The following is a 576716-nucleotide window of genomic DNA, read 5'->3' on the forward strand; positions in this document are numbered from 1 at the left end:
CAGGAGGAGGTAGCAGGATTTGGAGGTTCCAACATACAGCCACAAACAAGTAATGCTGGGTATTACAGACGTGATCACCCCAGAGCCACAAGCCAGGTGGGTGTGAATATCAGATCAGTTCTTAGTCATAAAGCACAATAAAATGAATCGAGGGCAGACCAGCATAGCAACTATAATCAAGGAGACAGATCATCCCAGGCTCCTAGATCACCAGGTACAAAGAAATGTTTGTAGGTCTCGTCCTGTGATCCACAGATTCAGTTGTTCTCAGTCAAGGAAAAGTCTGTAAAAGTATAAAGACTGTAAAAATTAATCCAAATCCATACAATTCAAGTCAGCCGCATCCACAAACTTATACGTACAATAAAGAAATAAAACAAGTGTAAAAAAAGCACAGGATTAAGGCGAATTTTACCGTGTGTGCCAGTGTCCCCTCCTCAGTCAAGTCGTCAATAAAGTGCAACATAAAATATATAACACTTTTTTTTTTTTTTCCAGAAACTCCTGTTGTGTAAAGTTAAAAACAAGGCAGAATGATGGATCTAAATTTAAAATATTTCCTTTCTTTTAAGAATCCTTTTTCCTCCATGTAGTCTGCTACAACGATCGAGTTTGCCACCTTCAGAAGTGCTAATCATTTTGCAGTGCTTTCTAAAGACTTCCGTTCTTTTTTCAAATACTTTTTCAAGTTCACAACTAGAATTGTGACTTTGTAGTAGGGTGGTTTGGTTATCAATATGATACTTAGAGATATGCATACCAAGTTGGTCTAAAGGGAAAGGCCAAACAGAATACAGTGGTACCTTGGTATACTTCCTTAATCCATTCCAGATCCTTGGACTTATACCAAACAGGACTTATACCAAACAATTTTTTCCCATAAGAAATAATGGGAAAATGATTAATTCGTTCCCATGAAAAAAAATCCTATTGTTATTGGCATATTATACATTGATGGGGTTGTATAAAATAATTTAAACACTGCTTAATACTAAAATACATAAATACAAAAGCAATTAGATGAAATAAATGAAAATGACTTGTCCGATAACAATGAGTTTAATTTTACTGCACAACAAAGGAGAGCGTTACAGCCCTTAAAGGAGCCACTTCAGGCGATTGTGTAGCACTGCCGTTGTTCTTCTTCTGGCAGTCTTCAATGCAAATCCCTAAAGCAGATTCCATCCAGACTACTGCCTTATTACATCCACTTACAACTCGTTTTGCACCCTGGTTAAAAGGACACTGCGGCCGTAGATCTTATATTCCTTTCCTACTTTTTAAATAAAAAGAATCGTAGCCTTCAACAAATCCAAAATGTTTACCTTTTCGGAATCATTAACATCTTCCGTTTGCACTTGGGCACGGCCCCTGAAGCAGTAGCAGATCGTTTTGGAGCCATAATGAAGGGCTTGACTATGCACAAAGATAAACACAAAAGAGCACAAAAGTTAACTCTTTACACAGCGAAACACGTTGATGCTGAATGAGCGAGACGAGACTTCCTGGTTAACACCACATTCAGCACACAGGAACTTAACTGCGTGCTCTGATTGGTTAGCTTCTCAGTCAGGAGAACTTAACTGCGTGCTCTGATTGGTTAGCTTCTCAGTCATCCGCCAATAGCGTCCCTTGTATGAAATCAACTGGGCAAACCAACTGCGGAAGCATGTACAGGAAGTAAAAAGACACATTGTCCACAGAACCTTGAAGCAGCGAAAAATCTGCGTTATATATTTAGTTATGCTTTCATATAAAATCCACGATAGAGTGAAGCTGCGAAAGTCGAAGCGCGATATAGTGAGGGATTACTGTACAGGTTAAAACTTTTTTTTTTTTTTGAAGGCGCTACGCCCGGTATACCACACGTGTTGTTCTAGCACACGAGTCGTATTCCAAACAAAGGTTGCATACCAAGCAAAATATTTCGCCTCTAAACAGGACGTATACCAACTTGGACTTATTCCAAAGCAGACGTATACCGAGGTACCACTGTACTTCCTAACTGACCCTCATGATCATTTTAGATTTAATAAAAGGCAACCTTGCCCAGAAACAGGAATATTAGCACACACTCCTGGAGTCAGGTTTGGAAGTGGTGGTCACTGGCAAGTGTCTTGTAGCTAAGTAGCTGAAAAAGAAATGTGGACTGACCAAAAGGTAAGGATTGATAGCCCCATGCAATGGCAGCTGGGTGTCAGACAAGAGTAAGACAAAGCAATGGCTTTTGGAATGTGACATTTTGCAGCATTGTCTCTGGAACTTGACCTCTCAATCCAGGGTTTTCGCTCTCCTACTCAGGAGTTGCCCAGTACAAAATGTTTGGTGCAGGTGTGGGGATAATCACAAGACCCTCAAATGGGATTTGTTCAAGTCGATGAGAGGAGCACCTCAATGCAACTTCAAACTGGATACAGGAAATTTTTGACAGCAGCAAACAACAGTTTTTGGCATATTTAAAGACATTGGATTTAGTGCTTGAAATGGTACTATCTACCGATCCTGAATTCATAGTAAAGGATGTAAGTATTCACACAGGGAATGATACATGTCTTCCTGATCTGTTGCAAGTCTGGGCAGTTAACTGTTATTGTACTTCTCTGCTTATTATGGATTGTTCCTGACAAACACCATGATCTAACACAAGGATACGCATAGTTGTACCGTAAAAGATCAAAAGAACAGCGATTGGTTCTGAGGCGATTTGTTCTGGGCTCAAACAGAACAAGACTTGCCACTGTTTCTTGTAAGAATTAAATGAGCCAAACAATATCCCCAGAAAGGGATAAGACAAACTTCTAATTTTTCTTTAAGATTGAAGTTAGTTATTGTTGGATTAAAGAGTCCGAATTAGTTACCCAGACGAAGATGTTATACAGAGCGAAAGATAATCATCTAAAATTAATCCAGAACGTCAATGGTTAAATAAACTGTAGTAGTGGTTATTTTCAGGATATTTTTCAAAGAGAGAAGAAATATTGGATAAGTGGGGCACAGAAGATCATGTAATATGTTGGGCATTTGTGTCACCTTTTTTTGATTATAAGAAAGTTCAGTCGTTTCACTCAGTTTTTCCTAGATGTCCTACAAATCATGTGCAGGGACAAACACATACCGAGATTAAACATCTTATGTATAATGTGACAAATATGCATATTTTATACTGTAAATGTTTTTCAGGTAAAGATGTACAATAAATATATAGATTTGCATCTAGGGAATTGCTTTATAAACTGAAATAAAATAGTCTGATATTTTCTCAGAATTATGTTCTTTTTGTCATTAAATACTAGCTAAGCCCCTAACTCTCATAAAGCTTGCTGATTCTAGAGTCATATATTAATACAGGGGTGTCAGCTAATTCCAAAGAATCACCCAGGCGAGGTGACATGGACTCAAAGTAGTGGAGGAGTTACTTTGGAAAAGAGATTGCTTCTTTCAGAATTTATTCTTGTGGTGTGATCAGAAATGACTACTTACCGACTGCTGTGAGTTGTGCTCATTGCCAGCAGCAGCCAAATTGATTGACATTCACTTCAGTGCGTACACTTGTGTGATGTATTTGATTGTACAGAACTCGCTCTACATGAATACATACACCTTTGCATGATTCAAAATGGGAATGTATGTAGGATCAGATTCATACACAGGTACTGAACATATTTATTTATTGACCCAGTAAAACTGTCAAATACAGAATACTCTCTAACTCCATATGCTCAATCATTTAACTTAAAGTCTTTTATTGATCACTTTTATCTCATTTAAAATTGTCCAAAATGTCTTCAGGCCAAGATTGAACATGTGAATGTTGCAATCGAGCTCCAGCCTCACTGGGTCACATGTTTTTAGCAGCCTATCAGGCAGCCTTGGTGTCACAATCACTCCTAACCCATTAACAGCCATATTTGGTGTAGTCCCTGGCCAGCTTAAAGTGAAGAAGGACAATTTGATTCTGATTGCCTTTACCTCACTGCTAACATGTAGACTTATCTTGCTTAGCTGGAAGAATCCAAACCCAACTTTCATACGGTCTATACGGTCATTTGTCTGAAACTGGAAAAAACAAATTCTCGCTTAGGGGATCTGTTCAAAACTTTTTTTAAAATTTGGTAATATTTAATGAATAAAATTTAAAAATAAGCATTTATATTGGAGGAAAGGGACGTTTTCCCTTTTTTCTTTTTTTTAATGTTTGCCCATGCTGGTGAGGGTTGAATTCTGTTTTGTTAGATTTTTGTCTTTTTTGTTTTGTGCTTACTTTTTTAAATTTATGATTTTTTCCCGTTTTTCTAGTTTGACTATGAAGTCATTTGTTGTATAATTTTGATGATTTTCTTGAAAAAAAAGCAATTAAAAAAACTGTAATGTAAAGGAATAGATTACTTGCACGCAATTTATCATGCATGTTACTCTTGTGTTGATGTGTGCTGATTTTACTTTTTTTGTGTTAACCATATTGTAATGCAGTACCAGTTTTTTAAGAAAATCTTTAGAAAAACATTTACGATATGTGAGATTTGTGTCAAAGAAAAAACAGTCTTGCTTATGTTCTAAATTTGGCATCTATACCTATCTGTGCAAAAAGCAAGTATGTTTTCTTTAATGTTCAATACATTTATTAATAATGAGTCTGTTTATAATTTTTTTGACAAACTATTTTAGAAGAAGCACAAATAATTTAGCAATTTAAAAGTTAATGTTAGATAATGATAGGAATAATTGGAAACATAAAAAAAAAAATCAAAAGCGTGAGAAGCAATTCAGTAGATGTAACAAAAATTCAGAATATAAGAACAATTGAATGTTCAACATAAGATTTGGGACAAGAAAATTTACTGTATGTACATTGCCACAGCAGGTTTTTGTAAGAATATATTTTACAACATACATATTGTTTGTGAGATAAGAAAACAGAAAAGAAAATCCTTACAGTAATACATTAAAGTGGCATCATCAAAAAGATAAACAGAGTTATTGAAAGCCGGTCACCTTTAGTTGTCCTGACAAAGAAAGGAAGTTTTAATTTATTTCAAAAAATTCCATAAATATACAAAAACTTTATACAAGCACATCACAGATCACTATAATTAACATGGCAAGCAGAATTTTTAGAACAAGTTAAAAAAGGGCTGAAATATTTCAGCTGCAGTAAAATCATTTGAGTGCCTATTTTTTGGGGTAATTGTAAATATTTTATACAGAAGGAGGATATTGCATGCAATATTTTGTTTTTGGGTACTAATTTGTATCAGGTTGTCCTTTTATTGCTATAAAAAAGAAAATAGAACATTCTCACAGTGTAGGTTTTTCATTATGAAATCTTTGAAATGAGTGCAGATGTGTGTAATTTACAAAATGTAAAATGCTATTTCCTTGAAATAAATATGAAGTTAGGCACCTCAGTTAAACTAATGATTAGCCTCGTCCAGCCATTCACTTTTTAATAGATTAAATCAGAGTGTTACCTGTGACAGATAAAAACATCCATCCATCCATCCATTTTCCAACCCGCTGAAACCAAATAGGGTCACAGGGGCCTGCTGGAGCCAATCCCAGCCAACACAGGGCACAAGGCAGGAACCAATCCTGGGCAGGGTGCCAACCCACCGCAGCAGATAAAAACAAAACGCCAAAATGAAAAATAGTTTGAGTGACATTTGAAAAAAGGACTTTTAAACCTTTTTATAGCCAATGTATAGCAGTAACCTCAGTAACTAGATATGTTTATTCTACTTAAGTTAGGATGTTATATGTACAGGCATCATTAGACATAGAAGACATTGCGGTGCACTATGTTTACTTGTTTATCCATCCATTTTCCAACCTGCCGAATCCAAACACAGGGTCACAGGCGTCTGCTGGAGCCAATCCCAGCCAACACAGGGCACAAGGCAGGAACCAATCCTGGGCAGGGTGCCAACCCACCACAGGACACACACAAGCACACACTAGGGCCAATTTAGAATCGCCAGTCCACCTAACCTGCATGTCTTTGGACTGTGGGAGGAGACCCACGCAGACATGGGGAGAACATGCAAACTCCACGCAGGGAGGACCCGGGAAGCAAACCCGGGTCTCCTAACTGCGAGGCAGCAGCACTATCCACTGCGCCACCATGCCGCCCTTTACTTGTTTATTTAGTCACTTATTCATTATACTTTTGTCATGGTTAGATAACATAAATTTGGATCCAGTCACATTTCTGTGTTTGTTGAATCCTAAAGTACATATTAAGAAATATAATGGCTTAAATGGACAAAAAGGTTTTTCCACTGATAAACGAAAGTGAGGGTAGTTCATCAGAACACAGGCAGGCTAGTCAACCATCACGTATTATTAGTTTATTTCTACAATGAAGTCGTTTTCATTTTTGGAGTACAGGTAGTGAGTGACTTGTCTGCTAGAAGTAAATAGTGAAATGCAGAATTTATACATGTAAATTAAGTAATTAGTATTCTATATTTGGGAGGTCGTTTTCTCAAGGCATTTAGCAATATCAGGATACAATTCAACTCATATATGTAAATTAAATAATTAGTATTCTATATTTGGCAATCCTTATCTCAAGGCACTTAACAGCAGCACACATTTCATTTGTTTATGTTTAGTTCTTTTTACAATTGGTGCTCAATGAATCAGAGGCAGAGATTCACCTCAATTTATGGAGTTTAATTTTTGCTAGAACTTTGTCATACCCATGGGGGAAAAAAAAACGTATGGAGATATTACTGTAGCTTTTAGCGATTTTGTGGATCTCTTCATGAGAAGTGGCTTTCAGTATTTGGCTATCCATTATTTTACAAAATTCCTTTACAGAGCTTTCTTTTTAATGTATAAAGCTTGAGTGTTGTTTGCTTTTAATATGGATGTCTCAACTTTCATTTCCAGTTGTACAATATTTCTTAATAGGTGATCCTCATTGTCAATGCAAGTAACCCAAATGAAATCACAGAGGTCATCACTTACCGCTGGTTTGTTTACCACTTCCGGTCATTTTGTGCAGCTCTGGTTTAACTGCACATATACCTTTAGGTCGTTTTTTCCACATGGGAGCTGCTATAAGAGTTGCTTGATTGGAATGATGGAACCATAGACATCTAAAGCATATTCTCCTTAAATACATAAAGTTTGTAACAGGTTTGTTTCATATGGTTTTAAAAATGGTAAAGCTCTTTTTTTCTGTTTATTCTTCCCTTCATTCAGGACAGATGATTCTGTCTATTCCCTAGTCCAGTTTTTGTCTAGTCTATTGAAAATTTTTTAGAAATGTTCCACACACAACTTTGATGACTTGTTTAAAGCTGCACATTGAATCAGATGTAAGGAGAGAAACAACAACCTCAGGGTTTGAAACTGAACAAGGCAAGACTGCCTCAGTTGCCTGTTATTTTGCAGTGTAAAAGTTTTACTGGTGTGCCTCATTTACAGTATTTATTATGCAAGTCAACTAATAAGAGCAATGGCAAAGAGAGTCTATTATTTTGTTACAATATAACTTAATATTGATAATAAAAATTAATTATTAAGAGATGGATCAGAGAGAGGAGACTATTAAATTTCAGTAATTCGAATGTCATGGATTATATAGAGAGATAGATAAATAGATAGAATATGGATTCTTATTTGTTATTTGTCTGCAGGGGGAAATTTTGCTTTTTGCAGAAGCTCATTTATGTTACGCGCATGTGTGCATGGGAGATATCTTAAGAGCTCTAGTGATGGTGATCACCCGCTGAAACAGGGGTTGGTAGTGTTAAATATGGACGGAGATTTGACAACCTCATCATCTCTTATGTCACTTATGTCATCCATACTATGGGAACTGCCCCTTCCTGCCTGGACTGTATAAGACCAGATACATCACCATTTTGAGCTAGACTGTTTGTTGACTCCCATGTGTAAAGATGTTCTCCTGTTCATTTGTCTTTTGCTTTCATCCAGTTATATTATATGGGATTCACCACAGTGCCCTAAACCTTTCCATGACGTCTTTGTGCTTTGTTAAATATATATATGTGTTGTCACAAGAATGAGTCAAAGACATCATGAAGGTTTGGGGAAGCCACCCGTATATTGTTTCAAGGCTGCAAAATTGGGTTAAATTCAACAGAGATGTTCACAGATCCGAGTCCAAAGCAAAACTGAAAGCATGGTATCAAAGATGGCGTCTTTATTACCCATTATAGGAAATAATGTCATTATAGGCGCCGGAAGAGGAAGTGACAATGTCAGAGTCATCGGAACCGGACGTGACATCACCATAGACGCCAGAAGCTGGAAAGTGACGTCGTCAGAGGTGAGGTACCGGACATGATTTCCCGAGAATGGTCTGCAAGAAACTGAGAAAGACAGTCAGCACACCCTGACGCCCCCTGGTCTGGCATAGAATTACTATTAGTCAGGCCATTTAGCTGTCTCCTGCTCGCACATGTGTGACAGTGTATATATATATATATATATATAAACTGCTCAAAAAAATTAAAGGAACACTTTGAAAACACATCAGATCTCAATGGGAAAAAGAAATCCTCCTGGATATCTATACTGATATAGACTGGGTAATGTGTTAGGAACGAAAGGATGCCACATCGTTTGATGGAAATGAAAATGATCAACCTACAGAGCCCTGAATTCAAAGACGCCCCAAAAATCAGAGTGAAAAAATTATGTGGCAGGCTAGTCCATTTTGCCAAAATTTAATTGCAGCAACTCAAAATTATGCAGCACTTTGTATGGCCCTGTGTTCTTGTATACATGCCTGACAACATCGGTGCATGCTTCTAATATGATGACAGATGGTGTTGTGGGGGATCTCCTCCCAGATCTGGACCAGGCCATCACTGAGCTCCTGGACAGTCTGAGGTGCAACCTGGTGGCATTGGATGGACCAAAACATAATGTCCCAGAGGTGTTCTATTGGATTTAGGTCAGGAAAGTGTGGTGGCCAGTCAATGGTATCAATTCCTTCATCCTCCAGGAACTGCCTGCATACTCTCACCACATGAGGCCAGGAATTGTCGTGCACCAGGAGCCACTGTACCAGCATAGGGTCTGACAATGGATCCAAGGATTTCATCCTGTTACCTAATGGCAGCCAAGGTACCTTTGTCAAGCCTGTAGCGGTCTGTGTGACCCTCCATGGATATACCTCCCCAGACAATCATTAACCCACCACCAAACTGCTCATGCTGAATGATGTTACAGGCAGCATAATGTTCTCCATGGCTTCTCCAGACCCTTTCACTTCTGTCACGTGCTCAGGGTGAACCTGCTCTCATCTGTAAAAAGCACAGGACACCAGTGGTGCATCTGCCAATTCTGGTATTCTATGGGTCTGGAGAAGCCATGGAGAACATTATGCTGCCTATAACATCATTCAGCATGAGCAGTTTGGTGGTGGGTTAATGATTGTCTGGGGAGGCATATCCATGGAGGGTCACACAGACCGCTACAGGCTTGACAAAGGTACCTTGGCTGCCATTAGGTATCAGGATGAAATCCTTGGATCCATTGTCAGACCCTATGCTGGTACAGTGGCTCCTGGTGCACGACAATTCCTGGCCTCATGTGGTGAGAGTATGCAGGCAGTTCCTGGAGGATGAAGGAATTGATACCATTGACTGGCCACCACACTTTCCTGACCTAAATCCAATAGAACACCTCTGGGACATTATGTTTTGGTCCATCCAATGCCACCAGGTTGCACCTCAGACTGTCCAGGAGCTCAGTGATGCCCTGGTCCAGATCTGGAAGGAGATCCCCCACAACACCATCTGTCATCTCATTAGAAGCATGCACCGATGTTGTCAGGCATGTATACAAGAACACAGGGGCCATACAAAGTGCTGCAGAATTTTGAGTTGCTGCAATTAAATGTTGGCAAAATGGACTAGCCTGCCACATCATTTTTCACTCTGATTTTGGGGCGCCTTTTGAATTCAGGGCTCTGTAGGTTTATCATTTTCATTTCCATCAAACAATGTGGCATCCTTTCGTTCCTAACACATTACCCAGTCTATATCAGTATAGATATCCAGGAGGATTTCTTTTTCCCATTGAGATCTGATGTGTTTTCAAAGTGTTCCTTTAATTTTTGAGCAGTTTATATATATATATATATATATATATATATATATATATGTATGTATATATATATATACTCACCTAAAGGATTATTAGGAACACCATACTAATACAGTGTTTGATCCCCTTTCGCCTTCAGAACTGTAATTCTACGTGGCATTGATTCAACAAGGTGCTGAAAGCATTCTTTAGAAATGTTGGCCCATATTGATAGGATAGCATCTTGCAGTTGATGGAGATTTGTGGGATGCAGATCCAGGGCATGAAGCTCCCGTTCCACCACATCCCAAAGATGCTCTATTGGGTTGAGATCTGGTGACTGTGGGGGCCATTTTAGCACAGTGAACTCATTGTCATATTCAAGAAACCAATTTGAAATGATTTGAGCTTTGTGACATGGTGCATTATCCTGCTGGAAATAGCCATCAGAGAATGGGTACATGGTGGTCATGAAGGGATGGACATGGTCAGAAACAATGCTCAGGTACCCCGTGGCATTTAAACGATGCCCAATTGGCACTAAGGGGCCTAAAGTGTGCCAAGAAAACATCCCCCACACCATTACACCACCACCAGCAGCCTGCACAGTGGTAACAAGGCATGATGGATCCATGTTCTCATTCTGTTTACGCCAAATTCTGACTCTTCCATTTGAATGTCTCAACAGAAATCGAGACTCATCAGACCAGACAACATTTTTCCAGTCTTCAACTGTCCAATTTTGGTGAGCTTGTGCAAATTGTAGCGTCTTTTTCCTATTTGTAGTGGAGATGAGTGGTACCCGGTTGGGTCTTCTGCTGTTGTAGCCCATCCGCCTCAAGGTTGTGCATGTTGTGGCTTCACAAATGCTTTGCTGCATACCTCGGTTGTAACGAGTGGTTATTTCAGTCAAAGTTGCTCTTCTATCAGCTTGAATCAGTCGGCCCATTCTCCTCTGACCTCTAGCATCAACAAGGCATTTTAAGCCCACAGGACTGCCGCATACTGGATGTTTTCCCTTTTCACACCATTCTTTGTAAACCCTAGAAATGGTTGTGCGTGAAAATCCCAGTAACTGAGCAGATTGTGAAATACTCAGACCGGCCCGTCTGGCACCAACAACCATGCCACGCTCAAAATTGCTTAAATCACCTTTCTTTCCCATTCTGACATTCAGTTTGGAGTTCAGGAGATTGTCTTGACCAGGACCACACCCTAAATGCATTGAAGCAACTGCCATGTGATTGGTTGATTAGATAATTGCATCAATGAGAAATTGAACAGGTGTTCCTAATAATCCTTTAGGTGAGTGTATATATATATATATATATATATATATATATATATATATATATATATATATATATATATATAGTGACATGTGAGTCCCTGTCTTGAACCCCAAAACATGAGGCTGAGTTTAAGTACTTTAGCAAAACCAGCTTTATTCAACTTGAAACAGGAACAACATGGTTATTTATTGTAGTGGGAGCTACCATTCTCCTATACATAGACATAGCAATACCCAAAACAATTTAAGATTCAATTAAAGAATTTTATTCGACAAAAGTTACACCTTCTTCATATAATACCAGCAAATATATCATACAATAGTCTCCTTCCTCCTCCAAGTGAGTGCTGCCTACTTCCTCCTGACTCTGACTCCATTTGAGTGAAGCAGTGGGCATCCTTTTAAACTTTACCCATGAACTGTGGTCTCCTGTCCAGGTTGTCAGGAGCATTTCTGAGTTGTACGGAAATCAGGGCCGTACTACCCCACCACACCCTCTGGCAGTATCCAAACACCCTGACAGGGCTGCGTTTCTGGACTCCAACTCCCATGCCACCCTGTGAACGTCTTAATGTGGTCCAGCCTTGTGAAACACTGCCATGTGTCATGTGGGGGAAAGAACTGCTCCCGGTAAGCCCGTTCACCCAGTCCATCCAATATGGCCTCCTGGCCAGTTACGCATCCTTCCTTTATCCTGGCCCAGATACTTGTCGGTCCTTCTTGGCACCTACATGGTTTCCTCCTCAGCTAAGCCTTATAAGGTTCAGTGTCCAGCCCTGCAACAGTGTAAGAGTATTGCAGAGATGGTTGCTTTGTCCAGTTCCACAAATTGCCCTCTGCAAAAGGAAGAAACACAGTCATTAGATGCACTCTTTGCCACCAATTCACCCATCATTGGGTTTGTCACCAAAGACAGTACCTCCAAAAGAGTCCCCACTCTTGGCATTCAGAACATCATATTCTTCACTTTTTGAAGCAGAAAAGGAACTGTTAAGGTCCGCCCCCTCTGACATAGATTGGTTGAGATAGTTTGTATGGTGTTCGCGTCAATACCTCGACTCAATACCACTTAGAACCATGCAATGGGACTTTGCCTCTGTAGTTAGGCAAACGTGGAAGCAGTATATAGTGACGCCACTGGAGGGCCAAGTATAGTAAGTTGGTGTTGGTTCGAGCAGATAACAGTAAGTTCGGTTGGTTTTTGGAATGTTAGTTTGGTGGTGCGTACTTTCCAGGAATAACATCGTCGACTGGCTTAAACTCTTCGACAGCTCTGGAACCGTAAGTAATTTAGAACGTATCGCCCTTTGCTTGGTACATCGAAATCTATCTTTGGGCAGTTCGGTTTTGGCATCCGTCCGTGTCAACAAAAGACTTAAATGCTGTAAGATATGGCCGGCCATGTACCCCGGCCAATACCCCCAAGCCGCCAGGTGGAGCCCTCCTTGCAGCATGGAGATCCCCAGAAGACCAGCAGGGCATTATGGACCATGTAGTTTTGTGCACCGCCCTGCTGGATGCCATGGGGGCCACGAGAAGGAGCTGCAGGGAGGACCGAAGAATTCTTCATGCCCTATGACCCGGAAGTTCGTCATAGGAAGAGCGAGGCTTCGGGTGAGAAACATTATTTACCCTGACCCGGAAGGAATAAGGACTTGTGGACTGTTGGGAAGGAACACCTCCGGGTCAGGGAATATAAAAGGACTGTGGGAGCTCCCAGACGATGAGCTGAGTTGGGAGGCAGGGTGGCTAAGCGTCTGGGAGTGGAGGATTGTTCATTGTTATTGGAGAATTGTGGAGAGGAGCGTGCTTTGTGCACAATTATTATTATAATAAATAATTATTGGACTTTTATCTGGTGTCTGACGTGGTGTCTGAGGGTACAAGGGTGCGAGCAAGCATCTTATTCTATCACAATGCTAATGCATGTTTAATAATTTCAGTGTCATCCAGCTTGAACAGTGTTGTTGATCTTCTTAGAGACAGATCATATCGCCGAAGGAAGCCATCCAGCCAGTGTTGTGATGCTTTGAAATTGGCTGGGCCTAATTATACTGGCATGTGAGGTGCCATTGCAAGAGCAAATGCTTGAATATTAGCCCTACACACAAACAAAGCCTTTGCTCTCCTGTCAGTAATCCGTTCACAGATAATGTCTTCCAGCTCAGTAAATAATTGTTGTCGACCTGATCCACACTTGCGCTTCTTAGCATGTCCCTTATCCATCTTGTGACTGAGGTTGTCATACTCTGCACACCATTTTCGTGCCATGCAGAGATCCAGCTTATACTCCTTGCAAAAAGTTGTTAGATTCTTTCCCTGGAAGTTTTCCATGATCCCTTTTTTGTACTCAATGGAGTAGCTCTTTCTTTTTGCACTAATCTTGTCTGGGGGTAAAAATATTTATCCGATGTTATGCTGGACAAAAGACAACGTTTACTCTTTTAACTACTTGTGAAGACCTTGCCTTGTAACTAGGGCAGCTTCTTGGCTAAATGCGACAGCTCTCAGGACAGTTGCAAAAATGGCGGATTAGCGGTAGGTTTTATTTTTGGGGGAGGGCTTATATTAGCAGTACATCAGAAATTACTGCTAGGTCCTACTTTCGGGGAACCACGGGCATATATACAGTGGTGTGAAAAACTATTTGCCCCTTCCTGATTTCTTATTCTTTTGCATGTTTGTCACACAAAATGTTTCTGATCATCAAACACATTTAACCATTAGTCAAATATAACACAAGTAAATACAAAATGCAGTTTTTAAATGATGGTTTTTATTATTTAGGGAGAAAAAAAAATCCAAACCTACATGGCCCTGTGTGAAAAAGTAATTGCCCCCTGAACCTAATAACTGGTTGGGCCACCCTTAGCAGCAATAACTGCAATCAAGCGTTTGATAACTTGCAATGAGTCTTTTACAGCACTCTGGAGGAATTTTGGCCCACTCATCTTTGCAGAATTGTTGTAATTCAGCTTTATTTGAGGGTTTTCTAGCATGAACCGCCTTTTTAAGGTCATGCCATAGCATCTCAATTGGATTCAGGTCAGGACTTTGAGTAGGCCACTCCAAAGTCCTCATTTTGTTTTTCTTCAGCCATTCAGAGGTGGATTTGCTGGTGTGTTTTGGGTCATTGTCCTGTTGCAGCACCCAAGATCGCTTCAGCTTGAGTTGAGGAACAGATGGCCGGACATTCTCCTTCAGGACTTTTTGGTAGACAGTAGAATTCATGGTTCCATCTATCACAGCAAGCCTTCCAGGTCCTGAAGCAGCAAAACAACCCCAGACCATCACACCTCCACCACCATATTTTACTGTTGGTATGATGTTCTTTTTCTGAAATGCTGTGTTCCTTTTACGCCAGATGTAACGGGACATTTGCCTTCCAAAAAGTTCAACTTTTGTCTCATCAGTCCACAAGGTATTTTCCCAAAAGTCTTGGCAATCATTCAGATGTTTCTTAGCAAAATTGAGACGAGCCCTAATGTTCTTTTTGCTTAACAGTGGTTTGCGTCTTGGAAATCTGCCATGCAGGCCGTTTTGCCCAGTCTCTTTCTTATGGTGGAGTCGTGAACACTGACCTTAATTGAGGCAAGTGAGGCCTGCAGTTCTTTAGACGTTGTCCTGGGGTCTTTTGTGACCTCTCGGATGAGTCGTCTCTGCGCTCTTGGGGTAATTTTGGTCGGCCGGCCACTCCTGGGAAGGTTCACCACTGTTCCATGTTTTTGCCATTTGTGGATAATGGCTCTCACTGTGGTTGCTGGAGTCCCAAAGCTTTAGAAATGGCTTTATAACCTTTACCAGACTGATAGATATCAATTACTTCTGTTCTCATTTGTTCCTGAATTTCTTTGGATCTTGGCATGATGTCTAGCTTTTGAGGTGCTTTTGGTCTACTTCTCTGTGTCAGGCAGCTCCTATTTAAGTGATTTCTTGATTGAAACAGGTGTGGCAGTAATCAGGCCTGGGGTGGCTACGGAAATTGAACTCAGGTGTGATACACCACAGTTAGGTTATTTTTAACAAGGGGCAATTACTTTTTCACACAGGGCCATGTAGGTTTGGATTTTTTTTTTCTCCCTAAATAATAAAAACCATCATTTAAAAACTGCATTTTGTGTTTACTTGTGTTATATTTGACTAATGGTTAAATGTGTTTGATGATCAGAAACATTTTGTGTGACAAACATGCAAAAGAATAAGAAATCAGGAAGGGGGCAAATAGTTTTTCACACCACTGTATATATATATATATATATATATATATAGTCACACATGTGTGCATGGGATGCAGCTAAATGGACCAAAACAAGGTAATTTCACACCAGGCCAGGGGGTGGCGGGGTGCATTAGGCCTTCCTCTTTTATCTCTGCAGACCAGACATGGGAAATTCTGCCTCATTCAGACCCGATGATGTCACTTCCAGTTCTGGTTCCAAGGATGTCACTTCTGGTTCCGGTTCTGAAGATGTACCTTCCAGTCCAAAAAAGAAACATCACTTCCAGTTCTAGGCTTCAATGTCCAGGCCTCAATGACGTCATTTCCACCTGCCTACCTTAAATACAAGTCCACTTCTGGTATAATCATTTCTGTTTTGGACTCAACTCTGTACACATCTGTGCTACTTCTTGCCATTTTGCAGCCAGGCTTCAAGTATATGGGTGGCTGCCACAAACCTTGTTTTGTGTGTCAAGACTATTTATTTCCCAATATATATATATTGTGGTACATGGCTGGCAGTTCATCCCGGCCAATACCCCCACGCCGCCAGGTGGATCCCTTCTTGCAACATGGAGTTGCCCCAAGTTCCAGCAGGGCATCATGGATAGTGGAGATTTACATCACAGCCCTGCTGGATACCATGGGGGCTTACAGGGGATGCTGCAGGGTGGCTCAACGATATATATTTTCAGTATAACCCGGAAGTACTTCCCAGTCATGGGGACGGAAGAAATAAAGTACTTCCGGGTTGAATAAAAAGAGGTTTTCACCTGACCCGGAAGTGCTGGGAAATCACATGGACTGGGGGATCAGAAGCACTTCCGGGTCAAGGACTATAAAGGACTATGGGAAACCCCAGCGAGTTGAACTGAGTTGGGAGGAAGGGTGACAACACGTCTGGGAGTTGGAGGATTGTGATTGATTATTGTATTGTCCATCTATCCATTTTCCAACCTGCTGAATCCGAACACAGGGTCACGGGGGTGTGCTGAAGCCAATCCCAGCCAACACAGGGCACAAGGCAGGAACCAATCCCAGGCAGGGTGCCAACCCACCGCAGGACACACACAAACACACCCACACACCAAACACACACTATGGCCAATTTAGAATCGCCAATCCACCTAACCAGCATGTCTTTGGACTGTGGGAGGAAACCGGAGCACCCGGAGGAAACATTATTATATTGTGATTTATTTAAGTATAGTGGAGGCGGAGGTGCTTGGTGCACTTTATTGTAAAAATAAATTTATTTGGACTTTCATCAGTGTCTGGCGTCTGGTCTGATGGTTCAAGGGGACGACAGCGCCCCCTATCTGTCACTATGTGTATATATATATATATATATATATATATATATATATATATATATATATATATATATATATATATATATATATATATATATATATACACACACACAGACTATGGTCTTAACACACACAAGAATAACTAAAAAGAAAGGAAACCTCTGGCATGGAATTCACAGTCACAGTGAGGTATTATACAGACTTGCTGTTGTTGGTAGAGAAAAGAGTCCCAGTAGCATTTCTTGACACACATCTGCCGGATGATTCGTTGGCTGAAAGTCCTCAGAGAGAAGCTTTGATGCATTTTTCATAATGGCTGTCAGTATTGATTTAATTCTCTCCTTTGCTACAACCTTCAGGGGGTCCACTACATGACTGACAACTTTGTGCTGATTTGGCGGACCACTCTTGAAGTGATGTTACTAGCCCAGCACACCACTGCCTAGAAAATTGCACTGGCCATCACAGAGTTATAGAAGATGTGAAGGATTTCACTATTCATATTAAAGGAACGCAGTCTCCTAAGGACAAAGAGCCTGATCTCTCCTTTCTTATATAGTTTGTCTTTGTTCACGAGACCAGTCCTGCCTGTTATGTGGATGTGGAACCTCAAGTAGTGCACCACCTCTACATCCACTCCTTGAATAGTGACCGGACATAGAGGTTCTTTGGTGTGGTATATAGTCTATAACCTGTTCCTTGGTTTTGCAGATGTTAAACTGCAGAACATTCTCTTTGCACCAAGAAACACCTGACTTCTATACTCTGCCTTATCCTCTTATCAATACACCCCCATAAGTGCAGAGTCATCTGAGAATTTCTGCAAGTGGATTGATCTAGTGTTATACAGTACTTATAGATATATAGAATATATGTGGCTGTTATTTTCAACTGTCAAAACCTTCTAGAGTTTGCCTACAGTATTCCAAGAAAGAGACCAATGCTGTTTTTCGACAGATTTTGTAATGAAATATATTTTAAAAGTAATTGAAAAGACTCTGGCAAGTTTGTTTCCTTTACTACTCCAAAGCTGTAAAAAAGGATGTTCAATAGACAGAGAAGTAACACTGCGTGTCCAAATAAGAAAGCCATGTGCTTAGTTAGCTGTGCCACTGTCTCTTTCTTCTTCAAGTTACAACATACTCCGCTCAGAGCTTGCTGAATTTAGAGAGGTTCCTTTCTGATTTTATCACAGACAATAAAACAAGTTGCTCTGCATTGCTCTCTCCAGTCAAAAAGAACCATGTTGATTCCAACTGCTGATTTTTGCAGTCAGGAGTTATCAGAGGACTACATCTGTGACTTACAAGAGAATTGTTTGGGTTTGAGACCACAAGATTATGGCAGCTGAGAAGCAGAACAAGCAAGAGACAGGCAAAGGCAAGGAGATGTGGCACCAATGCAGATTTCAGAGTTGATGCATGGAAAGCTGCAGTGGGCAAAACCAATACCAACCTTCAGTTTACATTGCATCAGATCAATTGATATGGCTTAACTCGGATTTATTGTGTACAGTATCTGTGATTTATATATCAGGCCAATTATTTAGAATCATCTTGTAAATTAAAAATGATACGATATTTTGATAGTGACACTTTTTAAATTTAACCTGATTGAGGATAATTAATGTTAAGTTGCAATTGCTACTTTAAAGTTTATACTTTAAGGTTTAATTTCTCTATTATCCTAATCATTTTAGTGAATACTTTTTATTTTTTCTTCATCATCATGTAAAGAGTTGTTTACTTGTGAGGCCTGTGTGAAAAATAATAGTACTTTCAATGCAGAAATCATTAAAAATGCATCAAAAAGACAAACAATATATGTATGCATCTTGTTTTATTAATAGAATTGAATGCCATAGTTTTAAATCTCTTACAAAAATAATACTTTTTTAGTCCTTATCTTTTCTAACAATTTTTGGGCTTATAAACATGTTTTAATAAATTAATTAAAGAAGCTTTACATAGAATGTTTTGCAGTATGTACACTGTATGTTTCATGCATGTTCTAAATTCTCTTTTAAAATATTTAAGTATTTCTTTATAGTAAAGTTGCACCATTTGTTTCTAAAGTCCTAAATATAAATTCTTTACATTTGCAAATATTTTACCATTACTTTTTGGTAATTTTTAGAACTTATCATTAAAAGTACCTTGCTGCACCCACTTCACGTCATTCTTTCCTTTATAGTCAATGAACATTTTAGGACTTAACCTAAAATTAACAATGATATCAGATACAAACACATATGCTTGAGCTCAGGAGTTTTTAGTTTTAGGTTTAATTAGGGACAAACGACTAGAAAAACAAGGTATTTCAACTTGCAAACTGAAAAAAGACAACTACAGTGAAGAATTGCTATCCTGATAATAATAATAGCGATATCTGAAATTTACTTTCATATGACCGACACTTAAAGAACAACAGATTTAACAAATATAGTACAATTCAGTTTTTGTAATATTGTATGCAAATAATTGGGCATTTCTAAACTACAAAAGGAAGATAAATGTCTTAAAAACATAACAAGTAACTAGCATACAATTTTCTACTGGATTGAGATGCCAAAGGTGGTTGCGTGTGCAGATGGCCTTTAGAAATTAATGTTAATGTCTGCTAAATTATCTAAAACCTTAAGAAATACTCAATATATTGCATGTAGAGGAATGCAAAGTATATTACTTTAATTGCATCTTGTGAAAAGTAACCTTCTATAATATGTTTTCAGACAAGAAAACTTATTTTTACCTCACACAAACTCACACACCCACATATACACAGGTACACATTAAAAGAATCCTTGAGCAGATATTTCACAGTACAGTTAAAATGATCAAGTTTTCAAATGCCAAAAGGAATGTTATGTACCTTTCCAAAAGAACTCCTTAAAGCCATGGTTTTCTGTCAATCATGTATAAAATTGTGGCAAAGGTTCAATGATAACCTCTTTTGAAAGTGTAGGTTTCACTGAAAGAAAACATATTAACACAATGACCTTGTTATTCCATAATATGTTAAACGGAGCTTCATCTAACTGATTAGAGCACCATCCACACCATAACTCTACAGATCTAATTTGCAGACTTTATTTTCTTATATACACATATATTGTGCTAATCCCCAAGGGGAAATTGTCTTTTTCCATGAGCTTTGACAGTCATATTACCCTTGTTCTAATTTTTTTGTCTGCCGTTAATGAGTAGCTCTAGTATAGAGATATCTCAGAATGATCACTGATTCAATATCACCAAAAATGCAGAAAAAGCTTACTGATTATACTTTAGACCATAGTTTAAATTCAGATCTTCATCCTGAGTTAATTACTTAAACATGTGCTGCATTTTTGTTTATTGAGAAGTAATACTGACCTGCTTAATGACAATATATTAGAAACGAAACTCTTAATTTTATCTCGCTTAGATATTTTCTTAAATGCCTTCTGAATGCAGTGTGATCAAAAACTTGCAAACAGGATATCACTGTCTGTGTATACAGATGCCCTTTTATAAATATCTTACATTTTCTATGTGTTCTCCAGGGGCCTCATGCATAACGCCATGCCAAGAATTCACACTATAACATGGTGTGCGGACAAAAGCGGAAATGTTCGTACGCACAAAAAAATCCAGATGCATAAATATGTGCTTTCTCCAACTTCCATGTTCTGCCGCTACATAAATCCCAGTCAGCGTGAAAAGTAAAACATGTGCACGCGCCTGCTGCCACTCCCAAATCTCCACACAGAATGACGCCTCTTTGAATATGAAAATCAATATAAATAGCCCTTAAGCTCAGCGTTCTGTGAAAAGGCAATGGCAAAATCACGGGGGTAAATAGAAGAATTTCAGCGAATACCAAGTGGAGGCAAGGAAAAACGTACTATTTGTTGGTTTAAACAGTGGTATAAACAACAAAAGGAAGTTGATCGAGTGACATAGACTGCTGGAGAAACTTGAAAGCTCAAGTTCACAAAGTTGCACAGTGCCTGAAATAAAAAAGAAGTTATCAGATATCAAAGTCGCCGTGAAAAGGTGAATCGTAGCCCACTATCTGAGTGTCATATGAAAGCTTATTAGGGTACAGAGAAAATAAATAGGCACACAGTGGGAAAAAACCATGAAATGTCAACTTTAATCTCAAAATTTCCACTTTAAGCACGTAGTTTATTTTGTCATTAAAGTAGAAAATCATAAGTTTCATCTTAAAATCGTTTAATTTACCAGTTTCTCAAACCCCATCATAACTAAAGTAGCACGTTAAATGCTTTGTTTTGTATTTGATCTTCTATGGGCTCTATGTGTGTGAATCACTACGTGATTCTTAAACAGGCTTTCTCTTCCTCCGACAGGACACAGAATCCATTACATTCGTGATATTACAGTATTAAAATACTGAGATGTATACTTGATATCATTTTCATGATGATATGAGTTAAAGCATGTTATTAAACATGGGAACACGGTGACCAGTGATTGTTCATGCCTCACGCAAGATGCTTGCTGAACCGTGTGTGACCTTCGATTAAATAATTTATTACAGCAGTACTGTCTCTTTCAAACATACTAACCACCAATTCCTGTCCTTACTTTTCTTTCTCTAAATACCCAATCGCCAAACAATCAGCTTTGTAATAGATGTTAAGCCATCTGTAAGCTTAGAATGCCGATTCTTCAAAACTTTTAAGGAACTTTGAAATATCTTTGTAGAACATGTTTATTTACTCTATTCATGCACTGTCATGCCAGTCCCAGCAAGAATACAGCGCGAAGCAGGAACAATTCGCGAACGGAGTGCCAGCTCCTTGCTAGCGCTGTGACACCGTGTCCTCACAAGTTTATTTATTAACAATATAGCTTATTTAAATTAAATTAAAGTTTTATCTGTATAATAAACATATTTTGCTGCATTTCATCTTAAAAATTATATTGTCATCATATGTAAATACGCGTTTTATAAAGTGGCTCAGGTTGTGCAATATTATAACTATATCGCAAGTTTACAGTGAGGTAATTGTACTTATGAGTACAAACTGTTCTACAAGGAGCACTTGATGGACTGATTGAGTGCGTTTATAGTTCTTGGGATGAAACTATTTCTGAACCGCAAGGTCTGTACAGGAAAGGCTCTGAAGTGTTTGCCATATGCGAGCAGTTCAATAGACAGCATGGCTGAAGCAGCGTGTGCTTGATGCTGTATACTGATTAATTCTCTTTCCGATCAGCTGCTGTAGAGTTGTGATTTCACCCTCAAATACAGTGATATAAATGCTCCGAGTGTTGCTGTGAGAGTAATATGGAAAAAGATGATCCGCTGTGGCAACCCCTAATATGAGCAGCTGAAAGAAGAAGAAGAAGAAGGTGCAGTGAGAGTAACAACGCTAAAGCAGCTATGGTATTTGGAATAGTTTGGCCATTCTGTGGACCATTATATTGTTACAGGTTAATTACAATCAGATGCATTAAAATAATAAACAATATGCCGTTTATTTCAGTGTATTTATAAAACTGCGTCAGGGATGTGGATCTAAAAAAGAAAGGGAAACCACACTGGAACAGTAGCACTGCTTTGTCGCTGGGTGCCGCCAGTCTGCAAAACTGAGCGCAGAACTTGCGTACGCCAGGGTACGAGCTACTGTGGAAATGTGTGTTGCTTTACACCATGTTTAGGTGTTATACATCATGATTTGAACGTGGAAGTGTTCGTATGCAACATATTTGTGAGTACGCACCGTTTATACATGAGGCCCCAGATGTTGTTTATAGGAATGTATGCAAGCGTTAAGCAATAAGCTTCTTTCACATGGCCTGAGAGTATTAAACTGCATAAGAAAGTCCCTAATTACTTGGTCATTGTAAACAGTTGTTGTCAAATTCAGAAAAAAGGAAGTTCTAATGTTGATAGAGCTCATAAAAAAAATAAAAGCGTGGGCGCTTTTGCTAAGATTTTAAGAAGTGTTTTTTGAATGTTGATTGATGAAAAGCGCCCACACTTTTATTTTACGAGTGATGTATGAGAGACTTATTTTTTACTTTTTAGTACACTTTTTAACTTATTATAAGAGTGGTTTTTAAAAAGTATTTTTTATATATATATTATTTTCAAGTTTTTATTCTTGGCTTTGTTTTAGTTCTATCCATTTCTAGAGCCAACTATTGCTGAAATCTTGAACTATTCTTCATATGAAAATTTTATTTTTTAATTAACATGGATTAATTGATCAATTAGTGAAACTGATTATTGATTCATGTATTGTCATCAGAAGTGAGTGTGCACAATTTCAAGTCATTTGGACAATAGGAAGTGGGTTAAATATCGATTACAAGATTTGTACAAGACAACAAACTGATGAAGTTAATATAAGCATGGTAAAAATGATCAATTATTTGTTTATGATTGTGAGAATAATCATTAATGTTTATTACAAAATTTCTTCCCTTTCCCTTTTTCTTTATAATGATATTGTTATCTTCATGAGATTACTGCTTCTGGGGTTGGAATGGCACGTTGGAGTGGATTTGCATCTCGGCAGACTGTAAAATACCTAGGAATGAGATTGTTTTCTAAATTTACAAGTAATAACATTTAGTAACGTTTTAATAGCAATATTAAAAATACAAATGTAAGCATGCTTTATATAGGTCGAAAATAACTGCATGTAAGTATAATATAAGTTGATATCTACATCTATTATAAAGTATCCTTAAGTCATAATACAACCATGGTGACACAGAAACAATGATGCAACAGCCACCCAGTGAAAACCTTTCCATAAACAGATGGCTCTGAAAAGCTACAACATAAATAATGAGGTAAAGATCTCAGAACCTATCCTAACAAAAAAAACATTAAAATATGCTTAGTGTCCTTCAGAGGGTTGCCTATATGATTTTAGCAGTTTAAGGATTAATAATACATTTTATTTAAATAGAGATTAATACACTCTCCTAACGCACATACACTAGACAATAGCAAAAATAATATATAAGGTTTAGAGAAAAGATCGGGCTACCTTTAGTTGAAAGTAGCTCAATTGTTTCCAGGGTGCAGAGAAACTGAACATGTCAGTTAAAACTTCCAGGAAATCAGGCGTGAAAGAGGCTGAAAAGAAAGTGCTGCATTCCCCACTCTGCACACTGCAGCAATTACAGCATACATTGAAATCTGCTTTTGTCGTATGAAAACCAATTGAGATCAATTCTTGGCAAACCACAAACTGGAGAGGATTTAAATAAAATAATTATGTTTAATATAGATAGAATTTGAAAAGAAAATACATAAATGTACGGAAAACACACAGAAGCCAGTAAGCACTGATGGCCCCTGCAGACCCTTTCACAGCTCCTTTTGTCTGTTTAAGTGATAAAAGTCATTGATGGAAGTTAAAAGATATTTACAACAAACAGATTTAGATCATTGCCAGCTTTAGCCCTGATGAGCGTAATAGGAGACAACTGATACAAATGCAATTGTTAGGAAGTAACATCAGGAAGAAATGTACATTGTGTCTGAAAACATATTATGCATGGTTCCCATCTTGTGACAAGCTATCAACCAATCACATTAACCCAGTTAACTCTTCACATTGTCCTTTTGTTAATGATCTACAATGAAAGGTTGGGTAAGTTGATTTGTGTGTATAACATAGAAGATGTTATATAGTGTAAAGATTAATCAAATAATATGATGCACTGTGGCTGGAAACTAAGGTGTAGGCACCAACAAATTTCTTCCAATCTCTTAATTCCATTAATTATTTTATTATCTTACAATTATTATGTGTTTGGCTCAGTATAACTAGTGTTCTAGTCTGTGAACTCAACACACCCTTTGGTATCAATGCAACCATTGACTTGCTGTAGAAGCCCTTTTCAGCTTGAAACTAGCAGCTTTAGTTCAATTATGTTTCAAACAATGCTAATGTGAAGCCTTGTACAGATTTCTTTTTTTTTTTTTTACATGATATACTGCAGGTCATTTCTTGAAGAAGAGTTTCTTTTAGCCGTTGGCTTGCTTTATCTTCAACCCATCTAGTCAAGAGCTTTATTGTCGGAAAAGCATTTTATGCTGTGGTGGCATATATGTACAAGATGTAAAAATATATACTGTGTATACATTTATTTTTCCTTTAAGTATATGCTTCCTTTGTTTTCAGTGCAACAAGTTCAGAGTCTTCTGAATGTTTTCCATTCAAATGTTCACTATTGCACTCATGGTGATAAAGATACACAGGGACCTCTGTAATTGATGTTGCTGTATAAGAAGTAGACCGTGATGAGCAATGCTCTCGTCTGCGCTGTCCCCATTGAGTTTTGTATTGCATCCACTGTCTCCTGAGAGCCCCTTGTACCTGAAAAATAGAACGACAATAATAAAAATAGGACTCTTTGTTTCAAATTCACTGCAAGTTTGCACTTGATGACATATTTCGCATTGCAATCATAGGCACTAGAACATTTGTGTTCATGGAAACAGCTCGTGACATACTCTCATCATAATTATTCAGTTTTTACTTTTGTGACAAACACCTTTAAAAAGTGTTTTTATTTTAGTTAGATTCATTTAAATTGAGAACTACTTTGACATCCTACATTGCATCTATGGTCCTGGCAGTTGTTTCTTATTTTATATTTTGGCCTAATTAAAAAAAAAATCATACCAGTTTTGACATTATTAAGAGAATATCCAAGTGATGCTAATGTTGAATTTATGCATAGATAATGCTGATTGTAAAATTTGTGCATTTAATTTACATAAAGATTTACATGTTTTCCCTACATACTGTATTTGAGATGGTTTCTGATTATAGAAATATTAGCTGTGTAAGGCCGTGCTGTAAAAAGCCTGGGGTTGTAGAAACTATTCAAATCGTCAGAAAAAAATTGAACTGTAGAGTTGTCAGGTAATTGAAAGGAACTACTCTGGGCATCTCTCTCCTAGGACATTTCGTTTTGCCGACGTGCTTGCCTCACTTGTGTATTAGCGGTGGGTGGAAAAGTAAAAGGGATACCATTTTGCCGATGTTGGCAGCAAAGCGACTTTGTCTTTCGTCTGAGGTTTTGTTTTGCCCGCCTCGCTTGTATTATTAGCGGCTAAGCAAGTGACTCTTAATTTGGAGGTGGAGTCCTTACCCCGACTCCACCTCTCACTTCCGGGCCGGACAGACAGACACACACTTCCACATCATTTATATATAAGATATAAGTTTTTATCATGTATTAAAAGCTTGCAGGTAATTTTCAGAATACACTATTAAGGATATCCTTGAGTCAAAATATTCCTTAACCTTAATATGTGATTGATTTCAAAACTAAAAATCAATTTATATAATTCATTGCCCAAGTGCCAAACACAGAAAAAATTGTATACAGTATAATGTATGACAGACATGGGCTGGCATCCCCAGACACAACCATGCCAAGAGAGTCCTGGATGCAAATAAATGTTTTTTATTCACAAAATATCTTTAACAGGTACTGAGATCCTTACCCAGCTAGGAGACCGGTGCAATGGAATAACTAGGGAAGATGAGCACTGCTAAATATTTTCTTCCCCAATACGCAAGATGGCAGCTGGGTTAGGATTCCCACACAGATACCCGCAGGGCATGCTAAAAGCTATAGTTCCATGGGGTACTCCTGTTGGGTTCTTTGGGGGCGATCAGGGGAAGTTGCAGGGAATCACAATCCCTACTTTCAGGGACTTCCATTTGAGCCGGAAGTGCTTCTAGCAGGCTATTCCCTAGCATTAGAAGTACTTCAAGTTCCTAATTAAAAGTAGCTGCTCGATCTCAGTTATTATCCAGTATAGGATAATGGAGGACAAAGACTATTCCAACACTACTAAGTTCAAAGAAGGAAAGAAGGAGGGTAATGCTGGTTGGTGCCCCAGCATTTCAGAACACATACCCACTCACACACCAACATATACTCATACAGAGACAACCTGCAGTGACCAGTCAGTCTAACAAGCATGTCTATAAAAAGTAGGAGGAAACAAGAACACAGGAACATGGTTGAAAACTTGTTCAGTTTAGATTTCGTAAAAATGTTAGAAACAAATAGAATACATTTCCAAGCTTTGTTGTAGAGCATAAGTCTTTATGGATGACCTTGATGGTTTGAATGGTCTATTCTAGTCACAATTGTACTAATGTTGTTAACTGGAAAATGCATCTGGACCCAAGTAGAGAACTACAAAACTCAGTATTTGAATTCAGATCTGCAGAGCTGTGAAGACATAGAATTAAACACTGGCATCATCAACATCTTGTAGCATTATGAAGTGCACTACAGAGAAAATGAGGGAAGTTCTATGCCAATTTTACTATTCCAACCATAGCCAGTAAATCCTTTTAAACCAATGCATTTAAAGTTAGAAAGAAAACCTATGAACAATTGAATGCTAAGAAAGCAATGTGAAATTATAACTAGGTGCCTCTAGAGTCTAGACGCTGACACTTAATTGCTTTGTAAAACATGTAAGTTAAGACATAAAAAGATGATATAAAGGATATGAATGCAGCATTATGTAGGTTTTTGATTTATTGGCTGCACTATTTTTCAATGATTTCAATAAATGCGTAACATTCTTTTGTATTAGGCACAGGCTTTATATGATGGGGCAAAGTTAAAGAGATCTAGTATGCATCTTTCAGGGCAGAGTACACAGCATAGGGGAACTGCCTGAAAGTTGTAGTGATTTGGTTTCCTGAGTAACTGCACATTTGCACTCATGCTCTCAGATAATAATGTGTTCAGCTAGCCAAAAAAGTTGGGACACTTTCTAAAAATGCAATAAAAACTAAATCTGTAATTCACTTGAAACCTTTATTTAACAGGCAAAGGGGCAAAGCAAAGATTTTCAGTGTTTTCCCCGACAAACTTAATTCTATTTGTTAAACATAAACAAACACACTCCAAAAAAGTTGGGACAGTGACAAGTTTACCACCTGGATCACATCCCCATTTCTTTTAATTACACTTCTTCATCACCATTTCGGAACTAAAGACAATAATTCTTGCAGTTTTTCAAGTGAAATTTTGCCCCTTCTTGCTGTATACTGTACAAGACTTGAGCTACTCAACAGTCTGTGGTCACTGTAGTCTGATTCTCTTCTACATGATGAGCCAGCTCCTCCTTGAACCGTCACCTTATCGTGGTGGAAAGGTTTGCGTGTCCCAATGATCCTACGAGCTCTGTTGCCCAGGGCTTTATGCCCCTGGTAGGGCCACCCAAGGCAAACTGGTCCTAGGTGAGGGATGAGACAAAGAGCGGTTCAACAAACCTCCAATGATGAGTCAAAACTTTGGAGATTTTCCCTTGCCCAGGCACGATGGCAAGCGCCTGGTGGCCGGGCCTGCACCCATGGGGCTTGGCCGGGCACAGCCCGAAGAGGTAATGTGAGTCCCCCTTCCCATGGGCTCACCACCTATGGGAGGGGCCAAGGAGGTCGGGTGCAGTGTGAGTTGGGTGGCGGCCGAAGCTGGGGACCTTGGCAGTCTGATCCTCGGCTACAGAAACTGGCTCTTGGGACGTGGAATGTCACCTCTCTGAAGAGGAAGAAGCCTGAGCTAGTGCGTGAAGTCGAGAGGTTCCGGCTAGATATAGTCGGACTCACCTCGACGCACAGATTGGACTCTGGAACCAATCTCCTTGAGAAGGGCTGGACTCTCTACCACTCTGGAGTTGACCCCGGTGAGAGGCGCCAAGCGGGTGTGGGCATACATATTGCCCCCCGACTTGGAGCCTGTTCATTGGGGTTTACCCCAGTGGACGAGAGGGTAGCCTCCCTCCACCTTTGGGTGGGGGGAACGGGTCCTAACTGTTGTTTGTGCGTATGCCCCAAACAGCAGTTTGGGGTATCCACCTTTTTGGAATCCCTGGAGGGGATGCTAGAGGGCATACCTTCTGGGGACTCCCTCGTTCTGCTGGGAGACTTCAATGCTCACGTGGGCAATGACAGTGAGACCTGGAAGGGCGTGATTGGGAGGAATGGCCCCCCGATCTGAACCTGAGTGGTGTTTTGTTATTGGACTTCTGTGCTCGTCACGGATTGTCCATAACGAACACCATGTTCAAGCATAGGGGTGTTCATATGTGCACTTGGCACCAGGACACCCTAGACCTCAGTTCGATGATCAACTGTGGTTGTGTCGTTGGACCTGCAGCCACATGTCTTGGACACTCGGGTGAAGAGAGGGGCGGAGCTGTTAACTGATCACCACCTGGTGGTGAGTAGGCTTCGATAGTGGGAAAGGATGCCGGTCAGGCCTGGTAGGCCCAAATGTGTTGTGAGGGTCTGCTGGGAACGTCGGTGGCAATCCCTGAACCTGTTGGTGGACACCGGTGGTGAGGGATGCCGTCAAGCTGAAGAAGTAGTCCTACAGGACATTTTTGTCCTGTGGGACTCTGGAGGCAGCTGATAGGTACCGGCAGGCCAAGCGGAATGCGGCTTTGGTGGTTGCTGAGGCAAAAACTCAGGCGTGGGAGGAGTTTGGGGAGGCCATGGAGAACGACTTTCGGACGGCTTCGAGGAGATTCTGGTCCACCATCCAGTGTCTCAGGAGGGGGAAGCAGTGCAGTGTCAACACTGTATATGGTGAGGATGTTGCACTGCTGACCTCGACTCGGGATGTTGTGGGTCGGTGGGGGGAGTACTTCGAAGACCTCCTCAATCCCACTAACATGCCTTCCAATGAGGAAGCAGAGCCTGGGGACGGGGGTGGGCTCCCCCATTTCTGGGACTTAGGCCACCGAGGTGGTCAAAAAACTCCTTGGTGGCAGGGCCCCGGGGTGGATGAGATATGCCTGGAGTTCCTCAAGGCTCTGGATGTTGTAGGACTGTCTTAGTTGACACGCCTCTGCAACATCGCATGGACATCTGGGACAGTGCCCCTGGACTGGCAGACTGGGGTGGTGGTCCCCCTCTTTAAGAAAGGGGACCGGAGGGTGTGTTCCAACTACTGAGGGATCACACTCCTCAGCCTCCCTGGAAAAGTCTATTCAGGGGTCCTGGAGAGGAGGGTCTTTCGGATAGACGAATCTCGGATTCAGGAGGAACAGTGTGGTTTTCGTCCTGGTCGTGGAACAGTGGACAAGCTCTACACCCTTAGCAGGGTCCTGGAGGGTGCATGGGAGTTTGCCCAACCAGTCTACATGTGTTTTGTGGACTTGGAAAAGGCATTCGACCATGTCCCTCGGGGAATCCTGTGGGGGGGTACTCCGAGAGTATGGGGTACCAGACCCACTGGTAAGTGCTGTTCGGTTCCTATACGATCAGTGTCAGAGCTTGGTCCGCATTGGTCTGTCGTGGCGAAAAAGGAGCTGAGCCGCAAGGCAAAGCTCTCAATTTACCGGTCAATCTATGTTCCTACCCTTACCTATGGTCATGAGCTATGGGTAGTGGCCAAAAGAACGAGATCGCGAATACAAGCGGCTGAAATGGGTTTCCTCCGTAGGGTGTCTGGGTTCTCCCTTAAAGATAAGGTGAGAAGCTCAGTCATCTGGGAGGGACTCAAAGTAGAGCTTAATCAACAATAAACAAATAAAAATGTACAAAAGATCACATATTAATTTGTTTTTGATCTTTTTTTTATTTTATAATCAGCAGGATTGCAATATACCTGCCAATTTTTTCCTTCTTCTTAAGTGAAATCTCCAACTTGTTAAACAGTACTTTGTGCTTCAAAAAATGTCTAGCCAAGTTTGTATTCCTTTTCAAGAGATATACCAATGGCAGTCAGGCGCATTTCTCTAGTTAAGTGCTGACAACTTGCAAATGAAGGCTGTCATGCTGCCTTAGACACCTTTCCATACCGCTAAATATCAATATTGTGTCCAATTATGGACATTTGCATAAATGAGACTCACTGCCAGATGAAAATGGTTATGATTTGGTACCTTGAAATTAACTATACTATGCATCTTTTTTAATTTCCTTTTTTGTTTTAAGGGTTTTGGTGTGTGTTGAATCTACTCTTGTACATTAAAATTGTATTTGAAACATATTTACAGTGGTTTGTCTATTTTCACATCATTTCGAATGCCGTCTCGATTTTGTTAGGGAGTTGCCATTTTGTAAACTTTCATCTTTTGATTGCTATGATTACTTACTGAGACTGGGACAGTGTGTGTCATTATCAGTGTGATGGTATAAAAGATCAGCATTGTGCCCTCCTGAGAGTGGATAAAAATATGTTGCATATGCTGTGTGCTTTACTTATAAATTGTTTCACTTTCCATACAAAGATTTCTCACTTTGTTTTCTCATGGCAAATTTTGGTTTCTCATTTGGTTTTGGCAAAAGTCAGGACTGATTTTTTGGCCATGAACTTCTGCTTGCTCTCTGGCTTACTTTTCATCTCTTGATCCCTTTTTAATAGAAATTTCCCTACCTTTCCAGTGAAGCATAACAAAAAAATGTGTATAGCTTCATATTCCACAAATATTTCTGTTTAAAACTTGACTGGTAATTAAAAAAATCTTTTAAATTATTCCTAAAAAATAACTAATTTTGTATTCCAAAAAGTACCTGAAAGACAGTATTGATTTAAATTGAGCACTTTAAATTTATGAATATGAAATTCATGTGCCTTGAAATAGGCAGTTGGTTGATGTTTTATTTTTTTTAAATGTTATCGATTTAATAACATTTAATAAAAAAGTAAGGCACATTTCATTCAAATATTCAATTAAAACTACATTCCAAGGATTCATTCTTTAGATTAAATTAAGTTAGACTAAACCTCCCTTCCCACTTCTGAGATCTACGTCAACAGACAGCCCAATAAGACATTCCTGATATAAATGTTGAAGCGTCAGAAAGATTGAACAGAGGCCTGGTGTGTTTAATTTTGAACAGCATGAATGTATTTTAGCTTTGGACCTTGAGTTTATAACATTAGATTTTTTGTTGCTTAACACCAAAGTCACATTATACGACTTCTAGTCATAAGATACATCAAACTTAATCTGATCTCATCACTGCACCATGTCAATTTACTCAACTGATAATCAGTGAAATTTAGCAACTACATGCTGCCTTTCCTGCACAGTTGTGCTCACCCCTTTTTACTGACAGCTAACACCATGTTACTGACAGAGCTGGTGCTGTACAAATGGCTAACAGATATGGCAAGTTCAGCCGTAAGCTCTGCCTTTTTTCCATTCTGTTGTGATATGTAAAACACACAACATCAGACAGACAAGCTTCTCTTCTGCTTGTGAGGTCCAAAGCACCCACATTCCTTGTTCCTCTTCACTACATTATATCTGTTGTACTTTTACGTGAGTATTCATTGGTTGTCAGCAGTTCTCAGGCTCACAAAGCAGAGCGTCAGAGAGTCACCTGGCATGTCAAATCACTCCAAAGACTTTAACGGAAGTGCATTGCCGATTGCCTATGAATTGCAAAAGCTTATGTAAGTGAAGGCTATGGGTGAAAATCGCTGGAAAAGTCGTCAAAAGTGGCATTGCCATAATGTTGCTTAAGGCTGTCACATAAATGATAGTAATTGTAAATCCATATATCTAAAAAATAAGCAAATGTTTTTTCCCTGAGTGATTTGAGTGTGGGGCATTCCCAAAACATTTGATCCAGCAATGCAGTAACATTTGCAACTGAAATTCTGCTGCAAATAAATTGTTGGCAGCAAGGTTACTATAGTTAACGAAAACTAAAATCAAAACTGAAACTATTATTAAAAAACCATTTTCGCAAACTGAAATAAAACAATTAACAAAACCTAAATGAAAAACCAAATCTAAACGAAACTATTAAAGTAGCTGGAAAGACTAACTGAAATAAAATAATAATTTACTAAAATATTTTTAGTTTTCGTTTTTGAATAAATATTCTTGCCGTTAGTCTTTAACCCTTGTAAGTTTTAACTCTAAAACAGAAAGTCATCCACCACGAGCCGCCTGCACATATTCATCCAGTGAACGGCGGCTGGTGACAGAGGGTGGCTGTTCACACAGCATTTGCGGTGACAGAGCAAGCTGAGTGCGGGTGCATAAAGCGTGAGAAATAGAAAGCTGCCTTTCTTTGTGCTTGTGCTTTGTAATTGAGGACCAAATCATACATCTGCTATAGTGGATTCATAAAATATTCAGATCCCTTCACTTTCTGCACACTTTATCACATTGTAGACTTAACTTTAAATTTCCCACTTTTGCCCTGTAAGCTACATACCATAACCCAAAGCCAGAAAGTGAAAACATGTTTTCACAAAGAATTGCAAATTTTTTATAAATTAAAAAATTGAAATTTCTCATTGAAACATGTAATCAGACCCTTAATTCAGTACTTTATAGACGCCCCTTTGACAGCAAGTACCACTTTGAATCTTTTTGGGTAAGTCTGTACAAGTTTTGGACACCTGGGTAGTTTACTCCAATTTTGCTAGCTAACCTCCTCAAGCTCCGTTATATTGGTTGAAAAGTAAGGCGTTACTCCCAACTCTGGTTATGGTGCACTGAAGCTAATTCTGTACTCCTTGTTCACTTCTGCAAACCACTGCTTATTTGATGACATCACAATTTTTCAACTATAATGATGAGATGTCCTACAGAAAAAAGAGCTGTTTTCTGACACATTGGTGACCGAACAAACTGTCATTTAATATCTAGTCCTCGACATTAAGAAGCAGACCATATTCTGGTCAACATTAACAGGAATGCTATGAAACACCTGCAAAGACGTCTGTGATAGACAGATTGCAACTCTACATTGGCACTGTTATGATGTGATAAGAAAATCACATTACTGAAAGAAAAACCCAATGCACACTTGGGAAGAACATGCAAATTCCACATGCACAATAGCCATGATTGGGATTCAAATGAAGGAATACCTATTACCAACAGCTACTAAGTACAAATAAAATAAAAATGTATTACCTCTCCATTGAAAAAGCAGAATATAGTTGCCACTAATAATCCCTAAAAAAGAAATGCATAGTGATGTTAGACTTTTCAGTTTCTTTCTTTCTATTATTTTAACTTTGAATCTGCTAGTAAATACTTACCTGGTAGTGCATCAATATGTGCATAATGTAGTCATAAATTTCCCCAGCTAATCTGTTCTCTGGTCTCCAGGGAAAGATGACAAACTGAATCCCCAGTAATGGAACAAGAATTAAGGTGGCTCTCACAGCTTTCATGTACATATTTGATTCAGCTCGATGAGTGTCTCTTAGCTTTGTGACTAAGACTCTCACTATGTTAAGTAAAAAGAACAAATTTACCTGTAAAACATAAGGAGTGTTTAAAAAAGCAGAATGCATTCAATTTCTTCTGCAACTCATCTTTGCTCAATGTGAAATTTAAAAAATGTGAAATATCTACTTAAGGTAGAATAAATATTTTTGGCAAGAATTATTCAGTGAAAATGAATATTATTTAAGTTAATATATTCATATTATGAGCTTTTAATTAAAAATGTTCAACATTTAGCCACTGTTCCTAACTATCTTGCAGTCATTCTACTGTTTATAACTGAACACACAGTAACAGAGGTAATTTTTTTCATTTATTTCGACCTGAAGTTAACTTTGAAATATTTTTCTTGTCTTGTACATACACACTAAAGTAGTGTCTCTCCAACTTAAACATAGTAGATGTAAAGTAAAGAGATCATATATGTTATATTGTCTATAGGTGTTTTTATACAATCCAATATGATATGTGTATTGCATATGGAGTAAATTCCAGCATATATAAAGTCAACGAATAAAGTATATTTTTAAATTATTTTCTAACTATACTAAGCAAATCAGACAAATTTGAATCCAAATTGGGTATAAAAATCTTATATGGAATAGATTTATGTATAAGTAAAGTATTATATAGATAATAAGAAAACATATATATATATATATATATATATATATATATATATATATATATATATATATACAGTAATTTAAAGTGGAGGTTGAACTATGAAATGAAAAGTTTAAGGCATATTATATGAAACTAGCCATGTTAAAGTTGTCTGTGAAAGGCTCCCTGTTTAAACGAGGCTGCCATTCGTGAACTGGGCCCTTCGTCGCACAGCATTATGATTTTTTATAAGGGAAACAAAATTACAAAAGAAAACCCTTTGATATTGACTCGATAGGAACGGTCTACTCAGAATCACTGTCCAAATCGTAATTATGTGGTGGTGTAGGAGCATTTCTGCTTCTGTCCGTTCACAGTCCGTCTCATTTTCACAACACTATCGTTTCCTCTCACGATGACTTCTCAACCTTTCTCCAATTTCGCAGGTTGCTTTCTGGCAATCCAAAGAGTAAGGCAATATACACGGAGCAATGGTTATAAAATGGGGACACATAGGTATCCAGGCTCTTTAAAGCATAAATAGGGATCACTTCACGGACATGTGAGCAAGCCACCGTACAACTGTGAGACGCGCAGCACTCGCTGGCTACAACGTAACAATAATAATTTCCAGAACATGCTGTTACGTTGTCATTCATTTTACCCACTGTCTTTCTTTCATTCATATGTTACGTAGGCACATACCTTTTATCTTCGACAATCTCATTCTCTAACCAGGCCTCAGGAGCTAACTAGCGTAACACTGTCCACCACCCCTTTCGTTATTCCGGCACATTGTTGACATTCGTGAGTAACAACAATGTACTAAACTGGTAGGTGGTCTACGCATGCGTGGAATTCGCGGACAAACAAAGGTCAAGATCTAAATGAAGATCTCTTTAGTTAATTTAAAGCACAACAATTTGTTTAGTTTGAATGTCTGTGTTTTGAGGTGTGACTGGAGTACTACAGTCTTCAGTAGTATAAGCCTGGAGGAGATTCTTTATGCAATGCCTATGTTTTAGCTGTCTCTCTACTGCCATCTAGTGCTTTTTCTAATTCATTCGCAGACAAACAAAGATCAAGGTCCAAATGAAGATTATATATAGAGATACTTGTGTCAAAGTCAAAATCATGTTAGTTATGTCTTATGTTATGTACAGTATAAACCAAATTGTATTGGTGAAAGTCATAGTGTTCAACTTACCTGTACAGTATTAATAATATGTAATATCCATGCACATCATCCATCCCTCAGTATATCCATGAGAGCCTGACGAGTTACAGTAGCTATGCCATTAAAAGGCCCTTAGGTTCTGCTATGTGAGGAAATTGTAAAATGGGTGATTGATCGTGCCTACTGTTTTAGTTTAAACACTAGAATCCTTGAAACCTCTGAAAAAAACTGTAATCCTAGGCCACGTTAGATTCATTCGCACCTTGTCATGAGCTCCTTTGTTTTCCAAATGTGTCAAGCAGCACAAGCAGCAAGCACCCTACTATCCTATCCCCCAACCCCACTGATGCAGCTCAAGTCGCACAGAAGATTCTCAGAGCTCAAATCTGTTTATCTGGGTGTGAGGCGCCTGGAATTGTAGAGGGTAAATAATATATTGTCATTTGGAATGCAAACATTTCATGTGTGCTCAGTGCCTACAATGATCTATGTAACTGTAAGATAATAGGAAAATGTGAGGCAGGAATTGTTGAATACATAACTAAAATAGAAACGTTTTTCATGTTTTTAGTAATAATTGACAAAATGTAGATATGAAGTGTATAATATGTGACTGAAGTCCAAATATCAAATAAACACTTTCACAATAGGTACAAGTATAACAAAACAATTGTGATTTTATTCAAGAATATAACCTTTTATAAAAAGAAGTTGGCTTAGGGTACAAAGCAGATATGTCCACTTGGTTGATGCAGCGGTAACAAGCACAGTCTCATAATCAAGAGGTTGTAGGTTTGATTCCCGGGTCCTCCAACATTTACCATTTTGAGTAGTGAGCTGCGTTTTTTATTACTATTATATAATAAAAACATACATTTGATTTGAATCTGTAACAACTGGTGTAAATTTATGGTACAGTACTTGTAAAAGTTAGCGTTTTTTTTTTTTTATTTAGTTTTATTTTCCCAGTCATGTTCACGCTCCCCCCGATCTGACACTGCTGTATTCAAATAAAGACATGCTATAACATTAGAACATTAGAACAATCTAGACGAGAACAGGCCATTCAGCCCAACAAAGCTCGCCAGTCCTATCCACTTGTTTCCTCCAAGAAAACATCAAGTCGAGTTTTGAAAGTCCCTAACGTCTTACTGTCTACCACACTACTTGGTAGCTTATTCCAAGTGTCTATCATTCTTTGTGTAAAGAAAAACTTCCTAATGTTTGTGCGAAATTTACCCTTAACAAGTTTCCAACTGTGTCCCCGTGTTCTTGATGAACTCATTTTAAAATACAAGTCTCGATCCACTGTACTAATTCCCTTCATAATTTTAAACACTTCAATCATGTCACCTCTTAATCTTCTTTTGCTTAAACTGTAAAGGCTCAGCTCTTTTAATCTTTCCTCATAATTCAACCCCTGTAGACCTGGAATCAGCCTAGTCGCTCTTCTCTGGACCTTTTCTAGTGCTGCTATGTCCTTTTTGTAGCCTGGAGACCAAAACTGCACACAGTACTCAAGATGAGGCCTCACCAGTGCATTATAAAGGTTGAGCATAACCTCCTTGTACTCCACAGATCGTGCTATATAACCTAACATTCTGTTAGCCTTCTTAATGGCTTCTGAACACTGTTGGGAAGTTGATAGCTTGGAGTCCACTATGACTCCTAAATCCTTCTCATAAGGTGTACTCTCGATTTTCGACGCCCATTGTGTATTCAAACCTAATATTTTTACTTCCTATGTGTAATACTTTACATTTACTGACATTAAATTTCATCTGCCACAAATCTGCCCAAGCCTGTATGCTATCCAAGTCCTTCTGTAATGATATAACGGATTCCAAATTATCTGCTAATCCACCTATCTTGGTATCATCTGCAAACTTAACCAGCTTGTTACTTATATTCCTATCTAAATCATTTATATATATTAAAAATAACAACGGCCCTAGCACTGACCCCTGTGGAACACCACTCTTAACATCGGCCAGTTCTGATGAGGTTCCTCGCACCATCACCCTCTGCTTCCTGTGTCTGAGCCAATTCTGCACCCATCTAAAAACATCACCCTGAACTCCCACTTCTTTTAACTTGATGCCCAACCTCTCATGTGGCACCTTATCAAATGCTTTCTGAAAGTCCAGATAAATAATATCATAAGCTCCACTTTGATCGTATCCTTTTGTTGCCTCCTCATAGAATTCCAACATGTTAGTAAAACACGACCTCCCCCTTCTGAACCCATGCTGACTGTTCAGAATAACTCCTGTCCTTGCCATGTGTTGCTCAATCTTATCCTTAATAATTCCTTCCATTAATTTTCCTGTGATGCTTGTTAAGCTTACTGGCCTATAGTTGCTTGGATCTGCCCTGTCACCCTTTTTATATAATGGGATGATATTTGCCATTTTCCAGTCCTTTGGAATCTCTCCAGTGCACAGTGACTTCCTAAAAATATGTGTCAAGGGTTTATATATGTACTCACTAGCCTCCTTAAGAACACGAGGATAAATATTATCTGGGCCTGGTGATTTGTTTGATTTCATCTTATTTAATCTGAGCAGCACTTCTCCTCTACAATTTCCAAATCCCTCAGTACCTCCTTAGTAGTTGCGTTTACCTCTGGAGGTTATCCACTTGCTCACTTGTAAACACCTCAGAAAAATGTAAGTTTAGGGCATCTGCTATTTCATTGTCTGTATCTTTTAATTCCCTTTACTATTCCTGATGAACTTGACCTCCTCCTTAACTGTTCTTTTACTACTAAAATACTGAAAGAATCTCTTGGGGTCTTCTTTCGCCTTATCTGCTATATTCCTCTCCAACTGTCTTTTAGCCTCTCTGATATCCTTCTTAATGGTTGCCCTCATTTCTCATATGCTACGGTTCTCTTTGCAGTCATTAGTCTTATATGCCTTATACAGCAGTTTTTTCCTTTGCAACTTCTTTTTTAAATCTTTATTAATCCATCGTGGAGTTTTTTTTAGTTTCCTATTAATTCCAAATTTAGGTATGTATCTGTCCTGCATTACATGTAAAACATTTTAAACCTGTTCCACTGCTCCTCGACTGTCTCCACATTTAAAAGCTTATCCCAGTCTATCCTACTTAGACTTTGTCGCATCTGCTCAAAATTAGCCCTACCAAAGTTCAACTTAACAATTTTAGTCTTTGCATCTGTACTCTTACAAAATACTGAGAATTGTATTACATTATGGTCACTTGACCCTAGTGGTTCAATCACCTCTACACCCTCAATTCTATCCTGATTATTACAGAATACTAAATCCAGACAGGCTTCACCCCGTGTTGGTGCTTTAACATGCTGTGTTAAAAACAGTCGCTGATTACTTCTAAAAACTCCTGCTCTTGTGATCCTCCATCTGCAAGGTTATCCCATTTAATATTTGGATAATTAAAGTCCCCATGACTATAATATCCCCTGTAAACTTGCCTTTTTGATAGTACTAAAAAGATGTGTGTTGAAATTACTGTCTGAATTGGGTGGTCTATAACACACTCCTAAAATAAAACCTTTTTCCCAAATATTTTCCAGGCGAAGCCACATGTCCTCACTAAGATGGGGCTCATCATCCAACTGAAGATGACTTACATTTAAACCCTGTTTGGCATAAACAGCAACCCCACCTCCTTTTCTGTTCTGTCTATCCTTCCTAAAAAATGTGTATCCCTCTATGTTACACTCATCCCCATCTTTGTTATTTAGCCAGGTTTCCGTTATTGCTACAGAGGTGAACTCAGATGAGAATGAGGGTTCTACATCAGAGAAAGAGAACAGAACCCCTCCCTGCAAGAAACGTCTAGTCACACATAAGAACAACATAGCCGCACCAGGCGTAAAGGCAAAAGATGGCACCGTTTAGATGCAGCAACAGGTTGGCCATCGTCCTACCAGTCAATCTACCATCTTTAAACGAAACAGCAGGGCTTACCATGCTTACCAAGGTATCGTTCAAAGTTCTGTTTGTGATCATGCTTTGTGATGGTCTTTCTATAAAAAACATTTATATGTTACTTATATAAAAGCCAGATTGAACATTATTTACCCTGATTTATTTAATTATTTTCCTTCCTACAATGTAAAGTCACAAGTACGCTTCAGAGCTTCCTGTGTTTGATCAACACAGGCATGCTGACAAAGTACATGTGCAATGCCTCTCCTTATTCAGGAAAAGATCCCAGTTGTCCCACGGGAGAAAAACTTTCCGAGACTAAGGTCATAAAGTTTATGAAACCGTTTCTGGACAAAGGCAGAACCATAACAACAGTTGCATAAAGTGCAACTGGAGCTTTCACCCGCAGCTAAAGTCATTTGTGTACTGAAGTAGCATTGCAAATGTACTTTGTCAGCATGAATTAGAGGGCCTTTGGGTTCTCACTGCTCAGTTAGCTACATGACGTAATCTGAAGTTGAGATGGAAATGTGCAGGCAACCTAACTACTGAATAAAGTCACATAATAAAATTAAGAATCCCTTATATTTTTTTACTTTAAACCTTCACAACGAATTACAATGAAAAGACCAAATTTGAAAATATATTTTGAAATCTCAGAATAGAAACAACAAAGGAAGCTTAGTTAAATTCAGAAGCAGAGGAAATTATGGACTTTATGCCATTAGTCATCTTGAAATAACTGAGGAAGCACCCTTAATAGAGGACATTAGGCACAAACCCCAGCATTTAATCAAAGCCAGTATTTATTTCGCCATTTTGAAAGATTTTTAATCTAAACACAAATTATAAATAAAATAGTAAAATAGTTATGTCAGATTTGAATGTGTTGTTCAAAAACTACATGTTGTCATTTAATACTTAAATAAAATTTTATGTTGTTCAATATATGCTGAAATTTCTTCCACAGAAATTAAATTTGACCATATTAATACTGTAATGCTAGATTAGACTTTATGCATGGTATAGTTTGATTCAGTCAAATCACATTATGAACTACTGTATGCTGACTTGCATTCTGAGACAAGGCCTCCAGAAATCTTGTTTTTGCACTTTTTTACTTTACAGTTACTAGAAATCGACTATACTGTATATTGAAGAAACTGAATTCAGATGGTTACTTCAGATTAAAAACGTTCTTGGAAGCACAGCAAGTAATTTGAATTTGTACTACACAAACAATACTTACTAATAAAGCTGCCATAATAGGCCCATGAACAATGTAAAGAAGGTGTGTTTCCACGCTCATCCAACAACTGTGGGACACAAACATAAAAAAAACCCATAAATAAACAAATACCACAAACTAGCTTTATCACAGATTTCTACTTAAAGTCGTATTAAAACAACATGCTCACTTGTCATCAAAATATTTTGTTCTGCCAACTGCATGAATAGATGCAGGTACCAAAGGAAAACCTGTGAAAAGATGAATTAAGAACAAACCTCACACAGTTGAAATGGCATCAAAGCATGAATATAAGCTCTGCAGCTATGTAACAATTTTAATGCAGTAAATCAGATTTGTTTTAGAACAATTATATTATCCGATTACTGTAATTACATGCAAATAAATGGATATCAACTGACATTGATATCTTCAAGATAGTACTAGATATTCTCAATGTTTTAAAGAGATTACACTCTCCACGACAAGTTTTACATGGTGATTGTCTTTGTTCTATTTCTATTTGGTAGGATTGTCAAATTAAATTTTGGATTTCTTATGGAGTGAGTTTGCTTTATTGAGACATCAAATTAAACCATTGAGTAAAGTACTGTTCAGACAATCAATATAGAATTATAAACTTTACAATCCAGAAAGAATTCCATCAAAATGAACACCCAGTCTTCCTCTTCTACCTAGCTAAGAGGGCTAAGAGACAAGAGAACAACATGTGAAGTGATTTCTCATACTGTATGTATTAAGACAAAAGAAAAAGGTTAGTAGGGACCAGGCATGCTTAGTTTAGAACAGTAGTAATTAATTTGTGCCAAATTATGAAAATATTTTGAACCGTTCCTCACTGTCAGAGAGAGACAGTCACTAACATTTTATCCAGTTACAGATAATATTAGTCATCACTTTCCCACTGAAGTATGGAGGATGGGTTAGGTTTCTTCTTCTTAAGTAAAACGAGTCTTCATGCAAACAATGTTGTGTAGGTTGTCAAAATAGATTTTTCATCATATAGTATAATCTTATCCCGTTAGCTGTTACTCTAAATGTGGCTGATATAGGATTGGGAGTAATGTTACATCTATGGCCATCTGAGAGATATGTTACATTAATTCAGTCCAAAAATCAGGGTGCAGGCCATTCTCAAAGCATATGACCATGCGCACGATGACTTTCTTCAACATTTGACTTTTGTTCTGAACACATTTTATACAATTTAAAACAAAATATAGATGTGCAACATAATTGTGCAATTTGCATTTTTTACTGAATTATGACATACTTTAAACAGATTAAAAGATAACTGTGGTACTTTTCAAGTCAAAGTTATTTCTTCACAATAATGGTATATATTAATTTACTACATAACATTGAATTCTAAAGTGAAGCATTTCTTTTAATAAATTTTAAAAACACAGCTTAAAATTTTTCAAGTCAAAAATGTTATTGAGGAATTGATGAGATCATAAACTTATCAAAATCCATGTTATTTTAAGAAGTGGAAAAAAGCAAAAAGCAAATCATAGTTGTGATATTCAGCCATTTTAAAATGAGACTGACTGTGCACTTTACTTTGTCTGTTTCTGAGTTTTCATTGATGGCCTCACCATCAATTTTTACAAACAGCAAAAAATGGTTTAATAAGATTTCCATATTCCAGTCTTTTTTCATTATTCTCTAAATTCTGACTCTGAGCATGCTGATTTATTATGATGAGTTAAACATGAAGGTAGTCGTTCTTTCATGTGCAGCAGATGCCATTTGTTCCAACTGTTGGATGTACATCATTTGCTTCATGTCATTTATTTGGGTATCAAACACTTTATTGTCTTTTACTCTCCATTTCTTGTAAACTTTTTCCAGCTTTTGCTGAGAATGCTTACTTAGATATTTCACCTCCTTCATTTCTTGACTTTCATCATTCAGACCTTCCTGTGCTTATACATGCTACATACATATATGCAGTTTTTAAGTTTCCTTCATATCCATTGTCCACATATTGGTGGCATTGTTTGTATAATTTTAGGCAAAATGCTCTCATGGCATCTTGTAGCTAGTGGATATTGTTGCTGGCGCTGGTGTTGGTGGAAACGTTTAAAATGAGATGATGAAGTAGCCTCAGGTTTTGTTTTGGTCTTGCGGTATGAGTGTAAGTGTTGCTTCTTTTAAGTTCCACTAGCATCTAGGATAGAAGTTCGACCACTGCTGGACCTAGCACATGCTTGTCAGAAGCCTTCTGCAGTGTAGTGCCAGGCTGATCAGGGCCTCTGTCTGTGTCCTCTTCATCCAAATCAGCTTGTGACAGGCCTTACCCCATCACTGAGTCTTAAATTTTACTTTAGCTGCTCTGCTGAGACTGTGCCCCTGCTTTTTTTTATAAATTGTTGTTCCTTTTTATTTTTTGAACATAGGGCTCTCTGTTCTATAAGAACGCTTATTAAGAGTATCTGAATGCTTGATACATCAAATAGTAGACTTTTCTGACGTTAAAGCACTACTGATTGCAGAGCACTGTCTAAAGTGTCCATCCCAGGCAAACAGATGAAAATATCTTCTGTGGTCAGGATACTTTAAGGCTCAAAGGTTTTTTTTTATTATTATTATTTATTCAGGTTTAGATTTACATTCTTTAATGAAAGAAATTATAGAATAGAATAATAAATATTTCAGGAATCAATACCTAAATTAATACCTTACATATAACATATTCACTTTTTTTGCATTAAACATAGTTTTAATATCAACGTCAATTAAACATTAAAAATTGTGTCCTTCATTTACTCAGAATATGGAAGCAATGTAGGAAGTACTTAAAAAAATAGAGAAGCTTTTATCTTTGCCCCTCTACATGGGAATAAATCACTGTCAAAATCAATGTCTTTGCATCCTACAAACAATTACTCTCCAAATTTAGCTTCCCATCAACACTATTTCCAAAGTAGAAACTTTGCTAAATGAAATCTGCCCAAGTTTCCTCACCTCCCACCTACTTCTATTCTGGAAAAAAATACTGATCAGTTTTGAGAACTCAGATAGCATTTCTAAAATATATACAAATATTTTAAAGTCTCTCCCTTTCAAAGATCTCAGAGTACAGTGGGAAAAGGATCTCCCACTCAACATTCCAGAAAAGGAGTGGAAGGCAGCCATGCACAGAATTCACTCGATATGTGCAAAGCATACAATTATTCAACTGAATGTCTTTTATTGAGTTTCCAGGGTAAGATCTAATTTGCGAACGTTGCAATCAAGCTCCAACTTCAGTAGGCCACATGTTCTGGACCTGCACCAAATTAACATCATTCTGGACAAAAATGTTTAAATGCCTATCAGACAGTCTTGGTGTTCTCAATCACTCTTAATCCATTGACAGCTGTATTTGGTGTTCTTCCAGATGGGCAAACAAACAAACAAATTGTGATTGCCTTTACTTTACTATTAGCACGTAGACTTATCTTGCTCTGGAAGAATCCTAACCCAGCTCTTTTAAGTCAGAGAATAACTTGATGTTATATACTACACTGAAAAAAGTATAACGTTGATGTTGTTCATTCAACGTAAATTTTCTCTTTCAAGCAACTTAAAATTAGTCATTTAGTGTTGCAGCTTGAAATATTTGGTTTCAGATCTCAATCAAAGTAAAAAAAATTGTTTGTACCAAATTAAGTTATGGTGGTGGGAATAAATGTAAAAATCCTATTTCATTTAACTTAATATTTTAGGTTGTTCATGTGCTGTGTTTGAGGGGCCATTTGTATACTCTTTCGGTCGAACTTTCCAGTTTAATGGCTTTCCAACTGCCAAAAAAGAAGAACAACTTAAAAAATAGATTTACTTCAGTAAAAAAAAAAACAAGTGAATTGCACCCAATCCCTCTAAATGATTTGCCTCAACTTAAAAATTGTGGGATCAATAAGCTAAAAAGAATTATATTGGTTCAGATTGAAAATATTAAGTGCGAATCATCACATTTTTTTTCAGTGTATTTGAAATTGGAAAAAAATCATATTCTCACTTTGAGGATCTGTTCAAAACTTTTTAAAAACCTGTCAGGATCTAATCAACAACATTTCAGAATTCTTTCTCTTGGATGGGGATTGAATTGAATTTAGTTTTGTTAAGTTTGACTTAATTGTATTGAATATTACTTGCTTTTAATAAATTCTAATTAAAAAATTTTAATAATAAGAAAACAAAAACTGCATAATTTCTCTACATATGTAAAATCTAAGATATCTAACAAAAAGTAAAAAATAAATCACTTTTTTTGGTAATATTTTTAATTATAAAAACGGTAAAGTACAGATAATGCAAATATGGCGTAATCTCACTCCAATACTGATTTCCTTCATGAAAAAGCTGCAGGCACTGGATAACTGTCCTTAGTTTATGTATTTCCTAATTTTTTGTCAGTGTTGCACTTCGGTATGCACTCATCTCTTCAGCACCAATACAAGTACAAAAAACTGCAATGGTCGCTTAAGGGTTGCATAAATATAGCATTATTATTTGCACTGACAGCACAAACCTTTTAATCCACACTGGAGGTGCTGCAATTGCACTTAGTACAGTGATTGAAAAATATGCTCATGAAAAGGTACATAAGGAAGGTATTCATGCATTATTGGTGAACTGAGCTTTTATTTTGTTTGTGTTGGCCCTAGCTTCATTTTAACATCCAGCGTTGTACTTTAGTCATGTAATGCCTCCAAGAAACCAAAATTGATCAAACAAAGGTAATCACCCTCAACCTCTGAGAGCTATGGAAGATGAAAAGCAAAGAGATGCATAATGGTTGTGGGAATTTTGTGCCTAACTATTTCAGTATAAGTAGTCATGTATACAACTTCATCAAAGGTAAGCCTCTTTACTAGACTCTTCAATGTCAGGAGATTGGTTCAAAATGAAAGTAGGCTTTAACTCATCCAACATCCCTATAGCTGGCAAATTAATAAAAAGCCTTTAAGCTGTATCAAGCTAAAGCATGTATGGCTACTAGGTGGAATTAGTAGAACACAACCTTATTGTGCTAAGGGATCACACCTGGGAGGGAGGGAGATATGTACATTTCTGGTTGAGTAAGCTTAACCCACTGCATTCATTTTAGCTGATTCTATTGAGGACTTCCACTTAGCAAAGTCTGCAGGTATATTATCACGTTGTAGCAATAAACTATTGAGCTGTACTTGAATTCTCAAAGAAAACTTTAGCATCAGGAAAGGTTCTACAACCCTATTAAGTCAGGTAGCTGAGCTAGAAACACAGTGGGAATCATTTAAAATGGCAGAAGAAAAGATGGGGACCAAAAGTTTTGTGTGAAATCAATGTACTCTAGGTTTATGTATATATTATGTATACATCTTCATATGTCATTTTGGTACCCATTACAGTTTGTATTTAATTGTTAAAGGAAGGAGCACAGAGAGTAAGTTTGAGATTTGTAGACAGTTTAAAGATAAACACCACAGATGTCAGTAATTAGAATAATAGCACATGATACAAATAATGTATTAAACCTTTGCTGCAAGTATAGATCTGCAGACAAAGCATCAGAGTGTAAAAAGTCAGGAGTCAAGATCTGGGATGCATACCCAACACTAAATTGTCCACTTGAACCCCAGTAGCAGAGATGGGCACAAAAACAAGTGAGAGATGATAACATTGTCCAAAGTGTATGTCAAAATAAAGTGCAGTGCAGATCTCTCTAAATAAATATTCCAGGTAGGTAAAACAAGGAATAAATACTTTAAAATCCTAAATATGAAACATTCCAAAGCATCAGGTTAGGCTTCCCAAGCATCACTCTCTCTCTCTCTCTGTCTGTCTCCCCAGCTCACACCAGTGGATCTTCTCAGTTGGAGGTGACACCAACTGCTGTGGTTGCCTTCACCCAACTCCTTATTAGCATTTGCCAAGAGGCACCAAGTTAGCTCTCTGTCTTACCATATGCTCTAGCAGTGCTTCAAGCATCCCTGGGAGGGTCAATTCAAGTTCCTGCTTTAACACTGATTTCTCAGTGGGGACACACTTCAGAGCTCAGCTGACTTGGCTTCCACTGGGACTCATCCACACTGCCTGCTCTCCTCCTCCTCTATGATGTCATTTTTACATTTATTTGCTCTCATACATTTTGCCTTAGCATTTCTTTTCCAACTAAAGTATGTTCTGCTCGTTTTCTTCTTTTTAAATTTTGGCAGGTGCAGGTGCTTAATTACGCACTCTGGAGTGCTAACAAGGCTAATCGGCCACACTGTGTGCATGCCCACATGAATGCATGTTCTGCCAGCCACTTCATCCACACCCCAGAGCATCTCTGCCACAATACCACACATCTGCACCCCTGCCCCCAGGCTAGACTGCACTGTATATTCCTAAAAAACTGCTATGAACTTAAATACATAATTTATTTTAGAATTATAAAATTTTATATAATTTTATATAGCAGTGGTCTGCATCCATGGGATGCAGATGGGTCCTGACAATGACAGTAAAAGAAAAGGAAGGAGCATTCATGGTTTTACTTTTCCGATGTGAACTTTAATGTTTATTGGAGTAAGTATTTTAAACGCCATGGGGACACATATATGGTTCTACGGCACAAATGTATGGATTATTTATGTATTGAACTAATTATTTTTTGCACTGTTTTGCATATTTTGGAATGCATTTTAAATTCTCAATGTTTGAATAAATAAACACTGCTACTATTTGTGAAGGTCATGGTCCTTTGCAGTTCTTGAACCCAGAACTGCCGATAAAATGGCCAGGATGAGCTGGGCAAATGAGGACACACACAATCAAGAGCATGGTACAACTGCTAGTGTTTTTTTTAACTTAATGTGTTCCAAAAGAAAAACAAAGTGCAGTGCTCCAAATAGTCAAAAAATAAATAATCCAAAAAAGCAAGTGTATTTGTTGAGCTTAAAATCCAATAAGAACAAATTATAAATATTCTATTTAAACAAGGTTACAAATCCTGGCAGAACCAATCTTCTAACAATATCCAAGCCGGGGTACCTACTTCACAAAATGACATCTCTTCTGCTAACCCATCTAAGGCCTTCTGCGCATGAGGAGACGTCCACCTGACAGACACAGTTATCCCTTTAAAACAGTTTCACTGTCACATATTTATTTATTTAACAACTGCACAACACCAGAGACATGACTCATGCGCTGTCACACTACTTTTGACAAGTAAGTCTCTCACTTTTACATTCCCTCAGCCTAGTCCCCTTCACACAATATCTGAAATAAAAGAGAGGTGATGGTCTTGGTAAGGTTGATCTCTTAGGTCACCAAAACATTTTGACGGTGCTCTTAGAAAGATAATGTTTTCAAAATGTGTGCTGTGGCAGAATGAGAGCAGCAACAAGCCACGGAATTAAATAACGGGTTTAATTAACAGCAAAAATTGGCTTCTCATTAAGAAGGTGATTGGAGTGAAATTGGTTGACGTTTGAAGCCCCAGTTTAGCTCATCATCTGTTAGCTCATTTCAAATCTCATTTCTGCTTGGCTGTTATTTAATAAAGAAAATAATCAATTGAGAGGACTGAACTCTTCTAACAGGTCTATTAAAGTGATGGGGAAAAAGTTAATTAGCATTGAAAACTGGTCACTGATTAGGAAAAGGGTTAGAATGAAAACATGTAGCCACTGTGGCACTCCAGGCCTGGAGTTTGCCACCCCTGACCTAGTCCATTCTTGGTCATGATTATCAATGCCCTGGACAGTGGGCAGCACCAAGGCTGTGGGCACATGGGTCATCACAACACTACAACCTTTTCAGAACATGTGTGATATATAGCTTGCTGTTGTGAATCATACTTCATAATCTGCTTGATTTTTCTGTGTACACCTTGTATATTTTTACATTTCTGCAATTTGTTTTTCCATTTTATTCTTAAGTTTTATGCTCTTTTGAAATTTACCTTAGTGGGTGATTGCTGTGACAAAGGCCATGTTTTACAGGAGTTTACATTGTCCCTTATGGCTCATCTATACAGTTACACCACACAATTGCTCTCCTCATTAATAATGATACAGGCTTACTCTCAATGCAGGAATATAACAAGTGATTTAAGGAATCGTCCATCTGTAAAAAAAACTTCTGCTAAATGCTTAAATGTAGAGCATGAAAATGTGTTGTAATAAAGGCTGTTTCTCAAAAATATTACGGTATCTGATTAAGCAACCATCCTAATAAATATGTGAACTTTTAAACATATAGAAAACACACCCTGCGTAAACTGCGTAACTACTTGTAAATAATGTACAATATAATATTATATTAATAATACATATATATTCTCAAAAATAATAATTTTGCTTCTGTTAACTATAGAAACATTTATTTCTGTAGAACAGGAAGAAGAGAATTTATGCACAAATCTTTTGAGTTAGGTTCAGAACAGATTTTGGCAGCACAAGAACAATCCATATACTCACTATCTATGATATTTTATTACATCACAAGAGACATATAAACAAATGCATACATTTAGTCACTTAGGGCAATGTACAGCCACCAGTCAAATTTACAGCAAGTATTTGGACTGTGGAATGAGGAGAGACTCTCTAAGTAAAGCCCAGAAAACACCACACCTATAAACATAATCTAAGGTGCAAGCTTTGGAGGTTGACAATTCTACTAGATTTGCCACCATCCTGCTACTTTTATTATTTGATAGGTAATAACATTTTTGGTCAAAGTCAACATCTATCACTATTATAAGCTTTTCTGAATTTGATTTTCTATTCACCAATGTAAAACATCAAGTACAGCTTTTGGTTATTGTATGTCAAGAGACAAACCTTTGGCACTGTTGAACAGGTGCTTTAGAAAACCTGAATGGATAGTTATAGCTGCATATTATCTGATGTACTTACAGTATATAAAATTAAATTGTTTTATTTAATGAAAAATTGGTTAAGAGAATTCAGAGGTGAGTATTTTACATTTGTAGGTTTGTACGTATCTACAGGTCTTTATATTGCAGTTTATATTATATAAGCTGTAATTAACGCACAATATATTTGTTTTAATTACCCTTTCCTTTTGCCACTAACATGCAAATGAAAATTTCACTTCACACACAGTTACAAGTAACAATCCATCGTGTTAAGTGGCTATCACATCTATAAAAATGTGCAAGTGATAAAACAATACAAGTCATATAGTGGGTGATCAAAAAGGACAAGAATGACAATCTGCTTGATTTTAGATAGAACCAGTTTTTAAAGGCTCCCATAATTATATTAAATGTAACTATATATAACAATTATATGAAATGTAACACAAGGCAGACTGTACCATGAAAAAAACCCAAACAATGTGTGAATTTTCTTCTGTCCAGGAGACTGTATTCAAAATACTGAATTAAATTTTGCAAATTGACAAAGATGATTTCTATTTGTTAATCCACTTCAAAAAAAGAAAGACACCTATGGCTCACGCAGGGAGGAGCCACGCCCACCAACTCCAAGACCACTGGATACGACGACAACTCGCAGAGCCACGCCCACCAACTTGGGCGCAACGACACAGAAAAAACGGCATCATTTATATTTGTCTGTCGTAGAGGCCTCATGTACCTCCGAGCCAGCTTGACTGTTCATAGAGGCATGTTTCTTGCGGAGGTGAGTCGCCATATGAAGCGTGTAAAACAGTTTGCGAGGGGTATCCCATGGGATCCTTGAAACAATCCTTTATAACTGAGGTTAAAACACAATGAAGTAAGCAGTCCTTAAAAACCGAGTTTTCGGTTATGACGCATGACCGCGTGCACCATAGCAAACTGTTTTGCACGCTACACTCATGGACAATTATATATTGCTCTCTCCAGAGTTCCATCTTTTCATTCACTTTCTGTTGTATCCTCAAACCCACCCTTTTTAGACAACTGTGTCTTTCCAGAAGTGTTCAACCATTAATAAATAATTATGCGGCGTTTGTTATGCCGCGGGTTCACTATTGTGTTGTATTTTGCTCTCTCCAGAGTTCCATCTTTTCATTCACTTACTGTTGTATTCTCACACCAACCCGTTTTAGACAACCGTGTCTTTCCAGAAGTGTTTAGCATTCAATAAATAATTATGCATGAGATTGAGCGTGTGTCTACCCGGCGCAGAGAGGCGTAGGTAAGCTGTTGAACCCCATTCGGGCTGCAAAATTCCCACTAAGTGCGACTCATACGCTCCAACTGGTTGCATCCCTACCCTTTGTGCACACCCCCTTCCCACCTCGCTACTACCATGGTCGGGTGTCTTGGTGGATTATATTTAGAAAAGCAGCCAACGACTCAAGTAACGAGTTGGAGGTGGGCACATGAGCGGGCAGTACATACTGAACGAGAATTCAGCAGACTAGTATGACGGAGGGAGCTGAATGGACGTCCTTCTCCTCTCCTCCCATTCCACACTGAGCGCCGTGCACCCCCATCCCTCCGTCTGGCAAGAGAAGGCGCGATTGCAGTCTGCCAGTTTTCAGTCACGGACGATTGTGTGTTAGTTCATTCTGTGCATTGTTACAATGTTGCTTTTCTTGCTGATTTATTACATTACCAATTTTTCAAATGTTAATTTTCTCCCTGTGCTTAAAAATCATTAAAAAAACCAGCCTGATTATGCGGCGTATGGTACACCACGGGTTGGCTAGTACTAATATAATCACAAAATTCAATGAATTTAAAGAATAATAATTATCTTTTAATATTTAGTTATATTCCTGCTTACCGATCTCAAGGTATATAAATAATGCAATATCACAATCCAATCAGCAAGAGACCTATTGTGGAGAGCTTTTTAGCATGTCAGGACCAAAGATTATAACCAGTCAAGCCACAGATTGTGATGAACAACAGTAAAGATTTTGTGGAGTTGTAACTCAAGTTTTACTTTGAAACGATTTGAGAGTTGCTCTTAATATGGATGAAAATACCTTTAAGAAAAGTAATCAAAAATAACTGCTGTCCTATAGATGTATTTATTTTTTTAAGCTTATTTTACCATGTCCGTGTTTTCCTGTATTTGTGTCTCCCTATTTGATGATTATTATTGCTGTTGTTGTTATTGTTGGGTTATTTTGACTATAATAGCCTGAAATGTTTTGCCCCCTTCTCCCCACATGTTTGTGATGAGATGATGCTCATGTCCATACATACAGCTCATGACTTCTATAAATATTTTGCTTTATAAAATGCATACAGAATGGGGGCCCAAAAACAAATCTTAAATACCTCCCAACTTCTGCTTGTTGAGCGTGAGCACGTCATATCATTAATATTGTGTTTTGGGGATCATGCAGAAGTATTATCTCTAAGATAACATGTTTTAAAGCAGTATTTTAGCTAAACAGACACAAATTATGTAGTTTTGTTAATTATTTTCACTCATTTTTCATGTGCACCAAATGTTATGTTGGTCTATTCACACACAACCTGTAAATCTGGAAATAAAATAAAGTAACTCTTGTGGTCTATTTTTTAATTTTTAAAAATAAAACAAGGTTCTTTTTTGTTGCTTTTAATATATGAACATGTAATGATGATGAGAATTAACGGATGATTTACAAAAGTCTTCATATACAGCAGGGGTGAGGAATGTTGGTCCTGGAGGGCTGCAGGTTTTTGTTCCAAACCCGTTGCTTAATTAGAAACCAGTCCTCGCCAATCTAAGACCTTATTTAATTTTAGGGCTTGCTAGTGTTTTAAATCTGCAATGCCAGATTCTTCTATTGTAGATTTTTTTTTCCTTTCCAAGGATATTATCCAATATGATTTAAAGCCTAAAACAGTAATTCTCAGCCCTTCACTTTTTTTTCTCTATTCTTGCCTTACCAAACAGTACACGGTGGATCCACAGACGTGTAAACAGAAACAAGTTAGATGGAGAACTGCTGGCTGCTTTTTCATTTGCAGCTTACTGCTAATGAGGATTAATTAAAAGCAGTGAAAGCAGCTGTTTAAGACTGAAATAATTAATTAAGGGTGCGGAACCTTAACAAGCTAGACCACTAAAATGAAGCGTCAAAATGTCACTTGAGAGTAAATGCTTCATCAGCAATAATTAGCTCCTCATCTAGAAACTGTGTTGGAGCAAAAACCTGCAGCCATGGCGGCCCTTTAGGACGCCATTACTCATCCCTGATATACAGCGTATATCAGCACACATCATACACATTTCTGTGGTTATTTGTAAATATATAAATATACATGTATGTGTCTTCTGTCCTATCTACCATATACAGTCAGCCCTATTTCAAAAGATTTTAAATAAAAAATATTTTTGCATATATGATTCTACTTCTACGTGCCTAGTATAAAGTTATTTTGTATCCGAACCTCTTAGAATTAGGTTATGAATTTCTCAAATTTTACTCAAAAGGAAAAAACAAACCATCATGCTGAATGAACACTGTTATGGCATTTCATTGTGTTATTCTCATGTCATTTGTTAAACTTACCCCATCCTAGGAGATAATACCAGTGCAAGTGCTGCTCTTCAGCAAATACAGCCACCACAATAAGTGTATGAAGGTAAATCCCCTCACACAGCATCCAGAAATAGTTGCATCCTAGCATGTACTGATGAAAAAAGTGAAGAACCTTACAGCCAACCTGCAAGACAACAGTTTTCAGCAATTTATTTATAGGAATAAGCATGTAAAATAATCTGCTCAAAGAAAGAGAATCATTTGCAAACAATAAAGCTGGTGGGTGTGACAGAGCAAGATAAAGAGGACAGGAAGATATGGAAAAAAAAAAACCAGATGATCCGCTTTGGTGACTCCTAATGGGAGCAGTCGAAAGAAGAAGAAGAGGAAAGGAGGGTCTGTTTAGTTATAAATGGTGATGGGTTTGTGACTATTATGATATTTGGCATTAAACTTGTGTAAAGTAGAATGTTGGTTGGTCTGTAAATCTGTAATTATATGAGTTAGGGTGAGCATGTAATACCACTACTCCCGAGCCAATTCCATGTGAGCTTACTGACATGGTGTCTCATCTAGATTTGTGTATCAAACGCAATGGTGGACACAATTTTCCCTCTGACTCCAGACTATACTGTACTTTGAATCACTTCCCACAAAAATCAACACACTGTAAAGCAAAACAATAATTTGGATAATGTTTTTAAGTATTTTATGCATTTTCAGGCGTTAAAAGCTTTACAAATTATATTTAAGTATGTTGTGTTTCGTCCATTATTCTTTGCAACTCTTTTAAGTAACAACCTGATTTGGTCATCTGGTATGAGTTGTTAATATAATTATAAACTTTAATCAATGTTGTTTTATTTGTTACTGTAACATTTTAATAATAGCAGTTATTATATTTATTTTACCTGGCTTTGTAAGAAAGAAATGATTTTGTAAACTGCCTTTGGTATCACTACCTGTGGTATATTTCATTAGTATTTTTAAATGGATATATCTGCTTTTCATATTAAGTCATTTCTGTGTGCAGAAAAATATATACACCTAACCCTTATTGGAAAATAATGAAAAAATGTACAAGTCACATATCCAGTACACAGGGAGAGAGCTTTAATTAAATAGAAAGGAGTAAAAAAGCTTTATAAGAACAGAAAGACACAAAATAATAAATAACACCGTAAGCAGCAAAAATAACCTTTTGCATTTATATTAAAATAAATTATTTTTGAATTATACCATAAACTATAGCATAAATCAGAATTAAGGTTTGTCCTTATAGGATCACATATAACTTTTTAAAAATCTAGTTTGGTCCAAAATTTTAAAAACGTTATAAGTTAAATCAGCTTCAGTAACACTGGGCACCTTTAAGACTGAAATGACATCCTTGTAAATCAGAGTGAAAGGTTTTTAATATTGTGTGTTTGGTGAACTTATCTTGCAGAAGGTATGTTTCTAGTAAGGTAGATTGTTAAATAGCTCTTGGGAAAGGCAAATAAAATTAACAAAAAAATTAAATATTTTGTCTATATTAATAGTAATATTTTTATTGCTACGTAACTTTGTCCTTGACCAATCATAGTGCTGTCTAGTAAAATTTTATGTAAATTTAAAAGAAAGCAGACTTCTATTAAACATAAAAGAGAAAAGAGATTGAATTATAATATAAAATTGATAAAAAAAAATTGTTTACTGAGCACATCTGCCTTGACTCAGTTTGTCTAAAATGTAGCCAACATTATGCGTAAATGTGAGAGACGCACAACCTTTGGTTGTATCCCATTAAGGTGTAATCAAATTTTCATGATAGCTTTGCTATACTATTAGCTTTCCATCTTATCTGAAGAATCCAAATGTGCCTGCTCTTTTATTGTGGGAACAAGATGTACTGTGTCAATTACAGTTACAAAAAACACTCAATGGGAGGACAACAGAAATATTTGTAATGTCTGGCAGCTCTTTTTGAGAATTGTTCCCAAGCAATACATTTTAAAGCAACCATAGCTGTAAACCTGTCAGTCAACTGTCTGACCTTCTTCTTCTTTGTATTCATTTTGGTGTGGGTGTGGTGATTAAATATGACAAATGTTTTGAATAAAAATGTACTTCTGTACTACTTTTTATGAAATTAAAAATATGAACCAATTGTATACTTTAATGACCCATTTGAAAAACTCTGACAGCCTAAGTAACTCTAAATAGGGGGATCACTCTTATTATACTCCCATATGGACAGCACAATCAAAAAAAAACAAAAAACTTGAATTACTTGCCTTTGCTGTCAGATTATTCTTATAACTTTAAGGTAAACCGTATATGCAAAACTGAAAAATCCTATCAGGGTCTTCTGCAGTTAAAGATTATTTTCTTGTATTTAATTTTTTTTAATGTGTGATGTTCTTCGTGCTTGCCTCTAAGGATGCCATCTAGTTGTGCTCCACATGTGATGAATTGGTGACATAGTAGACAATGTCTTATACAAGAATGAATGGCTGGGGATGTTTCATATTCATAGCCTCTGGTCTTTTGGAGTGTGCCTTGCTGTTTCTCTTTACTGTCAAGGTGTCAAGGTACCTTTGCCTCCACATCTTTAGTTGTAAAGGAGTCTTTGCTGATCAGTTCCATTGTGCTGTCAACTTAAAAGGTTGAACTGAAATAAGATATAAGCTCCTTTGATAAAATGGTTTACGTTTGTGGAGAGCTGCAGACTGAGGTCTAAATGGAATCCTTTTTCATCACAGGCACACTTGTGTTTATTCATACTGGGACAATTTAAAACTCACAGCAGCTAAACACTTATTTGGAATATGAGAGGAAAATGAAGAATCAGGAAAAATCTATAAACTCCATGTAGACTTTTACAACGGTAGGAATAAAAAACTTTCTACTTTTGAGACAGCAGTCCCCACCTTTTAACCTGCATTTTATATTTGTTTCAAACCTGCTAATTCCAAAAGAGAGGCATGAGGAACCAAAGTTAGTCCCTGCAATATTAGATACAATTTATAAACTGAAATGACAATTCATAGTATATACCAATTCAATTCCTGGAGCTGGAGTTACACACAGCTCTAAGGACACAAAAACAGAAAAGGAAACAGAATAACAAATAGCAGAATGGGAGTTCACTAAATTTCATTTTGAAAACAGGTTATCTTGACTTAACATTATTAATGAAATAAAAGAGATTTAAACTATTTAAATAATTCAGGTGTGATATACAGTATATGATTATGTACTATGAAGGATTAATTAATAACTCATCTAAATTTTTTTGTAAGGAAAATATAAATGATTTGTTGTCATCTTTCATTTTGCACATTGATTTTTCAGAACTTTTCAGTTGAGTTAAATCTGTAGCTTGGCATAGATTTTTACAGTTGTCTCATTTATATACTGCTCAAAAAATTAAAGGAACACTTTTTAATCAGAGTATAGCATCAAGTCAGTCAAACTTCTGGGCTATTGAGCTGGTCAGTTAAGTAGCAGAGGGGGATGTTAATCAGTTTCAGCTACTTTGGTGTTAATGAAATTAACAACAGGTGTGCTAGAGGAGCAACAATGAGACGACCACCAAAACAGGAATGGTTTAATGGGTGGAGGCCACTGACATTTTTCCCTCCTTGTTTTTTCTGACACTTAATTCACTAGTTTTGCATTTGTCTATGGTTAGTATCACTGGTAGCATGAGGAGATACATGGACCCTACAGAGGTTGCACAGGTAGTTCAACTTCTCCAGGATAGCACATAAATACGTGCCATTGCCAGAAGGTTTGCTGTGTCTCCCAGCACAGTCTCAAGGACATGGAAAAGATTCCAGGAGACCGGCAGTTACTCTAGGAGAGCTGAACAGGGCCTTAACCTATAAGCAGGACCAGTATCTGCTCCTTTAGGCAAGGATAAACAGGATGAACACTGCCAGAGCCCTACAAAATGACCTCCAGCAGGCCACTGGTGTGAATATCTCTGACCAAACAATCAAAAACAGACTTCAGTCTCCAGTGGGTCCTGTGCTCACTGCCGAGCTTGATTGGCATTTGCTATTGAATACCAGAATTGGCAGGTCCACCACTGGCACCCTGTACTTTTCACAGATGAGAGCAGGTTCACCCTGAGCACTTGTGACAGACATGAAAGTGTCTGGAAAAGCCGTGGAAAACATTATGCTGCCATTCAGCATGACTGGTTTGTTGGTGGGTCAGTGATGGTCTGGGGAGGCATATCCATGGAGTGACGCACTGACCTCTACAGGCTAGACAACGATACCTTGACTGCCATTAGGTATTGGGATAAAATCCTTGGACCCATTGTCAGACCCTATGCTGGTGCAGTGGGTCCTGCGTTCCTCCTGGTGCACGACAATGCCTGGCCTCATGTGGCAAGAGTATGTAGGTAGTTCCTGGAGCATGAAGGAATTAATACCATTGACTGGCCTCCATGCTCGCCTGACCTAAATCCAATAAAACACCTCTGGGACATTATGTTTTAGATCCATCCAACGCCACCAGGTTGCACCTCAGACTGACCACTACTCAGATTCAGTGATGCCCTGGTCCAGATCTGGGAGGAGATCCCCCAGGACACCATCCATCGTCTCATTAGGAGCATGCCCTGATGTTATCAGGCATGCATATAAGCACATGGGGGCCATACAAACTTCTGAATACGATTTGGAGTTGCTGCAATGAAATTTCAGCAAAATGGACAAGCCTGCCTCGTCATTTTTTCTCTTTGATTTTTAGGGTGTCTTTGAATTCAGCCCTCTGTAGGTTCCATCAAACAACGTGACATCCTTTCGTTCCTAACACATTACCCAGTCCATATCAGTATAGATGTCCAGCAGGATTTTTTCCCATTGAGATCTGATGTGTTTTGAAAGTGTTCTTTTAATTTATTGAGCAGTTTACTATTGTATACCTCACTCCTTGTTTCTTGACGGTCAACTCATCTTTATGTTCTTAACATTAGCTATTCTTCATATGTCAAATACATACTGCGTGAAATGTACCTTTAAAATGTATTTATATTTACTACTAGAAATATAAATAAAAAAATGAAATTGCAGAGAGTTTACTTGAATTGAATTAAACTTTTCTGAAATTCCAACTCATTTCCAATTCTGATTCCTGTCAGCCCCCTTAATTCTAATTCAAATTCCTCGGTTGAATTGGAATTCATAAATTCATTCATGAAGTGACCCTAACCCTGCTTGAATGCAACACTAGTCTATGTTGGGCATACATCTACACTCACAAATGCTGGATCAATTTAGAATCATCAGAGGTATGAATGGTTAAAAAAGCATAAGGCACTATATAAAGAAAAAAGGATGAATGGTTTGAATTAATGTGAACTTTCTGTTTTCATTACAATGTTGTGGAAAGTTATCCGAATTGAATCAGCTATAATGTAGAAACCAACTTTAGACTAAGCTTTAGTCCATTACAGAGTACACTAATATGTGTTTATTCATGTTGGTCCATTTTAAGTAACGAGGTACTATAATATACAATTCATTGCGATAAGAGAAAAAAAATAAAACAGAGTACCTGGTGACAACGTGTTAATGTGGAGAGAGTCCGCACCAAGTATAAACCCAGGTTCATGAAGCAATGACAGCAGTAAAATTAACCAAACAACACTGATTCCAGCAAGGGACAGTAGCTGCCAGGCCATTTAACAAACTTTTCAATTACTAACTAGTAAAACGTTCTGCTCCAGCTCCTTAGTGAAAAGAGAAGTACAACTTCATAAAGCTAAAATGGGACATTGTACTTTGCTTGATTAATTTTAATGCTGATTCCTTACAATCAGTTCAAAAATACCCATTTGGTGAAAGCAAGCACAGATGATTTTTTTAAAGATTATTTTTGCCTGGATTCTGTTGGATTAGACACTGTTAGAAGAGGGCAGGATTGAGCGCAACAAAGGACAGGAAAAACAAAGCGAATGTCCGGTTGTGAAGTAGTCCCCTTGTTTATTAGAAAGTGTTAGGATTTTACTTCACTTGCTGGCAAACGTTTACTTTCCTCAGATGTACACTGTATTTTCAATACTATTTTTAAGCATCCACCAAAACAAACTTAATAAATCAGGAAGAAGTATATGTTGTTTTTACTGAAAAACTTGAAATGCCACATCATATACAAAATTTTTTTCTCTGTATAAAGACATCCAAGGCCACCCCTTCCTATATGCAGATCACACACTGTGCATGGGGCCCATGATCAGAGGGCCGATGTTGGGAGGTGATGTTGGGGATTTGCAGATTCAGGAGCTTCGCTGTATAGCCAATTGGATTGCACGATTTTTATCACATGATTTACTTGACTTACCTGACTTACCCACAACCCTAATCTTAACCACAGTGTAACCGGGGTTGTTGCGTAACATCACTTAAGCATAATGTAAAGGTGGAAGGGAGCTCTGAAGGTCCACAGCTTCACTCTGCTGGAGTTACTGCTACTTCATGAATTGTCAAATTAATGTCGTTGACATCATAGTCACCTGTTATGATAATTTTCCATTAATGAGGAGGAGTACAGAAAGAAAAATTGAAAGCATGAAGAAGTGGCTTGTGCTGCACTTGCAGGTGTGTTTAGAAATCTAAATTTGTCAAACTTCCAGTAAGACAGCTTACGTTACATCAGATGCCACTACACTAAAGCTAGAGGTTTACTGGACTAATGGAGTAGCATAAAATAGTTTTGATATCAAGTGTTTAACAGGTATCTAAAGTTATAGTACCTAGCAGACACACAGGTGAGGATTATCTATTACCACCAAATAGCCCTTAGGACCTACACACATTCTGAAAATCTGCTAATGTCAGTCGACATATGAAGTGTTCTGAGTGTAGTTGCATTGAGGACACGTTTGTAAATTTCACCAACACACACGTGTGGTTCTCTTGCTCACTAGTTAGTTATCAGCTGAATTGTGGAAAATCACCATGCAAGCAAAAAGAACAATCAGCTCAGATTAATTTCAATTGTTAGTTCATTTTGCTGGCAGCTAATATTACTGATTTATTTATTTCCTTATTGCTGTCTGCTGTCATTGGCAGGACAAAATGCAGTCTAGATACATTCATAAGTTTATCTGATATATTCAAGTGTTCATTTTTTAAATGTTTAAGTTTTCAGCTTCATTTTGACCCATAATTTACTACATTAAGCACGTTTAGTGATAGTGGTAGTTTTACTTTTATTATTATTTGTATTGTATACATTAGTAGTAGTAGTGGTAGTGGTAGTATTAAAATTGTTTTTGTTGTTGTATTTTGTCACAAATTATATTGTTGGCTATATCAAGTAACAAAGAGTAACAGCACACTGATATCTTAGACCATTATTTTTATTCTTATTATTGCTAGTTAGGCCTTCCCTGGATAAAGGAAACAAATTAATTGGGAAATCATTGCCATTAAATTTCATTGAAGTCCAGATCTATGGTTTGCCCTCTGGACTGAAGCAACCTTCCCAGTTACCAATTTTTCAAAACTTAAGCTTATCACAAAATAATTGAGATCATCCATGGCACAACAATGTATAAGCAGCTTGGCTATCATCAGCATCAACTCTGACCTAACACACATCACTATCATATGATGGCGTAATAGATGACTTTGCCATTCAGAAATTGTTGTGCGGTTGTGATATGCAACAAAGACTGAAGAAATCCCTAAACATTTACTTTCAAAATTTGATTGTTTTAAAAAAAGCATTTGTATTTGACATTAAAAGTTATAGTTAAGCGTGTGATGTGTGAATGTGGTGAATTCAGGTTAGGGGTGGTAGAGGCAAGAAGACTATACTTAGGGCCTCAGTTCAGGTAGGGGTGACACTGAACTCATCAAGCATTGCCCCAGCACACGTATGACTACTAGAGTCACATCTTCCTACCATGGTGACATTTCAAAACACAGCATCATTGTCCTTATAACACCAGCAAAGAATCCAGTGCCATATGTGTCTGCAAATCGGTCCTTAGCAACTAAACAATAATTGAACAATCTCCGTAATGACTGTGCTGACAGACCTTACCAACACCCTAACAATGTGTTAACTTGCCAGAATGCTCATTGTCAACAGCATAATACTAATTATTGATTTTTTCAGCCACCATTTCAACTGCGATTTAAATTGGAATATGAAAAATAAAATTTGATCAATATATTCCCCACAATGAACCTAACACTACTTTTGACTAATCTTGGATTTGTCAGTAATCAGATTGCATGTATAAACTGATAAGAAAGATAATTTGATTTCTGAACTGCATGTCATAATAAATGTCATGCTTTTATTTCTGTAGCGTTCAATATTGTGGCTTCAAACGTATAATGATATGCGAAGTAAGATGATGAAAGAAATAATAATTATTTTCCGTTTCCTAGCTTAAACATCTGTAAAAGCGGAAAATCATTCAGATTTAATTTAACCTTCTGTGCTATTAAATCAATTTTTGCACTAAAGAGCTGATGAGAGGTCTTATGATGAACAGCAGCTGATGTCAAGAAAAGCCTGGCAGTGTCCTTAATTTCCCTTACTAAATCTCAATACAACAGATAGACTGTAACAGGGTAAAGGGTAAGCAATGAATCATGTAGCAAGATGGCTTAGGTGTTAATTATTTATACTTCCTCTTTTACATAGATTGTAAATTAATGCAAGTTCAGTGTTTTCTTGGTGCCAGGTAAAATTTGAGGAAATGCGTGAAAGGATGCATTAAAATAATGAAACACCAATTTGTGCGTCAGCAAAAGGAAAAGAAGAGGCTGTTAAGCCCTTCAAGTAAAATACTTCAACTCAGAGAAAATTTAGGCTTGAATAAATCCATTTACCTGTTTTCAATTCTTCTTACATTCTATTTGATGTAACAAAGGAATAAAAGCCTATCCTAGGTTTAGGAGTTTAAATATATTCTGTCACTGAATAACGATCAAGAAAGTAAAAATCTGCAGCAGTTTTGACTAGAGGCAATGCAGCTTGAGAAAACCTGAACAATTTACCTATAAAAATAAATGTATCAGGTAAAAGTAACTCATATGAAAACAAATATATAGTCTTGCAATTTTTTTATGTAGTGCCAATAAAAGTTATTCATCCCCTTGGAACTTTTCAGATTTTATTTTATTTAATATTGAAATATAGAAGAATTAATTAAGCGTTTTTTGCCACTAATCAACAGAAAAGGCTCTTTACTGTCAAAGTAAAACAGGTCTCTCAAAAGTGTGCTAAATTAGTTACAAACATAAAACACAAAATAATTGATCACATTAGGTTTTAACCCCTTTCAAGTCAGTATTTAGTTCGATGCACCTTTGACAGCAATTTTAGCCTTGATTCTGTGTGGTTAGGTCTCTCTTTCTCTATTATCCTTGCATATCTAGATACTAAATTTTCCACCATCTTTCTTTGCAAAACTGCTCAAAATCAGTCAGGCTGCATGGAGATCACAAGTGAGGAGCCTTGGATTGAAATCTGTAGTCTGATTCAGATACTCTAGGACATGAACACTGTTTTTTTAGCCATTCCTGTTGTGAGTGCCATGGAGAACAGATGGGCATCCCAGCTGAATGATGACATTACCTTGGGACAAAATGGAAGGTGCCAGGGGATTGACAAGCAGAAGCTGGAGGCCAGGATCAGTTCCATTCCCCATATATTAGGTGGTAGTGGTCTACTGGAGGTGTCCTGGCTTGGACACCTGCAGGGGTTCATGGGAACTGGAGTCTGGAAATGCAGCACTATTGGGGTCCCTTGATGCCACAAGTAGGGCGCTGATAGGGGAGTACTACCATAATTTTCATGCAACCTGCAATAATTCCCTACATGTCATGCTGGCTCACCAAAGCCTTTCCGGATCAAGCATAAAATAAGCCCACTGCCTTACCTCTGTGAGTGAGAGTCAGGTGGCATTTAGTGACACTCAACCGGAGGTGGAATAAAAAGATTGAATTTCTTTATTTGTATGGCTATTGGCTGTGTTTCGCTGTATTTTATGGTATTTCTTGGATTAAAAAGTCATTATTTGAACCAGTGACTGTATTGGACATTATTGGGTCTGAGGTTTGGGAATTGGTGACATCCCATAGTGGTTACACTATGTACCTTTGGCTTTATGTTGTTGTTTTGCTGGAAAACACATCTTCCAAGGCATACATTTCTTTTAGACTGCATCAGGTTTTCTTTAAGAATTTTCCTGTATTTTGCTGCATTAAGTTTACCTTCTACCGACACAAGCCTTCCAGGGCCTGCTACAGAGAAGCATCCCCACAGCTTGATGCTGCCACCATCATACTTCTCAGTAGGGATGGTGGATTTGTTTTACAATATACTCCACTTTGCTAATGCCTAACATATTGTTTAGTCTGATGGCCTAAAAGTTCAATTTTAATCTCATCAGATCATACAACCTTCTTTCATCCGATTTCAGATGACGTTATGTGCTTTCTGGCAAATTTTAGATAAGATGTCACATTTTTTTTTAGCTTTTCCACTCTTCTTCCATTATTAGTGATTAAATTAACTGGACTCTAAGGGATATTTAGTGACTTGGGTATTTTTTGTGTCCATCTTGTGCTTTTCAGTCACTTTTTCATGGAGTTGGTTAGAGTGTTTTTTGTGTTCATTGTGTATGTTAGGCCACAATCCGAATTAGACCTTCCAAATGCTGTGCCTTTACAGTATAATCAACTGAAACCCCATGACTATTTTGTATTTACAATTAATTTAGACTACTTTGCTTTATGCTTACTTTTACATTAAAATTGAAAAGTATCAAAACAAGAAAAATTAAATCCACTTTGATACAATGTTGTTGTAGAGGTGCTACATGATTAACGTAGTCATAAATGTATTTTGTGCTGAGTTCCGTCTTTCATAGTGCTGTCCTGTTTACCTGGTCTATGTGTCTATGTACTGTAAATATGATACCCTGGAAACATAGGGGGAAGGATAACACTGTGGAACTATGGTCAATCATGATAATTTGTCTTGTCAATCCCATCACCTGCATCCAGGCACTATTTAAACAGGAGGACAAAAAGAATCCTGTTATATTATACCGCCAATTCATTACAGCACCAGAAGAAAGCAGCAATTCAGATCATTTACACTTTTTTCTACTTGCCACTTTCAACGCCTGACAACTTCACCTTTACGACATAAAACCCTGGGATTCAGGATTATGCCAACGCACCAAGGATAAGCATGGTGAGACTGTTTCTTGTTGTTTGGGGAGAGAAGCAAGCCAACATTTTCATCCATATATAACCGCATTTAGGACACTTTTTCAGCTGAACAAGGTTCACAAACATTATTCATTTTCCGTTTAGTCTTCTGTTTTCTGTGTGTCTCATTGATTTCATGTTCAGTGTAGGGTCAAGGGAGGGTTTGTGTTGTATATTAACTTTTTGCTGCATCTTTTTATTATTACACTAGCAAAATACCCGTGCTTCGCAGCAGAGAAGTAGTGTGTTAAAGAAGTAATGAAAAAGAAAAGGAAACATTTTGAATAAACATATTCCAGGTGCTACGTGCCCTCCGGGCAGAGATGCGGGTACTGGAGAGGAAGGCAGTCGCGGCCATAGAGGACCTGCGGATGGCGATCCTACGGCGCGGCGCTGGATTCTCCAGCCGGAGCGACATGGCAGGGAAGGTAGGTTTCACCGTCCCCGTACAGCATGAGGGAGGGTCTGCTGAACATGGCTGTGATTCTAAAGATCAGCTTCGGCGAGGGGGGAGTCCGTGAGGACGCTGAGTGGACGCGGGCTGCTAAGTGCCCCGGGTCCTAGCGCCCTCCGCCCCGAGTCGGCTGCGGTCTCGCGTCACACTGTAGGGATGCAGATGGGAAAGAGGCTCTTTCTTTGTAATAAGGAGTCTCAAACCGTCAGGACGTCCCAGAGTGACAGGAGAAATGGCAGGCTGACTGCCGGTTCCTCCGATACGAGAGGACGTGGTGCTGGGTGCTCACGTCCGGTTGCTGGCCGCCCTCTTCAGGGGCAGAGGGAACCCGTGAAGTCAGTGGGGAGGAAAGGACGGAAGGTGGTCCCGTCTGTTACATCAACAGGAGGGACATGGAATCCATGGAGGGGGTGCCGAATAGGCAAGTGCCGGGGTGCCTGCCCCTTTGTTTCTGTGTGTTTCAGGACCGGACCCCGGACAAGCAGTAGGACCCGCTGCGTTGGGAACCTGCCCTCAGAGGACGGGCCGTCTGCTTGCATGACTCTCCGCTGGCGAGGGGCTGCCGCCATGGCTGATGGAGGCTACGGAGGAGCGAGTTGCTCCAACCAAAGGGGCGCGAAGACCTCAGAGGGGGTGCCGAATGAGTGGGTGCCGGGGTGCCGGTAAGAGGGGGGAGCGCAACCTGTGCACAGGAGGGCACCAAGGGCTGGTGCTCAGGTCGCGTCTCCGCCCCAATTCCTAACAGGACCAGACCCTGGCTGTCCTGAAATAGGACCCGCTTCGGGGGTGTGCTGCCTTCGCGGGACGGGCCGCTCCTCCCGAGTGGTATTCGCTGGCTGTGGGGCAGTGTCAGGGATGCTAGGGGCGACGACCCGGCCGGGACGCTGTGAGGGACCGGATGTGGGTCTACTCCCACTCTGGATCACGTGGGGGCCGCCTTTCTGGTTGCTTTGGGGGCCACAGGTTGAGGGCATGGAAGCCCCACCCTGTAGGGGCCTGTGGTCACCGCCAGGAGACGCCCCAATGTCTTGGGGACCTGTTACCTCAGCACTTCCGCCACACCAGGAAGTGCTGGGGGGAAGAATTAAAAGGGAGAACAGCCGGCACTTCGCCACACTGGGGTGTGGCCAATAAAGGAGTGTCGGGAATCACCTGGAGCTCATCTGGGAGAATATAAAAGGGGCCGTCTCCCTTCATTCAAGGCTGGAGTTGGGTGGAAGCAGGATGAGGCAGAAGAGAGTGTGGAGGTGGCCCGAAGAGAAGGCACTTGTGTGGCCAGGACTGTGTGTTAGGGTAATTGTGCACGGACTGAGTCTGAGTGACTTTAATAATTTGTAAATATTGTAAATAACAAACGTGTGGTGGTGATTAAGAACATGTCCGCCTGTCTGGGTCGGCTCCACAATATATATATATATATATATATACCCTTTGGGGTGCGAGCAACTGTTGCTGGGGGTGCCAGAATCCATCGAGGAAGAAAAATGAAAAACATTATTTGTACAAAATCTTAATTTATCTATCCATTCCTAAATAATGAAATGGGCAGGGTATTTCGTATCAGTGCAATACGCTGCTGTTAAAACGGATGACTTCCGCTCTTACGTGCAAGTCTGCGTGGGTATTATGAACTATCGTATCTGTTCTATTTAAATTTCAAATATAAGTACTTTTTATTTAGTCGACAGAAATATCTTTGGTAGGAATGTAAGTTAAATGTAGTTATCACTGCATAAAATTTTCTTCACCATAGAAATTTAAAGACTAAATTCGACTTACATTCCAACCAAAGATATTTCTGTTGACTAAATAGAACCTATTTATATCCAAATAGAACTTGAAAAGATATATTTTTTCGAATCTGATCTCGCATTTTAGATTGACTTGACGCGCACTGCATCGAGCCCGCGTGTTATTGTGCTTTCGCCTGCCTGCCTCAATAAGTTATCGTCGCTTCGCTCTTACTTTTTTACCGTTCATTTAATCATGGCTAGTCGCAAAAAATTTAGAAAATGGAAGGAGGATTACACTGAGTATGGCTTTACCAAAGCAATCATTGATGGCAAATAAAGTATCCATTATTCATAAATCTTCAATTTGTGATCTGTCCTTCTGCGTTAACCTCATATTTTTTCATACTTCTCAAACCAAGGGGGTGCGAAATCGGCATCGTCCGTCACAGGGGGTGCGAGGGTAAAATGAATTGGGAAGTGCTGATATATATGTATGTGTGTATATATATATATATATATATATATATATATATATATATGTGTATATATATATATATATATATATTTTGAAGTAGTTTTACTGTCACATAATGCAAAGAGTACGCGACACAAGTTTCGCCCTAATTTTGGGCTCATCAGGCATACACACTCAGTGCACCCGGTCTCAGGAATCAAACCTCAGACGTCAGCGCTAGAGGTGAAGCCTCTTCCGTTGCGCCACGGCGTGTGGTTCATCTATTTGAGAGTATGTAGATCGGGGTATATATATATATATATATATACTCGCGCTTTGAAGCGGAGAAGTAGTGTGTTAAAGAAGTTATGAAAAAGAAAAGGGAGCATTTTAAAAATAACGTAACATGATTGTCAATGTAATTGTTTTCTGACCGTTATGAGTGTTGCTGTCATCAAGGATTTGATTATCATTATTTCTTTCAATCAGGTTCGTATTTGGAGGATGTGTTCAAGTTACATTCCGTGTTTGTCAATCGTAAAGATAACAGGTTTCATTCATCGATTCATTTCTTACTGCATCAATAAACAGCTCGTCTTCCTCTTTATCTGAGACGTGACACACTGCATGCACAGATTTTTTTTACACTGTCTTCCTTTAGCTGGACATTGACGTTTTCCACCGTTGGTTTGTTTCTGCAGTAGCTGCACTTATGAATATGCTTGTATGCGTCACTCGCTTCATATTTTTTTTGCTGCCTTCTTAATTGTGTAATTCGGTTTTTGTTCAGCGCTCTTTGGAGCTGTTGCTTTTTGTCTGCGTACTGCGTCAGTTGACGTGAGCCGCTCGGTGTACATGCATCGAAGGTTCTCAGCTGTGCTTGTGCCATCTCGTGCGATGTCCACGGCTTTATTTAATGTTAGCTAAGACTTAGAAGTTTCTCTCGCAGTTTCGCTAAGTTTGTGCCAAACACCACCCTGACCATCTCATCTTCGTCTGCATAAGCACAGCCCTTTTAGCGGCAGTGTTTCTATTGGATTGCCGCCGACGGATGGCCTTATATGGGCAGGCACTCAATTACGTGGAAGGCGTGATGATACGACACGCAACTTCGCCTCCCACGGCCATCGAGCTGCAGTCTATTACAGTATATGTACGAAAATAGGTTCCAGTTATGACCATTACGCATAGTATTTCGAAATAAAACCTGCCCAACTTTTGTAAGTAAGCTGTAAGGAATGAGCCTGCCAAATTTCAGCCTTCTACCTACACGGGAAGTTGGAGAATTAGTGATGAGTCAGTGAGTCAGTCAGTCAGTGAGTCAGTCAGTCAGTGAAGGCTTTGCCTTTTATTAGTATAGATTCTACCAGTCACCTTTGGGGTTCAATGTTATGTTGGCGCAGGTTTGGGTGTGAAATACTGTATATATTGTTTTGAGTTTGTTTCATTTCTTTTTTATTAATATATACTCATTTCATTATTTGAAATATTTTTTGTCTTTTGGCTTATCTTTGATAATCGATTGGGAAAGTTAATTTGGAAGAAGTACGGCTTGTCAGGTCTAACGTCCTCAGCTTGCCAGGCTACGGGTCTTGGTGGCGTAGCTGTCGGTTAGGGAGAGTGAGTCGGCTGTTACATTGTATACCAATAAAATGTAAATGCTACAAAGTTAGTGAATGTTTTTTTAAACAATGTATCTAAGTTTTCCAAAAATTTAATTTGTACTTAACCCTTTTTTTCTTTTCCTTTACATATAATGAAGCCTAGAAAAATTCCAGAAAACATGAGGACCTCATCACATTTAAATGAGATTTAGTGAGTAAACAGATATAGATAGTTTATACTTTAGGGGTGATGCTCTTGCAAATGATTTAAGAAATGTGTCTTTAAAGGGATATGTTCAAAGCTAGTTTTTGATATGTTCATGTTGATCAAATGGCATATGTGGTTCTCAGTTGCGCATGATTTAGCAGCCATTGGATAAATGTGTCCAGATTTAAAAAAAAAAAAATTTTTACAAGTTAGCAAAGATTTCCATCAGTGTTTACATGTCAGCTAGACATCTGTCATTGCCACAACATACAGACATAAAAAATAAGCCAAAAATGTATGGAGGCACAAAGTGTGCTGCTAAATTGTCTAGGGTTTAGGTCACGAGAAAGAAAGAAGAAGCAAAAATAAAACATCAAACAGTAAAATCCATTAAAAGATCCCCAGCACCAGCTTATGGGTGAAACAAAGGACAAAAGGTTCCCTTGTTCATCTTTGTACCCAAATATAAGCACCTGCTGATAATAACATACACAAAATAGGCACCACAATGATAAAATGAAAATATGAGGAAAGATATAATATGCAAAACAAGGTTCCAAACTTCCACAAGAAAACTGATCACCAGTGGATCTGATATCATGGAGTTTTTGTTGGTCCTGGAACAACTTCACGGTAGTCATTCACATTCAATCAGGCATATTACATAAGAGTACAGCTTCCGAGTTCAAGCAGATTTTAGAGTTTGCTGCATATTAATGCCAAAAAATGTAAAGTCTGGTTTCCTGAGAACTATTAAAAGAGCAGATGTTATTGCCATGTTTACAGGCCACTCTTTGTAGGGGAAAAAATGAAGGCTGTGACATCATGACCTCGCAGACATCACGGATGTCAGAAGATAGGAAATTCTGAGCCAAAACAAAGCAAATTTGAAAAGCAAAGCAAATAAACTACAAAATGCACAAAACTGCAAGAAAACCTACTATACCAGCTGTAGAAAATGACTGCACTTTTCTTAAGATTCACTCAGAAAAATAAACAAACTCTGAATGAGTATTGCTGGTGTAGATTGTTTATTAATGGCCTAATACAAATACTTTTAAAATAGCTTGGATGTGTATGCCACATGATTTTTTTTACCAAGCTTAAAATTAACCACTTAGAAGACTACAAGCTTTGGACAGATATGAAACTAAATGCAGAATAACTTAGAGGCAGACAATACTTGACCACTCAAGTTAGCATCTGTGTATGTTTTTCTATAGTGATATCTTTGCAGCCAACATATCAACACAAGAGTGAACAGTTTTCAGCAATCAAATTGCAATCATTGGGATCACACCAAGCAGCAGCTGAAAGAAAAGCTGTCATGTTTTAGTCACAGTCTCCACTGGACTTCTATTTAATAGATGGGATTTGCTGGTTCTGAGGCTATCCATTGAGACTTTTTTCTCCTATTGTGTAATCATTTTCGTTAGGTAAGCCAGTGAAGACAGAAATGATTTCTATTGACATTGAATTCTCTTTGCAATCCACATGCTCACGTGAAGACTGCATTCCCTTCTCAAGCCGTCCCAAATGCACAGAAGTCTAATTCTCTTCAGACACTGCATATGAGGGGAATCACTTGTGTTTGGATTTACATTTCATAGTTCTTATCCTGAAAAGCACAATTTCAAGACTTTTGAAAATTGAAACACTTTAAACTTAAAACTCTCCCCAAATTTAAGTTGGAAACTTTTGGGAAAAAAAGTGTGTCCTAAATTGGAAGCTATACCGTGTTTGTGGTCATTTAATAGAATTCATGAAGAAATGTCTGTCTGGGTGATTGATGGCTGATGGAGGATGTGGGATGCAGCAAAAGGCCGGGTAGGAAGTACCTGCCAACATAATGATTACCATTCCCATTAACCTCCTTAGCATTAAACCCTAACATGTCTTGGGCTCGGTATTCTGTATAAAAACTGTTAACCCAAAGTGTGTCACAGGGAAAGCTATTATGATCCGATATACAGTGTTATATGCTCTGCACTTTATTCTGCTGCCATCTAGCAGAGAAAATAAAATCATGGTGCAAATAAATCTTGAATATTTCTTTGCATTCTGCCACTCTATGGTAACTTATCAGTATTCATGAGTAATGTGAAGCCTTCAACCAAAAAACACAATGGCGTGTAAACAAAAAGCTGTAAAGCCAGTTTTCAAGTGAACTAAAACTGAACCATTAGTTCAATCAAGTAATAGTGTTGACGATATGAATTGCCTTTCAGATGTTGACATGGATAGTGAAACTGATGTACCGATGATGGCACTATATGACCAAACTGCCATGATGTGCCTGGTCACCTGGAGGCAAAATGATCGCAATCAAGTGGAAGGACAAGGAGACGTTAACCATATAAAAAATGCTCACAATGCATGTTCATGTCAAGGGAAATGTGGAAGTCACTAACCCTTGTGCTGTGATAGCCTAAAGTAATATACTGAGGGCATGTCCATTATGTGAATCAGGTAATGACAGTCTACCCTCTCATGCACACAGAACAGCAAAAATATTATAAGAAAAGTGTACAAAAATACACAGCTCTATTGTCCTAATTACAACATCAGAGTTTGAATTGGTGACTGTTTCAAAATATATCGCACAAAGGATATGTACTAAATTAGCATCAGTACAGCAGTGGGCACTAGACATACATTTCCTATTGCATTTGTGTTGTTTTGGTATGTACATGTTTCTTTAACAAATTGTTAAAGAAATTTAACGTTTTTGGATCATTTTTCTCAGGGAGGAAAAAACGCTAAGGAGGTTAAGCTTAAGGCTGAGTTCATGATGGATGGAGCAGGATGGAGCCAAAGAGTCATTGCATTGCGTCATGGACAGAGACAGTTAAGTGGGCTTTTCTTGACTAAATGTATAATATATTAATAAGGTTCAGTACTCAGAAGTAGAATCAGAAAGCGGTTCCCCAAGCCTGAATATGTGGGGATCTCCTATGTTTGGAGCTGGGACAATGAGGGCAGCCAGACTGTCTATCTCTGCTTTATTATGATGTGTTTGGTTCTGGAAAGGAGGGTCTCAGTATCAGTCCCTAAGCTTAATGAGTTCTAGTAGACATTTTCCCTAATTGATTGAGTCATTGAGTTTCTAGATCACCATATAGTAAGGTGAACAATTAATGGCCCCACATTTTGGTTTGCAGGGAACCCTCATTGCCTGACTGGAGACCTCTAAATGCCAGCTTTATAATGAATGCATAAATGAACAGCTCACACAGTATATTTCTTGACCCGCAAAAGCCATTTTAATTTTTTAAACAATGCTGAAATGTACCTTCACCAAGAAAAGAAGCCTGAAGACATGCAAAACTACCTTTTGATAAATTTGTTAGTCAGGCAAAGGGAGAAGCCTTATGTTACAAAATTGCATAGGCAGAGTAATCACACAATACTCTGTGGTGTGGAAATACAAATAAGAACAGCAAGATTTAGATGAGATAAACAACTCACTGCTAAAGAAATCAGGAGGATTGCTTAGAACAGAAGTAATTTGACCACATTCCCTCATTCTTGCTTTGATCTTTGCTGCTTCATTTTATATTCAGTATAGTGTAGACACGGAGCAATTTGTACTGCCTGAAAGTAAACATTAAAATGATCGATTCTGTTCAATACAATGCCTGAACTCCTTTTTCTGCATCAGTAATATCATACAGTTAGCCAGAGCAAACATTTGATAGTGGGTTGATGTTAATCTTACATAAAATTTCTGACTCAGAAACCATATCCACATTTCCAACAGATTCAGAAAAAAATATATAATGTTTTATATGTATGCAGCTTGTAAATTTTAATTCTTCTCTTTAAAGGTCATGTGCATGAAAATAATGTTTTTAATGCGACTGGATAAGGTCAGCAAGTACCAACATTTGTTTCCTCATGGTGATTGCCTTTCAAGAAATTAAATGTCTATACAGATAAGCTTTCCTCCATTCCTAGAGCAGTGCTATAGAAAACCACAAGAGAGGAATCAGTGTCATGAAACTGCTCATTTGATAAGTATGTACAAATCCTTCATAATGCTGTAATTCCAAGCTTACTTTCCAGATGGTTAAAGTTATGAACAATTAGAATAGTTTCAAATATCATCTCAAGCCTATGCTACCTACTGCAAATGCTATGAAAGGGTACCTTTATTTTTGCCACTAGGAAATAAATATCAAACATCACACAGAAGGATGCATATGAAAAGGGAATACAAATTAGCATTACTTTGCATATACAATATTTGGAAACCGAATATAAGAGCAAGGGTGGCACGGTGGCACAGTGGGTAGCGCTGCTGCCTCACAGTAAGGAGACCTGGGTTCCCTTCCCGAGTCCTCCCTTTGTGTAGTCTGCATGTTCTCCCCATGTCTGTGTCGGTTTCCTCCTACAGTCCAAAGGCATGCAGGTTAGGTGCATTGCCATTTCTAAATTGTGTGTGTATGCCCTGCGGTGGGCTGGCGCCCTGCCCAGGGTTTGTTTCCTGCCTTGCACCCTGTGTTGGCTGTAATTGGCTCCAGCAGACCCCTGTGACCCTGTAGTTAGGATATAGCAGGTTGGATAATGGATGGATGGATGGATATAAGAGCATCCATACTATAGATTAATAACAATGCAAAGCACATTGGTGTCTCCAGAAGTGATTTTGTAATGAAACCTTTTTTGTAGAGACACTGTATAAGATGGCATTAAGAGTTAAAAATAATGAAAAGTTACAAAATTATTGGTTCAGTTTTCGTGATCCTAGCCTTAGCCCCTACAGATACTTTGAGCATATGACAATTGTGCAATGTGGCAATTATTAAAACATTTTCTCAGATAATAGATCTGTTTAACTAATAAGTATTAATAAGCAATAATGTTTATTTATAACCACTACTATTACTAATAGAAAAGTGAAAAATACAAAGACAAACGATCTTTGGATACTTATAAAATAATGCTACATCTCAACTCAAGTTACCACACATGTCTTTTGGGATGTGGGTGAAGCTCTGAGAAAACCCACTGAAACACCGCAGTATTTTTGGGCTGCCCTACATAAAGTGTTAGATTCAGGTCACATCTTAATATTTCTGTTGCCTTTAGAAAAGATTTGTAGGTTTAAATGTGTTACACAGTCAACATTCCATTAAAGAAACAAATGACTCTAAACTCAAAATGTTATAATTATTTTTTTATCTTGACAAGCATCTGTAGGTGTAAGAAATTTGTAATTCTCAGCCCAGTTAAATTGTTTTTTATTATGTTATAAAAATATAGTAAAATGCTTTGGTTGTAAAAATCAGCCTATGAATTGATGTCAGAATATGCATGCAGTGCCTTTAAAAGCTCCAGGTAGAAAATAAGCCAACAAGGTAAAGATCAGAGATGAAAACCTTTAAGAGATGTGCTAAGAATAACTGCTTAAAAGGCAGGGGTCTGTGGCTGGAAAGACAAAATAAGCCAATTGACAAAATTAAAACAAAGTTTAAAAATCAAGCTCAAAAGTTAATGGGAAATTGTCAGTCAGCCAGTCAGTCATTCTCCAACCTGCTATATCCTAACTACAGGATCATGGGGGTCTGCTGGAGCCAATCCCAGTCAACACAGGGCGCAAGGCAGGAAACAAACCCCAGGCAGGGTGCCAGCCCACCACAATACTGGGAAATTGGTACTAACTAAAAATGTTTGTCTCTACCTATGGTAATGTTTCTCGAAAAATAGTGCAAAAGATCTTGTTAATCCAAAAGCTTGGACATTCATCAATGTGTGCAACCATCTTAAATCAGATGCAGTGAAATCAGCTGCAATGTCAATAATGACACAGCACGCTTAAAAAACATGGCTTCTATCACATGAAACGTCCCAAAATGGAGTTGATTTGATTTCACGCAAGAGGCAATAAAACAAAATAACAATCCTAAATACAACATGAAAAGATTAAAACGTGCATATAATAAAGCATTTGTACAGGAGGACACAAAAGGAAATTTTCCGTTTTGCAATTTAGTTGGTGCACCCACTCCGGGCAGCATCAGTAGCCCTGCTGGTTACAAGTATGAAACAGTAACAGAAAAATACATAACCATGCAACAATTGTATATGTTACAGGAATTTAGGACAAACTAGTTTAGACTAGACCAAGAATGTTTGTCCGAAGTGCGATTGGGTGAATCATTTTGGCCTAGGAAAGTGCAATTGCAGGCCAAACTAGTTTAGACTAAGACAAATCAGTTTGTCCTGGGAGCTATACATTGACTTCAGGGTAATCTAGTTTGAACTAGGTTCTTCCTATCTGGTTTGGCCTAGTCTAAACTAGTTTGTCCGAAAATCGGGTTTGGCCTGTAACATATAAATAACTAAACATATTAATTATATACAAGAAGAATATCTGGCCAGTTGGTAATAATACTGCAAAGAAGATCACATAGCCCAAAACCTAAACTGATCTAATTCCCACTGATATACTTTGCGGCGGGACGCCCCTTTGACACTGGATCCAGGGGAACACCCAAGGGCTACACCCTACATTTCCCGGGACACTTGGTGGCAGGCCCCCTGGGTTGCATTGGGGCCACAATGGTGGAACACTGAAGCTCATCCCTGTTGGGCTCCATGGCCACAGCCAGGGGGAGCTTCATGGATTAACAAGCCCATGTGGGCTGGACTAAAGCCACACCCAGAAGTGCAGCCTGAAGTAGGTTGACCAGCACCTGGAGCACTTCCAGGGGTGCTATAAAAGGAGCCTGCAGCCACTACTCTAGGCCAGAGTCGGGAGGAGGACGATGAGGATGAAGACGAAGCTGAAGCTGCCTGGGAGATGTAGTGGAGGAAGAAGAGTGTTGTTTGGGGTGATTTACTTTGTGTGTTGTTTGGGACTGTGTTAGGGCTGAGGGACACGGGGAAGACGTGGACCTCAGCTGGAGAAAAAGAAATATTTTTTCATTTGTTTCTACACGTGCCTCCGTTGTTAGTCTGTGTCGGGTTGACGCCTATATAGCGCCTTTTCCACAACTTATATAATGAAAATACAACAACAGAAACCACGAACAATATGGTATAAATGATGCTTTTTTCTTTCCAATGACCCTAGGCTAATTCTCTGAAGTTCACCAGTTTAAAATGATCTCATCTTGGGTTGAGACTGAAGCTATGACTATCTCCCAGATTTCCACATGTGGCGCAGATGAGTAAAACGCCAACTAATACTGGAAAAAACTGATCAAGCCAGAGAATGTTAGCAGAAGAGGAAGCTGAGCAGGCAAGTGAGAGCAGAAAGGTAATCCAAAAATGACAGATACTAGAAAAAACAAGCATGACTTCCAAAAGATGAAAATAGCGCATATTGGAGAGAATACTCCAAAATGAGTCAATGAAACCGAGGACCGTGTCAAAGTACTTTCTGTGCATGTTTGGGGGTGTTGTGTTGTGGGCCAGCTTTGATTGTGTAACAATCATTGCAGCAGGGCACAAGAAACTCACACTAGATAGAGAGCTCAAACATACGTCTATGGGACATTGAGACCCCAAACAGAATGCACAGAATGGTGGATTCAAGATGTACAAGATATTACATGCTGAAAGTTTGTAACGAATATAGTTAAATGCTTTCCTTTTTTTCCTATATTCCATATATTAAGTGAAACAGTAAAATAAATTGGATTTTCTTCTTATATAAAGAAAACATGAGACAACTACATACTTTTATTATAAAAACTCTGCTAAACCTAAAAACACTCTGCTCAAGTTTCTAACCTTTAAGCAGTCATAGTAATTTCTACATTGTGTTTCAGCTTCAGAATTTTATAATGCACATTACTAAAAGCGTTATGCTGTAGCAAATGGCATAAGGTTGATCATGAAAAAACATTTTTCACATGCCTTACTTTCTCAATGAAATCATAAGGAGATGCAGTGCTTGACTTGGCCGTATCTCAGTGGGGTACATTTTAGATAGACAAGACTGCGCTTATCCATTTTACTCTCTCCATATTTCATAGTTTGCATCGAAAAGGTCAACTTGGTCTACTCCTATAAAATGTTTTGCACATTTTTGAAACGTTGTGTTTCTGTGGTAAAAAATTTGCAGGCCCTGTAAGTTGAGAATAAATGGACTAATTCTTATGACATTTTGTGGACAACTTGCACTTGTGAGTCGTAAAAGATAATTGTATATTGGGTAAATTCCAACTATTCATCTTCTAACTTTTAAGCTGATACCAATAACAGCAAAGCCAACACTCAGAAGTGAACAAATTTTTACCTATTCATTTAGGATTCCCAAGGAAACACTTGAGTAAATTTGCAGCTCAATCCAAAGATAAGGGTTTGTTTTTGAAGTTAATATGTTCAAACACGTTAGTGATATTAAATTTTGAATATAAATAATTTAATAAGTTTATACCATATACTGTACTCACGTTGTAAACATGTAGAACATCATTTGCTGGCATATACATGTACATTTTTTATTATTGCCCAACACATTTTATATAATGTCACTACTGCTAATAGATTGGTTGGTGTTTTATTAGTTCTGTTCTTTTTTATGATTAAACATTTCTAATCAATGGAAACAGATAGTATCAAGTTGTAAATAAAACCCTGTTTCTTTTTTAAAGTTGTAGCTTACATTTTACATGTTGAATTTAAAGAACTGCGCTAATACTCCTAAAATATGTAAATGTTTTATTTACAGCAGTATTAAAAGAAGAAAGGTAATAACAGTTATTAATATTCCCTTGGCCTTCCTCAGTGTCTTTTCCTGTCATGAATCATTGATCCGTGCCCATGTCTGGAAGTGCAACTGCAATACAGAGTTGCCAATATTATTAGTGCAAATTTATTCATATTGTGATTACTAATGAAACAAAAAACATTTTAAATTCTCAATAGCATTGAGAATTAAAAAAGGCAATTATATCAAGTCAGATATTTGACTTGACAACAGCTTCAGTGTGCATCCTAAGGGGCCGTTTCCCTTAAGAAGGAACTAACAATTTGAATGTGCAAATAGAATTAAACAAATTAGAGTCAATTTCTTGCAAAATCTATTAGTAATATCAAATCCTTTAGAAAATTCGTGTCCTGTACTAAACTTTTTTTCATTTGCCCTAATGTTAAATCAGTCTTCTTAATTTTATATGTATTGGATTAATAACACATTTACAGATGACAAACAGGCTTGAATGGAGTTGACACAGACCACAGGGCTCTGTACAGAGATACTAAAGTGTCATTATAAAGCCACCTACAATCCCTTAATACATTTAGGTGCAGTAGATACACTGAGGGCTCTTCTTGAAAACGCAATAGGACCACCTGTTTCTGAATGTTTTATCCTGTATTCATTACTAGCCACGGTACCTGTCGAAGATAGATAATAGACTAAAAACAATATGCTATGTACCTTCAGTACCTTTCCTCTGTATTTGCTTGTGTGAATGTCTCTTAACTGGCGTTCCCCTTTCTTGAGTACATTCTCGTAAAGCAACAACAACAAAAATGTATTTCACGTACAGACCAAAATCATACAAGGAATGTATGGCTTTAACAGGCCCTCTTTTTGACTCAGACTCTGTCATTATTTTCATGGCAAATTTCTCACCTCCTGTCTGTTTTTATGCTTGCCATCTTTGAAGGCGACGCTCTCAGCATGCCTCATACTCCTTTACTCTTCCCAATCAGTCTCACACTTGCACTTCCTCAGACCTTACTGTTTTATTATATAGCAGATATATAGGTATTTACAGTATATCACCAGAGAGATGAACTATCCACTAGATGTATCGACCGCTCAATTGTCTTTCAATAATATTTCTGTGCATGTTAATCAGGCTGACCTGGTTTGCTGCTGTACAACCCTAACTATAAATTACCACAAACCTTTATCCCATAAAATAGGTGCTACATGCTTTGAACTACTAGAAAATGACAAGACATGTGGCTTAAAATCTTGTCACAAATGTCTTCATTCTTCTTATCCTTACCATCCATATATTTATCACTTTTCAGCAGTAGGATGCTAGATAACACATTATATGAGGAATAATATTATGAGCTGCAATGAGCATTGTACCATGATCTTTCAATGAACAACACCAAGGAATGTTTACAATGACTAGTACAAGAGCAGGGAATAATGTACAGTCTTCAGAGCCTCCCTGGGGAAGAAGTAATCAAATGGAACTTGTATCCAGACATTCCTGACTCTGAATTAAACCTGTAAGATAATCTTGGAAAGTTTTGCATACATGAATATATACAGGTTTCACTCTTTGTCTTAGCAACCTCATTGATTAAAGGTTTCACACCTTGTTCATTCAAAGTGTTTTTTCTCAAACTATTTACAAAGAGTGTGATACACCATTTGCATACTTCGGAAAAGATACTCTCGATGCAGTACCAAGTAAACCTTTAAGTAGTTCTTGTTAGGTATGAATGTGATCCACAAGAGAACCAAAACAAATAAAGTAAATACCATGCATTATGAGAAAAATTATTGAAATTATTTTAAACTAGGTAGAGGTTACATTCATACAGAAGGCTACCTACCATACAGTATATATTGCACTTCTTTACTGGATTTTTACATTTCTTGAGAGAATCCTAAGTCAGATTAGTATAAAGGACAAGGCATCTATTTCCCTTCTCTTTTTGTAATTAAACATCTTTGTGTTTATTAAAACTTATTTTATACTGTATATGAAAATATTATTGTGTTTCTTCCATAAGTTCTTCTACCCAAAACAAAAACTGGAAATTTGTATCATCTTTTCCTTCCCCAGCTATTATGTTCCCGGCTCCTATCAACACCATTTGTTAATGTTATTTGTCTGAGATGATTAACACTCCATTTCCAAGAAAATCTGTTTGTACTGTCATTGACATGAGCATTTGGAAAGAATTAGTAACTTTTTTGGACCTGTTGCTAGATTTACTATTAGCAGTTTGTCAACATGTCACTCTATGCCTGTCACCATTCTTTGTCATCACTGGTCTGTTTCCTCCTCTCATGCTTAACAGGTTCAGGCTCAATTTTCTGCACTCAGTTTGGTCAATTAATGTAGAGTTAGATTCAAACTTTCAATTTATAGTGTACAATCATCATTTTACAAAGTAGATATTGGTTCAGAATATAACAGAAATTAGTTTTCTACATAATGTATTGACATGCATAGCTTTAATGTACTGCAGCGGGTTCATTACTTTAAATTCATCTAATGCAAATGTTTTGCCAGTCCACAGTTCTGTATCCAGGAGTGTAGTTAATTTCTAAATGTGTCCTTTGTTAATAAGTTATCTAAACTGTTCATAAATATTCAAAACAGTACACTTATAAACCATGATGATTAACAGTGTTAACCTGGAAAAACAATCAAGGATTATCTAATTTGTGATTTATGACTGTATTAATTATTTAAAGGCACCTTCCGTTACAACCTACCTTACTGAAATATCAAACTTATCAGCAGCTACAAAAGATATTTTTTTCACTTACAGTGTCTTAGTTTATTGATGACATTACCAACCAACTCATAGGAGATGTGCACCTAGTTGAATTATGATATAAATATATAGTATGGGAGACAACCAGGGACCATTCCCCACTGGGATACCTGGAGTAGGGAAGGACCAGGAGAGGGGCAATATCTCCCCTGGTGTGCAAAAGGGCAGCACCCCTGGATTGCATCAGTGCCACAGATACCCTGTGGGGGTCTGTGGCCACCACCAGGGGGTGCAGGGACAGCTCCAGAGCCTTGGCATGCAGCACTTCCACCACACCCGGAAGTGCTGCCATAACAGGAGCTGAACTTAAATGCAGCACTTCCGCCACAACCGGAAGTGCTGCCGGATGTTACTCAGGAAGCACCTGGAGCACTTCTGGGTGCAGTATAAAGGAGGCCACCTCACTCCACTCAGGAAGCCGGAGTCGGGAGGCAGAGGACAGAGCTTGAGAGAGGAGGAGTGAGGGCAGTAGAGAAGTGCCAGCCTGGGTGGTCCACAACCCCAAGGTGCCAAAGCTCAGATTCATTAGACAAGTTCTTGAATTGTGAAATAAATCCAGCATTCAATTTCACCATTCTTTCTCTACACAATAAAATCAGCTCTTCATGTCAAACCTGTCTTTAATTATCCTAGATTTGTTCTCTGTTTCTCTATTTAGTATAAAGGGTACACATAGTGCAAAAATACCATATTAACCTTAATGTTAAAGAATAGAATAATATAAGGATGGTTTATGGAAACAAAGGAATAATGTTCACTATGTCTGAATGATAATTTCATTCATTTATTCTGTTCTAATAACAGGAAGCAAAGAATAGACTTTGCACCATAGGAACCACGTTTCCCGAAAAATTCTATACTTTTAAACAATTATTTCCTACTCTGATGTTGATCTTTCTGATCATAAAATCGGTCATTACGGTGGCAATTGATGAGAAGAATTCATAACTGATTGCAGAATTACGGTATTTGAGGGTGCCTCCTCTTTCTTTTGCACAATTTGGATCGAAAACTAATCAGCACATCATCATCTCATAACAGGCTTAAGTTTCGAGTTTGGTATTTTCTGTCCACCCATTTTGGCTTTAGACCGTCCTCAAGAAACTGTGACACACCGACACACACACACGCACACACAGACTGACACACACCCATCATCAAGATATTGATGTTTTCAGTATCAGGGGACCCTAAAACGGCGAGATCTGTCAAAAAACAGAGATCAACATTTTTGATGAATCTAAAGTTTTTGTTCCTCTCAAATAGACAATAGGTTATGATGTGGGAGGGTGCAAAGCAAAAATTTACACCGTGTTAATCTGGTTTAAATAACTCTACAATTTTTATGATAAGTGTAGACTTTCATTGTTAAGACCAAACAGCTGTGCCTTTTGTATTAATTTTCATTATATATTTACTGTATTTTAAAAAAATCTAATTTTTTATATGATAAGACTGGGCATTTATTGATATCTCAATATATTTTTTTCTTTAATTTGAACTTTTCTGGCCATTTCATGATCCCAACGTGCACATGTGTGATGGATGGATGGCAAGATGGCTAGGTTGGTTGATAAGGAGTTATAATGGAAAGGATTGGCTTATTTTTACCGTTTTTTGCTACTTTTTGCATTGTTCACTGGGAGAGAGATAACAAGGGAAGGGAGAGAATTACGTTCAAAGTTTCAAAATTCTTTTTGTTATGTTTTGCCATATGTTTCTTCCACAAATGTATGTAACTCACCTTAATGCTATTCTAGTTATACAGAGAAGCCACATAGTACTTAAAAAATTACATATTGCCTCTTACATAACACTTTTTCAAACTTCCTGTTATATCATGTATATTTACATATATTATGGTCATTTTTATGAGTTTTTCAATAATGGTTTAAAATTTGTATTCAGAAAATTGTTTGAACATTAATAAAGCCATCTGAAAAGCTGTAAACCCATGGCCAAATAGACTTTATATCAAAGGTTTTCATCTAACTGCGGTTTTGGTGTTTAAAGATACTTTATATTGAGTTTTGTCATGAATATGACCATTCTGCTGGGTTTCTTGGAGCTGGTTTAGAGAAAACAAAGGGAAAATGTGAGGGTGGAACTGGAACTATGGCTTATATTTCAGTTTCTGCCATAGTTTGAAAGTCTCTTACCTGTAAGAAGGCCCAGGATTCCAGTCTGACTCTGCCCACTAGTATAGCCTTCATGTATTCTGCACCTTCTTAAAGCCCAGGTGTCTCGAGTCTTGGATGGAAGCAACATTATTCACTCACCATGGCTAATTAACGGTAAAGGTCCCAGATGGCAGTGGGCTTGCACAAGTTCCATTCAGGAACACATCAATAAACAATATTTTTCCACTAGACAACCCTAGTCTTCTCATTGTTTTTTGTTGTACCTTCTCATATATTTTTGTTTACAGTGGAATAATGGGCTGGAAAATAATGTCCAGTCTGGTGGAACAACTGAACACCACATACATTTGAAAGAACAGAGGCAACACTTTTGGCTGTGTATAACAAAATAGCTGCATACAATAAAAGTCGCTGCCACCTGAAGATCTAATAAAGAAGTGCTGACCCCACACCAACCTGTGACACATGAGGTAAGACTAGCCAAGAGTTAGCAGCCAATGATGACAATAGAGGCTTTTTTATTTTTGTGAGATCTATAAATCACATTGGATGATCAAAAGGCGTAATTTTGTCTTTACTAAGAAATAAAGATATTGAGTTTTACTTTGAAAGATAAGAAATGTTCAGTTTTAAAACATATTAAAAGAATTTAATTCTAATTTAAGGAAGGCAGAGTAAAGTGAACCATGAAGTGTATCCAGGAACTTTATAATTAAATGTATGATATCTATGTTAGTATTTTGGTTCTTTGTGATGTCCAGCCTCTTCATTGCACAGCTTATTAGGAAATAGATTTACAGAGGCAAAAAATGTTTTGATAGCCTATTAAACAAATAATACTGTGTCATTTTTCAAAAAAAGGAAGAACCATATCCCTACATGAATTTTGACTTTTTATTACATCTCCTTCCCTTGAAAATGGTGGAGTCTGTGTAAAGTAACTGATTTTTTGCCTTAATTGTTAGTGACAGAATAAAAGTTATTTACAAAATATGAATGCTTTCTTTTTGATCACCATGTGCCTTTTTGACAGTGCAAAGAGAACCAAGATGGGGAGACAGACGCAAGATCTTATTGATTTTTTTACACAATAAACACTGCAGATAGTTGACCTCATCCAATAAGCGCTTTGCTTGCTCACCACTGTACTAGCAATAATTTTACATTATTGAGACATGTGTTCAAGTAGATTTATTTTGAATAATAATGATTTATTATTATTAGGATTTTTAAGAATTTTTTGTGAAGTAAAGGCTTGTTCAAGTATTTGTAATGGCATTGTGCTAGTGCAAGTTGTGTAGTTTACTTGTTTAAATGATGAATTTGCATTCATTGTTTTTGGGTATATCCCCCTTATTGAAATTTTGAAAAGACATATATTGTCATCCTTGTAGTGTCCAAATTGTACATATTTGAATTAGTTTAGAGTAATTTTGAAATAAATTAATTACCAGTGGGACTGTTACAAAAAGGGTACATCGTGTTTGAATTTTCTTTTGTGTCAAATGAATATTTTTCATTTCCCTGTTATAGGTTATTTGAGAGTTCTAAACCTGCAAAATTTTTCTACATATATATTTTGAATTAATAAATTACTTTGGAATAAATATAAATATATTTTCTGTTTAATTTGAAGCGTGATACAACACTAATTTTGTACCTTCAGCATTTTGTTACAGGGTTGCTATTATATTAGGTGGCATTAATTGCCACATTACGATGCTCCAGTTTATAGCCTGGGTAGCACTCAGTATGGTGTCCAAGATTACGGATTAAAACCTCCAACAATCTGTTTTGTGCTCATAGTGCTTAAAGCTTTCTGGTTAACAACTCACATCATTCCATTTCTTGGCTCAATTTCCTTTAGTAATCAGATTTTGACAATTGTCATTTATACTTTGCTCATGATTTTACTCTCTTGTTTTAGACAACAGCATTTTGGAGCTTTAAAAACTGACTCTTGGCTCTTGTTTCTCTAATACATATACATTTCCTAACCCCCTTTTCATGGTAGATCAATAACTCTTTTTCCAGCAGGCAATTCATAGAAATGGATCTAGTCTATACTGCCATTCGGCCAAGCCACTCTGGACACTCACAAATGGAATCACCAAGTAAAGTAACGCCATCACAATCTAAGAGAAGTTATTAGTAATGTGTAACAGAGTACTTTCTTTGAGCAGCTAGCCCATCTTTTAATGTAACTAGGAAAATTGGGCCAATTCCTTTGATGGAGTCTGCAAAGAGACAAAAATGCATTTAACACTTCTACTGGACAGTGATAGTACTGAATCCTTTTTGGACTATATGGGGTTTCAGCCACATTCTAATGTCAGGCTACAGACTGCTATGATCGCATAATGCCTATAAGTGTTCTCTATGTTAAAGATGTTACTATTTATTGTGGTTTCTGGGAGGAACATCTTGGTCACTTTATGGCTCTGCTTTTCAGCAGGTTTACATGTAAATCCCACCAAGTTTTATTTTTGGTATAAAAGAAGGGATGCCAATTCCAATGTACATGTTGTCCAGACAGCATGCTTTACCCATGGGTACACCCTACAAAAAACTGAAGTGTAAAATACAACCTTTAACAGACAATGAGTAACTCAGCTCCTCCATCTAAGTAAAACACTTTGTAAATCATTTTTCGTAATTTAAAGTGCAGCTGTCATAAACATTATTGACTGGATTTGACATGAAATTTGTAGTTAATGGTAGGCATCCTGTGGTCTGTTTCCTCTTTTTTTATTTCACTCTTAGTTGCTTCGACTACCGTGCATTAATAAAATAACCTACCAAGTGGTTCTGCAGTCTCTTCTTCTAGTTCTGTGGTGTGGTTATATTTGAGACCAGTTTTAATATGTTTGAAAATCTAATACCTGTATTATTAACGTTGTAGCAGAGAATTAGAAAAAAGTCCTATTGGTTCTTAAAATAATCTGGTCACGCTATCTTGCTAAATTGACAAAACAGTGTTTAGCATTCAACTGCATATTATGAAGCAGTCAATGCTTATAACAGCACTTTACCCTGCAATCCACTACACCTTGCCAAATTCCAATCTGCAGTGCAAGTACACTAATTGGCTTTACAGGCCTTGAACTTGAAAAGAAGTTTAGAAAAAGGATGGATGGCATTATACAGAAATATCGTGCATAGAAATGACTGCTGAGCTACTCTGTATGTCCTTTATAAAATGACCAGGATATTTGCCTGGAATGAATACAACAATGCTGTTTTATTTTATTTTTTACTTTTCCCCAAATATAGAAGTAGTAGCATTTTAGAATAGAAAAATGCAGCATTATTAACTGATCTACTTAATTTACAGATTAATATTAAGTATCTGTGAGAGGATGAAAAACACTGTGCATACTCAGAAATCACTTTAATTTAGAGCTGCTTGAAATGAGTAGATTAAGATAAATTATGTCTTCAAATATGATCTTAGCCACAAAACAGAATTTTTTTTGGAAGAGCCAATCACAATTAAAATTAATAGTTTTTCAGCAATGGCAGAGAACCAAATCCTTTCTCCACAAAAGATGTTCCTATTTTTATTATTTTTTGAAGCATTGGCTCTAAAATTAATATAATTACCTTCATATTTTTGGCGATGTAGCATTGCTTGAAAAAAATGGCTTAATGTAGTTGCATTATAGATACATTAATTTTATTACATGTTTTCAACACAAATTTACAGAGCCATGATTGGAAAAATGTTGGTTGTGTTTCATGTGGTTTCTATTATAACATTAACAAAAACAAACGGCCTCATGCATTAAAAGGGTTTTGTGGCTCCTGGCACTCATTCAAAGGTGTTGCGTTACAATGGATCTTTTTAAACAGTTTAGTAGTTTGGAAGCTGTATAATACCATAAGACTGTCCCCTCTCCGATATTATTATAGAAGTGATGGAATTCATATCAAAGAGTAAGTGTTCTCCTAGAAACCTTAAGTCAGCTTCCCAACTCTGAGTCAGAATTAGGTCAGTCATGCTAAGTTAGAGAACAATGAGAAAACAATGCACTTCACTCCATCCCAAAATCACTGTCCATACTGCTCAGATAGTGAGTAACTTTCCTCTTGATATAAGGGGCCATGCAAGCTGTTTAATTCCAGACAATCCAAAATGAGATGCTTCTAAATGCTCCTTAAGATCCACAAAGAGGGTAACCCAGAAAGGCCTATAATCTCAGGAATTGGTTCATTTAACTAAAAATGTTTTGAGGATGAGTGAAGAACATCCTTAAACCTCTCGTGAGCAACACACCCAGCTACAACCAAGACACCATCAAAAAAACTTGCTGCTATAAGTTTGTTACCTGAGGGAACTTTACTGGCTACAATAGATGCTGAGTCACTACACACAAACTTCCCCCTGATGATGGCATATCAACATGTCAAATGTACAACATGATCTACTCATGGAGACAGCTGTACAAATGATAAAATTCACTCTGATACGTCATTCATTCTCATTTGGCCAAGATACCTACTTTCAACAAATGGGGTTTGCAATGGATGGTTGGGTGACACTTACCAGGATGCTGGGACTTTTTGTAAATTATTTACAGGTTATTTTCTGGCTCTAGTATTGAGCATATCATTAGCAGGGTTTTTGCCAAAGAAGATTCTGATGGAATCATTTGTTTTTTGATTCAATGCTTCGTTCTGAAGTTTTCCGCTGCCATTTTGTTTTTTGTTCAGCTGAACCACATGGCCAGGTTTTGCCCAGTAAAGGGAATGACTTTGGAGTTTGTGAGCTGTCAGTCATTACTCAAAAGGATAAAAGGGTCATTTTACATGTTCAAAAACCCTTCTTGTGCTTTAATTTTGTCAATTTGTATTTGATTTTTACTGATTTTGATCTTTGCAATCCTTTTTCACCTTGTTCTTGTCTTGTGGTTTTTTGCTTTGGTAATTGGTGAATTTTTGTTCTCCTCGTGCAGACCCTTGCTTTGTTTATGTATAGATTTTTTTCTGTACGTCTATTTTTCTAGTCGTTCTCATTTTCTGTTGACATCTGGGCAGAACAGCACCTCACTATGCAAACCTATTCATGGTATGATTGCAGGAGGATTTCATATCAACATGCTTCATAAAACCAATTGCATATCTCCACTACATAGATGACATCGTTATAATCTGGGATTAAATTGAGAAGGACCTCCTCCACTTCTATAAGAAATACAAATGATTCACTAACAACATAAAGTTAAAATTAAATTACTCTAAAACAGAAGTCAGCTTCCTTGGCACTATCATTCACCTGAAATACAACATCCTTGTGAACTCAAACATTTCAGAAGACTTTATTGGACAGTTATCTTATCAGAACATCTTGATTATACATTGTTGTCCTTTCTTGCTAAGTGTATGTTAGGTTGGAACAGTTTGTTAATATTTAACACTAAAAATGTCTAATTTAAGGGTTTTGGAATTGTGTTTCTTTCTTGGTGTGTATATAAAAGTAACGTTGACTTAAAATGTTGCCAATAACATCCACTCAAAACATCTGACATAAACAGTAGACTATCAACTAGTAATTTACTGAAGTTACTGAGACACTTCCATTTCACTCCTCTGAATCAAATCATACGATTCACTCAAAAGAGTAGATCAAAAACACAGAATCATTTGCAAATCATCCATCACTCATGTTAGGCTAAGTCTTGTTGGAGAGAAACATGAACAATGTTTCTAAAATCAGCTGTTTCAGGTTTTATTATCAAAAGAAACAGAAGTGTAAAATGTCTCATTTCAGCACTGAAAATTTTGGTGATACCCCAGTGGCAACTAGAAACCCTGCCGTTAGTTGTGTTTATTATTAGCGATGGGTGTGCTACCAACACTGTTCCTGAGTGTGCTGGATAATTTACAACCATCTGTGATGGTGCAGGTCATCTCCATGCTCCTGTCGCAACCAGGGAGCCTCCTGAAACTGCAACTGCTGATAATGTACCTGAGGGATGAGCCCTGCAAATGAGGACACTCACTCAAAGCAAGGGGCAGGTGCAAAAGTTAACATCATGCTTTTATTAAAACCATCAAAAAGTGCAGTGCTCTCTTCAATAAATAAATAATCCTTAAAAAACAGGTGACAAACAATGAGATTGAAAATAAGAATTAAAAATGAGAGTAAACCAACAGTCATCAGGTCCTTCATGCTCTGCGTAGCACAACTCTGTCTTCATCTCCCCAGCTCACCCATTGCTCACTCAGCTGACAGAGACACTAGCAGCTGCGGTCCACAAGTTCCGACCCCCATCTTAGCTGCCTCGAGTGGCATTACCCAGACCGCTTGGGGTCGGTTGTCCTCCCATTTTCCTTCTCGCTCCCCTAGCATACCTTGAATCTCTAGGGTAGGACTCCCTCTCGATCACACTCATTCCTCACCAATATTCAGTGGAGACAATCCACTCTTAGAGCACAGATCCTTCGCTACTTCACCGGGTTCTAGCCTGTGCTGCCCTTCACCACACTGGCTGGCTGGCTCACCCTGCCTCTTCTGCCTGATGCTGATCTCACAGCTCTGTTCTCTCTTTTCTTTCTCTTTTTTTCCTCCCTTTTCTGCTGTGCTGTCTCCCTTTCATCTTACTTCGTGGGCACAGCAACTTGATTGGGAACTGCGGAAAGCCAATGAAACAGTCAAGACAGAATATCCATCATGTGCAGCCGTGATTTGTCTGATATCCATGAGCCACCATCTCAATTGGTATTACAGTGTTTAACTTCTGTTATAGCCAAAAAGGTGCATGGGTTTTGCGGTTTATTGATACAACCAATAACAGTACTTGGCTGGAATATGCGATATTGAAACATGCAATTTTGACAATTTTGTGATGACTTTATTGAGAACAGACTCACTTGTGTAATTGGAAATGCAAATATCAGATATTCATACACAAATTGCAAGGAATTGCAAAGAACTGTACCCAAAAGATACCCAACTGTTTGCTGTTATATAATGCTATACTAATCAAAATTATAATAGATATCGTTTAGGCATTAGTGTCTTGTCCTGGGCTGTTATGTCTTATGTATCATCAAAAGGAAGTCAATTTATCTTCACCATTTGTAAATTGGTTTAACTTCACATTAACAAAAAACATTCAAAGTAGATGTGCAAAAAAAAAGCGTTTATGTAGGTACGACTGGACTTCTAAATCAATTTTTTTTAAATCAATGTACATTTAACAGTAATCAAAATAATATTAGTTCTACCTGTGACAAATTTAAGCCCACCCTAATATGAAATCCTGGCACTGCTACTGCTATTGATGTTTAGATACTTTTGAAAATGTTTTCTTTCAGTTTGATCTGGTACACTATACTAAGTCATGGCTAGACATTCGTTCACATATTCTACTCATTCTAAATCATAAACCATATTGCTTAACATGGGCAATTACTCTATATGATTAAACTGGCAGCTTAAGTTTGACATCTGGCTGAGCAATGCTAAATATAAAAGAAAAAATTACAAGCATTATTTTGGCTTTGTGTCAAGAAGGTCATTAAAAAATGCCCAGTCTTCAGCCATCTGTGTTTCAGATATTCTGTTCTATTTATAACTTCCAGCTGCACAAACAATACAAGATGACACTCTTCAAGTAAAAGCAGCATTTCACAAGATACTGCACAATCTACAGAAGTGAAGTGCAGTTAATTAGAGTTAAAATCAATGAATGACACTTGAAAAGTTTTTAAAGGTACGTCATGCACCATGTAGCACTAGTTAAGTAATTGAAATATAAAGTAAAAAAGCAAGCTGCACTTTGGGTCTGTAAATCCTACCTGGAAGATGAATATGAAGACTCTGCTGGGCTAAATGGCTTGCTGTCATTACAATTTTTATAGTTTTAACTTAACGCTGTTATGAATGAAAAGACAGTTGTTAGTCTGACAATCGCAAGCATATTATTCTAATAACGGACTGAAGCCTTGCGACCAGGTTGAGGTATGCTGAAGCAGAACCTCTACCCAGAAAGGTTCCAGCACAGTCCAGGTAAATAATAAGAATACAATGTGTTTAACAAAATTAAACACACAAGGGATGGCATAATGAAGGGAGTGAATTAAACACCAAAGAATAAAGGAGGAAAGAAACAATAAAGCTAATGCTCTTCTTTTCATACCTGCATTCTCCATGACTCTCTATCCAAAAATAATTATTTCTTTCTTTCCTATCTACCACAATATATTGCTGTTTTTGTCCTCCTTAACAGACGATCTCTTGTCCCTGCTCCTCTCCCAGTGCTAATCTTCTGTGAGGATTTGTTGGATTTTACAAGCAGAGTCTCTGGAGTATGTCTGACACCACTCTGGCATACCAGAAATGAGTTTTGGGTCACCTTTCTTCCCACAGAGATGCAGGCAAACATTACATTTACTAAAGTCTTGAAAGGATATTTCAATAATAAATGAAAAAGGCTGCAGTCCACTGTATAGCACCTTTAACACTGGTTCCCAGCCAAACACCTGACAGTACAGGAAAGGGACCCCTTCTGAGATTTTTACTGCGGTACACTTCTCCCTGACTGCCTAGTTCCATTCTCAACCCACAATTAAAACTAGACATCATTTTTTAAAATTCCACCCCGTGAACCTGTCAAAATATTTATCATCAAACCTTTTATATCCAAATTCAAGGTCTGGCAGGTCAGGTCTACCCTGGCTACATCGAGCACAAAGCAAGACAAAGACCGGCATGGTGCACCTGTCCATAGCTGTGAACACTTACTGAAACAGGTTAATTTCGGATTTGTCAATTAAATTAAAATTAACATATCTGAGATGAGAGAGAAAAACATGAGCTAAGGGAAAAAAAAAGAATTCCCACAAAAGGATAGCAATCAAACTTGACACATTGTAAGTTTGACCAGGCTGGAATTTGCATGTGGTCTCCTGGGGGTATGAAGTGACACCTCTAATCACTTGCCTCTGGCATTGCACATGTTTGTTCCCATTAAAATAAAAGATAAAATAAAATTAAAGATGCAAGTATCTTTTGCAAGTATGCAAGTATCATGATGCCCTGTATTTAGAAGCCTGCTGCCTACTTACTTATTGTTATGTTCTTATTGATACCGAGTCTCTAAAATGTTTTTCAATTCTTTTTTTTTTAGATAAAAATGTCCTTGGCTTCAAAATGAAGTTAAGATATTAATTCACTAGATGATTCAGTATATTAAAATAAATTTACTCTTTGAGTGAGGCATTAATCCTACAACAAAAATCACATTTTCAGAAAACATACACGGGGTAATTCTTCATTTCAGTGACTAAGTAATGCAAACAACAGGCATCAAAACACGGTGGACAGCTGTTTAAGTAATCTAAGGCATTCTACCTTTTTAGTACAAGAGTGAAAAACAAAGTGAAGGAAATCTAAATCAATGTTTATCACTATCTTCATCAGAATGTTTTTGCCAAAAAGAACCAAATTAAAAACAGCATTAAGTTTGGTATGTTAGAGTTTCATTTTGTAATCATAATGCACATTCTACTATTTTGTGTCCAATTCACGGGAATGTTCAGAGAAAAGCAATTTAAAGAGTGAAAATCACGTTTAGGCTTCATTGCACAGCTCAACTGTATATTGTCTGAGCAGGATAAATGGAAAATGGATGATGGCTTGTAATGAGTTGGAGACTTTTTGTTGTTACAATGACATGCGGATAATTTAGGGTCATTATGTTTTAAATGCCTCTAAGTATAAAAGCAGTATACGTTCTTTTAATACTATTAACACCTCATAGAAAGTCAAAGGTATAATAATAGAGGAAGCTTCTGTAGCAATATTTTAAAAGAAACTTAACAGTCAGAACAGAAATAACTTCAAATCGAATAAAAATGAAAATGTAAGTAGGTAGGTGTTTAAGGTACAATACAGTGAACGTTGGTCAATGAGATTCTCTACATATAAGTATACATATATATATTTTTTTAATTTCTCTGTGGCAGGACTATAAAAAGCTAGCATTTAAAGAACTATAATTCTTCTTCTTCTTTTGGCTGCTCCAGTTAGGGGTCGCCACAGTGGATCATCTGTTTTCATATTTTCCTGTCCTTTGAATCTTGCTGTCACACCCACCATTTGCATGTCCTCTCTCACTTCTCCATAAACCTTCTCTTAGGCCTTCAGCTTTTCCTCTTGTCTATCATTAACATACTTCTCCCAATATACCCAGCATCTCATCTCTGCACATGTACAAACTTATGCAATCTCTCCTCTCAGACTTTGTCTTCAAACCATCCAACTTGAGCTGACCCTCTAATGAACTCGTTCCTAATCCTGTCCATTGTTGTCACACCCAATACAAATCTTAGCATCTTTAACTCTGTCACCTCCAGCTCGGTCTCCTGTTTTTTGGTCAGTGCCACCGTCTCCAGCCAATATAACATAGCTGATCTCACTACCATCCTGTAGACCTTACCTTTCACTCTTGCTGATGCACATCTGTCACAAATAACTCCTGACACTCTTCTCCACACATTCTACCCTGCCTGCTCTCTCTTCTTCTCCTCTCTTCCATACTCCCCATTACTGTACTGTTGATCCCAAATATTTAAACTCATCCACCTTCAGCAATTCTACTTCCTGCATTCTTACCATTCCTCTGACCTCCCTCTCCTTTGCATACATGTATTCTGTTTTGGTTCTACTTTCATTCATTCCTGTCCTCTCTAGGGCATATCTCCATCTCTCCAGGGTCTCTTCAACCTGCTCACTGCTATCGCTACAGATCACAGTGTCATCAGCAAACATCATAGTCCACGGGGAGTCCTGTCTAATCTCTTCTGTCAACTTTTCCATCACCATTGCAAATAAGAAATGGTTTAGAGCCGATCCTTGATTTAATTCCACCTCATCCGTCACTCCTACAGCAGACCTCACCACTGTTTCACTTCCCCCGTCCATATCCTGTACAACTCTTACATACTTCTCGGCTACTTCCAACTTCCTCATACAATACCACAACTCCTCTCAAGGCACCCTGTCATATACTTTCTCCAGCTCTTTTTGGCTTTCAACATCAACTCCTCCATCAACATCTGTGGTGCACTTTCCTGGCATGAACCCATACTACTGCTCACTAATCATCACCTCCCTTCACTACTCTTTCCCATAACTTCATGCTGTGGCTGATCAATTTTATCCCTCTATAATTACGACATTTCTGCACATCACCCATATTCTTAAAAATCTATAATTTCACCAAACTTCACTTACACCAGACAAAAAAAAAAAAGGACTGTGGGTGGGATACAAATAAATTGCTCGGCATGCTAATATCATTGGGAGTGAGTAAAACAAAAATGCCCCACGTAAATGTTATATTATTTTGTTTCTCTTTGAGTATAACTCAAAGTTGCAAAAGGTGATGAAAATAGCAAGAAAACTTTGTTTATCAACACTGATAACTGATGACAAGGCAATCTGAAAAATACACAGTAGCAGCAACGGATAGAAGCTGATGCAATACAACACATTCGTGACGGCTTATGAGGAGTTTAAACACGCACAGTGTGTCACTCTGCTGTTAGTCTAGATGAAGCCAAAGTAAAATGAAAATGGATGTTCCACTGTGGAATTCACCATTGTTGAACAATGTGCTGTAGTGAAATTTCTTTGGGCAGAGGAAGTGAAACCAACTCAAATTCACCTAGGGATGTCGGCTCAGTATGGAAGTGAAAACAGCATGACTCAATGAAATATTTATAAGTGCGTAGAAGGCTTTAAAGTGGGAAGAACAAGTGTAAATAATGAAGCTCGATCTGGTTGACCATCAACATCATGCAAACAAACCCGCATTGACATGGTCAGTGCCTTCATCACAGAAGACTGACAGATTGCATTGTCCGCTGTTCCTGCACATTTGAATATCAGCTATGGATCTGCAAATACCATAGTGCACAATGATTTGGGGTACTGTAAAGTTTAAGCAAGATGGGTACCTAAACAGTGTACTGATCTGCACAAGCGAACATCCTTCGGTGTGTTATGTGTTGCTGGTTGACCAGATCAAGCACTTGTCCTTCACACTTTAAACCTTTCTACCCATTTGAAACTTTTCGTTAAGTCATGATGTTTCATTTATATATTAAGCCAAAATCCTTTAGTGAATTTCACTCAATCTCAAATAAATCTCACTTTGGCACATTGTTCAACAAAGATGTGATCCTAAAGCAGAGTGCCCATATTCATTTGACCTTGGGTTCAACTAGACTAATAGCTGAAAATGTTGTATTTTATCATCTTCTATCTGTTGTGGGTATAACATCATTTTCAAATTGCCTTTACATTTTGACTTACCCTCGTATAACCTTGAACAAGTGAACTAACCAGCCTGTGTTCCAATTAATAAAATATAATTGAGGCAACATGCTTACCAATGCTTTTACTATGCCTATATTTTTCTTTGTGGGTAGTTTGATGGCATAGTGATTAATTCAATTGCCTCATGGATCCAGTGTTCTGTGTTTGAATCCTGTACCCAGTCACTGTCTGTTTCAATTCTGCTCATTCTTCCTGTCCATATGTGTTTCAGTTTTCCTTCAGGTACTTTTGTTTCCCATCAACATTCCCAAACCTGTCAGGTTGACTGGAAATTCCAAAATGGCTCTGTGTAAGTGTAATTGTGACCATGTGTGTGTTGTGAGCAAAGTGATGGACTAGCATCCTGTCCAGGGCTGTTTCCTGCGGTTTTGCATGAGTGTGACTTCCATTGACCCTGAACTCAATGAATCGGCTTAGAGAATGTTAAGTTAAGCAATTTTTACTATGTGGACTGTGGGGTATGCATTTGCTTTGCTGCCTCATGCTTCCAGGAGATGAAGCTTAAATCTTGACTTGGTAATGTTTACATATGTTTTGCTAATTCTTTTTTTGACTGCATGGATTTATTTGGTTTTCTTCGCACTCTGAAAAGACATAAAAATGAATTTAACCGTTGACTCTAAACTGTCCAGATGAGAGTGAGTGAGGGTGTATGTTCAGTATGAATGTGCTCACCAATGAACTGGTCCTGTCTGAACTCTTTATCTTCCTTTGCACCCAGTGCTGCCAAGATATGGTCTGTCTGTCTGTGAGCTTAAAACTGGATTAAGTGGGCATGAAATGAATGGATAGATTAATCTTCCATTGAATTCACTACTGTTAGAAATTATATTATTAGTTAATGTATTACTACTTGCGCAAACCAATGCACAGCATCAGTAACTTCACACATCAACGATTAATTAGAGCAGATGCTTTCAATTTGTATTCCCTTATGCTGGAACATCTGTGGCCAGTTATACATTTGTAATGTTAAAATATTAATTTTGGTGTACATTTTAAGAAAATATATATTTTTTTATTTTATGAAGATGAACCTCTTTTATATTACTGAAATAGCAAGAAAGACTATTTCTGTTTTTACTATTCATGTTGCATTAGTGGATCAATAAAAATGGTTATTTATTTATCACATAAAAAAGCTACTTACCGGGTTACTTTCCACCAGCTTTGGATTGTTAACAACTGTAATGAGGTTAACGATTGTAAAAATGGAGTTTAGCACGTAGGAACAAAATAAGTTCTTGTGAAGAGTTATTCTCTGGCAACTGAGGCTTCTGAAAAAAATATACATACAAAAACAAAACGTTATTTATCACTAAATACATACCTCTAAAATTTTAGAGTGAACCCACTTGAAAATATGATTTTTATTTAATGAATATGAATCATTCAGCCACCTTGGGGCAATCGTCTAATGAGTAACGTTAACATCAATGATGCTATGGACTGTAAAGTTCTTTTGTCGTTAACACTACAGAAATAAAGCTTGTAAATTGACTAACAAAATTATTGCAGAGGACATCTTAAAACAAAACTGGTTTAAAAACACAACAGGACTATAAATAAATCTGATGACACATTCTTTCTGTACATGTGAATGACTGCCTAATGGTTGTTCTGCATGTTTCACATAGCCTCATATTCCCTGATTGCTTTAGAGGAAAGTTTCAAAACATAATATCTATATTTTCACAACCCCAAAACAGGGTAAAAAATAAACACATGGGCATAATAAATTGTTTTATATTCCTTTCACTAAATAATAAAGAAAGGGAAATAATGAAAATGATTATATTCTACTGTTAAATAAAGCAACATTGCTACCAACAACCAAAGGGCTTTAAAAACTATGGTCACCCCAAGAGTTAATTTCCACGGAGCACCAAAGTAAGAGAAAGAGTAAGGTGGACTGGGATCAAGACATTCATGGGGTTGATTGGTACCTACTCCCTGACCACTGAAATGTCACAGTCATTTGTCACAGTTGTTTTTCACAGTGAATGACTTGGGTTGACTATAGGCACTATGTGCTCGAAGGCACTGCTCTGATGTTAAAAGCAGTTTAACAGGACATGTGCATTTCTTTAAAAAAAATACAATAGATTTCTTCCTTGAGATTTAAGATTAACATTGAAAACCAAAAGCACATTTTTCTGAGCACTTAAGTTTGTTATTCTAAACCAGAGGATTTAACCGTAATCTTTGTATGGAGAGAAGTGCAACGATTCATTCATCAGAATTCTACAAAACAACAAAAGCCAAAACACCAAGAAAAAGACTGAGATGAAGTGAAAGAGCAAGAGTCAAAATTAAAATACTGAAAATGAGGCTTGGAGTTTATAGGCTGCTGGATGTGTATGGCACTATATATACCACTAGCCATCAAAAAATCAGAGAATCAAAATTTGTTTTGGTTTGTAGTTCATAAATAATATCACCTTCTTCTTTATGATTGGATTAACAGCATATGTCACTGCATTTGCATACAATTTAACTTTTAAACTAGTGGTAGGCAGGCAGGTGTGTCTTAATTGGTCTTCTTAGTCAGATCCAGGTTGAAGACACACCTTCTGCTTATTGCACTTTAACCTTGATGTTTCCAGTCCTTTTTTAAATTCGATTGTCTGGTTCCATGTTATCTTTGCCCCAGTCAAGGATGATCACCTTGGTGCAGTGGAAATCCTTACATTCCATGAAACTATTTTGTTGGGAGGGATAAGTTCCTGGTAGCATTAGTCATGGTCAGCAAGTGGATCAGTGTATGTATAAGGAGTACAGATACCTAGCAATTGCATGCTCACCCTATCTGAACTGCATGAACCTCCACTAATAAAATATGGATTACACCAAATCCAACTTGAGTTGTCTCCCAATTTCTTGCTCCTTTTATTAATGGAAGGAATTATTAAGGATAAGATTGAGCAACATCTGGCAAAGACAGGAGTTATTCTGAACAGTCAGCATGGGTTCAGAAGAGGAAGGTCGTGTTTTAGTAACATGCTGGAATTCTAAGAGGAGACAACGAAAGGATATGATCAAAGTGGAGCTTATGATATTATTTATCTGGACTTTCAGAAAGCATTTGATAAGGTGCCACATGAAAGGTCGGCTTCAAAGTAAAAGAAGTGGGAGTTCAGGGTGATGTTTTTAGATGGGTACAGAATTAGCTCAGATACAGAAAGCAGAGGGTGATGGTGCGAGGAACCTCATCAGAACTGGCCGATGTTAAGAGTGGTGTTCCACAGGGGACAGTGCTATATTTTTAATATATATAAATGATTTAGATAGGAATATAAGTAACAAGCTGGTTAAGTTTGCAGATGATACCAAGATAGGTGGATTAGCAGATAATTTGGAATCCGTTATATCATTACAGAAGGACTTGGATAGCATACAGGCTTGGGCAGATTTGTGGCAGATGAAATTTAATGTCAGTAAATGTAAAGTATTACACATAGGAAGTAAACATGTTAGGTTTGAATACACAATCGGCGGTCAGAAAATCGAGAGTACACCTTATGAGAAGGATTTAGGAGTCATAGTGGGCTCTAAACTATTGATTTCCCGACAGTGTTAAGAAGCCATTAAGAAGGCTAACAGAATGTTAGGATGTATAGCATGATGTGTGGAGTACAAGTCCAAGGAGGTTATGCTCAGCCTTTATAAGACACACTGGTGAGGCCTCATCTTGAGTACTGTGTGCAGTTTTGGTCTCCAGGCTACAAAAAGGACATAGCAGCGCTAGAAAAGGACCAGAGAAGATCGACTAGGCTGATTCCAGGTCTACAGGGGTTGAGTTATGAGGAAAGATTAAAAGAGCTGAGCCTTTACAGTTTAAGCAAAAGAAGATTAAGAGGTGACATGATTGAAGTGTTTAAAATTATGAAGGGAATTAGTACAGTGGATCGAGACTGTTATTTTAAAATGAGTTCATCAAGAACACAGAGACACAGTTGAAAACTTGTTAAGGGTAAATTTCACACAAACATTAGGAAGTTTTTCTTTACACAAAGAATGATAGACACTTGGAATAAGCTACCAAGTAGTGTGGTAGACAGTAAAACGTCAGGGACTTTCAAAACTCGACTTGATGTTTTCTTGGAAGAAATAAGTGGATAGGACTGGCGAGCTTTGTTGGGCTGAATGGCCTGTTCTCGTCTAGAGTGTTCTAATGTTGTAATGTTCTAATCCCTTGCCAGCCTGAAAACTATGTCACGGTTGCTTTTATTTTTCATTTTGTAAAGTCAATTAGATCTTTGTACTGTAACACAGCATTATGCTACAGCTACAAATGAGGGACAAATAATGGATACAAAATAAAAACAGTTCTGAGGAATACTTAAGAAATAAGACAGATCTAAACTCATAATATTTTCCAATAATACAGTGGAAAACAAGAATATATGCAGAAGTGGAATGTTTACAAGATTATTAAAATCACAATTTCAAATCTAAAATGGATAATCTGGCCAAACAATCCCCTGGAAAAGGCAAGATTTTTCCTTTGCTTTACTGTTTCTGTTACATGAGTAATACACAGTGTCTTTAAAATCGAAGTGTTCAGTTTTTAATTATGTGTTTTATGCACTGCACTTGTGTGCATAATGGAACTTTGGCTAAGTTGTTGCTATCATATTTTTTGCTTTTTGTTCTATAACAAAATAAAGAGAACTTGAGTGAAATAACAAACTTCTTGAGCACCTTATGGCTAAGCAAATTAGGAAAAAATGTCACATTTTGCTCAGATAGTACGAGATAAGGATTTGGATCATTTTTATTTCTAATGTAATACCAAAGCTTCACTCCGCTCATGTTTCCATTTTCAAAACTTACTCCTAGATCACTCCCCAATGCACTAGCCATGGATGGAGTGACTCACATGCTTGCATTCAATCACACATGGCCACCTTAGGGTTACCAGTCAGCCTAAGCTACCCATCTATTGGATGTGGGAAGAAACTGCAGTATCTGAAGAAAGCATACGTGGGCAGGAGGGCATATAATGTCTGACTAATTTCTTTTACTTCAAAGCAGACAGTTTGTAATGCTTAAATTAGAAATGGCAACAAAGCAAAAAAAATGTTTATGTTGAGCAGCACTTTCTTCTACTCTTTATCAAGCCATACCTAAAACTAGATGCAAATTGTGCAATTTCCTCTTTATATACTAACCAGTCTTCCAATGAGAAAACATTACGCATTTCAAAGTGCCTCAATGCTCTATACACAAAAACTCTGCATGTACAACAAAACAGGGTGAATGAGCAAATCCCACCGAGGTAAGAACTGGAGCAATATGTGAACTCATGATTGTAGATCTATGAAACCGAAGCACTAACCACTTTACAGCTGTGAATCATCAGTCTAACTATTACACAGCCTAATAGCCAGTGCTCAGCATTTAGAAAATAACATGAAAATGGTCACTTAAATGTTCTTTACAATAAAAAATGTGAACTCAAACAGTGAAGAGCAGCTTTAGACTGAAGGGAATGTCTTAATCTGACAAGCTAATGGAATTTAGCCTCTTTACTCTTGAAGAGAAAAGGCGGCATATGGACCTAATCCAGTTCTTCAAACTTCAATAAAATGTATCTAATATAATTCTTTCAATTAAGTAATTAATTACATACTTGTGAAACTGGAGGAAATTCAGGGAATGCGTATTCAACACAGAATCCAGAAAGCACTTTTTTCATAAATGGTTACAGACATCTGGAACAAATTATGGAGAGCAGAGAATAAATAAATATAGATAGATAAATAGTTTATTTATCCCTCAGGGAAATTCAGGTGTCCAGTAGCTCAAACACATAAGTAAAAATTGTTACATATTATTAAAAAAAGCAAGGATAACAAAACATAAATAAACAAATAGTAAAAGTACAAAAGGTCATTTGTTTCAGTGTTGAAAGGAAGAGTGGTGACCAGGAACCTTCTTGTATGAACAGTTGCTCGCACACTTTGAGGTGTATAAAAACTCAACTTGAAACTCAACTCAACTGAAACACATTTTCATGGTAGCATACGTACGTTTCTGCTCACTTTTGCAAACTGGGAGCACCCCGTGTCAAAGCAGTTCTACTGTTTTTGTGTCATTTACCTTTCTTTTTAATGTTTGCATCAATGACCGAAATTGTTTACATATCATTTACAAATTTAATTCACTTGATTGTAATCATTCTGTAACAATATAATGGTGCATGGAATAGCCAAATTATTCCAACTACCATAGCTGCTTTAGCATTGTTAGAAGATATTGCATATGGAAGAATTAGAAGAGCGTGTGTTTTACATATGATGATGATGACTGGCTTCTAAGTCAATTCTGATTTCCAAGTTCTATCATTTTGGAGCTGTCTGCTGAACTGGCACCGGCTTTATAAAGGCAGACTTTGAGGAATTGTGCTCTACCTGCTCCTTTGCAAGTTCTGTCCACTCTTGGGATTTTATCCACAGGAGCTTTTCAGCATGAACTTGCTAACCAATTGGGTATTTCGCAAATATCACAGAGTCGCACCATGCCAGCTGTATAGGATGGTAATATTCACTTCTCATCCAGATATATATAATTTCCTTACACTGTGGTTGAACTGCAAAACATCAAAGCACAATTCGCAGCCACATCCTGTTTTCCAAATGTAATCAGTGCAGTCAGCTGCACACATATTGCAACGGTGTTGGACAAGTTACATCAGCCTGGGATGAATCACCAAAAGAATGAGCTGGCATTACATCATATGTAGCTGGAGAACCAATAAAAACAGCTGCTCCGCACAGTCGGGGGTGCTTTTTCCAACTAGTGCGGCAAAAGGCAAGCAGTCTTTTTAAGGATAGCGAGCCACCTCAAAGTAAAGAGCAAAGAATTGATCTGTTGTGGTGCTTGATGCCAGCACTACACTATAAATGCACCTTCAGAGAATAATTTTCTTATGTAAATAGAAAGCATTTCCACTCTATTAATGTGTTGCTCTACAGTGCACAGAAAGTGTGCAGCATGCAAGAATGCACCAGAAGAGATGTGATATGATGAACCTGACTCGGGCCCACCTAATGATCAGCCAAGTTGGACAGCATTACAATATTTTTTTAATGTAATGAGCAGATCTTAGAAACAGGTAACCAGATGCAGCATTTGTTTAATTTTATATTCTTTAGTTCATTTGTCACATCTCTTACAGCATCCACTATTGCATTTTGTGACTCTTGAACAGTATCCCTCAGCACACAGCCAGATGGCCTCCCAGCGGTTTCCAAAGCAGAGGTGTGTGTGCAGGTAGCACCCGAAGACGTACTCAGCACAGCAGCACCATCACTACCTGAGCATCCCTTGGGGGACAGCTTTTGTAATACTGTCTGAAACAGAGTAAACAGACGGTGGGCTACGACTCGCCTTTTCACATTGACTGTGATATCTGACCACTTCACTTTTCTTTTGGGCACTGTGTGACTTTTTGAACTTGAACTTTCGAGTGTCTCCGCCACAATTTTGTTTCTTATACCACTGCGTGAGCCAAAAAACAGTATTTTTTCCCTCACCTCCACTTCTGGGAGGAGTCGGGGTGGGGCTGTTGGCAAGTGCACGTGCATTAAAGTCCACGTTCATTGGGATTTGTAAAGGGGAAGTGCGTGGAACTGGCCATACAAACAAATTTATATATGTGGACTTTTTTGTGCATAAGCACATTTCCACTTTTGTCCATATGCCATGTTTTTTGTGTAAATTCTTCGCATGACGTTATACATGAGGCCCCAGGCCATGAATCACTAGTGTTGTCAAGAACATTATAAAATCTCACGGCAGCAGGAACAAATGATGTTCTAAAGCATTCTGTTCTGCAGTGCAGTGAGAGAAGACAACTACTACGTTTACTTCTCTAACCCACCAAAATGTTGTGGAAAGGGTTGCTGTTATTTTCAAGGATGGCCTGTACCTTCCTCCCAATACACCTTTCCACCACCATTACCACTGAGTCCACAGTCCTACCCAGCACCAAGCGGCCTTCTACACAAGGTTATCCAGCCTCTTCCAGTTCTTATCTGCCATACTACTTCCCCAACACACAGCAGCAAAGAAGAGGACACTGGCAACAAATATATGATAGAACAAAGACAGTTTCACTAAATATGCTGAATGATCTGAGTCTTCTAAGGAAAAAGAGCCTGCTCTGCACCTTCCTGTAGAGGACATCTGTGTTCACAGACCAGTCGAGTCTGTCATCAGGTGGACACCTACATATTTATAAGTCTGCACCACATCAATGTCCTTCCCCCTCCCCATTAACAGGCTGAAGGGGGAGTTTAGGCCTGTGGAAATCCACAATAATCTCCTTGCTCTCCATTGTGTTCAGAACCAGCCAGTTCTTATTGCTCCAGTCACGCAAAGCTAAAATTAGACCAACATATTTCTCTTCATGACCATTCCTTATATACACCACAATAGCTGTATCATCAGAGAAGTACTGAATGTGGCAAAAGTTTTTTGTGTATAATGTGAACAGGAATGGGGCCAGAACAGACCCTTGTTGGGCCAAAAGGTTACTTATTAATGTCACACAGACACAGTTTCCCAGTTTGACAAACTTCTGTCATTCATTCAGGTAGTAATGAATCTATAAGCAGGTGGAATCCACAACCATTCTTTCCAGTTCTTTTTTGAGGATGGAAGGTTGTATAGAATTGAAAGGACTCAAAAAATCAAAAAACATAATCATAACATAACCACTCAGTTCATCCAAAAAGGAGTGAGTCTTGTGTAGAATATAGAGGACTGCATCCTCAACACCAATGTGCTCCTAGTATGCAAACTGTAGGGGATCTAATGCATGCTAGAAATCAAGGTCTGAGGTAATGCAGAACAAGTTGCTCTTGTGTCTTAATGATGTATGATGTAAGGGCCACAAGTCTGTAGCCATTTATTTCAGTTGGTCACCTAACTTTGGGAACTGGCACAAGCTATGAAATTTTCCAGAGCTGGGACCCTCTCACCTTGGAGACTCAGGTTGTACAATATATGTAGATGCTCAGCAAGTTGAGGTCCTTAACACTAAAATCCCTGAAGCCTATGAAAAAACTCATAATCCTGGCCCACCTTAAATTCCTTCATAACAGGTAAATAACATTCAATCTGGCTTTTATATAAGTAACATATAAATGTTTTTCATATAATGACCATCACAAAACATATTCACAAACAGAACCTTGCACAATACCTTGGCAAGCTCTGCTTTTTCTTTGAACGACACGTATGTGGCATATTGACTGGCAGGATGACACCCAACCTGTTGCTGCTTCCAAACGGTGCCATTTTTCACCTTTACGCCTGGTGCAGGTGCGTTGTTCTTATGGGTGAGTGGATGTTTCTTGTGAGGAGGGCTTCTGTTCTCTGTCTCTGATGTACTGTAGAACCCTCATCCTCATCTGAGTTCACCTCTGTTATAGCATGTCTTTATTTGAAAACAGCAGTGTTAGATTGGGGAGAGCGTGAATGTGACTGAGAGAATAAAACTGAATTTAAAAAAAAAATGCTAATTTTTACAAGTAACATCAATTTACACCAGCTGTTACAGACTCAAATCAAACGTATATTTTTATTCTAAAATAGTAACAATAAGAGCAGCTCACTACTCAAAACAGTCACGCTTGGAATTGAGCTAATGACCTCTTGATTACGAGTCAGCAGTTCTTACCGCTGCACCACTCGAGCTGTCGTGTCAGTTTTGTACTCTGACTCAATTTCTTTTTCTATGGTTATATTCTTGAATAAAAGTGCACTTATTTTGTTATATGTGTACCTTTTGTGAAAGTGTTTATTTGATATTTGGACTTCAGTATTCACACATTATATACTTCATGTCTACATTTTGTCAATTATTACTAAAATATGAAAAATGTTTCTTTTTTAGTTATGTATTCAACAATTCCTGCCTCGCATTTCATCCTACATTTACACAGATCACTGTAGACATGGAACACACATGAAATGTATGTATTCCAAATGACGATGTATTATTTACTATACAACTCCAGGCACCTCACACGCAGATAAGAAGCATTGGCTTTAAACTGGGAGAATTTTTTGCCTGAGTTGAGCTCTGTCAACGAGCGGTGGGGATGGGGGGTATGGGATACAGGTTGCTTGCTGCTTGTGCTGATAGACACATTTACAAAACAAAATTACGCTGATGGAGAGGTGTGAAGAAATTAAAGGTGGACCACGATTACAAGTTTTTTGTAGACTTCAGGGATTCTTGTGTTAAGCAGTCTGGAACACCCACCATCAGGACCAGCTGGCTTTCCTGGGTGTAGCCTCCTCAGCTCTGCCCTCACCTCAACTTTTCTGTATAACCGGGTGAGTGGGACCCAGTGTAGCATGTGTTGCAGCAATAATGTCAGAGGTGCAGTAACACTGAGGAGAAAAATCTGCCTCTGCAATGGTGGGAGAGGAAACAGATGACCCATTCTGTGACACCGAGCTACTGCTGGACACCATGTCAAACCTATTGTTAAACAAGTTAAACTTATAGGCATTGTCCTCATCACCTGTTGTTGCCTGGCTCCTCTTCTCTTTATAGCCAGTAATGGTCTTCATTCTCCTTCACACCTCTTTGATGTTGTTGTGTTGAAGGCTCATCTCCAATTTTTCTTTATAGTCCATTTTGCCTTCTTCAAGCTCCTTTTCAAATTGTGCTGTACCAGCTTAAGCTTCTCCCTTAACACCAGTCATGAAAGCCTCCTTTCTTGTTTGAGGAGATTCTTGATGTTACTGGTAATCCAAGGTTTATTGTTCGTAAAGCGCCAAACAGTTTTTGCTAGTACAACAATATACCTGCAGACATTTATGTAGTCCGACATGCAGATAACCACCCTGTCAATGTCAGTGTCTGTACCACTCTCCTGTCACTCTAGCAGTATATTCCAATCTGTACACTCAAAGCAGTCCCTAAGAGAATCTCTGGCCTTGCGTGTCCACTTCATGAATGATTGGATAGTTACAGGCTGCCTAATTACACAAGATTTGTATACTGGACCCATATTAAAAAAAATGTGGTCTGATTTACCAAGTGGTTGTAATGAAGAAGCACTGAAGGGCTTCTTGATGGTGGCATAGCACAGGTCTAGTGTTTTATTTTCTCTCATGGTACACTCAACATACTGTGTAAAACCAGTCAAGTGGGTGGAAATGCTGACATGATTGAAATCCGCAGATATAACAACAAAAGCATCAGGGCATTGGGTCTGCAATCTTGTGACAGTCTCATGCATGACATCACGTGCCACTCCGGGCTCTGCCCGCAGAGGAATGTGAACAACAATGGCGACAATGTGAGAAAATTACCTTTGTACATAATAAGATCTTAGACAGACAACCAAGATTTCAATATCCCGAAAGCAAATCTTCTCCTTCACAGGGTCACACCATGTATTCTTCACAAACGCTGCCTGTCCCCCACCTCTTTCCTTTCTACTCGCTCTTGTGTCTCTGTGCACTCGTACCGAAGTGAAGCCATGTTGATCCTTACAAGAGTTAGGTATGTTATTAGACACATTAGACTGTACTGACAAAATACCTACTGGTTCTTTAAAAGTGCCTCCAACTCCTTGAACTTATTAAGCACACACTTGACATTCTCCATGAGAACTGATGGAGGAAAAGGCTTGTATCTCCATCTTCTAGCCTTTAGCTAAGCCCCGGCTCTACAGCCACAGTATGGCTTCTTCAACTCTGGAAGAATAGGATGTTTAACACTGTGTGCTGTCCATCATAATGAAAGAAGGTACTCACTTGTGTAGACTATTTTACTTGCTATACAAGAAGCTAGGTGATCCTTCCTATAAGTCATTTTACTAGTTATTTTAAAGCTGTGCTCAAAGCAACAAGGATGTTCTGCCTCTTTGTTTGGGACACAAAAAAATGCAAACACCACATATATTATGTAGAGCATCTTTAATCCTTCCTCATTATTACCTGAACTACCAAAGTATAATAGAAAAATTAAATGGTCTACTACAGAGAGATGAACCTTGGCCCCTGCTACAGCAGTATCTCAAATGCACTAAAAATGGCTCTCCACTGTAACAATGCCGATCCACCACAGACTCCCTCTTCCCACATGGGAGTCTGCTGAACCAACACCGTCGATAGTTATGACTGAGATGAGATGACATAAGAGGACAATTCACTGATGATGCTAGAGGATGGTGGAAAAAGTGCTCAAGTGCTTTTATTAAAACACAGGCAACAAAAGTGTCAATAGTGCAGTGTTCAAAAACAAAGTACATATATAAATCCATAAAAATCCAACAAAAATTGGAGATAAAATACTCAATAAATAAATCCATTAAAATCTGAGGCTAAAATGCAGTCTAACTCCTCCTGATCTCAGCCCACCTCCTTCTTTTTCTTCCTGCATCACCCATTGCTTGCATAATGAGCGGAGACTCAGCAGCCACAAGCTCTTTTTGGCCGACCTCCGTCTTGGATGCCTCAGGGCATCACGGCCAGACTGTCCGAGGTCGGCTCTCCTTCCTTCTTCCTTCATGCTCACGTGGTCGCACCTCGGAAGCCTAGGGAGGGCACCTGCCTTGCTCGCCACACTTCACCTGGATGTTCAATGGGGCGAACTAGCCCCTAGAGCGCCATAGCTAATGCTCCTTTATGGGGGCCCAGCTCATGCTGTCTCCTCCTTCCAGGCGGTTAGATCCTCCTTCTAAGGCTGCCTTTCACGTCTTTTAACATCTTTCAATTATTTTCATTTATCACCCATCTTTGATTTTTTCCATCTTTGAATCCTCCCTGATTTCTTCCCCCTCTTTCCATGTGCTGACCCGTATATATACATTCATGTCTCCGTGGGCGCAGTGCTTTAATCACATGCTACAGGAAGCCAATGAAGCAATTGTAAACGATTGCACCTGCATGTGCAGGTGCGACTAGCTCCAACTACCTCATTAACTCCCTGCGGTCGTGCAGTCGCACCCACAGATAGCAACACGGCTCTATGGGTTTAAAACTGGCCCTTGTTTTTGAAGCCACGGACCTGCTATACCACATCCACTACATTTTGCATCATCAATTCTGCTTGGTTTTTAGCTGAACATTTAAGAAAATTCTACCAGATTTTATCATTACCAAACTCAATATGAACTCACAATGAACTTATACCATGCCACTTATCTCTGGATCTCTGATTTTCTGAGAAACAGGCGACAGCTATCAATCAGACTCAATGACCCAGACAGGGTCTCCTCAAGTGTGTGTCATGTCACCTCTTCTCTTCATCTACTGCAATGTTGACACTGCCTTTGATTCCTATGTAATTTGTGTGAAGTTTTCTAATTACATCATTTTTATTTAGTATGAGAATAGTTGGGGAATAGGTGACATATGGGATGGAGTGCCCTCAAAAATCTGGATGTGAATATTCTGAATATTTGTACATTTTAGGAAACACTTCCCCAGTCCATATCTATAGTAATAAATGGAGTCACCATCAATAGGGGTAAAATTATTTAAATGCATTGGCACTTCTATTGCTAATAGTCTGAGCAGAAATAAAAACATAACTTTGCATATCAGAAAAGCTGTGATTTAAAATGGTTAACCTATCCCACTCAGAGTTGGTCTAGTTTTGCAGTAAAATCACTGAAAGCATCCTCTCTTCCTTCACAACAATCTAGGTTGACAATGCATCTGCTAATTCAAAACATAAACTGCAGAGTACAGATCAAAGAGCAGAAACAATTATAAACCTGAAATATGATTTATTCAGGACCTATATACATTTCAGGTCAGGAAGTAAGCAGGCAAAAAAATTAAAGAAGACATTCACCAGGGTAACAATCTATTTCAATTAATTCCATCATGAAAATGTTGGTGGTCGCTCAAAGCAAGAACTATTTTTTATATACAGTAAATAGCTTTTTCCTACTGCAGTCACCCTTGTGAATCACAACATTTAACTCACCTTTGTATCCCTATCTCTTAAAAAAACTACACTGAACCTAAATTATGTTTAATTTTACAGATGCATTTTGTAAGCAGCATAAGTAATCTAGGCACTAAGTGGGCAAACCGGACAATTTAGTGTTGGTTCCAAGTCTAAATAAATAAAGAGGGTTGTTGCAAGGAATAACATCCAGTTGTAAAACCCTAGCCAAAACCATTCATGATTAAATTAGTCCAATCAGCTTCAGAAAATGCTAGTCCTGTAGGCAAGATGCAGGGCCTCACGTGACCCTTGTGGGTAATTAGTGAGGGCTACCAGGTCATGGGCAGGCCTGATTAAAGAAGTTAGTCCAGAAGAAGTAGGAGAAGAAAATGGGGAAGGAGAAAGAGAATAGTAAGTTGAACATTAGAGTGGGGAAACTGAATGTAAACAGGTATCAGGTATTAGTCCTGGATTGTTAATGGTGGTTCCTCTTGTTTAACAGACTTGGTACCACCAGGTTATTCATTTTTTGAACTCTCCTTGGTTGTCATTTATCAGTATTGGACTCATTTGATTTTATAGTGCTTTTTAATGCTCCAACTCATTCTATTTGTCACTCCATTGATCTCATACTTACACTTGATATTTCAGTTAATAATATTGGTATATGTGGTGTTTCTGTTACTGATGAATTTGAATATTACTGTTGACGTTACTACTACAAGCTATGCTCCACACTATTCTTGATTTTTAAACTCTTCTATTCTATCTAATTTTAAAACCTTGTTTTCCAGTTTTGATCTACAAGGCCAGTGTGATAATTTTGACAATTCTGTTTTAGCTTTAAATTCATCATGTAAAATGGTTTTAGACTCAATTGCTCCCCTCAAAATAAGCTGCAAAAAGGGAAAACCTGCTCTATGGCTTAATGACACTACACAGTAGCTGCAGAACAACTGTAGGATTGGGAGAAAGACATGGCTAACTGTATCTAACCAGATTTTTAGGATTTCTCTGTTTAGTTTCCAGGAGGCTGTTAAGACATATAAACACGATTACCTCTCTGGTTTGGTATCCTCTGTGGAGGACGGCCGAGTCCCATGCCCAGGGGGTGCTGCATGGATCCCTGGGCCCGACTAGACGAGTCTTCAGACCGATCCAGAAGTGCAACCGGAATCAGGTGATCAAGCACCTGGAGCACTTCCAGGTGGGCTATAAAAGGGGCCAGCAACCACCGCTCAGCGGCCAGAGTCGGGTGGAGGAGAACAAAGCTTGGAGAGTGGTGGTAGAAAAGAGAAGAGTCGTTTGGTGGTGTCTTAGGGACTGTGTTGTGGCTGGGGGACACGGGGAATGTGCCCTCACGAATAAGAAAATAAAAGTTTATTTATTTTTATATGTGCCTTCCGTGTCCAATCTGTGTCGGGTCAGGCGCTTATATAGCGCCTTGTTACACCTCTCATTCTAAGAAACCTAGGGTCTTATTTAATGCAATTAATGAAGCTACTTACCCCTATTCAGAGATGGCACTAAATAGTACTGTTCTTTCATATGAGCAATTTCTTTCATTATTTGTCTGCAAAATCGATACTACCCACTCTGGCATTGTTCCAACTGGCTATGTACTTTCTGTTGTTAATCATGGCATTGTTTTTGACTTCTTTGATATTGTTTCATTTTCTCAGTTAAAAAGTACCATTGTTATACTTAAACATATTTTATTTATAAAATATTAGAAAGAAATATTTGGTCTTCAAGTGGCACAGTGGCGCAGTGGGTAGCGCTGCCGCCTTGCAGTTTGGAGACCCGGGTTCGCTTCCCGGGTCCTCCCTGCATGGAGTTTGCATATTCTCCCTGTGTCCGTGTGGGTTTCCTCCCACAGTCCAAAGGCATGCATGTTGGGTGCATTGGCGATTCTAAATTGTCATGTGTGGGCTGGCGCACTACCAAGGGTTTGTTTCCTGCCTTGTGCCCTGGGATTGGCTCCAGCAGACCCCTGTAGTTAGGATATAGTGGGTTGGATAATGGATAGTTAGTCATCTTAACTCGAATAACTTATTTGAGATATACAAGTCTGGATTTAACTGTTTTTATGATGTTGAGACTGCCCTCCTGAAAGTATTTAATGACATCTCTCTTATTACTGACTCAGATAGGGCAGCAGTCTTTGTCCTTCTAGACCTTTCTGCAGCTTTTGACACTATTGATTATGAGATCTTGCTGATGTGGCTTGAGCATTTGAGAGGGCTAAAAGTGGCTGCTCTTAACTAGTTCAGGTCATATCTTACTGGCAGAAATGTTTCAGTGACTTTCAATTCCTCTTTTTTGTCTACTGGTCCTGTTAAATGTCGTGTTCCTCAGGGATCCATTTGGGGATCTACTGTATTTTATTTTCTATATACTGTATATTCATACTATAGGAACTATTTTTAGGAAGTTTCATAATTTTTTCAGTGTTTGTATCATGACTAAAAACTCAACTTTTTCTGTTGCCATCTGAATTACCAATAAATAATTTTATTTTTTATTCCTTATTTCTTGTTCCTTGCTCCCTCTACCAATTTTGACTCTGATCTATTTTTATGATCTCTTACTAGCTCTCAATGTTGAATTTTCCACTACTTTTATACAGTATATTCATTAAATTTTTTAGCTGATTTTCAAAAGTTACTTAAATTATGTTATATTTCTCCTTGTTGTCTTGTTTTATTAAATTATTGCTTTGTATTTTTTACATTGTGCTCTGTGAAAGACATAAAACAGAAATGGACTAAATGATTTAACAAAAATGGTTAGCAATAAAGAACTGTGACTTCTAGCTGTCTTGGGAGCGGTGGTGCTTTTGTGTGCATGGTGTCACTGAACTTGCTGGTCTTTTTCTGTAGAAGCTATCTCCTCCGTAGCTCTCTCTCTCTTAGCAAGCATGTTTTTCTCGTAAAATTCGTGTTTTATTTTACACCTTAATGCATGGTTTTCTATTTGCTTATTCTTTGGTAGTTTCCTCTCAATATTGTTGACACAGTGACATGCAGAATATGCATAAGCAAACTTGTCACTTTATGGAAAAGAGCTTGTTTCTATCTGTGCAAGAGAAAAATGCCTGATATGGGGGGCCAAACAGACCATAAATCATATATTTCTGTGTATAATCTATTGGTTTACGTGTGAACACTATTGGTTTATGAATATTTACTATCGTTTTGTGTGCATACTTAATTGGTTTGCGTGCATACAATACTGGTTTAATTCATATGAACTATATTGGTTCGTGTCTGTATATTATCGGTTTCTGCATGAACTATATCTGTTTGTACGTGCATACCACTGGTTTGCATATGAACTACAGTATATTGATTTGTGTGTGTATATCACTGGTCACGGTACGTTTTGTTATTGGTTTGTGAGTAAACTGCATTGATTTATGCTTGCATGATATTGGTTTGCGTATGAACAATATTGGCTTGCGTTCTCTGTCGGTCTAACAATGGATTTGCGTATGCACTATATTGGTTTCATGCACGTCTGGTTTCATGTAGGTAACCTTTTGATTTTGCGCTTGAACTCAAGTGGTTGTATGTGTGTACAAAGTTGGTGTTTACATAAGTATTTAAACCTCTGTACTTTGGAAGCTCCAGGTTTACACCAATGACAAATTAATTACAAAGGTAACAGTCATTTGACAGTCATAATTAAACATAATGAGGTGCTACTTGTGAGTTCTTTCTTTCTCTGTGGTTATAAAAAGACCCCTTTGTAGGGGCCATAGTCTTTGGTGGACAGTCACTGAAAAAATGAAGAGAGAGGAGCATTCTACTGATGTGAGAAATAAAGTTATTGAAACGCACAAAGTAGCAGGAAATGACTATAAAAATATCAGAGTTTGAATGTCCCATTGCGCACTGCTGGATCCATCATCAGAAAGTGGAAGGTTTATCACAGCACCCAGACTCTTTCAAGGACAGGCCGTCCCTCAAAACTGAACATCAGAGTCAGACATCAACTGGTGAGAGAGGAGACTAGAAATCCAACCGTCACTCTCAGATGTTTGCAATGTTTTTTGGCTGAAACTGGAGTGGTGCAGGGGTCCACAATTTCAAGAGCTCTCCATTAAACAGGCCTCTACAGGAGGGTGGCAAGAAAGAAGTCATTCCTTAAGACGCTCCACATAAAAGCACACATGTCACTTTCCCAGTTAAGATGTGGGGAGACAGTTTTATAGTCAGATGGAACCAAAACAGAACTTTTTGCTCAGATTTCAAAGAGGTACAGGATTTGTGGTGTAAAGCAAACACTGCCCATGCCACAAAAAGCACCAGACCTACAGTGGAATATGGTGGTGGCAGAATCTTGCTATGGGGATGTTTTCATGTGCTGGGACTGAGAATCTTGAGTTGAAGGGACAATAGATGGGTACAAATACCACACAATATTGCAGGAGAACTCGTTCCAGTCTGCTATGAATTTAAAGCTCAGGAGAAGATTCATCTTTCAAGATGACAGTGGCCGTAAGCATTAGACCAAAGTGACACTGGGATGGCTCAAAAACAGACAGGTGAATGTTTTGGAATGGCCAAGTCAAAGCCCTGATCCTAACCCTGTTGAGAATCTGGTGCACTGTTTAAAAACTGCTGTTCAGAGATACCATCCCACTAACATAAAGAGTACCTAGAAATCAAGCCATGAAGAATAGGAAAGAATCACGCCTCAGCAATGTGCAGAACTGGGGCATATTTATATACCCCAAAAGAATGAAGGCTGTTACTGCAGTAAAAAGGTTCTTGACAAAGTATGAATATGTTGGGCTTGAATACTTAGGTAAACAATCACTTTGGAGTTATTTTTCAGTTATTTGGAGTTTGATAAAGTTTTTTTTACAGCACAAGAGTTCACATTAAAATACCATATGGATAAATATGTGGACAAATCTTTTGTCATGCAGAAAATTAGGATGACTTTTAAAGGTATTGAATAGCATTTCACTGTATGTTTGTGAAAGGGCTTGGTGGTAATTATTTTTACTAGTATTTTCCCTTAATTCTGAAATGATCACAGGGCTGTAGTTCGGTACGTATTCGGTTGTCATTTTATTCACTCCTAGCTACTCCCAATATGTACTTTCAGTCAGCTACTTACTCACACAGCTTTTGCAAACCAGCTTCTTATTCTATTATGCACAGCGTGTACATTAATCGGCATCATTACAACTGATCCATTATTTGAAAAAAATAATATTCCATTTGCATTTTGGTCCTGCACGGGTCAAAAATGTTAAACTCTAATTTAACAAAGGAATCCTTCCTGGACAAGTTTATATATGCCAATGTCACAAAACTATGAAAATTAAGGTGGTCCAATGTGATTTAACAATTTACAGTGCCCATTAGATATCACAGTAAATCCCATTTATCTGATATTGAAGTGGGAATACTTTGTCAGTTTCACCCTGATACTCGCACTGGGCAGAACGAAACTCTGCTGCATCTTAAAAAACGCATCTGCTTTGTCACAAAACTGTGAAAGGTAAGGTGGCTCAATATGATGTAACTGACCCATGCAGGTCCTAAATGTTAAATGTTTAGCTTTTCAAAGAATTGATATGTTTAGTCAATTAATATACATGTTATAAGATGTGAAAGCATAGCAGTTAGAGCTTTGCACTTTCAACCCTTTGTTTGTGGGTTCAAGTCCTGAGACTGACACTGTGTGACCCTGAGCAAGTCTCTTCACCTGTGTGTGCGGCGTGGTGCAGGGTCGCCAGGCATAATAAATCTAACTAGTAGTAACTAAATGTTGTGTTGTATAAAAACGTCAATAGTAAATGTTTAATATTTTGCCTTTAGAATAAGTAACTGGTTTGCAATGCTTTGTGAAAAAGTACAGTTGTGGGTTGCAAGCAAGCATGTAGATGGGACCGAATAAGAACATGGCCGAATACCTAACTTCAGCCTTGTGCTCATTACAGACTCAAGGGTAGATTCTGTTAAAAAGTAATAATTACCACAAAGTCCATTCGCAAACGTATTGTGCAGAAAAATATATGGTGCCGTTTAAATGCAGATGCGTCTCCTAGCCACTTCTCTTTACACTCCATGACTTTACCAGCCCTTGAGTTCCTGTTTCTTGCCCTGCCCATTTCCGCTGAAGATCACGTGAACAACCAATATAGTTTTCATGCAGAACTGATATAGTTCATACACAGAGTTGCGATAGGGTGCATGCACATAACTAATATGTTTATGTTCTTTGGCCAACATTTGGTGCACGTTCCACTGGTGTCGTTTCTGTGTTTTTCTTGTGGCTGGTTTATTTTGTTTCATGCTGTATCTGTATTTTGATTCCAGGCAAATGCAACCATGATGTGGTATATCTAGAGTTGCTCTGCTCAGGGTCTTGTAAGTACTGATGTTTTCATGAACAGTATCTTATTTGTACTCTATAGTATTAGTAACAATCATGGGGCTGGAGAGTGGCAAACACAGGTAGAGTGGATAAACACATGCAAATAGCAATTTCACTGTACTCTGTACATGTGGCCATAATGACCCAATAAATGTACAATACTGATATATTAATAGATACTGAATATAAAGGGGTGACACCAATTTCATTTTGTTTTTTTCCTTTTTATGAGCTAAAAAAGAGAAATGTCATAATCACTTTTTATTTTTGAATAATTTTTTACTTCCTTATATGTTTCTTTTTACAGTGATTGGCGCTACTGGCTTAGAGGTCTGTGAACCAAAATAAAATTTTCAGCCATGCCACTGTGTACGTGGAAATCTCCCAAAAAATGTGTGTTTCTGATTAATAGGAGACATCACATTTTCGCAGTTAGGGTAAATGCACTACAGATGTGATTATGAGCGGGACTTGTTACGGACAATTATTATATCCAGGTTTGATTCTTGCCCAGCACCCAATATTGTAGTCCTCTGGTAACTGTAACTGACAGACCAAGTTACAGAAAACAAATGATGGAAAGCAATTCATTCTCAAATATTTTAAAAACGTTGCTAGTTTTGTTGGTTTAACAAAAATGAATAAGCAAACATGTTAAAGGCTGTTTCACTGGGTTTATAGGAACTGAAAGCTCACTATTCTCTTTCTCAGGAATTCATGTTCTTGTCTCCCAGAGACAATCTCCAGTTATGCGCATTTGCTTCTAATATGCATTTGGCCTCTGATAAATTGAAATGTTTATTTTTTCTTTTAACTGTATTATTGTGCACATTATCCAAGACTGAATTCTTCTTTTTGCTGGGAAAGTCTCTGTATAATCTGTGTCCCTGCATAGGAATCAGTACTAACCACATGTACTATATATGCACACACATAAGACACATAGTGGCTATATAATTTATACCATACCATTTTCTAAGCTTGCTTAAACCTGAGCAGGGATGTAGGGGGTTGTAGCCTACCTCAGCAAGCACAGGGCGCAAGACTGCAACAATCCCTTGGACAAGACAGCAGCCCACCTAATGGTGAACACATTCACATACATTAGGGCCAATTTTGTGTTGCCAATCCATCTAACATGCATGTCTTTGGCCCACTGCAGGAAAATGGAGCACCCAGAGGAAATCCACTAAGAAACTGGAAGAACATGCAAAATCCACCTGGGTGGACCAGGGATGTGAACTCTAGTCTCCTTACTGTGAGACGGCTGCGCTACCACTGTGCTGCCCATAAAATGTATATACTCTTTGATATTTTTCATAAACTATTATGCTTCAGTATGGTATTTTATTATATTTGCTGAAATTATTTGTTGTTATTCAATATAAAAACTATACTATGATGGTGAAAACACAAGTTTAGACTTCCTTCGAACCCACTTTTAAATAATAACAGAAAAATGACTGAGCTTCCCTATGACCCTGCTCTACATAACTGAGTTTGGAAAATGGATTAATAGATGGATGAGAGTTATTAGGTAAGGTTTAGGGCAGGCTTGGGTTTTTGAGAATTAATTTTTGAAAGTATAATGGAGAAGTTAAGAGGGGGGCATGATGCTTTTGCGGTGCAGGGTAGTGAGGCAATGAAGCTCTTTTATAAATAGTAAGAGGCTCAAGGCTAAGTATATGACCTTAAAGAATCATTTACAACAGCTAACTGAGTATTTGATTTTTTCCAATTTCAAATAATATAACACATCGGTTTCCCACTGACTTAAAAGAGGAGAGTTTGGGTTCTTCCAGTTTATCAGAATAAGTCTGCGTGCCAAAAGTGTAGTGAATGCAATCACAATTTGTTTGTCTTTCTCCACTTTAAGCCCCTCTGGAAGAACCCCAAACACAGCTGTTAATGGATTAGGAGGGATTGTGAGTCCAAGGCTGTCTGAAAGGTAAGTAAAAATTTTTTGTCCAGAATAATGTTAATTTGGTACAGGCCCAGAACATGTGACCCAGTGAGGCTGGGACTTGGTTGCAATGTTCTCAGGTTGGATCATGTCCTGGAAACATTTTGGAGAGTTTTAGTCGAGACAGATGTGCTCAATATATAATTTTGAGTTGTATAATTGTATGCTTTGTGCATCTGGAGCTCGAGTGAATTCTCTGCAGTGCTACTTTCCACTCCTTTTCTGATATATTAATTGAGAGATTTTTTTCCCAGTGTCCTCTTGGATCTTTTAAAGGGAGGGATTGTAAAATGATTTTATATATTGTAGAGATAGAGTCTAAGTCCTTGAGATTGAGCAATATTTTTTCCAGCATGGATGAGGGTGCAAGATTAGGAAAATCGGGAAGGTTCTGTTTAACAAAGTTCCTGATTTGAAGATAGTGAAAGAAATGTGTAGCTGGAATGTTAAATTTGGAATGTAATTGTTCATAGGATGCAAAGACATTGTCTATATAAAGATCTCTAAGCAAGTTAATTCCAAATTTTTTCCAGATATTAAAAACTGCGTATGTTTGTGACGGTTGAAAGAGGTGGTTCTCTTGCAGAGGTGCCACAGATAGAAGTTTCTCCGTCTTAAAATGCTTTCTACATTGGTTCCAGATTCTAAGTGAGTGGAGCACAATTGGGTTATTAGTGTATTGCCGATAACGTGTGTTTATTGGAGCACAGAGCAAGGAATACAAAGAAGTACTGCAAGATTTTATTTCTATTGCGGTCCAAACCTGTGTATGCTCTTCTATTTGTGCCCAGGTTCTTATCGCCTGTATATTTGCTGCCCAGTAATAAAACTGGAAGTTAGGTAGAGCCATGCCGCCTTCTGCCTTTTGTCTTTGTAGGGTCACTCTTTTGATGCGTGGATGTTTTGAATTTCAAATAAATGACATTATTACCTTGCTATTTGAAAGGAAATTAACTAAATCTATTTTACTGCTACATCAGAATTACAGCAAACTGACAGGAATGTTCTATTTACACATTTGCTTGTAGGAGATAAAGCATTACCTTCCATTATTTATTTAAGCAAAGCATAATATATGTTGTTCTAAAATCACCTAAAGTCAACAGATGCATATGGAATGCAAAGGAAAAATCAGCCTTGCACAAAGGGTGGGAAAATGTCACAGATGTTTACAGAATATGGAAGACTTTCTGAGCACTACTGATTTTTTAGCAGGCAGTAACCTTGGTGGCTCATCAGAACAGGTCATGTTGAAGATTATTTTCACACCCACTTAATTAGATTCAATGTTGTGTAGGGACAGAATCTATGGTGGCAGCATCAGACATCATGAAATAGAAATAAATGTAAAGACACCAACAGAGATTATAGGGTGAAACATGGTTCAGAATAGGAAATAACAATAAAACGTTTCTGGTTCAGAATTTTAGGTGTCTTCCAGAATTACAATTAAGCAAATTCTCTTTATTACACTCACTTGTTTAGGACTTGCAAAGCCTCAATGACAACACTTTAAGAATAGAGACTTCAGGTAGTGTGCTACTAACCACTTAATGCAATGCAAAAAGACCTTAATGTTGCATTATAGAGCAATAAGTAGCCAACAGACACACCATAGCAAACCCTTAAAAGCACATTTGCAAAATGTTACCAATATGAAACACAGCATTCTGTAATCAGCATTCTAAGAATAACCACCAGTGCCTTAAACAATTACGCATAATGTTTTGAAAACTAATATTTTGGTGTTAACTATTTGCCAGTTTTACAACAATTGAAAACAAGTTTTTCTACAGTAACAAATACTGTATGTCTGGGAGTTGAGGGCTCATCTCCTCTAGTCAAAAGTCAGACAGGCTCACTTGAATAAATAAATGGAATGTACGTCTCTTCAACACCATACATCACTAGTAAGACAACATCTGGAGATGGTAATGTAGCACATTTAGGAAAAGACATAACCATAAATATTAGGGAATGCTTGTCAAATATTCCACTTTGAATGTGTTTCAAATATTGAATCACATGTATATTTTGTCAACGGTCCTTCCCCAAATGGTTACAGAATTTTATACAAAGCATTCCTTCTTCTCTTGACTCATTGTCAACTCCACAGCCAAAGGTATAATGTGTATTGGAAATTTTAGTACTTGTAAATTTTACAAATTAAATTAATTATTCTGCACCAGAGATTAATATTAGATTATAAGTAGAATTGATGCAAGCTGGCCATTCATTTTACAGCTGCCTCTGACTTGTGTTGTTTAAAATGGATTAATCAGCTGCCCTTTAACAGCCCAAATAGTAGTTGGACTGCTTCTTCTCCACTTTCCTGCCCCTTTGAAAATCCAATCTTCCATTTTCAGGATTTGTTTTCTGCAGAAAACATGCAAAGCAAGATCCCACCATGGACACAATACCTTACAAACACAAGACACACACTTCTGCCCACCCTACTCTCTTTGGAAATGGACCACTATAAATTTAGATTGAAATTATTATGCACATCTTTGGGGGTGTGAGAGGAAAACAGAGTGCAGACCAAACAAAAATGGAGAAAATATGCAAGCAACACACATCTTATGGCACATTAAAGAATGGACCCCAGTCTTCTGAACCTGAAAAACAACAGCGCTAAATATGGGTTATGCCTCCTCTTGTTTCTCCTGTACATTTATTTTACTTAAATGTACTTTTTAAGTATTTAAACATTATTTCTTAATGTCATTCTTCGATCCTAAGGGCAATGTCAATAAAAATCTGGGCACTTAAATTCTTGGCCATCTGCTTTTCTGTTTACAGAAAATATATAAAACACAAAACATGCTAGCAAATTATCTGCCATCTGGACAATAAAGAAAATGAGACAAGAAAAATAAAAAAATGTCAACTGTCTGAGTTTCTTTTTCTGTTAGTTGACTTACTTGAAATGAAACTCATACTGGCAACCTTATCAGAAAGTGTCAAAAACACTAACTTCAATGCACTGTGAAGCAGTATTCTGCATTTTTTGACCCTTTTATTGTATAACTTCCTAGAGAAACTGGAATTCACTTATTTTGACATATATTACAAAGAACATTGTACCAGGACTTTAATCAATACAAAAAACATTTTATTTCTGGCTGTCATTTTATTTCTCCAAAGTGACCTGCAATGCTCTAAAATATTACTGATGTTACCTAGTATTTATAGTGTATCAAATATCAATGTTAGTGTAAATTTTCCAAAGATAAAAGTTTCTTGTTTCATAGTATGAAAGGTTAAGAAATAATCTTTAGCTGTTCTCTTTCTTTATAATGGGTGCTACAATGGAGAATTTTTAATGTACCCACATTGGATCCTTTTGATAATCTCTTCTATCATTTTTAATATATGGTGAAGTTCTACAATTTAAAATGTAATCAGACAAAAAAATTGAAATGTTTTATACTATCAAGATAGCTTATGAGAAACAATATGCAAACAATTCCCAAACACTACTGAAACCGAGGGTAAGGGCCTGGGTATCTGTATATAGCTTGAAAGACAGATTTTGACGTTAAAATGGGTCTTTATAGTTTTCTGCCTACTGCCATCTAATAGACACAAAACACACTGCATTAAAGTGTTCTGTCAGAATACAAAGAGCCAATAAGTCTATAAAACAGTTACTGTGGAGTGCAATTGCATTCATCAATAGATATTCTTTTAGTTGTGAGTTGTGCTTCATGTCTCTAAAGACTTGCTTTTTCACATCACTGATGTGCTGAGTTTGTTTCATCATGGCAGTAAGTGCTGCACACTTGCTGATTTATAACAGAACAGTCTCAGCTGAACAGGTTTAAAACCTAATTTTCTGGATTAATGTTTTTTTTTTAATTCCAGCTGTTTTCATTTTTATTCTCCCTGAAGAATATCAAGATGTGTTGCACCTTAACATATAAGTGCTGAATGTGAAGAGTCTGAATTATGAAAATGAATGTCTGAAAATATTCATTCTATTTGGAAAAAAAGCACCTAATACTTTTGAATGTTTATTGTGATCGGAATCCTTTTGATAATCTCTTCGATCATTTTTTTACCCTTTTTGTTTTTTTGAAGTCACCTTTCGAGTGTCTTTACAGATGTTAAAAATATTTTACTTCTTAGCATGAGGCTATTATGGGCACCAACATTTTGTGAGCCTTCTTTTTATTATTGCCATAGTGTCTGTGGCACAGGATGAGATACTGGTTGGCGCAGTGGAAGTCCTGGTTATCCACGGTTGCAGAATCTCCTCAAAAAACTCAGTGTGATATTTTGTGTCTACTGGACCTCCTGAATAATGTACATCTGGCTTGGAATCTCTAACCACATGTTAAGACTTTCATCCTGGCTTAACATCCCAATTAATTGTCTTACAATAACGTTTCATCTCCTGGGGCCTCATGCAGAACGGCATGCATAGAATTCACACTAAAACATGGAGTAAGGACAAAAGCAGAAATGTTCATATGCACAAAAAAAATCCAGTTGCATAAATCTGTGCGTTCGCCAACTTACACGTTCTTCTGCTCCATAAATCCTGGTCAGTGTGAAAAGTACAAATACCCAATCACCACACAATCAGCTCTGTAATAGATGTTAAGCCATCTGTAAGCTGAGAACGTGGATTCTTCAAAACTTTTAAGGAACATTGAAATATCTTTGTAGTACATGTTTAATTATTCTATCCATCTATCCTTCCAGTGATGAGCCAGCCACAGCAAGAATACAACGCGAGGCAGGAACAATCCATGAATGGAGCGCCTGCTCCTTGCTAGTGCGGCGACACCGTGTCCTCACATGTTTAATTATTAGCAATACAGATTATTCAAATGAAGTTAAATTTTTATCTGTATAATATAATAAACATATTTTGCTGCATTTCACCTTAAAAATGATATCGTCATACAATGTAAATACGCGCTTTATAAAGTGGCTCATTTTGTGCAATATTATAACTGTATCGCAAGTTTACAGAGAGGTACTGTAAATGTACTTATAAGGACAAACAGTTCTGCAAGGAGCACTTGATGGACTGAGTGATTGTTTTTATAGTTTTTGGGATGAAACTGTTTCTGAACCGCGAGGTCAGTACAGGAAAGGCTCTGAAGCATTTGCCATATGAGAGCAGTTCAAATAGGCTGCATGGCTGAGGCAGCATGGGCTAGATGCTGTATACCGATAATTCTCTTTCCGATCAGCTGCTGTAGAGCTGTGATTCTCCACTCAGAAACAGTGATATAAATACTCTGAGTGGTGCAGTGAGAGTAATATGGAAAAAGATGATTTGCTGTGGCAACCCCTAATGGGAGCAGCTGAAAGAAGAAGAAGAAGGTGCAGTGAGAGTAATAACACTAAAACAGCTATGGTATTTGGAATAGTTTGGCCATTCCGTGGACCATTATATTGTTACAGGTTAATTACAATCAGATGCCTTAAACTAATGAACAATATGCAGTTTATTTCAATGTATATGATAAAGCTGCGCCAGGGATGTGGATCTAAAAAAGAAAGGGAAACCACACTGGAACAAAAGCACTGCTTTGACGCTGGCTGCCGCCAGTTTGCAAAGCGGAGAACTTGCATACGCCTGGGTTTGAGCTACCGTGAAAATGTGCGTAGCTTTATGCCAAGTTAAGGTTTTATACATCTCGATTTGAGAGTGGAAATGGGAGTACGCAACATTTTAGTGCGTACGCACCGTTTATACATGAGGCCACTGGTCCTTACCAAAAACAATCAAGTCTGACTTGCCCTGTTTGCTGGCAGAACAATTGTATAAAATACTTTTGGTAGTCAAGTGATTCATACTGTTTAAATAAATATTTGCATTCTTGGTTTAAATGAAGACATCTTGCCTGAAGAAGGGGTCTGAGCTGCCGTGAAAGCTTGCATATTGTAATCTTTTTAGTTAGCCAATAAAAGGTGTCATTTTGCATGACTTCTCATTGCATCCATAATGGTTAACACAGTAAAACACCCTACTACAACTGGTTTAAGTGAAAAAACACATTATTAAAAATAAAAAAAAAACAAACCACACACTACATTCAAAACATTTGTTTAAATGAAAAACTCAACCAAAACACTACCTTATAACCCCACCGCCAAACAATACTGGTAAATCCTGATGTCTACCAACAACACTTTTGTTAATTATTCAAATAAGATAAACAGCCTATCACCAGACCCCTAGATTGGTCTTAAAACCCCACTTCAGTCATATAATCAGTGACACTGGAGTTTGGACTGGAGTGAGATGCAAGGTCTTGACTGACAACAAGAAAAAGGAATGGAGTGGTAAGCAATAAAGTACTAAGTACTGGTACTGACAGGTATTTATGACCTCTTAGTGCACTAGATACAGATTCATAACATGTTAGTTTCAATCGGTGTGGCAGTTGTTTACTATTTTATTGTTTGTTCTTTTGGTAATTTTGTATTCTCATTTATTTAGCCCACAACCACTGTGACCATTATTTTTGTAACAAAGTGGATATTTTCTGGGTTAGGGAACTACTTAAAGGCATCCTGAATTTGCAAAGTCAGACGGACAAACATTGGTCTTCTGACTTTTACAGAAACTTCTTTCAGTTATAATATTTCTATTTACTATAAAGAAACTCAGTCTTTTTATCCTAATTATTATCGCTCTTGCAAGTTCACTATAAATTATGGACTATTTTTCTAACTTTTAACCGTTAAGTGCAGGATCGTCAGCTGTTTGAATTAACTAGAGCAGAGGGCATGGAGTCATTTCTGTATGCTGCCCAATGACAACTCTTTTGAAGGCCTTACATTTACATTTTTGAAAGCAAAAGCTAGTTTTATTTTTTTTTAATTAACAGTTTATCTTAAATGTTTGAAATCGGCTATTGTTAGATATCAATAGACAACATCTTCCCACAGTGTGGAAGTAATGTTCCTTGCTGCGGAGTGTCAATAATCTTATTTTTCTGATTCATAAGAAAGCTGCAAATAGTTGCCCATTTCTATAAACATTTCTCGTAAAGTTTCTTTGTTTCTTTTTCTGGTTGTATCTGCTAATTTTCACTTATTTAGATTCATTTGCACAATGTACAGTAATTTCCATACTGCTGATGTACATTCACTTCCACTGCTCATTTCTTCTTCAATTACATTTGTGCTCCTTGTATTCTCTGTTGCACCTTCTCGTTCTAATCTTTATTTTCCCAGGCTTTGTGCACTCTTTCTGCAGGTTTTTTTTGTGTATCTTAATTCATAATTATGAATTAATTATCTTAATTCATGACATCATTGATTGTTTAAATGTGCTCCGTGGTTTAATTGGAGTTCTAATTTAAAAGCTCTTTCTTTGGCTCTCAACAAAACTGTTTCTACCTGTAAACCAGATTTCTTAAATTGTAGCTGAAGGATGGGCAAAATTCAGTTTATATATTTCCCCTTTGAACATATTTGTGTTATCTTGAAATTATTCAGATTCCGCAGACAGATTTTACTAGTAAATTTAGAAGAGCACACTGTATATTTTGTCATAGTAATTGATGTTTAGAGCATTCAAATGATCCATGAACACTGCCTCATTTTTGCAGCTGCTGCAATTCTTGGTGTGTTGCTATGGTCTGTGAAAGTCATCATTTTATATAAATGTAATTTGTTGTGTACTGTACATATTTGTAGAAACATGCATGGAGTGCAGGGTAGATGCTTGTAGGAACAATGGTACATGGAACATGATGTAAGAATTTTATATTAAGATACGTCAGCAGAGTAAGTGGATACTTTCACCAATTGTAAAAGATAGAGTATATGTATAATATGTTAGTTTTGAAATGTGTCTATTTCTGAAAAGTATCAAATAGAGAGTAAATCCTAAAGAAAGCTGGAAGTCTGCCAATGGATGAAAGAATTATATTTTATTTACATAAAAAACTATTCCACTCCTTGCTTACTTGGTGAAGAAGCTGAAGAGACTATAGATTTATTTTGTTTCTCTATGGGGTTCTTTTATCTGTACTTATTGATCATAAACATCAAAGGAAGCTAAGTGCATATTTTCATTCTGTTTAACTTTCTTTTATCTGTCAAGGGGGGAATTGATGTTTTAAAAAGCATTTACTTGTATCACTCTGCTGCATATAGTCTTCCAGTGCTATTACAACATCAGGTGCCTTTTGGTCTCAAATGGTGCTTCTCTCTTGTTAGCATCATCTTCTGGGAGATACCGAAAGATGAACGTGTTGCTTTTACATATCTGCCTTGTACATGTCTAGTGAAATTCCAATGTAAAACGCCTTTCACTCTTGCCCCAAAACATCCCTTCCAAGTAAAAATGTACTCACACCCTCGGTTCAGATCTAAGAAACTGGCAAAAGGAATTGTGTGAGAGACTAAAAAATGTTTCTTGCATGGTGCTTGAAAACAAGGTGTTGACCTTTTCTTTTGGATTATCTATCATTTCCTGTAACCATGTAAGTCCAGCCTTTTAGGTGATAACTGCCGTATGCTGGCTGGTGCTGCCTTCTACTCCAAAAGTCATTTATAGGAATTCATTAATGATTTATTTGGTTCTAGCCATCTCTCAGGTTTACAGTTAACATTTCTAACACAGCTCTGCCATTCCTGGACATCGGCCTTTCTATCACCTTTCCAGGATGTAAAATCTCACTCTGTTTCAGGCCAAGTGACTCACATTGTTACCTTCTCTACAGCTCATTTTAATGCCTGGCACAGTAAAAATTTTCTACATCTGTCGCAGTTCCTTAGAGTCTGCCGCCTCTATAAAGATGAAGTGATCTTCTTTAATGATAATCATAATAATCATAATAATACATTTTATTTCTATAGCACCTTTCTCATAAAGAAACGGCAGGTATATGTAACAATGGATAAAGATGTTTCCTGAATAGGTCATTAAAACAGATACTGTAGATACAGGATATATAAAGGCATTAAACAGAATAAAAGACAATAAACCAGAGTAAAATACTAAATTCAGTACTAAAAGAAATAGCAATATTACGTAGCAAATAACATCATTTGTGATATTGCACACATGCAAATTATACTGAGCATCTGGTCAGAGAGGAAGAATGTCAGGTTAAGTTAAAAGCCCTTCTGAACAGATGAGTTTTAAGTTGTTTATAAAGGAATAAATGGGGTCAGCTGCTCTAATTAATTTAGGGAGGTCATTCCAAAGTCTGGGCGCTATACAGCTGAAGGCCCAGTCAACAATTGAGTGCATGTTAGTGTCGGGCACAACAAGATTGCCAGAATCAGAGGACCTAAGTGGGAGAAAAGGAGAATAGTGATGGAGGAGGTCTCTGATGTAGTCCAGTGCAAATAGAATTGAGTATCATCTGCATAAAAAAAGATAACCCAGACCATACCTACGAATGATATGGCAAGATGAAGCATACAGACACAGAAGAGCAAAGGGCTGAGGATATAGGCCTGAGGATACCCTTGTGTGACTGGCACTGAGCTGGATCTGCTGTTGCGAAGACTAACAAACTCTTGTACATAGGTCAGATAGGACTTAAACCACTGGATGGCAGTGATACCCAGCATGTTCTCCATTCTGGACAGCAGAATGTTATGTCTCACAAAATTTGATATTGATATTTTTGCAGTTTCAGATTTATTACATCTACAGACACACATACTGTATTCTTTATGTCTGATACTATCAACCATATTAGTGTTTCTGTCAGCAACTTAGTGAAATATTTGTATATATATATATATATATATATTTATAGTATATAGCACGAATAGGAGACCGCGGACGGACCTTAAACCGCTTCGGAAGACGTTCGCCGGCAGGGAGTGGCGGGTACTAACCTTTCTCCTTTGATTTCTTCCAGGAAAAAAGACGCTCCGCCATCATAAGCCCTCCCGCAGTACGCTTACTTCCGCCCTTCCTCCGCCATCTTTCCTGACGTCATCAGTCCCATCCTCCCTCACGGTTCCTTCCCAGCATACCTCCACTTCCGGCTCCACCCTTATAAAATGGCCGCCAACGCCTAGAATGGCGTCGCGCGTATGAACATATTTGTGTTTATATTTTGACCAGAGTTTTTTCGTTAATTGTGGATTGTCTACAATATAAGGGGCCGGATAACCGCAAACCTTTATGCTGCTTGTTGTTGTCTCTTACAATATATTATAAAAATAATACATATAATACAAATATATATATGTATACAGTACTCGTTTTCATTTTTTTGTGCTACTTTCATCTAAACTTATCAAATAATGAAAGCTTATTTACTGTACATGCTGGTAATCACAAAAGCAGTCGGTCGAAATTTTAAAATTCAGCTTACTTATCCTTATAGTCTAAATGGAGTGACTACCTTCAAATAACACAGTAGTCCAAAGGTGTCATTTTAATTTTTATTCTTGTGAATTCAAATTACAATTTAAATGCACTGTTGCCTTGACTCTGATGCAATCAAAGACCAAATTCTTGTACATTCTCTTCATATTGTGGATCACAGAAAGAGTGTTGGAGCCAAAACTATCATGAAAACGCAGGGAGTCACAGTTATTAAAAAAGCTTTATTAATAAACTATATTTCAAATGAATTATATCTATATTGTAAAAATAATGTATAGAGGTTCTAGTATATTAACACAACAACATAATATTACATAAATCCAAATCTGTATGACCTTGCCCTCCAATCAAGTTTGGGAGAAATAGACTGTACTGCATACAGTCCAAAAAAAAAACAGTTGAAATTGAATTGGCATTCACAAGTGCCACTTGCTTTCTCCTGCCAGGCTACATAGATGTCCACATGAGTTCTTGGCATAAGTATCATGTGCAGTCTACACCAGTAATCATTATAACAGATGGCCCACACTTAACAGTGAGTGTGTGATAGTGGCATTAGCATTATTGCAGTATTATATATATTTGTACATTTGTAATTCTTCATAACATTCTTTACAGTGAAGAGGATCATCTATACGTAATATAATGCTCTAGATTCTGACTGTTCAGCTCCATGAAAAGCCTGCATTCTGCACAAGTTTTTATTTCAACCAGTTTCTGCATTTCGTCGGACTACTGCCTCATTTAAAAATGCTGTTATTTTCCACTTACTTCCTTAAATTATTACTATCCAGAATGTCACAATATGTTTTATTCTATTTTTATTTACAGTTGTCACACACGTGCGAGTAGGAGGCAGCTAAAGGGCTCAAGTAATTGTAATAAAACATCCGACCGGGGGGCGGCGGAGTGCGCTGACTGTCTTTCTCAGTTCCCTACAGACCTTTCCCGGGAAATCCTGCAAGGTTCTGGCACCTCTGAAGACGTCACTTCCGATGCCGGCCCCTTTGATGACGGCACTTCCGAAGCCGGCACCTTTGATGACGTCACTTCCGAAGTCGGCCCCTTTGATGACGTCACTTCTGGTTCCGGTCCCTTTGATGACATCAGTTCCTCTCAAGACCTTTAAAGCCTCCATCTTAGGCTACTATAGCAGTTCTGTTTTGGACTCTGTGAGATCCACATCGATTCTTTGATAAAGGAAACCCTTTTGCAGCTGGGAAAAACAATGTACGGGTGGCTGCCCCAAACCTTTATAATGTCTTGGACTCATTTTTATGACAGTGGCGTAGTCGTCAGGATACAGTCCGAGAAGAAACCGGGACTCGGACATGTAATGAACCAGGTAGGAAAGTACCGGGGCCGAGTTTCTGGGGGGGGAGTGCGTTTGGGGGTCAGGAAGGACTCAGTATTGGCTCCGCTTCTCAAATACAACCCTGGGCCTATAACTTACCAAATGGAGAATGTGAAGGGGACATACAGGCGTAGGCTGGTTTCTGGAGATGAAACAAAAAGGGCTTATTATGTTCTCTCGGAGGAGAGAGCTGAGCTGCCCATTGGGACTGAGGTCCCAGAAAAATATGGGCTATCCCCAGTCCAGCAGGTAAAAATAATAAAAAACTGGACACTTGATCCAGAGAGATCAGTCCAAAGGCAGACTATGGCCCTCTGGAAGCAGGTGGCTGTGTGGCTAAGGCCATTTGAATTAACCACCTGCCAAATAGTACAACAGGTAGCCTGTCTTCTCTTTTTAAAAGTCCTACTTAAAAACTTTGCCCAGCCGCACTGGGGTGAATTCCATTCTATGGAAGAGCTTATAAAGCTCTTGAAAATGCCCAAGCCAGTCTTAAACTCTGGGAGAGCAGAACGGCCCTCTAGTGGATTTCCTAGAGATCATGTCCTACTGAATGAGTCTCTTACACATACATCGGAGCCTGTTTCTGAGTTCCCGGGCCTCCGGGCGTGCAACCTACCCTGGAGCAAGGCAGGATGTAGGTGGAAGGGGGGAGATAGTTTGTGTGCTCTTACCAACCCCCTGACGTGTTCAAATACAGGATTTGTAGTCATTAATAGTTATAAACTCCTTGCCCTGTTTGATTCCGGCAGCAACAATTCCATTGTTGGTTGCCAATATGTTTTACCGCGACAGAGAATTAAAAAAAACACCAGTATTAAATGTATTCACGGAGACCTCCAGATGTACAACACAGCCCTGTGTTTCATGAGTCAGGGAGGAACGCTAAAAAAACATCCCATGGCGATCCACCCTAATCCTCCCTTCTTAGCGATTCTAGGACGGGACTGGCCAGAAAATAAATGCGGTAAACTATTGATTACTCCTGATAAAAAACTTAGGCCTCATTGTAGATGGGGAAAACTCGTCTCAAGCTGTCTCCATGCCGTGTACACAGCCAGCGGAGAGAGATACGGAAGCCCATGAGGAGGACGGGGAGATTCCTGGTCCATCGCAGGCGAATACGTCATCCACCTGCGCCTCGACAAGTCGGGAGGAATCCCCTCCCCTTGAGGTCAGACCGGACCCTCTCTCTCTCTCTCTTTACTTTCAGTTTAAATAAACACTGGCTTCTTTTAAAAGGGAGCAGTGGAACGATGAATCCCTAAAATTTGCAAAAAATGCAGCAGTCCTGGTCAATTGCCAACGCACACATCAGCCCATGCCACAAGGACTTCACTTTGTAATAGAAAATGATCTATTATATCGGGTCGCGGAACATGGGGCGGAGGTTCGGAAACTGTTGTTAATTCCACTACCTTACCAGCGGCAGGTTTGTGAATTAGCTCACGCCCACCTCCTTGGAGGCCATTTAGGCTCCAAAAAAACTTTAGAGCGGATTAAGCTCAGATTTTATTGGCTGGGAATTAATGAGGCGGTTCGCCGTTTTTGTATTTCTTGTCCAGAATGTCAATTGCACCAAATTCCTAAGAAGGACCGTGCTCCTCTCATTCCCCTTCCCTTAATTGATGTCCCCTTTGAACGAATCGGGGTCGATATTGTAGGACCCTTGGAGCCCTCAGTCTGAGGACATAAATATGTATTAGTCCTCGTGGATTATGCGACACGATATTCAGAAGCTGTTCCCTTGCGCTCAGCTACATCTAAAGCAATCGCACGGGAACTAGTAGGAGTATTTGCGCGTGTTGGTATTCCTAAAGAAGTCCTAACGGACCAAGGAACACCTTTTACCTCGGAGACGTTCAGGGAAACGGCCAAGTTACTGAAAATAAAGCACTTAAAGACTGCGGTGTATCATCCTTAAACCGACGGTCTAGTGGAGAGGTTTAATCAGACTCTCAAGCAGAAGCTTCGCAAGGTGGTCAGCGGGGAAGGGAGGAATTGGGATCAACTCCTCCCCCTCGTTCTCTTTGCCTATCGGGAAGTCCCACAAGCCTCTACAGGGTTCTCTCCTTTTGAATTAATATACGGACGACAACCCCGAGGTATATTGGATATTTTGAAAGAAGATTGGGAAGGAGAGGCTCTTCCCTGTACAAATATTTTGGAATATATCACACAGTTACGTGATAGATTTGAGAAAATTCGACCTATTTTAAAAAGTCATATGGAAGAGGCACAAGCAGCACAGGCCCGTTATTACGATTGTGGCACGACATTCTAAAAATTCCAGCCGGGGGATCGTGTCATGGTATTAATTCCCACCTCTCATTCTAAATTACTCGCCCATTGGCAAGGCCCTTATGAAATTAAGGAGAGAAAAGGGTTGGTCGGCTATTTGGTGAAACAACCCAATCGTAGAACCAACTGAGCAGGTTTATCATGTGAACTTGCTGAAGCCGTGGAAGGAGAGGGAGCCAGATCCCTCCTCCGCTCAGCCCTGCTCATTCTTTGCTCACATAGACACCCTTAATTTCGGGGAGGAATTAACCTATAGACAAAGACGGGAGCTGGAATCAGCCATCCTGTCTGTCTCAGAGGTGGTGAGTGAAAAATCCAGAAGAACCTCTCTGATTGCGCACGACATAGTGACTGAACTAGGGGTTATAGTCCGAGAGCGCCCCTATAGACTTCCTGAGGCAAAGAAAGCAGAAGTGGAGCTGGAAATCAAGCGGATGCTGGAACTAGGAGTGATTGAGGAAAGTTTTAGTCCCTGGTCCAGCCCAATTGTCTTGGTTAGTAAGTTTGACGGCAGTTGGAGGTTTTGCAATGACTTCCGTCGGCTCAACCTGGTCTCCCTTTTTGATGCTGTTATTTTCCACTTACTTCCTTAAATTATTACTATCCAGAATGTCACAATATGTTTTATTCTATTTTTATTTACAGTTGTCACACACGTGCGAGTAGGAGGCAGCTAAAGGGCTCAAGTAATTGTAATAAAACATCCGACCGGGGGGCGGCGGAGTGCGCTGACTGTCTTTCTCAGTTCCCTACAGACCTTTCCCGGGAAATCCTGCAAGGTTCCGGCACCTCTGAAAACGTCACTTCCGATGCCGGCCCCTTTGATGACGTCACTTCCGAAGCCGGCACCTTTGATGACGTCACTTCCGAAGTCGGCCCCTTTGATGACGTCACTTCTGGTTCCGGTCCCTTTGATGACATCAGTTCCTCTCAAGACCTTTAACACTAGAATTACCAGAGCCTACGAAAAAACTCGTAATTCCGTCCCACCTTAAACTGCTTCTTAAATCCCTTTACACCTCTCCGCCAGCGCCCTTTGTCTTCTAAATGTGCTGATAAAGAGAAGCCGGCTATTCCATCCCCCCACCAATTTAGAACGTGCACGAACTTCTCTCAGCTCAGGCCTTGATTGAGTATCTGGGAGTGAAGTGGAGTTTTAGAGTGGAAATAATAGATCGTTGTTTGGAACACACGCATTTCATGTCTGTTCCGTTTCTACAGTAATCTGTGTCAACACATTGTTAAAACAGAAACTTTTTTATATTCTAGTAGTAGATGACAAAATGTAGGCATAAACTATATAATGTATGAAGCCTGAAGTCCAAATAGCAAAGAAACATTTTCACAAGAATAACACAATTGCACTTTTATTCAAACATATAACTGCAGAAACAAAAATCCGCCTTAACATGCGACATTGACACCAGTTTACTGTAACTGACTCTGTGGCTCAATAGACTCAGTCCCCGCTTAGAAACCAAGGGGTCGCGGGTTCGATCCTGCGCCCCTCCATTTTGAGAAGTAAACTGCTCTTGTCTTACTGTTTTAGAATAAAAGCATACTTTTGATTTCAGTCTGTAACAGCCGGTGCAGTTTATGATCCTTGTAAAGGTTAGCTTTTTTTTTATTCACTTTTCACTCTCTCAGTCGCGTTCAGAATCGATCCATACAACCCCATCTGACACGGCTGTTTTCACTAAAACGCGCTATAGCTCTGCAGTGTACCCGCGATGCATACTAACGCACAATCACCCCGGTTCTGACACACAAACGCTGGCGAAGCTGCCTTCTTCGTATCTCACCGTCACTTGCTTTTCGTTTTATTGAGTGTTCCTGCCAGTCCCGCATGTTGCTGTATGCTTTTTCTTTTGTACTACAGGACATGCAGAGGAAAGAATGGTAAAGACCAGTAACCGGCGCTATATGCAATCATCAGACACTCCCCATCTGCCCGTGTCGTTTCAAGCACAGGAACATATATTGGTGTAAAAGTATAACAAAAGTGCACTTTTTCCATGCACTTTTCCTGTCCTGTAAGAAGCAGTGTACACACTTCTCTCTATCCAGCATACAGCAACATGCGGACACTGGCAGGAACACTCAATAAAACTGAATAAAAAGAAAATCAAGTGACGGTGAGATACGAAGAATGCAGCTTCGCCAGCGTCTGTGTTTTAGAACCGGGTGGGGGGCCGTTAGTATGCATCGTGGTACAACGCAGAGCTACAGTATAGCGCGTCTGTATTCTGTTTCTTTTGTACTTTCGAGGGCACGCAGAGGAGAGAATAGTAAAGAGCAGTAAGTTCGGCGCTATATGCAATCATCAGACACTCCCCATCTGCCCGTGTCGTTTCAAGCACAGGAACATATATTAGTGTAAAAGTATAACAAAAGTGCACTTTTATTCAAGTGCACTTTTTCCATCGCCTTTTCCTGTAAGAAGCAGTGTACACACTTCTCTCTATGCTGTGGTTTCTATTACACACCTGAAAGAAAGAGACAATATATGTGAAAATATAATCGCACTAATGCAATATTATTTGAAAACGAACAGCGTCAGATCGGGTGTGAATTTATGCAGGAACTGGAAATTCTCTGACGGGACCTTCTCCCAGGGAAGAAAGTACAGTGTCAGGTGCTCATTCAGTGTAATAGAAACCATAGCACAGAGAGGTGTGTACACTGCAACAAGTACACGTGTCGTAAATGTAGGAAGGACGGTCCTTGGGTGTGTAGGAACTGTTAATATTTGAATGTGATGATTTCATATAGCACGGAATGAAAATCTGCACTTCTTAGCATTGCACCATGCAAGCTGTCGTATCAATCGCCTACTGTAACTTGCTTTCTTTTTCTTCGGTTATACAGGTAGTTTTGAATAAAAGTGCACTTGTTTTGTTTTGAGAAATGAAGTGTCTGCATGCACTTTTCGTGGCATTACACGTGTATTTTTTGAGCATGCCCGTTTGAGCAGTATAAAAAGTATTGAAAAGTATAACAAAACAGATGGGGAGTGTCTGATGATTGCATATAGCGCCGAAGTTACTGGTCTTTACCATTCTTTCCTCTGCATGTCCTGTAGTACAAAAGAAAAAGCATACAGCAACATGCGGGGACTGGCAGGAACACTCAATAAAACGAAAAGCAAGTGACGGTGAGATACGAAGAAGGCAGCTTCGCCAGCGTTTGTATGTCAAAACCGGGGGGGTATGGGGGGCGGTTGGTGATTGTGCGTTAGTATGCATCGTGGTACACTGCAAAGCTATAGCGCGTCTTTAGTGAAAACAGCCGTGTCAGATGGGGTTGTATGGATTGATTCTGAACGCGACTAAGAGAATGAAAAGTGAATAAAAAAAAAAGCTAGCCTTTACAAGGATCATAAACTGCACCAGCTGTTACAGACTGAAATCAAAAGTATGCTTTTACTTTAAAACAGTAAGACTAAGAGCAGTTTACTTCTCAAAACAGAGGAACGCAGGAACGAACCCGCGACCCCTTGATTCCCAAGCGGGGCCTGAGTCTATTGAGCCACGGAGTCAGTTACAGTAAACTGGTGTCAATGTCGCATGTTAAGGCGGCTTTTTGTTTCTGGAGTTATATGTTTGAATAAAAGTGCAATTGTGTTATTCTTGTGAAAATGTTTCTTTGCTATTTGGACTTCAGGCTTCATACATTATATAGTTTATGCCTACATTTTGTCATCTACTACTAGAATATAAAAAAGTTTCTGTTTTAACAATGTGTTGACACAGATTACTGTAGAAACTGAACAGACATGAAATGCGTGTGTTCCAAACAACGATCTATTATTTCCACTCTAAAACTCCACTTCACTCCCAGATACTCAATCAAGGCCTGAGCTGAGAGAAGTTCGTGCACGTTCTAAATTGGTGGGGGGATGGAATAGCCGGCTTCTCTTTATCAGCACATTTAGAAGACAAAGGACGCTGGCGGAGAGGTGTAAAGGGATTTAAGAAGCAGTTTAAGGTGGGACGGAATTACGAGTTTTTTCGTAGGCTCTGGTAATTCTAGTGTTAAAGCCTCCATCTTAGGCTACTATAGCAGTTCTGTTTTGGACTCTGTGAGATGCACATTGATTATTTGATAAAGGAAACCCTTTTGCAGCTAGGAAAAACAATATACGGGTGGCTGCCCCAAACCTTTATAATGTCTTGGACTCGTTTTTATGACACTGTATATTTTAAAAAATAATAATGTTAATAAAAATAATAATAAATCTTGGAATTTTTCTGTCTGTCCGATGGTTACTTTCTATATTCATTCATCAGTGATGCACCTCAGAAAGCTACCAAGAAGTTAAACAGTTAGGTAGTAGATTGCTTGCGGACTTTTCAAATACATACTGTAAAATTTAAAGTCATTGTTGAAGAGGGACCCACAACCTGTCACCGGCACCATCTATTTGAAAATATGTGGGGCGTTAGAAATACCAGTCAGCATAGAGCTACACCAATACTGTGTTATTAACAGCATCCATGTTCAGATATCCTTAGGGATTTATAAGTTCTTGTGCTTGTATGAAGGACCGGGAATTGATCCACCCAAACACCCCTTCAAGTCATTATACTGTACTGCTATCACCAGTTGAGAGCTGTTTCAAAAAAACAAAATAGTGCACCTCTCATAGCCATTTATTTACTAAGAGAGCAGTTGGGCTTCAGGTCTAGGAATGGCTCTGATCATGGGAACGTTTCAAAATAACTATATGAATTTTGTTTTTTTGTTGAAACTGACTGGGTTGTACATATCAGACCTCCTTATTTTAAATGAAATGTGACTGTGTAGCAGTGCTACAACTTAAGGAACTCCATTTCCCAGCTGCCTCGAGAGTATTGCCCTGATTAGATGTCTGCAATGGGCACAGGGGCTACTGGGGACAAGAAGGGCTGGTGGGAACTTTAAAAGGGATCCGGGAAAACGGAATAAGGAGCACCGTTGTTTGTTTGTCAGAACTGTCGCCATTTTGTCTGGGTGAATATTATGTGGTAGTCTTGCATTACTGTTGTGTTGGATTCAAGTTTTGTCTCGTATCTGTCTGTATCTTCTTCGTTGGAGGGAGCGCTCCCACGTATCTCATCCCGAAACACTTCAGAAATGGTAGGACAAACTTTATATTCACTTCTACAGTTCATAGCAAGCTTCATCAGCATTCATTACATCAGGCTGATTCATGGACATTGTCGTAGGTTTTAATTGTTGTGTGTTGTATTTGTTGTCACTGAAGGGAAAGGGGAAACTTATCTGATTATTTCTTGTTTAAATTTACTTTCTTTTTAATACATTAATCATTCATTTATTTGATTTATTGGATGTTGTGTCTCTCTCTGTGAGCGGGTGTGGGTCGGGCCAAGGCTGGGTGCATACCTGCAATCCAAGCTAAAAAATAAATAAATCAGCATTCCCTTCGATGGTGTGAATCTGAGTGGCACCAAACAACTACAACTGTTTACTTTATAAACTTTATATAATTATTTTACACTAGGCAGTTCAAGAGAGGAGATTAGTGTAAGTCAGAGAACACAAAAGATAGCCTCTGGAAAGTAAAAGTGGCACTTTCTGAATAAGAGGGACATTTGCAAGTTTTTTTCTCCTGGTAACTTGCATGCCATTTAAAAAAAGGCATTCATTAACAAAAAACAGAAAAATGTGTTAATTTGTACACAATTTCATTCTTTTTTTTTTTGATGAAGCTTAAAAATGAATTATTTTAAAGTAACTCAGTAATAGTGTGTCTAAATTTGCATTTTCATGGTAATACTTTGAGCCAAATGTGGTGGTAGTCATAAAGTTTCAAGACTGCACTTGAAAATTGGCTGAAGTAAAGTGAATCACACCCTCCACAGAGTTCAGGATCAGCAGTGTATGCAGGAAAAAAAACTGACGGTTTAGTTTACAGTTGAACACTCAAAATGCATTTTACTAATGGGAACCACTCACTTCAGTTAGTCTCAAGTATACAGGATCACCTATCATTACCAAATTTAAAGTTACTGAAATGAAATTAAGAAACATTAGTTTGTTTTTACCACATATGAGTTTAAGATTATATTCACACATACCAATGACATGTACTTTTGGTTAACTGGATATTCTAAATTGGCTCTTTATGAGTGTGGATAGTGTGATTCGGCCCTTCAGTGGACAGTTCCCCTACCCAGCACTGCTTTCTGCCTTATGTTCTCTGCTGCCAGAATACATCCTGGCCTAACTACAACCCTAAATTCAGTTAGGCAGGATGGAGAATGGTGTGTTATTAGTAACAATATGCAAAACAAACAAAAATGATTAAGTCTAGTGGTTCACTTCACAACTGTCTTCTCTGTAGGCTTTTATTTGTGGTACTTGGAGTTCTTGAAGTGCATTCACTAAGATTTTCTTGTAAAGGAGAACCAAGGTATCACTGATCGCTCAGATTTGCAATTCTACCGGGCATGGACATGATTGCCATTCTATATAAGTATGACTCCTGCATGGCCAGCAGTGATAATCCTAGCCTTCTGATGACTTCATATTGACAAAAACTACATTGAACAAATACATGTTAAACCCCAGTCCTTGCAGAAGAAAAAAATTGAATTACTTAAGGCTGACCTTCTAATTACATTTTTCAGTTGTACTGTCCAGTCACTTGATAAAAAAAAAAGATCTTTTACGTTTAAATAGCACTTTTTAATATGAAATCATATGAATCTTCAGTTAATCAGTAAATGAAATACATCAGTCATGGAATCGTAAAGCCACAGTGGAATTAAAGTAGATGGCACAGCTGAGAAGCGCTTAGCACTATTCTTAAAAAGTGACAGGAAACTGGATTAAAACCCAAACATGGAGACAGTCTGTGAAGAGTTTTCTCTTTCTTCTTATGTCTGTATATCTGCTTGTTTTTTTTTTATTTTGGAATATTGCAGTTTTCTTCCCACAACCAAAACAGGCATATGTAAGATTTTTTATATGTTACTTACCACGTGTACTTTGTATTGGTGGGTGAGAAAAAATTTAATCTCATGTTTTCATACAGAAAGGAGAGAAAAAACCTTTATGACATAATAGTGTCATATGATATCACATAAGTGATAGTGTTATGACAATAGTGACCAATTCTGAACAACTGAAAATAATATGAAAAATGTCAACGGAAAGAAGAAAAAAAATTATGTCACTTATTTCACATAATCCTCGTGTCAGTTATCCAGTTGTAATTTCAAAACATGCAAAATGCATGTTTTTTTTGCTAAAATGTCATTAAATAGTTACTTCTGGAATACACAGCACACACATCTTAAGCAGGAATCCTAAAGGGAGTCACTTTTTGAAGACAGGACTCTTAACCAGCAAATGACTTAGAGAAAGAGAGAGGCAGGTCTTCAATTCAAAAAGTAATTCCCATTAGCCTTTAGTTTCCTGTTCATGACAATAGTGACCAGTGCTGAACAACTGAAAATAATGTTAAAAATGTCAATGGAAAGAAGAAAAAAAATCATGTCACTTATTTCACATAATCCTAGTGTCAGTTATCCAGTTGTATGTTCAAAACATGCAAAATAAGCTTTTAGCTCAACAAATTCACAAGCAAGAGGTGCACAACGCAATCTCGGTAATCACCAACACGAACGAAGATAAAATCGTCGAACACAAAAATATAATGCACACTTTCAGACACTACTATAAATCCCTATATACTACTGAGTTTAAAGAAGACAATACACAATCTAATGCGTTTCTGGATACATTACAGATACCACAAATAGACGCTTTTAGTGCGGTGTGAACGATAGGGGGCGCCCTCGCTCCCTTGAACCCCTGTCCACGACTCCAGACACCAGGTAAAAGTCCTCAAGTTGACTTTATTTTCTTGCCACAGTGCACAAAGCACACTCTCCTCCACAATACTCATAAATTACAATAAACCACAATAATAAACAAATAAACCAATCCTCCAGCTCCCAGACGCGTTGCCCTCCTACCACCCAGCTCAGCTCGTTGTCTGGGAGTTCCCACAGTCCTTTTATAATCCCTGACGCGGAAGTGTTTCTGCCCAATAGTCCACAAGTCCTTTTCCCTTCCGGGTCAGGGTAAATAGTCCCTTTCTTCAACCCGGAAGTCCGTCGCTCTTCCTGTGACGAACCTCCGGGTCACAGGGCACGAAAAAGCCCTCGGTCCTCCCTGCAGCTCCCTCCTGTGGCCCCCACGGCATCCAGCAGGGCTTTGCATAAAAACTCCAATGTCCATGATGCCCTGCTGGTCTTCTGGGGACCTCCTCGCTGCAAGGAGGGCTCCACCTGGCGGCTTGGGGATATTGGCCGGGATAAATGGCCGGCCATCCATTACAGCGGATAAACCTCTGGCGTTATCAGAATTACTAGATGCTATAAAGTCACTCCAAGGTGGAAAAGCAGCAGGCCCTGACGGCTACCCTGCAGAGTTTTACAAGAAATTCTCCGCTCAGCTAGCTCCCCTCCTATTAGCAACATTTACAGAAGCCAGAGATAACCAATCTCTTCCACAAACCTTTCGCCAAGCACTAATCACTGTTTTCCAAAACAAAATAAGGACTTATTACAATGTGCATCATACAGACCAATTTCACTTCTGAATAACGACGTTAAAATACTCTCTAAAATCATAGCTAGAAGGATGGAGAAAGTGCTCCCCTCGGTAATATCACAAGACCAAACTGGATTTATTAGGGGCCGACACTTATCTTCAAATCTTCGACGCCTGTTTAATGTAATATACTCACCAACTAAATCAAACACCCCAGAAATATTATTATCATTGGATGCAGAAAAAACATTCGACATGGAAATACCTTTTTACTACATTGGAGAAGTTTGGGTTTGGCCCGAACATTTGTGCATGGATTAAATTACTGTATACTAACCCAGAAGCTTCAGTTTGCATCAATAACATTTGCTCAGACTACTTTAAACTAGAACGTGGCACTAGACAAGGATGCCCTTGTCACCGCTGCTGTTTGCAATTGCCATTGAACCACTGGCAATACATTGTCGAAATACTGATCAGATAAAGGGGATTAGCAGAGAAGGACTGGAACAGAAAATCTCATTATATGCAGATGACATGGTACTGTATATATCGGACCCAGAAAATTCTGTGCCTGCAGTCTTAGCAGCACTCACAGAATTTCAAAAGATCTCTGGTCTCAGAATTAATCTGAATAAAAGTGTACTCTTTCCAGTGAATTCTCAAGCATATAATATTAGATTAGATACCCTACCTTTTATCATTGCAGAACAGTTTAAATACCTAGGGGTAAACATCACAAGTAAACATAAAGCTCTATATCAACAAAATTTCACCGTCTGCATGGAAAAAATTAAACAAGACTTGCATAGATGGTCAACCCTTCATCTCACACTAGCTGGAAGAATTAACACTGTTAAGATGAATATTCTTCCTAAGCTCCTTTTTTTATTTCAAAACATCCAATATACATTAATAAATCATTCTTTAAGCAATTAGATTCAACAATAACCTCATTTATTTGGAATTCAAAACATCCACACATCAAAGAGCGACCCTACAAAGACAAAAGGCAGAAGGCGGCATGGCTCTACCTAACTTCCAGTTTTATTACTGGGCAGCAAATATACAGGCGATAAGAACCTGGACACAAATAGAAGAACATACACAGGCTTGGACCGCAATAGAAGTAAAATCCTGCAGTACTTCTTTGTATTCCTTGCTCTGTGCTCCAATAAACACACGTTATCGGCAATACACTAATAACCCAATTGTGCTCCACTCACTTAGAATCTGGAACCAATGTAGAAAGCATTTTAAGACGGAGAAGCTTCTATCTGTGGCACCTCTGCAAGAGAACCACCTCTTTCAACCTTCACAAACATATGCAGTTTTAATATCTGGAAAAATTTGGAATTAACTTGCTTAGAGATCTTTATATAGACAACGTCTTTGCATCCTATGAACAATTACATTCCAAATTTAACATTCCAGCTACACATTTCTTTCACTATCTTCAAATCAGGAACTTTGTTAAACAGAACCTTCCAGATTTTCCTCATCTTGCACCCTCATCCATGCTGGAAAAAATATTGCTCAATCTCAAGGACTTAGACTCCATCTCTACAATATATAAAATCATTTTACAATCCCTCCCTTTCAAAGATCCAAGAGGACACTGGGAAAAAGATCTCTCAATTAATATATCAGAAAAGGAGTGGAAAGTAGCAATGCAGAGAATTCACTCGAGCTCCATATGCAAAGCATACAATTATACAACTCAAAATTATATATTGAGCACATCTGTCTCGACTAAAACTCTCCAAAATGTTTCCAGGGCATGATCCAACGTTGCAACCAAGTCCCAGCCTCACTAGGTCACATGTTCTGGGCCTGCACCAAATTAACATTATTCTGGACAAAAATTTTTAATTACCTCTCAGACAGCCTTGGACTCACAATCCCTCCTAACCCATTAACAGCTGTGTTTGGGGTTCTTCCAGAGGGCTTAAAGTGGAGAAGGACAAACAAATTGTGATTGCATTCACTACACTTTGGCACGCAGACTTATTCTGATAAACTGGAAGAACCCAAACTCTCCTCTTTTAAGTCAGTGGGAAACCGATGTGTTATATTATTTGAAATTGGAAAAAATCAAATACTCAGTTAGAGGATCCGTGCAGACTTTTTTCAAAACGTGGCAGGATCTGATCAGTAATATTTTAAAATAAGTTCATAAAGCACAGAGAATTTATTAATTTAGGTATGTTTACAAGCCTTAAATTTTACGCCGTTTGGCTTGCTCTCTCTCTCAGGGTGGGGATCGATCTGTTCTTAACTCAATTTTTCTTTTTGTAAAAACTTGATTGCTTTGTATGGATTGCAATAAAATTAATAAAAAAAAAATATTCAAAATGCATTTTTTTTTGCTAAAATGTCATTAAATAGTTACTTCTGGAATACACAGCACACACATCTTAAGCAGGAATCCTAAAGGGAGTCACTTTTTGAAGACAGGACTCTTGACCAGCAAATGACTTAGAGAAAGAGAGAGGCAGGTCTTCAATTCAAAAAGTAATTCCCATTAGCCTTTAGTTTCCTGTTCATGATGTGTGCATTTTTGAAGTGAAGCATAATAAATTAGGTTTAATGAAAAACAATCATTTTGAAACACAGCCGTCATTTTAGGTTTGGTCCCTTATTATGCCTTTTCTAGCGGTTTGGCTACATATATTTGTGTTAGTTGTATGCTGGAGGGTTTTTCCTGTTGTTGTGGTTCAAACATCTGGAAAATGACTGTCACCCTGCCTCATGTCAATGATTTCTCAGTTTTCTCCTTTTTTTATTTCATAAGCAAAAATTTGACTGAAACAATATACAGATACCACACAGATTTAATAAATGCAGTTCTAATTATAGCTGAGATGACTCAACCACTTTAATGTCATTTCAGATCTAGCTTATTTTATAATTATTCGGTAGTAAATGCTGCTTAGATATTATTAAAATGAATTCAACCTGGATGGTTTTAAAATAAGCAACGCTTTAATGTGGCAGTAACCTGCAATTATGTTTACAATGGAACATGACTTAAAATGTAAATTAAAACTCAGACTGAATAAAATAAAAAATAATGAAAAAGCATGCATGCTGGGGAGGACAGAAAAAAATTTCAAAACTCCAGAGAAGCTGGAAAAATAAAACAGAATCTGTAAGGGATCAAGTCTAAACGTCTTAAAGCAGCTACTGGGGTATACCCTTTCATTCAAACATTACAGGAACATCTGAGGTTTTTCATTTGAGTAGGCCTGTCAAATGAGTCTTACCATCAAAAATGAGGCACACCCCAAAGCAGGCTTTACAAAACTTTTAGACAACTTATAATCCTTTTTACAATTTAATACAAATACTGTATATACTTATATGAAGCTATAACAATGAATTATTAAACATAAAGATAAGGATTGAATGTAAATAAAGGGTTAACTAAATGTTGCTTAAAGCTTAAGCATGTGAGGTTTTTTCCTCTTCTTAGAGGAGCCACCAAAGTAATTATCAAGATTAAAATGAGGTAAGTGAGTAATGAACACCCTTTTAGAAAGTGAGGATAAACTCACTCTATGGACTGAGGTATTTGTGCACACTCTGTGCAAATAAAGATATGTTCTTGCTTCTCCTCTTGGCTCGACGACTGCCAAGGACTGTTCTAAGGAAGAAAATAAAATAGGTTGAATGGGTTTTATCACCATAACACCAATGAATGAAAATGCAGGCAGACGCATGTTTATTATTACGTAGCTCCTTACATTTACTCATTTGACAATTGCTATTTTGATGGTTCTCGATTGACTGTGGAATAATGAAAAAATGAAGACAAAAATGTCTGCTGTTGGCTGTAGGGTGCATCTTGAATAGAATAATGGAAATGTAAAAAATGTATTAAGCACTATATCATTTTTTATGTTTTACAGTATTATGCACCACCAAATACTTTGTATATTTCAAATGGAATGATTTTGTTTTCAGAATATTTGGATTTTATTAAGTATAAAAAATCATAAAAGAAATTCTCATTCATTCTAACTATAAGCAACTTATTGTCCGAAGCTCCCTAAATGAACTGACAGCAAATGGCACATCTCCCTGCCTACAGAAAAGATGTAAAACGTGTGCCCACATCTACAATACAGACCGTATAGTTATACCACACTGCCGACTGGATTATTTTCCTGCAGATCATCCAATGTTGTCTACCTAATTCTCTGCATGAAATGTCCTGACACTGCACTCTATGTGGGAGAAACTGGACAAACACTCCGCCAGAGAATGAATTTGCACAGATTCCACATTAAATATGGCAACACAGATGTTCCTGTAGCAGCCCACTTCAACAGCCATGGACACTGTGAGAGGGACTTTAAAGTCACAGTGCTTATGGGCAACTTCAAAACGCAGCAAGAGAGAAAAGAATGGGAAGTTAAGCTCATGTTCAAATTTAATACATTACAGCATGGCTTAAATAGAGACAAGAGTTTTATAGCCGGGTATGAGGACTGTTTGCATCTCTCAGACTGACACAGATAACCTATCTACAGACCCATATTGTTCTGAAAAACTCATCACAGACTTCAAAGGACTTTGTTGGACAATTATCTTATCCAAAAATCTCTTGACCATAAATTGTTCTTCTCTCTCTTGTTAAATTAATCTTAGCCTGAGTGAACCTATTCATTTTTTACATTTAAGATTTTTCCTTTAAACATTTACCATTGTTGTTTCTTGTCCTAGTGTGTGGATATAAACACAGGAAACTTCAGTTTCTGTATTACATCTTGCCTGAAGAAGGGGCCTGAGTTGCCTCGAAAGCTTGCATATTGTAATCTTTTTAGTTAGCCAATAAAAGGTGTCATTTTGCTTGGCTCTTCTCTACATTCATAATGGCTAACATGGTACAACACCCTAGTACTACATTCTAACTATAAGTAATCTAATTGTGATCTAAAGTGTCTAATCACAGGTTTTTAACCACTTGTTCTTTATCCAATAAAAATGATGCTTAAATTACCTTAATTTAAAAAAATATATAGAATTCTCTTAATATTAAGACAGCCTAAAAAATTTTCAGAAGGAAATATACTGTAGGCTTAGGTTTTGTGTCCACCATGATATAACATGATGATATGAGAAAGCATCACCTGTGTTTTTGTCTGCAGGGAAATAGGATATATAGTAAAATAATTTAAAAATATGAAGAATAAAGCCTAATACTTTTCCACTTCCTAATTTGAATTAGATTGTAGGGGCTTCTCAAGCACAGTGTGGTGAGTAATACTGTTCCTTTAATAAGATTTAATAAACATAAACTTATACAGTTAGGGTAAACCATTTTTAACAGTGATTTTATTTAAATTTGTATAGTGTGTACAGGGTCATGGTGATCTGTTTAGTTTCGTGAGACCAGATGTGACTCTTAATGAGAATACACGTTTGGGAACAGCGGCAAAATGCTGTACTGCAAAGGCCACAACCACAGGGTTTCTTCCTAAAATGTCCGCCTCCAATCTCTCCAGTCCGTGCATTTTAAACCGCTGCTGGGGTTTTAGGGAAAGAGCAAAAGAAACTGAACAAAAGACTTGATACTGAGAGAAAATAAAAAGTTGAAATTGCTGTCATTCAATCATCTGAATCATTATCTGAAGTTTATTAATTAATTTGCACATTGGAATGAGCGCTGCGACAATGGAGAAAGATACACACACACGCATATTTTGCAGTTAATATTTTCGTGTATATAAATGCCAATTCTTTCAAGCTTACTTTGACTCCTACACTTTTGTCATAACACTGAACAGAGAGCACACACCGCACCTGTGACAACATATTTTTTATGTTTACCACTCGTCCATTAATGCTATCAAATGTAATGTATAATCTGATGCTACAGAAAGGTTTTTCCCTTGCATCATATTGTTTATTTTTAAAACATGCAATGTGCCCTCTGTGCACACAACACACATTAACATGCCTAGTACAGTTTTTTAGAATTCTTTTCGACTGTAGATGGTTCATTGTAAACAAAAGCTTTCACTCTGTTGGACCAGGTTAATGAGAGCACATCTGATCTTTGCAGTTCAAAATCACCACCCCTACTTTGTGTACCGCCTTTATGAGGAGTTCAGTTGGTTTAGAAATGTGACACTCAGTGAGCCGTCTAATTGTTCCCACCCAGTTTTAAGCAAAATTCACTCATGGTTGTCTGCAGATGTAATATTATATGCCTGGCTTTAGCAAGATCATGATCTGTCTTATTTGCTCTTACTGAACTGTGTGACAAACAAATGTGTTTGTTCAGGAAGGTGACATATTTTTTATTCCTGGATGGCTTAACTTATTTTTTAGGCAGACAAGTAATGAGGTGATCTGTAGTTCTTTAGGGACCTTTAAACATCCATCCATCCATTATCCAACCCGCTATATCCTAACTACAGGGTCACGGGGGTCTGCTGGAGCCAATCCCAGCCAACACAGGGCGCAAGGCAGGAAACAAACCCCAGACAGGGTGCCAGCCCACCACGCCTTCAAACATTGACTCAATATTATTTTTTACAGTATTAGGTGAATAGGATTGATGAGCTTTGCTCTTTGTTCTTGTCAAAACTGTTCTATGTTCCAATATAAATACTGTAGAAGAAGGGACTGAAAAAATCAATTGCGCTGTAAACAGAAGAGTTCCAGGTATTCTACTGTACTTATATTTTCCTCAGTCTCTATTGTTATAATCTTTATTCTCAGAAGGAATCAGTATTCACCAAACAAACTTCAGACTAGTAGTGAATTTGACTCGCGTTCTTAATTAAGTTTGTAGCAATAAAGAAGACTACTAGCACATGCAACTGCATTCATACCAACTGTCACAAATATGGCATAATTAGAGAAAATGGCATAAAACATCAATCACATTTGAAAAGCAACAAAATGTAATCAAAGATTTATTAAACATGCTAGGAGCCAAACAAACTGCTGGGCATCCCAATGAAACCATCTGTCATATTTTGTCATAGCTATAATATAAGGACCACGACAAAGTGTAAAGAACCCTTGAATAATGGATAACATATTAATGAATGATCTAACATTAAGACTTAACATCCCATGGCATTAATTCTAAAATCAGATGATGACCTGCTGTGTTTGCAGGGACTTCAAAAGTATGTCTACCATCACCTTCTGTCTTTACAGTCCAAAGAACATGAGTAACTTTTAACAGCCCACACCTGTACCCACTCTTTAGCCTCAAGCGTGGTCTCCAGGGCTTATCCTGCATGTGCCAATGAAGTATTCACTTCATGGGAGAACAACTTATGTAAGCTGACTTAACACCACCAGGGAACAGCAGCACAATCACAGAAAGCCAGGGTCCATGCCCTGATTATTCAAAAATACAATTACAAAATATAGAATGTTTGACAAATTGTGCAGGTGAAGAAATGAAAAATAGAAAAATCTAAAAAAACACATGTAGTTAAGGATTAGAGAACTCCGAAACATTGTCCTAGGTTAGTTAAAATACCCTGTTTAAGTATCCTAGTAAATTATGAACAGAGCTGAAGTGAGTGCTGTATGTTAACCATTCTAAAGCAAGAGCAAAAACATCTGGCAGACAGCGGCACGGTAAAGTTTCTGGAACAGGCTGCTTGTTATTGTAAATGGTTACTTCCACAATGCATATAATCAATCTCTCTCTCTCTTCTGGTTCTTCTTCCCTTTGCTGTTGTTTGTGGCATATATGACAACAACACCCCACCATCCCTGAATTATCTACAAACTGACAATGATACAACAGGAGCTTGCTTTCTAATCCTACATGTGCTCCAAATTCACAGACAGCAAGCAGTGACTTTGTGCTGTCATATCTTTCTTGCAGTAAAAGCAGTTCTCTATAACTTCTAACTCCTTTGTGCCCCCTTAATGGTCATCCAATTATTTTCATAATTCTAATCATTTAAGACAGTCCAATAATATACTTTTCACCGTCATCTATGTTTGTTTTAGGTTTACTTTTTGTTTTAAATCTCGCATATAAAGAAAAAAAATATATTACCTGCTTTGAAGTTTCTGATTTTTACCTACCATGAATATGTAGATTGGGATAAGAACATGGAGAAGGTGGGCTTTCATGTTTTTAGATGTGAGGGGAGGATCCCTTAGGAATCACAGTATTGCCCAGACTAAGTATCATCAAATGAATGCCAAATATCTTAATACAGCGGTGAATCATGGCCAGCATTGATGAAGATGGTTGACTGCTTCGAATACCTAATAGTAGAACTTTGGTTTCAATGGAGATTGTTGGCTACATCAACCAAGACTGGCATTGGGTACCTGAATGTGCTGCCAGGAGGATATGCTCCATCCCCTCCAGTGGTCCTGACATGGACTAAGCAGGTCTGAAAATGTTATAAATGTTATGTTTTGTTGTTATTAAAACTGTGAATTGTTTTTATTAACTAATAACATTCTTACTAAGTTTTAATGACTATAGTATCAGATATGGACAAAATGTTTTTAATGGTGAGTAAGTAAATTGGTTTATAAAATTACACAATGTACAGTACAAATGCCATGTGATTACTATTAGTGCATTAAGTAAGCATCAACCTGTTGAATACAATAAACTCAATTCATAATATAACAATTCTGGAGGATCTTTTGCGTTATGAAAAGAAAAAAGACTCATCTAGTTAAGCTACAGAAAAGATAAAATCTTTTGCCATTTTGTTATTTCACTCATTTCACTCTAATAGAGATTGAAATAAAATTTTACATTTGTTTTCAAGATCAGGTAGGTGAATAAGCAGTAATCCTGCAAGTCGCCTATATCATCTTGAGAAGACCGATCATCAAAATGTCACAAATTTACATGAATAAATGACACTTTTTTCCGGAAAGACCAAGTAACTTTGCATAGGGGTGGATAAGAATTGTTCCATGATGTAAAAATGTTATTATATCTTGCATTGACCTCTAAAATCCTCATAATGTACAGTGTTATTACTAGTTAAGGTCAGCCAGGGTCCTTGTTATTATGCCATTTTATTTACAGTCATAAACATGGCTGCTAATCACCTTATTTTACCTAACTACTTGACAGTATGCTAGATGAATATTGAAGATATTTATTAATTATACATTTAAGTTAGGCACATAATAGCTGCCAGTTGTCACACACGTGTGCATGGGAGGCAGCTAAAGGGCTTGAGTGAAGGCAGTTCTGAGGCATGCCGGGATGTGACAAAGTGCACTGACTCTTTTTCTCCCTTTCCTGTAGACCATTCCCGGGAGATTCCACCTGGCTCTCTTGACGTCACTTCTGGGACCGAGCCAATGGAACTAGACCTTACCGCCTCCGGCCCCTCTGACGTCACGTCCAGGCTCGATCCAATGAATGAAGAACACGTGCCCGATCCTTATGACCTCACTTCCTGTCTTCCCCTTTAAAAACCTGCCCCTTTTCCCTCAGTCTTGTTCTGGACTCAGTTGTATGCACTTCAGTGCTATTTTTCTGATAAAAACGACTTTTGCAGCCCCAAACCTTTATCTGTTCATGTCTCGTTTTTGTGACACAGTGTTTTATAAATAATACTGAATTTTTACTAAAATACACACAAACACAGAAAGTAATTTCCACTGTAAAACAGGCAGTAGACTACAGGGTCACGCTAGATTAGGATTTGAATTCTGTGGTTTCAAGCTAAGCATAATCAGACAAGGGATGATATTTACAGTATCTTGTGTTTACCACCATACTTTATTCACCTCCTTATATTGTAACTATTGTTTCTTTGTCTGTTAACATTTGACAGATATTCTCCGGAAATCTTGACCACTTTCTTCATTCTGTTATACAGAAGAATTAAAGACATCAATGCCATTGCATTTGTCTCCATTACCCTTAGAATAAACCATCATTCAAACATGTGGATATTAATGATAATAAAAGTGCCTCCTTTATCGTTGATTCGGTACTCTTTTTTATTGTCTTATGCACACATTTCACAAATGACCATTAAGCACATAACTGATTATTATTGAATTGTACATTACATTACATAATGCATTTTGAATTTAGAACCTTGTTCTTCAAAATGTGCTTGAGTTTCTATTTATATAAGGCATTATCTTAACAAATAGTAACCACTGTGCTAGCTTAATGATTTTTCACGGCTACATTACTGACATTTTACTTCAACTTGACTATCATACTATCTATCTATCAAATATATAGCCACATTGATTACTTCATGTTTAAAGAATTACAGCATTTTAATCAAAACTTTCTATTAACGAGATTTTTCCCTTATCTGTTCAGAGGCCTGAGAATAACTCTTTAAAAAAGCACATTTTGAGTGAACTTAAAAAAATAAAATAAAACAAAATTCTTTATAACCATACAAAGTTTTTCAACAATACAATAGACATCTGTCTTCTATAAATAGTAACTGATAGGATTTTGATTTCAAATGAACACACACAGTTCCTGCTTTGCTTCCAGAGCAGCGTATCTTAGTCATTTGTTGCTAATTCAATAAAAAATTGTTTGAAAAGCAATACAATATTACAATATTACCGAATATGACAGCTGCATTTTGGTAAAAAGTTTGTGAACCTATATACAGTACATTTTAGGTAATGCAAGCCTTTTTGTGTTTAAATGCACTAAAAGACCAACCCTAGCCATTAGATTTGAGCAAGCTGCTACATTAAAGATTTTCTTCAACTGCATTACACAAGAGCAGAACTGAATTTGTCACCAAGCACATCTGGTGTATATAAAATACTGACTCGTTACACAAAACAAACTGTCAACATAAATTATAAATCTGTAAGTAATGGGATCCACATTAAAAATTTCATAGTGGGTATCAGTTGTTCAGTCTGCAATTTTCATTTTTAAAATGACTTTGATCTAGGATGTAACTATAAAATTATAAAAAAAACTTGAATAGTATTACATTAAAAATAAAATCACTTACTTGAAATAAAAGAAAATCCCAAGAGAAATCAGAAGAGAAGCTATGGATAAAGCATGACCAACAATGGCCATGTAATAGAGTATGTATGCCATCTAAAAAAGTCAAAAAGAAAGAAAATATAAAGTGCTTCATTTAATAATGCAAACTTTGTTTGTGGTAACAATCATATATAGGTTGTATACCTTAGCTGTATTTAATATGTGTTAGTAACCTTATTTAATTTAGTGGCATTATAAGACTGGTCAATGAAGGTTAGAATACTTTATGGTTACCAGAATAGAATGAATGAGTAGCAAACTGTAAAACATTTTTTGCAATAAACTTTCCTTAGTACTCAATTTTATGTACTTTCTTTTCAATATTCACTTCAATAACTACAAATATAGTAGGGCTACAAATCTTGCAACACAAACAAGAAACATGTTATTGAAATATAACAATATTGCAGTATATATAAATATGACACCTGCGGTGGGTTGGCACCCTGCCTGGGATTGGTTCCTGCCTTGTGCCCTGTGTTGGCTGTGATTGGCTCCAGCAGACCCCCGTGACTCTGTGTTCGGATTCAGTGGGTTGGAAAATGGATGGATATAAATATAAAAATCTCATATACACATATATACAGGGTGTTGTTTTCTTTCTTTATACCTTTTAACAAGGAAGAGTTGAAAATGAACCACGGGTTTAAATGCTTTCCACTGTACAATACATTTTATCATTAGAGTCTGGTCCTTTTAAGTATAAAAGTCTTCTTTGAGCTTCATCATCATTAACAATATTTGACTTTCCTTCTATTTATTGGAAGGTTTAAGTGGTTGATACATTCTGTTCATTTTAGCTGCTGATTTAAACATATTGTCTGTTTGTTCTCTTCACCAGCATAAATTTCAACTTTATTATTTCTTACCATATTGTCATATTTTGGTGTCAATTCAGTGACTTTACAAAGTTCGATATTTGTTAAAAATCCAATTGAAACACTGACAGTACCCATAGAAGTAATGTATGGATAGAAATTAATTACTGTGGTACTGTTAAAATTACATTTGGCAAAGACTAAATATAAGAAACTAGCCAACCGGCAGCGTACCATACGCCACATAATCAGGTTGGTTTTTAAATGATTTTTAAGCACAGGGAGAAAATTAACATTAGAAAAATTGGTAATGTAATAAATCAGCAAGAAAAGCAACATTGTAACAATGCACGGAACGAACCAACACACAATCGTCCGTGACTGAAAACTGGCGGACCGCCATCACTCATGTGCCCACCTCCAACTCGTCACTTGAGTCGTTGTCGTCTTTGCACAGTCCAGATGCACCTGTGACTCACATAGACTTTCCGTGTTCCTGCAGGAGCATCTAAGATGATCTATGTTTGTTGCGGATGCGAATAGCGTGTAAAACAGTTTGCTATGGTGCACGCGGTCATGCGTCGTAACCGAAAACTCGGTTTTTAAAGACTGATTACTTCATTGTGTTTTAGCCTCAGTTGTAAAGGATTGTTTTAAGAATCCCATGGGATACCCCTCGCAAACCGTTTTACACGCTGCATATGGCGATTCACCTCCGGCGTGACTCCTTCCTGCGTGCACCATAGGTGTCTTACTTGTCGGCGGCTTAGTGAATCCACGTCCCTTCTGGCGTGCTTTCCATGGGTGTCTTGCCTTAGTGAATTATATATATAGATGTTTAAAATAGCTGTGTTTAAGCTGCATGAAAAGACATCCATTCGTAAATCCATTATGAATGCCTGACATTCACATTTGTGCTTCTTTTTCTGTAATAATGACAGAAATAAAATTTGTATCGCAGCAAAACCTCCAAAAATGGGCTGATTTAGTTTTGCTGTAAATTAAGATTAAGAGACTTTCCCTAAGAGATAGCACCTTGTTGCAGTATATTATAAAAATAGAATATTTCAAAGTTTACATTTTATCAACGTAAGATGGAGCCCAGCACTATCAGGTCATTAATTAATTGTTGAACAATTACCAGTTGAGAGCAGAGGAGGGGAAGACAAAAGCTCCAGTCAGCAGCATCCCTGGAGAAAATAAATCTTTGGATTCTTGTACAAATAACAAACAGATAGAGATGTATTATGCACAGCTAATCAGAAGCTCTTGTTAAAATATGCCTGACTAAAGTAGTGAGTCTTTAACATAGATTTAAATGCTGAGACAGAAGGGACATTGCCTATATAAGCAAGCAGATCATAACAAAACTTTGAGACCATGTAAATAAAACATCAACCTCCCACTGTTATTTTAGTAATCCTTGTACTATTTAGTTGTCCGACATCTTGAAATCTTAATGTGTGCTCTAGTTTGTAAGTAACAATAAGTTCAGTTCAGTTATCTGGGCCTTTACCATATCAGACTTTATATGTAAGGATAAATTTGAAATCAGCTCTAAACTTAACTGGATGCCAGAGCCAAGGACTTGAGAACTGGAGTTACTGTATGTGTTTGTACGTTCTGGTTCATGATTCTTGCAGCAGCATTGTGAATTAACTAAAAGCTGCATAAAGAACAATTTTAACAACCAGTGAATAACACATTGCAGTAGTCAATCCTACCAGAAATAAATCCATAAATTGATTTTACAGGATCCTTCATATTTAAAAAAAGCAATACTTTAAAGATGGAAAAACATGTTTTGGATAGTTTTGTGGTGTATGTTTTAAAAGACATGTTAGTGGCAAAATTAAGTTAAGCGGAGAACTGATAAGTACTGTTAAGTTAAGTTACGTACCGATTCAGTAAACAACAACACCATTTATTTAGTATAGCACATTTTCATACAAATGATGTAGCTCAAAGTGCTTTACATAGTGAAGAAAGAGAAAAAAGACTAAATAAATAAGAAAATAGAATTAGGGAACACTAATTAACATAGGATAAAAGTAAGGTCCGATTACCAGGGAGGACAGAAAATTCAAAAAATACTCCAGACGGCTGGAGAAAAAAAAAATAAAATCTCCAGGGTTCTAGGCCACGAGACCACTCAGGACCCTCTAGGCATTCAACCTAACATAAATGAAATGATCTCAGTCAGTCCTCAATATATTCAGGATTCACATGGAAGAAACTTGATGATGATGATCATGTGGACTTCTGGCCTTAAATCCATCAATGTAGGGGCATCATGGTGCTTTGATCAGGTGGTGGTTAACTAATGAATGGTTAGTCCAACTGAGTTAAAAAATGACAGAGTTTTGTTATGGTAAGTGTCATTAACCCAAAATCTAGCATTTCTTACTTTTCAGTATTCAGAGACAAGTTCTTATTCATCCACTTTTTAAAAATTCACAGACACAATTAATTAAGACCATCATTGGAAAAACATCATGTGCCCTAAAAGAAAGGTATAGCAGGATATCTTCTGCATAGTAAAAGTAAAAGTTAATGTTATGTTTTTTAATGGCAATTCCCAATTGAGGCATGTAAAGTGAGAACAGTAAAGGTTCTGACCCCTGCAAGATAGCTTATTTAATTTCTGAGTATATTATTGAAGTATTGTCAACATATCTCTGTACATACTGAAATCAATATGATAAATATGAACTGAACCACACAGGCACAGTGCCAGAGAGAACATTGCAATTTTCTAGCCTATGGTATAAAACAGAATGGACAATGGTGTGAAATGCTGTGGTTAAATCAAACAACATAATTACTGTTGAGTTGTCTTCATCGGAGAATATAAGAATATCATTTACAACTCAGCTATTGGGACATATTAGGAAGCCAAAATAAAATTTCTCAAATAAATTTTAATATGTAAGGTGAGATTGAAGCTACATAATGACTACTTTTTCAAGTATTTTAGAAGGAGAAGGTAACTTTATAATCAGTATACTGTATAACTGTTAAGTGTATATGGTTCATGGTCTAATTTTTTTCTGCAACAGTCTGATAACTGACACTTTTAGTGTATCAGGAACTGAGTTATTCAGTATCAATCTATTGATAAAGCAAATAATAGGTGGTGCCAGAACATCCATTCAGCTTTTTACCAGTTTTGTTGTGACTGAGTCTAAGGGACATGTAGTAGGTTTGTTTCATTTTAGAGATTAAAGTTATGATATCAATTTCTGTCAGATTTAAACTACTTAAGTGGTGTGTTTAGTTTACGAGGTCATTTTAAAATCTGGGATCTTGCATTATCAAAGACATTTACTGTATAAAATCTGCGCTGTTAATATTTTGTAGGTATTTTGCATTGCATTCCAGACTTTACATTTTTTACATTAGTTTCATGTTATAAAGAGTACATGAGATTTATTTCTGTTTTCATCTATTAATATAGAGTAGTAACCTGAGCAGGCCATAAAGAGGGCTTTTTATACTTTTTAACACTGTCAGTATGGAAGACCTCCAGCTTTGGTACTCCACCTATGTTTGACTTTTCTACATTCCAACCTTAAGAACGCAAGTGTCAACATTAAAACAGCCTTTGTTTCTTTGTGCTTTAATAATCAGTTTTGTTTCAAGGGGAGAAACTGTATTTAAAGCCTCTTTCAAAGTCAAGAGTATAATTAGATGTTTGCTGATCTCCACTGTTTTCCATAATTTCTCAATATATCTTCATATTTGGATGCATATATACAATCCAGAAGTTGCAATATCCTCGTTTTAGTCTGGGATTATATTGGCAAGGGCAAAACCACGTCAATCAGAAATAACTTCATTTAATAGAGTAATGCTTAAATTGTGAAACTCAGATGTGCAAGGATGAACACCATCTTTCTTGAAAAATCTAGGACTTTTCCAAAAATCATCCCAAATATTAACAAAGGCTACTGTATAATCGTGGTATTTCCCTCCACTTGCCCTTTTACCTGTTTCCTCAAGGGTAAGGGTTCTCGTCAAGTTCATTATCGGGTTGGTCTACTGTTGCACTTTAAGATGAACACACACACAGACCCTAACCACAACAGTGCCCCATGAATGACACACACACGCTGAATAACCCTTAGCACTTTAAACCACACAAGTGCTATAGGAATAACAGCCTGTCATTCAGCACTTCAAGAGACTTACTTATTTTCGGCACGAACAACAATACGATGTTTTAGTGATATCTCAGACCTAAATATTACTTTTGGTCCACAAGAATACATTTAAACATACAAAGACTCAGCACTCTTGACTATAGGCCATTCATCAGCCAAGAATACCTTCTTTCTCGTATTTGTTCCTTCTGTTGAGTATAGTGCTCTCACTCTCAGCCATATAAACTTCGCAGCACAGAAATAATGGCAAAAATCCGGCTGTCACCAGGTGCTTAAAGAAATCTAACTTATTACTTCAATCACTCTAGACATTAAGACAAAGCATTGAAAGTTAAAAGCAGCATGGTATTTATTACAAGAATAATAATAATACCACAAGAACAAAGAATACTAGAAAGTAGGTAGTGATAGGAAAATCTGAATATATATAGTCTTTAGAAAAATCTTACAAAAAAGTTACAGATGACAAGGATGAATGTCCCAGGGAGGCGTTTGATTTAGCAATCGATGTTCATGATGCCTTTCTGACGACCAGGGCCGTCTTCGTCCATTCCTCTTCTTCTTCTCTCTTTTTCTCCCTTTGCTTCTGTCTTCTTGCTTCTCAAACCAAGGCATATTTATTATGAAATGTCGTGCCTTGGTTTCACAACACATGCACCTGATTGGCTGGCTGTCCAGATGATTGATGAATTAATTCACTGTCCGTTTTCCCACACAACAAAACCTTTGATGTACTCTGAGGTATCAGTAGTTCTTCCTGTCCCAGGCTATAAAGCAAATTGTTGTTCCAGATGTCCATCTATAAATTAATCAATAGCCTGAGGTATCAGCTCAGCATCCTTTCCCAGGCTATAAAACCAAATTAGCATGAAGCTATGAACAAGTGTTATAAAAGTAAGGTGTAAGGGAAGAAAAACTGCTTTAATTTGTCTTAGTTCATCTGTTGTCTTGTCTTGAACAAAATATAATGGAAACCAAAATGTACAGATTTTATACACCATAACAGCTACGCTTTTATTTACACACTAGGTTTCTATCCAACGGTGAAGGGAACATATTCTTCTATAAATAGCATCCTCTCTATATAATCTTGGTAAGGGGCCAGACACAAAAACACAAATAATATTTTCTATTATTGTTGGTGCATAAGGATATGATCTTCCGCAGATTGTTGCAAAATGATATTGTTAGTGCTAGTGTTAAGTCCAATTTTGCCTCCATGTTGAATATTTTCACCCCTGGAAGGCATGTAACTTTAGCTGCTGGATAATCCATAGTTTGTATTTATAACATTCCGCACAATGGAATTGCCAAATATAAACACTTTGCAGTTCTCACTTGAGTATCTGTTGTGGGTCTGAAATGGTAATCTGGGTGCTGAGGGACTAAATTTTGACTTCTTATACCCATTTCATTGTTACCCATTTACCCTGTTGCACAAATGGTGCTGCTGACTTTAGCTATACACTGACAAGAATTCGGCCTCAATCCAAATTGCCTTATTGTTATAAGATTCCTACCATGTTCTTCCAAAGTATGGATTTTTCCAAACTACTCTAAATTAACCCTACATTTTTGGCAGGTGAAGCTATATATACTGAAATCCTAAGTTGCACATACTGCAAGACACAACAAATTTACATGACCTTGACAGACAGAGAACAGATCAAGCTTATATTTTGTGCCAAAGTTAATCTTTATTTTTGTACTCTCAGTAACATCAGATATACCACTCTTGCATATCTCTGAGATGCTTCTGCTTTCTCTCTAGCTATGTTTTGCTATGTCAGTTAAGAGGATGACTAGAATTAGGGCCATAAAAGATAATATTACAATCTCTCCACACAAACAAACTAGAGTAAAAGATTACCAGAAACATGATATACTGTAAATCTTTTGGTGATCATAAGCAAGAAATCAGCAAGATATTGTGTAATACCTGTTTATGTTAAAAAGTCATGGAGTTGTTGATTATCAAACTGATTATTAAACTGAAAATTTTTTAAAAGACGTTTGTTATACTGCAGATGAAACTTAGAACAATAATAATTTTGACAGTAACGCCTTATTTGAAGATCAAACTAGAATTAACCACTAACTACAGACCATTTTTATAAGAATTAAAAAATAATCACAAATACTGTATATTATTAACTACAGCATAAATGTCTAAAAATGTTAACATCAAAATGCTTTTAGTGTTCATTAATACTAGGAATACCATCTAATGACACCTACTGTAAGGTAGTTCATTAAAGAGGACGTCCACCCTTTTGGACTTATCAGCTTATTACAACATTTAGCAGGGCCATTGTGAATTCTCCAAACAACAATTTTATATTTGTTATTTCTATAACAAATGTTGTACTTTAATATGCTTTCTCATAAAAAGTGGTTGGTAAATCAGTGTTAAGTTATAGTTTCTGTTCACACATTGAAACATTTCAAATAATGAAATAGTGCATGCTGTCAGAGGTAGATGTGTTATCTGAAAGCAATGAACCCGTCAGATTGTTCTTTAGGAATCTGTTTCTTATATTCTGTGTTGAAGACCAAATGTGGAAAGACGTCTTTTTGATCTGCCTCATAGGTTTGTGAAAGGAATTGTCCAAAGAAATATGATAAACATGCACTGGCATTAAGTAAGATTTCTTTCTTTTATTCTGTCATTTCAAAAATATCTTTTTGGAAATATAATGCTAACCTGGTTACAAGGTACACTGGTAATAGCTCGACATATCAATTAGTTTTTAAAACACATTTTAGGTTACTTTAAAAAAATAAAAAAGGCGAATTTAAATTCTAAGAAACATTTACAAAAATAGTTTAGGTCCTAATTAGTCTTTTAAAGACTATGTACTGTATGTTAGAAAATGATAAATTTCCTCTTTTGCAAAGAAATGAAACAAGTAATATAAAAAACTGCGTGTAAAGGGAAGGACATAAGTTGGAATTGAAAGCTATATCTAATAAAATGCCAAAGACCCTCCACCCTCATTCTTTGGTGATTAAAATTTGCAGCTAAATACTGATATTGTCCTCTTTTTTGACTCCCTAAAATCTGCAACTAATAAAATAAGGATTTGAAAGTTTATTCAGTTTAATCATCACTGACTTTATTCATTCAGTCCTCATGATCATGTTATAGGTGTCATGGATTGTAGGACACACTCTCACACTTTTTCCAAACCCAAACAATAATAATGGAAGCCAAAATTCAACCCACCTGTTATAAAGGTTGGTGGGCTGTGGTGGAATGACAATAAAGAACAAACAACATTAAAAAAATAAAGACCTATGCCTTAACAGCCTACCTACACAATTGCAGTTTCTGACTATATTGTCATTCGTCTGGTGCACGTACCAGCCATAAAACAAAGCTCTCCCTGCCACCTTCCAAGCTCTTCACAAGTCTGGCCTTGCTTTCTCCCACCTGTTGAGCCTCTATCTGACACTACTTCCCAACTTCCAGTTTACCAGTCCAGTGACTAGCAGGGTTTTCTTAAACCATAGCCCATGATTACCTCTTGGTAGCTCACAACAATAATTTCTGGGTTTCTAGGCATTGTAGCATCATAAAGCCGTGGATTTCTATTTCTGCAAATTTTTCAGGACAGAAGGCCTCAGTCAATCCTTTACTTTTTTTGAACTCAAAACCTTAAGCAAACTGTAAAGCATGTCTATATCAGCCTGACTGGCTGGCCTAACCTGTCCCCTTGAGGAACTACCAGAGTAGATCCCTGTAGTGGCTTAGAATTCCTTGGGGAGTAGTAAGTATTCCCCTACTCCAAAGACCTTAATGCATTAGCAGAATTTTCAAAATTAATTTCAATAAAAGTGTGCTTTTTCCAGTGAACTCTTCTATTCGTTCATTCTATCAAAATGGTTTCACTATCAAGGGATAAACATCACAAGAAAATATAAAGATTTTTTCAACACAATTTTGGAAATGGCATGGAAAAAAATCAAACACGATGTGAACAGATGGTCTACTCTCTGTCTCAGATTAGCAAGGAGAATCAATACTGTCAAGATGAATTTCCTTCCTAAACTTCTATTGTTATTTAAGAGTATCCATATTCTTCTTCTTCTTCATTTACTTCTTTCAGCTGCTCCCATTAGGGGTTGCCACAGTGGATCATCTTCTTCCATATCGTCCTGTCTTCTGCACCTTGCTCTGTTACACCCACCACCTGCATGTCCTCTCTCACCACATCCAATCCATATAAACATTAATAAACTGTTCTTTAGGAAAGACTCAATTATAACCTCATTCATCTGAAATTCAGATGTCCACACATTCAAAAGGCAACTCTACAAAGACCTCAGGCAGAAGGTGCCATTCCAATTTTATTACTAGGTGGCAAATATACACACTAAATATAAACATCTGGGAATAGGCACAAGTTAATGGTTATACCAACCTGGTCAGCAATTGAAATTAAATCTTGCTGTACTGCTTTATATGCTCTGCTTTGTGCCTTAGTTAATACTAATACTAACATAACAATAATCCAGTTGTCCACCAATCACACAGAATTTGAAACCAATCAATGCAAGATGCAATTCAATTCAGAGAAGCTTTTGTCTGTTGTTCCTCTATAAGATAATCACCTTTTTCAGCCTTCTCAAACCTACTCAGTGTTTACCTTTTGAAAATGCTTGTGATTAAAACTGTACATAGATAACATATTTGCAGCTTATGAACAATTACACTTTTCTTCAATTTTCAACTTAGAAATTTTGTTAAATGAAACTACCCAATTTTCAAAACATCCCACCCATTTCTTGAAGATTCAGACAGCATCTCCAAAACATATAAAAACATGTCAAAGAATCTTCCCATCAGTGATCCTAGGGTTTGGTAGGAAAAGGAAATTTCAATTAACATCTCAGAAAAGGAGTCGAAGTTAGCCATACATAGAATTCACTATAGCTCTAAATGAACCAAGCAATCAATAATTCAACTTAAAATGTTTATAGATCAGATTGATCTAGTTTAAAATTGTCCAAAATGTAACTAGGGTAAGATCCAACTTGTGAGTATTGCCATTTAGCTGTAGTATCTCTAGGCCACATGTTTTGGACAAAAATGATGTCACAATAACTCCTAACCCATTGTTTGTGTTTGGTGTACTCCCAGATGGGCTTAAAGTGGGTTAAGACAAATTGATTATAATTGCCTACACCACACTACTAGCACATATACCTATCTTGTTTAACCGGAAGAATCCAAACCCACTTTTTATAACTCTTTGGGTAACTTATGTTCTATATTATCTTAAATTAGAAAAAATCTAATTCTCACTTACATAATCTGTCCAAAACTTTTTAAAAACATGCCAAGACTTAATTAAGAAAATCTTAGAATAAACATTCATATGGTGAGAAAAAAAGATGTTTGTTTTCACTCTGTTCTTGTTTGTCCTCTTTTTCAGGTGATGATTAAATTCTTGTTTTGGTGTTTTCTCTTTTTTCATTTTTTTTAATTCTCTGGTGTTTTTTCTAGATTGATTTTGAAGTTATTTTTTTGTATAAATTCTTCAGATTTTTATCAGCTTCATTGTGTAGTATGTTCGTGAGAATCCTAAATCCAAAGAGGACTGTTTCATTTATGTTAGGTAGAATGCTCAGAGGGGACTGGGCGGTCTCATGGTCTGGAGTCCATACAGATTTTATTTTTTCTCCTTTTAAGTTTTTTTGTTTTTTCTGTCCCCCCTGGCCATTGAACCTTACTCTTATTCGATGTTAATTAATGTTGATTTATTTTGTTTTATAATTGTGTCTTTCATTTTTCTATTCTTTAATATGTAAAGCACTTTGAGCTACTGTTTGTATGAAAATGTGCTATATAAATAAATGTTGTTGTTGTTGTTGTTGTTCATCCATCCATCCATTATCCAACCTGCTATATCCTAACTACAGGGTCACGGGGGTCTGCTGGAGCCAATTTCAGCCAACACAGGGCACAAGGCAGGAAACAAACCCCGGGCAAGGAGCCAGCCCACCGCAGGGCATGTGTAGTATGTTACTTTTTTGAAATAAAATTAATAACAATAAAAAGAATTCCACTACTTATTTCAGGGTGTTGTAACCCGAGTTTCTTTCAAATGGTTTATGTATTGTTTCTTGTGCAGGTAAATTTAATTGAAATCTAATTTTTTAATAAAGTTGACAATTGAAAAGGTTGATCACACAAATTATAATAATGTATTATTTTACTGTGTTCCATGTTAAATAAATGTATTTTTATATGTTGTTGTGACCTGGTAAGACCTAGAAGAATACGTATAAATATTTAAAATCCTCTCAAAGATCAGCCCCTCTCAGACTTTAAATTAAAATAAAATGGTCATTCAACATTTTAAAAATACAAAGAGATCATTGGCCTGTATGGCAAAAAATTACATCATTGTTAAATTTGCAGACAAATCCTAAAATAAATGTTTGTGCCATTGGCAGATCAGTACATCACACAAGTAAAGAGCCGGGTGTTTACTGCATATTGTACATAATGAGTCCTTGCTTAACAAGACATCTTTTGAGTAGAAGGTAACTCTGAGCAAATTATCTGGCCTACCTGCAATCCCAAAAGTGTACAAGACTTACCAAGAGAACTAATGCACAAGTATAATCAGAGGTGGGGGGATTTTGTCAGCATACACGTGGGTCATTGCTGGTTCCTTCTCTGTAGGTAGGACCTTTGCCAGACTAGTTATTTTGTGATTCCTGATCCATTGTAGCCTATATCATTATAATGATCACAAGCTTTTTCTGCGTTACATTATTAAACATTCAGTTTAGCTGTCTCGATATATTTTCCTTTTTCAAGTACTCACTTCATATGTAAAGTATTATCACTTGCTGACAGTATAAAAAAAACTTGAAAACTTTCACCAAACTTTTCATCAAAGGAAACGAACAGGCAAATATAGGTGAGAGAAACCTGCATCCTTAAGAACATAGTAAAGAAAAAAAAAATAAAAATCATGCAAGAGTACAGTATAAAAGACAGCAAAAACAAAAACATTTTCCTGGTGATATGTAAAACAGAATTTCAAATTTAGTTCACTAAATTTTTATTTTTTTCAATTTTTTTTAAAATAATTAGTAGTTTATTTCTCGCCATGGTTTTCTTTATTCTTGAGCGGACAGATTGTAAATTAGTGGTATTTTTTCATTGCCTTTTGTGAACGTTAGAGTGACATACTGTACTCGTGCACAACTTTTCTTCCTGTAAGATTCTTCCATTTGAAATGGTTAATAGTTGTCATCTTATAACTCAATAAAAGTCAACCTCATATGCTGATAAACATCATGGGTATCCCATAAACTGGCTATCAGGTATGGCTTTTTAATTCCAAAAAATAATAAAATGAGCATGTTCAAAAAGATCATTGCTTAGACTACTCAGATTTAAAGTTTGATTTGGCCTCTCATTCTGGATGGTCTCTATTAAATGTTTGCTTCATGCATCACGCTAGCTGCTTGTTTATTGCTGAAATATTAAATACTGACATTTAAATATGCCAGTTTTACCTCTATAACTACATATCTGTACTGTTCCACATCACCATCCCAAAACAGATCTGATTAATCCTTACTACTGAGAGAAGAAACCTTTCATCATACTCTGCTGAAACTATTAAACATGACGGGTCACACAGAAACATAAATCATTCCAAAAGTGAATTTTTTTGAAAGTTTATTAGTGATAAAATTGAAAAATGTGTTTCATTGCAGTTTATGAGGAAGCACTTAAGGTTAGCCTGTGTTTTATTGTGTTATCAGATAACCAATGACATGCACCTTACACAGAACGTATTTACAAATCTTTTGGTTTCTTTTCTAGATGGTGATAAGATGAAAAATGGAAACCAGCTAAACAGATATTACTTGTAACCTCTTACCTGTGTCACAGTCCATACAGCACCCCGCATGTTTTACCTTTGGGACTTCTGTGGCTGGCTGCTTCACTGACTCAAGCTGTCTTTACTTTCAAACCTTTACTTCAACCCAGTTTACCACCAATAGAGGTGTTTCAAGGGGCATCTCTTTGTTCCATTAAAGAAAATGCTAGTAGCAGTCAGACAGAGACACTGGCTTTAAGCTTTCACTCAAAGGTTAGATTTATTTTCATTATAACCAATAACAACAAGTGCAAAGTGATAACAAAGAATTTTACAACCAGGAAGAATTACATCATCAGGCAGTCCCATTAGCAGCAGCAAGACACCTGTGATCATCCTAAATAGCTCAGTTAGTTAGTTAGATAGAAAGTTATGTGTTCACAATCCAAGAGAAGGTAGAATGGCAGAGAAAACTCCCTGAAAATGTCAGTTTTTAATCAAAAAGGTAAATGCTCATTCCTCTCCTTCTCATTCTAAAAACCTTATTCATGTTCTCATCCCCGATAGCAGGGCATACAGACATTTTACAGTTAGCCAAAACACATCGAAAACATTTAGTGTACATAAAAGAAATCAGAAAATGTTACATACATCATTATCAATAAGTTCACAGGAAAATAATTCTTCCCACATCCACCTCAAGGTTGTTTCTCTGGGGCTCAAAGGCGACTAAGCAAAATGCTGTAGGATCCTGCTTTGTGTTCCAACTTTCACAGCTTGCACTGCATTTCTGTTCAACTTGACAAGACTTCATGTTGAAGCCATATCACCTGCCAACAACGTGTTTATTTTGGTGGTGTTTTTAGGAACAGGAAGAATAAAAAACTAACCTTATCAGATCCAGCTAGGTTACCATTAAACCTTTTTTGCCTAATGTGGATGTTAAGGGATCCTTTGGTATCATGTTGACAACAAACTTGTTAAAATATAATGGTACTAACTTTTGTACAGTATTGCTAGAACTAAATAAAAGACAGTACTGCACTGAAGTAGACAAATGACTCCAGAAGGCACAATAATATATGAGAAAAATGTGAGTTAAAATTACATATAAAAATGGCTGACAACGGTGATGATGTAGTACTGCAACAACACATGCCGAGAAGAAAACCAGCAAAAGTCATTTCTGGAAATGCTTTGTGTTCTCACAGGAGATTTTTAGCTTACAATTAATGGAGTATTGCTCATTATTATTAAGAAAAAAAAGCAAAAACACAAACACGGGCTTTCGCTCTTGCCACTTTTATCTCATTCCACAGTTATTTTAAAAATAGATTTATGTGAGTTTTGAGAGAGCAATAAAAATCAAGGCAAGATTCAAACAAAGTGGCTATTTGGCTTGTTTAAACTGCCGATGAAATGAGCTGTTACATTTGTTAATACCCAACTACATTTGTTTATTACTTTGAAACACAAAGCATGGTTTTGTCAGTTAGCAGGTAGGACAAAACCCACATACTTTATTGCTAAATACGAATATGCAAATGTAAACTTGCGTCATTTATTTAATGTTCTTGCATATAACCACTAAAATGTATCAAATGAAGTGAAAGTAAATACAGTATGTCATATATTTGGATGGTATGGTCCCTGTCAAATTGGATTTTATTAGCATGTTGTTACATAAACCGCTTTGAAGAGTTTGTTAGAAATTGAAATATCCTGAATTATCTTGGAATTCACTGATTCAACAGTACATATATACTGTAACATTGTTTGATTTTGTATTTTTAGTATTAGTTGTAATCAGTATTCTTTAGTTACTGGAGGGAAAATGTCACAAATTTGGAATGTGCACTTGGTATATTAAACCAGGTAGATTTAACCCTATGTTAAAATTCCCAAAGTTTATAAAATTTCTCCCATTTGTTGTTACACTGAGGGACAACCTATGTCTATCACACATTAAAACTCAAGCCCTGCATTTCATTTTCATATTTACGAATGACAATAATAGTTTTCTTAATTAATAGCTGGATAACTACTTGATGTATGTACCACTTATTTCAAATCTGCTTTTATCATTAACTATTTATATATTTTATATATTACTACAGAAAATGACAAAATATTGTTCACTTGAATAATAGAGATACTTTTAATAAAAAGCCAAAGTTTTCCGTTTTAGTCATGGTATCAAATAGGTATCGAGTATCATGAAATTTAACTGGTAATGGTATCAAATACAAAAATTCTGGTATCATGACATCCCTAACACCAACACAATGATAAAATACACTTTTTGATATGCCTTGTGAATTGTGAAAGTGTGTCTGTGTTCATTTCTTCGGTTTACTCTATATTTTATATCTGAAATATTCAGACACGTATTTCCCATGTAAAATAATAAACTAATACAGTCACCTTTAGGAGATTACACTGATTCAAACTAGCTCCTAATTTAGACATGTTAGTATTTTAAAGACTGGCGATGTTCTTATTTGGAAGTATTCATTTCAAATTTCTGTAACATCATAATTATACATTACCAGACCATGCTGGTCTGCACTTAATAATCATTTATGTCACCAACATTTAAACACAGTGCAAATTTTTATCCAGTCAAATACATGTAAAAGTAAGTTACAATTATTTAAACATCCCCTGAACTGAAAGAGCATAATTGAAAGCTTACAAAGTAAGCATATTTTAGAGTGTACCTTTAATTTTTCATTGGTGTAGGCAATGCACAGTGTATAGTTGGACCATGTTCTGTTTGTTTCAGGATGTCGGAACCAGCTGCCAGTTTCATCACAATATTTTGTTGCTTTTTCTTAAACAAAAAGAGATAGAAACCAATGACTTATAGAATAAAACATGAAATCACTATTTTATTTTTTTTTTTGCATTTTATCATATTTTTTAATTTAATGCAATTATAAATCACTGCTGAAATACATGTTGCCAGTTTTTACATTAATATATTTTATTTAAAGCCTATTAGCACTGAAATATACTGTGAAACAATGTGTAACATTTTTTTGTTTCAAACAAATTTGCCTCTGTAGCAGTATTGCTGCTTATTCTGCGATAAATACAATGTCTTTTTTTCCATCAAAGAGCAAAAAATGCACTGAAAATAGGTTTCTAAGCCCCCGTCTAGGGAAACTAGTGAAAAAAACTGTTCCTGTCAAAGGTATGCAGACCATTTTTAAAGATGTTGAAAATCTGAATAACAGGATAATGTGTCAAACAGTTACGAAGGCAGTGTACAATTCAGTATGACAAAGAAAGCTATGTGCATATACAGTATATACTGTATCTATATCTAGCAATATATATTGTGACTTGCACGGTCGGGATGCCCTTCTGATGTAAAGACCGGGGAAGAGGACAAGTCCACAGCAATACCTTCCCTGGAACACAAGAAGGCAACCCCCTGCATTGCATCAGGGCCACTAGGGGGGGCTTGGACAGTTCCGGAGCTCTGGTCTGCAGTACTTCTGCCACACTCGGGAGTGCTGCTGGAAGATCAGAGTGCACCTGGAGCACTTCTGGGTGCACTACAATAGAGGCTGCCTCACTCCATTCAGGGTGCCAGAGTCAAAGGGAAAGTGGACAAAGCTTGTTGGGAGGAGTGGAGGCGTAAGAAAAGAGAAAGAGAAGAAGAGAAAAAAAGAAAGAAGGGACTGAGCCTATTTGTTGGTGATTTGTGCACTGTGTGCTAAAAAGGGCAAAATCAGGAATAAAAAGTGTGCTGCTTTTTCACTTGTGTGGTCTGCCTGTCTGTGTCTGTGTTTGGGGAGCAGTACAGCCCCAATTATTTTGGGATATTCCATATATATATATATATATATATATATATATATATATATCACATATATATATATATATATATATATATATATATATATATACACAAAGAAGAGAGAGTTTATGTCTGGAAAGAAGAATACTGGTAAACGACACAATCAGTTTGGCACAGGGCATATCAAATGTAGTATGCCGTGTATGTTTGCTCTTTGCTGAACAAGGATAGCAGACAGGAGTATCAGTATGTATACAACATGGATGGGGCTTATGTGGAAATTAGAAGCTAGGCTCAGACTAAGGTTGAGATAAAAAGAGAGATTAAGAAAGGAGATGAAAAAGGAGTGTTTGATGAATGGAACTTTTTTACATGCTGTATTGTTTCTTTAGTGTTTTTCTGGATAGGGGAGATTGCTACATGGGCTTCCTCCATGCATATATATATATATATATATATACTATATATTATATAGTGAGGGAAAGCAAGGATACCACCAACAGTATACAAGGAAAGGTAAAATTTGGTGGTAGATATCCAGGAGAGAATCATGACAGCAGATATACATGTGAGTGAGGGAAAGGGAAGGTCCCTATTAAGGAACAGAAATATGTTGTAGTACCATAAAAATGACAGAGATAGAGAGATAGGAAATGGAAATAAGTTGGAAATATGTGAATATTTCCTCAGGTCACTTTTAGATACATGACCCAGTATATATCTAGGTGCTTGACTATCTTCGTATATAGAATGATACCAATGACAAGAAGTTATAAAATCTTCAGACTGACAGGTGGCCGCTGAGGGTTCACTAGATAGATAGATAGATAGATAGATAGATAGATAGATAGATAGATACTTTATTAATCCCAAGGAGTATCCAGGATAGCCAGGAGGCTAATACTCTCCTGCTTAACCTCTAGGGACATAAATAACATTCCGGCATTAATGGTGAGAATTTGCAAGACTTCTTTTTAGAAAAGCCCCTTAATGGAGCATAATTGTACACTTCACCTTTAAAGACTACTGAAGGTTCAGAAGTACAGGAAAATCAGACACCACTAAGAAGTATTCAAATACATTGAAATTATTCAGCAGCTTAGCCAAAAGCGACCCCAAAAAGGGGTTTAAAGCCAAATAAATAGCAGGTTTAATTAAGTGGTTGAGGTGTAGGTTAAGCATTGGTCTCAAAGAGAGATGGGATGAAACAAAGAGCATGGCAGGGTGGCAAAGATTTGGACAATTGGGTGCAGCTAATGTGCAGTCAAGCATCGCTTGTTTTAAAGGAAGCAATACAAATAAGGGTGAACATGAATGCTGTGCTTTTAGCTGGATTTAAAAAAACCTGTGTAATATGTTTGTACACCCTTGACTTATAATTGTGACAAATATGCAAAGTAAGAGTAATTTAAAAAAAGAAGCCTAAGCATTAAGGTAAACTCTTGATTAAAAATACTACTTAAGATGGCTTTTAAAGTTCAACAAATAATTTAATTTAATTACCAAGTATGATCTAAAATGAACTCATCATTAAATTTAACCTAAACTGTAACATGCAATTAAGAAACCTTCTTCTACATTAGACTAAGTGGTGTATTAATTTTTGTGTGAAAATTTCAGTAGAAGAAATACATAGTCATAAATGTCAGATATTTCAAAATTTATTAACAACATCACACTTACATGATTAGTTCAATACAAAACACTGTTTACTTATTGCTTCTATTGGATTGTTTCATCAGTGTTGTGTAAAATTTTCAGTGTTACAATGCTGTTAAATTTCACTTCATTGTATATTGTCTGCTGTTTAATTGATCAGCTTGCAATTGGGTCTCTGGTAGGGTTCCAGATAAAGTACAGCACACAAAAGTATTATTCAATATAATTTAATTTTACTTTTAAAGTAAATAATCTATTCATCTTACCTGTAGAATCAAAATCAGGGAAATAATTAGGACAGTTCTGTGATGCAAAGGTTCCACTTGGAGTATCATCCCAGCAAAGCCATCCATCCCATGTTCTATTACAATAAAGACCTGTTGAATGACATAACACTTTTAGACTTAAACTCAGTTTCAATTTTCAGTTATACTGGTTATTATAGTGTCAGGTGAACATGTATTTGACAATGGTTGTTGCTTCTGCAATGTTTTACCATTTCTAGTGCTTTGATGACCCATTGTTGTCCAAGCATGCTTGAAGCCTGGGAACAAGGTAACATTTCATTGCTCATTTGGGGACAAACAAAGAGTTTCCTTTCAGGAACAGGATCTGAAATCTCTTGAGAACAGGTTTTATACAAAATTTCCAATATTAGACAATTCTTTGGAAGAGGTTGACTATAATTATTAAGCCGACCACCCCTAACATCAAGTGGCTTTTTCAGTTTCCCTGAAATTTTGGACTGACAGATACCATGTGTCTGAAAACTTTACAATAATAGCATAATTGCTCTGCTACTTTCCTTTTCTGTTCTTGTAGGCTAATGCTGGTCTTTCCTTGGTTCAGTGGTACAGGAATGTTATTTGAATTACTACAAATTCTTGACAGACTAGAATGCTAATTTTTTTCCTTTCAAGTTTTCTCTGCTGGTGGCCTCATATATAAACAGTGCTTGCGCACAAAAAAGTTGCGTACTCCCATTTCCAAGCTCAAATTACGATGTATAAAACCTAAACTTGCAGTCAAGCCACGCACATTTTCACAGTAGCTCAATCCTTGGCGTATGCAGAATCTCCACTCGTTTTTGCAAACTGGCGGCACCCACTGTCAAAGCAGCACTGCTGTTCCTGTGTGGTTTCCCTTTCTTTTTTAGATCCACATCCCTGATGTGGCTTTATCATATACACTGAAATTAACTGCATATTGTTTATTAGTTTAATGCATCTGATTGTAATTAACCTGTAACAATATAATGGTCCACAGAATGGCCAAACTATTCCAAATACCATAGCTGCTTTAGCGTTGTTACTCTCACTGCACCTTGTACCAAGTGTAAAACTAAAGGGGACAGGGCCTTTGCAGCTGCTCCTCCTCACCTGTGGAACTCTTTACCTCATTACATAAAGGAGTCGTCTACAATTGAACTGTTCAAAACAAGATTAAAAACTCCTTGCTATTCACTTGCATTCCATGACCTTCAGTAATACTGATGCTTTCCTCATTGTGATTATGTAACATTACTTCTATTTATTATTTATTTTATGTTCATTTATTTTATTTCTATTTACAGTAATCCCTCCTCGATCGCGGAGGTTGCGTTCCAGAACCCCCCGCGATAGGTGAAAATCCGCGAAGTAGAAACCATATGTTTGTATGATTATTTTTATATATTTTAAGCCCTTAGAAACTCTCCCACAGTTTATAAATATTCTCCGCACAGTTATACAGTAAACCCTTGTTTATCGCGGTTAATCCGCTCCAGACAGATAAATGAATTTCCACGAAGTAGGATTCTTTATTTATAAATCTAATATTTTCGCAGTTAGAGCATAGAAAACCTGTTTACGACCTTCTAAATACGTTTTTTAACATTATTAGAGCCCTCTAGACATGAAATAACACCCTTTAGTCAAAAGTTTAAACTGTGCCCCATGACAAGACAGAGATGACAGTTCTTTCTCACAATGAAAAGAATGAAAACATATCTTCCTCTTCAAAGTGCGCGCAAGGAGCAGAGAATATCAGAGAGAGAGTAAAGTAAACAATTAAAAATCAATAGGGCTGTTGCGCTTTTAATTATGCAAGCACCGCGATAAAGCAGCGGCAATGAAGGGATCAATGCGAAGGTAGCCTTTCAGCATTTTTTACAGGAGCATCCGTATCTTCTAAGCAAACAGCCTCTGTGCAAAAAGCCCCTCTGCTCACATCTCCTCCGTCAAGCGCAGAGAACGTCAGAGAGAGAGAGAGAGCGAGTTTAAAGCAAACAATCAAAAAATCAATAAGTGTGCTTTTGGACGCACCTCGATAAAGCGGCATTTCTTAGAGGAGCGTATCCACTAGGCAAACAGCTTCTGTGCAAACAGCACCTCTGCTCACACCCCCTCCGTCAGGCGCAGAGAATGTCAGAGAGGGTGAGATAGAGGCAGAGACAAGCAAACAATCGAGCACCGCGCAGGAGGCATATCTTATAGCATTGAGGAGTTTTAGTTAATATGTAATACGTGCTCTGATTGGGTAGCTTCTAAGCCATCCGCCAATAGCGTCCCTTGTATGAAATCAACTGGGCAAACAAACTGAGGAAGCATGTACCATAAATTAAAAGACCCATTGTCCGCAGAAATCCGAATCAGCGAAAAATCCCAATATACATTTACATATGCTTACATATAAAATCCGCGATAGAGCAAAACCGCGAAAGTCAAAGCGCGATACAGCAAGGGATCACTGTATGTTATTCATGTTAATTGTATGTTTTTCTTTTATTCTATTATTGTAAAGCACTTTGGCCACAGCATTCCTATGTTGTTTTAAATGTGCTATATAAATAAAGTTGACATTGACATTGACCTTCTTCTTCTTCTTTCAGCTGCTCCCATTATTGGTTGCCACAGGGGATCCCCTTTTTCCATATTACGCTCACTGCACCACTCGGAATATTTATATTACTGTATCTGAGTGTGGAATCACAGCTATACAGCAGCTGATTGGAAAGAGAATTATATACAGCATCAAACACACGCTGCCTCAGCCATGCTGTATATTGAACTGCTCTTATACGGACCTCGCGGTTCAGTAACAGTTTCATCCCAAGAACTATAAACACAATCAATCAGTCCATCAAGTGTTCCCTGTAGAACAGTTTGTAATTATAAGTACAATTACCTCACTGTAAACCTGCGATACAGTTCTAATATTGCACAACCTGTGCCACTTTATAAAGCATGTATTTACATACGATGACAACATCATTTTTAAGATGAAATGCAGCAAAATATGCTTATTACATTATACAGATAAAATGTTAACATTATTTAAATATTCTACAGTACATTTTTAATAGTTAAACATGTGAGGACATGGTGTTGCTTCGCTAGCAAGGAGCTGCCACCCCGTTCTTCCTGCCTCACGCTATATTCTTGCTGGTGCTGGCGCGACAGGTAGGATAGATGGATAAAATAATTAAACATGTACTACAAAGATATTTCAATGTTCCTTTTAAGTTTTGAAGAATCAGTGTTCTATGCTTAAATAAATTATTTCATCGAAGGTCACGCACGGCGCAGCAAGCATCTTGCAGGAGGCAGGAACAATCTCTGGATGAGGTGCCAGCTCATCACAATCACTGCGCCAGCGTGTTCCCATGTTTAATACATGCTTTAACTCCTATCATCGTGAAAATGATATCAAGTATACATCTCAGTATTTTAATTATTCAGAGAGCTATAATATCACGAATGTAATTGATTCTCTGTCCTGTCGGAGGAAGAGAAAGCCAGTTTAAAAAGCACGTAGTGATTCACACACATAGAGCACATAGAATAACACATACAAAACAAAAACTACTTTAATTACGATAGGATTTGAGAAACTAGTAAATTAAACGATTTTAAGATGAAGTTTATGATGTTCTACTTTAATGACAAAATAAACTACATGATTAAAGTGGAAATTTTGAGATTAAAGTTGACATTTCGAGCTTTTTTTCCCCACTGTGTCCCTATTTTTTTTTCTTTTCTCTGTACCCTAATAAGCTTTCATATGAAACTCAGACAGTCGGCTACTACTCGCCTTTTCATGGCAATTTTGATATCTGCCATCTTCTTTTTTATTTCGGGCACTGTGCAACTTTGTGAACTTGAGCTTTCGAGTTTCTCCAACACTCTATGTCACTTGATCAAATTCCTTTTGTTGTTTGTACAATTGTTTAAACCAGCAAATAGTAAGTTTTTCCTTGCCTTCACTTGGCATTCGCTGAAATTCTTCTATTTTCCTACGTTCTTTTGCCATTGCCTTTTCTCAGAATGCTGAGCTTAAGGGCTATTTATATTGATTTGCATATTCAAAGAGGCTTAATTCTGGGAGGAGTTAGAGAGTGGCAGCAGGTGTGTGCACGTGCGTTACTTTTCACGCTGACCGGGATTTATGAAGCGGAAGAACATAGAAGTTGGCGTTTGCAGAGATTTATGCATCTGGATTTTTTTTGTGCATATGAACATTTCCGCTTTTGTCCATACACCATGTATTAGTTAAATTCTACGCACGGTGTTATGCATGAGGACCCTGGTGCCTATTTTTAAAGCTAAAGCTATGACCTCTTCAGAGGATTTTGCATATCAAAACTGGAAAGCTCTTTTGTAATTTACTTCAGAAAGTCCCTTTACTGAATAATCAGCAGCTTATACATGTAATGATGAACTCACTAATGTTATGCCAGTTATGAAAACAAAAAGTGGCCTGATTTCCCCCAAACTCAGACATCCATCACTGGTCCTTTCCCTAAACTGTTTGCCTCGGGTAACTTTAGGGCAATAAATGTTTATGAGCAACTGCTATGATGTTCAAAGCAACTGACCAGGGGATGCACATTTCTTAAAGAAAATCCACAACAAAATTTGAACATTCCCAAAGACTAAAAATAAATCTGTTTTCTTATAACACAGGAGGTTTAATCGTATTTGTTGTCAGACAAGAACTACAAAGAGTATTTCACATAAATTCTATTTTTTTACCACAGCCAAAATACTAAGAAAGAAATGGCTTGAGGTAAAAGAGCTATGAAACAAAACCAGAATATTGAAATTAAGATTAATCATATTCGTTTATTGATCAAATTGGTACCTTGGACAAAAGGGGCTCCTGCCTTGCACTGTAACTTATTAGTTATTCTTCGTGATGCAAGTTAGGTAGTAGATCCCTAACAATCAGACAGTTTCCCCTAGCAATCCATTATCCTCCTGTTGTGGCTTCTAAATAGGTGATGTGATGAACTTAAAACTTAAGTAAGTAAAATAAAAAACATAAGAAATTTGATAAATGAGACGACCATTCAGTCCATCAAACCATTTGTTTAGCTAATAACTAAGCTGTCTCAGTATCACATGCAGATTCTTCTTAAAGGTTATCTCGGTAGTTTGTTCCAGAGTCCCAGAACTCTGTTCAAATAAGTGCCTTCTGGCTTCAGTTTTAAATGCACCTCCCGTAACTTAGACAAAAACAATTTAATATTTTGTCTCAAAGAAATAAAATTCAAACTCATAAAAACAAAGCCTGAAAATTAAGCTTTCCAAATATAAAAACCTTGTGAACCAAAAAAAATTACATGAAGTACAAAAAAATTCTAACCTGTCAAAGTGGGTTTCCTAATTCTTAACTGGAAATTGTTTTATTTACTTGCTTAATATCCAAAACATGACTCTGCTTATTCTTTCCTAACTGGAGGATCAAAAATATCTTTATTCTTTTTAAAAACCTGTGGGGAATAACATCAAGGATGATGTGAATGATATAAAGCAGACAGTCGCCCATTCTCAGGGCTTTGTCCCATCTGTAGAATATGTGTGCAGACGCATGACGAAAACGAGTCTGCACTGATTAACAAACCCTTTAATTTACTCTGATCCCCTGAAAATGTATAAATCCTGAGGTGTAGCATTTGACTGAGCATCTAGCCTTTGTTAAATCTAGCTAAACTACAGCACCAATTGCTAAAATAATTCCATCAAATCACTAAACTGATGTCATTTGGAACTTGTTTCACCTCTCTAAACACATGTTGGGGTCACTCACTTTTGTGATTTTCATTTCGTATCCTATGATTCTCTGTTGCCACACAGATGAAATAATGGCACTTTAAGTTTTACACAAAAATGGATGAGGAGATATAGACTGAATTGTGAACAATAAACAGATTAGGGTGAAAATCAGAAGAATCAAAGAAACAAAATGACAGAGCTAAATATCTGACCTAAAACATAAGTCAAAAAATAAGCACAAATCCTAATGTCAAAAGGTCTTGTAACATTAAGTATTAAAAAGCATTTTTTGAATTTATTCAGAAACTTGCTTAGCTGCTCGTGCATTGCTAGTTTTTATACAGGTCCAATATTGTAATGTGTCGTCAAACCCTTTATCACTGGATAGTAACTGGGGACTTAACCAACAATAAACTGAAAACGGCCATGCCCATTTTAAAAAACAAGACACAAAATGACATCATGAAACAACAATAAAATATAGCAATAAAAATGAATTTTTCATTTAGCTGGACACATCCAGAGTAAACCTGGAAATGGAATATACACATGAGAAATACCCAAAATCATAATATTAAGAAATGTTCCAATAAAAAACTACTGTTTATGACAGTAATATTTCATGTATTACATGATGCATGTTTACATCTCTTTGGTTTGCTCCAGTTAGGTGGACTGGCAATGTAAAACTGGCCCTATTTTGTGTTTGAGTGTGAGTTTGTTTTCTCTGTGAAGGACTGGTGCCTCATCCTAGGATTGTTCCTGCCTTCTGCCTGATACTGGCTGGCATAGACTCCAGCTGTCCTTCAACCCTACCCTGGATATTTGGGTTAATAAAACAGATGGATGAATTAATGGATTAATGATAATACCATGGTATTCATTCTAAACTGATTAAAAAAAGATACATTAAACAAATAAATAAATCTAACACAGCTGTATTCCCTTTTGAATACACTATTTATTGGATTATGAAAAATAGCATCTGGCACTGTCAAGATCATTTGCAATATCAACATTTTCTACTGATATCTATTCTCAAATGAGGTTGCACCCTTGCCAGTAATGACAGTGAGAAAGCCAGGAAGTACTGTGCGTAACATAGATGTATGAGAAAAGCTGACAAAAGAATTGACTTTTTCAACACAACATTTGCAAATGTTCTTTATTTATACTAGCCTCCTTATCTGACTGCCCTGTCCAGACATCCTATTCTCTTACCAATTAACATTATAATTATTTATCCTATGGTCCAACTAATACCTAAAACAAAAGTTGAATTATACAGAGCATTGTTTTCCAACACTCCATATTAATAAACTAGGCTGACCCGCCTTTTAAGTTGACCACTTCTTAAAGCAATTCAATATGTAGATCAATTTGACATTTTATACAAACTCATTAATTTGGTTATATTGCATTTGAGGGGTATTACTTTAATACTCATAGTTTCTGTTATTTTTGTGATGAAATTTAAACTTTTTTTCTATATTGAGATTGCCCTTTTGAACCCCCCTGATATTTACTACGCGGTGAGGCATTTGTACTCCATCAACATTAATTATTTCCAGAGACATAATTTTGTCTATTTTTCCAGCGCATCGTGCACAAAAGTAAGGGAACGATGGGAGCACCAGAACTCTGCTCACATCATGTCGCTTCGTACCGTAAGCTGCAAGTAGTAAGTCTGTGATAAGCGGAATACTGCTACGCGTTCCACTCACGGGACGGAAGGACAATCCCGACCGCTTTTATATAGTAAGAAAGAAGAAGAAGAAGATATCGCACAGTCTGGAGTAGAAAATCATCTTTTACCTGGAAAAATGAAACTACAAATCCCATCGTGCATTGCAAAATGGACGGGGCGTGTGTGAAACTCCGCGCCTGCGTAGCACTCATGGGACGGAAGGACAATTCCGACGGCTTTTATATAGAAGGATGTGCTTTTTAAGCCCACCATGGTTATTGACAAATGCATTAAATTTAATTATTTACTGTAATGTCAAAACAAACTATCGGCAAGTGTCTTATAACTCAGTGGTTTTAACCTGCTATGATTTCTGGGCATTTAATGCATAGTTTTTAAATTTTCCCCACGTATACCTGGGTTTTCCCCTGGACACTTCACTCCGTCCCACAGTCCAAAGACAAGCCATTATGTTGACTGAGCTTAAACTGACTTGGTGTGAGTTTGCCTATACATAAAATTGTGGTCGGTAAATAGCCATCCAGGATTGACCACATCCTTCCTATGTTCTTGTATGTAAAACCTGAATAGAATATATATTGTAGGTGGAGGGTCACCAAAGTAGCATTTACTCCAAACTTCTGGTAATAAAGTTGGTGGTCTTCTTGATGTTTTGAAGAAAATGTAAATGATACAATAAACTCACTTCTACTACATTAACTATTTGTTTCATTCATAATTTTTGTCTGTTGTGGAAAGATAATGCCAGAGTTACTGAGAACGTATGTGGTCAAACTGCAGAAAAGATACCAGCCTGTTTTAACTTCATTTGTACAAGTGTGTACTGAGATGTCATTATTTGCAAATATTCTACCCATATGACTTTGCATTCCTTCTGTCAAATTGTGGGTTGAATGGTGTTTGTAGCCTGAAGGATAAAAATAAAAAAGATCACAAAAAACAGGGAAAGAGAGAAGTGACAAAACACTTATCAGGTATGGAAGTACAGGTTTTAAGATATCTGTTGTGATAGACGATTGGGAACCTTGCCCCACCAGGAAACCTGGAGAAGGGAAGGACTGGGAGAGGTGCAGTATCTTCCCTGGGACGCAAGAGGGGAGCCCCCCTGGATCGCATGGAGGCCATGGAGCTTGGAAGCTCAACCCTGTGGGGGACCGTGGCCACCACCAGGGGGCACCTGGATGGTTCTGGAACCATGGACTGCAGCACTTCCGCCACACCAGGAAGTGCTGACTGAATAGGAGCCAAGTACACCCGGACTGCTTCCAGTTGCCCAGGAAGGTCATCAGGGAGCACCTGGAGCACATCTGGGTGCATTATAAAAAGGGCCGCCATTCAGGGAGCCGGAGTCGGGAGGCAGAGAATAGGGCTTGTGAGGAAGGAGTGGAGGCGGCAGAACAAAGACTAATAGTAAAAGACTGTGAGAAATGTGGGGTTTGTGCATTGCATTGTGTTGTGCTGAGGACTAGAAAGCAACATTCTTCCACACTGTGACATAAGACACATAATCACCACTAGCAGTGAAAGGGCAAACTGACCAGTTTTTTTTTTTGAACAAACTTGCTATGCATCCAGAAACGGACAAACTTGCTATGCATCCAGAAACAGCATAAATGCCAAGGCTTTTCTCAGGCTATAATCCAAAGGAAGATAGAGAAGAATTGCTTGGTCTTACTAGCCTTTGGCATCCAACTAAAAACACTCATTAAAAAACAGTTGAACGGCTTAATGGCTGCACCAGATAGGAAATGATATTCAAATATTTGCCCTTTCACATTCTAAGTGTCACTCCTCTGTTATCAAGGGACCCAATGTAAGTTACAACATTACACCACAACTACTAAACCTTATTGTCAGTGTGATCTGCAGGAAAAGCAATTCATCAGACTTAACAGGATTTTTTTAGTTCTCTAAAACGTTTTTAGTTCTCTAGAAACTGGTGCTGTTTCTTTGGTAACTGAAAATGTACCTTTCTGAAAAGTAGAATTACTTTTGTCAAGTTACTGACAAAATGTTACTGACAAAAGTGGAATTTTGTGGGGTGATCTACTGCTATAATCCATTCTTACATTTCACCTTCAATATCAGTGATGCATTTAGCTGTCATTTGTCTGGCCAGTCTCTTCCTATGCACAATTGTTGTACATATTTGTCAGCTCCTATCATTAACAATCACTGTAACCGAGTGATTATTCTTTGCGTGGCTGCATATTTTTGACATATCCACAACCTACTGTCATCATTGCAGGTTTTTTTTCAGATTTGGCTAACAGGAAACTAATTTCATCAGGGTGAAGATAGCAAATAACATTTGCTTTAAAATAAATTTGACTATCATTTGGTTATCAATGAAACTGATGCCCATGCCTGCAAATAGTTCAACCTAGTGAGTACATTGCAGTGCGGCCTCTATATTTACAGTATCTTCATGAAGTCTTCTGACACATACACATCTGCCTCCTGAAGACTGGTTTAGATCTGTTGGACAGAAGTTTGGGGCCTTTTCTTTGCCATAGTGGGGATTATTCTGTCATCAACAGAGGAGGTCTCAATTGGCCTACCAGTCCCTTTTCAATTGCTGAGTTAACTATTGCGTTCTTTCTTCTTAATGATATTCCAGACAGTTGATTTAGGTAACCTAAGGTTTTACCAATGTCTCTAATGGTTTATATGTCTCTAGAGGTCTTTCAGCCTCATAATGGCTTTTTTGACTTTCACTGGCACAGTTCTTGTCATCGTGTTGAACAGTGGCACCTACAGAATCCAAAGGGTAGAAGCAAACCGAGGTATCTAATGGATACACTAAAGAAACAATGAAACACCGGAGTAATCACAAACACCTGTCATGCTAATTGCCAAAAATATTGTGGTACCCTAAAATGAGGAGACTATATATAAAAAGTGTCATTTCTACATGGTGTGACCAAAATGCATGCAAATACCCTGTAATGTAGTCTGTAATGTACACTTTACCTGCATCTGAATTGTTTGATTTGTAATTTTAAACTGTGGAGCAGAGGGATAGATCAAGGAAAAATGTGTCTTTGTTCCAAACATTATGGAGAGCACTCTATGTGTATTAGATTCTTGTTATAAGCAGTGATACCTGTCATGAGTATACAGAATCATAGATTACTCTATTGGACCCAGAGAAAATAAATATTTTTCATCACTCAGGTACTGTAAATGAATTACATTATATTGTACAGTACTCTAAGAATAAACACTGCTGAGTAATATTGAACTATTGTAAGCAAAAATGATTAAAAACAGTAAAATGTCTTATCTTCATACTATGGTAGACTTGGATTTAAAAAATATTGGAAATCATTCAAGCTTTAGTTTAGTTCTTTACCACCAGTTACTACCCCCAGCTAAAACAGGCCTGTAACTTACTAATATGTCAGGACATAAGACAGTTGTCATGAAGATTGTTGCAACAACAGCTATTTTAAGCCTCACTGTTCCATTATAAAGACTTCTTAATTTGTAGATGACTAACCAACAGATTTTAAGAAAAAAAATGAGCTATGAGTCAAGAGATCAAACAGAGCTTGAACAATACTTAATCAATATATGAGAAGTACCAACTAATTGAAATTCCCTCCGATCACTTACATGACTAAAGACTGTGAGAGGACTTATTGATGCACATTAAATTGTTTCAGCACTTGGCCCAGATACATGCAGCAGAGTAATAATTGTCATGTTTGTATTTTGAAAAAGATTGTAAGAATTTGGCACATAACTCAGAAGTAGCAGAGACAGAGTGAATTACCAAAAACATATATTACATTTCAAACAATGATGAATAGGCCTTTAGGGTTATATTTGCCTGCATTAATTGTATCAATAATATAAGCATGTCTGACAGCATACAGCTGTTCATTATAGGCCTGGGTGTGCATTTCAGACAAAAGTTAAATTGATTTCCTAAGACAATATAAATTAAATGAGGGAAAACTAGTAGTAGTACAGTGATACTGTACATTGGTCAGTACTTCTGCTTCACAGCTCCTGGTACTGTATCTGGATTGATTTCTGACCCTGTCACTTGTTCTTCCTGCGTCTGTGTGGGATTTCTGCAGGTCTTTAGTTTTATCTCAAAGACATGCATACTAAGCTAACATCATTCTAGACTTTAAACTGGCTCACCATTAAATTTGGTGTAAGTAAATAGATGAGTGAGTATATTCTGCAATAGATTTACATCATATGTATAGGGTGGTCCAGATCTAATTATGCAATTTTCATTACGTTATTAAGTTTATTACTCCGAGCCTGCATTCAACTGAATGGAGGACAAGTGGGATATTACAATCAGTGAATTAACTCAATGTAAGTCCATTTTCATTTATTACAAGATATTTCGAACAATTCTTTTGTCTTGTATTGTTTTCCTGCATTGCATTAAATGTTGCATGATTAGATCTGGACCACCCTATACAGCTGGATAGATTGCAGTTTCCTGTTATTCTGAATCAGACTAAGTATGTTCAGAAGATGGGTGGATGAATTTATGATGATAATGGTAAGTTTCTGATATTGGAGAGTACATTTCATCTGTCTGAATTACATACAGATAGGTTTGAATGTTGCTGGGTAGTTGTTTTCTGTATGTTGTACTACTTTTAGGAAGCCTGGAATGACTTTTGACCAAGTGATTGCATCTGACACATGCAGTAGACAAACAGGTTTCATCTTAGACAAAATGCAGCAATATGGTAATCTTGATACCCTACAATCAGATTATTAAAATACCAATAATGGTGCACTACACAATAACGTGCAGTGAATACACTTCAGCATTCATACGTTTATCATTTATTTGCTCAGAGGTTGATGCACTCGCTGCTTCCTGAGCAGCTGTTCTTTTCTCCACCCTAGTGGCCCGCTTCTTCTCTTCTTTTGTCGGCATCTTTTTGCGTTAAAACTGATTAATTCAGTGTTTGTGCTGCAATTACTTAGTATGTTTTCTTGAATTTTTCACTTAAGCTGGCACTTAAATCTTCAATCTGCCTCAAGAATGATAAGAAGAGGTAGAGGAAGTGACGGTGAAGGTGGTAGAGAATGAGAACACATGCAGCCCACGGCCTCCCTGCTGGCCGCTGCTGAGAGTTGATTCTACAATAAAATAAAAAGTGGAATAACCTTTAAGGTCAATCATCACCTCATAGTATATGTGTACCAAATTTCAGGTCAATAGGTCAAATGGTTTGTGAGCTAGACGTGATTTAAAATCCTGGACAGACAAATGAACAGCCACGGTAGCGTATTATATATAGAGATCTGAAAAACATCAGTAGGTCCAGAATACAGTGGCCCAGTCCATTAAATACATGATCCAAACAGAACATCATACCTACTTTCAGAAGCCTCTATTAACTTATGATGATTATAGTCTAATAAAAGAAACAGTGGCATTTTTGGAATGAAAATTCTGGTAAGGCAAACTAACTAACAAGAGAGACACTGACATAAGGGCAGAGCCATCCTGTCAAGCTGTGCAATTGGTATGTGTGTAAGTAACTGACAGAGAGCAAGAGTGAGAAAGAATGCAGCATTTGAAAAACAGCACCTCAGTCTCAGGAAAGATCCCGGCTTGGATTGGATAACGGAGTTGAGATAACTGAGTGCTGGTGGTTGTTGCTTTTAACCCCAAGTAAGTGCTATTAAAGCAGAGCCAGCGGGCTAAATGTACAGGCAGACAATGTGGCAAAGAAAAGATTGATGGAGTCACTTTGAAAGAACTGTTGGTGGGTGTTGGAGAAAAGAGATGGCTATCAGTAACACCTGTATGAAGAAGTGAGGGAGGGACACTCATTTTCAAAGCACAACCACCAAATGACAAAGTAGCTCATTATCAACATCAAATACTCCAAAGGCAGAATAACAAATGAATATTCATACATTTCCAATTTTTGTTCAATGGGTACAGTGCTAAATCATAATGTTAATAAGTAATCCATGTGATTTATGATTATGAGGACAACTAATCAAAATTAATGTGATGTACAAGTACATTGACACTTTAAATTGAATCACAAAAACATCAAGTAATGGGTTTCTTAAAGGGTTCTAGCCTTCAAGCCCCAAGGCAGAACTGAAATGTTCTGGCTGCACATGTACACACAAAAGGAAAAGTACGCCTTTTATACTGCAGGGTCAAAAGCCTTGTCCAAGCATTCTGGAAACCAGCTAGTTGCACTTGGAGCAAAAATAATCTCCAAAAACTATTTTTTTTTTGACTGGTTGGCTAATAGCTAAGTTCTCCCAATATCTCATCCAGAGACTATTTAAAAGTTGTCAAGAAGTGTTTCAAATACACTTCCCCTTAATTTCCACTGGAGTCTTTGAGTACAGGAATCGCTGTTTTGTTGAAAAAATTCTATTACATACACTGTACTGATGATTTTGAGTTGTTTTAAAACCCGAATTAGATCACCACGTAGCCTCTTCTGCTTGAGAAAAGAGCATCAGAATAAATTATCTCTCTGTGCCAGCCAGAGTAGGACATGCTCATTAGACTTGGGATGCACTTGATTGCTCTTCTCTGCACAGCCTCAACATTAACATTTGCCTACATGTAGCACTTGGCACTTTCGACATTACTCTTCTTTTTACAAATGTTTGCCCATTTCTGAAGATTGTTTAAGCCTTTTTGGATTATTTTTGATACATACTTACGGTTCCCTGCAATTTAGTATTATCTGCACATTTTAGTGACTATACCAGATTGTGTTATTAATATAAATTAGAAAATTAGGGCACAAGGACAGACCCCTGAGGAATTCCATTAATTTCTGTACTTCATGTAAAGCATTAACCTCTGTACTCTTTATCATGTTATTTTCTAGCCCACCTTATCCAGACCTGGGTCGTGGGGTGGGCTGGAGTTCAACTAGCACAGGGCACAAGATAGGAACAAACCCTGGCAGGGTGCCATTCCATCATGGGACAAACACACACACCAAGACCAAGTTAGCATCACCAATTCACTTAAAATGCATGTTTCGTGGACAGTGGGAGGAAACCAGAGCACCTGGTGGAAACACACAGACACAGGGAGAGCATGCAAACTCTATGCAGGAAGGACCAGGGATGTGAGCCTGGCTCTCCTTACCCCTAGGCAGCAGAACTATTAATGTGAATTGTGAGTTTCCCCTTGGGATTAATAAAGTATCTATCTATCTATCTATCTATCTATCTATCTATCTATCTATCTATCTATCTATCTATCTATCTATCTATCTATCTATCTATCTATCTACGTGCCACCATGCCACCCTGTACTCTGTGGCTCCTGTTAAATAAACATCTCCTTAACAGTTTGTACAAGAAAATGATGGCGAATCCATAAAAAAATGATACATAATATGTTATAATGGCAGCACGGTGACACAGTGGGTAGCGCTGCTGTCTCACAGTTAGGAGACCTGGGTTCACTTCCCGGGTCCTCCCTGTGTGGAGTTTGCATGTTCTCCCCGTGTCAGCGTGCTCCAGTTTCCTCCCACAGTCCAAAGACATGCAGGTTAAGTGCATTGGCGGTCCTAAATTGTCCTTGGTGTGTGTGTGTGTGCCCTGCGGTGAGCTGGCGCCCTGCCTGGGGTTTGTTTCCTGCCTTGTGCCCTGTGTTGACTGGGATTGGCTCCAGCAGATCCCCGTGACCCTGTAGTTAGGATATAGCGGGTTGGATGATGGATGTTATAATAAAATAGTTGTAGTGTTCATAAAAAGTTTAAAATCAGAAAAAAATCCCTAAATATATCCTAAAGATACAATGCATCTAATTCTGCATCATACCTTCCTATTTCATTTGTGTCTCTCAATAACAGTACTACACATCATACACGTTTTATTAGGAGCTGCTTTTAGACAGCTGGCCACAATGAAGAAATATTATCCGAGCAGAACAGGAAACCTGCCATGATTTGGTTATATCATCTATACTAATAAAAGGCAAAGCCCTCACTCACTCACTCACTCACTCTCTCACTGACTCATCACTAATTCTCCAACTTCCAGTGTAGGTAGAAGGCTGAAATCTGGCAGGCTCATTTCTTACAGCTTACTTACAAAAGTGGGGCAGGTTTCATTTTGAAATTCTACACGTAATGGTCATAACTGGAAGCTATTTTTGTCCATATACTGTAATGGACGTTAGCTCGATGGCCGTGGGGGGCGGAGCTGTGTGTGACATCATCACGCCTCCCACGTAATCACGTGAACTGACTGCGACCGCAGTACGTAGACAAGAAGGAAGAGCTCCCAAAGAGCGCTGAAGAAAAATGCAGAATATTTTATTCGCGAGATACAAGTTTAATGAGAAGACACAAGGTATAAACGAGACTTTGGATCACTTTGTAACAGAGTTAAAATTGCTGTAGCGAGAAACTTTTAAGTGCCGGGTCTTAGCTAGCATTAAATAAAGCCGTGGACATTGCAACATCACACAAGAGAGCAGCTCACGTGAATTGACTGAACGCAGTACGAGTGATCACTTCCATGCATCAAACCTGTTCAAAAAAACGCATTAAACAATTGACAAGGTAGGAAATGAATATGCTCCGAGTTGAGCTCCATAGCTAACGCGGTCTTGCGGAAGCAACTTCGTCACGCTGCCACCAAATACTCACAGAAAAATCCACAAGTTAATACACACGCTGTCTCTAGAGTTTCTCCACACTCAATGTATTCCTCGCGTCCTCTTTATACCCTCTGATTTCCCATTTCAATTCAGATGCCTCCAATTTCCAGTAAGGCTCCGCTGCACGATGACAAGTAATAAGTCTCAGGGACAGACCCTACAAAATGATGCCATTGATTTCAGGCAAGATTGCTTTTCTCCTGGACAACTATACGTTGCATTCTCAAGAGTGAGCTCACGCAGCTTCGTCATATTACAACCGGAGTGCAGCCAGAAACCTTTAAGTGCCGGGTCTTGGCTAACATTAAATAAAGTCGTGGACATCGCAACATCACACAAGAGAGCAGCTCACGTGAACTGACTGAACGCAGTACGAGTGATCACTTCCATGCATCAAACCTTTTCAAAAAACGCATTACACAATTGACAAGGTGATGGCTTTATATGTCGTTCGTTTATAAAACAGCGGAGAAGCTGTGTAAAGGCTGTTTCACAAAAAACAAGCGGAGCGTCTTATATGAGCAGGCAGTCAGCTAAAAAAGGGAATCAATAAATATCTATAATCGTAATAAACGAACAAAAAATAACGTACAAGCCGCGGATTAAATAAAGGAAATAGGTACCTTAACAGTAAAGTAAGTCTCGAATAGCTACACAATAACTATAAGAATCGTAATAAACGAACAATAAAACAGTACAGAACTGCGAAGCAAGGAGAAACGATGGCCTTATATGGCATTCGTTTATAAAGAAGCGTAGAAGCTGTGTGAAGGCAGCTACACAAAAAAACAGCAGAGCACCACACTCTGAATGTATTCCTGGCATCACCGTTATACCCTCTGATCTCCCATTTCAATTGAAATGCCTCAAATTTCCAGTAAGGCTCTGCTTCGCGATGACAAGTGATAAGTCTCAGGGACACACCCTACAATAGGTTGCCATTGATTTGAGGCATAATTGCTTTTCTCCTGAACAAAACTATATGTTGCAGAGAGACTTCCGGGATGTGGTCTACTGAGTAGACGTGTATTCGGCTCGCGCTGCTACACTGTACTATATTTATCTTACAAACCTCACACTTTTTGTTCTGAAACCCAGATTTAGGAACTTTTACGTGTATTACTTTGAATCCAGCTGTAGAATGCCTAAATCGAAGGATAAATCCGAACGAGACCAAGAAAACTCACCGCCGTCGGCTCCTGCAACTATGGCAGATTAGCCTTTTGCTAGAAGATCACAGAGCTGCGCTGTCTGCGGACTTTAAGCATTCTTTTGAGAACTTATCGTCTAAACTGGACAGTGTTCAATCTGCAGTACACGACCATAGTCTGCGTATTAGTTCTCTCGAGCTTGCTCATACCGATTTTGATCAACGTTTAGACCAGATCAAGGCGGAATGCTCTGCGCTCCAAAAAGATAACGAGTGGTTAAAATCCAAGATGGCAGATCTAGAAGGGCGCAGCAGACGCAATAATATTCGGATTGTGGGTTTACCGAAGCTATTGAGGGTCCACGCCCTACTACTTTTTTCTCTCAACTCCTTGTCGATGTCCTTGGATCGCAGGCGCTTACTTCGCCGCCGGAGCTGGAAAGGGCACACGGAGCCTAGCTCCCAAGCCGCCGGGGAAACCCGGCCGGTTATCCTTCGTTTTCATCGCTACCAAATAAAGGATCTGGTGATTCGCGAGGCACGTAAGAGAGATGACCTGGTCTATAACGGCCATAAGATTCGGTTTTACGAGGACTACACCCTGAAGTGGTAAGGCAGCGCGAGGTTCAAGGAGGCCATGGCAGAGCTCTACAAGAGGGATACCGGCCTGCGCTTCTTTATCCAGCTAAACTGCGCATCGTTCTGCCGACCGGAGAGAGAAAATGGCTGCAATCTGCGTCAGACGCCGACAAATTTGTGCAAGATTTGTGCAGAGACAAGTAATTATTTTTCACCTCAATGATCCTTTATCTGCACGGTTGCAGGGCTCATTCTATGTGACACTGAATTAATGGTTTTAATTAATCATTGAGGACATTCTGCTGGTTTTGAGGTGTTTGTTTTATTCTCTAGACTGGTATGTTCATCTTACCGGGTGAGGTTACTTTTTTCTTTTCTTTTTTTTATAATGTTATGTGGATAGTGTGGTGGGAGTCCTAGATAGGAGGTTCTAGATGTTTGGATTATGCTGCTGTCTTCTTCATTTGGGGAAGGGGACTAAGAGGGTGAGGGGTGGGGGGGGTTCAGGCCCATGTTTATGTGTTTTTGTTTGTTTTCCTTTGCTTCTTTTCATTTACTTGGTTTTATTTGGATTGCAGTGTGTCATTTCCTTCACAGTGTCGGTGCTTAATGTGTTGCAATGTTTGCTCTATTCTTTCCTTCCAATTCGGTACTATAGCTGTACAGTAACGCCGCTTGGAAAAAAACAATATGGTTGACAGTAACATTATGGGGAGCCCGATTAGGTTTCTGTCCTGGAATGTGAAGGGCATGAATGGTCCAGTCAAGAGATCTAGAGTTCTCACTCATTTAAAGCGTCTCAAAGCAGATGTTATTTTTCTTCAGGAGACTCATTTGCGTATTAAGGATCAGAACAGACTTAAAACGCCATGGATAGGTCACGTCTTTCATTCCAGCTTTGATTCCCGAGCAAGAGGTGTTTCAATCTTAATTAGTAATAAAATACAGTTCTCGCTCTCCGAGACGATAACAGACAAAAATGGAAGATTTTTAATTATTGTAGGGACTATCCTGCACAATCCTATTGTCTTGGTGAATGTTTATGCCCCAAACTTTGACAACGCCAATTTGCTAATAACCTTTTGAGGATGATCCCCAATTTGAATACACACCTTCTGATCTTTGGGGGATTTAAACTGTGTTATTGATCCGGTACTAGATAGATCTGCCTCCAGCATAAAAGCCCCATCTGCCATGTCAAAGTCATTTTCAGACTTCATGACTCAAAATGGATACATTGATCCATGGAGATTTCATAATCCACAAGCCAGAGAATATTCTTTTTTTTCCCATGTTCATCACACATATTCTCGTATAGACTATTTTTTTATTAATGACTCTTTAATTTCAAAAATCCATAATTCTGAGTATCTCCCAATTGTTATTTCAGATCATGCGCCTTTGGCTATAGACATCGCTTTGTCCACCTACCATACAGCTCGACCCACTTGGAGGCTCAATTCCTTGCTTCTTTCAGACCCGGCCTTTTGTGAATATATTTCTGTTTCCATTGATGACTTTTAATTACGAATAGGTCAGATACCATCTCAAATTCCTTATTATGGGAGACTCTTAAGGCTTATCTAAGAGGCCAGATTATCTCATACGCATCTCATCTGTCCAGATCTAAGAAATCCAGACTAAAAGACCTATCTACAGAAATTCTTAAACTTGATCACCAGTATGCCCTGAAGCCTTCTCCAGAAATATATAAGCAGCGTCTTAACTTGCAACTTGAGTTTGACTTGATGTCAACAAGTGAGGTGGAGCAGCTGTTATTACAGTCTCGTGGTAACTATTATGAATACGGGGAGAAAGCTTCTCGTTTGTTAGCTCATCAACTAAGGCATCATAATGCTGCCCGTCACATTATGCAAATAAAAAATACATCAGGTACTTTGACGTCTGACCCAATTGAAATTAACTCTGTCTTTAAGGCATTTTATACCAGTCTTTACACCTCAGAGTTTCCTCCCAACTCAGGAAATATGCAGCAGTTTCTTGACAGTTTAGTTATCCCCACAGTTGAGGCAGTTAAAGCAGTAGAAATTGATGCCCCCCTTAATTTGGATGAGGTCATATTTTCGATTAAATCCTTACAATCGGGTAAATGCCCTGGTCCTGACGGATTCTCTTCAGATTTTTATAAGAAATTTTATCCCAAATTAGCCCCATTACTCTTGTCTGTCTTTGAGGAATCATTAGAGCAAGGTTCTCTCCCCATGACGCTGAGACAGGCCTCTATCTCACTATTACTTAAGGAAGGGAAGGATCCGACTTTTGTGCTTCTTACAGACCCATAAGCCTTCTTAACGTGGATGTGAAAATTCTGGCCAAGCTGTTAGCTTCTCGCATAGAAGGAGTCCTCCCATCTATTATTTCAGATGAGCAGACAGGTTTTATCAAAGGAAGACACTCCTTTTTTAATATTCGCACCCTCTTTAATATATTGTACTCCAAACATCATAGTATTCTCCCTGAAGTGGTCATTTCATTGGATGCTGAAAAGGCATTTGATAGAGTGGAGTGGGAGTACCTCATTGCAGTCCTGAAGAAATTTGGCTTTGGCGATAGATTTATTTCTTGGATTCGTCTCTTGTATACTTCCCCCCTAGCTTCTGTTTGTACCAATAACATAAAATCTGACTTTTTTCCTCTATCGCGTGGCACACGTCAAGGCTGTCCTCTCTCCCCCTTACTTTTTGCTTTAGCTATAGAGCCACTTTCGATAGCTCTCAGGACTTCCTCTTTGTTCCAAGGCGTGACTCGTGGAAATATAGAACACAGGGTGGCCTTGTATGCAGATGATTTACTTCTGTATCTCACAAACCCGACTAATTCCCTAGCACATGTTATGGAAATACTAAAAGATTTTGGTTTCTTCTCTGGATATAGACTTAACATTCAAAAGAGTGAATGCTTGCCTATAAACAAAGCTGCTGCAGCGGCTCAGACAGACTGACCTTCCCTTTCACCTGAGTTATACTGGTTTCAAGTATCTGGGAGTGAATGTGACTAGCTCACCTAAGGCTCTACGGGCTGCTAATTTCACTCCTCTACTGTCTCATGTAAGGTCAGCTTTTCAAAGATGGGCTAATTTGTTGGTATCTCTATTGGGCATGGTTAATGTAGTTAAAATGAATGTTTTACCCAAATTTTTATACCTTTTCCAGTGCATTCCTTTGTTCTTACCCAAATCTTTTTAAATCTATTGATCAAATGATCTCCTCATTCATATGGAGAGGTAAGTCTCCCAAAATTGCAAACCATTGCTACAAAAGTGCCGACTCAGTGGAGGTCTGTCTTTACCCAATTTGATGTTTTATTATTGGGCAGCTAACATCCAAAAATACATTTATTGGCTAAAAGATCCTCAGGCATTTTGGTGTCAGCTAGAAGCTCAATCATGTTTTTCAACCTCTCTCCCCGCTTTATTATTTTCATCCCTCCCTGTATCCCTTACTCAATATACAGATAACCCTGTTGTACTTCACTCTCTTAAGATATGGCATCAATTTCGACGCCACTTCAAATCTGTTTCTGCTTCAGCTTTGGCCCCACTATGTAATAATCACCTTTTTCCCCCTTCCCTTTTAGACTCTGCGTTTAATTTATGGGATAAAAAGGGCATTACATGTTTTTCCGATCTTTATAAGGATAATATCTTTCTTAACTTTACGGATATGTCGTCCCTATATGGTTTGCCTTCATTTCATTTATTTCGTTATTTTCAGGTTAGACACTGTGCTTCCACTATTTTTTCTGAGTTTCCCATTCGCCCACCTAAACAGTCTTGGGAAGACTTATTCGAACTTTCTTCACATAAGAAATCTCTTACCTCGCAAATATATAATACTGTTCTTTCAATGGACAGTTGCTCTGACAGTAAAACTATTTCAAATTGGGAAGAGGAGTTGGGTCTGGACTTCAGAGAGGGCTACTGGGATAGTGTAGTTAAGGGATTCGTACTTCCTCATCTTGTGCAAGGCTTTCTCTTATTCAGTTTAAAGTAGTACACAGGCTACATTGGTCAAAGTCTAAACTATCAAAAATGTATCCCAATGTTCCTGACCTATGTGACCGATGCAACTCCTCTCCCTGCAATTTAAGCCACATGTTTTTTCTTTGCCCCAAAATCCAGTTATACTGGACCTCCTATTTTGACATTATTTCTCATGTTTTTGGAATCCGACTGGAACCCTGTCCTTTGATCGCTATATTTGGGGTTCCTGGAGATCATGATACGTCTTTTAATAGTACACAATTGAATGCAATCGCTTTCACTTCACTGTTATCCCCCGACCATAGCCCGCTGGCTGAAGGATTTTATGTTCTTTTTAAAACTTGAAAAAATCAAGTTTAGTCTGAGAGGGAGGGCTGATGGGTTTTTGAGAGTCTGGCAACCTTTTGTTTCTTATTTTAGATCCTTGGAAACAATTGCACCTGATTGAACTTTATTTATTTATTTCCTATTTTATTATTATTATTATTATTTTTATTAATTGTTAGTTATTTATCTTCTTATTTTTTTGTAACATCCTGTGTATTAGCGTTTTTTTTTTAATTGCTTTCTTGTTGTTTAATTATTTAATTAATCATTATCTATTTTATCTATTTATCTTTTTTGTGGGCCTATGGGTGGGATATGGGGTTTAGGCATTATAGGTTTATTGTTTGTATCTGATAGTCAACACTAAAATGTTATCGATACCTTTGGCATTTTTATGTATTTGATGAGATGTGTATTTATGTTGCTGTTAAATGGAAAACTGATAAATAAAAGGAAAAAAAAAAAAAACTATATGTTGCATTCTCAAAAGTAATCTCAGTGCACAGCTTGGTCATATTACAACTAGACTGCTGAACTGACAATGTGGTATACAAAGAGATCCTTAACAGATAGTTATTGGTATATTTTCCCTCAGTTTAAAAAGGTTTTCTTTTCTTTTTAATAAAAATTTAAAAGCAGTTCTTCGTTGCTGCAAAGCGCGGGGATTTTGCTATATACAGTATATATATATGTAGATATGTATATATGTGTGTATATACAGTATATGTGGATATGTATATATATAAATATACAGTGATCCTTTGCTATATCACGCTTCGACTTTCGCGGCTTCACTCTATCACGATTTTTTTCTCATACACGCTTACGTCACTACGCATGCACTTTCTGAGAACTTTTATCTAAGCCCTATGATGTCTCCTAAATGTGCTGCTTTTTCTAAGCCTTCTGACAATAAAACTAAGCGCCGGAGAAAGATGCTTACTATCCAGGAGAAGGTGAAACTCTTGGATATGATTAAAGATGGCAATACCCTACAAAAGCCTCCTCACGCATATGAAAAGACAGCGCCAGCAACTGCCTATCAAGGTTTTCTTCGGCCACGCACCCAGACACCCACTGCCTACTCCTAGTACTTCTTCACTGAAGACAACAACGCACCTGCTGAAGATACTGCACCACCTCTGAAGACTCTCCTACTGAGGTTGTGCCTTCACAGGTTAGTGGTTGTGTGCAATTAAATGTACTGTACAGTACAATAATCTACTATATAAAAGCGTTCGGGATTGTCCTTCCGTCCCGTGAGTGCAAAGCGTAGCGGTATTCCGCTTATTACAGACTTACTACTTGCGGCTTGAGGTAGGCGTAGCGATGTGAGCAGAGTTCTGGTGCTGTCATTGTTCCCTTGCTTTTGTGCGTGATGCGCTGGAAAAATAGACAAAATTATGTCTCTGGAAATAATTAATGTTGATGGAGTACAAATGCCTCACCGCATAGTAAATATCAGGGGAGATGGTGCTTGCTTATTCTCATCTATAGCTTATTTAGTGCATGAAACTCCGTCTTTAGCGGTACAGATTAGGGCTGACATTGTACGACTTTGGACAGGCACTTGAGGGGATAAAAAAAAACTTAGGTTTTCGGGAGATGTTATGTATGTATGTATGTGTATATATATATATATATGTATGTGTGTATATATACAGTATGTATATTTATCTGTATGTATGTATATATGTATATGTGTGTGTGTATGTATATATATATATATATATATATATATATATATATATGTGTATGTGTAGATATGTGTATGTGTAGATATGTGTATATGTAGATATGTTTATATGTGTGTGTCTGTGTGCGTGTGTGTGTGTGTGTGTATATATATATAACAGCAACACTCATAACAGTGACAAAACAATTACATTGACAATCATGATACATTATTTTTAAAATGTTTCCTTTTCTTTTTCATAACTTCTTTAACACACTACTTCTCCGCTGCGAAGCGCAGGTATTTTGCTTGTCATGAATAAAGAGATGTATTATTCCAGAATAGAAACTAGACACTTTAAATTATATCAAAATTCTCTAAAACATCATTGTGCTGACCATAAGAATTAAAATCTTGATTCTTATTTTGTCACTGACAATAAATTTATGGCATTCACCCGCTCATTTTTATGAACAAAAAGAAATGACAAAACATAATTATTATTTGATGAGATGTACATTATAACTAAATAAAAGCTGTTTTACTGCATCATTCATTACTTCCCCATAATTGCAATAAGAATTGAGACAACCACTAAGATGATGTCTTGATATTTGCAAGATTTACTGTATTTTATATTTAAATGTCTCCGCGTGGGTGTCTACTTTTACAAGTAGCAACAATTTACAATGGTTTACAAATGTATGTTTTCTTATATATAATTGTCTACTCGTGAAAGTGTGTGTGTTTGTCTGTCCGGCCTGGAAGTGAGAGGTGGAGTCGAGGTAAGCGCTCCGCCTCTGAGGAAACAGAAAACTTGCTTTTCCGCTAATACACAAGTAAGGCGAGCACGTTTGCAAAACGAAACCTCCAAAGGCGCTACCATCAGCAAAACGGTATTCCTTTTACTTTTCTTCCTGCCAATAATGCACAAGTGAGGTAAGCACGTCGGCAAAGCGAAACCTCTGAAGTAGGACAAAGTCGCTTAGCCACTAACATTGGCAAAATGGTATCCCTTTTATTTTTCCTCCCAACACTAAAGAATAAGCAATGCGAGCACGTCAGCAAAATGAATCCTCCCAGGAGAGAGATGCCCAGAATAGTTCCTTTCAATTATCTGACATCTCTATATTTCAATTTTTTTTCAGACGTTTTCAATAGTTTCTAGGACCCCAGGCTTTATACTACACAGACTTACACTACTAGTATATTATAAGAGAATGTAGAGGATTTTATTGTTGATGGCATTTTCTTCAGACCATGGGCATGATAGAGGATACTTTGGATAGATCGTGTATTTCATTTGTCCTGATATTGCCTGATGAGAGCCTGTAATCTGTATCTGAGGAATGAGATGTCATTTCTCAACCTTTTTCTTTTATAAAGTTTACAGACTGAAAATAAATGAAATGTACAGATGGTTGTAAAGATGCTTTTGGTTGCGCATAACATTTTCAAAATCCAGAAATTGTTTATCAGTTTGAAGAAAGCAATTTGTTGACTCACACTCTTTATACTACTGTTTAAACTAATATCTTGTTCCAAAAAGGCTCAAATTAAAAAGGTAGAAAACCATAAAAAGAAAAGGCATGACTGCAAAAAAGTAAATAAAACAAAAATACATTGTACTTTTTATCATTTCCAATAGTTGACAAAATATATGATTCATATACTTAACAAAAATAAATATATTTGCATCATGTTACATCAAAGAAAGTTATCAACTTCTTTCTAACTAAAGTCTGCTTTGCACTAATTTAAAATCTTGTACTATTTACCTGTTTTGTTGTAGGGAGGATCTTTATACATTTTCTCAAAGCATTTGTACTGTGCGTCTATTATCTTTTGTCTGTCTTCAGCTTTATTTGTCACAACAGGAGTCACTACAGCAGCTGTTGTGGGTTCTGCATAATTTTCCGTGGCGAGGCTTGATATTATCTGCTGTATAAAAATAGATTAGTTTAGGCAAAGATGAGAAAGGAGACATTATAAATTTGAAAACAATACAAACCGTTTGGGAAAACAGCTGAACCAAAACCATGTTTTTTGACTCTGTCTCAGTTTTTGTTTGTTTAAATTTACTGAGATTAAAATTTATGATAGAATGAATATTTCACAGTTTTGGCCATTCATTTTTATGCATAACATTCTAAACCTATTGGATTAAATGCTGTAAAAGTTGCCATGATTATTATTTTTTTTCTTTTTAATTGTTGATAATCCATAATCTACAGGTCATCCTCCACTAGACCTAAACAGTTTGCTGTGCTTTCAATGGAGGTCTTCACCCTGAAACTGGAGGCTCTTGTAGCTGCACAGTCATCTTGTGTGCTACAGGACCTAATTTTGCCAGTAGAGATGATTCCCATTAATGTTTGTGTTTAATTTAATGTATAGTTATCATTTGTACAGACAAAGAATATAAAATATTAACAAATCAAGAATGGCTTTCATGTTTCAAGCCATCATGGGCATTTAGTTATAAATTACACATTTTCTGTACAATTTCTTCCCAAGTGGATATGCTATGTTAAACAATCTTGCGTACATTATTTTTTTTTACATAAAGTAAATCCCCTTCCAAAAGCTTCCAGACATACCAGACTTTTGAGAGATAGAAGCTTTGGCACAGTTCTGTTTTTAAAATAGTCAACAAAGACCCAGATGAGTATGAAGTCACAAAAAATAAAATATAGATCTTCAGGAATATGAATATTTCCTTAAATGAATTTGACAGAGCCAAGTGGCAAATAATGACCATATTTTGCAGGACTTACAGTTCACTGTGCATTTCTGCCAGAAAGCTCCAACTATGAACAGCTCATAATCCTTAAGTAAAAATGGCGTATATTGCAAAAAAAGAAAGTAATATGGAATTAATTTCCAAAATATTTTATAAGCTAATTCACTTAAAACTTACATTGTAAATCTACAAATTTAAGCACTGCATAATTTCATTTGAAACTTTAAGTCATTCAATATGTAGTTTGAAAAGCTTGGAGCGTTTGGTCTTACATTAATTATACTTTCTTCTGCTGTCATGCTTGTTATCAGATATCTAAAGACATTGAATCAAAATTATTAGCATGCTAGGATAACACTGCTGTGCTGAATGATATGCATTTTATATGAACAGAATGGATGCGTTGTTCAGATCTTTCTTCATGAATGGAAAATACTAGCACTATTTAAATATTATTTCACTCCCTACAAACTATACTCTTTCTGTGCATGTAAACAGAGAACGTTGACATTCTGTGCCTGCTGTTAAAGCAAACTGAAAAAGATGCTTGGCATCTGTTAAGGAAACCTTTATTAGATCACCTCATCTGGCACGTGTGGTTACAAATTCTTCTTAGATGATATCATTAGTACCAAAATGGGAAGATGTTCTTCTTTGCCAGAACATTAAATCACTTACACCATTCCGAATAAATCAAATTTTGCTTTCCTTACTAATGCATAAATGGAAGAAACATAAACATCTTTGTGTTCATCTTGTTTTCTAACGTATTGTAAGCATTTCTTTCTCAGACAAAGGGGAATACGTGCAAGACATTACATATTATACCAGTAAAAAGTGATTTACGACAGGAGCGATCCAAGAGAAGACTATTTAGTACAACGGAAATTATTTGCAGTTCTATTCATATATAAAAAGACAATTGAATTATTAATAAAAACAATTCCAAGGTACTTTTTATCATGAGACGCAGAAAGTTTAAAGATCTGAAACATGAATCAAATATATCATCCTTTGCTTTTAACCTGTTTCAAGGAGAAACAGATGAATAAGACAAAACACCAGCCAATGTAAAAATGTCATGCACGCACCACAAACATTTGAGCAGAGAACTTAGTAGAAATTTTGATTGTGTTTCAGATATTTCATGTAATCTGTCAACTGTTCATGCAATGTTGTTTGAAGATTTGTGAAACCCCTTGGTCATTCTTTGTTTGATTTTTACCAATAAATCATCGATTGTCTTAAGAATCAGTAAGTCTGAGGATTGTAATTGGGTTGTAAACAAGAAACCTTATGTAAATACAGCACAAATTTGAAGAGGATGGGAGAACAAGTGTAACAAAGAAGGAAACGTGAATATCGATACCTTTAAAAGACAAAAATCAAATATGCCTTGTGCATTTATTTGCCAATAACGTGCTTAAAGTCACAGGAGGCTGAGAGTGACTAAGGTTAACACAGGTGGCAGTTGGCTTCTTGAACTAAGCTAAGTTTCAAAGTGGCTTGCATCTAAGCAAACCTTTTCTTATGTTGTATTTCTTTCTTAAATAAACTAAAACAAGAGAATTCAAGACAAAACAAAATGGAAACTAGTGCTATTACTAGTGTTTTTCTTGAGCAAAAAGACATCATAGAGGTTTCTTCAGTCTTTAAAATCAGATGAATGATACTGGGTGGCACTACACTTTATACTGTAGCATTTGCACATGTCACATGTGTTAAATCCACTGAATTATATCTACTGTAATTCTAAAGTGAAACTGAATGTTTTAAAATAATTTTTAGGTCACGTGTTAAATCATGGCAGCACGTTTGAAATTCTAAAATGGCGGTCATTAATCAACAAAATGTTGATAGAAAAAATAACCACAACAAAATTATTGGAAATATATGACATTTCCAAAATCACGATTAACTGTGAGATTTTTGTTGAGTATGGAATGTTTCAATACTGTTCAGGACAAGACAGCAGGAAATTGATCACTGTAAAGTTTAAAGGTGAGGTTTGATACTGAGAAAATGAGCAAAATCATAAGCCAAAACTCATGGTCAAAAAGAGCATTCAACAGATTTGAAAACTTTGAATCCAACTAAAGAAGTGGAAAGCAAAACTTTGTTATTTTAAGGAATATCCAAATCATGGATCAAAGGAGACACGTCATGCCAGTATTTGACGCAACATGCTGATAACAACAGATGTCAAACTGTGCAAAACCATAACACTGTCAAACTGGAGTCGTGGCCTAGCAATGAAAGCACAAAAAGAGGATCTGATAAATAAAAGGAGTATTAATAAATAAAAACATGTTTTCCCCGGAAAAAAATGTAAAAATTTTCAAAAAAAGAGAAATTAGAATAGACTTCAGCAAGGTCAAAAAATTATTTTAAAACGTTCAGTTTCACTGTAGAATTACAGTAGATATAATTCAGTGGAATTAAAAAAGAGAAATTCAATGTGCCTTTAAGTGGACATCACAGTTTTGGTTGTCTATTGCTATATAAGAGGCACCATTGTAGTTAGAGACATTGATCTGCCACTAAACCAAACATAATTCTACTTTAAGGCCACTGGCTGTGAAAAGTGCTCTGTAATCCCAGGACCCTGACTCTGAGTTTAGCTGTTACTGTCTTTAAGAGGACGGGCAACTGAGAGGGTAGGCATCGCCTTAAACAAATTCCTCAGCAGAGGCACTGCCATTGGGTAATGAAATTTAGACCATTCTTTGTGGTTGAATTGGTATATACAGTACATATATATTTTCATACACATAAATATGTTTATTGTGATTTTTAAAATTTTATGTATGTGTTGCTATTAGCTTACCATATTTCCTGTATATAATTATCCCCATGTGATAAATATTGCCTTCTTGAATATAATTTCAAAGTCTTGCTTATTTTTTCCAATATATGTGTTAGAAAAGGAGTTGATGGAAATTGAATATGATTGAATTGTCCTACTTTCCAATTACCATTTAATGATTTATATTTATTCCACTTTAGTAGTGTAGTGGAAAATTATTATTCCACATAATAAATTTTCATTGATGTGAAGATTTGTTGAGCAGCAAAATATAATGTAAGACCATTGCCTCTTAACATGAGATTAACCAACTGCGCAAAGATGCAAGGATGGTACCGATTTTTATAAATTAGAAGCAACCAGATGTCAGGATCCAACTGGCTGAAAATTAAACAAAACTATCTGTACTATACAATGGTGTGACTGAAAAAACAGATTAAACCAGCAAAAAACAAGATGAGCCAGCAAGTTAAAGAACTCAAGAAGCTCCTGTCAAGTTCTACCTTCAGTTGAGCATGATTTGTGATGTTTTATGTTTTTTATGTAACTTATATTCTTTGTTTACAATTTTGTACTCTTTGGCTGCAGATCTTAACATTGTTTAAGGAATCTTGCATATGTTGCATACCGCAGTGTTTGTGACCTAGAACAATAATAAATTGGATTACGATTTCTTTTAGAATGGTTAGAATCTCATTTTTGTGTGTTAAATTGCATAATTTCTTTGAATATTTTTATCCATTCATATTAATGTGTTTTGAACCTTGCTTCTGCCATCTTTGGCCATGTCCATTTCATGTTTTTTCTTTATTCTTGTTTGTTTCAGCACTGTATTGGTTTATATCCAAATGTGTTTAGTGAATACAGACAGGCACTCATGTTGATTGTGTAGAATCCGGTGGGGGAATCAACCTTTTGCAATTGCAATTGTGGCTGCTCAGAATTTGATGCCTTAGTGGTATATTTTGTGCATATGAATATTTCTTTTATTTGTATGTGCCTGCTGATAGAGACAGCATTGATTGTTAATATCAGAATGTTTCTAGGAACCAAAAACAAAGTAGTTGTCACTCATGAAAAACATACTGAAAAATGAGCAGCTCACATAATAGTTGCTGTTTGGAAAGAAAATGGTAGCTATACATAAAAAAACAAAGCCTTAACCTTCCTCTGCAACCCCAACTCTGTCTGGGGTACCACTCTCTATATAGATTTAGTCTCACTGCGATTACACATATGGGGAAAACCAGCAAAATCTTCTGCAGCCGAGGCTACACCCACAGGGCTTCTTCCTAAGTTTCTGAAGTCTGTCCATTTCAAATTGCTGGGATTCTGGAAGAGAGCAAAAAGTAACTGAACAAAGCACTGGCAATGAAAGAAAATGAAAATTGCTGTTATCCATCCAGAAGCTCAGTAGTACAAGGTAACTGAAGCTTAATAATTAATTGTTGTGTTATACTGTGTGCTGCGACAGACAAGACAAACAGACACACAGACACTTCGCTTGATGTTTGAGAAGAGCTTCTGTCTGCTACAATATTTTTCTGTCCTTTTCACTGTGGTCTTTGTATATATCCTTCTATATAAAAGCGCTCAGGATTGTCCTTCCGTCCCGTGAGTGGAAAGCGTAGCGGTATTCCACTTATCACAGACTTACTACTTGCAGCTTACGGTACGAAGCGACATGATGTGAGCAGAGTTCTGGTGCTCCCATCGTTCCCTTGCTTTTGTGTGCGATGCGCTGGAAAAATAGACAAAATTATGTCTCTGGAAATAATTAATGTTGATGGAGTACAAATGCCTCACCACGTGGTAAATATTAGGGGGTTTCAAAAGGGCAACCTCAATATAGAAAAAAAGTTTAAATTTCATCACAAAAATAACAGAAACTATGAGTATTAAAGTAATACCGCTCAAATGCAATATAACCAAATTAATGAGTTTGTATAAAATATCAAATTGATCTACATATTGAATTGCCTTAAGAAGTGGTCAACTTAAAAGTCGGTCGCCTTAAAAGGCGGGTCAGCCTAGTTAAATGTTAAAATGCTGCAGCTATATTCTGCCAGGGCAGAATTTTACTTGCATTTCCATTTAGACGGTAATATCAATTTTCTTTAGATGTGGAGTCAGAAGGTGGATGTTTGCAGCCTTGCCCATGCTTTTGCTAGTGCCATTAGGCATATTGTTTTGGGTACAAAAATCTGCATCTCCTGGGCTCTTTGTTATCAGCGTCTTAATGGCAGTCCTTTTGACAGGATACAAAATTCATTTTTGCAATTCAGATCTTTTCGAATATATCTACCAATTTTTTTAAGCTTACGTCAACTTCTAAGCCATCACCATAACACTGAACAATAGAGAACACACACAGCACCTACAGCCATGTAGCGTTTACATTTACCACTCATCCATTGATGTCTTTGAAGGCCAATGTATAATCTGATGTTACAAAATGGTTTTTCCTTTGCAACAGGTTCTGTTTGTTCTAAACATTTTTATGTGCTTTCCGCACACGTGACACAAATTTATACATTTAATAGGATTTTTAGAAGAATTTTCGACTGTAGACAGTTCATCATAATCAAAAGCTTACTCGCTGTTGGACCATGTTTATAAGAGCTCGTCTGTTCTTTTCAGTTCAAAATCACCAACCCTACTTTGAGAGCTGCCTTCGTGAGGCATTGGCATGGTTTATAAATGTTATTGTCAGTGAGTTGTGTAATTGTTACCACCCAATTTGAAGCAAAATTCACTCATGGTTGTCTAAAGACGTATGTATTATACAGAGAGCAATTATACTTTTGTGCTAATCAAGTGCAGATATAGACATATTGAGCATTTCCTCTTCTGAGTTTGTGCATACAAAAAACCTTTTTGTTGGATGTTGCTATTTTTAACACTGAATTCTCCATATTATTGTCGGTGCTGACTGTTCAGTGGCTTTCTTTTTCCCTCTTGTTTCTGTTGTAACATTCAAATTTGTGATCATTCAGTTTTGACCCTTTTCCTTCTTATGAGGTCTTACCTCCTGGTTCTACTCAAGTCAAGTCAAGTCAAGTTGGGGAGCATGCACTGGTACAGATGATGAAACAACTCAGGATCCCAGTTTGCAACACGCGGTCCAGTCCCACCGTCCGGAAATGACACTCTATCTGCCGCAGCCAGGTGTTACGTGGGCGACACCTTGGCCTGGTCCAGCCACTCTGGTCCCCAACAATGAGGATCTTATGAGCCGGATCACCCTCGGGGAAAACGCGCCACATGGCCGTAGTGCATTAACTGATGCTTCTTTACAATGCAGGTAATGTGCCTCATTTGGGACTCCATGAGCAACCGCTCATTTGACACAAAGTCAAACCAATGGTACCCAAGGATTTTCCGGAGAGACACAGTACCAAAGGAGTCTAGTCTTCATGTCAGGTCACTGGATAGTGTCCATGTCTTGCAACCATTTACCAAGACAGGAAGCACCAGGACTCTAAAGACTTGGACCTTTGTCCTTTTGCATAGATATCAGAAGTGCTACACACCCCTTTCATGACCGCCCATGCTCTCCCAATCCATCTACTGACTTCACAGGAAGAGTCACCAGAGACATGAATGTCACTGCAAAGGTAAGTAAACCGTTCAACAAAGTCAACACTCTCTCTTCAAACAGACACACTGCTGATGGCTGTGCCTAACAGGTCACTAAAGGCCTGGATCTTCGTTTTTATCCAGGACACTCACAAGCCCAGACATTCAGACTCCTTGCTCAGTCTCTCGAGCGCCCTGATCAGAGCCTCTATTGACTCAGCGAAGATCACAGCATTGTCAGCAAAGTCAAGATCTGTGAATCTTTCTTCACTAACAGATGCCCTACAGCTGCTGGACCCCATGACCTTGCCCAACACCCAGTCCATACAAGCACTGAACAGAAAAGGAGCAAGAACACACCCCTGATGAACCCCAGAATCAACTGAGTTCTACTCCATAAGAACAATATCCTTGCTTGTTCCACTACCAATAGTACTATCCAAAAGCACTTTACATGTGTTCCATTCTTTTTGAACTACTGTGTACACTTTAATTGTTTACATATGTGTTTTATAATTAAGATTTCAGGCAGGATTAGTGGGTTACTCAGAATTACAGAGAAATGTTGGGCTGAGGGAATTTTCTCTCTCTCACTGCACATTTAGCTGTGACGTGGCCTAGTTATATGCCAAATTACAAAGATAGCATACAACGAGAGACCTGTGTTTAAAATATGCCTTCCCTTTAAATAAAGTGTTTTTATGCAAGCTGTCACATGCCATGCTATTGCTGAACTTCTCTTCAGCTTGCAAGTTATCCATCCATCCATCCATTATCCAGCCCGCTATATCCTAACTAGAGGGTCACGGGGGTCTGGTGGAGCTAATCCCAGCTAACATAGTGCACAAGGCAGGAAACAAACCCCAAGCAGGGAGCGCCAGCCCACAGCAGGCTTTCAAGTTATGATCTTATTGCTTTTGGACTAATTGTGTTGGTGTAAAAAGAAAAACAACCAGCAAAGTAGAATTATGACACAGTAGTCAGCCCAAACTACATTGTTACTTCAAAGTGCTCTTCGTGTGCTGCATTGTTCTTTTTACTTTTTTTAGCTTTTTTAATCAAAATCATTGCTATGCTTACCTATTTCTCCTATTTGTGCTACAGCCATGCATTTCAAAAACATATTTCATATGTGATTATAGCCTACAGCTCTCACGTCTTTCTAAAAATAGATTTCATTGTGATGTTCATCAGAAATGTACTTTCAAATGTAATTAAAAAAAAAGTAAAATAATATATGAGAAATCTGTAATTTCTTCATAGCTCAAAATGTCTTATTCCACTACCCACAGATGATATTGTGTTTCTTAATCAAAGTGACCCCATGCCAAGTGATGTTAGGTTTGTGCTGAAAATAAGAAAATTTCTGATCATTGTTATAGTAAAATTCCTAATAATATATAAGACAGCATATAATACTGAAACAATAATTAACTAAGAAATATATGAATTATTTGGTTTTTCTTCTTGTTTCAAGTATGATAATACAAAAATCAATATTTCAAATGACTATAAGAAAGCCATGCTTGATTGACATGATACTTTTCATTGCTTGTAAGCCAAGTTAGAAAGCAGCTAAAATATTTTAATAAATAAACACATGAACAGTTTATAATACATTAATATACAGTATACTGTATGAAACATAGTTAAAATAATGATGTAACATGCAGCAGTTTAGCAGCCGTACATATGATGTCACTCCAAACGTTGAAGTAAATGACGTCATACATACGACCACCAAGCCACCACTCATTTCACCTGCACTTCTAGGGAATAAAAAGCGCAATAATTAACCATGTAACTCACTTTAGGCAAACATGTCATAAAATGTAAAGAAAGGGCAACCTTTCCATCATTCTCCTTTTTGAAAACTCTTATTCTATTACAGGTTGCACAGAGATTAAACATATACAGTTAGCATGAGAAGCAAGGAGATCAGCTCTTAATAGGACACTAACCCATCACAGACTACACTCATCCATAGCACCATACTCACACTGGGTCAGTTTAGTTATCCATCAACCAAATTAGTACATCTTTAGGAAGAGGAGGAATCTAGAGTACCCAGATTAGAACCATGGACGTTTAAGGTGAATGTGTAAACTCTGTACACACACACACACACACACACAGTGACAGAGGCAGATTTCAAACCCAGATCCCTGGAAATGCGAGGCAGCAACATTACACACTGTACCTCCCACAGATTTTCAGTGTATTAATTTCATAATGATTAGCTCACTTCTTTATGAAGTTAAAGCTTATTGTGATAGCAGCCCCTTGATTTTAAAAGTTTCTTAGAAAGTTAAATAAATAGACATACCTGCCAATTTATTTATTTCAGTTTGTCTTTATTTAGTGTTCCAAGTGATACACGCATTTTATAGGGTAAAAATAGGAGGTGTTACTCCTAAAACTTTGCCAACTGATGAAGAATTGTTATGGTTATTGAATTTTTTTAAAGATTCGTTTCGTACTCAAACTCACTTAACCCTATTCAGAGTAACGGCATGGTTGGAGCCAATCCTAACAGTACTAGGCGAAATGGTGCCAGTCCATTACAAGATCCACTCGCACACTTGAAGAAATGGATGAATTTGAAAACACTAGTTAACTTAAAGGATAGGTTGGAATTTATTAAGCTGATGAATATAAAAAAATACTTAGCTTGTTCTTGCATTTTAAAATGCAGTTACAGGGGCAAAGGACCAAATGTAAAAACAAAAGCCTTAAAACTTGAAATTGACCACTTTTAAAGTGTTAAAGGTTTTAGGTTTAGAACATGTGCCATCTGTGTTTCTAAAGAATACTTGTGAGAGCCAAGGTAAACTGAAAGTAATAGATTTTTATCACAGATTCTCAATCCACTGTACTAATTTCCTTCATAATTTTAAACACTTCAATCATGTCACCTCTTAATCTTCTTTTGCTTAAACTGTATAGGCTCAGCTCTTTTAATCTTTTTTACTAATGCATCCCTTGTAGCCCTGGAATCAGCCTAATCACTCTTCTCTGGACCTTCTCTAGCGCTGCTATGTCCTTTTTCAAGCCTGGAGACCAAAACTGCACACAGTACTCAAGATTAAGCCTCACCATTGCATTATAAAGGTTGAGCATAACCTCCTTGGACTTGTACTCCATAGATCGTGCTATATAACCTAAAATTCTGTTTGCCTTCTTAATGTCTTCTGAACAATGTACTCTCGATTTTCTGACTTCATTGTGTATTCAAACCTAACATTTTTACTTCCTATGTGTAAAACTTTACATTTACTAAGCAAGGCAACTCCTGTTTCAAGTTTTTTTCTAGTTTTTGTGTATGCATTTTTTCAGTGAATTAAATTTGATCAGGTCTCCCGTGTCTGTGTGTATGCTTCAATCCACCATCGTTCTCTTCACCTGAGACTTGTCCAGTCAACTCCATGTTTTCTTTTCTCTACTTGGAAACTGGTGCAATCTATGTGCTGATTACTCCAAGAATATGAATTGAATTATCTTGTCATTTCCCTTGAGTTTATATACTGTTTAACCTTATTGAAATCAAGAACTGTGGAGCCTGTGCAATGGGGTGATTGTGGCAGGGCCTGTTTTTCTTCTTTTACTTACTTTTTTGTTATATTTTACATAGCTTGGCAGCATGGTGCATATTGATCAAGTATGCACATAAGAGATCTGCTGTACTCTGTACACATGACAATGAACATGTACAGAAATGATTACACATTGTTACATTTTTTTTATGAAAGCCTTAGAGTTTTGAAAGAGCCCAGAAAACCTGCAATGTGATGCCAAGTTCACAATGCCAAGCAACACTCGGCATTGCACACTTTCTGTGGTGTGTTGTGTACACACATGATATACAAATGTTGGAAAATGTAAAAGGCAGATTATGCAATAGAGCTAAGCCATGGTGATTTGCTTTTACTGAGGATAGGATAATAAAAGAATAGTTGATTTTTTTCAAGTAAGTAAAAGTAATTAGTAACTTTATCTGTTTCTTCTCAATTGAAAAAAAAATGATGAGGTGGCTCTAAATTGTGATTTAGAGCAGTTTTAAATAAACTTTGAATTGTTTCTAATAAACAATTCTAGCATGCCTATGGTAAAGTTGCCTTTTGTCCCACACTGCAGCAGTATGTATGTATGTATTGTAAAGACCGAGGAGACAGTAGCAAGTGTTGGGGTTTTCCGGCCCCGTATATTGTAAAATACAAACAAAATTGGGTCAATATCATAAACAAAACAGTTCATAATGCGCGACGCCGACTCCTGGCGTCGCGGCCATTTTATTGGGGAGGAGCGGAAGTGGAGGAATGCCGGGAAGGACCGCAAGGGAGGATGGGAAGGATGACGTCAGGGCAAGATGGCGGAGGAAGGGCGGAAGTATCGCACTGCGGTCAATCCAGGCCTATGGTGCAGGAAGGTCTTTCTTTCTATGAGGAAGCAGAGGGAGAAAGTTAATACCCCACCATTCCCTGGCGGCGAGTGGTTTCCCAGGTGCTATCGAATCAATCCGCGCCTCCTACTGGCGTGCGTGACACGATCCCCCTTAGCCCAGGACCGTCAGGTCGGGCGGACCTAACCGAGAGGTCGTGAATACGAGGAGGGCATCGGCATTGGCCTGAAGGGTGCCCGCCGATAAGTGAGAGTGAACTTATACGGCTGTAAGTCCAGGAACCACCTGGTGACCCGCGGATTCGACTCTTTGTGTAGGGACATCCACTGAAGTGCAGCGTGATCAGTCACCAGAGCGAATTCGCGACCCAGCAGGTAGTAACGGAGGTGGGTCACTGCCCACTTAATGGCCAAGGCCTCCCTCTCCACTGCCGCGTACCGGGTCTCCCGGTCCATCAGTTTCCGGCTAAGGTACATCACAGGGTGCTCGACACCATCGACGCTTTGGCTCAGCACGGCACCCAGGCCTGTGTCCGAAGCGCCGGTCTGGAGAATAAACGGGAGCCCAAAATCGGGCGTCCGTAACACAGGTGCCGGCGTTAGGGCCTTCTTTAGGTCACTGAACGCGTGTTCTGCTTTGTCGGTCCACACCACGTATAGGGGAGCGCCCTTTTTTGTCAGGTCAGTCAAGGGTGCTGCTCTTTCGGAGAAACGAGGAACAAACCGGCGGGAGTAACCGCAAGCCCCAAGAAAGCCTGCACCTGTTTCTTGGTACTCGGACGGGGCCATTCTAAGATGTCTTTAACTTTGGAGCTCTGTGGCCACACCTGTCCTTGTCCCACGAGGTAGCCTAAATATTTGGCCTCCTTTAATCCAAAAAAACACTTCCGGGGGTTTATGCGGAGGCCGGCTTTAGCCAGTGTTCGGAGGACAGCTGCGACCTGCAGTAGATGCTCCTCCCAGGTGCCGGAATAGATGACAACGTCATCCAGGTAGGCGGCACTATAGGACTGGTGGGGCTTCAGCACTCTATCTACCAGACGTTGGAAGGTCGCGGGGCCCCGTGCAGCCCAAATGGGAGGACCTTGTACTGCCAGTGCCCGCTAGGGGTGCTAAAGGCCGTTTTCTCCTTTGCGGATGCCGTTAAAGGAATTTGCCAATACCCTTTTGTCATGTCAAGGGTAGTCAGATATCGAGCCGTACCCAGCCGCTCAAGGAGGTCATCAATCCGGGTCACGGCACCAAAGGGGGGGATCGTGTCACGCACGCGCGAGTAGGAGGCCGCGGATTGATTCGACAGCACCTGGGAAACCACTCGCCGCCAGGGAATGGTGGGGTATTAACTTTCTCCCTCTGCTTCCTCATAGAAAGAAAGACCTTCCTGCTCCATAGGCCTGGATTGACCGCAGTGCGATACTTCCGCCCTTCCTCCGCCCGTCGGGGCTCTCTGGCCGTAGCCAGCGGCCCATCTTGCCCCAGAACTCGAACGCCTGGGCAGCGGCTTTTCGGGTCAAAGACCCAGTTCCGCCATTCGGCCGCCTGCTGGCCCGGGCTAATGCCGTAGCGGGCCAGTATTTCGGGCTTGAGGAGGTCGTAATTAGCGGCCTCCTCCTCAGGGAGGTCATAATAGGCCCGCAGCGCGGGTCCCTTCAGGTATGGCGCCAAGATGGACGCCCACTCGGACCGCTGCCACTCGTTCCGGGTGGCCGTCCTCTCAAACATGCCCAGGTAGGCATCGACGTCCTCCGAAGGGCCCATCGGAACCATAGGAGGCGGCTGCCTGGGCGGGTCTGGTCTCGCCCGTTGCGCTTCCACTAACCTGGCCTTCGTGGCCTCCAGCTCCCGGGTGGTAGCGGCTTGCGCTTGCTGCAGGGCCTGGAGTTGGGCGTTCATTCCCTGCAGCACGGTGTTCAGGTCCTGTCCCTCCGTCATTCCGGGATCTCTGTATCCTGCCGGCTACGCCACTTGTAAAGACCGAGGAGACAGTAGCAAGTGTTGGGGTTTTCCGGCCCCGTATATTGTAAAATACAAACAAAATTGGGTCAATATCATAAACAAAATAGTTCATAATGCGCGACGCCGACTCCTGGCGTCGCGGCCATTTTATTGGGGAGGAGCCGGAAGTGGAGGAATGCCGGGAAGGACCGCAAGGGAGGATGGGAAGGATGACGTCAGGGCAAGATGGCGGAGGAAGGGCGGAAGTATGCGACTGCGTCAATCCAGGCCTATGGAGCAGGAAGGTCTTTCTTTCTATGAGGAAGCAGAGGAGAAAGTTAATACCCACCATTCCATGGCGCAGTGGTTTCCCAGGTGCTATCGAATCAATCCGCGGCCTCCTACTCGCGCGTGCGTGACAGTATGTATGTATGCACAATCTTCCCCCAGCTGCAAATGCTTTTCATGGTCCATTATTGAAATAAGTAGAGTACCGACAGTTTTCAGATTTGTCTATTATCTTCTACATCACGTGTAGTGAAGAACTGTGAGTTGTTCTAAGTGTGACATTTTGGTAATTATTGTCTAGCTATCTATAGATCAGAGATGGTAATTTGCGTCTGGGCATAAAATTCAATAATTTTAATGTATTAATTTTTTGAAACTGTCATGGAGGAAGATGAGCAGGGAGGTGAAGTGCACAGATTCTTTTTTAAAATGGATGAATCTCACAAATATGTTTTTGGTTCTTGATAAAATAACATGAGTGTGCTGTTTAACCTTTAGATGAGGATCAATTCTTAGTAACTCATGGCTTTTAGCACATGCAATTCTCAAGTTTTCTCTGCTTTAATGTAAACATGAAAAACATACAAAGATTTAGAAATTTTTATTAAGGTTAAAAATGGAAGTCTCTCTGTGACAAATATTTTTTATTCATATTAGTTAAAATTAACATAATTATAATTTCAAAAAGCCTCTTTATGGAACAATGGAATCAAATTTGCTTACATTTTTCATAATTGAATCAATCATAATCAGAATTAATTCAGAGAGTTATCTGAACTTGAAATTGTCACCACTGTGACTAATACAGAAGTACTAGTACAAGGCAACAGTTTGGAAATGCACATCATAAGTTTAAGTGCGCTGTTTGCATAAAAGGCATTTTTTGAAGTGATATGAACAGTCCAAACATAACAGTATCTGTACAAAGAAAAAGAACTGTACTTGGCTGAAATGTAATGGTAGAAAGCTCTCTCCATGTAGCCTGCACTCAACTCTGATAAAAGCTTGAATGAAAGTATTCCATTTCTAGTTCTGTATAAAATGTGCTTCATAAATGTTATTCACATATTGAAAATATTTCTAGGTTACTGCTAGATGTACAATATATTTATCACATGTTGCTTTGTGATTTTTTTTTCATTACTTTGAGAATTATAAAAGATATAATATATCTAAGGCAGCATAGTGACACAGTGGTAGTGCTGCTGCCTTGCAGTTAGGAGACCCAGGTTCGCACCGGGTACTCCGGTTTCCTCCCACAGTCCAAAGACATGCAGGTTAGGTGCATTGCCGATCCTAAATTGTCCCTAGTGTGTGCTTGGTGCGTGGGTGGGTGTTTGTGTGTGTGCCCTGTGGTGGGCTGGCACCTTGCCCAGGGTTTGTTTCCTGCCTTGTGTCCTGTGTTGGCTGGGATTGGCTCCAGTAGACCCCTGTGACCCTGTAGTTAGGATATAGCAGGTTGGATAATGGATGGATGGATGGAAAAAGACCAAAGGTAAATTTTTGGTCTTAGTAGAGAAAAGAAGTCAAGGATCTTTGGAAATGAACAAATAATTTGGTGCTATTAAAGAAGGAGTAAAACATGCATTAGTGTTTTGAGGAGAAGTTCTAAGAGACAGAATGTTGCTTCTTAGAGCTTACACTCAAAGGGGTACATAGGGGCTTGAGTGAGTCAAGCATGCAAGGAAACACATTATTTACTCAAGTGTGCAAAGAACCAATAAAATATTTGACATGGAATTTTTACATTTCTTGTTTTTGGCAACAAGAGCAGAACATTTGTGTGAGTGTTTCATATTTTGAGTAAACATGGGTTTTCAAATTGTTTGTCTGACTTTGCAACTAACATGTTCCCATTTAAGAAATATGAGTTTCCCACAGCACTGACACACTCCATTAAAACGTTTTACTTGCTTTGTCCATGGATTGGCCTTTAAAAGAATTTTGGTTTGTCAGATGGGTGCTACTCGACTTATGTCTTCAGACGCAGTCACCCTATCTGTAGAATCCTCCAACACTGGCTTCTGTTGGGAGGAAACCAGTTCAAGATGTCACATTCAACAGGCAACATGAGTCTCAAAGTGATTTCCAATCCATGTGAATGTTCTGTAAGAAGTCGCAAACAAGCATGAGGGAATAACAAAAATTATTTAATTTCATAATTTCAACAGTAGGGTCAAATAACAGACAGTGGTCTAAGGGTACTGTCATGTTTCAGACAGGGTCTAAAGCCTGGTTTCAATGCTGTTTTTATTTACTATCATTTTTAAATATTATTATTTTCTATGTCACAGTATGCTTTGAATATTGTTTGGTTTATTCATTATATTTTATTATGTATGTATTATTAATTTTTGCTGACATCCAGGGCTCCTCACTAGTCTGAGCACCCCCTGGCAGTGGCCACGGGCACCTATAGGGTTGAGCTTCAAAGCTCCATTCCCATGGCCTCCATACCAAACAGGGCAGCTGCCATCTCGTGGTCCGGGAGAGGCACAGTCCCTCTCTTGGTCTGTCCAGGCATCGCGACTGGGCACAGCCCCCAGCCGACCACCACTATATATATATATATATATATATATACATATATATATACAGGGTGAGTCAAAATTATGATAACACTAATGGTACTGCTATGTACATTTTTGTGGACAATTTATGTGCCACATATGGTACATGTGTTCAACATGATGGAGAACATCCCTGTAAATCATCTTGCACATATGAAGTATGTTTTGTGAATGATTTGTTTCCGCCATTGAAATGTTAACACAATTTTGACTCACCTTTTATATATAATAAATAAATACATAAATATATATATATATATAAAAGAATTATAAACATTTTTGGGCATGTACAGGCAGGTAGCCTGTTATTTAAGTTTAGGACCAGGCTGCATCAAGTGACTCCTGCTAGTGATCTGATGGATCTGATGTCTGTCTTTTGTGGTCAATTTTAGGCCTATGCTCCTTTTGGTATTTTTTTTGTTGACTCACAACAAGCACAACATGAAAAAGCACAGGCCAAAAAATAAAAATGCTACACAAGAGCACAAATCTAAAGAACATGTCTAAAATAGGATCATAGCAGACTTCAAACTGTCTTTCACAAAGACAAACAAACACAATAAAAGAAAGAAAAAGGAAAGTTCAGTCCCCTCTTCAGTTTTCCTTCTTGTTCTTCCTGTCTGCCTCTGAAAAGGATTTAGATGTTTATGCTGAAAGAATATTTTCAGCTTCTAAGTAAGGTGCCAAAATAATTAATAAGGCAAATAAAATGCCTTATAATACTGTTTAATCAAAATTGAGGGGCCTTATGCTTAGAGTATATAACACGCTAGTGAGACTGCATCTGGAGTACTGCGTGCAGTTCAGTGCCCCATGCTACTAGAAAGACTTAAACTACAAGTACCAGCATGGTGGTTTTTAAAGTGAACAAAAATACCTAATTTAAGAGAATAGTTTTCCATGGAAAATTAATGTGCACTACACTATCATTCAACTTGAAAAATACTCTACTTGTCATTTAAAGTTACCTTCTACTTACCGCACTGGCAAGTTTGTATTCAGGAAGGAGTAGTTGGCAAGGGCTCCCCTTCCTTAAACAGTAGTGCCCAAAGTAGTAGAAGGACAGGAAGGTAGAATTAGTGTCAGTGAGTGTTCTGCAAGGAGGGAGAGAGATAGGGACACTATTGTTCGGGAAGGCCCAGAGGGGCTTTAGTTTTATTTAATTGTTTTTGTTATCACTCATTACAATATATCTACTCTTTGTGTATTTTTGATAAAATAGACATCTCTTTTTCCTTTACTTGGGCATCCTTGTTTTTTTTTTTTTTGTTTTTGGGGTTTAGTACTAACCATCTTGAATTATGATATGGAGTGTTATGATCAGACTCGTTTTTTCTTCAAGCATTTATATAACAATAGGTATCTAGTATGTTCAGTATAAACTAATGTTTTGAAGCCCATTAGATTAATTTCTGATGTTTGTTTTATACTTTGCATGGGCATCACCATTTTGGGGAGTTATTGTTGACAGTTGCCGGGTTATTACTGTGCAGGGATGACCGTAAGTGTGTGAAGAATGACGTTGCTGTCGGTACGGTATAAAGGTCAGTGTTGCGCACTTCTTGAACCTGATTACTTTTTTACTAATTTCTTACTTTTCAACTATGTTTCACCTCCTGATTCCTTATTTCATTTTTACTGCCCCCTTTGCATGCAGTACACAAAGGTGGAATTGCTAACATTGCTGTATGTGCCTGCGTTAAACAAACCATAGTTTAACAGACACAGTGTGAAAGACAAAATACACATATAATTAACTTTAGAAATTCAACACTGTGCTTTTATGTATTGTTTAAACGTTTTCTAATACTTTGTTGTTCCGTATTCCACAGATGCAGACAATAATGGAAAAGCAACATAACGTCCTGTGTGATTTTAATTTTTTACTTAATTCCGCATTTGTAGTAGCTGGGCCACATATATAGTGTTATGTCTGTTTATTTTTAAGACAATAGAAAATGTGAATGTACAGTACATTCAGTCTTAGTAATTGTAAACAAATCCTGTACCTTTCAGTAGGTGTCCCCTATGTTTTCACTGGAAGTGTCACTTATTATAGGAGTTTGTATCTGACTGAAATAAGGATGATTGCTTTTCCATTAATTACTGCATTTTTCTGTCTACAGGTATACTCATGAAAAGTGACTATATTCATGTAGCCAAAATTAATGTCAATTTATTTAAAAAGCATATTTAAAACAAAATCAGTAATGTTCTAACCAAATGCTTTACATTAAAACATAAAATAAACATAAATAGAATAAAACACAATAGAGCACAATACAACCAGCAGTAAACTGAAAACAAACAAATGGCTAAGAGGAGGGAACCCTCAGTATCACTGAAGGTCACAGAAAGCTAGAGAATAGAAATGTGTCTTTAGTCTAGTTTTAAACAGTTCAGTTGAAAGTGACTCCTTAATGTAATTGGGTAAAGAATTCCACAGACGAGGTACAGCAGCTGCAAAAGCCCTGTCCCCTTTAGTTTTGCTCTTAGTATGAGGGACCACAATAGACAACAGACCGGAGAATCTAAGCTCTCTGGAAGGCTGGTGCAGAGCATGCAATTCAGATAAACAGGCAGAAGTATACCCATGTAGTGATTTAAAAACTAGCAGTAAAATTTTATAATCAGTTCTAAAACTAACAGACAGCAAGGGTAAGGAGGCTAAATTTAGAGATACATGGGCAAACTTTTTTGCCCCAACCAAAAAATGAGCAGCAGCATTCTGAACTAACTGCAACCAGCGTATCAGGGATTTACTCTGCCTCAGACCTATAAATGGTTTGGCGTGGGAAGCATGTTGAAGAGCCGCATATAATGAATTATCTGGTCAGTATTTGTGTTTAACGCTAATATCTGAAAAATCCATAATAAATTCATGGTTCATAAAATAGATGGATAATTTCAGCTTCACACATTTTTATTGAAAGAATCCAACATCTAATATGATTTTTCAGCGTGCAAGTTTTTTGCAGTTGCATTTTTTAGGATTTCCAGATATGTTAGTTTTTAGCATGTCAGAGTTGCATGATTGATTTTAAGTATTTTCATATTTTATGTATATTTTTGTGTGTGTGGTGGTGGGGGTGTTTGAAATCCCAGTTGTTTTTGGTGCCATGATGTTATTTGGTAGTCAATGCTACTATTACATTGAGGAGGTCCAGAAATCCCAAGATTATCAGTTTTCCTGATTTATGCAAATGTTACATTTTTATGTATTTTTGCACTTTTTTTGCATTTTTATTTGCTATGGTAGGGTGGAGGGTACTTGAAATTCAACAGGAGCTGTCAGGTGTCATAGAGGGAGGTGAGTGTGTCAAGCCTTTGCAGGCTCAAATAAAATGACTTTGTTATTTATCTTCTAGTTTAGGATTTTTAATGCAATATGCTTTTTGGTTTTGTATCTTGCTGCTGATGCATATGCCGAGGTAGTTAGTGGTACTGCTTTGTAAACTTTTTTTTTTTTTTTTAATCTCCACTGAGTTTTAAAAATAATTTGGGACCTTTGCATATAAAAATGATAGCTTCTTTTAATCTTTTCATTTACTTACCACTTTTTCTATAGTTTTTAAGATAAACCGTTAATGTATGTCTAAATACATTACTTTAACAGCTGCATTGTTAACTATGCACTTTCTTATTTCCCTTTTACAACAGTGGGTTCAGACCACAAACTGATAGATTGCTTGTAGATTTACATGGCTTAGTACATTTTTATAACCTGATTGGGATTTTATGAGATGTCAAACGTATAAATGTATAATGTACCTTAGTATTGTCAAAAATGCTGGATTTTAAATGACTCCCTATGCAAAGTTCTTTATAATAATTCTTTTATATTGCTAATGAACCTTTTGAGACAAGTAAAGCCCACACATCTAGTTTTGTAGACCTGGCAATGCTACAGTCCCATGAAAAAAGATTTTCTACATCATTACTTCTTTTCCACAATGAATTTGAGAAGGCAAGTCTTAGAGAAAAAAATGTTTCTTTTAATTCTTTAGTGCATATCCACTTATCAGAATATTTGTACGTGTAAAAAATGAGTTAATGGTGAACATAACATAGTTAATGAGATAATTATTGTCAGTGATTGTAAATTTTGTGGTTAACAAATCAGGTTGTGTATGTCAATACATGTCATTCAAACGAGGGCCCTGTGAACATGGATTGACACCATAGTGTCACACATATGTGCTTGGGAGACAACGTCAAGGCTCGTCAAATGCTAATTCTACCCAGAGTCAAGAGTTGGTGCTTTCTCTTAATGCCTCTCTTCTTTCTCCCCCTGTACAGTGGCAGACTGATGGATGAAGATTCATGATGTCACTTCGAGTTGCTGCCCACCTGTACCCGCCTCCTCCACCTGCCGTGACGGTTAACTGGCTCCACCACCATCTTCGGACAGTCTATTTGATGACTTATGTCTGGAAAGATGTTGCCACAGTTATTGCATATTTCTTGTTTTCCTTTTAGTTAAAATATCTTCAAATATACTTGGAACACCCATTGGCCTATAAAATATGAAATATATTATGCTAAGAAATGGCATTTGGGGTGTAAATGCTATTTCATATGTTTGGATTTAGGTTTAGAGTATAGAAAACTGCACTGTACCTATACCATCTAAACAAAGCAGTGGTAAATTTTATGTTGCACTTCTGTTTATTCCATTTGAAAAATATTATGCAGACAGACCAAGAAAACACATACTCTGGATCCAGTACTAAATACTACTACATTAAAATGAACACACTCAGCCACTTTCACAGTCATAGTTTAGATTTGTCAGTTAGCTTTGAGAAATGTGAGATGAAAACCAGAGTACCAAAGAGGGTTCACACTAAAAGGTGTAGGTGATTCTTTTGGGAACCAAAAATGATTCCTCTATGGGATTGCTTTGAAAGACCACTTAGGCATCTTTATTTTTGAGAGTGTATTAGGATTATTTACACCCACTGCTACAAAACAAAAGTTAGTATTACATAATCCCATTAGTAATTTTTTGATTTAGTTACTTACCAAGGCAAATATTAAGAACATTAAAAGCCAGAACTCTGTGTACGATTCCATCCCTCACTGAAAAACAACCAGGCTTCTTTTTACAGGATCTGCACAAAACAGAACACATTTTAATTAAAAATGTGTAAGAATCTAAAGCTTATGTTTTCAGAAGTTGTATACATTTTTTGCTAGATTTATCATACTTTTTACCATACTTGAAACACACCAGTTTGTGGGTTTGTGTTAAAAATTGTCTATGAATAGGTGGTATTTTTATTCTAATTTTGAATTGATATATTTTCAGTTTCAAAGCATGTATTTTTTTTTTTTTAATTTTATTACAATCCATACATAGCAATCAAGTTTTTACAAAAAAAAAGAATTATGTTAAGAACAGATCAATCCCTACCCCTGAGAGAGAGAGCAAATTTTGTTTTGTTTTGAATTTCGTTTCAAGAGGTCCTTGACTTCTTAACACTAGAATTACCAGAGCCTATGAGAAAACTCATAAATCTGTCCCACCTTAAATCCGTTCGCACCTCTCCGCCAGCGTCTTTTGCCCTGTAAATGTGCCGATTAAGACAAGCAGCAAGCAGCTGACTATTTCATCCCCCACCGTCGCAGAACGTTCACTAAGTTTTCCCAGCTCATGCCTTGTTTGATTATCTGGGAGTGAGTGAACTTCTGGATTTTTAGAGTGGAAATCATAGATCGTTATTTGGAACACATGCATTTCATGTGTGTTCTGTTTCTACAGTAATCTGTGTAAACACATTGTTAAAACAGAAACTTTTTCATATTTTAGTAATAAATGTTACAAAATGTAGGCATAAACTATAGAATGTGTGACGCCTGAAGTCCAAAGATCAAATAAACACTTTCACAAAAGGTTCAAAAAATTTATTACTAAAATATGAAAAAGTTTCTGTTTTAACAATGTGTTTACACAGATTACTGTAGAAATGGATCACACATGAAATGAATGTGTTCCAAATAACGATTTCCCAGATAATCAAACAAGGCATGAGCTGGGAAAACTTAGTGAACGTTCTGCGACAGTAGGGGATGGAATAGCCGGCTGCTTGCTGGTTGTCTTAATCAGCATATTTACAGGACAAAAGACGCTGGTGGGGAGGTGTGAACGGATTTAAGGTGGACTGGATTTACAAGTTTTCTTGTAGGCTCTGGTAATTTCATTGTTAAATAATTAGTTTGAATTGGGGCCGGGATTTTTGATCATTATCGTCTCTATTTTGAGTAACAACCCTGCCATTATTGATGTGTTCAAGCATTAGCACAGATTATTGAGAGAACAGAAAATAACCAACCATTAAATTTTAGGGTGGATTCTTAAAACATTCAGATTAATGGGAATAAGACCTATGCCTGTTGCCATCTGGTTCCTGGTATTAGTTCATGACTGAAGCAGCGCCATTATAATTTTTTTTTAGGTGCTATTTAAATTTCATATATCCACCCATTTTCAAAGTCTGTCAGTTCAGGGATGTGTATTGTCAATGCCTATCTTGAAAGTATTAATGTCAATAATCAAGTTTATAATATCTTTAAAGGGATGCATTTGCCATAGTGACTTTACTTGCTTAAATAAAAATTGTAACACAGGAACTGTAAACCATAAGTTGTTATTTTTAAAATAGTATGTCAAAGTACCAATAAGAAATCTGCTTAAATTTGATAGTATTTAATAACCAGTACGTAATCTGTTGAGTATTTATGTATATTGGATGCCTTTGTTAATTAGGAAGTATTATGTGTCTTATTTTTATGTTATTTTTGTTATTTTGTTAATTATGTACTGGGTCTTTAAATGTCAGTATGTTCCTGGGCCACCCTGATATCACTCCTGCTGAGCCCTCACTCTGGCTATTTAAGGCCATCGCTGAGTAAGCTAAAGCAAGAGAACTTTCTATGCAAAGTGTTTATTTATGTGAATATTGCTAGCTGTTTGTTTTTGCTGGTTCTTGGATAATTGTTTCAGGATATTGTACTGGAACCAAGATTATTCAGGACTGTCGTTTGTTGCCTCCTGCTCTGTGGAGCATTTTGCTGGAATTTTTCCATTTTTTGAGAAGTCAAGCACAATGACACTTTTTATTGGCTAACTGAACAGAGTACAATATGCAAGCTTTCGTGGCAACACAGGCCCCTTCTTCAGGCAGGTTGCAATCAATTTTATTAATACATTATTAATATTATTATTCATATTATTTAATATTATTAATAAATCTTCCTGTTATAAATGCCTTTTCATTCACAAGATGAGGTGTACAGTTAACCTCTAATTTGTGGGGCTTTTTGATATACTTCTTGCACTTAAATTTCTTTTGAAGGATTCAGTCCTTTTTGGGCCTGAATTGAGCCAGTCGATCTGGGATTAAGCCCCACTGGAGATGAGGCAAGACAGGCAAAGGAAGCCTTTTGTGGAGTGTTTTAGGAGGCCTCACCCCCATTTTGCTTTGTATGAAATTCAAAATCATTAAAGAATTTAGTATAGAGCTTATTGTACCAGACTAGAATGCGGTGAGAGATAGTTTGCTAAAAAAACAAACTTTTTTAAAGCTTAATTCAGAATGATGCATTTCAAACAGGTACAAAATAAGCTTTCAGGTAATAAACAGGAGAGTTGGTTTAAGACTGATTTAGAAAATGTAAAAGCATATTTCACACAATACAGGACAATTTTGTACCATAAATTAGAGGAAATGGGATAATTAGTAGATCTTTGCAGCAGATGAGTCTCCAAATAAGCCTGCTTGACTAATATCTATATTAACAGCACATAAGTACATCTGCCATGGTTAAATCAAAAATTCGACATGTCATAACAAGGTCAGAAAATAACACTGCTATACAGAAATTATACAAAAATCATTTTTGAATTAAAAATGTTATAGAGAAAATCTAAAAGGAGACCTTCTATGATAAGGAAGAGAAGAATGTTGCTAATAATAAAAATCAACCATTAAATTTATTTTCAGCATTTTTTCAGTAAAATGACAGTCAAGAAGGATGAAAGATATGAAAACGAAAGAACGAAATGCAATCTACAGAGGAAGAAATCACAAATTAAAATAATTCATATTTTTTCTGATGTTTTCCCTTGAGAAAAAGCCAATTATATTCTGGGAATGAGTGGGTAAACTAAGAAAATACTAAACAATTAGCAGATCATGGAGAGTAAGCTGTTTCTATATAAAAAAGAATTGGAGCAAGTCCTTAGCATGTACATTATTTCTCAGAAATCATTATATACCAGGGAATTTCTTAGCAACTGAAAGCTAACAAGCATATCTTTATCAAGAAAAAAGTGGCCACTTGACCCCGATAGCTACAGTATATGCAGGCACAGTGTGACACTGAAGGCTAAAGATTAAATTAAAAGAAAGGGGGCAGAAGGATTCCATTGATAAACTCAGTGTGTGTACACTAGAACAAATACTTTATAGTTAAAATATAACACAAAATGACATTGGACAAAATACACCAAACAACCCTATGCTGATTATGACTGCCCTTCTGCAGCAGAAGGTGCATGAAAAGCATATGGAATGTTTTAAAACGAACAGGCCAGTAAGTGCAACAGCACTAACAGATCTGTTTCCAAAGTAACTTTTTCAAAGTGATGAGATGTCAAAATTGAGCCCCCCAAGAATGTTCATGATATTGTTATTTTTAGTATACGTAAATAATGTAGTATACTTGAAAATGTTACTAAGAGCTTGCAAATGGCAGTAAATTACAATAATTAGCAGATACACAGCAGTCAGCAGATATTCAAGTGTTAGCAAACTCTCTATAGATATAGTGAAAAGTTGTCTATGTATACACTGTATGCCATGTATGTATATAAGTATTATATACATAAGAAGCAAAAATATCTGTTTAGAAGAGTAAACAAGAAACAAATTTAAACCTGGCTACAGTGTGTCAAAGAGTAAAATGCTTCTGCACTAAATAGTGGACTGTGTGAAGTACAAAAAAGTGTGTAATATGTTTGTGGTAACACCTGAAGATGCCTGTTAAATTGGTGATGATAAAGATGAGCTCATATATGGAATAAAGTGCTCAGTTTTTACACTTGAATATTGCAAGGCATGGCATCAGCAGTGGCAGAATTAAAGAGAGGGGTTACTAACCTCTGGATTGTTCAAAGTAAGTTTGTTTCATGGTATAGAGTTGATATGGTAGCCTTTTTTTAAAAATGCAGTGGATAACTGATACATTAAATTTAGTTCGTTTTGAAGTACCTACTGCGGTGGGCTGTTTCCTGCCTTACGCCCTGTGTTGGCTGGGATTGGCTCCAGCAGACCCCCGTGACCCTGTATAGCGGGGTTGGATAATGGATGAAGTACCTAGGAAATCAAATGGAGACAGATCAGCAGAAGATTTTGCACATATGTTATATATGTGTTTTACATAGCCAACAATATACAGTATATACAAGAAAGTAAGCAACCTTGAAATCTCAGCATTAAATGTAACAGAATTTGTGTTTCTGTTTAATGGTCTGTTCTTATCATAGGGCGGAGTGGTCATTCTGACAATACCCCTTCAAGGGACAATATTCATTGCTTAATATCCTGCTAAATATATCTCAGCAAACTGCTGTCTTTTTTAGCCAATGAATTTGCATTTTCTTGCTGTGTTAGCCAATATAATGGTAGAAAAGTCTACCTAGGATTTTTTTAATCTACTATGTTGAGCGTGCTAGACTTTTTCTACTTGCACAGTGTCCATGCTTGGTCAACATGGTGTGGGCCACTGGTTTTCTGGCTGTAGATGAAGAAGGCAAGATGAAGTGATGGTAAAGATGGTGTGGGTTGGACCATAACTATGAACCTTTTAAACAGTGTGTTGTGATTTCCTTAGTTTTTTCAATTATTGATGACAAAAGTGATGTAATGAAAGTTGTCACATTCTGCCAATATATACTCTCTTTTGTTACAAAAGGGCAAATCCAAGTTTGCCTTGTTACCTTTCCATCCTGTTTCTTTCGGATAATCTAGCAAGTTTTGTCTTATCTGATGCATAAAATAATGTTTTATCTAACCTTTAGCTTACTATATTGACATGCATACTTGAAAATCTCCATGTTATGTGCAACTTAACTTATCATATCATATTTCTGTATATACTGTATGTTTATAATGCTATTTATAGGACAATTAATAATTACATATTAACTACTGATTATTTTCATACAGGAAACTAGTAACAACATATAACAAATCAGGGTGTAAGTTAGGGAGCCATTTCATATGTCAGTAGAAGACTGGACTTCAAATGTCTTGTTTTTTCCTACCTAGCTTTATCCCCAAGAAACAAGCTGCAAGAATAAAATCATGGTTTTCACAATAATTTGTTGTCTGCAAATTACAGTTCTGTAAGATGATTTTTTTTTTTAAATAATGTCTCTATCAATTCAACTGTACTACTTTGAGAATATATTCCTTTGTATCACCATGTCTGTAAGACATCTGGTATTCTTTAAATTTCTATAGTGATCTTTTCTCCGAGAAATGTTGTAGGAAAGGCAATTCATCTTAGCAATTGATTTTACCAGAATACGAGTTTTAGGCTATTGGAATTTCTTGTGTATCTCAAGAGTGAATTATTTACAAGTCTACTGTAAGCATGTCATGTAGTTTTAGGAAGATTATTAAATTTATTTTAGTGTACAAACTGATCTGACTTTAGCATTGTCCAATGTAAATGCTAGAGTCTTTAGCTCTCATCATCACAGTGAAATTTTCAACACATAGATTTTAGAGTCACACCGTTCTCTTTCTGCAAGCCTCTAAAAAATGTAAATGCAGCCTTATATTCAGGATGTAAATGCAACACTATTTCTAAACTTCAAGTGCGGTTCTGAGCAAATGTTAGAGACATACACTTCAGAATGAGACAAAAGTAAACCTTCATTGAAGCAGGGCATGGCTGAAAATCTGGAAAGCCCCTGTCAGGCAGAGCATTGGTCAGGTACTCTTGAACATCTGAAGGATTCTGGGCATACAAATCCTGAAAGTCCCTGTCTGGCAGGGCCTCATGCTCAGGTGTGAGGAAGCTACATCAGATTTGGGAATTGCAGTTCCATCACTCTAAACCAGTTGATTTTACATCAGTTTTTAAAAAAGTTGTAAAACCGCTTATAGAGCCGCTGGGGCCTTCACAATTTGATTTCTTTTAAGAGCCCATTTAGACATGTCCTCATTTAATAGCTTATCTTTTTTTGAACTGCTTGCCATAAGGAATACACTTATATTTTCCTCTGCAACAAATTATGCACTCATCATGATCCTCCTTATAAAATTATACTTGACTTCTGATCACGTGAGTAACCTACACTGCCTAACAACATGATTTCATTAGAGCTAGAGTCAAAACCTTGAGAAAATAATGACCCCAAAAATCATTTTTAGATTTATTGGCTCAAGTATTTTGTAATGATGTAAGATCCCATGACAAATCAAAACAGGTTATGCTAAACAAAGTAACAATGAGACCTCTGATTGCTTCAACTAACTCTGTACAGCACCTGAAAAAAAATACTTAATACGTAACATAGTTTAACAAATGATAACACACAAAGCAAAAAATAATAAAGCCAATCATTGATAATAAATTAACAAAAACCTATAACCTTGAAAACATGAATTAACATCTCTTAATAAAACATTCTAAATAAGAACACATATGCCAATAAATCTGAACAAAATGTTAATGACCTAACAAAATGGGACTGTGATGGGTGACATTCATGGAGCTAGGTGATTTTAAATAAAATAAATAAATTGTAGTGCACAGGCTTCAGGCGGGCATAGGCGCATGTGAAAATGTGAGTGAGCCACTATTGGGCTGATTGGGATGCTTGCCCGATTGCACGTTCAGATACAGATGTGAGCATATCAGTCAAGTGGTATATTCTTACCTCAGAGCTGCCAGTTGTAGCACCTATGTCTGGAGGCACCTTAAAAAAGAGCCTGTGCAGGGAATTGGAAGATCAGAAAGGAAAGAGAGAAGGAGATTTGGAATCTGATCAAGAAGATTGGATGGAGGTTATCATGGAGTGATGGAGGTGGTCAGGATGTGAGGCCATGGGGAATCGAGTGTATGGCCAGTGCTCATGGTGGGAAGGGCCAAAGATGAGCACTGCTGGGTGACGCCTGTGTAAATGGCCTGCTGTGCATCATCTCCCTTATGTCGCCAAAGGGCTGGCAGAAGTAGAAGGGTGTGTGGTTCAGCGTGTCACCTGCTGGACCGTCACAGGGAGACAGAATAAGACCTGAATCAAAACAGCTAAGTAAAAAACCAGAAAGAAGAAGCTAGAATGACTAGAAAATTCCCAGAAGAAGTAAAATACCAAAAATGAAGAATTTGGTAAAAGAATTGGTGACTGCAGGCAAACAAAATCAATTGCCATACCAGTATAACATTTTCTTCTCCATTGCTTACTTATACTTAATGCCACTAACTGCGCCAGAGTGTCAAGAGAGATTGAAAGAATCAGATTCTATCACTCAGACATGTATTATAAAAACATTTTACCCTATCTCTTGTAATAGAATAGGGCGCTCCTCGCACCCTTGTACCCTCAGACTATACGTCAGACACCAGGTAAAAGTCCAATGATAATATTTATTATAATAATAATGTGCACAAAGCACCACCACTCCACTATCCTTCAATAAACAATACAATAATTAATCACAATCCTCCACTCCCAGACGCTTAGCCACCCTGCCCCCCAACTCAGCTCATCGTCTGGGAGCTCCCACAGTCCTTTTATATTCCCTGACCCGGAAGTGTTCCTTCCCAACAGTCCACAAGTCCTTATTCCTTCCGGGTCAGGGTAAATAATGTTTTTTCTCACCCCGGAAGCCTGTCGCTCTTCCTATGATGAACTTCCGGGTCATAGGGCATGAAGAACTCTTTGGTCCTCCCTGCAGCTCCCTCTCGTGGCCCCCATGGCATCCAGCAGGGCGGTGCATAAAAACTACATGGTCCATAATGCCCTGCTGGTCTTCTGGGGACCTCCATGCTGCCAGGTAGGGCTCCACCTGGCGGCTTGGGGGTATTGGCCGGGGTACATGGTCGGCCATATCTTACACTCTTTATACCCAATTTGATTGTTATATAATATCTCTCACTTCAAATTTTATTATATTTCTCATTATGCTCCAAAACACCCTTTCATATTGCACACAGCATTTATTACAAATCATTATCACACATTACAGTTTCTGGTAACTTATAAACATCATACACGCCAGTACTATGGTTTTCCATAATAAATTAAAATAATATGCACATCATATTTTCCATCACTTTACATAAAACACATGTAAGAGAGAGACATCAGTAATTACCCTTTTCTAGGCTTCACAACAGAAAATATTATTGTCTTTTGCAGTCCTCAGATCTCTCTGCCTTCACATCTCATTATATTTTTCTAATAAAACTTGCTATGTCAGATAAATGATTTATAAGAAGTCATAACTTGATAAGAAACCGTGTATTCTAAACATCGTTAACCACTAATTTGAACTTAAGTAGAATTAATTATTCATACAACACGTTTTCACATTTGTTGATGTTCTCAACAATAATCATCTCAAAGAATATCCAAGCTATGACTTTTTGCAAAAGAGTTCCCTAAACATTTGGATTTTTTTATTCAGAAACATCCACACTCCCATTATTAATCAAATTCAGAATTATTTTTAAACAATTTATCATATGAAATCTTTTCAACATTCTCCGATCACCAAACTGTATCCATACCTGCCTCTTTCCAAGTGAACTCAAACATCCCCTCCAAGGTCATTTTTTCTTTCATCATTAACTTTCTCATTTTAACTGTCCTCCTCTGATAATTTAATAAATTCAGCAAAGTAAGATTGTATATCAAAAATCGAAATGCATGTTATCTTTTACCAATTGCCTCTATACATTCTCTAGCCCACCATGGAACAAATTTCCTTCTGTTTTTCCCAGACTATAATGGAGTTGCTTGACTTGCAGCCTTAGAGAATAATGTAATTATCTTAGAATAAACCATTTCAATAAGTCCCTGAAGAGAAACGTGAGTAAACAATTCATAACAAATGTCATTAAACTTTGAACAGTCCACACTATTAAAACCCTTTTACTTCCACATCACCAATCCTGTCAGTACATATTCTTTGCAAATTTACATTGTACTCTGAAAACACCACTACCAGTACAATTATCTTTAATATGTCATTCATTGACTCCAGCTAAGGATGACACCATAGTCATGTACAAACAAAAACCTCCTGCCCTAAGTAAATTCACATGTCTTAGTTTTAAGCATAGATCAGTGAATACTGGTGCAGCCTCTAGTAGCAGCAAGGTACTTTGTCAATCAAAATCTTCCTACAATATAACATTAACTTTACACATGTAGGCCCCTTTAAGTTTTTCTAACAGTTCAACCATTAACTTCTAACAAGGATTACTAAAATTCACAAAATTAGTTGTGCACCCCTTAGTCAATATTTCCACAGTGACATTTTTACTCCATAGCTGTTGTTAAAACTTGAGACACCAGACTTTCTTTTACATATTTACCATACCTATCCTCAAATTCCCAGCTCCCTATTACACCTTTGTACTTCTTACCTAAGAATTTGAATAAATATGCAAACAACCAGGTTTCTTTAATATGAACAACATCAGGAGAAATATTCAAACCAAAAACATATGCTTTAAATTCCTATGCATTTGCTAATAAATCTCTTGTATTCTGTAAAATGTATTTATATCCAGAATAGACTCCCTTAAGACTACACCATCCACTACTGGGCCACCACCTTTACCTTTATACTGTATTATAGTTCTTCCCTATGCATGAAATAATTCTGCTATAATTCCAGAGATACCCTTAAATTTTTAGTTACCCAATTTTTTAGTCACCAGTCATATCTGATTTCTGTTCCATCTGAACATCCCAAATTACAACAGAAAACAAAAGAGCAAGAATATAGGTCTAACAATCAATGCATTGATTACTTCAGTTCAAATTCCTTCTTCATCTTTATATTTCATACTACCCTCTTTGCCTCAACATTGTGTAGAAAATGAATCCAATCTTTGTGGTGCCTTGCTCCCCTATTTTGTATATCTTTGGGATATTTCACAGTATGCCCAAAAAGCTGGTACTTAAAAACTCTTATGAGATGTTTATGGGCAATTATACGGAGTACCTACCCCAACCCTTTTTTTGAAATGGTCTGATAGACCAATATCAATGACCTGCTTTCAATCAACTTTAAGTCCTTTAGCAATCTCTAAGTCTAACGTATGACCTGCTTTATGTGTAGGCTGATTTACGTGCTGTCTCAAATCAAAAGAGTCCAGGAGGTTCATGAATTCTTTTAATTTTTGGTCACACTGATTGTCGATATGAAAGTTAAAGTCGTCGACTATTAAGAGTGTGTCATAGTTTGTATTAAAATTGACATTAAGTCAGAGAATTAATCAAGGAAAGACGCGTTATATTTAGGAGGTCTATACATGGATAATACTAGAACGTGAGAATCTCCATGAATAACAACGGCGAGATACTCAAAGGACTTAAATTTACCAAAACTAACATTTTTAGATTTTAATCGGCTCGAGTAAATGTTTGCCAATCCGCCTCCCTTTTTCCCCTGGCAGTCTGCACGAGTAAAACTGTAATCCAGAGGCGCAGATTCAATTAAAACCAGGGCTATAGGACCGTCCAGGCACCCAGGGAAGAGAAGTGCTGGATCTCTGGTTGTCTGCCACAATACATATATATATATATATATATATATATATATATATATATATATATATATATATACTATATATATATATATATATATATATACTGTATATATATATATATACAGTGGAACCTCAGTTCACGAACGTCCCGGTTCACGTACAACTCGGTTCACGACCAAAAAGATCGCCAAACTTTTGCCTCGGTTCACAACCACACACTCGGTATACGAACAAGCCAGGTTCCCCCTGCCTGCCTGCAAGCTGAGCTGAAAGAGAGAGAGAGAAAGAGAGAGAGAGAGCGAGCACGTCCCTGCTAGGGAGGGGGAGGAGGAGATTGCTGCACGTGTTTGCTGAACAAGCCAGTTTCCCTTGCGTCCTCAGTTGACAGAGAGAGAGAGAGCAAGAGCGAGCAAGCACGTGCCTGCTGGGAAGGGGGAGGAGGAGATTGCTGCACGTGTTTGCCTGCCTATCTGTAGGCTGTAGTGCAAGCTCCCCCTCCCCCCACAGGCAGCCTGAGAGAGAAAGAGAGCTGCCATGCTTTTTCATTTAAGCAAAGCCGCTCCTTGTTCATTGTTTTCAATAAGACGTGCACTCTCTTTGTGCTCTACAGTATTTTGTGTGCTTTTGCAGTTAACTATGGCTTCTAAGCAAGTGGAGAGTGGTCAGAAGAAAGTTTTGAAGAAAATTGAAATCGAAGTAAAGAAAGAAATTACAAAAGGTGGAAAAATTGTTTACCAGTTTACTCATTTACCAATCGGAGAACCCTCGTGCTTTCAAGCAGCATAATGTAAACAAAGCCAGACTGCCAGTAATGTGGAGGGTCACAAGAACGTTCTTTTTGGAATGGCTGCATGAGGCTTTCACTCCCACCAGCTAAACAGCTAAAAGCACCAGAAACCCAAGAAATCACAAGAGAGAAAACACCTGAAGGAAAACACTTCATGCCAGAACTCGTTTCATGCAAGGTTAGTTTTCTTGGTGGTTTTTGTATTACGGATTTTTCAAAAGTAATTTTTTTTAGTTCATAATGCGATTTGTTGCAATGTTATTTTTCTCTTTTTCAAATGTTCACTTTTTCCTTGTGCTTAAAACTCATGAAAGGTTTACAGATGGAGTTTTTCATAGCGATTAGGTGCGATGTTACATTTCTCTTTTTCAAATGTTCGCTTTTTTCCTTGTGCTTAAAACTCATTAAAAATTGTTTACATGGAGGACTTCATCGTGTGATTTGTTGCAATGTTACTTTTTTGGTTGCTTGCGAGTTGGTTTTTAAATGAAGTTCGGATTTGTGCGATTTTTTTTTTCTGCTGTGCTTAAAACTCATTTGAACAACATTGTTTACAGCGATTAGGCTTTAGGTTTACTAGCGTGATCTCCTGCAATCTGACTTTTTTGTTTGCTTGTGAGTTGGTTTTTGCAAGCGCTTCGGATTTGTTCCTTTTTTTTTTTGCTGTGCTTAAAACTCATTTTAAAAAAAATGCTGCGCGAGCACGTGCTACAGAGAGATTAGAGAGCACTAGCGAGCAAGCCCAGAGAGAGCACGGGCAGCTGACAGGGAAGGGATGGGGGGAGGATAGGTGTGTGTGTGTGTGTGTGTGTGTGCGCTCGCGCTACACAGAGAGAGAGAGAGCGCGTGAGCCAGCCTGCTCCTGTAGCTGAGGTAGGTAGGTAGGTAGGTAGGGAGGGAGGGGCTTTGGTGGTGTGTGTGCTACAGAGAGAGCGAGCGAGCCAGCTCGTGTAGCTGATCAGGGAGCCTGGGTGTTTTGTGTCAGTGTTATTCAATGTTTTTACATTAGTTTACTATTACACTGTGGATTCTATGGTGTAATTAACTATATTTGTGCTTAATCTTTACATATTTTTACATATTTGCATAAAGTTTGTAGGTTCTGGAACGGATTAATTGTATTTACATACAATCCTGTGGGGAAAACTGCTTCGGTTCACGACCAACTCGGTTTACGACCAAAGTTCTGGAACGAATTATGGTCGTGAACCGAGGTTCCACTATATATATATATATATATATATATATATATATATATATATATATATATATATATATATATATATATATATATATATATATAAAAGTTCTTCTTTGGAAACACAATTAAAATAAAAAAAAAAGAATAAATCCCAAAATTTCACTACTGTCTGCAAAGCAAAAACTGAAATGAAAATGGTACCACAAATGAAAAATTACAGGCCTGGTTGATACTTGATACAGTTGAAAGAATTTGTTCTTTTGCCCCTGTAGAGCAAATGGCAAACTCCACTCCACTGTCCGCAGCGGAGAAGAGATGGCTCCATATGGCTGACATAGCCTTAATGATATGCTCAACTTCAGCTGACAATCATCTGCTGGTAAGTCTAACACATCTCCGAAATCCTCTTTTAATGAAGTACCAATTTGTCCAGGCCGTAAAAGACAGAGCTTGCACAATTCGCTGTGTTGCCTCAATCAGCAAAGTCATTGGAAAGAGCCGTGATACCCTGTAGCTTATCAAACCAGTTAGCTTCACGTTGGGATAGGCTATCTCCTAAATGAGCTTCTGGATAAAGTTTATACCAAAAATGACCTTATTCCCTCTACTGTAACTTAACTTTAGTTATCTGGTCAACAACTTTACCATTCCTCACGTAATTTCTAAATGTGTACTCTACTTGTCTAAAAATCTTTTCTCTGTCTCTTTCCTAGTCTCTACCTCCCATTCTCCTTTCTAAAAGCCTTTTCTCCACATCTTTTGAAGTGCCCTATGATTTCCTAATATTACATCGTAAGTTTAATTTGTAAAGGGCTGCATATCAATACAGAAAAACTATGACACTATTTTCTATTCCATCAGGTTGGCAGTTTTTTGTATTCTTCAAGTGCTGCACAGCTATCCTTCCTCCCATCAAGAATTTTCACTAGTAAAAGTCTTGAATTTTGTTTTTGTTTGGTGTGTTTAAATTTTATGCCATTACTGAAGCAGAATAGTGAATCTACATTCCTAGTTGCTCACTGAATATTTTGCTAGTTTAACTCGATGTGTTTACCTGCATTATGCTTTAATGCAATTATCACCTTAATTTTCGACTGTATTTTCTTGTCTAATATGAATAAGCTTAAATGGACAACCATCTGTACCTGAATCAAAATTCTCAAGTCATTTTCATCTTTCTGCCTGCTCAATTCCAATTCACGGTGGTACTTCTTGTCTCATCTGAACTTCACACCACGATCATACTTCAGTCACAATACGGCTGATCCAAACTGCCACTTCTGCTCCCTTGTCACTTCCCCAGCCAAGCCATAGCAATATAACTAAGCATTACCAACCCTTCTATTTATGCAATGTAATTACAATATCTTAACAAAGGACAATGCCAATATGAGGGAAGACCAGGGATAAAGGCATAAAAAGCATTTAAGAGATTAATGCAACTATTTTATTAAGTAATAATGAAAATGCATATCATAATCACACTGAATTCGCTTCACCTTGAGTTCAGTGAAATCACACAAATGTTCAGGTACTTCACCCAACTCAGTAAAACCATTAAAGTCAATAGTAAAGGAGAAACTGAACTAGTTTTGAGTGGATTATAATGGTGCAATGGTCTTTTAAATGTCCCTTACATCTCGGAAAATGTCTGTCAACTATGCTGGACCAATTATGGTGGCCAAAAATGTAACTTGATCTTTGAGACACTGGTTCTAACCATTGTGCCACGGCGCCTTCCAGAGAAAAAATAAATAGAAATAAAATATCAGAATATTACAATTTATTTTACACAGGAATTTAATAGAAGGTATTCGCCTCTCTCAAACCGATAAGCATAGTTTGTTTTTCTCCTCTGACAGTTTTGCTCGTTCACTGCCATTTCAACCAAATAAGCTCAACACAAAAGCACATAGATTGTTCACGTCTTCCTGTTTGCATCAACTTCACAGCTCTGCGGGTAATACTATTAAAGGGATAGGCTCATGTATTACCTACAGGTCACACAGAAGTCCATACAGAAAGACATTACTTTTAACTTTCTTACTATTATGTTTACCTCTGGAAAAACAGGTTGAAAAGGTTGAATTTTTTTCAACAAGAAAAAATATTATTACATGTAATAGAAAAATGTAAATATCAAAACAACATAAATACAGTAGAAAAGGTATGTCTAGTGTTCACTACTGATACTGTACTGCACAGTACACATCCTTCATATGATATATTTTGAAACAGTCACCAAAGCATGGCCTGATGTTGCAATTGGGACAGTGGAAGCATGTTTCTTTGTACACTTTTCTTACAATAATTTTTCTGTTGCTTGCGCATGACAGGGTAGAATGACAATGCCTTGTGTTATCATAGCTATTGCAACGCAAGGCTTAGGGACTTTCTCAGTTCCCCTTACACAAATAATATTTGCTACGTTTTGAATAGTGGTTATGAGGTTAATGTCTTATTTGCCATTCTTCTTCATCACAATCATTTTGTCATTTTCCCTCGCTCCTACTTGCACCTCCATGAACCTCCCTGTGACCTCATTCACAGCAGTTCTTTCATACAGTTTCTCTATCCATGTCAACATCTGATGTCAAGTTCATAATGCCATCCCCATTGCTTCATTTTAACAACTGGTTCAGTTTCAGTAATTACATAGAATTATGAGCTGAGAATTTCAAGATTAACACCAAGGAGGTTAAAACATGAATACACCGCCACTTTTGCCTCTGCTTTTGTGTTTAAATTTATTTTACGCAAATTTTTAGCCCACTATTAGGATCAGCGTTTTATACATTGGCTGCTACGTCACACTGGTTTCTCAAAGCATCATGGAGTAGTGGAAAAAAGGTAAGTCCTATACAGCCACATTGCATATTTCCAGAAAAAGTTTCAGCGAACATGGATGAACACATTATATTTGTTCCAAAAAGTGTTTTGGCAAATTTTGACGATCAATGCTATTCTTAATGAACAAAAAGATATGGATACAAAAATCAAGAGTTATAGACAGCCATACGTGGAGCCAAGGCTAAATAGTGACAAAAAAAAGACCTTGTATATACTAAATGGAACCAATACTTTTTCACACAATTTTATTTCATAATTTAACCACCTCCATGTGATTTCTGATTTCTGGCAATAACATCCCATGGAGAATATATACACTGTTCATGGACCATGTGGGTAGCCTCATTTGGTAGGATTTCTCCGATATGTCCGTATCTTAGTTAAAACACATCTGTTACAAACATGTTGGCCTGAGGTATCTTCATGTTTGGCCATTCCACCTACATGGTTTTGCAAAGTCAGTGGACATGGAGAGAGAAAACTCTCTGCTACAAAAAGAATACTGTGAAGTTGCATTTGGAAATGCCATATACAGGATTACTTCATATATATATATATAAATATATATATATGACTGATGATATTTCCAAATAGGTAATTGACAAACAGACAGTGAAAAGTACTGATTCAAATACAGTCTTCTAGAGCTGGGAGGCAGCAGCACTAGCCAGTTTTGCAAACATGTTGCCCAGTTTCAAAGTAATTTAGTTCTAATTAAAAAATGGTACTGAAATTCCAAAATGCTAAAGATTATTTGCAAAGACAGAAAGGCAGAACCTGTTGGCCACACTCCCAGTTTATTTACCCACCCATCCTGTTAACATGACCACCTTAAAATACTGTAACTGGTTCCAAAAACCATAACAAGATGGTCAGGAAGAGTGTTGAGAAACTCAGACCTAAAGAGTAATTACATTTAAGTGTCTTTCGGTTTTTAAAATTCAACTATATCTGCATTTCAATTTTATAATAAACCAAAAACACACAATAAAGTTGTCAAATGAACTAAATTTTTGTCTTGAAAAGAAGCACTTATTCTTATAGAGACAGAATATTTATTTTTGTTCAGGCATATACTGTAAGACATTTTAATCTCAATGTTTAATTTTAGTGACAGTCAAGGCTTTTTCTTTCCTCTGTGCATATAACCATTACCATCATCTGTCCAGCAGGCCAATTTCTACTTATTATGGCGATGTCTTTGTAAAAGTTCAAATTGATGACAGGAGACATTCTTTTTAGTGAATCTCATTGTAGATAGTGTCTTTCTAGAAGTCATGAATATCTATTTTAGCCAAAAAGGGAAATGAAAATTAAATAATCTGTTAAATAAGGCTGCCAGCAAAACAGCTTACTTGGTGGATTAAAATGTAAAATATCTAGTATGAGAATAGTAATAAAAGTCATTGTTTTACAAGGTGAGGGGTTCTATCAAAATAGGGCTATGTTGATACTTTCGAGGGAAAAAATCAGCTACTAGTAGGGCTGTTTGCACAAATACATTTGAAAAAATATCTGTTACAATTTGATTCTATAATTAGTAGATGAGAACTCTTAATTATAATTGAGAAGAAAAATTATAAGAATGATTTTAAAATTTACAGACTGTTTGGATTATGTGATAGAAATAAAGCTGTTATTAATAAGTATGCAGTTTTCCATTTACTATACATAAAGAGGAAAAGCCATGTCAGATTATCACTTTTTCTTGGAAGAAGACACAAGAAAACTGCTAAGAATGAAGAAAAAATTTGAGCCAAAACATTCTAGAAATATTTTATGTGAATGGCATAAGAAGATAATATTAAACTGTGGAGATTTACCAGATAACTGATAAGTGTATCAGTGCAGAAAACGATAATTAAGTATGCGATGCAATACCGTTCGCTTCCCGGGTCCTCCCTGCGTGGAGTTTGCATGTTCTCCCCGTGTCTGCATGGGTTTCCTCCGGGCGCTCCGGTTTCCTCCCACAGTCCAAAGACATGCAGGTTAGGTGGATTGGCGATTCTAAATTGGCCCTAGTGTGTGCTTGGTGTGTGGGTGTGTTTGTGTGTGTCCTGCAGTGGGTTGGCACCCTGACCAGGATTGGTTCCTGCCTTGTGCCCTGTGTTGGCTGGGATTGGCTCCAGCAGACCCCCGTGACCCTGTGTTCGGATTCAATGGGTTGGAAAATGGATGGATGGATGGAGATGCAATACCAGAACATAAAAAGAGATTGGTGGTTATGTTCTCTGAGGGTTTAATGTCAAAGCATAACAATTCATTGAGTCCTGCAAATGCTTGATTTTCAACAAGCACATTCTTTGCAGTGTTGAAACTGGGGTTATAGGTTCTATGGATCACTATATGTTGCAATGGAATGAGCCAGACAGCAACAACAGGGGCATGTTAAAGCTGTTTTCACTCTTTAAATGAGGAAATCCAGTAGTACAGTAGAAAATCATGATGTGCAATCACTTGGAATGGTCAAATCACACTTTTAACATAATTGAAGAGCAAGTAAAATATATCTGTCCACTTTGTAGAGCATTTGCTTAGATCAGAGTTGCCCGGGGAGCTCTAGTCTAACCCTACAGTGCAAGTGGAGCACCTGTTTGCTGAAGGGCACACTGACCTGTAAACCCATATTAACTCATTGTGGGCTAATCAATATTAACAATCAAATTAACTGAAAACATACTGTAGGTCTTTAGGATGTTGGAGGTAATCTCTGTTATACGAACAAGGAAAGAACATGAAAGAGATCTCTTTGGAGCTCATGTCACTCAACTCACCCAAGCTACGTTCACATGCAATTATTAGTGAGATTTTCATTTTTGGGACCAATTGTTATTTAAAAATAAACACAATAGTCCATCCATCCATCCATTATCCAACCCACTATATCCTAACACAGGGTCATGGGGATCTGCTGGAGCCAATCCCAGCCAACACAGGTAGCAAGGCGGGAACAAACCCCTTGTAGGACGCCAGCCCACCACAGGGCTTGCATACACATTAGGGACAATTTAGGATTGCCAATGCACCTAACCGGCATGTCTTTGGACTGTGGGAGGAAACCAGAATCACCCGGAGGAAACCCACACAGACACAGGGAGAACATGCAGACTCCACGCAGGGAGGACCCGGGAAGTGAACCTTTGTCTCCTAACTGCAAGGCAGCAGTGCTACCACTGAGCCACCGTGCCACCCAAACACAATAGTAACTATTAAAATACAGATGTAATAAATGTAGAAAGAGAAAACACATTATTACAAGTGAAACTCATCACCACCTACCCCAAAATTTAAATTCCGAACTGAATGAAACTGATCTTATAACTCACTCACCCCCCCACCAACAAACATTAATAATGATGCACCAATATATACATCTAATGCCCCCAACATGATTATACAATGTTAGAACATCAGAAATTTGACAAATGAGTGGAGATCATTCAGTCAATCCTAGCTAAGCTGTCCCAATATTTCCTTCAGATACTTCTTAAAGATTCTCAAGGTTTCTGCTTCGACTAGATTCCTCAGTGGTTTGTCCCAGATTCCCACAACTCTGCATAATTATACGCTTCCTCGTATCAGTCCTAACTGCAATTCTTCTTAATTAAACAGGTTTAATTTTTTGAGTCTGTCAAGGTGTGACATGTCCTTAAGTCCTGGGATGCACCTGGTTGCTCTCCTCTGCACAGATAAAAGTTGTGCTTTGTCTTTTTTGTACTGCAATGATCAGAACTGCACACAATACTCCAGATGCTTTCTCACTAGTGCATTATATAGTCTATATGTTGCGTCAACACAAACCCCTGAATTCTTTTCAGAAGTTATTTCCTTAAGGTCAGTGTCTCCCTTCTTGGATTTATAATTGAAGTTCTTTTTGCCCACGTGCAACACTTTGCACTTTTCTACATTTTAATGTATTTTTGTTTGCTCAATTCTGAAGCTTGTCCAGATCTTTTTGAATTCTTTTCACTATTAGTACCATCTGTGAATTTTTCAGGTAACAGTCCCAGGACAGACCCCTGAGGAACTCCACCTCATCCTAAATGGAGCATTCTCCTCCTAGCTGTACTTCCTGTCTCCTGTCAGTTAGCCAACTTGAGATCCAGTTTTGTAGGTGGCCTCTGATGCCTAAAGCTTCTAGTTTCAGAAGTAATCTTCAGTATGGGATTGTATCAAAATCTTTTTGTAAGTCTAAAAAAATTACTGTATGTCATATGCTTTGTTTTTGTCAACTATTGTAGTTGCCTTTTCAAAAAAATCTAAAAGATTTGTTTGGCAGGGTCTTTCTCTCATGAACCCATGTTTTCTGCTATTTAGTTATTATTTTCAAACAGGTACTTTTCTAATTTATTTCTTATTGTAGTTTCCATAGTTTTGTCTGGTACAGAAGTAAGAGTTATCGGTTTGTAATTGCCAGGATCCATTATGCCTCCCTCCGTGAAAGTTGGCATCACATTTGCAGCTTTCCAGTTCTCCAGGACTTCTCCTATCTCAAGTGACTGGTCAAGCATGCCTAATAATGGTTTATAAATAACATTTTTAATTTCTTTCAATACAACTGGTAAAAATCCCATCTGGTCCAGGGGTCTTATTAGTCTTTAAAATATTAAGGGCTTGAGGCATGTCTCACTCTTCTATTTTAAAATCTATGATTTCAGAGAGACATACAATTAAATAAAACAGCAAAACCCAAATACAGAAAGCACAATACCTTAACTCCTTCTAGTAACTTCAGTGATCAGCTACTAGAGCTCCTCTTTCTCTGGCATAAAGAGAGGGTCAGGAGTGATGATGTCAGAGTGACCTTGCCCCTTAGGGAATCATCCACAAACAACAAGAAACACAAACTGTTACATTAGTCTAGTTCATTTATTTTGGATTTAATGTTTTTTTGGGGGATTTTTGTCTGTGGTTTTAAAACATTTAGTGCTTAGTTTCACTGTCATTTTTTACATTTCTTTTGATTTGTGATATTTTTTATATTTATTTTACAGTCATATTTTACTCTTTACCATGATGTCATCTTGTTTCTTCCTATAACGTGGGTGTCAATTACTAGGGATATGTCCCTGCAAATCATGCAACCTGACACTATTTAAGCCAGTGCCATTTAGGATTTACTATCCAAGTTTGTGAATGAATCCTAAAACCTTTTTCAATTGTTTGGAGGGTTCTTTATGGTTTGGTGAGTTCTTGACTAGTTTCTGGAAGACTTTGATTTTAGTTTGCATATTGGGCTTTGTTATACAATAGCTTGACTCCCAGCTTTGACCGCTGCTTCCCTTAAGATACAGATTTCATCTCCTGGGGCCTCATGCATAATGCCGTGCATAGAATTCACACTGTAACATGACCTAAGCACAAAAGCCGAAATATGCTAACGCACAGAAAAATCCAGATGCAGGAATCTGTGCATACTACAACTTCCACGTTCTTCCGCTACATAAATCCCGATCAGCGTGAAAAGTAACGCATGTGCACGCGCCTGCTGTCCCGCCCCAACTTCTCCCAGAATTACACCTCTTTGAATATGTAAATCACTTTTAATAGCCCTTAAGCTCAGCGTTCTGTGAAAAGACAATGGCAAAACCACAAAGAAAAATAGAACAATTTCAACGCATACCAAGTGGAGGCAAGGAAAAACTTACTATTGGTTTAAACAGTGGTATAAACAAGAAAAGGAAGCTGATCGAGTGACATATCGTGTCGGAGAAACTCAAAAGCTCAAGTTCACAAAGTCGCACAGTGCCCGAAATAAAAAAAGAGTCGCATATCAAAGTCGCTGTAAAAAGGCGAGTCGTAGCCCAATGTTTGAGTGTCATATGAAAGCTTATTAGGGTACAGAGAAAAAAAAGGCACACAGTGGGGAAAAAGCAGGAAATCTCAACTTAAATCTCGAAATTTCCACTTAAAAAGATTTATCTGTATAATATAATCAACATATTTTGCTGCATTTCATCTTAAAAATGATATCGTCATCATATGTATATACGCGCTTTATAAAGTGCCACAGGTTGTGCAATATTATATATTATAACTGTAGTGCAGGTTTAAAGTGGGGTAATTGTATTTATAAGTACAAACAGTTCTACAAGGAGCAATTGATTGAGTGTTTTTATAGCTCTTGGGATGAAACTGTTTCTGAACCGCGAGGTCCGTACAGGAAAGGCTTTGAAACGTTTTGCCGTGGCTGAGGCAGCGTTTGCTTGATACTGTATACTGATAATTCTCTTTCCGATCAGTTGCTGCTGTGATTCCCTACTCAGATACAGTCATATAAATACTCTGAGTGGTGCAGTGAGAGTAATATGGAAAAAGATGATCCGCTGTGGCAACCCCTAATGGGAGCAGCTGAAAGAAGAAGAAGAAGGTGCAGTGAGAGTAACAACCTTAAAGTAGTTAAAGCAGTTATGGTATTTGGTATACTATTACTTTAGACCATTATATTGTTACAGGTAATTTCCAATCAGATGCATTACACTAATAAACAATACAGTATGCGATTAATTTCAGTTTATTTATAAAGACGCATCAGGAAAAGAAAGAATAAGCACACAGGAACAGTAGCACTGCTTTGACACTGGGTGCCGCCAGTCTGCAAAAACGAGCGGAGAACTTGTGTACGACAGGGTATGAGGTACTGTGGAAAAGTGTGTGGCTTTACGCCAAGTGTAGGTTTTAAACATCGCAATTTGAACGTGGAAATGTTATTACGCAACTTTTCTGTGCATACGCACCGTTTATACATGAGGCCCCAGGTCATTCATTGTATTTCAACTTATTAAATCTGAAGAAAAACTGACGTGTATTAAAACTTTTGACTGATAGTGTATGCAAGGATAACAAAAAGTAAAGGCAATTTCAAAATTAATAGGTAACCGCAATGGACAGAAGCTGGCACACTACAGTAATCCTTCCTCAATTGTGGGCGTTGCGTTCCAGAACCCCCTGCGATAGGTGAAAATCCGCGAAGTAGAAACCATATGTTTGTATGGTTATCTTTATATATTTTATGCTCTTATAAACTCTCCCACACTGTTAACATTATTAGAGCCCTCTAGACATGAAATAACACCCTTTAGTCAAAAGTTTAAACTGTGCTCCATGACAAGACAGAGATGGCAGTTCTTTCTCACAATTAAAAGAATGCAAACATATCTTCTTTTCAAAGGAGTGCCTTCAGGAGCAGAGAATGTCAGAGAGAGAGAGAGAGAGACAGAAAAGCAAATAATCAAAAAATCAATACGTGCTGTTGGGCTTTTAAGTATGCGCACCGCGATAAAGCAGCCGCAAAGAAGGGAGCAATGTGAAGGTAGTCTTTCAGCATTTTTTAGAGTAGCATCCGTATCCTCTAGGCAAACAGCCTCTGTGCAAACAGCCCCTCTGCTCACACCCCCTCCGTCAGGTGCAGAGCATGTCAGAGAGAGTGAGAGAGACAGAGAAAAGCAAACAATCAAGCACCGCTCAGGAAGCACATTGTATATCATTGAGGAGTTTTATTTAATACGTAATACATGCTCTGATTGGGTAGCTTCTAAGCTATCCGCCAATAGCGTCCCTTGTATGAAACAAACTGAGGAAGCATGTACTTTAAATTAAAAGACCCATTGTCCGCAGAAATCTGCGAACCAGCGAAAAAACAGTGATATATATTTAGATATGCTTACATTTAAAATTCGCGATGGAGTGAAGTTGCGAAAGTCGAAGTGCGATATAGCGAGGGATCACTGTACAAGCTAATGGGTTGTTCAGACATGCACAACACAGTTCTCTGCTGTTAGTTCAGTTGAAGCCAAGGTCAATTAAACATGGTCGCTCTGCTTTGGGATTGAACCATTGTTAAACAACACAAATTAGTGAGATTTCTTTGGGTAGAGGGATTGAAACCTGATGAATTTCAAAAGATATTGGCTTATGCAGATCAGTAAGCTGTTTGGGTATTCCTCTTGCACACACTTTACAGTAACCCAAATCATCATGCACTATGCCATGTGCAGCAACAGTGAATAATGTAATTCCGTCAGTCTTCTCTGGCATTTGCCATATCGATGTAGGCTTGCGGGATGGTAATGGTAAACCAGCTTGAACTTCGTTGGTTACACTTGTTCTTCTTTCTATCCATTCATAAAACTCCTATTGAGTCATGCTGTTTTCATTTCTGTACTGAGCCAAGATCCTTCAGTGAAGTAGGAAATGATAAAGAAGAAGAAGAAGATTTTAATGCCATTGTATATAAATACAGTATGTTTTTTTGTTTTTGAGCTTCAGTAAAATTTTTATTTTCCCTTGGGGACAAATAAAGCATAATCAATCTAAGAAAGAAAACAATTTACAGTTGGGCAGGAATAATTATTAATGTCAATAACAGTGGCAGGAGTTCATTTCTTGAGGTAAAAGCCAGAGGAGTAAGGCAGCAATTCCTAGCAGAGCACCAGTGTTCAATGGCATGGCTTGTGATGGTAATAAGGGAGTGTTTTGAGTAAGAACAAACAGATATACCAACAATCACGATTTCTGAATAGAATTTTAGAGTTACAACAGCATGTGCTTGTGGAGTACAGCTATTTAGGAAATGTTAAGGAAGGACAGAAGCATGACACACAAACTGATTAAACAAAAATGTAAAAGCACATAGTGTAACTGTTTTTGTTGGTAATTCTAACTAAATGTTTATGCATTTTTCATTCACTAAGTTTCTGTTGCAAGGTAAATTAGAAGAAACATCAAAGCGTTTACTCAGAATGTGGTTTATCAGCAAGTACGTGGTTGAATTAATCAGTGTCAGTACCTTTAAAGTAGGAAGCCTGTGGAGCATGGCACAGAGGGAGGTACACATCCCCTGCCTCAGTTAATTCTTTGCAATTAGCTGATGCCTCTGCAATACACGACTATAGAATCAGAACCCATTATGCTTGGAGTGAGCTTAATTAGTATATTCCTATAGCATATAATAACGGACTCTAGCCAACTTAATGTGGTTTAGGGTCATAAGTGGCTGGAGCTTATTCTGGCAGCACTTGGTGCAAGGCAGGAATCACCATTGGACAGGAACCTAGTCTATCGCCGGGCCCACACATGCATTCATAGGAATCTCCAATTAACCAGACAAGCATATCTTTGCGAATGTAAGAGAAAAACTGATGGAACAGCCATGGATACATGGTGAAAACAAGCAATCTCCATACAGGCAGTAATTGGGCATGGGATTTGAATCTAGGATTCTGGATCCATGCAGTGACAGAACTGCAGCACAGCCCTATACCCCTTATTTACTTATCACAATAACAGTGGTGAAGCAAATATGTTGCATAAATAATACTTCTGATATTTGCATAATGATAAAATCAAATTTACTGTCAAAGTGATCTCTGCTTTCAATATAAAGGCCCAAGAAATTCCAAAATATACAAGCAAAATGTATTCTTTTGGATTAGATTAGGAAATGTATTGGCACTTTAGATGAATTATAAAATCTAAATTGATCAAATGTAATTGTGTGCATGTATGAGTGACTATCCCATTTAGGATTTAGATTGTTATATTACTGTAAATACCATTCGTCGCAAAGCGGAATGGTTAGCACTTCTGCCACACAGCTCCAGAGACCTTTCTTCGATTCCCATACAGTTACTGTTTGGAGTCTGTATGTTCTCCCTCTGTCAGTGTGGAATTTCTTCCAAAATACTGAAGTTAGGTAAGTTGGTGCCTAGTGTGAGTGTGACTGTGGTACAAGGTGCTCTGTGGTGACCATTCATCCCATACCTGGAGCTGGCTCTCTGCAATTCTTTATTGGAAATAACAGGTTCAAAAATGGGATGGATGTGTGTCTACCAGGATTTTCATTGAATGCTTTTTATTTTTGCCATGCTAGATTATTTTTCCCCAGATTTTAAAATAGCTTTTGCTGTCTTACTTGTTTATTACGTGTTACAAAGTAATAAAGGAAAACCTCAAATACCTTTAGTAATTTTTTTACAATTTAAAATAAGAAAAAAGAAAATTTAAGACTGTTTTTTGACGCATTTAGCTCTTTAAATTATAGCACCAGATTCTTTTCATGTCACTCCATTAGTTATTATGAGTGTTATGGAAGCACTTCAGAAGGGCATTACCGCTGATTGTACTGACAGACTTAAGTAGATACATCAGTCTTTTGGCAAGACACTGAAAAGTGACCCCCATTTCAACTTACAGGCATTCAATTGCTTTTTTCATTTTAACATGCTACAGTCACTCAATACAAATGCTCTTCTTTAAAAGCAGTTTTGTTTGTTTTCTTGTAAATAATTCTGAAAGTTTGGTTCATGTTGATGCTGATTTGATTGTAAAGAATTACAACAAGGAATGTCAGAAGGTTTTATGTGCCTGCTGCCCATAACATTGTATAACATGCAAGATATTCATAATACATAAAAATGAAAGGAAGTCTAAAGATATGGTGCTACATTGATTGGCACATCTGAATAGCGCACATCTTTGTACTTTAGAAAGATGACTAATAGAGCAGCTGTAGGAAGTATCAGCGGGGTCATTTTGCTTCATTGTTTGAGTTGAAGTTATCACACACCATCTGATAGATAGATAGATAGATAGATAGATAGATAGATAGATAGATAGATAGATAGATAGTACTTTATTTGTCCCAAAGGGAACTTTTATGCATTAAATAATAAATATCACTAATGATACAATAAACTGAACATACAAATCATTGTCATTTTAAGAAAGGATTTATCTGTACATCAATGGAATTATGATTCGCATAATTTGTTTGCAATTTGTTGTAGCTATGATGTTTTAGAAGCCTAAAGAACATTCATCAATAAAACGAAATAAACTTTGTGCAAGGAAAAATGCATTGTGCATAGTCTCAGTTACAAGCAACTTGGAAAAAGCCCCTTAATTGTACAAATGTAATGATGGCCAGGAAACACCACGAAAATTTTAAGAAAACACTTGGAAGAAAGGCAAATACTTTTCTAAATGTATCTATGTTATCAACATTGTACAGAAACAGATACAAAAAAAGGGCAACCTGTTTGCAAAATGTAGGGATTTGCAGTGTACTCTGGACTTGGCAATGTATTGCTTTAGTACACACATTGCCTATAAAGCACATTAACCCCTTTGGAAGTTTACAGATGTTATTGTTATAAAGCATTGAATCACAGTGGATTTAATTTGACTTTTTCTACACTGATCAACAAAAAAAGACTCTTGAATGTCAAAGTGAAAAAAAATCTCGGAAAAAATGTCTAAATATAAAACACATTCTCTTCACTCTCTTTAAAATGACACACCTAAATCATCACTAGGGATGCCAATTGTTTTTAAAAAATCACATGATTAGTTCAAAGGAGATCATCTGTCAATAGTCAAGGTGTTTCTATTGATTGTTCCAGCTAAGGAAGGTCCAACTTGTAGTGGTCTAATCTACACAATGAAGACAAAAGAAGCCTACAAATAACTCAGTGAAAAGGTGACTGAAAAGCACAAGTCAAGGTGTGGAGACAAGAAAATATCCAAGTCACAGAATATCTCGTGGAATCCGGTTAAATCAGTCTTTAGAAATGGAAAGAGTAAATAAGGAATACCTGTAAATCTGCATAACGGATATCTTTTAGAAATATTTTACTCATTACTATTAAACAATACACCTAAACAATGTAATGACATATACATTATATCAATAATGACAAGAATCTTTTCCCTTTGTTTTCTTCTACATTACATTACAATGAACAAATGCTTGTTATTAGAGGTTTGCTGATTTAGAATTAATACATTCTTTTCTTAATGATTGTAGCTTAATGGAACACATCTTTATAACCTGTTTTATTACAATTTTGTCTTTTTTTCTTTTGCCTCTCAATGATAAAACATTATGGCTACAAATTTAAGGGTGATATACATTATAAATCCCCAGTATTTTGAAACAGTAGTGTAGATTTAAATGGTTTATCATTATGTAATGAATATATTGTAGAAACTCTGACCTGTTTTACCTTGGGTTGTTTCAATATCATAATAATTTGTATAAAACTAAAGGCTGCTAAAAACTATCTTCTGAACCATTGCCTAAGGATTTGTTTCTTATCGAGCTGGAGTTTCATGAATTCTTAAGCAGCAACATTATGCAAAGCTGCATCATTAGCCCGGTTGGGAGCAGGCTAGGGGATGACACTTAATTGCTTCAGTTATCAAGTGTGACTTGCCTTAACTTTCTTGGTTGAAACCAAAATGAGCTGAAATAAGACTGGCCTGTGAAAATGAGTTAAGGTTAATCTTTAAGGCTAATCACTAAATTGACTTTGTGAAATGCCCCCCTTTACTTTTTTGTTTGAGGTATACTTCAACCTACTCTATTGAAAAACATTTCAATATACACAGATTTGTAATAGCATGTTATTACTATCATTGTAGTACAGATCTGTTAATAACTGTGCTGCCTGTTTTTAACAACAGTGTCAGGCCTTGTTGAACTCCACGTAATGTGTTGGAATTATGGGGGGTTTAAACCTGCTAACTTACAAGATACTAAAACATATAGTGTTTTCAGAAAGAATGACCATGTTACTTTCTTGAAGACATTTTACTTTGATTTCTTTGTGACTGTAGTTATGGCACAGCAAGTACAGAGTAAATTTCTATGAATAATTTTAGCTTTGCATTACTGTACTGCTATTTACTATAATAATACAGCCAATGTGGACAGGGTTGATTAATTTAGTCTCTGTCCCTTTTTATAGCTCTTATAACATACCTGTAAACCTTAATCAGACATGCTGATTATTCTGAGAAATGGAATTAAATTGTGCCCACTTGGCAAAGATATTGAAAACTCTTATTTTTTGAACCATAAAATTGAAATTCAGAGTGAAGGAAATAGCAGAAGACCTAAAGGAATAAACCAAAACCTAATTTATCTGTCACAGATGAAACAACATGCAGGATGCAAGGTGGGATTATACTTTTTGTATCTGTTGTTGACAAATAGAGGAATACATGTGAAATAATCATTTTTACCCAAACCTACTTACTCCAAATCAGCATCACCGGAGCCCACAGATTATTCCAGCAGCACTGGGTGAAAAGCAGGAACTAAACACAGAAAGACCACCAGGCACACACACCTACACTTGCACTGACATTGGCTTCGTGCCAGTTTACCTTACCTGCACATATTTAGAGATTAGTAATGAAAACAGGAAAGCATGGGTCCGTGGTGTAGCAGAGCTATCATGACATCCTAATAGTTTTACAAATAGTGTTTAGTATGTGGCACGGTGGCGCAGTGGTAGTGTTGCTGCCTTGCAGTAAGGGGTCCTGGGTTTGCTTCCCGGGTGCTCTCTGCATGGAGTTTGCATGTTCTCCCCATGTCTGCGTGGGTTTCCTCCAGGTGCTCCAATTTCCTCCCTCAGTCCAAATACATGCAGGTTAGGCGCATTGGCGATCCTAAATTGTTCCTAGTGTGTGGGTGTGTGTGTCCTATGGCGGGCTGGTGCCTTGCCAGGGATTTGTTCCCTGTCAATTGGCTCCAGGATACCCCCATGACCCTCTGTTAGGATATACAGTAGCGGGTTGGACAATGACTTACTGACTGACTGTTTAGTATGTAGTCAGAAATTACATTAAGGAATATTGCTTTCTTAAAAGTAGGAATAAAGATATATATAAAACGAAGCTGACTTTTACATTGGAATTGTATGTTGTTTTTTACATGTTGACGACTACTAATTATTTATAAAAATGTTGTGCTTGTTTCTTGCCTCCATGAATTTCTGCACCTTCTTATTGTGATTTGGAGTGCTGCGGACCTGCAGAGTATACTGGCAGCTTCGCAAGACCTACTTGTTTATACTGTAGTGTTAGACAGACTAATAGCGTAGATGGTAGGATGGATTTTTTCCAGAGTTTATCCAACCTTTTCCTAGGGTCCAGTGCCCCATAGTGGTGTCTCAGAAGATTTAAAAGTAGATGCTGCAAACATTTATGCACTGAACTAGAGTGAGAGGGACAGCAAATTAATGGATTACATCTTAGAAGAGAGACAGCCAGGAGTGTGGGTAACACCCTAACAGAGGAACTGAGCTGATTAGGAGAAAGAAGAGTTACAAAAGATGATGGGGTGTTTAGTGTGTGTTGTGTTAGTGGTCTTAAACATCATGGATGTCCAAATAGGAATACAGAATGTGTGAAATTATTAAAACAATAAATATTCCTGAGCAAAGATGCCACTGTTTTTTACATTGTATCTTGTTTTAAAATCGGTAATCGGTTAAGGAAGTGCTCATCATGAAAACTACCATATAAAAATGTGAATTAACATCTGGTTTGTAAATGCATTAACATGAAATGCCTTTTATGATTAATTAATTTTGTGTCCTACTAATTCTACCTTGGATGTGGAATTAGCCCTTCACAAAGCACATGAATGAATACACTGGCATGAATCAAAAATCAACCTAACCTAACCTGCACGTCATGGGAATGAGGCATAGGAAAAACTGCAACACAGAGCAAAGATGCACAGATGTGGACCTCTGTTTTGCTGATATTATTTAAACGTTTTGTTCTGTGGCCACATATATAAAAAACTAAACTACAGAGCAAGCTGAGTCAAATCATTGCACTTGCTTATATCACAAGATAAATGTAGCACCATGTGCTTTAATTCCTTCCAAGCCATGAAATGACAGAAACGATTACAGTATACCTTTATAAGGATGACTATAGACTGTTTTCCTCATGTTTCTTTCTGGAATTACTATAAAATAAAATGATATTCTGCTGAGCATGGAATGCTTAAGTTGTTACTAGTGCTGCTATACACAATTTAAAACCTTATCACTGGAAATTAAGCTATGATAGCGATGGATTATGCTATGAAATAACCAAAAGAAATGAAAATGGTTAACTCTCCAAAGATGTATCACCCTAATATGCAATGTGACATACCTGCAATGTGACATATCTGATTCGTTTACTTGTATATTGACTTTTCTTCACACTTCAAATTTCCCAAAACACCTCCTGTTACATTCAACGCTAAAAAACAGTTTTTGTTTAAAACAGGCCTGTGACGCCTTTCATCTTTTGAGAATGGTTAAAGTATTGCACATATCATCCAGTGATATGTAGATTTGTATTTTTTATCACGCTTTGTCTGAAGAATAATTCTCCAAGACAAATGTCCCATGGCAATATTTTCATGCAGTCCTCTCTAATATCTTTTTATTCAGTCAGACAGAAACAAACTCATGTCAATCACCATCACTTACCTGCTACTGGAATGCACATAACATTGAAGTAACTGTCAAACAGTCATATTGGTCCACACCTGAACTAACTAAAGGATACGTTTTGTTTCAGTCATATCATAAGATAAATTTAGACTGGTTTAGTTTAAGTTAAGGATCAGTTGTTTAAAATAGCTTCTAGCATAGATTTTACGTTTAAGTCAAGCATTTTTCTTGGACTTATCTCTGTAACGGAGCTTAATCTAAAAACCCCATATAAATCAAGTGAGTTTAAAACTGGCAGAGAGGGTTTTGTAGCTGAATGTATGACATAGTTTAAGCTTTGCTTTACAAAAAGATCCAAATATGCACATCTGTGTTGCAGGTTCCTGTCTCCCTGCAGCATTAAGCACAAACATCTCTGGAGGCCTGTATCTGATTTGCATAAGACTACACACATAAAAACATCAGCTGTAATGCAACTAAAATAAATCTTGCTATTGCTCTTTGGATGCATGTTCTGCACATTTTAAAGTAAATACACTATTACGGCCAAAAGTCTATGGACACCTAACCATCACACCTACAGTGCATCCGGAAAGTATTCACAACACATCACTTTTTCCACATTTTGTTATGTTACAGCCTTATTTCAAAATAGATTAAACTCATTTTTTTCCTCAGAATTCTACACACAACACCCCATACTGACAACGTGAAAAAAGTTAACTTGAGATTTTGCAAATTTATTAAAAATAAAAAAATTGAGAAAGCACATGTACATAAGTATTCACAGCCTTTGCCATGAAGCTCAAAATTGAGCTCAGGTGCATCCTGTTTCCCCTGATCATCCTAGAGATGTTTCTGCAGCTTAATTGGAGTCCACCTGTGGTAAATTCAGTTGATTGGACATGATTTGGAAAGGCACACACCTGTCAATATAATGTCCCACAGTTGACAGTTCATGTCAGAGCACAAACCAAGCATGAAGTCAAAGGAATTGTCTGTAGACCTCCGAGAAAGGAGGCCAGTCATCTAAACTGAGCGATTGAGGGAGAAGGGCCTTAGTCAGGGAGGTGACCAAGAACCCGATGGTCACTCTGTCAGAGCTCCAGAGGTCCTCTGTGGAGAGAGGAGAACCTTTCAGTAGGACAACCATCTCTGCAGCAATCCACCAATCAGGCCTGTATGATAGAGTGGCCAGATGGAAGCCACTCCTTAGTAAAAGGCCATCTTTCAGCAGGACAACGACCCTAAGCACACAGCCAAGATATCAAAGGAGTGGCTTCAGGACAACTCTGTGAATATTGTTGAGTGGCACAGCCTGAGCCCAGACTTGAATCCGATTGAAGATCTCTGGAGAGATCTTAAAATGGCTGTGCACTGACGCTTCCCATCCAACCTGATGGAGCTTGAGAGCTGCTGCAAAGAGTAATGGACGAAACTGGCCAAGGATAGGTGTGCCAAGCTTGTGGCATCATATTCAAAAAGATTAGAGGCTGTAATTGCTGCCAAAGGTGCATCGACAAAGTATTGAGCAAAGGCTGTGAATACTTATGTACATGTGCTTTCTCAATTTTTTTATTTTTAATAAATTTGCAAAAACTTCAAGTACACTTTCTTCACGTTGTCATTATGGGGTGCTGTGTGTAGAATTCTGGGGAAAAAATGAATTTAATGCATTTTGGAATAAGGCTGTAACATAACAAAACGTGGAAAAAGTGATGTGCTGTGAATACTTTCCGGATGCACTGTATATGAGCTTGTTGAGCATCCCTTTTCAAAACCAAAAAGAGTGTTTGTGTGGCCAGGTACTAATATTGGATGAGATGAAATGGCACACAGTTGGTGTTTCAATTCATCCCAAAGATCTTCAGTAAGGTTGAGGTCAAGGCTCTGTGCAGGTCACTCAAGTTCTTCCACACCAAACTCAACAAACCATGTCTTTGTAGACCTGCTTTGTGCACAGGAAAACAGTCATGCTGGAACAGAAAAGTGACTTCCTCAAACTGTTGACAAAAATTGGTAGCAGACCATTATTACTTCCACTTCACAATATTAGCACTTACAGTTGACCAAGGCAGATCTAGCAGAGCAGACAACTGAAACACTAACCTGTGGCAAAGTTGGCATTGTATGGCAGTGCCACATTTTATATAACTGAGTTCAGTTCAGTATGACCCATTCTACCGCCAATGTTTATCAATGGAGATTGCATAACTATGTGCAATGAAATCATTTGGAGGGGTGTCCATAGAGTTTTGGCCATATATTGTAGTAGTATGGATGAACATAGTATATGGTAGCATAAAAGATACAACCAATAATAAAAAAAATATTTGGTTAGCATTCATGCCTCTCAGTTTCACAGTCTTGAATTCAATTTCCAGGTTAGGAATTAACTGTGGGCATTTCCATGCTGGTTTTATATCCTCCCAAACCCTACAAATTTCTAGGTGAGGTTGATCGGTGACTTTATGAAAGAGAGCTTGTACACACCAATGGACTTGCACCCCATGCAAAGCTGCTTCTCATCTCACTAGATGTTGTTTTTTTACTTGAATGAGAATGTTCTAAGTATGAATAAATGTGTAAATGAACAAATTCTTGTCAGGGTCACGTTATTTATTAAATGTTATCATGGTGATGTAGTTCTTAGTGATGCTCCTAGGAACTAGGCTGAATTTTTGGATTCTTCACTGTAAATTTACAATGAGAGCATCCCTAAAGATATGAGATTTAGGCTGATTAAAGACTCTAATTTTACCAACTACGAGTAATCCAAGTTTACCAAGTGGGGCATCCCACCGAACATTATATGCAGTTTTGTTCCCAGTAGTCCAAGGATTAGTCTAGCTCTGCACTACCTTATGCCACTGAAAAAAATGAAAATAGGTTATATTTCACCTTGGTTGTAAATTCCAACTTTATAACCTGCATCTTTTCAATTTCTTTCCAGTAATATACAGTACAACCCCATCACCTATCCAAAAATATAACATTCTTAAACTTGATTAATCCAATAGTATATACAGTGCATCCGGAAAGTATTGACAGTGCATCACTTTTTCCACATTTTGTTATGTTACAGCCTTATTCCAGAATTGATTAAATTCATTTTTTTCCTCAGAATTCTACACACAACACCCCATAATGACAATGTGAAAAAAGTTTACTTGAGGTTTTTGCAAATTTATTAAAATGAGAAATCACATATACATAAGTATTCACAGCCTTTGCTCAATACTTTGTCGATGCACCTTTGGCAGCAATTACAGCCTCAAGTCTTTTTGAATATGATGCCACAAGCTTGGCACACGTATCCTTGGCCAGTTTCGCCTATTCCTCTTTGCAGCACCTATCAAGCTCCATCAGGTTGGATGGGAAGTGTCGGTGCACAGCCATTTTAAGATCTCTACAGAGATATGGGCCACTCAAGGACATTCACAGAGTTGTCATGAAGCCACTTCTTTGATATCTTGGCTGTGTGCTTAGGGTCGTTGTCCTGCTGAAAGATGAACCGTCGCCCCAGTTTGAGGTCAAGAGCGCTCTGGAGCAGGCTTTCATCCAGGATGTCTTTGTACATTGCTGCAGTCATCTTTCTCTTTATCCTGACTAGTCTCCCAGTTCCTGCCGCTGAAAAACATCCCCACAGCATGAAGCTGCCACCACCATACTTCACTGTAAAGATGGTATTGGCCTGGTCATGAGCGGTGCCTGGTTTCCGCCAAACGTGACGCCTGGCATTCACACCAAAAAGTTCAATCTTTGTCTCATCAGACCAGAGAATTTTGTTTCTCATGGTCTGAGAGTCCTTCAGGTGCCATTTTTGGCCAACTCCAGGTGGGCTGCCATGTGCCTTTTACTAAGGAGTGGCTTCTGTCTGGCCACTCTACTATACAGGCCTGATTGGTGGATTGCTGCAGAGATGGTTGTCCTTCTGGAAGGTTCTCCTCTCCACAGAGGACCCCTGGAGCTCTGACAGAGTGACCATCGGGTTCTTGTTCACCTCCCTGACTAAGGCCCTTCTCCCCCGATCGCTCAGTTTAGATGGCCGGCCAGCTCTAGGAAGAATCCTGGTGGTTTCGAACTTCTTCCACTTACGAATGATGGAGGCCACTGTGCTCATTGGGACCTTCAAAGCAGCAGAAATTTTTCTGTAACCTTCCCCAGATTTGTGCCTCAAGGCAATCCTGTCTCGGAGATCTACAGACTATTCCTTTGACTTCATGCTTGGTTTGTACTCTGACATGAACTGTCAACTGTGGGACCTTATATAGACAGGTTTGTGCCTTTCCAAATCATGTCCAATCAACTGAATTTACCACAGGTGGACTCCAATTAAGCTGCAGAAACATCTCAAGGATGATCAGGGGAAACAGGATGCACCTGAGCTCAATTTTGAGCTTAATGGCAAAGGCTGTGAATATTTATGTACATGTGCTTTCTCACTTTTTTTATTTTTAATAAATTTGCAGAAACTCAAGTAAACTTTTTTCACGTTGTCATTATGGAGTGTTGTGTGTAGAATTCTGAGGAAAAAAATGAATTTAATCCATTTTGGAATAAGGCTGTAACATAACAAAATGTGGAAAAAGTGATGCGCTGTGACTACTTTCTGGATACACTGTAGGTAGCATTGGGGATGAGACATTAATAAAAAAGTCTGCCTTGTGACCCACTTGTACACACACCCATATTGATACTCACAAGGGGTCAGTTTAGAATCTGTCAACCTAACATGCATTTAATTGAGATATTACAGGGAACAAGAGTACCTGGAGAAAAATCCACACTAACACATGGGGAATATGCAAACTCCATACAGACAGTGACAGATAACCACTATGCCACCATGCATTAACATCCTGCCCTCATGCCTATTTTCATTTTATATTTATGAGGATGTTTTGAACGATTGTTGTATGTTTGAGTACACATACTCATTATAATCTCATACAGAAGAGAATCCCTGTCTCTGATCCATGGCTGAAAAATGGCCTTGCATGAAAGGTCATTATCTCTTTTTTTTGTGGCTCAATTAGAGTTCTGCCTCACTAGGCTCACTTACTTTATTGATATATTTCTCTTATAGATAACACACCAGTAATTGATTTTGATGCCTCCACTATATTTTTGATAGCTGTAGGTAATTCTGTTTTGTACTCTATAACTCCTCCCGCTTTCCTCAGTATCATAAAATCTCTGTAGAGGCATTTCTGTGCAAGTGTTCGTAATAAGATTTAAACTGTTCTTTCACATTAGCCATTATTGAGTTCTTATGAGGCTTATTTCTTCCTTTATCACGGCTTACTTTTTCTGTTCTTAATGGTACCTTCTAAAATATATTTCATAAAATAGGTATTTTATATATATATATCTCATCCTTTTGCTCATTCAAGCAGCTGTCCAAAGGTCTATGTAGCATAGCCCTTAAGACTTTGATGATAATGTCATACATAACAATCTCTCATCTGCGCTTCAAATGGGTTTTTAAGCTTGCAGGGTCAGCAGCTCCATTTATCGCAGCTACATAATGTTGTATTTATCATTACTCTTTTTGGGTACATACATGTCTTACCACAATTACTGCCTGGTATTTGTGTTTTCAAGGACTTCTTAGCTGCCTTTAGTTTTGAAACGATAAAACAAATTTTTACATTTACCACAGAGAAAAAGCTACTTAATTCTTCTTTCTCAATATTATATTTTTCAACAAAATATCCACAATGCTTTATGATTGTTGAAAATATTATGCTATGTTAAAGTTTAGTACTGATTTGCTGCTTAAAATGTCCCTTATTGTATACGGTCCACTTTTGGATTCACAATATCTTCACTTATGAAGCCTGTAAGACTAAGCACTTACACGAGTGTTGTATTAACTGTACAAAAAAATAGTAGTCTGAATGAAGAATGGATTCTGCAGAAAAAATAAAAACAAAAACTATGGTCAAAAAATGTTATATATCCTGCTGTTTTTTCTAAGACTCTGTGAAGTGCCTTGAGCATAGGAAAGGCGCTATATGAATAAAATGTATTACATGTATTGTTATTAAGAATCAAGAAAAGAAAGTTCAGGACATGAAACCAAAAGTCAGAGTCAGTGGTGGGATGCAAGAAGGTCAAAATCCAGAAAAGGCACACTAACTGGCTCAAAGACAAAGGCCAAAGGTGAATTACGAAAAGAAAGAAAAAAAGTTTGCAACCATTAATCAATTATAGTGTAAAGAAAATAATGCTAGGGGTTTTGTGTTGCATACCCTGTGGCAATAACATTATGCATCACACACTATTAGCCATCTTGACTAACGATGGCATAGTAGCTATCAAAACAACTGTCTAAAAATGGCAGTTCCAGCAAGGAAAATAAAATGGTGTTGCAGGAGAATATTATTTAATTACTAGTGATGTTAGAAATTAATCAAATAGAAAACAAATGTAACCACTAAATTGATTGGTTTCTAAATCTCCCAAAATGCCTCTATATATATTTAAAATATCTATCTATTATAAAAAAAAAATCTTTGGATGAGTCAAGACTTTTTTCCTGCAATGGGAAGTGATCTTTTGAAGAGGGACAGAGAGACACTGTCACGTCGCATGAGACGGTCAAGTCACATCATACTTACAACCTTTGGAAGCAAGTCCCGTGATACACATGCAGAGCAGGTTAGAGATAATGGAAGTAGGAAAATTTGAAAGTCTCAAAAAAATGATAGTTAAGATTGCATTAGCGCAAATAAATGGAAAATATTACTTGGTGAAATAACTGAACAGTGAAAAGAGATCAAATAGTGTTTGAGGATGTCTGGGAGAGAAAAGAGACAAAAGGACAGCTGCTGTACAGGCTTTTAAACATTTGAAGCGCCACACGAAATGTAGATCATGCGGCATTGCAGCAGTAGCAAGCCAGCAGCTGATGGAGCAAAGAGGAGGTAAAAAAAACCAACTGTTATTTGTTTCCCATTGTATCACCATTAAAGAGGGGTTTCGGAGGAGCAGCCACATCTCCTTGGGGTGCGTTCAGTGTTCGGGGGGTGGGGAGGGTTTGGCGAGCAGGGAGCAAAGACCCCTAGCAAAATATAAAAAATATAAAAACCAACACCAGATCATGACAACTCACCTGACAGGGCTAAGAGTGTAATAATAGTAACAGGATGGTAAGGACCCTAAAACAGAACACATACAATTTAAGTTTGGGAAAAAATATTTATTACCTGGAAAGTAAAGGGATTGGAAGAACAACAGGGTGATGAATAAATCTATTTGTAATAGGCATGTACATATTACAAAGGAGCACCAAGGGAAAAAGAGACACTGTCTATTGTAAAAAGATGTGATCCAGGGAGAATAAGCACACATACATTAAGAAACAGCACAGCTATTATGGTGTGTGCTTCTCAGAGAATGACCTCTGGTTGAGACTATCCTGAAAAATATGGTATAGTTGGCAGGAATTCTGTAACATATCAGTAGTTTGAAAATGACCAGTCATTAAAGACCTCTGCTATTTAGGACTATTGTCAACAAGTTAAGACTGTTAATCATGATACTGATAATAAATTCCAAGCCCTGAAGGGTTAACGAACTAACCTACATCTAAAGGATGAAGGAGAGAAGTGTTCATTGACTGGCACATTAGACTACCATCTGTACAGACACGGTAATTACATCTGAAAGTAAAAATCTGCTGAGGAGAAATTGTTATTTGAATTATATTTTGAGCATTATGAAATAGCAAAAAGTAATGGAAAGATGAGACATTTCCAGAAAGAGCTGTCTGCACATATCCTGTTCCCTTAATAACTTTGCAGGTGCTAAAACTTGGCCTGAAAACTTAGAGCTAATAGTGTCCCAAATGAAAGAAATACCTGGATGATGGACCACAGGAGTTGGGGAGAAGTGTTATTACAGCAATTATAAAAATCCATTTGAACCTATGCTTCCATTATGAAAGATGTTTGCAAGTGACAGTGGGTTTGATCCAAAGTTACGTACCAAGCAATGAGTGCAATCTCAGATCTTAATGTAAAGTTGAAATGAGAACTCCACATTTCTGCCTAGGGCACAAAAACAGCAGAACTGAGCTAGGAAGACATTTGTAGAGCACAAGTGACCCCCTTTCAGAGGGCAGTCAGCCATCTTAAATGGTTTTCTATTAAAAGGGAAGTAATAAATGCCACTTTTGCACCTCTTTTTGTATTTTTGCACTTTTATCACCTAAATGATGGCAATACAAAAATAATTAAACATAGTTATACTGAATTGGAGTAGAAATGCGCAAATCTTAATGATATGTAGAAGTGGCAGAAATTATGTACATTTTGTTTTAACGCTAACAACAAAGAGTGGTCATAAACATGGGTAGAAGCTAGACCAAAGAACCAAAATGAATTTTAACAAAGCTTATTGAAAGTCACAAAAAATTTATTGTTTTTCATTAGCAAGTCTTTCTCGGGAAAATTCCAAAATTTGGAGACTGGGTATAGCATGCCATCATATTTTATATAATGGCTGCCATGAAATCATAGGTGACATGATCTGTGTGTCATGAGTCTAACAATGGTGCGAGCAGCTATAAATAACATGGAGGATCTATGAGAGGAATCTGAAAAATGGTGGAACAGGAGAAAAACAAAATGTTGATGCATAATTTATTTTCTTAAGTGTAATGTTTTAGTTGAAAATCAATATCAAGTCATTTTCAGTTTTATTTATATATTTTATTTTTCTTGTGCCATTTTGAAACTTTGTTACTTTGGATTTCTCTTGCTGTGATGTGTTCAATGATTTTGGTGGCCATCTTATTTAGCCCCATGTTCTCTTATTTTATAAAAGTTGTCTCAAAAGGAAGCTCTTTTGTTTACTTTGAGAAAACTTTCTTTGGATGTTTCCTTTTGAGGTGCTTGTGCTTTTGTAAATAATCAAATCATGGAATATTTATTTAAAGTGGGGTTCGGCTTTTAAGAGATGATCCAAAAGACTAGAGTGACGGGCATTATCAGTAAAACACAAAACACATGAAACTTACCAGAACCAAGAGATAAAAGAGATTTAAAAAGAGATAAGAAAAGAGATAAAAAAAAATGAATAAAAAGAAATCCTGAAATTATGAAATTGCTCAAGAATCAATTGACACATTTTGGTGTCAATTCATTTTTTTCTTTAGGAAAACAAAGTGCATACACTAAATAATCTGTGTCAAGGCCTTTTTAAAGATAGATGCTGTGACATTACACCCACACATAAGCTCTCTAACAATATATGGCATCATAAAAACAGAAATACAAAATGGTAAAAATAATAAACCATACAACAGGATAATCACATAATTCTATAGCAGAGACTGTTTTTAACTTTTACTTTTGTCTTTGTTATGTTTAAAACCTCAAGCTCATCTAGACCTTCGTGAAATGACCTCTGTGTTATGGGGACTGTGCTTGGTTTGCTCATAAAAGTTGCATGCCTCCTTTTATTAATAATATTGACCTTTTTTTTATAAAGATTGACATACAGAGACATACAAAAATGCATGTATTTCCATAAAGTTGATATTTAATAGCAAATCTATTTAGTTAAATTAAACGTCCCACTGAAACTGCTCTCTTTTACTCTCAAGTGTATTATCTCCACACAATGTATATATTGTGTTCACACTGTAGTCTCTTTACTGTCTGCTAATTATTATGGAAGAAGAGTCATTTAACATAGTATGTAACTCCATGTGAATTTAACAGCATTTGGTTTTTCTTCTTTTAAGTGCCTAGAGGGGTCATTAATTACTATATTGTACACAGTACAAGAAGCTCAATTTCACAGATAATTATAGTACTTATTGTTTCTTAGAAATTTCTGTTTTATGCAAAAATAAGGCAACAAAGACACAGAGGGAAGAGTGAACTGCCAAAATTATAATAAAAGAAAGCAAACAAAGCAGGAGGAATGCCCTTGTGTCAAATGAAAAGCTGAGAAAGCAGTTACCAATGGCGGTATTGAACAGTCCTATAACTGCAAAGAAGAAAAGGTAACCAAACATTAATTCAAGCAGTTTAAGTGGAAATGCAGAGTTAAACACACATAATCATTACTACACACTTGTTTTTTTTAGTTTAAAGTATATCTGATGAAGTCTGTCACAGCTTAACAAGAATCAACAAAATCGGATGTATGTGAATTTAATGTTCAATGCATTTTTAATTCAGCCTATTCCTGTACCTATGCTTTGAAGAAACAAGCAAGCCTTATATAAGGCCTAGAAAAACTGTATTTGAACTGCAAAACTTTCACATCTGCTTTTATTTGAGGTGAAGCCCAGGTTTTCAAATTGCCAGCTCAATGAAAGAATTTTTCACACAGGTCACCCCATTTGATCTTCCTTGTGAGGAAATAACAAAAGGATGTGCTTGGAGCGAGAACTGTAAGATGAGCTCATGCTTCATCTATGGCTCAACTGTGATATATTTCACCTAAGTCTTCTTGTTTTATCTGCTACGTTATTTAGTTGCATTTATTTTAGATTTCACAGTATCAGTTTCTTTACTATCTGCTTGTAAACATGCAATGTATTAATATGATTTAAAAATTAAGTAAATCTTTCATCTCATAGCATATTCTTTGAGCCTGGTTCTAATTTTAGCTTTTAACTCACTTTGCACAAGCTGATATGAATATTTACTGTTTTTACCTGTTCCTTAATTATTTAATAGGTTGTTAAACACTGTCACACTTTCATAAAATATTTTGTCAGTGTCGATAAGAAGATTTACTAAAGCATCAACACTTTCTGTATAAAGCAACTGATTAACATTTAATTTTAAAGATCACCTCACTAATTAAATACATGCTGTTCATTTCAGCAGACCTCAACTTGGTACTACAGTAGGACATACATATGTCACTTTGTACTATTAAATCTATCCTGTTCTGTTCCTTGATTATTTTTTTTTTCCTGGCATTATACTACACTTCATTTTTATGTCTGCATTATTTCAGAGGACAGTTAAAAAATCTAAATTAATTTCAACATACCCACCCTTTCTAGTGTTGACTCCTGCATTGCACTTAATGCTGCTAGGATTAACTTCAGCCTACAGTGTCTGCATAGATTCAGAATGCACTTATTAATTTATTTAAATGTATTTTATTGTGTATGGAATGTATTATTTCTTTAGATTTAATATATTAAAAATACTTAACAATCATAAGAAAAACAATAGACAATGTCATTGAACAAAGGAGCATTGCAATTTGGCAGATTTCCAAATCAAACAGATAAAACTGCCCCAAAACAACTTAACACAAGTAACTACAAACTTAATGTTTAAGGCAGAGGAATGAAAAACATTGTTGTACCTCTTGTCCAAGAAAGATTTTATTATGGTGGCATAATGCTTAGTGGTTATATATAACTAGCTACGTTACCTGCCAAAGACTGGAAATAAAATACATTTTTAAAAATGTTAGGTTTGATATCTCTTGCCTTATGTGTACCCTCAGCGTTTGTCCTATTCCTTTATTCTGTATCCTTGTGTGTCTCAAACTATATTTGCTGATGCCTCCTCTCTCAATTGTGTTCCCTTAAAGCCTACTTCTCAGACTTTCATTTCGAGTTGCATTGATCATTTCCTATTTGTTTTTTGACTATTACCAATCATAGACATGCACCCATTACCCATTCTGGAACATCGTTAGCATTCTTTTGAATACTTCCTGTGTTTTAAGGTGACTCTCAGCATTCCTCCTATGCATGTTCTCGGTATTATCATAAGTGCCAACCTTCCTCCCTGGAACTTCCTGTCTTGATTGTGTTTGACTGAGCAACTACGGCAAAACTGACCAATCAGACCAAAGCCAAACTTACCAATCAGATTGCTTGCAGGGACCAGACACACACACACACACTGACATTAGCTTTTTATTATATAGATACAGTAGATAGCTCTAGAGTCCAGGGTTTGAATCCTATTCCGGGCATTACTTCCACAGAGTTTTCACTAGATTGGCCCACTTAGTTAGTGTGCCTTTTGATGGACTGATGCCCATCACAGGATTTGTTCCAGCAGCTAGAATAGGCATTGACTCCCCTTTACTCTCAATTAAGTAAGCAGGCTAAAAGGTATGCTTGAATGCCCTGGATATCTCAAGCTGTTAGGTTTTAGCTTCAACCATCTAAGTACATTTCTGCAGACTTTAAGTTTCAGTTGAACAAACAATACTGTTGCTAATTGCATATTTTAAGCACTGTAAAACTGAGGTTGCATTTATTAACACTCTTTTAAGTTTAGACCTTGTGAATATTTCAGTTTATGCTTGTTCTCTATTCTTGTCTTCAGTTTACTAATTTATGTCCTGATTTTGTCCATGTTGAGTACCTGCCTCTATCTGTCTATTTTTTTCATTCTTTGCCATAGGGTCAAGCATGCCAGCATGCCCTCCCTGGGCTATGGCTCTTTAATCCTTGTATATATTTGTTCTGCTACTTCCCTATCCTGAGTCATTCTGTACTTTTCTGGCAACCCATCAAAGCACATATTTAACATCTATGACCTGTCACAGGGGGTTGTTTTAGGGATATAGAGAGGCAGTTTGTTAATTGTTTTCTTGGTTTTATTATAGTGAGTCTAAAGTATGTAATAAAGTAGTAATAAAGACAGTCTCAGGGTGATTGCTAAGAATATGGCTGACGCTTAATGGTTCTCAACAGTTTCCTTTTAGAATACTACAGCTGACACTGCACAAGAAGAGGTATTAGGAAAGAGGGTTCAAACATTCCATTTAAATAGGTTTACATTCTTTGAAATTTCTCAGCTGCCACATATATCAAGACAGCAGATTTTTTTGTCTTGCAAAGTGATTCAAATTCTACTAAACAACAACAGCCATTGCAGCCAACCATAATTCCTGAACTTTTTTGATTTAGCAGTGTATTTTTTCATTTTGATGTAAGGTAGTTATACTTTCTAATTGGAGCTTGGTGACGTGTTGCATGTTAATTAGCATTTGGAGGTCAGAATTTCACCCTACTCTGCACATATGACAATAATGGCCCTTAAAATTATTTAAATATTTTACAAATATCTTTAAAATATTAAAGATTTAGAAATCATTAACACTTTTAAGAAATACAAACCCTTGTACATGCAAATTATAATTCAGTGCAGTACAGTCAATTCAGAGAGCTTGAAGCCGTTCTAATAGAGTCAGATTCAAAGAAGGAAACAGCCCTAGCTATTTTATAATATCTTATTAACCTAACAATTATCACTTGGGGATGTTGTAGGAAAAGAGGAATACTAATCTATGCAGACGCAGGGAGAAATCTGTAAACTCTACATGGACAAAGGCTAGCTGTAGAATTCCAATCCAGCCTGCTGAATTCATGAGGCAGCAGCATTCCAGCCACCATATACAGGGAAATCTACTTGAAAGAGGCCCTGAATATTCTGTTATAACTCCTGTTAGGATGAAGCAATCTGAACCAAAAAAGTACACTATATACCTTGACGTACAGTATGTGTAATTGATTGCATTATATGTGATGCTGGATGTGGTTTTCTGTTTTCTGCCAGGCACATTTCGACGCTGCACACCAAGTTCCTGAACGTATCAGGAAGAGTTTCAGGGGGGTTGGGGGAGATAGCAGAAATTTCACATTGGATGTTTTCGTGCAGATCTTCAACAGTGCAAGGCTTGTTCTGATAGAGTTTTCCTTTGAGCATACCCTAAAGGAAAAAGTCTGGTGGTGTCAGATCCGGCGACCATGGTGGCTAAAGCCCCTTTGAAATTATCCTGTTGCTGAAGAAGGACTCAATTTCTGCCATGCTCCTTGGCGATGTGTGACACATTTCTCCATCTTGCTGGAAGTAACCTTCTGTTAACTCGCGATCATCTAGTTGATTCTGACATTGCTTAAACAAATTGTTGACCGAATAGGTTTGCACCATGAAGATGCACTGTTCAATACTGTATACCACTATCCTGATGAGAAGTCAAGTGACTGAGTGAAGGGGTACAGGTGGTATGGACCTTGTAAATGGAGGTTAAATGTTGTGACGACTGTTTGGTGCCTAACTCATTGCTCCGACACAACAGCATCCCAGCTTGTTCAAAGCTCCATATACCGAGGAGCACATTGCACATTGTTTCGTTCAGATTTCTTCATCCTAGCGAGAGTTATTGCAGAATATTTGGGGCCTCTTTTGAGTGAACCTCCCCGTATTTATAAATTTATAACAAGACTTGTGGAGGAGAACATCAGGTCATCCCATCAGAAGAAGATTAGTATGACTGGATCCAGCTAAGCAGTACTGGTGGATACTCTAATAGTCTATTGCTTAATATTTTTTCAATTTCAACTAATACTGTCCAAACCACTTCCTAGTAGAATGCACAAGGAATTTTCACAGAACCCATCTCTCTCTCTCTCAAGCTTCTCCAAAGTAATCTAAAGCAGAATGTGATTTTCTGCTTTGCCAATTGCTGTTGAAGTATGAGGGTATGAGCAACCCAAGTCTTATGCAACTCTGTTTCTCCTCCACAGAAATCAATAACCTTGTCTAAGAGTAGCTTATATGATTGCACCTTGAATCTTCTGAAAATTATAAATTAGTATCAATGCCTGTAACAATGTTAAGCTTCACACATCTAGCGCTGAGACTTTTAAATATAATTCCTCAGCTTTTCCCAGTTTTTTTTCTAACCTTGACCTGGAACGGGTGAAAGCAGATCATACATACTGAAGAAAGAAGTATTATAAAGGCATACATTCATCAGAGGTACATCTTCCATTTTCGGCATTACTGGCCTAGCCTCCAATTTTCAATAATTTAGCTAGCAGCACTAATGTTTGCACATAGCTTCACACCCTTGTAGAAACCATATATTTCTTAATATTACTGATACAGGAGAAAATAGGATGAATTAACACCTGTTATTGACTAACTAAATAGATTACAAATGCAAAAGCTAAGGCCCCTTCATCAGGTAAGGTGATTGTATCAATCTATGGCTAACACGGTACAACACTCTACTGCTACTAATATTACTAAAGAATACTCTTTCTTGGTCTATTTAGCTCAGTGGATATTCTTGCGTTAACATCTTAGTGGAGGGATTATGATTATCTCAGACAATTGTGTGCTTTGTGGATCGATCAAAATGTTCTAGTCATTCTCCAACTCTGATGAGCACACTGGGTTTGTGAAACTCTTGGGCTTGAGTGAGTAAATGGCTGATAGCTGGAACTTGTTTTCCAGACTTTACTAGGTGTTTTTGTTTTCTTTTATTAAAGCTTTCCTTTCGGGCTGTTCAAAAAGCAGTTCAGTCTTCTCATATTCTGTATTAATTAGTTATTTCCATCTGCCACTGTGTGGTCTGCCTGGACCATAGCCATGGAGACATTTGAAGGAATGGATGCTATCTATATTTGTATAAAATAAAGCAATTAAAAATAATAAATAATTCCAACATTGTATGACTGAGAGATATAAGGGAACATTGTTTTTTTATCAAACTGACATTATAGGGCTCTAGCTGGATTATTAATAGTCCTTTCCACTCTTGTGCTAATGGAGGCTAAACCCCTGGTTGGTCAAAGATGAACTGGTTTAATCTCAATAGTTTCATGGAAATGATCAGCACCAATGATGAGGAGAGTTTGGCTGCATGGGCAGGTTCTTTAGCTGATTGTATTTCTGTTGTGGTGTACATACAGGATAGGAGCATTGAGACAGACTTAGGTGATAAGCAGTGAAAGCTCTAAGAAAGTGATAACCCTTATGGGGCTGGGATAGAGGGGAAAGTTTGAATGAGACTGTGGTACCATGTAGTTCATTAAGGTCCTGTCTAATAGTTTAAGGATTAACATTCAACTTTTCCTGGAAGGCCTGATTTATGAGATGCAACAGAAAGCAAGATTTGTTCTATAATACACATAAATGTCCAGTGTCAAATTTCAGCATTAGTCAAACTTGATCAAAGCCACCTGGTTGAATCTAAAGATTGTGTCTTCTTTAGAAGGTTTACTATTGACCTAATAATGCACTTCATGGTAATTTCTTTTGCACAGGTTTTAAAGTCTATTTAGGGTGAATTGTGTAGTCTCATGAGCACAGCCACATTTTTAACAGACCATTTTTGTTTGAATCCAATATGTCATTTGTTCTTTATTTAATTTCTGGAAAGAAGAACATCGACTCAGGCAGTGTTCCAAGTTCTCACAATAGGGACAGCACTTTGTTCCCTGGTCTGGCTTCTCTTTCGGGATTTACTTGGAAGATAACTGTGATTTATCCACTTGAGGTAATTGGTAAGTGTCATGGAAGACAGTGGTTGGTTTGGGTTTGTTTCATTGCTCTTTATGTCAAATTAGGTTTTATTGTTGCATAGTCTTGCTGTTTTTCATTTTCAACTCTCTTTCACTGTTATGACACCAGGATTCAATCTGAAACCAATTAGCAACATCCAGCAATGGTACCAGTGTGGTACCAAACCATTGGAATGATGCCCTCATTTCTGGAGGGAGATTGGTGAGAAGCCAGGCTATATTGGAGTCACACCACAGTTTGTCATCATCTTCTGGACCTAGGAATTGATTTATGTAGATCAACTAAAGCTTGGATACATCATGCAAAATGTTCAGATTCTATAGAGTCCCCTGGTTGGATTTTGGAGGGATTCATCACTGTTGCTATGTTTTGAGTGTTAGTGGTGAGGTTTCCAAACTTTTTTTTGTAAAGATAGCCATCATGTCAGAATATGGAGTCAGTCAATGAAAGCAACCACTACACAGGGGGTCCGCGGGTTACAGCGTCTCGACATACAACGTTTCAAGTTTACAATGCTCACTCCCATAAAAACTAAAAAAAATTGAGACATGAGAAAGAATAAAGATAAGGATTTTTTTTGCACTCATTTTTTCTGTTACTACAGTACAGTGTACAGTGCAGTATATTTATGTCCTTTTCCTGTGGCTTAGTTGTGTTTTTATGTTCTAGATTATGATTTTGCAAATGTGTTAAGATAGGTAAGTGACTTAGGCTAGGGTGTGTTTTGACTTACACCAAAATTCGGGTTACATCGGGTATGCAGCTAAAGTTATTGGGGCTGATGTAGCTGATTTGACTAGTGTGTGTCAGAGGGCAATGTTAAAGAAACTGGAAATCATCTCAACTGATGACAGTCATCCATTACATGTAGAACTAAAGTTCAGTAAATCAGGAAGGATAGTCACTTTGAAAACCCACACAAATCACTCCAGAAACTCCTTTCTTCCTAGTGCCATACGACTTTTCAATAAGAAATATTGGAGATAATGATTAAGGTTTTGATATATATCCTGTAACCTTTTTTTTGTGTAAATATGTATTATTTAACTGCCTTACCTTAACCTTTCTTGTTTCTATTTGTCTGTTTTATTTCATTCTGTCTGTTATTATATGCAACTGAGAAGGCAAATTTCATGTTTTCTTGTGTAAACATGACTAAATAAAAAAACCTTAAACATCACTGTTGCAGGAACGAAACTGTGTCGTAACCCGAGGACCCCCTGTACAGGCTTCTTCCATTTTCAACTGATCTACCAGAACTTAATACTTGAAAAATGTAGTTGCTATTCTGAGTGTGTTAAAAGACATTTTGAATGAATGGAAATGGCTTACTGTTGTACTTTTCATTATAATAATCTTTTACCTTTTTTGTTCCAGTCGTGAGGACAGGCAAGAAGTTGTAGAGGCAGGGAGGGCGACTTGTGCAGTCCATGTTAGTGATTTAGATGTTACATTTCCTGGCTGGCTATAGCTAATATGTGTACATGGCTTTGATGCCTTGTCTGAAACTTGCTGAGGACACATCTGTCTAGTGGGTACAGTAAATCTGTTCAACTCTTCCAAGGTCTATCGTCTTATGCTATTTCCTTATACATAACTTATTGTGTTTGTCACAATTGCTGATTCTTTTTCTTAATTTCATACACAGATAATTGGAAACTTCTTGGTTTTTAACCATTCTCCCTCAAGTGCTTAAGATGTATCTTTGCTCAGATCCAGTGATCTTGTCAACTTTCATAAACCAGGGTTGTTCGTTTGAGATTGGAGAATCATAGTGAGTAGACTTTCAACTTCCACTGGAGCTTTCATGATACAATGACCTGAGCCTGGGCTGGCTAAGGATTGTCATATGGGCAGTTTCCTCCATGTGACTAGGCCTCATCTCCTCTGTGAATGTACTGTACTGTGCACAGATGTTGACCAGGGTAATACAACTCAAAGTCTCTTAGGCAAGCATTTGGACGTATTTCTAGAGATGGGATAGTTACTCAATGGAAAGTAATCCATAGAAATTATTAATAAGATCTGTCAGGTTCTGAGAGGATTAGTTCACTTGTTATTTCCTTAAATAATAAATAAATAAATTTTGTTAAGGGTATGTTAAGAATTCTGGATATTATTATGAAAAATACCAGGAAAAAGATGATATCTAAAAGCAAGGGACAGAACCGTGAGTTCAAAACTAAACCAGGTCTATCAAGAACAAAAGGACAAGACAAAAAATATTTTTTGTTACTCTCTAAACCTAATTATATATGTACCAATTGAAAAGTACAAGAATGACACCAAAATGCCCTTTCAGTATATTAGTAAGGAGGAAATAACCAATAATATGAATTCAGTAGTTAAACAAGTAGTCTACATAACTTATGTTAACAATAAGCCATTTCAAACCTAAGAACCAGCAAGTGGTACTCCTTAGATCACAAAATGAGTGCTTAATAAAAAGATAAACCTTAGTAATTAAAAATAAAACTGACTTCACCACTCCAACACTAGCACACACGGGAGTTGGTAAATGGTAAAATTATTGCTAGTTTAGTGGTTAGCAGATGAGAGGATTTGTTGATCAGGTGCTACCTACAGTGTTTATTGTGTAACACAGTAAATATGCCTGTGCCTGTGTCCTTTACACTATCAAAAAAGGATCATGGCAATCAAAATGAACATTTACATTAACATTCAAAGTAAAGACTGAGTTAACTTACTTATACACAGACCACTCCATTTTCAAGTCAATGATGAGATGTTACAGAAAATTCATTACTTTTATGGAGTTTGTTTGCCTCTGTAAATCTAATTAATTATGAGCTTTTTCATCAAGAGGTTGTACATCACATAAAACAAAAATATTAATGTACAGTAGCTATAAATACATTGTTTAATCATAATGTTTTAAGGCACACAACAAAATCCTCTTTGTTCTGTCCATCTTAAAGAAGTATTACATTTTTCCTATTAAACAAATTAATTCAATGCATTGAAAAACTGAAGAGTTCTCTTTCAAAGTCATGTCATTTTCCAATCCAGACTGTGGTTGCAATCTGAAGTAAAACGAATCATGATGTAATTTCACAAAATAACAGATGTTGCCACTACACATGTGACGGCATTGTAAAAGTGAGTGTATTCTGTGACTGCATGAAAATAGTGAACACGTACGATGCAAATGGTGTGGGGAACGCAAATTAGATAGCAGCACTTGACTTCGTAAATGTTAGATGAAATCAAATGTTTCCACTTCAAGACATTAATGAAATTTGCATATTATTTTCTAAATATTGGCATAATGCAAATAATAACAGTTCTAGCTAACACATTAACTGTAATGCGATTACAAGAATTTTAACTGTAATGCATTACCCTACTTTATTATTGGAGAATGAAAATAGGCTGCTGTAATGCATTATGTGATTCTGTGTTAACTCTGCAATAGCACACTGTAGATGGCTTAAACCACTGGTTGCTTGGAACCGAAGCATCTAGACCTCTGTAAATGCCACTTTCTGGTTTGAGGGATTACAATGACAGGAATCTTCAAAATGACTCTGGTTACGCAGCCATGGTTGACATTTAAAGAGTGTCTGAACTGAACTGAAGTCTTTCCAGGCCTCTAATAATGAATTTAATGAACAGTGCATAATAGTCAATGCTCAGGTTCAGATCGGGGGGGCCATTCCTCCCAATCACACCCTTCCAGGTCTCACTGTCATTGCCCTCGTGAGCATTGAAGTCTCCCAGCACAACAAGGGAGTCCCCAGAAGGTATGCCCTCTAGCACCTCCTCCAAGGAATCCAAAAATGGTGGGTACTCCAGACTGCTGTTCGGCACATACACACAAACAACAGTTAGGACCCACCCCTCCCCCCCACCCCCTCCCAAATGCAGAGGGAGGCTACCCTCTCGTCCACCGGAGTAAATCCCAATGTACAGGCTCCAAGTCAGGGGGCAATAAGTATGCCCACACCCGCTTGGCGCCTTTCACCGGGGGCAACTCCAGAGTGGTAGAGAGTCCAGCCTCTCTCAAGGAGACTGGTTCCAGAGTCCAAGCTGTGCATTGAGGTGAGCCCAACTATATCTAGCCAGAACCTCTTGACCTCGGGCACTAGCTCAGGCTCCTTCTTCAGAGAGGTGACAATTCATGTCCCAAGAGCCAGCTTCGGCTACAGAAGCTGGCTCATGTCAGACCACCACGGATACAAATCAATCCAAACTGAAAATCTTTGGGGTTTGTACTGTGTAAGTGGTACCCACAAACTGTAGGTGAAAATCAGAAATTTAAAAATGCCTCCTGTAGAATCAGACAATACATTTGCAGTTCTTATACATATAACAAGAAAAGACTGAAGCATGTCAGAGGACCAAAAAGTAACAGAAAAGGAGAGGTATCGAATCATGAATACCAGCTGTGAAGGGAATGTTAGTTGGCAAAGGGTTCTCAAGTTCAGTGGCACCACTCAGATGGCATAGAAAGGGGTTTAGTCAAAGCCAGATCACACTGGCGTGGTCTGTGGTCCTGCACATGCTTGTTTGGGTATCCAAGGCCTGGTACACCTTGTGTGTGGACTGGGTGTGTTGAGTCAGCAAGAGAAGGGGCCACTAGCAAGGAAAAGACATAGTGGATACCTGATCAGAGATACTGTATGTAGCATTACTCCAGGATGGTAGAAGGCAGATTGTCCAGCAGATGATAAGAATTCCCAATTATCTCTGTAAACAGATAGATAGATCCAGACTATGACCGCTAATGGGGAGTATGGGGTGTGCCACTGCAGAGGATCAGCATTTTAGGGGCAGCTTACACTTTTACAAATAAAGGTGCCAGAGTTGTTCTTTAGAGTGATGCCATAGGATTCCAAAAAAGAACCTTTACTTATGTAGCTCTGTAAAAGGCTCTATACATTAAATAACCATGACTAGTCGGTAGCAGATTTATGAAATGTCAATTTGTTCCTAATTTTAAAAGGACTCCTGCTGCATACAATAATACAGGCTAAGTCTGGGATTTCTTAATCTGTTAGTGTCCTGCTAAGTTACCAACAATACATTAAAGATTTCAGTTTTTTTCTACATATTAGGGAGTTTTTCAAATTACAAAGAATCAACTTCACAAGCAAAGAACCCTTCCCAGATTGAAATGGTGCTTTGTCAAGCCACCCAACCCAGTAAGCAGCTATTATTTTTAAGAGTGTAGGTGCAGAGTTGTAGGGACACAAGGGATGCTCCCTGAGCTTTACTGGAAATCACTCCAACAGGAAGGTCAAAGCTTTCTCATGATCAAAGGCATTTTCAGTTGGAAGTCGAGACATTAGGGAAAAATATCAGCCGGAGGGAAGAAAATGTCAGGTTCAAAGAAAGAAAGGGAAGGAAACAGTCAGAGATGAAATGTAAAAATTAGAGTGTTTTAGAGAGTTGTGGACCACTACTTGGAAAATAAAGGTTGACATCCATAAAGATAAGTCAATAGATTCTTCAAAACTCTGGTTTTCTCTTCTGTTTCTTTTATACTTTGCATTCTGAGCCAGCAATGAGGTATCCTGCTGAAGTACCTTTGAGGTGTGAAGTATGATGGTGTCATGGTTTGGCCAGGACTCCATCCCTAACCATGGTTTTGCCTATTATTGCTTCTTTGTTTTATTTTTCTTTTAATGTGTTTAATTTTTAATATATCCTTTCTTTTTCCTTTTTATCATTATTAGCTTTTTCTTTAGCATTGGATAGACAAGTAAATCTGGGTTAAATGTTGAAGATCATTACAAAAGAGCTAAATACCATCTGGTTTTGACACTACCACAGCAGTACCAGAACAGCGATATCATGTGCAAAGAGCAAAGTCAGACCAGGCTTGGTATTGACTATATGTTTTACTGCAAGGATGGCTAAGTCTAACTATTTCTTTTTAGGGTTTTTTAATTTGTCACTGAAATTCAGAAAAGTTGTTTTTGTAAAGAACAATACTCTGGGAGCAGAGTCTGACAGAGTTCCCTCCTGTTCCATGGTTTCAGCAAATTCACGTTGTAGTCTCATTCTTTAGGGCATCAGTTAGGTTGCACTATGATGTAGTCAACAGAATCCCCTATGCTTTTTAATTTCATATGGAATTAGGAATGTGATGTTGAAATTAATATCATAACCCTCTCACCAGTCTAAAATATCTGCAGGGTGGACCCTTCATACAAAAGTGACTGGGCTTTTTCCTCATGCTTGATATGTACCTTAATACTAGAATCCCTGAAGCCTATGAAAAAAGTCGTACTCCCGTGCCACTTTAAATTCCTTCACACCTCTCCATAAGTGTCTTTGTTTTGTAAATTTGTCAGAGAACTCAAAGAGGGAGAGGCAAGTTCGTTGTACCACGTTAACATGACTAAGAGAAACTGAATAAAAAAACACTAACTTTTAAAAGTAGCAAAAATTTATAGGTGTTACAGACTCAAATCTAATATATGTTTTTATTATATAATAGTAATAATAACTGCTCAAAACATAAAATGCGGGGAAAACCCAGGATCAGATCCACAACCTCTTGATTTAAAGGCAGTCATTCTAACCCACCCATGCAATTGATAAATGGACTTCGGTTTATACATACTGTCAGCAACATGTAAATTGAATAATTTCTTTTTTCTTTGGTTAAATTCTTGAAGAAAGGTGTGCTTGTTTTGTTATACGTTTTGTGAAAGTGTTTATTTGATATTTGGACTTCAGTCTTCTCACATTAATTTTTACAATAACATGAAAAAAAATCTGTTTCAGTTATTTCTTGCCTCACATTTCCTATCATGCTACAATTACCCAAATCATTGTAGACACAGAACACACATGAAATGTATGTATTCCAAATAACGATATATTATTTACCCTATAAAATTCAAGGCACCTCACACCCAGATAAGCAGATTTGAGCTGGGAGAACACTGCAAATGAATTCAACTGAGTCAGTAGGGGGAATGGTTTAGCAGGCTGCTTGTGCTGACTGACACATTTCCAAAACAGACTCTGATGGAGAGGTGCGAAGGAATTTAAGGTTGCCCAGGATTACAACTTTTTTTGCGGGCTTCAAGGATTCTAGTGTTAACTAAGAGTCATATCTTTGAAAAATATTCTCACAACTGGGTAATGCATTCTACAATATTAACAGATGGAAGCATTTCCCCAGCACTCTTTTATAACACCCATGAGTTCACAGGACTGTGTCCCATACCAATTCTAAAGGATAAAAACCAGTTCAAGCCTGTGACACCTGCTGGAAAGTAAACAAGATGAGGAGAAGGAGCTGGTCCCCTCTCAAACAACTTTACTAAGCATCTGCTTGGGCATCTGATTAAATCACTCTTCTAACCCACCAATCTGGCAGTAATAAACAGACATCTTAAGGTGTTTTATTTTCAGCAAACTGCCTGAATGTATCAGAAGTGAAAGAAGTCCCTTGGTCTGTTAGGACTTTTTCAGGGATTCTCACCCTCGAAAATACCCCCACAACTTCCTGGGAAATGTTTTTCATATTAGCCTGCCTGAAGGGGGTTCTCTTTGGATATTGGGCAGTGTAATCTACAATAACCAAGATGTACTTGTGATCCTGAGCAGATTGATTGAGAAGACTTACATCATCTACTCCAATGCACTCAAATGGGAGGTCATTAATAGGCATAGGGACAAGTGGAGCACATTCTCTGTGCAGAATTTGTCAGTGCATGATACACAGTGGCATTGCAGCTCTTCTTTAATTCTGGGCCAAAAGAATCTATTTTTATTTGTTTTAAAGTTTTGTCCATACCCAAATTAGCTCCCAAAATATGAGCATGTGCTAAGTCAACGATCTCTCCCCAAAAAGGAAGAGGGATCAGAGCTGACAATGAGTCTCCCCCGATGTTCTGCCATCCAATGTAACAGATCACTTTTAATCTCAAAATACAGGCTTTGCTTTGGAATCTTGGGTGAGTTGTCTGTTAACTTACACTATTGCGTTTCTTGCAAACTTTAGGAAGTCATTGTTGCACTGCTCCTTCATAAGTGAGTTTGGAAACAAACCTAAATTATACTTGCATTGACCATAATGGGTCGGCCTAAAGACCCTGGGTCATCTCCTCCTGTATGTCGTCACCCAGTGATGTGATGTGAGATGCCACCTTGATGGTAACCTGAAAGTCAGACTTGCCACTGTGTAGCGATGCCTTTACCTGGCCTTTTTGCACCGCATGGCAACATCTTTAGTTGGGTCTACTTTGTCTACAGCAAGACTCTTTTTTCATTAGGATGCAACATACCTTTGTTAGTTTTATTTTAAGACCAATCACGACCTATAAACATGGAACACAGAGGTCATGGAAGTACTAGTACTTTCATAAGATGTATGATTCCTTGAAACATGACAGGACATGCTGTGCTCCATTACCTTTCTGTTTCAATATGAATACAGGTAAGACTGACTTGACTGCTGTCAAATTCTCGTAACAAAACATATTTGTGAGCAATAATGGTAGTACTGCTGCCTGAATCAATTAAAGCCACAAGTTAACACCCATTTATTATTACAATACCCATATAGGACAAAGAAATAGGGGTTAGGCTTGCTACTTCTCAGTACCTGCAGTATTCTATTCACCCCCACTCCATCAGCTCATCCAGTTTGGAACAAATATGACCCAGTTTGACAGTGCAGAAGAGACAGAGACCATTCCTGGTGAAATGCACTTTTAATGTTGACTAAAGATACAAAGAAAAAGGCAAACCAGGGTGCAAAACAAATTATAGTGTCCTTCAGTTTTCAGAGAGTGCTCTGACTTCCTTCATTTCTGAACACCAGCTTCCAGTTTAGCTGTTGCTTATATTTCAATGGCCTGGAAAGTACTGGCAGGAACTACTGGGTCACTAGTTTGTTTGTGAATGAGCAGTTTAACTGCAAGTAAAATGAAATTGGAAGTAAATGACAGCACCCTACACTCTGTTCAGGGTGGAATTATCAGAAATTGAAGATGTCCCCTTTATGTATATGCATGGCTTTATCCATATATATATATATATATATATATTAAAAAAAATATATATCTCAAAGTATATGATTCAAAGTACAAATACAAATGCCTCCTGAAACTTTTTAGACTATTTTCCTACAGTTGCCACTACTGGCTTCAAAACCCCTTTAATGGGCAAGGCAACAAATACCATATTTTTATAACCAACCCTTTCTTTTATCTACATGGTGCCAAAGTACATCTGGATTTTTTTCTCTCTTTCTCTCCGTCTCTCTAAATATAACATCTCCCAACTTTATGGCATTAATCTTATTTTACTGGAACAGCTACAATTACTTTTTTATCTTATTGTCCCTGCCAGAGTGTACCCCGATTACCTTTAATTCCAGTCCTGGTACCCACTCTACACCACTTACATATTGTAAATGTTGAATTTTTTTTTCAGTGTTACTTTTCTCAATTTTATTAGCCATTTTATTTTAAGGAATACATTCAGATAATGATCTCACAGAGAAACCAAATCAAATTTAATATTCTACTTTATGGCATAATTAATCAATATCCTCAGAACAACTGATTGCATTCATATTTAAAATTATGTGCATATATAAGGAAGATATTTACAGAGCTACACTAGTTGCATTTATTTTTGATATGACTACTCTTCTGTGATATATTTATTTTTGGACTGGCTGTATAGCTTTTGCCATGCACTGAGTTGAAGGTTTTTATGAAAGGATTGGGAATTTGAAGTTTGTTTACATATGTGTTCAGACCGGTCCATGTCCACTACCAACGACAACTTCGAGCAAGTTTATACTATGATTCTGATGAACCAACAAGAATTTTGGCTCCAGGGCAGGATCCAACCTGCAAACGCTGCAATCAAGTCCTAGCCTCACTGGGTCACATGTTTTGAGCCTGCACCAAATTAACATCATTCCGGACCAAAATTTTTAATTATCTTTCAGACAGCCTTGGTGTCACAATATATCCTTACCTATTAACAGCTGTGTTCGGTGTTCTTCCAGATGGGTGTAAAGTGGAGAAGGACAAACAAACTGTGATTACATTCACTACACTTTTGGCACGCAGACTTATTTTGCTAAACTGGAAGAATCCTAACTCTCCTCTTTTAAGTCAGTGGGAAACTGATGTGTTATACTATTTCAAATTGGAAAAAGTCAAATACTCAGTTAGAGGATCTGTACAGATTTTTTTCAAAACATGGCAGGATCTAATCAATAATATTTTAGAATAATCTCTCAAAGCACCGAGGAAGCAATTATTTCCTAATTTCTTTTTCTTCTCCATTCATCTCTATTGGCCTATGAATCTCATCAATTTAGGTATGCTTACAAGCCTTAAGTTTTACCCTGTTGGCCATGCTCTCTCTCTCAGGGGTGGGGATCGACTTGTCCTCAATCCTATTTTTTGTAAAAATTGATCGATTTGTATGGAATGATTACAATAAAATGAATTAAAGAAAAAAGAATTTTGGCCCCTGGTACATCTTTAGCACAGAAAATGTGGATCTCTGACCGTTCCTTTTCTTTGTTGCAAACAGAGTGGACAGGCCATGTTTACTCCTAAAACTGACTGATGAAGGTTCAAACTTTACTGCTGTGGCTACACACACATCATGTTTCCACATGTGCACAGCCAACCCAAATAAAACGATTACAAAATTATGGTCGATTACAGAGCTATCCTTGTATAACATTTACTATAGTTTTTTCTTTTCTATTTACTTTGCCAACTAAGTCAATATTTAATCATTAACTAAATGAAAAAGACTTTATATTCTTCAGCTGCATTTAGGAACATGTAATGCTTCTATTTCCTGTAACACTTTAGTTTAGGTATCTATCATAAGTAGCTATTAGCTGCATGTTATAAAATATATTTTAAGCCATTTAAACATGAAATAAACCAATGAAGAAAGACAAGATAACATACCTAAAGAGTCTTTTTATGTTCAGTGATAATTTGTTATTGTTAATAAAGTTTTTATAGACTATTAACATCTGCTCTATAATGGACACCTAAAGTTACCAACATATAACTACATTGTTAAAATAATTCATGAATAGTAAGTTAAGTAACTTGGTCAACACCAACCAGTTAATTGGTGTCAGGAATGGAAACAGGAAACAAGAGGTTTCCAATCCAATTAATTGATCACTAAACTACAAAAACAAAAGGAAGAACTATAAAGTATTTCTTGCATAGCCAAAAATCACACAAGGAATTGGCTTTAACAGGCCCTGTTTATTAAAAGTGTTGTACTTGAATCCAAGGTATAGGATTTCTGCAGCAGAAACAGTAATAGCTGCATCGTTTTGTATAATTCATTTAGGTTTTTGCTTGCTGTGATTAGGTATCATTCTAATTCAGATTGTTTGGAGTTGATTGTCTTGTTTGCCTCACTACACTATTCTAGTGGTGCCATTTTGTATTATGTTTTCATATGGTTGGTTTATGTATGGTGGTGGACATGTTTCTTATGGTCGCTATGCCCACTGCTAGTAATGTGACACAGAGATCCTCTGACGTATTGTGTCATTGCATCCCAGCTATTTAAAGTAGTGGCATGCATTCCCAGGAATCCTTGTTTTGCTTTGCCTCACACCATTCCTTCTTTAGATTAATGAAGATGTATGTTTGTGGAAGGACTTTTGGTTGGCATTATCACTTGTTTCTTGCATTTGCATCTTGTGTTTTATCATTTTGTTTTTAATAAGTTAACCTCATGCCTGTGCCTCAGCTGTGTTTCTGCCTTCTCCTGTTCTGTTCCTGCTTTAAAATAATGTTTTTCCTTCTAACTATGTCCTTATTATTGTAAAAATGGGCCATTGAAATGAACAATTACAAATTTGCAATCAGCCATTATTTGCTTCTTTGAAATTCAAGAAATAAGAATAAGAACAAAGATAATGTATTTGAAACATTTGCTTTAAAGATAGTACATCATTTTGTTTTTGATTGTGAATTTTAACAACTTTTACTTAACATTCATCGTGTTCATCAAATGGCAACTTTGAAATTGAAATAACCTTGGAATAGTTACATTCTGGTTATGTGTAGTTTGTATTGACTTTTCCATAGTTTTAAGTCATGAACATTTACATGAACTCTCAGAGAAGGCACATTTTATGTTTGTAAGTAGTACTTATGAATACTATGAAATCACTTAATTTTTTCCCCCCAGCCTCCTGACTCATTGGTACATATGATATACTTGATGTCTAGTTATGCAAGGTGTTGAACTTTATGGGGTTTCTTCCTACTTTTGGCTCTTTACAGCCAGAAAAAAATATCATTTTAGGCCATTTCTGGACCATATTTCATGCAGGAAGTTACACCCTCATGATAAAGAGTAAACCAAAAGGTATCTTCAGCAAAAATAATCAGAAGGACTTGAAGCTGTGTATGATACATCATCCGATCTTTGGGGTTCACCCCTAATGGGATACAAGGGGTCAAAATTACTCCTTTTCAGATAAAAAAAGTGATGGATTAATAATTTAGGCATGTGGAGTGTTGTTTTATGCTATTTAAAGGTGGCTCATTATGAAAATGATAACATTTTTGATATCTGATTCTTTACCGGTGCTTCTAGCCCTCCAAGATCCACTCTCTAAAGGTCAAAAATAACAAATTTCAAACATATGTGTGTGGGGTAATATTTTAGACTGTTTCAAGGTCAGTTTTACTAAAATTATGTTATTTTATATCATTTACAAGGGATCTGTCCCTCTATGGACCTCTATCAGATGGTGAAAATGACACATTTTCTGTTACAAGAGAATATATACACTTTAAAACAAATATTTTAATATGTAAAATATTTGACACAACTATTCTTGTTTATTATGTATTTCTACCTTTTGATGTAAATCATTACATTTGTTATGAACAACCTAAATTAGGGTGGCTATCGCTAATTCAGACTTTTTTATTTTTACAAATTACTTCACTCATTCACAGTAAACCATGGTGAAAGTCATGTTGTTATGTTTCATTTTATTGCAGTCTGGTTTTATGAGATAAAGTACTGGGATCAAATACAGTACTTTACTCTTTAACGATGATTGGTTGTCCAAACATTGCAACATTACTCATAATATTTTTGATTTATGACTTGATTTGGGTGAACCCCAAAAGGAAAGAAAAAGCAGCTTCTGATGATTTAAGATGCAGTGTTTGCATTTCGGTCTAAGCTGATATTCTTCTTTATATTTGTCATTCATTCATCCATCCATTTTCCAACCCGTTGAATCTGAACACAGGGGTCTGCTGGAGCCAATCCCAGCCAACACAGGGCGCAAGGCAGGAACCAATCCCGGGCATGGCGCCAACCCACCGCTGGACACACACACCCACACGGATAATTTAGAACCTGCATGTCTTTGGACGGAAACCGGAGTACCCGGAGGAAACCCATGCAGACACGGAGAGAACATGCAAACGCCACGCAGGGAGGACCCGGGAAGCTAACCCAGGTCTTTTAACTACAAGGCAGCAGTGCTACCACTGCGCCACCATGCCACCCATCATTCATTCATTAGCCTTATAATAAGTGTGAGTATGGGGGGATGGAAAACAAAACTAAAAATGAAAAAACAAATCTACCTACAGGGATAAATGTAAGAAAATGGTTTTATTAAGCTAAGGCAAGCGTGGAATCTTTAACCTCAAATTGAACTTCTACAAAATATTTAGACAGAGGCCTGAAGAGAGTGGCAAAACTAAGCTTAATGATCATTTGCCAGCAATTGCTTAGTGCAGCTTTAGAGTAGCATAAAGGCTGGCATGAGATGACCTGATGTGTCTAACTGGTTCAAATAGACTAAACAGCTTTGACTGGTATTTTTTGATTAAAGACATCAAGGTGGACTGAAGGGTGAATTTTGAAAAGTTACAGATGATTCATTATTTGCATCACCAAAAAAAAATTAAAACAGCATGCTAAATATGAACCTTCATCTGTCTGTATAGGTGTATAGACAGAAATTGCATTTTATTTGCCACATTTTGAAACCATAATATTCTGCTCAATTTATTTTTTCAGTAAACACATTTGCAGCAATGCTGTTTTGGAAAAACAAATTCAGATCTTAAGGATATCATAGGAAACACTGCCTTGTTCAGCATTGCTTGAAAACTGCAAAACTACACTGATGTGCTGACATAAAGAAATTTAAATGCAGTGACAATACTTGAATGCAAATGTGGTGACAACTGAAAAATACAAAAACACACAGCCTATTCCAAAGATCTTGACTGCTTAGTTAATTCTGTATGTGTATGGAGGCCATATCCTTTTAAAATCATAGAGAAAATAGTTCAGTGTTACAGAAATATAACATGTGTGAAGCCAGATATTTGTAGTTATGCTTAAGACATGAAATAAAATGATTGAAAATAGTGTGGCACGCGGCTGGGGATGGTACCCAGCCGGGACACCCAGGAGGACCGGAGGAGGGCTTGCGCCTCCCTCCATTCAAGGGCTGGAGTCAGGTGGAAGAGGACAGAGCTCGGAGGAGAGGAGTGGAGGCAGACCAGAGAAGAGAAAGGCATTGTGAGAAGGCCTGGACTTGAAGGGGTGATTGGTGCTGCGGCACTGGGTTGATGCACTTATTTGTAAATAATATTGTAAATAAACATGTGTGTGGTGATCAACATCATGTCTACCTGTCTGTGTCCGGGCTGTACCCCCACAATGGCATCTCAGATGGGACTCTGTGCCTGGTTCAAGGCAGGGACCAAAAAAAAAAATTTTGTGGGCAGTCCGGAACAGCAGGTAAACCCACACACGCGCCGCGGGAGCGTCGCACGCACAACCCCGTGAGATCGAATAACCCCACGGTCTGCCACTGGTCTGCAAAAGGGCCATATTCCCCTGGTGTGGGGAAATAACAATTGACATTGCTGGACTGCAGCGGGCTCCAGCAGGTGTGCTGTCGCTGAGGACGTCCGGGACGGCATCGCAGCAAGGAAGGTCGCACCTCAGCAGGCACCTCGGAGAGACGGGACCCTGGAGGTGAGTGCCCTGCCCAACGGCGGTCTGCCCTTCGGGGTCTGACTTGCGTTTTGTCTTGCAGGCAGGGGCTGCCCAGATCCGCGTCATTAGCAACGGCATGCTGATCCGTAGGCGTTCGTCAGCACAGAGGTGGAAGCTGCAGGAGCTGCCAAGAAGAAGATGCTGCAACTGAAAGAGTCAGCATGCCGCCGAACCAGGAGGAAAAGAGCCAAAATGGCCATGGACCGGAGGTCCCTCCTCATGACAGGCATGGGATTGGATGGTGTGTCTTGTGTGCTCGTCGATTGTTGGATGGAGGCGGGATCAAGGAATGTCCGTCTCCTGCTGAGGAAGGACCCGATTGGGCCGGAGGAAAGGCCCCTCAGAGGGCTGTCGACGGATGTGCCTGACTGTCAGTTAAGGCAACCGTTGCCTGACCCTTTGTGCTTGCCAGCGGCTCTGCGTGAGCTGGAGGAGTGCCTCCAGCCCGCAAAGTCGCTATTACAGGTGATACGCGTCCTCCATAAAGGATTGAAGGAGCTGGAGGTGAAGGCGGTCGCCTCCGTGATGACGCTGTGATAGTGGATGGATCGGCGCAACACTGGAGTCTTCAGCCGGATGAACGCAGCGGGGAAGGTAAGTGAAGCTGTCCCCGTAAAGCATAAACCTGTGATTCAAGTGATCGGAACCGAGTAGGGGGTTCTCTGACAGTGGACGCAGAGATGAGTGCTGTACGCGTGGTGAGGGGGGAAGATCAAGAGGATATGACAGAAGTATGTAGATATGGTACGGCTTTAAAGTTTAAGTCGGAGACTTGTAGATCGTCTAATTTGTGTTGTCATCAGGGAAAAGTAGTGTTTCTTCCCAATGAAAAGGCGTATCTGCGAGAAATAAAAGATCTGTCATTTTGTGAAAGTGAAATTCACAAACACTGCATGAAAAATATCTGAATCTACAATAATCTGTTCACGTTTGCATTATTCAATGCTCAAAACGTAAATTTACACGATTCAGGAACATAGGCTATGAGAATCTGTGGTCCCACAACAATTAAAACTAATACAAGTTTAATTTAAAAAAAAAAACACAATTCGGTCAAGTTTATATTTATGATCATGGAGAAGTAATGCAATATAGAATCGAAAGAGTTAAATGATCAAACGTATTAGAAATTCTACAGCCAATAATGAATATAAATCCATACGTCCAAAAGTATCGCACTTTACACAAAATTTATCTGAAAAACACGGACAAAGAAGTTTTCTTGGATTTCAATATAATTCTGAAAAATCACGCTCGCATATATAATAAACCAACGTGATGAATTGTCAGTGATAATACTTTCGAAAGATGGAGATATCAAAGACAAGGTTGATATTCGTGTTTATCCAAAAGCACAGCACGATTCATCGTAAGCGGCAGATCCGGGAAATGACTAGCGAGTAGGGCCCACATAGGGGTTGGCAAGCAAAGTGAGCAAGGGGCAGAGCCCCCTACTTTATCTGTAAGTATATTAGCATAGTCTACTCCATGACATTAATGGTCAGGCTGTGCAGCTGCTTTGTCCTCCTGCCTCTCACCAACTAGACTGTGTTGTTCTGCAGATGCTGCACTAGGCTGAACCTTGAGTAAAAATTAAAAATATTTGAGGCTTTAACACACAGACAAAGTTAAACTTCAGTCGCAACTAAACGTCTGTTCATTGTTTCCAACTAATATAAAAAAATGCCCAGTTCTATAGAAATAAGCATGGCTGTTTATAGATTTTCATGAGCTCTACAATAAATCCCCTAATTTGGGAGGCAACTATGATTGTAACTGGTAATGAAGAAAATACATGGTAACTGCGACTTGAGTTGGAAGCTCTCCTATTGTTAACATTTCTCCTTTGATGTCATACATTACTAGTAAATAGCACAAAAGCTGTGCCTAAAATAGTGCAATTCTAAGCTATTTATCTAACCTGGTCTTAATTGTTTCTGAAAATTTTTTGTTGTAAAGAATATATTTTGCAAGTATTTCATAACACCCATTCCTTTTTTATAAAAACTAATTTATGTGTTCCGCCCATTATGGTTAGTTTGTACTATCACAAAGTAAATTCAAATTGCTAAGTCTGGTCAAAATAAAAATAACCATAAGATCCAATAATAGTTTTAATTAGTAAGCACACATTTTACTTAATATTAGCATTCCTACTTTTCATTATTTAATGTTCATTATCTTCTTATATAATATGCTACTATAGCTGTCCATTTGTCTGTCCAGGATTTTACATCACCTGTAGCTTACAAACCGTTTGACCTATTGACCTGAAATTCAGTACACATATACTAATTGACCTCTACTGTCCGGTTTCGGGATGATGATTTTCATTACTCTTTTTATTTTTATTTTATTTTATTGTAGAAACAACTCTCGGCTGCGGGGCAGCAGGGTGGCCGTGTGGCGCATGCGTACAAGTGCCGTTCTCATCCCTATCACCTTCGCCGTCACTTCCTCTGCCTCTTCATATCTTAAATCACTATTGAGGCAGATTGAACACTTAAGTGCCAGCTTAAGTGAAAAATTAAGAAAAACGTATTAAGTAATTGCAACACAAAAACTGACTTCATCAGTTTTAACGCAAAAAGATTATCGCCAGAAGAAGAAAAGAAGCAGGCTGATAGGGTGGAGAAAAGAAGAGCTGCACAGGAAACAGCAAGAGCATCAACCTCTGAGCAAACAAATGCTAAATATACAGAGAAAGAGTATGAAAACTAGTAATGGTCAAGTCAAGTGTATTGACTGCAGGTTTTCGTGCATTCCTCCATTACTGGTTAGATATAATAGAACTGCTCCATCCATAGGTTTCAGGTTGTAACAGAAGATGCAGCACACATGAGAACAACCACAGGAGGAGTGCAGGGTGGATGCCTCATTTCAGAGTTCTGCGAATTCCAACAGTTTCTATATGTTCAGCTATACTTCACTGCAACAGACTCTACCATACCACCTGTGAGTCATGCATGTTATGTATTGAAAGGATGACTTTTCCATGTATTTTCTTTATTGAAATATGAAAGTACTTTTTCTACAATCTAAATATTTTTCTGCTTTCTAAAATGGCAGAAAAATACATCACTGTCATGAAATACACAATGTACTGCTCCGGTTTTAATTGATGGAAAAAGGAAACTGAGTGATGCTTTAAACTTTAAGCAATTAAATGTTACAGTGTATATAAGAAAAACACCATAAGGCTCACACAATGAAGCTACAACATGCAGGAGTTTGAAAGAAAAAAGTTGTAAGACAGATCAACCTGATTGGCTGTCTAAAATGTATCCACACCCAGGTAAACATGAAGAGTAATGCATCACTTGAAATAAAGATTGACAGGTCTACATTTCCTTTCTAATGATTAGCCATTATTTGGTTAACTGCTGACATTGTAAAAGTGATTGATGTCTACCACATCCCCTCCCAAAGCACCCGGGTTGCGTATTTCACACGTTTGTGTCTGAGGCAGGAAGGAGGAGAGAGATTTTTGCAGGTCAGAAGGAGGAAGGTTTTTTGTCACATGAGGTTTGCATGGAGCTGTGCCAAAGGCAGGATGGCAAGGAGGGTGTTCTAAAATGGACACAATACTAGTGAACCTTAATACAATCTGCACCGTATAAGTCTCTGATGCAAAGCATTTTTTATTAACTGGATTATTTTTCTTTTTGTGAATTCATTCTATTAGCCTTTTACAGATTTACTTGGACTCATAAAAAAGCAAATAATAATAGTCAAGGATACAACTTGCTTTGGTAGAATATACAGTGAATAATCCATTCAGGAGAGAATTTGTGTTTCAACATTTGACAGATTAATTTGTTAATAGCCAATAAGCTATTAAAAGCTAACTGCTGTTGCCATGTTAATGTCAGAGTATATACTGTTTCATTATATGGTGCTCAAGCAAGTAGAAAGGAGAAATGCTTTTAATGCTATTGTGGAATTATTAAACACCACTGGCGCAGATGACTGTCTTCTATAATTGACTTACATAAAAAAATAGTGAATCTAAAATTGATCCATTATTTACATCTGATGCTCTTGAGAAAAGCTTTGGCTTGCTCTATATGGCATATGACAAAGTTTTAAAAATTGTTCAGGGAAATTATGTTCTCCAAAAAACATGACCACAAATTATCTTTAGTAATTAAACAGAAACTGTCACCGGTAAAGTGTACATTTTTATACTGTGCTTCAATTTCTGTATTGGTGTTTTGCTTTTCTGTATGTCTTTTTTCTTGTTTCCATTGAAGATGTGGTCTTTATTTAGCACTTAGGTGGTGCTATTTTATGTCAAATGAAATATACATACATAAGCATCCTCTTCAGCAGCATCTATGCACATGGATACAATCAAATTGCATTTACAAGGAAATGTAATGGATGTGATGTCAGCTCTTTGCATTCAGGTCTTTTAGAAGTTCATTTGATCACATGTTATCCAAGATGTTTTTTTCTGCTGAGGTAGATAAGCTACAGTTGTAGCAGAAGGTCTGCGTATGGTCTGGGAGAACAGGCATGAGCTGTACAATACCTCCCACGGGATGCTAGATGGCAGCCCCCCTGAATGGCAGTAGTGCCTCGGATACCCGCAGGGCCCCATGGGAGATGAAGTTCTCTTCGGCCCTGTTGCGGTCTGGGGGTGCCACAAGGGGGCGCTGCAGTGGCTCCTGAGCCTGTGGGTGGTTCTTCCGCCACATCCGGAATTGCAGCAGAAATGACCACTCAAGCACCTGAAGCACTTCCGGGTGGCTTATAAAGAGAGCCAGAACCAGGGCTAAAGTCAGGAGGAGGGAGATGAAGCTTGCCAGGAGGAGTGCTGTAGGAGAAAGAAAGAGTGTTTTGGTGTTGGAACTGTGTTGTTGTACTTATAGGAAAAGGGAAGACATTTCCACAAGGGGGAAAAAAGAAAATAAAAGCCCTGTGTGCTTTGAACCTGTGTCCTATGTCTGTCTGTGTCAGGGCTCGCCTTTACACAGTATAAGGAAGGAGAAATGAAAAGGACATCTGTCTGTCACCAGCCACACTCATGTAATAAATGTAATAAGTGCAGGTGTGATGGGGGATATCCAAGCTATCTGAAGTTCATTCAGTGAAGCTGTAAAGCAGCAGTGCACACTCCTATGCCGCCATAACCACATTTATAAAGGTAAAATAAACAAATAGCAATGAACATTTGATGAAGTGAAGCCTCAAACTTTTCACTTCACTTTCTACCCACTATCCACTAGTTAGAGTCACTGTGGCAACATGCTAGGCAAGACAGGTCAAACAACTTTATTGTTAGCATCAGTCTCCAGTGACTCCTGGGAAATGCTCATACACTCCAGAGTCAATTGAGATGTATAATCTCTCCAGCATGTCTTGGATTCACCCTTGGGTCTTCCTCCAGTGGACGGTTCCTGGTTCTGAAAGGTGAAAGTTTAGGCATGGGTACAGTGTAAGTTAGGAAATGAAATCACAAAATATGCCTCTGTGTCCCATCTTTTATTAAAACATCATGTCTAGTTTGTTAACAGGAAACAATTCTAATAATAATAATTCTTTACTTTTATCTAGAGCTTTTTGTCACTACTCAAAGTGCTTTACACAGAGAGTGGGAAGCCACCAACGTGCAGCATCCACCTGGATGATGCAACAGCTGCAGCAGTAAGCTCACCACGAATTAGCTATCGGGGGTTAAGGGGTGAGAGAAATAGCCAGCTAGAGACTGGGGATGATTAGGGGCCCAGAATGACTATGCTGTGATGGCAATTTACTGTTGTCTGGACATCGGGATACATCTTGCTGTTTACAAAGGATGCCCAGGGGTCTTAAATAACCACAGAGACTCAGGACCTCAGTTGCTACACTGGGATCCACACACAGACTGCAGGATAAGGGCCCCCTGTTGGCGTCTCCAATACCACTTTCAGCAGCAACCCAACCTTTTCCAAGATGGCATCCCATCCAAGTATTGGCTGGGCCCGAACATACTTAGCTTCGGGTGGAATTTACGTTACATATGGCCTGCCAAGAAAATCCTCCAGTACAGTACACCCATTATTGAAACAATATGAAAACACTACTGTCATTCAGTTTAAATGAGAAACCTGATCAATATGATAATTGATTATTTACATGTATAACTTAAGTTTGCAATCAGCTTTAAAATTCAGCAATGCATTTTTCTCTGACAATGCAGCATCTTCTAATTGCTATATTTAAAGCTTTCACTAGTTGAAATGGATCCACATGCTAAAGAAAAGTGTCTATTGGAAAAAAGATTTTGTGATGATGCCATTATAATCTATTAGGTTGCTGCTAAAGGCCATGAAGCACCATCTTACTGACAGTGTGGTAATGCCGTAGTGTTTCATTTTTACTTGGTTTTAAGAGCTTTGCTTCAAAGCAAAAGGAGTGCTTTATCTTTTAGCTAAACCTACAGGTACTTTTTGTTTTCACCTTTAATATATATAGCTAATAATAACATATGAAACCCAGATAAATGTGCCACTGAATGTTTTGGCCAACATCTTTTTTATCTAGTATAATACCTGGATATTTTCTATATACAGTGTGCACTTCTGTTTATACACTTTAGATATTAATGAAGGGGACACTGTGTAAAAACAATCTGATCAGTCATTAAGCGAGCATTTGTAAAGAGAGTGCAACTGAGTTTTGAATGGTATCCACATTAAAAAGCATTGATTTATAGGAGGCATATTGTGAGCACATGTTTCAGGGCCATTGAACAATCAAATGTCAGTTAAAAATGTACTGACAGTAATTTCCTTATGTGGAATTTTAGACTTAATGCTTTGGTTGTGTGTTCATGTTTCTTTCCAATATTTTTTAGGCCCAGGTTGAACATTGTAAACAATACCTGCTATTTTTCCATCCATCCATCCGTCCATCTTCCTAACCCACTGCAGGGTCATGGGGCAGCAGGGCATGTGATTTGAAAAAGAGGTCAATATTTGGTGCGTGAAGAGAGTATGGAACAAGTGACCACTTCAGGTTATATAGTGACTAAATCGATAACAATTTAAAAAAGTGCTAGGATGTCCGCATAGAATTTTTTTAATTCTTTTTTTTTTCAGTTTATTAAGGTTTGTTATTTTAAAACCAGCTCATACCATCTGCTAACCATGTGCTACCCTATGTGGAAGCAAATATAAAATCATAAAATCAGACCCCGCCTTATACGCCCATTCAAAAATGCGACTCTTAATTTTTTTTTTACATCTTCTTGCTTCCTCCAATCTCGCACCAGTTTCTCAGACACATCAAATTTTGCTACAGGAGCGCAGTTACCAGTTTCTTTCACCACTTCAATGACTTTTAATTTAAAACCAGCTTCATATTTTCTTCTTATCGAACACTCCATCATAGATAAGGGATGCTCTTATGATAAAGGTGTATGAGGGTGTGATATACAAAAGACACAAAACAGTGCAAACGTCACTTCGGAATAGTTCAGGTATTACTGTGTGGTCACGTAGGCACAATACATAGAAAAAAAAGGCTGTGTGCTCCTTGGTTACTCTCTCAGGTGAGTGGTAGTATATCATAATCTCTTGCACCAATAGCGTGAGTTTTCCACATGACCAACATTACAAAATACCAGAAATTATACGGTAAAACCAAGTCCCGACTTCTCTGTGGGAGAACTTAAATGCAAGTTTATACTGTACTTGTTTAATGTTTGGAATTTTTTGACATTTTCTATTACTGATTATTATCTTTATTCTTATTCTGACAACATCATTTTGTTCTTAGTTACCACAATTTTGGGTTGATCTCCATGACCATATTGCTATGTTCTTTGTTTTGCCAGCACTTTAACTTTGTTCTTTCATACAGAGCTGGTGATAATTTATAAAAACAGACAACGTAACGCATCAACTTGATGAATTAGAACATAAACAGAAGTGTGAACTCATCATCTCATCTAATAAATTTGCAGCAGCCATCTCCTTGTCACAAATCATGGATTTTGGTGAAGAAGTAATTCATTCCAAGAGGGACAAACTTATTCCTGCACAGACTGCAGTTGGTCAGGATGATGTTTCAGGTCTTCTGTAAAATATTCCACCCTTCAAAATGTAGCTTGTAGTGATATATCTATGGAATGTGTTTTTGACCTTCCAATCTTAGTGGTTTGTACCACCATTCTCGTCACAGTATATAGGTTACATAAAGCAGATCATTTCATCCCACTAAAAAAATGACCTTCATCTTACAGATTAGGTAGAACTTTTTATAAATGGATTTTGTTGACTTGGATGTCCTAAAACAATAATTTCAAATTGGGGGACACAATTTATTTCATAATTCACGAATATTTTCTATGGCAGGGTTGAAATTCAATTAAATCTTACATCAGGTTATCACTTATAGAGAACTAGACAGACATAATGAGTGACTTGGCAACTAGAGAAATTTTTAAGATGAACTGTAATGACAGCCACTTCAATGAACATGTTTCACTTGCAAGCTTTTCTCAAACTACTTTATTTCTTTAAACACCACCACAGGAATATTTCCTTTCAGGTGCCCACATGAGTTACTCTTCTGTATAAAGATTCTGTGAAAACATCTGTACCAAGTCTCTTCAATATCCCTGAAATGTAATAGCAATTAGGCAAATAATAAGGGAAAACATGTTGCAGGTGGAAACCACTGCCAAAATCTTCACAGATAGGAGGTGAAATGTTCCTTGAGATTTCAAAGTAGGGTAGAGTGTGTAGCTGGTATACAGAGTTTCCACTTGAAGGTACCACCCCAGAAACTTGCAACAAGGTATATTGATCCATATGCTTTTACTAAGATAGTGCATCATTACTGTACAGTATATATTAGACTTGTTCTTCTACAATTTACCAAAATTCATCCTGTCTTTTTAGCTTTTTAGCTCTCCTTTGCAAAAAATTTGCAAAAACCTCAAGTAAACTTTTTTCACATTGTCACTATGGGGTGTTGTGTGTAGAATTCTGAGGAAAAAAATGAATTTAATCCATTTTGGAATAAGGCTGTAACATAACAAAATGTGGAAAAAGTGATGCGCTGTGAATACTTTCCGGATGCACTACAAGTCTACGTGCCAACAGTTAAGTAAAGGCAGTTTCAGTTTGCTTGTCCTTCTCCACTTTAAACCCATGTGGGAGTACACCAGACACAGGTATTTCTTTAATTTCTTGTTTGCCAGTGCAGAGGACACTAAAAAGCACTTAAACAAAGGCTTTACTTTTGACTACGATTTTGGTGAATGGGGGTTGGATAATAGATAGATGGACAATTGGTGTTTATGGTTTATTTGGTTTTCTGACTTCACTTGAACCCTGACTATGACTCTCTCAATCTGTATGAGCTCAGACCATCTTCTGGGCATTTTTTCTTGGCTGGTATTTTTAACAGTCATTCATGAGTCTCGGAATGCTTTCCTTTCACTATGGCAGAGTTGAGTATGTGTCAAATTTATGATGTACCCCATGCTCCTTATTTAAGTGCAAAGGGTTGCATTAATTATTTGTCTAAAATTTACTTAAAAAATACTTTTTGTGATGGCAAATAAAGCTTCAGTTTCTTGTTTATGAAAATTGCAGATTTATGATCTAGCCATTTCATTAGGATTACTATTTTCCCTATAGTACTAGGTTGTTGTACCATGTTAGCCATTATGAATGTAGAGAAAAGCCAAGCAAAATGACACCTTTTATGTGTCATTTTGCTTGGCTTTTCTATATTTTCCCTATAGAAATTCTGCTTAGTTTATTGATTGCTATTTGACTTATGGTTACAACTTCAGTGCTAGCACTTAAATATCACCACAAATAAATAAAAAAGAGTATAACTATCATCAATACTTAGTTTTCATGAAAGACATTCTCCTTAGGACAGCCTTGTGATTTACTCTAATAATTCTTTACATTTGCATAGTGCTTTCCTAACTACTCAAAATGCTTTATATAGAGAGTGGGGACCAATTCAACCACCACCAATGTAAAGGCAACCATTTTGCATCAGTACACTCACCACACATTAGCTATTAGGTGGTTAAGGGGTGAGAGAGATAGCCAATTAGAGACAGGGGATGATTAGAGTGCCAGAAAGACTGGGATGTGGAGGGCATTTAACTTGGACATTGGGATACACCCTGCTCTTTACATAGAGTGCCCAGGGATCTTTAATGACCACAGAGAGTCTCTGCCATTGGTTTTACATCTTCTCTAATTTCCTCTGCATTGCCCCTTAAACTTGACACTTAACACTAAGGCGCCACTGTCATAAAGACAGTGTGAATAATGACTATACACCACACACACAGTGACTACAACAGAAATTGAGTTTGGTTCTTGGAGCAGTGTAATAGCAAGTTTGGAATCTAATCAACTGGAATTCTGCAGCTAATTAAAAATCAAAGCTTTACGATCTCCAGAAACAAACTCTAAACACATTCAGCATTCCTTGAAATGTTGAAGGATAACACATTAGTTGTCATACTTTAGTAAATCTTACACTTTACTCTACATACACCATATGATGTGATGGTTATAAATTGGATTTACTATCCTAATTTTTTTCGTTACTTTGCTGTACTTTCTAATTTGGTGATTTCACATTTCACTGTCACTTTCTATCTGTGGTATTTTTAATGCATGTTTTCTCAGTATAGATAAAATAATTTTTGTATTGTGGCATATTGGTTCAATTATTTTAATTGGTAACATTTGTAAAGCACTCAGAAATGCAAGACATGTGGGTCAGAGACTTTCAGAGTCTGTAAACAAATTCACTTTTTCCAGTATAGCAAAAAGATCTGTTAAAACACTCAAGCTTCCAGTCTCACATTACATTGCTATAAAAAGAAATTATGTTTTATTTTTAATTCCAATGGCAAAAACAGTTTTCCCTGTTCTTCTTGTTTATGCCACGATTTGGTGTGTTTCATTAAGACACTGTGGCAGCGTCTTGTTATACAGTAAAATATATAATCCTTTATTTTACAGTACTGGCTTCAAATTCTCTGTTTATATTTGTAAAAGAATACCTGCTGTTAAAACTGGCACAAGAGTTAGGATTGTGTTTCCATACAGTCATGTGAAAAATTAAGTACACCCCATGGAAATAGTTGACTTTTTTAACAGGCAAATTGTAGATTTTTATGGAAACAATGCCTACAGATAAAGACAAAATACTTGAATAAAAACAAAAGGAAAATTTGCCTTTTCAATCATGTTTTCAACAAAAATATCACATGCTGCAGGTCCATTCTCCATGATCATTTTTTCTAGTGTTTTTCCAGCTGGAATAGGTTCAGGATTCTCATCATGCCTGAATGAGATATAATAACATTTTGATGGAAGCATTTAAAAATGAAAGACTATCCGTGATAAAGGAAAGACAGGTATGGGTGAAGCCAAACCTCATGTGGACACTTCATTTTCATTACTTTGCCAAGCTGTAGCTTTGGAGCTTGTGACATTTGGCAGGATTTTTCCACTTTATTTTTAAAGTTGATTGTACTGGAGTCATAAGTATTAGGCTAGTGAATTGTGGCCTTGCATTCAACTTTTGGCACAGTGCTATAGTAGAAAAACACGATGCTCTGTTTAGAAGTGTAGTAGAGGAGAAAAAAAAAACATTAAACTGGTTATTTAGTTATTTAACACACACTACTGATAACATGTTCAGTACTTTTTACAGGGGTTAATTACAAATGCTATTGACATATGTTGTGAAGAGTTTATTAGTAGACTAAGGGTTGCTGCAGGACAGGGTAAGATCTAGCCACAGCCCAATAATTTGCTTTATTATTATTTATTTTATAAGTTATGACATACCGTAAGCACTTTCCTGTTGATTTCTGCATTTGCTGTTGTGTCACCACAGTGATTGCCAGGACTGTGGCTGCTTCTTAGCTTCCATTTGCGCTCTATGAGTCTGCCCATACAGGTGCCCCACTGTGCTTGCCATGCTTGTGCTATTTGTGACATTGCAGCAATGTCTAAAAGGAGTGGATGAGTTTCAGCGTTTTCAGATCTTTCTTGAAACTACTAGATGTTATATTTCTTATGTTCTTCACTGTCTTTGCATGAAGGTTAAGGGGTTCTTGATTTGTTTGTCCTGCTTGAATTTTCCTTACTATTTACCTTGTATTTTGTCTTTCTTTTCTCCTTTTATTTTTGTCCTGATTTTTTTGTACATGGAGTTTTTTCAGGGACATGTGGTCAGGGGAGGCAGAGCCTCACCTGTCATCATGAAAGTAAAAAAACTAATAATGATAACATAAAATAAATGTCCACTGGTCTGTGCTATAAATTTGTTTTCTGTATAACTCCAATAATTTTGATAATTTTTATAGTCAAAATCGCTGAATTAGCGTATTTCCTGAAATGTGAGGTGCGGCAGGGACGAGACGAGCCTCACCTCAGACTGCGCTGTACCTCACACACTGGGCTGATGCATGCAATTGGTGCGCACCTGTTGCTGTCTCTCTGTATGTCACCAATCTACTATTTGCAGACACATTTATTATACACCCTGACTTTCCAGAGTCTGGCTAATATCTTTAATGAATGTGTGTAACATATTTAATCTTGCTGATTGGACATAAAACTACCGTGAAAAGGCACAAGGTAAGGCAGACAGTACTGTGGCGCCCTGAAGGGGGCGTATGTTAGCCCAACAGGTACTCGTTGCTGCAGTTCTTCTATGCAGAAGCTCTCAGCACCAATAAGTTAGCGATATCAGAAAGTCAAGTGCACTGCAGTTGTCCATTTATTTTACATTTTTGTTCCGACTGACTGCCAAAATGAAAGATTAAGACTTTTAAAACTAAATGCAAACAAGGAGGACTTTTACAAGAAAGTGATGGAGATTTTCAGGGAGAAGGATAGGAGCATGGACTTCATTTACATATAAAGGTAAGACCATAAATGCGTTTCAATTTTATTAAAAAATGGGATCAGACTAAGAAAAAAACAATCCAACATTTAAAAACTAAATGTTTACCTTAAATAAAATATTATTTTGTTTTTCTTGTTATCCTTTTGTTGAACAGTCTATTAAAATTGATTAAAGCATCTGAATTAAAAGCTTTTAAAAACTAAATATTTCTGGGTTTTTTTTGTACACCTCTCTATACATTCATTTGTATTGGATGAGTATGAATTGTGGAATTGCAATGGCAAATTTAGAACACATGGAGGATAAGGAGCAAATGTGCTCTCTCCACTCTCTCTTGCCACTATAAATGTAAAGTTCTTTCTTAGCCAAATATGTACCTTACCTATGTGTGTGTAAAGAAAAATGCTGTAAATCTGACTCTGAAGGAGTAAGTGCCTCACCAGCCATGAACCTCACCACACATCACTGGAGCAAGTTATTGTGAGAATTAGTTTCAGCTTTGCTGGGCTGAAAGTATCAAGAAGACCACTGCAGATCACTGTGTCTGGCATCTATTAAATGTTTTCTGGCAAGGCTTCGAGTCTGAGCATCATGTGTTATCTCAGTCTCCCTGTCACCACAAACTAAAGATACATCAGCATAGCTTAACTTTTTATCCACTATCTGATTCCTGACAGAGGAAAGAAGGTAACATTCACATTACCAATGGTACTTCATTTCTTCTTATCCTTGTGGGTAAACCCGTCACTTGTGCTCCTCAGGCATTTAATCTGAATGTACCACAGAGAAAGACATGCCATGAATACCTCTAGGTCAAATGGGAGGTGCAAGTTATTGCAGGAACTAGGGTCATATTGTCCTTTCAAGGGGGATATCTTGGAGGACTGGCAGAAGGAAAATCATTACCGTCCAACTTGATGGAAAAAATGTTTTCTGAATTGCACTTTCTAGGCACAAAACAGAGAAAGATCCCAAGCCCTCTTGACCAAACTCTTGCTAAGAATCAACCTACAGACAAGTCATTTAAAAGTGAACTATGCCACTGATGTTTATTTGTTTTATAGGACATTAGTTTATTAACTTCATTATACTAGCTGAGTAGAAGCTACATACTACATAATTTAAACAATTAATTTGTTTTGGATTACTGAAAAAAGTTGGTGCCGATCTGACTAATTTCAGTAATTTTTGTCCTATTTCTAATCTACCCTTCATTTCCAAAATTCTTGAAAAAATAGTGGCTATTCAACTTCATTCTCATTTATCTCTAAATAATCTGTATGAACAGTTCCAGTCTGGTTTTCGTCCCCTCTACAGTACAGAAACGGCACTTATAAAAATGACTAATGATCTCCTTATGGCAGCTGATTCTGGTTTAATTACTATTCTCATCCTCCTTGATCTGAGTGCAGCCTTTGACACTTTTTGTCACACTACTCTTCTCAATAGATTATCTTCGATTGGCATTACCCACACTCCACTAGATTGGTTCAGATCCTACCTCTCAGGCCGCACTCAGTTTGTTCAGCTTAAAACTTTCACATCCCAGCCTACTGCTGTTACTTCAGGTGTTCCCCAGGGCTCTGTCCTTGGGCCCCTCCTTTTCATTATTTACCTTCTTCCCCTTGGCAATATCTTTTATAGATATAATATTAGCTTCCACTCTTATGCTGGTGACACCCAGCTCTATCTCACAAGCAAACTTACTGCTTCCTTTCCACCCTCCTTACTTTCTGATTGCATAGCAGAAATCAAATCCTGGTTTTCTTTAAATTTCCTTAAATGAAATAGTGACAAAACTGAGGTTCTCCTCATTGGTACAAAATCAACATTATTCAAAAAAATGATCATTTTTCATTTGTTATTGATAATTCCTCTGTCTCCCCTTCCCCATAGGCTAAGAGTCCAGGTGTCATCCTTCACAGTACTTTATCCTTTCAGTTCCACATCAATAACATCTCCCGGTCTGCATATTTCCACTTGCGTAACATTAATCGTATTCGCCCCTCCCGCACTCCCCACACCACTGCTATCCTAGTTCATAGTCTTGTCACTTCTCGTCTGGATTATGCAATACCCTTTTCTTTGGTCTTTCTCGCAAATCTCTTAATAAGCTTCAATTTGTCCAGAATTCAGCTGCCAGCATCATTACAGAAGAACCCCCTCTATTCACCATATCACTCCCGTTTGCAGCACCTTCATTGGCTTCCAGTTCAGTTCCGAATTCAATTCAAAATTCTCCTAGTAACTTTTAAGGTTATACACAGCCTTGCCCCTCCATATCTGTCTGACCTCCTCCATGTTGCCATTCCCTCCCGTACCCTTAGATCCTCTTCCTCCATCCACTTGATTGTGCCCTTTGTCTCTCTTACCACTATGGGGATCAGAGCATTCAGTTGCTCTGCTCCCCAGCTTTGGAACTCACTGCCACCTGAGCTTAGAAATATTAAATCATTTTCACTTTTAAAATCTAAACTTAAAACTCATTTGTTTAAGCCTGCTTTTTCTCTTTGATTACAATTGCTCTGTCTGATTTTAACTTTTGTATTTTACTTTTGTTTATAATCTGTGTTTTGTCTATTCTTCGGTGTCCTTGAGTGTTTAGAAAGGCGCCTACAAATAAATAAAATGTATTATTATTATTATTATTATTATTATGCGAATAGGCAACTGGAGAAAAACACCATTGCCTATACACAGCTTGCATTCAAGAATACAACACAAATACAGTAAAATGTCAAAATAGCACACACTGGCAAATAATATAATTGTTATTTGTTTGCCTTCAGTCCCCTCGCCAACCATTAGTTCAAACAGAGACTCTCCTTACTAAGCAGCATTTGATTTTGCTAACATGTAACATACAGCACTGCAGCTGCTGATGCTCACAAGCTCTACTCTGAACATTCAAGACTGCATTTGGCAGTGAGGTGTTCTTGACTGACTCTGTATAGGTACTGTACAAACAATAATGTTACATGCATCAACATTATCTCTGTTCAATATCCTAATATAGGGCATCATCTATCACCAGCTCTACATAAAGTACAAAACACATATAGAGAAGAAATACATAATAGTCATTATTAAATTCGTTGTCTTCCCTTACAGGAACTCTGGCTTTTTCAAACTGTAAATTCTGTAACAATATTATCAAAGTCCGAGTTCCTTCTGGCAGAGTGGTGGCTATGAGGCTAGGGATCTGTGCCGGCAATTGGAAGTTTGGCAGTTCAAATCCCATAACCACCAGAAGTGACTCTACTCCATTGAGCCCCTAAGCAAGGCCCTTAATGAATGAATAAATGAATTAATTGATTGTTTCATCCTGCGTATGACATTAATCTGCATCCAGCCTGCAAGTATGTCCTCCAACCTGCAGGGAAAACTTGGGGGTTGGTGGCAGGATTGGCACTCCAGTCACTGTAATAAAAACCTCACACTGTTCACCTGTTGCACGGCTGCACTCAGATCCCAATCCGGGTGGTTTGTCGTGTGGTGGGTGCAGCTGTAATCAGCGTATGCGCCCAACCGCTAAACCTCAAGTTCCTTACCGCCATATTGAGCAGATGTGTTCAGCTTCTGAGATTCAAATGGTTTCATTTTGATAAGGGCCCCACGGTTAGAGACTAACAGGCCCATTGAGGGATCTGTATCAGACTGAGAAGCTGCCTGACAGACCAAACCTATTAGAATCTACATTCAGCTCATTAGAACCTACTAGGGAAAGTTCAAGCTTGATGTCTCTGTAGCAAAAATAGGCTCACATCTAATCCCCAACCTGATATTGTGTTTACAACTGAATAAGAACATTTTATAGTTGCCTGGTTTGGTCCTGGTTTTGTATCTATTCATTACAAAAACAGTTTTGAATGACTTCTTACTCCACATTATGCCGAGGAGAAATTGACCCCATCGTTAAAACATGACTCCAGCAAATACCTTTCTTGACTTTGAGGCTTTAGTATATGACATACAGAGGTGGTCTTTGATGGAGATCACAGTGACCTTTGTCTCCTGCCACCATTTATCCAGCTGCTCCAGCTGCCTTGCTTGCATTAGGTTAACACAAAAAGATCACTGAACTTCACTGAAATCTTTAAGAAATTAAGAAAGATAAACAACTTTTGGTTTCAATATTGGCTGACTCAGACATTACAGTACCCTGGAACTATTGTCATAACACTAAGGTCAGAAGTGTCAGTGACAGCTTGTGGGCTATAAAATGAGGCTAAACTGAACCAAATATTATAGCTTTTACTCCTAGTGTGGCCAAAACATTCATCCATGAATGTGCTCCCAGCCATTCATTAATCTTTGTCTGCTTTGCCTTGGCTGCTGTGTTGTCCAAACTATCGCAACTCTCATCATGTTTTGGAGGAAGTAAACCCTTTGCGTTTCTTTTGACCCGGTACGACAACTTCACAGTCTGGCAGCTGTAACTGGTGCTGGTGTTCACAAAAATACCCGAGGGGAAATTATGAAGCTGTGTCATCATTTCCAAAGTTGCCTGTCAAAGTTATTGTACTTCTTCTTCTTTCGGCTGCTCCCATTAGGGTTCACCACACCGGATCATCTTTTTCCATATCTTCCTGTCCTCTGCATCTTGCTCTGTTACACCCATCACCTGCATGTCCTCTCTCACCACATCCATAAACCTTCTCTTAGGCCTTCTTCTTTGTTGTGACCAGAGCAGGGTAAAATAATTAGCCAGTCATGGATACCTCAGAACGTTAACTTCTTTATTTTATGACAGGCACGTACTGATCTCCAATCAAGAAGAGCATTCTTTTATTCAAAACTCCTTTGCTATCCCTTCAACAGGTAACACATTTTTTAAAAACTCACCCTAGCGTTCTGGCAGAACTACAACTGAACACAACACTCTTTTTCTCTTACCTGGCAGCTCTGTCTTTAATATCCTTTCCCTATATACCCAACATTTCTCCTCTGCAGATGTAGAAACTAAAGTGAAAGTTATTTTACTTATATGGGACTAAATCATCAAAGATGTGAAAGCAAAATTATTAAAACATTTTATTTTTGTAGTGGTACTGCTTGTAACAAAACAGGTAAAATCCCATAGAGCTGAAATGCTGACAAAATTATAGTGCATGCAGGCTCTAACAGGCAATTTGTTTTCTGCTTGATTAGCTTGACTTTTCCCAAATAAATATCAGGTCCAATACCAATAAATGGTGTAGGAACTGAATGGTTCAGCTGACTAATTGGATTCAATATTTCACCTGTTTCTAAGCATGCTGGTCAAAGAATGATTTTCATAGGAAACTTTAACCTTTTCTGAGATTGTACAATTTTTTTTAAAGCTGGTAGCTCACATTCTAACATTAATGGCATTTGAATACTTGCAAATAATTTACTTTAAACCATCCTTCATCCAGCACGTGGACAACAGCAAGATGTGAAGCACCCTGCCTTCGTTTACATCAAAGTTGAGAGATAAGACAGAGAACTGTAAGATGTTTCTGGACAAACAATTTTCCCAAAAATCAGATTTCCCTCATCTCTAGTGCACCCAGTGAATGCTACCTGTTATAACAGCTGATGTGGAGGTAACCATGCTGCTTTTCAGAATATACCAGTTGTTAGCAGTGGCTGGTGGCATAGCTTCCTTAGTAATCTATTAAGTGTAATTTAATTACGAGGAAAGGTATCTATATTGTGAAATATACGCAATAACTTTATACTTAGGCTCTTAAATGAGCTGTATTGAATGTCCAGGGACTGTTTAATAACTGGCCAGCTAATTGAGGAAAATAAACTTGCTTTTTTTGCTTTTCAGGCAGAGACTTTGCTTGATAAAGTATCTTGCCTGTGTTCAAAGAAACCTCTGAGCATTTTTAAAATCTTTAGTGTTTTAAGGGTTTAAAAAAGGGTGTCAGGGTTCCTATCTATATGATAGCACGTTATGCTATGCACAAATTTACCTAGTTTTCTTTGTTTGGATACCTTGTAGTACATTTCAGGAGTGATCAAGTTGTTCTAATTTGATTTGATTTCTATAATCTTTAATTGATTTTTTACTGTTTTATTTATATGTGATTTTAATTTCTATATAGATGTGGCTGCTGAACCTATGGTTTCTGAGTTCCCCATGCTCCTAAGCAGTACCGTAGCTAGAGTTTGTGACGCTTGGAGCGGGGCGATGCTTCAGTTTGCCACCCTCCAGCATATTTGAACATGTTAACCTATTTAAATAGTAAAATTAAAATGACTTATAGAGAAAAATGAAGATATATTTTGCAGATCGATTTATTCATATATAGAGAAACAGCAATCATTTTTTACATATAATTATTTATAAGCATCAACTAGACAAGAATATAGTATAGACACACTGATAAGCCATGTTCTGATTATTAGTTTAATATAATTACACTAAAACCAGAACCAGTGTAGTGTACAAGTGATAGGTGGGGATGTTTTCTGCGCAGAGCAAGAACACATTCGTATTGATAACGAAACAAAATTGTAAATTAGTTGTTTATCTTCCTAGAAATTATTATTGGTGTAATGTTTATGTTTATTTTTGTTATTGCCTCATAAATTTCAACTGCTGTGTCCGATGCCAACACAGAAGGACAGTCTGAAAATAATTTTTGAAGCATTTGTGGATAAAAATCAGAGAATTTTACTTTGTTCATTCATGAGTGATATTTTTCTGAACCCTGCTGCTTACACACAAATTGTACTGAGCCTGTTGGCCAATAATGCTGCCCCCAAAAATGTGCCACCTGGGGCAGACTGCCCCCTCCACCCGTCCCTAGCTATGCCACTGCTTCTAATATCTTCAAATTTAATTTGGGTCAAGGCTGCACAAATAGTTGATGTTGCAAATTTTGCAGATTATTATGTCTTTCTTGGTATGTCTATCTGCAGAAATACAAAGTGTGATTTGAGGATTATTACTAAGCATTTCCTTACTGCTGATTCTGCTGCAATTATTATTGATATGATGGGCACCCCTCGTCCTTTCACACATTCTTCCTGTGATGTTCAAATTCAGAAATTTTAATTTTAGGCTCACTGAATATATTAATACTGTTTTATCCACTCAAAATCAAGACTGTCACAGGCAAAGTCAAAGCCCCTCAAATGAATTTTACTACCGTTTTAAAACTGGAAAGAGACTGTACATGAGCAATGAGGCAATAGAGGCACACAAAAATAACACATAAACATGCCATATACACACATCATTTAAAAATGCTTAATGTTGTAATGAATCTTGCTTAGAAATTTTATGTGACAATCACAAAAATAATCTACAATTCCTCTTTCTGCTATTGATAGATTGAATAATCCTTCTCCTCAGATTTCACTCCTTACACTTTAAAATGAAATGAATTTGCAGTATTTTTAGATATATATATTTACTGCTGTAAGAGAAAATATAACAAATAGTCTCCCTTTCAGAATGATTAGTACCTCATTAATACATGCTGTTTACCCAAGAGTATTTTGTCCACTTTTTTGCAAATTTTAAAAACATTAATGTTATATCACTCTTAAAGTTTTCACAAAGCTCTCTTGACCCTTTCAGAACAAGTTATGATCATCTTTTCATCTGACTTCTTAAACAGTGCCAATCATTTTCTGTATCTTCAATTTTTCATATAGCCTCAAAACAACAATTGTCAAGCCTCAGATGAAGAAAATTAATGCTGACACTTCTGTACTCAGTAATTATAGACCAGTGTCCAACCTTCCTTTTCTTGATAAAGTAATTCTAATGCAGCACTTCTGTAGAGTTTAGAATGACCTTATTATTATTTTTATCTTATTAGAATGACACATTAATCCAAGGTGACTTACACATCTGAGATACAATGTTGCATTCATTTATTTATGTAATTTCTCAATTGGAGCACAGGTAGGTGAATTGACTTGCTCGTGTTGACACAGAATTAGTAGTGGGACCTGAGAATTAATAGAAGCTTGAGAAGACTGGTCTATCCTGATTCTCTTGGATGTCAGTGCGGCCTTTGGTACTGATGACCATTACATTTGACTTGACTGGCTGAACTGACTGGATTAGACTCTCTCAGTCTTCTTCTTCAACTAGTTCAGTACACACTCAAGTGATCATGAATACTATGTTGCACCAGGTTTCCAGGTATCACGTCATACCATGAAGAGTGTGATGTCTCAGCCAGGGTCTTTTTCCTGACTAAGGGATGTTCATTGTTTATTCTTTTTCACAGGCTTGCCATCTTGAAATGTACTTTTCTTTCAGTATCTTTAAATTGCTCAACAGTAACTTCACTGACTTTTTTGATTGATTTCCATTTCGTTTCATGCTAAAGAAATATACCTTATTATTTAATAGACAGTGTATGTGCTTTCCTTAGATTGTAAAATTTTAAATATGTCACACTTATTATCATCAGGATGCCGGTAAGACACATCTGTATTTGTCATTTCCTGATGATCTCTATTTGACTGCATTGATGACAGCTACAGCATGTGGCTGTCTCAGAATGTTTTGCATTTAAATGGGCATGAAGCAGAAGTGCTTGTTAATGGAACTGAGGCTCACAAAAAGAATATACTGCTTTATTTAGACAAGGTAAAATACATCAAGAATCTCAGAGAGGTCTCAGTTTTAAGAGCCATATTAGTAATGTCTGTAAAACATCTGAGTATCTATTATTTATACTGTCAAGGATCTCAACATTCTCTCTACTTGCGACAATAAGAAATTTATATGAGCTTTGTGCTATCTAGCCTGTATTACTCAGAGTCTGTCTTATATGGCATACCCACAAATTTATTTGCAAATTTGCAATAAGTTTTGAATATTGCTGCTAGAATTATAACATGCACAAAAATGAGGGATCATATTGCACCAGCATCTTAAGCTCTTTATTGGTTTCCTATAGCTTTTTGAATTGATTTCAAGATTTTTGAATTGCTTTTTAGATGTTTTCATTGTGTTTCTCCTTCCTGTCTTAGTGGTATGATTATCACACATGTTCTAACCAGATAACCAAGGTCATCCAACAGCAATTATTGGTTATTCCTATGTTGCAGCTGAAGAGTGTGGGGACCACCTTTTACTACTTCAGCTCCGAGCTCTGAAGTTCTCTCTCTTATATGCTGAGAGCTATTAAATGCACTTAGCATTTTCATAAGAATTTTAAAACATCCATCCACCCATTATCCAACATGCTATATACTAACTACATGGTCACGGGGGTCTGCTGGAGCCAATGCCAGCCTGCACAGGGTGCAAGGAAGGAAACAAACCCTGGGCAGGGCGCCAGCCCACTGCAGGAATTTTAAAAAAGATTTGTTTAAATTTGCTTTTAAGTAGTGTTCTACTTTATGGCAAACGTTATCATTCTGATCATTGCCTTGTATTTTTGTGTGTTTTAAAGATTTATGCAGTTCAAAAAATATATACAGTACAGGCCAAAAGTTTGGACACACCTCCTCATTCAATGTGTTTTCTTTATTTTCATGACCATTTACAGCACTCCATCACTCTCCTTCTTGGTCAAATAGCCCTTACACAGCCTGGAGGTGTGTTTGGGGTCATTGTCCTGTTGAAAAATAAATGATCATCCAACTAACCTGACTTCTGCACAACACAACTGCTGGTCCCAACCCCATTGGTAAAGCAAGAAATTCCACTAAATAACCCTGATAAGGCACACCTGTGAAGTGAAAACCATTTCAGGAGACTACCTGTTGAAGCTCATCGAGAGAATGCCAAGAGTGTGCAAAGCAGTAATCAGAGCAAAGGGTGGCTATTTTGAAGAAACTAGAATATAAAACATGTTTTCAGTTATTTCACCTTTTTTTGTTAAGTACATAACTCCACATGTGTTCATTCATTGTTTTGATGCCTTCAGTGAGAATCTACCAATGTAAATGGTCATGAAAATAAAGAAAACACATTGAATGAGGAGGTGTGTCCAAACTTTTGGCCTGTACTGTATATATATTTTATATATAACTATATATATATACAGTATATATATATATATATATATATATATATATTGTGAAGCCTGGCCCCGCACAGACAGACGGACAACATTCTTTCACCCAACACACTTTTTATTTTCTATATTATTTACAATACGTGCTCACGTGCACCCCCAGTGCCTCCTCGCACCGATTTCCCCAAGTCCAGGCCCACAGTCTCTTGTGCCTTCCTGGCGCCTCCAGTCCTTCCTCTTGCTCAGTCCACTTCCACCCGACTTCCACCAATCACTGGAGGGAGGCGGCCCTAAATAATGCCCGGATGAGCCCCAGGTGCTTCGCCTCTAGCCACGCCCAAGCGTGGCGGAAGTGTCGGCTGTCTTCCTGGCAGCTCTCCGGTGCCACACAAAGTCTTCCCCGGCACTTCCTGGTGTGGCGGAAGTGCCGGGCTCCCGGGATAATTAGGCACCAGGGCGCCGCCTGGCGGTGGCCACGGGTCCCTACAGGGCTGGGCTTCAAAGCCCTGTACCCGAGGCCCACTGCCTAAACAGGACGGACGCCCCACTCCGTCTGGAGGAGGCACTCGCCCTCCTCCGGTCCTCCAAGCCCCGCCGGGCTCCTGCCCGACCGGCAACTGCACGGATAAACCGGCATCGGGCGCCGCCTGGCGGTGACCACGGGCCCCTACAGGGAAGGGCTTCCATGCCCTCAACCCGTGGCCCCAACAGAACCAGGACGGACAACCCTCGCGGTCTGGAGGAGGCACAAGCCCTCCTCACGTCCTCCTGCGCCCGGCCGGGCTCCAGCCCGGCCGGGGCCTATATATATATATATATATATATATATATATATATATACTAAGCAAAAAAAGAAACGTCGCCTTTTCAGGACTGTGTATTCCAACAATAATGTTTTAAAAATCCAAATAACTTTACAGATCTTCATTGTAAAGGGTTTAAACAATGTTTTCCATGCATGTTCAATTAACCATAATCAATTAATTAACATGCACCTGTGGAATAGTCGTTAAGACCTTAACAGCTTACAGAAAGTAGGCATTTAAGGTCACAGTTCTAAAAACGCAGGACACTAAAGAGACTTGTCTACCGACTGTGAAAAACACCCAAAGAAAGATGCCCAGGGTCCCTGCTCATCTGCGTGAACGTGCATTAGGCATGCTGCAGGGAGGCATGAGGACTGCTGATGTGGCTAGGGAAATAAATTGCCATGTCCGCATTGTGAGATGCCTAAGACAGCGCTACAGGGAGACAGGAAGGACAGCTGATCATCCTTGCAGTGTAAGACCACGTGTAACAACACCTGCACAGGATCGGTACATCCGAATATCACACCTGCGTGACAGGTACAGGATGGCCACAACAACTGCCCGAGTCACACCAGGAACACACAATCCCTCCATCAGTGCTCAGACTGTCCGCAATAGGCTGAGAGAGGCTGGACTGAGGGCTTGTAGGCCTGTTGTAAGGCAGGTCCTTACCAGACATCACCAGCAACAACGCCACCTATGGGTACAAACCCACCTTCGCTGGACCAGACAGGAGTGGCAAAAAGTGCTCTTCACTGATGAGTCACAGTTTTGTCTCACCAGGGGTGATGGACGGATTCGTGTTTATCGTCGAAGGAATTGAGCACGTCTGGGACCTGTTGGATCGCAGGGTGAGGGCTAGGGCCATTCCCCCCAGAAATGTCCAGGAACTTGCAGGTGCCTTAGTGGAAGAGTGGGGTAACATCTCACAGCAAGAACTGACAAATCTGGTCCAGTCCATGAGGAGGAGATGCACTGCAGTACTTCAAGCAGCTGGTGGCCACACCAGATACTGACTGGTACTTTTGATTTTGAGCCTCCCTTCATTCAGGGACACATTGTGAAAAATTTTTAGTTTATGTCTTATGGTGTTGACTCTTTTAGTGTTCATACAAATATTTACACATTAAGTTTACTGAAAGTAAAAACAGTTGAAAGTCAGAGGACGTTTCTTTTTTTGCTGAGTATATATATATTTATATATATATATATAAAATGCAAAGTTGACAGAAATCTGTGTGGCCCACATGACAGATCCTAGTTAGCATTAAACTTGTACAAAATGCTTACTATCGTTTGTGATTGAACCATTCTGCATCTTTCGCATTAATTATTGACTTTTCTTACGTCCAGCTTCTGACAAAAGCGCATTTTCCCATGTCATTACAGTACCGGAAACGTCATCTGCTAGTGTAGTTGCAGCAGCAGCGTCAGCTCTTTGATACCCTAGGCATGACATTGCAAATGAACCTTGAACAAAGTTAATGAGACGCAACATCACAACTGAAGTGCTAGGCTGCAGCAGCCTGGCAGGCTACACTACTGGCTGGGCTGCTGAAACTGGCCACTGGGCAGAACTGACCATCATGAGTAGTAATAGCTTGCATATTTTCACATTTTTTTGCTCTTGTTTTATGTAATTTTGTGCTAGTATTGTAACGAACAGTTAGTGCAGACTACAGCTGAAGATCTGAAGTGGACATGAGAAGTTGGGGAGTTGTTTATTAACAAATTTGTGTGATTTTGAGTTTGTAAAATTAGTGTAGGTCAGGGGGCTTTTTGCATATCGGCTTATAGAAATGAAAATCTTGTCCATTTTCCTACATGTCATTAAGTCTTAAGCCTCCAAATGACAATTTGATTTTTGGAGGATTTGTTTTCTAACTTGAATTACTGAGAAATTAATTCAGTAAGCATTTTCGCGATTTCAATGCACACGAACAGAACTTTGCGCTGCTTACGTCACCATACTCTTAAAATGTTTAGAATGCACCTGAGAATATCCAAATCGAATTGATTGAACTGCAGTCAGATTCTATTCTGAAGGCAAAATACAACAAAGTTGGTGTGCCAGGCTTGTATGCTTACCTGCCACCATCGTATGTGCAGATCCGTAAGTTGGCATCGAGAGTACTGTATGTTTGGAAGCACTTACCTTAGTGAGCAATTGTTTTCGTTAATGAAAGCTACCAAAACCCCACATTGCTCAAGACTTACTGTCGAGCACCTTTCATCCCTCATAAAAGTTGCAGCTGCACAAGATTTCAAGCCTGATATTGACAAACTGGTTACTAACAAGAAATGCCAAGTGTTGGGACAAAACAAATAGATCTTAGACTGTAAGACTCCTATATAAGGACCTAGCTAAGAGGCTAAGGCTCTAATTATTGTACGGAAATGGTATGGAAATAAGTTGCTTTCCTTTAAACTTTAAAGGACTCACTCAAGCAGCAGTAGGCATCCGCTAAAAAAGGACATTTCTAAATATCAATATTTAGGGGTTAAAAAAACCCATACTAGAAAAACTAAACACTAAATACTCCAAAATCTCAGAAATACTTTCACTGATTTGAATAAAATTTGATGACATTGTTGGAAAAAGAAAATTAGCTGACCAATGTTTTTTTAATTGTTGTTGTTTGCCATTAGTAAAGATCTAGCGCAGTGATTCCCAAAAATATTGTAATGGTGGAATTTTAAATCCCAAACGTAAAAAATATAACGAAATAATAAATGTAGGCAAATATATTCACAGTACTATTAATAATTCAATAATAAAAATGGGTCAATAAATCAATTAAATGTAAAATTCATGAATATTACCCCAATCACTTAAGTATTGAAACAGAAGATTCCACAAAATTGTCGAGTCACAACAGGTAACAATCTGTAACGCAATGAGATGCTACGCCGCTGGCGATGTGTGTACATTATTGTATGATCCGGAAACTTCCAGTTCAGCGAACTGAGAACCCCAAATGCTCTCGAAAGAACGAGAATAACGTCTGCCGATATAAAAATGCTGCGATCAGACGAGGGAGAGTAGAGTCGAATTGAATTGTGTGACGCGTTTAAGAACCAATAGTGATTTTATTAAGATAAATTGGTAGTGAATAGTGTCTGTAAATAAATTACGATAAAGACTTTTTACTTAAACGTGTGTACGCAGATATGTGAAAGTGAATAATTATTACTCCATAATTTTATTATGGAACGATGGTTAAAAACGGGTAGTTTATCAAGTCTGATAAAAAGCTGGACAAGCAATCAATTGCTTCTTTTTCTACTTCAGTCCCTGATTTGGTACCAACACAGGGTGACGATACTGAAAGTTGTAGTGCGCTACCGTCTCTCCAGACTGAAAGCAAGAGAAAAATAGGCGAACATAGTAAGACAAAAGAGAAGAAATGAAAATATGACAGCAACTTTTTATGAATGGATTTTTACTTTACCGGGGATGAGTCAGAACCTAAAACACTTTGTGTAATTTGTAAAAAAAGTTCTAGCCAACAGCAGTTTAAAACCATCACTGCTTCGTATACAAATTGAAACAAAACATCCAACGTACAAGGATAAACCTGTAGAGTATTTTAAAAGAAAATTAGCAGGTAATAAAAAGTGTAGTGTTTCTTCTTTCCTGTCAGCTTCAAATGCAGATAGTAAAAATGCTCTTGAGGCATCATTTCGAGTAAGTTACAGAATTGAAAGATCTGGACAAGCACATACAGTGGCAGAAAATTTGATTGGACCGTGTGCGAAAGACATCATGAAGTGTATGCTTGGAGAAAAGGCGACAAAGGAAATTGACCCGGTTCCCTTATCAAACAACAGTGTCATGAAGAATGAATCATTTTACAAATGATGTGGAAAGTGAACTTTTGAAAAGAATAAAATTGAATTATTTTACGATCCAACTTGACGAGTGAACCGATGTAGCAAACGCCGCAGTATTTCTTGTTTATATTAGATACTAGCAAAATACCCGCGCTTTGCAGCAGAGAAGTAGTGTGTTAAGGAAGTTATGAAAAAGAAAAGGAAACATTTTAAAAATAACATAACATGATTGTCAATGTAATTGTTTTGTGACTGTTACGAGTGTTGCTTTCATCAAGGATTTGATTATCATTATTTGTTTCAATCAGGTTCGTATTTGGAGGATGTCTTGTGTTCAAGTTACATCCCGTGTTTGTCTAGTCTATCCCTGACCATCTCATCTTCGTTGTCAACCGTTGTAAAGATAACAGGTTTCATTCATCGAAGTGATCACTACCCAAATCGGCACTCGTGAATCTAAGATGTTCAACAGGCATTCCCGGTATTAAGTTGTGGATTTGCCTGTGAATATTTAGCGGCAGTGTGTCTATGAACGTAAAACAGTTTCTCTCACAATTTTGCTGAGTTTGTGCCAAACACTATTCCATCCCTGACCATTTCATCTTCGTTTGCATAAGCACAGTCCTTCACCAACAATTTTAACTCTGTTACAAAGTGATCAAAAGTCTCGTTTATACCCTGCGTCCTCTCATTAAACTTGTATCTTGCAAATATCGTATTTGTCTTAGGCATGACAAATGCCAGCAGCAGCGTGTCTATGAACTTAATTTAAAGTTAAGCTTTACACCTTGCTTTCCTATTCGTTTGCATAAGCACAGTCCTTCACCAGCAATTATTTAATGTTAGCTCAGACCCGGCACTTAAAAGTTTCTCTCACACTTTTGCTGAGTTTGTGCCAAACACTATTCTATCCCTGACGATTTCATCTTTGTTTGTATAAGCACAGTCCTTCACCAGCAATTTTAACTCTGTTACAAAGTGATCAAAAGTCTTGTTTATACTCTGCGTCTTCTCATTAAACTTGTATCTCGCGAATATCGTATTCGTCGTAGGCATGACAAACACCAGCGGCAGCGTGTCTATGAACTTAATTTAACTTAATTTAAACTTAAGGTTTACACCGTGTGCTTTGTTTCCACAGTAGCTGCACTTATGAATGTGCTTGTATGCGTCACTCGCTTCATATTCTTTTGCTGCCTTCTCAATTGTGTAATGCGTTTTTTGATCAACGCTCTTTGGAACTCTTGCTTGTTCTCTGCGTACTGTGTTCTCAGTCAGTTCACGTGAGCCGCTCGGAGTATATGCATCGAAGGTTCTCAGCTGTGCTTGTGCTATCTCATGCGATCTTGCGATGTCCACGGCTTTATTTAATGTTAGCTCAGACCCGGCACTTAGTTTCTCTTGCACTTTTGCTGAGTTTGTGCCAAACACTAGTCTATCCCTGACCATCTCATCTTTGCTTGCATAAGCACAGTCCTTCACACGCGAATATTTAGCGGCAGCGTGTCTATTGGATTGCTGCTGACGGACGGCCTTATATGGGCAGGCACTCAATTACGAGGGATGCAACTCTGCCTCACGCGGCGACCGAGCTGCAGGCTATGGCCGGATATATGTACGTAAGTAGGTTCCAGTTATGACTGTTATGCGTAGAATTTCAAAATGAAACCTGCCTAACTTTTGTAAGTAAGCTGTAAGGAATGAGCCTGCCAAATTTCAGCCTTCTACCTACATGGGAACTTGGAGAATTAGTGATGAGTGAGTCAGTCAGTCAGTCAGTGAGGGCTTTGCCTTTTATTAGTATAGATATTTTTAAGAATTCCATTCAAGAAGATGTATTATTTGCAAAACCTATGAAAACCACTACAACAGGAGAAGCAATTTTCGATGTGATCAATGGCTATTTTGAAAGAAATGGAATAAACTGGTCTTTTTGCTTGGGTGTATGCACAGATGGTGCAAAATCAATGACCGGAAAATTTTCTGGTCTTGTGGAGCGAATAAACAAGATCAATGAGAATACTGAATGGACTTATTGCTGCATTCATAGACAAATACTGGCATGTAAATATATTCCTGTAGAGTTGGCCAATGTTTTAACCGACGCTGTAAAAATTGTAAATTTTATAAAATCGTGTGCTACAAACTCTTGTCTGTTCCAGGCGCTTTGTGAGGACTTTGGAAGCCTTCATGTTTCTCTAAGTTAGATGGCTTTCTCGTGGAAAGGTTTTGACACGCTTGCTTGATTTGAAGTCTGAAGTTGAAGTATTCTTTCTTGACCATCCTTTTCATTTGTCCTCTTGTATATTCGATATTCTTTGGCTGCAAAAACTTTCATACTTAGCTGACATTTTTTCTAAATTAAATGATTTAAATCTGTCTTTAAAAGGGCCAGGTGTCACCATTTTCAGTGTGCATGATAGAATAGAAGTCATGCTAAAAAGGTTTAACTTTTGGATTCAATGTCTGGAGATGAATGAGTATGAATGTTTTGGTTCTCTCAGCAGCATTTTACCAGAAAATGAAATGCAACTTAACGAAAATATTAAAACGGATATCACTGAACATCTCAAACAGCTTCAATTAACTTTCAATAACTATTTTCCTAATAGACCTAATATATCTGGATCAATCAACTGGATACGTAGTCCTTTTCAAGGAAATATAAGTTCATATACTTCTATAACTTTACTGGAAAAAGAAAAGCTCATTGATTTATCCTCTGACAGTTCCCTAAAAGTTGTTTTTAAAGATCACTCTTTAATTGGCTTTTGGCTCAGTGTAAGAAATGAATATCCTGTTTAGTCAGAAAAAAAGTCATTAAAGTTTTATTACCCTCTTGTACAACATATCTGTGTGAGAAAGGATTTTCAACATACACTTACCTGAAAAATAAATACAGAAACAGGTTAAATGCAGAACCTGATCTAAGACTCAAACTTTCAAACATCGAACCAAATTTTGAATTTCTTTGTTCCACCAAACAGGCACAAATATCCCATTGAGAGTTTTTTCAAGTTTAACCTAAGTTAGCTAAGAACCAGTTGGTATTCATTGACATTAAAGATAATTCCGTTTTGTTTTCAGCTTTACTATGATGAACGTTCTGTTTTATTGTATTTATTTTTTGTAGCTATCACTTTAGTTTAATTAATATTTGTCTGTAAATGTGTTACAATTATGTTTAGGTTTTTCATTATGAATAATTTATTATTCAATATGGAAAAAAAATTTAATAACAATTTTATTTACTATATCGTAATGACTACACAGGGGTTTTGACAATTTATTCCAGTTTTTTGAAGGGGTTCACAAGGAGAAAAAGTTTGAGAATCACTGATCTAGCGAATGGAACATTCTAATACACCACCTCCCCTGTTTCACCACAGAGTTGAGAGCGATCTATGGAAGAAATGATGCATACTTGTTTATGAAAATGGAGATCATCTTGAGAAGCTAAGTAAAAGAAAAAAAAGTACAGTGAAGGTCAAAGAAGATGTGTTATGGTGTTATGCTACGAGCTGTGACTGAGTAGTCAATTTTGCGCAACTGATGCAGTAAGAAAGGTATTGTGTAAATTTCAAAGTCAGTACTACAACTCCCATTAGCCAGTATGTTTCTACAGACGATTTCATTACCTCTCACAAGTTTTAAAAAAGAGTATCGCTAAAAGTGTCATGTCATCAAAGGTAGCAACAGCTGTGTTTTTGTTTTCTTCAACGACTTTGAGATAATAATTTCATTGCCTCTTTCTGGGTTACAGCGTTTATTTTAGAGTAGTGCTTCTCAACCTTTATGGTCTTGGGATCCAGTTTTACTTTTATAAATTCCTTGACGACCTACAGCCAGAATTTGAAGTGCAAGGGGAGTTTCCCTCTTGATGAATTGAGTGTGATTATAAGAAGGGGAATGTCACCTTTGTGAAATGAGCACAGTTAGAAATGGGGAGAAACATTGTACAGCAATGTCAATGCTTCAATGGACTGGGGGTGTGTCACATATGACATATATCATGATCTGAGATAAACTAATTGCACCACATTTTTGCTAAGCATGCACAGCCTTGTTATTTTGAAAAGTCAACACTGTTGTCCTCCTGCATATCATCATTAAGTTCACAATACAAAGAATACAAGGAATTTTTTTTTTTGCAGACATTTATTTAAACCCACTGTATACTTAGGCAGTGCTAATTATAGGCTTTGATATAATGGAGTGTTGAGATTTTTAGGCAATTTTTTTTATTTCTTTCAATGAGTTAAATTTAATTCAACTTTATAACATTACTGAATACCATTAGTGGTGATATTCAATTACAGTACTTTTATATGGAGTTCTGCTGCAATCTCTTTCATACCAACACCACCAAATACCGTATATAGCATGTGCTATACAGTAAGCACCTCAAGTGAACTAATACTAGTAACCCCTGATTAAAAAAATGACAAATTAAAAGTATATATTACAAATATTGTGTAAAGAAAAATACTTAATTACAAAGTACTTCTGATACATCATGATAACCAATGGCACTATAACTGAGGCCCAATGACTTTTCACGAACAAAACTGGGTTACACAGCTAGTTCTATATAAAGAAAGATTATCATTATTGTTATTATAGCCTTGTGTATAGTCTCAATGGTGGGTGAAAGAAATGCAGTTGTGAGAGAAAGAAAAAGAATAGCGCTTGTAGTACTGGAGTTGAAATGGAGTTCAAACCTTTAAAGTAAGGCCCATAATGGGAACAAGTCTTCTTGTTGTGTGATGTGGGTGTACTTTGAATTCCTTCTTTAATGATCTCTTTTGTGTGTTTTACATCTATGAAAAGTGTACAGATTTATGTTAATACTCTCTGTGACATTACTGGAGTGTTCAGTGACACTACAATATGGAGTCTGCCACTTTTAGAAAGAATTGATTGGTAAACTGCAATAAAGTAAGAGACTGTATACCACTTGCACATAAAAATAATGATCTAGCTGTTGTTAGTATACTATATTAGCAAGAAAGTCACATCTCTATTTGAGACTGACATTACTGTCATGTGGATAGTGTAGATTTCCTCTTTATTTTAAATAATTTCTCTCTTATTTTTTTCTTACCATAGAGACTGATAATCTACAAGTCAAAATCACGTAGAGGTTAGGATGTATTGGACTGAAATTGTATTTAGAGTGTAATCTTCGATATGCCTGTTGTTGCCGGTCAGACATTGGATTGTTGGGAGTAGAGATCCAGCAAGATGTGGAAAATGAATAAAAATGCTGACGTATACAGATTAAATATGTTATGACCTGTAAGGGACATCACAGCGACCCAAACCTGACACTACAGACAACAACATTTATTTATATAGTACATTTTAATACAAAAAGTAGCTCAAAGTGCTTTACATAATGAAGAATAGAAAAATAAAAGACACAGTAAGAAAAATAAAACAAGTCAACATTAATTAACATAGAATAAGAGCAAGGTCCGATGGCCAGGGTGGACAGAAAAAACAAAAAAAACTCCAGACGGCTGGAGAAAAAAAAAATAAATAAAAAAAAATAAATAAACACTAGTCCCAAGTTCAAAAAATCTGTTATTCATACATAACATATTCTGTTACATTTATTACAATATATAGTATATACTGTATAATAGCTGCATTCAAATGATATTGCTGAGATCTTCCATTTTCCACTGTCAGACTATTTTCAGAGATCTGTTACCTACTGTAAATTCTACTTCATGACTGTGCCTTTCTCACAATTTACAGTAATTATTTTACTAATTTTTATTATGCTTCCGTCCTATTTTTACTCAGCAAAGGAGACTATAGGCAAAAAATAATATAATGAAACATCTGCGTAAATGATCCATCATTCTAGGTCAGAATGTGTGAAATTAGAAGCCAAAAATAAGCCAGCAGGATTTTACATGCAAACATGGACTAGATAAAGTGCAGGTGGTGTGGAGACTGGCCCAGACACAGACAGGCAGACACGTTCATGTCACCCACAAACACGTTTATTTACAATATTTACAGTCTTAAAGTGCACCACAAAACCCCCAAAGTCCTGGCCATACAATGCCTTTCTCTTCAGACCACCTCCTTCTCTCTTCTCCAGCTCAGTCCACTCCACTCCCGACTCTTGCCCCGAATGAAGGGAGGTGGCCCCTTTTATTATCACCCGGATGTGCTCCAGGTGGGTTCCGGCAATCACCAACCGACACGCCCCAGTGTGGCAGGAGTGCCGGCTACATCCCCGGAAGCACTCTGGGTGTTCCTGCTCTTCTTCCCCCCAGCACTTCCTGGTGTGGCGGAAGTGCTGAGGTCCAGGGCTCCAAAGGCATGGGGGCGCCCCCTGGTGGTGACCATGGGCCCCTACAGGGTGGAGCTTCAAAGCTCTGTACCCGTGGCCCCCAAAGCAACCAGGGTGGCGGCCCCCATGTGATCCAAGGCGGGCGCACACCCTCTTCCGCCCCTGGTGCCTCTGACACTGGACATTTATAGAAAGCATATTAATTACTTCACAGATAATTTAACATTCAGAAATCCAATGGAATTTACTCCGTCTTTTCAATTAATAACTGAAATCTCTTTGCTTACTGTTTCATCTGAAGCCTAATTATAGTATTATTGCTGCATTCTAAAACTGAACAGAAAGCAGATTAGCCTTTTTGAATTAATCTAATGTTCTGATTCTAGCTTATGGCTGTTTTCCACAAAGATTTACTCTACATTAAATGGAGTAAGCAGGTCCAAACATGGATGACAGTACACTGGGTCGGAGACACAGTGGTGCATGATTCACACTGCTGCTTCTCAGTTCCAAAGATGTGGTTTCAATTTTTAGTCTGTGTGTAGTTTGCACAATCTTTCTGTCGCAATTCAAAGTTTTGTTCAATACAATAACTGGCCAGTACTGATCAGGAGTGGGTACAGTATGTGTGCGAGTGTGCCCTGTGATGGATGATTCCAGTCTTCTGTGACTCCAGCTACCTGTGAACCTTTAGTGGAATAGGCAGATTCAGATAATAGATGGATACAATATATGTTTGTCAAGATTTATTAGTTAAGTTTAGGGCAGGCTCTTCCATTTGTTATTTAGATTTTTTCTTCAAGCTGGAGAAGAATTTGCATTAGATATTTTTCTGTCCAAGCTTTCAAATGCCACGTATTAAACAGTTTTCTTCCAAATTTATTTTAATGCACCTGGTTTTGATACGTGCAATAACATGAAATTATGATCTGCATATGCGATATTTGCATTATGAGCATAAGACCCTTGTAATTCCTACGGAAATCGTTAATTTAATACAAGCGACAGTATTTGTGAAACAAAATATGAATTCTATAATTAATCATACCTATCATTCATACAGCATTATATATGCATATATATATATGTGAAATATATGAGACAAAGGTGAATAGACCTGTATAGTGTATATTGTATTTATATATCAAACAAACAAATGAACCTGAGTTACACAAAAGGAAAATGCAAAACAGAACATTTCCTGCATGTATTTGTTATAATTAAAAATGAAATTATTTAAATATGTATACATATACATTTTCTGTTACTGTGTATTCACACTGAACACAAATTAAAACTACAAACAGAAGAACTTTAAACATGTGTGTTTTGCAAGAAATAAAAATAAGCATGCAGCTGAATTATCATATTTTGCATAGTTACTTTAATGCACAACATTCTAAATGGTATTTTGATATCAGAGAACACATTAAAATGTTAATATTGTGCTGAATCATAAATAACAATAAGACTCGGGTATCATTTTTTCATCATTGTTTTCATCTCAGTCTAATAAACGACTTCTTTGAAGTTTCTAGAGGTTTTGTTACTGTAATGACTGCATATGTGTCTAGCAACAAAGTTCTTAATAACAGTTACAACAACAAAGCCTTTTGAATATTTCATCAGTGTTCTGTAAAACTGTAAAATATTACTTACTGATAGAACATTCACAATATTTCTCCACATAGGATGTTCCTACCATACATTATTAAAAACCAGTTTATGTTTAGAGTAAATTTTAGACAAGGAGATAATCAATTTGAAGCTGTGTACATGTCACATGGCATATTATTCTTTATTACTCTTATTTTTTTAATAGTAAGTTTAGTAAAAATGAATGTGCTGTTTTAGTTGTACTTATAGCCAAGGACATCATTTGATTGCATAATGTATTTCATTTTCCACATAATTAAAAAAAAAATGCTTACATAATAATTGTATAGATATTACCAGTCATTATATTCCACTGAATTTTTAATGTAAGCAGATGTTTTAAAATTTAAAACATATAGTTTTATAACTTTACACAGTAAAAACGTTTTTACAGAAAATGATCAGAACAGTTGAAAGTTGAATGATTAAATATTAAAGATGCTAAAATGCAGCAGACCCATGGAGAAACACAAGGGACCATCTAGCAGAATTGTAAAATGACCTACTTGTAAGGTCAGGAAAGCCAGATAATTGCAACAAAAGGAGTAAAACCATTGCTATCCAATCCATAGCTCTTATCTACTTGGCCATTTTAGACTTTGTACAAGAATTTAAACCAATTTACTAAAACTCAAATAATTTACATATTCATAAATACATACACTGCTGGCCATTAAAACTGCAACACCAAGAAAAACATGAGGTATCAAAGCGATATTTATATGGTTGATTACTTATGATACATGGAGTACATGATTAAAAGTTCAAGTTGGTCATGCATGTCAAATACACAATAATCTGCATTTGGTATATATAAGCACAAGTTGGAAATAACTACATGTGCACAGTCTGGCTTAATTATCATGAAACTCTGGATGTGTGTTTGTGGAATGACATGCCATGAAGCCTCTATAAGTTCATCTGTGATAACTGCTGGCAGTCTCTGGTATGCCAGTCATTGTCTGACCATACCCCACACATACTAAATAGGAAACAAATCTGGTGGGCCAGACAAGAAGTGGAACATGGTGGTCATCCATTAACTGCAGGGATGTATCTTCCCACATGTAGTCAAGCATTGTTCTGTTGGGACTGGGGTCCACTAGAGACAGGGTGAAAAAGTGCCACATAATCCTCCAATGCCTCTATGATATGGCACTGACTGGTCTAAGTTGGCAAATTAAATGAGGCACGAACAGGAATTGACCACAATGGCACATCACAATAAACTACCTGGTGCTGGGACCGTATGACACTAAGAAATGCACACCTTCTGGTGCTTTTTGTTGTAGTGCCTCCACACACAGAAATGGGACTCGTACAAAAATAAAAAATACAATGTGTTGCTAGTAATCCTGCCATGGGCAGCATTCTTAAATTACAACAAATGTATTGTGGGAATAGTAAGGAATGGCTGGTAGTGGTTAGGTGCTTTCATGGATAAAACTGCTGTGTCACAGGTCAAAGACAATGGATTTTATTCTGACCCTAGTTACTGTCCCATGAAGGAGTAGGTTGTTCTTTGGGCATTCCTGTTTTCCTGAAAAATACATGTGTGTTTGGTTAACACACAAATAGGTGTTAATGAAAGTGTAAATTCAATGGATTGATATACTGGCACTATCCAGGTTTGCATCTAATACAACAGAAATGGCCTCCCAGCCTCCTTCAATAATTTGGTCAAGCTAGTTTGAAGATGGATGCGTTGTGAAAACAATTTAAGAAAAAGTCCCTTAGATTTGCTTTTTGTTGGTATTATCTGCTGCGGTGGCCCCCGTGACCCTGTAGTTAGGATATAGCAGGTTGGATAATGGATGAATAGATGGTATTATCTGCCTTTGCTGCTTTTATATTTGGTTTATTTTGTATTTTAACTGTTCACAAGTTCTTCCCCAACATGCATGCTTGGCTTTGGCCAGCTGGGCTGTTGAACTGATGACTGAAATACATGCTGCTTAGATACAGGGCATGTGGGTGAGATGACAGCTCTGTAGAGCTGGCCATTTGGGAAGCCGCTGAACAACTATTTTCAGTACATAAGAAAAATGAGGATATCTTGAAAATATTTGGAAACTGGAAACTAAATAAGGGAAAAAACTAAATGCCTATCTAAAAGACAATTGGTTCCTGTGCTGTATTTAAAAAGAGCTTCACGAAGGCCTCATAGTCTGAGGCAAACAGAGTTTCTGGGCTGTAAACCAGTCCACAATCTTTCTTTGGATTTAAAGTGTCTTTGTCATACCTCAACATCCTGGCTTAGATCATGGTATAAAAGGGGCATGGTGACATTGTTATAAGCAAGAAATACAAATAAAGGACAGTTATTTTGCACCATAGCAAATTACTGTTCACTTCTGCCAAAATATGCAAATCTGTTTCAACAGTATAAGTAAAGTCTGAAGACCTTGCTTGACCTAGTCTCCCTATTAAATCTAAAACTTGAAATCTGCTTACAAAAACTGACTCCTGCAAAGACCGAAACATAACACCACCACACACAAACCATATAAATGAACATAAGGCACGAGCAGAAGCCAAAAGCCATAGTATTACACTAAACTAAAGAAAGTCCTTTTTAAAGGACACAAGCAACAAAAGATCCTTTGTTCAGCAATCCCAGAAGTCTTGACGGATTACTTCATGACAAGCAATTCTATTTATTTAAAAACCACTAGGATCCAAATATGTCAACCCTTGCACACTCTGGGAAGCAAGTGGAGTACTGTGAAGCATAGGGCGCCAATAAAATGATTATGAGATGTGACACCTTACAGACTGCAGAACAGCTGGAAGAATGACAGTTACTTGACTGACTAATGGAAGAAAAAAATCTCAGAAAACTGACGATCTTGACAATCTGTTGTATCGGGGCTATTAAGTGAAAAGAAATGACCCAAACATGTAAGAAAAATGATGGAACATAGATTTTTCCACAGTTTGGACTGCATTGCATTTAGAATGAATCAGTGTTTGGATGCAGACTTACATAGAAAAAAAAACAGCACAGTTCCAGATAGTATATATGACAAATGGTGATGGTGATGTCATTTATTTAAATACAGTTACAATGAGGGATTAAATAGAAAACAGCATTTGGACCAGGAAGAAAGCCATGACATTCTTCGGCATAAAAATATAACCTTGGACAATTGTTCTTGCATTTACTTAAAAAATGTCCAAATGCATAAAGTGCAAACACAGCCATAAACATTTGAGAACATATACTGTATCATATCACAACTTATTGGTAACAATTAATTAATCAATCATTATTTATAATATAAGAGCAAGATGTGGGTTAACATTTTATCATAATTTCAAAGACATTTAAACATTTTCACACAGAGATTGACAGAACAGTGGAGAACCCAGTTGTTTTTGAGCTTTTAAAGTAAAAAAATGCTAAGCCTTAAACAGCAAGAAAAATGGAATTTAAAATTGACATAGATTACATAGAGGAGATGTCAGTAGATTTCAAACCACATAGAAGTTGTGATCGGTAGAATTACAGAATGCTTTCGGGAATCCCTAAATCCCAGCTATAATCTTTTCACTGTTATGCATCTTATTTTTGGCTTCCTTCTTGTAGCTGTTACAGTCCAGTTACTTTCATATCAAATTTAATTTCCAAAATTCAGTGTTGGTTAATATTTCAAGCTATACATGTTACTGTAGATATTAACAGTGATACATCTAATTATTTTATACTGCTTTTCGAATTAGTTCTTTAATAATGATGAATTTTTAAATATCCATGCAGCGCTGTACTTCAGTGGTTACTGTTGCTATGTCATGGATCAAAGAAATGGTGCTCTGCTCAAGCAACCCAAACACAGTTTGCGTGTTCTTCCTATTGTTGCTAGGATTTTCTCCATGAACTCTGCTTTTCTATTACACAGCATAACACTAATAAATGGATTCATGTGCCAAATTGCTAATATTACCCTGAAACCATTCAGCCTATGATAGACTCATTTAAAGGAATGATATTATTAAATCAAATGCTTAACCTAAACTTTCCTTCATAAAGCAATATATAAATTTAATTTCGAAAACAATTTTGAAAAGCCTCAAAGTAATATCTCAATAAGGATTCCTCAGATTCCTCGTCTAATTGAAATTGCTCAATATTTTTACATTTAATATGTTCCATTGTCCTTTTCACTTACAAATACTATATTTAACATCTTCTATTATCTCATCTCATCTTCATTTCCTGGTGAGGGCACAGTATTCATTTTAAATATAAGAAGTAACCATGAATATGTTTCCATTACTCAGGCATTTACATTATATTACTTTTTATGTCAATTTATGTAAAAACAATTTATAAATGTTTATTAAAATAACAGACTATTCCCTTCAAGTATGTTTTTAAACTTTGTAATGTACTTAATTATCACGTATACATCTTCTTGCACGTCATACTTTCATTACATTAACAAAAGCCATGCTTTTCAAACTCTTAAATGGAAAGGAACATTTAGCTTTATTTGAAAAACTCATGAAGCATCCAGAAACAGTCCAGAATAACATTCTGACTCCATAAAAAGGCTTTACCAATTTCCTAAACAGGCAATTTAATGATTAAATCAGATGTTTAAATAGTCTAACAATTCTCCCATTCATCCATTATCAAACCTGTCTAATCGAGAACGAGAACTCATCCCAGTAGCATCTGGCACAAATGTTAGGTGGAGAACCAGTCCATTTCAGAGAACATACATGTCTGCTTCCGCACTCACTCATATCTGAACCATTTAGAGTTATCAGTTAACCTAATAAACATCTAATACAGTGTCCACTGGAAAGGTTTAAGCACTGTCATATCTGTGTGTCCGAGGAGTGTCTTACATGCTCTAAAATGGAAGAAAATAGGGGGAAAGAAAATGGCATACAGCCTTTTCTTTCCTGCCTTTACAACAAAGAATGAGGCTCATGGGTAACTATTGCCCCAATGCTGAAGGCCAAAACTGTCACTTCTGAGCTCTTGGAAGCATTTCCTGCCTGGCTGATGAAGCCATTGCAAAACTTGAGGGTCTTATTCTTTTTGTTGAATTTTGCCTTGCTTGGTTTTTTGTTGGTACTAAATGGGGCTTGATTATGGACCCTAACCCTTTATAGATAGATAGATAGATAGATAGATAGATAGATAGATAGATAGATAGATAGATAGATAGATAGATAGATACTTTATTAATCCCAAAATAAAATTCACATCTCCAGCAACAGCATACTGATAAAAAAAACAATATTAAATTAAAGTGTGATAAAAATGCAGGTAATTTATGGCTTTCTCTGGTTCCTATTTTCACTGCATCAATAAGAAATCCTACAAGTTGTGCCTTACTTGATATATACAGGCATATGCAAATTAATGTTTTTAAAATATGAAATCTACAGTAGACTTAAAAAGAAGATTGTAGAAAAGATGATTGTAGAATTTTCATGCACACCTCTTTCAAACACTTCTTTTTTTTATTTTATTGAATTAATTAAATTAAAATAACATTCCATAAAAGCAAATCAAGTTTTACAAATCTAGGTTCGAAACAAATCAACCCTCACCCCTGTAAACATTATGAATTTCTATCCACCATACAGATGACAAAACTCCTGTTAATCATACTTTTCTGCAAAAATAAATGTCCAAATTACCATACAAGTGTGTCTTCTATTGAACAAATGGTTTAAGTGATAGTGTCTGCTTTCATGTGTTAGCAGTTCTTTATGAGTTGATTCATGTCAATGGCAATTGTCATAAGTCAAAGACCACTTAACAGTCTTTTACAAATACAAAGACATGTAAGCTATTTGAATGGCCAGTCCTCAGGTTTACACAATCCATATCAACATTCTTCAGAAAGACAGAGTGCTCAATGTGTCCTTTCATAATTGGCCCAAAGAAAAAAATTGCCCAAAATTGGCTAGAAGTTTACAAAAGAAGGCAGCCCAAAGATGACAGACAAAAGACAGAATTAAAGGCCAAAAAAAAAATGAAATCTTAAAAAACGTCAATGAAGAATTCAAGAAAGGTGAGCCAAACAACACAAACAGGAGCTAATGGCTCAGCACAGACTTGAGGCATCTCTGGCTTTAAATAGATCTGCAGCCATGGATGCAACATGAGAGAGTCCTATGCCCTTTGGTTCAACACAATAACCAGGAAGGCATGCAACAGAATTAAATTTGAAAAATAAAACACATAATATCAAAAAATCTAACGGGACTTAACAAAAACATTAACATAAAAAGTAGCCAAACATAATTAATACAAATAACAAAACAAACAAACTTAACAGAAGGAGACAAAGACCAGGGACAGAGCCATGGCTGCTATATTATTCCTTTCATCATACAGATCTCATTCTTTGGCACGATGACTCAGCATGTGAAATAAATAGTTGGCTGAAGTTAGAAGAAATAAGAACAAGTGACTCAAACAATCAATTAACTGTTCTAATGTTGGTGCATATGTCTAAGTGGATGGTTTTCAAGTTAGTAAGAGTTTGTTTGCACCGTTTTCAGGATTTTCTCAAAGTGGGTGGTCCATGCACAAAAAATTCCCGATGTGCTGTGTCACACACGTGTGCATGTGAGCCAGCCACTGGGACCAAAAGAAAGGAATTCTTTTGGTGGTGGGGTGCATTCAACTCTCTTGTTTTGTCCCCACAGACCAGGCACGTGAAATTCCACCTGAATACGAAGACGTCACTTCCGCCTCAGCTCTGAAGACGTCACTTCCTGTCACATCACTTCTTATCCACATTACTCCCTATAAAAACCCACTCCCTTACTCCTTTCTGTACACTATTGTGTTGAATATTTTGCTTATTTTGCAGCCAAGGTCAAGTACACAGGTAGCTGCCCCAAACCTTTGTCTTGTGTCAAGACGCCTTATTTTACAGCTGCTAATACCAACAGACACAGATTCCTTTAAGGTTCACATACTGTTTCAGGCCAGTTTTTTTTTAAGGCTTACATTGCTTTAGTTTTAATTTTGACAGAATCAGAATCAGCCTACCTCAGCTGAGAGTATCTAATGTAGGCAGTCAACTTCATGCTTGAATAGATCAGATTAACAGTACATGACTTTGGCTCATTTCTGTACTGTCAAAGGAATGCAATCCTTTTCACATGTCACTGACACAGTGGCTGAATACTAAAACATCATTAATGTACAGGATATAATTTTTGTCCTTGAGACCTTCCAAGCACTCGTCTGTGCTGAGCGGAAGGCTGTAGATGCATTTAGAATTTGAAGCCAATGGCATGTGTCCCAGAGTAGTTACAATGACTGGCAAAGGCTTCAGGTTTTTAGACATAAACCCTACTAAAAGGCTTTGACCTGATCCAATATGGTAAACAAAAGGTTACCACCAAAACTGTGAACATTGTTTGATTTCTGGATATGGGTTACCAATCTGGATGAGTCTTTATGCTCATGTCTCTGTAATCAACACATAGTCATAGGCTGTCATCCTTTTTTTTTTAATTTGGACAACACATACATACATCGGAATTGGCAGACCATCCTTGTGCTCTCAACTCCCATGTGCTTATTCATCTTTCTTGATACAGATTTTTGGAACAGTCATACAGTATATGAGCAAGTCAACGTCTTTCAGTGAAATTTTTAGTTGCATTCATTTTGGATGGAAGTTATGTCATGGGCAGATTTGGAAGTAGAGAACAACACAGAACACAGAGGAAATTAATAGAAGTATGAAGACAACATGCATCACTGTTTGACATATAAAATTCCTTCTTATAAATAGAGGTATTATGAGGTATTATAACTAGCGCCATAATGTAATGGAATTTTGTGTTTCAATATCCTGTCTTAATACATATACCCATCTTGGCAGATTTGTAAGTTTTAAATTGCCCAATTCTTCATCACAAAACATGGAACAAATAAACAATTCTGTACAACTTATGCAATCATTTTCATTTACATTGACAGTGCTAATTAACAAACCATACTTGGAATGTTGAATTACTTCTGTTTTACATCAGATCCAAAAAGTGTGATCATAATTATAATTTGATTGATTGTAAGGGATGATGAAAAATAAGTAATGATTTAAAAGCTTCTGTCATGACAGATAATGTTAGCCAGGAAAGAAAATAAGTAGAATTGTTAAGTGTTCACTGTTTGGTGTGTGTAGTAGATCCAGGGGACTGTATACAGACAATCAAGCTGTAAGTAGTGTTGACCACCAGGGGGCTTACCAGCCACCTTACCTGACACAGACAGGCAAACACAAATTCACGTTCAGTGTACATGTTTCATTCACGTGAGGCAGCTCTTTTACTTCACTTCCCACAGCACAGAACAACCAAGCACCAAATAAATAACACAGTCCTGTTCTTTTCTTTTCTTTTCTTTTCCTTTCCTTTCCTCTTCTTTTCTCTTCTGCCTCCACTCCTCTCCCAGTAAGCTTCACGCACCTCCTCCTGACTCTGGGTTTTATGTTGTTCCTGGGAGTGCTCCAGGTGGTTACATTAGCATTACCTGGAATCACTCCTAGGTGGCCCCCACGGAACCCAATTGGACTGCAACAACTCCAGCTGCCAGCGTGCTAAGTGGGAATCCGTGGTGCCACAGCCACCCAGGAGGGCTGCCCTCTAGTGTCCCAGGGGGAGGTAGTGCCTTGCAAATGCTGTCTCCCCCAGCCCTTTCATTAGAGGAGTTTCCTAGCCGGGCACGGGCCCTGGTCGTCTGCCATAGTAGGCTTGCATGAGATGTACAGTTCCGTATTTGCTCAGTGCTTCATGGCAAGATGACTATGTGATCTTGGCTTTCATTGATGATTGACCCAATTGTTTTAATTTTATAGTTTTCAGAATATACAAATTTTTTCTGCATATTTTTAAAGTTCCTCCATGACATCATGGTCATTTTAAAGTAAAGCAACTCTATTTAAACATAAGGATTTAACATTTGTTAACTGATGCAGAGGGTGGAATGATTAGTATTCGTGCTTACCAAGTTGTATTTTTATATGAACTTTTAAGTCTGATGACAGTAGTCTCTTACATAAGGATTCAGTAGTATTGTATTCTTTGTACAGTCTGATGCTATAAGGAGTTCTGATTTGGAAACATGATATTAAGTTTTATTCATATGCTAATGATACTCAGCCATTAATTATTACCTTTAGCAAGGTAGAACAGTGAATAAGTGAAAATTACTTGTCCTTAAATTCAGAAAATACAAAAGTCCAATTAGTGGGTGGATATGAGAAGACAATAATATAGACTCTTCACATGGCAGGTGGAATTTTACTCTGACTGAATCCACGCATAGCTTAGGTGTTAAGTTTTGGCACTGATCTAACAGTTTACATACAGTGTCATGTTCTCACACAGGTTTTTAAATATGTTGGCTTCTTATTATGCAGGATACAGTAAAACAAGTTAATACAATTTTATCAAGCACCTTCTACCTTTCCTTTCCTCCCCTATGCTTAATTGTCATGGGCAGGATATCAAGGAATAGCCAAGAAGCTTGGGAACCTAATTGTTACTTTTGAACTGTTTGTTGATGATGTTGTCCTCCTGGTCTTATCAGAATGTGGTCTCTGGTTGGAACAGGAATGGTTTGTAGGAGAGTGTAAAGCTGCTGGATAAGAATTAACACCTAAAAATGTAAAGTCATTGTCCTCTGAAAATAATGGCTTTTTTCTATGGGTAAGCTGTAAGAAGCTTCCTCAAGTGGATTTTAGTCTTAAGCACTTCAGGGTCTTGTTCACAAGTTAGGGTAACTGTGATTGTGTGACTGACCAATGTATCGCTGCTATAAGAGTACTTTTCAGATGTTGTACCTGACTTTGATGGTGAAGCTGAGGTTAATCATTCAATTTACATATCAAGTATTACCTATTGGTAGAAGATTTGGGGGTTGACCCAGAACATGGTCGACTAGCCTGGGAATTTCTGAGAATTCCTAAGGAACAGCTTTAGGAACTTACTTGGGTTCTCAGAGCAACCTTCATATGGAAATGTGGAATGAAAATGATAAAGAATTGACTACTTTAATGTGTGACTTTGCTGTTCAAATTACTATAAATAATTAACAATTACATATCGGTTCTTGAAAACTGAACAACTCAGACCTTTAGCTCTAATGTTTTCAGTCTTAAAACACGTTGTCATTTTTTAAACATTACAGATTACTAATGTGTATGTGTATCCCCTAGTAGGCTATACACCACATTGAAAAGCAGAAATATTACTATTTAGTAAGATCCATTACCAACCCTAAAAACAGAAGAAATATATATAGAAACTAAGCTGATGGCATAAAAAGACATTAATTTTTTAGCCAATGTTTGGAGAACACATACATACAAGAGAGTTCTTAAACTTCAAGCATACAGTTGTTGAAACAAAGTACAAGGAGTCACGCATGTGCGTCAGAGGGTCACCCTGTGAGTTCCTCCTAGGTATGTAGTTCCACCACAGGCTAAGAGGGAGCGCTGCTGCTAACTATGTTGTTTTCCTTTTCCCCCACAGTACCAAGAAACCAGTCAGTGCGGGCAACTGACTCCATCCTTTCTGGTCCCAGGGCCATAAAAGCACAACCACCTAGAATGAAATGTCACTTCATGACCGAGCAGCAGGCAATGTGGAGCTACTCTATTACCTGATAGAGCTACATTGCCCAGAATCTAAGGAGGCAATCGTAGGTTATAATTTTGACACTATCGTGCACATGTTTATTTTGATTATAATTTGGAAGTAGACAGCGATGTCTGGGATGGCGCTCCAACATATATTTTTGTCACAACCTTGGACATCCATAGAGGATAAATCAAAAAATAAACCGCAAAGGATAGAAGCTGAGGCAGTACAACACGCCTGCAAAAACTTATGGGCAATTCAAACACACACAAGGCTGTGCTATTTGATGTCAAGGTCAAATGAACATGGATGCTGAACTGCAAGATTGCCTCATTGCTGAACATAGTGAGATGTCTTTGGGCAGAGGGAGTGAAACCTGCTAAAATTCACAGAAGGAAGTTGGGTCACAGTACATAAGTGAAAATATCATAACTCAATGAAAAGTTTATATACTATTAAGACTAATGTGTGGACATTTTATAGGTTTAAGTTACAGAGCAACATTTTTCCCTTTAGGTACAGTATACAGAACATGTTAGCCTGCCTGCTGATGCAGCAAGTTCTCTCCAATGCAAGAAAAAAGTTACTGTTTGTTCCATTCATTGCAAGAAAAATCTCTGTGGAATTTATTCTAACATATTGGACTTTATTCTGTACATTGGCAAAAAAAAGATGGAGATAGATGTAGGCAACCAATCAAACATATTGCTGCTCTTCAATCAATGCATTCAAACATGGTGTTGTCAATTTGGTTCTGCACAGAGAATCCTTCAGAATTCAGACATTTCAAATAATTCTCAGTTAATGAAGCAATTTATTGTGAAAGACTAGCACAGAGTCAATACCCTAATAGTAAAAATTAATACAAATGTACACTGGTCTGTCCCCAAAAAATGACCCCTAATTGTTGTAATAGTTAATGCTGTTAGTCTTGACTATCTCCATTGCAAAGTACCGGGAGTACAATCCCATGAGAAAGGAACACTAAGATAGTACAGAGATGAACAATAAGACATGTGTGTCTTTTACACATCCTGGTAATACAGCATATAGCACTATGGATTACATTTTTACTCTATAGTCTGTACTTTACTGGAAATTTTCTTCTGTCTCCATGTGCCCCACCAGCTGTCCAATGTTCCAAATATTACCCTGGCAAGAGGCGAAACCTAAAGCTACAACTGCTCATTACATTCATCAATTTTCACATTTATTAAAAACTCTTTAATACAGAGTGTAATAATAGCTCAGAGAGAGGCTAGAAGAAACAGAATTGGAGCCTTAATTATTGGCCTTAATTTTCACTTGCTAAGGACCTTGGACAGTGTGTTGCCTTTCAAAGACAGCTCATAACAGAGTTAAAAAGATGAATAAAAATAGAAGCATAAATGATCAAAAATATGATCAGCTTCTCTCTGTGCTGAAGGGGCACTGAATACATATGAGGAGATGGAAGAAGGGATGGAGGTTTGAAGTCACAAGTCAAAATCTACAATGGCTTCCCTTGTAAGGATGAGGACCTACAGTCTGAAGCCCTATATGTATGAAACCCACCAAGACTCCTTCCCCAAGTTATGATTATAGAGTCTGTACTTTCCTGTCTGCCAATAGTCTGGCAATGTGAGTCTTACTCCCCCGATATACAGATAGAGACAGATAAAATTAGTAAATTACCATTTTAGAAAACCTAAACTGAAACCACCAAAAAACTAAATCTTCGACCAACAGCCTATTAATAGTGATTTATGAATTTTCTATACGTGCCATAATATAAATAAATATTATTTCATTAATCATTTAATTATGGCAGCTTCTCAGTCAAAGTCATCCAAAATGTAGTACCATTTAGTCAGGACCCAATCCTGCCTCCCTGAAACACTACTATAATGCCAGTGTTACAAAGTAGAGCATGACCTTGGATCTCATTTATTGCTAACAGTAGTCACATTGCATGCTTTCATATATAACAGTAGACCTATAAAAATGCTTAACAGTAACAGAATATTGAAAATACCTCAAATTAAATATACAATTTCAGATCAATAAGAGAAGAAAACAGCTCAAAGTCAATGCAAGGGCTCAGCCTGCTACATAGCACTGAGTGACTTTATGTTTTACAGGGTCATTATTGTCAATGTCGGCTTCCAGTTTTGATAACTGAACCTAGAAACACAGTTCTGCTTCTAAATTTAGCCTGCTTTGTGCATTTATTATTTAAGTAAGGACAAAAGTAATCAAATATTAGCCGATAAAAGAACTAATTGGTCTTCAAGCATGGTTTCTGTGCAATCCTGATCCGTACATGGATTGGCTTAAAAGGTGGGGCATGAGAGGGAGCTGTTACCTCAGAGCCCATGTATTCAGGTGAGGATGGGCAACACGGAAGAGAAGAACATGGCTAGTTGGTCAAAACAGGAGTGAAGTCTCACAGCAGAACCACTATGAAATGTTAGCAACTAAACATAGACAGTCAGGTTTGGCTGAATTTTGACCAAATGGTCCTTTTAAGACCTATCCCCATTTTTTTTCTATTTGTTTTTGTTCCCTTATGTACCACATGAAAGTTGCTTCTGTACTGCACAGGTTAAGATTTGCTGACATAGTCTATTATATTGATGTAGGACAACTTTTATGCAATAATTAAAGAACATTTTGAATTACCTACATGATACAATTTTAAGACAAGCTTCAAAATTAGAATAGATTTTTTTATGAATGCTACCTTTGACCGGACTGCTGTGCCCTTCACATGGAAATCAGTGTTCCCCCAGGGGGTCATTGCCCATAGTTTAAAAAACACTGCACTAGATAGATGGTTATGGGGTGTAGGAACACCAGGAATGCTAGAGAAAGTACTAGACTTGACTTAACAGAGCAAATACCCTTAAAGAGACCAGAGGTGACACTAGGATTGGGCCACCTACCAGCCAGAGGACATGGAGTACAGAGTCAAAAGGATAGTCTGGGGCCAAAAACAACATAAGAGGGGAGGTAAATCAAAGAATTATTTCTATCTAGTAAACTTTGTTTATCCCTTCTTTGTTAAATAATAAGAGAGAGATATTCCTTAATTACTCTATGATATACTGTCTGTCTGAACTAAGATACTGGATGGCTAATAATTTTCTTGATCTAAATCAAAATAAAACAGAGGTGCTTATAGTGGGTCCATCAGCTAAAGCCCAAATTGGTCTTGGACTTCTCGGCTCTTTCTCTGCCTTTTCCAAACCTCAAGTTTGCAATCTTGGTGTTACCTTTGACAGTAACCTCTCTTTTGAGAAACAAGTAAATTCTGTAGTCAAAAGTTGCTTTTTCCAACTTCGTCTATTAGGTAAGATAAAGCCTTTTTTATCTTCTAAAGATCTTGAGAAAGCTACTCATGCTTTTATTTTTTCTTGCCTCAATTATTGCAATTCACTGTATTCTGGGATTAACAAATCTCTGATACACAGGTTACAGCTGGTCCAAAATGCTGCCGCTCGCTTTCTGGTTGGGGCAAGGAAGTGTGACTCTGTTTCTCCTATTTTAGCTTCTTTACACTGGCTGCCTGTCAGTTTTCGAATTGATTTTAAAAGCTTGCTGCTAGTTTTTAAATCTTTACATGGGCTTGCTCCTGCATATTTATCTGAACTGTGTGTTTTACACCAGCCATCCAGAGTGCTTAGATCTTCTGGTCAGTTGTCTCTGGTTGTCCCTCGTACCAAGTGTAAAACCAAGGGGGACAGGGCCTTTGCAGCTGCTGCCCCTCATCTGTGGAACTCTTTACCTCATCATATTAAGGAGTCATCTACAATTGAACTGTTTAAAACGAGATTAAAAACTCACTTCTTTCACTTGCATTCAGTGACCTTCAGTAATACTGATGTTTTCCTCTTTGTGATCATATAACATTATTTCTATTTATTATCTATCTTATTTTATTACTATTTATGTTTTATTGTTTATTGTTTTTTTTTTTCATTTATTCTATTATTGTAAAGCACTTTGGCCACAGCATTACTATGTTGTTTTAAATGTGCTATATAAATAAATTGACATTGACATATACTGTATTGCATATGAAATCATTGTTCACTATGTGTGTACAACTATTTACATAAACATACTGTAGAAAGAATAGAAAAAGAGATCACTGCCCTATTTTAAGGCCAGAAAAGGTAAGCCATCTTCTTAAAAAAAATTGCTTAGGTCACCAACTTCAAGAGTGACCCCTTGTAGTTCACCAATGTGTGGCTTTGGTTCTTGAAATTACTGGAATCTGCATATTTTTCAGTAAATTTCACATTTATACTGATATCTTTCATTAAAATTTGCCTAACTGCAAAAAAATGATTCTATACACTTTCTTTATCTAGTAGCTGTCATCTTTATGAACGTGTTGAAATGCCAATGCCCAGAGTCTTCAAAATAATCCCAGGCTGTACATGCTTATGGTACACATACTCACGGTGCATATTTTTAACTCTGTTAGATTAAACTTAGTCTTTCTGTTTTAAAATACATTTAGGATATCTAAATACCCATGGATAAAAAACTCAGACAAAATTACTAATCACATTTTTGAAAACAGAAAGCCAAAAATATCGCTTGCATTCTGGATTGGGAAAAATATTTTTTTACAGGTATAAAACTGTCTTTCTCAAGTGCAGAGTGGGTGATCTTGTAAGTTAAGTAAATGAAATGATCATTAAGTGTCCAACTAAAATATTATATAGACGCAGTAGCCAAAGTGCAAATATTTCTTTAAAATATCATTTGGGATCTGCAGTTCTCCATCTGTCCTGGGAGGATATGAGAATTACAATTTTTTAAAACATCTGTTTTGTAAGCAATACAAATAATAAGAAACTTTCAAGGAAAATGTAGCTAATATCATTCACTTGCTATAAAAAGGTATGTTACAAGTATTAACATGATATATACATAAGTAATAAAATTACTTTCTTGCATAAATATAATGATGGCATGTAGTACTAAAAGCAGCAGACAGTGAACAGACATTTTCAAAGGTAAAAGAATACACGTGAAAATGTTGGCAAGAATAAAGGTCCTAAATTTTAAAACACATAACTCTGAAAATGCACAGACAGCTTTGATGAAAACAAGAAAATAAGTCAAGAATAAAGTCCATTTCTTATAGTTATTGGAGATGTTCCCAAAGGTGCTTTTAAATCTCCTGGAGTAAATTAACTTTATTGTTCTTTAACTATAGTCACATTTAAGACCAGTTATAAATAACATAAATGTCAGACTTTAGCAGTGTCATTTAACTTATATAAATTAATTTAGCTGGATGTTTCCCTTTCAATTTATTACTCCATAATTTATTAGAATTAGAATTTTGTAATTCAGATTTCATTGTTGTTCCCACTTATAGTAGTAAAAATGTACACAAAAAATAATTTCAACCTTTTAATGAACGCAAAATTTGGAATCTTAAAATATTTTATATATATATATATATATATAGATAAATAGTGTTAACAGTCCCAGATAAATTCACTGCATGCATTTTCCAGGTGTTTGTTTTCTGGGACATTTTTTTTTCTATTCCACCTTGAACTGTTCTGATAAATAAATTGCTTCTCTGTTCTATGCTTGGTAAGGTGTCATCTAATACAATAGCTGATAGGCTTGGACCAGGAGGGCTACAGGTTTTGGTTTGTGATTAAACTCTAAAGATTTGGTTAATTTCAGCTTTTAAAGAAATGTTCTGGTTTAGATACACTGAGAGAGATCCTGAAGTATAATATAGCTTTTTATTAAAATTCTATTGCAGAATGTTATTGTTTTTTTAGTTTTCACAGTAGGAAAACCCAACCTGTTTTCATAAAGGATTATAAAATCTAGAAAAACATTGCTAGTTTACATCCACTGTTCTGTTCATTTTGTTTGAAAAAGGAACGCTCATTTTCTTGTGTTGCTTTAACATTTTTCGCAACTATTCAGTAGCTTTCAGCTAAGCAGTGGTAGCAGTGGACACTCGTGTTTATTATTTTATCTTAGTCTAAACCAGTGTTTCTCAAGTAAAGTCCCGGGGTCCCATTGTGGCTGAAGGTTTTTGGCCCAACTCATTTATTGTCTTACCTGGACTCCAACCTTAATTAAACAAACTGTTATTTCCCAGTTTCTAAGTTATTTGTATTCATACAGAATTTACATACAGGTTATGCTATATTTTTACTGAATGAAGCCGGGATTTATACATGTTACATGGATAAGAATTAGATCTTTTTCCTTTTAAACATTTTTATTGTGTTGATATTCTTGCTATGGAGACAGTTATTTATTAATACGCGCATGTATTATCTTGGTATTTCCTTCAACTTACCCTTTACCTAGGGGTAAGTGTACTCATCAGATTTGTTACTGGGTTAATCTACTGTTGCACCTTAAGGATAACACATGCATACATAACTATACGCATACACACTGACCCTAGCCACAACAGTGCCCTATGAATGACAAACACACAGCTGGTTAATCACTAGCACTTTAAACCATACAAGTGCCTTATGAATAACACAACTTGTCATTCTCTTATGACTTCATGAGACTTACATAAACACAGACCCTAATCACAAACAGTGCCCCATGAATGGCACACACACAGCTGGTTAACCTCTAGCACTTTAAACCACACAAGTGCCTTGGGAATAACACAGCCTGTCACTCTCTCAGCACTTCAAGAGATTTACTTATTATCGGAATGAACAACATACGATGCTTTAAAGATATCTCAGACCTAAATATTACTTTTGGTCTCCAAGAATACATTTAAACATACAAAGGCTCAGCATTGACTATAGGCAATTTATCAGCCAAGAATGCTTTACTTTACATACTGTTCCCTAGTATTGGGTGGAGCTCTCACCCTCAGCCCTTAATAAACTTCGAGGCACAGAGGTAATGGCAAATCTCTGGCTGCACTAGGTGCTCAAAGAAATCTACCTTATTACTTCAATCACTCTAGACATTAAGATAAAGCATAGAAAGTTAAAATCAGCATGGTATTTATTACAGGAATAATAATACCAGTAGAACAAAGATTAATAGAAAATAGCACTGATAATAAAGTCTGGATATATACAGTCTTTAGAAAAAGCTTACGAAAAAGTAAAGGATGAATGTCGCAGGTGGCTTGTGATTAGCACTCGTAGTTGTTCATGAGATGCTTTTCTGATGATCAGATTGCCAGCACGTTGCCATGGCCCTCTTCTGATGTCGCTCTGTTCCCTTCTCCTGATGTCTTTGTCCCTTCTTCTTCCTCCTTCCTCTGTCGCCCTTCAAGCAAGGCATATTTATTATAAAATTCTACCGGGGGGTTTTGCAAGATGTGATTGTTAGATATTCTGATTGGCTACCTGTCAATATAATGAATGAATTCACTGTCAGTTTTCCCTGTGAAATAATTTAGCTATTTTTGTCCCAGATGCCCAGGTTATAAACTAATCAATAGCCTTAAGCACCAGCATTTGTTGCTTTGTTGAAACAGCTGTTTTAAAAGTGAGGTACAACTAGAAAGAGGATATGCTTTGATGTGTCCTGAATTTTATTCATCTGTTATTTTGTCTTGAACAAAATATAATGGAAATATAAACCAGAATGTACAGATTTTGTACCCCACAACAGCGGACAAGTGGGAAACACTGAAGGAGATGCTCTTTTCAGAGTCATTTGCACTTGTTTCTGCTCTGTTCATCATTAATTGTCTGTGTCCAGATACAATTAAGAAAACAAACCCTACAGAAAAAGTGAACTGAAGAAAACAACAACAAAACAAGGCAAGCATTTAAAGATGCAAAAAATACAAAAATGCCTTAACTTTATATAAGTGTAAATTTGATGCTACTGTACTTTGGGAAACAGATTGGAAAAAAAAACATGCAGCCACAGGGGGCCCTGAAGGACTGTACTTGAGATGCATTTGTCTAAACTATTTCATGTAGGGTCCTTGGGGACACTTCTCAAATAAGATCTGTAATGCAGAACTACACATTGCCATGAATTCTACAATAAAATGACACATAAACATGACACAACTTCAACATTTGTAGCTGATTTTGAATGAAATATCAAAATATACAGTACATGACAATGGATTAGACTATCAAACTAAATCACATAACAGAAATTCACTCTAAATAGCCATTATGGCTAAAGAATTTGATTTTAAATTCACAAAAACAGCATACATTGTTTAGAAGTTACTTTAGTTTAAGCATGTATTAAAACCCAACTGTTAACAATTTACAGACTTTTCTATGATCAATTTAATATTTAACTAAGTCAAAAAGAAATTACTATGTCAAAATATTAAGCATTTAATAAGTGAGATAAAACACATGGCACCCCTCATCCATCCCACCTGTCTTGTCCCATGTTTCATACCATACCACCAAAAACAATAGGGGTGCCAACCAAACACAATACCCCACTTGACCAAAGAAGTGACTACATCACAAGTCTCTGCATATAAAAGACTTAACAGTGGAAACAGCAGAATCCCGGTTGTGAATGGTGTTGCTGGATGCTCCATTAATTGGTAGACAGCCATTTCTTCAGTGTAACTAAATTATGGGTTTTCCATCTAGAGGCAAGGAGAAGTCTAGTAGCTACAGTGCTGACACATAATAATTTACGCTGGTGCATTGACAGAGCAAAGTCTGAAAGGTCTAGGAGTATAAGAACATGTGAGATGGCAGGAATAGGAACTGATAGAGAGTGAGCAGGAAATTAGTGACCAAAAAGCCAGAACAGGAGGACAAAACCAAGACATATGCATAAAATGAGAATTAGATTTTTTTTTTAAATGATAGCCCAGAAAAAACGGTAGTATAATGTAGGATTCTGAGACCACTGAGAGATGAGAAGTGGGAGTTTTATAAAAAGCCTTACATAACAGGGAACTGGGGTTACTTTTTCTGAGAGAGGAAAATGAGACAGCAAGAGAGGAAAGAAAATGGTAGGATAAAGGGGATATAAAGTCAGGTCCATAAGTATTTGGACAGTGACACAATTTTAATAATTTTGGCTCTGTATTCCACCACAATGGATTCCAAATTAAGTAATCATTATGTGACTACATTGTAGACTTTCAGCTTTAATTTAAATGATTTACCAAAAATATCACACAAGCCATTTAGGAATGATGGCTATTTTCATGCATAGCCCCAAAACACACCCCAGATATCCAAGGTCTCAAAAGTATTTGACAGCACTTCACAGTACAGATGGACAGTGAGCCAAAACATACTGCTAAAGCAAACCAAGTGCTTTTCAAAGCAAAGAAGTGGAAAGGCCAAATCAATAAAATGACCTTAATCCAATTTGACATGGATTTCACTTGCTGAAGAAAAAAACTGATAGCACAAAGTTCAACGAACAAGCAGCAACTGAAGACCACTGCAGTCTATCAAATATTTTAAATGATCATATTTATTATTATGTCAGTTTGTTCGAATACTTTTGAGCCCCTGAAAATAGGGGACAATGTGTAAAAGTGGGTGTTATTCATAAATGGCTCATGCGATATTTTTGGTAAACCCCTTAAATTAAAGCTGAAATTCAACACTTAAATCACATAATGATTGCTTAATTTCAAATCCATTGTGGTGGCATACAGAGCCAAATGATGAAAATTGTGTCACTCTCCAAATACTTATGAACCTGATTGTAACTGAGATACCATAGACCTTTAGTGCTGAAAGAAGCTGTAAATAATGGAAAAAGGCAGAAGAATCAATACTAAAGTGAGACTGAAAATTTTGAAATGATTTGTGATTGATACACCAAAAAGATCATCCAATACACTCATATCATGGTAGATTAAATCAGGCTTGAAACTTGGTTGGCCTACTAATGTCAATGCGTGATTATTAAAGATAGCTGACTGCATATGCCATTTGGGTATGTCGCCTAAATTCCTTTCAATTTTATGTTATGATGAGTCCTAGGCACAGTTTGTAGGTCGTGAAATTCAAATTAGCAAGCATAATTGATTTTAATTTATAGAGGAGTACAAATACATATTCGATAGAAAACCAAGATGTATGGATTGAAAGGCTTACCCAGATCCAAAATGCATGCAACAAATAAACTCAATGGTACAATTCTAAATATGTAACTGAAACTCCTCCATAACACCTCTCCTGGATTAGAACAGTATATATTGTTCAGAGCTACATTAAGACTCCTAATAGCATCTTATGGCGACAGGGTATTATTATCACAGACAGTGCTTTCCAAAAAGTTCTGTGAATGGAGAAAAAGAGAGTGAGAACAAGATAATCGATTTGGAGATGTTATATTTAAGGTGATATTCATTCATTCATGATGAGATGACATAGAGACAGATCTGGCCTGAAACCTGCAAGCTGAAGAAAGGAAATGAAAGGATGTTATATGCATCATCAGAACTGATGTACAGTAGTAGCAGCCATGAGAAAAAATAAAAGGGAATAAAGTTCAAGAGAGAAGTGAACCAGCACTGATCCCTGAGGGGCATCTATAGAGAAATTCTATGAAGACAACATCAAGGTAGATCATGATACACTAAATGATCTGTCAGAAAAATAGATCTTTAACCAGTCTAGCAAAGAAATTTCATCCTAATACTCAAAATGAATGGTCAAAATTAGCATCATGGAACTGCAGGGAACATTAACACCACTGTACTACTTACCTGTGAACGAAACATTTTATTTTATTTCTTCAGGGATGCAAGCATCCTATTTGTAAATGGTTTAAAAGTCATTGGGGTTTGTATTGCTTAAACAATATGGTTCTATATTCTCAATGATTACTATTATTGCACAGTAAATTATTAAACCATACTGTACATCATCTAAATACATAAGCATGTGAATTACATGAAACAAAGTACTGTATGGATCTCAAATGCTAAATTAAAAAAAAAATCAAGGTAAGTTACATCCTTTTTTTTTAATTTTATTAATTTTATTGCAATTATTCCATACAAATCAATCAATTTTTACAAAAAGCAGAATTGAGAACAAGTCTCAATAAGTTACATCTTATTAACATTATAATGAAGATATGGCCAGAGTGGAGCAAAAGAAATGTAATAAAAAACACAATTAAGAGGATCACTGAAGAAAAGGAGTCTCTAAGAGAGCCACACTCACTTAACACACAAAGTTAGAATGCTGAATGACTTAGGCCAACAGATTGCAACCCCACCAAGATATTCTAAAATATCATATTATTGCTCATATTATTTTCCCTTCCCAGCCATTTTGCTGTCTAATCTGGAGAATGGGACATTTTTTGGAGAACATCCCACAATCAACCAGTAGGGTTTTTAAGCTGTATATTCATATGTTTGTCTATGGAGGTACAGTACCCTAATGGGACTACTGTAGGTCTGTATGATATCTCTCCTAAAAAGGGACAGTGTAAGCACACATTGATTTTACAAAAACATATGCTTCAAAGTGTTTTGCATAAATATTTCACATTCATTTTGTTTTTACTCAGCCAAACCTGATTGCCATTGATTTCAAAATACTGTAGGACTAAAGAGCACACTTTAGCATAAAAATGATTCTTTAATTTATTAAATACAGCTGACAATGCCAGACTGAAAGAGCAAACATAAACTCTTTAAACTGATGTTTGTATGAATTAAAAAATATTGTTTAGTTTTTCGTGACATCTGTCAGCCTGCTACCACGCTGTGCAGATTCTGAGTAACAAGAAAAATAAAAATCTTGCCAAGCTGGAGAGATGTATTTATTCTTGTGAACCATCATAGTCTGTGATTTTTTTTCCCCGAAGATTTAAACATCTAAGTATTTGTAATTTGCTGGATTTAAAATATTAAAAACACACATTTTAAGTAGGTAATATGTTTATTATGATCAATAGTGTACGTTTGATATTACAAAGCATTACACCTTAATGTTATCCCAAAAATGTTTCATTTGAATTCTTGAGCAGTACAGTGACAGATGATCAAGCACATTCAAGCACTGAAGCTTCATTTTATGCTGTGCACAATACAAATATATACACAACATACCGCAACTGTTCACGACTAACAAACATCTCAAAGGATAACAATTTTCAGAAAAAAAGTCTTTGTTAATTTGCACTAAGATTTAAATTTAGCAAAATGCCCACAAAGTTTCTTTTTGCAAAAACAAAAAGGTCACAAACAACTTACAAGTGCAGTCATGTGCTTTCAGTAAACATGAATTACTTATTATCAGTACAGCACAGCTGAAAGATTATAACATGTAAAAAAGAAATTAGAAATAGTAGTTTAATACCAAAAAACCGACCTGTGGGGGAATCTTATTTTTATGAGGTCTACACTACTGTGAAATTTTAATCTTATTTTGGTTCCACTGTTTTGCCCCTCAAATTCCTGTCTACTGCAATTATTATTTAGGATGTGACAGTAATACTGTGTGACAAATAATTCCTTATAAAAACATAATTTAAAGTTATATCTCATATTCGCATTACATAAAGTATTTTTTCAATATATTTGTAGCATTTGATCTTTTTTAAATGTGTATTTTTAGAGTAAAGTGACATATAAATGAACTGCTTGTGCATTTAAGTGATTAAACAGTTCCTATAGAAATTTATATTTATTAATGAAGCACAATTGTGAATATCGGCATCCCTCGTAAAGAAGTGACTACAATGTTATTATATCCTTAATTTCTTAAAATAATGTGGTAGGCAGTAGTGCAGCATGTCTTTGATGAAAATTACTCATAAAGCGAATTACAAAGTTAAACATATAATTTTCTCCCTTTCAACTGTGGCATGATGTTGGAGTTTGCATGCCACGGTGATACATACTATACGGACTTGTCAAAAGTTTTATATACCTTGTAAGGTGCTCTTGGCAAATTTGGTTTACGAACAGGGTTAAACAAGGAGCAATTCAAAATTAGAATTACGAGGTGGTTCTCAGGAAATACATTAAAACTGTTTGGAAAAGGCGTATATAAGCAGCAGAGAAATTTGCTAGGAACGTAGAATAAAGCTATTGTTTCTCTAAGCATAGTGTGTGTTCCACAGTATGTGCCCAAAGCAAAGTTCACTATGAAGGGTTATGGGGCAAAATAAGGATATGCTGGAGGGAGTGTATACCTTTAAGCAGGCCTAGAGTTCCTGGAAAATTGCAGAAAGAGTTGGACCATCTTTCTGACCAACTCAATTGGTTGCCACCATGTTGCTCATTGAGAAAACTAAATTGAAATTGTGATTTCACTAAATATGTATAGTCCGCTGATGATTTTGTACTTTGTGCTTTCTTGGAGATTCACTTCCAACAATGATACATTTAAAATAAAGAGTCAGACCTTTCGCAATTGAAGGCATAATTTTCTCTTTGTAATGAGAAGGTTGCTCTCTTAAGGCAGCAGCAGTGTAAATGTCCCCAGAGAAGTTTCTCTGTTTCGTCTTACGGGAGGACGATGAGGTAAGATTAACATATTGAGGCAGTGGTGTCATACAATAATTGCTCTCCTGGATTTTGACATATAAGTGATAGCCATGTTTTCACTTATTTCTAATTAATCTATATCCCTGTTCTCACAAACTGTAGGCAGTGATTGAAAAGGAAAAGATTAATGGATTATGGATTCAGTAGTTTGACAGTCCAGGAGTAAATGTCTGCTCCTTAAAGTGAAGAAGAAGCATTCATCTGAGGTTGTTCAGGTGTTTATTAAGGGATTCTTCTGGCTGTTATTATTCATTTCCACATAGAAGAATTGGCTATAGTGGTCAGATGGGAAAATAAAGGCCAAACATTAAGCAGTGAGACCTGGGGATGGGCAGGGGTTGAAAGCCAGGTGGCTCACTAAAAATCCAAAATGTAATTCAAAATGTTAAAGTCAAAATATACTTTACAAACAGGTCCTAACAATACCTAATGGAGCATTTTGCAAAATAAATAACAATATGTTGAAATTCAGGGCACCGGCAGCATGGTGGAGCAGTTGTAGGGCTGCTGTCTCGCAGTAAGGAGACCTGGGTTCGCTTCCCGGGTCCTCCCTGCGTGGAATTTGCATGTTCTCCTCATGTCTGCATGGGTTTCCTCCAGGTGCTCTGGTTTCCTCCCACAGTCCAAAGACATGCAGGTTAGGTGCATTGGCGATCCTAAATTGTCCCTAGTGTGTGTGCTTGGTGTGTATGCATCCTGCGGTGGGCTGGCGCCCTGCCCAGCATTTGTTCCTGCCTTGCGCCCTGTGTTGGCTGGGATTGTCTCCAGCAGACCCCCGTGACCCTGTGTTAGGATATAATGGGTTGGGCAATGACTGGCTGACTGATATTCAGGGCCCCAAGAACTTCAAGGAAGGCCTGAATCTTTTACAAAGGCCTAGAATTAAATATTTCAATAATGGAAAGGGAAGTGTTAAAACGTGTGGCCCAAATAGACAAGTCTATTAATGTTTAATATTAAATATATTAAATCAAACAAAGAAAAATCAAAACAAGTCAATAATTTAAAAAAGGTAAAGAATACATTTTAAAATATCACAAAAATTCAAGAAAATAAGAATTAATTTCAAAAGTACCTTCACTAAATATTAAGTCTAATGCAAAGTTGACTGACTGATATGAGTCACTCACTTGCCCAGCAACAGAAACACTTTAACCTGTTTAGCTAAGAAGTTGAAATTTGGCAGGATGGTATAACTAGGGCAGTAGGTATCCACTAGTAAAGCACATTTCTATATAGCATTGTTTAGGTGTTGAAAAAAAAATGGAAAAAATTAAATACCCCAAAATCTCAAAAATGCTTTGACTGATTTGACTGAAATTTGGTGAAAAAAAATAACTGTTAATTTTGAAAAATTGTTAATATTTGTCTTTAATAATACTCTAGTGAGTGGGATGTTTTAATGCCCTGCATCCCATCTTTTGCCACAACACTGACAGCATTCACACTGAGAAATGGGGCATGCCAGTTTCTGTAAATAAAGGCTGTCTGCAGAAGTAAAGTAAATGAAGCAAAGTTCAACGAAGCTCAAAGAAGACATTTAGCAAGTTCTTGTCAGGCCCTGTGGCTGTGAATGTGGACAATTTTGAATCATATGTGTCACATGTGACAATAAGTCTGATTACACTACATTTTTTCTATCAGTGCACAGCTTAACCCTTGAAAAATAAATACTGCAAATGAACTAATGGAGCCAAGCCATCGCAATGAAGTATGATTTTTTTTCTAAGGCTGATGGAGATGTTGTTTTTCCGACTATGAATTTGCTTCTGAGTGAATAAAAGTAATTAGTAACTTTTTTTTGGTAGACATTTATTCAAAAACACTGTATACTGAGACATTACTAATTTTAAATTTTGATGCTAAAGGACAGTCAAGATTTTTAGCAGTTTTCAGCTTTGAATAAATTAATTTTAAATCATCTATTTAACATTGCCACATGCTTGTTAAATATAGACTTCTGCTGCAATGTCTTTGACACTAACACCACCACGTACTGTATATAGCATATTCAACAGTAAGCAGATTTAGTGAACTAATAATATTAGCCCATTGTAAAAAAATGCAAATATTGTATATAGAAAAGTATTTAGTTACACAGTTCTTCCTGTTAAACAAAAGCACTGTAAGTGAGATCAATTGACTTAGAAAATTGCCCTGGTGAAGTGGCATTACACAGCTAGTAGTAAATAAATAAAAAAAACTCAATCAAATTAAAGCAAATTAAAGTCCAAAAACACAGAACAAAAGCAATAGTCAAGAGCCAAGGAAAGAGCAATGGTCAAAAGACCAACTAACACAGTACTAGTAAAGCCCAAAAGGGGAGCAAACCAGCAATAGCACGAAGGCCTAAGGCGATCAGGTGGAATATATACAACTTTTAGAAATAACAGGGAAAGGAACCAAGAAGAAATGAAGAATAATACAAAAAATGAACCAAGAACATGAAAAACAGAATTTTATATTGTCTTATCAAAAAGCATGGATGTTCAGTAAAGTATGCCACCATCCTAAACAGAGTTGACACAATGACAATAGAAGATATGTGCAAAATATTGATGATGATTAGACCAAGGGTGTGGAATTGTATAAAAAGCAAACACATACACCTTCAGCCATATATATTAGATTAATATAAGAACCATGGATTTATTTATGCCATAGATGCAGACTTCTGATGCAAAAAATGTCCTGCTTTTGTTATATCCAGAAGTGCCCCTTTTTTGCTTCTTCTGCAGGCTCACTTGCTCTAGAACTGTGAAAAGTTTACCATCCATAAGACTAAAATTGTGTGTTTTAGATGCAGTGCTGTAGCTACTTTGCCTAACAGTCTTAGTTGTTGAATATTCTGCTGTGTCACATACTCTTAAAAATTAGCAATGCCAAACATGTTCGCTTTTGCTTGACCATGACTGACTTTTTCCTGGCACACTTTTGCAACTGGAAAATTTTCACCTTCAGACACATTTAAGTATTTCCACAATGCAGACATTGTTTAGTTTGCTTTACTGGTAAAATCCGAGATTACAAGTGCACGTGGAATCTTACATTTATTCCCCCCAATCATATGACTGGCTAGCAATTGGTAAGTCATACAACAATATGGCAGTAGGATATTTTGAGCAAAAACTGTCTGTTTCTGATCAATTGCCTGTAAATCAGTGCATCACTGGTCAAATCATAAGAAGGAAAAAGGGAGGACAAATTACACATCCTCACAAAATGAGAATCAAAGTCATTCCAGGGAGTGAATCAAAAGCCCTAACGCTAAAGTTTAGTTGAAATAGCCTTTTAGCTTCTCAGAACACTAGCACAAGAATTTAAAAAAACAATCACTTTGATCGAATGCAAGGATGCATAGCACCATCTTAAATACATGGGACATGATGATAAATAACTGGATATATTACTGTATGTTATGTGATTGCCATATGATGTCACTGCCAATGGGCATGGCGACTTTAGACAATTTCATGGTTCTGGAAAAAACAGCATTAAATAAAAGTGCACACTAAGCAATCCAAAAACAAAATGACATTGCAAGTTAAAAGAAAGAAAAACTCATTCTGTTGAAGGTTAACTTCCAAGTTATGTAAAGAATCTTAGATTATAACAGATAAAGTACTAACTATACAATTAAGCAAGATTTTTCTTTTCTGAGAGAGAAGACTAAGAGCTATTAGAAGATGATGAAAGTGCTGTCTCTCTATGGTTAAGCAAAACAGACCAGAATTTAAAAAAACCTTACAAACACTCTGAGCAAACCTAAACTGATACTTGATGCAACTTTAAAATGAATGTAGGGAAAAATACATTTTATGCAAAGATTAAAAGTATTTTTAACATCCAGGCCTGAATATACTGCTCAAAAGAATTAAAGGAACACTTTTTAATCAGAGTATAGCATAAAGTCAATGAAACTTATGGGATATTAATCTGGCCAGTTAAGTAGCAGAGGGGGTTGTTAATCAGTTTCAGCTGCTGTGGTGTTAATGAAATTAACAACAGATGCACTAGAGGGGCAACAATGAGATGACCCCCAAAACAGGAATGGTTTAACAGGTGGAGGCCACTGACATTTTTCCCTCCTCATCTTTTATGACTGTTTCTTCTCTAGTTTATGCATTTGGCTACAGTCAGTGTCACTACTGGTAGCATGAGGCGATACCTGGACCCTACAGAGGTTGCACAGGTAGTCCAACTTCTCCAGGATGGCACATCAATACGTGTCATTGCCAGAAGGTTTGCTGTGTCTCCCTGCACAGTCTCAAGGGCATGGAGGAGATTCTAGGAGACAAGCAGTTACTCTAGGAGAGCTGGAGAGGGCCATAGAAGGTCCATAACCCATCAGCAGGACCAGTATCTGCTCCTTTGGGCAAGGAGGAACAGGATGAGCACTGCCAGAGCCCTACAAAATGACCTCCAGCAGGCCACTGGTGTGAATGTCTCTGACCAAACAACCAGAAAGACTTCATGAGGGTGACCCAAGGGCCCCATGTCCTCTAATGGGCCCTGAGCTCACTGCCCAGCAGCATGCAGCTCGATTGGCATTCGCCATAGAATACCAGAATTGGCAGATGCACCACTGGTGCCCTGTGCTTTTTACAGATGAGAACAGGTTCACCCTGAGCACGTGACAGAAGTGAAATGGTCTGGAGAAGCCATGGAGAACATTATGCTGCCTGTAACATCATTCAGCATGAGCAGTTTGGTGGTGGGTTAATGATTGTCTTGGGAGGCATATCCATGGAGGGTCACACAGACCGCTACAGGCTTGACAAAGGCACCTTGGCTGCCATTAGGTATCAGGATGAAATCCTTGGACCCATTGTCAGACCCTATGCTGGTACAGTGGCTCCTGGTGCACGACAATTCCTGGCCTCATGTGGTGAGAGTATGCAGGTAGTTCCTGGAGGATGAAGGAATTGATACCATTGACTGGCCACCACACTTTCCTGACCTAAATCCAATAGAACACCTCTGGGACATTATGTTTTGGTCCATCCAATGCCACCAGGTTGCACCTCAGACTGTCCAGGAGCTCAGTGATGCCCTGGTCCAGATCTGGGAGGAGATCCCCCACAACACCATCTGTCATCTCATTAGAAGCATGCACCAATGTTGTCAGGCATGTATACAAGAACACAGGGGCCATACAAAGTGCTGCATACAATTTTGAGTTGCTGCAATTAAATTTTGGCAAAATGGACTAGCCTGCCACATAATTTTTTCACTCTGATTTTTGGGGCGTCTTTGAATTCAGGGCTCTGTAGGTTGATCATTTTCATTTCCATCAAACGATGTGGCATCCTTTCGTTCCTAACACATTACCCAGTCTATATCAGTATAGATATCCAGGAGGATTTCTTTTTCCCATTGAGATCTGATGTGTTTTCAAAGTGTTCCTTTCATTTTTTTGAGCAGTTTATATTAGGCAAACAATCATGATTATATTTATATTTGTTCTTGACAATAAACATCTCTGATATTGAAATATGTAAAATAACAATTCAAGAGCAAAACATAAACTATTGGTATGGTTTATTACACTTTAAATTAGACATAATTAGACAGTTGACAGTTGAATTTTCATGATAAAAGTCTTCATTTATTGCACATAACCATCTTGTAATACAAATGCAGCATTGCTAGCACCAGACTTTTATCCCATTTACCCCCCATAAACAGTAGGAAGTGACAGTCACACACAGGAATGCTTTTTAGTAACCTTAAATGTAAATGTGAGATGAAACAAAATATGAAAATGAGAACAAATAAAATATGAAAGCATTGAAACAGAAGCAGGTGCAGGTGAATGTTTAGAATAAAAGAAGGAAAAGCACTTCTCAAGAGAAATGCAGAAACACAGCAATGAATACGAAAGATAAAACATGCACATTACTTGTTCTGACAATCAAAACATTCTTTTCAAGAGGAACGGCATAATTCAAAGTCCTTCAGAGGTGACTCAGATTTGAAACAGATGGACGGTCAAACTTGGCGACGCTCACTGCATTGGCAAATTAGCTGATGTAACTTCACAGGTAAAAAAAACAGTCCAAGGAAAATTGAAATGATGAATAACCATAATGGAAACGATGATGAAAAAATGTAATTCTCCTTAGATGTAGCAAGACTTTCCCTTTTTATTCCTTTAATAATTGAAGTGTTACAAAAAAGGAATAGTCCTTCTTTACATTTCCAGTCTTACTTTTACATTACATTTTTTAGTATATTTGTATATTTGCAAGTGTATACTAAAACACAGAAGATTATAAAGCATTGTTTGCAATTAGGCTGGAATAGACATTGGGTTAACTTGACATACCAGCGGTAGCAGCAATATCTGACACACAAAGTTCATAAGTGAGGAAAGTGAACTGAAAACTAAAATAATAATTAATACAATATATTGTAACCTTAAATCTTTTATTTTGTTATTGGAGCCAGCCAGTCACAAAACATAAAGCATAAACTAGTATGTGCTCTCCAAAAACTCTACAGGGCTTCTAGCTTATGCAGGCGACAGGACAACACCAATGATGTTGTCTTTCAGGTATGCTGGGTTATATACACATCTTTTCTAAGTACGAATCAGTACTTTTGGCGACATTAATGTGTTTGTGCATCAGCTTAAACTCATCAAAATTTCAGTGATTTAGTCAGTACATTGCATTTTCATAGCCATTTAATAAAAAATTTTCACAGAAATCCAATATCTGTTAGTCCCTGAAATTACTAAAGCCACCAACGCGTCTCCATTGATCTCCAACATGATTAAAAACTTGAAAGACGTTTGGAATAAAGCTTTTTTTTTCATTACCAGTAACCAAGAAGCTAATGCGCAATTTGTCAAGGCCACTTGTAAGTGTCCCTTTGTGTATACAAAAGGGATTTCACACTGTTTGTGGTAGCTTGCTGATTCTTTTCTATAAGACACGAAAATTAAATTATATTTTCAATCTGCATTGGCATTCTAGGAATGTTATTTTTAACTGTAATATTATGCATGCTCTTCACCCTGTATTCATAATTACCCTCAGTATCACTGACACTGTAACAACATTACTCATGTGCAAAAGCTAAATTATGTTTATGCATTAGGATCATAGTAAAAGTAAAAAAGCACTGCCAGCAAGAAGAATGGTGGCCCGTCATTGATGAGGATATTGAAAATATAGAACTGTTTGGAATTTTTTATCACTAGAAGGAATGGGTCTGCATTGTCTCCAACCTTTTAGTCATTTAGTGGACTTTCACAGCTAAAAGAATACATTGAATTTGACATTATGTATGCCAAAAGATACACATCATTTCTTTCAATCGGAGCCTTTTACTAGTTATATATGACTATTTCTAAAGTGGCCAAAGGTCACATCACTTCTTTTAAATTGCCAGCATATCTAAATGTGGATGACTGGCTGAATATAAGGCTTTCTTGAAGTGAGCAGCTAAATCAGTGCTTTAGCCATGGCAGCAACAAGGAGTGGGATCAGTCCATTGTCAGTTCTCTTTGCCTGCATTTTACTGGAGCCTCCTGCCTGTCTGTGTTGCTAAGAGACATTAATTAGGCAGCAATCACATGATGGGAGCAGCAAGAGGGGGTCTAACAAAGTTTTTTTTTAGTAGCATTACACTTCCTGCCACTTCAAAAACCTCTTGCCTAGCTGACCTTCAGATTTCTTGTAGTTTTTTGAATCAGTGCGCTTTGCTTTTTTTCTGTTCTTGAATTATGATATTCTCTTATTCCTCTTTGGATACTTGTAATTGATTTTATACTTGCCTTCTTGTGTTTTGATCTAGCTGTGTTTTAAAGGGCTTGGGATTTTGTAACTTTTTCTACAGGGAAAGTCAATGCTGAGGGGATGCACTGAATGTGCTCCTACTTCAGTTGGTGGGTTAGACCATTGCACATCTTACAGTCTGATTTTCCTAAATGTCCATGCTAGTTAATTATGCCATTTAAAGTATGCCTTATATTTTGATGCTATATCTTATCCTCATTTCTAGCATCTTCCAGTTGACATCTTTATAACTGTGATTTGTCACTTATGACAATGTTCAGCCTTTGTGTTCTTGTTTTGCTTGCCAGTTTTATGTACTACATGCTTTGCCTTGTCTTCTTCCAGTTGTCTTATTTACTTGTTTATTGTCATCTAACCCTGTTTATGGTCATGCACAGTAGTAAATCTCGATCAAATTACCACTTCATTTGGCTTATTGGGAACTTTCTTGATCAATGCCCAACTGTTAATGATGTATGATCATTTTTTTCCCTAATGTCCAGACAATATCTCTACTGACACTGTGATCTTAATAAGTCTGCAATTACTCTAGCCATTTGTTACGTTTCAGCTAGGGTTCTTCCCCTGGCTTGTGGTATGGCTTCTTTTCTATACATGTTTGATTCTTTTGTTTATGCTAACATTGCTACTTATGTTTATTATTTGCATTATTCTGTATTTTATTTGTTTTATGTATTATTTTATTTCTATGTTTGCATGTTTCTCTTACCATGTTCTTTGTATTTTGTGGGTGGTTACCAGAGGATGGGCACCTGTCCATCACCATCAACAGACTGCCCCATAAAGGATGGGGGAATACACAGTTCCTTGTATGCACTGGGTGCTGTTGAGTTCTCTTTGATAGTTTCTCTGTATTTGGTGTTTACTGGATTTTGACCTATTTACTTTGTCTTTTGAATTCTCTAGGAATTGTATATGTAGGACTTGTTTTCATACTCCTTCTATGCCTTTTGTACTCATCAGAGCTTCTTTTGCTGATGAAGACTTCTGTGTAATACATATTTTTTATACAAATTCTTCATTTGCCTTTTTTTCTGCACAAGCCAATTGTTGATGGATCCTTCCTCTTGTGGGGCTTTTTGCAACAGTTTTTGGGAATTTGCAGTATACTGGCCAGCTACCCATTGTGAAGGCCTGCTCCTCAGCTTCCTTGGAGGCCTCTTTTTGGGATATGGTTTAGAGTAACTCCCCAGTTCACAATAGACGTTGTATGATTTTTTTAGAGTTCAGTCTATACTCTTCTGAGGATGAGTGGAGGAGAAAAATGTTATCAACATATGCATTGTTTTCTGTAGTGATTCCTAAACAAGCATTACGAATTGGAGGAAAGGAATACAGTGTATAATAATTGAGTTACAAACAGCAAAATGTTGTGAGGCCTCCAAAATAAATCACAGAAGCAGTCCAGGGCCTTCACTGGCTTGCTCAGAAGAGTCTCACTTCAGGGCAGCTAGTCCCCAAACTGCTCCCTGTAGGCTGTGGCCCACACAGGCCAAAACCTAAAGAGGTTGCTTTAGTCCCAGAATATACTGTACATAAATACCTTACAAGTGAAAAAAAACATAAACATTCTCAATTGTAAATAAAAGGCAACAAAGAATCTTTATAAAGTGAGAGTTAATTACCAAAATAAAGACAAATAGCAAAAAAGGATGTGTCTTAAAGGGTAATCCAGTGCAACTAAGTCAAAAATCACAATCTGAAGAGTAAAATCCAAAGACAGAAGCAATTAAATCCAACTACATTCAACACGCCCTTATGGATCTGTCTTTTTGGACGACTTATAAAGCCAGAGAGAGAACCCAGCATCTGTGCTTTTTGGGTTTCCACCCACAAAAAACAAGGATTGGATGTCAGTTTAGAGGAATAGTAAAAAGTCGTGAAACTAACATAAATACCATAACAACCAGAAAAATAATACCTCAAAAAATTAAAAATATCAATGAAACAGGAAATAAATATAAGGCTGTAACATAGCACAAGCTTGATGGATGCAATAAATAACTCTAAGTGGAAAACAGTGCATGAGATACTTATATACAAACACAGCAGTCACAGGTTATATATCCATCCATCCATCTATCCATCATCCAACCTGCTATATCCTAACACTGGGTCACAGGGGTCTGCTGGAGCCAATCCCAGCCAGCACAGGGCGCAAGGCAGGAACAAACCCTGGGCAGGGTACCAGCCCACCGCAGAGGTTATATATTATCTAAGAAATTACTTACATATATTTTAAAAGTAAATTTATTTTTTGCTTAACTTTTTTTTTATTTTTTAGCACTGTAGAGTGCAACTAGTGTAGAATGCAGCTGCTAGAATCCTAACTAGGAAAAGAAAATCTGAGCACATTTCTCCAGTTTTGATGTCACTACACTGGTTACCTGTGTCATTCAGAATTAACTTTAAAATACTGCTTATGGTTTACAAAGCCTTAAATAATCTCACTCCATCTTATATATCGGAGTATCTGACATCTTATATTCCAAATCATAACCTGAGATTTTCAAATGAGTGTCTCCTTAGAATTCCAAGAGCTAAACTTAAAAGAAGTGGTGAGGTGGCCTTCTGCTGTTATGCACCTAAAATCTGGAATAGCCTGCCAATAGGAATTCGCCAGGCTAATACAGTGGATCACTTTAAAAAACTGCTGAAAACACATTACTTTAACATGGCCTTCTCATAACTTCATTTTAATTTTATCCTGATTCTCTGTATATTCAATTAATTATCACTACTATTCATGGTGGTTCCAAAATCCATAGTAACCCCTACTCTCTCTTCTGTTCTTCTTCCGGTTTTCTGTGGTGGCGACCTGCGCCACCCACCACCTAATCAAAGCACCATCCCCACATTGGTGGACTAAAGGCCAGAAGTCCACGTGACCATCATCATCAAGTCCTTCTATGAGAACCTTGAATACAATGAGGACTGAGCATTTATGTTAGGTAGAATGCCTAGAGGGGGCTGGGCGGTCTCATGGCCTGGAACCCCTGCTGATTTTATTTTTTCTCCAGCCGTCTGGAGTTTTTTTTTTGTTTTTTCTGTTATCCCTGGCCATCGAAACCTTACTTTTATTCTATGTTAATTAGTGTTCTCTGATTTTAATTCTTACTTTGTCTTTTTTCTCTCTGTTCATCGTGTAAAGCACTTTGAGCTACATTATTTGTATGAAAATGTGCTATATAAATAAATGTTATTGTTGTTGTGCTCATCAGGGGTTGGTCATTGGTAGATAGGCACTCATGTCTAGCCAAACAGATACAGGTGAGGAAAGGCAAGCCACCCAACCTGCCCCATTGTTGTTAAGCTAATGTCAGGATCTTTTTTAGCAGTATATGCTTTATTATTTGGTGTATCAATTAGGGTTCTGTAGACTGTAATTTCTATTTTGCATATTCTATTTTGAATTTGTTTTTATCTTCTCTGCAGTTATATTGATTGTTTTCATCTTGTTCTTTTTTCTCATTATTTTTGCTTACATTTTTGCGCCATTTGGTTTTACCATGGGTATTGCCATGTTGTTTATCATGGGTATTGCCATTTTATTATATTTTCAGGTAAATATTGCTGTTAGTGACTTGTCTTTGCTGCCACCACATGACAACTGGAATGGGTGTGTCATGGCATCATCACTTGTTAAGCATTTTTGATTTTGCACTATGCCTACATTCAATATTTTGAAAAGCATTTAAAAAGACTTTTGTTGTGCTAGCTTATGTTAAAGACTTTAGAGAATTTGAGTATATTTTTTAAATTTTGATTTTGACTGCATTGATAACATTTGACTTTCTGGCTTTTGACCACTTCCTGTTTCTGATTTTGTTTCTGTTTTCTTATTACCTGATTAATTTGCCTTCAAACTGCCAATTCCAGGCTTGACGTACAATATCTAATCATTTGTCCACCTTTTGTTGTGCCAGGTAAAATACAAAATAAGTAAGATATGCAAGACTTTCAAATTCTGTTTGACATCTCAAAACAGAATATAAAACAATCAACCTTTGTTTCAAGTAGCCTTTCACATTGCACACCATGTTCTTATTTAAATGTGAATTAGGGCTTTCAAAAAGGCCTAGCATTATCTGTTTGATACTACAGATACGGGGTATTCATATGTAACAGAAGGGTCCTTTAAGTTTCAAAGTTTGGAATAGCTCGCATTTTTAGTCGTTTAATAGAAATCCTTAGTTAAAAGTTGACACTAAAATATTAAAATGTTCAGGTAGCAGTAAGAAATGATTCTTTGAGAATACAGCTACAATATGTATATTGCCCATTATAAAGAAACTAAACTCTATAATATAGTTAAAAGTAATAGAAAAGACCACATGCATAGCTTTTGCCTTAATAAATATTAAACTGTTTCACGTAAAGTTCCAAATACTTTTCTAATATAATTCTCAGAGGAACATCCAATGATTATCAAAGTTGCTTACATCTGTTACTTGCTTTCTGTGATTGCAAACAGTCCCCTACATTTCAAGAATTCTAAGAAATTGGATTTGCAGGGGAGTGTATCATGAATTGAAGGATTTCATCTAACTGTCTCTTTTGAAAATCATATCATTTCATGATGTAAATTGTGCCATATGAAGAGTACTTTATATAGAGAGCACTCACTTACAGAGGTAGTGGAAAAGTACAGCTCTCACATGGAATGTTTTAAGAAACAATATTAGCTATTCGGTTGTTTCACAATATAAAAATAAGGCACATTTCCAGGACTGAACAGTGCGGACACCAGTATTGTTGTTTATGGCAAAGGCATTCATTCCATTTTTATACTGACATCTTTGTCAGGAGGCAGAAAAATGCACATGTGGGAAAATGCAGTCTAAATATCAACAGATCTGCCCTAAAGATGATTTCTGTCAGATTCCTGCGTGAGATTCACTCTAGTGCTTCAGCTAATTAAAAAATGAAACTAGTACATGTAGTAATGTTTGGCAGGAAGGTATTTTGCACCTAAATGCAATATTAAAGATGCTATTAGCATTCTGCATCTGTATCGTTTTTGCTACACATAGTATGCAACTCAACTACTTGTTCCAGCTCTTGTGCTGTCTATATAGGTTAGTCTACTGTAACTCCCATTCAAATGCTATCCAGCTTCTCAAACTGCCTCCCTGGTATGTTTCTTGCTAGAATTATTCTAAACTCTATACATGTGACAGTAAGAACCCTATGTAAAGTTCAAGGCTTGGAATCTCCTGGATCATGGACTACCTGACCAAATTGAAGGCAGTTTGTGGGGCTGGGGTGCTGTGTGTCAGAAATGGTGGTGTGTAATACCGGAGCACCTCAGAGAACTGTCCTGTCTCCCTTCCTGTTTACCCTCTACACAACAGTGCTTGTCATCTACAGAAATGATCAGATGACTCATCCATCATAGGTAGTATTAATAATGGAGAGGAGTCAGAGTAAAGGAACATTGTACAGGACTTTGTCTTGTGATGCAGTGACAATAACTTGCAACTCAACATCAGAAAAACAAAAGAGTTGGTGGTGGACTTGAGGTATTGTAAGGAGCCTTAGAGAGAAGTCACCATCTTGGGGAGGACATGGAGGAGATGTAGACCCACCTGGGGGTCCATATAAATAACAAACCGGAATGGTCTGACAACACAGTGGCACTGTGCAAGAGGGGCCAGAGCAGACTGTACTTACTTACTTTATGTATGCAGCAAGCTACTGGAAATGTTCTATCGGCTTATGGGAAAGCCACTTGAGCTCAAAAAAGCACTATGCCTGAACAAACTTATCAGGAAAAGCTGCTCCATCACAGTGTGAACCCTGGACATACAGGACGCTGTTGTAGAAAAGAGGATTATGGCAAAAGTGGATGCGATCATGAAAAATCCCCTCCATCCCCTCCATGAGGTGCTCTCTTGGAGCACTTTTAGCCACAGGCTCATTCCATGACGGTCGCTTGTGGGGGTCTTTTCTGCCCACTGCTATCAGGCATCTTAATACTTCCTCCCAGGTCACTTGTTAAGTTTATTTTGAAATACCATTTTGGCATATCTGAACAATATACATTTATTTATTTATATTTAATTATTTATTTTTATTTACATATCGTTTGATTGATTGGTTGATAATGTAAAACCAAACGGAAAAAAGACAAATTTAAAAAAAAAATGAAATGATACATTGTCACAAAGCACCTTTTCTAGTAGTAGTCTGAATTTCAGGGTTTTTTTCCAAGTTTATCTACCCCTGATTTTATGTGTCCATTTATACAAATTTCTCTACTGTAATTTACCCCTTGAGCTGAATATAGTACTAAATTTTTTGTACTCTGCCACAGAATGTAATTTTTATTTGACAGGGAATTGTGAACTTTCAGCATCCTGATTCTTTTAGCTGCCTCAAGAAAAGGTATCTGACAGATAATCAAATAAACGACTCTATATTATATATTCCCCACATACAGGACAATTGTTTTCACATCTGAGAACTGGAGCAAACGCAGGCTAAGTGATTTATGAGTCTCACTGAGACAAAGGTGAGGACCAAATCAGCAAACTTATTGTCTAAAGTGCGATGCTCTCACCTGTAATCTCCACTGCCTGTGTTTATTAAAGTTTAGTTGGTAAATGGCTTTCCTCAAGGTTACCTGCAAGACAACAATATGTTGCAATTGTTTGCACACAATTTTGTTTTTTAGATTTAAATTTGTTATTGCTAATGTGGCAGATGACTTTCCCAAACCAAGGTACAAGACCAGGATATATTACAATTATTCACATGTTTTCTTAAATTGGGACACAGGAAGATTAAATGGCTAAGAGCCACACAGTTATCCAAAGTGTGCTTTTAACTAGCAACCTTGTGGTTTCAGCTCTATTGCTGAAAGTAAAACAAAACACTGCCTACAAAATAAAGAATAATAACAAAAGTATATTTAGGAAACAGACTGTTTCTGTTAGTGGATGTCAGTTATTTTAATTGAGAAAAAATGTTTTTTTCATTATGTTACAAAAAATTCAGATCAGTTTAGTTTTTGCAAAGCACTCTTTACTCAGTGCAGGCTCAAAGAATTGGAACAAGTTCATAGGTAAAAGAAAATTACAAATGTTCCAAATTATTAATTACATGACGCAGTGTTTCTCAACCACTGAGTTCTGTTGCCATACGCTACATTTCCACTCCCAACTCTGACATTCTTAGTTCACCAAGGGAGGTTCTCCATTCCTCTCTGACGATCGTCTTCGATTCACCAAAGGGGGTATGCAGTGGTGATCATATTAGTTTGTCCCCATGGGTTGCAAATTCACTTGCAGGTGGAAAAAGTGGGTCTTGACAGCAAAAAGGTTGAGAAGCATTGACATAATGAATACATATATTGGTACATATTTATTTAAACACACAGTAAAACAAAAAAGTTCAAAACTGATCAACATAAATGGATTGTTGCAGTGTCTGTCCATTAACTTTATTGATGAACTCTGGCCAGTTGACAACAGGTCAGGTTGGTGAGCATGCACTGGTATAGCATTTTGCCGCACACACCACACAACAAAATAGCTCTGGATCCTGGTTGGCAACCCCACAGGCAGACACGTGGTCCAGTCTCACCATTCGGAAATGACAACTTATCTGCTGCAGCCAGGTGTTAAATGGGTGTCCCCTTGGCCTGGTCCAGCTACTCGAATCCTCAACAATGATGACCCTGTGAGCTGGATTACCCTTCAGGAACTGCACCACATGGCCATAGTACCATAACTGACACTCCCTAACAATGCAGGTAATGTGCCTCATTCGGGACCCTGTGAGCAACCACTCATTCAAAGCAAAGTCAACCAATCAGCAGTACCCAAGGATTCTCCAAAGAGACACAGTACCAAAGGAGTCCAGGCTTTGTCTCGCAACCATATAGCAAAACAGGAAGCACCAGGACTCTAAAGATTTGGACCTTTGTCGTTTTGCATAGATATTGGGAGCACCACACACCTCTTTCAAATGACTTCATGACCCCCACATACTCTCCCAATCCCATTCTTCCTATGAAGTCAGCAGTTGACAACAGAGGAGAGAAAAAAAAAAATCTTAGTCATCAGCATCTCAGAAGAAAATAAACCCTTTGTGGGGGTCATTTATAACACGTAGTCAAAAAACAAAGTCAGACACAGTCACAGTCCTGGACACCTATGGCAACTGGCTGACCACCTCCTTCTGGGCACACATGGGGTTGTGGAAGGTAAATAGGGTATGCATACATGTCAGAAAAATGACAAACTAGTATGGAGCGAAAAAGAGACGCTAGAGAATATATACTGAGTGCAAATGGACATTCTGATTTGAAATAGAATTTTTTTTATCATAGAAAAAACATATTGTAATAGACTTCATTGTTGTCTCATGGGTGGCATGGTGGCACAATGGGTAGCGCTGCTGTCTTGCAGTTAGAAGACCCAGGTTTGCTTTCCAGGTCCTCCCTGCGTGGAGTTTGCATGTTCTCCCCGTGTCTGCGTGGGTTTCCTCCGGGTGCTCCTGTTTCCTCCCACAGTCCAAAGACGTGCAGGTTAGGTGGATTGGTGATTCTAAATTGTCCCTAGTGTGTTCTTGGTGTGTGTGTGTGTGCACCCTGCGGTGGGCTGGTGCCCTGCCTGGGGTTTGTTTCCTGCTTTGCACCCTGTATTGGCTGGGATTCCTCCCTGTAGTTAGGATATAGCGGGTTGGATAATGAATGGATGTTATCTCATTTACAGAAGCAGTTGAAAAAAAAAGAAAAAAAAAAAAAACCTTTATGCTACACAAGCATATGTCAAGATGGTTCATTTTTGGAGAAATTGTCTTCTGCCCTCAGTATGAGATGGCCCAGCAGGGACTGCTTTTGGAATGATACTGCTGTAGTGCATGCGAAAGTTGTCCAGGTGTCAAATACTTTGGCAATAATGATATAGCAGCATTGCCTGAAAATCTCCCATGCCGTTATGCAGCAGCAGGGAAATGTTTACCAATCATAAGTCACTCTACTCTCCAGTATGATGACCAGGTGTGGGGGGAGTCCTTTTTTAACCTTGGAAGCTGTTCCAAAGAGGATGTTAAAACACCCTCCTTACCATACTACATCTGTACTTGGAGTCAGGAAATCTAGTGGCGTCGAGGGAACTACTAGCAGGAAGAGAGGCCAGAGAAAAAAAAAATAAAGGATGAAGAAGCGAGCAGGAGGGGAAAATTTAAGATATGGTGTGGTGGGCAAGCAGGCCAGCCACCCTATCTGGCATACAAGGAATGGCCTTTGTTTTGTTACGCCCAGAGTGATGACAGGTTTATTATTTTATCCTTATTTTTTTGTACCTTTGTCCCTTGAACTCTGTACCCTTCTTGTTAGTATAATTCATTTTAATTATTTCCTTTCTTCTTACACACACACACACACACACACACACATATTTATGTATATACTGTATATATATATATCCATCCATCCATCCATCCATTTTCTAACCTGCTGAATCCGAATACAGGGTCACGGGGGTCTGCTGGAGCCAATCCCAGCCAACACAGGGCACAAGGCAGGAACCAATCCTGGGCAGGGTGCCAACCCACCACAGGACACACACAAACACACCAAGCACACACTAGGGCCAATTTAGATACGCCAGTCCACCTAACCTGCATGTCTTTGGATCTTGGGAGGTATATATATATATATATATATATATATATATATATATATATATATATATATATATATATATATATATATATATATATATATATATATATATATATATATATATATATATATATATATATATATATATATATATATATATATATGGCATCCTTGAATTTATTTTGTGTTTGGAAATTGCTTGTGAGTAGACCTCAAAAACCAAAACTTGTTTTTGATGAAAAATGAAAAACATTACCTTGTTATCACGGTGACAGAAAAAAGAGATTCTGCTCATTTGAAACTACGTGTAAGAATAAATACGTTATACTAAAAAAAATAAAACCATTAACACCAAGCAGCACCAATAATTCTGAATCAGATAAGAAGGTTAGACATTAAATATATGAGCTGTGTTCTTACTTGTAGATAAACAAAAATGCAAGTTTTCTAAAGTGCATAATAAGAACTTTATAAGAAATAGTTTTTGATGTCTGTCACTTTAACTGTGTGTCAAAAGTAAGAAGAGCGTTAAAGATATAGATTACTTTCTTAAACTAATAAGATGTGCTCTGTCCTCAGACCAGTAAAGTTAAAGTATTTCACCTAAGGGGTGAACACAGATTTTAATATTTTCAAATACAGCATGTTACAAAGGAGAAGTGAAACACCAATATATAAAAATAAGATGATTAATTTGGAGTTGCCTTAAACACAAAAAGTGACATACATTGTTCCATTTCAAAACTGGTAAAAAATGTTATTTGAAATGGGACTGTTTTTTCTGTTTTTGTTTAAAAGTTTTGGCTGAAAATCGGAACTGAATGCCTCCTAATTAATAATACTAATACTAATAATGTTATTTCTATAGCACTTTTCTAAACTACTCAAACCATTCTATTCAGACAGAGGGGAACCACTTCCATCACCAACGTGCAGCATTCACCTGGCCAATGTGATGGCAGCCATTGTTGCACCAGTATGCTCACCACACATTAGTTATTAGGTGGTGAAGGGTTGAGAGAGATAGTTAGCCAACAAAGGATAGGAGAGATTATAATGGGGGCTTTATGACCAGGCCATAGTGGGCAATTTAGCCAGAACATCAGAAACACCCCACTCTTTTCGAAAGATGCCCAGGGATTTTTATGACCGCAGAGTGTCAGGACCATGGTTTTACGTCTTATCTGAAAGACAGCAGCATTTTTAGAGCACAGTGTCCTGAGACAGCACCTGGGCTTTGGGATCCACAAACAGACCACAAAGTCAGTACCACCCACTAGCCTCACAAACAGCAGCAACCCAAGCTTTTTTATAAATGGTCTCTCATCCATGTACTGGCCAAGTACAATGCAATACATGAGTCTGTGTCCAACGTCAGCAACTGGCCTGTGGAATGGTAAAGAAATAAAAAGATTCAATATGTATTGTGTATAAGTAAAATATTTTCTTTTATTTAATTGTATATTTTCCCCTTCTTTTCTTTAATAATTTTTGCTTTCCAATTGAAACACTTCTCTTATTGTTAATGAATGATATTATCTTGATTTTATTTAACAACTCATATACAGCGCTAAGATTAGTGGCCGTAAACTGACAACAGCAATTTGATATCTGTAATAATCACATCATAGAGAACATCAAGTTGCAAACTAACAATGACTCAACCACAAATAATATTTTAAAAGTGCCCAATTTCAACAATGACCCATGACAGATAGATGGAAGAAAACAGAAAAATGTTCTCCATTAGTTACAGTTCTACTCTAACTGACTGAGGTACAGCAAAATGTAAAAATAACACACTTGAAATGGACACAAAACCATTTTTAAAAACGTCACATTGTAGATTCCACCTGGTGATGGCTGGGCCTAAAATCACACTGAAGGCAAAGATGAAAAGGAGTTAGGAAAGGGAGGGAATAGCTACATCATTTTGTCTGTGACTCACTGAGAATTGGAATGGGACATGTCAACTGTAGTTGCAAACAGTACACAATTTTAGAAAAAAACTTTTGTTATATTTTATTTAGTACTCAAATTCATCATACTTTCAAGGCCAAGTCCCACTTATGGCGACAGGCAACAGGAATGTCCACTCCTTGCCTGGCAGAATCCCTACTGCCTGAAGCATTTTATTTTAAGTTATTTTATTTACACACCAGAGCAACAATGTCCTCTAATTATCAAAACAATTAAATCTGTGGAATATAAGAGGAAACATGACCATGTGGACAAAGTCATACATAGGAGGTTAAAAACTACACAAAATGTGACCACTATGTTTAAAAGCATACGTTAGTTGTTTATATTATAGGGATATAGAATTACATGGGTATGACAAATATTCAAATGTGGATGTAGGAGGGTTGGATTCCTAGACATTGCACCATCAGAGGCAAGAAGCTGTCCTTGCATCAACCATCACTGCTTCTGTTTATACTGTTCTACCTGATAACGATGTGTTTTGCTGATCCACATCCCCTGACCCACAACTATGTATCAACTTTCCATTTTTAAGCAGATTTACCATGTGCCATGCTAGCTAACCTTATTCTTTTGCTTCATCAGCTCAGGTCAGGTCTGGCTGAGGAACATGCACTGGTGCAACACATTTACACACCCACCACACGACAAAACAGCTTGGGATCTTGGTTGGCCACTCCCTAGGCAGACATATGGTCCAGTCCCACTCCCCTGAAATGTCCATCTATCTGTCGCAGCCAGGTATTACATTCAGGTCCTCAACACCCTTAGGGTATTCCATCATATGGCTATAGTGCTGTAACTGAAGCACTCTCACAATGCAGGTAATGTGCCTCATTTGGGACTCTGTGAGCAGCCGCTCGTTCAACACATTGTCAAAACAGTGGTACCCAAGGATTCGCTGAAGAGACACAGTACCAAAGTGGTCCAGCCTTCATCTCAGGTCACTGGATAGAGTTCATGTCTCGCAAACATATAGCAATAAATGAAGCACTTGGACCTATGTCATTTTGCTAAGATATCGGGAGTGACAAACGCCCCTTTCCAGCAACTTCATGACCCCCCTTGCTCTCCCAACCAGTCTACTGACTTCATAGGTAGAGTCATCAGAGACATGAATGCCACTGCCAAGGTAAGTAAACCTCTTGACAAAATCGACATTCTCTCTGCAAACAGACGCACTGCTGATGGCTATACTGAAGAGGTCATTAAAGACCTGGATCTTAGTTTTTATCCGGGACACTCGCAAGCCCATACACTCAGATTCCTCGCTCAGTCTCTTGAGAGCCTCGATCATAGCCTCCATCAACTTGGCGAAGATCACAGCATAGTTGGCAAAGTCAAGATCAGTGAATCTTTCTTCACCAACAGATGCCCCACAGCTGTTGGACCCCACAACCTTGCCCAACGCCCAGCCCATACAAGCACTGAACAGAGTAGGAGCAAGAACACACCCCTGACAAACCCCAGAATCAACTGGGAAAAACACAGCGGTTCTGCCTTCACTCTGCACAGCACTCACAGTACCAGTGTATAGGCCAGCCATGATATCCAGCAACTTTGGGGGGATCCTACAAAGTCTCAGAAGGTCCCACAGGGCAACTCAATCAACACTTTGCGAAAATTCTCTCATCTAAATAAAACAGAAAGAAAACATTCTTTTGTCATGATCACAGAAAAGATTGGTTTATGCATTTTCATGTGAAGCATACTTGTGAAAGTTTCTAATGGAACACTGTGCACATGCAGGGGCAGTCTAACATTTTGTATGCATAGCAAAGATACCTATAATTACAGTAATAAGAATAATAGTTTTTTTTTTAATGTGTGCATGCATACTGTATGTGTGAGTGTAGAATTATGGTTCTATCTAACATAAGCCTGGTTTTAAACTTGTTCTAGTTGTTTCTTGTAGTAATAAATAAATAACTTTAAAATCAGGTAATTATTTTCTTTTGCATGTATCTTGAACTTCACCAAAAACACATTACCAATCAAATAATACAGTATCATAATTGAGATATACTGTAGTAAAAGCAACAGTACAACATTGAAAAATGGGACATAATATTGATGGAGGACATTTTTCACATATATTTTGAAAGTTCACTGTTTCTTGACTGTACTATGTAAAAGGAATTAAGCAAATATTTAGTGAATCCCCAAAGCAATTGCTATAATTTGTTTCTGTATGTAAGACACAGCATTATGCTGCACTTACTGTAAGCCAAATTAAGGAACACATATCAAAAATCCATAACCACTTTCCCTCCAAAATGTTGCAAAGAGGCACAGTTGCCAAAGTTCTGATTGATTACTTTAAATTTAATTACACAATGCTTTAATTTCCATGCTCTAAATAAAATATTGAAAATGGTTATTCCCAAACAACCTTTCCTTCCAGATTTCTTCAATGAATCAGATTTCTTAGGTTGCCAATGTCTCCATACCAATGCTAAAGTGATTCCAATGTGAAAAATGGTATGGAGACGATATTACAAAAATAGGATAAGCCAATCAATTTTTTTTTATTCTCTGTTACAATCAAAAATGTGATATAAAAGTGTCTTAATTTCAGTTTAGATTTGTAAATTGGGAAGAATAATAGAGCTTTACAAAGACTTAATATCCTAAAGCTGCACAAGGGAGTATTATTAGTGATGCATTGTTTGTTGAAGAGGATCTCTCAGGTTGCTCAAGTGTACCACAATGTATGCTAGGTGAAAACTATTTAATGCTCTGAAGTACATTATTCTAGCCCATTGTGTAAACCAGTATGACAGTTACTTTTAGAGAAGTGGGTGTTTAAAAAAAAGAATATTTTTAAATAGTATTAAAGTATAATAAAGTTTCTAGCCTTTGATGGAAATCTAGTAATTATAGGTTATAATTAATGGATTAAGTCTCATGTTTTTTTTATAACTGTAGTTCTTCATTATGTAAAAACTTTATATTTGGATTCTGTTCAAAAACCTATCCATTCTGAGTTCACTTTTCAGAGTACTGCTCACACATGGCTGGACTAAAAGGCTCTAACTCAGAACAAGTAATACCTCTTTCCTACCCTTTCCAAAAAATAACTGCTTTTGGTACGTAAGTCTGAATATCACAAAATTGTACTAGCATCTTGAAAGAACAATAAAATGAATATTGCCCTGTCTTGTCAATTAGGCAAGCAGTCATGTCCTAGAATTCATCACCACACTGTACAGGCTTCAATCGCAGAAGTTAACAGAATGGTGCATTTCAGAAGGAAACCTTATACGTTTTATTTAAAAAATAAATCCCTGAAGTGAATCCATGATACATATTAAAACTGTCTTGAGCATCTTAGTTCACATTTATTATAAAACATTGATTTAAATGCAAAACTGAATTCAAGAGTAATCTTCATTGGAAACTATAGTTCAATAATGCTCAGTTAAGGAAAAGAGACTGGTGATCTCAGAGGAAATGATTTCTAGAAGCTCATTAGTAATTGCTATTTCTTAGTATTACCAGCCTCAATGAATTACAAGTTGTTTTACAATAGGGATGAAAATCAAAATACCTAAAACCTACAGTAAGTTTGAATAGAAAAAGAAAATCAGAGCTATTTCATTATTTAGTACAGCAATAATTTAATAGGCTTCAGCAGAAGTGAAAGAGGCTAGTGTCTAGGTTAATTATGCTATTACTCAATTGTAAGAAACTAAAATATTCATTTTATCAGGTGTGGTCCCCGGCCGGGACGCCCAGGAGGACGAGAGGAGGGCTTGTGCCTCCTCCACACCACGAGGGGGCGTCCGTCATGGTTCTGTTGGGAGCCACGGGTCGAGGGCATGGAAGCCCTACCCTGTAGGGGCCCATGGCCACCGCCAGGCGGCGCCCCGATGCCGGTTTATCCGGTGCAGTCGCCAGCCGGAGCTGGAACCCGGCCGGGACGCCTTGGAGGATGTGAGGAGGGCTTGTGCCTCCTCCACACCGCGAGGGGGCGTCCGTCCTGGTTCTGTTGGGGACCACGGGTCGAGGGCATGGAAGCCCTACCCTGTAGGGGCCCGTGGTCACCGCCAGGCGGCGCCCGATGCCGGTTTATCCCGTGTGGTCGCCGGCCGGGGCTGGAGCCTGGCCGGGATGCCTTGGAGGACCAGAGGAGGGCGAGTGCCTCCTCCAGACCGAGTGGGGGCATCCGTCCTGGTTAGGCAGGGGGCCTCGGGTACAGGGCATGGAAGCCCAGCCCTGTAGGGACCCGTGACCACCGCCAGGCGGTGCCCCAGGGCCTAATTATCCCGGGAGCCCGGCACTTCCTGGTGTGGCGGAAGACTTTATGTGGCGCCCGGAGAGCTGCCAGGAGGACAGCCGACACTTCCGCCATGCTGGGGCGTGGCCAAGGAGCGGATACTGGGAACACCTGGGGCTCATCCGGGAGCATTATATAAGGGGCCGCCTCCCTCCAGTCATGTGTGGATGTCGGGAGGAAGCAGACAGAGCTGGAGAGTGAGGATGGGAGGCGGCCAGGAAGGCAAAAGGACTGTGTGGCCTGGACTTGGGGAGATCGGTGCAAGAAGGCACTGGGGGTGCACGTGAGAGAACATTGTACATATTGTATATAATAAATGGTGTGTGGTGACAAAATGATGTCCGTCTGTCTGTGCCGGGGCCAGCGTTCACACAGGTATATACTAATTATGAAATATTATGAACAATTATACTAATAATGAAATATTCAAAAGAAACAAGACATTGTGCATTTTTTACAACCTAAAATTATTTTAGCACAACATTTTCTTTGTATGTTGAGGAAAACATCAATATGTAGTTACATGAGGTATGTATTCTTAGAGGTCAGCTAATAGCTCAGAAGTGCCTAGCTGGAGCGTGTAAGGTATAATAACTAAGTAGGAGAAGCCATTCTCATAGCAATACAACAATGTATTTTAGGGTATTGATGCAAATTAAAAGAATTACTGTACATTCAAGACAGAAAACAAAAAGGTCGTCAACATGCAAACAATTTCCTTCATGTATTTGAAATGGAAACACTGAAGGATTTTTTTTCAAAACCTAAATGAGATGACATAAACAAGTTAAAAAATGTATGTATTGTATTTTTATTTTAAAGGAATACGTACGTAGATGGATGAAGAAATGGATGACATATTGGGACAACAGCTTTTGGCTTTGCCAATGAGCTTGATGGCCTTACATCATGGACCTATCAAAGCTGTTATAGGACAGTAAAACATCTAACTAGAGTACCAGCTAAGGACTGGTAGTCCAAAGTGTGTGGTCAATTAATGTGAAAGCAGTATCACAAAAGGTTCCATAAATAAAAAAAAGAAATAAAGTGAAATAAAAGAATATTTACTTTTATTTGCATAGCAGACACTTTTGTCTATAGCACCTTACAAGGAACTTTGAAACTTTAAAAGCTAGTGGATGTTCATGGTTAGCCTCTGTGTGCCTACAGTTGTGTTTAAGGTCTTGGAGTCCCCAGTATGTTTGTACCAATTCTGGTCTAAGATGAAAGAATTCTACACAAACAGGCAAACGTTTATCAAATACTGTCTACCTGAATTTCTTCTGAGACAAGCCTTCAAATTCAAATTCAGTGTTTGTATTATCCTAAGATTTAGCTTGTTATATTATTTTAATGAAATGAGGACATTACATAGCAAACAAAACTCAACCATCAAAAATAACTACAAGAAACAATGTACTGTATAGTACTGAACATATGACAAATAAGAAATCCTTTTAGTACAAATAAAAATGAATTCAGCATTAAGACTTGATTAATGATTAGCAAGAATGAGAACTATTGAGAGCACAAAGTATGCCTACATCTGTCTATTAAAATAAATCTTATCGAGAAAGTTAACAGCAATTGAAGTTAAAGAATATTTGATCTGGTTGTTATTTATCTTTTGCAGCTTGGGCTGTTTTAAATGGGTGAAATATCTAAAGTGTCCTGTGAACAAGCATTTTAACTGGTTCACCATATATATATATAAATACTGCATTGTATTTAGAGCCACATCGTTTGCTACAATTAAAAGGTAATATTATAGAAGGATAAAGGGCTCTTGGGGTAAAAATGCAAAAATAATGGAATACATCAAAAACACCTTCAGACCTCTCCCTAAATACTCCTACCTTTTCTCCTTGGTTGACCACTCTTTCTTGTGCCAGCTGAACTCTTCTGTTCTCTCTACCTGGCTCAAAGTTCAATGGAGAAACGGCTTCTTTTAAGTCTCATGCCATGGAGTACTTTGGAGACTCCTCTGAAACAGGGACATGCGGTCAGGGTAGGCAAGTGAGGCAGGTGAGGCCGAGGCCCAGCTATAGAAAAATTTCTCACTTATAGAGTAGTTTTCATTTTTCTATAGCTGGAACACTGTCATGTTGATTGATCACTTTGTGTGTGTGTGTTTTTTTTTTTTGTTGTTGTTTTTTTTTCATAGAACTGAAGGTTGTTAAGTGAATCCTGAAATTTGTATTAGTCAAATTATTTCACTGGTTGGATACTGAAGAAGACACAGCTGTATAGGGAGTTTTGGTGTAAAAGCATAACATTCACAGTAATCTCTGGCAATAAGCCATCTTCAATAGCGATGTCATGTGATAAAAATAGATACAACAACACTAGATGAGTGAGAATTAAGTCACCTCATATCGGGAAGAGAATTTAACATTTACATTTATTTGTCTTTGATACTTTGTTTTTCCCCTGTTTATCTCCTTTTATCACTTCTTCGGGTGTTTTCTTCTAATTCCAACCTCTGTTTATATAATAATTTGGCATCTGAAACTAATAATAGACACATGGAATAAAATGTTGGGCAGTATGGTAGAGAGGAGGGCTTGAAGGTCCATCACATTTTGATTTGATGTTATTTTGGGGAATCTAGGTGAATAGGATTAGTGAGCTTGTTTGGATGAACAGCCAGTTTTTAATGTTCTAATCTTGTATGTGGCACCATGATACATGACCATCTATCTATCTATCTATCTATCTATCTATCTATCTATCTATCTATCTATCTATCTATCTATCTATCTATCTATCTATCTATCTATCTATCTATCTATCTATCAGCCTGTGCTTGTAATATATGCACACTACAACAGACAGTCCTTGAGATCCTTAGTATGTATAAAAAAGTTGTATTGCTTAAACTATTGAATTATGAGCAATGCATTAAATCTGAGGAAATTCTGCAAGCATATATAATTCTTGATATCCTTAAAGAGAGTAATTAATAAATCACAATCATTAGTTTCTTACCTGCACTCATTTCATCTTCAGCTTGTCATATGCAGTATACTTCTGCCCAGATGTACTAAGTCTGAAAAGTCTTGGGTGTATTGCACCACACAGCTTTTGCTGTTCTGATACAGATATCATGATGGGTGGAAACTACTTTTAAAATCATAAAATTAAAAAATAAAATAAAAAGTATGCTGGTAGCTGAATAATTAAAATACAGTGTCATGTAAAAATATCATACAGAAGTACACAGATATTAAAAAAATATCATACAAGGATGGACACCATAACCTTACATACACATTAATAACAAATCATAGCTCCAGTTACTCTGTGATGCTTTCCTCCAGAAGAGTAATAGAATGAGTCTAACAGCTGCTCTATCTTTAATTTTTTTCTCTAGTGGTCTAGTGCGCTTTCCTTATAAATTCATTTTAGGAATGTGGATTCAGCTTCCTTTCACAACCAGCATGTTCCAATTTTATTGAAGCTTGGTATGCAGGATAAACTAAGAGTCCAAATTATTCATTTGCCAGATCTCTGTATATGTTTTCCATACCTAAAAAAGTAAGCAAAACTAAATATAACGGCTACCAAATTTGAAAAAGTGAGCCTGCATCTTTCATCTTTAGAAAGTGAATAATAAAGTGGTGAAATATTGGCGTATGACATCTAGAACATTTCTATTCACCAGCTTCATTAGTGCAATCTTAGTGCCACTATTTTAAATGGTTAAAACATGCATTTTCTAAACAGTTGTTTAAAATGTCAGTTGGCAAAAAAAAAATCTTTCATGAAAATGTTGCTTCATTTTAATGGGTACAGATATAAGCGGCACAATTAACAGCAACAATTACAAATGTCATGAAAAATAACAGCAATTATCCCAACAAAAATGAAAAGGAGCCATGCAAGTACAGTAGTACACTTTAGACAATCAGTAAAACTAAGGGCAAAGAATTTGAGATTTACATCAAGAACACAGTCTTGAAAGTTACAGTTACTTTTATAGAAACCTCCCTGTAAGACCTCCTGACACTAATGATCAAACCAGATTTTCTTGCGAAAGTCAGGTATTAACATTCACTCCTCAATGAACACAACATTGATTCTGCTTATTTTTGTTAGAGAACAACGATCGCACTTCCTTCCATATTGAATATATGCCTTTGCTATTGACTCCTTGTTCATGGATAAAAACCTTCTGAGGTTACCAAGGAACTGAAGTATACTGTCTTTTCTACGCTGTGCAAGAAATAGAATATGGTGCATCATTACAGTTAAACAGTGTTTGTATTCAAATCAATTTGTTGTAAACTGGTAGTGTGAATTTCTTTGTCTTTGTGAAGTTTTCTTCCTACCCACCCAACATAAAACATTAATGAACAGAAAGAGTTAGTTTGTCCCATCCACTAAGAAGAAAAATGCCTTTTATCATGTGATCACGATTTTACACTCTTTTACAATCAATGCTGAATATGTACATGCTATGTTATGTAAACTGATCAATACATAATTAAAAATAAAATTGGTAAAATCCAGGAAAGCAGTAAAAACACAAATCATCCTGAAAAAAAAATCTTCCTTAAAGCGGGTCACTTTGTAAAACGAACTAATCCCCTCCAGGAGAGAACAGGCAACCCATAATGAACATCGCTAGGACCGTGTCTACCCATCATAATGAAAGGTATGCTCCATTCTTTCTTTCTAATCAGCGAAGACTCTAAGGCAGGGGTTTCCAACTCCAGTCCTGGAGAGCTACTGTGGCTGCAGGTTTTCATTCTAACCCTTTTCTTAATTAGTGAGCAGATTTTGCTGCTAATTAACTCTTTGCCTTAACTTTAATTGATGCACAACTTAAGACTCAAGCCCCTTAATTATTTCTTTTTTTCCTAGCAACCAAACAATATTAAGACACAAAATGTACCAACACATAAACAACAGTCTGTGTCCATCACACAATAACTGAAAATAAAGAAAGGTGAAGGCCTTAGTAATGTTGATCTGCTTAGGTCCACAAAACATTTTGACAGCGCTCTTAAAAAGAAAATCAACATTTGTGGAAATGTCTGCCATGAAATTAAATAACGGGTTTAATTAGCAACGAGAATTGGTTCCAAATTAAGAAACTGAACGAAGTGAAATTGGTTGAAGTCTGAGGCCCCAATTTAGTTGGTCATCTGCTGGCTCACTTCACATCAGTTTATGTTTAGGTGCTGTTTAAGGAAAAAATAATCAATTCTGCGGTCAGAATCTCAAGGAAAGTCAATTAAAATAAAGGGAAACAGTTAATTAAGAGCAAAAACTGGTCACTAATTAAGAAAAGATTTAGAATGAAAACTTGCAGCCACAGTAGCTCTCCAGGATTGGAGTTAGAGACCCCTGCTCTAAGGTATTCCCAGCAGGCTCTTTCAACTCTGCTCTGAGGCAGCAGAATTCGTCACCGCCTCAACTTGTTACAAAAATAACAAAAATAAACCAATGTGCAAATGCCAAGTGTGAAAATGTAAATATACCCTTACTACTTCTATATCGGATAAAAAGGTAATTTGAGCCATGTACTGGTCATCATGTACACTTGATGGCAGGGGTGGAAGTAATGAATTACAACTTCTCACGTTACTGTAATTAAGTCGTTTTTTTGGGTACTTGTACTTTTATGAGTATATTTTTAAGTCTGTAATTTTACTTCTACTTAAGTACAAATTAAAGTAAGGAATCTACTTCACTACTTTTAAAATCACAATTCATTCCTGAGTACGCCAACAATTTGAATTAATATTCAGACTTTTGACTGACATTTTGGTAGCCAATAAAGGTATCCGATGGCAAATGGTCCAATGATATTTGGGTTGGAAGACACACCCGACCCCACTGCAACAGGTTTTGATCATAATCGCACAGTGAAGGAGCTTGGAGTAATTTAAGGACTGAAGGTTTGGAGAAATAAACTTCATGGATGACAGCAATATTCAAAACAGTGAAAATGACCAAGTAATACTGGAGGATGAGTGCCCCTAGCCGCACCTGGAGGAGTTGTTCACGTACAGAGGGAGGAAAGAATACAGCGTACTAATGCAGTGCAAACTTTGTTTGCCATCTTCAGTAATTTCAGCATACAAGACTTCAGCCTCTAATCTCAAAAAACACATGATAGTAATACGATATTGTTTTCATTTTTTAATATGTCTAAGGTAACTAGCTTGGCTAGGTCTACTTGAAGCCAAGTCATCCGTTAGCCTGAGAGTCAAGTATCACTGATGTAGCTAACCTGTGTTCACACTCGCACACATGCATAATTTATATCAAGAAATACTATCACAAAATATTAGGGGAACCACTTTCATTACCTTAGGTTATATCATTAACATCAGTCAACCCTCATAGAGCCACTGGGGTGGCAGCACCATCAGCCACATAAAGAGGCTGTAGCAGGCTCAGTTTTAAAGCTAAATAAAAGATCCTTGTATCACATAAAACCATAAGAATAAAGGTGTCAGTAGATATCAACTATGCAACCATGATAATTAGAGCTACATTTTAGTGATGGGAAAATAAAGGTGGTCAAATGTGGGTCCCTTAAACTCGGGCATTAAGGTATCAGAATGAAAATGGTTTGCTACCCAACTCCCCTTTAAAGACATGCCCACATAATAGTAATCCCAAGCAATTTGGGGCAAAAAACAAATCCACACATTTTTGCATGCAGTATTTATGTAAAATTTGTCTGTTATTTTTTAACATTTCTGCACACTAGGGCCCAATACACAGTATTGGACTTGCATAAATGGGTTTGACTAGAGAAATTAAAATTTTCCCCCTTCCATAAAATATAAAAATGGGTGTATGTTTGGTTACTAATGATCAAACAAATTGAACATTGCTAAACAATCAAAGATTAGCTTAAATAATTACTCTAAGTGAATGATTTTTTAAAATGTTTTTTCTTTGGTGTTAAAAGTAATGATGTGAGGAAGTGATGTTTAGAGTTTGACTAATATATTGTTTGGATGATATAATTTATATTTTCCTTTGTATAATTTTTCTGTGATCTTTCCAGAGAAAACATCCATCAAAGATTGATCAGTAGTACCATGACATTGTTGTGTCAGCTAGTCGTCAACAGAAGACCACAGCCACACCAAACAAGCTCTCAGCAAGTAAGCAAGCCAAGTTACCAGATGTGATGTTGGCAACTGTAAGCAAATGTGACCTTCAAGAAACTGTTGAAGCTTATCATCAATTTCATATGTGAAGGTCTACAGCCATTTATAATGGTTGAACAGCCAGCTTTCAAATAATTAATTACCACATTGCAACCTCAAGCCAAGGTCATCTCTGGGTCCACCATTCATACCACAATCTATGATACTGCTGATGACATGAAGACAACTATAATTGCAGAACTGGGTAAAGCCAAATTTGTTGCAACCACCACCGATTGTTGGTCAGCTCATCAGAAACGTTACCTTGGTGTCACATGCCACTGGGTAGAGGAAGAGTCCTTGGAAAGATAACCTGCAGCACTAGTGTGCAAAAGTTTGAGAGGGTCTCACACATTTGACATGATTGCTAGTGCTCTTGATGATGTCCATTGCCAATACATGATTACAGATAAAGTTGTAAGGACGACAGCTGATGGTGGATGCAACTTTATCAAAGCTTTCCATCTTTTTGGGGTACAGAATGATGCAGAGGTAGATGAGGATGAAGCAGACTTTGAAAATCAGCTTTTTCTCAAACTTAACAAAGGGTTCAGAAAGTGAACTGTCCAAAACATGTTTGTTATGTCCAAGGCTTTAAGGCCTTTGCCCAGAGTTTAAAGTACTCAGGTAAAAGTTCATACTACAGGCAAAACTCCTATTTAATGTTTATTTGTTTAGAACACAAATTTCCTGAATTTGATCCATTCATATACTTCATCAGTAATGTAGAAATGTTTGAAGTAGCTGTTTTCTACACGGTTCTCTGATTTGACTCAGTGGTTATTGATAATTCATTAAATATCAACAGCTAAAAAGTAACTAGTAGTCTGAGTAGTTTTTGAGAAGAGTACTTTGTACTTTTACTTAAGTACTTTTTTAAAACTAGTACTTTTACTTATAATTGAGTATTATTTCAGCAATGTAATAGTATCTGTACTTAAGTACAAATTTTTAGTACTCTTTTCACCACTTCTTGATGGTCAATGAGTGCTAAGGAAGCCAAACTAATGGAAATTTGAACTGGAGCATTCACTTTTGCAGTAACATCATGCTAATAAAAAATATGTGCAATGATCTCCAAGAAGCAATTGTTGCTTTTAATCAATGAAGCTTTAGAAGGCCATTTCCAAATGTTTTGTATTGAGTCACTCCAAAGTGAAAAATAACTGCTAATTTTCCCAGAAGTACCAATGACCAAAAAATTAAGGTTTCGATTTGCATAGGATTTTAGTTTGCAGACAATTTTGAAATTGTGAAACGTGACACTCATTAAAACTAATTTTTGGGAGGTTGTGAAGGTTTTGTGAAGTGGAAAAGAATGAATATTGTACCCTAAAGTCTCATTCACACTACTGTTTTTACCTGGGATTCTTTTCCACGGCTGCATAATGTGTTTAATCTGTCACACACCAGTAATTAATTCTATTCATGCAATCCCATTCACATCACTCTAGTGCATTTTTGAATAACATACTGCCTATTTCCCACATGAACACACATTGAAACATACTGTACTGTTGTGCACTTTTTTTTTTCAACAGGAAAAATTCACTGCATCGGAACCCACCCACCCGTTACCTCATAACCATCCTTTCCTGTTTGTTAATTCCTGCAAATCAGATTAAGGATATACACTTCTCAAGCACAGTGGAGCTTCAAGTTTCTTTTCTGTCTTCAATGCATCTTTAGGATTGCAATCTCGAAGATTGTCTTCATACTACTAGTACACAGCTGGTGGCTAAACAAAATGTCTACACTTGACAGGAAACGAGTCTAGCAATTTTTTTTCCACTAGAGATCTTCATTTAAATACTAAATGGCTGACATCCCTATGCACAGTTAATGCATGTAAATACTTCCAGACAGGACTAAATACCTTTCTTCTTGTATCAATGGCACGAATGCTGCAATTTGTATTGTGAATTTTTTGAAAGTAAAATATTGACTTCCACTGTAAATTTGATTTTGCATAAATTGTTACACTCATCACTATCTTTCCACCAAATTAACTCAAAGTTTTGGCTGTATGATTGCAAAGGGTTCAAAGGGATGCATAGGCAACGATTCATCTATCTGTAATCCATTGAAAAAGTATGGTCTTCAAGACAAAAAAAAAGAAAAAGGCAACGCCTCTCGTAAAATTCAGTTTTTTTCATGGTTTTTTCTCCACAGGGTTTGACAGTGGTATGAAAATGGTGTGAAGAGTTCTTCAGGTAAGCTGGTTTGTGTATCGATGAAATCAAATGAAGTTATGTATATTAGTACTGTACATTTTTGTTGATCTTGACACTAGAGAGTGAAGATGTGTTTCATGCTAGTAGGACATGCAGGTAAGTCTTTCTCTATCATGTGACAATACTACTGCTACTACTAAAATACTTCCCCAGCCAAAAAACTCTTGATTTGACATTATGACCATTTAAGGACAATCCCATCTGGGATCTGTACAGGCCCATGATTTCCTGTATTCCCTTCCTTGACCTTACACCTGATACTTAAATCAAGAGACAGAATGCAGTATAAGTCACTTGTCAGCATCCACAAAACCCTTAACAACAAAATTTAATAAGAACGGAACTTAAGTTTGGATTAAGAATCCATATGTAATAATACATCAATCATCAAACTCTTTAATTCATAAAATACAAAAGTCGCTTGGTGTTTCTTTTTTTTCATTTGTATTAAGTTAGATGTACAATGTCTCAGCTATCATTTTTCCTCTACATGATACTGAAATATTGCTTACTCCATCTCCTTTGTTGTTGCTATTTTTCAGACCTGGCAATTCTTCTGATCTTCCAATCAATGTTTGCTGTAATTTAAATGCACATCTCTAGGATTAATTGCACCTGTTTGGAGAAGATACAATATAGCACACACTGTATTGGTGGCACATAGGTAGGCTTGAAGTTATCTATGGTTCTATAAAGGTTCTGTGATTTCCATTTCTTTGATATCCTGATGGAACCGCTGACCTTGCTCTTTGCTCACCGCACTCAAGTTCTACAGGAAGTAGACCAAATGAGAGTGGAGGAAGTGCAGCTTGAGGCTCCTTGAACAACCCAGTTCTTTTAATTTTGTCAACATATTTTCAATGATGGCCTCAAAGTTTGGGTCTTTATGGTTTGGTGACTATTTCCTTAAATGAAAGCCAAGCTGCTTTTTTTCTTCTCATTCATCAAATTGTGGATCTTTCATCAGTTTGCGGATGTCAGAACTGACGAATACTCCCTCTTTCAACTTTGACTCTGGCAATGCTGGGAATTTGCTTCCCAGGCATTTGAAACAATTGCCTTCTCTTGATAGAGCCTTCAGAAACTGCTTCATGATCCCAAGTCAAGAGTAAAGATGTTCCTAGTGAAGTGGCTTGTCCAGGATTATAAATGGTACCCTTTTTCTCTAAATGACATTTGATATTAAAATCTTTTTTTATACATTTTTAGTTTGTAGGAAACATTTCTCTAACATTAAAATCAGTAGTTTAAAGTGATTTATGTGTATATTGTGACATGTTACTAAGCTGATAGGAAACTGCCAGTGACAGGAAGGGCATCAGACCTAGGCAAAGAAGGACATGGACCTAACAAGTTCCATATTATAACCAAGAGGATCCCACAATGATGTCAATGGAGTTAAGTTGCTGGTACAGTGCTGTGTGCCTCATATATTGTATATACATATAAAAGGCTTCTGAACTAATTCTGGGCAATAACTGAAGAGAAAGGTTAAGATAGAAAAGTAGAAGAATTCCTCCAAGATGTTAGGTGACAGTAAAGGACTCCAAAATATGATTGATGGAGCTCTGACACTATTTGGTAGATGAGGTGGTGTCAAAGACACCAGGGGCTTCTCTCGCTTTAAATCTGTAAGAGCTTATAGGGAAGAAGTGACACCTGGGGTTGCCAGAGTGACCTCTTGGGAGATGATCTAAATGTCCTTCTAGGGACATTACTGAACTTGGATGTAGTTTCTGGGGATTGCACTTTCAGCTTTTTTGAGTGTGAAGGCAAGATGTGATTTTGGGCAAATGCTGCTGACAGCAAGGAGAGAGGCCAGAACTGAGAGAAAGAGATACAAAGGAGATGAAAAGAGAATATTACATTTATTTATTGAATGAGCATCGAGAGGAGCCATCAGACTGAATAGACAAGGGTTCAAAGCCTAATACGTAAGACCCAGAGAGACAGCAGTGTTTTACTTTATATGTACAGTTGTGGTACATTATGTTTTCCCTTTTTTACGCATTCCTTATATATTTTTTTTTTTTATTTCACAAATATGTTTTTACTTTGGTGTCCTTTTTTATCGGGATTGGATATACTGTATACTCTTAAATAGTCTGATGTCTGGGCATTTAGTAGTTCTTTTTTGGAACAGGTATATAGAGACATTCATTTTGAACATCTTATTATGGATGCATTTGTCTTGCTGTGAATTTTTACCATCCTCCCTAAGTGGTTTTAAAATATCAACACTGACATTTTAAGCATTTGACCATTAGAATTTCTAATATGTAATCCAGATGCAGCATTATAATTTGAAAATGTTTTTTTTTAATAGCTGTCTTGTTGATAAATCCAAAACAAACCCATAATTCACATAAAACAGTTAACCGTATGAAGAGTGTAGACAAAAATGTTACCAAAATATTACAGCAGTTTAAAATATTAAACACAGTTTCACTACACAGGGCCGATGAAAAGGGATTTATATGAGTTATTGCTAATTACTGAATAAATATGGAAATGCGGAATTCAATAAAAACACATACCTTGCAAATAATATTTGGAAGAGTTTGCTAATTTAATGAGATCTCTGCTGTTTACTTAGTGAAAACAATGCATCACAAGTACTTTTGTAACGTTTACCTAAGAGAGTCCAATTCTCATCAACTCCTCCATTAGTCCAGAGGTAGCAGGTTAGCTGACACACAAGCTGGACAGACGGAGGGCAGAGAAGAAATAGAGATGGGCATGTGTGCTAGAGAGCCTCAGGGGAGAGGATCTGATTGATTTTATTTTATTTTGATACATTGTATTGTCTTTCTGATCATCTACTTCTTCTAAACACCTGGGATTGGGGCAGTTTATTATAATAGTCTTCCTGGCAGATCCTCACAAGCTCAGTTAGATTGGATGGGAAGCTTCTGTAAACTTCCATCTTCAAGTCTTTTCACAGATGCTTTAAGGAATCTAAGTATGGGTGTTGGCTGAGCCACTCCAGAACAGACAGAGACTCCTCCCAAAGCCCTCCAGCATTCTCTTGGCTGTATCCTTCAGGTCATTATGGTGCTGAAATATCAACAGCCACCCCAATCTGAGGCTGTGTTCACTCTGAAGCAGGTTTTCTTCAAGGACATCTTTTGATTTGGCTGCATTCGTCCTTTCCTCAATTCTGACTAGTCTCACTGTCTCTACTGCTCAAAATCTAACCTATAAGTAGATGCCATCACAAACACAATGCTTTTCCATAAGGATGGCATTAGGCAGATGATGAGCAGTGTCTTCTCTTTGCCAAATATAGTGCTTGGAGTTCTACTCAAAAACTTCAATTTTTGTCTCATCAGACCAGAGAATCTTTTACTTCATGCTCTCAGAGTCCCGTAGAATTATCATATGCCTTTTACTCAAGAGTGACTTCTGCCTCATTACTCATAAACACCTGATTAATGTAGTGCTGCTGAGAATGACTTTCGTCTGACAGGTTCTCCCACCTCAGCAGAGGACTTCTGAAACTCTCTTTGAGTAACCTTGGTCACCTACCTAACCAAGGCCCTTCTTCCCCTGTTACTTGGAAATAGTTGTGGTGCTTTCAAATGTCTTCCATTTCACAATAATTGAGCTCACTGTGCTTCAAGGAACACATAAAGCTTTAGATGCTCTTTTTTTTTATCTTTTCCATGATTTTTACCCTACCACTGTCTTATCCCAGGGGTCTGCAAACTTCATAGCTTGGTTTTTGTCATGTCATTCAGTGTGATCTGTGGAACCTTATATACAGAGGGTTTTCTAAATGATGTCCAATTGATTAAGTTTGCCACAGGTGGACTCCAATCACGTTCTAGACAAATCTCAAGAATAATTATTGTAAACAGCATGGACCTGATCAGAATTTGTAGTGCCACAACAAAGGGTCTCAATGCTTATATGAACAAGGGATTTCTGGATTTGAATTTAATATATCTGGAAACCTTTTGAAAACATGTTTTTGTTTTTTCATTATGGGTAATTGAGTGTAGACTTGTCAAAAAATGCAAATTTATCCATTAAAAATTAAATCTACAACTCTACAACATAATAAAGAGTGTAGTATGTGAATGGGACTGTATAATTCTGAATCCAGTATATATATACTAACTCTGCTACCCAAAAATTGTAAAAAATCAACGTGGATATCAAAGTTAACGTTAGCAGTGCACCATGCAATGTGTATGTCCCTATATATATATATATATATATATATATATATATATATATATATATATATATATATATATATTAATAGGTTATAACCTACAGATGTTCTACAGCATTTAAAGTAAATTAAGCCTTGTAAGGTGAAGCAAACAATTTGCACCGGAGTCCCAACTCCTGATGATTACTTAAAAACCCTCTTTCCGTTTTAAAGCAGAGTTTCAACAGACTTAGAGTTAGGAGGCTACTCTGACAGAAGATGGAACAGCAGAGTAGGAGTAGGGCAGTATTATTCGAAAAAGTACTTGGGAGGACTGCTTCTTGAATATGGCGAGTAGACCAGACATATCACGTGGAGCTGGGGTAAAATACAGTTTAGTTAGGCTATCCATCAGTTTTTTCTCACATATTATTGAGACTGTTGATAAATAACATTTCCCTGTTTTCTACTAGAAGCATGCTTTGGGTATTATTTGGGTTTTAGTCTTGTGCAAAGGTGGCCCTTACAGTACATTACATATTTCTAGAATTGTAGAACTCCAAAAAACAGCATGCAGTTCCTAAATGTGATATGATGTGGTATATAAATATGCTCAAAAGAATTACTTGGTACTTTCTTTCTCTCAGCATCTGTAATAAAGGGGTTATTCTTATCATATAAACCTACTAGTAACACTAATAAGCAGTTATGGTTTAAATGTAATGATATATTTTCAAATTCTTCACTTACAAAAAAACCTTTCAAATATTTTTTTCTTCATTTAATAATAGTCTTTATTTAAACATATGCGTAAGGCACAACACCATAACCTATTCAAAATATTACATTACAGGCTCTTCATATTTGTTGCACTTTTTTAACAATTGCAATGTGATTTTAAACATTTTTACATTTACTTTCTAAAGAATGCATTTTTTGATCAGTATTGTATACATCATTGTCAAGTTAATAACTTTAATAATTTTACAAACCTTTGGTGTTAGTTTCAAAGCACATTGTTACATTTTCAAAAATGTTAAATTAATGGCTAAAATCTATAGTATATAATTCTTAAACTAAAATGATGATGAAATTTACTCAGAAGCAACATCAGGTGTTTCTCTTTTCTTCAGAAATGTCTGAACAATCAAAGCTTCAAATTAACACAAGAATTCTATAAACCTAAATTGGATTAAAGAGCAAACTTGACAAGATCAAGAAACAAAAATGGAATAAAATATTAATACTCTCTTTTCAAACCCACAGATCCACTTACTGTATGCAACCTGAAGGCAATATGTAGATTGTTTGTTTACAGTACATACTTAATTTACATGAATTTCCATAATTCTTAAGAAATCTTAAGACTGTGCACAGTGTGCTTATTCCTCTAATATAGAGAGAATAAATTCAAGTATAACAAAATGAAAACAACAGATTTCAATTAATAATAAATGAGCAAAACCAAATTATTATTCAAAAACTGAACCAATGATGGCCTACCTAGCCTCCACACCAGCCTGATGTACACATGTAGGAATTCTGACATTTTTACACCTCATCCTGGCTTTCTTGTCTGCACTTGGTGTGGCTTTGCCTGCTCTAACAGCAAAAGTGTTCAGCATTGCACACACAACCATCACAGCACAAAACTTGTTTATTGTTTCTTATTCTAATTTAAAACTTTGTGTTTCATGTATTTATCTTTGTGAATATCTGTAACTTGCTTTGTGAGTGGGAAAGGTGCTATATAAATGAAATGTACTATTATTATTAATTGTCATTATGTGCATTTAATGTGTTGTACCTTGCAATTAACAGTTTATTGCTAAGGTTGGCACAAGAGTTAGACCATTTTAGAAGCATTCAGTGATTAACAAGTGGGGTGGGGATCACGTACATTACAAAGGATTTAACTTGCTACTTTAGTTAAGAAAATGCTACCAAATTAACGATCAATCTTAAGATGGAGTTTATAATGTTCTTAGTGTTATTGTGCTTTCAGAAAAGTTACCTTAAAGTGGAGAAGGACAAACAAACTGTAATTGCCTTTACTTCTACTATTAGCACGTAGACTTGTCTTGCTCAACTGGAAGAATGCTAACTCACCTCTTTTTAAGTTAGTGGGTAACTGATGTTATATACTATTTGAAACTGGAAAAAATCAAGCATTTACTGTATATTGGGGAAAAGGATTCTCTTTCTCTTTTCTACTCTTAAAGGTTTACCCTGGCTTTTGGACTTCATCTCTTTCTCTTGGGTGGGGGTTGAATTGAATTTAGTTTTGTTACGTTTGACTTGTTTGTATGGAATGTTACTTGCTTTTAATAAATTCAATATACAAAAATGAAAAGTTACCTTATAGGGTTATTGTGAGCCACATAGAGCCTTTAGACCCTTGTTATTTTGAACGGATGTTATTATTGCCTTTCCATTTCACTTCCCAAGTAGTCGAGTTCCCTAATCTATATATATAAAACAGAATATTTGTCTGTCTGTATGTTCCCTATACAATCCTACACCCTTTGACCGATCTGGACCACATTTTGCATAGTTATCAACAAGATAGACAACATTGGAATCCAAAATTTTGACCCTGGGGGTCCCAATGTTCCTCCCCAGTGTGTGCTACCTTCTGCACACCTGTGCCACATGCTGTCTCAGAGCAAGTGAAACATCACTGAACAGATTGCAGCCGGATTGTTGAGATAATGCCCAGAGCTTCGTAACATTACTTACACGGGTAATGCCACATGCATGTTGTTTCTATCTACTGTAATATAAATAGGAGTATTGTGCACTGTTGCAGCATGGTGTTGGGTGAGGCTTGAAAGTGGGAGTGCAGCACAACACAAAGAAAATCAAAGGGTTGTTGCTTAACTCCTGTTTTGCTGGCTTTTCTTCATAATATAATCGATGCAAACTGCCCAGCTTGATCTAAGAGGACAAGCCAGACATGACAGTGTTCATATTTACAACCCAACAAGGAGTTACTGCAATTCTGGTGTCCAATCTGACCCAAAAAGAACAAATTCTTTACCCACAACAGCAGACATTGATAGAGGGACAGTGTGAATGGCAGATGGGACAGCTAGCAGTAACAACCTGGGTCACCATTTGAAAAGCACATAAACCTTTGCTTTTTTCCTTAACCCATTCTACAGATATACTTGGGCAACGTTGAATACCTCAGGTAGAAAAAAATGAAACAAATTAGTTGTTTGACTGGAGACTTATACATAGTGTGAATTATTAAAAGATACAGTGTAAAATTATAACCCATTAAATAGATTTTTCAATTTATATTTGCAGCATGCAAAATTGTTTTTGTTTGTATTCATATCACTTGACCTGAACTGATTGAGGGTTTAAGTGTTATATGGCAGCAACGCAGCCCACTGCATTTCATTTCTATGATCAGAAAGGTGACTTGTCAGAAGGAAAAAGAAGAGCAATGCCATCTGCTCAGTGAGATGCAAATTGAAAAACTGGATTTTAAAAATACATTTTTTATAGGCTACACATCTGTTTATTTGGTTAAAATGTGTTTTACTGTCAAGCTGTAATGTTTAATTCAGAACATTTAAATGGTTTGATGCTAAACCACTTTTGTGGAATTACTCTTTAGATATGCCACTTTATTGTTTTAGTGTACCTGGAGAGACTTTACAGTTATATACTGACCTATTGCACTGATATTACCTATTTATTGCATTATTTTCTTTTGCATATTGTTTGTTTTACAAAGGTTGCTCCATGAAATCAAAGCAATTTTCTTTGCTATAGAGCATATACCACAACGGCAGAATTATAGCAGTTAGCCAAGATATTTAACCTTAATTTAAGATGAGTTTAATAATTCAGTCCGTGTTGTATTTGTAGCACTCTTCATGCTGGATCATTCTTTTTTTTACTTATTTTTTTTTTATTTGATTCATTTTATTGTAATCATTCTATACAGACAGATCAATTTTACAAAAAATAAGACTGAAAATAAATCAACCCCCACCACTGAGAAAGAGAGTATGGCCAATGGAGTAAAACGTAAAGCTTGTAAAAATACATGAATTGATGAGTTTAATAGGTGGATAAATGGAGAAGAAAAAGAAATGGGAAGAGAATCTATTTCCTCAGTGCTTTAAGAGCTTCTAAAATATTATTGAATAGATCATGGCAGGTTTTTAAAAAGTTCTGCACAGATCATCTAACTGAGAATTAGATTTTTTCCAATTTCAAACAACAACAACATTACATAAATAATTATATTATAAATAATATAAAACATCAGTTACCCACTGACTTAAAAGAGGAGAGTTAGGATTCTTCCAGTTTAGCAAAATAAGTCTGCATGCCAATAGTGTAGTGAAGGCAATCACAATTTGTTTGTCATTCTCCACTTTATGCCCGTCTGGAAGTACACCAAGCACAGCTGTTAGTGGATTTTGAGGGATTGTGACATCCAAGCTGTCTGAAAGGCATTTAAAGATTTTGGTCCAAAATTATGTTAATTTGGTGCAGGCCCAAAACATGCGACCCAGTGAGGCCCGAGCTTGATTACAGCGTTCACAGGTTGGATCTTGCCCTGGAAACATTTTTGACAATTTTAAGTGAGACAGATGTGCTCGATATATAATTTTAAGTTGAATAATTCTGTGCATTGCTACATTCAACTCCTTTTCTGAAATATTGAGTAAGAGTTCCTTTTCCCACTTTTCTCTTGGATCTTTGAAAGGGAAAGACTGTAAAATAGTTTTATATATTACAGAAATGCTATCTGAGTCTTCGAGACTGACCAATATTTTTTCCGGTATAGAGGTAGGTGGGAGGTGAGGAAAATTGGACAGGTTCTGTTTAACAAAGTTTCAAATTTGAAGGTAGTGAAAGAAATGTGTTGCTGGTAAGTTAAATTTGGAATATGCAGTAATTGTTCATAGGATACAAAAACACTGTCTATGTACAGATCTCTAAGTGATTTAATCCCAGATGTTTTCCGGGTATTAAAAACTGCGTACATTTGAGAAGGTGGGTAAAGGTTGTTCTCGTGCAGAGGTGCCCAGATAAAAGCTTCTCTTTCTTAAAATACTTCCTACATTGGTTCCATATTCTGATTGAGTGAAGCACAATTGGGCTGTTAGTATATTGGCAATAACTTGTATTTATAGCGGTACAAAACAAGGAATATGAAGAAGTACTGCAGGATTTTATTTATATTGCAGAAAAAGCCTGTGTATGTTCATCTATTTCTGTCCATGTCCAGCTTTTATAGTCTGTATGTTTGCTGCCCAGTAATAAAATTGAAAGTTAGGTAGAGCCATGCCACCTTCTGCCGTAGGTCTTTTTAGGGTTGCCTTTGGATACGTGGATGTTTTGAATTCCAAATAAATGAGGTTGTGGTTCAGTCTAATTTCTTAAAAAATAATCTACTGATGTATATTGGAATGTTTTGATATAAAAAGAGAAGCTTAGGAAGGATATTCATCTTAACAATGTTAATTCTTCCAGCTAAAGTGAGATAATAATAATATGAAGGGTTGACCATTTATGCAAGTCTTGCTTAATTTTTTTAATACAGACAGCAAAATTTTGTTGATATTATATTTACCTTTGATGTTTACCCCTAGGTACTTAAACTGATCTGTGATGATAAAAGGGAAGGTGTCCAATCTAGTATTGTATGCTTGAGAATTCACTGGGAAGAGCACACTTTTATTCAAATTGATTCTGAGACCAGACATTTTTTGAAATTCTTTTACTGCTGTTAGGACTGCAGGCACAGTGTTTTGTTGGTCTGATATATACAGTACCATATCATCTGCATATAGAGAAACTTTCTGTTCCAGTCCTTCTCTGATAATCCCCTTTATTTCAAAAGCTCTTCGACAGTGAATTGCGAGTGGCTCAATGGTGATTGCAAAAAGCAGTGGTGACTGGTACCACACTGTAATTTAAAGTAGTCTGAATTGATGTTCTTAATACAAACTGAAGCTTCTGGATCGGTATACAGTAATTTGATCCAAATGTTTGTGCTAAACCCATATTTTTTCAATGTACTGAAAAGGTAGTTCCATTCAACCATGTCAAATGCTTTCTTTGCATCCAATGATAACAATATCTCTGGGGTGTTTGACTTTGTTGGAAGATTGGAAGCTAAGTGTCTGCCTTTAATAAATCCAGTTTGGTCTTGTGATATTACCGAAGGCAGCACTTTCCCCATCCTTCTATCTCGGACTTTGTAGAGTATCTTAACATCGTTATTCAGAAGTGAGATTGGTCTGTACAATGCACATTTTAATAAGTCCTTGTTTTGTTTAGGAAAGACAGTAATTAATGCTTGGCGAAAAGTTTCAGGTAGAATTTTATTTTCTCTAGTTTCTGTAAATGTTGCTAATAGAAAAGGAGCTAGCTGAGTTGAGAAAATCTTCTAAAATTTGGCAGGGTAGCCATCAGGGCCTGCTGCTTTCCCACTCTGCAGTGAGTTTATAGCATCTAGTAATTCTGATAGTGCCAGAGGTTTATCCAATTCCTCTGCCCTAAGAGTATCTATTTGTGGTATCTGTAATGTGTCCAGAAATGTCTTAGATTGTGTCTTGTCTTCTTTAATCTCAGTAGAATATAAGGATTTATAGTAGTCTCTAAATTTGTGCATTATATTTTTATGGTCAATGATTTTGTCTCTGTTTGTGCTGGTGATTACTGGGATTGCATTGCAAACTTCTTGCTTGTGGATTTGTTGAGCTAAGATCTTATTAGCTTTCTCTCAATGTTCATAATAATGATGTCTTGATTTAAGTAGGAGTTGTTCAGTTTCATTAGTTGTTAAGAGGTTGAGCTCTGAATGTAGAGCCTGCCTTTTCCTATGAAGTGTCTCACTTGGACACCTGGCATGTTCTTGATCTATTCCAGTAATTTCGTTGATTAGCTCTGATACCTTCTTGGTTTCAAATTTATTTTTGCATACATTATAATAACTACAAGGGGCATTTAAACTGATGAAGAATCAGAGCTACTGAGTTCAATACTACCATGCCAGTCTCATCAGGGAGAAACTTGGTTGGACAACAATGTTATTTAAGATCTCAGGGATGGCATGATGGCCTACAGTTTGGGAGGATGTCTTGTCCCATGCCCTTTTTTGTTTTGGACTTCATTCCAAAATAAACAGTAAAGACAAGAAGACCTTCCTGACTGTAGTTCTGGACTATTTTACCAGGAGGGGGGAGCTGTTGCCATTGGCCAATGTCACAGCCAAGAAAATGTGCTTGACCCTTTCTTTGTTATACATTAGTGTGCTCAGATCATGATGGAGGACCCCACCCTGGCTCTATGAAGGAATCTGTGCATGTGCAAGCCAGGGGAAAAAAGCAGCTGGAGTACCATTTTAGTTATAGTACTGAGATACAAAACCTAGTAGTTGTACCAAAGTCAACATTTTAGTATCAATCCAACAATAATGCACACTGTACAAAGCTTTGGGAAACTGTTTGCCAACAAAAGGAATCCCATAACATTTAGAAATAGGACAAAATAAGTCATCTACTCAATTCATTTCGTTAGAAAATAGATTACAGTGGTTATCTTGGAATCTCATCTAATCCTTTCTGTAGATAGCAAAGCATTATCTTAATTTCCTACCGCTTCATGTGTGAAACAGCTTCTGTAAGAAATTTGCTTGAATTATCTTTGTCAATAACTTTGCAAGATTTTGAAAAGCTTTAGTAGATCCTAATAATGTATTTTCTTCTGAAGACTGGGAGTTTGCTTTATATATCAGAGTAGGACATGCAATTTAAAATAAATACATCTGGTTGCTTTCCTTTGCTTTATGCTCACTGCATTGACACATTTTTGGGCAGTCAGCAGAACTCTGTTTATTACATATCACTTATGCATTGTGGAATTTAAGCTTACTGGTTTGTTTTTGTTCTATTTTTTTCAACGGTGTCAGCAATATTTTTATCTTAATGCAGTTTATTATTCCTAATTTTGAATTTTTGATCTTGGGGATTAAATTCTCCGATGGCTGACACAACTGAGACACTAAATCCCTGATGGAGCAGCTTGCCCATTTACTTAACAAAGCAGCACCTTCTAACTCTCTCTCTCTCTCCTTCTCTCTGTACCTTTGCTATTCTCTCTCTCAATAATTCAGCCTTTACCCATACTCACTTCCCAACTGTAGACTTAATAATCATAAACTGATAGGTTACTTTAAACACTATCCTGGGGTCACTTCTGACCGGGACCCAAATTCACATAGAGGTTAAGGAGACCTAATTTTTTATCAAGAAATGTTAGGCTAGATCTGCCTTTAGGAGTTCCCTAGGTGGCGCTGTGGTTAAGGATCAGTGCTGGTATCTAGAAGGTTGTTGGTTCAAATCCTGTTACTTTCAGAAGGGATCCAAATTTATTGTTCCCTTGAGCAAGGCTCTTAACCTGAAAATTGCTCCAGGGGCACTACACAATGGTCATGTAACAAGACAATTTCTCATTGGGGATTAATAAAATATATCAAATGAAACCCTAGTGGATAGTCAAAATACTACTAACCATCTGTTTGTCTTTGCTGAGTTCCATTTTCTAAGATAAAAGCCACTTACTGGCATCTGTTGGTCAGTGGATCTAGCAAACTGCTTGCCATGCCTTCTTGGCATCTCTTTCTCTGTTAGATGGGCATGCATTTCTGGCAGACTGCCGAGTCACCTGTCTCTAGCATCCTTCCAGAGCACCCAGTACATGTACAGAACGTACTGCTCCAAGCATTGGTAGCCTTGGCACTTCCACACTGGAATAGCCAGGAGCTTCCTGACATCTGACCTTCATCACCGAAATCTATTCATCTTACGGTTTTGGGCATAAAATTACTTACCATTTTGTGAGTGTGTGTGTTTATACAGAGTCTGATTTTCCTATCATGCCATTCTTAAAATTATATTTTATACTTCAATATTGATTAATTACACTGCAAAAATACTCAAGCTAAGTTTAATAAGGGAACTTAGTAATTCAATACATTTTCATCCTTAATTGGAAAATGCAAGCTATTTTAAATCTGGAATGCAGATTTAGAAGTAATAGTTTATTAGATATACAAATTCCTGTGTATGTGTTTCACTGTTTGTATTATTGTCAAGATTCTGAGTATCACATATGACCGTATTTAATGTAGCATTTTCAGGTTTATTAATTGCAGTACACTCATAAAAATAATGGTTCTTAAATGACATTTTCTTGTTCTTTAATGGGTTTGTAGTTCCTCATAGTACTATGACTTGAGCAAGCATCATTTCATTCTGGGAAGGGTTCTTTGTATATGAAGTTGGTTCTTCGTGCTTTGAGAAACTTTCTGATATGTAGGAAAATGAAAACTGATATCTTTAATGTATGGTCGCTAACAGATTAAGAAAACCTGCTTGTATTATTGTAGACAGCAAGAGTCCTTTTAAAAACATGAGTCATTGGTATTTCACAAATCTGTGGCCATCTATTTACAGTTATTTGCTGTATGAAGCCTATTATGTATCAAACTAAATAGAGGTTCTTTCAGGAACTTTCATGTGGATGGGTCTTTTGTGAACCAAAAATAGATCCCCTATGGCATCGCTCTGAAGAACCACTCTGGCACCTTTTTTTATAAGAATATAGTTATAAAATGTTTTTCCCAGGTCAATTTGCAGCCAAAATATCCAGTCTCCTTTTTTTGTGTTATGAACAACTCCAGATGATAGCAATCTTTTGTGTGATCGTCATCCCTGACACAATTCATACTCTGTACATCTGACTGTCTTGCAAAGAATAGGCAACACTTTTTATTGAACTCATTTTGGTGTCTTTGACCCGTTTGAATTGTGTGTATAGTCCTGCTTTGTACTATAGACTATACTACATAGTATGTGCATTTTAAGTTTAATATTTATTTCTTTATGCAAGGTCATTTTCTTTCTTTTGATCTTTGATGACTTCATCTTAGTTTAGTTTCCTAAAGTCTGTAAGACATCAAGAAATGTAATCATTTCTGGTTCTTTATTAAAATATCCACATTCTTGAAGCTTTTTTTTTAAACTTACAGTTTCTTTTAATAGCAAGCAATGTCTGAAGAGAGCTGTTATATTTTTACTTTAAGTAGACAACGTCTTCGACATCATTCCATATGGAATGATAATAATTAATAAAAAACAGCAGATATCTCCAACATTAAATCATCAGCAAAATAAATAGTTTGAAGACTCGGGGGAATATCTGTCAGGTCTGCTTTGCCTATTATCCTGTAATGAAATACTGCAGCATTTCTCATCAAGTAGCAGAGCAGGCAGGAAGATTTTGCCTTAAGTGCTTAATGATAAAAATTCAGCTATATTTTATTCTATGTCTGCCTCAAAAACAGCATATTCCAATGCAAATAGTTTCACTTTTGACTGTGTTAGAAATATGTTTTTCTGCATACAATAAATGACCATGACTAAAGATGAAAGAGCTTAGAGCTGTTAAGCTCATTTTATTTGTGTCATTAGAACACAGGTCAATGCTTGTAAATATGTTGTGAGTTCTGGTAAAAGAAAGCTGATTGGAAACTTGGTAAAAGTCTTTTTTTAAGAAGCACAAAAGATTGACAATTGCTTTTTTCCCCCAAGGAAACTAAATACTGTATGTGAATTCAGCAATACAATTCTTTTAACTTTAATGTGCTTAATCAAAATCCTAAATCAACCATCTCGCACACCATTCTGTCTCATTATTTATTGTTTGCTATATGAGGAAGAGAGGAGAAATGTAGAATATATTCCAACTTTAGTCTGATATCACTCATACACTTGTATTTTCTGTTTTGTTTCTCTCTGTAGAAGGAAAGTCTACAAAACTGGAATGAAAGCTAATGGATCCTTGTCTGGCCAGGACACCTCTTCACTGTTTGGACCGGGAGAACAAACTTGGTCGGTACAGTACAGTGGTGCCTAGGACTCCCGCAGGGCTTCATGGGAGTTGGAGTTTTAGTGCAGCCCAATTGGGATCCATGGGTGCCACCAGGGGGTGCTGTAGCTGCTGCTGAGCCCTACAGAGCAGGTCTTTCGCCACACCCAGAAGTGCTGCTGGAAATAGGTCATCAAGCACCTGGAGGACTTCTGGGTACGTTATTAAAGGAGCCAGCAGCCATTACTCCGGGAGCCAGACTTGGGAGGAGGGAGACAAAGCTTGCCGGAGTGGTGTGGAAGAGAAACAAAGAGAAAGTATTGTGATTGGGATAGTGCTTGTGGGACTGTGTTGTGCCTGTGGGAATGGGGAAGGCGTTGCCCACAGGCAAAAAAATGTGTTTTTATAAGTGTACCTCCCGTGTCTGTCTGAGGCGGGTTAAGCACTGTTATAGCACCATCTATTGTCACTACATATATATATATATATATATTGTCACGCTTGGGTCACAGATTTGCACAGAGACACAGAAGGTCGTAGAAAAAAAAGAAGGATTTTTATTCAGACACTGCAAACACATGAGCTTAAACGTGCTCCATGACAAGTCAGATATAACAGTTCCGCTAGGAGCAGAGAGAGATAAAAGCAAACAATCAATTCCCAAACTGACAGGCGCTGCGCAAGGCTTATAAGTCGGCGGAGTACCGCGAGGCTTGTATTACGCGTTATAGTGCAAGGATAAGGAGCAATGTGTAGTCAGTGTTTCAGGGTTTGTGGTTTTCCCAGGGGCGTCTGTCTCTATTTGGGGTGCGATCAGCCCTCCAGCTCACACCCTCCCCCTCAGCTTTATTCACATTCCTGTGAATCAAGCGACTCTCTGTACTAGGTTCATTTAGTCGTGATAATACATCTGCGTTGACGTGTTCAGAACCTGGTCGGTGCTTTACTGTGAAACTGTAAGGTTGTAAACCCAGAAACCATCTCATTAGACGAGAGTTTGTATCTTTCTGTCGGTACAACCACTGGAGTGGAGCATGATCAGTTACCAAAGTGAAGTTTCGTCCCCACAAGTAATAGCGAAGCGCTTCCACAGCCCACTTAATTGCCAAGCATTCTTTCTCAATTGTAGAATAATTGCGTTCCCTAGGAAGTAATTTCCTACTCAAATATGTGATTGGATGTTCTTCTCCATCAAAATTTGTGACAGGACTGCCCACACCAAATGCACTTGCGTCTGTTTGCAAGATAAAATCTTTTGTGAAATCCGGGTTCCTTAGAACCGGGTAAGAAGACAATGCTTTTTTTAAATCGTTGAAAGAACGTTCGCAATTTTCTGTCCACAGGACAGGTCGGTTTTTTCTGCCTCTAGTAAGTTCTGTAAGAGGAGCAGCTCTATGTGCAAAATTTGGAATGAATTTTCTGTAGTAACCAGCGAGTCCCAGAAAAGCGCGTACTTGTTTCTATGTCTCAGGTCTCGGGTAAACAAGCATTTCTTCTATTTTCCTTAATTGTGGCCTAAGTAAACCCTTGCCCATAGAATAGCCTAAGTAATGAGTCTCGGACATGCCTAGTTTACATTTCTTAGGGTTAGCAGTAAGGCCAGCGTGTCTCAAGCTTTCAAGAACGGCTTGAAGCCGCTCTAAGTGTGTTTTCCAATCATTGCTAAAAATCACGACATCGTCAAGGTATGCCCCAGCATATTCAGAGTGAGGACGTAGGATCTGATCCATCATACGCTGAAAAGTTAGAGGTGCCCGTGAAGACCAAACGGAGTCTTGTAAATTCATAGAGTCCGTCAGGAGTCGCAAATGCCGTTTTCTCACAACTGCTAGCCTCTAAAGGCACCTGCCAATAGCCTTCGTGAGATCTAGCGTGGAGATATAGCTCGCCTGACCCAGTTTTTCCAACAGTTCATCGACACGGGGCATGGGATAAGCATCAATTTAGAGACCTTATTCAAGCAGCCTGAAATCGATACAGAACCGAACCGAACCGTCTTGCTTTGGGACTAATACGACTGGGCTGCACCAGTCACTTTTACTTTCACGAATTACACCCAGTGTCAGCATCTTTTTACCTCTTCGCACAATATTTCGCGCTTCCGTATCCGGAACGGCCGCATCTGTACGCGAACATCAGGTGCAGTGGTAATTTTATGTTTTGTAATGTTAGTCTTGCCTGGTAAATCTGAAAAGACATCAGTGTTCCGTTCTATCAAAGATAACAGTTCTGTCTTTTGCGTGTCAGTAAGATCGTTACCAATGGTAACATCGGACTGAGAAACAGCAGCCAAGGAAGTGTTAACCTCTTGTCGGTCGCCATTCCTTCAAGAGGTTAATGTGTAAAATCTGGAATGGTTTGCGCCGCCGGTATTCTAACCTTGTAATTTACTGGACTCATACGCTCCTCAATAATGGCGGGCCCTGCCATTTAGCTAAGAATTTGTGTGGATCCGAGGGAACCAGTACCAAAACACGATCGCCAGGTTTGAACTCACGGAGCTTGCTGCGCCTATCGTAAAGACGCTTCTGAGTTTCCTGTTCTCGTTGTTGGTGTTCCACAGCAATAGAGGAAAGCATAGAAATTCTGTCTTGCAACGAAATTAGTCGATCTGCAAAGCTTGGACCCTTAGCTGCTCTCTCGTTTCCTATCCATTCCTCACGCACCACATCCAGGATGCCTCGCGGCCGCCTGCCGAATAACAACTCGAAGGGACTCAAGCCAGTGGACGCCTGTGGTGATTCTCGCACGCGTACAAAACAAACGGTAGGACAGTGTTCCATGTTGTGGGATCATTATGAGCAACTCGCCTGATCATCTGTTTCAATGTTTTGTTAAATCGCCTGGTTAAACCATTCGTTTGAGGATGGTAAACAGTAGTACTCAATTTCTTAATAGCAAAGCTGTCACACAATTGTTTCAACACGAGAAGTGAAAGGTGTGCCCTGATCAGTTAAGATTTCTCTAGGGATACCAATACGAGTAAAAGTTTCACATAGTGCTTTAGCTACAGCCGAAGAGTTGGCCTTTTCAGCGATCATTTCTGGATATCGTGTCGCATAATCAACCAACACCAGCAAATATTGGTACCCATCCTTAGTCTTAGGTAATGGTCCCACAATATCTAATCCCACACGCTGAAAGGGAACTTCCAATATGGGCATAGGACAAAGGGGAGCCCGAGGAGGCTTATAAGCAGAGACGATCTGGCAGTCTGGACATGAAGTACAAAATCGTTCAACATCTTTTCCCATATTAAGCCAATAAAATCGTTTTGATAACCGGTCTCTAGTTTTGTCGGCACCGAGGTGCCCCCCCAAGATGTGTGAATGTGCCAGATGCAAAACAGTTTCCCTATGTGCTTCAGGTACCACCAGTTGTTCAATAAATTCCCCCTCCAAATGATCTGAGATCACTCTGAAAAGGCAACCGTCCTTTTCTATAAAGTGTGGGGTTTTCACACCCCCGGAATTACGCTCTTGGTAATAAGAGTCAATAGCAGGGCGAGCCTGTTTAAATGCATATTCTAATGAGCTATCAGTATGCTGCAAACGCACAAAATCTGATTGTTCGTTAACACTCGGTTTGTGTTCGAGGCGTTTGCAATCTGGGAAGATGTAGAAGGAGCAGCCCATTCTGGAAGATTGTCGGGGGTGACCTCCTCCGTCTCGCTGGAGAGATCGGGTTCAATATCTAAGTTGGGCTCTAGATTTTCCCGCCGCTACCAGTTCTTCGTCTTGGATTTCTTCTTCTTCTCCCCCCCCACCAAGTTCATTAGTGGACTGGACTACTGGTCCCTTACATTTATTAATCAGTTTCGAAAAAGGGCATTTCTCCGTCCTATGAGTAATGGCCAAGGGCACGAGTCAAACGGCAGACCAAACCTTAAAGTGGCCCCTATAAGTTAAAGGAAGAAGTAAAGTCTGATAATCTTTAACATCACCATGTACACAGCGTATTTTTACAGTCTCACAGTCTCTAAGGCATTGTTCATTAAGACAGTCTCGTCTCACAATACAAAGGTCACTTCCCGAATCTAACAATGCTGAGATTTCTTTGTGTCCCAATTTCACCGGGATCAACAAGCCATCTTTTCCATCCGGACATGTAATAGTTGAGCAACAAATCTCGGCCAGTCCAATCCCATTGAATGAGCTGGAGACAAGCGACAATCTCTTGCCAAATGGCGAGCTGATCACATCGGAAACATCTACGGTCGGCTCCGTTTCCGAAATATCCTCTGCGACGCCCACGCCGACGTGCTCTGTAGCCTCCACGGTCTTGTCGACCGCTGTTGCCGCTGTCTCCCCAGAAACAGGCGTCCCATCTACGACTGGATTTCCGGGTCCTACCTGACCCCATTAGATTTTCAGGTCCTGCAGCTTGTCGATCGAGCGACGAGAATGTCCTGGACGTTCGTTCACAGGTTGCGAAGCAGCACGAAATCCACCGCTCTTTCTCCAAGTGGACTGTGAACCCTCTAATCGTCTGGACATAATCGTTAATGATTTAATATCATGGCGTAGAAATTCATCTCGAAGAACTTCAGGTATGCCGCCAGTAATATATTCACGACAACTGTTTCCATTACGTCTCCTTCAAACCAACAGTGCACTTTATGTATCAAATCTTGAATTTGCGCACGGATTGGGTCATCCATGTTTAGTTTCCAGTCTTTAAGTGCAAATGTTTTAGACTTCTGAAATAAGTCTTCGGCGGCATCCATCTGTGCAACCACTTCTGGTACCACTTGTCACGCTTGGGTCACAGATTTGCACAGAGACACAGAAGGTCGTAAAAAAAAAGAAGGATTTTTATTCAGACACCGCAAACACATGAGCTTAAACGTGCTCCATGACAAGTCAGATATAACAGTTCCGCTAGGAGCAGAGAGAGATAAAAGCAAACAATCAATTCCCAAACTGACAGGCGCTGCAAGGCTTATAAGTCGGCGGAGTACCGCGCGAGGCTTGTATTACGCGTTATAGTGCAAGGATAAGGAGCAATGTGTAGTCAGTGTTTCAGGGTTTGTGGTTTTCCCAGGGGCGTCTGTCTCTATTTGGGGTGCGATCAGCCCTCCAGCTCACAATATATATATATATATATATATACATTTGTCACACACGTGCAACTAAGAAGACATTGTATGGACCAAGCAAAGGTAATTCCACACCAGGCCAGGGGGTGGTGGGGTGCACTAAACCTTCTCCTGTTATCTCTACAGACCAGCCGCAGGAAAACTTGTCTGATTTAGAACAGATGACGTCACTTCTGGTTCCCTTACGTCACTTCCTGTCCAATACCTTAAAACCGCCATCTTGACAAACCATCAATAGTTCTGTTTTGGACTTGGTATTGAGAACATCTCTGTACTATTACAAGAATCTTTTGCAGCCAGGAATAATATACGGGTGGCTGCCCCAAACCTTTTTAAGTGTGTCGAGTCTATTCTTTTACAATACATACATACATACAGTACAGGCCAAAAGTTTGGACACACCTCCTCATTCAATGTGTTTTCTTTATTTTCATGACCATTTACATTGGTAGATTCTCACTGAAGGCATCAAAACTATGAATGAACACATGTGGAGTTATGTACTTAACAAAAAAGGTGAAATAACTGAAAACATGTTTTATATTCTAGTTTCTTCAAAATAGCCACCCTTTGCTCTGATTACTGCTTTGCACACTCTTGGCATTCTCTCGATGAGCTTTCAACAGGTAGTCTCCTGAAATGGTTTTCACTTCACAGGTGTGTCTTATCAGGGTTATTTAGTGGAATTTCTTGCTTTATCAATGGGGTTCGGACCAGCAGTTGTGTTGTGCAGAAGTCAGGTTAGTTGGACGATCATTTATTTTTCAACAGGACAATGACCCCAAACACACCTCCAGGCTGTGTAAGGCTATTTGACCAAGAAGGAGAGTGATGGAGTGCTGTAAATGGTCATGAAAATAAAGAAAACACATTGAATGAAGAGGTGTGTCCAAACTTTTGGCCTGTACTATATATATATATATATATATATATATATATATATATATATAATGTTACATTATTAGTTCTGAATCGAAATCTGATTACTTAGGTGGTTATCTACCAGGTAACGCTTGCGGTTGGTTAGCCAGTCAGCAAACATCTGGCACGTCCTCTCAGTTGCGCGAAGTAGATCATAGATATGTGATACAATACCTTCCAAATAACACACAATGTGTTTCGCCCTATTTGGTGCTCATCTCATCAGGTGTATGCACTTTTGCATCCCCTTACAGAGATCGAACCTCAGACTTCAGGGCTGGAGGTGAAGCCTTTGACATTGTGCCACGCCTGCTGGTTCACTTGTTTAATAGGGTGAAGAGCAGAATGTATATACAGTATGATTCCAATATATACAGTATAGTCAGGAAATAGATCAGTGTGTTTAAAAGGACTAACATATTGGGAAAACAGGAAGAAGCTGTACTTGGTACTAGGGATGTGTTTCCTCGATAAATCCAGACTTCCCCAGCATAGAAGAAGAATGTTAACCTTGACCTGACTGCTCACCAACACCCCATGTAACACAATTAATAAACTTCACTTGTTTCTCTTTTCTTTCTAGCACTTTTTAGTAACCCATAAGTGACCGAGTCTTTTACATTTACGTCTACTTATTTTGCTGATGCCTCTATTCAAGACGACTTACAACTTTTCTGAAATAATTGGTTACATTTCGTTTGGTTTTCTAATTTGAGGACATTCAGGTTGTGGTACCTGGATGGAGGTGGTACCCAGCCGGGACGCCCGAGAAGACCAGAGGAAGGCTTGTGCCTCCTCTAGACCTCAAGGATGCGACTGCCCTGGGGACCGCGGGTAAAGAGTTGGGAAGCTCGACCCTGTAGGGACCCGGGGTTACCGCCAGGGGGACCCCAATACCTGGAAGACCCTGGACCTCAGCACTTCCGCCACACTTCCGCCACACTGGGGCGTGTCAGTGGGAGATTGCCGGGAACACACCTGGAGCACATCCGGGCCGCCTCCCTTCAGAGGGGGACAAGAGTCGGGTGGAATATTGAACAAGGTCTCTGGAGGAGGCAGGAGGCGGCCTGAAGAAGAGAAGAGAGAGAGAGAAGGCATTGCATTGGCCTGGACTGAGGGGTATTGGGGGGCTTGTGAGTACTGAACTGTGAAAAGTAATAAAAAATAAACGTGTGCTGGGTGACATGAGTGTGTCTGCCTGTCTGTGTCCGGGGCAATGTTTACAAGGTCAAGTGACTTGCTCATGGTCACACAGTGTCAGTGGTGGGATTTGAACCCACAACCTCAGGGTTAACCTCACTGCCTGCTCTAATCTCTCCTTTCCCTGTTCTGTGATCTGTTTACACAGAATATGTACGAAACCTTTTATTTTGCTAGAATTCAGGCACTTCCAGGCAGGTGGTGCAAATGCATTGAGAAGGGTAAAGACTACATGGAGAAATGTCATTATAAGTTTTGTTAAGGCTCGTTCCATTTTCTAACTATAGCTTGACTCTCCCTTGTATATACTGCATATACTTAGATTAGATTAGATAAACTTTATTAATCCCCAAGGAAATATTTACATGCATATAGCAATAGAAACAGAAAAAAACAAAGATACAGATGCACAAAACTAATAATACAATCAATCAATAAATCAAATTAAAGAGAATTATTATTTCGTCTGGAACTTTGGGAGAAAGCATTTAATTGCCTGATAGAAGCAGTTCTTAGCACATATTGGAAGAAGGAGCATTTGGCTGAAAGTGCTTCAAGACAGTGCCTCCTGGAGGGGATGGAGGGGATTTTTCATGATGGCATTCAATTTTGCCATCATTCAATTTTATGCATCAGCCCCCAGTGTGTCAAAAGTTAGTTCTGTGATGGAGCAGGCTTTCTTGATAAGTTTGTTCAAGCACTGTCACATTGAATCCCCAGGAGACCACAGTGTACAATAAGTTGGATACTAAGGATATTTAGAACATTTCTAGCAGCTTGCTGCATGCATCAAAAGTCTAAGTCTCCTTATGAAGTACAGTCTGTTATGGCTCTTCTTGTACATTAACACAGTTTATGTGAACTCCTACAGTAAATACTTATAGCTGTGCACAACTTTCAAGCCCTTCCTCTGAATGGTAGCTTGTCTTAGAGGCTCTTTGGTTGCTAGAAGTCCACCACGTTATGGACTGCATTATACGTATACTGTAAATATTAAGTTTTGTTTTTTCTGAATGTGTTTGCTCTTTGTACTTCTGGACATTGTGGCAAGTCGCTGGGGCTGCGACCCAGCCGGGACGCCTGGAAGGACCGGGAGGTGGCATATACGTCCTCCGGGCCATGAGGGGGCAACAGGAGGAGGTGGAGGTGGATCAGAGGAGGACCACGGGAGAAGAACAAGGAGGCTCACGCCTATTGGGACCCATGGCCACCGCCAGAGGGTACCCTGAGTCACAGAAGGCCTGGGACTGATTTACTTTTGCCACACCCGGGAAGATGGAGGAGGATCCCTCTAGTGATGCCCGGAGTGCTTCCGAGTGCTCTTCCACCACACCAGGAAGTGTCGTCAGAGGGAGCACCTGGAGCACATCTGGGTGAGAATAAAAGGTCCCACCTTCCTACAATCTGGAAGCTAGAGTCGGGCGTGAGAGCAGGACAAGGCTCCTGTGGAGGGAGGAAAAGCAGTCCAAGGACAGAGAGGGAGAAAGAAGCGTGGAGGACTGGTGATTGGTGTGAGGAGCACAGGGTGTTGTGCGGGACTGTATGATGGGAGAGAAAATAGACGTGCTTTTTATGAAGATGCGGTGTCTGATGGTGTTCAGGCATGTCTCACAACATCATTCAAATTAAATTCAATTAAACTTGTAGAAGAAATTCATCTCCAGGAAGGTCTCAGAATACTTACTAACCCAAAATTCCTAGTGGTTATTATATTAACAAACATGGAGTAACTCTTTTTAAATATAGTGCAGTGTCACACCTTTGGACAAAGACATAAAGGTTTGTGTCTCCTTTAAGTAAAAATGTTTCTTCTTCTCTTCAGCAACATTAAAAAAATAGAAAATAATGGGTGCAAGGGAATAGCACATATTTCTTTTTAATATAAAACAATTAAATGCAGAACAAGCATTTGTTTTTCTTTAGCAAAGCAGTGTGGCATGTAGTAAAGTATCACTAAACAACGTTTACAATAATGCTCAGCCCAAACTACTTCACTTTCAGCATGTGGTTATTTAGTGTACAGTACAACTGCTATTTCTTGGTCTTCTGTGGAAAGCATGAAAGATGGCTACCTGTATGTAACATTCGTAAAAAGTGAATCTGAGACTAAATAGCTGTCACAAACAAAATGATTAGCTCATGATTAGTTCATCAGTTGAACTGTGATGGGTGGGAAGACAGTTATAGTGTAAAGTAAGTTCTTTGTCTTGTTAAAAATCATTTGATTTCTTTTTAAGATGATCTTTTTATTATGTGGCACTGAGAATTTAAACAGGGCTTTTCCCCCTTCTACAGCTGATGTGAACAAAATTTTGTCACTTTTATTAATACGTTGAAGTGTTTTGTGCCATTATTGTGTTACTTCATTTCGTTTGCTTCACAGGACGCTATCAGCCACTTAACCAAGTTTAGAAAAGTGTATGAAAGCCTAACAGTTGTCATTATAGTACAGTGGTCAGAGTTGCTGCTCCTCAGTACCTGTGTGACATTCATTGGCTTTTCACTACCGGTGAAGAGACCACACGTTCATCACAGGTTTGTATTTTTTTTTTCTGGGTGTGATGGTTTTCTCTCACGTGCAACAGAACTGCATTATAGTTTAACAGAATACCTGATGTGTGCATCTGTAATGGATTAGCAGCCATCCAGGTCTGGTCCTTTCCTTCTAATACTGTAAGTGCTGCTGGAGCAATTTGCTACTCCATAAGACACTGTAATTGAGAACATGAATTTAGAAAAATCTATGGATAGACTTTTAGGATAATATTACTTATGTTACTTTATTAAACATTTACCATGCTCCAGGACAGACTTTATACTCTGCTGAGGCTCATCTTTGTTCCCTATCACTACAAATACCTAACGATATATTATCCTTTTGTACACTTCAGAGAGAACTGAACATTTTGTTTTGCCTTAATATAAAATATAGAGAATAATACGGTAAAAAAATGAAATATTCAGATACAGCAGTGTGGTCTATGTTAGTAGTTGCAATCTTTGTTGCATTTTTCTCATTTTCTGTGCAAGATGATTTGTTTCTAGCACGAAAATTGAATACCCGATGCATCCCTCATAATGCAAATAATAGAAATGTGCATATGATATGATATTGTAAACAGTAAGAAGCGTAGACATAGAAAAACTATAAATTGCTTACAAATGTATTGCATTATTACTATATAATGTATTAGATAAGCAATACTATATATACGTAAACAACAATTTAAATGTCTCACTGCTCCAGATAAGGAGATGTGTCACAACTGGATTAGAATGGAAAGTTGGATAGAAAGAGGTTGATGCAGGGGTACTACTGTCAATAAAAACATTTTAATATTAATATTATCAAAAAGGCAGCTTTAGATGGGCATTTCATAGTAAATTCTGACTTTAATAATTACGCAGATGTAAAGAGTAAAAAAAAGTTTAAAAGTAAAGCACAACAACAGCAGTTAATCCATTCCATATACTGAATGTTCATAAAAATACTGTTATTTACTGCCGGAATAATAAATGTGTTATGGGCTATTTCCTTTTCTACATGAATCTGTTTTCATTTTCCATATCATCTGGTGCATCAGAGAATTTTGTCATGATGGCTAACCACAACTAACATGATTTTCATGATAACACCATCACTTCAAGGCCTAGTGGATAAAATTGCATCTGATAAGTTGTGCTCACCTGTGGCATATGAGGAATAACAATGTCATTTAAGTAACATTTTCATTTTTATGGTATGTATGAAGATAAACAATAAGAATCAAGCATTTACTTAGAATGCAGAACATATTCAATCTACAGACATTTTAAAATTAAAGTAATTGTTTCTTCCTCTTCTTTGTCTTAAACATCTTCTTTCTCAATGTTTCTTTTTACATTCTCAGTAGCATGCACTCTTCCCTTGTTAAATGAGTTTTTCACCATCATAAAGCAGGTCTCATTTTCTTCTTCACACTTTTTATTTGGCTAGCCCAGTAGCTCCGTAGCCCTGGCCCATTGTAGACTTACTACATTTTTTCCCAAATTTGCTCGAGTTTTTCTCCAAACTTTCAGTTATTTCTCTTATATCTCAAAAACATTCAAAGCAGTTTAATTCTCAACTAAAAATCAATCTTGCATGATAGAATGCAGCCAGATGAGCCACAGTGCCTGGTTAGACTCAATACATGTGTGTTGCACTGCCTTGTGGGCTCACTGTTTGCAAGGAGATGGCTGTGGCATAAATGTAATTCCATTCAACTCTGCCAAGAAAGATGGACAGGTCCACTTGTATTAGAATGAAAAATGGCTCTTGAGACATGATAAAAAAAAAACTCCTCTGGCAGGGAATTAGATGGAGCTCATTATTTATTACCAGATGCTTCAGTTAAAGGCCTGGGGTAATCATAATGCTACTGGCTGGATTTGGTAAAGTTGGTGGCTGTTTCAGTGCACGACTGTGTAGCCTCAATGTGATTTTGAGCTGCTGAGAGGAACACTATTCTTCTTGTTTCCATTAAAGTTTTTAGTATCAGTATGTATGCTGTATTATGAAATCCATTATATGTTTGAACACTACATTAAAATTATTCAATCATTTTTGCCTCCCAAATTCCACCTTGATTATTACTATGTATTAAAATGATAGAATTCTCCTCTCATTATGGTTTTGGATCAGAAGTATAAGCACACATTCTTGTGCTTCACCATTTAAACTGTTTGTCCAGTTAATATTTTGCATTGTTTTTCGTTACTGTAGCACCCATCTCTAACCTTGTTTTTTTGACTCTCCTAGACTTTGTACTGGTAGTTTTCTACTTGAATAAAAGCATTTTCATTAATATGCAGCCCATGTCCCTTTTGAACGAGACACGCATATAGTGGATTAAGAAGGCATTCAGACCCCTGCAGTTTCTACACATTTTATTGCGTTGTAGAATTAAGTTTAAATGTATAAAGTTGACATTTTGCCCATCAATCTACACTCAATAATCTATAATGACAAACTGTAAACATTTTTTCAGTTAGTTTTGCAAATTTGTTAAAAATTGAAAACTGAAATGCCAAATGAGTATTTACACTCTTCATTCAGTGCTTTGTAGATGTCTCTTTGACAGCAATTACAGCTTCAAGTCAACTTGGGTAAGTCTCTACATGCTTAACATAACAGGATTTGGGCAATTTATCCCATTCTTCCTGGCAGATTCTCTATTAGACTGGATAGGGAGTGTTTGTATACTGCCATCTTTAGGTCTCTCTGCAGAAGTGGACTTTGGCTGAACTACTTACTTGTGCCAAAGCCCCTCCAGTGTTGTCCTATCCTCTCTTTTATTGACTGTATTTATCCTTCTCTCAAATCTGATCAGTTTCCCTGACCCTGAAGCTGAGTAACATACTTGTAACATGATGCTACTGTGGCGGAGTTAGTTTATTATGTCTTACTAGCCAACCCGCGGCGTACCATACGCTGCATAATCAGGCCGGTTTATTAATGATTTTTAAGCACAGGGAGAAAATGAGCATTTGAAAAATCGGTAATGTAATAAATCAGCAAGAAAACCAACATTATAACAATGCATGGAACGAACCAACACACAATCGTCCGTGACTGAAAACTGGTGGACCGCCATCGCTCATGTGCCCACCTCCAACTCGTCACTTGAGTCGTTGTCGTCTTTGCACAGTCCAGATGCATCTGTGACTCACGTAGACTTTCCCTGTTCCTGCAGGAGCATCTAAGAAGGCGCATGTTTGTCGCGGGTGCGAATTGCTGTATGTAGCGTGTAAAACAGTTTGCATGGTGCACGCGGTCCTGTGTCATAACTGAAAACTCTGTTTTTAAAGACTACTTACTTGATTGTGTTTTAATCTCAGTTGTAAAGGATTGTTTTAAGGATCCCATGGGATACCCCTCGCAAACCGTTTTACACGCTGCATATGGCGATTCACCTCCGGCGTGGCTCCTTCCTGCGTGCGCCATAGGTGTCTTACTTGTCGGCGGCTTAGTGAATCCACGCCCCTTCCGGCGTGCTTTCCATGGGTGTCTTGCCTTAGTGAATTATATATATAGATATTTTTGTGAACATTCTCAAAACTATTTTTTTTAATACTGAAATTCTTCTGTTTTATATATTATGAATTTTGTTTAATGTGAATGCAATCATTGCATCTTTTGTATATAGTTCCTGTTTGCCTGTTATAGCGGGGGAGGGGGCTTTAATTAATGTAACACTAATGGGACGCACATATAGCGTATAGCAGACTCCTGGCAAAAGCTAAATGACGCTTTTGCAGGTAAGGCACTTCTCAATACTCTCTGTCTCTCGTATAAGCTGACAAGTTTTGAATTAATGTTTTCTGTCTGAAACTGCATGGAAACATCACGTCATGAGGTTATTGATGTGTCATGAGGTTCTGTTGTCACTTTTAGTTGGCAGAAATGTTTTTTAAAAGTGTTTGTTTAACGGAGATCCAGCCTCATTAGTATATTGTTTGGCTTGCTACAGGAGACTGAGAGAGCGCCTGTCACTGCGTATGCTCACTGTGCCCCTTACTGCTTGTCTTGTAGTTGGATGATGTTGTTGCAGAATAAACGGCAGAATCCAGATATTGGTGTGTCTGTCTTCTTTCAAATCATCAGCAACCATTTTAAAGTTGCTACACTGCCACCATCATACTTCACTGCAGGATTGTTATTAGGCCCATGCTGAGCAGTGCCTGGTATCTGACAAATATAATGCTTGGTGTTCTGCACAAAACAATTAATATTTGTCTTATTGTTTTCTTTATGCTCTCAGTGTCCTTAAGGTGCCATTTCGCAAAAGTGGCTTCCCTTTTGCCTTTACATTAAAAACGCCTAATTGATGAAGGACTGCTGAGATGGTTGTCTTTCCAACAGGTCAGTTTCCATCTCAGAAGAGGACTTCTGAAGCTCTGCCACAGTGACTATTGGACTCTTGGTCACCTCCCTGACTAAGGCCCAAGAGCTAAACTTAAAACAATTGGTGAGGCAGCCTTCTGCTGTTATGCACCTAAAATCTGGAATACCTTACCAATAAAAATTCGCCAGCCTAATACAGTGGAGCACTTTAAAAAACTGCTAAAACACATTACTTTAAAATGGATTTCTCATAGCTTCATTTTTAAATTAAACCTTAAAGTTCTGTATATGTATTTAATTATCATTATCATTCATGGTCCCTCTGAAATCTGTACTAACCCCTGCTTTCTCTGCTGTTCTTTTTTCAGTTTTCTGTGGTGGCGATCTGCACCACCACCTAATCAAAGCACCGTGCTGCCCCTACATTGATGGATTGAAGGCCAGAGGTCAACATGAACATCATCATCAAGTTCTTCCATGTGAGGCCTGAAAACCATGAGGACTGATTGAGATAATTTATGTTAGGCAGAATGCCTAGAGGGGGCTGGGTGGTCTCATGGCCTGGAACCCCTACAGATTTTGTTTTTTTTCTCCAGCCGTCTAGTTTTTTTTTTTTTCTGTCCTACCTGGCCATCATCAGACCTTAATTTTGTTTAATGTTGATTAGTATTGCCTAATTTTATATTTATATTTTGTCTTTTTTCTGTTTCTTCATCCTGTAAAGCAATTTGAACTACATCATTTGCATGAAAATATGCTATATAAATAAATATTATTGTTGTTATTGTTGTTTTTGCCCAGTTAGACAGTTTGGCTGGACGGCCAACTCTAGCAAGACTCCTGGTGGTTCCAAAAGTCTTCCATTTCACAATCATTGGGGTCACTGTTCTCTAGGAAACCTTCAAAGCTTTTAGAAGTGGTTTTACAACTTTACTCTCATCTGTGATTCACTAAATTTTTCTTACAAAGGCCCACAGAGAGTTCCTCGGACGTTGTGGCTTGTTTTTTGTCCTAATATGCAGTGTGACTTGTGGGATCTTTCTAAACCATGTCCAATCAATTCAGTTTATGACAGTTGACAACATTCAAATTTGAGACACATCTCAAGGATAATTAAATCAAACAAGCTGAAGTGCCACAGCTAAGGGTCTGAATACTTACTGTGAATGAATAAGAGATTTGAGTAATTAATATCTAATAAAATTACAAACCTTCTTAATGCATGTTTTCATTTTGTCATTATAGGTTATTGAGTGAGGTGAGTCTATTTGGCAACAAAAATCAATTTAAACAGGTGTACTCTGTCCAGAATCATTTACTTTGTAATAGTATAAAAACAAAAAAATACATTCATTTTCTGACTTTAATTTAACTTTGTCCAAAGGATATCCCTAGTCACAGGCAGGAGGCAGTTGAGTAAAGATATCTTCATCAGGTGTAGCACCAATTTATCTGTTGGTGAGGGGTGAGGTGTGATGGGTCCTAAGTGGGGATCCATGCCTGTCAAAAATAGTGGGGTGTCCTCTGTTGGGTTTATTAAACTCAAGGCCCAGGGTATGTTATTCTTCATCCTTTGTGTTCTTGTTGGGCCTGGTCACAGGTTAGACTTAAGCCTGTTTTTGTTTTGTTAAAGAAACCTGTTCACCCTCAGATTAAATCTAGTTCCAGAAAAAAGGGCTAATCCAGTGCCACATTTTGAAATGTCCAGCTGGTGTCTGTAGAGCTTATTTTGATGTGTCAGTAGAGTACATAGAGAAGTATTTACTGAAAAAAACTACTTAAGACATGTTCAGCACAATGCTCCATAAGCTTGAGCATGCCGTTATCAAGCTTTAGGAAAACTTAGCACAGAGAATTGATAGCTGTAGTCAAATTTTACTTTCTGAGACAAACTCAGATTTACAAACACCTCAACCACATACTCAGGCCAATTTAGCAACGGAAGAAACTCATGCAGACATGGGGCGAACACTAAACTTCATGCAGGGAGGGCCCAAGATGCAAACCCTGGCCTCTGTACTGTGAAGCAGCTGTGCTGCCACCGTGCCACCCAATTTTATGAGATAATTTAAAGTTTAAACAACAAAATATTGTGAAATAAGAATATACACAATGTGACAATACCTATTTAGCTAATGTGTCAAAAAAAAAACAGACATTAAAGTAGTATTTGGCCATGAGCCTACCCAAATAAAATAATTATTGTTAAACTACCAAGGGGGACAATATATCAGTAGCAGGAGATAGCATTTTTAAGCCTGTCAGAATGCTGATTAATTATCTCTGACATCTCTTGCTATGCAGTAGGTTTTCTATCTCATAAAGTAACAATGGTGTTAAAGACTTTTTTACACCTACTGTGCAACATAATTCAAATACAAATCTTTAATAACCTATATAATCCAAACATTTTTCAGGTAAAAAAAAGAAATGTTGCAACAGTACTTCAAGCCCGTTACAATAACGGGCGCTAGAACAGTAGTGCATAAACATTAGTAGGAACAGTCTATAATAAATGGCAAGGGACCTTGTATGTGGCTGTAATATGCGTCACTGTTTTGGGTGCCTTTAATTTTCTCTCTCAGTAATACTGGTTTGTATTTTCGGAAAATGCCTGTAATTTTGTCAGACAGTAATACAGTGGAACCGAAGTAATTTCCCCCATAGGATTGTATGTAAATACAATTAATCCGTTCCAGTTCGTATGAACTGTATGTAAATATATATATTTTTTAAGATTTTAAGCACAAGTATAGTTAATTATACCATTGAATGCAAATAGTAATAGTAAACTAAATGTAAAAACATTGAATAACACTAAGAAAACCTTGAACAACAGAGAAAACTAACACTGTAAGAGTTTGCGCTATAGCCTTACGACCCACTTGCTAAAAACACCTTTTTTAATGAGCTTTAAGCACAGGGAAAAAATTAACATTTGAAAAATCCGTAATCTAATAAACAACCAAGAAAAGTAACATTGTAACAATGCATGCGTGCGCCTGTGTGTGTGTGTGTCTGACTCTGTCCCGTGCCTGTGTATATGTGTGTGTGCGTGCGTGTCTGTCTCTGTGGCGGGCCTGCGTGCGTGTGTGTGTGAGTGTGTCTCTCGCGCGGGCCTGCCTGCCTGTGTGCGTGCGTGCGCGCGTGCGTGTGTGTCTCTTGCGCAGGCCTGCCTGCCTGCGTGTATGTGTGTGCGTGCGTGTGTGTCTGTCTCTCGGGCGAGCCTGCGTGTCTGTCTCTCGTGCGCACGCACCTGTGTGTCTCTCTTTCTCTCTCTTTGCACACACAGGGAATGCACAGGAAGAGACTGAACACGTGCCATGTGGCCCCGCGCATTCGCACTTCACCAGAAGACACACACACGGACACCTTGACGCACACAGAGGTTTTATTAAAGAGGATAACTGATTGTTTAAATTGCCTCACAAGACTCAGAATTTTTACAATTCCTCCAGTATGAATGGTCATTTAAATTACCACACAAGACTTGAAAAAAGCTGTCATGATTTTGGCTGGCTCTTTGTACAAAACATGAATTAATATATATATATATATATATATATATATATATATATATATATATATATATATATATATATATATATATATATATATATATATATATATATATATATATATATATGCGGTGGGTTGGCACCCTGCCCAGGATTGGTTCCTGCCTTGTGCCCTGTGTTGGCTGGGATTGGCTCCTGCAGACCCCCGTGACCCTGTATTCGGATTCAGCGGGTTAGGAAATGGATGGATGGATGGATGGATATATATATATATATATATTGGTTTGGCATTTCATTAGCCTGCCATCCATCATTAATTTCTTCTGCCTATTAAAAATATGAATCAATTAGCCTTGGTATTCACAATACCAAATCAGTATATTTTACATATTTAAATCATGAACAGTTAGAAATATGCATAAGGGAAAAGGAAACATGTTCTTCAAAACCTGAATTGTCTAGTCTATTCCTATTAATGTAAGGACAAAAAGTAAGATGGAGCTTTAAACATCTTCTCTATTGCATTATTATCACAATTTCTTAGAAATAAAACACATTTTAATGGCCACTCACTATTGTAGATTCCTAAGATGGGAAAAAATCTATAATTTAAAGGTTCACAGTACCAATGGTTTTAAGAATGAGTTCATTTTCAGGGTCATGGAAAGTCAGAACCTGTCTTGTCAACCTCCAAAGCAAAACTGAAACTCACCCCAGATGACAACTGTGAGACATGCTCACATTAAGACAATCATGCTGCATATCTTAACAAATATTGTCTATACAGTAATCCCTCGCTATATCGCGCTTCGATTTTCATTGCTTCACTCTATCGCGGATTTTAAATGTAAGCATATCCAAATATATATCACGGATTTTCCGCTGGTTCGCAGATTTCTGCGGACAATGGGTCTTTTAATTTATGGTACATGCTTCCGCAGTTTGTTTGCCCAGTTGATTTCATACAAGGGACTCTATTGGCAGATGGCTTAGAAGCTACCCAATCAGAGCATGTATTAGATATTAACTAAAACTCCTCAATGATATAAGATATGCTTCCAGCGCGGTGCTTGATTGTTTGCTTTTCTCTCTCTCTCACCCTCTCTGACATTCTCTGCGCCTGACGGAGGGGGTGTGAGCAGAGGGGCTGTTTGCTTAGAAGATATGGATGCTCCTCTAAAAAATGCATCTTTATCGCGGTGCTTCGGCATATTTAAAAGCCCAAAAGCACGTATTGATTTTTTTTGATTGTTTACTTTTCTGTCACACTCTCTCTCTCTGACATTCTCTGCTCCTGACACGCATTCTTTGAAGAGGAAGATATGTTTGCATTCTTTTAATTGTGAGAAAGAACTGTCATCTCTGTCTTGTCATGGAGCACAGTTTAAACTTTTGACTAAAGGGTGTTATTTCATGTCTAGAGGGCTCTAATAATGTTAACAGTGTGGGAGAGTTTATAAGGGCTTAAAATATATACAAATAAGCATACAAACATATGGTTTCTACTTCGCGGATTTTCATCTATCGCAGGGGGTTCTGGAACGCAACCCCCGCGATCAGGGAGGGATTACTGTAATATATTTGGCTAGTATCAAAAATGAAGTAATACAGTATTTAACATTATTTCCATCCATTTTAGGCAGTATTTTTACTTTTTTTTTTTAGTTTTGGAAATAATGAAGCACTCCTTATCCTAGAAGAGTGGTGGGCAATGCCAGTCCTGGAGAGCCGCAGTGGCTGCTGGTTTTAATTCCAACCCAGCTGCTTAATTAGAAACTAATCCTGGCTATTTTCAGACCTCATTTAACTTTATGGTTTGTTAGTCTGCAATGTAAGGTTCTTATTTTTTTCTTTACAAGGATATCATCCAAATGATTTGAAGCCTAAAATGGATAATTTTCAGTCTGTCATATTTTCTATTAAGTGTTTTATTAAACCAAACAGTACATGATGAACACACAGAGATACAAATGGAAACAAGCTAGAAGGAGAACTGCTGGCTGCATTGTCATTTACATCTTATTGCTAATAAGCAGCCATTAAAGCAGGGAATGCAACTCTTCAAGACTGAAATAAGCAATCGGTGGGGGGAAACTCTCAAAAGCAATTAAAATTAAGCATGAAAATGTCAATTAATCAAAAAGTTTTTCATCAGCAGTAATTTACTTCTCATTAAGAAGCTGGGTCGGAACAAAAAACCTGCAACCAACTGCAGCTCTCCAAGACCGACATTGCCCAACCCTGTCCTAGAAGCAGCAAAGCGGAATCCAGCTTTGGACAAGAAAGATTCTCTCACTGAACACACTCATTTATGCACTGAACCAAATTACCATCATGCTTATCAGTTTATCTTTGTATTGTGGCAGGCATGTTATAAACTGCTCAAAAAAATTAAAGGAATACTTTGAAAACACATCAGATCACAATGGGGAAAAAAATCCTGCTAGATATCTATACTAATATGGACTGGGTAATATGTTAGGAACGAAAGGATGCCACATTGTTTGATTTAAATGAAAATTATCAACTTACAGAGGGCTGAATTCAAAGACATCCCAAAAATCAAAGTGAAAAAATGATGAGGCAGGCTAGTCCATTTTGCCAAAATTTTATTTGCAGTAACTCCAAATCGTACTCAGTAGCTTGTCTGGCCCCCACGTGCTTGTATGCATGCCTGACAGTGTCGGGGCATGCTCCTAATGAGAAGACGGATGGTGTCCTGGGGGATATCCTCCCAGATCTGGACCAGGGCATCACTGAGGTCCTGAATAGTCTGAGGTGCAACTTGGTGGGCGGATGGACCAGAATATAATGTCCCAGAGGTGTTCTATGGGATTTACTGTAGGTCAGGCAAGCGTGGGGGCCAGTCAATGGCATCAATTCCTTCATCCTCCAGGAACTGCCTGCATACTCTCGCCACATGAGGCCGGGCATTGTTGTACACCAGGATGCAGTGGATGAGAAACTGGACCCACTGAATGATCACAAGCAAGTCACTTAACATAAATGTGTTCCAGCCTTAAATAATTTAGTACAGAAGCAGTTGTACTAAGTGTTATAATTGTAAAGTGCCTTTCGATGGGATTCACAATAGTAAAAAAAACTGTAAAAATAAAGATTTTGAATTTATATAATGTTATTGCCATCACTATTTGTACTAATAGAAACAATTCACTATATACTCTTTACATAAAAAACAAGCACTTGTAGAAGCCTGTTCATAGGCCACTGAGGACAAGTACCCAGTTATTGGTCCTCCACAGAGATATGAGAAAAAAATAGATTAAATTCCTAACACCTTGAACTACATCTTCTGTTACCTCCCTTTGGGCTTAATTGCTTCCTCCTTCATCTTGGTGTACCTCTTCTCATAATCCTGCTCCGCCTTCCTCTTCTCCACATGCCCTATCCATTTTAGTTTGTTTCTCCTCAGTACAACACATCGCTATCAATTACTATCAACAATTTCTTACAAAAAGTTCATACCTACTACAACCTGTCTTTCTTTTGCTGTCTACTTCATGATTGCAGCTCGCTTGCATACTCCTGTCTCATGGCTTCTTGGTTCTTCACAACTATTTTTCTGGCTTTACTTCCGTATTGATCGACTTGTCATCCTCTGCTTTTGATCCCTGCCACTCAGTATAGCATTTCCTACAAGCAAGCAATGTTGTGATACACAGAACTTTATTGGGATCATCTTCACATTATTCACAATAACTCATTCAACTTTCTTCTCCAACAAATAGCCTATCAGGCTTCTTAAACTACCAGACTTCTGTATCACCAACATGTTTTCCTATGGCTTAAAAATGGTGCTGTGCACAGCTATTTCCATCAAATCACCAATGCCAGAATCCTCTGGCCCTCAAAACTCCTAGTACCAAAGTGAATGCTCCCATATCCATTGCAACTGGCCTCGACATGTCCATTAAACTCACCATTCATTTCCCCCTGAAATAACCCAGATATCACAACCATCAACCTGTCCCAACTCTTTCTCTTCATTGCTTCTGCCAACCTGAGGGTTATATGTATGCCAAGGCTACAATATATTCAGTTATTTACCAACAATTATCTTAACAATTACAACACACTCACTTACTCACTCTGTTCATTTCTAACACTATGTCCATTTTTCCTGACACGAATAAACCAACCATGGCACTGTCAGCACTGCTAGAAAAAAGTGTACCTTCCAATATTCACACTAAGCATTCTCCCACCTTTACCTGTTCATCTTGTCTTCTGTTCAAAACACAAATGTACTCTCCTTCTAGTCAGTACTACTCCCAGTATCCCAGTAGTCACATCTATTGTACTCTTTCCTTCACATTTGTTATTCACAGTCTCCACCAAACCAACCTTCCCACAGTGCTTCAGGTCTAAGACCATGATAAAGTGGCCTCCCTTCCTGTAATTAAGCTACAACTTTCTACATGACATAACGTAGGCAGATGGGGATGCCCATATTTTACTGTGGCCTGTACCCCAGCTATGTTTTGCAACTTGTTTCTTTGTGCATCATCATAGGGGAGCTGGAGCAGACATTTTTAAGCTTCAGTGCCATTCCTGATGGCAATATATTTTACGGCATGCAAAAGAGGCAGTGACCTTATTCCAACACCAGGTCATAGGGGTAATACAGAAACATCACCTTTCTTATATAGTGCTCCTGAAGGGGACTTTGCACTAAGGTAGGATTAAAACATTTTTTGTGTTTTTTACAATCCCTGAGTCAACTTTGAGGTATTTTATATTTGAATTTAGACTGGGATGACAATACATGGGAATTTGATGTTGCTAGAACCCTGCAGTTTTTCATGTTTGAAAGGTTTACTTTGTATAAAACCATTTTAGAAAATGTAACTTTTTATTCAACATATTTCTGCCAATAACAGAGGACCACAAATGACCTATTAAAAAATGTATGTTTTTTTTCAATGGAAGATTATTTATGTAACCAACTGCCCTCACAAATTTCTAGCTTTATTCACAAGACGACGACTGACACATATTGCAGAAAGCCTTCTGATGTCTAAAAGCTTGTTTAAAAAATGTTTCCACTGCAAAATATTATTTTTTAAACTGTAAATTATTCAAGAAGTACTTATTATTCATTTTGTGCCTAGCTGTGGATTTTTCTAAATTAAGTTAGACGAGTTGTCTGATACTTTAAGGTATTCATTTTTGCAGACTCCATAGAAAAGACCCATCTATTTCATAAATGCAAACACAATAACTGCTAAATTATTTAACAATTTTTAGAGCTCAGTGTTCAGAAACTGGTGAAATATTCACTCTTGAGAAAGGCCGCAGATGTATTTGAAAAAGTTACAGTGAAAGCGAAAAAACCAGCTAGTCACTTGAAAAATCACAATGAGATGAGTAAACATAAAGTGAGGTCAAACAGAGTCTATCAAAAATGTTACTGTCAATCTTGCCTCTTTCTATCATTGCTACTATTTAAACCTTTGCTTTTATGAATGTTTTGTTTAAAATAAATATTCTTTTTAAATGCGGTAGGTGCCTATTTATAATGTTTGGTTATATATGGGTTTCTTGGCTCACTTCTTTTTCAGTTCTTATCTTTGATATTTCATATTTCAACATTATAAATGGTTAGAGGCAGAATTATAATAGTTTCCCTTTACATAAAGGAAGCATGTAATGTTACAGGTTTCACCGAAAGGAAGGCATACCAGCGGCCCTAAGGCAATTTAACAGTAAGGATTTTTAGCATGAAAAAAAGACTGACAAAGCAAAGGAACCTTAGTACTGCTATTTCTGAAGATGGCAAATTCAAAATTATGAATATGTGTAAAAATAACCCTTTTTAAATAACCAGAAATTGGTTTCACATTTTACCTTAAATTAGGAAAATATACTCCTCCTTAATGATCAAATTAAAGTCTGCCTGTGATAATCAAATTGATAATTTCAAATATCTGCCAAAAAGAATGTCTATTCACATTCTATAGGAATTCCATTGGTAAAACCTAAATTTAATATTTGCTTTCGCTGAGCATGTTTCATTAACTCACAGATTTTTTTTTTTCAAGTGCAAATATTACCTTTTCAAATCTGGAGGCAATATAAGATATGAGTGGTGAAGGAATTAGCAGGTATTTCTTGGTTCAATAGCTTGCATGGTCAACATCTGCATGGAGTTTGCTCATTCTCATTATGTCTTCTCTGGGTACGTTTTCTCTTATATACACATGATATGTTTGTTAGGGTTAAAGGAAACTGTTGACAGGCCTGATGTAATTGTATGCAGCTCCAAGGATAGGCTGGGGTAGTAACCAGAGTGCCTAATGTTACAATGGAAACAGCGGGATGAGAAATGAATGGATTACTGATTGAGTGAAAGCATGAGTATGTCCTGCAATGAACTGATTTCCCACCCAGGATTAGTTCATTCCTTGTTCATGAATCTGCAGGAGTAGCCTGAAGCTCTTGAGACGATGTAATGGTAAACATTTTGGTGAAGAGAAGTTGTTTCACTTGATATTAGAAACACCTCCTACTCACTATCTTTATATATGATACGCTACCATGGCTGTCCATTTGTCTGTCCAGGACTTTAAATCACCTGCAGCTCGCAAACCGTTTGACCTATTGACCTGAAATTTGGTATGCTATGTGACATCTGCTATCCACTTTCGGGGTGATGATTGACCTCCAAGGTTATTCCTCATTTTATTTTTAAACTAGCAAAATACCCGCGCTTCGCAGCGGAGAAGTAGTGTGTTAAAGAAGTAATGAAAAAGAAATGGAAACATTTTAATAATAATGTAACATGATTGACAATGTAATTGTGTTGTCATTGTCATGAGTGTTGCTGGCATATATATATATATATATATATATATATATATATATATATATATATATATATATATATATATATATATATATATTGTGGAGGATGGCTGACTGTTTATCCCGGCCAATACCCCCAAGCTGCCAGGTGGAGCTCTCCTTGCAGCATGGAGGTTCCCAGACGACCAGCAGGGCAAATGAGACACACAGGTTTACCGGCAATGTCAGTAAACATATACTCAGCCTCCCATTGGGTTTTAAAGACTTTATTTTCAGAATCAACTTTTCTCTTCGGCATCGTGTGGGCTAGCTTCGCAATAACTTGCAGCATCATAAGCTAGACTTGATTAACGCAGTAAGTGTTCGGCAAGGCAGCTGAAGCGCTGCATTATGGAATCTGTAGTTTATTGTGTTACCAGTGCTTCATATCCCCAGGCCATTAATAACAATAATATATAAAATGATCTTGCATATATATAATTACATGCCGGGCCGGATGTGGCCCGAGGGCCTTGAGTTTGACACATATGGACTAAATAGAACTTGAAAAGATATATTTTTTCGAATATGATCGCGCAATTCAGATCGAGTTGATGCACACTACATCGAGCCCGCATGCTATTGTGGTTTTGCCTGCGTGCCTCAATAAGTCACCCTCCCCTCGCTCTTACTTTTTTACCGTTCATCTAATGAATACACTGAGTATGGCTTTACCAAAACAATTATTAATGGCGAATCGATTATTCATAAAGCTTCAATTGGTGATCTGTTTTTCTGTGTTAACCTCATATTTTTTCATACTTCTTCTCAAACCAAAGGTGTGCGAGGGTAAAATGAATTGGGAAGCGCTGATCAATGTAATCGGTGTACCATGAAATCATGCATTGACAGAAGTTCCCCTTTCCTTGTATTGCAAAGTGTGATTAAATGCGTGATTTTTTAACGCGTTATGGAGCATATGCATCAAAGCTTCTCAGCTGTGCTTGTGCTAAGAAAAGGAAACATTTTAAAAATAACGTAACTCGATTGTCAATGTAACCTTTTGTAAGTAGTGCCTGGAGGATTCAGTGTGGAGAAACTGTAGAGACAGCGTGTATATTAACTTGTGGATTTTTCTGTATTTGGTGGCAGCATCACAAAGTCGCTTCCGTAACACTGCGTGCGTTAGCTGCGGAGCTCAGCTCAGAGCGAAATGAGGTGAATGGGAGGGGAGATGATGACGTGACTCCCCCACCTGCCTTAACTGTCAATTCCCCACAAACACAGTCTCTCGGAATTTGCATAAGCACAGCCCTTCACGTGCAATTTTAACTTAGTTACAAAGTGATTAAAACTCGCTTATATCCGCGTCCTCTCATTAAACTTGTATCCCGCATTACCCGTGGGCATGACAAACGCCAGCGGCAGCCTGTCTATGAACTTAATTTAAACTTTAGGATGACACCTTGCTTTGTTTCCAAAGTAGCAGCACTCATGAATATGGTTGTATATGTCACTCGCTCGCTTCTTATTGTTTGGCTGCCTTCTCAATTATATAATACATGTTTTCTTCAGCGCTTTTTTGAGCTCTTCCTGGTTTTTTTACACACTGCGTTGACAGTCAGTTCACTTCATTACGTGGGAGGCGTGATGATGTCACACGAAACTCCGCCCCCACGACTTTCGAGCTCAACTCTATTACAGTAAATGGAGAAAAATCGCTTCCAGTTATGACCATTACGCGTAGAATTTCTGAATGAAACCTGCCCAACTTTTGTAACAAAGCTGTAAGGAATGAGCCTTCCAAATTTCAGCCTTCTACCTACACGGGAGCTTGGAGAATTAGTGATGAGTGAGTGAGTGAGTGAGTGAGTGAGTGAGTGAGTCAGTCAGTCAGTCAGTCAGTCAGTCAGTCAGTCAGTGAGGGCTTTGCCTTTTATTAGTATGGATTATTTTATTGTAGAATCAACTTTACAGTGGCCAGCAGGGTGGCTGTGTGGTGCATGCGTATGGGCGTCATTGTCATCCCTACCACTTTCGCCATAACTTCCCCTACCTCTTCATATCTTAATTCATTCTTCAGGCAGATTGAGGACTTAAGTGCCAGCTTAAGTGAAAAATTAAGGAAAACGTAAAGTAATTGCAACAAAAACACTGACTTAATCAGTTTTAAAGCAAAAAGATGCCAACGAAAGAAGAGAAGGGTGGAGAAAAGAAGAACTGCTCAGGAAGCAGCAAGTGCATCAACCTCTGAGGAAATGAATGCTGAATGTACAGAGAAAGAGTATGAAAACTGTGAATGCTCAAGTCAAGTGTATTTACTGAACGTTATTGTGCAGTGTGCCGTTACTGGTCTCATTATAATTGGGCGTTGATTTTGCCATGAGAAACACTCCTAGCATACCTTAACTTACTTTTTGACTATTTTGACCAGGAATTATCTGGTTTTAAAATGAAAAAAAAATTAGGCAAATCATGTCCTGGCAGTATATGTATGTTGCTAAAACATTTGAATAATAAATCAGCTCATCAGGAAGAATTCAAAGTACTGAGTACAAAGTACAAAGTACTTAGAATAAAGCTTTGAAGAATCTTTAGCTTAGTCCTCATTCAAAAGAATGAATTTATTTGTCATTTATTTTAGTCCTTCTGTGACAACCTGTGCAATTAAAAAGCTATGATGTTTGGGAAGAGATAGCAAAACATTTGGAAAGATATTGGACTGTGCTGAAGTCATGACCTCAGAGGAACTGGTAAAGGAAATAAGAAAAGGAACTGAAGAAAATAGATTTGAACAATGAGAACAAATCCTATCATTGTCAAAGAAAGAGTACCAGTCAAAAAAAAAAATGAAAAACAAATCAGAGTAAAAAGAAATAACTTACCTTGGATAACTCACCAGGCATGTGCTTAGACTTTTTGTAACACAATCTTTGCTTATCTGTTATACAGTCAGACTCACACTAGATCATAAACCACTAACAGAGTAAAACCTTATGGGATATCACTGTTTACAGAGCATATTGCTTGATCCTAATCAGTAGGGCTTCAAAAGAGGCCATTCCATTGAGACAGCTCCACAAATTGTTGCCAAAATGTTACAGCTGGCTAGAGCTACCAAAATGCCATCCTTCCTCATCCTCCTTGATCTCTACTCTGCCTCTGACAAAGTTAACAATCAGATCTTCCTTGCCACCACCTTCTCAGCTATGTAGCTGAGTCAGAAACTGTTGGACCGAGAGACCAGGTATGCAGCAGTGGAGTGGGAGGCTTTTGCAATTAAATGGCTGATTAGTCAGCTGAGGTACTACCTCTTGAGACATGAGTTCATCCTGGTGAGTACTCAGCTGAGGTACTACCTCTTGAGACATGAGTTCATCCTGGTGACTGACCATGCACTTTTACAGTGGATGGTGTTACACAGGGATTCAAATCCATGAGTCACAAGGTGTTTTTTAGACCTACAGCCTTACAAGTTTTTGGTCATTTACCTGTCAAGATCTACTGCAGGCCAATGCTGATACCCTTTCCCAGTGCCATGACCTCACGGACAGGTATGCCCGACCTGATGGGTCTGGGCTGAGGGAGGGGTCGAGGCACACATGTGCGACTAGGAGCGAGCTGAGTAGACCAAGTAGAGGTAATTAACCACCAGGTCAGGGTCTAAACCTATTTCTGTTATCTCTGCAGACCAAATATGGGAAAACATGCCCGATTTAACGTCACTTACTGTTCCGGCACTTAGACTGATGTCACTTCCTGTTCCAGTGCCCAGACTGATGTCACTTCCTGTTCTGGTCAAATTACATCACTTCCGTTTCACAGCATATAAAACCTCCACCTTTCCAAACCAGTTCAGTTCAATCTGGGAACTCAACCAAAGAGCATCCTATTGTTTTCTTTAAACCTTTTGCAGCCAGGGACAATATATGGGTGGCTGCCCCAAACCTTTCCAGTTTGTTGAGACTCATTCTTTCACACAGTACAGTTAACCCTGTAACTCCTTTGAAAAGTACCACAAGATTTTAATGAACCCATAGAGAACAGAACCCTCTGTTTAGTGTCTTATCTGACTGACAGAACCTTTTTGGCAGGACTGAAAGTGAGGTTTGGTGAAACTAAATGTATAAATAGATGGTTAATGAAAATTAAGTTTAGTTTGAATTCATTCCCATAAAACATAATTGTCAAAATTCAAAATGTTTCTATTACCAATGTTATAAAGTTTGAGATAAAAGAAGAAAAAAAGACCTGATTGTATTATCTTTAAATAATAACGCTAAAAGATTGCATCTTGGCGTACAACTGATTAGCTCAGGTGCCTTACAACATCAAAAATCTGGATTACAATCATAACCCAGTCACTAACTCCATGGGCATTCTTCTGGTGCTCTTGTTTCTTCCCACATCCTAACGACATGCATGTCTGGTTAACTGGCCATTCTAAAGATGTCACATTAAGCAATATTTTGTCATGGGGCACATCAGATTTGTTAATCGCAGTTGCTGATCTCGTCACTAGACCATGTCAGATTACATCACTGTAAATCACAGCCCATCTCACATTTACCGACTGAGCAAGAGTCATTCTCGCAACTTTTTCTTACAGCCAATAGTGTGTTGCCTGATGGAATGGCACTTTATAAAGGGTTGACACCTGCAGCAACTTGAGCAACAATCTATGCCCTTTAATTCTTTTTGCCATTCTGTTATGGTATATAAAATACAAGGCATCAGACAAACAAGATTCTCCTCTGTTTGTGTAGTTCAAAATATGCCTGCTTCTTATGCTGCTTCACAACATTCTACGTATTGTAGTTTTGGGGTGTGAGTGTGTTTGTGTGTGTTTGCCCTCTGATGAACTTGCATCCTGTTCAAGTTTCATTCCTGCCTTGCTCCTTATGCTAGCTGGGATAGGCTCCAGCAAAGTCAGCAACCCATAACCCGTGATCCTGTTCAGGACTAAGCAGGTTAGAAAAATGACTGAATATTCTGATTATTTTGTACATGAGACTCTAAACAGGATCTAAAGAGGAACTTTTACATACTTTAATTAGATAGATAGATAGATAGATAGATAGATAGATAGATAGATAGATAGATAGATAGATAGATAGATAGATAGATAGATAGATACTTTATTAATCCCAAGGGGAAATTCACAAAATTACTTTTATTCTATGTTAATTAGTATTGCCTAATTTTATTTTCTTATATATTTTGTCTTTTTTCTCATTCTTCATCCTGTAAACAACTTTGTGCTACATCATTTGTATGAAAATGTGCTATATAAGTACAGTAAATGTTGTTGTTGTTTACACCTTTGTTTCTGATATTACTGGGACAGGCCCCAACTGCCTGTGACTCACTTCCTTGGAATAAACAGGTTCATAAATGCAGGAATAGTATATTGCTTTTATGGTAAAGAAACAAGGTCATTTTTAGAACCATTAATGTGAAAAATGCACTGGAAGTGTTCAACCTTCAATCTACTGACTATTTATGTGAGTGGTGCATTTCACAACATAATAATACAAAATGAAATATATTTCTAAGGTTATCCCACATTGTGACCTTTTTGAAATGTGAGGGTATTTAGAAAATTCTTGTTTCAAATAAAATATTTCCATTCCAAATATGACCTGTGTATTTTTAATGTGATATGTAGATTGTACATCACAAACATCAGAATGGATGATTCATGTACTTAATAATGAGATAATATTAACAGATTGGCCATAAAGAAAAGCCAAACAAATTCCGAGTAAATCATGGTAATTTCATATTGCATATAAAAGAAACAATATAAATCTTAAGGGTTCCATTAAGCCTGTACAGACTTCAGAAAACTGTTGAGTAGTTTAGAATACAGACATAAAATGTTCACATTCAGGGTATTTTACTGTGAATATGAGACATGCCTATATGGTTTGAACTGCTTTAAAATGCTTTAAATTTAAGACAGATGAATTTTACCTCAAAAAGAAGAATTATTCATACCAAAGTTTGTTCCAAAGAGCACAGACAAGAGGAGAATGCTCTGTGTGGAATGAGGTCATTAGTGGAATCTCTCAGGAGTCTGTTCTTGGACCACTGTTTTTTTTTCTGATTTTCTGGTTTATATTAAAGACATGGATTTCGGTATAGTTAGTAAACTTGAAAAATCTGCATATGATACTAAAAATGCGATCAGGACAGACACTAAGGAGGGAAAAAGCAATTTAAAATGACTCCTACATGCTCTAGAACTGAGCAAACACTAAGAAAATGCATTTTAATGTAGCAAAGTGCTACATGTGGGCAAAAGGAATCATAACTATAAAATTGGAGACACTGCCCTATGGGATGAAACCTTTAAAAAGGATTAACAGGTTCATGTTGACATAATAGTTTCATCATCTAAGCAATGTGCAGAATCCATTAAAAAGGCAAATAAAATGGTAGGTTATATTGTAAAAAGTATTGAATATACTGTAAATCAAAGAATGTTATACTCGGGTATATAATACACTAGTAAGACCTCTTCTGGAGTACTGTGTGGAGTTCTGGTCACAACAACTACAAGAAAGACATAGCAGCACTTGAAGCTGTCAAGCAAGCAGGTACATCCCAGGACTTAAACACATGTCATACTCTGACAGACTCAAAAAATTAATTTGTCTTGAGCAGAGGAGACTGTGTGGGGACCTAATCTAGGTCTTCAAAATTCTCTAAGACATTGATAAAGTAGATCCAGTAGAATTCTCAGAACTATGTGGTGAATCATGTACTCAAGGACACCAGTGGTGTCAAGAGGGAGTGCATTTTGGATTGAAGCTAGGAAGCCCTTCTTTATATAAAGAGTTGTGAGAATCTAGAATAAAGTACGAGGGCATGTAGTTGAAGAAGAAAACCTTGACAACCTTTAAGAAGTATCTGGATCAGATATTGCAATGGCCTTGCTATTAGCTAAATGAACAAGTTTGATGGATTGAATGGCCTCACCTTGTTTGTCAAATTTCTTATGTTCTAAAGAGTGTAGTATACCTTGATTTAAGAAATAATGTGTTTTAAGTCCACACCCCTAACTATTTAAATAAGTATTCACTGTCATTTTTTACTTTAATTTAGAGAGTACTAAAAATGTGAATTACAGTAATGGACCAAAGCAATTTCTGACTGAAAGTGTAAACATCTATTTTTAGCTCAATGTGTACATTACAAGACATTATGGTATACAGCCACACTGGGCCAATGTAGTCACCTATTAAACTACCAACACACATCTGTAGGATGTGAACCTGAGAACTTGAGGAAGACCCTGCATGTGCACAAGAAAAATGTGCAAACCACAAACAGACAGTGACAGTGTCCATTATGGTGTGAGAGAGCAATTATGCCCAAACATTTAGAAGGTTTTGAAAATAAAGTCTTCATTTTGGGGTGAACATCACAAAGCTAGTTTCCACATCAGCAATAGAAGCAAAGTCTTATTTATGAAAAACCACCTTCTATTTTATGGTGTCTTTTTGGCTTTTACTAAGCATTGTTATGATATGTACAATAACACTGTGTAATGTTATCCATTCCATTAGGAAAATGAAATGGCTTGTAGAATGACGGTCTTAATTAGTATGAGTAAATTCATGTCATTAGAACACTTCCAAGTCTTCACTCCAAGTTGTCAACTCCTTTCTCCAATAAGCTCAACATGTCTTCAGGGCATAATTAAATGTTCAGAAAAGAATATAAATATGGAAATAGTTCAAAGAAAATTCATCAGACGTTCCTGTGAAACTGCATCATATTTTAAATGGACAATGTTCAAAAGCAACAAATGTTCCACCATATGTAAGTTAGGCAAATCTCTTGGATTAATTAGGCATTGCCATTGTCATCATGTTCATATAACATTTATGACATCAAGAAATTTTTGCTAACAAATACCTGTATCTATATACTAAAATGCTGAGAGATGTAACTTCAATGCTGAACATGCCAACTTGCACTCAGTCAGAGCTGAAGGCAGCACCAATGTACTGCACCTTCTTCACCACCCTCTACAGTGCTTTACATTCTTGAGCCAAGCATAATTACAATATTTGAGAAAGACTTAATTGCCTTAGGATGACATGAAAAAACACAGGAATTTGCCTCCAACATTTTCAGACAACTGAAAATACAGTAACTATATTTTGTATGAAAATGGGCACTTTACCTCTGGATATTAAGGTTCGGCCAAGACTTGGAAAGTATGTAATTTGGGAATCTAAGCGATGCTTCTGTTCTGCTTTCTGGATAATGCTGAGCAATTAGTATTTTCAGATCATTTCTACCAGCATGGACTTGACTGCTTTGCAGTTCAACCTGCAACTCTGAGGTTATAGTCCCCTCCTGCAAAAAAGTATCATGTTCCCTAAAACTAAGGGGTGAGCAGCTTAAAGGTCTTCCTTCCATGACTGAAAAGGTGAATTACTGGATTGGCAGCAGATTCTGCAGACATTATCCTGGAGTGGTGCAGTAGTGAAGCAAAAAATAAGGCATTTCTTAAAACTTCCCATTTTCCAATTAGACTAAATTATACCAGCCCCCATTATCTTGTTCTGTTGGTGGCGACAGAAAGAATGAGATCACAAGTACAAGTGGACAAAGTGAGGTTCCATGGATTACCAATATTACACCGTCCCTTCCAATATTGGTCCATCTCAGCAGCCTCTAAAAACAGTCCAATTCAAAGCCTGTATGCCTTGCTTTTTTACAAGAGCAGTATATTCTCTTCTTTTCAAAAGAGATATGGCTGCTCACAAGGTTTTATTCCCGGCCTCTGCTCTTCTCGATTGCTTTACTGATTTAAGTACAAATCCTTCAACAGTGGGACAAATTAATTGTGCAGTTTGTGATCCTGATTGTGATTGATGTTTATTAACAGATAGATCATGGGAGAGCAGAGAGTATCCACACTCTAATATGGCAGCAGCACAATGAGAGCTTTGGAATTTTTTAAAACACTAAAACCCAGCCAGATACATTACCTTTTTAACTTATCATCTACTGTTTAATCTCACTTATTCCTGAGAACTACAACATGCAGTTGCAGCAGACACAAAGGATTGTGCAGACTGCGAATGGTCACAGAAAAATTTGTTTGCATACTTGTTTTGATCTAGAAATATAGCTGATCTGTAGAGAATAAAACTACTCATGATGCACAAATTGAGTATAGCTGTAGAAACCTCAAAAGATATTAATCAAAACCTGCCTAATACAGTTATAGAGTATTGTGAAACAAAAGCTATCCCATCAGCATAGAGCAGAAGGTAGGAAACAACAATGGACACTAGTCCATTGCAAGTAGCACGAGAAGCCTTTTTGGAGTCACTAGTCAATCTAAACTACTGCTGCTGGGATGTGAAAGGAAATTTTGGATGATATGGAGAAAAGAATGTAGACACATGCAGAACATGCAAAGGCCACAAAACTGGGTGAAGCATTCGAATGTAAGTGCCGCTCTTTAAATGAATACTGCCATTTTCATCATTTCATCTCTGGTTACAGCTAATCAAAATTCTATAGCGTAGCCAAACTGAGTGACTCATCCATATTGCTCTAGAGGATTGTCTGATACCACATATGTTACTCTTTTGCATATACTGTACATAAGAAACATGTGAAGAGCTGATTATTACTATTATTCTGTATTTACCAGACAGAATAAATATTGCTATACATCATTTACAGTAAGAATCTGACTATCCTTATAAACTATCAAGCTCTTATTTTTGTCCTCCCTGCTGTAATAACTGTCAGATAAAATTTGGTGTCAGCCTAATTATCCTAAAATAGCATATCTGAGGTGCAATGTAGAATGGTAGGCATTAGTGAACTTATCTGTACATTTTTCTGCACTTCACTTTATAAAAGTCAGAACTTTCAACCTTTCACAAACATTTTAATTCCTCCTTGACTTGACTTTTCAGTCCATCGTAATGGTATAATCATGTGAGTTCCAAGAGTTCTGGCCATTATCATTTCTCAAATGCTGACAGACTCATTGCATTCTGTGGAAGCGCCGAGTGTATGGGAATTCACCCACATGCTTTAATCCGTATTTCAAAACCATTCATTGCCTTGACAAATGTGCAAACTTACTGGCCCCAACAATTAAGACTAATGACTACCACAGTAGTTGAATTTAATGCTTACAAACACCCAAAAAGGATGCTTGCAGAGCAAATGTGTATTATAACAAGGAGGCAATTTAAACCTGCTATTTCAGTTGCAAACTAGGGAATCAGGGTGCTTGCAGAAATTCTCTGTTTTAGTATCCTACAATGAAAATTAGTCATTGCTAATAATTATTGCCGTTAGTTTCATATTTTATTTTAATTACATTCCAAAAATTGAAAAGCCCCACCTATCTTTAATGATGTACAGTCATGAATTAAAACTGCATTTTAACACTTTCTTGATAATGCAGCTTTTAAAAAAACATGCATTATGCATTCATTGCATTTATAGTATAAGTAACTACTGACCAGCAACAAGCCAAATGTTATTAGAATAACAACATGACAATGTTATTAATGTTTGCCCTGAATTGCAATATCTCCATTTTTCTGATTGAAAATATAGTAAGTATAATAGCTAGCCATTGTTCTAACCTTTTACTGCCTCAGCAGGGTTAACATTTTAAATAATCAACACAAATATGTATTTTGTGCATTGTTAAAAATACATTACATTTAAACACTTTTCAATACATTTATTAGCATTCTGAATTTTTAACACATTTGTAACAGTCAAAATAGCTACCATTCAAGATCACCTTGGAAGAATTCTTTTATTCAGAAATTTGAAAGATTTTCCATTCGTAAAAAAGAAAACCATACACTGCATGTAAATGCACCACACAATACTCAATTCAGATTTACATTCCGCAGACTACATGGCTGAACTTCATTTTGAGAACTCATAGTGCCCCCTTCTGGTTGTAAGTGATTCAATATTCAGTTAAAGTTATCCTTTTCTTTAAAGTTATGTGAAGTGTATATAATACAACTTAATACTGTAGAGTCAATTATTTTCATTTATTTATGCAGATATTTTGTAGCTCAAGAAGACCAATCTATTTACAAGGGACTATCATCTGTTTTCTGAACTATTTTTATTTATATCAAAAGGCACATTATTACTTTTAATGTAGAAGAGAATAAATTACATCTTATGGTGATTTACCTAATTATTCTCAAAAACAACTAATTTTTCAAAGTATAAACTGTGAAGAGCATTGTATCTGTTTGCTAAACATCAATGAATACGGATGATGCGTATTTTCACAAGCCTCATACCCACCTTGCCTTTTTTCAGTGATTTTGAGGGATTTTGTAAGTCATTTCTTTAAATCTGAAGATACCATGCAATTTAAAGTTATCAGAGTATTCATACAAAATTAAATTTATCCATACATCTCCAAAGCCATTAATCCAGCCTGAAGGTAAAATGGAACTAAAGCCTATGCCAAATACATTATGAGCAAGTCGAGAACCAGCTCAGAATGCGCATTCACATTGAAGCAATATGAATTAGCCAGTGAAGCTAAGCTTCACATCTACAGAATGGGGGAAACAAGGGGAATACCTGAAGGAAACTGTGCATGCATGCTAACCAGTGACCAGTTTGGGATTAACACCGAGTCTTCTGGAGCTGTAAGACAGCAATGCTACACCTCTGTTCATGTAATGTTTTACCCATTCATCCTCAAATCCACTAATTCAATTTAGGATTTCAGAAACCTATGTCAAGGCAAAAGCCAAACCTAAAGGGGACAACAGCCCATCCCAGAGCACATACATATACTATGCCAATTTAGCATCACCCATTACCCGGGGTACCAACAGAAAAACCTCACACTGACATGAGGAGAACATGCAAACTCTACACAGACTAAGACTAGGCTGGCATATGAAGCCATAGCTCTAGAAGTGTGAGGCAGCAATTGTGATCATTTAACAGCCCTTCAGCCCCATATCAAAGTATATATTTTTTTGTAAATTAAATATAAATATAATAATAAATATTTAAAGCAGCCTTGAAGAAAAAAGTATTCTAAACCTTTAACTTAACGGCTATTAAAATGAGAATTGCTAATACTTTGAGTATTACTAATTCTTAATGTTCTCTCTCTTTCTCTATGTACAGTATAGATACTCATATTCACAAACATAATATATGTGTGCATGCATGAGTGTGTGTATGTGTGTATATATATATATATATACATATACACACACATATATATATATATATATACCTAAAGAAATATGAATATAAATATTGTACTTTAGCCATTAGTATGCCAACCATTATAACTGGAATAAGTTCTTATTTATTAACATTATTTTTACTTTTACTTTTTATTGAGCACTCTACTTAATAAAAAAAAAAAGAAATGTTGGCTATATTTTCACCAGCATGTGTTTTCTGTGATTTAATAAGCAAATTTAAAATTATTTAGAATTAAAATTCATGAACACAAAACAACTTGCACCTGAAAATCACTGTTTGCCTGCCACAACAGGTCACCATCATGTTTGCATTTTCTGACACCTACGTTGCTATAGAAGTTTCTCTCCACCTCAGTTACAAGTACATTCAACCATAAAAGGCATTTTAACAGCCTCGCTTACAAACTGACAAACAGCTTCAGTTATAATGTTCATTATGCAACTGATTAACTTTAATAATGTGAAACAAGTCAACTAAATTAACTTAACAGTGTCCTCTCCAAAATCTTATCTTATACTCTGCAAACAAATCATGACAATAATTTACTTAATATTTTAAAGTGGTGAGAACCACTAAGAGTTATGAACTTCTTTCAGCTGAATCTGCCTGATTCAGCTCACAGTAAAATGCCTCCTCCTCACATCTGGTTTACATATTTGCAGTATCTTCTGTGAAAATCTTTTGGAGCTTGATAAATGTATTTTGTGCCCTATATTTTCTGAAAAGGAAGACCAGCTACTCCGCATATTGCTAAAAATAAATCAAATAACTTAATATATATCAAAAAGCTTACCTAGCGAATTTAATAAGCTGTTCAGATATTATTATGTATTCTAAACATTGGAAAATTCTAGTTATCTTCCATTACCAACATCAAAACAACTGAAACATTCTGAAAAAGGGTATCTTATACTAGAATTAGACAAAGATTACTGGTAACCTAAAACCAAACCAAATATAGCTATACTCTATTTTAATTAATTTCACTTTCAAAAAGCTGACTTTCTATTTCAGTAACTTAATAGTACTGTTAATTTTTTAAAACAATAGAATTCAGCCTTTGATATAAGTCATTTCAATTAAGAGGTGGTGCTTAGTCAACCACAGAGCAGAATTCTACTTGTAGACACTTCTTTTAAACAGACATCTACAGGACGTTGAGTAGAACACAATGACTAAACAGTGAAGACTGTCACTTTAATGCCACCAGATGTGCCTTTCACAATCTTCATATGCATGCAGTTTATATTTTTCATTTTCATTTACAGCAGGTTATTAATTAACCATGGCAATGTTGTACTATGTATAAAGGCAAAAGCATTAGCTATACACAGAATAAAAAGACAAAAAGCTATTTATTGCTGTCAATTTTATAGTACATGTTAGTACTGCAATTGGTGAAGAGAAGAGCAAGGAACGCAGGTATGATCTATCTATCTATCTATCTATCTATCTATCTATCTATCTATCTATCTATCTATCTATCTAATAATTACATTATTATTATTATTATTATTATTATTATTATTATTATTATTATTATTATTATAAAGTGGAGATCACATTTACTCGTCCGTTTGTGGGTCATGTCCACAGGCAGGCTATTAAATCAGGGGCTACACGTCTAAACAGGAGTAAACCTGTTCATTCTTCACGGTGCGCGCTTTCATTGCTTCACTGGCATCACCACAGTTAATGTCTTTTAGCGGTCCGAAGAAACAAACGCGCAATAACACCGTATTAGCAGGTAACAGCGTTGAACTCATATCATGATATTATGAATCCATTCATTTCTTTCAGTATATGCTCTTTGCATTAAGTATATCAATGAAGAGAAGACACTATGCATTTAGATACCTTACAAGCTAAAAGAATTCTTTCGACAAAAAAGTAAGATATTATTAAATCTAATGTTGCCTTATATCAACCAAAACAACATAATTTCTTCGTATAGTTTAGCAGATATAAAATTAGAATAGTTTGTCATTTCACACGTTTATTAGGCGGATAAAAAGAAGTAAATATTTTAATTAATCAAGCATCTTACCTATAGTGCCTAAAATGACAGCTGGCCTTAGAGACGATACCGTTTTGGTTGAGATACCTCCCACAAATGTAGGTTTGGTTAAAAAAAACTCGGGGTTCCCCTCTGCACTTTCTCTTAAGTCCAAAAATGCCGGCGATATTCCCGTGTTCCGACGCAGCTACAGTGAGTTGCTATGGGGTGTCCTCAGCCGTTAAAACAGTAGTCTGGACACAGTGCCGGGTGAGCTCTGAAGTGCACATGCATGCCTGAAGTGATGCTCTTGTGAAGATAATACACGAGGATTTCTTAAATATGTTTGCCCTCAGGCATCCGGGACAGTGCGCAGTTTCAGCACTGAGAAAGCCAGCGGCTCCAAAATAAGACTGACACCTTACAAACACACCATGCTCCTTGTCTGTGAGCTTGTGCTTTAAACCAGCGGCTGACTTAAAGATACATCGCCTCTCTCTCTCTCTCTTTCTCTCTCTCTCTCTGTTTCTCTCTCCCTCTCTCTCTCTCACTGACACACACAAACACACACACACACCACACTCCTGTGACTTTGTCAACTATCTAGTCCCGTGAGCCGAGGTGTCATCTCTGACTACGTCAAGAGCCGATGAAACGGTGCACAAGTGCACTGCAGTCAAACCGAACGAATAAGCAGTGGGATCGCATTTTCTGACTTGTCTGTCTTCTTTAAATGGCTTTGTTCTGACTTGTAGCACTGCATTTACATTGCTTTGTGAACATTACTAATTATACAAGAAACAGACAAATCATTTGTATTACTTTCTTTGCTCTGGCTTTTTAAAGGCAGAATCTCAGTTCACTATAAATGTTGCAAGATCACTTTCAGTATACAACTTTTAAATTTTTGTTGGCTGTAGCTATATTATTGAGAGTCACTTACATGTAAGTATGGAACCAATTAATACTTTTAATATTGCTTATAACAACTGGAGCATTTGTAGATGGATTGGTCGATGATCTTAGAGTGGGCCAGTGGTGGGGAATGAACTACACTCTTAGAAATGAAGGTGCCAGAGTGTTTCTTTAGAGTGATGCTATAGGGGTACTATATGAAGGTTCCAGAAAGAGCTTTTACTTCTTTAGATCCATAACAGGCTCCATACAGTAAATAACCATGAATAGATGGTAATTGATTTGTGAAATACAAGTGAGTCATGATTTTAAAGGATTCTTGCTGAAAACAATACCACAGATGAAGGTCCAGGGATTTTTAATTTGTTAGTGTCCTACCATACATTAAAGATTTAAGCTTTTATCTACATATTAAGAAGTTTTTCAAAGCACAAAGAACCAACTTCATGTGCAAAGAAGTCCTCCCAGAATGAAATGGTGCTCCGGGAACCACACAAACCAGTAAGGGAACATAAAGTGCCATTAGAGATCCATTCATTTTTAGGGTGCAACAATCTTGTGCTTTACGGTGCAGCACCTTAGTGGTTAGGCTTTTAAAGTATACAGTAAGTGTTTTACGAATCAAACATTTTGTATGATCATTTCTGTAATAAGTGTAATGTGCTACAGTCCAATTTATTAAAAACATATATATATTTATATATTTGTATATACTGAGTACATTTATATGTGAAACATTTAAAATATATTAATTCATTTTCTGATGTACTGCACATAGTTTTTAAATAGTAACATTAAGTGATGTTTGTTTTGTGTTTTTTTTATATTAAACACTATTGTAAAGGTACTGTTTTTGAGACAAAGTACACAAAAACACAATGATTGCAGTATTATATACTGTATATGTTTTGTATATACATTTATACATAGACCTACTGTATTTTATGATTGATAGATAGATAGATAGATAGATAGATAGATAGATAGATAGATAGTTTTTTATATATTACTGATGATGTATTCCAGTCAGGGGTGGACTTAGTGGGAAGGGGGTCCCTGGGTTTGAGCTGTTGTTGTCCCTCAACTCTCATGGGTGTTTTGAGGAAATTACAGAAAAACTAGCATGTAATGTCAAAAGTGTCTGAGTTGTGTAAACTTGAATAGGCACTATACTTGAACAGCAGGTAGTGCAGTATGGTAAAACACAAAAAAATGAAGAGAAAAAAATAAAAATAAATTAATAAACTAAATTTAAAAATTAAAGCACATCAGCAGGCCTAGTTTTTTGCCAGTTTGCAGACTCTCTTATCAACCACCAATAACCTTTGCCAGCTGTTCAGGAGAGATACATCCAACTCATATCCCTTCTTTGCCAAATGAGCTTTCCAAACCATGAGTAACTAGTCACCAGAGTCAGTTAATCCATAGATGGCCACCTAGGGTGCTGTCACTCAAGGGGCAGCGTCTATGAAACTCAAGGGGCAAGTGCTCTGAAATCACCCTTTAATCTTCCACCACAATATGGGATCTGAGGGGCATATTTTTGGTACCTCAAAGAGCGTGTGCGCCAGAAACCAAGTGGGGTCACTCTGAGCCTAAAAGTCTAATAGTTCTGAATGTGTGCTATGGACACTGATGAGCGCTGTTTATGAAACTCAAGCACCGCTAAGGATCTTTCCAAACTCTTCCCCCATGCTATGGACACCAAAGGGCACCATTTTTGTAACTCAAGGGATGTGCACTCCAGATACAGACTGGGACCCCACCGATCCCCAAGAGCTCCATATGGGGTTCAACCAGCATTGCTAGTCAACATTAACATTATCATTATGCCCAGGTATGTTTACCTATTTATAAGCTCTCTTTGAGTGCATCAAAGAACAATTTAATTTTCAAAAGGTATTTATCACTACTGTGTGAAGTTACAGGTAACAAAATGCAAATACCTGAGCGGTTTGTTGACACATTTTCATGATTTGTTACCCATTAGGTGTTTTAAACAATGGTTTTGCTGACCAGTACATCTCAACCTCAGCCTTCTGAACTATACCTTAAGTGCAGAGAAAGCTAGTGGCTCGTCAAAACAGCTGACATCACACCTCATGTGTGCCCTATATTTTGCTTTTAATGTCTGCCACTAGATCAGTTGCTGTGCATGTCTGGGCTCAGACATAATTACATCTAACATTAACAGACTGAAATTCTGTAAGGGATTGTCTATATCTGATATATATGTCACTGAGATCTGTGAATGGCAGTTTTGAAAGATGCCCAAAGCTCTTGTTACTCCACACATATTCAGAAGTGGGATCAGAGTTTACAATTTGCACAAAGTCATTTTTTATTCTCAACCATCACTAGAACTGGAATGTATTGTATAGTGCAGTCACTGTTAATTTTTGAAGAACTGTCATTAACATGACAAGCGCTTCACGTTCTGACAGCCTGTATTACATCTGTCCGGATGAAGCAAATCCCCTGTCAACAGCAGCAAGGCTGGTGAACTCAGGGACAACTGTGTGCATGCAATTAGCAGTGGACAAGTAATCTGATGGAAAACAGTAATGAGGTTAAAGAGTACACAATCATCTAGTCCAGAGACAAATATTGTATTGAAAAACAAAGTATAAATATGTTTTTGTTCAACCTGATGAATTTCAGGGCTAATGCAGCCTAAAGTGAACTGGTCCGCTGCCCAGATTAGCCCATGAAAAGTCTGGTTGTGATCACAGTGCATCAGAAGATTTATAGTCTAACTAGTTTTAAATGCTCAAATCTGTGACTTCCAGGAATAGGGTGGATTATGACCAAGAAAGACCGGTGACAACTTGAGAGACAGTGGACAGCACAGAGGGATGGCAGCCAGGGCAGAAGGGTTGACAGCATGACCAGCATCCTCTGTGAGGAGGAACCTAAGCATGCTACATAAAATCCTAAATGATTACATTTTTGGAGCCTGAGGGAAAGAAGAATGAACACACTTATAGGTCAGACCTCAGGATAATAATTGTGTAGATAGACTTAGTATTACAAGTGCCACATGTTGTTATGGGAAGATCTGTATGGACTCACATGGCCTAAAGATCCACTAGGCCAAGATTAAATGTCGAGAAAGAAGCAAGTGACACAATGCACAGGGATTACCCTTGGTCAGACAGGGGAGGAGCATGGTGTGCTGAGAGCCTCCAAGTGTCACATACTCTAGGAGCAGGAAAAAAGAATAGACATCACTGGATGAAGTGGCCATAAGCCTGAAAGGAGAATCTATGGCAGAAGTTTCACAAAGATATAGATGGAATCCTGGAATTAACAATTGTAGAGGGAATTCACAAAGGGCTACAGATCATGTCAATAATAATTAGGCTTGCAGTTGGGAGGTTTGGGCCAAAAGGGTGGAAGCCAGTCAGGTTAAAATATGCCAGGAATAGGAAACCTGCAAAAGTGCATCAGCTGAATCAGGAGCTATGGGCCCTAAAGCAGCACTTTAAAAGGGACAATGATGAGGAGAAAATATACTGGCTGATCTCAGGAATATTTTGAGGAAGGGTCTTGGTACTCTACACAGAGCAAAGAAGCACAGAAGGAGGTGGAAGGACATGGATACAAAGTGAGCAGCTTCTCTCTAACCCCTCCAGATTTACAAAGAGGCTGCTTGGGGAGAATAATGTTGTACAGCTGGTATGTCTAATGGAAGAGGTCCATATACATCCAGAACACATATATTGTATCCCTAACTCTATGAAGAACTTAGGACACTGAAGAGCTTTGGTTATACTAGCAAGTCCCAATGTTAAGTTCAGTGTGAAGGAAACCAGTTGGAAGGAGGTGTGAGAAGTGGCCAGAACAGTGCATGTAAGCCCAGTCCCTGGACCAAACAGAGTGCACTATGAAGTGTACAAAGGTTTCCAAGGCTGACTCTAGAAGATCTTGAAGATAATATGGCACAAGGTGATACACCAGTGGAGATTTTCACAAGAAATCTGGATCATGAAGGAGCAAAGAGCAGTTTCAAATTATCGCACTACTGTGTGGAGTGAAAGATATTTTTCTGTATATTTCTAGGTAGCTGAAAGAATATTAGCACTATATTCTAGACAGGATTAGAGACTTTATCCATGACTATTTTTGAAGTTTCATTTGAGAGTCATAACTGGGGGGGCAATGTCAGAACAGTAATAACCTGAGAAATTTATCATAATGGGTTGTACCACTTAACCTTTTGAATATTCTGATAAAGGCAGCAGAAGTCCCCTGGCAAAGTTGGGCTTTAGGCAGCCACCAATAAGAGCATTCATCAATAACCTAACTGTGACTACTACTTCAGTGCCAGGGAGCATAGGATTTTGCAAGTGTTGTTAGGCTCATTGCATGGGATGAATGAATTTTAAGCCAGCTAAACTGAGATCCTTGGTGATGCAGAGGTACAGTTACTGTACAGTTAGCTTGTACTGTTACACACATAGCAGGAAGTTGTCTCTTGTCAGTACATCAGACGTGATGTACTGCCTTCCTGTTGTGATAGCGTGTACAGTGCTGTGCAGAAGAGCTCATCTTAATCTTTTGTCTTCACCCTTCAAGAATGTCTCTGAAACACAAATCTGATGTAAGTGCTGGTGATACAGTAAAGAAGAGAAAAAACATCACCATTGAAAATAAAGTGGAAATAATAAAAAGGTCAGAGAGAGGTGAAACTCCATCATTCATTAGCTGATCACTTGGTTACAGTCAGTCAGCAATAGCATTTATTAAAATAATGTACCTGTTCCGACTTACATACAAATTCAACTTAAGTACAAATCTACAGTCCCTATCTCATATGTAACCTGGGGACTGCTTGTATATAGTTACATATATAGTTATTTATGAATTATATAAATTCGATGCATGTCTAAGAGTGCTGGTAGTCAACAGCAAAAAATAGCGCTTGCTAACTATTGAGCTTTGCATCTTCCTTGAGCTTGGCTGAGCTTTCTCTTTTCATTTCACAATGTGATCGCGTCTCTTTTTTCCAGTCCAAAAAACTACACTATCTTCAATTGTCCATCCACCCTAATGGTTAATGGTATTATTTGCATGGCCTATCCATCACTAATGCTGCATCTCTCAGTGTAGCTCAGAGCATGTACATTAGCATCCTAGTATTAATAAATATTACCAAATAAAAAATTTATCTAGAAGTAAAAAAAAAAAAAATCTATTGGCTAATTTTTTTCTCTCTGACATCAGCAAATTTCAATCAAATCTGTAAAGGCATTTTTGAGATTTTGGGGTAGTTAGTTTTTCTATTGGGGGGTGGGGGTTTAAGCCTAAGTATTGATATATCAAATATCAAAATGTCCTTTCTTAGTGGATCCTTACTGCCCTAGATGTACCATAATGCCAAATTTAAACTTTTTACACAAACAGGAAATAGTGTTTTTGTTGAAGAGAAAGTGTGTGAATGAGTCAAGTTTGTATTTTACATACATAGATTATACTGTATTAAAACAGATATTTCCAAGGCTTAATCTTATGCCTGTCTTTACCTATGTAATAATTCAATATTTATAACAATTTTGGGAAACTGTGGCAAACTCTGACCAATTAAATCAGATATTTTCTGCTAGAATTGCTTTTTAACCTCATTATGTTTTGTATGTGGGCTTCACAAAAAGGTTATACTTGACAATTATTCAAACAGTTTTTGAGAATTTTCTAATTAATTCAGTAACACATCCTATAGACCAAGCAGTACAGTTACTTCCACTATTATAACAGTAGTTCAGCCTATCTACCTCAAAGGTGGGCCAGCCACAAATCATTTAGGTCACTTTAGGTTTTAAAATGACTTTGTTCATTTATACAGGTAAACGAAATCACAGACAGCAGGTGTCTTTAGTTTTGAGGTACAAAAAATAAACATATTTTCATGGTATTCATGTTATAGGTAGGGAAAGGGTTATTAAGTTGCAGTTTGGGACTTGTTCTTATTTTAACATTTAGGTACTGTTTTTGACTAGCTTACACTGGTACCTGACTGACCTACAACTATTCTATTAAATGGTCAGTAAAAAAGCCTGACATGCTCTGTTTTTTTTTACCATTTCCACATATATCTATACACTATATACTTTATATCTGTGTATATATTGTAATAATAACAAGCACAAACAGATCAAGGTTTGGGGTTTTCAGCCCCGTATACTGTAAATAAACTGGTCAAAAGTTACCAAGAAATCATCAGACAAATAAGAGAGGGTGGACGGACAATTTAAAGACACGGACCGGAAATTAGGAATGTGGAATGTTGGGAAGGTGTGGTGGTGGATGGGTAATGGACGTCATCAGTGGGGGACCAGAGGAGAGAAAGGAACCCAGAGGTGTTGTTCTCTTGCTTGGTTCCGTCACAATATCATGCTGATTCAGTGAGGTCCAGCCTGGTGCTTCACTGACTACTTTTGGGACAGACCAGATTGCAGCCTCTAGCTCCTGTCGCTGGTGGGCAGTCAAATTGTGACCAAGGTTAAGGTTGGGTTTCATTGAGAAAAAAGAGAGGGATGGTTTGGAGGGATTTGGCGTGATTCAAAAGGTTCACATGCTACACCCTCTCGCTTGGTCGACGATTTCGCTGGAGTACCATATAGTCTACGAGTCCTTTCCTCTCTTTAACCTCGTATGGGCCCTGCCAATGGGCCAGTAATTTGGAATGAGAAGTGGGCACAAGCACCATTACGCAGTCTCCCGGCTGAAACTTGCGTAGGGAGGAATTCCTATTATAATTCCGGGCCTGTGCTGCTTGAGCCCTAGACATGTGTTCTTTTAGGAGTGGTCGGATTTTCTCTAGTCTATCACGTAACTGCACAATATGTTCTAGGATGTTGGTGGAGGGAAGCTCCTCGCATTCCCAACCTTCTTTCAATATATCCAATATTCTCCAGGGTTGGCGCCCGTATAGGAGTTCAAAGGGGGAAAACGCAGTGGAGGCCTGTGGCACCTCGTGGTAGGCGAAAAGCACCAGCAGTAAAAGTTGGTCCCAGTTCCTACCGTCTGTGTTGAATACCTTATGGAGCATCTGTTTCAGGGTCTGGTTAAAGCGTTCCACCAACCCTTCTGTCTGGGGGTGGTACATCGACGTCCTGAGATACTTAATATGGAGTAACTTGGTGACTTCCCTGAACATATCCGAGGTAAAGGGCATCCCTTGGTCCATAAGAACTTCTTTATGTATGCCCACTCGGGGGAAAAAAGAGCTACTAGTTTTTGATATTTTTTGAATTGGCAGCTCGCAGGGGAACCGCGTGGACTGAAACTGATATTCCACGCTGGTGAGTGGATCGGGGTTAGCCTCATTTCGAGCCAGAACCTCCTCCAGTTGTGTTTCTGGGGTGAGGTCCATAGCCGAAAAAGGCTTGCCTGAATCATCCATGTCATCACCAGTCGCAGAAGAGCACGGCGTGGGAGCAGCTGGGAGGGACCGTTGCCCTTCCATAGTCAGACCCAACTTGGATTTCAGAGTGGTAACAGTTCTACTGTGGTTACTTTCCGACCAGTCTTGTCCCAGTATAACTGGGAAGGGGGTCTTGGGCAGCACAGCAACGAGCATCTCTCTAGGCTCCCCCTCCTAGGTTATGAAGCACTTTGCGGACCTGTATGACTTGGTTTCCCTATGTACACAAGTGACTCTCGTATTTGGAGCTCTCAACTGTCACAGTAAAATGTAATGGTGAGCAACAATGGTAATGTTACTCCCGGAATCGAATAATGCCACCACCGTAAGCCCATTTATTAATACCACTCACGTATTGTTTACCACCAGAGGATTAGACAGAGCACAATATCTCTCACCCTTGGCCCAGCTGCAGTCCATCTGTTCCTGGTTGAGGGGACAGGAGGTGACGATATGTCCCACCTCGCCACACTTGAAACAGCGTGGCGGGGTAGGCACCCTGTCCCTTAGCCGCAGCCCCGCGAACCGGCTTCTCAGACTCCCTGAGTTGGTTCACTGCCAGCTGTCACTCGAGCACCTCCAAAAGGCCGTCCATGTCCTGAAAAGGATGCCTCCGGACCTGCTTGGGCGAGGTAGTCTGGCATAGCATGTATAAACGCCTCGCAAACGACCTGCTAGACTACCTGGCGAGCCTGGTTAATGTCTGGCCATAGCCAGCATTCAATCTTGCCCCAGAACTCGAAGGCTAGTGCCCTAGCCGGGCCGTTGGGGTCAAATTTCCAGTGCCACCATTCAATCACCTGCTGGCCGGAGGTTACACGGTAGCGCTTACAGATCTCAGCCTTAAGGAGGTTGCATTGAGCAGCTTCCTCCTCGGGAAGATCATGATAGGCCCATTGCGCCGGGCCCTTCAAGTATGGGGCCAGAATGGATGCCCATCGAGAGGTAGGTCTCAATGTCATCCGCCTCCGAAAGGGGAATGATAGGAGGAGGCGGGGGTTGTGCAGGTTCCAGCTTTACCATCTCTGCCGTTGCCAGCCGTCTCTTTGTTTCTGCGAGCTTCGCCTTCGTGGCCGCCTGGTCCACCTGTAGCGCATGGAGCTTGTTCGCCATAGTAGTTAGGACCGTGTTCAGATCCTGCAATTCTGACATTGTTTTTGGGTCTTAATCCTGCCAGCTACACCACTGTAATAATAACACGCACAAACAGATCAAGGTTTGGGGTTTTGAGCCCCATATACTGTAAATAAACTGGTCAAAAATTTCCAAGAAATCATCAGACAAATAAGAGTGGGTGGACCGACAATTTAAAGAGGCGGACAGGATATTAGGAGCGTGGAAGGCGTGGTGGTGGATGGGTAATGGACGTCATCAGTGGGGGACCAGAGGAGAGAAAGGAACCCAGAAGTGTTGTTCTCTTGCTTCTCCGGGTAGAATTATTGCAGCGGTGCTTCATCTTTTCTACGGGAAGAGAGAGAGAGGTTAGCACCCTGCCATTGTCCCCTGGCTTGTCGTGACGCGCGGCGGGTCCTTAAGCTGCTCCCCATGTGCTTGTGCATAGCAATATATATATTTTTCCTTTAAAGTCTTCTCAGCTTTGCAGTTTGGCATGATCGTGAAATTTTGTTCCTGTTTTAAGCTTTGATTCATTAATGCCATCATGTTTTACTAAGCGCTGATTGTTTTTCACAGCCCAGTGTGAGGTAGAAGGAATCACATGAGTAATAATGAATATCTGGGATCGGGAGATATATATAATTCAAAACTTACTGGCAAAAGTAAAAAAGCAGGATGCAAAGGTCACTAACACCAGAGCTAAAACAAAAGACAAAAATCAGCGTCAAAAATGAATCTTACAATTACAAATGCAGAGAGTTCACTGAAAAATTTTTCATACAGTATCCATAATCATGGACATGGAGACAAGTGTGACACTTAAATATAAATCATGTGATGTGACTTTCACCTACTGCGATCCATGTCTTAGCAGAAGAATTCAGAAAATGGTGGCTCCCAAGTTAAAAGAAAATGGCATTATAGTAAATTCAAAAAATAACATACTTTAGAAGTAACTTCTAATTTAAAACTAAATGCAGAAAGAAATAATGATAATTTTAAAATCTATATTTAAAAAAGAAAAAGTGAAAGAGTTCTTTAGAAAAAAATTTATTCAGCTGTTTATATGGTTCATTTGAATCAGACTTTGATTATCTCATAACTCATTGGTGCCAGGATTAGGCAAATAGCGTTTACTTTTTGTTTAATGAGGTATTTGCACTGTTACCTTTATTGAGTAAATTCATCACAATTTTGTAAGATTATTTTTTTATGGATGCTGTCATTTTGAATTTTATTTGTAGTGATGCCACAATTATGTATTTCTAGTTTTCATGAGTGTCACCATTTTCTGTGCTTGCTATCATGGTGCAGAACATAATTAATAGTTACAGATGACTTGTGATATCATGGTAGCCGTGCTTTAAAAGATGACTGCACAAAACAGTGTGCAACCTTTGGTTTAAAATAAAGGATCAACTTTCAAACAGCAAAGTTTTTTATTATACATATGTGTATGTTTTTTGTGCGCTTTAGAATTCCTGGTTCCTGACTCTTTGCTTTTTTCTCCTTATTTGATTCTTTTTAGCATTTTGGTAATGATGAACAATGGAACAGATCTCTGGTTTTGACTTTGGCTTCAGTTAAAGTTTTCTCTCTCAGTCACCCTAATTTCTTCCTCAGGTACAACACACAGGTTGTTGCCTGCTGATGGCTCAGGCCAGGTGATGTCATTGGAGCACCAATTTATAAGCTGGCAGCGCAGAGCATTCATTGTATAACTTTGTGTACACTGTACAACCTAATATCTAGCATTATTATCTTTGAACATTTAAAAGTGTATCTGGTTTTGAACATTTTTCTGTCTCTGACTATAAGGATCCTGGGACTTTTTGCAAATTATTTACTCGTTATTTTCTGGCTCTAGTATTGAGCTGCATGCCGTTATAGGGGTTTTGACACTTTCCATCATCATTTTTTTGTTTTGTTCAGCTGCACTAAATTGCCAGGTTTTGTCCAGTAAAGGACGTGGCTTCAGAGGTTGTGATCCTGTCAATCATTAGTAATCAGGATAAAAAGGTCAATTCCTTATCCAACTACTCAGATTCCAAAATACTTCTTGTGCTTTAATTTCATTAATTAGAAGAAGAAGAAGTGTTTGATTTCTTATAGATTTTGAACTCTGCAATCCTTTTGCCCCTGTTCTTTTCTCCCAGTTCTTGTTCTCCAGATTTAGATCCTTGCTTTGTTTATATTTTTTTCTCTTTGGCTTTTCTTCAAGTTGTTCTTGTTTTCTGTTTCCCTCAAAGCAGACCACTAACTATGATTTACATTTAACATTTTGGCTTCATTTGACTATTTTAATTTATGACTTTATTGCTAAGATTCTGTACTTGCAATTCTTGTCTCACATGCTGAGCTGCATTAATCTGCTCTTTCCAGTTTGACCTTGGTTAATTATTTTTTTATGATTCATCTCCTGATTCCATTTCTGTTCAAAGTGACTACTGCCCCTTTCACTTAACAGCTCAGAGATTTAACTGTCAGTTCTTATTACAGCTACACAAAAATAACAAAAAAAGAGTTTAGGCATCAATAACCCCAAAAGCCACATTTGCCCTCTTCATAGGTGTGGATCAAACTTGGTAGCCTAGACCCATACTTAAATGGCAGGCTTCTGGCCTGTACAGTCTCAAAATTGGGGCTAAGAGTTTAAACACCAAAATCTCAAAAAGAAGAAGAAGAAAACTAAAAAAAAAGAACAAAAATAAATACATTAATAAATTTATTAATTAACTTAAAAAAACATAATATAAAACAGTCACAATATTAATAATTCTAATGATATTACATAAATACAATATAGACAATACAAAACCAAAAACAGAATTAATAACATAACATAAAAAGTAATATTCAAAAGATAATAATAAACAAATGTGGGGCAACCACTCAGCTGAACCATAACCCTGGCATTCATATCTCATTAACCAGTGAAACTGATTGAAACAAGAAATGCAACACTGGTTCTGTTTATTCTGAAATTCACTACACATGCATTATAATGGGCAACCCTTACTAATGTTCTGTTACATTTTAAACCAAATGGCTGAAGATGAATTACAGAAACGTTTATATTGAAACTATAAAATACTGAAACCACTGCAATGTTTTAAATACTTGTTTTAAGAAATGGAAGAATAAACTATCATGTGTATGGAATCTCAAGTTTATGTACTGTTCAACAGATGCATATGTCATTTCTTCAGGGACAAAGGGAAATGTTGGGCATTCTGTATCCTTTCTAATATATTATTATTTGTTATGGAAAAAAAACTTTCTAATGGTTTACTACTGCGGTAGGCTGGTGCCCTGCCCGGGGTTTGTTTCCTGCCTTGCACCCTGTGTTGGCTGGGATTGGCTTCAGCAGACCCCCGTGAGCCTGTAGTTAGGATATAGTGGGTTGGATAATGGATGGTTTACTATTTGAATGTTGCTACTTAAAATAAAGATTGATTAATTTATTGGGTGATGATTGGTGTATTGATTCATTAATTCCATAAAGTACAGTGTGTTATGAAAACAATGACTGCATAAGACATTCACTCCAAAAACACATCATTGATTGTAATAGAAAGATAGAATGAGTTACACTGTATGAACCATGGTATGAACCAGTACGGGAAGAAGTGTTCTGTCCTTGAACTGGCAGATAAACTTTTGAGCAAAAACCATGAGACGCGCATAATAAAAAACAAAAGATAAAAAGTGAAACAAACCCAAAGGCCAATACGAGAGACAATAATCATGGTCTGGAGAACAGAGGGTTAAAACCAAAAGTACACGTGAGAAAAGAACACAAAGGTAAGCTTTAAATATTTCAGGGGTTTGGCATCCACAGATTCGATAAGGATTTGCAATCATAGCTGCCCTTTTATCCCAATGCATTAATAAAACGGTCCCGACCTCAGAGGTCATGCCTCTAGCAACAGTGGAAGAAAACCCTACAAATAAATAAATAAATAATTAAATAGACACTGGAAGCCTTTGGTGACTCATCAACTAATGCCAAATCATGACAGCATGTTATCAATACTGTGTCTATGTCAGTGTTTCCCATTCTTAGTCCTGGGGACCCCCTGTGGCTGCAGGTTTTTGTTCCAACCAGCTTCTGTTTTTAATTGGACTCCTGGGCTAATTAAGTGATGTGTTTTTTCCCAAGTTATGTGTTTTGGGAACAATATAGAAATTAGAAAATTATGTAGATGTTTGGTAAAAAAAACCCAAAAAAACATACATATAAAAATCTACCAAGCAGTTACGAGGTGTGGCAGAAAAGTAATGAGACTGATTTTTTTAATTTTTTTCAAACATCAATGTTATCCCCTTCAAAGCAGTTCCCTTGGGCAGCTACACACCGATGGAGACGTTGTTCCCACTGTTGGTAGCAGCGCTGGAAGTTTTCAACCGGTATGGTCTTCAGCATGTCCGTTACACTCTTTTGGATGTTTTCTAAAGTCCCGAAATGACGTCCTTTAAGGACATTTTTCAGTTTAGGAAAAGGAAAAAGTCACACGGACTGAGGTCAGGTGAATAAGGGGGCTGGGGAACCACAGGAATGCCTTTTGAGGTCAAAAATTCTGTTATGGAGAGGGCAGTTTTTCGGCACCATTTTGGCACAGACCTTTCGCATGTGCAAATGTTCAGTCAAAATTTGATGAACGGTAAATCTGTTCAAATTTAATTGTTCACTCAACATTCTTAATGTTAAACGATGTCTGATCTCACAAGAGTGTTCACACGTTCGATGTTTTCATTGGTTTTCGAAGTTGAAGGCCTCCCTGAACGGTGTTCATCTTCAACGTGTTTTCTGCCTTCCAAAAATGATTTGTGCCAGCGAAAAACTTGAGCTCAGGATAAAGAATGTTCCCCATAGGCCTGTTTTAACGTTTCAAACGTCACACTTGCCGTTTAATGGCACAACGTTGCACCAAATTCCGCTGTTCCATTTTGCGTGACGCACAACCAAACACACAACTTCGCTAATAGCAGTCACAAAAATCATGTAGTTAACGGAAGGAGTTGAAACTCACACTGAGCTATGGGAGGGTACTGATACACGTGCTCTATCAAGGACAACAGCGCAGCGTTGCCAGATCGCTTGCAGTGTTGCCAGTCTCATTACTTTTCTGCCACACCTCGTATATGGGAATAATGTATTTTTTCTTTTTAACAATGTTTTCATCTTGATTTTCATTCTACTTTTCTAGGTGTTCTAATTGTTTAATTATTATCCATTATTTACTAATTAGTGGGTCTGATGCTAAAGTATTTGCAGCCGTTGATTATTTCGTGTTGTTTGCCTGGGTGTCTGCTCTGCTCATTTTTAATTGTCATTAATAAGATACAACAAAGGGGGATAACTGCACAGAGAAAGGGCAAAATATAATGAAATCAACAAAAGAGAGTTCAGCCTTTAAATCTATAGCAAAGGCAGAAATATTTCTAAATGTCTTATAAATGTACAAATCATGTGCTTTTCTGAACGCAGAATAAAAGAAAAATAATACAAGCTAATTAAATGAGCTCAGTGTTATCAGGTGTTGTCACTGATTGGGAATCTGGTTGGAACAAAGACCTGCAGCCACAGTGTGCCCACAGGACCGAGGCTGGGAAACACTGGTCTATGTTAATAGCCTCGATCCTAAGAAATTTTAAGTTAAAAAGATCATATACAGAGAAATGCAATTTTATCTAAGGAAACAATTTTGGTACCATTACTTGGTACAGGAATAAATATGACAATGGCTAGTAAATAGATAGAGGAAGGTTTGTATGTAGAAAAAACAGATAATGGCTTCCTCATTAAGTAAGGAAGGATGGCAACCATACCATTTGATTATGCCAGCATGATACAGGCATTGGTGTTAAATAAAGTATACAGTATATCCGTTTGGTCATTGTCCAGGTAAATAAGGTCCATGACTCCTTTCAGGCAACTAAGACAGGGCAGAAAAATTTGCTACTGAAAGAGAGCAACCCAGACATGACTTTGAATTCAATCTTTGAGAAGTCAAGAAAAATTACACCTTTTATTGGCTAACTAAAATAGATTACAATATGCAAACTTTCGAGGCAACTCAGGCCCCTTCTTCAGGCAAGATGTACTAGTACTAATTAAATCTTTGAAATGGCAAAAAACAAAGATAAGTGTTGGAATAGTGAAATTTAAATACCATGTTGCAGATATGAAAAGTTAAAAAGGTAGAAAGTGAGCTAGAACATTTGTGCATTGACATCTCTGGATTAGCTGAGATGCAATGGGAGGAAAAGAACACTGTATAGTAAAGGGAAGGAACAACATGGTGTAATCAGGAGAATAAAAGTAAGGAGCCAAGGGGACAACAATGTGAATAAGCTAAAGATTATAGAATTGATATTGGGGTATGAACCAAGTATTACTCTGTGTTGCCCCTAACAACGATGTGAGACACAAAACTGTAAAAAATAACCAAATTGATTTCAGAATGGGTGGCACACTGGCACAGTGTTAGCACTGCTGCCTTACAGTTAGGAGACCCAGGTTCGCTTCTCGAGTTTGAATGTTCTCCCTATGTCTGCGTGGGTTTCCTCCGGGTGCTCCAGTTTCCTCCCACAGTCCAAAGACATGCAGGTTAGGTGTATTGGCGATTTTAAATTGTCCCATGTGTGTGCTTGGTATGTGTGTGTGTGTGTGTGTGTGCCTTGCGGTGGGCTGGTGCCCTGTCCAGGGTTTGTTTCCTGCCTTGTGTCCTGTGTTGGCTAGGATTGGCTCCTGCAGATCCCCGTGACCCTGTAGTTAGGATATACTGGGTTGGATAATGGATGGATGGATGGATGGATAGATGATTTCAGAATCAGTTTCCTGATCTAGTAAAACCCCAGTAACAAATGTACGTTTGTGCTAGTTTAAAGATGCAGGATTTACTGAGAAACAGATTCCTAACATAGTGGTCCTGTCCATTTTTAATGGATGGTGACATGATTGTCCCTGTCATGTGCCATGTTGATGGTACTAATGCCTTTGGTATCCCCTTGCCAGCTCGGCAACAAACAACAAATCAACAGTTTTAGCATACATTTGCTCAGCAGTTTAATTGCAGCAGGTTCACGAGGTGTAATTTCCCAGGTCTAACCTTTCCCTAAACTAATGTGCTGTTCTTGATCAACTTCATACATGTGCAGTTTAGCGAATTCAAGTGCTGGGATGATGGCTGACAGTACTACAGAGTTGAAGAGGTGGGGTCTTGTTTATACTGTCAAGTCACAATGCCAGCAGACTGTCATTCATTTGCCACTGTGAATGCACTGCTCTTTTAGCATGTTCAGTTTATGTTTAAACCTTCAATTATCAAAAATAATTACAACGGAAAAGGCTTACTATATTAAGTCAGAATCAAAATCTGTTGTTTAACCTGGAAGCATCCCTTTTTATAAACGGAAGTAGTAAAACAAATTTAATTCACATTTTTTTTATTGTTTTCCTAGATTCAGTAAATGCAACCATAAACACACATTTGCTTTCGCAGTGGCAGATAGCGTGACAAAATATCAGACAAGTGCTGAATGAGCTAGAAACACAAAAAAGTACACAATGATGAAAAGTTCCACAACAGTTGCCATTAATAGAAGTGATCTCTCAAAGTGATCTCTTAAAGGACACAATCAATATCTTCCTGAAATGGAGGAATGTCGATTTGTTGTTTAGGGGGTATCTAAGTGAAGGCTTGATTCTCATTCAAGCTGCACCAATAAAATGTACTTCTTTTTTTAAACCCCTAGAAATTTGAAAAAGTCATATAAACATTTTTCCCAACTAATTAAATAATACTTGCTGAAGAGACAATGTTTGGGTTGTGTTTAAAGTAAGCGGCTTTTTAACCTTTGGACGCACAAGCAAGTTCAATGAGAGGTAGATGGCTGTGTAAACAATGCTGCATGGCAACAACAACCACCAGTGACATTATTTAATGGGTGATAGTCTTACTTATCATGTCATGAGAAAAATCAAAATCCTAAAAGCTGGCTAATGACAGATGTGATATAAATATCAAAAGTTGAATCTGTCATGTTTTTTTGAACATCATCGTTACGTGAGTGGAAAAGATGATGCCCATCTCTATTTTGAAAACTGTGAAAAGCTGACATATCTGTAAATAAATAGTAACCACTGACTGTGTATTCTCAGTACAGACAGCCTAGTTTACTCAGTAGGGTTAAGAGGCACTTTTTAAGCAAACAGATATTACCCCTCCACTGCAATAGAACTTGTCTACCAACATTGGTACCTGGAGAAGTTGCCCAGTCATCAGTACAGGTTCCTCTTATCACTGTATATGCCCTACCACATAAACTCACCATAAACATGTGGAGTCCACATGTTCTTGCAGCGTGTTTAGGATTTTGTCTTTAAGTACTTCAGTTTTCCTTCTACATCTCAAAATATGTATTATTATGATCTCGCCATTCCAAATTTGACCCAGAGGAGTGAAGTTTGTGTGAGTATACTGTGTGATGGACAGATGTTCCATCCAGGGTCATTTCTTGACTTACATGCAATGCTGCCAGGAAATACACTCACCTAAAGGATTATTAGGAACACCATACTAATACGGTGTTTGACCCCCTTTCGCCTTCAGAACTGCCTTAATTCTACGTGGCATTGATTCAACAAGGTGCTGAAAGCATTCTTTAGAAATGTTGGCCCATGTTGATAGGATAGCATCTTGCAGTTGATGGAGATTTGCGGGATGCACATCCAGGACACGAAGCTCCCATTCCACCACATCCCAAAGATGCTCTATTGGGTTGAGATCTGGTGACTGTGGGGGCCATTTTAGTACAGTGAACTCATTGTCATGTTCAAGAAACCAATTTGAAATGATTCGAGCTTTGTGACATGGTGCATTATCCTGCTGGAAGTAGCCATCAGAGGATGGGTACATGGTGGTCATGAAGGGATGGACATGGTCAGAAACAATGCTCAGGTAGCCTGTGGCATTTAAACGATGCCCAATTGGCACTAAGGGGTATAAAGTGTGCCAAGAAAACATCCCCCACACCATTACACCACCACCACCAGCCTGCACAGTGGTAACAAGGCATGATGGATCCATGTTCTCATTTTGTTTACGCCAAATTCTGACTCTACCATTTAATTGTCTCAACAGAAATCGAGACTCATCAGACCAGGCAACATTTTTCCAGTCTTCAACTGTCCAATTTTGGTGAGCTCATGCAAATTGTAGCCTCTTTTTCCTATTTGTAGTGGAGATGAGAGGTACCTGGTGGGGTCTTCTGCTGTTGTAGTCCATCCGCCTCAAGGTTGTGCGTGTTGTGGCTTCACAAATGCTTTGCTACATACCTCGGTTGTAACGAGTGGTTATTTCAGTCAAAGTTGCTCTTCTATCAGCTTGAATCAGTCGGCCCATTCTCCTCTGACCTCTAGCATCAACAAGGCATTTTTGCACACAGGACTGCCGCATACTGGATGTTTTTCCCTTTACAGACCATTCTTTGCAAACCCTAGAAATGGTTGTGCGTGAAAATCCCAGTAACTGAGCAGATTGTGAAATACTCAGACTGGCCCGTCTGGCACCAACAACCATGCCACGCTCAAAATTGCTTAAATCATCTTTCTTTCCCATTCTGACATTCAGTTTGGAGTTCAGGAGATTGTCTTGACCAGGACCACACCCCTAAATGCATTGAAGCAACTGCCATGAGATTGGTTGATTAGATAATTGCATTAATGAGAAATTGAACAGGTGTTCCTAATAATCCTTTAGGTGAGTGTACTTCACCAACTACCACCATGATTAATAAAAGTGATTTTGATAAGGTATTAATGGTGTAGGGGCCATGGAGAAAGGACAGGCATCCTGGCCAGGATGGAGGACAAATTCTTGCCTGGCCAGGAAGCTATAATGTATGAACAGGATGAATGGCCACACCAGGAGCAGTTCATTCCTCCGCATGACAGGTGGCAGTGTTCATCATCAGTGTTGAACCAGATTAGGACACCCACAGGGTGGCATGGAAATTGGATTCTGGAAATGCAGCCCTGTCAGGGTCTTTGTTACTTCCTGAGGGCGCTGCCGGTGGAGGACTGCCCTCATTTCCACACAACCCAGACATGCTCGGGATGACCTGATATTGACACCAGAAGCAGTTCCAAAGTTGAATTCAAAAGAGAGCCTGCAGCCTCACTTAATTGAGTCAGGAAGATCATCTGTTTACTTTTAAGTATTTTGGCTGGTGATTATTTGAAGTGTTGTTGGTAAATTAAAACCTTTTATTTGAACCAGGAATTGCAATGGATAATATTGAGTCTGTGGCTTGGGGATTGATGATGCCCCCTCGTGGTTACAATGGATAATGTTTGTGGTAAAGCAAAATCACAAAGTTTGTGAGAAAGTGGATGGTTCTTCTTGTTGTGTTCATATTTTTTCTGCCTTTTAATTTCAATTGAAAATTGTTATGTTTTTCTTTCATCTTGTTTTAACACTTAGAGCTAGTGATATCATTGCATGGCTAGTAAGTACAACTGCTACTTCACAGTGCTCAAGATGTGGGTTCTTTTTCTCCCTGAAGATTTCCATCTATGGACTCTATTAGCCTACTGTTAAGCTAGATATGTACTTCAGAGTACATCACTGCTTTATTCCCAGTGATGCCAGTATAGACATTGACTTGCAATTTTACAAAATAAAATAAATGTTAATAAAGCAAGAGACGTTCATTCAGGGATGCAAAAAAATCATTGCAAAAGTTCACTTTCTTGAGTGAGTTTTATGTTGAATATATGTTTAAGTCATCTAATTACGAAATCTTGTAATCAGTGGCAAATGTCCTGGTAGTCTGCATATAGGCTTTTAATAAATTTGTGAATTTATAATTTAGAGTAGGTCAGACATAATCAGGCACAGAAGCCATCCTTTAAAAGGGCTACAAAACCCTTTTTATTAAATTCATAATGACATCCTTGCAGAATGTATTTTATGTCAGATAACACAGTATGTAAAATTAAAAACAGCAAAATTAATAGGAATTCCTTAATGAACAGATCCATCTCTTCACAAGCAGTGAATATCTGTCTCAAAATGAAACAGGTGGCTGCAGTGAAGCGTAGAATGAGTTGCACAGCATCTGAAAATTGTTCTTGTCATCATATAGAAAGAACCATGTTCTATATTGTTAAGAATATTAGTGTGATTTTGTTTTTAATTTATTTGCACAGATAAAGGTTAAAACTGTTCTTTAATCTATTAGAAAATTAAACAAAAAGAATGAATAAGCAAAATGTTTAGCATGTATTCCAACTGTTTTAATAGCACCCAACCACACATTCTGTTTTCTGTGACTGCTTAGTGCATTAAAAAAGCCTAAATATAGTCCAGCACTATCATGCTGGCTCTACACAAGCAAAACCAGTTTAAACTAATTAACCATACATATAGGAAGAAACTGGAGTGACCCAAGGAATGCCTTGCAAACACAGAACTTGCAGTCTCTAAACAGACAGTGAACTTTTCAGAAATTGAACTCAAGAACACTAGATCAATGAAGGAGTAGATCTAACCTCTATGACACTTTAAAATTGTCGAAATTGTTCATATAAAAGAAAGTATCACTTCGTATAAAAGATTTTCAGAAGCATCAATGAAAATATTAATAACAATATAATTGAGTTATATACATTTGAAAATGTCCCCCTCATGGTTATATCTTATGTGTAGCTCTCTCAACGTTGTTTAATGTCATGTTAGGTGCTGTGTGGGTTACAGTTCATCTGTCTGAGATGATGGCTGATGCACCGCTTACCCACCAATATGTCACCTTCTCTCTCTAGCTCTCACTCACTCATTGGCCCTGAAATCCCAAGCCTTCCGTTATCTTTAAACAGCCAGATCTCCCTAGAACATCCATCCATCCATTTTCGAACCCGTTGAATCCGAACACAGGGTAACGGGGGTCTGCTGGAGCCAATCCCAGCCAACACAGGGCTCAAGGCAGGAACCAATCCCGGGCAGGGCGCCAACCGACCGCAGCCCTAGAACATTACTGCATCAATCATTCTGTCTTTAGGACAGTATGATTAAAAATATTGTTTTATGGAGAGCATGCCCTCTGGAGTTTTGAAAAAATATTATATACTGTACTTCTTCATACAATGCACTAAGGACAAACAACACTTCCAGTTAGGATAATTCTGGGAGGGGAACATGTAGAGCTCCTGACAACAGTCAATTAATTTTTTTAAAAAGAGCATTACTGAGCCATAACTATCAGCTACAGTAGTAACATCTACAACTTGCTTATTGCTACCTTCTTACATCACCTTAATCTGTCTATCCATTTAATATCACACCCATTTAATAATGCTGCAGAGAATGGACTCACTACAGCTTTAGATCAAACACTTAGAGTCTCAGGATGGACAAGTAAAATAGACTTTTATTGCAAAGATGCACAAAAGCTGCCTCAGTTCAATGAAGTGAGTGCTGGTAGTTCAGTGGTACTGTTTTAGTACACTTTTTTATCAAAGATTACCTCACTCTGTATATTTTTCTCATCATTGTCCGACTCTTATATGCCTGTGTTTTTGCCTAGTCACCAGTATTTTATAATGCCTACTAAAAATTGATAAGTTTCTAATGAGTGTAATTGCCCTGTTATTAGCCACCATTACCTTGACCTAAAAGACATATCGGCCATCTGACCAAAGGAGTTACCCTGTGTTCAATTTACCTATCACATTTTTACAGTCTGACTTGTAAATTCTATCAATGTTTTCTTGCACAAACAATCTCCTAATGGACGTGATTACGAGAACATTCCCATCATTGTCTTCTAACCTAAGAATTATATTGCTGCCTTCTGGGCAAAGGAGTGTCCATCTCTTACTTACTTTGCTCATTCTAAAACCTCACTTTTGTAAATATTAGTGGCCTTCCAGATTATTTTTGGGAAAATGTATGGGCATTAGCCTTTATTATTTAACTCGTACACTGCCTAAGGGTATCTTTTACATTATTTACATGCTGAAGCTACCTTTTGCAATATATGATTCAGTTTTTAATTTAATTAAGGCTTTCACTCCTTATAATATCCCCTATCTTAAATACTGTTTAGGGTAGTAAATTTTACTACACAGATGCCTTAAGTTTCTCCTTTGAAATCAGTTGAGCCAATTTGTATACATTTTTTATTATTGTTTATTTAAATATATAATATCCTAAAATATATTTGCAATTTTGTATTGTTTTATTACAGTCTTACATTACAGCTCTGAGTAAGTCTTCAGAAAAAAACACTATTGTATATAAGGTGTAAATGAGACAAACAAACAGACGTGAGAAAATTGCGGTCTTTGATGGAGAAAACCTTCTTTAATTGTTGTTAGCAAACATATATTACAGAAAATAGTATTCTGAAGTTACACTGTCAGTACACCTATGTGTCTCCCAAGCCGCTGGTCTAACTAGTGACGACCGCTTCTCTTGTGGTCTTCGTTTATAGTGTGGAGGTAGAGGTGGAGTTGGGGGTGGAACAGAAGCAATATCATTAATTCTTTTCTGACCTGCTCTCCTCCAATCTAGGGCCAAAAGTGGAAACCTGGTGTCAGATGCTCATGCATCGGGAGCATCCACATGGTCCTGTTAAGGTAAAAACTATGACACAGGTGATGGTGAGCCTCTTTGTTCTTACTCACAGACCGAAGGATTGTATTATTGTAGTATTTCCCTCTACATAACCTTCAGCTATGGGTAAGTGTACTCATCAGATTCGTTACTGGGTTGATCTACTGTTGCACCTTAAGAATAACACACACATACATAGTGTGGAGCCGACCCGGACACAGACAGGCGGACATGTTTTTCACCACCACACGTATTTATTATATACAATATTTACAAATAGACCCAGACCCAGTCCAAAATCAGTGCACAAACCCCAACACAGTCCTTGCCGCTCAATGCCTTTCTTCGGGCCGCCTCCACTCTCCTCTCTTGCTTAGTCCACCTTCCACCCGACTCCAGCCCTGAATTAAGGGAGACGGCCCCTTTTATAGTCTCCTGGATGAGCTCCAGGTGATTCCCGGCATTCCCCTCTTGGTCACGCCCCAGCGTGGCGGAAATGCCGGCTGTTCTTCCGGCAGCTCTCCGGGTGTCCTTATAAATCTTCCCCCAGCACTTCCTGGTGTGGCAGAAGTGCTGAGGTAACAGGTCCCCAAGGCATTGGGGCGCCTCCTGGCAGTGACCACGGGCCCCTACAGGGTGGGGCTTCCATGCCCTCAACCCATGGCCCCCAAAGCAACCAGGAAGGCGGCCCCCACGTGATCCAGGGTGGACGCAGACCCACATCCGGTCCCTTATGGCGTCCCGGCCGGGTCGTGGGCCCTGGCATCCCTGACAATAGCTATATGCATACACACAGAAACTCAACAGTGCCCAATGAATGACAAACACACAGCTGTTGAATCTCTAGCACTTTAAACCACACAAATGCCTTATGAATAACATAACTTTTACATACACACAGACCCTAATCTCAACAGTGCATCATGAATGACACACACACAGCTGGTTAACCTCTAACACTTTCAACCATTTAAGTGCCTTAGGAAAAACGCAGCATGTCACTCTCTCAGCACTTCAAAAGACTTATTTATTATTGGTATGAACAACATAAGATGTTTTAAAGATATCTCAGACCTAAATATTACTTTTGGTCTCCATGAATACATTTAAACATATAAAGGCTCAGCATCTTAGACTATAGGCCATTTACCAGCTAAGAATGCCTTACTTTATGTACGGTTCCCTTAATAAACCTCCCAGCACAAAGGTAATGGCAAATCTCCGGCTGCACCAGCTACTCAAAGAAATCTACCTTATTACTTCAATCACTCTAGACACTAAGACAAAGCAAAGAAAGTTAAAAGCAGCATGGTATTTTTTACAATAATAATAATACCAGTAGAACAAAGAATAACAGAAAATAGGACTGATAGTAAAGTCTGGATATGTATAGTCTTTAGAAAAAGCTTATGAAAAAGTAAAGATGACAAGGATGAATGTCACAGGTGGCTTGTGATCTAGCACTCGTTGTTGTTCATGAGATGCTTTTTTCTGACAATCAGATGGAAAGGTCACATGTTGCTGGCGCCCTCTTCTGATGTCGCTCTGTTCTCCTGATGTCTTCGTCCCTTCTTCTTCCTCGCTCATATGTCCCTCTTCAGACAAATTATATCTATTATAAAATTCTACAGGGGGTTTTGCAAGATGTGATTGTTAGATATTCTGATTGGCTGGCTTTCAATATGATGAATGAATTCACCGTCTATTTTCACAAACAATAAAGCTTTTTTGGTGTTGCCTGAGGTATCGGCAGGTCTTCCTTTCTTTGTCGGAACAGCTGTTTTAAAAGTGAGGTACAACTGGGAAGAGGATATGCTTTGATTTGTCCTAAATGTAGTTCATCTGTTGTCTTGAGCAAAATAAAATGAAAATACAGAATAAAATTTACAGATTTTGTACGTCACAACAGATAAGCCCCATGATGACTGTTAAAGTCACTTCCAGCTCTTTGTTGCTTTCTGAACTAACAAATGAACTGAACATAGCTAGGCAGGAAGCAATTCAAATCCCTAGCCCATTGAGAGAGGCACTGAAGGACACACATGTCCATGATTACTTTTTCAATTCTTCTTTTTACATTTGTGCACAACAATTGGGGTCCCAGGCAGTTGTCAACCCTTTGACATCTTCCTGTTTTCATTTCCTTTTACACTTGTTAAAGACTTCTTTCCCTCATGCACCCTTACATCCTTTCCTGTAAGACATTCACCATGCTTGAGCGTTTGATAGAGAATAAACTGAATTAGCACTTTGAGCTACTTTTTGTATGAAAATGTGCTATATAAATAAATGTTGTTGTTGTTGAATTGTATCCATCCAACCAATATGTTATTCAATCCAGTTCAGTGCACCCATAAAGCAGAGTCTATTCTGGTAATACCAGGTGCAACACAGGGATGAACTACAATACCCAGGGAAAGATTGGAAATTCAGGTATATTTAAGAAATTTTTTGTCTTTAAAGTCTTATAAGAATAACTTTGTGCAATTAAAATAAATTAATTTAAAAATATGCTGCAGTAAGAAGTGATTAAACATGACTAGTTTTTCACAAATAATCAAGGTACTGTGCATTTTACTGTAAAACCAGTGCTGAGCCATCTGGTTGTGTTTCTATTTGCTGACACCTATGAAATAAAAAAAGATGCAAATCTCAGTAAGGAATTGTTTTTGTATTTCTATAAGCAAAATGTAATAACTTGGTCCAAGGAAGCCCCGCTGGTAACACTTTAGAATAGGGGGTCTGTAGTGCATTTATTAGTTGCTTACTACTAGGTAATAGGACTTTAATAAAGGTGTTGTTTTCATTACATATCATTAAGTGAAAAGGATTCCCTTCATAATTATTTCTCACTTCATCACTATTGACAAATACATAGCATATAACATGTACAGATTATGACCCATGATAGTTTAAAGGTAATTTGTACTGTAATACAAAAAGAAAAGAGGCAACAACATATAAAACAAGCCATTTTATTAAATTAATTTATAATTTTCCCAATATTCCCATTACACTTTCCAGCCGCTAAGCTCAACTGTGTTATTTAGCAATGCCATCTCTTTTTAAATCAGTCTGTTTTATCTACCACCTACACCTGCTTTTGGTTGAAGTGACACAAATTTGTAGACTGGTTGTGGCAAGAAATCAATTATATCCTTCAGTTGATCTAACAGTATGTAGAGTAAGAAAACATTCATAAATCAACTTGATGAAGCAGTTCATATTTTCCAATAAATTTTGGGCACTGCAAACTCAATGAGCTGTTCTAAAAAGTACATTTTTAAACTTTGAAAGGCAAGAGAGTGATTTTAACCTTACTGTCCATACCGGTTCCAAGGCATGCTCTAAAGATGGTAACTAAATAACTTCTTAGATTTAATAATACACTAAGTTATGAGGATAATGATTTAGAAAGAAATATCATTTAGAAAAACCTTACAAGTCTTTAAAGAGTTATTCTGCTGAAATGTCACTCAGACACTTCCCATAGCACTAAAATATTGCTTTCTAAAATGATGTCAGAAGAGCACCTCACACGTAGAGCCCTGCCAAGCAGATGCCTGTGTACAAAACTGGAGCACAAGAGAGAGAACTGACTTGATGAGTGTCACTGAGTGAGTGAGTCAGCCAAGTGAAGCCAACATGCATTTTTTTTCATCCATTTGACTCCTAATTTACTAAGCCTGAAAAATTTCAAAAGTATAAATGTGCATTTAAACTACTAAGATCCTTTAAGGAGGTTCAAGCTGATGAGTTCTAAAAATGGCATCAAACAGCATAATAAGTTAGATAGTGGATTTAAAAATGTCTCTCAAAATACTTAAATACCCTGGTTCCTTGATCTAGTGTTTTTAAAGTTCAGTAAAAAAAAAAAGACATGGTGTTGGGTGGTGGCTTTGTGTGAATGTAAGTTATGCAAAATATGTGCTTATCTTAAACAGAATTACAGAATAAACTCCAGTGTCAAGGCTGAAGTCATGTCTGTTATGGCATATACAGTTTTACTTTATACTGTGAAAATATTACTAATATTCAATGTTTGATTGGACACTTTTTAATTTACTGCCACACTGTTAAGTGTTGCTTCTGATCTTGTGCTAAAGCCACAAAATACTGGGCAGAATGAGCAGGTTGTAAATGAAAGACAGATGGACTGGCCTCAGTCTCAGGACTACCCAAAAAAGACATAAATCGTTTGCAACGAGTGCAGAATGCAGCTGCTAGAATCCTAACTAGGAAAAGAAAATCTGAGCACATTTCTCCAGTTTTGATGTCACTACACCGGTTACCTGTGTCATTCAGGATTGACTAAAATTCTGCTTATGGTTTACAGAGCCTTAAATAATCTCGCCCCATCTTATATATCGGAATGTCTGACACCTTATATTCCAAATCGTAACCTCAGATCCTCAAATGAGTGTCTCCTTAGAATTCCAAGAACAAAACTTAAAAGAAGTGGTGTGGCGGCCTTCTGTTGTTATGTACCTAAAATCTGGAATAGCCTGCCAATAGGAATTCGCCAGGCTAATACAGTAGAGCACTTTAAAACACTGCTGAAAACATATTACTTTAACAGGGCCTTTTTTTAACTTCAATTTAACTTAATCCTGATACTCTGTATGTTCAGTTCATCATAATAACTATTCATGGTGGCTCTAAAATCGGTACTGACCCCAACTCTCTCTTCTGTTTCTGTTTCCGGTTTCTTTGTGGTGGTGGCCTGCGCCACCACCACCTACTCAAAGCTTCATGATGCTCCAACAGTGATGGATGGATTAAAAGGCAGAAGTCTACGTGACCATCATCATCAAGTCCTTCCGTGAGAACCCTAAATCCAAAGAGGACTGTTTCATTTATGTTAGGTAGAATGCCCAGAGGGGACTGGGCAGTCTAATGGTCTGGAATCCCTACAGATTTTATTTTTTTCTCCTGCCGTCTGGGGTTTTTTTTTTGTTTTTTCTGTCCCCCCTGGCCATTGGACCTTACTCTTATTCTATGTTAGTTAATGTTGACTTATTTTATTTTCTTATTGTGTCTTTTATTTTTCTATTCTTTATCATGTAAAGCACTTTGAGCTATGGTTTGTATGAAAATGTGCTATATAAATAAATGTTGTTGTTGTTGTTGTTATTATACCTTTTTTTCTGTTTCCCTCTTATGTGTATTATTCAGTATCCATTGTGTGCATTATATTTTCTTCTTTTTGTTGTACCTTGCTATGTATTGACCATGTACTACAATAACTGAATGACACTTTCACTTATGCTTAGAATAAATTGGCATGGCTTTGAACAGATGATCAGACATTGGTGTCTTATTGTTGTTCATTTTATTTTTCAGTCCTCCTCCCTCCCTCCCTCCCTCCCTCCTTCTTTTATGTGAACTAAAGGTTTAAACTATGGTGGGTTTCTAAATTAAGAGACACTTTTGCATTGTCTATGAAGAAAAACCCAGAGCTTATTTCCCTGGGTTTTAGTGTGGCAGAGACAATAGTGATTTGGATGAACAGGTGGTGCAGCAACTGATACAAAAGTCTTTAAAAGAAAAAGAATGAGCCAGAAAGACGTGCCATAGAAATAGCATAAAGGAGGCTATGGACATTAGGGAATTCACCTTGATTTTATTTCTCTGTGGTGCTTTTTATTTTTTAGGGCAGCTCAGAGAGGAATATGCTTTCCTTAGAATTTTTTTTTACTGTTTCCCTCCTTCTCATTATATCTGTGCATTAGAGAGCTTAATTCATAGCTTATCATAATTTGAGAACTGTATTTAGAAAGAAATTGTGCAAATTCTTTTCTAGGACTTGATGCAGAAATATTTTTTCTGTTGTGCCAAAAATGTTATGGTATACCTGGCATATTGCCTTTGTTCTATAGGAATGAAAAATCAAAACAGAGATCTCCCTAATATATTTTTCATTGTACCTATACAACAATGAGTTCAGAAAGAATTAAAATGGAGTCATTTTCTTTTGTTTCATGCCTCTCTGATTTTTCTCCTGAGGAAATAAAAATACCCCAGTACTGTCACAAGTGTCACCTCTTCAGTTTCAGAAGAAATATCAGAAAATTCACAAAATATTTTTTGTAAATTGAAAGTTTTGCATTGTGTGTTAAGTTAAATATGATTAAATTATCATACTAATTTATACTACTGTGCTCCAGTTATCTCATACTCATACTAGAATGAAAGGCATAGTGGTTAAGACCCAGAGGTTGTGGATTCAAATCCCACTACTGACACTGTGTGACCACGAGAAAGTCACTTCATCTGCCTGTGCTCCAATAGGAAAAACAAAAGAAATGCAACAGATAATATCTCGAATGTTGTAAGTCACCTTGGATAACAGCATAAGCCAATAATAAGTAAAAAACATGAAGTCTCCAAACAGATTAAAATAAGACTAGAAAAAGATCTCACAAAATATGCCAAATTCTCAATTTTGACTCCTTTTACCTCAGTTGTATCTCATGTCACCTTATTATCTAAAGCAGGGGTGGCAATGTTGGTCCTGGAGGGCCACAGTGGCTGCAAGTTTTTGTTCAAACCTGGTTTCTTAACAAAGCGCCATTTTTGATGCTTCATTTTAGTGGTCTCACTTGTTCACTGGCTGTTCAAACTGTTCTTTATACAGCCTCCAGTTAATCTAAAATTCTGCTGCAAGAATTATTACAAGAACAAGAAAATATGAACACATAACTCCAGTTCTTAAATCCTTACACTGGCTCCCGGTTAAATTTAGGGCAGATTTCAAAATCCTTCTTTTAACATATAAAGCATTAAATGGCATGACTTACAAACCTGAGCGCACATTAAGATCTCAAGATGCCGGTCTGCTTATGATTCCAAGGATTAATAAAATAACAGTGGGAGGTCGAGCTTTTAGTTACAGGTCCCCTAAACTGTGGAATGGTCTTCCTGCTTCTATAAGAGATGCCCCTTCGATCCCAGCCTTTAAATCTCAGCTGAAGACTCCCTACTTCAGTTTAGCATATCCTGATTAGAGCTGCTGATTAACTGTACAGACTGCATCTCTGTTGTTAATCATTAGCACTAAAACATAAGTAACATGATTGTTATAATTTGTTACTAACCCTCACCTATTCTGTTTCTCTTCTCGGTACTCAAATGTGGCAATTGGTGCCACGGCCCACCTGCCAAGTTGTTTGCCTGCCTGTGGTAAAGTCATCCCTGATGGAGGATCACAGGAATCATGGGAAAAAGGGGTCCTTTAATCGGATTGGCTGGCCGAGCAACGTTTCAGCTGTGGAATGGCCAAATGGGGGAGGCAGCTTGATGGGTGAGGTCTCCAGGACTCTAAAAATATCCAAATCTTATTATGTGATATCATCTACTGTTAAATTCTGCTCCGTACTTCTAAAATTTTTATTATTATGCTGTATTAAGGATTTGTTCTGTTCTGTGTATTGTATTGTATTGACCCCCTTCTTTTGACACCCACTGCACACCCAACCTACCTGGAAAGGGGTCTCTCTTTGAACTGCCTTTCCCGAGGTTTCTTCCATCTTTCCCTACAAGGTTTTTTTTGGGAGTTTTTCCTTGTCTTCTCAGAGAGTCAAGGCTGGGGGGCTGTCAAGAGGCAGGGCCTGTTAAAGCCCATTGCGGCACTTCCTGTGTGATTTTGGGCTATACAAAAATAAACTGTATTGTATTGTACTTTTAAAGTTCACTAGCCTTAATTGCTTATTTCAGATTTAAACAGCTGCATTCAGTTTTTAATGGTTCCTTAACAGTTCTCCATATAACTTGTTCCAAATTACACCTATGTGGATTCGTATGCACAATTTGGTTTAATAAAACACTTAAGAGAAGACTATGACAGACTAAAAATGATCCACTTTAGGCTTCTAATCATTTAGGTGATGTTCTTGGAAAAGAAAAAATCTAAGATATAAGAGTCTAACATTTCAAACTAAGAACCCATAAAATGAAATAAGGTTCGAAACTGGCAAGGATTGGTTTCTAACTACACAACTGGGTTGGAACGAAAACCTGCTCCCACTGTGGTCTTCCAGGACTGACATTGCCTACCCCGATCTAAAGCTATATCTCATAAGGAATTTTAGGAGAAATAAATTCAGCAAAGTTGATTCTTAAATGAAACTTAAATAGTAATGTCTATTAAGTGTCACTAGCCATCAAATATCAACCTTTGAGCAGTAAAACATTCCTTTGGAATATTAAACTTTCTGTAATACGACACCCATCGTTATCTTGACTGCTCAAGTGCCGCATTCTAAAGGGATATATCCTCTCTGGCAAAACCGTTCTTTCACGTATACGCAGCGCTAAAGAAACATACCCCTTTTCCCAAATTAGCAATTTATGCATTAGAGCTGGGATCTCTAAGTCTAGTCCTGGAATCCTACTTTTGCTGCAGAATTTTATTCTAAAGTTGTTTTTAAATTAGCAACCAGTTTCAGTTGCTAATCAACTTCTTTTCCCTTCATTTTAATTGACTTGTTTTTAAGACTAAGTTCATTTTTCCTTAAACGACATCCACACATTAATGAGATGTGAAGTGAGCTAAAAGATGATGAGCTAAGTCAGGGCATCAAACTCCAGCCAATTTCATTCCAACCAGTTTCTTAATTAGAAGCCAATTCTTGTTGTTAATTAAATCTGCTACTTTTTTCTGGGGTTCATTGGGTCTCTCATTCTGCCACAGCACACTTTTCCAAAACTGATAATAGTCTTTTTTTTTTTTTTTTTTAAGAACACTGTTAAAATTTTTTAATGACCTAAGCAGATCAACATTACTGGGACCTTCACCACTCTTTATTTTCAGATATTGAATGATGGACAGAAGTCGCTGGTAATGCATTGACTCTTTTTGTACCTCATTACTGCTTGGTTGCTTATTAAAGAAAAAAGAAACAACTAAGGGTCAGAGTCTTGAATAGCAAATCAATTAAAATGAAGGCAAAAGAGTTAATTAGCAGCTAAAACTGGCCACTATTTAAGAAAAGGGCTAGAATATAAGCCTGCAGCACCAGTAGCACTCCAGTGCTGGAACTGGAGACCTCTGCACTAGAGCGTGGGATGTCAAACTCAGAACTTGGTGGGTCACAGAGGCTGACAATTTTTGCTCCTGCCACCTTCTTAATTAGTAACCTGTTACTGCTGCTAATTTAACAGACTTATTTTTTAGCCTTAATTATAATTGGCTTGTTTAATTGTTTTTGTCCTTCACCAGCAGCCTAATAATAAAGAGATACAAACAAGCCAATAGAGGACCAATTAGTTCTATCAGTACATTTTTCCTCGTATTTAGCTGTTGCTAAAACCCACTAGTTAATTCTATGGTTTGTTGTTCTCTTTCTGCCACACCAGTCATTTCCAACCCTGATTTTCTTTATAAATATTTCTTTGAGCTTGATAATTTTAAATAGTTATTTTTATTTAAATTCATAAACATAATAAAATGCATTATTAGAATGTTTCCACCTTCTCACATTTAAATTGAAGAGAAATGTAATTAAAATTGAACAAATTACATTAATTGAACAATTTATTTATGTATAAAGTTTTGTTCAAAATAACAACAACAACAACATTTATTTATATAGCACATTTTCATACAAAAAATGTAGCTCAAAGTGCTTTACAAAATGAAGAATAGAAAAATAGAAGACACAATAAAAAATAAAAATAAGTCAACATTAACTAACATAGAATAAGTAAGGTCCGATGGCCAGGGTGGACAGAAAAAAAAAAAACTCCAGACGGCTGGAGAAAAAATAAAATCTGTAGGGATTCCAGACCAAGAGACCGCCCAGTCCCCTCTGGGCAATCTACCTAACATAAATGATCAGTCCTCTTTGTATTTAGGGTTTTCATGGAAGGACCTGATGATGATGGTCACTTAGACTTCTGGCTTTCAGTCCATCAATGTTGGAGCATCATGATGCTTTGAGTAGGTGGTGGTGGTGCAGGCCGCCACCACAAAGAAACTGGAAAAAGAAACAGAAGAGAGAAGGGGTCAGTACGGATTTTAGAGCCACCATGAATAGTTATTATGATGAATTGAACATACAGAGTATCAGGATTAAGTTAAAGTGAAGTTATAAAAGGCCATGTTAAAGTAATGTGTTTTCAGCAGTGTTTTAAAGTGCTCCACTGTATTAGCCTGGCAAATTCCTATTGGAAGCTATTCCAGATTTTAGGTGCATAACAGCAGAAGGCCGCCTCACCACTTCTTTTAAGTTTAGCTTTTGGAATTCTAAGGAGACACTCATTTGAGGATCTAAGGTTACGATTTGGAATATAAGGTGTCAGACATTCCGATATATAAGATGGAGGAGATTATTTAAGGCTTTATAAACCATAAGCAGAATTTTAAAGTCAATCCTGAATGACACAGGCAACCAGTGTAGTGACATCAAAACTGGAGAAATGTGTTCGGATTTTCTTTTCCTAGTTAGGATTCTAGCAGCTGCATTCTGCACTCGTTGCAAATGATTTATGTCTTTTTTGGGTAGTCCTGAGAGGAGTGCGTTACAGTAATCTAGTCTACTGAAAACAAAAGCGTGAATTAATTTCTCAGCATCTTTCAATGATATAAGAGGTCTAACTTGTGCTATGTTTCTTAAGTGAATAAATGCTGTCCTAGTGGTCTGATGAATATGCGATTTAAAATTCAGATTACAGTCAACAGTTACCCCTAAATTTTTACTTCCGTCTTAACTTTTAATCCTAATGCATCAAGTTTATTTCTGATAACCTCATTGAATCCATTATTGCCAATTACTAAAATTTCAGTTTTCTCTTTATTTAGTTTGAGAAAATTACTATTCATCCATTCAGAAATACCAGTAAGACATTGTGTTAGTGAATCGAAAGAGTCGGAGTCATCAGGTGCTATTGATAAGTACAGCTGTGTGTCATCAGCATAGCTGTGGTAGCTCACGTTGTAACCTGAGATAATCTGACCTAACGGAAGCATGTAGATTGAGAAGAGCAGCGGACCCAGGATAGAGCCTTGTGGAACACCATATAGGATATCATGTGTCTTTGAGTTGTGATTACCACAACTCACAAAGAATTTTCTCCTGCCAGGTAGGATTCAAACCAATTTAAGACACTGCCAGAGAGGCCCACCCATTGACTAAGGCGATTTCTAAGAATATTGTGATCAATGGTGTCAAATGCGGCACTCAGATCTAAGAGGATGAGAACAGATAAATGGCCTCTGTCTGCATTTACGCAAGTCATTTACTACTTTAACGAGTGCAGTTTCTGTGCTGTGATTTGTTCTAAAACCTGACTGAAATTTATCAAGAATAGCATGTTTATTGAGGTGGTCATTTAACTGCATAATGACTGCCTTCTCTAGAATTTTACTTAAGAAGGGCAGGTTAGAGATGGGTCTAAAATTTTCAAAGCAGAGGGGTCAAGATTATTTTTCTTGAGCAGGGGTTTAACTACAGCAGTCTTAAGACAGTATGGAAAGATCCCCGTATCGAATGACAAATCAAGAATATTTTCAATTAGCATACCTGATACTTCTTTGAAAAACCTTGTTGGTATTGGGTCAAGGACGCAGGTGGAGGGTTTCAGTTGAGAGATTATACTATGTAATTCAGGTAAATCTATCCTGGTGAAAGCATTTAATTTGTTTATAATGGAGTACCGGGGCTTTGGAGGTTCTGCAGTGTTGGGGAGATATACTATGTTATCTCTAATATCATTAATTTTTTGATTGAAAAATACAGCAATGTTCTCACAGGTTTCACTGGAAGTATTCTGGGGCATTCCTTTGTGTTACCTGGGTTTAACAGACGATCAATTGTAGAAAATAAGACTCTGGGATTACTAGCATTGTTATTTATAATCTTAGAGAAATAGCAGCCTCTCAAGACGGACTGTGTTATTGTATTCTGTTATTTTAACCTTCAATATCTCATAGCGGATAGTTAGTTTAATTTTCCTCCATTTACGCTCAGCTCTACGACATGTTCTTTTAAATCAGACACTCTTTGGGTCTTCCATGGAATAACAATGCTAGAAGATTTTTTAACTGTCTTTTCAGGTGCAACTATGTCAACAGCAGCTCTTACTTTAGAATTAAAGTTTTCCACTTTACTATTTACATTATCCTCGCTATTATAGTTGGCACTATAAACGGACTGATTGCTTAGAATGTTTGTAAGTTTTAAAGCTGCTGATGAGTCAAAGAAGCATTTTTAACAATATGCTTCTCATGATGTTTTCTATCATTATTTCTATATTAAATAGTAGAAGAAAATGGTCTGATAGACCAATATCAATGACCTGCTTTATATCAACTTTAAGTCCTTTAGTAATCACTAAGTCTAACGTATGACCTGCTTTATGTGTAGGCTGATTAACGAGCTGTCTCAAATCAAAAGAGTCCAGGAGGTTCATGAATTCTTTTACTTTTGGTCACACTGATTGTCGATATGAAAGTTAAAGTCACCGACTATTAAGAGTGTGTCATAGTTTGTAATTAAAATTGACATTAAGTCAGAGAATTCCTCAAAAAAGACGCGTTATATTTAGGAGGTCTATAGAATGCGTGAGAATCTCCATGAATAACAACGGCAGATACTCAAAGGACTTAAATTTACCAAAACTAACATCTTTACATTTTAATCGCTCGAGTAAATGTTTGCCAAGCCCCCCTTTTTTCCCCTGGCGGTCTGCACGAGTAAAATGCAGATTCGATTAAAACAGCCGCGCCGTCTGAGTTAAGCCACGTTTCACTTAGTGCAATAAAATCAATGTTTCTATCACTAATAAGATCGTTTATAAAAAATGTCTTGTTAGTTAAAGCTCTAACATTTAATAGTGCCATATTTAATGTTTTGAGGGCAGAGCTGAATTTATGCGTTATTGGTATTTGGAACAAAAACTAAGTTATTTTTGTTAACCCGCTCTGTGTGTATTTTTATGTAATCTACAATCTGTTTTATAGTTTTAATGCATTGTTGATCTAAAGTAGTAATTTCAATTAAATTATTGGTGTTTATGCCGCACTGCCTAGATTTTTACGTGCATTAAGATTTGTTATTAGATTATTAATGTTGTGCACTTTAACGGAAGACTCTGTTAAGCCATTATGTCCTATCAAAGCAGTAGCATTACGGAAGGGGTTTAAAGTAGAAGTAGACAGTCAAGATAGATGAATTACCTTAGCGATGTTTTCGGAGAGGACCCGGGCGCCAAATCTATTCGGATGCAGTCCATCCCGCTTGAAGAAGCGCCTTTCCCAAAAAAGATCCCAGTTGTCAATAAACCCGATGTCTTGAGTCTCGCAGAAGCCTCTCAGCCAGTTGTTTAAACCCAGCAGACGACTGTAGTATTCATTTGATCGTCTGATGAGAGGTAGTGGACCCGAGATGAAAATTTTTGTCGATGGGGTCCTCTCCTTCGTGTCTTTAACTAGGGCTGCGAAGTCAGCCTTGAGAACCTCTGACTGTCGGTGCCTTATGTCGTTTACGCGGCATGTAAAATAATGGATCCAACTGCCCTCTTGTGCTTCTCGTAGATGGTCGGCGCCGTCTCATCACATCTCGGACTCGAGCACCGGGAAAACAAGAAACAAAAGATTTTCGATTAGGGCATGGGATATTGAGGTTTCGTACAATCGAATCACCTACCACGATTACATCATCCGGGGTTGAAGGCAAACTGGGGATGCGGAGAGGGTCGAACCGGTTCTGGATTGGGATGCTCGCCTGTGCCGATGGAGGTGTTCTAGCCTTGAACCCCCGCCTGCATAGCTGAAACCCGCCAAGGTCTTCATCGGCGTTGTCATTGCTCCTACGAGGCACAGGGGTGAAGCTTACTTGCCCTTGGAATTGAGCGGCACGAGGTGGGGTTGATGTTGAGTCGACTTCAGGTGTCGAGGATGGTTTATCCAGCAGCTGAGCCTTCAAGTCTCTGAGGAACCTTCGTCTGGACAGGAGTTTCTGAATCTGTTTGTCGAGTGCCTGGAGTTCTTCGACGACGACAGCAATGCGATTCATCTCACTGTCGGCCATTGTCTCAAAATAAATATATCATGAAAATATTTAGCCAATGTAATATTTCTAAACATGTACAGTGTGTAAAGAAAGCAACAATTTGTTGACTTACATGTAACTTTTTTAGTTTTAGTAAGTTCTTTTTTGATCCACAACTTTGTTTAGCAGTCTGTCGTTTGTACATATTCTCTGGTGCATCCTTATGAATCATCCAGCAGTAATCTGCCATCAAGCTGACATTCTAATGTCCGTAGCACCTTCTGTCAATGTCCTTGATATCCTATTTGAATCTTTCACCCTGCTCTTCTTCACCACTCCATGATATTCAGAGAAAAATTTTAACTGCAAACCCGTGAACTTTGAGACTCATGTTCCAACCCAATTCCTTAATCTTAACTAATGAATTTTTCACAATGTCTTTATAATTGGTATCTTTATTGTTGCCTAATTACTTCTTTATATGATAATCAAGCATTTTCATTACAGGTCATTCATTACACCATCAAATCTTGCATCAGAAATCAGTTTTTTTATATTAGTTTTGGCAAAAATGCCCTCTTACAATTTAGCCTCAGACATACCCAGCAACAAATGGCACAAGCACATTAAACTGGTTTAATCTCTTGGTAGGGCTTTGACGAACTGCTTTATTCATATGAGCCAGTTATAGCAGCACTTTATCTGGATCCACCAAACTAGGTCTGATGATGTTTTTGGCACCAGCTTTTCCTATTTGGCTATTCCTTCTGAACCCAATGAAAATTCTTGGCTCTGCTATCCCACTGATATGTTAAGACATTTTAATGGTAGATAATATTAAACTCAAACAAATTATTGTTAAAATAAAATGTTTATATTTAATTAAGTATTGTGCAAAAACAAAACAAATATATATCATTTGAAACTAAAAATGTGCTCTGTGAAAAGAAAAAGGTTTCATTTTTGAATTCAGCACCCAAAACCCAACACGTGAAATAGTCAAAATATTTTATTCAATGTATACTTGTTTAAGGTATGAAAGACACAAGTACCAATTTGATCTAAGTTAGCCTGGCCATCATTTGGCTTGCTTTAAATGTAGAATAGAATAGAACAGAAAGCCTTTATTGTCATTGTGCCAGTACAATGAAATTATAAAAGCTGCTCCTGTAAACAGTGCAAACAAATAATATAAAAACAGACATCCTCAAAGAAAAAAAATGACTAAAGGAATCAACGCACATACTAGAAATAAATAACAGTTCAATAAGTTTTTAAAATGTAAAATTCTGATGACCCAAGGATAAAAGCTATCATCAAGTCTTTTTGTACTACTTTTAATGCTCCTATACCACCTGCCAGAGGGCAGTAGTGTGAACAGTGAATGGCTAGGTTGAGAAGTCTCAGGAAATGCAGTTGCAGCTAGGACTTTTTGACCACCACCAGAGTTTCTGCTCTCCAGGACAGTTCCTTAGAGATGTAAGTTCCCAGGAACGTAAAGGAGGTGACCAACGCCACCAGGTCCCCGTTGATGTAGAGTGAGGCTGGCTCTGCTCTGTGCCTCCTGAAGTCAATGACCAGCTCTTTAGTTTTGAAGGTGTTGAGTGAAAGATTGTTCCTGGAGCACCACACTGAGAGCTTCTGCACCTGAACCCTGTATGCTGACCCATCGTCACCAGTTATGAGACCTGCCATGGTGGAGTCATCAGCAAACTTAATGATAGTATTGTTAGAGTGATTAGATGTGCAGTCATAAGTGTATAGAAAATGGCATAGAGAAGTGGACTCAGCACACAGCCCTGAGGGGAGCTGGTGTTAAGTGTGAGGGTGGAGATGCTGCGGATACCACTTTTAACAGCTTGTGGGTGGCCAATAAGGAAATCCTTTAATCAAGCGCAGATGGAAAGGGAAAAGTTCAGGTTATGCAGCTTGCGGATTAGTGTGCTAGGGATGATCGTATTAAACTCTGAGTTATAATCAACAAACAGCATCATTACATAGATCTCTGGGTGTTCTAGATTGCTCAACACTCAACACTGCATTTAGGGCTGTTTTGGTGGCATCTTCTCTGATCTGTAAGCAAAATGGTGAGGGTTGAAGGTGGGAGGGAGACTGTCTATAATGTGCTGAGCAATGAGTCTCAAAACATTTCATAACTGCTGATGTCAATGCAATTGATCTGTAGTCATTAAGGTTATTCATGACTTTTTAGGGACAGGGATGATAATAGCCAACTTCAGAAAGGGGAAAATAGTGGCTTGAGTCAGTGACAGATTAAATATTGTGAAAGATGGCCGGCCATTTATCCCGGCCAATAGCCCCAAGCCGCCAGGTGGAGCCCTCCTTGCAGCGTGGAGGTCCCCAGAAGACCAGCAGGGCATCATGGACAATGGAGTTTTTATGCAAAGCCCTGCTGGATGCCGTGGGGGCCACAGGAGAGCTGCAGGGAGGACCGAGGGCTTCTTAGGTGCCCTGTGACCCGGAGGTTCGTCATAGGAAGAGCGACGGACTTCTGGGTTGAAGAAAAGGACTATTTACCCTGACCCGGAAGGAATAAGGACTTGTGGACTGTTGGGCAGAAACACCTCCGGGTCAGGGATTATAAAAGGACTATGGGAACTCACAGACAATGAGCTGAGCTGGGTGGAAGGGTGGCAACGCGTCTGGGAGCTGGAGGATTGGTTTATTTGAGAATTGTTGATTTATATGAGTATTGTGGTGGAGAGTGTGCTTTGTGCACTGTGGAAGAAAAATAAAGTCAACATTTGGACTTTTACTTGGTGTCTGGAGTCGTGGACAGGGGTTCAAGGGAGTGAGAGCGCCCCCTATCGTTCACAATATCTTAGTAAGGACTCCTGTCAGCTGGTCAGCACAAGCTTAGTACCTAGTACCTTAGTAAGTATGCTGTCTGGCCCAGCAGCTTTCCTTGGATTCACTCTATTAAGCACTACTCTCACTTGAGTGAGTATGTCACGGCTGGGAGTGGGCGGGGCAGAGTGTCAATGTGAGACCCCTTTGCCTCAAAGCAAGCAAAGAAAAGATTTAAGTCCTCTGGTGAAGATTTAAGGTATGAAAACTGGCAACTATGCCACCAGATCACACTATTTCTATGTATCAATAGCAAATAGCTGGATTAAAACTATACAGATTATTTATTTATATGTTGTGCAATGCACACAGCATATTCTTTTTTGATTGGCTGTAAGATTGTGCCAGTAAAGTACCAGCATGCCGTCCACCATGTTTGTTTCTTGCCTTACACCCAATGGTGCTGTGATAATCAGTAGCTGCCTGTGCCCCTAAACTGGGCAGATTAAATTTATCCATCAGCACTGTGGTGTTATGGGTCCACAGCTCACTCAGCAAAGGCCATTTATTTAAATAATCACAGCGCTCGCGGCGGCTTAGGGAGGGGGCGTGTTGGCCGTAGCAAGCCACAGGGCGATCTGCGGTGTGGGCGTTGCTCACCTAGTGCACAGGTGAGGGAATGCCCACATTCGTGATTGTCCCTCTGACTAATGTGCTGCAGCTGCTATGGCCCCCTCTCAATATAAAAGAAGCGTGAGTCGGTTGGGGGAGATTGGAATAAAGAGCAGATCAGAAAAAATGTAAAGAGAAGGAAACGGAGGAAGCAGTAAGGAGAGAAAGGCGGTGCAAGAGAGAGAGAGAGAGACACGGAGCGTGTGGGTGAGCAAACGAGCGCTCGCGGGCAGCTGTGAGGAAGCCTGGGTGTTAGGCCGACACCCAGGAATTGAAGTAGAACTCACTCCCACTGAGCGAACAGGTAGCGGAGTGACTAGTGAAGGGCGACTGGCCGTAGAAGACCGGAAAGGCAGCGGGAGTCGCGAGGCTTGGAGTTGCAGTCCTTGGTGTGGGTGTCCTGGAAACCAAGGAGTCCAAGTCTCAGACCTGGGATGAGCGCCAGACCGAAGCCAGGATCGGAAGGTCTCCAGACCTGTGTTTGTGAGTTGAAAAGGGCAGCTGCAGAGAGAGTCTCGCCTGCTGCATAGCCCAAGCAGGAGAAGCAGGTGAGACGCTAACAGAAAAGAAGTACCGAGCTTGTCATTTGTTTTTAAAGACTGCTTCCTATAGAACGTTTTAACCTCATTTTTAAAGGATTGTTTTTGTTCTATTTATTAATTTTTTATCTCCATGTTTGTTATTGGATTATTTATTTGAACAACTTTGAATCACTGCACTTTATGGACACTTGCTTGTTTTTAATAAAAGCACTTTTGCACAATTGTACCATCCCCTTGCTATGTTGTTGCCTCCACTGTCTAGCTCATCGGTGACATTACCGACGGTGTTGGGTTGAAGGGCTCCCGAACAGCGAATGGGAGCATGGAGCAGAACCCGCATCGTCACAAGCACATACAGGATTATATGAATATCTATAATTTTTGTTCAGTTTTTGTCACTTGATTGCACGCTACACATGTGCTTATCCTCTCCTTCAGTACCTGTCACTAGTCTGCTGGAGCACATGAATGCATGATGTTACTGACCCAGGCAGGCAGGCAACATCTTTTGAGTTCCAGGAATAGGTTTATGTAATATTGCAAATCTTGAAAATACTTCCTTATTCTACATTGATTCATTGTACGTTGTGTTATACACCTCACTATGTAGCACAGATCAGGTAGTGACAGGGATAGCCTTGCGAGTATATCCGTTGCATCACAGGCTCTGTGAGTGTTAGTTAGTCCTAGTGATTAGTCCTAGTGATAGGAGCTTGGGAGACACAGAGATTAATGAAGGAGGATAATTGTATCCCAGGGAGGCATGGTGGTGCTGTGGTAAACACTACTACCTCATAGCTCAGGTCACATTTATAGCAACAATAATAGGTGAGGCATAGTTGAAAGATACTTCTCTGGCCCTTAGGGGCACTTAAAAGACAACTGCTATATTGTAATCTACCTAAAACTAGTTTCTCCTTCCTCATTGGCTTCAATGCATTTTGACAAGTTTGAAAAATTTCCTGAACATGTCTGTACTTTCAATTAACTCGATGACAAAAGGAATTCATCCATACCTCCGATGTAGACGCGAACAACTGCACACTGTGGACGGGTGATAGAAGGACATGGTTAGTCCTATGAAGTACTGGGGTGTCAGCCATGTAGCTCATTTTAATTGTAATGGCAGCTGTTAAACAATACAGGTGCTCGAGGGCACAAAGTACAATGCACATAAATAGCCTTCCTGGCTTCTCAAAGTACCTGGCTCTTAAAAGTGGGCAAGCTCAAGGCACTCACAGAATATAAGAAAGAACGGCAGGGTATACAGTATATAGCATTGTACAAACCAAATAAATAAATAAAGAAGATTATGACAGTGAATTCAGAGAAAGAAAGCCTAACAGACAGCATAATTGATGGTCTAGCACACACACATACAGGTTGCATGAGCATCTTGACAGAGAGGTAAACTGAGGGAAGAGTAATAAAGTCAAGTAGAGCTAAAAGCCTTCCTGAACAGATGAATTTTGAGTTATTTATTAAAAGAATTCATGGAGTCAGCTGATCTGATTAATTGCGGTAGGTCATTCCAGAGTCTGGGCGCTATACAGCTGAAGGCCCTGTCACCCATGGAGTGTAGATTACTGTGGGGCACAACAAGATTGCCAGAATCAGAGAACCTTAGTGGGCGGGCAGGCACATAGTGATGGAGAAGGTCACTGATGTAGTTTGGCGCGAGGTTATTTAAGGCTTTGTAGGTTATTAGTAGGATTTTATATTCGATTCTGTAAGACACAGGGAGCCAGGAATCAAAAATGACACCAAGATTCTTTGTAGTAGAGGCAAGTCTGATGAGATCACTGCCAAGATGGACTGGGAAGGAGCTCATTTTATTAAGTTGCATTTTAGTCCCAATTTGCAGGAGTTCACTTTTGTTGCAATTTAATTTTAAAGAGTTCTGCTCCATCCAGATTTTAATTTCACTAAGGCAGGATGTGAGCTGAGAAAGCACTGATGAAGTTCCACTTTTAACATTGAAGTAGAGTTGAGTATCATCTGCATAAAAATGATAGCCCAGTCCATAGTTACGAATAATATGGCTAAGGGAAAGCATATAAATACATAAGAGAAGAGGGAAGAGGACAGAGCCCTGTGGAACTCCTTGTGTGACTGGCGATGAGCTGGATCTGCTGTTGCCAAAACTAACAAACTTTTGCCTATCAGTCAGATAGGACTTGAACCACTGGAGAGCAGTGCCAGAGATACCCAGCATGTTCTCCATTCTGGACAGTAGAATATCATGTCTGACAGTGTCAAATGCTGCACTGAGGTCCAATAGAATTAATATGCTGGTTTGTTCAGAGTCTGCTGCCATAAGCAAATCATTGGTTACTTGTAGCAGAGCAGTTTCACAGCTGTGCCGCGCCCTGAAACCAGATTGAAAGAGTTCCATCAAGTTATTAGTGGTTAAGTAATTGGTGCACTGGGAGGCTACAACACGCTCAAGAACTTTTGACAGGAAAGGTATGTGGAAAATAGGCCGGAAATTGTTAAGATTGTCAGCATCAGCACCAGACGTTTTTAACATTGGGGTTACAGAAGTGATTTTAAAAGTGACACAGCGCCAATGTCAAGGGAAGAGTTTATTATTGTTGTAACAGTCGGGATTATGGCATGAAGGCAATATTTAAGTAGTGTGCTGGGGATGGGGTCCAGTACACAAGTAGTCGGCCTCATCTTACAAAGCAGGTTATTAACAAATGCAGATGTGACTGATGAGAACTTAGAGAAGGAGCTGGATGGAGTGGGAAAACAGGGAGAGATATAAACAGATGATGTATTTATGTTAGTTGAATTATTTAGATCTTTCATTTTGTTAAGGAAAAAGTGGAGGAATTCCTCACATGCGGGTTTGAGTAGTTTATTAACTACAAAAAGCAAAACCCTTGTGTTATCGTGGCTACTTTCTATTATTCTGCCATAGTGGGTGTTCTTAGGAGCAGTTAGTGCTTCTCTGTAAGCTCTTTGGTGGTCAGAGAAAGCCTGGATGTGCACGGTGAGGCCAGTCTTACGTGACATTCTCTCAAGGCATCGGCCAGCTGCTTTCATAGATCGCAATTCTGAATTATACCATGGAGCTGAACGTTTAAAGGGAACCTCATTATGTTTTAAAGGAGCTGTTTCATCTAATGCTGAATGAAGGGCTGAGTTATAGTGGTCAACAAGACTATCTAGTGCTGACGGAATAGGTGCAGACAGTAAAAGATCAGAAATGGATCCAGAAAGAATAGAGGGACAGATATTGTTAAGGTTTCTGTAAGAAATTTGTCGTTTACAGGTAAGAGGAGGGAAAGGCAGTGAGACAGTGAAAAATACTGCTTTATGGTCAGAGAGGCCCAAATCAGTGCTGTAAATGTTGGCAACAGATAGTCCAGAAGTGCAGATCAGATCCAATATATGACCACCAGAGTGGGTGGGAAAATCAACATGTTGTGTCAAGTCAAAACAGTCCAGTAAGGATAGGAATTCATTTCTCAGTTTAGATGTAGTAATGTCAATATGGATGTTGAAATCACAGAGATGGATAATTCTCTGAGAATAACAGCTTAGGTGGGTTAAAAGTTCAATCAGATCAGATAAGAAGGATGCATTGTATTTTGGAGGACGATAAAGAACAATGAGTGAGACAGGACCTGATTCCGTTATTAGTTTAAGAGCCAGGCACTCAAAAGACAGTGGATAGTCAATTGGGATTCATTTGATATTTAAGTCTGCTCTGATAATTACTTCTAGCCCACCTCCTTGTCTAGAGCTGCGAGGTTCTGTATGGAAAGTGAAACCAGGTGGTGTCGCCTCCATGAGAGAAATAAATTTGTTCAGTTTTTGCCAAGTCTCCGTTAGACACAGTATATCAAGTTTGGTGTCAGTGATGAGTTCTGACAGCACCAATGCTTTCCCATTAAGAGATCTCGAGTTAAACAGTGCAATATTAGTTAATGAGGCTTCTTTTTGCACAGAGCCGTGATCAGGGTTTATTTCCACATAATTTAAATTTGGCACACTGACACTTCTATTTCCAGGTCCATAGAAGGACGGCTTATTCCTGAGCAAATGCTGCCGGTTGTATTTGCATTCACAGCCCGGTGGTGGCGGCGACCTGACCCGCGATGTATATATTTCGGGCGCTGCAAAATACCGGCGTCTTTTAGGATGTTCCAGTAAGAGCATTTGCTCTGGACAAACTGTTTAATAAGAAAGAGTTTGTCATGAGAGTATTTTAGCATGATACTGGGCAATACTTATCTCAATAGCAGTGGAGAAGCAGCACAGCACAGCGGAACTGGTAGGACAGGCGGGTGTGGTAGCATAGATGAGATGAGCGTCAATAGCAAAGCAGCAGAAAGCATAGCAGGAGGAGGTAGCAGGATTTGGAGATTCCAATACACAGCCACAAACAAGTAACGCTTGGTAATTTCAGGCGTGATCGCCCCGAAGCCATAAGCCATATTGGTATGAATATCAGATTGGTTCCCAGTTGTAGAGTACTGTAAGATGATACGGGAGCAGATCAGCATAGCGAATATAATCACGAAGACAGATCATCCCGAGGACCTAGATCGCCAGGTACAAAGAAATGTTCGTAGGTCTCGTCCTTTGATCCACAGACTCAGCTGTTCTCAGTCAAAGTACAGTCCATAAAATCTGTAAATATTAAGCCAAATCCATGCAATTCAAATCAGTTGTATCCACAAACTATATGTACAATAAAACAAGTGTAAGAAAGTGTAGAATTAAGGTGAATTTTGCAAAAAGTGTTGTTAACAGGGAGGAGCGTCAACAACATTCGTGCCCCAGCATCCCCTCACCTGCTAAACTGTATCGGCCCGAATATTTGGTACACATTCTCATAAAAAATGGAAAGAAGGATAAAGGTGCAAGACATCTAGATAGCTTCAGGGAACATGGTTCTTAATGAGAAAATATGGGAACATACTATCCTGTTAACAGAGAATGCAGCAAGGGTGAGAAATTCAGAAAGCCTTCTGGATCTAATGTGTATGTGATTCCAGAGCTTGACCAGAAGTGACCCCCATCAGAGACCTTAAAGCTAACTCAAGACCAGCAGTTTTCTGAGTCTGAGGTTAGGGGAGAGAATGGGGGAAAGGCTAATTTGATGAGAGAAGGAAAAAGAGAGTACTTACTGATATTTTTTTTAGGTTGGACACAGGGTGTGCTACCTCATCTATTAAGCAAATAATTAAAACTTATTTATGGAGGCACTGAGAGGTATCAGGGTTATTGTTTATTCTTCCCTGTGTCCTGTATTATGTTAATAAGGAGAATATTTATTTTTGTGGCTTCCTTAGCACCAATTTCAAATATAGAGGATTTCCACATTTATTGAAAGAGAAAAGGGTGCATCAAAGTTAAACAAAAATGATTTTTAGCAGTTTTATTATGAGGAGAGAAAAGTATATGTTAACACCATTGGTAATAACTATAGTTATGGAAGCGTGTAGGACCTTTCACAATTTGGAGGAACCACAAAGAATCAATTGGGGAGAGGAAACATTTACTGATGGTGTCAGTTCTTCGTCTACATGAATAATAAAGTTACCCAAAAAATTACTTTATCATAATTGATTAGCTAACATGAATACATGTTTGCTTAATTCACCTAAGAAGGTAGAATATGGAAAATAATTCCTGTGAATTAGTAATAGAACGTTGGTAATATAAATATTATATCTATTTAGATTTATCAATCAATCAATCAATCAATCAATCAACATTTATTTATATAGCACATTTTCATACAAAAAAATGTAGCTCAAAGTGCTTTACAAAATGAAGAATAGAAAAATAGAAGACACAATAAAAAATAAAAATAAGTCAACATTAATTAACATAGAATAAGAGTAAGGTCCGATGGCCAGGGTGGACAGAAAAAAACAAAAAAACTCCAAAGGCTGGAGAAAAAAAAAAAAATCTGTTGGGATTCCAGACCAAGAGACCGCCCAGTCCCCTCTGGGAAATCTACCTAACATAAGTCAAACAGTCCTCTTTGTATTTAAGGTTCTCATGGAAGGACCTGATGATGATGGTCACATAGACTTCTGACTTTCAGTCCATCAATGTTGGTGCATCATGATGCTTTGAGTAGGTGGAGGTGGCACAGGCCGCCACCACAAAGAAACCGGAAAAAGAAACAGAAGAGAGAGTAGGGGTCAGTATGGATTTTAGAGCCACTATGAATAGTTATTATGATGAATTGAACATACAGAGTATCAGTATTAAGTTAAAGTGAAGTTATATATATATATATATACCTGTATATATCGTCTAACTTTAATTCATTAGTGGATTTAATATATTTTTTTTTATAAAATTTGAAGAATGCTATGTCACCAAATTTAGTCAAACTGGTAAAACTTAACCTGCTAATGATATTATATAAAAGGCTAGATTTTTTAAAGACATTTCTGTCTTTAACTAAAGGGGTTTAAGTGATCAAACTTGACAACCTTAAATATTATTCCAGGTTTCAACATTTTTAAATTGATTACTTCTAAAAGAAATGACTTGATCTTCTGTAGCACTGAGTGCTGCTTTATTCTCTAGAGATGAAGACTGCTACACATGTCAGATTACCAGGCAGAACTGATCGCAGGTATCTGAGGGTCAAGACTAGCAGAAGAGGGAAATCAATACATTAATTTAAAGACTTGGAATTCTTTAACCTCCTGGGCCACAAATGTTGTTTTTCTTTGTTACTCTGTTGCACCAGTCTGTGACCATTAATATGCCTACCATAGGCTACATGTGCCTATTTATTTGTAGGAAATTAGTCAGCCCAAGTAACATATTTTGAGAGTGAGTAGAAGGAGTTTAATTTGTATTTTACATGTGCTATGATCCTACTAGTAGCTGGAGACAGAATACTGAGATGGAAAATTAATAAGACCAGGAGAAGGTATAGTTAAAAGAGGGGGAACAGAAGCAAAGTCTACAACAAACAAAAGGCCAGGAAACCAGAAGAAGGGCAAAAATACAAATAGTAATAACAAGACAAAACTTTTAGCAAAATTAATCAAAGAAAAACAGAGTTTCACAACAAATTGATAAGCCAAATATTAAAAAAAAACATTTAACATAAAGTTATTTTTCTTACAGAGTTTCATTCCCAAAATTAGGACACCAGGTTATGGCACTGCCATTTTTTATAGGAATACCATGAATGCATCTCAGATCACATAGCATGTGACCAGCAACAAGGGTTGTTTCTACTAACAATTCAATGGTGTCAATGCATTTGTACAACAAAATTGTAGTCCCCCAGACATGAGATGTTCCCAGAAATGGTGATGTGTTGACATAAAACCGGAATTGCCAATAGTCATAACCGAGGATGAGCCAGACAAATGAGGACAAAAACAGACAGCAAGAGAAGGATGAAAGTGTTTTAGTGCTTTTTATTAAATATATAAAGTGAGATGACATTCTCTAGTAACTAAATAAACAATCCATTAAAACCAATCATTAAATCAGTTTATATTGATTTGCATATTCAAAGAGGTGTAATTCTGGGAGGAGTTTGGGTGGGGCAGCAGGTGTGTGCACGTGCGTTACTTTTTACACTGACCGGAAGAAGCGGAAAGAAGCGGAAGAACGTGGAAGATGGCAAATGCACAGATTTATGCATCTGGATTTTTTGTGCATCATATTTTTGTGTGAATTCTACGCACGGCGTTATGCATGAGGCCCCAGACCATTGAATGCTCTGAAACTCTCCATCGTGCTGGCACACACTTCCGATTCTGCCTTTGCTTTCCTTTCGGTTTTCTGTCCGATCTTCTCTATCCTGCTCAGGCTAGTCTTTTACCTCTCTGTGGGCGCAATTACAACCCATGAAAACTAAATGAGACAACTGGAACCAATCATGCACTAACATGGTCAGCCCCAATCACCCTATTAAACATCCCAGGGCCTCTGGAGCACTCACAAGCACAAAACCCGATCTGCAACATTTTTATTTATATCTAAAATTGTGTATCACCAGAGACTTCTCCCATCACAGCAACATATACGAAATTAGGAAAATAGATACATACAAGCACCAAACTGTGATTAATTCCTATTTGTAAAACAATAAATATGTTACGCCATTTAGAATGATTAAATGCAAGCACATGGCCAAGAAACACAAGTTAAAATCTTGCTACCATGGAAAATATGCTAACCAGGCTGTTGGATGCATCAGTATTTGATCTGAAATTAAGTGAGTTGACGGAACATTTTATTACTGGCACGTTTACATCTCTACACTTTGTTAGAGGTTCTGTTTATAAAAGACTACCAGCAAGTTCTTTTGCCTCTGGGTTGTAGGACCCCAACTGCTTTTTTCAAACCCATTTCTGACTTCTTGGACCTCTGCCTGCATTTCATATTTTAATTAGAAACTCTGATGATTTATCTGGATGATACTATTTTATCTGGTATGGTTGTCATGCCTTAAAAGCACCTTTTTCTGTGCTTCTATAACAGATTTGCTGTCAACATCCCTAGTACCCTAAGGATTGATTTTAATGCCTGCATGAAAGGGAAGTCTACCTGATTCAATATTCCAGGATTCAGGTGGCATGGAAAATATAATGCACAAATCATGCCAGTGGACCTTTTATTTGCTTGACGTGACAGGGAGATGATGCATAGCACATGGTGTAACCTTAACCAACACTAGCATTAGCACGTCAGGAACAACGCTAATGGGTTCTCTATGTACTAGTCTGAAATTCTTTGTCACTCAGGCTTAACAAAGCAAGAGAAATCTGTAGCACTAATTTGCTCCAAGGAGCCAAACAGTACATGATAACACCAGAAAAAAACAAAGAACAAAGAGAGCAATAACATGGATCAATACATGAGAAAAGATCAACAAAAAACAAGCAAGAATGAGTTGCTAACAATAGGCAGATCATCCTTTATAAAGCACCGACAAAAACTTCACAACATGACATCCTACAATTTGATAAAAGATTAAACAGGTGGACAGATTGTCTGTCACACCTCAGCTGCTGTTCTGTGGAAGATACTTATATTAATGTCACACAGCAGTGCATGCATGATGGATTGTACTAAGTTGTATAGTCATGCCCTCCTCTCATGCTCTATCTCATTCCAACTCATTCCACTAATGGTAACATCAGTGCTGCTCAACCAGACCAAGTTCCTATTACATTATAGAGTTGTTCAGCTGTAGTCTGAACCTAAAGGATTTGTTACTTATGCTTATTTTGAACTCACTGTTTTTAATTTACTCCTCATGTTCACCACAACAGGCTAATTACCCTATTGGTAATCGCTACCATTAGTCATTGTATCTTCTGTATTATTCAATGGGTTTATTGACTGCAAGAGTATAATATTTCTTATGAAGATATCTCTGGGAAAGATAACAAAGTGGTAGACTTACTGTCAAGTTTCCTACTTAGAAGCGTGACCAAGCTGATTCAGAACATTCATTTATCACTGGAGCATTGAGTAGTGTGGCACAGTGGCGCAGTGGTAGAAGTAGTGGTAAGCAGACCAGGGTTCATACCCTGGGTCCTCACTGCATGGAGTTTGCATGTTCTCCTTGTGTCTGACGGTAATTTTGGGCTTTACAATAAATAAATCATTGTCGTTGCTGTTTCCTTCTGGTGCTCCAGTTTCCTCCTATTGTCCAAAAACATGCATGTTAGATGTTTTGGTATTGCTAACTTGGCCCAAGTGTGTGTTTTGTGTGTGAGGGTGTAAGAGGGTGTGTGCGTGTGTGCGCTAGTTTGCCCTGTGATGGACTGGCGCCCCATTCAGGGTTTGTTCCTGCCTTGCACCCTATGATAGCTGGGATAGACTCTGGCCCCTTGCGATCCTGCCCAGGATTAAGCGGGTTGGACAATGACATAAGATGGCATTGACTGGTCTCTGGGACTTCATAAGGGAAAATAGGAGAAAATATACAAAAATGAGGAACTACTTAAGAAAAGTGACGATATGAGTAAGACACAAGTGAGAGATGTATCTGAAAAATATATACAAATATCTGGATAAGAAATATTTTAAATGCTGGACAACGCAATAATAATAATACATTTTATTTATAGAGTACCTTTCCCATACCCAAGGCACTTATCTATACTAATAAAAGGCAAAGCCCTCACTGACTGACTGACTGACTCACTCATCACTAATTCTCTAACTTCCCATGTAGGTAGAAGGCTGAAATTTGGCAGGCTCATTCCTTACAGCTTACTTACAAAAGTTAAGCAGGTTTCATTTCAAAATTATATGCGTAACGGTCATAACTGAATCCTACTTACGTACATATACAATACAATACAATACAGTTTATTTTTGTATAGCCCAAAATCACACATGAAGTGCCGCAATGGGCTTTAACAGGCCCTGCCTCTTGACAGCCCCCCAGCCTTGACTCTCTGAGAAGACAAGGAAAAACTCCCCAAAAAAACCTTGTAGGGAAAAATGGAAGAAACCTTGGGAAAGGCAGTTCAAAGAGAGACCCCTTTTCAGGTAGGTTGGGCGTGCAGTGGGTGTCAAAAGAAGGGGGTCAATACAATGCAATACACAGAACAGAATAAATCCTCAATACAGCATAAAAATAAAAATTTTAGAAGTACAGAGCAAAATTTAACAGTACTTGATATCACATAATAAGATTTGGATATTTTTAGAGTCCTGGAGACCTCATCCATCAAGCTGCCTCCCCCATTTGGCCATTCCACGGCTGAAACGGTGCTGGGCCTGCCAATCCGATGAAAGGACCCCTCTTTTCCATGATTCCTGCGATCCTCCATCAGGGATGACTTTACCATAGGCAGGCAAACAACTTGGCAGGTGGGCCGTGGCACCATATACATATATACGGTTATAGCCTGCAGCTCGGTTGCCATGTGAGGTGGAGTTGCATCCCCCATCACCACGCCTCCCACGTAATTGAGTTCCTGCCCATATAAGGCCGTCCATCAGCAGCAATCCAATAGACACACTGCCGCTAAATATTCGCTGGCAAATCAAAAAGTTAATACAGGGAATACCTGTTAAACATCTTAGATTCACGAGTAGCGATTTGGGTGGTAAGATGTCTATCAAGGTGATCACTGTAATATTTGTATTATTATCAGGCATGGTTTAGGCACCTATGTCATCAGGAAGGCACCAGAAAAAGGGACCTCAAGGTTACTATTATGGAGGTTAATTTAGAGCATGGATGCCGTGAATGTAAGAGCTGTAATAAATAAAGTTCCCCTGCATACTTTAAAAGAAAGTCTCGCCATCATTTCATTTTTCACAATTTGTGAAAACAAGACATGGTGTCAGAATAGAGGACAGTCATGGATTTTGTTGGAGTTCTCCCGCCACAAATTGACTGGGATTCTCTTAACCTGCCGGGAGAATGGAAAAAGTTCCGATAGCATGTGGAGCTGAAGTTTTGTGGCCCGCTAAAAGGCAAAGACGAGAGTTAAAAATGTAGCTACCTGCTCCTGTGGATTGGGGAAAAAGGAAGAGACATTTTTAACACATGGGCTCTCACCCAGGAGGAAGCCAAGGTACTGAAAACTTATTATGACCGTTTTGAGGCATTTGTCATGCCTAAGATGAATACGATATTCACAAGATACAAGTTTAATGAGAAGACGCAGGGTAAAAATGAGACTTTTGATCACTTTGTAACGGAGTTAAAATTGCTGGTGAAGGACTGTGCTTATGCAAACGAAGATGAGATGGTCAGCGATAGAATAGTGTTTGGCACAAACTCAGCGAAAGTGCGAGAGAAACTTTTAAGTGCCGTGTCTGAGCTAACATTAAATAAAGCCGTGGACATCGCAAGATCGCACGAGATAGCACAAGCACAGCTGAGAACCTTTGATGTATGTACTCCAAGCGGCTCATGTGAACTGACTGTGAACGCAGTACACAGAAAACAAGCAAGAGATCCAAAGAGCGCTGAACAAAAAACACATTACACAATTGAGAAGGTAGCAAAAGAATATGAAGCGAGTGACGCATACAAGCATATTCATAAGTGCAGGTACTGCGGAAACAAAGCACACAGTGGAATAAGTCAATGTCCAGCAAAAGGAAGACAGTGTAAAAAATGTGGTAAATTGAACCACTTCGCTAAAGTTTGCAGGACTGGGAAAGGTAAACCCGTGCATGCAGTGTGTGATGTCTCAGATAAAGAGGAAGATGAGTTGTTTATTGATGCAGTAAGAAAGGAACAACCCTCTGAATCTGAACAAGCCTTTGTAGACATATCAATAGGAAAGCAAGGTGTAAAGCTTAAGTTAAAATTACATTCATAGACACGCTGGCGCTAAATATTCGCAGGTAAATCCACAACTTAATACGGGGAATGCCTGCTAAACATCTTAGATTCACGAGTAGCAATTTGGGTAGTGAACACTTCGATGAATGAAACCTGTTATCTTTATAACGGTTGACAAACACGGAATATAACTTGAACACATTCTCCAAATATGAACCTGATTGAAAGAAATAATGATAATCAAATCCTTAATGACAGCAACACTCATAACAGTCACAAAACAATTACATTGACAAACATGTTACGTTATTTTTAAAATGTTTCCTTTTCTTTTTCATAGCTTCTCCGCTGCGAAGTGCGGGTATTTTGTAGTGCAAAATAAAGTGGATACTGAGGCAATAACATATTAATTAGAAGAAAGAATTAGATAAAAACAATATGAATAAAAGTAAAAAGAAGATAAAATTGCGACTCAAAAAGTATAACAGAAGAAAGGTGCACATTCATGGAAAAAATAAAATACACATGTTAAACAAAAAAATGTAATTAAAACCATACAATTATAAAACAAATGCAGAGTGAGATAATGGGAAAAAAATAAAGAGAAAAAGAAAATGGAAGGAGAGTATGATGTTGCAAATTAGAATTGAAACACAAACAAGTAGCTAAAAAGGAACAACAACAGGTTAAAAGAATAGGTAGCATAGAAAGCTCAGTAAATATGGTATATTTTATAACACAGAGAGAAAAAACTAGAGAACAGACCTAAAAGATAGCTTTAATACCATAAATGTGTCAGAAAAAATAAATATGTTTTATAGCATAGTTGCTTAGGACGGATATGAAGGAAATATAACAATAGAAAGCAATGAATTTGTGCAAACGCTGGAAGATGACTAACTGTCACCACCAAAGTGGAAAAAACACTACAGTATCTAGTTTATGTGCAAAAAAATTAGTAAGTTGTATACTGCACATACACCATGTGAAAAATGGGTTAGAAGTAAGAAAAAACACAGAAAGCAGAAAACATGCTAGGAAGAAATATATAAAGTATCTATAGTATAAATATATATAGTATAAAGGTTTAGAAAATATGGTATAACAGTTTATAAAATAATTATAAACATGTTAAGAAAGGATTAAATAAACAAGAGAAAGGCAGGCAGTTTAACACTGTTATATTTTTCAGCTAGTAAAACAGTGAATAGTGATTTCTTTAGAACAACTTATAACAGCAAAAAGATATAAGAAACAAGAACAGCATCCAATTTGAATGTATAAGTAGGACCATTGGAATACTAAGGAAAAACAAAAAGAAGAAAGAAACTGAATAAATATTAAAAAACAAAAAAGAATAAAAATGTAGGGATGTATTATAAGCAGAAACACTCACACTTTTTGGATCATATATATTGTGGCCACTAGGGGGCGTACCAGCACCCCAAACCCCAGGCACAGCTACCACAGACACAGTCTTGGCTTCAGATTCAGCTTTTTTGTTTATTGCCCAATGTGTACCTTGTACAGGTTTCTTATCCACACTACCATATGTGGTGTAGTGGGTCTACAGCTCACGACAAAAGGGCCACTTTTAAATAAATAATCACCGCGCTCGCAGCTTAGCGAGGGGGCGTGGTAGTGTGACTGAAGTAGTTTTCGGGGCAATTTGCTGTGTTGGGGTTTCTCATCTAAGTGCATGGGTGAGAAACTGTCCACATCCGTGATTGATAAATAGAAGCGTGAGTCAGCTAAGAAGGGAGAAAAAGAAAGAACAAACAGGAAGTTGCAGGAGGAAAGCAGGAAGCAGTAGGGAGAGAGAGAAAGTTGGTGCGGGAGAGTGAGCGAGCGAGTGAAGGCTCGCATGAAGCTGTGCAGGAAGCTTGGGTGTTTGGCCCACACCCGGGGAGTAGTTGTAGTGGTCGCTCCCGCAGAGTTTGTTTTGAAGGGCGGGAGTGACCGGAATGCAGGTGACTGGCCGCGTAAGGCCGAGATGGCTGCGGGAGTTGGGACTTGGGACATGGTGTCCCCAACCTGAGAGCCCTGGTCGTTGTTCGGTGATGCCTACCGGAGCCAGGGATCGGTGAGGCGAACGACTAACAGCAGCATGAAGAGAAGGCCAGCTGCAGGAAGGGCGACTCCCCTGTTGAGAAGCCCAGACGAGGGAAACAGGGGAGCCGCCAGGTAAAAAGGCACCGGGTTTCGTTGTTTTTATTAAAAGAATGCTTCTTGTTGTCTTTTAACTTTGTTGTTTTTAAGAAGACTTTTTTACTATTGTTTTTAACCTCCACGTTGCACAATTGTTTTTATGTATTATTTATTGGAACTTTGGACAGTGCATTTTATTTATTTTGAACACTTTGTTTTGATTACTGTTTTAATAAAAATTACTTTTACACCATCCTCTTGCTATGTTGTTACCTCACTGCTAAGCTCATCTGTAACATTACCGAGAGTGTAGGGTTGAATGGTTCCCAGACAGAACCCGCATAGGGTTCTAACACCTAGCACAGCACTTTCTTCAGTCTTTTATTCTCTCCAATCTCCTCCACTCCATCCAGGTGATAATACATTTTATTTATACAAGGCGCCTTTCTAAGAACTCAAGGACACCGAATAAACAATAAATAAAAAAACATTATAAACAACTTAAAACATCAGAAAATAAAGAAAATCTAAAAAATTACGACCAAACAAAGCTACTGTAATCACAGAGAAAAAAGCCATTTTAAATAGATGGGTTTTAAGTTTACATTTGAAGGTTGAAAATGATTCGATATTTCTAAGCTCAGTAGGTAGTGAGTTCAAGCGCTTGGGAGAAGAAGGGCTGAATGCTCTGCTCCCGATGGTGGTTAGAAGGGCGAAAGGGACAGTCAGATGGATGGAAGAAGAGGATCTAAGGTTACGGGAGGAAATGGCATCATGAAGAAAGTTGTACAGATATGGAGGGGTGAGGTTATGAATGGCCTTAAATGTTAACAGCAGAATTTTAAAATCAATTTGAAACTTAATCGGGAGCCAGTGAAGCTGCTGCAAAACTGGAGTACTTTGGTGAATAGATGAGGTTCAAGTAATGATGTGAGCTGCAGAATTCTGGACTAGCTGAAGCTTATGGAGAGATTTACTAGAGAGACCAAAGAGGAGTGAATTGCAATAGTCCAGACGAGAAGTAACAACACTGTGAACAAGAATGGCAATGGTATGGGGAATGAAGGAGAGATGGATGCGATTAATATTACATAGATGGAAGTAAGCAGACTGGGTGATACTGTCAATAATGACACCCAGACTCTTGACCTGAGGTGATGGGGAAACAAAGGAGTTATCAATAGCAAGTGAAAGATTATAGGCTTTGGATAATGATGATTTTGAACCAATGAGGAGAACCTCAGTTTTGTCACTGTTTAATTTAAAAAAAATTGAAGAAAACCAGGATTTAATTTCAGCAATGCAGTCAATAATCAGAGATGGTGGAAAAGAAGAATTGGGTTTACTAGCACGGTAGAGCTGGGTGTCATCAGCATAACAGTGAATATTAATGTTATATTTACGAAAGATATTGCCAAGGGGAAGAAGGTAAATAATAAAAAGAAGAGGACCCAGGACAGGTCCCTGGGGCACACCTTAAGTCACAGCGGTAGGTTGGGATGTGAAAGTTTTAAGCTGAATGAACTGAGTGCGGCCTGAGAGGTAGAATCTGAACCAATCAAGTGGAGGGTGGGTAATTCCAAACAAAGATAATCTATTAAGGAGAGTGGTATGACAAATAATATCAAAGGCCGCACTCAGATCAAGGACGATGAGAATAGTAATTAAACCAGAGTCAGCAGCCATAAGAAGGTCGTTGGTAATTTTAACAAGTGCCGTTTCTGTACTGTGAAGGGGGCAAAAACCAGACTGGAACTTCCTATAGAATATTATGAGATAGGTGGGAGTGAAGTTAGATAGCTACTATTTTTTCAAGAATTTTGGAGATTAAAGGCAAATTAGAAATAGTGCAAAAATTATTGAAGTTAGTAGGATCGGCACCAGGTTTTTTCAGTATTGGGATTATTGCAGCAGTTTTAAAAGATTAAGGAACAGTACCAGTAGTGAAAGAAGAGTGAACTATAGCAGAAATGAGAGGGACCAGAGAGGGGAGGCAGGCTTTAACCAGAACTGTAGGGAGGGGTTCCAGCTGACTAGTAGATGGCTTGGATTTGCAGATGAAATCTGAGATTTCTGAGGAAGTGGGAAGCTGGAAAGAGGAAAATGAGTGAATAGGTGAGTGTAATTCAAAGGAAATACAGAAAGAATCTGGAACAAGGTGCTGATGTATCCTCTGGATTTTCTCATTAAAAAAGGACATAGATCTAAAAAAGCAGTCGAGTAAAGGTGAAATGGTAAAGAGTCTGGAGGTTGTGTAATATTATTAAGTAATGAAAACAATGACTTGGTGTTACCTTTATTACAAGAAATTAACTGAGTGTAATAGTTGGATTTGTTTTGAGCTATACAGTACTTATAATAAAGTACATCATTTTTATGCATCTCTTTGTGAACAAAGAGTCCAGTTTTTTATATACTGTAACTGTTCAAGTTGCCTGCCCTTGGCTTTCAGAAGCTGAAGTTTAGGCATAAACCAGGGGACAGAAAAAGAAAAAGAAACAGACCTGGTTTTCAACGGAGCAAGAATATTAAAAATATCATTGTGTTATAATATAAGACCAATTCTTCAAGAGTGGATAAATTATAAAAGTCCATTTGGGAATCAATTCTAGAAAAAAGAAAATTCAAGTTAATATTCTTAATATTACAGAAAGATATGAGACAAGGGAGCTTAGTAATAGAAAAAGTAAGTTTAGCATTAAATGAAAGGAGAAAATGATCAGTTATAGTGAGTTCATCTACTGTAAGATTGAGAGGGACAACACCAGAGCAGCAAATCAAGTCCAAGTTATGTCCTTTACAATGGGTGGGAACATCACTATACTGCTGGTATCCAAACTCTCAAGGCAAGATAAAAAGTCTCTAGTGAGTGGGATATTGATATTGTCCATATGTATATTAAAATCCCCCAACTGAATTTTGTTTGAAGTAATTGTAGATAAATGGGTAAGAAAGGCAGCAAGATCATTAAAAAAAATTATTGTTTAATTTGGGGGGGCGGTAGACAGTTGCAATAATGTGTGAGGGATGGCCGGGGCCCATGCCTGGCTGGGACGCCCCTGCTGCATATGTTCCAGGGGAGCCACCATGGACAGCTCAATACCTCCCCCGGGACGCTTGGTGGCAGCCTCCATGGCCGATCTTGATTCCCCAGTCTCCCGTGTGGCTCCATGGGACATGGAGTCCTCCACAGCCTGGTTGGGAGCTGGGGTGGCTGCTAGGTGGTGCTGCCGAGACTCAAGAACCCGGCTGGACGAGTCATCAGCCCCACCCGAAGGTGCAATTGGGACCAGGTGGTCAAGCACCTGGAACACTTCCGGGTGGGCTATAAAATGGGCCAGCCTCCACCACTAAAAGGCCAGAATCGGGAGGAAGAGGACGAGGTTGCCTGGGAGGAGTGGTGGTGCAAGGTGGAGAGTTGTTGGTGTTGTGTTTAAAGTGCTTTGGGACTGTGTTGGGCCTGTGGGACATGGGGAAGACGTTCCCCACAGCTGAAGAGAAAATAAAAGCCTGTGTGATTTTACACGTGCCTCTGCGTCAGTGTGTGCCGGGTTGGGCGCTATATAGCACCTTTATCACAGATGGTAGGAATAGGCCGAGACAATTGACACACAGTTGATTCAAAAGAGCTAACAGCAGGAGCAGACAACGACAGGACTTTCCACTTCCACTTATAGCAATACCTCCTCCACAGCCAGAGGCATGGGGTGGACAAATGTAAATAAACCCCAGGGGGTGGATTCATTAAGTTGAGAAAATTCTTGAGGTTGCTTCCATGTCTCGGTTAAACAGAGAATCTCAAATTTACGGTCGATGAGGGGATCCTGGATGAGATACCTCTTGCTCGTGAGTGAGCGAATGTTCAGTAGGCCGAAATTGACAAGGGTGCTGTTGCATTTGGCAGCTAGGCTGGCCAACAGCATTCCTATCTGTGTTACGTGGAGTGTGCCAAGAATTAGACCAGAAGGAGTTAATTCCTTTCGAGGTGTCCATTCAGAATCTCAGGTGGGACCCATGATGGATGTATCTCCAACAAGGGAGAAATATGACGTCTGGGTCGAAATGCAGCATAGCAGAGGCACAGACTGGTGGAGACAGAGTCGAAGAAGCTCAGCAGCTGAGTACTGCAGCAGGTCCGTCGCAGGTTGGATAGCAAGTGACAGGAGACACCAATAAAAAACATGAACCAGGTGAATATCCTGCCAGTCCACATTGTAGGCGAGGCCACAAGCAGCTCAGGTGTCCAGAGAACAAACCAGGTAAGTTTTGAAACGGGGTTAGGCTGAAGCTAATGCATACACATCCACACAGAGATATCAGCAATAATGGCAGTATCACCATCAAAATCACCAGTCATAGCAAAAATCAACAGCATTCACACAAACCAGAAGTTTGTAGCAAGGTAATTGTTGCCTTTCTCCTCTCCTTGACTCTGAACCCCTAGGCCAAGTGGAGGGCTCTCTTTTAAATCTTGACCTGGGAGTACAACAACAACAATATTTATTTATACAGTATAGCACATTTTCATACAAATGATGTAGCTCAAAGTGCTTTGTAAGATGAATAAAGAAAAAAGAAAAAATAGAAAGATAAAATTAGGCAATAGTAATTAACAGAGACTAAAGTAAGGTCCGATGGCCAGGGAGGACAGAAAAAACAAACAAAGAAGCTATTCCAGATTTTAGGTGCATAATAGCTGAAGGCTGCCTCACCACTTCTTTTAAGTTTAGCTCTTGGAATAATAAGCAGACACTCATTTGAAGGTTACGATTTGGAGGGTATGGTGAAAGACATTCTGAAATATAGCATGGAGCGAGATTATTTAAGGTTTTGTAAACCATAAGCAGTATTTTAAAGTCAATCCTAAATGGCACGGGTAACCAAATTAGTGACATCAAAACTGCTGGGATTTTCTTTTCCTAGTTAAAATTCTGGCAGCTGCATTCTGCATTAGTTGCAATCGATTGATGTCTTAATTGGGTAGTCCTGAGAGGAGTGCGTTACAGTAATCTAGTCGACAAAAAAAAAAAAATCAGCATTTTGCAAAGTTATAAGGGATCTAACTTTTACAATATTTCTTAAGTGAAAAAATACTGTCCTAGTAATCTGATTAATATGTGATTTAAAATTTAGGTCAGAGTCAATAATTACGGCTAAATTCTTTACCTCTGTCTTGACTTTTAAGCCTAATGGATCAAGTTTTTTTCTAATACCCTTATTATATCCATTTTTGCCAATCACTAAGAGTTCCAATTTCTCCTTATTTAGTTTGATAAAATTATTACTCAACCATTCAGAAACACAAATAAGACATTGTGTCAGTGAGCTAAGAGAGTCAGGGTCATCAGAAGCTATTGATAAATACAGTTGTGTGTCTTCAGCATAGCTGTGGTAGCTCACATTATGCCTTGAGATAATCTGACCTGACAGAAGCATGGATATTGAAAAGAGTAGTGGACACAGGATAGAGCCTTGTGGAACACCATACAGAATATCATGTCTTTGAAGTATAATTACCACAACTAACAAAGAATTTTCTACCTGGCAGGTAGGACTCAGACCAATTTAAGACACAGCCAGAGAGGCCCACCCACCCTCAATGATGTCACTTCCGGTCCCAAGAACATCACTTCCAGTTCCGGGCCCAGAGATGACATCACTTCCGGGCCTGATGACATAATTTCCGAGTCCAGCCCAAGAGATGACGTCACGACCGGTCCCAAGGATATCAATTCCAGTTCCAGCCCCAAAGATGACGTCACTTCCTGAACGGGCCTTTAAAGCTGCCATCTTTCTTGTCTATGATCAGTTCTGTTGTGGGCTTAGTCTTGTTCAATCTTTTAAAAACTTTTGCAGCCAGGATATATTATACTTGTGGCCTTTATCATGTCATTTTGTCATCTTTATCACATCCCTTAGTTCTGTCAACTGTAATTACAGACCAATAAGTCTTCTGTGCCATGCAAAATAATGAAAACTATAATAAGAAATAATTTAACAAAGTACTTATATGAAAATAACATATTAAGTAATAGCTAGCGTTGGTTTATGAGAGGAAGATCTTGCCAAACCAATATTTTGGATTTTTTTGAACAGGCAGCTGCAGTAGTTGACAAAGCAAAGCATACAACATAATTTACTGAGACTTTCAAAAAGTCCTTTACACAACTCCACACCAAAGATTAATTCTGAAACTAGAAGCAGTAGGAATCAGAAGTGACCTATAAAACTGAACCTGAAAAGTTCACTTCCTGGCAGGAGACAAAGAGTTTAGAGAAGAAGAGAATGCGCCAGTTGGAGTGAGGTTGTCAGTGGTGTCCCTCAGGGGTCTGTCCTTGTAATATTACATTTTCTAATTTATATTATTGACATTGATTCTAGTATAATCAGTAAACTTGTGAAATCTGCAGATGACAATAAAATCGGAGAAATGGCAGACACTGAGGAGGCAACAAAAACAATACAGAAAGAGATGTGTGACAGGTGTCTGATCACACTTACAGGTAATCTAACCTAGACACTGTTAAAATATCCGACTACGCCACCCACTTTTATTAAGAAACTGGGAACTCCTGAAATTTACCTATAGTAGCACACAGGTTTCTTTAAATTGGCCGGTGAGTAAACACACAATGAAAGACACAACAGTAATTTCAGGAAAAGCAACAGTAATTGCTCTTCTGTTACACTAGACAGTAATAATTACATGAAAAAGATAATTGAACATAAACAAAATCTAACAGTATCAAGAACGAATTTCCTTTTTTCAAAAGGAAAAAACACGGTCCACACTCTAAGAGTCCGTCAAAAACAGAATTGGAGGATACAACCTTTTGTGGTGCAGAGTCTAGTTTGCGCACTGTGTTACCCCAACACTTAATCATCAGTATCTCCTTGTTGTTCTTTTTCTCCACTCTGGGCTCCTTGTGTTGCTGTGACCTAGGCACGCTTCACTTCTCATCTGCCAGCTTTGCTCGGTCCTTTCATGCAGCTTCCCTAACTCACTGGACCCACAACCGTCTTCTTGCGGAGCTGTCTCTTCCTCCCTCGGGGTAAGTGTTGCCGTCCGTGTCCCTCACGTTGCACCAGCTACGTACCCCAGTCTGTCAGTGAGCCCCTGTGCTCTCTATTAGTCTTGTTAGCATTCTCAGTGGACTGTCCTTCTCTTTGCCTTCTGCTGCCCAGAACCTTAAATCTCCTTCAGTCCCTGCAATTATCAGTTCTGGACAATCGGATTAAACAATAGCACATATATATTTCCTGGGTTTAACAAATAATGAAAACACGAGTTAACAAAATGTATTGTTACCAACCATTAATGAGTACAGATCTGCTGTTTAGAAACCAATATTGTCAAACATTGATTTGGTTAATTAAATGATGTATTGACAAAGACATTTTATATAGAAGAATGCTAAAAGAACACTTTAAAAATGTGACTCACAAGAATATGTATCGACAGGCAACTTGGCACTACCAAATCATGGAATGCCGCGGGGTCTTCCCAGAGAAGCTCGAGGTGGTGGCCGGGGAGAGGGAGGTATGGGCTTCCCTGCTTATGCTGCTGCCTGACCTCGGATAAGCGGTGGATAATGGATGGATGGATGGATGGATGGATAGATATTTATATTATTTCCATGACATTATTTTGTTACCATTTGTATTTCTGAATTTCATGGGCACAGAAAATCTGTATGGTTGCTAGGATGCTGTGCAACTGATGAGTATGACAGGCAAATTCCATGTAATCAGTGACAAGTTTCATTAAAAAGACTAGAGACTTTGAGTAATTTAAGGAATAACCTTGTAAGCGTATACTCTTGAAGCAAACAAACAAACAATTTAGAGAAAAATGTTGCTTTCAATTGAATCTTAATTTTGATGATCAGTCACACCCTGCCAGTCAATTGAACAAATGATTTGTTTTAACATTAGTAAACATCCTTGGCTACCCTTAAGAAAATCCTTAAAGAAACATTTCATATTAGCAAGCTCTCTAACTGAATATACACTGCTCAAAAGAATTAAAGGAACACTTTGGACCAAAACATAATGTCCCAGAGGTGATCTACTGGATTTAGGTCAGGCAAGCGTGGGGGCCTGTCAATGGTATCAATTCCTTCATCCTCCAGGAACTGTCTTGATACTCTTGCCACATGCCAGGCATTGTCGTGTACCAGGAGGATCCCAGGACCCACTGCACGAGTATACGGTCTGACAATGGGTCCAAGGATTTCATCCTGATACTTAATGGCAGTCAAGGTGCCGTTGTCTAGCCTGTAGAGGTCTGTGTGTCGCTCCATGGATATTCCTACCCAGACCTTCACTGACCCACCACCAAACCGGTCATGCTGATCAATGTTACAGGTAGCATAATATTTTCCACAGCTTCTCTAGACACTTTCACGTCTGTCACATGTGCTCAAGGTGAACCTGCTCTTATCTGTGAAAAGCACAGGGTGCCAGTGGTGGACCTGTCAATTTTGGTATTCTGTGGCAAATGCCAATTGAGCTCCACGGTGCCGGGCAGTGAGCACAGGGCCCACTAGAGGATGTCGGCCCGTGAGGCCCTCTCATGAAGTCTGTTTCTGATTGTTTGGTCAGAGATATTCACACCAGTGGCCCGCTGGAGGTCATTTTGTACGGCTCTGGTAGTGCTCATCCTGTTCCTCCTTGCCCAAAGGAGCAAATACTGGTCCTGATGATGGATTAAGGACCTTCTACAGCCCTGTCCAGCTCTGCTAGAGTAGCTGCTTGACTCCTGGAATCTCCTCCATGCCATTGAGACTGTGCTGGGAAACACAGCAAACCTTCTGGCAATGGCACATATTGATGTGCCATCCTGGAAAAGTTGGATTGCCTGTGCAACCTCGGTAGGGTCCAGGCACCGCCTCATACTACCAGTAGTGACTCTGACCATAGCCAAAGCTAGTAAAGAAACAGTCAGAAAAGATGAGGATGGAAAAATGTCAGTGGCCTCCACCTGTTAAACCATTCCTGTTTTGGGGGTCATCTCCTTGTTGCCCCTCTAGTGTATCTGTTGTTCATTTCATTAACACCACAGCAGCTGAAACTGATTAATAAGCCCCTCTGGTACCAAGAAGCTTCATTGACTTGATGCTATACTCTGATTAAAAAGTGTTCCTTTAATTTTTTTGAGCAGTATACTATGTGTTCTATTCAAACACAACAAAATGGTATTTTCTGTGTTATGAGATATCATAAAAACTACAGAGAATTTACTGCCCAGTTAAAAAAAGTAATGAATTGATTTTTATTTCTGTTTCTTTTGAAATGATGAACTGCAACATGTATTTATAAGCTTCCCTTAATTGTTTACATAATCACTATTTTTTTGCTTAATTAAGTTTAGGAATGCTGGGGGCAGTGGTGGACCTCACTGTGGCATCATCTAGTGAAAGGCAAGAATCAGCACCTGATGTGGCACTAATTCTTGCTAGGCTAACTTATAGTTGCCAAATAATATATATACATGTCGTAGGGATGAGGTAGATACAACTGGTTACCAGAGAAACATCAGTGCCGACACATGAAAAACAACAACTATCAGCAATATTTTCAAATTTGGTTAATTAAATTATGTATTGACAAAGACATTTTATATAGAAGAATGCTAAAAGAACACTTTAAAAATGTGACTCACAAGAATTTGTATCGACAGGCAACTTGGCACTGCCAGAGATTACTCAGAAGAGCAGTTGTTTGCATGAGAGAGAAACAAGACATATAATGTCATTTGCAAGCTTTGGGATTTGAGACTGCTCTTTGAGCTCAGGAGAGCTGTCAGGTAGCACATGATTTTGTCTAATAGGGATAGCAGGCCATGTGCTTAGTGTTCAGACTCATTTGCCTTAATTCTGAGCCTGACCTCGGCCTCTTTTGTCTAAAATTGTATCCATCCTTTTAAGGGCCGACTCACTCCAGTTGTCATTTCCACTGGTGAAAATTGCCATGGTAACACAGCTTGCCATTTCCCATACTCTGCCTAAAGAAAGTTGGATCTTCCTGTTTTAACTATAACATTTTCTTTATCTTGAATGATATATTCTGCATTTTTCTCATTTGGCACAGTGGTTAGCACTTCTGCCTCCAGCTCTAAGAGAACTCTATTCTGATTGCTGCCAGTTCAGGTTTCTCCTCCCACATACAAAAGATGAGTAAGTTAAGCTAATTGTTCCTGCATACATGAATGTGGCTGTGTGTGCATGTGTGTGTGTGTGTGGCCTATGAGGGCTTGTAGCTCTGCTTCCTGTTGGTTCATGACTTGCACATGATGATGGTAGGGTAGACTCTGGCTTTTCAGGGCTTTGTAATTGACTTTTTTCTTGCTTCAGAAATTAATAATTTGCTTTTTTTTTACTAATAATGTACTGAATTGCTGAACCATAAAAAATGGATTTATATTTTACATTTTACCTGAAAACTTTTCACAGTCATCTGTACCTGCACATAGTGAAGAGCGCTATACAGAAATAAACTAAATTGAATCTATAATCTAATCATTTTTTCAAAGACCAAGTTAAATATTGGAATGTTGAATCTATTGTAAAAGGATCTATCATACAAGAAAGAAAAAGGTAAACATTATGCAGTGAAAAACCCAAATTACATTATAAGCTCACCAGTAGCGGTGTACTGCATGATAACATGCAGTGAATACAATTGACTTGAGCATTCGTAGTTTTCATACTCTTTCTCTGTACGTTTAGCATTCATTTGCTCAGAGGTTGATGTGTTTGCTGTTTCCTGAGCAGCTCTTCTTTTCTCAACCCTAGCGACCCGCTTCTTCTCTTCTTTAATCGGCATCTTTTCATGTTAAAACAGATTTTCAGTGTTTGTGTTGCAATTGCTTAGTACATTTTCTTTAGTTTTTCACTTAAGCTGGCACTTAAGTCTTCAATCTGCCTCAAGAATGATTTAAGATATGAAGAGGTAGGGGAAGTGACGGCGAAGGTGATAGGGATGAGAACGGCCCCCATACGCATATGCTGCATGGCTGCCCTCCTGGCCGCTGCCGAGAGTTGATTCTACAATAAAATAAAATAAAAATAAAAAAGGAATAACCTTGGAGGTTAATCATCACCCCGAAAGCAGATAGTAGGCGTCACGTAGTATATGTGTACGAAATTTCAGGTCAATAAGTCAAGTGCAAGCTACAGGTGATTTAAAATCCTAGACAGACAAAAGAATAGCCGCGGTAGCGTATTATAAATAAAGATTATGTCTAGGTGGTGAATGATATCTTATATATAAAAGTTTACGCATGAAAGTGTGTGTGTCTATCTGTCCGGCCCGGAAGAGAGAGGTGGGGTCGGGGTAAGGGCTCCGCCTCTGAGGAAACAGAAAACTCACTTAGCTGTTAATAACACAAGCTGGGCCAGCACGTCAACAAAACGAAACCTCTGAAGAAAGACAAAGTCTCTTAACCACTAGCATCGGCAAAACGGTATCCCTTTTACTTTTCCTCACTTCGCTAATACACATCCAATGCGAGCAAGTCAGCAAAACGAAACCTCCTACAAGAGACATGCCCAGAGTAGTTCCTTTCAATTACCTGACATTTCTACATTTCAGTTTTTTTTCTGAAGATTTCAATAGTTTCTAGGAGTGGTGGCTCTGAGGCTAGGGATCTGCACTGGCAATCAGAAGGTTGCCGGTTCAAATCCCATAAAATGCCAAAAGGGTCTCTGCTCTGTTGGGCCCTTAAGCAAGGCCCATAACCTGCAATTTCTCCATCCTGGGTATGACGTTAATCTGCATCCGTCCCTGCATGTAGGCCCTCCAGCCTGCAGGGAAAAACCTGGGGGTTGGTAGCAGAATTGGCACTCCAGCCACCATGAAAACCTCACACTGGTTCCATTCCATCTGAACTAGTGTGGTGCTGAGGTGTCACCCATTGCATGGCTGCACTCAGGTCCAAATCTGGATCCTGACTTGGTTTGTAATGTGGTGGGTGCGGCAATGTACTGTATCAGTGCATGCTCCTAACCTAGGACCCCAGGCTTTTAACAGCATGGGCTTACACAGCTACTATAACATAATAAACAAATGCAGCCTGCTGTTAACATTTTGAATTCACAGCCAGAAAACATGAACTAATGCTTCATGTATTTTATGTAGTATAGAAGATCTATTACTGATAAACTTCTTTTCTCTTCTCAGTTTCTTACTTAAATTAAGTCCAATAACCTTCATAATACTAATACATTCTCTACCATCCACATAATTTTTTTTGTCCTTACGTGTTCAGCAGAAGTTAGAAAAAAAATAGATTTTTAGCCAATTAGGATCTAATTTTATGGAAGATTATACCATCAAATCATGCAGCATTGAGTCACAAAAGAGTACGAGCCCAGGAGAAGAGCCAATTCATCATACCATGACAATCTGGAATCTCATTTAGCCTACCACACACATCTTGGGAATGTGGGAGGCAAAGTGGAGAATTCAAAGAAAAACTGATCAGATTTAGTTAGAATTAGTTACATTTCAAATAAGTTACATTGAACCATGAGGCAGTAAAACTAACCACTGTAAAACAAGATAAAAGTTTTCAGATGGGATTCTGATAGTGAAGTGACTCAAAGATGGCTGAACTGCTGGTCATATGAGTTCAAGGCAGGAAGGGGCGGGTCCAGCAGGGCAAATAACAGAAGTGATGTCATAGGTGGAACAGCCATCAGTCTATCATTCTGCAGAGGGAGGAAGTGAAAAGGCATTAGCACACAGCGCCTACCCCTGGTTCAACAGGTGACTAGCATCACCAGAGCCCTTAGGCTGCTACAGAGCAGTTTTAATAAGAATGGCTCAACAAATAAAATCTGATCTATTCAACGAATTTCTGCAAAATAAAATCAATTTGAGTTTAAGTCCTCACAGTGCTTATACCTACCACGCTACTTGGTAACTTCTACACTCAACACTCATAAATAGACCATATGACACATTTGGTGGCCATCTTGGGAAAGGCATGTGGAAGGTGTTATATAAATAAAATGTATTATTATTATTATTATTATTATTATTATTATCTTGAAGATTACAGAGGCTTTAGTGATGGCTCAAAAACACAAGTGTGTGTCAATAAACTCAAAATGGAAATCTACAAATGAAAACAATTCTGCACAAACCATTATAGTAATCAATATTATTAAAATAAATTGGTTTATCTTTCACACTTATGTATACTAAATCTTCAGAGCTACAAATGGCTTAAATTAATCTATTTTAAATTCCTGTGCCAGTTTGCACCCTGTGGAAAATGGAGTTCTTCCATAAAGTCTGTCTTGTGTCACTGCACTGCTGGGATTATTCAAGATTTCCTCACCTTGTACTCTCAGTTTCGAAGGGCACAACTGCTATCACTGTCCTTGGCACCAAAGCCTTTAATGTTCCTTGTTACTGGCAGAGAAGCAGAGTGTCTAGTGGAATCAGAGTCTTTTTGACTTGATGGCAGATTATCACTGGCTAAGTTTAAGACAAACGTTTAAGTACATAAAGAATGAACCATTGTGCTGTTGAAGTGACTACTTCTTTAACAGACCCCTCTTTTTGTATTCACCAACCATACATTTTGTTCATTTTAAAATGTGGCACTTTGCTATTGATCAACAAGTATTGATCAGAAGTGGTGCCAGTGCCATGCAGTTGGGGGAGGGTGGGGAAAGCTATAATTGGCACATGCCTCAACAATTTCACAGGATAAGAGAGAGAGAACTTGATAGGGCGACATGCTCTGTCATCAAGTTCCTAATAAGTCACATAACAGCTTAAAGTGGTACAGTTGGCTACCCTTGCTCAAGTGCCACTCTAAGCAATTGCCTTGTTTGACTACATGGCAGGGCCCATTCTGGATAAGACTCACTAGTGTGTTATATACCTTAAGTAAAACGTTCCCTAATTTTTATTCTGCTCATTGAACTATGTAACTTATAAACCAATTAGTCTCTTAATCCCTCTCTTTACACTGTCTGGATGTCAAACCTAAAGAGTACACTACTACTCAAAAGTCTTTATAATAAGGTCTTCTTTTGAGTTTCAAGCCTCCCATTGTATATTCAAATCAAACATTTTAGATCTTCCTTGTTATACTTTGCATTTACTTGCATCATATTTTGTCTTCCACAAAAATGCCCAAGTCTGAATTCTCTCCAGGGGCCTCATGTATAAATGCTGTGTACCCCCAAAAACTATGTATGCAACTGTTTCCATGCTCACTTTTTTTTTTATTTTTATTAATTTTATTACAATCAATACAAAGCAATCAAGTTTTTACAAAAAGAAAAATTAGGTTAAGAACAGATCGATCCCCACCCCTGAGAGAGAGAGCAAGCCAAACGCCGTTAAATTTAAGGCTTGTAAACATACCTAAATTATTAAATTCTCTGTGCTTTATGAACTTATTTTAAATTATTACTGATTAGATCCTGCCTTGTTTTGAAAAAAGTCTGTATGGATCCTCTGAGTATTTGATTTTTTCCAACTTCAAATAATATAACACATCGGTTTCCCACTGACTTAAAAGAGGAGAGTTTGGGTTCTTCCAGTTTATCAGAATAAGTCTGCGTGCCAAAAGTGTAGTGAATACAATCACAATTTGTTGTTGTTTAAGCCCGTCTGGAAGAACACCAAACACAGCTGTTAATGGGTTAGGAGGGATTATGAGTCCAAGGCTGTCTGAAAGGTAAATTTTTGTCCAGAATAATGTTAATGTGGTGCAGGCCCAGAACATGTGACCTAGTGAGGCTGGGACTTGGTTGCAACGTTCGCAGGTTGGATCATGCCCTGGAAACATTTTGGAGAGTTTTAGTCGAGACAGATGTGCTCGATATATAATTTTAAGTTGTATAATTGTATGCTTTGTGCATATGGAGCTCAAGTGAATTCTCTGCATTGCTACTTTCCACTCCTTTTCTGATATATTAATTGAGAGATCTTTTTGCCAGTGCCCTCTTGGATCTTTGAAAGGGAGGGATTGTAAAATGATTTTATATATTGTAGAGATGGAGTCTAAGTCCTTGAGATTGAGCAATATTTTTTCCAGCATGGATGAGAGTGCAAGATGAGGAAAATCTGGAAGGTTTTGTTTAACAAAGTTTCTGATTTGAAAATAGTGAAAGAAATGTGTAGCTGGAATGTTAAATTTGGATTGTAATTGTTCATAGGATGCAAAGACGTTCTCTATATAAAGATCTCTAAGCAAGTTAATTCCAAATTTTTTCCAGATATTAAAAACTGCATATGTTTGTGAAGGTTGAAAGAGGTGGTTCTCTTGCAGAGGTACCACAGAAAGAAACTTCTCTGTCTTAAAATGCTTTCTACATTGGTTCCAGATTCTAAGTGAGTGGAGCACAATTGGGTTATTTGTATATTGCCGATAGCGTGTGTTTATTGGAGCACAGAGCAAGGAATACAAAGAAGTACTGCAGGATTTTACTTCTATTGCGGTCCAAGCCTGTGTATGTTCTTCTGTTTGTGTCCAGGTTCTTATTGCCTGTATATTTGCTGCCCAGTAATAAAACTGGAAGTTAGGTAGAGCCATGCCGCCTTCTGCCTTTTGTCTTGGTAAGGTCGCTCTTTTGATACGTGGATGGTTTGAATTCCAAATAAATGAGGTTATTGTTGAATCTAATTGCCTAAAGAATGATTTATTTTATTTTACATTTATTTTATTTATTAATGTATATTGAGATGAAATAAAAAGGAGTTTAGGAAGAATATTCATCTTAACAGTGTTAATTCTTCCAGCTAGTGTGAGATGAAGGGTTGACCATCTATGCAAGTCTTGTTTAATTTTTTCCATGCAGACGGCGAAATTTTGTTGATATAGAGCTTTATGTTTACTCGTAATGTTTACTCCTAGGTTTTTAAACTGTTCTGCAATGATAAAAGGTAGGGTTTCTAATCTAAAATTATATGCTTGAGAGTTCACTGGAAAGAGTACACTTTTTTTCAGATTAATTCTGAGACCAGAGATCTTTTGAAATTCTGTGAGTGCTGCTAAGACTGCAGGCACAGAATTTTCTGGGTCTGATATATACAGTACCATATCATCTGCATATAATGAGATTTTCTCTTCCAGTCCTTCTCTGCTAATCCCCTTTATCTGATCAGTATTTCGACAATGTATTGCCAGTGGTTCAATGTTGTTGATGCAAACTGAAGCTTCTGGGTTAGTATACAGTAATTTAATCCATGCACAAATGTTTGGGCCAAACCTAAACTTCTCCAATGTAGTAAAAAGGTATTTCCATTCAATCATGTCGAATGCTTTTTCTGCATCCAATGATAATAATATTTCTGGGGTGTTAGATTTAGTTGGTGAGTATATTACATTAAACAGGCGTCGAAGATTTGAAGATAAGTGCTGACCCCAAATAAATCCAGTTTGGACTTGTGATATTACCGAGGGGAGCACTTTCTCCATCCTTCTGGCTAAGATTTTAGAGAGTATTTTAACGTCGTTATTCAGAAGTGAAATTGGTCTGCATGATGCACATTGTAACAAGTCCTTATTTTGTTTTGGAAAGACAGTGATTAGTGCTTGGCGAAAGGTTTGTGGAAGAGACTGGTTATCTCTGGCTTCTGTAAATGTTGCTAATAGGAGAGGAGCTAGCTGAGCGGAGAATTTCTTGTAAAATTCTGCAGGGTATCCATCAGGGCCTGCTGCTTTCCCGCCTTGGAGTGACTTTATAGCATCTAGTAATTCTGATAACACCAGAGGTTTATCAAGTTCCTCCACACTAGAAGCGTCTATTTGTGGTATCTGTAATGTATCCAGAAATGCATTAGATTGTGTGTTGTCCTCCTTAAACTCAGTAGTATATAGGGATTTATAGTAGTCTCTGAAAGTGTGCATTATATTTTTGTGTTCGATGATTTTATCTCCGTTCGTGTTAGTGATTACCGAGATTGCGTTGCGCACTTCTTGCTTGTGAATTTGTTGAGCTAAAAGTTTATTAGCTTTCTCCCCATGTTCATAGTAATGATGTCAGTTTCCATGCTCACTTTGAGATGCATAAAAACTAAACTTGGTGTAAAGTTATGCAGTTTTGTAAACGGGAGTCGGAACAATGCTGTTGTTTCTATGTGGCTTACTTTTTTTTTATAGATTCCCATCCATGACACAAGCTTTATTAAATACACCAAAATTAATTGAATATCTTTTACAATTTAAGGCACTTGATTGTAATCAGTCTGTAACAATATAATGGTGCACAGAATGGCCAAACTATTCCAAATACCATTGCTGCTTTAGCATTGTTAGAAAACATCGCAAATGGAAGAATTAGAAGATACAGTAGCATGTATTTAGAGATGATGATGACTGGCTTCTGTCAATTTCAATTTCCAAGAGCTGTCCTCTTGGAGCTGTGTGCTGTACAGACCTTGATGAATTGTTCTCTACCTGCTCCTTGCAAGTTCTGTCCACTCTCTTGTTTTTAGGGATAGGAGCTTTTCAACATGAACTGGCTGACCAATCGGGAATTTCTCAGCCGCCACCAAATCGTGCCATGCCAGCTGTATAGGATGGTATCATCGACTTGCAATCCAGATGTATTAGATTCCCTTACACTGTGTTTGAACAGGCAAACATCAAAATTCCATTTGCAGCAATGTTTTCCAAATGTAATCGGAGCGGTTGATGGCACTCACATTGCTATAAAGACACCGTCAGAGAATGAATTTGCTTATGTAAATAGAAAGCATTTCCACTCTATTAATGTGCAAATTATAATTGATGTGAACATGTGTCTCATTAATGTTGTGGCAAAATGGTCTGGCTCAGCTCATGATTAATTTATTCTGAGAGATAGTAGTGTTGGAAACAAACTTGAAAATAAGTGTTGTGTGTGATGGCTGGCTTCTCTTTAAAATAAGACATTTAATTTTACCCATCTGGTCTAAACTGTAATGTTATCTGTATGATGTAACCATACAACACAATTACTTAGGTGACAGCAAGTACCCGCTGAAGATGTGGCTTCTCACTCTTCTCACCCACCCACTGACTGAAGTGGAGTGCTGCTTTACAGTCTACAGAAAGTGTGTATAGTGTTGTATAATGTGGCACACAATTGTGGCTTGCCCATACCTGAAGAGATACGGTATGATTAACTTGACCCTGACCTACCAAATGATCAGCCATATTGTAAAGCATTACAATATTTTATGGAAGATTATGCCAACAAATCATGCAGCATGAAGTCATAAAACAATATGAACGCATATTCACTTTGTTTGAATGTGATTAGCAGAATGTAAAATGCTGGTGATAAGTAAAATACCAGTTATAAGTGTCTCACCAGTAATTAATTGCAGCAGCTCGCTGCACAAACGGTGTGAGTCCCGGAATTCTAATCTTTCCTCCAGTGGTGTTGACACTCATATGGTGGGCTGTGACTTGCCTTATCATTTCGACTTTGACCATTTGGCCATATTTGACCATTTTTTTTTAAATTTCTGGCACTTTGTGACTTTCTGAAGTTGAATTTTTGTGCCACTCCATCAATTTCCTTTTGTTGCTCATACCACTGCTTAAGCCACCAAATAGTATGTTTTTCCTTGCTTCCACTTCACTGAGCAGGACCTCCATTTTACATTCGCTGAAATTCTTCATTTTTACATGTGCTTTTGACATTGTCTTTTAACTGAACACTGAACAGTAGGGGCAATTTATATTGACTTGCATATTCAAATATACAAAATTCTGGCAGGAGTTGGGATGCACCTGTAGTCTCCTGCATGTGCGTTAAAATTCATAAATGGAAAGTGTGTAGAACTTTGCTTACACACAGTTTTATGCACCTGAATTTTCTTTGTGCATTTGTGCATTTCTAGTTTTGTTTTACTGTGAATTTTATGCAAGGAGTTATACATGAGGTCCCTGATCCACAGTGGCTGCAGGATTTTGTTGTAACCCAATTGCTTAATGAGAAGTAAATTACTGTTGATGAAGCACTTATTGCTTAAGTGACACTTGTCTGCTTCATTTTAGTTGTCTCGCTTGTTAAAATTTCAAACCCTTAATTGCTTTAGTCTTAAACAACTGCATTCACTTTTTTTAATAACTCCTTATTTGCAATAAGATGCAAATGACAAAGGAACCATTAGTTCCCCATATAACTTGTCTCCATTTAAACCTGGGTCTATTCATCATGCACTGTTTGGTTTAATAAAATACTTTGAAGGAAACTCAAGCAAGAAAAGTGAAGGACTGAATAATACTCACCCATTTTTTGTTTCAAATCATTTGGATGGTCTCCTTAGAAAGAAAAATATATAAATATTATAAGAATGGTTTGATACTGCAGAGTTAACATACTTAAAAGGCATGAAATTAAATAAAGACTGTTATTGGTAAGGATTGTATCCTAATTAAGAAAAAGGATTGGAAGAAAAACCTGCAGCCTCTGTGGCCCTCCAGGACTGATGTTGTTCATCCCTGTTCTCTATCCGACAATCCATCTGCTTTAGAGTCTTAACTTAATTGATTTATTTATATTGTTATCAAAATCATTTATTTATATTAAAAACAGCAGTGGCCCCAGTATGTTTCCCTAAGAGACATCAATTTTAACCCCATTTTCTTTATTTCGAGTGTGGACTGATAACATCCATCCACATCTGAACATGCTTTAACAAAATATAGAGTCTTGTGGGACCACAGCCTACTGCAAGATTGTTTACTATATCTTCTGTATTTTCATTTGATTTAAAATTCTGCTCACTTTACTATATTGCCTGTGTGCTTTTGCTGTGATGCTATATATTGGCACGTATCTGTAAACTCTGTGCAGGAAACAAACTGGAATTAATTTTTCTTTCTCAGTGTGTAGATCACCCCTTACACACACAAGTAAGAATATCAATTAAATTAAAAAAAAATAGCTGGCCCACTAGGTTTCACTATACAGTTTCTGTTTTTCTATCAGAGAAATGGTCTGCCTAAATGTGCACCAGATAGCAAATCTTTCCTCACATCTCTAGTCAGCATTTCTCTGCCTTATCCAGCAACAATTTCATCAGAATTCATTTATTTCTATAGTTCTTTGCTGAGAGAGCTTAGAGAGCTTTCTCTCAGAGTGCAATACAGTTACCAACGTACTGTGATATTAACTCAGAGAGAAATTTAATCACACGCAACATATAAAGGGTGCCATTATAGTCAGTGCGAGTCCAGCACAATTCCATAATTCTCAATTCAAGTCCTGGCCCTGTCAATGCCTGTCAGTTGTTTTAAGGTTCTCCATGAGTCTCTGTGCATCTTCTACAAGTAGTCTGTTTTTTCTCCACTTCTCAAAACCATACAGGTGGATCCAGAAAGCATTTCAAAAGGTGCCACATGAGAGGCTGGGCATCAAACTAAAAGAAGTGAGAGTTCAGGGTGATGTTTTTAGATGGGTGTAAAATTGGCTCAGACAAAAGAAGCAGAGGATGGTGGAGCGAGGAACGTCTTCAGAAATGGCCGATGTTAAGAGTGGTGTTCCACAGGGGTCAGTGCTAGGGCCGCTGTTATTTTTAATATATATAAATGATTTAGATAGGAATATAACTAACAAGCTGGTTAAGTTTACAGATGATACTAAGATAGGTGGATTAGCAGATAATTTGGAATTCGTAATATCATTACAGAAGGACTTGGATAGCATACAGGCTTGGGCAGATTTGTGGCAGATGAAATTTAATTTCAGTAAAGGTAAAGTATTACACATAGGAAGTAAAAATGTTAGGTTTGAATAGATAAAGGGCAGTCGGAAAATCAAGAGTATACTTTATGAGAAGGATTTAGGAGTCATAGTGGACTCTAAGCTATCGACTGCCTGTGACGATGTGGGTTCTGGCTCCACGCTCCCATTGCTATACAGGAAGCCTTTGAACCCAACACCATCACATTTGGTGGCAGCGGTGGGATATTCCCCAGCGGTGGGATGAGATGGCAGTGGAGGCGAGAAGAGGAGACAGAGCAGCAAGTGGGATTGGTAACTGACTTTTTGGAAGGACCCACGTACCCAAGCCGGAGGAGGACATTTTTAAGAGACTAAGCTTTTTAAAGTACATTTATTTATTGCTGGTTTTTAATTGTCTTTTAAAGTTCTTATTCTTTTAATGTCCTGTTTTTATGAAGGGGGCTTGGGTTTGTTTTAGTGGGATTGTTTTAGTGCTTTTATTGGTTTTAGTGCAGTGTAGAGTGGCCGAGCTGTGGACCTGAGCTCCAGTTGCATTGGGTTGGCAGTGGTGTGGAGCCTTCCCATGCAACTGGAGTTTTATGGGGGGTGGAATGTGGTGTTATGGGTCCAAAGCTCGTTGAGCAAAGGCCATTTTTAAATAAATAATCGACGCGCTCGCGGTTTAGCGAGTGGACGTTGGGCCATAGCGAGCCATGGGGCGATCCGTAGGGTGTGGGCGTTTCTCACCGAGTGCACAGGTGAGGAACTGCCCACATTCGTGATTGTCCCATGGCTAATGCTGCAGCTGCTGTGGCCCTCGTCATTTTAAAAAGCGCGAGTCGGTTGTGGGGTAAAAAAAGAAACGATCGGAGAGAAAAAGGAAAGGAAAGAGGACGGAGGTTACCGGGAGCAGATGAGGAGGCAGGTCGGTGAAAGAGAGAGAACGAGCGAGCGAACGAACGAGCGCTCACGGGCAGCTGCGAGGGCCTGGGGTGTTGGGCCTACACCCAGGCGTTTGAGTTGGATGTCGCTCCCGCTGAGCGATTATGTAGCGGGAGTGACCAAGGGAAGGCGACTGGCCGCAGAGAGGCCGCAGAAAGGCAGCGGAAGTCGGGAGACTTGGTGGTTGGAATCCCCAACGTGGGCGACCTGGCCGTTGGTGGAAACCAAGTTCTCCGAGGCTGGGATGAGTGCCATACCGGAGCCAGGGATCAGGAGGTCTCCAGTCTCGAATGTGTGTTGTAGGAGGGCAGCTGCATAGAGAGTGTGACTCCTCTGTTGCGAAGCCTGGACAGGGAGATGCAGGGGAGTCACATGTTAAAAGAAGCACCAAGCTTGTTTGTTGTTTTAAGACTGCTTCCTAAAGAAGATTTTTAACCTCTCGTTTTAAAGGATTGTTTTTTCTATTTATTGATTTTAACCTCCACGTTTTACCTTTTATGGATTATTTATTTAATGAAGAATTTGGAGCACTGCACTTTACATGGAACACTGTTTTTGTTTTGATTGTTTCTTTTAATAAAAGCACTGTTTCACTTTTAACCATCCCCTTGCTCAGATGCTCAATTATTGCCTCCATTGACTAGCTCACTCGGTTTCATTATCGACGGTATTGGGTTCAAAGGCTTCCTGTATAGCAATGGGAGCGTGGAGCCAGAACCCACATCGTCACACTGCCAGACAGAGTTCAGAAGCCATTAAGAAGGCAAACAGAATTTTAGGTTATATAGCACGATGTGTGGAGTACAAGTCCAAGGAGGTTATGCTCAACCTTTATAATGCACTGGTGAGGCCTCATCTTGAGTACTGTGTACAGTTTTGGTCTTCAGGCTACAAAAAGGAAATAGCAGCGCTAGAAAAGGTCCACAAAAGAGCGACTAGGCTGATTCCAGGGCTACAGGGGTTGAATTATGAGGAAAGATTAAAAGAGCTGAGCCTTTACAGTTTAAACAAAAGAAGATTAAGAGGTCACATGATTGAAGTGTTTAAAATTATGAATTAGTACAGTGGACCGAGACTGTTATTTTAAAATGAGCTCATCAAGAACATGGGGACACAGTTGGAAACTTGTTAAGGGATAATTTTGCATAATAATTAGGAAGTTGTTCTTTATACAAAGAATGATAGACACTTGGAATAAGCTACCAAGTAGTGTGGTAGACTTTAGGGACTTTCAAAACTCAACTTGATGTTTTTTTGGAAGAAATAAGTGGATTGGAGTGGTGAGCTTTGTTGGGCTGAATGACCTGTTCTTGTCTAGATTGTTCTAATGTTATAATCTGTGTAACTAGGTGTATGTATGAGTGTGACAATCCATGATTTGTTGAGAGTGAAGGAAAGAGAAAAATGATGAAAGAAAGAACAAAAATATTAAAAAAGACACACACACAGAACATGCCATACTTTGTAGTAAAATACATTTAATTCATCCCGATTGTAAAGGAAACTATCTTTTGGAAGAATCCAGCAGAATATTTAACTAGCGATTAGAAAATGTAATTTTGCATAAAGCAGATATGCATGTGCTTTAAATTATAAATTAATTACTTCAATCTCTCTGAATATCAACAGTAAAAACAAAGGATATTCATCCAGGTTGTTTTTATGAGGCAAGGAATTATCATTGTGATAGAATTAACTACATTTAAAATCTCTGTGATCTTATTTCCTCCATACAGTTTATTTCTCACTCTTTTTATATTTAGTAATTTGCAATTTTAACAGCCCTTCAGAGAATACAGATTCAAAAATAAATCCTTTGCCCTTAGAACTAAACCAGAACCTCTTGAACACATGCACAACAAAGCAAAGAGTTCTGTGAAACAGCCCACATTTGTGAAATTATGTATCGTGAAGGACAGCCAGGGCCCTCACCTTGCTGGTATGCCTTCCTAAAGGAAGACCTGGGGGAGCAGATATGCACAATGCACTGCTTTCCTTCAGATTCACGCAGGGTTCCAAGGGAGTTGGAGTTTGGCACAGCCCTGTTGGGTTTTGTGAGAGCCGTTAGAAGGAGCTGCAGAGTACTACTTTGGGCTTGCGCCACACCTGGGAGTACTTCCAGATAATGCTGATGGGCCACCTGAAGTGCTCCCAGGTGCAGCATAAAAGGGACCACCTCACGCTACTTAAGGAGCCAAAGTTGGGAGTGGGAGGACAACACTTGCCGGAATAGGAGTGGAGACAGAAGTAGAAAGAAGAGAAGAAAAGATCTGTGTGCTTTATTATCTGTGCAGATTGATTCCTTTCTACTGTGCATTAGTGGGAAATGATTTGGGAAGCATTTTCCACTGAATAAAGCCTTTATGTGTGCTGGACTTGTGCTTACCCTCTTTTTGTGCCACGTTTGGGCGTCTGGTGCACCTTCTGTTGGCCACAGTGTGTGTTTAATGTCAGACATAAGCAATTGCATCCATGGGACAAACACTTGTGGCATGACAAGACATATTTAAAATGTGTGCAATATCATGAATGCCTCCAAAAAACACTCTACGCATTTCAGTAACAGTAATTCCATCAAGGTTATTTATGCATCAACTTTATAATTCACCAATTAGTTTCAGGAAAAAGGAAAATCATGATTGCCAGTGTAAGGTTTTTCTTGTAATGGCCACGTTTCCATTTTGGCATTATGGTCACCATCAAGTGCGTCTGTTTTTGCTGTAAATTAAATGTTGCCAACTCCATCCATAATGAATATTGGACCACATTAAGACAAAGAATACAGATAGCAAAGATAAAAGCGAAGTAACGCACTGAAGGAATTGGTAAGAGACAGAAAAACATATTGGAACAAAATAACTGATTTAAATTGAAAACAAGCCAAATGAAATAAAGCTTTATTTAAATGAAACAAAACTGTATTCAAAATGAAAACAAATGAAAAATTGTCAAAGCAGCTACAAGATTTCTTTTCTATTTTCTTTTTTTTAAAGTAGAAATTAAGAACAATCTTCTCAGAGTTCAGATGTTTTTTGGTCTTAAATATAATAAAATCACAAAACATGAGTACATTGAAAGTATTGTAGAACAAAATATTTTCAGTAACAGTTTTTACTTTTATTTAAATATGTAATCTAAGCACTAAATAGTCCTGCTACACAGAGTAGTAGGACTATCTGTCCTACCTGCCTTTTTATCTGTCTTTCCATATTTTTCCATATCTGTCTTTCTATATTTCAGTTAACAATTTGTCCATATTGATAAACTGATATTTGCGTTTTTATCTTTGTATCAGCATGTCTGTCCAGTTGCTATGTCTCTGACATTTCAACAGATTGTGCCTCACAAATATCTGTAATAATAAAATGAATTGCATTTGTCATTCCAACACGTTACCATTGCTTTTACACCAAATGCCATGTAACAGAGGCATATGCATTGTATTTGTCACTCCGACTGACATAAAAATACAATTTATTACTATAAATGTTTGTGATTTACAATCTGTTAGAATGACAAATGCAATGTATTTTATTGCTACATATGTAACAAAATACATTCCAATAGATGGCTCATTGCAAACATTAATGCCGAAGTCTGCATTGATTAGTTAGATTTCAACCTGCCTTAGGTAGCACAGCCGGTACAAAACATATTAATAAACATAAGATTCTTTATAATATAACTCAATATAACGTAAACTAAGATAAATCACAGTCACAGACCTAATGATGCAAATTAAAAGCTCTGCTGATGTCTGTGTTGTAATTATAGAGCTATCTCTGAACTCAGAAGTGATTGTGAGGATAAACTGGAAATGGCTTATCATTGGGATTAAAATTGTTCCAAACCCAGGAGCTCCCAGAGGATAGAACCAGGAGGAGAAAGGGACAGATGCTTAACTAGCAAGAAAATAAGAGGTTCTGAAGGAGAGAGATAGAACAGCAAGAAAGATGGGAGCTGAGAATAGGTTTGCTTTTTGTTATTGGAATTTAGGGGTTTTACAGCTGTTTAGGCGTCCCTTTTTGTGAAATTTGATAAGTAAAAATTGTCATTTTAAAGAACAACATGAACAAAAGATTTAAACAGCTCTAGGACAGGAGGAAACTATTGCGGCCTCTTGGCCTGATGATAGGTCCACTGAATATATAGCTGGGGCTGTCTGCTGCCATTGTAACCCTCTCTTAGAGTTAAAAGAATAACCAATTCTAGGAACTTCAATAGAGGACTTAGAATGAATATGGTTAATAGGTTTAATAACACAGTGCATACTTAATGTATTCATTTCCAGTTAATGAAATATTGTGCTACTTCACTTTCAGCACTGCTTCTTTTGAACTACATTGAAACCCAAGTTTTTGTCCTAATAAATGCTACAGCCTGCTGTCATATCCAACCAAGGAATCTCTTAGTTCAAGTGACTGTTTGGCATCTTATAAGGGCAGCAGCAGAATTATAATTCAAAAATTCATAATAGAAGATTTTAATACTTTAGATATTGTTTCTTGCAAAAAAGGAACACTTATAATAAAGTGAAATGGTTATCTTATTATCTATTATCATATCTAGATCTATTATAATATAGATCAATTATCTATTATTATACAGTATTATCTTATGATTATCTTATCTTATTCCCTAATAGCATTATATACAATAAACCCAACTATTACAATGCATATAATCTGAACTGTATTGTACCTTAGGTTACTGATTAATGGTACAAGCAACCTGTAAATATTTAGAAATGATACATTATGTTTAACATCAAAGGATCAATATAACAGAATCTAACAGGAATGTCCAGAGATGCAGATATTGATTATATAGTAAAGATCCACATTAATTCCATTTAGAAATAATGCAGAATAATCATAAATGAAACTGTTCTTGATTTTTGTATTTTGTCAGAAATTAACAAATTACAGTATTATCTTTTTCTATTATGCATTTCTGAATTATAATTCTGTTACTATTACTTTTCATTTTTCATTAGCATAAATAACAAAAGTCCTAGCCTGCCCTTTTGTGTTTTTGATAAAACTGCAGTTTTTAATTTTGATGCTAACAACTGTTTGTTACAGCCCTGTGATGTTGTCATTACATGTATGATTTTTGAAAGTCTACACTCTCCTCCATTAAAATCCACCCTCTGGGATTGCAAGTAAAGAAAAGCTTTGCAAGCAATGAACACTGACCTACTGAACCAGTGTCATAGCATCAACTGAACGCTGACAGTGCCAGGATTTTACTGTTGAAAACGCATTCCTTCAATAGGATAAGAATTCAGGTTCAGGCAACCTCCCAAGACAGTAGCAAAACTTAAGCCTTCAAACTGAAGTGGGATAAAACTCACTCCGAGTCACCACTGGGGCTTCTGACGGGCAGCTGAGGTATTTGTACACTTTGCAACAGGTTTACTCAGTTGAGCCCTATTATAGTAGAGTCAGAAAAACTCAAGAAGGTAATAGTTATATCCCAACACTTAACCTTAGCTTGTAATAAATAAGTACCCAGAGGAAACCTACATGAATATGGGGAGAACAAGTAAATTATGCACAGGGAGCACCCAAGGCTAGGTCTGTACCACTGCCCTAACATGCCATCCACACAAAGAAATGAACTGGTAAAACTCATCAAGCATCATACGTGCCTTGTCATTTTACAATTTGATTAATCCAGACCAGGGTTGCTGGAGTAGCTCAAACCTATCCCAGCTAGCATAGGGCACAAGACACAAACAAGCACTTGACAGGATGCCAGACCATCACAGGGTGAACACACACATCCGTGCCAATTTAGCACTGATAGTTTATCTAATCTACTTGAATCTGGACAGTGGGAGGAAACCGGAATAGACATAGGAAGAACATGCAAGCTCCACACAGGGAGCACCTGGGACACAAACCTTGGTCTCCTTACTGTGAGGCATCAGCATTACCACTGTGCCACCATGCCATCTGCATTGACAAAATACAAAAATATGTTTAAGCCAGTGTAAGAGATTACAGTTAACAGGTAGAAGTAGAAGCAAAAGCAGGTATTGCTTTTATATTAATATGATTTATGTTATAATTTGTTACTCTCCATCACCTATTCTGTTTCTCTTCTCGGGACTCAAATGTGGCACTTGGTGCCACTGCCCTACTGCCAAGTTGTTTTGCCTGCCTAAGGTAAACTCATCTCTGATGGAGGATTGCAAGAATCATCAGGTAGAGGGTTTCTTTCATTGGATTGGCTGGCCCAGTGCTGACTCAGCTGTGGAATGGCCAATAGGGGGAGGCAGCTTAATGGCCTAGGTCTCCACAACTCTGAACAAATCCAAAGCAAATTATGTAATATCATCTACTGTTGAATTCTGCTCTGTACTGTTTTTTGGGGAGTTTCTCCTTGTCTTCTTAGAGAGTCAAGGCTGGGTAGCTGTCAAGAGGCAGGGCCTGTTAAAACCCATTGCGGCATTTCTTGTGTGATTTTGGGCTATACAAAAAATAAATTGTACTGTATTGTATTGTATTGTACTACTTACCCAGCAAAGCATAAAAAAATCGATAGATGGATGAATCTGTACCTTGCACTCTGGACATCAGTGAACAACATTGTTGAAAGTTGTCGAACACTTTTATCATACCAAACACATTTAGGAATGGCATTATAGTTTACATATAATTTACTGTCACTAAAATTAGAATCTGTTATACTGTCACTGACGAGACTGAGCCGTCACTATCACCACAACATAAATCGCTATCTCCTTGACACGCTTTACGCTCTGACAGTCAGTTCAGCTCACAGTTGCCCACTACATGCGGTTGATTGGAGATGAATGAACTTTAAGATGATGGTGTGTGTGCGACTAGTGGTGAAAGAGTTATCATAGCAATAACCATAAAGGGGTTAAAGAGGACTTGATTGGCCACTCTAGTGGCAAGAATATTTCTTTGAAAAGCAAAGATCAATTTTTTTTTATATATCTTGATTAAATTCGGGGCCTCTATCTTTTTGCTTGCAGTGATAAATTTATAATGCTTACACATGTCTTTCATTGTTTATACACATACAGTATGCATATATATAGTGTATTCAGAATGTTTGTAGATTTAATTTTAAATGGATAAATTTGACACTTTTGCCCATCAACCTGTGCTCAGTAACCCATTCTGACAAAGTAAACATGTTTTCAGAAAGGTTTGTAAATTTATTAAAGAACAAAAACTGAAATCGCTCATTTATATAAGTACTCATACCCTTTGCTTTGATATTTCAAATTGTGGTCAGGTGCATCCTGTTTGCTTTAAATATCCTTGAGATATGTTTAGAACCTAAATAGAGTCTACCTGTGGCAAACTGAATTATTTGAACATAGTTAGGAAAGGCACATAACTGCATATTTAAGGTCTCACAATCCGCACTGCATGTCAGGACAAGAACCAAGCCATGAAGTTCAAGGAACTCTCTGTAAACATCCAGGATCAAATTGTGGTGAGACATAGAACAGGACAAGGGAATACAACCGTTTCTAAAGATTTGAGTGTTCCCCTGGGCACAGTGACCTCAATAATTGCAACATGGAAGAAGTTTGAAACCACCAAGACCCTTCGTGGTTGAGTAACTGAACAAGCAGGGCTGTGATCAGGGAGATGACCAAGAACCCAATGGTTATTCTTAAAAAGCTCCAGAAGTCCTGTCTGGGATGAGAGGATCTGTTACAAGTATGGTTTGTGTCCTACTTAAATGGTAGATCTATGTCGGTGATAACTTCTGCCAGCTAACTCTGCTCATTCAAGGTATACCACAAGGCTCTATTCTGGCTCCATTATTATTTGCCTTATACAGTACTTGCTCCCTCTGAGGCCCTTATTCCAATAACATGGCATTGATCACTGTTATGCTGATAACACCCAGCTTTATATTAAAGTTAGCCCTGACATCGTTTCATCTGTAAAGAAGCCGAAGGCATTCATGCAGAGGAACAAGTACAACGTTCTGGAATGGCCATCTCAGTCCCCAGACCTGAATATAATTGAAAATCCGTGGTGTGAGTTAAAGAGGGAGTGTATTGATGATATTAAACTCTAGATGCTGCAAAATTTCCCCCAACAAAATGCAAAATAAAACCGGGTAATTATCTTTGGCCCTACTTTTTCAGCTAATTAAGCTGGCACTCATTTAGGCTCATTGATAGCAAAGGTTCGTAATGATGTCAAGAATCTGCATGTCATCCTTGATTCGTTTTTGAGCTTTGACAATCAAATCTCTGTTGTAGTAATATCCAGCTTGTATCAACTGAGGCAAATTTCAAAGTTAAAATCCTTGCTTTCGCAGAAGGATTTGGCAACAGTGATTCATGCTTTTATTACATCTTGGCTTGATTATTGCAATTCCCTTATATGGGATTGCCCAAATCTGCCCTGTTGCACCTTCAGTTGGTACAGAATGCAGCAGCTATATTTCTGACTAGCACTTGTAAAAGAGAACATATCTCACCCATATTTGCCTCCCTCCATTGGTTGCTGGTGACATTTCAGATTGATTTCGACGTTTTATTGTTTTTTTATAAGGCCTTGCATGCCCTCACCCCATAAATGCATCTGTGATTTCCTTCATCCCCTCTCGGGAACGAGAGTTTTGAGGTCACTTGCTCAATTACTCCTTGCAGTTCCTAGATCATGGCTAAAGTGTAAGGGTGACAGGGCTTTTTCAGTTATTGCTCCAAGACTTTTGGATGATCTGCTGCTCCATATCAGATCTTCTCCTTCTATTGAGGTTTTAAAGAATCCATTAAAAACTCACTTTTTTTCCTTCACCTTTTACGGTGGGTGAGGTCATCAGGAGGTGGAGGATAGATATTCAATAGTTTTTTTTTTTATCAAACTGGTTGTTTTATAGTAGCTTTACATATTTCTTTGTACAGCACTTTGATATGTCTGTTGTTTTTAAATACGCTTTATAAATAAATTTGATTGATTGATTGATTGATTGATTGATTGATTGATTGATTGATTGACAATCTCAGCAGAACTCCATCAATCAGGTGGATATGGCAGCCTGCACAGAAATTGCCAAACGGAATTTAAAGAACTGTGAGAACCTGACAAATTACATTCTCTGGTCTGAGGAGACAAAAATTGAACTTTTGAACAGAACTCCAAGTGCTATGTCTGGCAAGGACCATGCACTGACCATCACCTCCATAATATCACTCCTAAAGTGAAACACATTGGTGACAGCATCATGCTATGAAGTGCTTGTCAACGATAGGGACAGGAATTCTGGTTAGAATTAAACAAAAGATGAATGCAGCCAAATACAGAGAAGTCCTGGAAGAAATCCTGCTGCAGAGTTCACATGACCTCAGACCGGGGCAACTGTTCACTTATCAGCATGACATTTACATGAAGCATACAGCCAACACAACACTGGAGTAGTTTTGGAACAAGTCACAGCATCCATTTACATCGATGGGTGTGTGTAACCCATAAAAACCAGGAAGAATTGGTCCTAAAAATCAATGCCATTTATAAAAACCATTAATAATAATAAAGTACATCCTACAAACATGTCTTCGAACCTGATTAATCCAGTTCAAGGTGGCAGGTGCAGAAGCCTATTATAGCAACAATGGTTGCAATGGCAGGAACCAACCCTGTATAGGGAGTCAGTCCAATGCAAGAACCACTGCTGCAAGTACCCACAACTTCCACTCATAAAGTGCCAATTTGGAGGTGCCATATAACTTAACCTGTACGTTTGTTTTTGGGATGTGGGAAAAAACAAACCAGAAGAACCTAAAAACAAACTAAATATGAATTTAAACCTATGATTTATGAAGGGGCAGCACAAGCTACTGCACTACTGTGCCACCCATCCACAATCATGTTTGTAATATTTTCAAATGCGGTTCATTTTAAGAAAAGTTTAGGATTAAGCAAAAAAACTATGATCTCTCATTATGTACCACATGGGTTTTGTAAAGGAACACATTGATGACAATTAAAACACTGAAATAAAACTTGCTGCACATTTTTATTTTACTCTGCTTGAGTTTGCAAAGTGTACATATACATGTTGTATGAAATCCACTGCATTCTTTTGATTTGATGAAATTGATTCATTGGTCTTTGTCATGTTTAATAATAATTAATAATATTAATAATAATTCTTTTCATGTATATAGTGATTTTCTCTCTGTTCCAAGCAGTTTATTATATAGAAAGTGGGAATCCACATCATCTATCACTAATGTACACTATCTACCTGGATGATGTGACAGCAGCTATTTATGCGCCAGTACACTCACCACACCTTAGTTATTAGGTGATTAAGGGGTGAGTGAGATAGCCAATTAGAGATGGGGGATGATTAGGAGGTCAGAATGACTGATGAGCAATTTAGCCAGGACATTGGGATACACCCTACTGTTTAAGAAGGATGATTTTGGGATCGTTCATGACAACAGAGAGTCACAACCTCAGTTTAACATCTCCTCTGAAGGATGGGGCCAATTTTACAGTGCAGTGTCCCTGTACTAGACCACAGGTTAAGCACCCTCTGTTGGCCTCTGCAACACTTCTTCCAGCAGCAACATAACCTTTTCCTGGTTGGTGTCTCATTCAAGTACTGGCCAGACCCTAATATGCTTAGTTTCAGATAGATGACCTGCTCTGAAGCACAGGTGGTATGGCTGTATGTTTGCTGTTTAGACCTAACCTGACCTTTTTGTCTACTACAACTTTTAAATCTCTCTTAAGTGACATCCATCTTAAAAAGAAACCTTACTTGGAGATTATCAAAGGAAGAGGATTCACCTGAGCATCAAGCTATATATCTTAAATGCTGTCAAAACCCACATCATCATTTAGTGTCCATTCTTATCTCTCCATTTTTTAGACTTGTTGCTGTTCTCAGAACACACTGGAAACCGAATGCTATAAAAAATGACATGTCTCAAAAGATAAAATCACACAATCATTCTCCTGGCAGGAGAATTCATTCTACTTTACTGAAGTCATGATTATAAACTTATAACTCATGTCTAAAACGTCTGACACTGAATACCTCATTTTGTTCTCTATATACGTCTGTGTCATAAATTAGACTCTTGGTAGCCTGACTTTCCACTAATATAAATTCTTATTATTTTGCTCTAGGAGGATAATTACTCAATTTTGTGTCATCATGTCCTCAGAACTCAGTTCTTTTTGCTCATAAAGTTTTTCTTTTTGTGCTTTGTTTTGTTTTAAAAGTCACATTCACAATAAATTATAGCCTTTTTGTTTATAGGCTTGTTTTAAAAATAATTTTTCATTCTTATATAGTTATCAGACATAAGGAGGTTCAGGTTAATGCTATGGTGAAAATTAATGTGTATTATAAACATGATCAGATTTTAACAAGACACTGGTAGGCATATTGTAATAACTTTTATTTAATTTTAAGATCATGCTGCTTCTCTTATTCACATTCTCAGTTGGACTGCAGCTAAGATTTACATTTTGCCTGGCCTCTAAATGAAATGAATTATATGAGGCAGGTATTTTTTTGAAAGGCTCTATGTGTGAGGCATGATGCTTTATAAAGATATCTGTGTGCTGACTAATTTAGTGGTCTGTACTGAAAGGTAATCCAATTAAGAAGGTGCATCTCCCTTTGCATCCTCGGTTGTCAGCTGCATTATTACATTTAGATACTGTTAAAGTATCATTCTCTTTTTTAATTGTTTTTTTTTTGTGATCATTTTTGTTCAATCAAAAAAGTTAATGCATGCATAAAAAGGTGAGTTGAAAAGTGGAAAACTATACACACCAGGGGCCTCATGTATAAATGGTGCGTACGCACAGAAATGTTGCGTAAGAACGTTTCCACGTTCAAATCGCAATGTATAAAACCTACACTTGGCATAAAGCCACACACTTTTCCACGGTACTTCATACCTTGTCGTACGCAAGTTCTCTGCTCGGTTTTGCAGACTGGCTTCACCCAGTGTCAAAGCAGTGCTACTGCTCCTGTGTGGTTATCCCTTTATTTCCTGACGCGGCTTTATAAATACACTGAAGTTAACCGGATATTGTTTATTAGTTTAATGCATCTGATTGTAATTAACCAGTAACAATATAATGGTCCACGGAATGGTCAAACTATTCTAAATACCATAGCTGCTTTAACGTTGTTGCTCTCACTGCCCCTTCTTCTTCTTCTTTCAGCTGCTCCCGTTAGGGTTTGCCACATCGGATCATCTTTTTCCATATTAGTCTCACTGCACCACTCGGAGAAACTGATCGGAAAAAGAATTATTGGTATACAGCATCAAGCACATGCTGCTTCAGCCATGCTTCCTATTTGAACTGCTTCTCATATGACAAACGGTTCAAACCTTTCCTCTACGGACCTTGTGGTTCAGAAACAGTTTCATCCCAAGAACACTAAACGCACTCAAACAGTCGATCAACTGTTCCTTGTAGAACTGTCTGTACTTATTAGTACAGTTACCTCACTGTAAACTTGCAGTACAGTTATAATATTGCACAACCTGAGCCACTTTATAAAGAGTGTATTTACATATGATGACGATATCATTTTTAAGATGAAATGCAGCAAAATATGTTTGTTATATTATACAGATAAAACTTTAACTTCATTTAAATAATCTATATTGTTAATAATTAAAGGACACAGTGTCGCTACGCTAGCAAGGATCTGGCACTCCGCTCCGTTCACACTGTATGCTTCACTGGGACTGGCGTGAAGGATAGAATAATTAAACATGTACTACAAAGATATTTCAATGTTCCTTAAAAGTTTTAAAGAATCGGCGTTATAAGATTACAGATGGCTTAACGTCCATTACAGAGCTGATTGTGTGGCGATCGGTTACTTGGAGAAAGAAAAGGAAGGACATGAATTGGAGGTTAGTACGTTTGAAAGAGACAGTACTGCAGGGGCGGCCTTAGACATGTGCAAACTGTGCACCTGCACAGGGCCGCCAAATCCCAGGGGCCGCCACACCAATATATATTGAATATAAAACAGGAAGAGAAAATAACGACACAGCTAAAAATGCAGCGGCAAATTTCGGCAAAAGTTAAATGCTTGTGTTTAATAACATGCTTTAACTCCTATCATCATGAAAATGATATTACGTATACATCTCAGTATTTTAGTTATTCAGAGAGCTGTAATATCACAAATGTAATGGACTCTGTGTGCAGTTGGAGGAAGAGAGCCGGTTTAAGAAGCAAGTAGTGATTCACACACATAGATCACATACGAGTAGAAGACCAAATACAAAACAAAGCATTTAACGTGCTACTTTAATTACGATGTGATTTTAGAAACTGGTTAATTAAACAATTTTAAGATGAATTTTATTATGTTCTACTTTAATGACAAAATAAACTACGTGATTAAAGTGGAAATGTCGAGATTGAAGTGGACATTTCGTGCTTTTTCCCCACCGTGTGGCTTTTTTCTCTGTACCCTAATAAATTTTCATATGACACGCAGACAGTGGGCTACAACTCGGCTTTCCACGGCGACTTTGATATGTGACTTCTTTTTTATTTCCGGCACTGTGCGATTTTGTAAATGTGAGCTTTCAAGTTTCTCCAACACGCTATGTTACTCGATCAACTTCCTTTTGTTGATTATACCACGGTTTATTTGAACAAATAGTATGTTTTTCATTTGCCTCCACTTGGTATTCGCTGAAATTCTTATGTTTCCCCCCGTGCTTTTCCCATTGTCTTTTCACAGAACGCTGCGCTTAAGGGCGATTTATATTGATTTGCATATTCAAATAGGCGTAATTCTGGGAGGGTTTGGGGCGTTACATAATGCGCGTGCACGAGCGTAAGTTTTCACACTGATCGGGATTTATGTAGCGGAAGAACGTGGAAGTTGGAGTACGCACAGATTCCTGCATCTGGATTTTTCTGTGCGTCAGCACATTTCGGCTTTTGTGCTTACGTCATGTTATAGTGTGAGTTCTACGCACAGCGTTATACATGAGGCCCCAGAAGCCACCCAATACGCCAATAGAAAGCAAGGTTTGCAAATGAATAGCAAACTATTTTATAGAAGTGACGTAAGGTTTCCAACCACAAAAAAAAAAAAAAAATTTAACTTAGTTAAAAATATGTTGTAATGTTGTACTATTTCTGACACCATTTTGTTTTGTTATAGTTACTGCCATTTCACAAGCCTTGTCATCGAGACATGGTTTCCAGTTGTCACTCTTCCTTTGAAAGGAGCAAGTCAGGGCTTTACAAGTCAAAAAAAAAACTGAACTATTCTCAAAGTTTTTTATTTTTCCATTCCTCAAATAATTTTGGTCTTCCCTGCATCCAAATTCACAAGCCTACTATTGATCACAGATTAAAAAACACTGTAAGTGGAAATCCTTCTGTAAACAGCATAAGGGGTTGTCAATTTTTGGATTTATCTCACTTAACCTACCCTCAAAATATAGTGTCTTTCAAGACGTATTTAACAAAAGTAAATCTCTTAGAACTTCTGCAACATCATAAATTTGGCCTGAACATAGAACTGCTTTCTGACTCACCATTACCTACAGTGAAGATTTACACATTACTCAAGCCTGAGCAAACTGCTATGGAACAATACATACAAGAAAATTTAGAAATGGTTTCATTAAACCATCTAACAGTCCTGTTGGTGCTGGTTTTCCATTGTTAGAGGATTACGCCCTTGTACTAATTACTGTGGCTCAAACAGAATTACAGTAAAAATCAATTATCCAGCTTGACTTATTTCATCCTTGTTAAATCAAGTTACTGGATAGACTATCTGTTCTAAGTTAGATTTATGAAGTGCATATACTGCAATTTAATTAGAATTAAGGATGTTGTGGAATGGAAAACCACATTTATTACTTGGAAGGTCATTATGAATATAGAGTAATGCTTTATGGTTTGGCAAACATACCTGTGGTCTTTTCTAAGGATCTCAACACACACATTCAATATTGAAAAAACGTCTTACAATGCTTATGTGAAAATCACCTTTTTGTTAAATTAGAGAAATGTGTTTTATTATTTACACTGATCATAAAAATCTTAAGTAATGTCAGACACAAAGAAATTGAACACTCAGTAACTGAGGCAGATTTTTAGTCATTTTGATTACACAATTTCTTACTGTTGTGGTATATGGCCGGCAGTTTATCCCGGCCAATACCCCCATGCCACTGGATGGAGTCCTCCCTGCAACATGGAGGTGCCCCGAATTCCAGCAGGGCATCATGGAACTTGGAGTTTACTTCACAGCCCTGTTGTATACCGTGGGGGCCACCAGGGGACGTTGCAGGGAAGAACAGGGAGTTGTATTTTCCATATAGCCTGGAAGTACTCCCTAGTCACGGGGAAGGAAGAAACAAAGTACTTCCAGGCTGAAGAAAAGAAGGAGTTTTCACCTGACCCAGAAGTGCTATGAAATCACGTGAACTGAGGGACAGAAGCACTTCCGGGTCAAGGAGTATAAAAGGACTGTGGGAGATCCGAGCAGTGAGCTCAGTTGGGTGGGAGTGTGACAAAGCTGCTGGGAGTGGAGAATTGGTTATTGTTATTGTTATTAGTGATTATTGTATTGTTTATTGAGAATAGTGGAGGTAGATGTGCTTTGTGCACATTATTGTAAAAATAAATTCATTATTGGGACTTTTTACCTGGTGTCTGAACGTGCTGTCTGAGGGTTCGGGGTCAACAGCGACCTCTGTCTGTCACACTGTCCAGGATGTAAAAATGGAAAAGCAGATCCCCTCCTTAGAATTCATAGATCAGATGAGGAAAACCACAGGCCCTGGACCCATTCTTCCTGTAGAAAAAGCTGTTTTCTGAGCTGTTGCCTTCAGTTAGATTTGCAAGGAATATTTGACAGCACTCTGCCCTACGGATGTCCCTCTTTGAGTGTCTGGGTATCTATTAGACTTATTCTCTAGATCCTCCTCTGTTCCCAGTGTGGCTGAGTACCTAACAAGTTTGCAAACATAGTGATTGCTGGTATGGAAAAAATCTTAGGATGGCAGGTGCCTCTGCCAAGCAGTTTAGACCAGAAACTGAAAGCAGCTCCAGTATTTAGAGTAGAGCATGAGGGCCCTGTATGGTTTGATATGCTAGATATCTGCCTCTGGGTTCTTTCTTATCAACTGCAACAATGTTTTATTGGCCTGTTTGTAATTAGGAGTAAAGTTGGTTACATATCTTATAGTCTGGTAGACCTGGTGGTCTGCACATTTTAAAAGTCGTTCAAAATTCCATATCTCAAGGTTGAAACTAGGAACTGTTGTAGTCCCTATTACATTCTGACTTCTCCTCTACAAGCTGTCCTCATGGATGGCTGTCCAGATTTCACATCCGCTCACCTTCTAAACACAAAGGGTATGCCCAGAGGTCACGCTGCAGAAGGGGGACTATGTTATGTTATATTTTGTTTTTAATTTTTCATAGCCTTTGTTTTGGATTTTTTCGACTGAGGAGTTCAAATATCTGGTTTATTTTTGCTCAAAAAATGTATTTAACTTTGGGTGATTTCAAAGGTCATGGTCATGATATTAACTATGCGATAGGTTAAAGGTCACTCCGATGGCCATTTCTTATCAGAAATTGCAAATAATTTCCTAAAATGACTTTCTTTTCCATTCTCCCAGGTGCTTTTCAGCAATGTTTTTGACTTTGTGTCTGACTTCTGGTTTTGATTTATACTTGTGTTTCGGATTGTCTAATTTTCTGATACATTTATTTCAAAATACACTCTGCCCATTTGAGTCATTAAAAGACAAAAACACCCCAGCCAGGAAAGGCTGTTTGCATTAGAAAAAGAAGCTCTTAAAACGATTTTTATATATTAGTGAGAGATATGAGACTTGCAGCTATGTTTCTGATCCTGCATCTTTCTGATTTTTGTTTGTAAGAAAGTGTTTTCTTTGAAATTAAACCACTTGCAAAAAGAGAAACCACAACTTTCTCTGGTGCATGCGTCAGAATTGTATATATGATACAACTCATATATTGTGAACCACAAGGTGGGGCCAGAGAGCCCCAAACCCAAGACACAACCACACAGATACTAGTCCTGTTTAAAAATTTAGATTGTCCACTTCCACCCAACTACGACTCTCCTGAATGAGGCTGAACAGCTTTTTTTATTCCAGACTACTTCCGGTGCTAGAACGCAGCCTTTCCAGGTCTAACAGAAATCCGATAAAGTAGGGATGAGAAATCCCTGTAGCACCCCATTGAAGGCCACGCTGAACTCGACAAGGCTATTCCAGATGACTACAATATCCAGTGTGCCTCCTGGGTATCTGCATGGGTACAATTGCCCAGGGAAGCTGCCTGCTATTGTGTCTGGGAAGCCCATAGTCCTGCAGGGTTGCCTTCTCCTGTTCTTACATTATACTGACCTCCTTGCAATCTTCTGCCTGTCCTCTAGGATGAGATAGTATGATCTTCGCCCTGTGCCATACTATACTGCCAAAAGTATTGGGACACCCCTCCAAATCATTGAAGTTAGGTGTTCCAATCACTTCCATGGCCAAAGGTATATAAAATCAAGAAACTAGGCATTTAAACTGCTTCTAGAAAACATTTGTGAAAGAATGGGTCACTCTCAGGAGCTCAGTGAATTCAAGTGTGTTACTATGATAGGATGCCACCTGTGCAGGAGGTCCATTTGTGAAATTTCCTCACTACTAACTATTCCACAGTCAACTGTTAGTAGTATTATAACAGTGAAACCAATTGGAAACAACAGCAACTCAGCCAAAAAGTGGTAGGCCACATAAAATCACAGAGCGGGGACAGCACATGCACAGTGTGCAGAAGTCGCCAACTTTCTGCAGAGTCAGTAGCTACAGACCTCCAGATTAGCTCAAGAACAATGCCTAGAGAGCTTCATGGAATGGGTTTCCATGGCTGAGCAGCTTCTACCAAGCCTTACATCACCAAGTGCAGAGCAAAACATTTGATGCAGTAGTGTAAAGCACACTGCCACTGGACTCTAGAGCCATGGAGACGTGTCCTCTGGAGTGAAGAATTGTGCTTCTCTGTCTGGAAATCAATGGTCGAGTCTGGGTTTGGTGGTTGCCAGGAGAATGGTACTTGCCTGACTGCATTGTGCCAAGTGTGAAGTTTGGTGGCGGGGGGATTATGGTGTATGGTTGTTTTTCAGGGGTTGAGCTTGGCCCCTTAGTTCCAGTGAAATGAACGCTTAATGCTTCAGCATACAAAGCCATTTTGGACAATTTCATGCTCCCAACTTTGTGGGAACAGTTTGGTGATGGCTCCTTCCTGTTCTAACATGATTGTGCACCAGTGTACAAAGCAAAGTCTATCAAGAAATGGATGAGCGAGTTTGGAACTTGACTGGCCCGCACAGAGCCCTGACCTCAACCTGATAGAAGACCTTTGGAATGAATAGAGTGGAGACTGCGTGCCAGGCCTTCTCTTTTTTTTTTTTTTTACCGTGTCCTGTTCGGCTGTAAAGCAATCAGAATTGATGTCTGAATGCTGGCGACTAGCCTTACAGTTTTTCTCTCAGGTGGAGCGTTACAGCTTCTGCTGACGTCACGCCTGATACCAAAACTTTATTAAAAATATTTTAGATGTTTTAAGATTCGAACCGGACACGGAGACAAAAGTGAAAGAAAAAGAAGAGAGAGAAGGAAGAGATGGAGGTAAAGGGGGAGGGGGGGGTTTCGTATAGAATAAACAATAAATGAACCAGAATCCGCTTCTAGACCTGCAGAAAGAGAGGGGAAACAAAAAACCACAAGACAAAAACATTGCTGCATCAGCTACATGAAGATATATAAAAGTAAAATGTTTGCTGACAATCATACAGTAATTATTACTGAGGCATTTAAGGCCACCACAACCTTAGATCATGTGCTGAAGATGTCCAAGTCATACTTATGAAATCACCATGTGAGCACCTGTGTGTGTACGCACGCTTGTATGTGTAAGGTTTCTCTATAGGAGCATCCAATAGTGAGTGTGAAGGGCCACAGACCTGCCCCCAAAAACGTGCGGAAGATGGAGGGAGTTCCAAGCCCAGAGATCCAGAGGTCACCCCAGAGCGGAGACCCCAGGGAGGCCGTCACCAGAGAAGCCCCAACCCCCACCCGAGGCGCAGAGGATCACCCGGGGTCACAACCAGCAGCCGGCAGAGTCCCGGGAGATATCAACGGCAAGCCCTCAGGCCGCCCGCAGCCGCTCTCCCCGAGTCGGCCGGGCCCGGAACCCAGCAGCCCGGGACCCGAGGCACCCACCCGCCGAGGATCCAACAGAGCCCAGGGAACCAGATCCCACCAGGCAGCCACCGGGAGCGACCAGACAGATGCTTAAGGCAGGGGAGGGTAGGCAAAGATGTTGTAGTATTGCCAGATGTCCCAGGAGAGGGAGGAGTCCAAAACCCCACCTGACATATACAGTCACACACAAACACAGTCATACACTCCCTCCCTCATGCTCTCACATACACATACAACCCAAGACTTACAAGGATGTACGCCAGACACCCATTCACACTCCCCACACACCCTACCTAACTCTGGCCCCGGTGCTGCCATACCTGAGGTACAGCCATTCCTGGACGTCAGAGTTAGCCCGTTCCGCAGGGGTAATAGTGAGCAGGCACCCCATCCAACGTAGAGCAAAGCAACCCACCACTCCAGACCACAGGCAGACGGCCAGCTCCCACTCCTAGCCTCCAGCCCCGGCAGCTAACTGAGAACAGAGTGTGATAAGACCTCTAGTCTCCCTCCGCCTGCTCTAATGTAGTGTTGGTGTGTGCTGATAAGGTGCATTTTGTGGTTGGGGCGCAGGCAGTGCCGGCACCATGTGGCCTACCCCAGCTGATGCCAACACACAGCCCCACCTCCCCCCCAAAACTCTCCGTGACTAGGTGCAGTTTAAAATTGGAAGTGGACACCGCACTCGGAGTGAGGCTGAAATTTCCCCACCGGATGCCGTTGAGTGTGCCCACTCCCAAGGCCCTAAGTGTGCATTTGTGTGGAATGTTTTTTGTGGAAGTGTTTAATGTGCAAATAAAATTGGGGTGTAGGCTGCCCACAGGACTGCGGAAACGGGATCCATACCGCACCCCTGACTTACCCACACCCCAAGGCCCTATGTGCATGTTTGTGTGATGATGTGAAGGAGCAGGAGGAGGAAATGTCTGAGGATGGGGAGGAACGGCTGAGGGGCCTGAGCCCTCCAGGGAGCCAGCTCCCCTACTGGCCCCAATAGGCACCTCCGTTCCCAAAATCCACCCGGGCACGGAGGCCCCAGCCTATCTAGCCATGGCCCGAAGCAGCAGCATCACAGAGCCCCACGGAGTCTGAGGCCACCAACCCACACCACCCCAGCAGAATATTTACTCCCATCCCCACATTTACTCAACATTCAGATTAAGTAAGACATAAGACACCCAGGATAAAGCTGGATCCTCCCCCTCCCGGACATCCCCTCCCCATGGTGGAACTGCCGACGTTCCGGCCCTCTTCCCGGCAGCGTACATGCCAGGACCCAATCCCCAAGGCCCCACCCATATCCCCATCCGGGGACGGCCGCCCCCAAACCCTAAGCCACCAGGCCCACACCCAGACCAACCCAGGGCATTGCGCCACTAGGCAGCGACCGCAGCCACCGTCAAGACCCCCCTAAGGCCCTACACACAACCACCAGAAGCCCACCCCCGGAGGTAACCCAAGCACCACCAGAGTCGGGCAGCAGCCCCCAGCCCAAGACCCCCCTAGTGAACCCACCCCAGGGATCCTCCAGATACTCCAAGCTCAGACTCTCCACCACATCAACCACAGCATCCCGCAGGACCATATCAATGACCCTCCATCATCGCTATGTGATGGAACCGATCAAAGGAGCCCAGAGATTGATTTGAAGTGGAGGCAGAGGCTGTCTCAAGTGTAATATGATCCAATAAAAGATTTCTATACTGGTTAATGCAAAGATTATCTTTGTTTTCCAGTTTATGAGGATAGTTTTCTTAGCGATGCATATGGCAGTGAGAACCACGTGAACCAAATTTGTTTCAATCGGGACATCCTCTAGGTTCCCCAGCAAGCAAAATGAGGGGGAAGTTGGGATATCACATTTCAGACACTTTGACAGGTCTTCACATACTCTATACCAGAATCCCTGAACAGGTGGACATGACCACAGTGCGTGGATATAACTGTCAGGAATGTTGTCTGTGCAGTGTGTGCAGGTGTCAGATGGCACAAATCCCATCCTGAACATCCGATGACCTGTATAGTGTACTCTGTGTAGAATTTTGTATTGAATTAGTTGTAAATTGGGGTTTCTGATCGTTTTAAAAGTTTTTAAACAGGTTTGGGACCAGAAAGTCTGATCAAAGCTAACTAATAGATCCTCCTCCCATTTGCCTATAGGAATTGCTATTGTATCATCTATTTTGGTCAATGTTTTATATACTTTAGACAGTAATTTGGGGTGTTTGAGATTACAGAAGTCTAATACCCTTGATGGTGTTTGTAATTCTACTTTAAGCTTAAATTTTTCTTTAACTACTGATTTAATTTGGAGATATTCTAAAATCTATTCTTGTCTATCCCAAATTGGGAGACTATTCTGTTAAATGGAATGAAATCCAATCCTTCAACTATGTGTTCCATGTATAGAATTCCTTTACTTTTCCAGTATGGGAGGTTCATCATTTTATTGTTTTGCAATATGTCAGGATTATTCCAGATGGGTGTGCGTCTGCATGGAATTAGTGAAGACTCCGTCATTTTTAGATATTGTGTCAGGCCTTCTCATCCCGCATGCTGTCCTAGAAGAATAGTCAAAAATTCCCATAAACATACTATATATATATATATATATATATATATATATATATATATATATATATATATATATATATATATATATATATATATATACACTGGGATCAAAGGCAATATATAACAAATGGAGAATTTGGGGAAGGGTAAATTTATCAAGCGGGGTCATTTTTGCTAAATCACTTGTAATTTGACCTCTCCAAATTAGAATCATTGCTGTTATTGAACTATCTGGAGTATAAACACATGTTTGATCTCTTTGTAAAGGTAACATTCTCTAGTTTCCCCCTTAGTAGTCAGAATCACTGTAGGTGTGACTGATCAAAAGTTATGCACATTAGAACTCACAGAAAAAATGAATTTTTTTGTTTTTGCCTAAGTTTTTTTTGTGAAAATAAAGGACTCTATAGCTGCAGTAGGTAGGTGGGGACAGAAACACACTATGTACCAACAGAATAACTTGTTGACTACTCACATTTCAAATTTGAAAAGAATACCTGTAAAATGACATTTTACACCAGTTTTATGTGGGCATGTCCAGGTGCTTTTTAGAGGGACCTATGGTTTATCCATTATCCGCATTTTGGAACGTATGGAAAAAGTGTAATAACTTTTGAATGCTTCAACCCACATATATCAATGAGGCCTCTACTGAAAGCTTACACCTAAAGGAATCTATATCTACACACAGTGTCACTCTATTAGTTATGAAAATTCATATTCCATACTAAAAACAATAAAAAATACACATTTCAATATAAAAATAGTCAAAACAAGTCTTATGGGCCAAAAATATATATATATTTTATTTTTTACTTTTTTTTAATAAAATGCACACAAACTATATACATTTTTTACAAACTGTTACAACACAGCTCAGCGTTTTTCCATGTGCCACTGATTGTAGCAATCCCTAGCAGGCAGAAAGCACAAGGGCGTGTCACATGTCGCTCTCTGCCTCAGACATATCCATTGTCCGATTGAAAACTGTGATGCCGCGTACATGCGTCTACGACTTAATCGAGAGTGTATTTATGTTTATCTGTACGTTTATCCATATTTAAAATGCGAAAAAACTAGGTGAAATCACAATAAACAAGTCTGCAGACTGGCAGACTTGTTTACAAGTTGGTATGGCAAGTTACATATCTGCGTGCTCAGCTGCTCATTGGCTGTAAGTTTGGAGTGTCACTCACAGCGTCCAATCAAACTGGTAGATTCTACCAGGGTTTGGAGTTGTGCGTCATCGTTTAGCTGTCTGTGACACTCGTTGGCTATACAAGGTGCCAGTCACCCCCCAGACCCCTCGTAATTGGCCAACTTAGGTGTCAATCAGAAGCTAACACTTCCGTGTAACATGCTTTAGCATGGTTATTGCCGACAGAAACAAATTACGTCTGATATGACCAATAGAAATGAAAAAAAATGTCGGAGCTAGTCTCGTTTTCTGGAGTTTTTGTCCCTTTGAGGATCTATCGTGTGTTTTGGACCTAATCGTTTTACTGGATTATATTCCCTAGAGCCTTACGGACAGAATGAGATCAATATTGCTCGGAAATATTGATGTTTGACTTGCAGATAGCCTTCAAAGGTAGTCAAAGGTAGGGAAGTCAGCTCTTAAAAGTATTTACTTCTCTGTAAAAAAGGATTTAGTGTCAGTGCTGTGGTTGTTGTGTGTCAAAATGGTTTATATCATCGGAAAGACGAGACTCTGAATTTTCATTTGATGTGTAGTATGTCGAGGTGCATGACAGAGGGGCATGCACACATGGCAGTGACATGATTGTGACGTCGTCCAATCGTCGTTATGTACCGGGACCGGTACGTGTGCATGTTAAGTGGTTAACCACTGAGTTTGGTCTGAAACATGCACACCAGTAGCCAACCTGAGGTTACGTTGCAGGGTTCTAGCAGTGCTCCTCTTGTTTCTCTGTGCACAAAGGAGCAGATACCAGTGTTGTTGCTGTGGCCCTTTTGCAGTCCTGTCTAGCTCTCCTCGTATAATGGTCTGTCTCCTGGTATCTCTTCCATGCTTGAGACTGTACTGGGAGAGGCAACAAACCTTCTTGCGACAGCACACATGCTAACAGTAGTGACAAGGACACTAGTAAAATGCAAACTAAAGAAGAATCAGTCAAGTAGGATAAGGAGAGAGCAATTGCTTGTGGCCACCACCTGTAAAACCTTTCCCTTTTTGGGATTGTCTTGCTGTTACATGTCTAATGTACCTGTTGATCAGTGATGTGTATGCAGAGGCGGCTTTAGGGGTGTGCGGGGCCTAGGGCTGACCAACCTCACGTGGGGCTTGGTTAAGTCAAACACTGTTACTGGTATGTGTGGACTCTATAAACTTGGGAGCGAATTTAATAAAAATAATGTTAACATATACCAGATTTTCTCATTACAGTATTCAGCTAAATTTTTGCAAGATAACACACAGACTTTATCAAAATATAACTGGAGAATATAACTTGATAATTCTGTTCAAACGAGACACAAAAACCTTAAAAGTGGGGCCCCCTTAGGCACGGGGCCTGGGGCGGTTGCCCCACTTGCCACCCCCAAACACCACTCTTGGCTGTGTGTGTGTGTGTATTACAGATTGTTAACATATTATATTGTGTTGTGATTTGGCAAGTTAATTTTTGTTTTTTCTTTAACAATATTTTTTTTTGAAGTATGCAAAATGACACAACCTTCTCAGTAGGAATTGCAATACATTAAAAATGAACTAAATTAGGTTGAACTGAATTACCATTTAATTAGGATTCAGACTTATCTAATTGATATACACATTTTTAATAGCCTTTTCATCGTATTACTTTCATTTTGGTTTATAATTATATTTTATATTGAGTTTTGTTTGGATTGAGAAGCTGAATTTCAATTTTAACTCTGCCAATTATCTTAGATGTTAAAAAATAAAATCTGTCCAAATGTTTTGCTACAAACAGAAAAATACAAAGGGGTGTCATCTTTATCTGTCATATATGTATGTAATTACTAATCACTTAAGGATAATTTGTCTAATATGTTAATTCAGAATAATTACGTTGCTTTAATTAAACATCAGATAATGCTGGTTTATAGAAGTGAATTTTCTTCTGCAGTTACTAGAGGTGCTTCAAGTTAATAACTGAGGAATATCTTGAATTAACCTTGTAAGTGTACAAGAATAAATAAATAATATAATAAATGACTAAGAATCAGTGTGTTTTTAATTTCCCAAAATTTGTTGTCACAAACTGCACTCTGAGTCATAGCAAGGTTTGGGGCAGCCATCCATATATTTCGTATCCTGGCTGCAAAGTTGCGAAAATGTAAACAGCACTGATGTGCGCAAAACCGAGTCCAAAACAAAACTGAGGGAATAGGGACAAGGTGGAGGCTTTTAAAAGGGAAGACTGGAAATGAGGTCAAAGGGGTCAGGCTCATAAGGGTCTTCAGCCATAGGTTCGAGCCCAGACGTGAAGTTACAGTGGCCGGAGCCAGCAAGGTCTTCTTCCATAGGCTCGGACCCGGAAGTAACGTCAAGAGGGTCAGGTGGAATCTCCCATGAATGGTCTGCAGGAAAGGGAGAAAAAGAGTCAGTGCTCTCTACCACATCCTGGTCTGATTCGGAATTGCCCTTACTGAAGCCCTTTAGCTGCCTCCCATGTGCACATGTGTGACATTGTTTAACCAGAAATGTAGTATTTTGTTACCACTGCAAACAAAAAGCAAAGGATACATGAGAAAGGATTTTGGTTCCACCAATACAAAGAGCTGTTTAACAGCTGTTAACACTAAGATGGAAAATCAAAAACAGAAATGAGCTTAAAGAACAGTGAAGAGTCTTCATATAATGCTAATTACAAACTGATGATGACTTGCTGTCACAGATGTCATTTAATCTTGTTAGACCGGATGAGGCGGAGCTAAAATTCTTTTTCTGGGTCACAGTCTTCCATTTGAGAACAAAAACAGGAAATGTGTAAGTGTCTGTGCAGGTCCTAAATCTTTCATCTGTGTATCTTTAAAATTGTTCCCTGTAAAAGATGTACATATCCAACACATATAACACTATGTATTATCTTTGGGTTCACTCACCCACACAACTTGTCTCTCGCACTGATTCAAATGACAACGATTTAGAATTGGGAATCATGCTAATCTGGGTGAATTCTGAATGTAACAGGAAGCAAAAATACCTGACAACAACCCACTGAGACACTCGGAGGACAGTTTGACATATTTTGCAAAATACATTGGCATCCACAAACACTCTTCCACATCCAATGGCCACTGATTGGGGCCAACCTCAACAGAGATGAAAATCTCTAGCTTCAAAATTAGACATAACAGACAAAGGGAAAAATGCATTTGGCAAGATTTTTTGTCACATCTGTACTCTACTATATATAAAGAAACTGAACAGAAAGACTCTGAAGCAAAAAGTTGCATTGTTTAAGGTTAATAATTGTACAAGAAGAACATTGGAATGAACTGTATATCTAAAGTCAGCTTGAAAGTCTGCATCTCAATAGCTTCACATTAGATGTTCCATCTGTCTGTAGTCTTATGTCCCCTCGGATTTGAGTGGTATAAACCAGCCTTGTATGTCATTTGAAGTAAAGATCAATCATTTGTGAGATACTGTATTTCATTTCTGTAAAGGCTAGTGCTACAAGACAAGAAAGAGACAAACAATATGGGTTTTTTTGCAAATATGTGTATATCAGCCAATCGGGAAATATCAGATAAACAGACAGAGAAAAAAGAATCATCTTAGACAGAGATACAGAAGCGCCCTGACTGAGCTGGGCAGCAAAAGCAGCTGATAATGAAGCTGATAGGCTAAAGAAAGTAACTTCACAAACTTAACACTGCTGTGTATTTTGATAAGTTTTATCATCAAGTTGCTTTGAGTTTTTTGCTTTAAATATATTTATATAAAAGCCTTAAACAAGATGGGCTAGTAGTTTACTTCAAAACATTTACAAAGTACTATTACGATAGTGTGCACCTCTATATGCGATCAATCCCTGCACCAGAATGCTTTTACTTTCTTTATCAAAAGTAACATGACCTTGAAGTCTCTCTGAATCTCATTCTGTCAATGTTTAATCCATTTGTTTCAGAGCAGTGGTTGGTCCACTTGCCCACTATTAACCACTATTAACCACTATGCTATAGCACCAAATATCACAAATCTGTAATTTTCACCTCTCAAACTCTCATTCTCTCCTTCTTTCACCTCTAGCTCTGGTCTCAATACTTCCCTGCCTGTTTCAGCCAGTGCCCAACTCACCTTCCAAAGGACCTCTGGCTCCAAGGCAGCCTTAAACCTTTCACTAAGAATGCTTCTCTTTGGCAGCCCCAGTCTCCAGACTTTCCTGAGCCCCAATACCTATTAAAATGGACAGTTTTTCTGACCTTAATTTTTCCATGTAGCAAGTTTGTGCTGACATTTTAGCAGAATCCTCTCAGTGATCTGGTCTGGTGTAGCGGGTTCACAGCTCCCGTTAAAGAGCCACTTTTAAATAAATAATCACCGTGCTCACAGCTTAGCTCATTTCTCACCTAAGTGCACTGCTCCGTAATTGTTTGTTTTTATGAAGGACGGGAGTGACCGGAAGGCGGATGACTATCCACGTGAGGTCACGGAAGGCAGCGCGAGTCGGGACTTGGGATGTGGTGTCCCCAGCATGGGAGCCCTGGTCGTTGGGGAATCCCAAGTTGCTGTCAGAAGGAGCCGACTTTAGCCAGGGATCGGTGAGGCAATCCTAACAGCTGAAGCAGGCACAGAGAAGGTCAGCTGCAAGTAGGGCGACTCCCCTATTGAGAAGCCCACACGGGGTAAGCAGGGGAGTCGCAGGTATTAAGGCACCGGGCTTGTTGTTGTTGGTTTTTAAAAGAATGCTTCCTTCAGTATTTTAACCTCATTGTTTTAAGGATTGTTTTTCTATTTATTGATTCTTACCTCCATGTTTTGATTTTATGGATTATTTATTTAATGACTTTGGACACTGCACTTTATTTTAAACACTTTGTTTTTGTTGTTTGTTTTTAATAAAAGCATTTGACACTTTTTACACCACCCCCTTGCTATATTGTTGCCTCACTGCTAAGCTCATTAGTGACATTACCGACGGTGACGGGTTCAAGGGCTCCCAGAGGCAAGATGGGAGCATGGAGTGAACCCGCATTGTCACATCTGGTCAGCGAGTTTTGGGGGCATCTGTAAACATCTTCTGGCTACCCACCCCTACCAACTGGAGGAAGACTACATGCTTGTGCCCAGACCCCACTTCTCTTTCCTTAGTAATGGTGCCTTGCTAATTTGCCATGAATATCTTGTGGTCGATAGGGGGCCGTCCCCATGACTATGACGTACTTCTGGACTGTAGTAAACCCCAATGTCTCTGGGCCTCCCAGCAGCGTCTCCTGGTGGCCCCCACGATATGTAGCAGGGTTGCACTGGAAGACTCCAATTCCCATGAGTCCCTGCTGGAATTTGGGACCCGTCCATGATGCAGAGATGGCTCCACCTGGCTGCCTAGGGGTATTGGCCGGGATGACTGGCCGGCCATATCTCACAATCTACAGTGGATACAGTCCTGTCAGCCATTTACGCACAGTGCTAAATAAAGTGCCTTTCCTAATACTATCCTTTCCTAAGCATTTGCCTGGGGATCTACCGCCTGTCTTGTTTTTTTTGTGCCCCAGACTTTGATCAATAAAACGTACTGACTATTTTGATAAATTAAATAAAGTCATGACAAACACAGATACATAAGAAATTTGATCAACAAGAGGAGACAAATTAGTCCATCAAGCCTGTTATCTAGGCTAATAGCTTAGTTGTCCCAATATCTCATTCAGATTCTTCTTAAAGGTTGTCAAGGTTTATGCCTTAACTACAGGTCCTGGTAGTTTGTTCCAGAGTCCCACAACTCTTTGCATAAACAAGTACTTCCTGGCTCCAATCTTAAATGCATTTCCCCTGAACTTCTACTGATGTTGTCAAATACGTGATTCACACTTAACTTGAAAGAATGTTGCTGGATCTAAGTCTGTCTTGTAATTATCATTAAGCTATATAATGGATTATTTTCAGGAGATCTGTAACTACTGCTTGCTTGAATAAATAAGGAGTAGCATTTAATCTCATATTATTAGTCTAATTGGTCTAAGTGCATCTGAATAGAGTACCACATTTAGGGATCTTGTTGAAATGGGGTCCTAGGAAAACGGATTTATGGATTTACTGGTTACCACATCTTGAAGCCTTTAACCTAACAGGAATAGGGACTGGTAAGCAAAGGATGAACCAAGGGGTTCTTGGTGCCCTTACAGCTCTTCTCCCACCCAGCTCTTGGAGTGTAGACAGCATTCCTTTCTAAATTTGAATTCTAGACATGGCAGATCCATAGAAAAAGGTTCTTGACTTGTATTCTAATGGACAATCATAATAAGAAGAAAAGTGAAGACAGGAGTTGCAAAACTGTGTTAATGGGAGCAGTAGTAACTGAGCATTTACTGACTTACTGTACTGCACCTTGCAGACATTCTAAGTCAATCAGACAAAGTGATTGCTGTTTTGCTTGCAACATTTATTTAATATCTCCATCTTTAAGGGCAATAATATTAGAAACCAGCTAAAAGGCACAATAATATGGTTGCTGCAGTGTCTTAACCATAAATAGTTCTGTATTCATTAATTGCACAGTATATATTAACAAGACTGTGTCACACACGTGTGCATGGGAGGCAGTTGAAGGGCTCACAAAGGGATGAGTCCATGCCAGACTGAGGGTGGTAGGGTGCACTAATCGTCCCTCTTTTTCATTCACAGACCAATCAGGGGAAATTTCGCCTGGACACAAGGACGTCACTTCCGGTTCCGGGCCCAATGGCATCACTTCCAGTTCCAGGCCCGATGATGTCACTTACTTTTCTTGCCCTGATGACATCATTTCCGGTTCCTGCTCCGATGACAACACTTCCCCTGCCTGGCTTTAAAAATGCCATCTTTCCCTGTTATGATTGTTCTATCGTTGGTCTGAAGTCTGTTGAGACCTGTTCTACGGAAGCAACCTTTCAATTTTGACAGCCTAATTCAAGTATACAGATGGCTGCTCCCAAACCTACTTCTGTGTCTGTCCAATCTTTTGACAACTGTTAACAAATGAGATATATACAGTAAAATATATCTAATTACCACAATGACAGAAAACAAGACCTACTGTATATACATAAACTCCGTTATAGTGTTAATTTGTAGCATGCCACTTAATCCATTCATCTGTTTTCAAACCCATTTGTTAAAATGCCTGTTCATTAAGAAGAAGTACTGTGTTTTATAGCAAAGCTTATGTGAACAATCTACTTTGACACAAACAACAGCATAGACTGTTCAATTCAGATAAAATCTGCAGATTTCAGGCTTGGTTAAACCCATTTATCACCTTATTGCTTACAAAATGTAATGTGTAAAAGTGAATAAAACATAATTTTGTGTGAAAAGTAAATTGTTAGAGCAAGAGACTGATGTACTTCAATATTACTGTGACTCATTTTTATTTTCAATTTGAATTCATTTTGCTGTTTAGTACTTCAAAATAAATTGTATATGAAAACTATAAAACTATAAACTGGAAAAGGTATGCAGAGTATATGTTGTGTGATTTGCAAGAAATCCACCATTTATTTGAAAGATTTCAAGCTGAAAGTGTACTGTTATGCCGTTCATTCAGTAGTGAATGCTAGTCAGCACCAGGTTTATTTTACTTTCAAAATTTTTATGTAAATATTTTTCTTTCAGTTTAATTATCTTGTTTAATTCTTATTTCATTTCAGTATTAGCTTTAGTTTTCAAAATTATAATAATAATAATAATAATAATAATAATAGATTTTATTTATAACGCACTTTTCATTGACAAGATCTCAAAGTGCTACAACAAAACCAATAACCACAAAATTTAAAAGTTTAAAAGACTAGATTAAATCAACAACAAAAATTATGGGAATCATTTGAAAAAAAAAGATAATATAAAAGTATAAAAATGCATGATGCACAACATAAAATACAAACCGCACACCTCAAGTGAAGTTTATTATAGCACTGAAACACATCTCTTCTTGCATGTTCAAAAAGATCAATACATCAGTGTCAACATGTGTCACAACACAAAAAAGTATTGTTTAGCTGTATTTCCAGTGGCAAAATTAAGTACATTTGACTTTAACAACAGGTGTTAAAATGACAAGAAAAAAGAACAAAAACAAACCCATCAGTTCAAAGGCTCATAACATAACATAGCAGGCACTGCTTAGAACAGAGGTGTGTGTGTCTGTGCATGTGTGTGTGTGTAAATTTAAGGGTGAAAGATATATGCAGCTTCAGTAGCCAAACAATTTAATATATATTGTCACACATGTGCGCTTTGGAGGCAGCACGGGGCTTAAACTAAGAGTAAAACGCTGGGACAGGGGCTTATTGAGTGGACTAACTCTTCTTTTCCCTTCAGATCCTCTGAAAAGAATAGCCAGAACTAATCTTCCTCTTCCTCTTCCTCTTCCTCACCACACCCATGATGACCTAATTTCTGGCAATCATCTCATTATCCCACCTCTTCCTTCTCTTTAGCTAATTAAACCATCCACATAACATTTGTTTTCAGACTTTTGTTGGAGACTTAGTCTAAATTGATAACTCTAGAGAATTGCCACTAAATTTTTATTGTTGTCTTGCACCAATATTTGGGGTGGATCCCCCCAAAACTTGTTCTGCCTTTGTCTAGCCTTTACAATATCTAGAGAAAACCTGCTGCTCCAGAAAAATAGACGCCCTGCTTCTCAGACCAGATGAAATTAGTCCTCATACAGGGAAAATATGTTCCACAAAAGCTTTGAAGGCAGGAACACTAACTAGATCTAAAAGCACTGGGGCACCCTTAGCATAGATAGTCTCCAGTGCCCTTCAGAACTCCATTATATTACCAGGCCAGACCCTAATGAATGCTAAATAAATTTAAATACTAGCAATGCGTGGCTGTTACTGCATCAATTGGTCTGAGAGTAACACGGTTATAAAAAGGAAACCTTGTTCTGATTAATATATATAACAATAGTATTACTATTAATAATGTATATAACAGTTGGACTCAGAAAGATGAGTTACTTGCTCGAGGGCAGCACAATGATTAAAAGGCAATAACTGAACTGAAAATTCTGGTCAGTGGCCTAAAATATGCCATATGACAGAAAACCTCATTTCCCACTGAGTCTTATGCATGTGTTTTGTAGCTTCTTTATAGTCTTAATTAAAAGTTAGAAATAAATATTTTATATACTCTGTTTACACTTTAATTGGACACAAAAATTGTTGACAGCATTGGTGCAATATTTGGAAATACTTGCTTTTACTACATGTATTCATCTTTTTCCATTTTAAAGGAATGAAAAAACAAACACAAATTAAATTGATTATGTTGGAAGGTTTATTTAAGTGAATTAGATATGGAAAACTATAGTCAATAATAAATATAAAATTATAACTGTTTTGGTTTAATATTTACTTGGTTTTTGGAAAGTGGCTGATTAATTGCACATTCTTGCCAAATCTGATGTCAGCTGCTAAAATAAAACCTTGAAATAGATTATAGGGATGGAATTGGAAAGTTTAGAACTTAGCAACACATTTTCCAGACCCTTGAATATATATTTTAAGTGAAAAATTGTTAATACAATACATGGAAAAAATGATACATCAGCTTCAATAACAGTAACCCGGGGAGACTCAAAGTTAAATCTACTGAATATCAGATAATGCATAAATGATAGCCAACTGTTTCAATGCTCTGGTCTTGATGACATTTTTTTGTGCTTGAAAGATTGCCATGGAGAAACTGAAGTATTTTTTTTTACTTGTGATGAACTGTTACAACGTGATCCCCATCTCTATATATATAATTCCAACAGCTGTCTGTCTCTCCGCTTTTCACAAGAGAACTACTTAACGGATTTAGATCGGGATTTTGTCTATAATTTGCCTTAACAATTCCAGTTGATTTTGCAACATCTCTCATCCCGTTAAGTATCATAGTTAGCTTGTGGTACCAAATGCTTTGCACGAAGAGAGATGCAGCGGGCTGTGGGGAGTAGGAAGAGTGATGTCAGGAGTAGGGAGCCAGGCGGGGCCCTCCTCACTGTCCTGTTTCAGTACTACATGGGCAAAGCCACGGGGGAAGGCTAGTAATATATACAATAAGTCCCCTAAAGCAGAACTTTTGGGGACACAGGGGGCTAGTCTAAAAGTATTTCATTGCTTATTTGTGTTTCTTCTGTCTAGAGTTTACAGTGTTTTCTCATGTTTGCATGCTTATAGGGTTTCTGTTTTTCTCCAACAGTTTTAAGTTGAATTGGCAGTGCTAAATTGACATTTTCTGAATCAGTTTGGTTATACATGTTGTGGCAACTGGCTGGGGCGCCTGTATAATGGAAGGAACACACATATAACACATACAAGGCATTATCTCCCCTAGTGTGAGAGATGGCAGCCAATCCCCCACCTGCGTTCAAAATATTCCTCGGATTCCCAACAGGGCTCCATGTTGGATTCTGTAGGTACTGCCAGGGGGTGCTGCAGGGACTGAGGAGCCCTACTTTATTGGAAGAGCTTCCGGACCATGCTAATGGGCTACCGGAAGTATTTCCAAGTGCAGGATAAAAGGAGCCTGCTGGAGTCGGGAGTAAGAGGGACAAAGCTTGCTGGAGGATGAGTGGAGGCGGAAGGACAGAGAAAGAGAGAAAAGGGAAAAAAGAATAAGAAGAAACAAAAGTGCTGTGTGCTTTAAATGGGCTATACAGGTGGGAAACGAAGGAAGTGTTTCAAACAGCCAAATAAAAAAAAACGTGCATTGCTGAACTTGTACCCTGTGTCTGTCTGTGTTGGGTCAGGGGAGCTGTGTGCCCGCTGCAGGCCACAATGTGTGTCTTCTGCTGCTGACTGCCATTCTATCCTGGTTTTGTTACAGTCATTACCTTTCTTCTACTCTAAACAGAATACTGTGCCATTTGTAAAGTAGAGAACACTACCTTGCAGACTGCATCATGCCTACTGTAAAGTTTGGTGGAAAAGGGATAATGGTCTGGGGTTGTTTTCCAGGGTTTGGTTCCAGTGAAGGATACTGTTGATTTTACAGCATGCAAAGACATTTTAGACAATTTTGCACTTCCAACTATCTGGAGACAGTTCTGTGTAGGGCCTTTTCTATTCTAGCATGACTGTGCTCCTGTGCTCAAAGCCAGGTCCACAAAGACATTTATGTGTTTGGTGTGGATGAACTCAAGTGGTCTGCACAGAGCCCTGACCTCAACCTTATTGAACACCTTTGGGAGGAAGTGAAATGCTGATTTCTTACAAGGTCTTCTCGTCCAACATCAGTACCAAACCTTGTGGAAACTCTTCCCAGAAGATTGAAGGATGTTATAGCTGCAAAGGTGGACCAACTCCATATTAATACCCATGGTTTTGGAATGGAATGTCCAGCAAACTAATATAGGTGTGAGGGTCAGGTGTCCACAAACGTTTGGCCATCTTGTGTACAATATACAATATCTGTGTTTGGATTTCATTTCTTTATAATTTCTTTTTTTTAAATTGTTGTAGTGGTGCTATCTACAGTATATCTTGGTTTAGATGTTAATGTAGATTTTTAACACTGCTACAGTGAACATCACAGATATGTAATGGTAATAAATTTGGGATGGCAAATATTCACTTTTTTTCTTGTTTTAATTTCAGTAGTCTGTCACAATTCCTGCAATCCAATGAAATAACTGAGAAAGGTGCCTACTGATACATTCCATGTCCAACCCATGATGATGATAGTTGCTTCCTCTTGAGACTTGCTGGGACTTACTTTCGTCCTCAGGTAGGCACCTGATATTAACTTTTATTTTATTTTGTTGTTAATTCACATTTTTCATTTCTTTTGCTAAAGGGTTTTGTTGGATTGTAATCCAACGTGTACATGAGCATTCGCTCCTAGGTTCTTGGTTGTACCTGACCTGTTGCTTGTTTGATGAGGTCTCAAGGGCCTACAAATTTTCATCTCAAATCATGTACCACATTTTACTAAAATCACGATCAGTCTCAACTTTTCTGGCTGCCTTTAGTTCTCCATTGGCCAGTTTAACCAGGATACCTAACCATGATGAAAAAGAGGGATCTTGACATTGCTTTGTGAAAACTGTTCATAATTGAATGAGTCTGTATGTTTTGTTTGTATATGCGATCATGGATAACATTCATTTATATTAAATTAATTGATGAATCTTAAAGGTTAAATGTTCCATGTGATTGGTGCTTTCCTAATTGCATTGCTGTCGCCATTTAATCTTGATCTTACAGACTCTTTGTATGTTTTGTGAAAAGATAGGTTCAGAAAATGTTCATTTATTATACAAAATAGAAATTTTAATGTTTGTCTGCAATGACACATTAGCCAGTTAATGCTAACATATTTTACAAGTTTGATTTCTTCATGAACTAGAATATATACAGTAAAACATGTGGGTATCATACTACAACAACTAGAACATTTATTTATTGTAAATTGCAAATATAGAAATGTAGTTCATGCCCCTTAAAATGCCTAATAAATAATATTAGATACATTACAACAGAAGGGGGAAGTCTCCTGTGGTTATTGTGGAAAGTTTCAGTGTCTGACTTGAAATATATGCTGTGCTCAGATGGCCAGGAGGAGAGTAAAAGTAAAGATGCTGGACAAAAGAAACTGTACAGTTTCCATGACCAAAAGATCACCCACCCATCTCCCTACACCCAGGGCTTTCTGCAATACTTAAATCAAAATTATTCTTTAATATCTAGATATGACACATCTGTGTATCTGATGATGTAGAACTAAGTAAGTAGATATCACCTTCATTGTTTTCAACCCCAATGGTGGCTACTGACAAGGTAGCTGTAGTGCAGTGTGCCACCACCAAATATCTTAAAGAGTACAGAAATAGTTATTAATAACTGAAAAAATTAAATATGAATCACCTGCACTGTCATTAGTTGTACTCTATGAAAAAAATGATGCTTGTGCTTCCACTGTGAATAAGAGCAAACATATGCAATGAGAGAAGATTAAATATAGTCTGATAGAACCTAAGTTGTGAGAAGACCAAATTAAAAAAAGACACAGCCTCATGCCTCTCTATCGGTAAAGTAGGCAGATTTTTGGTGCATAAAAGCAAATTATGATTAGTAAATTATAGGGACAGGTAGTCAGAAATACGGAAAGGTGTACATTTTTCCAGAACATTAAGAGAATTTTAAATCAATCCTAAAAGACACAGACAGCCAATGTAGTGACGCTAACATGGGTGAAATGTGTTTAGATGTTCTCTTTTTGGTTAAGATTCATATTGCATCATTAAGATTTTTATCAAGCCCTATTTGAAGATAACTATGCTATATAATAAAAAAATATTTTAAAATGCCTAACAATTTGCGAAAAAATGGAAGCCTTTGCAGCTTCTGACTTTGCAGTGTACAGCTTTCTTCCTACCACTAGATGGCACACATGTACGCTATGTTCAGATAACTGAACCTACGCTGTCATTCTTCAGTGACTCTAGCTCAGTGTTTCCCAAACTCGGTCCTGGTGGACCCCTGTGGCTGCAGGTTTTTGTTCCAACCAGATTCCTAATCAGTGACAACACCTGAAACCAGCAAATTAAATGAGTGCAATTTTTTTTTCTTTTATTTAACATTCAGAAAAGCTTAGCAGCATGATTTTTACATTTATATTTAGAAATATTTCTGCTTTTGCTATAATACTTAACTCTCTTTTGTTGATTTCATTATACTTTGCCCTTTCTCTGTGCAGTTGTTCCCCCTTCGTTGTATCTTATTAATGACAATTTCAAACGAGCAGATCAGCCACCCAGGCAAACAACACTGAATAATCAAAGGCTGCAGCTACTTTAGAGTCAGACCCACTAATTAGTAAAAACTGGATTAATTAAACAATTAAAAAAGTAGAATGAAAATACTGTTAAGAAGAAAAAAATACATTATTCCTATATAACTGCTTGGTACATTTTAATATATATATATGTTTTTAGCAAACTTAGTTTTCTAATTTCGATATTGTTCCCTAAACACAGAACTTGGGAAATATCAGTTCACTTAATTAGCCCAGGAGTTAAAAACAGAATCTGGTTGGAACAAAAACCTGCAGCCATAGGAGTTCACCAGGGCCGAGCTTGGGAAACACTGCTCAAGCTGAAGGCCCTTAAACACTTTTTACAATAATATGTTAATAGAATGAAGTTTGGTACAGCATCGTGACCAGTTTCTTTTTCAAGAATGTGTTCATATTTCCAATCATACAATAATAAAGTGCATCTTCTGGTGAAAGTTAGTTGACAATCAAAGGTTTCATAGGTTTTTAAGTGAACTGGAAAACCTACAAGTTTCTACTTATTGTAACTTATAATGGACTGGCACCCTGTCCAAGGATTGTTCTTGTCTTGTGCTTGAGGCTTGCTAAAATAGGCTCCAGCTTCCCTGTTAGCCTGCCCTGGAAAAGCTGGTTAGAAAATGGAAAGATGGATGGTGAATATAATTTAATACATTCCATTCAGCAAACCTTAGTTTCAGTCCTGCATAATAATAGATACTTTATTTAAAATTGTGAAATGACATTTTCAGATTAGGACTATATTCTGGCGGCATGGTGGCGCAGTGGGTAGCGCTGCTGCCTCGCAGTTAAGAGACCTGAGTTTGCTTCCCGGGTCCTCCCTGAGTGGAGTTTGCATGTTCTCCCCATGTCTGTGTGGGTTTCCTCCCACAGTCCAAAGGCATGCAGGTTAGGTGCATTGGCAATTCTAAATTGTTCCTAGTGTGTACTTGGTGTGTGTGTGTGCTGGCTGGTGCCCTGCCCAGGGTTTGTTTCCTGCCTTGTGCCCCATGTTGGCCGGGATTGACTCCAGCAGACCCCTGTGACCCTGTTGTTAGGATATAATATAGCCGGTTGGATAATGGATGGATGGAATATATTCTGATATGTATGGTCTGTTGTTACTTATGTATTTTCAACTATTTTTGGTTGTTGCCCATATTCAGTTTGGCTTTTTAAAAATCCAACTGAGTAATAAATGTGCTGAAGATCACAAAATAGCATTTTCAGTAAAATAGAACAATTTAGATGAATTTGTTCTTATAATTTTAATGTATGTTTACAAGTTCAGATCACTGGACAAATGTATGGATATCCATCCATTTATTCTGTGATCCATTTTTAGTGATATGAAGAAATGCCAGAAGCATCACACAGAAGGCACTTGCTTGTCCTGATGGTTAGCCACTCTACTATATAGCACACTGAAACACACATTCAAATCAGGCCATGTATATTTTTGTGCTATGGGAGAAAAAACAGAAACAACAGAATATCCAGAGAAAAAACACACATAGACAAGGGACAACCTGCAAACACTACAGTGTAGGACCAAGGTTCAGACCCAATCTTCTGGTGCTACATCACCATTATAATGCTTCACCCTATCCTGGATAATATCGCTTTAAGCCACCATGCTTTTGATGTACAGTATTTGATTTGGATAGCAGATCAACCCTAAACTGCCTTTGGATCCCTTTCTGCCATAATATTAAAAATAATAATGACTAATTAATATTAAAAATTACCCAGTGTGAAAAACAAACCACAGAATAAATGTAACAAATCAATTATATGCGAATCACAAAAAATAAATAGCAACAATGAGAGCCGTAACTACACATCCCACCACCCCAACACAAACAGTATACAAATAACACGTAAGGAAAAATTTTTCAATGACCGACCACACACAATGTCCACACAGTTTTAACTCTTCTTAAATGCAATTGTAGTTTTTTTTTTCTTTTTGCAGATTTTTCAGATGCGCTGATCCACAACAAGAAGACTGTTTATAGCTCACCCAATCTCGATCCCCTTAACTGTCCTGTCCGTTTATTTCTATAGCACATCAGTTCAAGAACAACTGTGTCAGAAAGCTCTTTGGGATGGCCACCTCCAAACTGGAAAGGCCTTTGGCCTCTATGTGGAGTAATCTCGTGTCTGGCATTGGATAGTCCACATCTGTATCCTTCACTATAAAGCTTGTGTTCAGCATTGTCATTCTTTTTCTGCCTTCTCATACTCACTTTTAACTGTAGATTAGTGTCAATTGCCATAAAACACCTCTCGGAAATCGTTGCAACTCACTGTACCTCACAAAGGTCCTCTCTATTTCCATCCACCCATCATGCCTGTCTTATTCTACCTCTTTTAATATATGTGCTTGGGCAGAGAAAGGGTTTACATTGAGGACAACACAGAGAGACAGAAGACAAACTAGAAAATTCATTATGTGGCAGTGCCACACCATGCCGTCTATTGATAAATATACAGTGGTATAGTTAAAATAACAGCACAAAATAAAATAACAATAAAACACAAATCTGAGAACAAAAACAAATAAAAACAATTATTACATAGATGTGCAATCTGTATGTAAATATAAATGTACTAAGCTAGGACCATCTGGTATCCAATCGAAAAGACAAAAATGCCATTCTCTTATGGAGAATAAACCTCTTTCCTGCATGTTCATTGTGTGTGATGGTGGTTGGATAATTTCATGTAATGTCTATCTACCCCAACAAACTTTTTGCCCAGCAGCACTCTGGGGATTCCTAAGTATACACTCACCTGAAACTCACCTCAGAGGCATTGCAGTCAGGAGCACAGCCAGAAATTAATTTCTGTCTTATATTTCAGTGGGTGTTTAAATTACAAATCCATCCCCTGCCTATGCCTATGATTGCACTTCAATCCCATTGCTGCATCTTATATTGCTCCTGACAACTTGGCCACAACATTCTATATGCTGAGTTTGCTCTCACAGAGGTGTTACACAGGATCTTATTTTCTACAGTTTTAAGGCTTGTCAATGTAAGGCTTTTTTTTCTAATATGTGTGCTATCAACAATACCAATCCTATTTGGAAACCCATAAATTGCATAAAATGTTCCTTTAACTGTTAGTGGGCCATGTTATATTCTGTAGTGAAATGACTGTTTAGGCTGTACGTACATGGCCTCAATAGAATGAAAGAAGTGTTTGCAAATTCTGGAAATGTTCAAAATTGCTCAACTGGAAGCTTCTTGCATGCATCGGAGTGTGCACTGAAGTGGAAGACTCTTGTCACCTGCTACAGGGCATTGCTGGAATTCACCTTCAAGGTTGACTACCACGGCTGAGCTATGAACTTGCATATATTAATGAAGGGTAGACGGCTCAACTGGCGTCCTGTGACTTTGTTTCTTTTTATCAGCTGGTCTCAAATTTAGTGTGTGACACAATGGGCAGCCTCTAGCAGGTATTTACCTTGAAAATGGTACTAACAACTAATCCTAAAAATAACTCTGTGGGAGTTTATGTCATCCCTCCACCACAAATATCAGAATTTGTAATTGTGAGGTAGAAGCACAAGACTTTCTGGAGGTGTACTGTTGTTGCAAAATTTTAAACAAGTGCTTTTCTGAGAGGTAAGATTAATTTCCTGGACATATGAAGCAAAACTAAAGACCCAGCTGTTTTCAGTAATTTAGGGGTCCTGCTTTTTAAGTAAAGGATGTTGATTTACACTGTATGGTCAAAGGTTTGGACACCTGACCATCAAACCTATATGATCATTTAGCACATTCCATACAAAACCACTGGTATTAATATGAGTTGGCCCTTCCTTTGCCACTGTACCAGCCTCCGCTCTTCTTGGAATGCTTTCCACAAGACGTTGGAGTGTGTCTGTGGGAATTTATGCCAAAATGAGTATTTGTGAGGTCAGGCATTGATGTTGGACAAGAAGATCTGTCTTGCTATTTGTGTTCCAATTCATTCCAAAGATGTTCAGAAGGGTTGAGGTCAGGCTTCTTGAGTTCCTTCATATTTTTATGGACCTGGCTTTGTGCACTTTAACAAATTCATGATGGAACAGAAAAGGACCTTCCTCAGACTGTTAACAGAAAGTTGGAAGCACACAATTGTCTAAAATGCCTTTGCACACTGTAGCATTAACCCTACCAAGGGGCCTAGCCCAAACCCTGAAAAATGCCTCAGATCATCATCCCTCCTTGTCCAAAGTTTATAGCAGGAACTATGTAGTCTGGAAGGTTTTGTTCTCCTGGTGTCCGCAAAACCCAAATTCGTCCATCAGACTTCCATATAGTGAAGTGTGATCCATCACTTCAAAGAAGATGTATCCATTACGCCAGAGTCCAATGGTGGTGTACTTTACACCACTCCAGCTGACACTTGGCAATGCACATACTGATCTTAGGTTTGTGTGCAGCTGCTTAGTCATGGAAACCCATTTCATAAATATCTGGATGCACAGTTCTTGCACTAATGTTGCTACCAGAGGCAGTTTGGAAATGGGTTGTGAGTGATGCCACAGAAGAGAAACGTTATTTAGACATTTTGCAATTCAGCATTTGGTGGCCCAGCTTTGTGAGTTTGCATGGCCTACCACATTGTATCTAAGCTGTTCTTCCTACTGGATGTTTCCACTTCACAATAGTAGCATTTATGGTGGACTGGGGCAGATCTACTAAACCAGAAATTTAACATGCTCACTTGTGGCAAAGGTGGCATCTTTTACCCCTGTTAGTCAATGGAGATGTTGGCATCATGAGGCATCACTGATCAATAGACCTGATTGGATAAGAAGGAACATAGGACCTTACAACTGTTTATCTTCTCTGTAGGCAAGAAGCAAGGATTTGAAGTTAATGAACATGCTGATACAGGGAGTCAAGGCAGTGACCAGAAAATAGGAGTGACATGTGCCTGCTTCAGCTGGTTGAACACCAGGGGCCATATGTATAAACGGTACGTATGCACAAAAATGTCATGTATGCCCATTTCCATACTCACTTTGAGATATATAAAAACTAAACTTGGTGTAAAGCCAAGCACATTCTCATGCCAACCTTATCATGTGGATACGCAAGTTTCCACTGGGTTTTGCAAACTAGTGGCACCCAGCATCAAAGCAGTACTACTGTTCCTGTGTGGCTTCTCTTTCTTAGATTCACATCCGTGATGCGGCTTTATCAAAAACACTGAAATTAATAGCATATAGATAGATAGATAGATAGATAGATAGATAGATAGATAGATAGATAGATAGATAGATAGATAGATACTTTATTAATCCCAAGGGGAAATTCACATACTCCAGCAGCAGCATACTAATAAAAAACAATATTAAATCAAAGAGTGATAACTATGAAAGTATAACAGATAGACAATAATTTTGTATAATATTAACATTTACCCCACCGGATGGAACTGAAGAGTCGCATAGTGTGGTGGAGGAACGATCTCCTCAGTTTGTCAGTGGAGGAGGACAGTGACAGCAGTCTGTCGCTGAAGCTGCTCCTCTGTCTGGAGATTATACTGTTCAGTGGATGCAGTGGATTTTACATTATTGACAGGACCCTGCTCAGTGCCCGTCACTCTGCCACAGATGTCAAACTGTTCAGCTCTGTGCCTACAATAGAGCCTGCCTTCCTCACCAGTTTGTCCAGGCATGAGGCATCCCTCCTGTTTATGCTGCCTGCCCAGCACACCACCGCGTAGAAGAGGGTGCTTGCCACAACCGCCTGATAAAACATTTGCAGCATCTTATTGCAGATTTTGAAAGACGCCAGCCTTCTAAGGAAGTATAGTCAGCTCTGTCCTTTCTTACACAGGGCCTCAGTATTGGCAGTCCAGTCCAATTTATCAACCAGCTGCACTCCCAGGTATTTGTATGTCTGCACTTTCTGCACACAGTCACCTCTAATGATCACAGGATCCACGAGGGGTTTGGGCCTCCTAAAATCCGCCACCAGCTCCTTGGTTTTGCTGGTGTTTAGTTGGTGTTAATTCACACCATTTAACAAAGTCTTTGATTAGTTTCCTGTACTCCTCCTCTTGCCCACTCCTGATGTAGCCCATGATAGCAGTGTCGTCTGCAAACTTTTGCATGTGGCAGGACTCCGAGTTGTATTGGAAATCCGATGTATATAGGCTGAACAGGATCAGAGAAAGTACAGTCCCCTGCAACACTCCTGTGTTGCTGACCACCATGCCAGACCTGCAGTTCCCGAGACGTACATACTGAGTTCTATCTGTAAGATGCCACAAGGTATGAATCTACTCCCATCTCTGTCAGCTTGTCCCTGAGGAGCAGAGGTTGGATGGTGTTAAAGGTGCTAGAGAAGTCAAGAAACATAATTCTTACAGCACCACTGCCTCTGTCCAAGTGGGAAAGGGATCGGTGTAGCATACAGATGATGGCATCCTCCGCTCTAGCCTTCTCCTGGTATGCGAACTGCAGAGGGTCGAGGGCATGGTGGACCTGTGGCCTCAGGTGGTGAAGCAACAGCCTCTCCATGGTCTTCATCACATGTGACATCAGAGCGACAGGCCGGAAGTCGTTCAGCTCACTAGGACGTGGTATCTTTGGGACTGGGGTGATGCAAGGTATTTTCCAAAGCCTCAGGACTCTCCCCTGTTCGAGGCTCAGGTTGAAGATGCGCTGTAGAGGACTACCCAGCTCCAACGCACAGGCCTTCAGCAGTTGTGGCGATACTCCATCTGAACCTGCTGCTTTGCTGGCACAAAGTCTCTTCAGCTCTCTGCTTACTTGGGCTGCTGTAATTGTGTGTAGGGATGTCTCTCCTATGCTGGTATCAGCAGAAGGATGGGTGGAGGGTGCAGTACTCCAAGGTGAGAGTGGGTTAGGGTGGTCAAACCTGTTGAAGAAGTTGTTCATCTGGTTTGCTCTCTCCATGTCTCTCTCAATAGTGGCACCCCGCTTCGAACTGTAGCCAGTGATGATCTTTATCCTGTCCCACACTTCCTTCATGATGTTATTCTGCAACTTCTGCTCCAGCTTTCTCCTGTACTGCTTTTTCGCCGCCCTGAGCTGGACTCGGAGTTCCTCCTGCACGCGCTTGAGCTTAGGCTGATCACCGCCTTTAAAGGCTCTTTTCTTCTGGTTCAAAAGGCCCTTGATGTCACTTGTAATCCATGGCATGTTGTTAGCATAGCAGCGTACAGTTCTTACTGGAACTACAACGTCCATACAGAAGTTGATATAGTCAGTAGTGCAGTCAACAACCTCATCAATTTTCTCACTATGTGAACACTCGATTCCTAACTACTCTTGACATGACTAAAGGGTATTGGCAAGTTCCCTTAACGGACTCCGCTATAGAAAAAAATGCTTTTAGTACACCCAGTGGACATTGGCAATACAGGGTGCTTCCTTTTGGTTTGCACGGGGCACCAGCTACTTTTCAACATCTGGTGGATACATTGCTTCGGCCCACAATTCCTATAGTGCCACCTACTTGGATGACATTGTCATTTATTCCGGCACATGAAACGATTATGTATCGCAGGTTAAAGCAGTGCTCTCCACACTAGTGTCAGCAGGGCTTCGTATTAACCTGAAGAAATGTTTCTTCGGATTGAAGTAAGCCAAATATTTAGGCTACGTGGTGGGTGGGGGTACTGTTAAACCACAATGTAATAAAATTGATGCCATCATGAATTGGCCCCGTCTGATGAATAAGAGGCAGGTTCAAGCATTTTTAGGGCTGGCGGATTACTATCGCCTTTTTGTACCGCACGTCTCTGAAATTGCTTCGCCCTTATCAAATTTAACGAAGAAACGAGCGCCTTTAAAAGTGGTATAGGACGATTCGGTGGACAAAGCATTCAGTGACCTGAAATTGGCCCTTACGTCAGCACCTGTGTTGAAATCTCCTAATTTTTCTATTCCTTTTATTCTCCAGACCGACACATCAGCCACAGGATTGGAAATTGTTGGAACGAGAGACCAAGTATGCTGCGGTGGAGCGAGAAGCCTTGGCGATCAAGTGGGTTATAACGTCTTTACGATACTACCTATTTGGACACGAGTTTACTCTGGTGACGGATCATGCTGCTTTGCAGTGGATGTCTCTTCATCGTGAGTCTAACCCGCGCATCACTATTTGGTTCTTGGATTTGCAACCTTATCGTTTTAGTGTCATTTATCGTAGGGGTTCCTTGCAAGTCAACGTGGATGTTCTCTCTCGTGTCCACGATCTCACGGTGCAGGTCGCCCGACCCTAGGTGTCTGGGCTGAGGGGGGGTCATGTCACATATGTACGATTAGGAGGCAGTCAAAGAGCCTAAAGGTGAGTAAAACATCGCGAGATAAGGGATTGTCACGTGATACTTACCTAAACTCTCTTTTGCCAACAGAAAACAAGAAGAGAAACAATCCCGCAACTTCCGGGTTGATGACGTCACTTCCGTAACCTAAAAACCACCTCACTTCTGGCTCCTCAAAATGACGTCATTTCCGGTTCCTGCTGCAATATCACCATTTTGCCAACCATTTCCGGTCACCTGTTTTCTGTTCTATATAACCACCATTTTGTTACAGTAAAGTTGTTCATTGTGCTTAAGAGACTTTGAATCATCACATTTTTTTCATTCATTATTGTCTGTACGACAATATACGGGGACAGTCCCCAAACCTTTATTTTGGTATTTGTGACGTTCTTTCTACCACAATGTATATTATGCTTTTATATTATATATTTTTATTGTTTTTTATCATATTATTATTGTTATTATTGTTTTTTTAAGTTTATGGAGGATCTGCATAAAGGATTTCAATTCAATTCAATAGAAGAGAGCGCACATTTACAAATGATGATGACTGGCTTCTAAGTCGATTTAGATTTCCAAGAGCTATCGTCTTGGAGCTCTTGATATCATTTTTAAGATGAAATGCATAACGTATGTATATTACACTATACAGATACATTTTAACTTCATTTAAATAATGAATACTGTTAATAATTAAACGTGTGGGCACAGTAGTGCAGCAGTAGCGATGAGCTGGTGCCCAGTTCAGGGATTGGTCTTGTCTTATGCTGTATACTTGCTGGGACTGGCGTGACCCTGGATGGATAGACGGATGGAATAATTAAACATGTACTACTAAGATATTTCAATGCAAATTATTTGCATTGTCTAAAAAGGTCTTTCCAGTGATCATGGACCCCAAACATAAAAGAAACAATCATTGCAGAAAATAACAAAAGTAAACTGCAGTCAAGAGTACTGATTCCCTACCAGATGTAGTAAGCAATAGTGCACAGTAATTGGTAGATACCGTTATGGATACACAATGGAGAATCATCTTTTGGAGCTGTTGACTGTTATCATTTTACATTTCTAAGGCAGGTAGTCTTTTTTAAATCAGTTATTAAAAGATTTCACAGGTAAGGCAGACAGAAGTTTCAAGGTGACATTGTCCTACTCAACTCATAATGGAGTCAGAGAGTGGCAGTGTCGTACACGTTGACTAGCACATGCAATTAAGAACTGCACTGTACTCTGTGCACATTACAATAATAACTCTATAAACCTGGGGCACTACCCATCAATCCACAAAATCTGCCACATCTCTATAGAGATGGTAGAAAGATGTAATGTAGGGCCTGTGATAGCATGTCATATGGTTTGTTAGTCTAGTCATAATGTTCCCCTTTGCCTCAAGGATCCAAGAACCTTACTGCAACTATCTTTGACAGTATTATCACATGTCAATATATATATATATTTGATGACATATTCCATTTCACATTAAGCTGATCATTCAATCTCATGAAAATGAGGAATTGTTCCTTTCATGTTGCTGTCCCTCTGACTGACAAACACATCATCAGAATATTTTTGGTGAGTTGTAACAGTAGTGCAAGGGTTCAAAGGTCATTATGATCCAGTACTCAAAGCTGATCTTTTTAATGGCAAGCCCGATGTGTTGCATTCTATGGGCCCTCATGAGCTTAATGGACTTGACAATCTCATCATCTCCATACTAATGCTAATGTCCCATTCCAATATTTCTACAAATTGGATGATGAATGATGGGTGCAACTGCTTCATTTTATAAAGCGTCTCTGTTTCTTGCTAACCTGCACATCTATCTTTCAACCTCTACAGAACATGCGAAAGTACAAATGGTGCAGAACATAAATGAGTCTGCTTGATTTGCTATTCAGCTCACATACTCTTACAAATGGCATCATAGCTGAAGTGCTTCACAATGTTTGTAAGACTGACATTGCTGCAGATGTTCTTCACGGCAGTCCCTGGGACACACCTGAAAACGTCCAACAGCAGCTGCCAATTATGTCACAAATAATATCACAGGTGCAACTTGGAATGCAGAATAAGTCTTATAAAATTCAAAACATGGAGTTTAAACTAAGAAATACAGAAAAAGCAGGAGATACACTTTACTCTTGTAAAAAAAGAATTAATGAAAAAGTTAATTAAGCTTATGATAATTAAATTGAATTTTATGTAAATGAAAAGGCAAAAATGATAATACATTTTCATTTTGGGTTACTTTAATAAAATTATATCTTTTAATTTAGCTTCACATTATTTCCTTAAAATTATTATCTTTTAATGACTATTACTATTTCAAGACTGAAGTAGAAGCATTCACAATGACTCAAGAATGATATTACAAGCATTGCAAGAGAAAACAATACCCGAGGCACCCTTGGAAATAGGTCAGAAAAAGACCATTATACAACAACGCACAGAATGACTTATGAAAATACAATAATAACAGCCAAAATGTGGATTAAGAGATGCATAAAATCAAATTAAATACCAGACAAAATGTTGCTGGAACCACCAAGCCTGCCTTTACATAAGATTACATTATGTTAGTGGCAGGTTATCGATCTCATACTGCAAAAGGGCTTGGGAACAATTTATACAAATATTAACACTGATTTTATGGACTTTTCACAAATAAATATTTAGTTTATAGAGCATTTTTCATTGCAAACACCATCCGAAAATGCTTTATAGGACATTTTTATGAGAAATACAGACTTGCTTAATCAGAATTCAGGTAGGATAATGATTTTTCTGATTTATATACCTATAGGTCATTCACTACCCCGACAGTCTAAGCAGAGAGTGTCCATTACATGTTGTTAATGGTATATACTGCTACTTTATATCTGGAGATCAATCACAAAAAAAGCATCATATATTTACATTTACATAAATAGAAGCACTGTAGGTAAAAAACAGCTCAAAATAGCTTCAGAATCAACATAGATATTAACTAGTAGATGCCAGCTCATCATAGGACCAATAAACAACCTACAGTATAATAAGCTTAGCCATTAGCCAAGTACTGTATTAAAAAGCTTATATAATTGCTGAGCACATGCAGAACATCTATCTCTCCTTAATCCCTGGAAAAAAAATCAGTCTCTGATAGACTGATCTGTAGACTAACATATTCTAAGCATGTCAATAAAAGTCAATACTCCATTATAAACCACTGATGTACTCTACTACTGTTTTCCTCGTTTAGTGATACTCGAGGCAAACATCAAACAATCTGTGGGGAAATCGTATCATCTTAACAAACCCACTGAAAGGGCATTAGGTTGCCTCATTACTAAACATGGAAACTTTCCCTTTTGAAAATGAAGTGCTTGTTCATAAATGTACAAAAACAATCAAAAATATGTATGAATCCAGTATAAAACTGAGTGTAGGCCGTTATTTAGAGGTGGTCGAACAGTTCTGCAAAGGTGCAAAAAATGGTAATTTGTAGTGCCAGGATGTTCTTTGTGTTTTAAAATAAAGAAGCCCGGCCTCAGTGAAGTAAATGATTAATAATGTTAATTACAGTCACCATTATTCCATCTGCCTTACTTGTTGTAGGTTCTATGAGTATGGTCAGCTATTTGAATTAAAAGCTTGATACTGTTGGGTTGTACTCACACGTTAGTCTTGCAATTCCAGTGATAGATGTCCTTTCCACCAGTATTGTTCCCCACAGAAATATGATATGACTCTAACACTGCACTAATACTTATGTCTTTGATCCCAAGGGAGGGTGCTTTGCCAAAGGTTTCAGTTTATGTATTATTAAAAGTATAATTGAATACTACATTTTTTGATTTTTTTTTTTTGTACAATGTATCCACGTATACAATGTCTAATGTCAAGTAACCAAGTTTATGGTGGTAAGTATCTCTTGTATTAGCATTTAGTTTTTATATATACTGGGATAACCCAAAACTTCCCAGAATTGGTCAATAGCACAGGGTGTACAGTGACATGCAAAAGTATTCAATCCCTTTGAATGTCATAATTTTCGGCATGACAAAAGATTTATACACTGTTGTAGAAATAAAGACTCACAAAGTATCGCAAAAAGTTGGGGAATGACCCTGTGTAATATCCTGGGACAAAATGAATTGAAAAATGGCAAAAAAGGACCAAAAGTAAGAACATTTGACAGTTCAGACTTGAATACATTGGGTTTTTATACAAAATGGTGGCAGGAAATGATATCACAAGCAGATGGACCAGAAGTGATGTTGTTATGGCAAGTCGGAAGTCATGTCATCTCGGCGAGCCCAGAACTGACATCATCATGGAGGGACCCGGAAAGTGACATCATCATGGCAGAGCCATGTGTCCCCGTGTTCTTGTTGAACTCATTTTAAAATAACAGTCTTGTTCCACTGTACTAATTCCCTTCGTATTTTTAAATACTTCAATCATATCACCTCTTAATCTTCTTTTGCTTAAACTGTAAAGGGTCAGCTCTTTTAATCTTTCCACATAATTCAACCCATGTAGCCCTGGAATGAGCCTAGTCGCTCTAGAACTTTTCTAGCGCTGCTATGTCCTTTTTGTATCCTGGAGACCAAAACTGCACATAGTACTCAAGAAGAGGCCTCGCCAGTGCATTATAAAGGTTGAGCATAACATCCTTGGACGTACTCCACACATCGTGCTATACAGTTAGCTCCATAAATATGTGGACTGAGACAACTTTTTTTCTAATTTTGGTTCTGTACATTACCGTTGTATCCAGACACAAAAACTTCGTCACACGGGTTTTGCCCAAATGTTTTCTTATTGTCTTTTATTTCCAACCTTCTTTTCCCACAAACCCTCAGTTCACCACACCCTATTTTATACCCATCCTGCCTTGTCTTTTAGTAAAACTATGTACAAACTTTTAAAGAAACATAGGGTTAAATTCTGGACATAACATTTTCCCCCCTTTCCTCCTTAACCTTCTGTTACATAATCACTGAGCCAATGTGGGGGAACCCGTGCCCTTTGCGGTCGATGATAAGTTTGTGAAGAAACAGGAAAGGTCTGGGAAGATAACCCCAAAGATGTAGCTTCTGTTGTGGGGCACTGCCAAGTGAGGACCGAAGTCTCTGAAAGTGTAGTGCTGGCTGATGAAGGTGGTGGCACTGCACAAAGGCATTAGCATGCCAAGCGTGACCCATCTGTAAGCTGGAAAGTGGAAGGACCCAGTTGCCTTAAAATTTGAATGGGATCTGACCAGTAAGACTGTAGCTTGTTCTTGCGATTTGCATGCTTTACCCTTACCCAATCTGAAACAGCCAGTCTGGGTGACTTTGCATGTTTGGCCCTGTCATAATTATGTTTCATTTGATACTGTGACTGTAGTACCTTTTGAGCTGCTTTTGTGGGCATCTGTGCCCCATAACCAGGTTTGGATTTTGGTGCTAGTCGCGTTAAAGGCAATTTTAGTTCTCGGCCTATCATTAAAGAAGCAGGGGAGACACCTGTAGTAGCATGCATGGAAGCTCGTGTGTGCAACAGAGTTAGATGGAGAGCATCATCAAAATCCTTCCTTCCATTAAGTATGCTCTGATGCCCTCTTTCAGTCTACGGTTCAGGCGTTCCACCCCACCATTAGCTTCAGGGTGATACACTGCTGTTTTGATGTGTTTAATACCATTGTCTTTGAGAAAAGTAAACACTGCTGATGAAAACTGGGGTCCGTTGTCTGTTGTAATAACACTTGGCAAACCCCACTGACTGAAAGGTGGCTTAGAGAGCGTATGATAGAGTGTGTCGTGGTGGAGCTCAGCATGATGGCCTCAGGCCATTTTGAATACAAGTCATGCACAACCAAAAGGTACCTTGCATGAGCGGAGCCCCATGGAGTTCCCCACAAATATCTATTTCTAAGTGTTCCCAAGGGGATGCGGCCATGCCACAGGTCTCAAAGGAGCTGGTGTGGGCCTCATTGTCTTGCCACTCGCTAAACACGCTGAGCAGTCTTTCACCAGCAGTTCCACATCACGATCAATGTTTGGCCACCAGACCGTGTCCCTGCAGCGTTGTTTTACTTTCACAATTCCCAAATGGCCCTCATGGGCCATGTGGAGTACTCTTGCCCGAGAGATTCAGGAATTAAGGTTGGTGGCCCCTTGCTACACATACTTCATCCCAACAAGAAAGTTCATCTGCACCCGATAAAGGGAAGAAGTGCTGGCTCCACAACTTTTGGCCATCCCTCCACAGTATATTTTCGTATCAGACAGAGTAGTTCATCCTCACAGGAGGCCTGGCGTAGTTCCTCTATGGCTACTGTGCCCTTAAGTGCTTCCTGCAGCATGTGAATCCAGGTACTCTCCTCCTCTGAGACCACACCCACAGGCAGGGATACGGAAACAGCCCTAGAAAGTAAATCAGCAACTGTATTTTCATAGCCAGGTGTGAACTGTAGTTTAAAGTTGTACTGGTTTAACCGATCTGCCCACGGAGGGCGGAGTGGCTTGTGACCTGAACCCCCTTGCCCAGAAGAGCGGTTAATGCCTGGTGGTCAGTGCAAGGTAAAATGCCGGCCATAAAGATAAATATGCCAACGTTCACAGGCCCACAAGCAAGCTAGCGCTTCTCTCTCTCCCACAGAGTACTTCTGTTCAGCTTCTGTGAGGGCACGGGAGGCAAAGCAACTGGGCTCCACACCATCAACTATCTGGGATAGAACAGCACCCAATGCCACAGCTGAGGCATCACATGTGACCAGAGTGGGGCAGCTAGGCTGAAATGAGCTAGTGTCGGTGGCCTTGTGAGCTGTTGTTTGATGTCATGAATTGCCTGTGTACAAGCAGCAGTCCAAACCCATGTAGCATCCTTTTTCAAAGGGCCCTCAATGGTGCTGTTTTGTCAGCATAATGTGGTAGAAAACGAAGGTAGTAATTTGCCATACCCAAAAATGAGGCCAACTCAGTAGTTGATTTAGGCTCCGGCAAGGCCAGTATAGCATCCACATTAGACAGCAAGGGCTGGATGCCATTGCACGTAAGTTTGTGCCCCACAAAGTCAATTTCTGGAGCGCTAAAAAACACTTTTCAACATTTAAGGTGGCCTGGTTTTGCTCCAGTCGGTGCAGTACCTGCTGCAAACGAACATCATGTTGTTCTTGTGTGGGGCCATGTACCACAATGTCATCTAAATATATCGACACACCAGGAATGTTTGCCAGTAGTAGTGAAATGATCTTTTGAAACAGCTTGGAGCAGAGCTTAAGCCAAAAGCCATCCGTGTGAACCTGAAAACCCCCAAGAGAGAAACAAAAGCAGTCAAATCCCGACTAGCAGCATGTAATGGCACTTGTAAATAACCCTGTGCAGGTCCAATTTAGTGAAAACGGCTGAGCCCTGGAACTGCGTTGTGAGCTCCTCTGTTGTAGGCAATGGATATTTATCAGGAATTATGGCTTTATTAACTTCCCTCAAATCCACACACAAACGAATTTTGCCATTCTTTTTCCGTGCCATAACAAGATTTGATATCAAGGTGAAGCATCAACTGGCTCAATGAGGCCAGCCTCCTGCAACCTTTCCAACTCCGCAGAGACCTCCTCACGTAGTGCCAGCGGAATCCGAAAGGGCTGAATCACTGGGGCTATGTCTGGGTTAATCGTCGGCTTGTGGACAAAACCAGTGATACAGCCAAGACCTGTGAATAAGGCTGGAAACCTCTGTAGCCAGGAGTCCACAACTTGCAAAATTTGGCAACCCTCAAAGTCTGATACTGTAAAGCTTAAAGCAAGGAAAAGATCAAGCCCCATGATGTTAGCTCCACCTGCTGTGATGTGGAAAGACACTGCTGAAGTGGTTCTATCTTTGTAACTCACAGTCAAAATAACTGTACCCAGGACATTTATAGGAGACTGATCATAGCCAGTGAGTTGTACAGCTGCAGGTTTAACAGGTACATGAGAAAAACCTGTCAAACGTGGTTTTATTTAAAAGAGACACTCTAGCACCAGTATCTAGTAGGCGTGGGATTTCCACACCACCCACCATGCAGATGAGGTGTTTTAAGAACGGTGTGTTCCGCTGCACCCAATTTATAGGTTCTGGCGAGTGGAGCACGCCGATACTCCCGCGAAGGCTCACTTGCAGTAACAGGTGCGAGAGCTGACCGGCACCAGCGTGCGAAATGATTAAGTTTATTACAGCGGCGGCATCGCTGGCCTTGTGCAGGGCATGTGGCTGCCCTCGTATTATGCTGATTTGACCCACAGTTTGAACAACGTTGCGATGTAGTCGCAGCTGTGACTTTGTGCACAGGGATTTGATTTGAAGTCTCCGCGTGCGCTCCTTGCAACTTTTGCGCATCCGCAACAGCGGTTTCTGTCTGTTTTCCTAGTGACACCGTTTTCTCTAGTGTGAGGTCATCGGGTTCAAGCAGTAACCTAGCGCGCAGCTGATTGCAATTGGTTTTCTCAATGATTTGATCGCGGATCATTTCGTTTTGCAGGGTTCCAAAATTACAATGCCGCGCCAGTTCATGTAAAGCAGAGACGTACTGAGTTATCGACTCACCCGGCTGTTGTGCTCGTTGACGAAAATGAAAACGATGCATAAGGACACTGCGACCAGAGCTGAAATATGCCGCTAATGCTGCCTTTGCTGCTGCATACGTAGGTGCGTCCGGTTGCAACGTGGAGAAAATGCGCTGTCCCTCTACTCCCAAACAGTGCAACAACAAAGCCCTCTTCCTAACATCCGCCATATCCTGAACATCAAGGGCTACCAAATATAGTTCGAACGACTCAATCCATCTCTGCCAGGGCACCGGAGGCTCACCTGGGATGGTCAGGAACAGGTTAGGAGGTGGTAACGTGAACTCAGCCATCCTCGTCTGCCAAAATGTTGTATCCAGACACAAAAACTCGTCACACACGGGTTTTGCCCAAATGTTTTCTTATTGTCTTTTATTTCCAACCTTCTTTTCCCACAAACCCTCAGTTCACCACACCCTATTTTATACCCATCCTGCCTTGTCTTTTAGTAAAAACTATGTACAAACTTTTAAAGAAACATAGGGTTAAATTCTGGACATAACAATTACCTCAATGAATTTTAAATGAAACAACTCAGATGCAGTTGAAGTGCAGACTTTCAGCTTTAATTCAGTGGGTTGAACAAAAAGATTGCATAAAAATGTGAGGCAACTAAAGCATTTTTTAACACAATCCCTTCATTTCAGGGGCTCAAAGGTAATTGGACAATTGACTCAAAGGCTATTTCATGGGCAGGTGTGGGCAAATCCGTCGTTATGTCATTATCAATTAAGCAGATAAAAGGCCTGGAGTTGATTTGAGGTGTGGTGCTTGCATGTGGAAGATTTTGCTGTGAACAGACAACATGCGGTCAAAGGAGCTCTCCATGCAGGTGAAAGAAGCCATCCTTAAGCTGCAAAACAGAAAAACCCATCCGAGAAATTGCTACAATATTACAGTGGCAAAATCTACAGTTTGGTACATCCTGAGAAAGAAAGCAAGCACTGGTGAACTCAGCAACGCAAAAGACCTGGACGTCCACGGAAGACAACAGTGGTGGATGATCACAGAATCATTTCCATGGTGAAGAGAAACCCCTTCACAACAGCCAACCAAGTGAACAACACTCTTCAGGGGTAGGCATATCGATATCCAAGTCTACCATAAAAGGAAGACTGCATGAAAGTAAATACAGAGGGTGCACTGCAAGGTGCAAGCCACTCATAAGCCTCAAGAATAGAAAGGCTAGATTGGACTTTGCTAAAGAACATCTAAAAAGCCAGCACAGTTCTGGAAAAACATTCTTTGGACAGATGAAACCAAGATCAACCTCTACCAGAATGATGGCAAGAAAAAGTATGGAGAAGGCGTGGAACAGCTCATTATCCAAAGCAAACCACATCATCTGTAAAACACGGTGGAGGCAGTGTGATGGCTTGGCGTGCATGGCTGCCAGTGGCACTGGGACACTAGTGTTTATTGATGATGTGACACAGGACAGAAGCAGCCGAATGAATTCTGAGGTGTTCAGAGACATACTGTCTGCTCAAATCCAGCTAAATGCAGTCAAATTGATTGGGTGGTGTTTCATGATACAGATGGACAATGACCCAAAACATACAGCCAAAGCAACCCAGGAGTTTATTAAAGCAAAGAAGTGGAAAATTCTTGAATGGCCAAGTCAGTCACCTGATCTTAACCCAATTGAGCATGCATTTCACTTGTTGAAGACTAAACTTCGGACAGAAAGGCCCACAAACGCACAGCAACTGAAAGCCGCTGCAGTAAAGGCCTAGCAGAGCATTAAAAAGGAGGAAACCCAGCATCTGGTGATGTCCATGAGTTCAAGACTTCAGGCTGTCATTGCCAGCAAAGGGTTTTCAACCAAGTATTAGAAATGAACATTTTATTTCCAGTTATTTAATTTGTCCAATTACTTTTGAGCCCCTGAAATAAAGGGATTGTGTTAAAAAATGCTTTAGTTGCCTCACATTTTTATGCAATCTTTTTGTTCAACCCACTGAATTAAAGCCGAAAGTCTGCACTTCAATTGCATCTGAGTTGTTTCATTTAAAATTCATTGTGGTAATGTACAGAACACAAAATTAGAAAAAAGTTGTCTCAGTCCAAATATTTATGGACCTAACTGTATATCCTAACATTCTGTTAGCCTTCTTAATGGCTTCTCAACACTGTTGGGAAGTCGATAGCTTAGAGTCCACTATGACTCTTAAATCCTTCTCATAAAGTGTACTCTGGATTTAACATTTTTACTTCCTATGTGTAATACTTCACATTTATTGACATTAAATTTCATCTGCCACAAATCTGCCCAAGCCTGTATGCTATCCAAGTCCATCTGTAATGATATAACAGATTCCAAACTGCTATTCTGCTATTCCACTTATCTTGGTATCATCTGCAAACTTAACCAGCTTGTTACTTATATTCCCATCTAAATCATTTATATACACTGCTCACAAAAATTAAAGGAACACTTTTTTTATTGGGCCTGGCATGAAATCAATTAAACCTGTCTGATAATTTTCTGGTTGGTTAAGCAGCTGAGGTCATTGTTAATCACTTTCAGCTGTATTGGTGTTCATGGACTTAACGACAGGTGCACTAAAGTGGCAACAATTAGAAAACCCTCAAAACAGGACTGGTTTTACATGTGGAGGTCATTTCAAGTTTCTCCGTCTTGATCTTTTTTGGCTGGTTTTCCACTCGTGCTAGTTTTGGCTTGAGTAATTATCTCTACTGGCAGTATGAGGCGATTCCTTAACCCTACAGAAGTTGCACAGGTTGTCCAACTTCTCCAGGATGGCACATCCACACGTGCTGCAGCAAGAAGGTTTAATGTGTCTCCCAGCACAATCTCCAGAACATGGAGGAGATTTCAGGAGACTGGCTGTTATTCTCGGAGAGCTGGACAGGGCCGTAGAAGGTCCTCAACCCATCAGCAGGACCGATACCTGCTCCTTTGTGCAAGGCGGAACAGGCTGAGCACTGCTCGTGCCCTACAGAATGACCTCCAGAGGGCCACTGGTGTGAATGTCTCTACCCAAACAATCAGGAACAGACTTCATGAAGATGGCCTGAGGGCCCGACGTCCTGTAGTGGGCCCTGTGCTCACTGCCCAGCACCGTGGAGCTCGACTGGCATTTGCTCAAGAACACCAGAATTGGCAAGTCCGCCACTGGCCCTGTACTTTTACAGACGAGAGCAGGTTCACCCTGAGCAGCTGTGATAGACGTGAAAGAGTCTGGAGAAGACAAGGAGAACGATATGCTGCCTGCAGCGTCGTTCAACATGACAGGTTTGGTGGTGGGTCAGTGATGGTCTGGGGAGGCATATCCATGGAGGGACGCACAGACATCTACTGCGTAGGAAATGGTGCTCTGACTGCCATAAGGTATCGAGATGAAATCCTTGAACCCATTGTCAGACCCTACGCTGGTGCAGTAGGTCCTGGTTTCCTCCTAATGCACGACAATGCCCGGCCTCATGTGGCAAGAGTATGCAGGCAGTACCTGGAGGATGAAGGAATTGAAACAATTGAATGGCCTTCACGATCCCCTGACTTAAACCCAATAGAACATCTGTGGGACATTATGTTTCGGTCCATTAGGTGCCGCCAGGTTGCTCCTCAGACTGTACAACAGCTCAGGGATGCCCTCATACAGATCTGGGAGGAAATGCCACAAGACACCATCCGTCGTCTCATTAGGAGCATGCCCGACGTTGTCAAGCATGCATACAAGCTCGTGGGGCCACACAAGATACTGAAAAGCATTTTGAGTAGCAGAAATTAAGTTTTTGAAAAAATGGACTAGCCTGCCACATCTTCATTTCACTCTGATTTTAGGGTGTCTACACAATTGAGCCCTCTGTAGGCAGAAAACTTTTATTTCCATTAAAAGACTTGGCATCCTTTTGTTCCTAAGACATTGCCCTGTCGTTATTTGTATAGATATCCAACTTCATATTGTATCTAATGTGTTTCTTTAAAGTGTTCCTTTAATTTTTGTGAGCAGTGTATATTAAAAATAGCAGCGGCCCTAGCACTGACCCCTGTAGAACAATACTCTTAACATTGTTCAGTTCTCATGAGGTTCCTCACACCATTGCCCTCTGCTTTCTGTGTCTGAGCCAATTCTGCACCCATCTAAAAAATCACCCTGAATTCCCACTTCTTTTAATTTGATTCCCAACCTGTCATGTGGCACCTTATCAAATTCTTTCTGAAAGTGCAGATAAATAATATCATAAGCTCCACTTTGATTGTATCCTTTTGTTGCCTCCTCATAGAATTCCAGCATGTTAGTAAAACAAGACCTCCCTCTTCTGAACCCATGCTGACTGTTCAGAATAACTCCTGTCCTTGTCATGTTTTGCTCAATCTTATCCTTAAAAATTCCTTCCATTAATTTTCCGGTGATGCATGTCCAGCTTACTGGCCTATAGTTTCTTGGATCAGCCCTGTCACCCTTTTTATATAATGGGATGATATTTGCCATTTTCCAGTCTTTTGGAATCTTTCCAGTGCTCAGTGACCTCCTAAAAATATGTGTCAAGGGTTTATATATGTTCTCACTAACCTCCTTAAGAAAACGAGGATAAATATTATCCTCCTATGTTTAGGGCATCTGCTATTTCATTGTCTGTATGTTTTAATTCCCCTTTACTATTTCTGATGCACTTAACCTCCTCCTTGACTGTTCTTTTACTACTAAAATACTGAAAGAATCTCTTAGGGTCTTCTTTTGCCTTTGCTGGAGTTTTTTTTAGTTTCCTATTAATTCCAAATTTAGGTATGTATCTGTCCTGCATTACATGTAAAACATTTTTAAACCTGTTCCACTGCTCCTCAACTGTCTCCACACTTAAAAGCTTATCCCAGTGTACTTAGACATTATTGCATCTGCTCAAAATTAGCCCTACCAAAGTTCAACTTAACAATTTTAGTCTTTGCATCTGCACTCTTACAAAATACTGAGAATTGTATTACATTATGGTCACTTGACCCTAGTGGTTCAATCACCTCTACACCCTCAATTCTATCCTGATTATTACAAAATACTAAATCCAGACAGGCTTCACCCCGTGTTGGTGCTTTAACATGCTGTGCTAAAAAACAGTCACTGATTACTTCTAAAAACTCCTGCTTGTGCTCCTTCACCTACAAGGTTATCCCAGTTAATATTTGGATAATTAAAGTCCCCCATGACGATAATATCTCCCTGTAAACTTGCCTTTTTTATATTACTAAAAAGATGTGTGTTGAAATTACTGTCTGAATTAGGTGGTCTATAACACACTCCTAAAATAAGACCTGTTTCCGTAATATTTTCCAGGCGAAGCCACATGTCCTCACTAAGATGGGGCTCATCCTCCAACTGAAGAGGTCTTACATTTAAACAGTTTGGCATAAACAGCAACCCCGCCTCGTTTTCTGTTCTGTCGATCCTTTCTAAAAAATGTGTATCCCTCTATGTTACACTCATCCCCATCTTTGTTATTTAGCCAGGTTTCTGTTATTACTATAATATCATAATTATGCTCTGCTACATACAACTCCAACTCACTTACCTTATTTTTGATACTTCTAGCATTAAGGCAAGCTATTTTTAATGTGTTACTCCTTCTACATTTAAATGTTTGCTTAGAATTTACATTACTATTCATTTTTATTTATACATCATTGTTTGTTCTTTCATGTGTAGATCTAAACCTGGCCTGTCCTAAACTCCCTGCTCCCCCATTCCCTAGTTTAAACAATCCTCGACTAGCCTACACATATGCCTCCCCAATACATTGGTGCCCCTCCAGTTCAAATGTAACCCATCACCACAGAACAGGTCCCATCTGTTCCAAGAGGAGTCCCAACGCCCCATAAACCTATACCCTTCTACCCTGCACCAAGATTTGAGCCACACGTTAAGCCTTCTAATCTCCTCAGTCTTACCTGGACTGACGCGAGGCACAGGCAGAACTTCGGAGAAGACTACCTTGTCAGTTCTGCTCCTCAGCTACCCTTATGTATGTCATTTGTTCCAACATGGACAATGACAACTGGATCCACCCCTGCTCTGGCCAAAAGCCTATCCACCCTTCCAGGGAGGTCTCCCTTTTGTGCTACCGGAAGGTAACACATCGTGCGAGACTCTCTCTCTCTCTGGAGCACAGCTGCACTTCAATCCCCCTAATGGCTGAGTCCCCAACTATCACTACCTCTGTCTTTTTGGGAACTGGTTTTGAGGTGGCCCGTTGGGGCTCCTCATCCCTGCCAACCACCTCAGAATTATCAGAGACACCGTCCAGCTCATGACAGGACATGATAACGGTCTGACACTTCTAATTCTGGGGTTGATGTCTCCGGACAGTGTGCAACCTTTACCTTACGCCTTGTGACTGTGACCCACCAATTTCTACCTGTCTGGTCTGGAATCTCCTCCCGCACCACCTTGGGGGTGCACACTATCTCTCTAAAGGACACCTGGGCCAAGTCTGCCAATTCTCTATTACAACACAGGTCAGCCAACTCCTCCTCAAGTTCAGTGACCCTGAGCTTGAGGTGCTGGAGCAGCTGGCATCTTTTGCAGATGTAGCCCTCATAGACAACTGGCTCTTCCAAACCAACATCTAAAAAGTCCAACATCCAACAGGACTTTCATTGCACTGGCCTCACTATTAAAATTTCATTTGGGATTACTAAACTGCCTTAACTTTTTTTTTCTTTCTTAAAATTAAATTTCTTCTTTTTTCAGCTGCTCCTTAAATTAAATGGTACCACTAAGATCTGCTACAAATATTTTACACTTTTTCCCCTTAATCTCCTGTACTGTTCTCCCTCTCAGCTGCCTGCTATTTGTATTTCTATGAGGTTAACTTTACTTTTCTCTGTCTCTTCTCCTAATTTTACGCTCCTCTTACTTATAAGCTCTCCACTCGCAGTTTGTATTCCCCCATATCAATGAACCCTTACGCTGTCACCCACTTAACTGTTCTACCTCTGGACCGCTAAGGACTGTTTAATCTAAAATAAACAAATAAATAAAACTTTACTACCTTATTTGTTCCTACAGCCCCTGATCGGCGTATTAACGCTGGACGCTTACCTGCGCACTGCTGAGCCTTCCCCTTTTACTGTTTTCCACAAGGCTCTATCCTGGGTCCGCTGCTCTTCTCAATCTACATGCTTCCATTAGGTCAGATTATATCAGGGCACAACGTGAGCTACCACAGCTATGCTGATGACACACAGCTGTATTTATCAATAGCACCTGATGACCCCGATTCTCTTGATTCACTAACACAATGTCTGACTTGTATCTCAGAATGGATGAATAGTAACTTTCTCAAGTTAAATAAAGAGAAAACTGAAATCTTAGTGATTGGCAATAATGGATACAATGGGGCTATTAGAAATAAACTGGATACATTAGGATTAAAAGTCAAGACGGAGGTAAAAAGCTTAGGGGTAACTGTTGACTGTAATCTAAATTTTAAATCGCATATTAATCAGATCACTAGGACAACATTTTTTCACTTAAGAAACAGCAAACGTTAGACCTCTTATACAATTGAAAGATGCTGAGAAATTAGTTCACGCTTTTGTTTTCAGTCGACTAGATTACTGTAACGCACTCCTCTCAGGACTACCCAAAAAAGACATAAATCGTTTGCAACTAGTGCAGAATGCAGCTGCTAAAATCCTAACTAGAAAAAGAAAATCTGAGCACATCTCTCCAGTTTTGATGTCACTACACTGGTTACCTGTGTCATTCAGGATTGACTTTAAAATTCTGCTTATGGTTTATAAAGCCTTAAATAATCTCGCCCCATCGTATATATCGGAATGTCTGACACCTTATATTCCAAATCGTAATCTCAGATCCTCAAATGAGTGTCTCCTTAGAATTCCAAGAACAAAACTTAAAAGAAGTGGTGAGGCAGCCTTCTGTTGTTATGCACCTAAAATCTGGAATAGCCTGCCAATAGGAATTCACCCGGCTAATACAGTGGAGCACTTTAAAAAACTGCTGAAAACACATTACTTTAATATGGCCTTCTCATAACTTCACTGTAATTAAAATCCTGATACTCTGTATATCCAACTCATTATAATAACTATTCATGGTGGTTCTAAAATCTGTACTAACCCCTACTCTCTCTTCTGTTCCCTTTTCTGGTGTCTGGTGTCTGGTGGCTTGTGCCACCACCATCTACTCAAAGCACCGTGATATTCCAACAATGATGGATGGATAAAAAACCAGAAGTCTGTATGACCATCAACATCAAGTGACTCCTTGAGAACCGTTACTACAAAGAGGACTATTTCATTTATGTTAGGTAGAATGCCCAGAGGGGACTGGGCGGTCCCGTGGCCTGGAACCCCTGCAGATTTTATTTTTTTTCTCCAGCCGTCTGGAGTTTTTTTTTTGTTTTTTTCTGGCCATCGGACCTTACTCCTTTTCTATGTTAACTAATGTTGTCTTATTTTAATTTCTTATTTAGTCTTTTATTTTTCTTTTCTTCATTATGTAAAGCACTTTGAGCTACTTTTTGTATGAAAATGTGCTATATAAATAAATGTTGTTGTCGTTTTACTGTTTTGAAGTCAGCAATGGCTTTTTTTCCTTTTCCTTTAAACTAAGGAATCGCTGTTAAGACAACGCGGTTAATTACTTACAAATGCTGATATCAATTACTGTTGCTTTCTACCCTACCTCCTCCATGCTAATTCAAATACAGATAAAAAGAACAAGAACAGGTACAAGTAAAAGCAACTTTTCCAAGCGGACCTCCAAACACCCAGCTACTTTTGCTCTTGTGTTGGCGAAAAAAAAAACAACAAAAAAAAATCTCTTCTAAAGGGAAAAAAGCTTTAAAAATTCCCACATGGTTCCTTAGCGGCAACCAAAACCTATGTTTTTAAGAGCAAAATTTTTTTTTTATTTAAATCTCACAGCACAGAACAGACCAAAAACTCTCAACAGCCTCTAGCGTTTGCAAAGCACACCTCAGCGGTTTAATCAACCCTTTATCCCTTGTAGTATCACTCACCTTAGGGCTTGTTGGTTGCCTCCTAAGCACATGTGTGTGACAACACATATTCATCCATTCAGTACTTTTAATGTGAACTCTTATTCTGTAACACTACATTTCCAAAGTCAAAAACAATCCATTTTCTGCAGATATTTAACTGAAGAATAAAAACTCAGAAGTTAATGATTGCATAAGTATTCAAGCTATACACATTAATTCTTTGTCGAAAACATTTTTGCTGTAATAATATCCTTTATTGTTTTGGGGTAAATATGCTCAAGTTCTGCACATTGTTCAGAAGTATTTCTTCCCCATTCTTTGCAGAATTTATAGATCCTCTAGGTTGGTGTGATGGTGCCTCTGGACAGCAGTTTTCAAGTAGTGCCACAGATTCTCAACAGGGTTAAGATCAGGGCTTTGACTTGGCCATTAAAAAACATTCACCTTTCTGTTTTTGAGCCATTCCAGTGTCACTTTGGCCTAATGCTTAGAGTCATTATCATGTTGAAAGATGAATCTTCTCCCAAGCTGTAGGTTCATGGCAGACTGGAAGACGTTCTCCTGCAATATTGCGTGGAACTTGTGTCCATCCATTGTCCCTTCAACAAGATTCCCAGTCCCAGCATGTGAAAAGCATCCTCATAGCATGATGCTGCCACCACCATATTTCACCATAGATGTCCTGAAGCATGCGCTGTGTTAGTTTTAAACCACACATATCTCTATGAAGTCTGGCCAAAAAGTTCTATTTTGGTCTCATCTGACCATAAAACCTCCCACACCTTAACTGGGTCTTTCTCGTACTTTGTAGCAAATGCCATACATGCTTTTATGTGGATCTTCTGGAATTGTGGACCCCTGCACCTTCACTCCAGTTTCAGCCAAAGAGCATTGCAAACTTCTGAGAGTGGCTGTTGAATTTCTAGTCGCCTCTCTCACCAGTCGCCGTCTTGCTCTGATGTCCTAGTAAGAGTCTGGGTGCTATGATGAACCTTCCACTTTCTGATGATGGATCCAACAGTGCGCAATGGGACACTCAAACTCTTCGATATTTTTTTGTTTTATTTTTTTTGTTTGGCTTCTAGGGTTGTAGCCCACAGGTAATTGGCACAGTGGGATGAAAGGTATTGCTGGGGGTGTTACTTTTGTTAACCGATATGCAGACACAAACCACTTAAATAAATACATTTAAAAATAGTTAATTGTGCTGGTATTTAATTAGATTTTATATGTCTCTTAATTCACATTTTGGCTAGTATCTGTTCATTTTCATAAGTCATTCTGTGCGTTGTTGTATAATTGTGCTTAGTACATTTTACACTTACATTACATTTACTTATTTGTCTGATTCCTTTATCCAAGACAGCTTACAACATTTTGGTTACTTTTCTTTAACTTTCCAGTTCTCATGAGTTTCATTTGATTTTACCTCTTGCCTCCTTTTTTGAACTTCATTCTTGACTCTTCTCGGGTTTTGGTGGCTAGATCTATTTTTATTTGTTTTGGTTTTGTTTTTTACACACTTCTCCTGGTTTAACTTAGTAAGTAAATAACCTGTCCATTTCTCGGCAGGATATGAGCCACCCCAGCACATTTTCAAGGGACAATGATGATTGCATTTTTCAAAACACTGACAGACATGTTGAGATATAACTCGTTTCCTGTGAACACACTGTTAATCAGTGACATTTGTGATGCAATTGTCAGACAGGGGTATGAAGATTGCGGTGCCAAACCAGCTGTAAACCCATTTAATTGACAGTTTTGGCCAAATAAAGTAATAATATAAATAAAAAGATCTTTTTATGTGACATTGCACTTCTATAATGTGCCTCAGAGAACTCAATCTCCTCTTCCAATATTTTATCAAAAGACACTCTTCTCTTTCCATTTATGTAGGTCTGGGCCTAGAAAGAATGGGACTTGAATCACCCCTCAGGGACAGAGCTATAAATCCTCTCATTGTGACTGCATGGTGCTATGGAGGAACCAGGAGATATTGTTAGAGAGAGGGACCCCTTCTGCCTTGGGGTGGTATATTGCATCTCAAGGAAAGTATTTTGAAGGTGAATAAAAAATAAATTGCTGTATATTTTATAATAAAGTTTTTCTTTATCAGTTCTGGGAATTTTTGGGTCCCGATTCATATATTATGGTTAATGTTTCATAAGAGTTTGCACATTCTCCCTCTGACCACATGTTCCCTGGCTTCCTAGATGTCTTCCACATTAGTTTAATTGATGACTATATATGTTGTCATGGACATCAAGCATGAGCTGGCATTCTGTTTAAGGTTCCTTACCAGGGCAGGACGCCAGTTTAATAGAAGGGCAGGGAGAGACCACTCACATGGATTATTTGCTTCCCTGATACAAAAGGTGACAGTTTCCCTAGGCTACAGTGCCTGCATCGCAACCTGCAAGACAGGCTGAGAATTGCAGTCCCTTTAAAAACAGCCCTGTTGGCTTCCATGGGTATCGCCAGGGGAAGCTGCAGGGACAGAGCATCCCTACTTTAAGGAACTTTCACCTGAAGTGCTTCTAATGTGTAGTGCTGTTAGAACCGGAAGTACTTCCAGGTCTAGCATAAATGGGCCCTGATGCCTCAACCCAGGGAGTCAGAGTCAAAAGGCAGTGGACAATACTCACTTGGAGGAATGGAAGGAGATATGGAAGGATATTTATTAATGTAACTAGGGGGCTTTGCCCCCAGCTTGCTTCGCTTGCACACCCCCTATCATTCCTCCCCATGGGGCGCACAACGCGCAAAGCCACTTCTTGTCTCTGCCGCTCACGTTGTGAAGAGGGGGGCTGAATGAAACCCTCTCTGAAACGGTGATGCAATGGGAAACAAATACATTTTATGAACTTCTCTGTGCTCGATCTGCTGTTGGCTGGCTACTGCTGCCGTGCTGCGTGATCTGCATGTCTTGCAGCGCTTTAAACATTTGAAAGCCTGTACAGCAGCTGTCCTTTTGTCTCACTGCCTTGCCTTGCAGGATGTTAAAGTGTCTCTGAGAAGGTCATGTCTCGACCCAAGATTTTTTATTTAATAGAGAGATATGAGATTTGTGGGTGTATGCACTTTAAAAGGCGGCTGGTGAAAATAAAAATCTGTTATTTTAACACAGAGATGTGTTTGGTGATATTGTGTCTGATGTTTTGGGGTTAGTGGCACCCCCTTGTGGTTGCATTGTCTGTACCCTAGCCCAAACCTCAGCTTGGAGGACGTCAGTGTGAGACTGTAACAGTATTTTTTCTCAAGTGTTTGTTTCAAAAAATACCAAATACGACTCCATTGACTAAAGACTGATTTTCCCAGGCCAAGAATGTAAGTAATAATGTAATAATGTAATGCAATAAATTTACCTTCTGTTCAAATGGGATGAGATAAAAAGGCAATTTTAAAAACAGCCAAGTATTAAATGGTGACTAGATATGGCTACAAGTGCACAACCAGAGACTGGAGACATACGACTTACTTTTAAGGAGTTCACATATAATAAAAAAGTTACAATAATAAACATAATTACTGGAAAGCAGAAAGAAACATTTTTTAAGATATATGCTCTACTTAACGATTAGAGGGATTTAAAGTGAAGATTAAACATAATGTAGCTCTTTGTATTATAATAAAACAACAGTTAAGATAAGAAAAAATTTTTAATCTACCAAAACACTTTGTCTTCTTTTCTCAAAATATATCTGAAATATTCTGAGCTGAAGTTACCAAGATGTGGCTTTCAAGTATAAAACTTGATAACTTGTTTAATGTATTACAGTGTCTAGGTGAAGCAATATTTGAAAAATATTTTTGCAAAATACACCTGTGATCAAGCTAAAAATGTATTTTAATGCAGTATATCAAAAAGCATTCACTGTTTTTACTCCTTTCATAATTTTAAAGACTTCCATTTTACCATCACTTAACCTCCTTTTAATTAATTAGAAATTCAATTCTTTCAATCTTCTCTCAGATCTCATACCCTACTATTACTAGAATAAACCATTTAGATGTTTTCCAGCACTCTAATGTCTTGTAATATGGATGCTAAACTGCACAAAGTGTTATGGATTTGGCTTCATAAGTGTATTAAAAGCTTAAGCATAATCATTCTTGACATTTATTCCACACAGCATTCCATAAAGTCTAACACTTTATTACAGTTTTTGTGGGCAATGGGCAATGTACTGAATGTTTTTCATAAGATGAGTTTTCTATCTTAAAATTAAATCATGGTAATAATATAAAATTCCTTAAATATACTCTTACTTACTTTAAGTTTTATAGCATCAAATTTTCTTCAGTTCTTTTCCTAGATTATCTGCTGATTCATGGGTAATTTAAGTCAGGTCAAGTTTATTGTACTGTGTACAGTCTCCTCAGAACTGCTGACAAAAATACAACAAAAAATAATAGAATAAAAAAGTTTTCAAAGCATGCAATAAACAAAAATACACACCAACAGTATATGTATATACAGTACATACATACAGTGGCACGAGAGACAAAGGCAGAAAAAGTAAAAAATAAGTTGAGTTGCCAACAGGGCCAACCCCATTTACTGCAGGCAGAAGAACAAAAAACATCAACAGGTGCACAGTGGCGGTCAAACACAAATAATCACAAGAAATTGCCTCAAGTTTCCCTCTGTAGCAGCATCACAATATAAAAGGGTCAGGTTTAGGGAGAACTCCAGTCTCTTGGGTGCTCAGGTCCAAAATGCAACTCTACCTTCTGGGAAGGTCTGCTGTTATATTGCTTGGACCAGATGAGGCGGGACTCCTCTGTCTCATTTGCCCACATTGGGGTTGTTCTTGGCACTGTGAGGGGAAAAAGGAAACAAAACTGCTGGGGCCTCATGTATAAATGGTGCGTACATACAAAAATATCATGTCTTCATAGGTGGCGCAGTGGCAGTGCTGCTGCTTTGCAGTAAGGAGTCTGTGGATGATTGTGGGTTCGGTTCCTCCCTGTGTGGCTAGCGCTTTGAGTCCTGAGAAAAGCGCTATATAAATGGAATGAATTATTATTATTATTAAAAATGTTGTGCAATCCTCGCTCAAATCACGAATGTATAAAACCTAAACTTGGCATAAAGCCATGCACATTTTCATACTAGCTAAAACCCTGTTGTATGCAAGTTCTCCGCTCAGTTTTGTAAACTGGTGGCACCCAGCGTCAAAGTAGCGCTACAGTTCCAGTGTGGTTTCCCTTTCTTTTTTAGATCCACAACCCTGACGCGGCTTTATAAATACACTGAAATTAATCGCATATTGTTTATTAGTTTAATGCATCTGATTGTAATTAACCTGTAGCAATATAATGGTCCACAGAATGGTCAAACATTCTAAATACCATAGCTGCTTTAGTGTTGTTAATCTCACTGCACCTTCTTCTTCTTCTTTCAGCTGTTCCCGTTAGGGGTTGCAACTGCGGATCACCTTTTTCCATATTACTCTCACTACACCACTTGGAGTATTTATATCACTGTATCTGAGTGGGGAATCACAGCTCCACAGCAGCTGATTGGAAAGAGAATTATCGGTATACAGCATCAAGCACACGCAGCCTCAGCCATGCTGTCTATTGAACTGCTCTCTCATGGCAAACGCTTCAGAGCCTTTCTTGTACGGTCCTTGTGGTTCAGAAACAGTTTCATCCCAAGAACTATAAACACACTCAATCAAGTGCTTCTTGTAGAACTGTTTGTATTTATTAGTACAATCACCTCACTGTAAACTTGCGATACAGTTATAATATTCCACAACCTGAGCCTCTTTATAAAGCACATATTTACATATGATGACAATATCATTTTTAAGATGAAATGCAGCAAAATATGTTTATTATATTATACAGATAAAACTTTAACTTTGTTTAAATAATCTATATTGTTAATAAATAAACATGTGAGGACACTGTGTCACAGTGCTAGCAAGGAGCTGAGGCTCTGTATGAAGATATTTCAATGCTCCTTAAAAGTTTTGAAGAATCGGTGTTCTAAGCTTACAGATGGCTTAACGTCTATTATAGAGCTGATTGCGTGGTGATTTGGTATTTGGAGAAAGAAAAGTAAGGACAGGAATTGGGGGCTAGTATGTTTGAAAGAGACAGTACTGCTGCAATAAATTATTTCATCGAAGTTCGTGCATGGCGCAGCAAGCATCTTGTGTGAGGCATGAACAATCACTGCGCCACCGTGTTCCCATGTTTAATAACATGCTCCTATCATCATGAAAATAATATCAAGTATACATCTCAGTATTTTAATTATTCAGAGAAGTGTAATATCACAAATGTAATGGATTCTGATTCCTTTTCGGAAGAAGAGAAAGCCCGTTTATGAAGCACATAGTGATTCACACACTTAGAGCACATACTGTAGAAGATCAAATACAAAACAAAGCATTTAATGTGCTACTTTAGTTACGATGGGATTTGAGAAGCTATTGAATTAAACAATTTAAAGATGAAGTTTATGATGTTCTACTTTAATGACAAAATAATCTACGTGATTAAAGTGGAAATTTCAAGATTAAAGTTGACATTACATGCTTTTTTCCCCGCTGTGTGCCTATTTTTTTTCTCTGTACCCTAATAAGCTTTCATATGACACTCAGACAGTGGGCTACGACTCCCCTTTTCACGCCGACTTTGATATTTGACAGCTTTTTTTTTTATTTCAGGCACTGTGTGACTTGACCTTTCGAGTTTCTCCGACATTCTGTGTCACTCAATCAACTTCCTTTTGCTGTTTATACCACCCTTTAAACCAACAAATAGTACGTTTTTCCTTGCCTCTACTTGGTATTCGCTGAAGTTCTTCTATATCCCCCATGCTTTTGCTATTGCCTTTTCACAGAATGCTGAGCTTAAGGGATGTTTATATTGATTTGCATATTCAAAGAGGCGTAATTCCGGGGGGATTTTGGGGAGTGGCAGCAGACGCATACATGTGCATTACTTTTCATGGTGACCGGGATTTATGGAGTGGAAGAACGTGGAATGTTAGCAAAATGAATACACCTGAGATGGAGTAACCCTTAAGGAAAAGAACAATGTATTTTATTTATTTTGCTAACATTTGAACAAAAAGGTTGTTAAGATGAAAGAAAAAAATCACTTTGCTGTCCCAATATAAGCTAGAGTGTTTTTCAGTTTCTTTGTTACACCTTGCCTGATGAAGGGGCCTTAGCTGCCTCGAAATATTGCATTTGTAATCTATTTAGTTAGCCAATAAAAGGTGTCATTTCACCCTACTTTCTCCTGTATCAATCTATGGCTAACACGGTTCAACACTCTTCAGCTAATTATTATAATTATTTGAGTGGGAGGTTCCATCACTGCACTTAAATGTGCCTGAAAGTCAAACACTGTCATAATATATAAACAGGTACAACGTATCACTTCTATCAAGAAAGGAAATACATTTAGAATAATACTAATTTGGTTTTCATTACTAATTTTAAGGTTAATGTTAATAATGCCACTTAACACTATTAACAGATCAGAACATTTGTGTTTATTTTGTATATTTTGTATCTTACATAAGTAGCAGAGTGTTTCATATCTCCAGTGTCCTCAGTTTGAATTCCAGCCTGTATATTGTTTCTAAGGAATTTGCACATTTTCTTCATGGCTACATAGGCTTTCTCAGGGTGTTTATTTTTTTCTACAGCTTGCAGTCACCTCCTAATAAACATTCAGAGATACAATTAATTTACTAAAATAAGGTATTAAAACACTTGCTATTGACTTTTCATGTCATATAAAAATATTAGTTTGCAAAATTTGCAAACAGATCTTAGCTTGAGAATATACAAGCAAATTGGACATGACTGTATCAAACAAGGAAAATAAACAGATGCAATACAGTAGGGGTGTTTGTCTTGGTCCTCACTTCAGCAATGATTTTTTTTTTAAATTTTTTTACATACACTATATGACCAAAGGTATGTAGACACCCCTTGAAATTATTGAGTTGAAATGTTTCAGCTACACCCATTGTTAATATGTGCATAAAATCAAGCATAAGGCCATGAACTCAGTGAGTATAAATGTAGCTCTGTCATAGGATGCCACCTTTGCCACAAGTCAGTACATGAAATTTCTGCTCTGGTGTATATGTCCCACTTAACTGTAGGAGCAAGAAAAGTTCAGCCATAAATTTGTAGACCATGCAAACTCACAGAGTGTGCCCAACAAGTGCATGTAAATACTGCATCACACTCACAACAGAGTTCCAAACCATCTCTGGAAGTAACATCTGCACATGATCTGTGAGTTGGGAGCTAAATGAGATGGGTTTATATACCCAAGACTAAAACCATTGTGTGGAATGTGAAACCTCTGCTGGAGTGGTGTAAAACTCGCCACCACTGGACTCAGGAGCAGTGGAAACGTTTTCTCTGGAATGATGAATCACACTTCACTTTCTGGCAGTTTGATGGATCTGGGAGATGCCAGCAGAACACTACTTTCAGGATTGCATAGTGTCTACTGAAAAGCTTTGTAGGGGAGAGATAATGGTCTCAGGCTATTTTTCAGCGTTTCAGCCTGGCCCCTTGGTTCCAGTGAAGGGTATTGCTAATGCCAAAGCATACTAAGACATTTTATACAATTACGGTATATACTCACGTATAAGTCGGGTCTTGAAACCCGAAAAATCGATCATAAAATCAGAAACAAACTTATACACCCATTCAAAAATGCGACACATATATTTTTTTTAACATCTTCTTGCCTCCTCCAATCTCACAACAGTTTCTCAGACACATCAAATTTTGTTGCAGCAGTGCGGTTACCAATTTCTTTCACCACTTCAATGACTTTTAATTTAATACCAGCTTCATATTTTCTTCTGATCGAACGCTCCATCGTAGATAAGAGATGCTCTTATGATAAAGGTGTATGAGGGTGTGAGATACAAAAAACACTACAGTGCAACTGTCGCTTCGGAATAGTTTGGGTATTACCATGCAGTCACATAGGCACAATGCATAGGAAAAAAAGGCAGTGTGCTCCATGTTTACTCTCGCAGGTGGGCGTTAGCCTATCATAATCTCTTGGACTAATAGCGTGAATTTTCCGCATTCGACTTATACAATCGGCATTTTAAAATACCAGAAAGTATATGGTAAAATCAAGTCCCAACTTATCCGCGGAAGAACTTAAACGCGAGTATATATGGTATACACTTTCAACTTTCTGGCAACAGTTTGAGGAAAGACTTTTTCTGTTCCAGCATGACTGTGCCCCTATGCCCAAAGCCAGGTCAATAAAAACATGGAGGAACTTGAGTGGCCTGCACAGAGCCCTTACCTCAACAGTACTGAACACCTTTGGGATGAAATGGAACAGCAATTTTGAGCCGGGTCTTCACATGCAGCATCAGTACCTCACAAAAGCTCTTTTGGATGATTTGGCACAAATTCCTGTAGACACACTACAAAATCTTATGGAAAGCCTTCCCAGAAGATTTGAGGATGTTAGCTGCAAAGTTGGGGGTAACTCCATATTGATGCACGTGGTTTCTGGAGTGAGATTTCCAACAGCTTTACACTGTTGTAATAATCAATTGTCCATAAATGTTTGGCCATATAGTGTACCTATATTTACAATTATACAGTGCTTGTCTGTCTAGGCTGGGCTTTACACATACAACTCAGGATGAATATAAATAGAGCCAGTCAGCCAGGTAGCCGTTATGCAACCCTCTATATCCTAACTACAGGGTCATGGGGGTCTGCTGGAGCCAATCCCAGCCAACATAGGGCACAAGGCAGGAAACAAACCCCGGGCAGGGTGCCAGCCCACCACAGGGCACACACACACACACCCACACATCAAGCACACACTAGGGACAATTTACAATCTCCAGTACATCTGACCTGCATGTCTTTGGACTGTGGGAGAAAACCGGAGCACCTGGAGGAAACCCACGCAGACACAGGGAGAACATGCAAACTCCACGCAGGGAGGACCAGGGAAGTGAACCCAGGTCTCCTAAATGCAAGGCATTTAAATAGAGCAGGAAATAAAAAAAAAGTAAAATGTACATACCTGTAAAGATTTGACACATTCATTTGGCATTTTGCTTAAAATACAGTTACTATTGTAAAATGAATAGCCCTTGATACTAAAAGAGGTTTGGGGCAGCCACCCGTATACTTGAATATGGCTGCAGTATTGGAGCTTTGGCAACACAGAAGTGTACAGGTTGAGTTCAGAACAGAAACTGAGTAAAGAATGGAAGACGACTGGCTTTTAGAACAGGCTGGCGGAAGTGACGTCATCTGGAGATGGAATCGAAAGTAACATTCTTGGAGCCAGAACTAGAAGTGTTGGCATCAGAATCAGGTAGAATTTCCCGTATCTGGTCTGCAGAGATAGAAGAGAAAGGTATATTGCACCCCGCGGGACTAACATGGAATTATCTTCTTTTGGTCCTTCTAGCTGTCTCCCATGCACATGTGTGTGACACTATAAAATACAGCACCAACACTATAGTCTAAATTAGTCCATATTTACTTTACTGGGGGATAATCACAATACTCACCTCTTAGATTGACCAGTCTTTATTCAACATAAATTTTAAAAGTTTTATTTATACGCTAAGAGGTTCTTAACATACAGTATAGGACCCTAGTCAAATAATGTATTAGGACTTTAAAATTCAAAAGCCATCACAATTATGTTTAGAGCTATTGTAACTGTGCAGCCTGCCAGCTATGTAATATTCATGCATGTCTCACATGCTGCTGTTTTGCAGCCACCTGCAGGTCTACTAATGCTAAAAATAACTACATTAATAAAATGTTTTTCTTTTACTTATCTTAACATTAAATCTACGATTTTTTTCTTGTAACTCTGATTAAAATAAACCAAAATCTAAATCATAATCTAAAAATGTAGCTAAATGAAGTAAGAACAAAGAATGGCACTCCTTTCCCATTAACTGCATTTTTGACTTTGGCATCTTCAACATACTTATCTCTCTATATATATAATCCAGCATCTGTCTGTCTGTATCTCTGTCGGATCGGATTTAGATTGGGTTTTCTTCTATAATTTGCTTGAACATTCTGGTTAATAATGCGACTTCTCTCATTGCGCTAAGAATTATAGTTCACTTGCAGGAGAGATATATTCATGCTAATCCGAGACAGAGGCTGAGGGCCTAAGGGAGGGGGAGCGTGATGTCAGGAGTGGGGAGCCGGGCAGGGCCATCCTCATTGTCCTGTTTCACTACCACGAGGGCAGAGCCCCAGGGGATGGCTAGTTTTATATATAATGGTAACACACAAACACATCCTTTTTAAATTAGAACAACTCACCTTTCTTTCACAAATATGGTGCAAAAGTTGCAATTACAATCACATTGTCTGTCATGATGATTGCACATATGGAAATTTTTTAAAAGTTTAAGCTCTTGTAACTAATGGACATGTAGGGAGACTTAGCTTTGGGGCTT

General features: G+C 38.1%; 1 protein-coding gene across 5 annotated transcripts; it reads right to left on the bottom strand.

Annotated features, from left to right (window-relative positions):
- Positions 1-24114: 24114 nt before the first annotated feature.
- On the bottom strand, positions 24115-425913 carry calcr (calcitonin receptor). Of its 5 annotated transcripts, none has more exons than XM_039736983.1 (13): positions 425476-425913; positions 216779-216867; positions 195213-195375; positions 169577-169687; positions 166564-166676; positions 150975-151066; positions 96310-96436; positions 53514-53667; positions 41227-41287; positions 41058-41124; positions 33919-34137; positions 33791-33832; positions 24115-25238 (listed from the first exon to the last, which is right to left on the bottom strand). In XM_039736983.1, exons 2-13 carry the CDS (start codon positions 216827-216829, stop codon positions 25017-25019), a joined length of 1422 nt encoding a protein of 473 aa, XP_039592917.1. In that variant the 5' UTR covers positions 216830-216867; positions 425476-425913; the 3' UTR covers positions 24115-25016. The 5 variants fall into 5 exon arrangements, with proteins under 5 accessions (XP_039592917.1, XP_039592918.1, XP_039592915.1 ...); XM_039736984.1 differs by lacking the exon at positions 425476-425913 and adding an exon at positions 221029-221068 and having other exon boundaries at positions 195213-195372; XM_039736981.1 differs by lacking the exon at positions 425476-425913 and adding an exon at positions 221029-221068.
- Positions 425914-576716: the final 150803 nt, after the last annotated feature.

This window comes from Polypterus senegalus, chromosome 15, assembly GCF_016835505.1.
Source record: "Polypterus senegalus isolate Bchr_013 chromosome 15, ASM1683550v1, whole genome shotgun sequence".
NCBI lineage: Eukaryota > Metazoa > Chordata > Cladistia > Polypteriformes > Polypteridae > Polypterus > Polypterus senegalus.

What these genes read in the sequence shown, in the direction of transcription:
- calcr (XM_039736983.1), bottom strand. Translation starts at nt 216,829, where the DNA reads ATGGAATCGTACACAGAGTTCTGGCTTTTAATGTTCTTAATATTTGCC. An exon ending in ACAAAATATTTTGATGACAA is followed by an intron (nt 41,125 to 41,226) that starts GTGAGCATGTTG and finishes TGTGTCCCACAG; the next exon opens with TTGTTGGATGAGCGTGGAAA. An exon ending in TCTGCTTTTTCAATGGAGAG is followed by an intron (nt 25,239 to 33,790) that starts GTAATACATTTT and finishes TCTATTTTTCAG; the next exon opens with GTACAAGGGGCTCTCAGGAG.